We start from the raw sequence: 487,717 nt of genomic DNA, 5'->3' as shown, positions 1-487,717 counted from the left end.
GGCCACCCACCAGACGACGGGCTCTAGGGGTAGATCCTGGTGCCTCAGGTGATCCTGATGGGAGGAAATAAGGTTGATTTGACCCAATTTGCTCTTGGCAAATCCACACTGGCGGTTCGTTATTGCCCCACACCGCTCAGGTCCTTAACTCAGTGGAGTTTTGGAAAATAAAATTCAAGTGTCCCTGCTCCATGTCAAGCACTGGTCTGCGTGTGTCGGACGAGGGGCTCAGTTGCAGGCTGGCTGAGGGAGAAAGGACAGCCCCAGCAGCTGGGGGCCAGGCGAGAAGTGGGCAGCCAGGGGACAGAACGCTTGTTTCCCGGCTAGGGTAGGTTCAGGTTTGTCTGCCCCTGCACTCCCCAGCCAGAGTGAGGAATGCAGCACCTGTGCACTTTCCCCACTCCCTGATGAAGGGAGCAGCCAGCAATGTTCCTGTACAAATCGGGGGGAGGGAGCTTCAGCCCCCCCACTCCCTACAGGCCACCTAGCGGGTGGGAGGTGTTCCCCTGAAAGCCCCTTGCACCTGCCTGCTGATTCCGTCTGCTTCTCAAAAACCAATCCTATTCCAGGCACAGCCCGTTTTCCTGGCACAGCCAAACCCTTGCTTTTTAAATAAGAGGAAGCTGCATCCCAATGTGGTGGTCCTGGCTCTTAGCGCTCAGTTCTTGGACAGACCCCCTCAGACATACAGATTGTTCTCCAGGCGCTGTGTGAGCTCCTGGTGGAGACAGGAAGCAGCAGGAAAAGCGGAGGGCTGGAGAAAGAATCAGGGAAGGGAATTTCGGTCTCATTCTCTGGTAGGAAACTATTGACAAGTTACTTTGGGAAAACCACTCCCTGCAGCCAGAGCACCAGCCACTGCAGGCAGAAAAAGCCCCGTTAAGAGGAGGCCACAGGGACTCCCTCAAGCTACTTAGAAAGTGTCCCCAAAGCCCTCCTGACCAGAGCCCACCAGCCAATCACCCAGGCCTTCTCTGTGCACACAATGGGTGGCAGGGAGATCATCTGCTTGCACGGGAACTCCCTTATGAACCCGCGGGAGTGGCTGGGCACCTCCCTCTCCTCTCCGCTCCGCTCCCTGAAACAAGTCAGTACAGACAGAAGCTAAGAGAAGGTTCCGGACCCTGCCCCTATTGGACACTACCAGCTGCAAGTGGCCCCAAAGCAAAGTCATTCAGGATGCCAAGAGGCAAAACTCCAGCCACTAAGTCCTCTGTTAATGGTATTTCTTCGAACACTGGTGCAGCACATGGTCTCTCCATGGAGGGAGATGGCTCGGGGAGCTGGGCCATAAATCTCACCTAGACCAGGCTCTTAGAGACCCTGAAACCTGCAGAAGTGATGGAGGTTCTGGCCCAAACCCCACTGCTCAGCTACTACCACAGGGCCATGCTTCGTCTGTCACAGCACGTGAAATGTAGACAAGCCTGTAGCCACAGGCATCACTACAGTATAGGGGTGTAACTGTGGCCACTTCCCAGGCTGCTGTCTGCCTTGCAGGGAGCAATCTCCAGTACAGCACCCCATTCACCGAACGAGGTGCTAAGTCAGTTTCCTTTCATCCTCAGCAGCCCTTCCCCATTTGTGCAGAGGTAACCTGGCACTTTGCATGTTTGGAACATTCAGCGATTGCTCCCCACCCCAACAGGGCCTCTCCCACCTCTCCACTACCTGCAGTGGGAATGAATACACAGTGGGTGCACCTAGACTGGCAAGATTTTGCACAAAAGCATTTGCTTTTGCACAAAAACTTGCCAGCTGTCTACACTGGCCACTCGAATTTGTGCAAGAACACTGACTTTGTAATGTACAAAAATCAGTGCTACTTCCACAAATACTTACACGCTCCTGCTCGGGAAAAAGCTCTCTTGCGCAAGAATACTCACGCAAGAGGGCCAGTGTAGACAGGGAAGAACTGTTTTGCGCAAAAAAGCCCCGATGGCTAAAATGGCGATCGGGGCTTTCTTGCACAAAATCGCGTCTAGACTGGCCGCAGATGCTTTTGCACAAAAGCGAATCTTTTGCGCAAAGGCACTTGCCAATCTAGACACGCTTTTGCGGAAATACTTTTAACAGAAAAACTTTTCCGTTAAAAGTATTTCTGCAAAATCATGCCAGTCTAGACGCAGCCAGTGCTTTTTGGGTGAATGGATCACTCCAATATGGGAGGGGGCTGAGAAGTGCTTAAAGTGGAGGTCAGCAGGTCACAAGGGGTCTCACACCTGGCCCAAAAACCTTTAGTCAAGCCAGGATGCATTTTAAACACCACCTTAGCAGAGCTGCTGCTCCCACAGCACGACAGGCACCCCGCTTCCATCAGAACATGGTAAGCACTGGTGCCCCGGGCTGTGCGCTATACGCAAGAGGTACCAGAGCGCTCCCCGGGGAAAGGCTGAGTGTCTCATGCACAGACCTCGCTGCCAGCTCTCAGGAAGAGCGGGGATTGTTTGACGGGCCCCAGGAATACAGCTTTGCTGTCAGGGATGCAGACACCACCTCCTCATCGAGCTAGAGCCAGAGATACGTGGCTGGTTTATTTGAGCCCGGTCGGGCGGATTCTTCTACTTGCCAGTAAGAGCTCCTCCAGGTTCCAAACACGCTCAGCCCCACCCAGGTCCTTTGGAGCTGGCACCTGCTGCAAACCCACACAAGCCCCCATCCCTTGTCTAATCCCCTCCCCACACAACATGAAAGGGTCTCTCCTAACTGAGCTGCACAGGAGGCCTGGTCAGGGTCGTGGGCGGCGGCAGTGGCCCTAGAAAGCAGACTTGGAGAGTTTGGCAGCTGTCTTTGTAAGGCAACTGCTCACACTAGCCCTCGCGCCAACTCATCTCGCCTGACTGTGTGTGGGCTGCCACCTGGCCGCAATATCCAGAGTGTATGCATGGGGGCGGCGCCACCTGCTGGTTCCACACCAGAGCAGCAGCTTTGTAGAGGCGGAAGAGCGGCCTTTCCTCCAGCAGCAGCATCCGCATGCCCCAGACAGGGGCCCTCGCTGATGGCACCTCTCTCTGGCTCTGTGCCTTTCTATCCCCAGGCTACATGCACACAGGAACATGGAGCTGCTGGGCCCAGGCGGGGGGGCAGGATGGGCATTCGTAACTGTCCACAGCCGTTGTGCGTCCACACGCCGACCGGCAGGGCAGTGCTCTCAGGTGGCCCTGGCCTTCCCTGCCCCCTTTAAGTCTTGTGACGTTTTAAATGAGCTGAACTGCTCCAGAGGCCACCAGCGGGGCGATGGTTTTGTATCGGATCAGATGCTGCGAGCCCTCCTCCAGGTCGATCACATATTCCCTGAAGGGGGGGGGGGGGGAGAGAGAGAGAGAGAGAGAGACAGACAGGGTGAGGGGGAAGGGCAGCAGCAAGCCAAGCACAGCACTGAATGGAAACACACCAGGGAGGAGAGAGGTGGTGCAGTCTCCTGCAATGGCCACATGACTGGATCTGGCCAGTCGGAGGGGTGCTGCTCTCCCCACAGCTGACGACGCCCCTTCGCTCTTCCCAGCAGGAAGCTGCGCGGTGTACAGGGAGGGTGGCATTTCTAAGGCATGTGCATCTCAGGGCACAGCAAAGCAACAGGCCACCTACCTCTGCTCATCTGTCTCTGGCTCCACCAAGATGTTTTCTTGCCTCTCCTGCACCCTCAGGAATACGAAGGCATCCAGGTTGGGTTTGGGAACTGCAAGGAAAGTGACGCACTCAGAGCCCTGACAGCTGGAACAAAAGACTGAGCACCATGCACCACAAGCCACTCCTGTGAACAGTCTGCTCCTCTTCGAGCCCTTCATACTTGGGGACACAGAGCAATGTGGGTCAGCAGCACCAGCAGCGTGGACATCACAGGCAACCAGCTGACCCCCAACACACCAGCCAACACGCACTTGAGACGGAAGGAGAGCCAGAACACAGACCAGTGAGAGCAGCCTCGGGAGCCCCCTTGTCACCCATAGGGCATTCTAGGAAAGAACCATGCGAACATAAGCCCACCACCTTCTAAAGGACCAGCAGCATGGAGAGGGCTAAGCTCAGACACCAGCGTCTTTCAAGCACTCGCTGCAAGCTGTCGAGGACTTCAAGGCTCATGCAGGGTGAGCCCCCAGGGAGCTGGTGCTAGAATCCTCATGCCTGGTGCTGCAGCCAGGTTTCTCTTACCCAGTCTCAGGAGATCAACCTTCTGCAGGTTGGGAGGCATGTGTTTCAGGGCCATGTTTTTCAGGTAGGTTTCTGTGTTCGCCATGTACCTGAAACAGACCTTACTGTCAGTGAGATCTTGGCAAAACCTGCTGGGTCACAGCTGACTCCAGCTGCCGTCATAAGACCAAAAGGAAGTCTTTCTTCACATAATGCAGAGACAGCCTGTGGAACTCCTTGCCAGAGGATGCTGTCAAGACCAAGACTGTAACAGGGTTCAAAAAAGAATTAGATACAATCATGGAGGATAGGTCCATCAATGGCTATTAGCCAGGATGGGCAGAGATGGTGTCCCTGGCATGTTTGTCAGGGTTGGGAATGGGCGACAGGAGGGATCACTGAATGATTCCCTGCTTGGTTCACTCCCTCTGGGGCACCTGGCATTGGCCACTGGCAGAAGACAGGACACTTTGGTCTGACCCAGCAGTTCTTAGCCTGCTGCTCCAGGGCAAATCCTTCGGTGCCCCAGGGTACAGCCTATCTCCAGGTGAAGATGACAAAAGGCAGTGAGGTCTCTTCCAACCGGCAGGAGCTCAGGCAGCAGAGGGAGCTTTTCTAGCACAGCTTAGCAGGTGGCTGAAGCGAGACTGCCCGGGCCAATGGCTTGGCCACAAACTGCCAACAGAGGGTGGCCCGGAGCCAGGAGAGGAAGCTCTGCAGCAGGAAGTGGCTCCTTTCACCACTCTGCCTTGCACAGGGAAAGAGGCAGCTGGTTAGACACCAAGATTGATGGAGGCTGAGTGGGGCTCTTTTTTCAACTCCTTCCCAGGGTGTCAGGAACACTCAGGGCCAAACTGCCAGCTTCACTGCAGGCCCAACAGAGAACAAGGAAGGTGTTAGCTGGTCAGTAGAGGACAGGGAGGATCTACATGCAGCCTGTGCAGCAGAAAGGAAGATCCAGAATGTATACAATCCCAGGTCTCCAGGCCTAGCCTGCAAAGTAGACCAAGACTTTGCTCACCCCACTGTCCAGCCCTCCTTCCACATCCACTCACTCTTTAGCAAAGGCAAACTCCTCTGGAGAGAGAATGGAAGGCTCTCCTTCTGCTCGGGACTTCTCCTTCTCCAGGATATGGGGAAAAAACTTCTCGATCTGCCAGGAGAAGAAAATCCCCAAAGAAGCGTCAGCTGGGATTGAAACAGAGTCCTGTTATAGGCAGCTCCTGACCTGTACAGGGCTGTCTGTGCTGGAGAGGCAGGATAACTATGGCATTTCCAGGACCCTGTCCTGACCTTACCTAGGTCGAGGAACATGCTCACCGCATGTGCACTGTGACACTCCCCCCCCCCCCCCCCCCGTCTCTGAGATACCCTCTCCCCAGAACAAGGTGCTGTGCTTGGCACCAATGAGGAATGAATTCCTCAGGTGAACCTTATGGTCACTCTAGTCTAACCAAACATGTCAAGGGTCTGTGACTCAGAGTCCTGCGCCAAAGCAATCTGCTTTCAGAATACGATGCCTTCAGCCACTCCCGGGAGTCATGTCCCACACATAGCACAGCAAGGTGTTACCTTTGCAAGCCTGCAGCGCAAGTAACTGCTGAGGACATAGCGGATTCTCTCAATCTCCATGCGGTGGATGCTGACCTTCAGATCTCCGTGCTTGGCTCGTTTCAGATTTGACTCCTGCCAAAGGGGCACATTGGGGGAAGTCAGACTGTACACACGCTCAACAGTTAATGGCAGAGAGGCCAATGTCTGCAGAGCTGTGGGGGAAGAGCCAGATTGCAGCTGCCTCTTGCAGATAGAGCCCGGGCACCATGCACGCAGGTTACCATCTCTCTCTGCCACCTGGGGAAGGGAATCCAAAAACCTGACGCCAGATTTTGCAGCATATGTGGGTTTTGGAAAGTAATGGCCAATTTTGTCATCCAGGCACCTGCAAGTCTGTCTGAAGCAGGAGGTTTACGCCCCTCTGGAGCGCACAGTTGAACAAAGAGCCAGGAGATGGTAAGCGGTGCAGCCCCCGCTGGCTGGCATCATGCTACAGGGCTTACAGAATGGCAGATGAGCGGACAGCTACTAGCCTCTGTGACTGACAGCAAAGTGCCAGGAGCATGGGGAGCTCGCAACACATCCACGCCAAACCAACAGCACTTGGGCAGAGCGCAGGGATGCTCGCAACTACCCCCGTCGTGTGGGGGTACTGGGGAGAGGGATGGCTGGAGGAGCACGGGCGGGTGCTTCGGCACAGAGCCCCACATGCTGCCATGCCCGCAGTGGGGAGTTCGGTAAAGCCGGCCCGACTCCGCCCAGCCATTCCCAACCACGGCCCCCTCTGTGCCCCTGGACACGCACCATGTGGTCCAGCTGCTCCATGACACATTCCACGATTTCAGACTTGCTCTCCAGTAGCTCCGGGGCAAACTTCTCATTCAGCCAGGCCTGAGAGCACAGCAGGGCGGTGAGCCACAAGCCGACCTGACAGCCAGCCCCCTGCCCTGACCCACCACCCGCCTGCCCCCCCGTCACCCCCCAGCCGGGAGAGGACCCGGGAATCTGCCCCCCCCTCCCCCCAGCCGGGAGAGAACCCGGGAATCTGCCCCCCCTCCCCCCAGCCGGGGGAGGAGCCGGGAATCTGCCCCCCCCTCCCCCCAGCCGGGGGAGGAGCTGGGAATCTGCCCCCCCAGCTGGGAGAGGAGCCGGGAATCTGCCCCCCCTCCCCCCAGCCGGGAGAGAACCCGGGAATCTGCCCCCCCAGCTGGGAGAGGAGCTGGGAATCTGCCCCCCCAGCTGGGAGAGGAGCCGGGAATCTGCCCCCCCTCCCCCCAGCCGGGAGAGAACCCGGGAATCTGCCCCCCCAGCCGGGAGAGAACCCGGGAATCTGCCCCCCCAGCCGGGAGAGAACCCGGGAATCTGCCCCCCCAGCCGGGAGAGAACCCGGGAATCTGCCCCCCCAGCCGGGAGAGAACCCGGGAATCTGTCCCCCCAGCCGGGAGAGAACCCGGGAATCTGCCCCCCCAGCCGGGAGAGAACCCGGGAATCTGCCCCCCCAGCCGGGAGAGAACCCGGGAATCTGCCCCCCCAGCCGGGAGAGAACCCGGGAATCTGCCCCCCCAGCCGGGAGAGAACCCGGGAATCTGTCCCCCCAGCCGGGAGAGAACCCGGGAATCTGCCCCCCCAGCCGGGAGAGGAGCCGGGAATCTGCCCCCCCCTCCTCCCCCCAGCCGGGAGAGAACCCGGGAATCTGCCCCCCCAGCCGGGAGAAGAGCCGGGAATCTGCCCCCCCCCTCCCCCCAGCCGGGAGAGGACCCAGCCGGCTGGCCCCGCCCCCAGCCGGCTGGCCCCGCCCACCTGCTCGAGGCCGCCGAGGAGCTGCGCGGGGGTCAGCACCAGCTCCTCGCTGCTCCCGTCCGAGTCCAGCTCGCGCAGCGCCGGCCCCGCCGCCATCCCGCCCGCGCGCCGCTCCCGCCGAGGCGCTGACGTCAGCACGCTCCGCGTGGCGGCCGGGCGCCTCCTCATGCATATTCATGACCCCACCTCCTGCAGCGGCTCAAAGGGGTGGAGTCGCCCGGCCAGACTCCTCCCCTCCCCCGCCACGCCCCGCCCCCCCGCGGCCCCCGGGGACCCGCAAGGCCGGGCAAGAGCGCCCGGGGCCGGCCGGAGGGATGGAGGCGCGTGTGGACGGACAGACGGACACGGACAGACACGGGCGGGCGGGCGGGCGGGCGGACAGACGGACACAGGGGCGGGCGGACAGATGGATGGACGGGCGGACAGACGGACACAGACAGACACGTGCGGGCGGGCGGACAGGCGGACACAGGGGCGGGCGGACAGACGGACACAGGGGTGGGCGGACAGATGGATGGACGGGCGGACAGACGGACACAGACAGACACGTGCGGGCGGGCGGACAGACGGACACAGACAGACACGTGCGGGCGGGCGGACAGACGGACACAGACAGACACGTGCGGGCGGGCGGACAGGCGGACACAGACAGACACGTGCGGGCGGGCGGACAGACGGACACAGACAGACACGGGCGGGCGGGCGGACAGACGGACACAGACAGACACGGGCGGACAGGCGGACACAGACAGACACGGGCGGGCGGGCGGAGAGCCAGATCCCGGCACACACGGACAGCGCGGCACGGCAGGACAGAGGGGCGGGCGGCTGCAGGCTTGGGTGGACAGACACACGGCCAGCGGGGCCAAGGACAGACAGCGGCTCTAGCGATCACACGGGGTAAGTTTTCTGACTCCTCTGTACAGATGCCCCAACACTCCACTTTGATCCCGCCAGCTGCAGGTTTGTTGGCTACAAGCTCCGGGTTCTCCGCAGGGGCCCCAGGAGCAGCCCGAGGACACCCAAGTTGAACGCTCAGACATGCTGCATTCACGCTCAAGCCTCTCCAGGGTGGTTCTGGGCAGGCAGGTGCTCTCAGAGAATAAGAGGCCTGGGCCACTTTGAGTTTAGAGGCCCCAGCCCCTCCCCTGTGTCTAACCTCTCATTCACAGGGTCATCATAAAACCAAAAGAATGTATGAAAATAAACAACTGAAACGTTAATTTATTAACAATTCAATCCTTATACCAGTAGCATGTATATTAAAAATGGCGAGCAGTCCTGTGGCACCTTAGAGACTAACTGAAGTGTTGGAGCATAAGCATTCGTGAGCAAAGACCCACTTCGTCAGATGCATGTAGTGGAAATTTCCAGAGGCAGGTATAAATATGCAGGCCAGAATCAGGCTGGAGATGAGGAGGTGGATCCAATCAGGGAGGATGAGGCCCACTTCTAGCAGCTGATCTGAAGGTGTGAATTCCAAGAGAGGAGAAGCTGCTTTTGTAGTTAGCAAGCCATTAACAGTCTTTGTTTAATCCAGAGCTGATTGTGTCAAACTTGAAGATGAACTGTAGCTCAGCAGTTTCTCTTTGAAGTCTGGTCCTGAAGTTTTTTTGCTGCAGGATGGCTACCTTTAGATCTGCAATTGTGTGTCCAGGAAGATTGAAGTGATCCCCTACAGGTTTTTGTATGTTGCCATTCCTAATATCTGATTTGTGTCCATTGATTCTTTTACGTAGGGACTGTCCAGTCTGGCCGATGTATATAGCAGTGGGGCATTGTTGGCACATGATGGCATATATTACGTTGGTAGATGTGCAGGAGAACGTACCAGTGACAGTATGGCTGATCTGGTTAGGTCCTGTGATGGTGTTGCTGGTGTATATATGTGGGCAGAGTTCGCACCGAGGTTTGTTGCAAGGATTGGTTCCTGAGTTCGAGTTATTATGGTGCGGTGTGTAGTTGCTGGTGAGAATATGCTTCAGGTTGGCGGCTTGTCTGTGGGCAAGGACCGGCCTACCCCCCAAGGCCTGTGAAAGCGAGGGATCATTGTCCAGGATGGGTTGTAGATCACTAAGGATGCGTTGGAGAGGTTTTAGCTGGGGACTGTAGGTGATGGCCAGTGGTGTTCTGTTGGTTTCTTTCTTGGGCTTGTCCCGTAGCAGGAGGCTTCTGGGTACACTTCTGGCTCTGTCAATCTGTCTCCTCACTTCCTCGTGTGGGTATCGCAGTTTACAGAATGCTTGTTGAAGATCTTGTAGGTGTAGGTCACTGTCTGAGGGTTTGGAGCATATGCGGTTGTACCTCAGTGCTTGGCTGTAAACAATGGATCGTGTGGTGTGTCCAGGATGGAAGTTGGAGGCATGCAGGTAAGTGTAGCGGTCGGTAGGTTTTCGGTATAGGGTGGTATTGATGTGACCGTCACTTATTTGTACCGTGGTGTCCAGGAAATGGACCTCCCGTGTAGATTGATCCATGCTGAGATTGATGGTGGGGTGGAAGCTGTTGACATCATGGTGAAATTCTTCCAGAGTCTCCTTCCCCTGGGTCCAGATGATGAAGATGTCATCGATGTAGCATAGGTAGAGAAGGGGTGTAAGTGGACGGGAGCTGAGGAAGCGTTGTTCCAGGTCAGCCATAAAAATGTTGGCATATTGTGGGGCCATGCGGGTGCCCATAGCAGTGCCACTGGTCTGGAGGTATATGTTGTCACCAAATCTGAAATAGTTGTGTGTCAGGATAAATTCACAGAGTTCAGCCACCAGTTGTGCTGTGGCATCATCAGGGATACTGTTCCTGACAGCTTGTACTCCATCTGCATGTGGGATGTTTGTGTAGAGAGCCGCTACATCCATGGTGGCTAGGATGGTGTTTTCTGGAAGATCACCAATGCATTGTAGTTTCCTCAGGAAATCAGTAGTGTCACAGAGGTAACTGGGAGTGCTGGTGGCGTAGGGTCTGAGCAGAGAGTCCACATAGCCAGACAGTCCTTCAGTGACAGTGCCAATGCCCGAGATGATGGGGCGTCTGGGATTTCCAGGTTTGTGGATCTTGGGTAATAGATACAACAACCCTGGTTGGGGCTCTAAGGGTGTGTCGATTTGTTCCTGTGTTTGTGTAGGGAGGGTCCTGAGCAGATGGTGCAGTTTCTTAGTGTATTCCTTAGTGGGATCTGAGGAAAGAGGCCTGTAGAATTTGGTATTGGAGAGTTGTCTGACAGCCTCCTTTAGGTAGTCAGACCTGTTCATGATGACAACAGCACCTCCTTTGTCAGCCTCTTTGATTCTAATGTCAGAGTTGTTCCGGAGGCTGTGGATGGCATTGCGTTCTGCACGACTGAGGTTACCAGACAAGCGATGCTGTTTTTCCACAATTTCTGTCTGTGCACGTCGGTGGAAGCATTTTATGTAGAGGTCCAGACTGTCATTTCGGCCCTCAGGAGTCCATGTGGAGTTCTTCTTCTTGTGCTGTTGGTGGGAAGGTATCTGTGTGTCAGTGCACTGTTCAGTGTTGTGTTGGAAGTATTCCTTGAGACGGAGACGGTGAAAGTAGGCTTCCAGATCACCGCCTGGTATATTAAAAATGGCTACCCCTCTGGTATATTAAAAATGTAACTAATTGTGAGTTTCCACTGCAAACAAAACTCTTCATTTTAGGAATGTTTTTTTGGTTTTATTGTGAGCAAACTTGTTTATAATTGAAGAAAAATCTAATGTATGTGCAACATCACTATTAATGTTAAGCACTGCGAGCCCAATTCAAATGCTCATCTCATTGTAGAATGATGGTAGTTCTTTACTTGGTGTAACATGTTGAATGTGCATTCACCTGAAGCCACTGATGCAGGGAGACTGATAAAAATATGTAATGCAATTGTGATATTAGGCTGAGATTGAACATTTCTTGAAGCATCTATTTTGGCTTGCAGTTGGTGGAATGCATATGATTTAAAGTTAGTGGAATGTATGTTTCAGGAAGACTCTGTCATCACAGAGATCTCTTGAAATTCCATTGTTGTACCTTCGTTGAAACTGTTCAACTGCTGAATATAGATCTTCATCACTTCATTCTTGGAACTACCAAAGGAATCCCAAAAGGGTACAAATTTGTTGCAGTGACTCAAATCGACATGTAAGACCAGATTTGATGGGACTCAATAACAAAAAAAATTTGGCTTAATAGTGCCTTTCTGCATCAGACTGAGATGTTAGACTGCAATTCGTGGAAAACTCAGATGAAAAGTTAATAGCCTGTGCTACTGATTTGGACTCAGAAAGGATTGCATCACTTTGATCATGAATCTTTTGAGTATCTTTAAGAAATCATTCAGTGTTATCCCTCTCAACATCTAATGTAGCATTGTGTGCTTCAATTTCAAGATTAGTTTCATGGATCATTTTTAGCAGCTTCATCCACATGGACAACATTAAAATGCATTCAGATTTGGATGTATACTTCTGAATTGACTTACAGCACAGACTTGCCCTGAGTTTAAGAGATTCAAGCTCACTTAAAGCTTCTCAGAGTCCAAATGCTGTGCAACTGACTTAATGCCATCAATTCGTGTTAATCATCTCGTTGTCAAAATGACGTGAAGCAAAACAGGCAGATGCTGCTTCAGAATTTCCCACTTTCAAGGACTGCTACTAAAGAAGTTGTACAATTGCTGGATTGTTCCAAAATATGTGATTGCTTCCTTGCATGATTCAGTGCAATCAGTGCTGACAAGATTTAGGGTATGTCTTCCCCAAGATGCTGCTCTGTCCTGCTCTTTCTCTCTGGGCTTTGAGGCCAGGCTCTCCACACAGCCTGTGCCTGGTTCTTCAAAGTTTGGTAGCCATTTGTGGCTAGTCTTGTCTCTGGGCCTGAGCCAGGTTTAAAGTTCAGCTTGCACTTGGAGCTGTCCGAGGTGCTGTTGTCCTCCCAACCTAAGCCTGGCTAGGTCAAGCTCCAGTGAGGAACTGCCAGGCCCTGGCCCAGCAGCTTCTTTATATCAGCCTGCTGGGCCCTGATTGGCTGCAGCAGAAACAGCTAGTCTATCCTGCTTGGAGGACCTCTCTTATGCTCTTCTCCATGGGGCAAGGTGGGGCAAGGCCTCCAGCAGAGAGCATCAGGCCCAGTGCACCCCGTCACAAGTCCCTATAGCCTTATTTCAAAGTCTTGAAATTTTAACATGTTCCCACTATTAAATTCCTCTAATAACTGGTGCATTATGAATATGAACATGGGGCAATTGCCAGACTAAGTATAAAGTTTATTAAACAACTAGAATTAAAAGTTTATTATACCAAAAAAAGCCTTTAAAGATTAATCTAAAACTGGACAAAGAGGTAGCTTACAGCTGACCTGATGTGGTTATTGTATACAAAGACACACAAGAAAAAACAGGAATACAAAAAAAATCTCCTACAGAGATAAACATCTAATTTAAAGGTTAAACTCACTCTCAGACCAAGTAAAAATCACTTCATAGGAACAATTAATTACAACTTTCAAAACCTCTAAACTATGTAAAGCCTATTAACAGCATTTCATAATGTAGACCCACTAATCTCAGAGGCTACTCCCATCTCCAGTCATGCAGATGAAAACTCAGATGTGACTGAAAAATTGGTGAAGACCCAAGATCCCACAATGATTTAAATAATTTTTTGCAGTTTATTTTTATATATATAGCGCTTCTTTTGTTGTCTGTTATAACTTCAAGGTGTATAATAAATGGAAATAACTTGATAAAAAATGTCAACATTTCAGTTGTCTCCTGAGGCCCAGGCCAAATGGCTCTCTTGCCGCCACTCCCCCCCCCCCGCCCCCGCCCCCGCCCCATAGGGCCTGTGGGTAGGTCATCATAGCAAACATTCTGTTTTTTGACCTTACTGTCTTCCATACAGGGAGGGGCTTTGCTATCTTCTAGAAACCTTCACACAAAACCAAGAAATGGTCATGCAGCACCTGAGAGAGTAACAAAAATGTTGATGGTATCATGAGCTTTCATGGTCACACCCCACTTCTTCAGATTCAGACTTTTAAGTTACATACTAACATGGCTAAACGCTATTCAGAGAGAAACCTATTTATGATTTCTGGATTGTAAAATATCCAACCTATCATTTATTCAGACATACAGAACAATTTTTACATTTGCTGAACTCCCTTGCTGTTCCTACTTTTAGGGAACAAACGTCACAAACTCTTGGAACTGCATCCAAAATTTGTAAATATCATCCAGTTGTAAGCAGTCTTATATAAAATACATTGATGTGCCCAGCCTGAGCTACAGTCAGCTCAGACATAGAAACATGTTGATTGAAACCTACATGGGCTCAACATGAGGTCATAAGAATGGCCATACTGGGTCAGACCAAAGGGCCAACTAGCCCAGTGTCTGGTCTTCTGATAGTGGCCAATGCCAGTTGTCCCAGAGGCAATGAACAGAACAGGAAATTATCAAGTGATTCCTTCCTTGTTACCCATTCCCAGCTTCTAACAGTCTAAGGACACTCTCTCTGCATCCTGGCTAATAGCCATTAACGGACCTATCCTCCACAGCATTATCTAGTTTTTTTGAACCCCATTAAAGTCCTGATCTTCACAACATCCCCGGCAAGGAATTTCACAGGTTGACTCTGCATTTCATGAAGAAATACTTTGTTTTAAACCTGATACCTATGAATTTCATCTGATGACCCCTAGTTCTTATGGGAACAAGTAAATAACTTTTCCTTATTTACTCTCTCAACATCAGTCATGATTTTATAGACCTCTATCAACTCCCCCCAGTATCTTTTCTAAGCTGAAAAGTCCCAGGCTTTTTAATCTCCCCTCATGTGGCAGCTGTTTTAAACCCCTAATAGTATGTGCTGCCCTTTTCTGAACTTTTTCCAATGCCAAGATATCTTTGAGATGAGGCGACCACATCTGTAAAGGTCTGATCACTAGTATTGCTGATAACATTTTATTTGTACAGAAACAAAAATCTGATGCTTTAACAGAAAGTAGCAAGTCCACCCTCATAATGCATAACATTCATTAGATTAATAAGGTAGCTGTGTAAGGGTATGCATCTTTTAGAATCTTGATGAGCAGCCACCTGTTTTACTGAGGGAGTTATTACTTGATTCATGTCAGTACAACAAAGTACAACGCAGACACAGTTTATTTAAGAAAAATTTACTAATCCATTAATATTTCTTCAAAATTATTGCAACAGGTCTGAAAAAGCAAACACACTGTTACAGCTTAGAAAAACAAGTATTTGTACAGTTAAAATATTAAACAAGACTCCAGGAAAAATAATCAGTGTATGAGGAAATTAGATCTGGAAGCTTTGACCCAGTATTAGCACCTACAGTACCACTGAAAGCAGAATACTCTGTTCTGGACAGTTGTCTTGTTTTGTAAATCCCTTAATTCCTTCCACAGGAAAGGATGATAGCTCTTAAAACAGAAGGACTCTGCTAATTTATGGCAAGGCTAGATAGAGAGTTCCCTCTAATAAGGGAGAAGGAAACAACAGAAAATTACACCAACTTGATTTGTAGGAAGTTTTACTCAGAAGATGCCCAAGTTATTTTAGCAGATGTTGCCAAGGAATGTTAATGCACAGGAAATACGACATACTGCAAAGGTTTACTCTTCAGCAGTTTGCCAGTGACTATCTTATATACTGCCTAGTACTTTGTCAAATCAAGTGTTCCTATAAATTATTTTAATAAAACAAGAAAGTTTATTACACTTCACATATTAAACATTAAGGGATAGTCGGGATGGTTACACGTATTGGTTCAGCATTCATTTTATTGTGCTTACACAGCTTAATGAAACAAGCGATAGAGCATTTCCTCTTAGGAATTTAGGACAATGCAATAACAATAGATTCTCACAGCAGCAGCAAAGCACCCAGCACTAATGTTAGCTTAGGAATAACCAGAATATGAAAACAGAAAGCATTTGCATAATTCCCAGAGCATCACCTCTGAAAACTTAAAATGCGCTATGCCTCAAGTCACTTCCTGCCAGGCAGAGGCACTCTGTACAACGGACATATCTACCCGCTTCCCTCCCCAAAAGGCTTTATGTGGAGTGAAGAATTTGTTTTTGAAAATGCCTGTGCCCCTAAAGTCAGACTTGTTGCTTTCTAAAGTGTCTGATGTGCATGAAAGCCCAAGAGGCTGGGGAGGAACAGTACTGCTCTCACATTGCTGATTTGCCAGCTAATTTGAAGGGCACTGCCTTTTCCTTGGGAGTTAAGATAATCCCATCACCTGAAGCTTGCCATAAAGACACAAAATGGATGCTGACCGGCCAGAGGGTCACCCCATGTGGAGTAGAATTCTAGGAAATTAGTCCTTTGGTGGATGGCACCATGGATCTGGCAACAGAGAGGAATGATGCTCTAGACAGGAGGTAGGTGAACCTTCTGGTACAGCAAGTCCACCACTAAGCTGGGTGCTAGAAAACAAGACAGAACAAGTTAAACTTCTGCTATGGCATCTACAAGCAATCAGCCACCCAATGATGCAAGGCAGCCAGGAGAGTTTAATTTAAGGAACAAGATTAAAGAGATTTGGAACCATCACATGGTGAAACAGCTACCTCTGTGGTCACAAGATTTCCCTTCCATTATCACAGCATTCTTCAGCAGCCCTGCAAATTATCAGCTACACCCAATGAGGCTTTACCCATTGGTTCTGGGCTCCATTTAATGTCCAGATGTCCACACACTCTCAAAAAGGTAAACAAAGTTTCCAGGTAAGGCTTCCTTCTGCAGGTCACTGTTCCTTCCTTAAGCTTCCCTAGCCACGCACACTCAGAACCACTGGCTGGTTTTACTCACTCCCTTCCCAGGGCTGGCTGTTCCCAAGCCTCTGACCCTTAAAGGGCAGCCCCTATTACACCTCCCTATTTCCCTTGTAACTCTCTTGGAGCAGGGGACGTCTGTACTTTTTTGTATGGCACTTTGGCTCTACCACAAAACAAAATAATGTGTCCAGGTTTAAGGAATGGCTGTAAAGTGTTTTGGAAGCCAGTAAGGATTCCAATTATGTGTTTTTAAAATCAATGCAAATTAATCCAATTTTCATAATTGAACACTGACTATTTTCAGCAGCTTTGGGGAAAGACACCTGGATAGTTTGGGTATGCAGAGTGGGACGACACGACCACACTTTGCTGGGGAAGGTTACTGTGGCACAAAGAACAGATAGGCACTTAATTTCACTTCCCTTTTGTGCCTCCGAAAACGTGCCCAAGAGGCCTGCAAGAAGATTCAGAAGCACCAGTCAGGAATCTGTCAGATCATGGCCTCTCCAGTCAAAACAGTAATTAATGCTAATGTGTCTAGACAGTTGGAGTAGTCAGTGTGTACTGGTAAGAGTTACTGACAATTTGCATCTCTACTCCTAGCACTGGCATGTAACATGCAAGCTGCTGGGAGTTACTAGCTAGCAGGACTGCAATAAAGCAACTGATATTGATTGTGGAGTAAGTTCAGAGTTGGACTCCCTGCCCAATGAATTTCGATGGACCATGGAATCAGCATTCCAATAGCAGCAATACTTGTGAGTTATTCTGAATTTACAGCGTGTTGCTGAAATCACACTGACCTAAAGTGCATTCTGTTTTCAATCAGAGGCATATTCCCTGCTGTTCTAGATTCTTTTACTAAACTATGTAGCCCACATGCACTACTCAGACTGCTTAGGAGACTTTGCAGGCTACAGGTTGGGGGTGCTGTTGGTTTAAATTTGGGAAGACAGATAATTAATAAAGCCTTTGTTCTACATTGGGCATGCTCCTGATACATGGCTTCAAAAACAAAGTTATGCTGAACAAAAATATTTGCAATTCATGAAACTATCCAGAAGTTCCCACTGTAAATCTTTTCCCATTTTAGAAATTTCACAGTTGTTTTAACTTTGATAGAGTAGGCTCTTGTGTGTAATTGCTCAAACCCCATACCACCTAGGAAAAACATTCTGTTTAGCAATAATAGTTGTGAAATGAGTCATGACAAATGGATTGTGCCAAGTAGATGCAGCTGCAATTGATAAAACACCAACTTATTCCCAATGGCAGAAACAAAAACCACATAGTATATCAGGCCCCAGAGTGCTAATAACTAGAGCAATTGGTGTGGACATTCTAAATCGGAAGTCATCTCTAAGAAACACATTGTTACAGTGCTACTCCAGTATTCCACAGCTTATTCTTTTAGCTGCACAATATTCAGCCTCCTGCTCTAGGAAAGTTTCCTGTCACGGTGTGGTGAGCCTCTCAGGGCTTTGTCTACACATACAGCACTGCGGCAGCATAGATGCAGTTGTGTTGCTGTAGTCTTAGTGGAGATGCTACCTAAGCTGTGGCGTAGATATTCCACCTCCCTGAAAGGCAGTAGCTATGTCAACATTTGAAGCCCTCCCATCAATATAGCACTGTCTATATCAGGACTTCAGTCACTATAACAGTATTACTTGGGGTGTAGATTTTCTATACCCCTAGTGATGTAGTTATACTAACGTAAGCCTGTAGAGTAGATCGAGACCCAGGGTTTGTCTTTGTAGTGCTTAGTGCCCATTAGAGGGGTATGATTTGCAGAGAGCTCTAACATGCTGTAGATTCTGCTGCGGAAACTGAACGATATCCAGACTATGTTAATGCAAATGAGGTTACCTCATAGTTCATACTGGCAGAGTTTCCATGGGGCATGTTACTCACATGTGATGTGTAAAGCTCCAATATGCTTTATATACAGTGTTGACAAGCCTCAGTGGAGAAAGCCCTGTAGGCAGAGGTCATTCCCTAGAGGCTCCCAGCAAAGCAAAGGAGGGAAGAGCACTGGGGGAATTTCGCATCACATAGAATTTGGTTTCTGCTCAGGATAACATACTTTGCACTGAGACAGTGCCTCCCACCTAAGGATCTCAAAGTGCATTACAAAGCTGTGATGTGTCACAACTATGTGCGTGCATGCGTGACTTCAACCAGTCCTGAACACAGCCATGGTAGCAGTGGACAGGAACTGAATACCCCAGGCCAGTTGGAACTAAAGGGTGACACTAATGAAGGTGAGGTGTCACTGCTCCACTTGGAATCCAAGTCAGCATACTGGGCTCAATATCTTGACTCCTACGAAAAGTGCCAGAGGAAGCTTTAAGCAGAAGATGGCAGCTCCAGCCACAGTGTCCCTACTCTTACGCTATGGCTTTGGTTCCACACGGACTCAGGGTAGCAAGCAGCACCACAGCATTGACTAAACCCTCAATAGCACATCTTGCAGCACCTGGGTTTTTCTTAGTCATCTCCCACTCAAGTACTGATCTTGGCTGACACTGCAGTCACACGAAGCTAAGTCGTAGGGTGATTGGCATGTTAGACTGAATGGGAGTCCCACATCACCTTAGGCCATCCATAAGAGTCACTTTGAAATCCAGAATAGCCATTTAAACAGTGATTAATTCAACTGTTGCTTTTTAAACAGGATTGTTCAAGTTCTGCACTGTTCAGAAGAACTGTGATCTATCAAACCTGAAAGATAATGATTTTTGATGCATTATGGCATAAATTACATTTAAGTTTACGCAAGTAATTAAATCTGGATTTCATCAGGGTTAAATGTAGTGTCATCTGAAATACATTATCATTCAGGGCATACTGCCAAGTATTGATGTTTTTACAACTTCCACTGGGATTTAAAAATCTAACCCACGCATAAGATGTATTTAAAAAGCCTCATGATTACAGGCAGTGGTTGGATAAACATTCAGTCTCAGCAGGGGAAAAGACCTGCCTCTTCTGAATGTACAGAAGCAGGTCATGGACCTAACATCTATGCAAAGTTAACAGTTACCTTAGACGCCTTTGTTTTATCTTCCACTGTTCATACTTCTGTCTTCGTAAATGGTAATTTCAATCTGCACAGCATGGCTGTTAAGAAAACATGCTATAAAAAAATCATGGAGCTAAAATAGGCAAGTCAAACAAAGCAAGGCAGTGGAGCATTTGATCTTTCAGCCTAACATCTGCCATTAAGAAAGAGAATTTTGCTAAATTTCTGAACTACAGAAAGCAAAACAGTCTTTGTGGCTTTTGGCTCTGCATTCTGGCCTGTGTTATAACTTCCCTTTAGACAAAAACGCCTGTTTGGAGGCATACAGACTTTGTAATATTGCAGTGAAGTTGTTAACAGTCTTATGAACAAACAGCTTGGCCCATTACACACATTTTTGTTTTGCACTCTTCTACTGTTCAATCATTAATCCAATCTCCAAATTAAAATCACTATTTATATGCCTGTTTACCAAATACAAGTAATTTTTCTGTATTTACGGAAAATACAGCACATCAAGGGTAATGAAATTACACAACTGACAACTAAGTTATTTAGGCAACTATTCAGATAAGCCCAAGAGACTGCAGTTAGTTAGGACGACAACTCACCACACACTATGAGTCTATGCATTGCAAAGGGGCTTCAAGTTCAGAACTCTTGACAGATGAAATGCATTACTCATACTTCCCCTTTTATTGCTACAAGATGCCCTCTCAACCACCAAGAAAAATGGTAATTAGAATGCTAAGCCATTTGCACTGAGGTCCACAGCCCAGAAGAAAAGTTGTAGAGAGAACAGCTGTAGCCAAGAACAAACTCCAGTGTGACAGACCTCACTTCTCAGGCAGGTGGTGGTTGAAATTTTACCATAGGCACCAGGTGGGAGCAACAATGTATTGTTCCTAAGCCAAGATCAACATTTAAAATATTTCTACAGAGCATTTACGTTCCATGTTTTATTTCTGTTAGGAAGACCGTTAGCCTTTCTAAATGGCTAAGTTGCATCTTCCAGAGGTAGCAGAGTTTGAAGGAAGATAACAGCACCTTTCTAAGAAAGATTTTTAAATAAAATATGATGAATGTGATAAGAGACTTTCTAAACAGATAGTAATTTTATCCTAAAAGCCTGGGAGGAACGGCTGGGTACGTTACATACCAGATGTTATAACACCCAAGGAGTGTTCATTTTATAAAGTCACAGAATCAGAGTGCCTGCAGCGTGTCATGCAGCCTCTGAGGTAAGATGCACTATTACTGCTTTGAGGAGAGAATTCATAAGAGGATTAAGAATCCATAAAAAGATACAACTCTTAGTCCTCTCTCAATGGGATCCGTCAAGAGGAGGCCCTGGGGTGCGTAGATCTTCTCATTCTGTTCCTGAATGAATTTGGCAATTTTCTTAAGAACCTGGTGACAGAACACACAGACTTTACAGTTTCTGTTTGAGTTTCCACATCAACCTTCCTTTAAAAGCCCCCATCTATACTACAAACACAGCCAGGTCAGGCAAGACCTAACTACACAGCTCCACTAGAATGTAACTGGGATTACCGCCCCCTGCATAACCAGGCTATTATTTTTCATCCCCCCTCCCACGCCCTAGGAGTGGGAGGGAAGAATACATGGATGGTATTTGTCTATACCAGCACTGAAACTATATTGCAACTAGGTCATGAAACAGCTGTAATGTAACAAGACTCTCTGACGGTTCATTTGTATAAGAGTTGAATATAGGTTATAGCACTATGCAGGTCTCTTTTCCAGGCTATGAAAATATGCTGTTTAAATTACCGCACAAGCCATTTGCTTACTGTATGTCATGGTGTGACTCAGAGAGAAGAGGCCCCTTTCAATGTCTATTTCCATTAATAACAGACTGCAAATACAAAGTGCTGATCTTAACTACTCCAAAAATAAGCCCCCCCCCCCATGCTGCTTCTACAGTGTCAGAAAGTTCAAGGCCAGAGAGACAATTAAATCACGTAGGCAGACTTGTGTCTCACAGGACATTAAATTTCACCCAGTTACCCCTGTGTAGAGCTAACAACTTTGTATCTGGCTAAAGCATAACTTCCTGAAAGGCACCTAGATGTGAAGACTCCAGCATTTCACATGGTAGTTTGTTCCGGTGGTTAATCATCCTCACTGCTAAGCCTTATTTCTAAATTTAATTTGTCTGGTTTCAGCTTCCAGAAAGTGGTTCCTGTGATCTATTTCTTCACTATATTAAGGAACCCTTTAGCACATAGTATTTTCTCCCCAAGAATATACTTAACACACTAATCAAGTTCTCTCTCAATCTTCTTTTGTGACAAGGTAGTTTAAACTCTTATGTTTCTTACCATAAGGAATTTTTGCCAGTCCTCAAATCATTTTTGCTGATCTTTTCTGCATCTGCTCCAATTTTTCAACATGCCTTTAAAAGCTGACATTAGACCTGTACATAGCATTCTAGTATCAGACTTACCAGTGCCACATTCAGAGATAAAGAAATCACCTCTGTGCTCTTATTTACTACACCCCTCTTCATACATCCAAGGGACCACGTTAGCCCCCTTTGTCAGAGCACTGCACTGCAAGACTCATGTTCAGTTGCCTGTCCATTATGGAGTCATTTCCTTCCAGAATACAGCCCCTCCTGCATGCAGGGATGGCTTGCATTCCTTATTCCTAGATGCATTTAAACTATAATAAAAATTCAAAGTTATGTATTTTGTTTGAATGGGCCGAGGTTACTAAGTGATACAGATCATGCTGTGGGACTGCTCTGTACTCAATTTAATATGCCATCAATCTTTGTGTCATCCACACCTTGGATCAGTAGTGTTTGCGTTTTCTTCTAGATTACTAATGAAAATACTGTAAAGCATCAGTCCTTCGTTGAGCCATTTGTTCTACTCTGCCAGTCCAACAACAGTCTATTTACTGGCTAGTATTCGTCTCCCCCATCCTCAGCAATAGCATCTTTGAGCTTTTGTCTCCTAATCCAACAAGTACTGCTGCATTACACATGTGGGAAGACATTACACATGTATGAGGGAGGGCAGTTTTGAAGGGGTTGAATTCTGCTGGTTGCTGGGTGGGATGTCAAACTTCTATTTGAGTCTACATTTTGTTCTAACAAGTTAGGATACCTGTTGCCTTGGATGTCTGCTTTATTTCTGTAAAAGTCCAAACAAAACATGTCCTCTGATGAACAATGTAGCTATCACTTTTCCTTGGATGAATGTCACCTTTGTGATGTACCAGTTGTCACCTGTTTGAACAGCATGACTCCCAAGTCATTATTCCCTTTAAATGAATTCTGCACATTAGCACAGAGCTCTGCTCCAGTGAAATATTGTCTGGGGCAAGTGCCAACTTGAGTATCTGGCCTATGTGTAAGCAAGGCAAACAGACTGCATTAGCTTTATATAGCACAATTTCCAAATGCTTTGATCCAAATAGTTCATACATTGATTACTAAAGTCAAAACAGAACGAACACACACACACACACTTCTTGCTTTGTACATGCTCAGTCTACTTTGCTGCAAGATCGGACACTGAGAAGTTAGGGGACAGGCTCTCTGGCAGATAGTGATGCTTTCGTCACTCCCAAATTTATTTCTATAGTGAAAACTAACTTCATATACATAATCCACTGAAAGCTATTTGATTAAAAAAAAAAAAAAAAAAAAAAAAAAAAGATCAAAGCCAGCTTTTGCAGGTGACTAAGCTCCAACATTACTAGTCCTACCAGCTTTCTGGTATTTCCGCCACTGCTGAGTCATGCACCTATTTAAATACTTCAGAAACCTTAGGAAGAAAGGTGGGAAAATAAACTGAGGGAAGGGCTTGAACATAAAAATACCAGAGTGGAAATCCTCAGCCTGCATATATATATTGGGTCAAGAAAAGTTTAAATACTTTGAGATGTCAGATCTTATAGTCACCAGCAGGGATCATTAGATAATCTAGTTTGACTTCCTGTCTTACATAGGCCACAGAATTTCACCCAGTTACTTATGAATGGAGCCCTATAACTTGCGTTTGACTAAAAGCATAACTTCCAGAAAGACATCCAGATTAGGACCAAAGGAAGTAAATTCACCGAGGTCACATTAATATAAAGGTCTGCAAAATGCAGCTTACTTCTGGAAATTCAGATTATATGTTTGTATAAAGCAAGGAGTATCTTGTTTTAAGAGAACAGACTATGCACAGTAACAGCAGAAAGCCAATACAACCTCCAAAACAGTCTTAGTTGAGTGACTTTTATATTTTATTAGCAGTGTGAAGTTTCACTTTGGTCTCTCTTACACACTGCTCCTTCAGATTTATCGGAACCTCCCGACGTTTCAGTTCAGGAAGCTTTTACTAGTCAGAGTTTTGTTTCTTATCTCTGAATGGGTACCTGTCAGCCCTCTTCAAACAAATAATGGAAGCAAGTAAGCCATAAAGATATCCAGCTCAGATCTCTTCAACACTCCCATTTCCTACTCAGTCAAGCTGCAAGAAGTGGAAACTAGAGATGTCATATCCATCTCCACAATCCATTACTATTTGAGTTTGTCACAAAATGACTGCATGACTGATTTCAAATAAAGAATTCCTGAAATGCAGCCATCTATAAATCTACTAAAGGGTTACTACAAGAGACACACCAGTTCAGTTTAATCAAATTTAAGTTTTGATGGATGAGCTTTCTGGCGAGGTTTTAGCTGCAATATTATGTATTTAGAATGCTATTCTGATTAAAGAAAATGACAAGATGATTACATTATGGAAATCTACCTTATCTTGAGAGTGTCAAATTATTTATAAAAATAACTAGATATTCAAACAAGTTACAGAGTATAGTGCAATAAGTCACAAGTCAAGAAAGAGTGAGTCATAAGAATTAATCATCTCTTTGAACTGTTCTCATTAGCATGACCATAAATGCTGCATTTTCCAAGGAGATTTGAAGTTATCTGCCTTGCCATCCCTACTCTATCTAGTTCAGTTATAAAAAGACATTTCAGCTGGTGTCAGCCCAATCTTCAAAAAAAAAAAAAAAAGAAAAAAAAATCACTCTTCTTACATAAGGTGAGCCAAAGATATCTAGCTAAATAAAATACTGCAAACCAGCACTATTTATCACCCTGCTCAGAAGGGATGATAAAGGGTTCTGTTAATATATAATTACAGCAGTAATCTTGAGCAGAATTGTTTGAAACATGTTTTTATTTCAAGTCAGTAATATTAAATCAGACTTCTTTACACTCATTTAATCCAAAGGAATGATGAATGTATTCACATATTGACTTGGCTATCTACTCATTGGCTTTGTAAACACAAAGGCTGTGTCTAGACTGGCAAGTTTTTCTGCAAAATCATCTGCTTTTGTGGAAAAACTTGCCAGCTGTCTACACTGGCCGCTTGAATTTCCGGAAAAGCACTGACGATCTCATGTAAGATCGTCAGTGCTTTTCCGGAAATACTATGCTGCTCCCGTTCGGGCAAAAGTCTTTTTCCGAAAGACTTTTGCGCAAAAGGGCCAGTGTAGACAGTACAGTAGTTTTCTGCAAAAAAGCCCCGATCGCGAAAATGGCAATTGGGGCTTTTTTGCGGAAAACCGCGTCTAGATTGGCCACGGACGCTTTTCCGCAAAAAGTGCTTTTGCGGAAAAGCATCCTGCCAATCTAGATGTGCTTTTCCGAAAATGCTTTTAACGGAAAAGTTTTCCGTTAAAAGTGTTTTCGGAAAATCATGCCAGTGTAGACGTAGCCAAAGAGCACAAAATAAAGAAGAACTGACAGTATTAAATACAGACTACATATGTAAGTGTGTACACATGGAGGTGTGACAAGTATGTATGACTTCTAGCTCTTCAAGCTAGTATGTCATGGTGTTTAAAAATGAAGCTCTTCATTTTTAAAGAGAAACTATCAGAACAACATTTTTATAATTTTAGAATGATCTCGTGGTTCACCAAAAGACTGGAAATCAGCAGTTCTGCATGAGACAAACCTATACTTGATTTGACCTAAATAATGGGCATAATATTGATTTCACAAGAAGGGCAAATGGACTAATCTGATGCTCATGAAGAAACTGGGTTTTATTTGGAAATATTTGCATGGGTGTTAGATTGTTCCCTTAGTGAATGCTTACCTGGAGCTTGGAAAAGTCTCAAATAGAGGGTACTGTATAGATATGTGCGAGAGGTAGATTTGGAGTAGTTATAGCCCACCATTCTCTAGCTTAACATCTCACCTAAACCCAAACATAAAGAAGACAAGCAGTAAAATGGTAAGATGCAGCAGAAGATGCTGAAAGGTAGGGTAAGATGCAGCAGAAGATGCTGAAAGGTAGGCTAAGAGCAGCCTGAACTCCTGAGGATTTGTGGAAGCAAATGGAACACAGGGACTAGTATTTAGTAGGGAATCAGGAATCTTTCTTGAGCTACAGAGCTGTGAAGCAACTCTCTTGATTATTAATCTCTATGGGATTAAATTGCTGAAAATTTGGTGTAAAACTCGCCAGTTTAGTGATTGCCTAATGGATTTTAAAAATGAAACATAATTGGATTTAGAAACAGTCCTACCAACTTGACACTATATGACTGATTAGTCAAAGATATATTTTTCAACTAATTAATTCTTTGACTAAAACGGCACACTATTTTTCTATGGTTATGTATAGTTTACCCTAGCAGCAGGTGATCACTTCCCGCATCTGGAAAATGACATATTTCTTTGTTACTCTCCAACCAGTGACTGAAGCTGGCATTTATTTCAAATATATGCTTATAATTCTCAGGTAGCTGAGTCTGTGCTCTCACTGATATGTCCCAGTATTTTCAGGAAGCTAGGCTAGCAGGTGAAAGCTTATTCTGTATTTGTACTATAGTAATGAACGAGGCTGTCATAAGAGAAAACCTTAGAAATAAAGTTAGAAGCTAAAGCACCTCTGCTGATGTACATAAAAAGTTATGATCCAACATTGTGATTTTCATTTGCTTTAAGTTAATTGCATGAAAGGTAACAGGCTCACCTTTTCATAATGTGTCTCCATGCACAAAAAGATAGTGTAAGCAGTCAGACAGGCCAAACATCCTTCAAGATAAGATTGACCCCCAAGCTTCTCAGCTTCTGCATAAAGGTTATTTAGAGTTTGAACTGTCTCTTCAAACTGCTGCCTATCGATCTGCAAAAGATTGACAGTAAATTGCTTAGTCAGAACTCAATCCCTAAAGCAAAGATGTACCTTCTGTGTAGAACATTCTTAATCACCAGTGTATCACCTACATCCAATTAGCTTCAAGCACAACATGGAGAACCAAGGTTGTGTTCTGGTACAGAAGGACCTCTGTGTATCATAGCTGCTATTTAACCCAATGCTAAGTGATTTAAAGTTACTAGATCAAATGTGTATTCCCATATTACACATTTACAGCCCTTATTTAAGCTGTGTTGTGTGTACAGTATTAGATTCAAAGTACAACCTACTTGGAAACTGTTGACCTGGAGTAGGGATACAAAAGTGTAACCATTTAAATGATTAGCCTACAAACTTCATCTTATTGGTTTTGGTTAGAGTTACACACAGGCTTCTTGGGAGATTCTGCAATGCATGCCACTGGTGTAACCACTAGGATTTTTAGCTGTTACATGGTTATGTTTTTAAACGAGTTTTTACATTCCTAATCTGGAGGGTGAGGTCCTCTAGATTTCAAAAATAAATTATTCGCAGGGGACATGGGTTAAACTAAACCTCATATGCTCTGACTAAGGCCTTGACTATTTTGCATTATTATGACAGAGTTGATCACTAATAACATTAACAAGGAAAGCTAAGGTGATTAGTGTTCCATACAGGACAGGCAAGAAGCAAAAAGCCCCAGAAGTGACATTTACTAGCCATAGAAGACAAGCACAACTGGCAAGAAGCATTTTCTTTCTAGCTTAATAAAATATCACAATTGCCAGCAACACAATGAAAGGAAGCACTTGTAAAGCCATGTAAATGCAAGTTCAACAAAAGAGTCCTCTCACCATCAGACAGGACTGTGGTAGAGAATACATACTTTTTCACTGACATAAGAGATGTAATTGATGATACAGTTAAAAGGGACACCTTTCCTCAGGATTACAGAGAGCATAAAAAACAAATGACTTCTAAACATGGTCAATAACAAAAGAGAGGAGCAGATAAGTCAGAATTTATACAAATGAACCACATTTTCACTTCTTTATAAAAAATAAACATGCCTTTGATGTGCTTTAAAAAAAAAGTTATGTTCCTTTGCGTGCTAAAGACCACAAATCTCAGGTACACAGCAGGTAAGCTCTCAGGTCAGCCATGTGCAGCTAGCTCAGGACTTCAATCATTCCTAATTCAATCATTCATACAATCCCAGATAAATTAAAACAAAGCTTTTACCCTGTTTTCTAACTCTGGGGGAAACTTGGTCTGGAACTGGCACCTGGTGCCGCTACTGTAGTCTCTCTGGACAAACACTTTACCAGAAACAGGTGCCTGCTGCGGCCGCATCGCACAGGTAGAACTGGCTGTTCTAGGAGAAGAAACAGAGTCGAATGCATTACATGGTCACCAGAAGCACCCTACAGCTCAGAAATACACCAAACTGCCCCCACACCTGAAGCCCCTCCATAGCTTCAAGGCAGCTGTTAGACTGTCACAGCTTGGCCCTGGCCCAGGGCTCACTCTGGGGTCCCATCCCCACAGCCCGCCCGAGACACCAACTCCCCCCACCCCCAGAACTCCCCACGCCCACGGACCCACCCCATCCCAAACTCCCCCCCCCACATTTCACCCACACTCCCCCCCGTCCCAGCCTCCGCCCCACCGCCAGGATCCAGCCCACCCCGCCCCAACCCCCCGGGCCGGACATCCCCGCCCACGCACTCCCGCCCCCGGCTTCAACGCCCTTCCTGAGGCGCTTCCCGGCCCCCACCCTTACAGACAAAGCCAGGCCCCTGCTCCCTCCGCTTCAGCGGCCGTCGAGCTCCCTCCCTTACGACTGCCGTAAAAGCACCACCCCAGTTTCGCTGAAAGCCGTAAGTGAGCAGCGAAGCCACTTAGAGGAGTCATGCGCATGCGCTGCTGCCAGGTCGCGCGACAGGCGAGTACGTTGGCCTATTGTGCGCGTGCGTCAGTTTCTGCGCCGGGAAAAGATTCTGCACATGCGCTATTCTGCTCAGGGGCGGGGGGTCTTCGTGCTGACGAGGCCCGCAGGGCCCGTTTGGCGCCTCAGGGCTCACGCGGCAGCAGAGCTCCTTGTCATGGCACGGTCAGAGGTACGGCCCGGTCTGTGGTACTGCCGCCTCGTGGCAGAGCCCCCCCACGGCACGGTCTGTGGTGTGGTCTCCCTCCCTGTGCCACACCCCGGTCTGTGCTGTGCCCCCCCTTTTCTGTGCTACGGCCCCTCCTCCTGGTACAGCCCTTCCCCCCCCCGCGGCATGATCAATGGTACCATCTCTGTGGCATGGCCTCCCACAGCAAAGTTAGTGGTACAGTCCCCCTGTCCTGTGGCGTGGCCCCCCCCATTGCATGGTCAGTGGTTCAGCCCCCCCCCCCATGGCACAGTCTGTGGCATGGCCTTTCCCATCTGTGCACAGCCCAGTGGCACGGTCTCTGCTGGCTCGCTCTTCCCATGGCTCGTTCCGTGGCAGTGCCCCTTACCCAGACAAAAGGCAGGACCATGCAGCACTTTAAAGACTAACAAGATGGTTATTAGGTGAGGAGCTTTCGTGGGCCAGACCCACTTCCTCAGAGCCCACGAAAGCTCATCGCCTAATAACCGTCTTGTTAGTCGTTAAAGTGCTGCATGGTCCTGTCTTGGCTGCATCTCTAGCACTACCTTACCTGAGAGTCATTTGAAAGGTGAATGCAGACTGATATTGTGGTATTTAGCTGGATGTCTCCATTCCCTCCTCTGATTTTGATCAAATTCTATTTTTGCTCTGGCAAGAAATTTAGTAAGCATTCAGAAATTTAGTACTCTTTTTTTTCAAAGTGCAGTGGAAACAGAGGCCGCAGTTCACAACAGTGTGAAAGAATCATATTTGATCATAATATTTAATTTCTTACTGTTTTATTGTCATTGATTGTGACTGATTTTTAACAAAGGCTTTAGATGTGATACTGGCAATTACAGGCTGGTAAGCTTAAACCTCAGCTTGGAGAAAATTGGTTGAAACTATAGTGAAACAATAGTAAATATCATAATGACACTGCCTAATTCTGTGAGAACATGCCGGTCGCCCCATCTAATATATATATATATTAGAACTGGAAAAAGTGCGGAGAAGGATATCAAAAGTGATAAGGAGAATGATCCTACACGTAGATTAATACAATTTGTTGCGGAAGAGTCAACATGGCTTTTGTAAAGGGAAATCATGTCTCACCAATCGGTTAAAATTCTTTGAGGGATTAGCAGTCATGGACAAGTGAGAATCAGTGGATATAGTTTGTACTTGGATTTTCAGAGAACCATTGACGAGGTCTCTTGCCAAAGGCTCTTAAGCAAAGTAAGTAATCATTGGAAAAGAGGGAAGGTACTGTCATGGATTAGTTATTGGTTAAAATTGTATGAGAACATGCTTGCATTACTTGGGGGAGAGAGCTTTGTGCAATGGGGGTGAAAAGGGAGCAGATTGGAGGCAGGGCATTGGGGAAGGGGTGGAATGGGGCCTTTTTGAGTCTGTAGAGTCACATTTTTTCACTTTTCTCTGCAACCATAAGATCTGGATACTATTTTTTCAATGAAAGTGGAGGCTCTCCCATAATTATGTAACGCTAGGAGCTGGGAATTTAAATCATCAAATGTTGTGAGATTTGTAATAAACTTATGAGCATTTCAAACACTGTGTTTTTGATATGGACTAAAGGGACTAGGAGCCATATGTGCTCCAGGGCTGGAGCACCCATGAAGAAGCATTGGTGGGTGCTGACCACCTATTGACAGCCACCTATCAGCTCTCCCCATCCCCCAGCGTAGCCTGCCTGACAGTGGGAGGGGATCAGTGCTTCCCTCTCCCTCCCCACACCTCCCGCCTGCTGTGATCAGTTATTTGCAGCATTTGGAGGCTGGGTGAAGGGAACGAAGAAGCAGCGCGCTGGAGGAAAGGGACAGAACTGGGCAGGAAGAGTCAGGGTGGGGGTGGAGCAGGGGTGGGAAGAGGCAGGATGGGGTTGGAGCTTTGGTGGAAGGCATGGAGTTGGAGCAGGGTTGGGGCAGAACTAGGGGCTGTGCTGGAGAGGCCTCTGTCTGAGGGGAGTTTGGACCCCCCGTGGACAGGCGCTGCTGCTTCACAGGAGCCTCTGTCCGCCATGTGCCCAGGGTTGCTGTCTACAGAGGCTGCTCTGGGGGATGCTGGAGCAGCGCCTCTGTCTGCGGGGAGCTCAGGCCCCCCCATGGACGGGCTGGGCCACCTCATGCTGTTGCTTCTGTATCAGAGGCAGCAGCATGAGGTTGCAGGTGGGGGCTGGTCTGCGCGGGGAGCTGGTTTTTAAACTGGTTCCCTTTGCAGACCAACTCCTGCCTGCCATCCAGCACGGCTGCCTCTAATACAGTGCAGCCGGCCCCACCTCTGGGACTATCGAATAGTTGTGTAACCACTAAAATGTAATGCGGTTACACGACTATTCAGTTACACTATTTCTATCTTCCCTACTTTCAAGTCCATCATGCATGAGAACCCTATGCTTGTGTGGTTCTTTCATTTCCAGTTTGTAGCCACACACTGATCTGCACTGTAAATATCATCATAATCTCTACTGATTATATTCCTATCCCTTGCTCTAAATCAACCCTAGCTTCAGACACTCTTACTGCTTGAAGTACCCTCATGGCACTGAAAATACCATCTTTAGCATGCCTGATATTACAACATCTGTTCTCTGGCATTAAAATACTATGTTCAGAAAAAATACACATTTGCACTTCAGCAGAAAGATGGTTTAGCGGCTCGGGCAGAACAGAGCTTGACTCGTGTCCTATTTTTCTGATACTTAACTGCTTTCTTGTACCTTTTTAATTCTGAATTATGACCTTTTGGTCATGGCTAAGACAAATTGAACAACTGCAACAAAATCCTGTCCATGAAAAAAGTGCTCATGCACAGACATTTAACCAGAGCAGGGCTACTCAACTTTGGAAGCTCTGGGGGCTACAATGATACTCACAGCACATACCGAGGGCCGCAACGTAAGTGTGGTTGCATAGACATGCAAATAGATATAGCTTCTTTCACGCTGACAGCCATGAATATAAAGATTAAGGCAAGAATACACAACACGCAGGCCTCATTTAAATCAGTTCTGCTGATATTAATAAAATGCAATATTTACCCGATTTCCACCCATATGACAGCACTTCTAATGAGCAATGGCAGTCCAGGAATTAAACTACTAAAACACATAACAGAAGACCATTATATTGACTACTTTTTTGTTAGGCCACGTGTTGAGTCCAGTGTAAACCCAAATTGCACCGTGGGATGCAAACAAACGGGTGGCGGGCCACATACGGCCTATGGGCTGCGTGTTGAGTAGCCCTGAACTAGAAAGTTGCAAAGAATATTCCTTGTACTAAAAGTTATTAGAAATGCACCTAGAGACATGGCTATCCTACTCAACAGCTTCTACTCAACAGCTCCTACTAAAACACATTACTTGTTCAATGCACAATGTTGTGTGCCTAGATGCCATGTTGGTAAGTGTAATAAATAATAAATGTGCTGCCTTTGGGCTTTGGGCTGAAATGATTTCTGAGGATGAAAGGTGATATGAGAAATTCACATTCTTTAATAATAAGCAGAATGTGAAGAGTGCACATTTAGCTGCAGTAGTAGTGGAGAACAGGAGTGGATCATCTGGAAAAAAATTGACAATTTTAAGTTCCTAACTCTTTTAAAAAAACTATTCTGATTGGTCATAGGCCAAGAAACACTGTTATCCAACAGAAAATGCACATCTTGCATTCCCTTAAACCTTCTCATGTTGCTTCTAAAGTAAGAAGCAAACACAGGAAATCTTGATGTTTGAAATGTCAATGGAATTCAGATGAAAGTGAACCATAAATGCTCTATGTCTCAGAGTGGTAGCCATATTAATCTGTAACTTTAAAAAGAATGAGTAGTCCTGTGTCACTTTAGAGACTAACAAAATACATATAGTATCATGAGCTTTTGTGGGCAAAACCCATTTCTTCAGGAAGTGAGTTTTGCTCTTGAAAGCTCATAATACTATATATTTTTTTGTTAGTCTCTAAGGGTATGTCTACACTGTATTCCTCTTTCGAGAGAGAAATGCAAATGCAGGTGAATGAAATTGCAAATGAAACAGGGATTTTAATTTTCCATGCTTCATTTGCATAATCGCGTCCAGATGCTATTTCGAAATACCCTATTTTGAAAAAAGAAATGCAGTCTAGACATGGTTATTTCGAAAGAAAACCCTTCTTTCGAAATTACCCTTAAACCTCATTTTATAAGGAGTAAGCGTAATTTCGAAAGAAGGGTTTTCTTTTGAAATTACCACGTCTAGTCTGTGTTTCTTTTTTCAAAACAGGGTATTTCAAAATAGCGCCAGGACGCAATTATGCAAATGAAGCGATGGAAATTCAAATCTGCGCTTCATTTGCAAGTTCGCTCAGCTGCATTTGCATTCCTCTCTTGAAAGAGGAATGCAGTGTAGACATAACCTAAGATGCCACAGGACTACTCGTTCATAAATGCCCCGTGAAAGCTCTTTATATTTGATATATTGAACTCCATCCTGCTTTTTGTGGACACTTTGGCTAAGAAAGTTGATAGAGATTGGTCACAGTGTATATGGCCATGAAGTCCCATCTCCACATTGCTGTGCAATTTTTGCCCTGGCTGTCACCCTTTTACCCAGAGGTGGCTGTATTTCTGTGGTTATATAATACAGGTATGAATAGAAAGAGAATTTGGGAAGTGTTTGGGCTTGTTAATTGGCTAACCTTTTACATCCCTAGGTTCCACAAGCTCTAGTAGTCAGGAAGAAAACAATTGTGTTTTGCAGAAATAGTTCGTCCAACTTTAGCGAGTGAGTTCAAGAAACTTACCATATGACCCAAGAGCCTAGACCCGTCCTGGTGGTGAATAAAACCCATAAACAAATAGGCTATGTCTACACTTGCGGCTTCTTGCACGAGTAGTATGCAAATCAGGCTAAGCATGGAATATCGCCGAGCCTCATTTGCATACCTAGTGAGCCACCATTTTTTTCAGAAGAGGCCTCTTGCACAAGAAGGAGCGTCTACACTGCCCCTTCTTGCACAAGAAAAACCCTCTTGCGCAATGCCGTTCTTCCTGTCAAGTAATAGGGCAGTGTAGACGCTCCTTCTTGCGCAAGAGCCTCTTCTGAAAAAAATGGTGGCTCATTAAGTATGCAAATGAGGCTCGGCAATATTCCACGCTTAGCCTCATTTGCATATTACTCACGCAAGAAGCCGCGAGAGTAGACATAGCTATAGTGTCTCAACTATATATTTTGTTTTGCAAGACCTCCTGTGTCAGATGCCTTCTAATGCCACAGATCGTCTTCCTGGGCTCAGAGGAACTGCTGGAGAGTAAAGAGAGGCCAAGACAGCAAGCTTCAAACAGTGATTGGACATGTCTAAGAAGAATATGAATATCCAGAGATGTAATAGTTAAGGCTAAAAAAAAAATGAGTTGAAACCCCTCATGCTTCTAACTCTTAGGGTACGTCTAGACTACATGCCTCTGTCGCCAGAGGCATGTAGATTAGGCTACCAGACATAGTAAAATGAAGCAGCGATTTAAATAATCGCCGCTTCATTTAAATTTACATGGCTGCCGCGCTGAGCCGACAAACAGCTGATCATCAGTTTGTCGGCTCAGCGCGATAGTCTGGACACGCAGGTGTCGACATCAAAGGTATTTGTCGACCACCCAGGTATGCCTCCTGGGATGAGGTATACCTGGGTGGTCAACAAATACCTTTGATGTTGCCACCCGCGCGTCCAGACTATCGCGCTGAGCCGACAAATAGCTGATCAGCTGTTTGTCGGCTCAGCGTGGCAGCCATGTAAATTTAAATGAAGCGGTGATTATTTAAATCGCCGCTTCATTTTACTATGTCTGGTAGCCTAATCTACATGCCTCTGGCTACAGAGGCATGTAGTCTAGATGTACCCTTAGGCCTAAGGAGGAGATGTACCTGTCACTGTCGTAGATGTCTCTAAAAGCAACGAATAGCCCTGCGACACCTTAGAGACTAACAAATATATATAGTGTCATGAGCTTTTGTATTTAAAACCCACTTCATCATATAGGATGGAGTGGAAATAACTATTTTTTTCTTTTCCTCTTATAACAGAGGAAAAGAAAAAAAAGTACTATCAATTGTAGGACCAGTGCTAATGAGGCTAATTAAGAGGACTGGATTTTGATGTACAAATGCAGTTGTTAGAGGGAGGGGAGACTGGTTTTATAATGTGACATCCAATTAATGTCTTTGTTCAAGCTCAGGGAAACAGTGGCACATTTGGAGATGAATACCAGTTCCACACACACAGTCTCTCTCTCTCTCTCTCTCTCTCTAATTGTCTGGTGAAATTCCTTTGTAGAGAAACCGCTACTTCTTAATTCATGATTGAGTGAGCCTCATTAGCACTGGTCCTACAATTGACAGGTACTCCCCCCTCTCCGTTATAAATATCTTGGTTATGTTATTTCTACTCCAGCTCATCTGATGAAGTGGGGTTTTACCCACGAAAGCTCATGATACTTTTGTTATTCTCTCAGGTACCACAGGACTATTCGTTGTTTTTAAAGTTACAGACTGACACAGCTATCCCTCTGAGACTAGATGGCTCTGTTAGCTCTGATCCAGTCTGGCAATTCCTAGCTTCTGGGGTAAGGCGTTTTCCTCTTCCCCATCTCAAGAGCACTTTATCCAATTCACTCTTCCCACACACCTCCAAATAAAACGAGAGCTCACTTCCCCTTTTGTTGAGTTTTATTTTCTATCTAGGAAATGAATTGTTGATGTAATGCTGGGTTCTGAGCCTCCTCTTTAAAATTCCCAAAGTCCTTTTCAAGATAGATTTTTTTGCCTCCCCCAACCCAGCAATTCATCCTATTTAATTGGCTCTGTAGTTTGCAGATAGCTATAGGATTGGCCATATGGATTCAATAAGCATGTTTTCAGTATCTCCTATGTTGTCTCCTAGATCATATAAAAAGATGTGTCAAACACATTTAATTAGAAACAGATGAGTACTCTTGGAAATGAATCCTTATCAGTTAACTACCCAGAACTGTCTGGGCAACTTTTCATCATTTAGGTAATTATTAAAATCCCCAAGCTGCTTGGGCTCTTATTCAGACCCACATTAGTATCTTGATGTCCCAAAGATTTGCTGTCAGTGTGACACCAAGTGCTGCCTGCTTCCTGCTCCACTTTCAGAGTCTGATCTTTTGTCTTGATGTTAAAGGGAATGTTGCCATTAACTTCATGGGAGCAGGATTGGGACCGGGTTTCTTTCTCAGGACTGGAAAGCAGCAAATAAACAGCTCCCATTGTCTCCCTGTGCTGGTCAGAATGTCAGCAACTAACATGCAAATAGTCTACATGAAACTCCACCACAGAGCCTTATAGGGTTGTGAAAACATTCATTCACCAGGCTGTTACTGCCAGTGTTAATTTCATTGTGTTTTCTTAGGAAGCTGAGCTGGTGGGAACAGATTGGCATTTGCTCCAACATTATTCCAAGTTTATTTTGCTGATAAACATATGATAATTTCCAGGCCCATTAACCTTTGACCTTCAGACTTCTGCTTTTGCTAGATGCAAGCAGGGTCAAAGGTTATTTAGTTTAAGGAAACCTTGAAAACTAGTTATGAGAGTTGGGCAATCAGGAAGAAAAATTATTAACATCTCAGTGAGTTTTAGACTAACATTTTGCATGCACTATATTCATGCCTGGTTTTATTCACTATATTCGTTAGAAGTAAAGATTGTGCAAAATGCATTTCAGGCTAGTAGCTGAAATCACAAATTCATGGTGGAGCAAAATTTGTTTGGGGCAGAAATAATGTTTGAAAGTTAGATTATACGCTCATGAAACAGAAATAATGCCATGTGACTTAGCACCACACAACTCAGATATTTAACTCTTGGGGAACTACGTGCAATTACCAGTTCCCCAGCTGATGGTCTGGTGTTGCTTGCACCAGCAACTGATCATTGTAAATAGCAAGGAAATGTATAAAAGTTACAGTCTGCTCACAGACAAACATACATAAGAGAAGGGCCCAAAAGTCATAGAATTACTTGTTTGTAGTGCATTGTTTGGCGCCACATAAACCTGATTTCACCAAAACTGAGGTTTAACTTTTCCTCCTACCACTTCCGCTGGTTCAGCCACAGTAACCAAGTAAGTCTTATAATGTTGTGAAAATGTTTCTGTTCATTAAGGGCCTGATCCAAAAGCCCCTGAATGATTGCCATGGTCTTAATGACAGCTGGATCACAGCCTGACTGTTAGTATTTATTTCAAACTCTTGTCTTAACAATAACACAGGGTTCTCAAGAAGCTCTGTACATCTAGAGCCTGCAACAAGTTTTAAGCATTTTAGCTACTCTTAGTTGGTTTTTAGTTTGCTGGGATGTTGTACCATTTGCAGCACTTTTAAAAGGAATCATAAACAAAATGTTGTAAAAATGATAATGTGAAGCAGTTGGGAAAACTCAAGTTCTCATTAGGGGAAAACCACTGGTGCTGCATACTCTTCCCAGATAATTATTGAAAAAGTTTCCTTTGATATTCCACTTTCAGCCATGTGCCCATAGGACTGTCCACCACTGTTTGTACTCGTATGCTCATCTGGATGTACAGTAAATACATAAATAAATACTAATTCAATTTATGCAGTGCCACTGGCATGCATGGAGCATTACAAGTATTTAACAAACAACTTGTCCTTGCCCCAATGAGCCTATTGTCTACTTTAACCTAAACACAGTGACCAACGAGAGTAAACAAAAGGCAGAGCATAGAAAGATGAAGGATACAGTAGTGACTGACTCTGAGTTGTGTTTACTATTACATACAAATCTCATTAGTTTACCTTTTTAATGTATTAAAAATTAGGCTTCCTGGTATAGTCAGTAGGTGGCAGTCTTCCCCTCTGAGTGAGCAATGACCTGATGCCCCACATGGTGTTAGGGGGCACACTGCTGTTGGATGGGCAGTCTTTGAAAGGGGATACAAAACTGGACTGCTGACCCATGGGACTTCTACAAGAACAGGCATGTTAACCCCAGTGTCCAGTCCAAATTCCAGTTGGGATAATTACATCCTACTTTTGTAAATTCTCCTCGGAGTTTCATATGAAGTATTCTTCTTCACTCCCTCTTGGAATTGCTGTTGGAGGCAATTGCTGTTGAATACCTTAGCTGTTCTGCCCCAGAGGTAGCTGCATATTGCTGTTGAGAGTAGTGTTGGCGATCCCTGCATAGTGTACCTAAGGGTAAAACCTTTGGAACCCTTTGAGTTGCAAGGTATTATTAATTATCATTACTATACAGTGTGAGATATTGGCGGTTTTCTTCTGAGACATACAGTTACTTCAGATAAAATTAAATACTGGATTCTTTGACTAGGCTCGCTTTGTTTAGGAGACTGTAGAAGTGTCACTCAGAGGAGAATGAAGATGTTCCCCAGGCGTATGGAACTTCTGAGGATCTTACAGGGTATTTTCTCTTTGGGGCGCAGGTGTCACATTACCAAGCTGATTCAGAGCTGGAGAGACAAGGTTGAAAGAGCAGAGTACATTTTCCAGAACCACTGGGAGCCCAGCATGGATGTGTTTTGGGTAACAGGAAATTACATTTGCCCAGAGATAGTTTAGTTTGAAAGCTGTTTATATAGTGGGAAAATCCATATGCTATAGCTAAATGGGATCTGGATTTAATGACATTATTTAGAAACATTTTAACTAAACAAAAATGTAAGACAAGAGCGAGTGAGTCTTCCCGGGAGGTGGAATGCCTCTGTTTAGTATAACAAGTGTAAATGTGGCCTCCATAAAACCTCGGAGAGTGGGCAGTGCCCTCTCAGAAATCAAAAGACCAGGAAAACAGAATGAGGTAAAGAGTTGAACATTTCAGAGTTTTCTATGTTAAGTGGTGGATGAGGGGTTAAAATAAAGCAGCTTAGCAGAGTACTGCATGCCTGAAACCCTGCTCATCAACAGACAGTGTTTAAGTCACACAGAAGAGATAATAGTACTGAACACTTTTGCAAGATGTACTGGTCACTTACTTAATGCATGTTCACGTTAATTTTTTAAAAAAAAGTATTTACAAAGAACTCCTGTAGAACATTGTGCTAATAGAGATGCACAACATCGCATCACTGCCTCCCCCAGCTTCCCCAGTAGGGATGAGTTCTGTAATATGCCTGTCAAGAAAAATCAGCTAAAATATTTTCATTTCATTTACTTAATGCTTGAAGTATGAGGTGGTGATGTCTCCAGCTGCCCTTCAAATGTGGACTCAGAAATAGCTGTGATAGGACTTGACCTTTCTGGCTCACAGGCTGGTTCAGGGAGAGTGTCACAAATGGAATGCACTGTGCCCCAGAGGGAAAAGCTGACCACTCTGTCCACTAAGATTGGTTATTAGCCAGACAAAGGGCCAGAGGACTCACAGTGTTAATGAAGCCTGGCACCTGCTTTACTAATATGAGACAAGCTGATCGGATAGTGACAATTAGCGGAAATCTGGAAAGAAAAAAATAAGGGGAAATATATGGCAGGTGCCTATGGACCAAGTAATTTACGATGTTAATTATTCACTATTATTCCTAAACACTAATCCAAAGCTAATAGGGATTTTCACCCTGAAACTGTGGGTAATTTTGGTTCTTCTGGAAGTAAGATGCTGATTTCATAGATTGCACAAGTGTCTATAGAGATTTAACTACCATGCCCAGCCTTCCTGAGCTGTAATTGTCAGTTGTGGATGTTTGTGTGATGATATAGAAAGGAGCCTTTTGTGAATTAAGCAGAGGCTATTATGTTCATTTCACTGATGACCTAATGTGACCATGATCTTTCTGTTCAGGTGTCAGGCTAACTCAGTCTTCCCCCTAGACATCTATCTGCACTAATATTAGCCAGAAATCACTAGATCTGTTCTACTCATGCTCAAAACTGGTGATAGTTACAACTTTGTTCTAACACATAGCTTTATTGTAGCCATCTATAAAATCATCGTACTTGGTATCACTGACACAAGAGCTGAGCTGTCTTGTCCCTTTCTCATTGGAACTGGGTCTTTTTGCTCATCCAGCGTACTCCAACGAGAAGTCCTGTGGCACCTTATAGACTAACAGATTTGTTGGAGCATAAGCTTTCGTGGGCAAAGACCCAATTCTGCAGATGCATCTGACAAAGTGGGTCTTTGCCCACGAAAGCTTATGCTCCAATAAATCTGTTAGTCTGTAAGGTGCCACAGGACTTCTCATTGTTTATGCAGATTCAGATTAACACATCTACTCCTCTGATATAACTTACTCCATTATCACATAAGGAAAATTCAGATCTCCTAAAATATTTCCTCCTTTAAGAGGTCTTACCAAAGCATCATAGAAATTAGAGATGGCAAATAAAAAACTACTGGGAAACCGCAAGACTGGGTCACTAGAGGCCACCAGAAAATGTCCAGGCTCTTGGACTGACATCCTCTTCCTCTTGGAAGGAGGGGGAGGTCTAGCTTGAGCCACAATTGAGCATTTTTGGCTAGGCCCTGCCTATATAATCCGCTGTCTTAGTTCCATGGTTCATTAGTCAGACCCCAGATGGCCTTTTGTTTTTGCTTTTCCTGGGGTTCGTTTTCTCCCTTGGAAGTTGTGAAATCACAAAGCCTCTGAAGATATTATCGTTAAATTAGGAAATTAACTAATCTGTGAAATGCTAATTAAGAGAATTGAGTGGAAGCCATTATTTAGTGGTTATGTTTTATTGTTGTTTTTCTTCTCCCTCAGTGGCAATTACACCTCCTGCTTGTCATCCTTGCATAATTGCTGTAGTTTGTTTGTCCGGTTGCTGGGAAAGCACAAACCAAAATGGCTACTCAGTGGGATGTGTTGGTGGGCTGTTCAGACTTTCCCTAATGTGCAGGGTGGCCAATCACATTTTCCAGTGCTGCATCACGGGCAGAGAGCTCAAAGAGTGGCATTTCAGAAGCGTGTTAGGGAGTCTGTGTGCTGTAGTGGAGAGGCCAGAGCTGTAGGTTCCAGACCTGGCTAGAACAACGTTAACCAAATGTCAACACTCACCACAGAAGCTAAATCCCTGGTTTCTCTAACCCAGCCTCTGTGATCAAGTCCCACTAACTCAAGCTTACATATAATACAGCCATTCCTTTATAGGCTATCAGAGAGGCTGGCTAGACTCTTGAAAAGTTTGAAGTCCCTATACATGTCATATCTGTTGCCACTATATCTCTTTACTGTTATCCCTCCTCTCGCTGTCCTGTGTAGAAGATAGTATTGTTATTAAAATAATAGGACTAATGTTAGAGGAAGCAGAAAAGTACCTGGGAAATCATTGTACTTTTCTCTTTGCTTTAATAAATCCTGAGGCCCCCTTACTTCAGCTCTGGGACTTTAATAAAAGAGCAGTTTATTACAGCCCATTATAAACAGCAAGTCATGTTGGGACTTAGAGATGTTCCTTTCAGATTCAAGTTTCAGTGCCTTTGTCTGGAGTTGTTCTGAACAGTTGATAACTTAGAAGTCCCTACTTAATGACAGGTGTCCATTCCAGGACACACTGCCTCTTTACTTCTCAGCATCACGATATTCAGTGCAGAACCAGGTACTGTATCAATTACACGCTGTTTTCTTGTGAAGCTTTAGTATTAAATACATCTGAATGAAGAAAGCGAGCTGCCTGGCTGGCTACACAGCCAGTAGTAGGGCTAGTCTGGGATTACTCTGGACTTCTAGTCCAGTAGAAGCGAAACATTTGGGGCTGTTCAGTTATTTAACTCTGACAGGGTGCACAATGATATTCAAGACCTGAATTGAAGAGACCCCTTGAGCCAAAGAGCTTAACAATCTAAAAGATGATGCATAACAAACAGGTCACACTGGGTTGCCTGTTATTATTAAGTTAAACCTGGCACTGAAAGTAACTTAACATTTCTTACAGGTTCTGTCCTATTGCAACCTGGGTTCCTGCCAGCTCTTTAAAAAGCTCCCTGTTGGCTTTTGCCACAGCTTGGCTAGCTCTTGCTGGCGCTATGTTCCAGGGTGCACCTGCTTACTTTCAGTTCTGGTTAAACCCAATCTCCTCCATCGCTCAGGATCCTTGGATCCAATGTTTCGGTTCAGGTCCCATCTCCTGCTTATTACTATGAGCATTCCCTGGTGGGAGGAGAGCAGCATAATCCTTTATGCAGCTGTATGTATACCAAAGCCCATGGAATTGAACAGAACACCAGCCCAGCTTGGATGTCTATCTAAAAGATATGCTCTAGGTCCACCAGAAATCACACCGTAGTGCTTGATAGTGTTCATCTGTATGACAGCTAAGAATAACTCCCTGCTCTGCTGGAATCCCAGGAAAACATTTTATGGGCTGTGCTGTACAGGAGGTCGGACTAGACAATCTAATGATCCCTTAAGGTCTTAAAGTCTGTGAATCAATTAAGGTTGTGTGGAATAATCATTACTACGTCTGAAAGGAGATGCATTATAGCCTGTGCTATAAAGAACTTCACAACAGTCATGGTCCAGGAGGGTAGGATAGAGATGTGTGATATTGTTTAGATTACCATCAACAAATGACAGAAATGTGGGGCAGCTTTGCTTTAGGGATGTAATAGTGTAGCTGATTAACCAATAAGCAAAAGCTTATCAGTTAATGCAATAGACTACAGGCATTTCCCCTCCCCCTCGACTAGTACATTTTTTACCTGGAAGGCATGGGATACGTAGTCTTAGGGATGGGGTTTCCATGACCACCGCCCCCAAAAGAAGAAGATGGGTGGTGGTGGTCGGGGACTCCCTCCTAAGAGGAACTGAGTCATCCATCTGCTGTCCAGACATGCAATTTCGAGAAGTGTACTGCTTACCAGGAGCTCACATTCAGGATGTGAATGAGAGTCTTCCGAAAGTGATTAAACCTTCGGATCACTACCCCTTCCTGCTTCTCCATGTGGGAACTAACGATACAGCCAAGAATGACCTTCAGCGGGTCACAGCAGATTATGTAGCGCTGGGAAGAAGGATCAAGGAATTTGAAGCGCAACTGGTGTTCTCATCCATCCTTCCATTTGAAGGAAAGGTCTGGGTAAGGATCGTCGAATTAAGGAAATAAATGAGTGGTTGCGCAGGTGGTGTTGGAGAGAAGGCTTTAGTTTCTTCAACCATGGGACTCTGTTCTGGGCACAAGGATTGTTAGGAAGAGATGGGATTCACCTAACTAAGAGGGGAAAGAGCATCTTTGCGGGCAGGCTTGCAAACCTAGTGAGGAGGGCTTTAAACTAGATTCATTGGGGGATGGTGACCAAAGCCCTGAGGTAACTAAGGAAGTCGGATACCGGGAAGAAACACAAGGAGGAACAAGCAACAAAGGAGGACCCCTGATTTGAATGGAGAAGGTAGGGCGATCAACTGGTTATCTAAGGTGTTTGTACACAAATGAGAGAAGCATGGGAAACAAACAGGAAGAATTAGAAACCCTGGCCCAGTCGAAGAACTATGATTTGATTGGAATAATGGAGACTTGGTGGGATGACTCACATGACTGGAGCACTGTCATGGAAGGGTATAAACTGTTCAGGAAGAACAGGTGGGGGAGAAAAGGAGGAGGAGTTGCATTGTATGTAAGAGAGCAGTATGATTGCTCAGAGCTCCAGTATTTAGAGGGAGAAAAAACTGTTGAGAGTCTATGGGTTAAGATTAGAGGTGGAAGCAGGTTGGAGATCCTAATTTGAACTACCTACTCTGTGCCGCGTGGTTAGCTTCTATGATTAGGTAACTGGCTCTGTGGGTATGGAAAAGTCAGTGGATGTGATATACCTTGGCTTTAGCAAAGCCTTTGATATGGTCTCCTACAATATTCTTGCCTACAAGTTAAGGAAATATGAATTGGATAATGGACTGTAAGGTGGATAGAAAGCTGGCTAGACTATCAGGCCCAAGGGGTAGTGATCAATGGCTTGATGGCAGGTTGGAGATCCTAATTTGAACTACCTACTCTGTGCCGTGTGTAGCCGCGGGCACGGAGTTCGGACTAAGGGACATTTAAAAATGGCGGCGCCCGGGAAGATGCAAATGAAGCCCGGGATATTTAAATCCCGGGCTTCATTTGCAACTTCGAATGCCTACATTAGCCTCTCTAGTTCGAACTAGGGGGCTAGTGTAGACATACCCTATTATTCCTGTAGTGCCGTGGTACCAAACACGCTATCCACATGCAGCTATTTGGATGGTTGAATGTGGCAAGTTCGCTAGAGCAGTAGCCACTATAATCACTACCGCTTCTGGAATGGTTGTATACAACGGCTGTAGTGCCTAGTGGGGATGTAAAGTCCCAGTTAATCAGTTAATTGGTTAAATGTTAGGTTAACCTAGCATTTAACTGGTTAACCAGTTAAATGGGACCCAGGCATGAGATTGCTCCAGCCTAGCAGGAGCAGTCCCCAGCCCATGGGGCTTCCAGCCCCTGCTTGCCCAGGATGAGAGCAGCCTTTGTCTGCAGTGGGCTGAACTCCTCATGCATAGAGGCTGCTTTGCTGGAGCAGCCCCTGCCTACTGGGTGCCTAGGCTTTCTGCGGACAGAGGCTGCTCTGGACGCTGAGCAGTCCCTGCCTGTGGGGTACCCGGTGTGCCAAGGACTGGAGCTGCTCTTGACGAGAGTAGCCCCTGTCCATGGTGGCCGCCCTGTAGAGCTGGAGCAGCTCTCTGCCCAAGGCAGCCCTCACCAGTTACCGGTTAACCAGTTAACCTTTCACATCCCTAGTGCCTAGAGACCCCATCTGGGATTGGATCCCCGTTGTGCTGTGTGCTCAACATGATATGAATGACCCAGTTTCCAGAGATCTTAAAATCTGAATAGACAAGGTGGACAACACATGGGAGAAAGGAATTATTTTTTTAATAGTTAATACAATGTGAGCATTACCTTCAAAATTGTTACTGTCCAAATTAATTTGGAAGTGTTTGGCAAATCTCTGGTAACCATGGCAACAAAACTACAAATCTGAATTTATTAAAAATCACAACAGTAAATAAAATATAAAATTTCAGTAGTTGCATATCAATAATTTTGGATGTAGCTTTAAAAACAATGAGTAGTCACCTGTGGCACCTTAGAGACTAACAAAAATATATAATGTCGTGAGCTGCGGTGGGCAAACCCCACTTTATGAGATGATGAGCTGGAGAGTGTATGTGTGTGAGAGAGAGCAATATCCTTAGGCCACTCAGCCTGTGTAGCTCCCATATTTGATCAGGCCTAGATTATTGAAGTGTGAGGTACTTTCTGCTGTTCTGAGTGGATTTAAGATGAGATTTCTTTACAAATTTTTGCTGCACTTGTTTGGCACATCACAGATATAAATGATCAAACCTAAGTGCCATAAAATGCAAAAGTGACTCAGCCCATCTTCATTAAGGAAATTTCCCTTTTTTATTAGTTCTTGGCATCGTTTTGTTAAAATATGCTTATTTTCCCCCAACAAATCTTTTTCATTCTTGCAGAGAAAAGAATTATGAAATTTTAAAGTTAAGTAATAAACCATTATTATTTATTAAATAAGAAGGCTCTGTAAAAATAGAAGGAGAATTCAATCCAGATGCTTATCTATTTCGAGGGCATTTGAATTCCAGATGTTGGTAGTAAAGTGTGTGGTGTCTAATTTATATTGATGGATAGAAAATGCTCCTGGCTGGGTAACCTGGCTTTACTTATTGAGACTCTGTATTGTTTCCTGGGCCCGCCCACCTCCGGCATGTTAGAAAAAGAGACAGTATCTAAGTTTACGTCTAGACTACATCCCTCTGTCGGCAGAGGGATGTAAATAAAGCACTTTGAAAGTGCAAATGAAACTGGGACTTAAATATCCTGTGCTTCGTTTGCATAATCACGTAATGGTGCTCTTTCGAAAAAGCGCTATTTCGAAATTGAAACCGCAGTCTAGACGCGGTTAGGCTTTATTCCTCTGCTGAAGATACTCTTCTGCGTTTTATGGTTTAGAATGGGATTGTAAGCACATCCAGTCGGCTTAGTACTTGCTTTATGAAGGTAATAAACCAAGCCACAGACACGTTCGTACAAATGATCTGAGAGGGTCAGAGCCATGCTGGACACAGATAGTTATGCACAAATCACTAGCAAGTGTTAGGATAAAAAAGAAAAGATCAGAATGCGTTGCCGCGCATTTGCCTGCACTACTCGTTTTTTCCCTTTAGAGACTGTAAATGTGCTCTTTTCAGACCAAGGCAGTGGATTCTCTTTAAAATGTAATTGCTTACCTCTGTTCTAAAGGGATGCTGGGCTAGGGAGAGGTGCTGGATTGGTAGCCCTGGAAAGCTACCTGTAAGCTCTAAGCTAAGTACAACATCAGCTGTGGCACTGTGCCCCAGGTCTCCTCTCAATATGCAGCATCACTGCTGTGAAGGGACAGAAATGTGACCCACATGCTCCTTTAGTGTGTATACGCTGTCTGCTCGGAGAACGTCTATAAGGCACTATCCAGTCCGAATGCTTGTCTCTGGCTTCAGGAGGGATGCCATAACCACAGTCTGTTCTGTTACAGTTTCTGCCCAGCCTATTATGGAACTTGGGCCCCTGGGAAATACGTGGCCGTGCCTAGCCACCTTCTACTCCTGGCTGTGTGGCCCAAAGTCCTCTGCCTGCCTGGGCTCTGTCATGGGCTGAGCAGACAAAAAAGTGATTGTGGTGAGTAGCGAGGCCTAGCTTGGTGCTCTCACTGGTCACCTGTGACAGGAGGTGCATATTGGTTTCTCAGTAGAGAGTGTCTTGCTTCACTATGCTGTGGACAGAGAATATCGCAGAATGTGGAAGTGAGGAGGCTTTATTGTGTCTCTCCGAATGTCTCTGTGTAGGCTGTACCAAGGGGAAGCATGTAGGAAATGTCATACAGCATAATAGGTAAGCCTCTCAAACACACCATGTAATCTACTAAGGATGCTGAACACAGATAGTGCTGCATGGTTTGGATACAATGGGTAATGTAGGCAGCCATGCAGTGAGAACGGGTACTTAGTTATCACCATTGTGGGGGCATTAGAAATCCCCCCTGGATAGATATATCTAGTCATTTCATTAACAAGGGGAACTTGGAATTGGTTCCTGCAACTACTGTAAGAAGTCAAATGGCGAGTACAGTGGTTTGCTGAGGGAACTCTTTAAAGGCACACCAGTCCATAGAGATCTTGCTTCCATGAGGACGTTGCCAGAGGATAAGCTTTGGCTTGAACCCTCTGATCATTGAAGAGCAAACCCTGAATGTTGCAGGTAGAGAGTCACCAAGTAATCTAAAAATATAAAAAAAGTTCTATAAAATGTAGAAACTAGATCAAAGTACAAAGCATGAATATAAACAAATAACAAGTATGTAGAGGCAAAATTAGAAAGATGAAGGTACAAAACAAGCTCAGTCTAGCTAGAGATATAAAGGGAAACAAGAAAACACTACAGATATATTAGTAGCAAGAGGAATATAAAGGACAAGGTAGGTCTATTGCACAGTGAAGAGGGAAAAACAATAAGAGAAAATGTGAAAATGGCAGAGATGCTTACAACTTCTTTTTGTCAGTTTTCATCAAAAAATTTGGTGGCGATTGGCACCTAACATAGTAAAATGCCAGTGAAAATTGGGTAGGTTCAGAACTTAAAATACGAAAAGAACAACTTAAAAATTACTTAGAAAAGTTAGATGTCTTCAAGTCACAAGTGCCTGATGAAATGCATCATAGAATACTCAAGGAGCTGATTGAGAAGGTATCTGAGCCATTATTCATCATCAGGGCTTGACAAATCATTGAATCTACTCGCCCGTGGCAAGTAGATTTTAGCCAGTTGCCCCGTTCACCAGTGGCGTGCGCATGCGCAATGTTGGTCTTGTGCATGCGCAGTGCGGGGCTGGTGAGCAGATTTTGCCGCCATCATCTTTGGTCATCATCTTTGAAAAGTCATGGAAGACCAGAGAGGTTCCAGAAGACTGGAATATAAAAAGGGAAATAAGGACAACTCAGGAAACTACAGACCAGACAGCTTAATTTCTGTTCCAGAAAAGATAATGGAGCAAATAATTAAGTGATCCATCTCCAAACATCTGAAAGATAATAAAATGATAAGCAACAATCAGCAGGGATTTGTCAACAACAAATCATGTCAAACCAACCTGATCACTTTCTTGATAAGATTACAAGCCTTGTGGATAAGGGGAAATTGGTAGATGTGGTGTAGCTAGGGATGTTAAATATCGGTTAATTGAATAGTTGAGTAACCTCATGGATTCTTATCGGTTACTTGACTGTTCTGTAGTCCCCAGGGGTGGGGCTGGCAGCCAGTGTGCTCTGGCTCCGCTCCCAAGGAGCACCCTGCCACTCTGTGCTGCTGCCTCTGTATCAGAGGCAGCAGCACGGGGTTAGGGTTGTCAGATGGTTTCAAGAAAAATACCGGACACACTTGACATTACATCACAATCTACATTACATCTTATTTAGAAAATACTGGCCATTTATATTTTCTCAATTTGTTTCCCAAAAGGAAAGCTCAAATACTGGACTGTCCGGTTCAAAACCGGACACCTGGCAACCCTATGCGGGGTGCCAGGCGGAAGCTGGTCTGTGAGGGGAGCCAGTTTAAAAACCAGCTCCTCTTGAGGATTGGCTGCCTGTTGCCCCGCGCTGCTGCCTCTGATACCATTCTGGCATGAGCCAGAAGTGAGCCGAGCTGCCTGCCTGCCTGGCTCCTAATACACTTTAAATGCAGAGCCGCAGAGGGACTAGTTCCTGGACCCAGCATAATCCAGGACTGAGCTAAGCTGCTGGCTAGCTTGCCAAAAATTTACTGGCAAGGTGGGGAGGAATGCATGTAGTCTATAGCATTAACCTATAAGCGTTTGCTTATCAGTTAATTGACTACACTATTAAATGCCTAGGTGTACCTAGACTTTAGTAAAGCATTTGATACAGTCTCACATGACCTCCTTATCAATAAACTAGGGAAATACAATATAAATGGCACTACTAGAAGGTGGGTGTGTAACTGATTGGCTAACCATTCTAAGGGTACATCTACACTTGCATCCTAGTTCAAACTAGGGATGCAAATGTAGGCGACTGAAGTGGCTAATGAAGCAGGGATTTAAATATCCCGCGCTTCATTAGCATGATCTCGTCAGCGCGTTACTTCTCTGAACAGCTGTTTCAAAAGTGAAAGTGCGCGCTGGGATGCATTAGTTCGAACCAAACTCCTTGGTTCAAACTTGGTTCAAATGAGGAGTAACGCACCAGCAAGATCATGCTAATGAAGCGCGGGATATTTAAATCCCCGCTTCATTAGCAATTTTGGTTGCCTACATTTGCATCCCTAGTTCGAACTAGGGTGCAAATGTAGGCGTACCCTAAGAGAGTAGTTATCAATGGTTCACAATCACGCTGGAAGAATAACAGTTGGGATTCCACAGGAGTCAGTTTTGGGACCAGTTCTGTTCAAAATCTTCATCAACAATGTAGATAATGGCATAGAAAGCATGCTTTTAAAATTTGCGGATGATACCAAACTGGAAGGAGTTACAAGTGCATTGGAGGATAGAGTAATAATTCAAAATGATCTGGACACACTGGAGAAATGGTCTGAGGTAAATAGGATGAAGTTTAATAAGGACAAATGCAAAGTATTCCACTTAGGAGGGAACAACCAGTTTCACACAAAATGGAAAGTGACTGTCTAGGAAGCGGTACTACAGAAAATGATCTAAGGATCATAGTAGACCACAAGATAAATATAAGTCAGCAGTGTTACACTGGCAAAAAAGCAAATATTATTCTGGAATGTATTAGCCAGGAGTATTGTAAGCAAGACACGAGAAATAATTTGCCCTCTACTCTGCATTGATTAGGACTTAATTAGAGTATTGTTTCCAGTTCTAGGCACCAAGTTTCAGGAAAGATGTGTAGAAATTGGAGGTCCAGAGAAGAACAACAAAAATGATAAAAGGTCTAGAAAACATGACCTATGTGGAAAGGCTGAAATAACTGGATTTGTTTAGTTTGGAAAAGAGAAGATTGAGAGGGGACATGATAGCGGCTTTCAAGTACCTAAAAGGGTGTTATAAGGAGGAGGGAGAAAAATTATTCTCCTTAACCTCTGAGGACAGGACAAGAAGCAATGGGCTTAAATTGTAGCAAGAGAGGTTTAGGTTGGACATTAGGAAAAACTTCCTCACTGTCAGGGTAGTTAAGAACTAGAATAATTGCCTTGGGAGGTTGTGAAATCTCCATCATTGGAGATATTTAAGAGCAGTCTGGACAGATACCTATCAGGGATGATCTAGATGGTGCTTAGTCCTGCTCTGAGTGCAGGAGACTGGACTTGGTAACTTCTAAAACCCCTTCCAGTTCTAATAGTCTATGATTCTAAGTCTGTCCAGTTGATCAGTCACATTATGTTAGTGCCTCCTCCCCAGGATGCAGTATCCAACTGGACACTGATTTGCAAGCATCTGTCTCACCATTGAAAATGTTGGTGATACGGAAGGCCTGGAAACTCCACCGAAACCTTCATCTCCTTGGTTCCATTATATCTTCTAGCGATGCTTTTCCACTCTGGGAAAAGTCTATGAAGGCTCCATTGGTGACGATAGTAGGAAAATCCTTCCCCGCTGCTTTCTGCCTCTTGTGATGCTCCATTAAGAGGAAAAAGGAAGCAAAGAAACAGAGGCAGGGAAACAGCTGTTTATGCTTCTGAAGTGCCTGACTTGTAACAACTGCAACTAATGCATCTGCTCCTATTAACAAATGTTTTCCCAGGGACTGCAAAAGGATCAGCACTGGGCTGTCAAAGAGAAATCACACAACGACCACAAAACAAGTTTTATAAAAAGATAGAGGGTCTTACATTTGAGCAAGGTTTTTTGAGTGGATTTCCCTGAGAAGCAGAGCTTCCTTTTGTTGCTTTCATCTGTTCGTGGCCAAGGAACTATTTTAATAAGGATCAGCAAGGCTGTTGTTGTTTTTTTAATTGCAACTGTAAAGTAGGTAGATTGATAGCTGCACCCCCTCCATCAATTTCAGTGGCATTCTGTGCATCTCCACTAGCAGAGGGTTTGTTCCTATGTGTCTGAGAACTTACACTGTTAAAATGTGTTTTGTGAAAACTTTCCAATCCCCTTTAGCCTCTGCTGGCCTGTGTGTCTCAGTGACCCTGTTCTAATGTGTTGTCCACAGTCTGTCACATTTACAGTTTGGTGACGATACTGCTCTTTTGTGAGTAGTTTTCAGTCAGTTCATTCCAGCTGTGGGGTATTGCCAGTAAGGTGATGGAAAATTCTAGTAGGGTCACTGAACACTTTGGCTTTGGAGAACTTCTTTTTGATGATGGACTGAGCAGTAACACAAGAAGTGTGCTCAGGAGCTGGTAAACAAAATAAAATAAAAATCAGAGGTTTGGGCCAGAATATCAGGTGATCTTGACACCCACACGGTAGAATGTCAGTTGCTTTAGAGCTGCACCATTACATTAGGGCATGTCTATACAGCAGGGCTAAAGCTGAAATAAGCTATGCAATTTAAGCTACGTCAGCAGCGTAGCTTAAGTTGAAATAGCTTATTTTGACTTTTGGTGCTGTCTGTGCAGCAGGAAGTCTGAGGAAGAGCACTCTTCCTCGGACTTCCTTTACTCCTTGTAAAATGAAGGTCACAGGAGTTGGAGTAAGAAGTCCAAGACACATGGGGTATCACACAAAGGAGACAGTGGAAATGAAATTGTAGGGCAAAGTTCTAACTGCCACAGATCTTTCTGTATGGTAATTATAAAATGCTAATGCACAGTGACCAGCTCTCCAGGAAGCCCTTCTTCAAAGCCCTCATGTGACTGTGGCAAGGGACCGTTGGAGAAGTTACAGCTTCAGAGCAGAATCACCAGCCTAAAGATCACACACAGTGACTTTTAAGTGGAAATCACTGGGTTTTTTTCACAGTTAGATGGAGTGGGAATAATCAAGTGGGCCCCCCCCAAGCAGTCATTATTGTTACTCTAATTATCAGTCACAGTTTGGTATGACAGCTAGTTGTTGCATTGTTCCACTGGTTTTTCACCTCTTTTCTGTAAAGCTGTACACCACATCACTACAAAAAACAAAACAAACATTGTTTTATGAGAGCTCTGATACCACTCAAAAGTGAGCTAGATGTTTTGCAGACAAATAAATCACCTGAGTTTCTGATAATCTAGCCAAGCTGTCAGACAGAGCATGCCTGCATGTGTGCGTGCACATGAATTTGTGTTCATGCTTGGAAAAGAAGTAGAAGACAAATTTTAAAAGGTCTTTTTCTCTTCATGCTTAACCCTGGTTTATTAGTCTGTTGTGTTCTTGGAGTACTGCTCTTCTTTACAGGAAGGACTAGGTAACCCTGCAGTACAGTAATTCCTCATTTAACACTATAGATATGTTTCAGAAAATGATTGTGTTAAGTGAAAACATGTTATGCGGGGTCAATTTTCCCATTGAAAATAATGGAAAAGGCGGGGGTTGTATTTCAAGCGGTGTTGTCTGTTGGGACCGGGACATAAGGTTGGGGGAGAAAGGGGACTGCGTTACAGCAGGGAAGGAAAGTTTTTGGCTGTGGAGAAGGGAAAGGGAGGAGAGGGGAGGGGGACTGGGTTGGGAGTATGCCCCTGTGGCAGGTCTGCTGGGACCCACACTGCGTCCGGCAATGGGGCGTTGCCAGGGAATGGCGCGGCGAGCAGCGAACCCTCCACTGCTTTGCAGGGAGGCAGGGACGGTCGTGTAATTAAAAAGATGTTCCCTAAAAAAAAATCGTGCTATCGTGAAAACGTGTTAAGCAGGCACGTGTTAAATGAGGAATTACTGAGAGAAATGAAGTCACCTTCCCTTATTCCTATACTGAATGGAGCTTGAGTGGGATGGAGAACCAGCCTCTGGGTTCTCATGTCTTCCATAGGTCCTTGCAGTAGCAATATTTCTTGTGCACATTGCATATGCATTACCACTGGGTTGGCTATTCGTAGCAATCTGTCATGTGGCATGGTCTTATTTGATTCCCAGTCCCAAAGACAGCAAGCGTGGAGTGCTAAAAGTAGAGCATTAGGGTTCTGAGGTTTCAAAAGGTACACGATTCATTAAAACAAAACCACTCAGAAAGGAGAGTTCTTGCTTAAGAGAGATTATGTATTGTTGCAATACTTTCTCAGAGACCATTGCTGTGTGAGAGCAGGTGAAGACACAGCTGTACTGTAGGAGTAGCTGACAGGGATATATCGGTGGTATGTTAGCATTCCAGCCAAGGATTTCTAGCTGGGCTGTTATAGTTGCATCACATTGAAACTTGATGCAGAATTGTCCTTCTGCCACAAGAGGATCTTTTATGGCTGAGATGAATTTAGTGTTTGTGGAAAAAAATGAAGATCAGATTTTTTCAACCCAGACTGGTACAGCATGGGCTCCAGTGGGGGCAAGCTTCCCTTGGTCTTGCGCCACCAAAGTGACTCAATCCTGAGCCAGAGAGACCACTTTAAGGGCCCGGAGGGAAGTTCACTTTTCACAGCTCAGTTAGTCCTGAGCCACTCTGCTGCCCTTGGTAACAGGGAAAGTTCTTTGGGTCCTAAATAACCCCTCAGTGTCCATGCACAATGGAACCACCATTTGCCACATTGCTGCAGAACCCATAGCAGCAGCACAAGTCACTTAGCAAGCTCCATTCCCGGAGTGGCCCTGCCACTGCAGTCAGTGAGAATGCTGCTCAAATGTAGGAATAACAAAGGATTTGGGACCAAATCAGCCTGTTGGCTTCAACATTAGTGAAAGCAGTAGAACTGCAGGGCTCCCTGGGTAAACAGCATCAACTGGGCACTAGCAAGAAGTGGCTAAATGCCAATCTTTGTACAAGCAGCCGGAGAAGTCTTTATGGTGCTGCCTCTCTTGCCATGTCAGACTAGATCTGTCACTTCATGTTTTGTGTTTAGGAGGCTGAGAATAACCCTTCCAGAGGTTCTGCAGCACCCCAAGAATTGCCATTCCAGCGGACACCATGGCACGAGGGCTGCCAACCCTGGAGCCGCAAGGAATTAAAGATTGCCTTGTGTGATAAAACCTCTAGGAATACCTCCAACCAAAATTGCCTACTCTACGTAGCATCTTCAGCCCAGGCATCTGTCTCCAGCAGTGGCCAGCACCAGCTGGTTCAGAGCACCTGGAGGGAAACAATTATGGATTCCTGTCTCTTTAAGTGAGAGAGAAATACAGACACATTATCCTGGTAAATCAGTGTTGAGGTATTTTATTTCCTTTGACTACTGTCATAGGCTCATCTTTTAACGTTTAACTGGGGACCGGGAAAAGCTTATCTGCTTATAATACATGGCAAGGCAGCCTACAGGTATCAATATATTATTTATTGATTTTTCATTGATGAGGCCACAGAAGGCCCTTTCTCATGGTCTCTAAGTGTCTCTCAGGGAAAAAACAACGAGTCCTGTGACACCTTAAAGACTAAGATTTATTTGGGCATAAGCTTTTGTGGGTAAAAACAGCTTTGTCAGATATAACCAATGAAGTGGGTTTTACCCACGAAAGCTTATGCCCAAATAAATTTGTTAGTCTTTAACGTGCCACAGGACTCCTTGTTGTTTTTCAGATACAGTCTAACCTAGCTACCCTCTGAGATGTCTCTAAGAGGAGAAGATTCTTGATAACAGAGGCCTCTTTAATGTAGTAGAAAATAGCAGAATAAAATCCAGTGGCTGGAAGCTGAAGTTAGACAAATTCTGACTCAAAATAATTTGCAAATTTTGAACTGTGAGAGTTATTATTTATTTGTATTACTGTGGTGCTGAAGAGCTGTAGTGATGAATTAGCTCCAAAAGTGCTGGGTGCTGTACAGTTTGCATTACATAGCGCCTTTTTTTGAAAGAGCACTTTTGAAAAAAGGCATTCTTCCTCGTAAAACGAGGTTTTCCATGGTCAAAAAACCCGACGCGTTCTTTTGATTTACTTTTGAAAGAACGTGGCAGCTGTCTAGATGCAGGGGAAGTTTTTTCAAAAAGCCACTTTTTTCAAAAAAACCCTGTAGTCTAGACACACCCTTACACGCTAACATCCCTAGTTTATACACACCACCAATAGCAATATAATTGGAATTCATTGGTCTCCAGTCCTACGTAACCCCTCTTCCTCTGGCATCCTGCCTTCAGCCCTGTTTCCTTGTGATGAGCCATAGAGAGAAGATGGACCATGCAGCATGTCAGGAAGGCTGACAAAGTTGGTCTGTTGCAGATCTGGGGAGAGAGGGAGGCCATGATAGGAAAGCACCCTGGCAGCTGCCCCTCTCCCTTATATCCAAGGGGCTACAGCCCAGGGAGAGCCCCTTCTGCTTTCAGAGGCAGGTACCAGACTATTTAGGTCTTAGTAGGTCAAAACCAGCATCTGATTGCTGGCAAATATTCATTTCCCAAGGCATTCAGATGACCCCTGGTTGGCTGCCCTGTTTGTCAATATGTTCTGGTGTGAGGTGGGGGCACGTGGGAGAGCTGTTGGCATGTTTAGCCTTTCAGTGCACTAGCACTGTGGTGTGGAAGCTGTTTCCCATGCAGCCCTGTACAGAACCCGTGCACACCCTCTGGCCCCTGCTCCCTCATACCCTCTCTCTGTGCTAAGCAGTTGGCAAATGTGATAATGACAGTTCTAATTTGCTTAGCTAACAGATAAAACAAAAAAGCAGGCTAAGCAATGGGGTTGCCCTGGGAACCTGACTATCAGCTGCTCCTGCTATTGCTTCCTCCTCCAGCCCCCTGCAGGAACAGCCTGAACTAATTAGCCCTCTAGCACTCCATAATGAAGGCTAATAAACACCTAATGGGTTTGCTTGAACAAACAAGCCCCTTACAGACTATAGGAAACCTAGAGTCACATGGAGAGGCTCTGGGGGAAGACTGAAACGGAGGGCTTCAGAGTTACCATTGCCTCTTACTAGTTATTGCATATTGTGCTCCTGAGGCCAAAGGACCACCTTGCCCTGCTGTCCACAGTTAACTGTGAGGAACCTGCCCAGGCTGAAATATCAGAGAGAAAAGAGAAGAATTCTAGCCGTGCAGCTGACAAGCCTCAGTGGCTAGCAGGTCTGCAAAGCGCTCCTTTCATAATTGGCTTGTATTGCCAACCCATCGCTAGCCTATATTGTCAGCTCTGTGAGGCAAGGGCTGTTTGTTCCCCACTTGTGCAGAATGCCACTGAGTAGGGCTCTAAGCCTCAGCTGGGTCCCTAAGGCACTAGAGTAAAACAATAATAAATTCTAATTCTAATTGCTGTTAGTAATGAAATTAATGTCAGCCTGTGTTACCCAAGAGAGCCATCTTAGCCCGGCACATACATACCTGACTTTCCAGCTCCTGGAGGAAATGTGCTCAAAAAATAATCAGTTTAAAATACTGTACCAGATGGACTGCATTTTCCTAACATTTAACTGGTTCCAATGTGCAAACAGTTAAGACCATAATGTTAACATTTTCTCAGATGTTTTATGTGCATATAAAATATTCTCAAAGAATGTGCTTTTGAATGCAAAGTTTAATCCAATTACAATTTTACTAGAGTTTATAAAAACATAAAAAGTATGTTTTCAGGGTGTCTAAGATCCTGTTGGCCTTTGTAGTAAACTCCGAGTCTCTCAAAGTGGAATATAATTGCCACTATATAGGAGATGACTCTCTCCAGTTGTAATTATGTAAATATGCCAGCATTTCAGTCCAATATCCTGTCAGCTCTCAGGATGAATGAGATAATTAGCAGAATTAAAAACAAATATGTTCCTTCTTTTTACCAAACTGGAACATTTTCTTTTTATTTTGTTTTATTTTCTGTCAGGATCTAATGGCAAGACTTCTCTTGACTTCAATGAGTTTTGGATAAGGCAATAAAAGCACAAGTTGAAAAATAAAACATCATCCCTATCTTGACCAGTAGAAATTAATCATGTAGCCTCGTTTATCCTCAGGCAGGTCCAAGCCTAGATCACCAAGTCAGAGATGGAGACATACATTTTAAAATGTAGACCTCACAAAGATACTATGTTAGAATATGTTTTTCCATTGCTCAGTCCAAACCTTGAGTAAGTTAGAAAAAGAAGCAAGCGGTCCTTAGTAGATGTTCCTGTTGATGTGCTTGCTATTACATTGTTGGAATATAAAAGACAACAAACACATTAACTACTGAGAACCCTCCTCGTTTGCTGTGTTCTTTTACATGGAGGCTTGGTTTCACTGCGTGGAAAAGTAAACTCCCTAATAGGTCTCTTTCTGAAGACCTACTTATTGCATTATAGCATTTTATGATTCAGTGCATAAGTAGTTCATAATTTTAACAGGCTTATTCCTGTTCATAGATGGTGAATAGGAATAAGCCTGTTAAAATTATACAGCATATGTGCATGGAATTGTAAGAAGGGCAATAACTTACTCTGTTAAAGATACTGAACTACGATTCCATTCCATACATCAAGCCAACCAACATCCCTCTAGGATGCAGCCCACTGCTCAATAACAGACACGACCTCACAGGGGCCTGACAGTCCTGCCTGGCTGTTCAAAATTATGAGCAAAAACCACTGCATTTCTTTATGGTTGTAATTTTAAAAATGCAGAAGGAGAGCCAGAGAAAGCCAGTCCCTGTTACAGATCCCATGTGGATGCAGAAAGGAATGGGCATTCGCTTCTAGTGCAGGGTCAGTCACGTACAGCGGAGAGATTTTTTTAAACTGGTAAATATTTTGCTAAATTATACACTGTTGTATTGAGAGGAATAATTTACAACGAGACCCATTAGTTTGTTGTAATGACTCTTTTATGGCTGTTTATATACATCTAAGCAAATACGTGATGAAATAAAACAAACAATTGTTTCTATATTAGGAATGAATGAGGAGGGAATAGACTCTGCTTTTGTGTCTCATGCAAGTAGTGCTGGCTTGTTATACCAGCATGGCCAGGCATAGCAGTTTGCCATGTGTCAGGTACAACCCCACAAGGAAGGGCCCCGAAGCCAAAGGAAGAACCAGAATAATAAGTTGTTTTGAAGATTTTTGTGAAGCTGTTTGAGTGCCTGGTGGGGTTCCGAGTTTGACTGGGAAGGGCTAGCCCGCGTGTGGCCATTTAGTGGAACTGCTTTCCCTGAGAGCTACCAGAGACCTTCCCCTCTCTTGTGAGCTCTTCCACCCATCCTGCTTACTTGTAGTGAATTTTTACAGGCTTCTGTGGCAAGGGGAGTCTCTCCAGCCCTCTGTGACTGGTCCCTGGACCTGCACTGAGAAGGTAATTTGAACCTGTCTCAGTAGGTATCCAGCTCAGTGTTTACAGAGAAAAGACAAGCACAAGGAACAGGATTGTGTTTGTTATTTGTAAGTCAAACCAGCTGGGATCTAAAGGCTGCAGATCCTGCCTTTGAGAAATGCCAAATGTCTGCTGCTTGCAGCCACTTTTTTTTTCACAGAGGGTTGTTTTTTTCTTTGCTTTAACCCCCAGGTGTCAATTTGCTGGGCAAAGCCTAATCGGTTTCAGAGGATCCCCAAAGAGAGCATTGTCTGGGGAAACTCTAGCTGAGGCTTACCTGTCAGTGGAGAGACATTCATATCCTCACACGAAAGAGAGGCTTGGGGGGAGATGACAGACTTTCCAAAGATGGTTTGAAATCCCTCAGCGAAGCTTAAAACTGCCCCTAAAGCACCATGCTTGCGCTTCAGAGCTAGCTCAACTGCCTCCTTTGTTGAACCTGGCCCATAGGCAAAGATCCTTGGGCAGGGTATTGTTCAGCCAGTGGCATGAACCTGCTACTCCAAGAGCTGCCATGGCGAACGGTGGTGGGGGAGCATCACAGGGATTTGTGGGTTGTTTTAATCGACTTTGGTCCTTGCAGCCATTTGAGTTGCAGCCTTGGTTTGCTCATAACTGGGTCCCCGGTCATCTGAGCTGGGAAGGACTCTCATGGTTAATCAGTTTTGAATGTGTAACAAACTTGGCATCAGGGATGTTTCCCTGTGAATCTGGGTTGTGTTGTGAGCATTTCACATGAACAGGCAGGAGAGCAGGTGTTCACACTGCATGTGTTTCTCTTATCTCTTTCTCTTTGCAGAGTCTCCCTGGCTTTTTGAAGTGCCTTGGTGGTGTTTCAGTAAACTGGTCAGTTTCCCTCAGGCAAAGGTGTAACCCACTATTCAGTTGTGTGTCCCACATGATGTCCGAGCCATAGAGGATAAGGCTTCCCTGCTGTTGTTAACTGGGAGGCTTGCTCCGTTAGGTCAAGCTGCACAGCCTATGATCTTAGCTCTCAGGGTCTGGGGGTTCGGTCCTTGGTAATGATTGAGGTGGGTCATTTTTCTGTTTCACAGGAGCTGCTGATCTGTGCAGATTCAAGGTCCCTGGATGTGAGGAGCAGGTTGGGTCCAGCCAGCATTATATATTCCTTGCCTGTTTAGAAATACCTGAGTATTTCCAAATGTTCCTATGGTGTCTTACATCCTGGTTGCAATATACCCAAAGGCTGTTCCTTTATGTTGTTGAAGGGATGGCTTTGCAGGAAAGGACTTCCTCACATTTTGGCTTTGGGTCCTGTTGAGACTTGCAGTCACAAGCCAAAGTGTTGGAGCTCCACCAAGCTCTGTATATCAGCATAGCCAACAGTTTTCTAGTTCAACACAGCCCGTTGCAGATACTCTGGTCTGATGGAGGAACTTTAGAACAAAGACTCGTTCAAGTCACCTAATACAGCATAGATCCAAGAGGACAAATCAACTTTACAGGCATAGCTTAGATTGCAAGATATGCTGGCAAAGCCAATTTGTTTCATTTTATAAGCCATGAAAGAGTCAAGTCAGGGCTCCCTGTATGGTTTGAATTAGGATTGGATTGTGGTGCTCAGGAAAACTAGATATTGAGACATTGTCATTTAGTCAGTGTGTAACGTAGCAGGGGCCATCTAGGACTTCTGCAGTGGTTTAAAACCAAATAATCATTTTCTAGCCAAAAAAAAGTACTAGCGGTTTCTAAAGTTTTTTAAAAATGGTGACCTCCTGAAAATGGAGGTACCCCTCAGGCCTCAATTTTTCTGGCATCTGCTTTCCCAGAGACATCATCAGAGAAAGTAGGAATCTCCACTTGTTACTTTTTACTGAGAGGAAGCTCTACATAGCACCAAGAAAGGAATGTTTTTAAGTCTGTTTTACTCTGGTTTATTAATAACACTAGTACTTGTATTTTGTTAGTCCAATGGTGTGCGCAATGTCATCAGTATCACCATTTGCAAACATAAAAGAGCCAAACCTTCGTCAGGCAGCTTCTCAGCTGGTGTACATTTATCGATGTTACCAGCTGAGGATCTGTCCCCAAGTTACTGTGGAAAAAAAAAGTTACTTTATTAGCTTCCAAGGAACAATATTTTGACTTGATAGTCTTTGCCCACAAAAGCTTATGCTCCAACAGTTTGGTTAGTCTATAAGGTGCCACAGGACTCCTTGCTGCTTTTGCAGATTCAGACTAACACGGCTACCCCTCTGATACTTGACAATATTTTGACTGATTCTGTCTTTGCCAGGTACAGTTCTTCCTCTGAAAATGAGGCTTTTTATGCAGTCTCAGCTCCCCAAAATAGGAAGTGACAACACCACACACAACAAGCTTGACTCTTATATTCCTCTAGTATATATGGAAATTCCTCTTTACAGAATCCCATGCATTAATTCAGTAGCTGTTTATGGTTTTCATCTGCTGCTGCTAGTATGTAGCAGACACAGTTTCTCTTTAGACAGCTGCCATTTGTTTGCTTAAACTGTGTTTTGATCTTCGGAGAACATATTCCTTTTATTGCTGTAATATCTGCTACATTGGTCATGTCAGTCACATCTGTCTCCAGCAGAAACACTTCAGTCATGTGAGAGTCATACCACTCTGCACTTAAGAGGGGTTCCTATCGTTGGAGCTCTGCTCAGCCATCAGCTAACCCTCCTCATGCCCTTGGGAGGTAGGGTGAGAAGTGTAATTCACAGTTCACTCTGCAGCCTGATAGAAAGTTAAACAGCCTGCTCAAGAAGGACTCTCTTCTTGGAACCTGCAGCCTTGTCTGCCCTGGGAATCTGACCATCTTCTCTGACTATAGCTCACGCCTGGGAAGCTGCTTAGAGATGAAAGCTATGCAGATGCTCCGTGCTATTACTGATACCCTGTTAGCTTTTGGCTTGCCAACTGCTAACCATAGTGAACCTTTCTGCAGCCACCCTGGCATTACAGATCTGATCCAACACTCACTGCAATTAGTGGGAAAGTCAGTGATGTTCTGTGGGGTAGTGAGGCAGGTCTTCAGGAACTACCAGGACATGGAAATATCTGCATCCTCAGCCCTATCAGAGCAGAACTTATTATGAGCCTCAGGCTCATCTATAATTCTACAATGGCCTTTTCTTTTGGTACCGAGCAATTAGGGAGATACACTATGTACCAGCTAAATCAGTGACTCCTGTCTCTCACCCCGTCCGCCCAGGAGTGCACAAGCATGGTGGAGATTGGTCTGCCATTGCTCACTTGAAGCCAGCCATCAACTTCTACAGGTGTGGGAGCTTTCCTCCCCTTTGTTCTCTTGAATGGACCACCTTGCAGTGCTGGATCTCTGTCACCAGCCAGCCAGCTTCCCCCTTCCATCGTACTGTCTTGGTCAGTGGAGTGGTTGCATTGTGGGGTTCTGGTGCACTCGCTAGCTCCCAGCTGCACAGTTTTGTAGTGGTCATTGATGGTGAAGAGCGATGCACTGCCTTGAGTGAAGGTACAGGGCCGGAAGAGATGTTATAGAGCCAGATCCCAGCTATGCCCCGGGAAGCATTCCCTGCAGTAATTCTGCCACCTCCTGAGAATGTGGGGGGTCGGTAGGTCAAGCTGATTTCTGCTCTTGGAGCTGAAACAGAAGCTGGGTTTTATTTTCTTTGCCTGTTGATTCTCTCTGGAGGGGCTGTCAGGGCTTTGGTGGAGTGTTATTTTTCTAACCTCCTGTCCCCTGCAGAAGGATGAGTCTGAGGATTTGATGTCATGGTTTGAATCAAGCTGCCAGCTCCCCTCTTGTCAAGCTGTTTCCCTAAGCGCTGAGCTATGTGCATATACCAAAGCAGTGACATCTTCCGTAGGCTTCCTCGGGAGCATTGGCTGGCAACGCATCCTGGTCTGCGAGCTGGGGGTGTGGACTGCAGGAAGGGCCCGCAATTGCTTTGCCAGCCAGACACTCCAGGAACGCTTCAGGTGGAATTGCTGCTGCATCAGTAAACCAAGGTGTTATGGTAGCTAAGGGAGTGAGCTGGTTTGGGTCTTTGCAGCTGCATGTCTCACTCTTGTGTCTTCCAGATTGTCTCACTGAAACGAAGCAGCAGGAACAAGTTGAACTCCCAAAGGAATTTTTTCCACATCATATTTTAATTTCAGTGACCTCCCTGTTTGTTTGCAAACATGAACATGTGACCATTGTGCTAGCCCACGCTCTGCCCCTCCCATCCTGGGCCACACTGGCTATCTGTAGTTTGGTAGCCCAGAGAAGATGACCTGTGTTTGGAATCCCACTGTGCCTGCAGGGACTGAGCCATAGTCTCTCCCTCTTTGGTTTCTTGTTCCCTCTTTTGGTAGAAGGGAAGCTGGTCCTGGAGCAATTCACGCATAATGGCTGGTTGAGGCCCTCGAAGCCTCACTGCTTTCTGTGTCAGGAGTGGGTGGTGGTGAAGCCCCCAGTCCTGCTCCTTCTACCTGAGACCCCGCCCTGCCACCCATGGCCACCATGGGAGCCAAGCCCCCTCTCCTCCTGCTGTAAGGGCAGCCCTCCCTTTAGCACAAGCGACTCATGGCCTGCACCCCCCTCAGCACAAGTGTCCCATGGTCCAGCAAGAGGCAGTTCTGGGATCTGGCTTATGGCCTGGGGCTTTGGCTGTTTGCTGTGCTCGGCCTGACTGATTTTACACAGCAGTCTCTAATCTCTTCTCCACCAACTGTGAGGCCTTCTGGGCCTTAGGAAGCAACATGGATTTTGCCATCTCTCTTGGCCCATGCTAAAGGTAGCCTGATTTCAGTACTGCTGGCTCTCTCTGGGAAGTCTTAGTCCCTTGCCCATGTGATGGGTGGGTTGAATTAACAGGCACTTGCCTTAACAAGGAGATTGCCCCTTCATGTGGGTTTAGGGCCAGATCTTCAATTCCCAGCAACTCCCTGCATTCTCATTTGGAGAGAGGAAGGGCATGAGTGGGGTATTCTCCATGGCTGTGTCTAGACTGGCAAGTTTTCCGCAAAAGCAGCTCCTTTTGCGGAAAAACTTGCCAGCTATCTACACTGGCCGCTTGAATTTCCGCAAGAACACTGACTTCCTACTGTCTGAAATCAGTGCTTCTTGCGGAAATACTATGCTGCTCCCGTTCGGGCAAAAGTCCTTTTGCGCAAAGCTTTTGTGCAAAAAGGCCAGTGTAGACAGCTCCGATTTGTTTTGCGCAAAAAAGCCCCGATCACGAAAATGGCAATTGGAGCTTTTTTGCGCGAAAGTGCGTCTAGATTGGCATGGATGCTTTTCCGCAAAAAGTGCTTTTGCAGAAAAGCATCCGTGCCAATCTAGACGCTCTTTTCCGTAAATGCTTTTAACGGAAAACTTTTCCGTTAAAAGCATTTGCGGAAAATCATGCCAGTCTAGACGTAGCCCAGGCGTGGAGGGGAGAGGGGCTTCTCAAAAGGTACTGTTGGTTGGGTGTCGGGCACTTTTGAAACCTGGGTACAGATTCAGCAGTTGCTGGTGGCTGATCATACAGGGAGAGGTCATTCTGTGTTCTGTGATGTTACTGCAAACCCTTGCTCAGATTGCAGGCTCCAGCCCAGGGAAAGCATCAACGAAGGGTTTTGGAGCCATAGCTCCTCAGAGCAGAATCCAAACCAAATGCCGTTGGGGGTTTGTGGACTTCAGTCACATACCACAGAGCCAGAAACTCTGGAGCTTAGCAAAGGGGAACTCCACTGCTTCTCTCGGATTTTTCAGAGCGACTCAGAAGGCCCAGTTCTGCATCCTGTCAATAAAAGCAACAATGGATTGTGCATCTCAGACCCCCCACTGTGGGGAGTTATAGTATTGATGTGCCATGGCAGGTTCCCTTTTGGTGAACACATGTAAGGAGGGCATGAGGTGCAGTACATTGAGCAGTACATTTACCTCTTGTGGCCTGTTTGCTGATTCCTAGAGTTTAAAGCCAGAAGGAATGATGGTACTCAACTAGTCTGGCCTGCAGCAAGGTGCAGACCCCAGAATTTCAGCCCCTGGTGCCTGCGTCTAGCCCAGAGATCCTTTCTGAGCAAAAGCCTCCAGTCAGTCAAAAGGAAAAACTATGTAGCACTTTAAAGACTAACAAGATGGTTTATTAGGTGATGAGCTTTCGTGGGCCAGACCCCCTTCCTCAGATCGTATTCTGGAAGAGCATTGGCATGACCATATATACCAAAGGAATCCAATGAAAAAAGTGAGTGAGTCAGCGAGTCCCGAGTTAAAGACTTCAGGAAACAGAGATGTGGCACAACCCTAGGTGAACTGTCCAAGTGGTTAGTCACTCTCATTGTTAAAAATCTGCAGCTTAGTTCTACGGTGACTATGTCTGGCTTCTGCTTTCAGCCCCTGCATCTTGCTGTGCCTTTTTTCTGCTCGATGCAAAAGGCTCTGATATCAGAAAGCTTCTCTCCATGTGGATGCTGTAGAGTGAGAGCCAATCCCCCCATTCAGTTTGAATGAAACAGATCAAGTTCAGGCTCTTGTCTACAAGGCAGACTTCCAAGACTGTATCAGTCTTTTTGATCTTTTCTGAACCATTGCCAAATGATTCACATCCCTTTTGGACTGGGAGCTACAGACCTGGCCACCGTGCTATCGTAACACATTCACCAAAGCTGCATGCAGAAGTAATCCTGCCTCTACTTCAATACTCCCTTGCTTATAAATCCTAAAACCACACCAGCTTTCAGCCACTGCATTGCCCCGGGAGCTCATGTACCGCTGATTATCTGCCATGACCTCTCTGTCCCCAAGGAGTAACTTCTTTCCAGGGTGTAGCACCCCCAGCCTCTGTAAGTGTAGGGCCTGAAAGCTGCTTTCTATGCACATTCATACAAACTGGACCTGGCTTGTAGGGCTGCACAAAGGGCAGACAGTGTTTGATCCTTGTGCTATTCTGAAATTGCAGAAATACTGGCTACTTCCTCAGCTCTGCTTATGTGTATAATTCCCTTAGCTGAGCTTGCCAAAGGCTCACACAGTGTCTGTACTGTGTAGTTTAGATTGCAACGGGCTCTCTGAGACCTTGCCTTCCTGTATGTCTGTAAAGCACTATGTACACTCAGTGAGTAATGACGCTAAAGTAAAGTGGTGCATGGCCATATGGAAAATTCAGACGCCATCTCTTCCTAAGATGGCAAAGTTCAGGAGAGATTAAAAAGACTGGTACTGTTCATTTTAGAAAAGAGATGACCGAGAGGGAATATGATAGAGGGCTATACAATCATGACTGGTGTGGAGAAAGTGAATAAGGAAGTGTTATTCCTTCACACAGCACTAGAAACTGAGGTCACCCAATGCAATTAATAGGTGTAGCAGGTGTTAATACTAACATAAAGAAGTACTTCTTCAGACAATACATGATCAGCCAGAAGAACACATTGCCAGGGGATGTTGTGAAGGTGAAAAGCATAAGTAATCTAAAAAAAGAATTAGATCTGTTCCTGGAGGATAAGTCCATTGATGGCTATTGGTTGAGGACAGAACCCCATGCTTTGTGTGTTTCTAAACCTCGTACAGACATAAGCTGAGACTGGCTGTCAGGGGATGGATTATTCAATAACTGTCCTGGTCTCTTCAGTCCCTCTGGGTATGTCTACACTACAGTGTTATTTCGAAATATCTTATTTCGAAATAACATGTCTACACATAAAATGCATTTTGAAATAGCTTTTTGCTATTTTGAAATAGCGTGTCCACACTGAGCGGATGTTAAATCGCATTTAAGGCCAGCTGGAACCAGGTCCGGCAGAGCATCAGGTCAGGAGTTACTTTGTGTGGCTGCTGCCTGAGGCTATCTGAGGCCTGTGCTTAAAGGGACCTCCCTGGACAGCTGGTTCTCAGCTTTCCTTTCTTGCTTGTCTACCTCGATGAGGGACAGCAAAGCATTTTGTCTCTGCATGCTCTGGTTACCCTCACTCAGGACACCACAGCACTCTGCAGCATGGAGCCTGAGCTGCCCCTGGGCACTCTGGTGCTTCTTGTGGACGCGTTGCTACGAGGCTGGCTGCACTTTCTGCAGGCTGCCATCCAGGAGGTCAATCGGTGGGGCTGTCAGCATCCAGGAGGCCCTGCAGGAGAGCTTCCACCTTGAGGAGCACTAAGAGCCCCACTGGGGGCTTGTGCCTCATTCCTCCCTCATGTCCTTCCACTTACCCCTCCCTAACCCCCCTTCCTGATGTAAAATAAAATACATGTATTTTCATGAATACAAACTCTTTATTTAACAAAACTGGGGGTGGGGATGAAACTCTGGTGAGACTGGGGAAAGGAGGCGGGAGAGGAGAAGAGAGGGTGGGAGAGAGGAGGGGGAAACCTGGGAGGAATGAGCTGGAAGGGGAAGCAAGGGGAAGCAAGGGGAAGAAGGGGGAGGGGAAGCTCAGGGCTCAGGGTTGGGGGGTCTCACCGGACCAACTTGATTTTCATGCAAACCTGCTCCTGAGTTCGCATGTGACCTTTGGTGGCCAGGCTGGCAGCTATCCTGCCATAGACGGCCGCATTCCTCCATCTAGTGCACAGATCATGGATGTTGGGGCATCCCCCCCAAACCTGAATAAGGTCCATGATCTCCACCCTGGACCAGGAAGGCGCCTGCTTTCTCTGAGCCATTGCAGGCTCCTAGGAGCTGGCAGACTGCTCCTGGGGAGCGGTGGAGGGCTGGCTGCTAGTGCCTTGCTGGCTCATGTTTTGGAGCCACTGGGTCAGGGGCAGTGACTGCTGGCTCTGGGCTGGCAGGCTTGGAGCTGGCACAGGCACTGTGGCCAGAGTCAACCCCTTTAAGGGCTCCAGGGACAGGGGAGGGAGAGGAGTGTTCTTGGTTGAGGCTGGAGTGGCCACCAGGGCACCCTGGGAAGGCTGGAGGCCCCCTATTTCAAAATAAGTGTCTACACAGCACTTATTTCAAAATAGCTATTTCGAATTTGGTGTTATTCCTCGTGGAATGAGGTTTACCAAATTCAAAATAAGCGCTTCGCTATTTCAAATTCATTTTGAAATAGCAGTTTGGCTGTGTAGACGCTAGGAAAGTTATTTCGAAATAACTTTGCTGTGTAGACCCCCCCTCTGAGACCACTGGTCTGATCTAGTCTAGCCTGTTTCATTTTCTTAATGGTGTAATACAAGGTAGGGCCCCACTCCCATGTACCCTATGGCACCATTAATTGCAGTCCATGGACCTGGCTACATGAAGGATTTGCTATAACAGGGACATGATTTGGGTGTAGACAGGTAGACCTGAAATAGTGGGGAGCAGGTGAGACTCTGTGTTGTTTGACTATCTTGGAGTTGGATTAGGGAGCATCTTCCTTCCCTTTATCCTACTGCACCCAGAACGGGCCTACCCTGGCAAAGCCCTGAACCTACATCAGCTGTGACTGGCTTCCAAACTTCTTAGCTTTGTGACCCATTTTATAGCTAGGGGTGCACACACACCTTCTCTACCCCTCATGCTGCCAACCTAGAGGAGCAAAAAGAACATTTCACAAGAAGGGTAAAATCTTGGCCTCCCTTTGGCCTGCTCAGCTGCCAGGAAAGTTCCCCAGGAAGCAGCACAATCTTTGTTTAGCCATTAAAGCCGAAAAAGGGGGTGAGAATCTTAGGAAATGCTTGAAATGATTAGATGATCTTAACTCTAAGGAGCTAAATAAATGCAAAGCAATTCCCCCTCCCCCAGCCCCTCGTGCTGCTGTAGAATGTAATCTCATTTCTAAACACACAATTACAGAAAATAAAAAGAAAAGAAAAGAATAATTAATTTCTGCTTCCTCATGCAAATCCTTGGGCCAATCATTTAGGGATCAGGAGCAATTCAGCTTCTTGTGCAAATTCCAAACTGAAGGCCTGAAAAAGAAAGTGAATGGATTTACTTTTCTAAGAACCAGCATTAACAAAGGTTCCATTTTCCATGGTTATGTGTCTGGCTAGACAGCCCTTGCTGACAAGCTCTCAAAAAACATGTGTTGGCCTGTTGAAAAGGCCTCAGTGTTGACTGACAGACAATTGAAATGACAAATTGTTTCATTGTACTTGGCAGGGAGAGCGCTGTATTAGATAATTATGGTGAGGAGGGAAACGATAGGTCAGAGGTCAGAAGACATGTCTGACCCTATTTTCTGAACACTCTGAATGGAGCCCGGTCCCTGGGGACCAGAGTGTGACACTGTCTCATTTGTTTTAACTTTCCGTTCAAATGATTAAGAGCTAAAGAATATAGAGAAGGGAATGACTCTGCTTGCTCCTTGCTGTGTCCCAGGCCTTTTAGAAAGCAGCTGGTGGAGTTTAGCCATGACAGCAAGTTTGCAAACTCCCTCTCTGTTAGCTTCATGTTGTAACCTAAAGTGAGGGCAAAATCTCTGCCCAACACCTCTGTTGCATCACACAGAGACAGATGGCAGGGCAACAGGATGTTTCTGAAGTGATCCTGCCAGGAGTGTCCCTGAGAGAATGCTGGAAAAGCGCTTCTGGTAGATGTTTACTTGCATTCCTGGGAGCAGGCCTGGTGTGGATCTACGGGTGTTTGTTACACAGATATGACTAAAAAAAAATAAAAGCCAGATTGTGCCCACAGTGCAGGAAAAGGGGAATAGGACTGAGTCAACTTGGGCAAAGCCTAGACAGTAGCCTACCTGGACTCTTTATTTGGATCCTCTGCTCAAAGGATCAATGGCAGACCCTGTAGGACCATTAAACAGTGTCTGAGTAAAGGCCTGTCCATCAGTTCATAGGGTCTGGAGTCAGAACAGTCCATTGTGAGCATCTCGTCTAACCTCCTGCATAACATGGGCCAGAAAGTTGCCCCCAATAACTCCTAGAAGAGTCTGCAGCTGCCTCTTGGGCCCCAGTCTCCTCCTGCTGCTCTGTCCGTTTGTTAGTGAGAGCAGGAGACCATCAAAACAAGACCTCGTGTCTGCTGGCTGCTCTGCCTCTATGACAGTAGTGACAGTAGCAGTAGCACCGTTCAGTGCAGAGAGCAGCTGAGAGACAGAGCGCCTACTCTGCTGACGATCCAGAGCAGGGTGGAAATCCACACACAGGCTTCTGCTGGTGGCATGCAGGAGCTGGAGACTCATGACAGGGTCAGTCCCGAGTTGCTGTGAGCCATCACCATGTGGCAGGGGTGCTGCAGGTGTTGACAGTGCCTGAGTCTGATAGCAAAGGAGTGGTCCACAGGCCACTGGCAGGAAGCACCTGGCACCCTGGCATGGACAAAAAGCTCACCTGCCAGTCACAGTGGTCTAGGGAAATCAGTGCCAGAGCAGTCACTGCCGCCCAGGTTTCTACTCTTGCTTTGCCCTGCCTATGAGGCCGTTTTGCTTTAGCCAGGGCTGCTGCACACTCTGGGCCTAAACAGGCACCACCCCACATGGATCAAGCGTGTTTGCACAGAATGTGGTTCGAACCCTTTGACTTTGGCTCTCATCTTGGTCATTCTTTGCATCACCTCTCTGACCTTGCTCGCACAAGGCAGGTGGAATGGGACCACTAGCCCTGACACACCTTTGCAGCCTCTGCAGAAGCTCCTGGGATGTAACAAAAGTTCAGCCGCAGTTTGGAAATGCCTCTAACACCCTGTGCAAACTGGCTGAGTCCAGCTTGCCTCACCCTCTCACTTTAAAATACAGAGCATTCCAGGAAACCATCTCCCATGGCAAAGCCCTCCAGACTCTTGTAGTGTCTACAATCACCTGTGCTCACAGGAAATCCCTGGAGTGAATCTGGGCCTGCGGAAGGTCACAGTTGACGTGGTACGTTTTGGAGACTGACGAAGGAGAGGGAAATTAGGAAAACAAGGTAACAATGAAGTGCTTGTCCTTTAGCCCCCACCATGGGAAGCAAGTCAGGAGAGTAAAATACCCAGGAAGGGGGTGGAAATACAATCGAGTGTCAGTAGAAAAGGCGATGACCTGGGGGAGATATGAGAGAGACAGACAGACTGACTGACTATGGGCCATAGGGAAAACTGGGACAGCTGTTGATAATGGAGGCTGAGACATTGTGCAGCTGGAATTACACGCTTGTTCAATGAAGAGGCACCTCAGAGACAAACAGAGATTTTTGGGAGGGTGTTTGGGGGGAAATTTGGACATGAGGAGACCTGTGCAAGCTGCAGCGACTCTGGGCTAATACCTTTGCCCAATGTCAGCGCGATGCACTGATCCTGAAGGGATGCTATCCCACAAACATGCCTCAACCGCTGCATTGGCCCTAGGTGACTTACTGCATTGCAACGACAACGTTTTAAAACAGGTCGGAATATGAATGGGGGCCAGGTGGTGGGTGTGAAATGAAATGTTGCAGCACTTGGAAAGGGGGCGTGGTATTATTCTGTAATATTTAGATTCTGGTAGGGCTGAGAGGCCTCTTTATAGATCTGGCCCATTGTGCTTTGTGCTTTAGAACCACATAGTACTTCATAAGCAAAACCAGTGGTGGGCAAATTCTGGCCCGTGGGCTGGATTCGGTCTGCAGGGTAAGTCCCTGAGGGTATGTCTACGCTACAAAGTTAATTCCAAATAACAGCTGTTATTTCGAATTAACTTCAATAGTGTCTACACATACAAAGCCCTTATTTCGAATTTGGTAAACCACATTCTGCGAGGAATAACACCAAGTTCGAAATAGCTAATTCGAAATAAGTGCTGTGTAGACGGTTATTTCGAATTAGGGGGCCCCCAGCCCTTCCCAGTTTCCCCTGGTGGCCACTCTGGGCATGGAAAACTCCTCTCCTCTCCCCTAGCCCTGGGGCCCTTAAAGGGGTAGAGTCTGGCCACTGGGCACATGCTCTCCCTCCCACCTCTTCCTCCTCAACCTCCACACCCTCCTCCTCAATCTCCACACCCCCCACCTCAACCTCCGGACCCCCCTCCCCATAACCCCGGGGATGCTGAGGCCCCCTCCTCCGCCGTGCTGGGAGGCGGTTGGCCCGGCGAGACCCCCAGCCCTGAGCGCTAAGCTTTCCCTCCCCCTTCTTCCCCTTGCTTCCCCCTTCCAGCTCCCTCCTCCCAGTTTTCCCCCTCCCCTTTCCCACCCTCTCTCCTGCCCTCTCCCACCTCCTTTCTCCCGTCTCCCCAGAGGTTCATCCCCTGCCCCCCTCCAGTTGTGTTAAATAAAGACAGTTTCTATTTTTGAAGATTCGCGTGTTTTATTTGACAAAAGGAAGGGGGGGCTAGGGAAGGGTAAGTGGAAGGACGAGTGGGAGGAATGAGGCACAAGCCCCCAGTGGGGCAGACCGGGGAGACTGTTAGCACTCCTCAGGGTAGAAGCTGTTCCCCAGGGCCTCCTGGATCCTGACAGCCCCTCGATGGTCCTCCCGGATGGCAGCCTGCAGACAGTGCAGCCAGGCTGCTGGCAACGTGTCCACGAGATGCAGCAGAGTCCCCGGGGGCAGGTCTGGTTCCATGTTGCAGAGTGCCGTGGTGTCGCGAGTGAGGGCTAGCAGCGCACTCCGACACACAAATGCTTTGCTGTCCCTCAGCGAGGTAGACCAGCAAGCAGAGAAACTGTCTGTCCGGGGTGGGGGTCGGGTCCCTTTAAACACAGACCTCAGCTAGCCTGAGGCAGCAGCCCCACACATAAGTCCGACTCTGATGCCCTGCTGACACTGGTTCCAGCCAGCCTTACCTTCGATTCAGGGTCTACTCAATATGGACATGCTATTTCGAATTAGAATAACGTTATTTCGAATTAGTTTTTGTATCTAGATGCATTATTTCGAATTAGCTTATTTCAAATTAACTAATTTGAAATAAGTTAATTCGAAATAGCGCTGTAGTTTATACATACCCTGGCAGGCCTCCACCTCCATATTTACTTTCACCGCCACAGGTATCAGAGGGTGGCAGCTCTCATTGGCCGTGAATTGCCATTTGGGGCCAATGTGAGCAGCTGGAAGCAACATCCCGGTCCATGACGCATCCACTGCTCCCATTGGCTGTGAACAGTGATTCACAGCCAACCAGAGCTGTGATTCTCTGATACCTGCGGAGGTGCAGGTAAACACAGCAGCAGCTGCCCACCTGGGACTGACCCTGTAAGCTGCCATGTTTTTATTGCCCATCCCTAAAATAAACCCAAGGCGTAACAGTATGGATGAGATAAACAAGCTGGTTGGGGTAGCTGTAGTTAGAAGAACGATGGGATGTGAGCGTTTGGCAGAGAAGCACTGTGCTGTGTGGGCTGCAGATTCGTTGGGGCTGGGGCTGATCTGTTTAGCATGGTCAGTGTTCAGCAGTGAATACCAGGAGAGCTGCCCAAAAGCCAGACATTGCTGGAACTCCATCCCCTTCTCTCTGTCTAGCCAGGTTCCAGTGTAGTGCAGCCTCCTCACCAAAGTATCACAGTGGCTGTGGGATTACTCCAGGGCCAAATGCTGTTTGCTCCTTGGAGCCTGTCCTGACAGCTGTAACCATTTTGTTTTGAAGGTTCTCAGATGCCTCTCAGTGTGCTTTGTGTAGTCCCACTACTGTTTGGCCTTGGAAGCACGGATTGTTGCCTGTCTTTGTTGCAGAAGCCATTTGGCTTTGGGAGTGGGCCCTCGTGCACCAGAAAAAGGTAGGCATCTTAGGGTTCCTTTTGTGACACATCCCTAGTCCAGAATTCCTGGGATTCTGGACACTTGGTTAGCCAAGGCTGAATGGTGCCTTAGGTGCAGAGCTGTTTGCCCCCAGCGAACATGGGTGTGTGTGTACCCCTCGGTGCTGGGCAAAGAGAACTTGAGGAACTAGAGCCTCAGCAGCCTGGAGAGGATTTAGGAGTTCAGCACTCGTGTCTGGCCAGAAATGGAGGGGAGGAGTGGCCAGAGCTGACCTGTGTAACATGATTGGAAATAGAGATTAACCAGTGTCTTGGTTGGGGCAGCAAACTGTCTCTCTCCTGCTGAAGTCAGTGCGCCTGCTGAAGCCAGGCATGCTCCAAATCAGCACAAGCAATTGCTGAAGTAGCCCTGCCTTACAGAATCAGAACTTTCACCGGTCGTCCCATCTCCCAAGCTCAGAGCTGGGCCATAACTCGACACATGCCTGGAAAGTAGCCTCCTCTTTGCTCAAGATGGATGACTTCTGCCTGTGACTGCAAACAGAGCTGCACCCAGACTTACTGAGGCTGTTTTTTTTCACTGACTGCAACCGAGTACAAAATAATAATTATTGAAGCCACTCTCCCACCATAGAAATAAAATATGGCCGTGGAAACCCAGCACAGCGACTCCATTGAGAACTTAATACCAATAATTCAAACCAGATGAGCGGAGGGCTCAAATACTATAGACTTAGTATCCCAATCTGACCTGACCTTTGGAACTTGCTGAAAGTTACCTTGAAACTCACCAGAACTCTTTGTAATGTCTGTAAAGGGTTATTTATTGCAAAGTTATAAATATTTGTTATGGATTTTCTCCATCAATCTTGAAAATGAATGAGGTTAGAAAAAATGTATGCACTTGGATCTTGGGCATGCGTTTTGGGGGAAGGGGAGGGAAAGCAGAATCTCCACTTGTGCGCAGGAATGAGCTGCTGCAGAGCTGAAGGCTCTGCCAGCGACATTAACCAGTTACTTTCCTTCTGCAGGTGGTTTAAATGCACCATGCTGTTGGGGGGCAAAAAGGGAAGAGGAGGGGAACTTCCTAAAAACCCTCTGAAAATCTCTCTACAAAGCTGTCTGTGTAGAAAGACAGAGTTCCCTCCCCTACCCCTCATCCCACTCAAAAGCTCTGCTAGCCACTCGGGGCCCTTTGTGCCACAGGAAATCAGACTCAAGGCAGTATCTGCCAAGTCTCTCTCAAGCAGGCTTAGGCAGTGGCTGTGGGGAATGGGAAGCTATCTGCAGACTAACATGATTGCTTTACAGCCAGAGGGGCCAGGATCCCCAATCTACGCAGAGCGCTGCCCCTGGGCCACAGTGTGGCATGAAGCACATCCTCCCTGGATCACAGCCAGAAAAGCCTAACGCTTGTCCTGCAGTCAGCGCCCCAGTGAATTAATAGACCCTGATTCATGGAAGCATCATGTGAACATGTGCTTAGCACTAAGCACATTGAGCTCAGTGGGCTATAAGGCTACGTCTACATTGGCAAGATTTTGCGCAAATACTCTTTAATGCTCTCTTCATGTTAGTCTGCAGATAGCTTCCCGTTCCCCACAGCTACTGCCTGAGCCTGCTTGAGAGAGACTTGGCAGATGTTGCCTTGAGTCTGATTTCCTGTGGCACAAAGGGCCCCGAGTGGCTAAAAGAGTTTTTGCGTTAGAGTATTTGAGTAAGAGAGCATCTACACTGGCATGTGCCTTTGCGCAAAAGATGTGCTTTCGTGCAAGAGCATTCGTGCCAGTGTGGATGCTCTCTTGTGCAAGAAAGCTCCAATGGCCATTTTAAACATCGGGCTTTCTTGCGCAAGAAATTGATGTTGCCTGTCTACACTGGCCTCTTGTGCAAGAAGGCTTATCCCTGCGCGGGAGCGTCAGAGTATTTGTGCAAGAAGCACTGATTTTATACATTAGAACGTCAGTGTTCTTGCGCAAGTACTCGCGGACAGTGTAGACAGGTGGCAAGATTTTGCGCAAAATCATGCCAACGTAGACACAGCCTAAGTGTATGTTTTACATGAATAGGGCGGCTTTTCTGAATGGGGGCCATGTGATGGGATGTTCACCCCACACCTTTCCAGAAGGGATTGAGGTGGCTGGAGGGGGCAGTTAACCACATAGGCTGCATCTGGAGGGCAGCCAGGGCTGAATGTACAATTAAGGATGAAGGTCACTTGGGCAGGAACAGGCTTCTCTAGAGCTAGACAGCTGAGCCCAGAAGGGCACTGTCGGAGAGAGCAAAGCAGTCTGCCCTCACAGCCTTAGGGGAGGAGGTTTGGTAGAGATGACAGGGTCTGGCAAGAAGCCAAATGGGGATAGGACCCCTACCTGCATAGTGGAGGAAGCTCAGATGGGTGATAACCAGAGGATGGAAGGAGGACAGAGCCCCAGGAAGCAGCAAGCAGCTCAGGGAGTAAAGCAGACCCAAGCTGTGGAGTATGGGTTTCTGGGCTTGAGTCTGGAGCAGAGGGCAGGCCCGGGGGTTCCCTTCCAGCCACTGGGGAAGTGGCTCAGCTCTGGATACAGAGCAGAAGACATCTTAGAATGGCAGAGGGACAGCTTGTTCAGAGAGATTTGGCCAGACTCAGGAAGGGAAGGGATAGCGGGACTTGGAGGGCTGAGCCTTGGAGAAGACTCCCTGTAGGTTGAGCTTGAGATGATGGGCTGAGCAGCAGCAGGGAGGGGTGTCTGACCAGTGGTGGCGAATTAGTGCTTAGCTAAGCCTGAGAAGGCATGTCAGAGGTGAGCAGTGAACTCCTTACAGGCACCCTTTGCAAGCAATGAAAAGGTTCCCACTAGTTCTGCAGTGTCCTAGAACTGGGTTCCAGCCCAAGCTGGCATGGCTACGCTGCAGTTTTATAGCCCATGAGCCCAAGTCAGCTGACCTGGGCCAGCTGTGTTTTTTTATGGCAGTGCAGATGTAGCCTGAAAGCCTGATTTTTGTGTGTTAATGTGAAGTGAAATGAATTCTTCTCTTCGATACTAAGGGGCTGTGTATCTTTTCTGAATTAGTTTTATAGGCACCCCAGAAAATCCCACAAGACCCCACAGGATTCCACAAATCATACCAACACTCGCAAGCTGTTGGCAGTGTAGCTAATGAGATGCTATTTTAAGAGGTTATTGCCAACAATTAAATCTGGCAGCATTTTTTGGTTTTAGAATTGTTGTAGCAGTTGTGCTTACTCTGTGCATAATTTCAGCAAGTGCACTGGAGAATCGGTCACAGTTCAGACTGGTTGCCTGATAACTCTTCCTGGCCTTGCTTAACAGTGCAATTGCTGAACAAAAGTCAAAACAGAAAACAATAGTTTTTCGTAGCAGCAATAATCCTGGTATATGATAAAAGTTAGATACTAAGGAATGGCAGCTACAGGCATGAAGCCACATGCATATCTCTCTACAGTGGATCCTCAAGGAATCCATTCTGAAGCACTTGGAAGAGGGGAATGTGATCAGGAATAGTCAACATGGATTCACCAAGGGCGAGTCCTGCCTGACCAATCTGATTAGCTGCTATGATGAGGTAACTGGCTCTGTGAACATGGGGAAGTCACTGGATGTGATATACCTTGACTTTAGCAAAGCTTTTGATACGGTCTCCCACAATATTCTTGCCAGCAAGTTAAGAGAATATGAATTGGATAAATGGATGGTAAGATGGATAGAAAGCTGGCTAGACAGTCTGGCCCAAAGGGTAGTGATAACGGCTCCATGTCAGGTTGGCAGTTGGTTCCAAGTGCAGTGTCCCAGGGATCAGTTCTACGGTTTTATTCAGTATCTTCATTAATGTTCTGGCTGAGGGGATGGATTGCATCCTCAGCAAGGTTGTGGATGACACTAAGCTAGGGGGAGAGGTAGATACATTGAAGGGCAGGGATAGGGTTCAGAGGGACCGAGACAGATTAGAGGATTGGTCCAAAAGAAATCTGATGAGATTCAACAAGGAAAGGTGCAGAGTCCTGCACTTGGGATGGAAGAATCCTAAACATTGTTACAGGCTGGGGACCGACTGGCTAAGTAGCAGTTCAGCAGAAAAGGACCTGGGGATTAAAGTGGATGAGAAGCTGGATACGAGTCAACAGTGTGCCCTTGAAGCTAAGAAGACTAATGGCATATTAGGGTGCATTAGGCGGAGCATTGCCAGCAGATCTAGAGAAGTGATTATTCCCCTTTATTCGGCACTAGTGAGGCCACATCTGGAATATTGCATCCAATTTTGGGCCCTCCACTATAGAAAGAATGTGGACGCACTGGAGAGGGTCCAGTGGAGGTGAAGAACAATGATTAGGGGGCTGGAGCACTTGACCTACGAGGAAAGGTTGAGGGATTTGGGCTTATTTAGTCTGCAGAAGAGAAGAGTGAGGGGGGATTTGATAGCAGCCTTCAGCTTCCTGAAGGGAGATTCCAAAGAGGATGAAGAGAGGCTGTTCTCAGTAGTGACAGGTGGCAGAACAAGGAGCAATGGTCTCAACTTACAGTGGAGGAGGTCTAGGTTGGATATTAGGAAAATCTATTTCCGTAGGAGGGTGGTGAAGCACTGGGATGGGTTCCCTAGGGAGGTGGTGGAATCTCCATCACAGGAGGTTTTTAAGTCTTGGCTTGACAAAGCCCTGGCTGGTACGATTTAGTAGGGGTTGGACCTGCTTTGGGCAGGGGGCTGGACTTGATGACCTCCTGAGGTCTCTTCCAGCCCTAGGTTTCTATGATTCTAAGAGTTTAGAAAAGAGGAGACTGAGGGGGGATATGATAGAGGTATATAAAATCATGAGTGGTGTGGAGAGGGCGGATAAAGAAAAGTTATTTATTAGTTCCCATAATAGAAGAACTAGAGGACACCAAATGAAATTAATGGGGAGCAGGTTTAAAACTAATAAAAGAAAGTTCTTCTTCACACAGCGTGTTGTCAACCTGTGGAACTCCTTGCCAGAGGAGGCGGTGAAGGCTAGGACTATAATAGAGTTTAAAGAGAAGCTAGATAATTTCATGGAGGTTAGGTCCATAAAAGGCTATTAGCCAGGGGATAAAATGGTGTCCCTGGCCTCTGTTTGTCAAAGGCTGGAGAAGGCTGGCAGGAGACAAATCGCTTGATCATTGTCTTCGGTCCACCCTCTCTGGGGCACCTGGTGCTGGCCACTGTCGGCAGACAGGATACTGGGCTAGATGGACCTTTGGTCTGACCCAGTACGGCCGTGTGATGGCGCGTTGGGGGTTCCCCGTCTCCTGCACCCCGAAATGGCACAAACAGACTGCACCAGCCAGTGGAATTGAGGGTGGTTTATTGCTCCTCCAGCACAGCGCAGCACAGATGTAATCTGGTCACAGGAACTGGGCTAGGATGCCTCAGGCCCCCTTGAGATGGGGGAGACTGGGCCCCTAAACTCCAGCCCCTTCTCCTAGGCTCTCCTCCATGCCCTCCGACAGCCAGCAACCAACTCACTAACTTCCAGCCCTGCCCCCCAGCCAAGGCAGCATTCCACCTTCCTTTGTTCCTCTCCATGGGGGGTGTCTGGCCACTGGTTTGCATAGTGACTCATCCTGTTTTGCTGGGTCGTGGTACCCACGGCAGCCAGTGGGGGTTCCCCCAGAGCCAGCAGCATAGAAACCAGCCAGGTACCCCCACTACGTCACAGGCCGTTCTTATGTTCTTATGTTATGTTCTTATGAGTTTTTGACATGCCCAGTTTTTTCCTTTTGTGGAACACAATGGAAACGTGCCTTTTTATTCATGCTTTCCCTGAATAGAGAAGCTCATTGGCTTCTTTCTTTCTTCAGGAACTTTAAGGATGGAGCAGCGAATATGCTTCTTTTAACCAAGTCTGTGCTGAAACGTTTAAAATGCACGGGTTTTTAATTCATGGCTTGGTGCCATGCTTACTAGTGTGTTATAGCATAGATCTGTAGGTATCCAGAAACAACAAAGACCCCAGACCCACGTCATGTGGGAAGTCTCTGCAGGGCCAGGTGTTCAGATAGCTAGATGCAGTGTATTTCTGATGGATTTAGCCTTGCGTGGCTGGATGTTGCCAGGATTTAGGAGAGGGGAACCTTGTTTTTAAAAAATATGAACCGATTGTTACGGACTTCTCCTGTGACTGAACTGTAGCTCAAATGTATCTTCATAAATCCATGTGGAAATATGTTTCTGCTTGAGAATATGATAAGGAACATGGGCAGATGCTCTCTGTGCCTTGGTGCTCCTATAGATGCCTACCATGGTTGATATACCTAGGCTACGTCCAAAGCCCCCCTTGGGGAGCACAGCTCAGTGAGTCACTGCAGCACTGGCAGATGTTTTGGTTTAGTTTTCTCCAAGAGCAATAAGGCTCAGTAGTGAAAACCAGAAGCCAAATGCTGACATCACCAGGGCTTGAGCTGGATCCAAATGAACTGACTGTCACATTCAGGAGGAAATCAGCTCACAGAGGAAGGCCTAGGTTTCCAAGATGGAGCTGTTGTGCACAGGGTAGAATTAAACCTTTTCCCAGGGATGAGGGAGTGGACAAGCGGAAAGTGGAGTTCCCTATAGTGGGCTCCATTGAAATGCAGAGAGCTAGAAAAGTAGGGCTGTGTAGACGAGAAAGAAAGACCCTGTTTGTCAGAGACCTGAGGCTGGGAGATCAGAGGGTATCACTGGCTGACGGGTGCACAGACTTGGATGATGCAATTTGTGGCTGCTCTCTGCTATGACAGAGGCCCATGGCCCAAGGACAGTGGTGGTCTCAGCATTGTGGTCTGGCTTGACCCCAGAGCTAGCCTTCATTGCACTCTGTGTCCTTTAGTCTCTGTGGGCCGCATCTCCTGTGTCAGTCAGGGCAGCACTTGATGCTGCTGTTAGTGAAGCAGAGTTGGGGATGCACTTCACTTAGGGTCCAGGACACTAACCCCACTAGCTGCATGGAAAGGCAATGTCCCCTATAACAGCAAACACCTTGCCATAAGCCACGTGGCACAAATAGGAGAATGTGGCAAGGTGCTGAGTGTTTTCAGGTCCTCCTGGCTTTGCAGACTCAGGGATAGAGCTTTCTGCAGTGGCCAGTATCCCTTTTTCCCTTAATTGTGGAATGAAAATGACATGGGAGTGCTGAAGCCCACATGTCTTTCTCAGCTGCTACTAAGGAGCCTCAGGGTATGTCTGCGCTGGAATGAAAAACGTGTGGCTGGCTAGTGCCAGCTGATTCGGGGTCCCAGGGCTTGAGCAAGGGGGCTGTTTAACTGCAGTGTAGACGTTCCAACTCAGGCTGGGGTCCAGGTTCTAAGACCTTGTGCGGAAGGAGCTTGGGCTGCAAGCCTGAATGCCTGTGCCACAATTAAACAGCCCCTTAACCGGAGTCATTTGGCATGAACCAGTCGTAAGTGTCTAATTATGGTGCAGACATCCTCTCAAAGCCTTAATGAATACTGTAGCTCTGACAGCATCCAACTGTAAAGCAGTCTGGCAGTTTGTGAATTCCAGTCTCTCTGTGTGTATGTGAGTGCACACATTCACACACACATACTCACACACACACAAAACTAGTGGCTCCTGCTCTCCCATCTCTATCAGTCCAGCCATCCAAGAGCTGCTGAAAAGGTCTGGCATGAATGGGCTGATCTGGCTTACTTTTTGTTTCTGTGCCTTGCCCTTTCCCCTTTGGCCTTTGCCCCACCCCATGGGCAGCAGAGCTGGGGTTTGGCCACAGATCACTGAACAGCTGGGCAGATGCTGTCATGGGAGCACAATGAGCCTTAGCTGATCTGCTCACAGGGGTTCAGAGACCCTCTTGGTTCACTATTGTCCCAGTGTGGCTGTGGGGAGAAGTTTGGGGTGAGCCAACTTCAGAGACTTCATCTTATATGGGCACTTTATCTCTGTTAAATGACTGGGCCTCCCTATTTAGACAAATGGTCTAGTGCTACCCAACCTTAAACCCAGGCCCTCATTATCCAGTGCTCTTGTAGAAGGCCCTCATCCCCTGGGAGCCTCTGAGAACTGGATCTGATGGAGCAGCATTGTGACCTGGCATGCTGGGGCTGCAGAAGCATGGGGGAGTATGTGATGCCAGCGGTCACTGTGGGTCTAGGTTAATCACTGGTGGCTGGCACCCTCCCCCTTGTCGGTACAAGGGTGTCTCTGCAGTTTTGTCAGAATGGCCATACTTCGGGCAGAGTCTGTGTAACAAACCCCTCCATCATCCATTGTCCTTTTTTGATTCCAGGCAGAGTTCACTGCCTCTCCAGTGCAGTGCCTGGCCTTTTCACTCTGCTTATGAGCATAGCTTACCCAGATTTGGTAATGAGCTATGTATATTATTCTGTATATGACCCAATAACTACATTCTGTGCCATCCTAGGTAGGTGTGTGTGTGTGTGTGTGTGTGTGAGAGAGAGTGTGTGTGAGAGAGAGAGTGTGTGTGTGTGTGTGTGTGTGTGAGAGAGAGAGAGAGAGAGAGAGAGAGAGAGAGAGAGAGATTGACTCAGGAGCAATGAGATTCTTGGATGGATGTGTCCATGCTGGGTAACCTAGTAGTGGAAAAAGCTGACAGAAGGGGCATGACACCAGGAGCTATTTGTTCACCAATGATTTACCAGATGTGTACATTGCACTAAAGGCTTGTAAACATCCTTTAATGGCCTGCTGTAAATCCAGGCAGTAGCAATGCCATCTCCATCAGACACATTTTAGCAACAGCAGTGTGAAGACTTTGAATCCCTTTGCCGTAGGCTCTGTCAGTTTTGCAATTTTGAATGTAAATCAAAGAACAAATGTCCCTAGGTCAAAATTATTTGAATGCCAGGAAAGGTTTTAGGATCAACAGCTTCTCCTTCTCCGGATTCCCTGCAGTTTCTTGTCTTCCCCAAATGGCATCTCCAGAACATTGGGTTTCCATTTGAGTGCCCTGAAGTGAATGTCTGTGTTTTCACTGACTGTGTTGGAAGTCTCTTTTGTTACTCACTGAAGCAAAGCGTCATTAGTGAAAAGTGCAGAGTGTATACAAAGAGGAACTTGCCAAATTACTAATAAGCAGAAACTCCATCCATCTTAATGAGACAGGGTTAAGAAATAGCAACCTAGAATATGTACAGCGGAGCCTTGCCACGCTGTTTGTTTGTTCATTTTAGAAAGTAGTTGAGGACTCCATCTCTGTTGCTTCTTGGAGACAGAACTCCAAACCACAACTGTTTATACTTCTGAAAATCATTAAGTAAATAAAATAAATAGATGGATTGTTCAGAAAAGCGTCAGAGGAGACACAAATATCTGGCACCCAAACAAACAATCAGCCCTTCTCTCTATGCAGCTGAAAGATCTTCTGACTGGTGACTGGGTCAAGTTGGCATGAGGAAACTCATGGAAAAGAACATGCTGCTCATGTCATGACTAAGATCTTCATTCTTGGCAGTAGGGCCCATGTTGCCCTGTGCTGAGCATCCAGGGGCCTGGCCACAGGACAGTGGAGTCTCCACAGGGGCTTATAGCATGGCTGGCCTCCCATCTTCCGTTCTGGACAACTGTACCAAGTTACTCACCATAGATGGAGAGGGGGGGTATGGAAAGCTATGAGGAATCAAGTGAAGGGGAAGGCAGGAAACAAAATCAGACTCTTTTATATTTGGATATTTGGATTTTATTCTGGAGGGTCCAAAGAAGGAAGCTCACAAGGCCAGAAAACCACAGTGGGGAACCCAATATTTTTTCATGTGAGAGAAATTTGGCAAGCTCTGTGACGTCTCATGCTATTTCTGTGTTCACCTATTGCACAGTGCAGTTGTGTGGGAGAATCTGTGGCACCTTTGTTCAGTTCATCAAGTCCACGTGACCCAGGGAAGCAGCTATCACACCTGGGGTCTTTGCAAATTTCAAACACCAGCGAGCAGTATTCCCTGTAATCAGTGCATTGTGGTGCTCAGGAGAGATTCAGATGCTGCCCAGCTGATTAGCAGAGCTCCCAAAGCTAGGTTTTGTGTTTCTACTGGTGGTTCGTTCTCACATGCCTAGGTGCACATGAATGGAAAAGACTGGAGGGAAGAGTGTCAGTGAGAAATGCCTAGAGCGTTAAGTAAGATGCATCCTCACACAAACGGGCAGATCCAGCCATCCTGACTCGCGTTGGACGGTATTTGTGAGGCATGTGAGGTTCTGGGGAGCTTTATAGGCAGTGCACACAGGCCCAGGTTAAACAGTGTGTATTAGGCAGCTTGCACAGGGCCCCCTGACCACCAACCACCTCTGAAAACACCAGTACCTCTCCAAAAACTACAGCCCAGACAAGGGAAGGGGTGGGGTGGGGCATGACTGGTGGGGGGCATTGCCTGCACACTGAGGGGAGAGCTGATGGGCCGGAGTGAGAAGATAGGCCGGCCTCACAGGACAGGAGGTGCTCATGTTGGGACACCACCTCCTTTCAGGGTAGGGAACACGGGGACGGCGGTGTGTCCCAATAGCCATAGTGCTCCGGGCCCAAAAGTTCTTTAACCCAGCTCTAGTTGCAGCTGAGAAGCATGAGGAAGGGCCATTCCCCTCAGAAATGCAGAGCTCATGGCCCTTTCTAACATGATGGTGATGAAACAGTCCAGCCAGCCGCGTACCGTGCAGATTAAGTTATGGAGGTGACCGTTGCTGTTAAATGTTGTGAGTCATGTTGAGGCTCCTGTCCTGTTAGGCCTGGATTGTGATTTATGGCTCTGTAGTGGCTCACAACACTGCCCCTCGGTTACTGTGGCAACAGAGCAGGAGTTTGCCCCTCGCACCAAAGTCTCTGCACACCTGTGCTGTTCGGCCACATTTTTCTTTTGTTGGGTAAGAACTGACATGTGGCACATTTCCCACCAGCAGCTGAGCCGCTCGCTATTTTATTGAAACCAGTGCTTGCTGCTTGCTATTCAGGAGGGCTTTATATAGCCAGCAGTCCTGCTCAGCAGCCCCCATCTGGGCCCGGGTACAGTGCAGGCTCCTGGAGAAGACTGTGCGGTAATATGGAGAGCTGTAAATGTTCATAAACCCCCATAAAGATTTGCCATCAGTTCCCTTCTGAGATTAGGGGCAGATAGACTTTTCAGCAAGGTGCAGTCTGAGCTGCCTTTGCTCTTTGCACTCCATAACCACCGTGTCTGTGGAAGACAGCTCTATAACGTAATGCGGCTAGTTTCACACTCACAGGATTGGGTTCAGCTGCAGCTCATGGAATACCTCTGTGCCTTGATATCCTGCCTAGCTACGGTCCAGCCCCAGGTATCATTATCCTATCCTGTAGTAGGCACTGACTGTTTCTATGGCTGCAAAGACTCCTCCAGCGTTTCCAGGTAGTGCAGGCTCAGGGAACATTCCTGACAGTATCTGCCTGATTTAAACCTTTGAGCCATCTGCTGAGCAAAAGCAAACAAAGCAGAACTAACATCCTGCCCAGCAATCCAGCCCAGATACAGGGGCTATCAATGTGGGGATGGGTATCTAATCTAAAGCAAATAGTTCCTATGGATTTCACATGGCCTGGTCCAGTGCATGGCAGTGTTGAGGGAGTTGTGTGCCTTCATGAGGAGTGGCGTGGTGTAATTCCTATAATTCATGGGGGGAGGGTGGGCATTTGGAACTTGTCTACTCTAGAATTGTGCTTCAAACTGCTGGTGGGAAGCTGGGGAGAAACACCAGTGCAGGCAAAGCCAAGACACCTGTATGCCAACTAACTGAAAAGGAGTAATGGGCACTGGGTGATTTGGGGAAGCAATAGTGCTCATTAGATTGCTACAGCCGCAGTCCTGGATGAAGTCCATCTGGGGCTCCTCCACTCTGCTGCTCATGCACTAAAGCCAGTCACTTGGCAAAATGTAGCTCACTCAGTGGCTCTTTAAGAACCTGGGGCTGCTGGGTGTGGTGTCTACTCTGGCTTGTCTCACCACTCAAGCTGGGCTTCCCTTGGAAAATCTAGGGCAAGGTACATTCACAAACCAGCGCTCTCCTGGGCAGAAGGTCTCCTGCAAACCCATGACACCACTGCCTGCAGTGCATGAGGAAACTCAGCTAAGCAGTGATGGGAAGAAGGGGAAGAGCGAAGGCTCCAATCCAGAACCAGCATTCCCAGAATACAGGGTAGTCCCAGACTCTCAGAATGGAGATGGACATTGTGCTTGGGGACCTGTCAAGCTTCATGCCTGAGAAGTGGCACGTGGGCCCAAGGGTCCAGAGCTGCAAGGCTCACAGCTGAGGACAACTGGAGCCTGGGACCATGGAAGGGGACTTGTAACCGAGGAGCGTGGAAGAGAAACTGGCTGGGAGGTCCCATGCTATAGAAAATATCAATGGGAAGAGCTCAAGATCTCATGGGTGTTTCAGGGATCCCTTTTCTGCAGGCTCAAGTGCATTCTGGATTTGCCTTCTAAATTAACAGATTTCACAAATTCCAGCAGCCAATGCAGCAAATGCCCAGTTTCTTAGTGTGTGTCTTGGAAGTCAGTTGTGAGCGTTAGGCTTTCCCCTTCTGCTGGTCCTCAGGTCTTGTCAGGGGAAACAACATGGTCTGCAGTGCTGGAGAGAATTCTCATTGGGCTGGCACGTCACATGCTACCCACTCCTCAGAGCCTCAGTTGGCTCAGTTGACTGAGTTGCAAGTAATTCGCCCTGGCAGTAGGCTGGACACTGCAGTGGTAGGCATTTGATGTGGACATAGCTAGGCAGATACATACTGGGGATGGCATTTGCATGACTGATAAAGGTTTCTCCAAACCTGAAGTGAGGAAGCCAGCCTCCGATGGACGTTATTTACAGCACCTTCCACATCGTTTCCTGTTGTATGCTAGTTTTCAGACTGCGCTGCAGTGCGAATGGAGATGGGCCTCTGTTGACTCCTTTGGCTGGGCTGTTGTGCTGATTTAACTCTTCTCAGAGGCTAACCAGAGGGTTCAGCTATGCAAGGTAAACCATGATCCACAGACAAACAGAAATAAACGTGTTGAATTGGACAGAGCTTCGCAAGGAACTAACAAGCTGAGGACTGCAGCTCATTGGGACCCGTACTGTTCAATATCTTCATCAATGATGTAGATATTGGGATAGAGAGTATGCTTATTAAGTTTGCAGATGATACCAAACTGGGTGGGGTTGCAACTTCTTTGGAGGATAGGGACATAATTCAAAATGACCTTAGCAAGTTAGAGAAATGGTCAGAGGTAAACAGGATGAAGTTTAATAAAGAGAAATGCAAAGTGCTCCACTTAGGAAGGAACAATCAGTTCCATACATACAAGATGGGAAGCGACTGTCTAGGAAGGAGCATGGCGGAAAGGGATCTAGGGGTCATAGTGGACCACAAGTTGAATATGAGTCAACAGTGTGATGCTGTTGCAAAAAAAGCAAATATGATTCTAGGTTGTATCAACAGGTGTGTTATAAGCAAAACTCGTGAAGTCATTCTGCCGCTCTACTCTGCACTAGTTAGGCCTCAGCTGGAGTACTGTGTCCAGTTCTGGGCACCACATTTCAAGAAAGATGTGGAGAAATTGGAAAGGGTACAGAGAAGAGCGACAAGAATGATTAAAGGTGTAGAGAACATGACCTATGAAGGCAGGCTTCATGAACTGGGCTTGTTTAGTTTGGAAAAAAGAAGATTAAGGGGGGACATGATAGCGGTTTTCAAATATCTAAAAGGGTGTCACAAGGAGGAAGGCGAAAATTTGTTCCTCTTGGTTTCTGAGGACAGGACAAGGAGTAATGGGCTTAAAGTGCAGCAGGGGAGGTTTAGATTGGACATTAGGAAAAAATTCCTAACTGTCAGGGTGGTCAAATATTGGAATAAATTGCCAAGGGAGGTGGTGGAATCTCCCTCTCTGGAGATATTTAAGAACAGGTTAGATAGACATCTGTCAGGGATGGTGTAGACGGAGCTTGATCCTGCCTTGAGGGCGGGGGGCTGGACTCGATGACCTCTCGAGGTCCCTTCCAGTCCTATTATTCTATGATTCTATGATTCTATGATTGAAATTATGGATGCTGCAATGAAACGTTTCATTATGCGGTGAGGGTACATCACACTCCTGTCGGAAAGCCAGCAATAAATGGCAGTAAAACGAAGTTACGTGATGGTATTAGAGATGATGCAGTAATTTAAGAAACAGCTGGTTATAAATTTATGAACTACAATGACTGGGTATGCTTCATGCAGGAGAAGCTAATGCCTGACTTGGAAGGAGTTCCTAGGGAAAGCAGTTCTTGGGCAGAACTGATCATTACAGGACCTTGTACCATGTAGTGATCTAGTCCAGAGTTGGGAAAAAGAATGAAAACATAGTTTGATGGACATGCATGACATGTTTTGATTTCTGATTTACTGCAGGATTCTGAGGATGGGTATCACCTCTGTAAATGCAGGTATTCAACATGATAGAGTACAAAGACTATAAAGACTTTGCATTAGACCTCAAGGCAGAGAGAGCTATCTATGCTGCTGAGTACAGATCTATGTAATTTAAATAAAATCTGTCTATGAGCTAGTGACAGTTTCAGTCAGAAAGGCTATAGAAGTTGAGTTCTGGCAGGCAGCCCTGGGAAGGAATTGGGATTTGATTTTTGACATTATTGTTTCATTTGTTTTCATAATGTTGAAATATTAATCTATCAAAATGAAGCATTTAATTGTTTCTGGATTGAAATATGTCAAGATTTTGGCTTCTTGTCCGTATTTGGGATGAAAACAAACTTTTGCAATGTTGGGATTTCCTGCTGGACAGAAATTCAGTTTTACAAGGAGTGGCTCCACACAACATAGATCAGTGCTTCACTGCCATTTCCTGAGCCCAGAGCAGCAGGAAAGTTCTCACCCCATTCAACTGCTTGCTTTATGCCTCTTCCCTATAGTCAGGGGCACACTGTGGTAAGGAAGATTTCTCTTCTTTACTGCTGAATTCTTACTTCATTAGTGGTGCTAACTGGCTTCTCTCTTTTCTTAGGTCTCAGGTGAAAGTGGCTCTTTCACACTTCCAGGCTGCAGAGCTTCTTGCTTTTACTTCTCAATGAGGTGTAGTTCCTGTATTAAATGGCACAAGCTGTTTAAGCAAAAGGCAACTGCAATAACAGGAGCTTTGTATGACTGTAGAGGGAAGTCCTACAGAAACTCCTGTACAGATGTCTGGGTGCATGGGCAGTGCAAACCCAAGATGCCCAACATTACAAAATATCATGTTCTGGGGCAGCCGATCTGTGCTTCCTGGGCACTGGGATTTATGGACAGCACCCAGCTGGCTTTCATTGCAGCACCGAGCTCCCAGCCAGGCACACAGTGGAGTCTCACTGTTACCTGATTGAGCTCCTTTGAAAAATGAGGCTATGAATTTGAATGATTATTTCCAAAGTGCTTTGCCAACACTCAGAGACTAACAGATGTACACAGTGCAGAGGAGGAGGAGATTTGCTGTTTCTCTTCACAAGGAGTCATTCTCCTTAGACCCAGATATGAGCATAGCACAGCGATGGGCAACCTAGGCTAATGAGTGGGCGGCATGAGCGACCCCCTTCATCTCAGTGGGCCACAAGATTGTAGTTTTGCTAACTGCGCTTGTGTCCCTGGAATTGACGGGAGGTGCCTGTTGAACTGTAGCTGCGCTATGATTGGATGCAGTGGGAGCACATGGCTCTCACAGTCCATGTTGTGTGCAATCAGCATGCACCTCACTTCTCATGCCCTTGCTTTATGTGCGTGTCACTTTAGGTAATTCCAGTACGAAAAAAATGACATGCGGAAACCAGTGGACTCTGGCAACCCTGTGCATGGGCAATGGTAAACAGAATGTCTCATGGGCTACACCTAGAACCCCAGTGGACCGCAGGTTGTCCATCACTGGCATAGCAGCAAGTCCTAGACTCCCTACATGTAGTATTTACACAACGCAATGATTCATCTCTCTCTCTCCTGCCAACGGCTGCTGTTGCTCAGGTAGTGCAATAGAGGAGGCATGCCAAGAATAACCTACCCCTGGAAAGAGAAGGACCACTGAACCCTTACTGCGGGGCAAGCTGAGAAGGCTGAAGATGCTGCCCAGCACAAACTTACTGAGCTATCCCGGATGCAAAGGCAAATCTGCGCACATTCCATCCTCTGCCACAGTGGGCCTGAGTGATGAGTGACTAGTGGGGACTCCTGCAGCCTGAGAGAGACATGCCCGCAGTACTCGCGTGCCCCCGCAGGCTAGTACTCCAGCCCCTGCTCCATCTGCTGCTTTGAGCTCTCTCCTTGCAGACTCCAAAGGCTTATTTTTAAGAAGGACAAAAGACTGGCTGAAGGGAAGCAGAGGAACCCAGGTTATTCCATTCCAGGAGAAAGCCTGGTGTGCCTATTGAGGTGGTTGTGTCTGCAATTTTCTTGTCATATGTCATAGGAGGGATCATCCATTATGTGGATCAGTGTGTCCCTGATGCTGAATTACTTCCTCCATGTTATAATCGGGGTGTGGCTCATGGTCCCCCCTTTGTTGGAAGTGAAAGGACAAGGAAAGGGGCTTGCAGCTGCAGGTCTCCTCTCATGAGATCTACCATGGCTGTACGCTGGAAGCTCTAACCCTGCAGTGCTAAGGAGCATTGTTGCTACCTTGCACATGTGCACTGAGCCCCGTGGGGCCAGGGCACCTCTTCTGTTCTGTGTATGGGACAACTGCTCTCTCTCTTTCTATGGCAGGTGCATGGTCGCACTTGGTCTCCCATTGAGTGATGACTTGCCTTCCAGTGTGCTGCACTGCATGCCAGTCACATATCACTTGGTCACATATCACATATGCAAAGCCCCTTTGAAACAGGTCGTTACCCCACTGGCTTCACTGGGGCTCTGGCTGTAAACATAAAAATGACATGTAGTAAAGATAGTTAAATCCAGCAGCAGCGGGCGAGTGGGGCACAAAAGCAGGGCACTGGAGGTCAGAACATAAGAACCTAAGACCGGCCATACTGGGACAGACCAAAGGTCCATCCAGCCCAGTACCCTGTCTACCAGTAGTGGCCAATGCCAGATGCCCCAGAGGGAATGGACAGAACAGGGACTCATCAAGTGATTCCCTCCCCTGTGGCCCATTCCCAGCCTCTGACAAAGGTAGGGGTACAAGGGCTGAGGAAGGCAGGAGTAGCAGAGGTCATGGTGTTTGTTCAGAGCAGGGTTCCCCCTCGCTCCCAGGCTGCTCTGAAGTGTGGTGCCAACATTTGTCCCTGGCTTTGGTGCAGCCAGAATTCTGGACCCTGAACCCAAGAGAAGGGCAAGCTTAGGACTGAGCTTAGTTGTACAACCCATGCTCCTGACTCAGTCACTGGGTGCTTCTGCAGGCCCTTCAGGGCTGCTGAGCCTCCCATGCTGCAGTGAAGGGGGTTGGGATTGGGGAGTTGTAGCTGTGGATCCATGGGCCTTAGCCGAGCCTTGGGCAGGGAGTTCCATGCGGGCATGATAGCGGGGATGTACTGTGCTGGAGCACCTAGCATGAGTGGGCAGGATGTAGGCAGCAAATGCCTACCTAGAGGGCAGTCAGTATGGGCCCTCCTTCTAGAATTAGGCTGGAGGAGGGTGAAGACAGGATGGCTGGGCTGCCTGCACCCAGGATACACAGGCTTCCCCCTTTGTCCTCAAAATAATACAGCCACTATCTTAGTTCTAACAAGTATCACAAAACCAACAAGACCTTGGAAAACAAAAGGAGCAGTCAGCCCCACAGAATAGCCCAGGAAAATGTAATTCCCAGAGTCCTGAGACATAAGAACATAAGAACGGCCGTACTGGGTCAGACCAAAGGTCCATCTAGCCCAGTATCCTGTCTGCTGACAGTGGCCAGCACCAGGTGCCCCAGAGAGGGTGGACCGAAGACAATGATCAAGCGATTTGTCTCCTGCCAGCCCTCTCCAGCCTTTGACAAACAGAGGCCAGGGACACCAATTCTATCCCCTGGCTAATAGCCTTTTATGGACCTAACCTCCATGAAATTATCTAGCTTCTCTTTAAACTCTATTATAGTCCTAGCCTTCACCGCCTCCTCTGGCAAGGAGTTCCACAGGTTGACTACACGCTGTGTGAAGAAGAACTTTCTTTTATTAGTTTTAAACCTGCTCCCCATTAATTTCATTTGGTGTCCTCTAGTTCTTCTATTATGGGAACTAATAAATAACTTTTCTTTATCGGCCCTCTCCACACCACTCATGATTTTATAGACCTCTATCATATCCCCCCTCAGTCTCCTCTTTTCTAAACTGAAAAGTCCCAGTCGCTTTAACCTCTCCTCATATGGGACCCGTTCCAAACCCCTAATCATTTTAGTTACCCTTTTCTGAACCCTTTCCAAGGCCAAAGTATCTTTTTTGAGGTGAGGAGACCACAGCTGTACACAGTATTCAAGATGTGGGCGTACCATAGTTTTATACAGGGGCAGCAAGATATTCTGTGTCTTATTTTCTATCCCTTTCTTAATAATTCCTAGCATCCTATTTGCCTTTTTGACCGCCGCTGCACACTGTGTGGAAGTTTTCAGAGAACTATCCACGATAACTCCAAGATCTCTTTCCTGATTTGTCATAGCCAAATTAGCCCCCATCACACTGTACGAATAGTTGGGGTTATTTTTCCCAATGTGCATAACTTTACACTTATCCACATTAAATTTCATTTGCCATTTTGTTGCCCAATCACTCAGTTTGATGAGATCTTTTTGGAGTCCCTCACAGTCTGCTTCTGTCTTGACTATCCTAAACAGTTTTGTATCATCCGCAAACTTTACCACCTCACTGCTTACCCCTTTCTCCAGATCATATATGAATAATTTGAAAAGGATTGGTCCCAGGACTGACCCTTGGGGGACACCACTAGTTACCCCTCTCCATTCTGAAAATTTACAATGTATTCCTACCCTTTGTTTCCTGTTTTTTAACCAGTTCTCAATCCAAGAAAGGACCTTCCCTCTTATCAGATGGCCATGTAATTTACACAAGAGCCTTTGGTGAGGGACCTTGTCAAAGGCTTTCTGAAAAAATAATAACGTTTTTGACCCATTATTATTGGCTATCTGGGGATGGGCTCATACAGGAAAGATGATTCCTGGGGGCACAGGCCCATTCTTATATCCAGCTACAGTTACCAGGGGTTTCTCTTCATCCTCTCTTATCAATATTTGCAAATGTAAAACTGGACTCAAGGCCTGAAGGGAATTGTGTGTGTGAGATGTAAGATATTGAGTATGTAAAATGCTCCGGATCTGCCTTTCCTTCCCTCCCAGACTGTACTATGTGCACAGCCATTTCCTACTCCCTATGCTAAGCATCTCCCTCTCCCTCTCTCTTTCTCTCTCAGACCAGGGATCAACCCAGGCACTCAGCTCCCATCTTGATATCTTGTCCTTTGTTTGTACCACATTCATTTCATAGTCATGAACAGAGGCCTGCCCCAACGAGCCTTCATAAAGGGCTACAGCACTGTGCAAATAATCATTCGTTCCCCTCTCTCACCCTTTCCCTGCATTCCCTCCCCACTAGCTTCAAACAGGAGGTTCAAGGTCACCTTGATTCCTTGTGGCAGTGAGTTCCATAGGCATGGAGCAGCAGCTAGTCAAACCCTAAAGTGGGGTTCTGGGGGAGACAGAGACAGGTGATCTCTTGAAGAGGCCTTTAAAGATAAGGAGTGAAGCCTTGGGATTAGCATACCTAGGCTGCCCCATTCTGGGCTAACAGAAGCTGTCACTGTTTCTGTTGCTAGGTCATAGAAGTGTGTCTGATAAGTGGGAAAAGCTTTTAGGGATGGAGGATGCTGGTTGCAGCCACAGCTACATGGGTATCTGAGAAGGGTCCCATGAGCACAGATGCCTTGGATAAAGGGTTCTGGTGGGGTGGCAGCTAGTTCTTAAAACCTGGTTCTTCTCTCTCCTCCTCATCACCATGCTACCTTGGGTTAGCTCTAGAGTCAGAAGCTGCCTTTCCTGTGGATCTCCACGGTGGGGATAGGAATCCAGGCAGTGCAAGGGCTCTGCAAGGCTTTTCCATTTCACTTTGGGGTAACTCCACTCAGATATTTAAATAGCAGTGAGAGCCAGGTTTGGAGTGGAGGGTTGGGCCAATGCCAGAAGAAGAAACATTATGGGAGCAAACTGAGCTGCCTTTTCATGTAACCTCGGGCCACTGGACTGGTCCAATGCCCAGCACCAGGGATCTGTCCGACCAACTTCAGGAATGGCCAGTACTAGGTACTGTAAGGAAGGTGCATGAAACACTGAGGAGGACAGTTATTGGACATCCCTAAGAAGGAACAATCAGAAGAGCTGTTTACTGCCCCTGAGGCTGCTGGGATGGAACCACTCACAACAGCTGAAGAATTAAGCTGCTAGTTACTTTTACCCCTCAGCAGTGTTCACTCTAATTTTTTCCATCCAGGGATGGAATACATTTTGTTCTGTGCACCAATACATGTGTGGATGTGCACGACCATAGAAACACATGCTGCCAACTGTGGGTGCTCTGCTCATCAGATGGGCAGCACCTGATTCTCTCCTGGACAGCTGCCCAAGCCACTCAGCTTACAGGGAACAGTGCGCCATGGTGTCCCTTATTGTGAGGAAAGAGGAAAGAGCTGCTGAGGTTCAGCGAAGCCCTAACATCACTGCTGTCACACAGCCACCTCCGCCAAGCCTAGCTGAATTCTGTTGTGGGTACTACCCCTTTAAGAAACAACCTGGCTGCTTCTGCCAATGCTACAGTTTTCCTTGGACTCCATCCATGGGGAAGTAAGGTTTGCAGAGATCAGACCAGGATCCTAGAAACATTGTGCTGCTTTGGAAATGCTGTTTACAGAGACGCTGAGGGACCCTAGATCCCCTGATGGCAATAGGGCACATGGCCTGGACAGTCAGGCCATATTTTTAAAGGTATTTAGATGCCAAACAATGCAATTAAGTGCTTCATGTCATAGATGCCTGACTCCCACTGATTTAAAAACCCTGTTCCTCAGGCTGTCTCTACAGTAGACTACATCCCTCTGTCAGCAGAGGGATGTAAATGAGGCATTTCGAAAGTGCAAATGAAGCGGGGATTTAAATATCCCATGCTTCATTTGCATAATGGCGTCATGGCGCGCTTTCGAAAAAGGTGCCATTTTGAAAGTACAACTGTGGTCTAGATGCAGTTCTTTCGAAAACAGCAGGCTTTTTCGAAAGATCCTGTACTCAAAAAATTAGGTTTACAGGCTCTTTCGAAAAAGCCTGCCGTTTTCGAAAGAACCGTGTCTAATGAACACCACTGTTTTACTTTCGAAATGGCGCTTTTTCAAAAGTGTCATGACATGATTATGCAAATGAAGCGTGGGATATTTAAATCCCCGCTTCATTTGCCATTTCAACGTGTCTAATTTACATCCCTCTGTCGAAAGAGGGATGTAGTCTAGACACAGCCTCAGTGAATATAGTGCAGTTTGGCAGAGTTAAAATAAAGTCTCATACAAATTAATACCTCTGACTGGCCCTTCCGATTCTGACCCTGGCTTGCTCTGGAGCTGGCTGGCAAATATAAAACTAGTCCTGCACAGGAACCACAGCATGTGCAGCCATTTGCGGGCAGGGGGCAAAGGAAATTGCTGTGAAACAGATAATGGTTTGGAATTCTTTATTCCTCAAAGCCATGCCCAGGGCATGTGAACCCAGCTGGAATGTGCAGAGCTTCCCAAGAAGGCATTTCCCCTTTCCCATCCATGACTGCAGCCTTTTGAAACCCTCTGGCAATCCGCTTCCCCAAAACGATTTCTGTCCTGAGAGGGGAGTTTTCATCTACCAGCAACAGGGGAATAACGCTTCCCTGCACCACAGTGTGGGACAATTTACTGAGCCTGTCAAGGTGAACAGCCTCAGCTAGTTATTGAAGTGTGGGTACGCGTGTGTCCCAGAGGGATCATTTGGGGAAGCCAGCAAGGAGCTCAGTGCTAGTTTACACTGCAGGAGCAGGTGGGCTGTTCTCTGGGCTGCTGAACTCAGAAAGCTCTGCCTGCAGATCTCCTCCACTTGGCAGCAAAGACTCTATGAGAAGCAAAAAGTTGCTGGACTTGTGCTCTGCAGGTTTCCCAGCGTGCAGAACACCTAGCCCGGAGCTGCCAGGAAGTCAGCCTCGGTTGATTCGTGAGTCGGCGTGCGCGGCTGCGGAGGGAAAGCGAGAGCTCGCTCAGCAGCGGGCATCCGAGAGGTTTGCTCTTTGCGCAGGGAAGATGCGGCTCGTTCTGTGCAGTTTTAAGGGGAGTTGACCTGTATCCAGCTTCTAGCCACAGGAGCTCGAGCTAGGGACACGATTGGCTAACCGAGCCCGTGACTGACACTTGTAAATGAGTGCACTAGGGGCAGCGTGGCGCTGATTGGCTGGCGTGTGAGGCTCAGAAACTCGCTCGGAGAAGAGCTCTGGCCAGTCCCAGTCCTGCTGCCTGCGGAGTAAGTGCTCCAGGCGTAACCAGCGGGCTGCTGCCTTTGCTCAGGCACGCTCCCCGGCGAGCGACGGAGGGCAGACCTCTCGTGCACCGGGAAGATTGCCGTGCAGACCTCCAGGAGGGGAAGGGAAGCAGAAAGCTCAGCAACGTGATTGCATTCAGCTGAAAGGATGGGCAGAGTCCAGAGTTCAGGAGGCCCCAGCTGGAGGGGAGCCGGGGCCCTGCTGGTCTTGGCGGCCGGACTCCTTGCTTGCAGTAATGCCAATGAATACGACTATGTGAGTTTCCAGTCTGACATAGGCTCTTACCAGAGTGGCCGGTTTTACACCAAACCCCCGCAGTGCGTGGCCATCCCTGCGGACCTGCGCCTCTGCCACAGCGTGGGCTATGACAAAATGGTCCTGCCCAACCTGCTGGACCATGAGACCATGGCTGAGGTGAAACAGCAGGCCAGTAGCTGGGTGCCCTTGCTCAACAAGAACTGCCACATTGGCACCCAGGTCTTCCTCTGCTCCCTGTTTGCCCCGGTGTGCCTGGACCGGCCCATCTATCCCTGCCGCTGGCTCTGCGAGGCCGTGCGTGACTCCTGCGAGCCCGTCATGCAGTTCTTTGGCTTCTACTGGCCAGAAATGCTCAAGTGCGACCAGTTCCCCCAGGACGACGTCTGCATTGCGATGACCACTCCCAACGCCACGGAGGCTTCCAAACCCCAAGGTAGGTCTCCTCAGTGCTGGCCCTGTTCTTACTAACCCCTGGTCTTCCCCCATCCTAGCAGAGCAGAGGCTGGCCTGAAATCTCCAGTCCAAAGAAGAAATCCCTCCAGAGCTGATAGCAAGAGTAGCAAGAGTCACCTGAACTCTGCACCTCGGTAGCAGCCTCTCCTCCTGCCGCAGAGGGGTCTGTGAAGGGGCATCTCCCTTTAGAACTTTCCCCAGCTGCTACTTTGCTAGCCACTGCTCTCTGATTCCCCCCCTTTCTGGAGCAAGTGTTCTGTTGAAGGTCACAAGCTGAGACATTGGCAGCGTCTAAGCATGAACACGTTCTCCTCAGGGCTGGGCTCCCTGCCTGCTCTTCTGAGCCTGCTAGGCTGGAGCCCAGTTTTGATAAATGGGACCTGTCCACCACTATTGACAGTAACGCGAAAGGGACTGCTGCTGCCTCTGTCCTAACGGACCTTTCTTCCCATTCCTTCGTCTCAGAGGATCGTTTTATAGCAACAGCACCGGCCACACTTGTAGCCCTGTGCTAGCCCGGGGAAGTAGTGAACAGAAACCTCTCGGGAACACGTTGCTTTCCTAGCAGCGCTGAAGTTGGAGGCTGCAGGGCTTGTTCAGTCATTCCACAGAGCAGCCCGAGTGCAGCAGGTTACATGTATTTTAGTAAAACAAACCCTGTTCATTTCAGGTAAGGGCTATAAACCTGGACTGGGGGCTGGAGTTTTGTATGGGGAAACATTTTTATCAAGAATTTCATTGTAAGTAAACACTTCCAGGTTGTTTGTGCAAAGCAGATGCAAACTGCTTGTTGTTTATTGGATCTCAGATCTGTTCGTTATTTACATGGGCTTGCATGGTTTGCACTGCACTAAACTTTGGTTTGCTGCTTAAAACCTTTAAAACAAATACAGGACCTGTGTTTAGCTCTCCGATCCTGGTCCTAAAAGTATTTCAAAGGTTGGCCAGAAAGGAGGAAAAAAAAAAAAAGCGAAGAGAAAGTATTTAAAAGGAGGTTGCTGTTCTCTTCTTCTGGGGCCTCTGGCTTCACTTAGAAGGGACAGGCTCACTTAGTTTTCCTGAGTTTCGTTGGAGGGAGTTTTCTATAGCTAGGGGAATGATTCCAGTGATTTTATTTTATACCTCGTGTGTCTGGGATTCATCTGAAGATAAATTTGCTATTCGCTAATGCTGCGCAAGTGCGTTACCTTTGGCAAACAAAGCACTTTCGTATTCTGCTGTGTGCATAGAGTCCTTGCCCAACCGGCCTGGGTTTTGCCGCTCATCGCTAGTTATGTAATAGTATGCCACTTTTCTCACCAGAATCTGTATTGCTCAGAATCCCCAGTTATCATTGAATTTCCACTCTCTTGGGCAGGAAGTGAATGCAGTCTGCAGCAAGGAGTAACCTCCTCAGTTCTGTAACAGAGCACTTGGAGAGACAGAGAGGCATAGCTTGGTTAATTCTCAGTACTGAATAGAGTGTATGTGAGAGGGGTAGAAGGCGCTTTCTCCCTGTCTATTCACAGCCAAACATGAGGGCTGCTCAGCTTGAGAAAAGAGTAAAAATTCTGGTGCTTGCATTCAGCAGGGATGGGACTGATCCGTTTCTCCATCTGCATCCAAATGCTGGGGCTTCCTCAGTGTTTCCCATCTCCTGCACCTTCCTTGGCAGAAGGGAGGGAAACTCCTTGAGATCAGGGACCTGGCTAGCCCCTGCTGCAGTGAATTAAAGCATCTGAGCCCAGAGTAATGCTGTGTTTGGCTTGCAAACCTGACTGGGTGCCAATGTGTGACACGGAGCCTTGGGCAAGACCCCCATCTCTCAGGAGTCCCACGCTGCGGCTGGGCCGGCACAGCCTGGCCAGACAGCAGCAAGGGGGTGTGACATGCACTGCCAGGGCCAACCAGGCCAGAAAATGGTTTGGCAGGGTGGGAGAAGAGGAGCTTATTCTGCAATCACATCACATCACCATATGGAACCCACCAGTCTACCCACAGCTGAAGCAAACTGGCCAGCACAAGTGAGTTCCCAGGTGTGCCAAGAGTCCCACCTCAGGATTGAGTTTGAGGGGCAGGCGATGGGGAAACAGCAGGGATTTATGGATCACAGTCTCTGATTTTCTGGTTTTGTCCCAATTTTGTCACTTCAGAAAGTCCTTTATTTTGAAGGTAGGCTGTGAAATCACTGGCTACAGCAACTCAGCAAAGCTAAATTCTCATCTTCTGGAGACATAGGACGACTTGTTCTGTGCCTCTTGAAATTCTCAATGCAGTACTTTCCCCACGTAACCCCCATCAGTTCAGACACCCATCACTTTGGGTCAGTATGGCCTATGTACTTCTCAGCTTCTTTTGAAATCCGTGTTGTTAGCAAGGGCTAGGAAAGAAGCTTTTTTTGAACAAACAGACTCTACTCAGCTTTTCCATGTAGGTTAGGCTGTGACTACAGGGGAGACTGCCCAGCGTCTCGACTGTGCCACTGGAAGGTCTCCCATGTACCTGCTCTCCGCCGGTGGGAGAGAGCTCTCCGGTTGGCATCCCCACTGAGTGGTAGGAGAGTGTCTCCACACTGCTGCTTCTGTTGGTGTAATTGATGCCGGTCAGGGGAGTGATTATTTTTTCATTCCCATGACTGACAGATGCTTTTCCAACAAAAGTAGTAGTGAAGCCATAGCCTTGGAAACATCCAAATAGAGTTTCTGGTAAACTTTGAATTTAAAACTCCTCTGTGCAGCGTGAACCATTTCTGACCTGCTTGCTGATACAATATTTCGGCATCATAATACTATTTATGGTAATCATTAAAGTAATTTCATTCCAATAAATTATGCCAACTCTGATTTCAAGCATCTGTACATCTTTTATGTGGGCTGCAGAAAGGATATAGGCGTCATCTGCCTTAAAAGTTACATCAACCTAGCTACAGTGCTCGGGGCATGAAAAAAATTTACAGCCCTGAGTGCTGTGATTAGGTCACCATAGAAGAAGGTAGGTTGATGGAAGAATTCTCCAGTCAACCTAGCCACTGACTCTTTAAGAGGAGGATGACTTATTACGATGGAAAGAGTCCTTCCATCAGTGTAGGAAGCTGTAGTGCCCATAACGTAGACGTAGCCCTGTTCTGTCAGTACTTGAGAAATGTCCCACCACAAAAACTTCATGGTCCATTCACAGTTCACTTACAAGCACTCTGGTCATCTGAAGAAGTGGGTTGTACCCACGGATGCTCATGATACCATCTACATGTTTTGTTAGTCTTTAAAGTGTTACCAGACTATTTGTTGTTTTTTAAGTTTGTCCTGTTACAGACTTACTTGGCTACCCCTCTGAAGCACAAAATAGTAACTAGGATTGGGCAAGTTGTACAAAGAAAGTACTGAAGGCCTTAACTACACCATGCCTCTGTTAAATGGCATGCACGCTCTTGTTTGACATGAGTGGGTTGGTTGGTATGCAAGAACATTCCCAGAAAGCAAGAGTCTTTGAATGCTTGTGCAAAAGTGTGTTCACGTGAAGGCACATGCTGGGACAGTTCATGCAGCCATCTTGAAATCCCTTTCCTTTCCTGGCTGCTCCTGGTTAAGGTTTTGGTTGTTCATTTGGAGGAAAAGTTGTCATGTGCCATACCTGTCCATTCCCCCACCAGTGACTGTGGGGTGAGTATTCCTAGCAGCAGGCAAAGAGCGTCAAGTAGAGCACATTTCGCAACAGTCGGAGGGCCTGTTCCTTAGCGGGTCTCACTTGCTGCATCTGGACTGAAGTCAGCGGAGTGAGTCCCAGCAGCTGGGGCTGGCCCAGGGTTTCTTTGTGTCTAACTGACAAACAGAGAAGGCTCAGATACTGGTTCACCTCCTTTTGGAAACAAACAGCTAACAGTCAGAGTGAACTTGCAAGATAATCCCAATTACCTCCCTAATAGATGGCGACTCCAGCACCCAGCAATGCCTCCTACCCAGCCCCCTGGCAAAGAGTTGGACCTTGGACTGAAAATCAGTCAGTGCAGGGACCTGATACTGCAGGGTGCTGAGCTTGTGCACATTCCCAGCCTCTCACACTCCTGCAAATAACCACGGCAGAGTGAGTGGCCGAGCTGCCAGCCAGGGCTGATAATGGAGCTTGGTGGGGGGAGGCATTGGGGTAAATGAGTTACAGTGTAGCAGCTGGGCTTTCCTGCACTAAGTCCTCCTCTGCTCCTGGGAGTAGAGGATTTTTTGTTGGTTTTTTTTTGGTGTTGTTTTTTCAAATGAAAAGAAAAATCCAAATTAACTGGAGCCCCCTTAGATTTCAGGTGCTGGGGCTTGTTTCCTGTTGACTTAAATAAGGTCAGAGTCCAACACTGCTCCCTCCTCCCCCTCCCATATTAATAAAAGCCAACTCTTTTAGCATTTTCCCCCATTAACACCTTAGCACTGGAATTTGGTTCTGCCTCTCAAAGAGCTGACCTGCTGAATTCCTTTCTCCTTAAGTAGGAGGTGGTAAAGTCTGCAAGCCTACAGTATGCATCAGGGGAGTCACAGATTAATATAGCATTACACATTCCTCTTCCTGCCCTTGGAGTAAGGCTGCTTGAAAGCCGAGCGGTAGGAAATGGGCAGCAGGGGAAAACCAGGTTGGGAACAGACGGAGGTTTTGTTCAGAAACGCTGTCAAATGCAGGAACCAGCATGTCGGCCCAGGCACAACTCAGACGGGCTAGAAGATGCCCAAGTGAGTTTTTGTCCCAGCTTCCAGTGGTCTGAGCTCACTGTGTAGTCTGGGAAGCCATGCCAGCATCAATTTTCTTACAGCCTCAGACTGCTATTTTAGGCCAGGTCTGCACTACAGGGCTAGGTCAACGTAAGCTGCTGAGCTGTGAAAGTGTCTTTGCTTAAATTTGGCTCCAGCTGACACAAGTGCTTCTCTAGCTTATTTGATAACCCCACCTCCCCAAGCAACGGAGACTCAGGGTTGACACAGTTAAGTCAACACAGTACCGGAGTAGACGTGCATTGCTTATGATGACTGTTACTGGAGCCGTCCCACAGTGCCCCACGCTGTATGTGGGGAGGACTTGCATTGCCAACTCCAGGAGCCACGTGTGCGCACACAAGCGATGTCATTAGAGTGGGGGCCATATGCTGATGGAAGTTAGACCGACGTAACTTGAGAATGCAGAGAAGGCCTTGGTGCTGCTGGGTGTTGGCCCACATCAGAGCTGAGTGTTGTGTTGCTCCCCAGCCTGCTCTGCGTCCCCCTGGGCTGTTGGTTGCAGAGGAAAGCTCAGTCCTGTCACTAAATACATTCTGAGCAACCTGGGGGCTAGTGACTGTTCAAGTCAGACAGCTCTCACGAGTGCCCAGCGAGGACTCTGAGGGGTCCCCTTTGTCCTTGAAGGGCATGTCACGCCCCAGAGAGTAAAGAGACAGTGCCTGAGAATCCTGCTGGACCAGATAACAAGTCACTTGTTTCACCCAAGTCCTGCAGGCATTGTGGGAGTGCAGCAGGGAATCCACATGAGCCGTTCCTGGGAGCCCCACAAGTTCCAGCCTCTGAAGATGTATTGCTAATACAGAGCAATGAAAGAAGGGCTGGGGCTCAAGCAATTTTTTTATATTCATAACTGAAATGACAAGCCCAGAGGTGCCGGGGCCCAGAGATGCCAGGGCCCAGAAATGCTGGGGCTCTGTACTGCCGGGGCCCAGAGGTGCCGGGGCCCAGAAATGCCGGGGCTCTGTACTGCCAGGCCCAGAGGTGCCGGGGCTCAGCCCTGGCACCAGCTAATCACTACCAGTACAGTGATGTCCAGCTCCCCCCTCTTCTAGCTAGAGATCTCCAAGTGCTGTTCAAACACTTGCATGTAAATCCCTGCACAATCCCCGCAGGTAAACGTTACTAACCTGGGGTGAGCTGGTGACACAGGGTTGGTGACCTCTGCAGCCTCACACCTGGGGCTCAGGGGGACTAGGACCTCTGGTCCCAGCTCTGCTTTTATTTCTGTGATGAGGAGATGCATGCCACTCCCCACATGCTTTTCTCTGTGGGTTGCAATATCATTTGGTAACCATATAACAGCACACCCCGTGGCTCGACCTGCACTTCTTGGGCCCCTGTCTCTGCCTTCTCCCCAGGAGCCTGACGATATGCAGGCAGGGTGAACTCCCACAGGGTCGTTTTAGAGGAGAGGGGACAGCCTTCTCCCCTCAGTTGGGGCTGTATGTGCCCAGTCTGAGGAGACGTGGCCATTAAGTGTGGATTGGAGAGAAAAGAAAGCACAGCTCTCGTTAGGCCACACCACTAGGGCATGGGTTGTGATGCTGGTGGAGGTGGGGACTGCTGAGAAGCATTTGGCAGCCAAAGCCATGCAGAAAGAGCAGTATGTTTCATCTTGTTTGTTTCATGGTTTGTCTGCTCTCCTTAGAATCCTTCAGCTGGAAGAAACCGCAGGAGTCATCGAGTTCAGCCCCCTGCCCAAAGCAGGACCAACCCAACTAAACCATCCCAGCCAGGGCTTTGTCAAGCCGAGACTTAAAAGCCTCTAGGGATGGAGATTGCACCACCTCCCTAGGGAACCCATCCCAGCGCTTCACCACCCTCCTAGGGAAATAGTTTTTCCTAATCTCCAACCTAGACCTCCCACACTGTAACTTGAGCCCATTGCTCCTTGTTCTGCCACCTGTCACTACTGAGAACAGCCTCTCTTCATCCTGTTTGGAACCTCCCTTCAGGAAGTTGAAGGCTGCTATCAAATCCCCCCTCACTCTTCTCTTCTGCAGAATAGATAAGCCCAAATCCCTCAATCTCTACTCGTAGGTCAAGTGCTCCAGCCCCCTAATCATTTTTGTTGCCCTCCACTGGACTCTCTCCAATGCGTCCACATTCTTTCTATAGTGGATGGCCCAGAATTGCATGCAGTATTCTAGATGTGGCCTCACTCGTGCCAGATTAAGGAGAATAATCACTTCTCTAGATCTGCTGGCAGTGCTCCTCCCAATGCAACCTAATATTCCATAAGAACATAAGAACGGCCATACTGAGTCAGACCAAAGGTCCATCCAGCCCAATACCCTGTCTGCCCACAGTGGCCAATGCCAGGTGTCCCAGAGGGAGCAAATCGAACAGGTAATGATCAAGCGATTTGTCTCGTGCCGTCCATCTCCACCCTTTGACAAACAGAGGCTAGGGACACCATTCCTTACCCATCCTGGCTAACAGACGTTAATGGACTTAACCTCCATGAATTTATCTGCTTCTCTTTTAAACCCTGTTATAGTCCTAGCCTTCTCAGCCTCCTCAGGCAAGGAGTTCCACAGATTGACTATGCGCTGTGTGAAGAACTTCCTTTTATTTGTTTTAAACCTGCTGCCCATTAGTTTCATTTGGTGGCCCCTACTTCTTATACTATGGGAACAAGTAAATAACTTTTCCTTATTCACTTTCTCCACACCACTCATGATTTTATAGACCTCTATCATATCCCCCCTTAGTCTCCTCTTTTCCAAGATGAAAAGTCCCAGTCTCTTTAATCTCTCCTCTTATGGGACCTGTTCCAAACCCCTCAGCATTTTAGTTGCCCTTCTCTGAACCTTTTCTAATGCCAGTATATCTTTTTTGAGATGAGGAGACCACATCTGTACACAGTATTCAAGATGTGGGCGTACCATGGATTTATATAAGGGCAATAAGATATTCTCCGTCTTATTCTCTATCTCTTTTTTAATACAGGCAGTCCTCGGGTTACGTACAAGATAGGGACTGTAAGTTTGTTCTTAAGTTGAATTTGTATGTAAGTCGGAACTGGTACATATTTTAGGGGAAACTCTAGCCAAACATTTCTCCAGAGCTCAGTTTTATTCTCTCACACCTCACTTTCTACAGTCCTTTATTCTCAAGCTGAGGTGTCTGCTGAGAAAAGCTGCTCCACTTCTCCCTGGTTTGCTGGGGGGGGGGGGAGGGGCGCTAGCTTCGCGTCTCCCTGGTCTGCTGGGGGGAAGCAGCTAGTGCGGGGTTGCCTCACCCCGTTTGTAAGTAGGGATCCGATGTAAGTCGGATCCATGTAACCCGGGGACTGCCTGTAATTCCTAACATCCTGTTTGCTTTTTTGACTGCCACTGCACACTGCGTGGACGTCTTCAGAGAACTATCCACGATGACTCCCAAGATCTTTTTCCTGAGTAGTTGTAGCTAATTTAGCCCCCAATATATTGTATGTTTAGCTGGGGTTATTTTTTCCAATGTGCATTACTTTACATTTATCCACATTAAATTTAATTTGCCATTTTGTTGCCCAATCACTCAGTTTGGTGAGATCTTTTAAAAGTTTTTCACAGTCTGCTTTGGTCTTAACTACCTTGAGCAGTTTGAAGGCTTCAATATCTGAGATATAAGTGAGAGGATTATTCTAAGAGGGGTGGGTGAGATTCTGTGGCCTGCACTGTGCAGGGGGTCAGACTAGATGATCATAATGGTTCCTTCTGACCTTAAAGTCTATGAGTCTATGAGTATCATCTGCAAACTTTGCTACCTCCTGTTTACCCCTTTCTCCAGATCATTTATGAATAAGTTGAATAGGATTGGTCCAAGGACTGACCCTTGGGGAACAACACTAGTTACCCCTCTCCATTCTGACAATTTACCATTTATTCCTACCCTTTGTTTCCTGTCTTTTAACCAGTTTTCAGTCCATGAAAGGATCTTCCCTCTTATCCCATGACAGCTTAATTTACGTAAGAGTCTTTGGTGAGGAATCTTGTCAAAGGCTTTCTGGAAATGTAAGTATACTATATCTTCTGGATCCCCCTTGTCCATGTGTTTGTTGACCCCTTCAAAGAACCCTAATAGATTAGTAAGACATGATTTCCCTTTACAAAAACCATGTTGACTTGTGCCCAACAAATTATTTTCTTCTATGTGTCTGACAATTTTATTTTTTACTATTGTTTCAACTAATTTGCCCAGTACTGACGTTAGACTTACTGGTCTGTAATTGCCGAGATCGCCTCTAGAGCCCTTTTTAAATATTGGCATTACATTAGCTATCTTGCAGTCATTGGGTACAGAAGCTGATTTAAAGGATAGGTTACAAACCATAGATAATAGTTTCGCAGTTTCACATTTTAGTTCTTTCAGAACTCTTGGGTGAATGCCATCTGGTCCCGGTGATTTGTTACTGTTAAGTTTATCAATTAACTCGCCTTCTTGGCTACAAGAGTACCCTATTGACTCATCTCCAGCTTCTCATCCACTGTAATCCCCAGGTTCTTTTCTGCTTAACTGCTACTTAGCCAGTTGGTCCCCAGCCTGTAACAATGCTTGGGATTCTTCCGTCCCAAGTGCAGGACTCTACATTTGACCTTGTTGAACCTCATCAGATTTCTTTTGGCCCAATCCTCTCATCTGTCTAGGTTACTCTGGACCCTATCCCAGCACTCCAACGTATTTACCTCTCCCCCTAGCTTAGTGTTATCTGCAAACTTGCTGAGGGTACGGTCCATCCCCTCATCCAGGACATTAATGAAGATGTTGAATAAAACCGGCCCTAGAACCGATGCTTGGGGCACTGTGCTAGAAACCGACCGCCAACCTGACATCGAGCCGTTACTCGCTACCCATTGGGCTCGACAGTCTAGCCAGCTTTCTATCCATCTTCCAGTCCCTCATGCCTTCCAACTGGGGATCACACAGTCCCTGCTCTGCATCCGTCCATGCAGGGAGGCTTATGCAAAGCTGGTAATTGCGTCTTACGCAGGATGTTAAAAGGGATGGTTCAAAAGACTTTACTTCCACGTGGCACTGCTCTGCCTTTAGATGGCAGCCTTTTCCCAGGAAGAACTACAGGCTTTGTATGAAACTTTGTGACAACCCCCAGAGGCAGATATTATCAGCAATAGCTCGGAAATAGGCTGGGCAGAATTCAGCACTTTCTATGTAATATTGACAGATAACATCAATGGTTATTTTTAAGGGTTTGGAGTGTTTCAGTTTTTATCATTTAAATTTTCACAGTTTTAGGCTTTTTCTCTGATTTGTTTCTATTTACATTTTCACAGTTGTGAGAATGTTTTAGGTGGAGAGAGTCAGCCAATTAATGACAGTGGAGGTTGAGATTCATAAAGTAAAAGCTTTTGACAATTTGTGTGTTAAATGGTTCTAGGTCACTTGGAAAAATATACCAAGTACATAGTCTTCAATCAAACACTAACAAGTTCTCATGCAATGTTTTCCTAGCTGTGAAGTTCAGTTATTACTGATGGCGATGTTTGTGGTCTGTTTGTTTGCATATGGTGAAATCAATGTTTAGTGATATTACTGGTAAAAATCAAACCCTTCCAAACCTGATGGCTCCCCACTAAGGAGGTGAAAAATGTTAATAAATATTAACCATGTAACCGATGGAAATTCCATTGGTTACATGGTTAATCAGGCTCTGCGGGTTCCCTGCCGCTGTTGGCTGCTGGCCCTGCCAGCCACTGCCAGCCCCTCAAACTCTGGGCTTCTGGCCACTGCTGCCGGCCCTGTGGACTCCGGGCTGCCATCGCCACTGCTGGTTCTGTGGGATACGGGCTCCCCTCCCACCACCGCCACCAGCTCTGCAGGCTCCTGGCTGCCCACCCACACTCCCTAGCAGGTTTTAAAGGAAAGCAGGAACTGATGAGCATCAGCTTATCAGTTAACCGTTTAAACTCCATGAGGAATAACAGTAGTTCAAATTAGCCTAATTCGAACTACCTACTCCGTGCCGCGTGTAGCCGCGGGCACGGAATCCGAACTACCGGGGATTTAAAAATGGCGGCGCCTGGCAAGATGCAAATGAAGCACGGGATATTTAAATCCCGGGCTTCATTTGCAACTTCGATTGACTACATTAACCACCCTAGTTCGAACGAGGGTGGTAGTGTAGACATACCCCCACATCCTTCCTCCCCACAGCGCTGGCTGTTCAAGCCACAGAAAGCAACAGCTGCTTTCCCATGTCCAGTTTTGGCGTCATGGTCCTCGGCAGTTCTCCTGTCTCATGGGCATGCTGTGAAGTAACTTCTGGAGCCCCTGACCAACTGGAAGCACTCAGCATTCCCTGTCCAGCCAGCAGGAAACTTAGTAAAGGTACTACCCAGTGTTCCCCATAAGCTGGACATGTGTGCTGCTGCTCAGGACACATCCAGATGCTGCCCAATCAATTAGCAGAGTGTCCATAGCAGGTTTTTTTTTTTTCTGCTGGTGGTGCACAGGCACATGCCTCGGTGCACTTAAAAATGTTATTCTTCCCATGGGTGGAAAAGATGAGAGGGAACACTGCCAAGGATTCTTATTGCTACTGTTGTTTATGCCTTGCTCTTACCAGCAGCAGGCCTCAGCACACTTCACAAAGGAAGGCAGTCTGATTAACCCCATTTTACAGACTGGAAAACTAAGGTCACTGTCAGAGCTGGGAATAGAACCTAGGTTTCCTGAGACTGGGCTAGTGTTTGAGCCACTGCTGCTTTCTGTGGGTAAAGTCAGATTAAAACTGTTCTGCAGATGCTGGAAGTCAGAAGGGGCTTCTATGTTCCATCCCATGGATTGCACCTCCCACAAGTTATGGAGCAGAGTCTGCCCCCTACCCCCCAAACATCAGCCTGCATGCATGGCCCAGGGATCTGGGGACTGAGGGCAGTGTACGGCACAGGAGAGTAGAAGGTCACTGGCAGCTCCAGCGTGATGAAGCCTCTGCTCAGAGGTCAAGTATTCTGTGCAAACAGGGAAAGGCTCTATTGTCACGGCACTTGCCTGGCACCAGATTCCCCCTCAGTGAACAATTGGCTGGCTGCAGCGTCTGTCTCCCATGGTGGCTGGGACTTCCTGTGAAGCCAGGGAGATGTCTTCTTATCTGTCAAGCCCATTCTCCATTGAAATACATCATTATTGGCTTGATTTGCCCCTGCCCAACAACAGCTTTTGGCACTTTCTGCTTCCTGGTGGGCTCCTGCCAGGGAAGGCAGCTTTAAAATCAGTGAGCTGCCTTGGTGGAGAGTGCACAGAGGATGTGCTAAGTCGGGAGATTGGCTGAGGGGTTGGTTACTTTCAGGATTTTGCTGCTGGCTCTGGGCCCTTGGTGTGCTGGGCACCTTGTACCACTGCCATGCACTAGGCCTCTGGGGTAATTCCCTCCACCAGGCACTTCTGCTGCCATAAGCCTTGCAGTGAGGCTAGCCCTGACGCAAATGAACACCATGAAAAGTCACTGGGACTGTCTGAAATACAGACACTGAGCAGGGGGGCCGGGGAGTCCAGAGCACATGTTCAGGAACATGGATTCTGTTCCCATCTCTACCCTGTGATGCTGTGCGACTGTGGCTGAGTCACTTCTCTGCTCTCTCCCCACTCTTACCGTGGGTTGGTGCAGCACCCTGCACAGGGAGTCCCTGGGGCTCCTGCCCTCTCTAGGAAAATGTCGTGAACACCTTGCTCGGACACGTTGTGGTTTTCATAGAGGCTAACTGGCTTAACTCTTCAGCTGTCCCCAGCTAACGTGTGTTAATATGCGTCTCCTCAGTGCAGTGCATGCAAATAGGGATAATTCAGTTGTGTGACCTCCCAGCTGTCCTCAGGACACGCAGCTGCAGGACTTGGAAAAAGCACTGGTCAGGCCCTGTGTCTTCCTCTGTCATCTCATCCGGTTTATCAACCTTTGGGGGCTGGATGGAAATCTTCCTTGACTGCTCATTGAAAACCAATATCCTGGGGATTACTTGAGGCCCTGGCTAGCGCCCCAAGGATCATAGTCACTTGTAAATTAAAAGATAGAAGTGGTGATTGCATGTTAGTTTCACTGGGGGGTCTGTGCCATGCATCCCTGCCCATTGCTCCCCTGACCCATGGTGGAGAAGGAGAAACACCTGGCTCATCAGATGAGCTACATTGTAGGTGTTCCGAGAATGCTGTGGTTAATTCTTTGTTCCCCAATGGCGTACTGAGCGAATACCTAGACCACGTGGCCGTGTTTTTCCCTTCTCTGAGAATGTCTCTTTCCTGTAGTTTGCTGGAACAAGAACAGAAGCACTGTCCCCCTTTTCAGTAAATGTGTCCTTCAGTGGCTAAATCTGTGCTGCAGGGTGGTCTCAACCTGTCTGCTGAGAGCTGGGTTCAGGGGCCTGGAAAGAGAGTTGTAGTCAGGTGGGCCTGGTAGGGACTGCTCTGAAAATGGAAACAGTTTGGCACCAAATCTTTCCAATTTGTGTGTGCTCTGTACTGATCACATCTCTTCTCCTTGGCTAGGAACAGCTGTGTGTCCCCCCTGTGACAATGAGATGAAGTCAGATGCCATCATTGAACATCTGTGTGCCAGTGAATTTGGTAAGGAACCATTCCAGCTGCCTCTTCTCCCTTTCCAGAGTTTCTGATGTACACAGGAGGACGAGACACTTGATATCATGTGTGTTCTGTGTCCGGAGCCCCTCTCAGTTTCCTGGGTTGGCTAGGAAGTGCCATTGTAACTGCCACCAGGCAGAATAGAACCTGGGATCTCTGGAGCTAAGTGTAGGACCCTCTTCCCTTTGAGCTAAAAGCCAGCTGGCTCTCAGCTCACGGGACAGTGAACCACGCTAGGTGTGTGGGTTACACCACTATGCGAAACTGTGGGTAAATGAGGAGCAGCTCCCTCCTAGCCTGCTGAAAAGCCACCATGCTTTGCCTTTTCTTTCTGGTGCATGTTTCAGAAACAAATGGGGATCCACCCACTAAGCCGGAAGGAGCTGGGCTGGAAGTTCCCCTGGGGCGACCTGTGCTGTTCAGCTCAATCTGGTGTTCAGATGGAAAGTGCAGGCCCCCCAAGACTCCCTCAGTGCTGTACAGAAGAGAGCTACTCTGAGCCAGGAGCAGGGCCTGTGCCCCGCACCATCCTCTAACTAGGGCCAAGGGCTACTGCTCTGCAGCAGCCGAACAGCGTCCCCAGTTGGCAGTGGTGGGCATAGCCACTCAAGTATCAGGGCAGTGGGGGACTGGCCTCCCCATCAGGCACTGGCAGCCAGGGGTGGATGAGAGTTTTGTGGGGCTCAGGGCAGCACAGTATCGTGGGGCCATCCCTTTGGAGAAAAAACAGAAAAAAGGGGTGTCCCCCCGTGCCCACTCCTCCAGTAGCCCCACACTGATCATGTGAGCGACCCCCTCCTCTTCCCCTCTCCTAACACCTCCCTCTACACACCTGCCCTGCCTCTCTCCTCTGGTGCTGGTCCCTCCGCTGCAGGTGTCTGCCCTCCTGCTTCACCCCAGAATCCCCTGGCACCTGCACCTTCCCTTAGCCCTGCCCCCTCCTGGTGCCTCCCCCTTCCCTCACTGCCCCTGCGCCCTCTTTTTTCCCCTGATGCCCACCCCCTCACCACCCTCTTCCCCCTTTCCCCCCATGCCCCTGTGCCCTCACACATGCCTTGTTCCATCCCCGCCTTCCTCACGCCCACCCCTCCTTTCAAGCCTTCTCCCCCTTCCCCCCTTAGCCCCCAATGCCCTTACCCTCTCCTCTCCCAGCATCACCCTGTCCCCCCTCCTCCTAACACCTCCCCGCCTGCCCTTTTCCTCAGTCTCCACTTGGCTCCCTGGCATTTGTGTCTCTTCCTCTTTCTTCTCGTGACCTGCCCCCCTCCCCTCAGCACAAGCCCCTTCCTCTGCCATCCACCTTCTGCCTTCCAGTGTGCTGGGCGGCCGCGGCCCCAGCCCAGGCTCCAGGTCACGTGCCGAACCGTGCGGTGCAACGCTGTGCCGCGCGGTTTTAAAGTCCCGGGCTGTGGCATCATGCCACGCCACGCCACGCCATGCCACGCCACGCCACGCCCGGGCGTCTCCCCCCTCAGCTGTTGCGCAGCGTTTCAGCATGCCGCGCGTGCGCTCCCTCGGCCCCACGTGGCCCGTACTGGCTGGCGCCGGGGAATTTCAAAAGTGCGGGGCTGCGGCGCCCCGCCACAATCCCCCCCTTCCTCCTCCAGCAGCCGCCGGCCGGCCCTTTGGCGGATGGCCCACCGGGAAATTCCCAGTATCCTGCCAGGCCAGTCCGCCCCTGGCGCTGGCGCTAGCGTGGGGCCTGTTGAAGTGCAGGGCCTGGGGCGGCCGCCCCGCTCACCCTGCCCTATATCCGCTGCTGCTGGCAGCTGCAATGTCACCCCTGCCAGGGCTCGCAGAGGGACTTTGGTGGCAGGTTTGTTTCTAGTAAATGTATGTGCCCCTAGATGTCAGTGTTGTGTCATGGGACTGGCAGCACAGCACAGAGAACTCCAGAGGCTGACAGAGGGCTGGCAGCCAGGGATGAGACGCTCAGGTGCTTACAGCCAGGATGCAGCCAAGCCCTGGAGTCTCTGAGTGGCTCAGGCTTAGCCACACATGGAAGCTGGAGAGGTGGCCACAGTGGGAAGTGGAAGGGACGCATTCTTGTATTGTGGATCCCAGCACAGAGCCTGGCTTTGCTAAACTGGGCCCATGTGCAGCTGAGTTTGGGGGCTGGCATTGTGGGGAGACACCCTCCCCTCCTGTTCCGGTGGGGGGAGTTTGGTTTCTCCTGAGGTGCTTTGTCATTCTCCACGCTCCACAGAGGGCCCTGTGGTTCTTCATCCAAACCAATGGGGTTATTTCTTCACCCCATGCGTTACATGCAGTCTTAGCGTATGTCTAGACAGCAGGGCTAAAGCTGAATTCAGCTACACAACTTCAGCGACATCAGTTGCGTAGCTTAAGTTGAAAAAGCTTAATTTGGCTTTTGGATCTGTCTACGCAGCAAGAAATCGAAGGAGGAGCACACTTCTTTCGACTTCCCTTGTGCTGCGGGAAGTGCTGGTTACCGGGAGTCGGAGTAAGAAGTCCTCCAGCTCAACATTATTTTGAAATAAAGGCTTGTAGTGTAGACGCGCACTAGGTTATTTCGGAATAATGTCACTATGTTATTCTGAAATAACGCTGCTGTGTAGACGTATACATTGGGGCCTGCTCCCCTGGAGCAGAGGCTAGGACAGTGGGGGGTTAGGGGCTCTCTTGCCAGACTGCTGTGATTTCACAAGACTTGATAAGGTCTCTGACAGCCAGAAGCTATGTGCTGTTCCATGTCCCACCCTGCAAATCGCAGACCTCCACCTGCCTCACCAGCACAATTTCTCCCCTCCTCTCTCTGGAGCCAGACCTTGCAGCTCCGGAGTTACACCGCAGCAGGCTACCCACTGCCTGTGGCTGACGGCCCCTCTCTTTCTTGAGGGTTGCCCCCAAGAGGCTGCTCATCCCCTCTCGACCCTGCTTGGGGGCATTTGTGACCTTGTCTCCAGCACAGACAGGTCTCCTGTGCAGAAAGGGGGCAGCCCTCACCCCTTAACTCTAGTGTCAGCTGCAGGGGCCGTGGGATTTGGAGGTTGCTGTAAAGAGGACTCGGTGCTCCAGGGTTAATGTGGCTTCCCTGGTGCCTGGGTGCGTTTGTGTTTCAACAGTGTCTCTGGCTCGAAAGCCATCCGGGTAGGGCTTTGTGTCCGGCCAGCCAGCCTGTGGTCTGCAGTGGGAAGTGCTGCTGGTGCTCTGCCAGGAGCGTAAGTAAGATTAGGAACTGCGAGTGACATCCCAAGAGCCTTTCACCTGTGCCTGCGGCTGGAGGAGAACGGAAGAGCACGTCCCCCCCACTCCCAGCAGGGGCTGTGCTGCTCTGCATGGAAGGGGCCCAGCCGAGTGAACTCCTCGCAGGCCACGTCTGAGATGGGCGGTGTTTGCAGGAGTGGGGCCATGTTGCTGCTCGGTGGGACGTGCCCCTCGTATTTGGGCAGCAGAGAGCCATCCCCACTAAAGAGAGGGACAGAGCCAGGCTAGCAGCAAAATGGGGGTTCAGAGGTGTCTGTGCTGGGCTGTGCCCCTGTTGGACAGTCTAGACCTGGCGAATCCAGGGCCGCTTGAGGAGGATGCTCCGAGCTCCTTGGCTAATGGGGGACAGACTGGTGCCACTGCTGCAGCTCGTAGAACCCGCCAGTGCCCCCGGTTACTCCATTTGCATGTAAAATGCAGCGTTTTCCCTCCAGCCCTTCCTGGCTGCCATTGTCAGCCCCGCAGCCCCCTGGGGCAGCCTGTGCCTTTAGAAGAGCTGCTCTGCTGCTCACCCTGCCCTGACTGCTCCCAGCCGAGGTCAGGAATATTCAGCTAGGCTGATAGCTGATTGGCCGGCCATTTAGCAGTGCCAGGGAGCAGGGGCTGAGGTGGACAGTTCTGTTGGAGCCCGTTCAAAGCGGCCTTTCAAAGACTCCTCCCCCGCCACTGTCTGTGATCATTCCTCCTCATTCCGTGAAAGGAGGAAGCTGTCACTCAGCATTCCCTTGCCGGAGGGGGGAGCTCCCTGCAGATCCGCTCAGTGGGTCACACTGCCATTCTCTTCTCACCCCACAAGACACTCACTGCATCCCAGCTGCACCCCAGCGCCGGCTAACGCAGAATGCTGGGTATGTTAAGCCGCTGCTTTAAAGCATCTCCCACAGGTGTCCCACTGTGCACCAGGCGAGCTGAAGGTTTGGACTCAGATGTGGGTTTCTTGAGTGTGGCTGTAGATGCAGCCGGCTGAGCTGTGATGTTAGCAGCGTGGGAGTCTATGAATGTGACGCAAGAGGGCAGACTAGATGATTGTATTTGTCGCTTCTCACCTCAGTCTGTGAACCTTGCTAGCTGCTCCCAAGTGAGTGCAATGCAGGCAAGTGTGAGCAGGGCCTGGGGAGCCTTGTCCCATCTGCCTGCGGCTCTCATGGGGAGCAGGGCTGCAGGATGATCACGGGGCTTAGAACTTCAGAGTTATCCAGATGAGCACTCCAGAGTTTGGCTGTTTCCCTGAACTCCTTTGGCCTGACAGACTGCTCTGCAGGACTTGCAAGGAAAGCTTCCTGATGCTAGGCTATCCAAGTAGAGAAAAATAGCTGAGAGGCTGTGCTGCCCCTTTCAGAGCAAGAATGAGGGTTACTACACCAGATTTTCTAAGCTGCCTGAAGGCCTGCACTTAGGCTGGGGTTGCAGGGCAGAGTGGTAGATGAATAGGCCTGTCCTTAGTGGATGCTCTGGCTTGGTTGTGCAATGAATTCAGTTAAATCCATTATCTACTTCAAAGTGTCACGTTCCAGCTTCAATCTGTGCTTTGGTGGACAAGGCAGAAACTTGCAGCAGGGAGTGAGTGAAAATCCCTAAATGGGGCCTGTTCTGATGCCTTTCTTTTATCAGCCATGTGTTTGCATGCCAAACCTACGTGCAACTGTTGCAACTATTGAAAGCAAAAATAAGTCCTGGTGTTGCTAGTTTTAAGCAATAAGAAAAAGAATGCAGAGCTGTTGGAAGCTGCATCCTAAATCCATGATGGCTTAGTATGTGAGGCAGACAGTCACAGGTAAACAGAACTTAATGAAAAATATTATAAGAAAAATTATTGGGTTTTTTTTTCAGGTCAAACTAGCATTAACTGTTTTTGACATCATTGCTGGTAAGTGTAACTTTCCTGGAAGGTTCTTAAAGGCGTTTTGAACAAGGTGTGCATTCCGCACGGATTAACACGTGAATGTGCCTTGTGCCAAAGCGTGCTATGCAATCCCCTCTCAGTATGCAGGCCTCATTACCTTTCCTGCTGGTAATGAATGTTTGACTCGCCGGCTCCACAGACTTGGTTGGCCACATGTCCCAAGTTCAAGGCAGATTTTTTCCAACATGAAAAAACATAGACAGGAAAACCTGTGTAATTGCTTCCCGGGAATGCATGTGCATCAGACTGGGTCAAGTAACAGCTATGGAAGCCAGAATGGAGTTGGAATTCAATATGGCAGGCAAGTCTGCTGTCTTTAGATGGGAGAAAGCAGTCTAAGGGTATGTCTACACTATCACCCTAGTTCGAACTAGGGTGGTAATGTAGGCAACAGGAATTGCAAATGAAGCCCGGGATTTGAATTTCCCGGGCTTCATTTGCATCTTGCCGGGTGCCGCCATTTTTAAATGTCCGCTAGTGCGGACTCCGTGCCATGCGGCTACACGCGGCACGGACTAGGTAGCTCGGACTAGGCTTCCTAGTCCGAACTACCGTTACCCCTCGTGAAGAGAGAGGTGAATAAGGGTACAGGCATGCTTAAAGTATTCAGAATAAATAATGGGACAGAGATGGGATCGTCTCTCGTCCCTGTCCCAAAGCACCAGAACATGCGGAAAGGAGACTAATTCCAAACTGATCGGAGGAAATACTTTTTTCCACTTGGAGTTATCCCATGGAACTCATTTGCCACTAGATATTACCAAGGCTTCAAAAAGGAAAGTACATTCATGGAGGGGAAACAAATATCCAGAGCTGTTGTAATACACACTGAACAAAGTCTGGGAGGGGATACAAACTTTTCTGCTGTAGGGCATGCACCCTCCTTCAGCTCCTCAGAGTGGGAGGAAACTTACTGGAGGCAGGTTAGCCCATCACTCCACCACTGCAGGGTTCTTGCACTTACTCTGGAGTAGCTAGTACTAGCTACTGCCAGGGACAGGCTACCAGGCTAGATGGGGTCCAATCTGATCCGGTCTGGAGTTTTGTATCTTCCTAGAAATCAGGCCATATGATCATTAGCAGCCGAACACCAGCATCTTTAATTTTGTTTATTCTAATGGAAAATCTTTCCTGTTTTCCATAAGATCATGTCTCTGCACTGGACTGCTGGCTCCCTCTATCTTCTCCCACCATTTAGCAATTCTCTTTGGCTTCTCTGGCATTCCATGGGGCTAGAGCTCTCCTTGAGGTGTCTCCGATACAGGTTCTCCTCATTGCTGGGCCAGATCTCAGACAGCAGCACTTGCTGCCTGCTGTCCGCATTGCTCTGTCTCTAACTAGAACAGTGGTTCTCAAACTTTTTGACCCGTGGCCCATGCTGCTCAATGCAAAGCCTTTCTGCGGACCGTCAGCCAACCACTTATGATCACAACATGGGTGCAGGAGGGGGTGGGGTGCGAAGTTTGGGTGGGAGGGAGAGTGCAGGAGCGGGGGTCTGGGAGGGAGGATGGGTACAAGGCCTGAGTGGGAGGGCTGGGTGCAGGAGAGAGTTGGGGATGGGGAGTCTGGGCAGAAGGTTGGGTGCAGGAGCAGGCTGGGGGTGAGTGTCTGGGTGGGAGGGGGTGTGTGTGAAGGGGATGGGGGTAGGGGTCTGGGCATGAGCGGGATCGGGGGCACTTAACTGACTTCGTGCCCCTCACCGCTGCCAGTCACTACCCCCCTCTGGGATTCTAGCCAACGGGAGCAGCGGGGAAAGCCTCCTGGCGAGCCTCAGCAGTGCATGGGGCCGCATCCTGCTCCTGTGCCCACGAGGCTCCCTTGCCTCCCTTCCCCCCCTGTAGCTGGAAGCCGGTGTTGGAACTCCAACCGCACAGTGGGGTGAGGGGCTGGAGGGCCAGCGCGGACTCCCTGCTGCGATGGCAGGCCGAATCCTGAGCCCCCGGCCCACCTGCAAGAGCCACCTGTGGACAAAAGGGCCTCTTGTGGGCTGGATCCAGGCAACCAAGTGGGTGGATCCGGCCCACGGAGGCTCTGCTGCTCTCCTGCTCCCAGGCCAATTAGGGCCTGGGGGTGGGGAAGCTTCATAGCACCGTGTGCTCTTGGAAGGGTGGGGGCAGAGTGTAGAAGGCTTCGCGTGCTCTCTCGCCCCCAGGTCCTAATTGGCCTAGGGGCAGGGGAGCAAGGGCAGTCTCCTCCCACGCCAGAGGCCTCGGCACCTTGGGGAAACATGGGGTGGGGACAAAGGCACTCCCTCGCCCCAAGACCAATCATTATCTGGGGGTGGGGAACCTGGAAACACATTGGCCCCGCCCCTTCCACTCAATGCCCCATCTCTTCCTGTGCAGTCTGGGCCCACTTCAAAAATTTCCCAAGTGGCCCCCGGCAAAAAATTGTTGCCCATCTCTGTGCAAGAGGGTTGCGGACCACGCTATGTGAACCTCTGCACTAGAGGCTTTTCTTTACAAGTAGACACCTTTCTTATCTCCTAGCAATCGGGTTTCCTATTTGATCATGCCTGGTCTTTACACGGGGGCTCAGCTGAACATCTGCACTTTGCTACTCAGTTGAGTTGCCTGTAGCAAATGGAGCCAGCATTACATTGCACGTCCAGTCTGTGGCTGGAAAGGGAGAGACTTCCCCTGTGACCAAGCAAACGCTGTTTAACCCAGCCAGGACTTTTCCAGAAGAGTGGTGGTGTCCATGCCTGCTGAGCCCCATGTGGAGTGAGTCAGCAAAGAAACATCCAAGCAACTGTTAATAAACCCAAAAGGCCAACTTGGACTTTACGTTTGACTACAGGGAACAGCTACAAGCCTTGCCTCAAGGCACCGGAGATGTGCACTTAAAGGGAAAGTGTAATATCTAGAAACCCCTTTGCTCGGAGCAAAAATATATAGATCTGGGAGGAAGAGCTGTTTCCCTGAAGTCAGACTGGCAGACTCAAAGCAACTGTTTTTTGCTGTTTCTGGAAGTCCCTGCAATGCACATTACATCTACAGAGACTAGAATGCAAGGAATGAGCCATTATGGCATCTCCTTAGCAGGCAAACCCTGAGAAGAGGAATAAACATTTAACCACAGGCTTGTCATCAGTGTCTGAATATTCTTCCCACTCTTACACAACCCACCAGCATGGCCAAACCAGAAGTGGTCAGGTCCTTAGGAGAACAGCCCAGGGCATTCATTCCTAAGGCAGTTTGTTGTGACAGAGTTTCTCAGTAATCAGAGTTCAGGGGATGGAAATACTCCTTCAGAGACAATTCCACACTGCCATGTGGTCATGGGGCAAACTCCCCTTAGCGCTCTCAGTGTTTGTGGGGATACAGAGCAGTTGGGTTAAACTTAGAACAGGCTCTAAGACTCTGGGAGGTGGGAGAGTCCCAGAGTCCAGGCTGCAGCCCAAACCCAAATATCTACACTACTAATCCACAGCCTTTTAGTCGGAGCCCGTCGCCTAAGTCAGGTGGCACTGGCCAGCTGCAGAGGTCTAGTGGCAGTGTGGACAGACTCTTAGATGCTGTCAGAGGGCTTGTGCCCCTGCCAGCAGCTGTCAGAAATATTCCTAATGGCTTTACTCAGATATTTTTCTAGGGCACGGATATATAAATTGTTTGGGGGTGGAGCAGAGAATCCTCCTCAGTGTAGAGCTAGAAACTTGGGGTTAGTGGGATGTGCCAGCACTTCTAAAATCTACCTAGAGTCCTTTGCCCATTAGCAGTGCCTGCAGATGCACATCAATTGAAATGTGATTTTTAAAAATGCGTATGACCAGAACCAGAGTTACAGCATATTCAGATCACGGTAAGACCAGGACGTTTTACTGTGATGTGGCAAATCTTGAATTCCTGGTGTTCTCAGAGCCCCAGACCATTTGGAGGTTAACCGCCAGATCTGTAAACCCACCACAGCGTGTGTGGCTGGAGGGTAACAGAGACACTGGTACTCATTTTATTTGATCTGACTTTTCATAAACTGGACTGCTGTGGAAATACATGTGCCAAGTCTGGACAGTTTAAAAAAACTTTTCTGTTAATTTTTCAAGAAAAATGTAAAGCCAAACCAAATGCAATAAGCTAGATAGTGAAATGAATACAACAAACAGCATTACACCACCAGGCATACTGCTTTATACTTTTATTTTCCTTGTTAGTTCCAGGAAAGAGGCATTGGGTCAGCGTATACTGGTTGCAGGTGTAATCTGAAAGAAAGTTGTTTTAGCAATGACATCACACATGAGCTTTGTTGCATCATAATGGCAGGAATGCATCCATCTGGCAGCAGATAGGAGTATATTTCCCCATGTTGTCTTTGTTGCTTTTTTCTCTCCCAGACCTGGGTCAGACGGGTCTTTCAGTCTGTTACCAAAGTCTGGGGGAGAGATAGAGTTTTGCACCCTCCATCTGCAGTCAGATGGGATTCTCAGACATCAGGTTTATTAGTCAGCGGGGACACAGCGTAGAACAGTCTTGTCAGCATGGACACCAGAAGCGGCCATCACAATCTGTTGTTGGGAGAGGGCCCTAGAGCCGGGGCCTGGCTCTTGTCCTGTGCCCCAAGCCAGCCCAAATTGACCCACCCCCAGCCAGGCTCCTCTTCAGGCCTTTGTCCTGCTTCCTGGGAACATCTGCCATGACTTCTTGTTGTAGAGGGAGGATATGAACCTTTCATGTCTTGCTCCCACGTTCATGTGGCAGGGAGGTCTAGGCAGTGGAGCTCTGTCCCCACTCCGGCCACCCTTGCATGAAAGAAGGTCAGCAGCAAGTGATGCTAATCCCCTAGTTCTCTGTATCCACCCTGCCATTCATTTCCACTGTGTGTCCTCTTGTGACCAACAAATGTCTTTTTTCCACGTCATTTACCTGCAGTAACAATGGAACTTGCAGTTGTGGGTCTTGGCTAGTGGACCACCCAGCCAAACTTTGTGCATGGATCTGGGTTGCCACTTTATACTTTAGCAAAAGTCTTGTTGGTATCATTAAAGACTTGCCAGGCAAGTGAAGGTGACCAATGTTCCCTCTAATTTTTCCATTTGGGCGCAGAATAAATTTTGTTATATGCACCAAGGCATGTGCAAATGTGCACCACCAGTAGAAACACAAAGTGCTGACTGTGAATGCTGTGGATGCTCTGCTAGTCAGCTTGGCGGCATTTGAATCTCTCCTGGGTGGCTGCCCAAGTGCTCAGCTTACAAGGAACGCTGCAGAGACCGGATTCTGATTTGATTGAGCTTCCCACAGCACCAGAAGGCGCGTAGCAGCTCGTTGCTCTTGCTTTAGCTGCACAGTTTCAAACTGCACATGGGCCTGCCACCATTGTCCCTCCAGAGGATGATGGCTAGAGGGAAAGCTGGAAACATTCAGAAGTGCCTAGAGCTATGATAACACCGTCACATCTGTCTGCAATGTCTTTCTCCATCTACCCAGCCCTTTCTTTGTAGTCCGACTACCAGTTAAGCATCTGCTAAGCTGTTCAGAGACCTCTCTCCTGGTCACTTCTAAAAATGTCTGTTGGGCACGAGTCATTTGTTCAATGAATGGCTCTGATTTTTGTCATTCTCTGCCTCTCCATCGCTGGACTGTGTAAGTCCATTTCCTCTCTCCTAACAGATGTTCCTGGTATTTAGCTAACACCTTCAGTACTCTTGGCAAGCAGCACCATTTATAAACAGTAAATCTTACCTGTGGCTTTACCAGAGAGGAAAGTGGCGGGAGAAGTGTCAGCACATTTCAGATCCTGCCCTGGGTGTCTGCTCCAACCTGTTAAGAGCAACCAATTACGGATGCATTAGCTTTTGGAAAGTTCCTCAAAGGGCTCTGTATTGCGCTTGAGATCTTTGTTTAGTCTTTGAGGGACACTGTCACGTGGTAATTTATCAAGGAGAACTGTTTATCTGGCACTAAAATAAACTCCAAGCTGTTCAGACTGAGATTTCCCGTGAATTTCCACCAAGGTAAACACTGGTAACTGGCAGGTTACAGATTCTCTGTCAAATCCAGACACGTACAATAAATGTTTAAACTAAAGCTTACTATAAAGGGCAGCTGTCACTGGGTCCACCTCACCTCTCCACTCTGCAGCCTCTCCCCATTCGTTCTTGTAACCCTAGCTTACACTTCTAACGCTTTGCCTGCCTCCCAGCAACAATGTCAAGGCTCTAGTCTTAAGCATGGTCTCCCCACTGCTGACGTGCAGTCATGTCTGGGGTGGAAGGCAGCAGCTGTTACACAGCAACATTATGCGATTATTTGGGACATGGAGTGAAGGCAACTGTATCCATCTGAAAGCACAGGAGGAATGTTAGGGAGTCAGAACATTGGGGTCCACACACTGAGGCTGGGAAAAGTGTTTGGGGATCTTTCTTGAGCACAAGTGGTGAGGACCCTCCTGTTGCCTTCACGGGGAAGGTAGCACCTCCAGCAGCCCTGACTCACAGGGAAGCAGCACTTACCGGAGCATCCAAGGGTTCCTTGAATGCTGCTCCTCTGAGAACTGCCAGACCTTGCTCCACTTGTGATGTCTGATGGGGTCATGGCTGCCGGTGCTTCCTGGAGGATGCCCAGAGAGCTTTCTGTTGGCACTGTCCGGATCCCTGATAATGAACCCCAGGAACAGAATAGCTTCTCTTCACAATGCAATTTTCTCCTGGTTATGAATAGAAAGCATCTCCTGCTGTAACGAACTGGGTGATGTGAAACCAGTGCTGCTACATTTCCAGCTGTGTTGATAGATCAGTTCTCTCCTCCGCACCAGCTCTCGAGGGCCAAATAACCTGCAAAAGACTTTCCAGCTCCCTGACAAGGTGAATTGCCTCCATGGGGCAAGCCTGGAAGGAGAGAGCCCGGCATGCTTCATAGGAGGGAGAAGATAGAGGAGAACATTCGCCTAACAGCCCATCTAACACTGGCTGCAAAGCTCAGCCCTGCTGGGAATCCCAGAGTCAAGGGCAGGACCGTGCACAGCTAAGCTGAGGCCAGAGGAGCTGCTTTTCCTTAGGTCCTTTTGCATGGACCATCTCCCTTCATAACATCAAAGATGCTGGGAAGAGATGGAGCTTTGACTGGCTCTTCCAGCCCTCAAAATCCGTGAGACTCTTCTTTCCTTAAAACCTACAGTGAGAACTGCTGTTGTACGGTAACATTCAAAGACCCATATCCATTGTGACAGACTTGGTACAAGTGAGCGGTGCAATGCCCTGCTCTGCCGCGGCCACTCCTGAGTTCTCTGTGCAAGGATCCCGGGACTGCTGTACAGCTGTACCCAGCTTTCAAAACCAAGCTGATGGCTGAGATTGGTTTTAGTGGCCCCTGCCCTTCCTGCAGAGGAAACCTGTGGAGAGCTGCAATGTGCCCTTCCAGGGCTACCCTCCAGGGGTTTCAGAAGGACACAAGATAGGAAGCTTCTTCAGCCAGTTTTGGCAATTGAAGGGTCTCCCTTAATCTCTGTTCTCCCTCCCCTGCTGCAACTGTCACTTAGGCTCTGGTAGTTCTGGCTCTGCTTTCGTTAGGCTGTCTGCTCCCCCGGAGAGGGACTGTCTCTGTGCTTGCAGCGGGGGGCCATTCTTGGACAGGGTGGGTAGGCAGCAATGGGCTCTGGGGAGGGGGCGTTGTGCGGCATGCAGGATCCGAGAGCAGTCTGGGAACGGGGAGTCAGAAACAGAGCAGTGACTTGCACAGCACTGTGAGCAGACTGACTGACCCACGGACCACACAGGGTGCTCAAGGGCTTAAGGCACTAACCAAGCCCGTCTGTCCTTAGCCACTCCCTGGCGAGAAGCTGGGTACTCTTACTCCTGCACATCACCTAGCTGTCTCAGCTCTTCCTACCTCCTTAGAGCCACCAGTGGACGGGATGTCTCCCTGCAGAGGTGGCTGGGCCCAGTACTGCAGGCCGCTGTCCTGACGTGGAGAGGGAATCTAATAATGAAGTCAACTTCCCCTTCAGTGCTTCTCATCCCCAGTGGGCACAACACTGCGCTTTGGGTGCAGGTGTGTTAGCTTCTCTTCAGCTCCTCCCTTGCCAGCACCTACTGTGGGTATGAGAGAAGACTCTCGCTAACCTCGTGGGTCCTGCTAGCCTGCTGCCATGTCCCACCCCTGGCAGGGCTGCCTGTCAGTGGCAGGGCAAATGTCTGCTGTGGGTCTGGCCTGGTCAGCGCAGGGTTTCCACGCCTTTCATGTTTGTAAAGTGCTCGAGGATGCCGTGAGCTGGAAGGCAGCCTACTCGCACCAGATTATGTGTCTGACTGTGCTGTAGGCCAGCTCCTGGAATGGTCGTGTCAGAGGCTTCCGTGTGATGTGCTGCTTAGGTTTCATTGTGCCTGCACCATGCCAAGGGCATGGAATGCAGGGATGTCCTCCTGGGCCTCCTACCTCTCCTCCCGGGAATCTCCTCCCCTGCATGCGGTGGCCAGACTCCTCACTGGGGCCAGATCCATCTCAGAGCCTCCTGGGATCCATTCCTGGGGCTGTTTCTCTCTGTGCCTTTATTTGTTGTTCGTGTCCATTCTCTGGGTGGGAGGGGATCCTACTGAGCCGGTGTCTCTGACTGCTGTGGTGACTGGAATAAAACCAATACCCTCTGTTTATTCTTCCCCTTGACTGACAGCTCCTTGCTTGCAGCCTTCTTCTCTTACAGCCCTAATGTGTCTTCTGGCAGCTTTCCTTGCTTTGAGTGGTTTTTAAAGGAAGGAGCAGATAGGCCGAAGGAAAAGCTGAGTTTTTCCATTCTCTCTTTCTGCCAGCATGTGCCAGGGAGCTGCAGCCGATGGAGGAGGGTTTTCCCCACTGCCTGGCTCCACTTTCTGGATTGTGACAGGGGGACACAGCTGGGGAGAGGTAGATGCACCAAACGGAGGGATAGGGTCCAGAGTGATCTAGACTTTTTCTGCAGAGCTGCTGCTTAGCCAGTCCTCAGCCCATAGCAGTGCATGGGATTCTTTCACCTTAAGTGCGGCATTGGAGGGTTGAGCCAAAAGAAACAAGGACGGGTGCAGAGTCCTGCATTTAGAACGGAGGAATCCCAAGCACTGCTGCAGGCCAGGCACCGACTGGCTAAGTGGCAGTGCTGCAGAAAAGGACCTGGGTCTGACAGTGGATGGGAAGCTGGACATGAGTTGACAACGTGCCCTTGTAGACAAGAAGGCTACTGACATATTGGGGTGCACTAGGAGGAGCACTGCCAGCAGATCCAGGGAAGTGATTATTCCCCTTTATTCGGCTCTGGTGAAGTCACATCTGGAGCATTGCCTCCAGTTCTGGGTCCCCCTCTACTGAAGGGTTGTGGGCAAACTGGAGAGTCCACTCGAGAGAATTAAAACAATTAGGGGGCTGGGCCTCATGATTTAGAAGGAGAGGCTGAAGTAACTGGGCTTATTTAGTCTTCAGGAGAGAAATGTATGTATGGGGAAGGGGGGGCTGAAAGAACCCTTTAACTGCCTGAAGGGGGGTCCAAAGGGGATGGAGCCAGGGTGTTCTCAGTGGTGACGGATGGCAGAACGAGGCCCAATGGTCTCAAGTTACAGTGCAGATGGTCCAGGTTGGATATTAGGAAAAACTGCTTCACTAGGAGGGCGGTGAAGTACTCGAACGGGTTCCCTAGGAAGGTGGTAGAATCGCCATCCCTAGAGGTTTCAAAGCCCTGGCTGGGGTGATTGAGTTGGGGATGGTCCTGCTTTTAGCAGGGGTTGGACTTGATGAGCTCCTGAGGTCTCTTCCAACCCTAGGCTTCTATGATTTTGTGATTCTATGACTGCCGATGCATGTAATCCCACAGGGCTAATAATCTGGCTGTGGAGTCAGAGTAAGCCATGGTACACTTGGCTCATCTGTAAATTGGTGGCTTGTGGCTGGGAGCTGATGCTGTCTTTTGTGACAGAGCAGACTTGTCTTTAGCAGACCATACCTGTGGACAGCAAATCTCTCTTTTCACCCGGGCATGTGCAGTGTTGTCAGCATTAGCTCTAGAGCAGTTATCTGCCTTTCCCAGCTGCTAGTACCCAGGAGTACAGTTTGCTGTGCTAGCTCTGGTCAGACTAGTTGTGACGGACCGGGCCGTGTCTGGGCACAGCTGAGATCGTCCGCTCAGGGCGAATTGCTCAAATCCGGGGCTCCTTACAGCCCCCGGACTGGTGACCTTTCCAAACAGGCCACAAACCAGTCCCACAGAGCGCTTCAGCAGCCTGCCTGAAGCGTCATGAACAAAACCCCTCCGACACCCCAGCAATATCCGTGCCCCAGATGGCCCCGGGCCTATACACAGGTGGAGGGGTCCTAGCACCCAATCCCACCTACCCCGAACAAGTTCTGTCCGGTTCCAAGAAACCAGCCACAGATTCCTGGTCAATTTACCCTCTGGATCTTACCCACAAATCACGCTGGGCCAATCCTTTAGCATCTAACAACTAAAGGTTTATTATCACACGAAAGAAAAGCCTGAGAGTCAGGTTGTTAAAGAATAGTACGTTACATGCACCGAATCTCCCAGTCCTCGATGCAGGCTCTAGCAGAGATGTCACAGCTGCTGGTTTAAAAGTTCTTGTTGCACATCCTAGCATCAGGATGGATTCACAGGTCTTCCGGGCTCTTCAATCCCTGCAGTGCTGCCTCTGGGATGAAGTGCTGAGCTGAGAACAAAATGGCATCGACCACATGGCCTCTTTATACCTCCTTCCTGGCCTCTCCTTGTATGCAGCAAGTCACCTGACCCTCAGCCTCTCTCTGCTGGCAGCTCTTAGGTCTCCGCCCTCATGCTTTAGGTGTGTCCTTGGCCCATCGAGTGCCATTGTCCCACAGGGCCTCGCTAATCAGCCTGTCCATAGCAATGCTCAACCACATTCAGAGAAATATTCAGCTTCCACACAGATTACAGATTCCTACCTACACACACAGACATTATACACTCACATAAATAGCGTACAGAGGATCAGCAAACAATAAGCTCCCATTCAATAACCCACACGGCCCCCTTTTATACCAATTTCTGGGGCCAACACCCCCACCTAGGGGTGCAGCAGCGATCTGTCTGCTTCCCTCCAATTCGGTAATGTGACACTAGTGCAGTAACAACTGTAGCATTCTGGAGTCTCACGGGCCCACATGGGGCTGTCCTGAGTCCGCCAGCCCAAGCTGCTGTCTGGAGTTCTGCAGCCACACTGCTAGCGCAAGCACCTCTGTGTGAGCTGGGAGCCACCCCCAGCTGCTTCCCCTTTGATCCTGCCTATGGAGCCCAGTCGGCCTGGACCTTTCACTCCTGCTTCTTGCATGGAGATTCTTTGTCTGAGGCGCATCGCACTAGGACTCAGCACTATGTGTACGGGCGAGCACTACTGACCCCAGCAGACCAGCATCCGCTTCCTCTGCAGGCAGGGCAGGCAGCCAGGACAGCAGTTCAGTGTGAAGCCAGAGTGCGCTACAGCCTGCTTCTGGCATTGGAAAGGGGAGTGTCTCGCACCAGAGCAAGGCCGTGGTCTTGCACCAGACTGGTTCATTGCAGCTAATGCTAGGGAGGTGGTGGACTCTTGTAGCACCGCTGTCTCCTGTTGCCCATTCCATCAGTTCCCTCCACTTCGGTGAGTGTCCGATGGTGCCTGGTTTGTGGCCTTCCCTACCACACCCTTCCCTACAGCCGTTTTTGAGTGTGAAACATTTGCCATTTACTCTCCAGCCCACCCCCTGACTCCAGACAAGAGCGCCATGTAGCCTGTAATGTCGCTGTGGCAGTGGATTGGCTTAAGGAGATGCCGGGCCTGACATTTCAGTTTCCTCTCCCAGTGAAAGGAGCATAAGATTCATAGTGTCAGCGCGAGGGTGCAGCGAGGGTAGCCAGGTGGAGGAAGAGCTTTGAAAGGTCTCCCTTGGGGAGAAACAAGGCTGCCGGATCCTACCAAAGCCTGCTGGTGCTGCACAGAACTGCAAACAGGATGGGGATTAGCCCGACCAGTTCCTTTGGCAAGAGGGAAAGAACTGGAGCAAAGCAAAAGACAAATTGTTTATTTCTGAAGGTTGATAAAACTACTGAGGGGAGTTGTTCTTGATTTTATTTTAACAAACAGAGAAGAACTGGTTGAGAATTTGAAAGTGGAAGGCAGACTGGGTGAAAGTGATCATGAAATCATAGAGTTCATGATTCTAAGGAATGGTAGAAGGGAGAACAGCACAATAGAGACAATGGATTTCAGGAAAGCGGATTTTAGTAATCTCAGAGCTGGTAGGTAAGGTTTCATAGGAAGCAAGACTAAGAGGAAAAACAACTGAAGAGAGTTGGCAGTTTTTAAAAGGGACATTATTAAGGGTCCTAAAGCAAACTATTCCGCTGCATAGGAAAGATGAAAAGTGGCAGGAGACCACCTTGAATCAACTGGGAGATCTTATATGATCAAAAAATCAATTGGAGAAGGTCCAGAGAAGAGCAACAAAAATGATTAAAGGTCTAGAAAACATGACCTGTGAGGGAAGACTGAAAGAACTGGGCTTGCTTAGAAAGGAGACGACTGAGAGGGGACATGATAGCAGTTTTCAGGTATCTAAAAAGGTGTCACAAGGAGGAGGGAGACAAATTGTTCTCCTGGGCCTCTGATGACAGGACAAGAAGCAATGGGCTTAAACTGCAGCAAGGGAGGTTTAGGTTGGACATTAGGAAAAACTTCCTACCAGTCAGGGTGGTTAAAAACTGGAATAAATTGCCTCAGGAGGTTGTGGAATCTCCATCACTGGAGATATTTAAGAGCAGGTTAGACAGACATCCTGCGTAAGGACTGTGAGGAATTTATCATGAGACGAGCGTTAGAATGGTATCCAAAGGGAAAGAGGAAAAGGGGACGTCCCAAACAAACATGGGGACGAAGTTTCCTGGACGAAGTAAAAGCAGCTGGCTTACCATAGGATCAAATTAAGACTATTGCTAAGGATCGCAAGAGATGAAGAATGATTGTGGAGGCCCTATGCTCCATTAGGAGCCCAAAGGACAAATAGATAGAGACAGACATTTATCAGGGATGGTCTAGATCGTGCTTGGTCCTGCCGTGAGGGCAGGGGACTGGACTTGATGGCCTTTTGAGGTCCCTTCCGGTTCTATGATTCTGTGAAGTGTAGCAGGGGGAAGAGAGAAAGGATCCTTCAATTCTGCCTTCCCAGTCAACCTCACATCTTCTTTGCTGTCAGTGGAGTGGAGCAGCAGAACCTGGACCCTTTTGCTCACAAATCACAGGCCTCTCTGCCAAGGACTGGTCGCTCTTCAGAGCAGGAATAGTGCCTTGTATGCGTCCTGTGGCGCACTGACTGTACTTCCACGTGCTTTCAGACAAATAGCAAACTAGATCATCCTAGCTGAAGGAGGGTCTGGGTCCAGACCCGCGTACGGCACAGCCATCCCTGCATATGGGTGTGGTCATATGCTCCTATCTCATGGGATGGGGGGCACATAAGTACCATGACAGATAGGGGAGGGGTGTGCATGGGCCTGGGTTACTAGCCCACCCACCAACACATTCTGAATCTGATGCGAGCATACCAGACAGCCCACCTCATCCCACCCTCAGAGGGCTTCTGAGCACAGCCACGCTTCTTCCAACATGGTGTGTGAAAGCGCTGAAGAAGTCACTGCATCTCTCCTGAAAATTTCATGGGGAAGGGAACTTGGCAGGCCCTGGACTGTGGGAATGTGAGGCCAGGTTTATCTAAGCTCTCAGGAAGCTCTGTGGCAAAGCTGGAGAGGCTGAGTTTCCTCCTTCCACATTTGGGAGATGGGGTTTGACAGCCTGAGCCTTGAAGACTATTGATAAAGAATTGTAGGAGTGATGAAAAACGTCTTGCGCTCTCCCAGACTGGAGTCCAACCAACTTCTGGGGCCTTTGCTTTTTCTGGAGCGGTCACTGCCAAGACTAATTTCATTCAGAGTGAACAAACATTTTCATAGATCCTGTTTCATGTGAGCGGAAATCAGAAAGGACACTTTTATATCTTCAGTACTTACTACTCGCCCTGCATTAGCGATAGTGGAGCTCGGCTACAATCTGATACAGGCCCTTTGTAGTCAAGGCCAAATTCCTGGCTTCACTCTAGCAGGGCTGCCTGTTATCTTAGCAGAGGAGAACTTTGACCCAGTGCTCCTGGAAACATGGTGGTGTCAGGGCTGAGCAGCTCTAGCCATTGGCTTGTCTCTCAAGCATGCTCTTTGTGCTCCAGGGAGTGAGGCAAAAACAAAAGGACAAAGTGGAAAGCAGAGTGGATGTGGACAGGACCAGGGGCCCAGATGGGGATGCCAGGGGAAGATGTGGTGGGTGCTAGGATAGGGCTGAGGGATGCTGGGGAGGATGCAGGCCTGCTTGGCCTGGAAACATTGCCCAGTGCAAACCACTAATGTGAACATGCTGTGCTGGGAAGAGCAGGGCCGGCCTGGAGTCCGATCATGGTCCAGTGCAGGTATGAACATCCTAACCTCAGGCAGAAAATTGTACTGCACGTTGGTTTCACTCACCCTTAGGGAGTTGGGAGCTCCTGAGTCCCAGCTGCCCTCTGGAGCATGGGAACTAGAGCCATCTCAGACAGCGCTGTGCTCTTCTGCCCTGGTGCAGCGTCTGGAGGCAGGAATGCTGGGGAAGAATCAACTCCATGCACACACTCAGGCTGTGAACCTGCCCCACTCACTAGACTTCACATCCGGAGTTTCCCCCCCACAAGTTCTGGCTAGTGCTAGCATGAGTCCTGCTAGCCAGCGTCTGTCTGCTGGGGCAGCAGCTTGCTCCTTTCACTCCGAAATGCAGTATAGTGTGGGGCTGCCACCTCTGCTGCTACGCAGTTGTGGCCGTTTTAGCAGCTGCTGTCTAAACCCTTGTCTGGGGAGGGTAGATGAGCCTCTCAGCTGGTCAGGGTTGTGTCAAGGTGAGCCCAGCTGCAGCCGGCGCATCTCTTATGAAATGAAAGGAAACCCTAGGCCAAACAGGAACACAACCGCTCCTTGTCCCCAGCAGCCCACTTCAACTCAGGACGTAAACGTGTGACTGGGTGACAGGGGAAAGAGCACTTGGTGATTGTCTCGTTCATTCCCTCTGACACACCTGGCGTTGGCCACTGTGGGCAGGCAGGATGCTGGGCTAGAGAAATCGTTGGTCTGGCCATATCTGGCTGTTCTGATAGCCCCAGTTTTGCTGGGGGGGGGGAGGGGAGCTGTCAGTGACACTAACCAGATGCTCATAAGTTAGTCAAGTACATATGTACCTTGCTGTGTTGGGGCCAAAGCACTGAGTAGATTTTGTAGCTAGAGCGCCGTGTGAAAAGGGGGCTTGTAGGAGCTACCCAGCAGATTAGGGAGAATGACTGGTCTTTGGGTCTTTGGATTGGACCTCCAGTGACCTGGTGTCCGTGGGGTGTCTCAGTACCTCCGATCTTGGGAGAATGCTTAGTGCTGTGGTCTGGTTCACATAGTTTGTCATCACTTTGTGGCAGCGACTACGTCTCGCCTAGCACTGAGTGGTGCCAGCCTGGTCTGAGGGCTACTCTGATGTGAGCAATGAATAATAACTTCATCTAGCTGCAGCCCTGGTGATCAGGGCTTATCTTGCTATTCTAGGAACATGGTTGCAGCTCTGGCAGTCCAAGAGGACATGCTACAGAGGAGCCTCCATTCTGGGACCATGTCACATCAGCCCCATGTGCTTCTCCCTTGGGGAGTTGCCCAGTGGATTGAAAGTCCTCCTCTTTGTGCAGTCTGAGAGGCAGGCGCAAGCGAGGAGCCATGTGCTTTCTCATGCTAGTGCAGTGGGATGCATGATGTTGGCTGGCTGGTCATGGAGACGTACAACAGATCTGGTCTGTACTATCATGAGAAAGGGCCTTATGCTGGAGAAGACCGATCAGAGAAATGCCCCTTGCACCCTACTACAGAGGCAGCAAGAGTGTGTGTGTGCAGTTAGAATTAATTGATAAGCCCAGGCTTATCAGTTAATCGTTTAAATGACTATACGCTAACATCCTTAGTGTCTACAGCACTGTATACATCTCTATCTGTGTGTCTCATATGTCGGGAGGTAGGATACTGGTTGCTAGATGGACCATTGGCCTGGCCCAGTGTGGCTGATTTTAACATTCTTATATTGCTGCCCTTGGAACATTTCAGCAGCACTGTGATGTTGCATACTAGGGGTGTAAAAATGGCTAAAATATACTAGCTGTATAATTACAATTCCATCAGTTACATGGTGTGCCACAGGCCTCGCAGGCTACTGGGCACTGGCCCTGTGGGAGTTAACTGTTAACCAGTTAACTGCTTAAATTCATACATCCCTATTGCATACAAGGCCTGGCTTAGTGACCTCTGATGTTAAGTAGCCTTCACTGTCTTGTATGTAATCCTGAAAGTGGTTGGCTTCTATTGCTGCAGCAGCACAAGAACAGGTTCTCTCTGTAACCATCTCTCCTGGGATGTGGCAGAAGCTTTGCTGTGTTCTGGGCATTACACCTGATGAGTCCCTGTAGCTCTGAGTTTGTTACTAGGGATGGGGGCGGATGCAGTTTGCTCATGGTTCCATTTGGGCCACCAGTGGGGAGTGAATGGTAATTGCTCTATGTTCTGTCGCCACTGGAAGTTAACAGCTCCTCACTGAGTTCATATGTGGAGGGGATGCGAGTGCATGTGCGCGCGCTGCTTTATCTGGCTTAAAGACTAGTTTCATGCTCAGCTGAAAAGGAAATGAAACATTAAACCAGAATTCCATTTGCTAATGTCCTTTCCTCTTTCCTCTTTCCTCTTTCCTCTGTGAGAAGGGTTAACAACCAGCCTCGGAGGCTCATTCATACATGTCTAGATGCACTGAAGTGAATGCAGCTGGCTGTGTGTAGCAGAGCTTGGAAAAGGCTGCCCAGGATCTGCAGAAACATCCCTTAAGGTGGCACCCTTTATTCATTCCAACGACCCATGCCCCTGTTACCTTGCATCCACAATGACATTATGACTATCTAAGCCGCAGGAGACCTGCTCGGCTGCTCTCAAGTTGCTTTGGATAGGAGTTTGGTCAGCTCTGGGGGGTGTATGTGTGAGAGAGAGGGAGAGCACTTTGCTGTGTGTGTGCTCGCGCAGTCTCTGGTGTGTGTGAGAGTGTGTGTATGTGTTTGAGAGAGCGGGGACGGAGAGCGCACTCTGCTGTGTGTGTGTGCGTGCACACACAGTCTCTGGTATGTGTGAGAGAGTGTGTGTGTGTGTTTGAGAGAGAGAGAGTGTGCATTCTGGGGGGGTGTATGTGAGAGCAAGAGGGAGAGAGAACTATGTGGGGGGATGAGGGAGAGGGAGAGGTGTGTGTGTGTGTGTGTGTGTGTGTGTCCGTCCACCTCAGAGAGCCCCCATAAAGGAAGGGACTGCGAAATAAAATTCTCCAGTATCAGCACTGTAGAAATACCTTGAATAGTGGAGCTGGAAAACATACTTCAGACTGACCACCAGAGACAACAAGGTAGCAAAACCCTCTTCAGTCTGTGTGAGCAGCCGGAGGAGTTAAAATGGGATCAGCTGGAGGAGGGGTGCTTTGTGCACCTCTGGGAACCGGCCCTATGGGGACTGGCAAAGGGGGGGTTAATGGTTCAGCGCTGGCCAGATCACGATGGGGGTTCTGCTGCAGCAGCTGGGGGTGATGAGGTGCAGCTAGCCCTCAGGACCATCTTGCAAAGAGAGGCTTGTGCGCATTTCCATGTGAGGGCAAACAGCTCCAGCACCCGGCACTGCCTGTCCACTGGGGCTTGTTCCTGCACGAGAGCAGACCTCAGGCTCTCATGGAAGCAGGCCTGCAGTGGGACTCCCTCTCCTGAAGCAATACCGGGCAGGGCCTTTGTCTGGGAGAGAGCTGCCTTGCTGGCTTGCTGTGCTGTTGCAGGGAGATGGGAGCATTTCTCACCGGCTCCTGAGCCTTCTGTGCTCTGCTCTCGTGCTGCCAAGTGACTTGCCATGTGCTAGCCCAGTGTCACTGCTGTTTTCTGCCCCGCTGCACTACACAGGCGAGCAGCACTTTCTGGACCCTGGCGGTAGAACTCAAGTACTTGTACCGAGTCACTAGTTGGAGGGAGGGAAGCAGGCGCAGATCGTACTTGGTCAGTAGTGGGGGCAGTATTGCCAGTCCCAAGTCTTGAAAGATCATGAGTCGGGCTCACCCAAAATCATGAGCTTGTGTACAGATAACAGAGCTGGTGTTCTTTGTATTCACTCCTGGTTGTAGAGCCCTCAAGGTGCACTGGGATCCCATTCTACACAGCAATGAAGGCTAGAAACTTGCTTTTTTTTACGATTGAGGCTGAAACCATCACAGATCCACATGGCTCTGGGAGCTGGGGCTTTAAGGAAAACAATAATGAACCCAGGACTAATGCCAGAACCACGAGAGCTGGCAGCGCTGGTGGGTGTCTGCAAGCTAGTGCCGGTTGCCCAGATGCAGAGCTTGCACTGGCGCAGCCCCCTCCAGCCAGTCCCCGTCCATGCTGTCTTTGCAGGCGAGATGCGGGCAACCCAGCTCCTAGGCCGGGAAGGGCAATAAATAGCCCTTTGTACTGAGCTCTCTCGGGGGTCGGTACCTGCCTGCATGAGACGGCTGAAAACAGAGGCAGCATGAGCAAGAGCTTCCTGGGGAGTCAATTTCAGTTCCTCCAGCCTCAGTCTCCGTCTCCCATCTGGCATTAGGTTGTCAAGACCATCTCAAGCTGAATTTGGTTTAATGCTGGGGGAGCTGGAGGGCTGGGGCTCCAAGGGAAGGAAGCTGTTTGTGTTGGCAGCTCAGTTGGACTCTGGAGCCAAGATTCAATCAGTCCTGATGACTGACTTTATTTAAACCTGTCTCCTCCTCTCCTTGCCTGTTGCCGGGAGTGAAGGTGTTTATTGGGATGGGAGCAGCGTGTGCCAGGCCAGGGCTCCCTTATGACGATTTGCACATTGGTCTCCCCTGCCCCAACCATTATTTTTAATAAAGCCACAACACAAGGGGCCCTACCTTAAGTACCCAGTGTTAACCCTGCAGCATCAGGCAGCAGCTGCAGTTAGCTTGAGTTGGGATGAATCAAGCCACTAGCTAAAGATTCCTAATTGCCATCACTGCCCATGCAAAAAGCAGAGGAGTTGGCCAGGTCCTGCTGTGTGCAGGACATGTCCTTTGTGGCCAGGCGGCTGACAACCTGCATATTCATCAGACAGAGAATTGTGAGAATCCAGCTCACCAAGGGCGTGTCTACACAGCAGGGCTTCACTTGAAATAAGCTACGCAAATTGAGCTCTGTCAATTGCGTAGCTTATTTTGAAACAGCTTATTTTGAAATTGGGCATGTCTACACAGCACTGATTTCGAAATAGAGCACTTTTCCTCTGACTTCCCTTACTCCTGTACAAAGAGGGTTACAGGAGTCGGAGTAAGAAGTCCTCCAGTCATCTCTGGCCATCTGAAGATGTGGGCTGTGCCCACGATCCCATCCACATGTTTTGTTAGTCTATAAAGTGCTACCAGACCATTTGATGGGTTTTTTAGTATTTTGACACTATGTCGAAGTAACAGCTGGCTGTGTAGACGTGGACTATGCTATTTTGAAATAACGTTGCCATATAGATATAGCCCAACAGAGGGAAGAAAGGAAATATTGCTTTTATGCTATATTTTCACATATGTCCATTGAGTTTATAACCTATCTAGGAACATCTGATTTGTTGGAGTGGCCAGCACTGTAACACGACAGCACTACATGTTCTATGTGTTGCTATCACAATGAATGACCAAACAGACATCTTTGCTGTGAACAGCAGAGTGTGTTAAACTGAAATTCTCATCCCTGGTCAGCCCCTTTTTGTTCCTCTCATCTCCCTGTTTTCTGATCCCTGTTTCTGTACATTGGACACATTACTGTGCATGGGTGTGGGATGTGTCTTAGCCTAGTCCTGGATTTATGAGTTGTTTGAGTAGATTACATGTCACACCCCAGCATGGATCATTGACCCATACACATTGGTTACATTGAACAATGAAGAGGTCAGAGCTGTTGGGAACCGGATGCTTCCAAATACATTGGGGTTCTGTTAACCTGTTTTTTTTCTGTGTGCTGTGTTGCCTGGAGCAGAACAAACTCCTGCTAACTGTTCAGCAATAGCAAGAAGGGTATAAACTAGCAGTGATACAACTCAATCAATTTGTAAACAGGACATTTTCAGAGTCTCTGCATATTCATTATCTCTGGGATTACCGATGCCTCCTGGACCCTTCATCCAGCATAGACATCTGCAGTGCTTAGTATGGAGTTACAATTCGGAATCAGTAAAGAAACTGGGATTCATAATGAAGGAGATTGCAGCCCAATTTGTGTCTCAGAGCGTATAGTCGACTAAAAGCTGTTACTGTATTTTCCAGACCCATTGAAAATTGATCTGGGTCAATTTCTTTAGCTCCTTAAACATCCTGAATTCAGAAAATAAATGGAATGAAAATGTAGCTGAGGTTTCCAGCTCCATTACGCTCTTGTATGGTAATAGTATCGCACAGCAGGGCTCTTGGCAAGTGGGCTGGATTTGTCTGGCACACAAGCGCATAAATACCATAATTCCCGCTGCCAATGCAGTGGCTAGGAGCTTGGGGGTAATAGACAGATTCCGCTGCCTTTTCAGTATTGTCATCACCATCTCCTTCCTCCATTTGTGTCCGGACTAGCTGACAGAGCTGCTTTCCAGAACTCAGCATGAACCGCGCAGCAGAGCAGACTCCTCTATGGAGATGTCCGAGGGGCCTTCCTGTTAGAACCAAAGTCTGCCACCGTGTCTGCTTCTGCAGATACATTTCAGATGCAAAAAGAAAGGGGCACAAAACAATTAATCAGCTATCCGAGCCCTAATGTAAACCCCCAAACGATGGAAGGATGTTAGCAATTTTTGGCCATATGTGCTTTCCCCCCAAAACAGAAGAAGCAGAGCCAAATGGCACTAACGTGATTCTTTAATGTACAACACATTTTCATCATTTTCTTCATGTAAACTAAATTCCTCTGCATGGTCGTGGAGAGGGAACGTTACATTTTTATTCGGTCGCCATTAGCTCAGGAAAGCACGGAGCCCAGAGAGGGAAATCTTTTCCATTGAAGTCATATTGGATTCGCTCTCCTCTTACAGGAAGGTGCCTGCACCTTTGTTAGAGGAATGTGGGTTGCCCTTCTGCACGGCAGGTCCCCATTAGACATGCCTATTTCCAAGGAGGCTCAACTGCAAAAATTCACTATGTTTGGAAACTTGTTTCACAGACACCCCAGGGCCAGGAGCAACCAAAAAAAATGTATTTGAAAAGCTGAGTCGACCTTTTAATTGGCCCTTTCAGGAATCTCTCTTTGTGCTTGTAAAGTAAGGAAATAGCTTTGTTTATTCAACTAACGTTTTGCCAGCACATTGTACACAGTGCCAACTAAACACATCTCTCTTTCAAATAAAAAGCATGCAGCATGGCTTTAAGAAATAGCCTGCTTTGCTCTCTGTCTTGAAATAGGGACATACAAATCCCAACTCCTCACCCAGTCCTCCCTCTCTTGGTGGTCAGGGAGGATGCAAGAATAGCCATTGCAGCTGCTGGAAAAGTCATGGGGTCTAAAGGAACAGAATGGATATTTGCAGGGCTGATTCTTTTGGCTTCCTATGTCCTTAGATAGCTACAAACCCATCAGGGAGGTAACTGCTGCAGTGTCTCTTCCATGGACACAGGCTAAGCCAGGGACTAGTTGTTCTGTCATATTTGTGTGCATGGCACCTAGGAGCTGCGGTTATGGACCAGGACCTCTGTTCCTGTGCAGCAGAGCTTGCAGTCTAAGGAGAAAACAGGAGACAGTAGCTAGACACAGACACACAGTGTGTGGTCACTCTCTCCGTTCCCATGAGCTTTGCAGTCTCTGTTTCATTTTTGCAAACGGTGCTCAGGAGTTGTTTTCTCTCTCTTGTTTTCCAGCTTTCAAGATGAAAATAAAGGAAGTGAAAAAGGAGAATGGGGACAAAAAGATTGTTCCAAAGAAGAAGAAACCTCTGAAATTGGGAACAATCAAGAGAAAAGATCTCAAGAAGCTAGTACTTTATCTAAAGAATGGAGCAGACTGCCCTTGCCACCAGCTGGACAACCTTAGCAATCACTTCCTGATCATGGGGCGCAAAGTGAAGACCCAGTACCTTCTGATGGCAATTCACAAGTGGGATAAGAAAAACAAAGAATTCAAAAAGTTCATGAAGAAAATGAAAACTCTGGAGTGTCCAACGTTTCAGTCTCTTTTCAAATGATCCGGTGGCTAGAGGCTCTGCTGCTGGCCCAGAACTTGCACAGCCCTAGGACTCGGGGGTTCAAATGTTGCTTCTTCTGTAGTAGTGGATGTAGTACCTGAGTCAGTTTTGTTTCTTTGTATTTTTTTTGAGCTTCCTTTAAAGCTCCACCCCCAGTATCAGTATTTCCCTGTAAGTGAACGATTGAAAGCGCAATACATTCATACAGAACAGTCACTGTGGTCACTATTTACACCTGCAATGTCTGAGTAACCTGCTGCTGTAATGATATGCAAATCTATTTAAATAAGAAACTTAGATAACGAGAGTGAAAGGGGGGGGTGATACTAGATACTCTTATTGAATTTTTCTAAAGTGAAATAATTTTAGCTCAGGGCTGATTATTCCCTAAGTGGGATGTTTTCTGCAATTCTTACCGAAGGCCACTTCCATGAAGTACTATGTGTGGAGAAAGGCCTTTTAAAGCTCATAGGACATGAATGCTGCAGAAAATCCCACCCTGTCATCTGAGACCAGAATTTGCACGGTTGTCTTTGATGCAAAACTAATCATTCAAAACAATCATTAGTTGCTTTTTAAATTCTGTGGACTTGAATGCCATAGATTGGTGAAGATATAGGGGAAACAGGTGATGAATCTGGAGCTATTGGGAGGTGAAATCTTAAGGAAAACACAGGCTTAGTAGGTAATATAAGCCATGGAGCAGGAGATGAGGTTATTTTAAAACAACATATGCTTAAACTGTCTGTGGGACATGGAGGAAAGCCTGCCAAGTCCATACAAAGGTTTTTTCCATTGGCAGAGTAGCAGGCACCAAAAAGAGATTAGTTTTGCACCAGAGAAGGGGAGATGCTAAAGAGTTTTAACGATATGGGAATTTTCTTGCTGGCCTGTCTGGTTTTATTGCCTTCTCTCATCACTGCCTCCGCCATAGGAGAGTACCTTGTGCCTCTTGATGGCAGAAGCTGATAGTTTTAAACAAAGTTCAGCTATTTAAGCAGGCACCATCAGCTCAAATAGAAATTCAAGTCACATAGATTTAAATTCACCCTTGCCCCCCAGCACTTCTCGGAATTAGGCTGATTTCTACAAAGTGGATCTTGAGCCAAAAAGTCCAAGTTCAGAGATGGTTGGAGCCACAGAACTGAGCAATATGTTCTAGTATGTTGCACAATACAAAATATCCGATCCCTGAAAACTGTTAGCAGTGTCAGTTTCCCACACAAATCCTGTAGGGAAGCAAGTATGGAAGAATAATGTGCTTCTTGCATTTCTTTCTCCCTCCCTAACTATTCTGTACAGGATGTTAATTCCCTGGTAAAAGTCAGGTCAGTTACATAGTAAAGAACTGCTCTAGCAGACATTTGTGCCATTTTGCAGGACCAGATCCTAAAGAAGTATGTGATTTTAGAAGATATTTGCTTGGTTGGTACCAGGTAGGGGTTCTGCTATCAGACTGTGGGTCTAGTTACTGGGACAATATTGCTCTGCTTGGGACAGGCGCAGGGAGAAAAGCTATCAACTAGCAAAGTCACATTGTAGAAAAGCAATTTGTTACTGAAGTGACCTATTTAAAGCATAGCATAACTGTACGCTACTAGGTACTGTTTCAATCAGGTTACCAGCTCTCCCATCTTGTATTCTAGTCCTTTGAAAAGAGGAAAAATGCGATATTTTTATCAGATTTGTGTGTAATATTTCAGTCAAGGTTTTTTGGACATTTTTGTGTAGATAGATAATAATTTTATTTTCCCTTTTGCCATACTGCTTGGTGAACTGTCAGTGATTCTGAGACTATATGGATCTAGCTTTTAGATTTGATTGGTCATCAGTCAGACTTTTTAGTTCTGTTTTATGCATGTGCAGTTTTTGATAAAATTAAGAGCACTCAAGAAAATGAGACTGATGTAACATCCCATTCTTTGTGGGAAGTTAAAAGATCTTTACCTTTTGTCTTTAGAGAGTTAATTTAGGGAAGTGTGGCAGATTTGGGGGGGGGGGTTGTTTGTAAATAGAGATTTTGAAAGAGGAAGTGAAATATAAAAGGTTAGTAAGAATTGGAACTGAAAAGGGCTACCTTGTAAGGGCTGTGAAACTGAGTACAAGGCTTTTGTATTGTTTCTGAATGCAGCCTGATTCTCTACGTCTATGAATGTTATTACAGCTTTTAAAAAACAAAAAGGATATTGCAGCCACTAATATGAAGGCTAACACAGCCCCACATTCAGGAACAGAAATAGAGACCTGAAAGCACACCCTAAATGTTTCAGTATTGTTGGAACAATAACAGGCTTTTACCTAGTCCTGTCAAATGAAGCCACGGATGATGAGAGAGTTTTTATGTTACAGGAATTTAGCTGCCATAGTTGCTATAACGCCAGTTTGCTAGATAACGTTACGGTGTTTCCATGTAATCATAAAATAAATCTGCCAGGGAAAGCAAGGGTTCAGTGAGAGACATGATCTGAAAATATTAGAACTGGCACCAAAGGAAAACCCTCAGTGATGGATTGATGATTTCCTGAGAAAACAGTCTGGTTTTTGTAATGTACTTCATTGCATAGTTCTAATAGGCACTTCTTGAATTCCTTCTCAGAGGAGCAGATATATGGAATGGCCTCCATTTTAAATGATTCCTACACTGACGGGGCAGATGCATTTGAATTTTCAGATGACGATGTCTTCCTAGAAAAGTTCCAGTAAGTTTCCTACTCTTGAAGGTCAGAACCCAGTTCTTGTCTCTTGTTCAGGAATCAGCATCTAATAGCTGTTGATATATTTAGTTCCACAAACATTAACTGAATAGCTATTTTAATTATCTACATATTTTGTTAGTCTTTAAAGTGCTACCAGACTATTTGTTGTTCTTTAAGTTTTTCCTATTACAAACTAACTCAGCTACCCCTCTGAAACTTATATACATTCAGCAACTGATGTATCCTAATGGACTGGAAGTGCCTATCTTTCATGCAGTAAGGGTGAAACAGCCCAGTGCAGGGTTGTGCACAAGGTAATGTGCACCACTTAAACAGCTCGTTAGCCCGCATCACAGATGCTCCAGGCCTGACATTAAGTATCCCGGTGTCTCCTAAGTCACTGGGTTTTGTCTCAGGCCCTCTCTGAGAAGCTTGACTCTTCTCTAAAACTAGTATCTGCTTCTGCTTTCTCCTGAGATGTGTATAAAAGCTTAGGATACTGTGAACATGTTTGACATTCCTTTTTTATCAGCATTTTATTCATGTTGCATTATTTTACCTGCTGTTTTGATGTTATGACTTATGTTTGATAGTAAGTCCAATATCTGTTCATTATTCTTGCGTATGCTTTCCTTGTTTTCCCATCCATGTATCAATATTCATTTAACTAAAATTGCTGAATTAATCAATTACAATGTGATTTCCCCTCCTCCCCCTTTTTTATAAAGAGATGTTGTTTTCTAACCCTTGTTTAGTGCCTTTCAAATGGTCGTGGCAGTTGGATGGGTTAAATCTTGGCACTTGGGGATAATCTGCAGCAAAACCCAATATATATTTACACATTCTGCAAACTTCCAGAGAGAGAGTATTGGAGAGTTTTATATTGTTAGAACCTGATGCTGCATTACTCACGCTCCCAAAACATCTACTGAAAACTGGTATTTGGAAGTTGGGTGATACAAAAGTAATGTCAGATCAAGCGTAGAGGACGATCCTTGTTAATTCCTAGAATCATAGAATCCTAGAGCTGGAAGAGACCTCAGGAGGTCATTGAGTCCAAGCCCCTGCCCAAAGCAGAACCAACCCAACTAAACCATCCCAGCTAGGGCTTTGAAACCTCTAGGGATGGAGATTCCACCACCTCCCTAGGGAACCCATCCCAGTGCTTCCCCACCCTCCTAGGGAAATAGTTTTTCCTTAATATCCAAATTAGACCTCCCCCACTGTAACTTGAGACCATTGCTCCTCGTTCTGTCATCTGTCACCACTGAGAACAGTTTCTCTCCAGCCTCTTGAATGAATACTCCAGATGTGGCCTCACCAGAGCCGAATAAAGGGGAGTAATCACTTCTCTGGATCTGCTGGCAATGCTCCTTCTAATGCAGCATAATGTGTCATTAGTCTTCTTGGCTACAAGGGCACTGTGTTGACTCATATCCAGCGTCTCATCCACTGTAATCCCTGGGTCTTTTTCTGCCGAACTGCTGCCTAGGCAGTTGGTCCCCAGCCTGTAGCAGTGTTTGGGATTCTTCTGTCCCAAGTGCTGGACTCTGCATTTCTCCTTGTTGAAACTCATCAGATTTCTTTTGGCCCAATCCTCCATTTTGTCTAGGTCACTGGGGAGCCCATCTCTACCCCTCAACATATCTACCTATCCCCTTAGCTTAGTGCCATCTGCAAACTTGCTGACGGTACAATCCATCCAGATCATTAATAAAGATGTTGAACAAAACCAGCTCCAGAACTGACCCCTGGGGCACTGCTCTTGACATCGACTGCTAACCAGACATCGAGCCATTAATCACTGTCTGTTGAGCCCGACAATCTAGCCAGCTGTCTAGCCACCTTTCATTCCACCATTTATCCAACCCACACTTCCTTAACTTGCTGGCGAGAATATTGTGGGAGACCATATGCAAAGGCTTGCTAAAGTCATGAGATATCACATCCAGTGCCTTCCCCATAGTCACAGAACAGGTTACGTCGTCACAGAAGGCAATCAGGATGGTCAGGCACGACTTGCCCTTGGCGAATCCATGTTGACTATTCCTGACCACTATCCTCTCTTCCAAGCGCTTCAGAATGGATTCCTTGAGAATCCCCGCCATGGTTTTCCTGGGGACTGAGGTGAGGCTACGGGTTTGTAGTTCCTTATGATTCTCTGTTGTGTTCACTCCGTTTGGGGCACCTGGCATTGGCACTGTCGGAACAGAGCTCTGGGCTAGATGGACTGACCTCGTATGGCCATTCTTACGTTCTTAAAGGAACACTGCACACGGGCTTCCCCTGGATGAGCTTCTTCCACACACACTCCCCAGCTGGCTGGTGTCGGCTTCCCAGTGCTGCTCAGCCTCTGGCTCCTTTCACTTGTAAGGTGCATCTTCTCCCTGCAGCCTGTGTTGTTGAAACCGAGCCACTGTCACATGGTCAACTTTGCCCTAGCACCGTGCCCTGGCCACTCACTGCTGACAGAGGAGGGAACCAGAATCCCATGGGGACAAAGACACGGGCAAGGGGGAGGCTTGTCAAGGGAGTTCTGCCGGGTGACGGATTGCTTAGCAGGTGTATCCAGGACCAGCTGGCTAACAGGGTGACATCTGCGGGGCATTCCAGCTCACTGAATGGAATAGCTGAGGCTGGAGGTTCACATGGAAGGCACTTCAAGAAGTTCTGTCCTGAATGGAGCTGGCCACAGTGTTGTGGATGAAAAGAGCTTTCACTGAATGGAACAAGAGCCTTTCCTAAAGTGTTTCAGGGGGTAGCCGAGTTAGTGTGTTACAGAAAAAAACAGCAAGCAGATGGTCTGGTAGCACTTTATAGACTAACAAAACATGCAGATGGGCTCATGAGCTTTTGTGGGCACAACCCACTTCTTGGCTGTGCCCACGAAAGCTCAAGATCCCATCTACATATTTTGTTAGTCTATAAAGTGCTACCAGACCATTTGCTTGCTGTTTTTTTCCTAAAGTGTGTGTGACACACATAGGGTATGTCTACACTACCCCACTAGTTCGAACTAGGCATACCGCACTTGCAAATGAAGCCCGGGATTTGAATTTCCCGGGCTTCATTTGCATAAGCGGGGCGCCGCCATTTTTAGAACCCCGTGCAGTGCGGCTACACGGGGCACGAACTAGGTAGTTCGAACTAGGAGGGTAGTGTAGACATACCCATAGAGAGAAGTAATTGACATTGCCAACCTTTTTCTTTTTGTTGCCCCATATTTCATGCCTTTTTAATCCTCCCCTCCCAACTGTTAGCGAAAACAGTCTTACACTGCCTCCATTTACCAAGAACTATGGTTTGGGCAAAATCATTCAATCCATACAATTCTGGTTTTGAAAAAGAAAATGGAAAGAAACCTCCCAACAAACACAGCAACACTGAAAACTGGGTAGGGTGGAACCCTTCAGTTTGAAAACAGCTTTGCCATTTTTATTGCAAAGATGGGTTCCCTTTTTCCAACATCTCTCTAGTCCAAGCTGCCACCATCCCTTCTCTGAGCACCTGTGACTAGCACAATGGACTGGGATTCTGGAGACTGAGTCTCTGATTGGCCACTGGCCTGCAAGGTGACCCTGGGGATGACACATCCCTGCCTCAGTTTCCCATACGTGTCATGGGAATAATGATATTGCCTTCCTTTGGAAGCATTTTGAGAGCTGCTGGTGAAATCCACTCTGTAAGAGCTGAGTATTATTGCCATTCAAGCTGTGGTACATCCCATATTTCCACATCTGTATTAAAGTACAGAGCCCGGTTGTCCCGCTACATGGCGGGGGGTCCCAGAGGTGCCCTAGGAAAGCAGATGTTCAACATATGGCAGGAAGCAGATTTCCAGGCATGCACCCCAGCAAGCAGAAGTTCTTACCCCTGATGGAGCCAGGATCAGGGTCTCTTTTTCCTGGAACCCAGTCAGAGGGTGGCACCTACTGCACCACAACACTGGAGCTCTTCGTATGCTCTCTTGTCCTTTGCACCTGGCTGCTCTGGGTGGCTCAGGAGGATAAATCACAAGGGATTGTCCTTCTCAGGGAGCTGCTTGGACATCCTGCTTCTAGCTGTGCTGCAAGTTCGATGTGACTGTTTAGGAGGCCTGGAGGCCACTGGTCTGCAGGAGCAATATGCTCTGGCTCTCCCCTGCAGTGCAGGACGCAGGCTCACGCGAGTAGAGGGGAAGGAGCGCTGGAGGTTGCATCCCCCACTGCTGCACTGCTTGGCTTGCCGCCACCTTGGCCTGGCAGACTCTTTCCCCCGGCAGGCTCAGCACTGTCCTTGTACTCACTGCAGTGGGGCGCTCAGTGTGACGGAATCTACGCCTGCCAAGTCGTGGCCATTCCTGGTAGCCCCTCTCTCAGCATGGGGTCATCACAGAGTCTTGGAGCTCAAATCAGGGGTCCCACACTCATGGCACGGAGTCCACAGGGCCTATGGAAATGCCTTGTGCTCCCGCGGCTGGTCCTGCCCAAGCAGCTTAGTGAATCAAAGCCAAACAAGCAAACGCTGCAGCCCAGAGAGGGCTAGTGTCGGAGGTGACACGGTTTAAAACAAAACAGCAAAGCATCCCTGTGCTTGAATGTCACCTCTGCCTTCCAAGGAAGGAAGACCAAGGACAGGGTAGGCCCACTGCTTAGTGAGGAGGGAGAAGCAGTAACAGGAAACTTGGAAATGGCAGAGATGCTCAATGACTTCTTTGTTTCGGTCTTCACCGAGAAGTCTGGAGGTGTGCCTAACATAGTGAATACAAGCAGAGAGAGGGTAAGTTTAGAAGATAGGATACACAAAGAACAAGTTAAAAATCACTTAGGAAAGTTAGATGTCAGCAAGTCACCAGGTCCTGATGAAATGCATCCCAGGATACTCAAGGAGCTGATAGAGGAGGTATCTGAGCCTTTAGCTATGATCTTTGAAAAATCATGGCAGACAGGGGAGATTCCAGAAGACTGGAAAAGGGCAAATAGTGTGCCCATCTATAAAAAGGGGACTAAGAACAACCCAGGAAACTACAGACCAGTCAGTTTAACGTCTGTCCCGGGGAAGATAATGGAGCAGGTAATTAAGGAAATCATATGCAAACACTTGGAAGGTAATAAAGTGATAGGGAATAACCAGCATGGGTTTGTGAAGAACAAGTCATGCCAAACTAATCTGATAGCTTTCTTTGATAGGATAACGAGCCTTGTGGATAAGGGAGAAGCGGTGGATGTCATATACCTAGACTTCAGTAAGGCATTTGATACGGTCTTGCATGATATTCTTCTTGATAAACTAGGCAAATATAACTTAGATAGGGCCACGATAAGGTGGGTGCATAATTGGCTGGATAACCGTAGTCAGAGAGTTGTTGTTAACGGTGCTAAATCCTGCTGGAAAGGGATAACAAGTGGAGTTCCACAAGGGTCTGTTTTGGGACCCGTACTGTTCAATATCTTCATCAATGATGTAGATATTGGGATAGAGAGTACGCTTATTAAGTTTGCAGATGATACCAAACTGGGTGGGGTTGCAACTTCTTTTGAGGATAGGGACATAATTCAAAATGACCTTAGCAAGTTAGAGAAATGGTCAGAGGTAAACAGGATGAGGTTTAATAAAGAGAAATGCAAAGTGCTCCACTTAGGAAGGAACAATCAGTTCCATACATACAAGATGGGAAGCGACTGTCTAGGAAGGAGCATGGCGGAAAGGGATCTAGGGGTCATAGTGGACCACAAGTTGAATATGAGTCAACAGTGTGATGCTGTTGCAAAAAAAGCAAATATGATTCTAGGTTGTATCAACAGGTGTGTTGTAAGCAAAACTCGTGAAGTCATTCTGCCGCTCTACTCTGCACTAGTTAGGCCTCAGCTGGAGTACTGTGTCCAGTTCTGGGCGCCACATTTCAAGAAAGATGTGGAGAAATTGGAAAGGGTACAGAGAAGAGCGACAAGAATGATTAAAGGTTTAGAGAACATGACCTATGAAGCCAGGCTTCATGAACTGGGCTTGTTTAGTTTGGAAAAAAGAAGATTAAGGGGGGACATGATAACGGTTTTCAAATATCTAAAAGGGTGTCACAAGGAGGAAGGAGAAAATTTGTTCCTCTTGGTTTCTGAGGACAGGACAAGGAGTAATGGGCTTAAAGTGCAGCAGGGGAGTTTTAGATTGGACATTAGGAAAAAATTCCTAACTGTCAGGGTGGTCAAATATTGGTATAAATTGCCAAGGGAGGTGGTGGAATCTCCCTCTCTGGAGATATTTAAGAACAGGTTAGATAGACATCTGTCAGGGATGGTGTAGACGGAGCTTGGTCCTGCCTTGAGGGCGGGGGGCTGGACTCGATGACCTCTTGAGGTCCCTTCCAGTCCTATTATTCTATGATTCTATGATTCCACAGGCCGCAGACACCCATCTTTGTGCACACGGGACAATGACAGAGCCCTGGAGAGCCCTGCCCCCTCGCGCTCAGCTGTGCCACCTGGATCACAATGACTGAGCACAGGGAAGCTGGTGGAATTGGTGCCTGGGTGTTTGTAATGTACCCACAAGACTAGACTCATTAGAGGACAGGCCCCACATGTCCTGCTGCTGAGCCAGAACCTGTTATCCCTGAGCTCTGGTGGGTGGATAAAACAGGACCCCGCCACCTGGGAATCAAACTTCCCCAGGATTTGGGTTTGCAAAGCCCAGACATGTTGGCCTTGCTCCAGTTCTGCACTGCCTGTTCGTCGCACTGCCAGATGGTGGAGGGCAGCCGTCAATCCTTTCTAGAACGTTGTGGACCAACGGCACATTCTCAGGCACAGCTCTGCCAGAGGGAGGGCCTCGGAACAGGAGTCTCCTGGTTTTCCCTGTGAGGTCACCCTGGGAGCTGAGGGTCTTCAACTCCCTCCAGGTCCTCACTGCTTCAATGTGTGTGGTTGCAGTAATACTGCAGCCCCCTGGCCCAGTGGAGGGGGCCCTAGGCTGGAAGTCAGGAGATGTGCGTTCCCTTCCCTGCTCTGCTCTTAGCCTCTCTGTGCTGTCCGCACTGGCAGCCTATTCTGCCCCTAACCATCCCAGCCCAGCATTTTCTCCCTCCTGCTAGCCTCGGGACCTGCTTTCCACCAGTCGGAAAAGGGGCTGCTGCTAAGCAAGGTAGCCCGCCTGCGTTTGTATTTTGTGATTTGTTTCATGGCAGGAAACAGCACGCTGCAGAGTAACACACATAAAATCAGGATGGTTATCGGCCCCCAGGCTGAGCGAGATAAAGCCCAAACTGCATCAGCAGCCTGCACATTCTTTGCAAGAGGTAAAATGATCAGTGTCCTAATTAGCTGCAATTGTTTCATAGTCACTGATGTGTTCTTGTAATTATGACTCGCTTGTGGCACATTCGTCTTGGTGCAATTGCTTACAAAGTTATCAGTATCTCTTTTTGTGCTGGTTCTTGTACACACCTTTCTCTTCCGTGCAGATTGCTGTGTTTCCGTTAGGAGGTGTTACGAGACGATTCCCTTCAGTGATATTTATGTGGGCAGCCTTGGTTTTTCCATAGGAATTCAGCATCAAGTATAGGAACTTTTAGCTACTCATGTAAGTATTAGAGTATCAGAACCATCAGGTAGGCTTGGCCAACGGCCACTAGCTAAAGACGGCGGCATCACACAATTACAGACAAGGCTGGGCAGGGGTAGGAGGACGGAGCAGTGAAGTGACGGTGTTCAGCAGCCTGCAATACAGAACCTGTGCTTAATGCTTCGGGATATTTTGCACCCTCTCTCACTCTGGGGAGAAGTGCCCTTAAAATAGTCACTGTTTCTAGGGCGTGTTTAGAGCCTGGGAGGCGGACAGACCTCTCCCCACCAGCTACTAGGAGGGAGACTCCCGTAAGAAGAGACTGGCTTGCTGACCCCTCTGAACTTGGGCTGAAGGAGCAGTGAACTGAGGTCCTGCAGCTGTTCCATGGACGAGAGTTGGGTCACTCCTGTCTCCAAGAGACTGGCCGAACCCCAGCCCCAGGAGAAGTCCTGTGGAGTCCGGAAGGTCTGCGTGGGAAGCAGCCTAGTGACTGCAGGAGAGGCTGGCAGCAGCTTTTCAGAAATTCCCCCAAGCCAGCTGGGAAGAGGCTGCAATGAGCCAGATTCCATGGTGGGAATAGGGGCTTTCCCAGAGCAGGGAAGATTCTGACAACAAGGAAAGGGAGAAGCAGAACCACAGTGGAGAAAAACCTGACAATGCCACATGGAGCACCAGGGGTGCCCTGCCTGGTGAGTCACTTTGCCACAAATATGTTACATCTCATTTGTTTTGTGGCTGCCAGGGGATAAACACGCTGCAGAACGGGATACTTGGAGCTGTTAACATTAGCCACAAGATTCCTATACAAATTCCTTCCCTTTCTCTGCAGGAAGACCCCTCGGTGGTTTTATTTAGTGCACCACGAAATACATGCGCATTCCAACAATGGTCTCTCATGCCACCACATTCTTCCTCCTCTCACTGAGTTCTTTGGGTTTCCAAATATTCTCATGAGGACAGTGGAGGACAGAAAGCAACTAGCCCTTCTGGTAGTAAAGAGTATCACTTGGAAAATTCTATGCCAGTGAATTTCCTGGAGACAGTGGATGTCCTTGTTTTGTCTCAGTAATGAAAACAGGCATCTTTCCAATAAAAATGCTCCCGCATTCTCCACCCAATCAATCCAGACTTTGGCTCTTAGGCCATTTTGATTAAGCTGAATATTTCCCCATCATGAAGGAGAAATGGACAATTGCTCCGAAGGCATTGCAGATGGCAATGGTTCACAGGTGGTGCACATCAGATGTGCAACCCTCGTGTTATCCCTGAAGTCAGAGAAAGCTGCTTATAGAGCATTTCTGGCAAGAAAGCCTGGAACTGACACTATATCAAAATGATGGCAAGTTAAAGACAGGGTCTAGGATTCCTGGCCTACAGCTTTGAGAAGCTTTGAAGTTTTATCTTATCTCTGCTCATAGAACAATTAAGAGTTGGCATCTGGGATTGCTTAAATATGGGGATTTTAATAGTTTATCTCATGGTCTGCAACTAAGATTTTCAGCATTCCATCTTCTGAACCTGCCACTTAAAGTAGAAGTTACCAAATAAGGGCATGGCGTGTCAGTGAAATGAATGGGGAGCAGGTTTAAAACTAATAAGCAAAAGTTCTTCTTCATACAGTGCATAGTCAATCTGTGGAACTCCTTGCCAGAGGAGGCTGTGAAGGCTAGAACTATAACAGAGTTTAAAGAAAAGCTAGAAAAATTCATGGAGGTTAGGTCCATAAATGGCTATTAGGCAGGGGGTAGGAATGGTGTTCCTGGCCTCTGTTTGCAAGAGTCTGGAGATGGATGGCACGAGACAAATCGCTTGATCATTGTCTTCGGTCCACCCCCTCCGGGGCACCTGGTGCTGGCCACTGTCGGCAGACAGGTGACTGGGCTAGTTGGACCTTTGGTCTGTCCCAGTATGGCCATTCTTATGTTCTTATGTTCTTAGTGATCCTCAGGTAAGTTTGCAGAGCTGTCTGAGACAAGGGAATAGTGTGCCCCCTTTGTCCCTGACAGTTTTGAAACTCAGAATATGTTGACCAGCTTTCACCTGGTGGGATGTGGCAAGAGGTGTAGAGTCTTAAGTTAGTGTATGAGAGGTGTAGAGTCTTAAATCCACTAGGGGAGTGGATTAAAATAGCCAAACCGAGAGCCCATGCTGTGCCCTATTGGTAGAGACTGGGTGTAAGAAAAGTTATTGAAATGTGAAACCCGCAGTGAATGTAAATGAGGGGGAAATGCGCTGTGAGAAAAAGTGGCATGTTGGGAGTCAAACAAATAGATGCACTGACATTTGACAGCATGAGAAACTGTTAAATCAGAAAATCTGTTGGGCCCTGGGAAACTGGAACGGACTGAAGTACCAGATCATATGGAACTCTCTTGCGTATTTTTTCATTTGAATTGTAATCTCAGGTTTAAATCCTAATAGTTAAAATAAAATCCATTTAAAAGCTTGTGTCTGCACATATGCTTGGTTTGAAGTAAGACCTTGTGCTGGGAGAAAGCTTTCCTTTCCTTGTTGGCATGGAGTCATGTCAAGGACAAGAATATACTGTTTTCATGAGGTAGTCTCCTTGTTTTGCATCATTTACATACTCTCATGAGCCTGATGTGCAAACATCATGGACAGTTAAATCTCACCGTGCACATGTCAAGTGACCATGGGTGCAGTTTGCTTAGTCTGGACAGTCTCTGTCCATATCTGTGTTTCCAGGGAGCTTAGCAAAATGTCTCCCAAGGTTCTGGTTCTTTGCAAAGCATTTAAGCCCTAGCTTGAATCCCACTGAGATCAATGAGACTCTGATACATGCTTACTGTTAAGCATGAGCTTAAATTCTTTGCTGAATAGGAGTCTAAATTAGTCCCCTGCTTAGCTGGTTACACGCACAGCAGGAGCACAGAACAGTCAGAGTGCAAGGAAATTGTATTAACTGGAAGCGGATTGATCTTGCTGTGGGACTTTGTCCAGAACACATGAACGGTGTGAAGGCTGTAAACATGCCTGAAGTGGTGCATCGGCCTCTTGTGTCAGCTCCTGTGTGTTGGGATGGATTGTGTCCCATGTGCACGAACATATCGTGGTCAGGAGCTGCTTGATACACAGTCTGCAGGCGATTTGGATTGAAAACCAATTCTCTGGGCTGCCAATCCCACTGCACTGGTCTCGGGATCTCTGGATGCTGCTTCCTGACTGGCCATGGGGGGATGGCAGGATCTTCCAGAGGCAACGACTAGGACGCAGCCTAGCACAGAGTCGAGGGCTGGCTTCTGGAGCTCAGCTCACCTGGTGGGGGTGCTGGGAGAGGTATGGCTCCTTGGCGCAGCCTCACGGTGGATGCCTGGCCTGCTAGCTCGGACACACAGGGATGGAGACTGGCCATGTTGGAGAAAAGCCCCATTGAGTACTTCGTTTCTGTTGAGCAGAAGGCACTCGAGCGACTTGGTGGCGTGTAGCCAGGCAGGGAAGCCAGGAGCTGTAAGGCCTTCTGATGATGCAAGCTCAGCCATTGGGCAAGTCCCCGGGGGCACAGTGAAAGTGACTTTCTTTTGTCCTGCAGCCCGACAGAGAGTCCTGCAGAATGCTGTAAATGACACTGGAAGGGAGAAGGAGCAATCTTCAGCGCAGGCTGGAGTCTGGTCCCGTTTTAAAGGTCAGGGCTCCCACTATTTCAATGGGAAACTGAGCTTCAGGCTTTATAGGCTCCTCACATTCCTCAGCAGTGGCCTGGGGCTGGAGCAGAGACAGTTTGCACCATCCGGCCTGCAAAGCCAGGCATGGCTTAGATGAGGGTCACAGCGGCTGAATGATGGACAGCGCGACCTTTCAGGCTTGTGAGCTGCCTGCCATTTTGATCTTCTCGGCATGACTTATGGCACATAATAAAGTACATCACTTTGTGACTCAGTTGATCCTCCCCAATGCTGTTTAATTTTTTTGTTTCCTCCAGCATTCCTTCTGCTACATCTCATCTGCTAATTGAGTTTCTGGCCTTCAGTCTGCAGCGGACTTATAAACAAACAACATTTCCTTTCATGCTAGACAAAAGTCGTCTTCCAGCCCTCGCTTAATTTTCCACATCGCTGGCGATTTGCATTCTGCCTTGACCCCGTCTGGGAAATCTGGGGACTGGAAGGAGCAGGCGAATCAAGGGGAAAGTTTTTCTGCTGCGGCGTGGAGAACGCCAGCCCGCCAGCGACTGGGTCTTTTGGCACTGTCAGGACATACAGCTGCCGGGGAAGTCAGCAAATATTTTGCAGGACAAGGAGCAATAACAGAGCTGTCGTCCTTGACCCTGCTCCCCGGGGCCTGTAGTCAGTGGAACTCCTGGCACCGCCAAGAGGAGAAAGTCAGGAGTGCATTGGGCGTAGGGCATGGAGGAGTGCAAGAGGGACTGTGGTTTGCCTTGGGCGGCTTGGGAAGGGGGGATTCAGCACAGAGAGGGCAAGGCCCTGCCTCTTCCCTTTCTAGACATACCAGCCCCAAGATCTGCATTCTGGGAACATGCATATTTCCTCTGAAGCCTTGGCCCCAGCACCGCTGCTCCCTCTGAGCAATGTTATCGTGGGTCGGCTAACACAGCGTGGGGCTTGCCCTGGGCGTGACCGGGCTGGTTCTTTGCAGCAGTTCCGATGATTTCTCACTAGAACCATTCGCCAGTTTGCAGCAAACAGCACATCAGCTCCGATGCCTTTGTGCTGGCAGCCTGGTGCTGGGAAAGGCCCTGCCTGCAGTCGCTCTCCTGAGCCCCCAGAGTGTGCTTGGCTCGCCTCGTCCCCCCGGGTCACACAGGAGCATTCATGCTTCCACCTGGCCTCTGAGCTCTGCGTGCTGAGCGAACGGCTGAGCTGCACTTGGGTAGGGAAATGGCGTCTGCAGGAGAGTTCTCATCACTCATGGGTCTGCGTGGTCCCAGTGCTCCCCCGTCATGCTCATGAATCTTCCTGCGCTCTGGTGTGAACAGCAGGGGGACGGAGAGTCGGTGCTGGACTCGGACGTCCAGGGGCAGGGCAGAGAGTCTCAAACCCTGAGGCACGATCCCCGACGTTCTAGTTAGACGCTGCCCTTGCGGTCCTGCCGGGAAGGAAATAGGCGGCGGAGCCCGGTGATTGGGAATGGCACAAGCACATGCTGGGCTGGTGTCCCCGGCCTCTGAGCTGAGCCGCCATGGGGCAGCACCGCAACTTCCCCTGCGCCTGGCCTGGGGGCCTGCAGGGATTCACTCCACTGGTGGCTTCGTGACCGGCCTAGCGGTGGAGAAGAACATTCACGCTGTGCTTGGAGCTCTTGGCTGGTGCCCAGCCCTCCGGGGAGCAGCAGATCCGTCACCTCACCTGGCTGCCCCTTCGCATGGTGCTGTAGCCACGTGGTGCAGTAATGGTGGAGCGTGAAATCTCCCACGCTGTCCTGGGCAGCCAGTGATCAGTGGCTGCTTTCTCCCCAGGGGAGAGGGACGCACGCCCTGGGGGATGCATTGTGGGGGCAGCTGGGGAAGAAGCTGCCGGGATATTGCTGAGGACCTCTCCCCAAAGCAGGAGCATTGCTCTTCCCTGGAATCCCTTGTGAGTTCACACACTCGTCAGCTCTGCAGGCCTGTGCTGAGCACTTGGCCAGATGCTCCTCTTCCCTGTTCAGGGAGCTCCCCAAATGACCAAGGGGAAGGGACTGCAGCTCTGCGGCGTGGCAGAGAAACCCGTAGCCTCTTCATAAGCCTCCTTCACCAAAAGGTTCCCTGCGACCTCCCCAAAGGAGGAACCAGCCTCTGTGGGATTCGTGCCCCTCTGCGTAGCCGCTGCCTCGAGGAGGAAAAGGAACAAAGGCGCAGGAATAAGAGGTTTGTATTTGCCTAGCGTCCCTCTGGAGTTCTCTTCCCAATGGCGGGTGCTCTGAGCCCTGGACTGACCCTGATCCGCCCACGATCTCCTGGTGCTCACACTGGAACTGCAGGCAGCGGAGTTCAGGGACTACATGTGTAAATGCTGGTGCTTGCCACCTTTCGTCACATACGAATCGCCTATCGATGGGCTGGCCCTGCACCCCCCGAGGGATCGCCCTGGGTGCAGAGCCCCACAGATTGTGACACCACAAAGCTTCCTCGTGTTTTCACTGAGCTCCCCCTGAGAAAGCAAGAGCGCTGCTAGCCTTTCTTTCTCACGAACCCTGCATGTCCAGCACAGGCTGGAAAGTGCATCTTGAAAAGGGCAGGGCAAGTCAGCTGTCTCCGTGACAGGGTAACTGGGCTCCCACAAGTGCTACAAAGCAGATGCACATGTCGGTTTCAGAGAATCCACAGCAAAGGAATTCCAGAGGCAAAGCCACAGCCCAGAGATCTATGACCTGTGCCACGTAAATCAACCTGTCAGGGGAGCCTGCATCATGATGAGACCCACCCAACGCCTGGAAAATGGGAGCGTTGTTCCAAGAGCCTTCTCGGAGGAGAAGTGGAATCTCCCCTGGACGCGCTGAGTGCCACAAGAATGTTGCCTGGTTCGGAAAGCAGGGTCTGCGCCATCCCTGCCGTTTATGTGCGGGGTGAGCCAGAGCCCACGGGCCCCAGTGGGAGGGCTGGGCTGATCTAATCATGCATTCAGGGCAAGGGGTCTGGCTCCTCCAAAACGCGCTGGGGCCTCCATGCTTGGCTGCACTGAGGGGCCTGCCCAGAACTTGCATCCTGTTCGTGACGCCATGTCGCGAGAATCACAGGTCAAATAAAACTGTCCACCTGGTTCTGTCCTTCCCCCCTTGGCTATTTATCATCGGACCTGTGATTCTCGCGACACTTGGCTGCACTACGGGGCCTGCCCAGAACTTGCCATGGTCCGCCTGAGGCCACATGTGATCTGCAGGCAGCGGTGGGTCTCAGCCCAAGCGGCCCCTCGTGTCGGTCCTCGTCATGTCACGTCACTGCACAGGGCAGGGGAGGCCAGGGGACGGATGGGAGGCCCCTCAGGAGGAGCTGTTTAAGCTGTTAGGGTCACTGGAGCTGTGGGTCGCTCCTTCATAGTGGAGAGGCAGAAAGCTGCCGCACTGTAGACCTTTTAGGGCTGGAGTGGGCAAATAGCAGCCTGCAGGCCAGGTCTGGTCCACCAGGCTAGCCCCAGCAGGCCTCCACTGCTGCACTTACCTGCACCTGCGCAGGTCCGGGTGATTGCAGCTCCTGTTGGCTGCCGATTGCCGTTCCTGGCCAATGAGAGCTGCAGGAAGTGATGTCCTGGTATGCGCCGCTTCCCACGGCTCCCATTGGCTGGGAACGGTGGTACTCAGCCAATGGGAGCAGCGGTCACTGGTACCTGCGGCCATGCAGGTAACTATAGCAGTGCTGGGGCTAACCCTGGTCAACGGCCGCTGATTTACTGCCCACCCCTGCTTTGGACTCCTGCATGCTAGTCCGTCAAGCAGCCCAACCCTAAGAATCCCCGGGCGCCTCCCAGCGTGGAGTGGAAGTGTGGCTGGGGAGCAGGCTGGATTTGACCCCGCTGGCATGGGGATGGGTGTGAGGACAAACGGTACATGGACATGGCTTCTCCAGGTGTTGTGCTGCAACCCTTTCTGCTGAGGAAGAAGGTGGCAACTGGAACTGACATCTTGTGCCCCTACCCGCCTATCCCCAATACGGCCTGGAGAGATTCTCTCTGGCAACGTGAATGCAGGAAAGGCACTAGCTGTGGACATGCGCCGTCACATGCACATTTCCTAAGTGACAACCAGAAAGCTGAAAACGTGCAGGAAACGCCTCTCCAGGGACACAGGCCAACGTTAGGGTAGAGAATACTGCTGAATGCCAGAGAGGCAATAGCCCTACCTTAACCCATCCCTGCTCCATGCCAGATCCATGCCATGCTTTGCAGAGAGGATCTCCTGACTCCCAGCGCTGGGAGGCCTATCCAGACAAGTCTAGATTACTTGACTTGTAATGCCAGGGTGGGCAAGGAAGTCCAGAATTAAGATGATGAATTCTGGCCTCCTACCAACTGCATAGGTCAGTGAAATTCCAAACACAGGCCATAGATTGGAGACTGCAGCCGCGCCGTAAGCACCCTCCTTTGTGGAAGAGACTGGGTTCTTGGCTAAAGGAGCTATTGGGGGAAGTTCCTGGCCTGTTATAAAAGAAACCAGGCTAGATGGACACATTGGTGCCTTCTTGCCTTGGAATCTGGGCTCATCTCCTCACACTTCCGTGCCTACCGTTCCCTTTCCTGTTCCTACTTCCGCGTCGGGAATCTGGAGTTTAAACAAAACAAATTTATAGTTTCTGAGGTTAGAGCCTTTTCCTTTTCCATCTTCTTAGTTCAACTAGGGGGACATAATGTTGTGGGCAAGCCATTGCGATCACAGTTCATTATCTCAACCTGGCTCTCACTGAGCTCTTGGGTTATTAATGTGGCAGTGAGGTTAGCTAGGAGTTCCAGTGTAGTTTATAATTAAGCAATTGCCTCACAAGGATGATGGGGAATAAATAACTCCTCTGACTGCCACTTTGCTGATATTTAGGAAGTGATGACAACTCTAGAATCATAGAACCACAGAGCTGGAAGAGACCTCAGAAGGTCAAGTCCAGCCCCCTGCTCTAGGCAGGACCAATCCCAACCAATCCCAGCCAGGGCTTTGTCAAGCCGAGTCTTAAACACCTCTAGGGATGGAGATTCCACTACTTCCCTAGGTAACCCATTCCAGTGCTTCATCACTCTCCTAGTGAAATAGTTTTTCCTAATATCCAACCTGGACCTCTCCAACCAAAACTTGAGACCATTGCTCCTTGTTCTGCCATCTGTCACTACTGAGAACAGCCTCTCTCCATCCTCTTTGGAACCTCTCTTTAGGAAGTTGAAGGCTGCTATCAAATCCCCCCTCACTCTTCGCTTCTGCAGACTAAACAGACCCAAGTCCCTCAGCCTATCCTCATAAGTCATATGCTCCAGCTCCCTAATCATTTTGGTTGCCCTCCGCTGGACCCTCTCCAATGCGTCTACATCCTTTTTGTAGTGGGGGGCCCAGAACTGGACACAATACTCCAGATGTGGCCTCACAAGAGCCGAATAAAGGGGAATAATGACATCTCTGGATCTGCTGCCAATGCTCCTCTTAATGCAACCTAATATGCCATTAGCCTTCTTGGCTACAAGGGCATGCTGTTGACTCATATCCAGCTTCTCATCCACTGTAACCCCCAGGTCCTTTCCTGCAGAACTGCTACTTAACTGGTTGGTCCCCAGCTTGTAACTATGCTTGGGATTCTTCCGTCCCAAGGGCAGGACTCTGCACTTGTCCTTGTTGAACCTCATCAGATTTCTTGTGGCCCAATCCTTCAATTTGTCTAAGTCACTCTGGACCCTATCTCTGCCCTCAAGCGTATGTACTTCTCCCCCTAGCGTAGTATCATCTGCCAACTTGCTGAGGGTGCAATCCATCCCCTCATTCAAGTCATTAATAAAGATATTGAACAAAACCGGTCCTAGAACCGAACCTTGGGGCACATTCGCTAGAAACCGAATGCCATCGAGCCGTTGATCACTACCCGCTGGGCCCGGCCTTCTAGCCATCTTTCTATCCATCTTACCGTCCATTTATCCAATCCACATTCCCTTAACTTGCTGGCAAGAATATTGTGGGAGACCATATCAAAAGCCTTGCTAAAGTCAAGGTATATCACATCCACTGACTCCCACATCCACAGAGCCAGTTACCTCATCATAGAAGCTAATCAGATTGGTCAGGCACAACTTTCCCTTTGTGAATCCATGCTGACTATTCCTAATCACTTTCCTTCCAAGTGCCTCAAAATGGATTCCTTAAGGATCCCTTCCATGATTTTTCCAGGAACCGAGGTAAGACTGACTGGCCTATAGTTCCCTGGATCGTCCTTCTTCCCTTTTTTGAAGATGGCACTACATTTGCCTTTTTCCAATCATCCGGGATTTCTCCCGATCTCCACGACTTTTCAAAGATTATGGCCAAAGGCTCCTCAATGACTTTTGCCAACTCTTCAGTACCCTCGGATGCATTAAGTCCAGACCCATGGATTTGTGTACGTTTAGCTTTTCTAAATAGTTCCTAACCTGTTCTTTACCCACCAAGGGCTGTCCATCTTCATCCCATCTTGCATCACTTAGCGCATTAGTTCGGGGGCCCACCTTGTCCGTGAATACAGAGGCAAAGAAAGCATTGAATACTTCAGCTGTCCCCACATCATCTGTCAGTAGGTTACCTCCTTCATCCATTAGGGGCCGCACACCCTCTCTGATCACCTTCTTCTTGTTAACATGCCTGTAGAAACCTTTCTTGTTATCCTTCACATCCTTAGCCAGTTGCAATTCCACTTGCACTTTCGCCTTCCCGATAACCCCCCGGCATTCTCAAGCTAGACATTTAAACCCCTCCCTGGGCATTTGTCCAAGTTTCACTTTCTGTAAGCTTCCTTTTTGTGCTTAAGTTCACCAAGGATCTCCCCTGTAAGCCAGTCCGGTCTCCTACCATGTTTGCCTCTCTTGCTACGCGTCGGGATGGTTACTTTCTGTGCCTTCAATAAGGCTTCTTTAAAATACTGTCAGCTGTCCTGGACTCCTTTCCCCTTCATGTTAGCATCCCAGGGGATTCTGCCCATCAGGTCTCTGAGGGAGTCAAAATCTGCTTTTTTGAAGTCCAAGGTGTGTATTTTACTACTCTCTTTTCTTCCTTTGGTCAGGATCCTGAAATCTACCATCTCATGATCACTGCTTCCCAGGTTGTCACCCACCTCTACTTCCCCTATTAGTTCCTCCCTGTTTGTGAGCAGAAGGTCAAGCTGCGCACGGCCCCTGGTCGGATCCTTCAGCACTTGTGTCAAGAAGTTATCCCCAAAATTCTCCCAAAACTTCCTGGATTGCCTGTGTACTGCCGTATTGGTTTCCCAACAGATGTCAGGGTGATTAAAGTCACCCACGCGAACCAGGGCCTGCGATCTGGAAGCTTCGCTCAGTTGTCCGAAGAAAGCCTCATCTACCTCATTCATCTGATTCAGTGGCCTGTAGCAGACACCAATCACAACATCATTGCTGTTGTTTGTTCCTTTAAACTTAACCCATACACTCTCAACAGGTTTTTCTCCCTCTTTATACTGGAGTTCAGAGCAATCATGGTGCTGTCTTACATATAGTGCAACTCCTCCTCCTTTTCTCCCCTGCCTGTTTTTCCTGAACAGTCTATACTCTTTCATGACAGTGCTCCAGTCATGCGAGTCATCCCACCAAGTCTCTGTTATCCCAACTAAATCATATTTATTGGACTGGGCCAGGGCCTCCAGTTCTTCCTGTTTGTTGCCCAGGCTTCTCGCATTAGTGTACAAACACCTCAGGTAACCAGTTGATCGCTCTTTCTTCTCCATTTGAATCAGGGGTCCTCCTTTCTTGCTCATTCCTTTCTGTATTTCTTCCCGGTATCCGACTTTCCCACTCCCCTCAGGGTTTTGGTCACCATCCCTCGACGAACCTAGTTTAAAGCCCTCCTCACTAGGTTTGCAAGCCTGCCCGCGAAGATGCTCCTTCCTCTCTTCGTTAGGTGGATCCCATCTCTTCCTAGCAATCCTTGTGCTCGGAACAGAGTCCCGTGGTCAAAGAAACCAAAGCCCTCTCTGCGACACTATCTGCGCAACCACGCATTTATGTCTTCAATTCGACGATCCCTGCCCAGTCCTTTTCCTTCAACAGGGAGGATGGACGAGAACACCACTTGCGCTCCGAATTCTTGAATCCTTCTTCCCAGCGCTACATAATCCGCAGTAACCTGCTCAAGGTCATTCTTGGCTGTATCGTTAGTTCCCACGTGGAGAAGCAGGAAGGGGTAGCGGTCCAAAGGTTTGATCAGTTGTGTAAGCCTCTCAGTCACATCCTGAATGCGAGCTCCCGGTAAGCAGCACATCTCTCGAGATTCCAGGTCCGGATGGCAGAGGGATGGCTCAGTCCCTCTTAGGAGGGAGTCCCCGACCACCACCACCCGTCGTTTTCTTTTGGGGGTGGTGGCCATGGAACCTCCATCCGTAGGACTACGCATCCCATGCCTTCCAGTAGATGGTGTTCCCTTCCGGTTTCTTCCTTGTGAGGTCCCTTCCAAAGCATTCACCACTACAGAGCCTGTGGAGAGAGCCTGAAAGCGATTACTTACCTCTATAGCATCGGGGGATTCCCGTGCTGGCCTTTTTCCCCTTCTAGAAGTTACATGCTGCCAGTTCTCTTCCTGGTCACGTACTGCCCTCTCTGGCTCCTCTGCCTGCCGTGCTTGAAGGATTAAACGCTGCCTTCTATCGAGGAGTCTTCATCCTCTCTGATTGAGCGTAGGGTCGACACTTGGGCCTCCAGTCCTCTAATTTTTTCTTCCAAAATGGCGACCAGCTTGCACTTAGTGCAGGATGAAATCCGTTCTTTCTTCCGGGAGGAAGACAAACATGGCACACGCTGTGCAGGTAACAACAGCAGAACTATCACCATCCATCGCTGCTGTCCTGAAGAAGGGATTTAAAAAGAAAGGCAAGAGAACCTCATGCCCTTCAAACCCCCTCTCTAAACTCCCTGTTAGCACTCACCTGTTTGCAAGCTCCTTGGTCGCTTGCCCACTGCCTTATAAAGCCCAGGAGTGCCTGAAAGTCCCTCCCCCTACCAAGGCTCAGCCAATCAGCAGAGGCTTCTAGAATTCAAACTTTAATTAGAAGCCAACAGTTTCCACCTGCCAATCAGAGCACACACTCCGTGAGGGAAGAAGGAGGGCAAAGGGGAAGTGGGGGAAAAAAAAGCCTCACTCTCAAACATGGGAAAAAACAAACAAAAACAAAAAAAGAACAAACACCAACCCTCACTCACAAACACAAGCTCAGCACACAGCAAGAAAGCCCCAAACACAACACACACTTCACTCAAGAGTCCTGTATCTGCTTCTCCTCTACCTGGAGAACTCCCTCTCTAAACTCACCTGTGAATGCTCACAACTCTGATTCAACTCTGGGTGAATCTTTCTTCTAAAATCCGTTGGAAAACACTGACAGCATCTCGTGTCTGATCCTCATAATTACACTAAACCAAAACAAGTTCTGATCTCTAATGGATCTAACCAAACACACATGTGATGCCTTCACGCAGACGTCTTCAAGGGCTGGTAAACACACAAAGACCAAATGTTCTCTTTAGCCACTGTACAGCAAATATGAAAATAGCTTTGATTTGGAGAGTACTGAACCTTGGTTTTTGGAAGCTGCTAATTATTTCAACATGTAATGAAGTGTGGGTTTAAATAGGGGTTTAGCTGAGCCAGAAGAGATACTGGACGAAGCCTTTGTTCAGGGTAGAAGTCACTGAAACAGGGATGAATCTAGGGCCTTTTGTGGGGAACCTTGAGGGCTAATTAGAAACGATTCTCATTGGCTTAGACAGGATTGATGTGATACACACTGCCCCTGTAGGAACACGTTTACAAACTGGGGCCAGATTTGTTTTGTAAGTAATGAATTGGTACATGTTAGATTTCTGGGCAATAATTCTGCAGCAGAGGCAATTCAGGGCGAGCATGTGGGGTCAGTAATGGTTCTGAGTGATTCTGTGAGCTACTGAATTAAAGCTCTGGCATGAGAATGCTACACTCTCCAGGAGCAGCAGCAGAAGAATCTCAGGGCAAACCCAAAGCTGCTCCAGAACGGGGCAGTCCAAAGCTCCTCTGCCTGGTGACAGCAGGGTTGACAGTGGCTGGAACCTTTTCTCAGTCTGCCAGCAGTGGAGAAAAGATGCTCTAGGCAGGTGCTGATGAGGGGTTGAGCTGGGATGAGCTGGGAGCTTTCTGTGTGATGGAATCATAGAGGGTTAGGATTGGCAGAGACGTCAGGAAGTCATCTGCTCCAACCCCCTGCCCAAGGCAGGACCAACCCCAACTCAATCATCCCAGCCAGGGCTTTTCCAGCTGGAACTAAAAAACCTCTAGGGATGGAGATTCCACCCCCTCTCTAGGAAACCCGTCCCAGTGCTTCCCCACCCTCCTAGGGAAATAGCTTTTCCCAAACCTAAGTTTATCTCTCTCATCCAACCTAGGCCTCCCACACTGCAACTTGAGACCATTGCTTCTTGTTCTGCCATCTGCCACCCCTGGGAAGAGCCTGGCTCCATCCTCTTTGGACTCCCTCCCTTTTTTTTGGGAGGGGGGGGAAAGCAAATCTCATTCTGGGATGCATTAACAGGAGCGTTGTGAGCAAGACATGAGAAGTCATTCTTCCGCTCTGCTCTGCACTGATTAGGCCTCCGTTGGAGTATTGTGTCCAGTTCTGGGTATCACATTTCAGGAAAGCTGTGGACAAACTGGAAAATGTCTAGAGAAGGGCAACAACGATTTCTAGAAAACATGACCTATGATGGAAGATTGAAAGAATTGTTATTTTTTTAATCTGGAAAAGAGAAGACTGAGAGGAGACTTGATCACAGCTTTCGAGTATCTAAAAGGTTATCGAATCCTAGAACTGGAAGTAGCCTCGAGAGGTCATCAAGTCCAGTCTCCTGCACTCATGGCAGGACCAAGCACCATCCCTGACAAGGTGCTTGTCTACCCTGCTCTTTAATCACAATGACAGTTTGGAAGTTTTCCCCTAATGTCCTAATTTTTAGGTTTTCCTAATTTCCTGGGGTTGTTACCAGGAGGACGGAAAAAATTGATCTTTTCAAGTTCCCTCCAGTTCTGTGATTCTAAAAATCATGTGCCTCAGCCCTCTAATAATGTTCATTTTTTCCCCTTTCCCCCGGATTCTCTCCAATTAGTCCACATCCTTACTGTAACGGGGGGGAGGCCCAAAATTGGATGCAATACTCCAGATCAGAGCTAAATAGAGGGGAATAATCACTTCTCTAGATCATCTGGAAATGCTCCTACTAATGCACCCTAATATGCCATTAGCCTTCTTGGCTACAAGGGCGCCCTGTTGACTCGTATCCAGCTTCTCATCCACTGTAATCCCCAGGTCCTTTTCTGCAGAATTGCCACTTAGCCAGTCGGTCCCCAGCTTGGGATTCTTCCATTTGAAGTGCAGGACTCTGCACTTGTCCTTGTTGAACCTCGTCAGATTTCTTTTGGCCCAGTCTTCCAATTTTTTTTTTCTTGGGCTGTTGTTGACTGGTGAAAGGAAATACTAACCCTGGAGAGAAACCTCTAAGAAGAAGCCAACGATCTAATCCCCGGGCAGCGTTGTGTGACAGCCTGTCCTAATGGCAAGCCATCTCGGGGGCAGATTTTCCCTAGGTATGTTCGTTTTTTCTCGAGGACGGAGCATTCCATGTACACCCCAGGCCATGCTCCCTGAAGATCGCCCAGCCCCACGTTGCAATGGTGGCTACAGCAGCACTAGTACTTCCAGCACTGAATGAATCAGCCAGTGGATTCTGCCCTCCACTCCCAGTAGCTGCTGCAGATCATTCAGACCCCTCCCCAGCCAGCCGGAAAGCGTGGCCTTCCATCAGCTTCCCCAGCACTGGGCGGCTGCCATGCGCAGCCATCCTCATGGCGGGCGGACGCATTGGCCTCGCATGGTCTTTGAACAAACTGCTGCTGAGAGAATTCTGTGGGCCTGGTTCCTTCATTAAAAGACCGCGTGCTTCCTGGTGTGTCTGGAACCGGCTCCTCCCTGTCCCGGCCCTGCGGTGCTGCTAGCTGGAAAGTGACCCCTGCGTCTGGCCAGGGGTTGGAAATCCTGCATCCTCGGGCCCTCCTTGGAAGGTGCTGACTGTGGAGCGTGAGAGCCAAGTGCAGGTTTAACAGCCGCGTCCCCGCTGCAGAGACAGGCCTTGCTGAGGCCTCCCCTGAGTCATAGTTTCGAGAGCCAATGGGCCACCGTTCTGGCGAGGCTGGGCTGGCAGGTTAAAGTGTCTTGTTAAATGAACTTAATAAAATGTTAATATCAAGCTAAATGTTTATAGGAATCTTTCCCCATATTAGTGCTTGCCAGAGACTGGGATGCAATCGCCGATGACCCTTATTTAATTATTAAATGTCCTGCTGCCCCTTTGCATTAGTGCACCCCTAGCCACCCTGCCGGAGTGTTTACAGGTTCTTTGCTGTTTCATACCTTTTCCTCTCACTCACCCTCAGTGTTTATTTAATAATCCTGAAAGACCTTTCAAGCTTCCTAGGTTTAATGTTTGCTAAACACCCTGTCACTTCCACTTCTAGTGATCATCGCCGGGCTGCCACAGACTGGCCCAGGCTTCCTGCAAGCCCTTCAGAGGAGCTGGGAACGTCGCCGGCTGCAGAGAAGTTATCTCCATCCATGCAGGAGCCCCCAGGTCAGTCAGGAGGGACAGAACTAAGGGGGCAGCTTAAAGCTGCGACATCAGCCCTGGAGTAACAGCGCCGAGGCGCTGGCTGAAATGCCGCACGCCAGTGAGTGGCTGCTCCCATGGGCGGCGGGTGAACCCACTTTGGAGAGGCAAGCCCGCTGGCCCCGCCCCTCCACCCAGGGCCCCAAAGCCACCCCTCTGTGAAAGGGATCCCCCCACAGCCTGCCTGCCCAGCCACATCAGGCCATGCCACTGCCCCTGCCTCCCACGACCAGACCAAGCCGCTCCTTTGGCCCGCGAGGACCGGGCTGGCCCCAGTGCCACCAGTCAGGCCGGGCCATGCCGCCAGGCCCCTGCAGTGCCAGGCCCAGGCCCAGCCAGCAGCCTCCTCAAGGCCAGCTCCTGCCGGCCCCTCTGCCGGCTCTCACTCCCCGTCCCCAGCGCAGGGACCCGGCGAGCGGCGGGACCTTCCGGGCTGGAGGAAGAGCTCATGCCAGTCAGGACAGCTGAGGGGACATTTTGGGCCAGGCCTAACCGCCCAGCAGTGCTACAGCCTGGAGCCAGTATCGTGCTTAGCGTGAAATGCTAGAGCCAGTACCACGCTCCCGATCGACGGGGCCCCTGCCCCACCTGGAGCAGGGCTCCCGCGGGAGGGGCGGCCCAGCAGGCGTGGGATGCATTGACCACACTGTGTGGAGGACCCAGGACCAAAGCGCACACTGCCTGGCTCCAGCCAGCCCTCTCAGACCTGGCTGCTCCACACAGGGGAATTAAGGGCTCCCAAGAGGCTGCGTGCTTAATAATCCCTCCTGGCTGGATCTGGATGGTGTCTCAGGCTTGATTTGGGACTAGACCTTGCCAGGAAGGGAGGGAAGCTGCAAGGGGGAGCCAGGAGCAGGAGGAAGGGGGGGTCTTTGGGGAGGCACTTGGGAGCAGGCCGGAGGGATGGAATTAACCTCAGGGGTGAGCCCTGGGGAGGGGTGAGGTACAGAAAAACAGCCATGAGGGACTGACATTCAGTGCCGAAAGGAGGAGCCGAGAGGGCCCAGGGAGACACTGGGGCCTGGACTCAGAGGGAGGCTGTGTTAAGCACAGACGGCAGGGACACAGCACAGAGGCTTGAAGGTAGCCAGGCTGTAGCAGCATGTGCGAAGGAGCAAATCAGGCTGGTTAATATGGGGGCAGGAACCCAGGGAACAGTGCAGGCCTGGGCTCCCCAACAAACCCCGAGAAAGGTCTTGAGGCTTATTGGGGCTGAGAACAAGCGAAGGGCAACAGAAGAATCTTTTATGATGCCGGGCTCTGTTACCCTGGAAAGGCGCCTGGGACTAAACCAGGACCTAGCCTGAAGGCTGAGGCAGGCCCAAGGCAGAGGACACGAGCGAACTGCCGTGCCCACCCAGGTGGGGATGCTCCAGTGGTGAGTCATTCTCGGATATTGTCACAAACAACGAAGTACAATAAACGGGGGTGGGGGTGCAGTTACTTAGCTTGTACTGCCTTGAAAACTGAAGGAAAGTCCATGAGAACATAAGAACGGCCACCCATGGTCAGCCCAAAGGGCCATCTCGCCCAGTGCCCTGTCTGCTGGCAGTGGCCAACGCCAAGTGTCCCAAAGGGAGTGAGCAGAACAGGAAATCATCCAGTGATCCCTCCCCTGTCGCCCATTTCAGCTTGTGGCAGAGGTTTATGGACACCCACAGCATGGGGCTGCTTCCCTGAGCATCTTCGTCGCTGATGGACCTTTCTCCACAAACGTATCTGTTTCCTTTTTTGAACCTAGTTGTACTTGTACTAGCTGGCCTTCACAGCACTCGCTAGCTATGAGTTCCACAGCTTGACTCTGTTGTGTGAAGAAATACTGCCCTGCGTGTGTTTTAAACCTGCTGCGTGTCAATGTCATTGGGTGACCCCTGGTCCTTGTGTGATATGAAGGGGTAAATGACACTGTCTTCTTCACCTTCTCTACACCAGTCATGGTTTTATAGACCTTTGTCGTGTCTCACTTTAGTCATTTCTGTTCTAAGTTGTTAGTTCCAGTCATTTACATTTCTCCTCATATGGAAATTGTTCCACTTCAAGTCTGGAGGTGCGGCAGCCTAGTTCCAGCATCTGTGTTACATACCACACTCGATAGCTGCAATTTCATAAATAAGTTCCTTCAGAACTCTTGAGAGAAGGGCTATGTCTGGACTGCAGGCTTCTTTTGGAGGAAGCTTTTCCAGAAGAGATCTTCCAAAAAAATTCTTCTGAAAGAGAGCGCCCACACTGACTGGACGCTATCTCACATTTAAGCTGTGATTACTATGGACGGGGTGGCCACCAGGACACCTGTGCTTTTTCCTCTTTCCTCTTCTTCTGAAAGAACTCCTCCTTCTCCTCCGTCCACACATGCTTGTTTCCGAAAGGCTTCTTCCTCATAGAAAGAGGTTTACCAATGTCGGAAAAACCCCTCCGCTCTTTCGATTTTTTTTTTGAAAGAGTGTGATTGCAGTGTGGACATAAGCGAAGGTTTTTTTTGAAAAATGTCCGTTTTTCTCAAACTTCAGTCTAGACATACCCAAGGTGTCTGGCCCTCGTGACTTACTATAGGTCAAACCTCTTTGGTCCAGCACTCTCTGGGCTGGCAACATCCATGCTCCGGCATGATTTTAATTTTCAGATGTCCACTTGTCGTTAGCATGGCCTCAGTCCCATAAAGATTGTTTGCAGCCACCAGTCCCGGCTCTCAGTGCTCTGTGCTGTTATTTAGCTCTGATTTACTCCTAAATGTCTTCTAAGAGCCCAATAAGCAGAGAAGTGTCAGTGACGCTGCTAGACAATATTGGCCTCCCATGGTCCAGCAAATGCTCTGGTTTGGCACCGGTCAGGCCTCAAGGGTGCCAGATTAGCGAGGTTCAGCCTGTCCTGTTTAATTTATCAGTTGGCTCTAAACCCACCTCTACTAACACCTCAGTCTGGGACAGTTCCTCAGATTTGTTACCTAACAAGAAGGGCTCACGTTTGGGAATCTCCTCCACATGCTCTTCAGTGAAGACTGATGGAAAGAATTAATTTAGCTTCTGCACAACAGCTTCCCTGATTGTTGAGCAGGCTTCTTGCTTCCGAAGTGTTTTAAAAATTGCTGTTATTTGCTGTGTCTTTTGCTAGTGGCTCTTCTTGCACTTAGTGAAAGTGAAGGGTTTGGCTAGCAGCCAAGTAGGTGGCTATCCAACCTCAGGAGCATTTAGCGCTGACAGTCCGGTCAGGGGCTGTGCTGAGCCCCACAACCCAAAGGCCACACGGAGAAGTTTCCATCTCGGTCCAGGAAGTGCTTGTGGCTGGTTTAAAAGGAGACCGTCTCCGGTTAGCTCAGGGAGTGGTTTGAGGAGAACTGTCCTGTGGACTGTAATGGTCTGTTAAAAGAACATTGCTCCCCTCCCCTCACTTGCTGTTGGTTGTAGAACACCCCGGGGCAAGAGGACCCGAGGCTCCGATCTAGGTGGAACCCACACTGCCTGCGTGCCTGGCCGTGCACTAGTTGCTGGGGGAGACAGGCTTGCAGTCCAGGAGGGTCCGAAGTCTGACGCTAGTTTGAATGGCAGTGGACTTGGCTTAGCTGCCTGCCAAACGAGGTGCAGGAGAGGCCAGTAAATGCCTGAGGTGGGGGTAAATGCACTGGAGATTCTAGCCACAATACACTGCTAACAATGTCTAATCCCTGGGGAGCTGGGGGTGGGATAGGTTCTGCAGCTCATTTTTGCTGGGTGGCTGACTCTGAATGGCTTGGCTGCTCTGCATTTCCTGCTAGCTGGCAGGCTCTTTACCAGCCTTTGTTCCAGAGGGACCCAGGAGCTTTTGACAATTCCTCAGTTACGCAGGGTGAGAGGCCGCTGCTGGGCAGAGAGGGTTCCCCCGGGGCTAGGGGCTGATCCACCTCCTGCACAGCTCTTGTTCATGCACTGGGAGACTTGTCGTGCTTTTACACATGCTAATAGAGACATCTGAAAGCCAATAGCACTTACACAAAGTGTGTGTGTGTGGGGGGGGGGGGGGGGGGGAGACGAGACAGAGAGAGCTAATGCTAAAAAGATGTCAGCCAGATAACCTAACCTTCCCAGTACATTACCTCAGCTCCGAAGTTTTCCACAGGCCCTCGGCCGTATTAATTTTAGCAAATTAATTTTCCTTCGCAAAAGCTTTTGGTTAGTTTGGGATTAAGGCCTTTTTTAGAGTTCATTATTTTCCCAAGCTGCCTTGTTTTGCTGTAATGTTGAGATGCCTGGTTCTATAGGAATTTAATCTCCCTGTTCCCCCAGCCGTTCTGTTCTCTGCTTTAGTGCAAATTGATGATGGAAGATAGCAGTGGGCCTTCCTGCTTCTATTTAACATGTCAGCAGGAAAAACCATCTGCTTGCAATTACGGGTACGGCCGAGCTGAGGGATCAGCACGGCAGATTTTATAAAACGATAGGAAACCTTTATCAACTCATAACTCCCTGTGTCATGCGGAAGAATATATTTGATTTGGAATAATCCATGCCATGCATAGCCAGCAAGGCAGCCCGGTGCTCTAAGGCAGGGCGCAGGCTCCGTCACAGGCGTTGGAAGCGTTTTCTCCTAGTTTGGGGATTCTAGCACCTGCAGAGCCCCCGTCCCTGGCGGCGGGTCCATGCCCGACGCATTGGGAACCACAGGAGAGAAGCAGGGCTGGGAAGTGCCCATCTTCAAAAAAGGGAAGAAGGATGATCCAGGGAACTATAGGCCCGTCAGTCTTACCTCGATTCCTGGAAAAATCATGGAAGGGATCCTTAAGGAATCCATATTGAGGCACTTGAATGAGAGGAAAGTGATCAGGAATAGTCAGCATGGATTCACAAAGGGCAAGTCGTGCCTGACCAATCTGATTAGCTTCTATGATGAGGTAACTGGCTCTGTGGACATGGGGAAGTCAGTGGATGTTATATACCTTGACTTTAGCAAGGCTTTTGATACGGTCTCCCACAATATTCTTGCCAGCAAGTTAAGGGAATGTGGATTGGATAAATGGATGGTAAGATGGATAGAAAGATGGCTAGAAGGCCGGGCCCAGCGGGTAGTGATCAATGGCTCGATGTCAGGATGGCGGTCGGTGTCTAGCGGAGTGCCCCAAGGTTTGGTTCTAGGACCGGTTTTGTCAATATCTTTATTAATGATCTGGATGAGGGGATGGATTGCACCCTCAGCAAGTTTGCAGATGACACTAAGCTGGGGGGAGAGGTAGATACGCTTAAGGGCAGAGATAGGGTCCAGAGTGACTTAGACAAATTGGAGGATTGGGCCACAACAAATCTGATGAGGTTCAACAAGGACAAGTGTAGAGTCCTGCACTTGGGACAGAAGAATCCCAAGCACAGTTACAAGCTGGGGACCAACCGGTTAAGTAGTAGTTCTGCAGAAAAGGACCTTGGGGTTTACAGTGGATGAGAAGCTGGATATGAGTCAACAGTGTGTCCTTGTAGCCAAGAAGGCTAATGGCATATTAGGTTGCATTAAGAGGAGCATTGGCAGCAGATCCAGAGATGTCATCATTCCCCTTTATTCGGCCTTGGTGAGGCCGCATCTGGAGTATTGTGTCCAGTTCTGGGCCCCCCACTACAAAAAGGATGTGGACACATTGGAGAGGGTCCAGCGGAGGCAACCAAAATGATTAGGGGGCTGGAGCATATGACTTATGAGAAGAGGCTGAGGGAGTTGGGTCTGTTTAGTCTGCAGAAGCGAAGAGTGAGGGGGGATTTGATAGCAGCCTTCAACTTCCTGAAGGGAGGTTCCAAAGAGGATGGAGAGAGGCTGTTCTCAGTAGTGACAGATGGCAGAACAAGGAGCAATGGTCTCAAGTTGTGGTGGGAGAGGTCCAGGTTGGATATTAGGAAAAACTGTTTCACTAGGAGGGTGGTGAAGCACTGGAATGGGTTCCCTAGGGAAGTAGTGGAGTCTCCATCCCTAGAGGTGTTTAAGTCTCGGCTTGACAAAGCCCTGGCCAGGTTGATTTAGTTGGGATTGGTCCTGCATAGAGCAGGGGGCTGGACTTGACCTTCTGAGGTCTCTTCCAGCTCTGTGGTTCTATGATTCTATGTGCTGCAGCTTGCCCTGGTGCGCACAGGAGTGAACCAAAGGGCAGGACGGGCCAGTGGCCAGAACCCAGCTGGACTTCAGGAGACCAGGTCTGGGGTTTGGAGAGCCAGAGGTTTTATCTTGGATTTCCCTCCCCCAGTGATGAAACGTGTGGATGCCTGAGACCCCTCACATGGGGCCTGCGCCTTGGGAAGTGGGTCCTGGCCCAGGGCGTGCCATCCCTGCCAGGCTAGAGATTCGTCCTCTCTTTGGTGCTGTCTCTCATCTCTTCTACAAGTGGAACAGCTTGAGGGACCCCCGGGTTCGACAGCGGCCGGGGAGCGAGGGCTTTCGCTGGTGAGTGGGAGAGCTGGGTTCAGGCTCCTACGCCAGCCTGCCAATCAGAACAGGGCTCCCCCAACCCAGCTGAGCCCCCTAACCATGGGGCTCTGGGTGGAAAGGATCCCCACCTCCTCTTCCTCCTGCCCAGTTGCGTGAATCTCCACCTCCGGCTCCTAGCTTGGGGCTCTCGGAACATCCTGTTTTTCTGGCTGCCTCAGGGCACTGGCGTCCTGGTGCACTTTGGTTTTGGCTCACCTGAAGGGACGCGAGCCTCCAGCTCACTCAGAACTGGGTGATGTGTCCAGCTGGTTTCCAGCCCTGTTGACCGTGTCACCCCTGGGCCGAGGGGAGTCTGCTGGGGAGTCTCCTTTACCCCCTTTCGAGCAGGGGAGGCTGCTCTGGAGCCAGGCTGAGGAAGCGGCTGTGGACACTCTCTCCCCCGTCACCACCTCTCCTGCTCCATGCAGGCGGGTCCTGGCTGCTGCAGGCTGCCTTGCCCGCCTCTCGCAAGTCCAGCAGAGCTAAGAGAGATGAGGGGTCATGGGGGCCGAGGTGTGTGCAGCCAGCACTGCCTGTCTCATGCTGCGGCCCCTCCCCTGGGCACTTCTCTGCACTGCTGCTTCCTGTCACCGGCCAGGCCCTTACTGGGTGCTTCCTGAGGGCACCTTTGGAGCCTTCTTCTGTGAAATGGGTCCTTGGGCCAGTCCTCACATGCTCTGCCTGGTGCCCTGCGGGGGGTCTCTCGGAGCTGGCTGGAAGGGAATGGCAAGGGGTGTGCGTGTGCTTCCTCTGTTGTTGCTGAGTGACAGCGTCTCCTCGGGGAGCGGGTTCGGGTTGCCTGGAGCAATAGGGTGACAGGCTCCCCCGCCTGCACACGGAGGGAAAGGAGGGCAGCGCTCGGCAGTGACACACGAGGCTTCCGCTGTTTCCCGGCGCTGGGAGCTGGGCATGCTCAGGAAGCCACAGGACCCGCTCAGGTCGGATGCCTGGGCCCATGTGCATGGGCAGAGAGAATGGCGATATCACAGCTGTGCGGCACCCCACCCTGGCTTCGGACTGCTGTTAATTAGAAGCCCCCCCTCCTGGGCCTCTGGGCATGGGGTCGCTGTGAACGGTGAGTGCTGGAGCATGCAGAGATCACCAGTCCAGGATAATACAAAGTGCCTCTTAGCTAAAGCAGGGGCGTGAGATCATGGCTCCGCCAGGTCAGGCTTCTCCAGAGCTCAGACAAAGCTCCCCGAGGGAACGGCCGACGCAGGCCCTTCCTATGGGATTGGTTTTAAAACCTCTTCGCGTCCTGTGCCGCTACCTGCAGAGTTCACCTTCTTTTCAAAGCCCTGCTCTGCTGGGCTCTTTGTGGGCTGCCGTCGCCGCCTCCCTGGCAGCGGCTCATCTGTGCAGCTGGCTCTGCTCGGCTGTGCCTGCCTCTCAAAGGGCTGCTGGGATCTGCGCCCAGTCGGTCCCATGGGAAACCCTGCTTCTCAAAGAGAAGTGAGCTCACTGCAGCAGGGGCTGGGGTAGGGAGATGCTGCTCCCCATACCTGCTGGAAGAGCGGCAGGGCACCCGCAGAAGCCCCTCTGGGCTACAGGAGTTGCATGGCTGGAGGCAGTTTGGTCAGAAGAGAATGCCAGGCCGTGGGGGTCAGTGGGGAGATCTTTGCTCTGGGGGCCCGTCTCTGCTGGGAGAGGTGGGATTTTTAGGGTGCATCTGGCAGCATCTGGCGAGTGGAAATCATTGTTTTGCCAAAGTACCCAGGCCACTGTCCACGGTGAACAGCTGCTCTGCCCCACTTGTGCCAGCTGCTCTGGCCTCTCTAATGCCACCCCCACCACAAGCTCTGTAAGAAACTCCAGACAGTCACCTCCCACCCAGGAAAAGCCTCGCAGCCAGTCCCACTGGAGAGAGGGGCAAAGCACCAACCCCCTGCCGGGGGTTAAACGGTAACTGGTTAGCTGCTAAGCACTGCTTCACCCACAGGGCAGGGGGGCAGCTCCCCACCACTGCAGCCTGGCTGGCCAGACCCCCACGGGTTCAATGACTGCAGTTAACGTTTACATCCCTGTTCCCTGCTGTGCGAAGTGCTGCTGAGACACATTGCAAGGGAGCTGGACAGCAGAATTCCAGAGCCACGCAGAGTTCTGCCGACACAAGCACCCCCCGAGCAGCCAGTCCTCCGCCCCTTCTCCATCATGGAAAGTAGCCACTCACTGCCCCTGCAGCCTGGGGTCACAAAGAGTCTGGGCCAGTCCAGAAAGCCAATGCTCTGAAGGGCACCTGTCCCTGCCAGCGGTCCTCACAGAAAAGAGTAACCCCGTCTGTCTTCCTGGCGTTCGTCCTGCAAGATAACCCTGCCCCCACACTGTGGTCACTCCCCAAGCCCTAGTGGCGCACACAACCCTTGCATCGTCTGCTTCGGTACCAGCCACGAGCTCCAGAAACCTGCTCCTCTGCTAGGATGCACATGAATGTGCTAATGACCTTCCCAGCAAATGGTACATAATGAAGGTGTCGCAAACTGCATCGCCTAGCCCAGGTACCTGCATGCAGAGGCGTGTGTGGTCGGGGGAACTAAGCCCCGAATGGCGGACGGAGGAGGCTCGCTCCCAGCGTGGTTTTGGGGGTGAGAGGGAAAGTCAGTGGGAAGGAGGAGCAGGCCCAGGGAGCTGCGTGGTCTGTGACCAGATCTCCCCGTCACTGTTCTGTGCGATGGAGACAATGGCAGTTTCTGCTCTAGGGAGGATTTTCGTGCTGGGCAGTTCCCGTATGGTGTGTGGCGGGGACCGTGGCTCTCCCTGGCCCAGGTGACGTGCGACTTGCCCCAGCTGGAGAGCAGGTGGTCCACAGGCCTGTTGCTCTGTGGAGGAGAGTGCGTGGGATGGGACTGCTGGGCTTCCTATGCTGAAGCTGTTTGTCCCTCGAGGAGCAGGAATGTTTTGGCTCCATCTAAAGCGCCCCAGCTGCAGGTCATGTTAGAAACATTCATTTTTACCAAAGCAAATTCGAAACATAAAAGAATTTTTTAAAAAAGTCTCAGACTTGAATCCCTTGGAAACGTTCACATCCGCCGGTCTCCCCAGGCCAGGGCCACAAGGCCTGGACGCCGCCAGCGATTCACCTTGGGCAACGCTTGTCACTGGAGCCGCGGCCACCCTGGGTCATCTGGCAGCTCTGGGCTGCGTGTCGTGCTCCAGAGGGGCGGCGTTCTCCGTCCGGATAGATGCCAGCCTGGTGTAAAGGGGCGGTCACGCTGCCTCTCCCCCTCCCGCTCGGTAGCTTGTAAGCTCCTTGGGCACTGCAGCACCTAGTGCACAGGGCCCAGCTCCCGGGCAGGACCACTAGGGCCACTGCGATATGAAAGGGGAGAGGAAGATGTGGCCTCTGCCCCCAGCAGCGTAAAGCCTGACTAACCAGCCCAGGTGATTGACACACTTCGTGCATGTGGGGAACAGCAGCAGAGGCTCTGCCTGGCACCTGAGAGTGACTCCTGCATAGCAGGTTAGCCCTGGAGCCATGACTGAAAGGAGGATGGGTGGGAGGGGGGTAAGGGGGGAGGAACAAAGGGTGGGCAGTGGGTACAAAGGGAGCAGGCAGTTAGAGAAGCAGCAGGAGGCAATGGGAGCAGAGCTAGGGGCCGCATGTGTTTGTCACTGGTGACTCCAGTCTGAGGCCAGAATGTTTTTTCTGCAGCTCATCAGGTGAGAAGTGTGATTCCAGCACCTGGAGCCCTGCGGAATAGAGAACCAGACGCAGCAAGAGGGCAGGAAGCACTGAGCCAAGCCTAGGGCCTGGGACAGATGGGGGGTAAGAGCCACCGTGAAAGAATTTCATTCTCCAGAGCACAATCATAGACGCCTAGAACGGGAAGGGACCTTGAGAGGTCATCAGGTCCAGTCCCCTGCCCTCACGGCAGGACCCCGCACTGTCTAGACCATCCCTGAGAGATGTCCATCTAACCTGCTCTTAAATATCTCTTTAGGCAATTTATTCCAGTGTTCAACCACCCCGAGAGTTAGGAAGTTTTTCCTAATGTCCAACCTAACCCTCCCTTGCTGCAGTGTAAGCCCATTGCTGCTTGGCTTATAATCAGAGATTAAGGAGAATAATTTTCTCCCTCCTCCTTGTAACACCCTTTTAGGTACTTAAGAACACAGGAATGGCTGGACTGTGTCAGACCAAAGGTCCACCTAGCCCAGTGTCCTGTCTGCCCATGGTGGCCAATGCCAGGTGCCACAGAAGGAGGAAACACAACAGGGAATCACACCATCCCATTCCCATCCCCCATTCCCAGCCTCTGACAGAGGCTAAGGGCACCATTCCTACCCATCCTGGCTAATAGCCACTGATGAACCTAACCTCCATGAATCCATCTAGTTCTTGAACCTCGTTAAAGTCCTGGCCTTCACCACATCCTCTGGCAAGGAGTTCCACAGATGGACTGTGCACTGTGTGAAGAAAAACTTCCTTTGCTTGTTTTAAACTTGCTGCCTATGAATGTCATTTGGTGACCCCTAGCTCTTAGTTCTTACTTGAAATACTTGAAAGTTGCTGTCTCTCCCCTCTCAGTCTTCTCCTTTCCAAACTAAACAAGCCCAATTCTTTCAGTCTTCCCTTCTAGCTCATGTTTTCTAGACCTTTCATCATTTTTGTTGCTCTTGTCTGGACCCTCTCCAATTTCTTCACAGCCCAGGAGGCAATGGGTTTCTGAGGTTGGTGGTTACAGGAGAGACTTTGATAAGAAACCTATTTCCAGGGTGATTTGGAACCTTTGTTCCCGTTTATCTTTGGTCCTGGCAAAGAGATGAAGGCCACAAAGCTCTCCTGACTGGCTGGGATTAATGGGAACAGTCTTTCCTGGCTTTTCCGAGGCTTCCCAACAAGCAACTTCACCCGTTCAGCCAAACCCCACCTGGCCTGAGGCAGCGCTGTGGAGCGATGGGGAATACGGCTTGGAGACGAGAGCCAGGTTTCCTTTCAGGCTGCTCAGGGGCTCAGCCCGGGCAGGCTTTGCAAGGAAACTCAGACTGGTCTGTCTCTGTGCAGGGATGTGGCATTGTCAGGTAGCAGAGCTGGAGCCAGGAAATCCTGCTGGATGCCACCCGGAGAGATTCATGCAAACCCAGGCCAAAGCCCGTTCATTGGATTTCACACACATGAATGTGCTGATAAATTGCCAGCCCAGCTGTGTGGAGTCATGGAAATTCAATGTTGTTTTCATGGGCTTGTCTGCTGATTATTAATAAGCAATTAGCTTCCATAAGTACTTGACCGCAGCTTTCCTTTGCGGGTTCTAGCGTTTCATGGCTGTAGACTCTAGTGACCTCAGCAGGGGCCAGGCCCAGCCTGTGGCAGTCCCGGCCCTGGGGGCGCAGTCTGCACAGGGTTGCAGGAGTGCCGTCTGTGGGGGGTGGAGCTAGTTCCCGCATCAGATGCCAGTAGATGGGGCTCTGGAATGCGGGCCACAGTCCCTGGATGTTGCAGGATGGATAAAGCACTGGTGTGTGCACTGGTTCCCTACAGCCAGGGGGTGCACTGCGCTGCACCGCGACAGTCCCATGTTACTCCCACTTGGCACAGGTGTGAACGGTGAGACCAGGGGGCGTGAACCACGCTCTGTGAGCCCGACACTCACGAGCCTCCCCTGAGCTCTGCCCCTGACCCGCTGGGCAGCCTGGGGCCCTGGGGGAAGGGTGCTGGGTGAGTGAATTAACAGCTCTAGCCTGCGTCAGTTTCTGAAGGAAGAGGGAGAAAACGGAGCGCTGGGTAGGGTCATTCAGACAATGAACTGGGGCTTCAGCCTCGACTCAGTTCCTGTCTCAGCTGGGTCACTTTGGCTTTTCAGCGTTTGTCCCCCACCTTCGGTCTGTTTTGACTCGGAGACTCGGTGCATGGATGCCTCTTGCCTTGTGAGCGGGCAGTGCCCAGCGTATGGCTGCGAGCCCTCCAGGAAGGAAAGGCTACTCCTAAATTAAACATTGCGCCCAGGAACACATTCAGCCAAAGCTGCATCCCTTCACAGGCGGGAGTGCCGGCAGGGGCAGGCCTCTGAGCACTACCGGACCACGGTGAGGAGGAGGAAACGCAGCAGAGGCCACTGGCCTCCCTTTGGGGGTGATGGTTCCCATCAGATCGCTGCACCTGGGGCGGGGGCGGGGGGGCAGATCCTCCTCTGATGCTGACTTAGGCCAACTGTCTGTCTAAGTTACTTCTGCGGCCTCCGCTCCAGCAGCGCCCTCGAGCAAGAAATGGAATTCACCCCTTCTGAGCCCCAGCCCTGGCGGTCTGAGGCAGAGGAGAGCTGGCTCCCCGCGGGCTGCAGAGGCTGGAGGAGGGAGCCCATCACGGGAGTGAAAACCTTTGTGTGCTCAGAACCATTTGATAGCCGCTGGCGAAGGCTGCTGGGAGCCCCCTGCCGCGCCGGGGCAGCCCCTCCAGCTCGCACTGGGCGGGCAGAGAGCCAGGCTCACGGACACAACGGGGCTACTCTCCTGTGTCAGGACTGGGACGATTGCCCAGGTATCTGGCTGTGGCCATCCTAGAGCCAGGCTGTCCCACTTGATCCAGGCCTCCGTGGATACGGCCCGCCTCCCCCCGACCTCCAGGCACAGCCTTGCTCTGTGTGCAGTGGGGAGGGACCCTCCTGGCAACTGCGAGCCTTGAGGCCAGGGGGATTTCTCCTCTCCGCGACTCCCTGTGCCATTCACGGACCTCATCCCTCCCGCCCTGCTGGCCCATTTGTTCACTCGCTCTTATTTCCAGTCCCTGGCAGCGAGTGCCTCACGCCGGCAACAACTTTTATTTTGAACGTCTGAGTTCATGCTCGGTAATCACTTCCAAATGCCCGTGTCTACGGGCTATATTGTTTCAGCATTCAGCCACCAATTTCTGAAATCTCTGAAATAGGACTCTGTTTGCAAGCATGTGCCGGAGAGTTGTTCCTTTCCGCTATATTTGTAACATGTACATGTGGTTTAATTCAACAAGAGGACCAAAGGGGACATTTTTCCATCAGGTTGTGTCCCCCGCCCCCCTTTTCTTTAGTGTTGTCTCTGCCAAACCAGCTGGCTGGCTGCCACCCGCAGCTCCGCGGCTGGTACCAAATGTGACAGGGGTTGAGAATGTTTTCAGGCTAGTCCAGGATTGGTGCCTGGCAATAAACTGAGAGAAGCCCTGGCTGGCCCAGTCATGCTCACATGTTGGCTAAGGACAAATGTGGCTCCTGGATCCAGATATCGGAGAGAAACCAGCCACAATTTGAAATGGGGGGCAGGCGTCCCAGTAGATACGGTGCTCCTGGACGCCCCCCGATTGTCTGAACTATCAGGCTACTATCGAATTAGCTGCAACGGGCACCCTGACAAACCCCTCTGCAGCCAACCTTTGGGGCTGGGTTTCAGTGACTACTGAGCAACCTTCGTCAGGGACCTGCTACGAACAATGACAGCGAGTAGCAGTGGGCAGCTGCCCCTCCTACGAGGAGGCAGATCAGTTCTGATCCTCTTCATTTCCTGAGCACAGACTGGAAGCGTGTTTTAGCATGAAGTGCCTCCAACTTAAATGTCTGAGCCTTTTGCTTTCCTGTAAGTGACGTAGTGTGCAGGCGTTGGGGCTCTGGGGCTGGGAGGTTTTTGCAAGGTGGTGACCACGTCACCGCTTGACTTATTCAAGCCTCCAGAGACTCAGAGCTTCTTCTGTTGCTCCAGAGCCTGCTGAAGTCAATGGAACGGAGTGCATTGAATAGTGGCAGAGAATAATCTGACTAGAGATTGCTGCCTTTGCAATGGGCCCTCCAGACCCAAACCCGCAGAGAAAGAGCAGAGCCCTTCTATGGCAGCTCTGGCTTCAATGCAACAGGCAGGCCCTGGCCCTGAGAGCTCCTGGATGACAAGTCAGAAACATGTTAAAAACAACGAGCAGTCCTGTGGCACCTCAGAGACTAACAAAATACTTAGCTAGTATCACGAGCGTCGGGGGGCAAAACCCACCTCCTCAGATGAATTACAGCCCAGGGGTGTGCAGTAGAAAAGGGAACCTCAGAGGCCTTGCTTGGCTCTGGACTACACATTTCTCTGTGATTACGGGTCTTTTCATCTTGTTTAGCTTTGATAGAACTCTTGAAACTCCCAAATGCTCCTCACTGCCTCGCTGATGAAGTAATTAGTCCAGACTCAGGATTCCAGCCCACCAGACGGCTGTGCTCCAAACGGCCAGTTTCAATAATAAATAGACAAATAAAGCAGATCAGAGAAGAAGAAGCTGTCAGTGGCGCATTTGGTAGAAATAGACTTTGGGAGGTAGCTGTGCACAAATTCAACACTTGGCCAGCGGGAACAGCTGCACTTTTCTGACCAGACTTACAGGAAGATGGGGATAATTCTTCTCAGCATGGCAGCTGCCAGTGACTTCCGCCTAGCACGGGGCTCCGTGTGCGACGGGCGGCGCACACAGGCAGCAAGAGACTGTCCCTCGTCCGAACAGCTGACCCTCCAGCCGACCGGGCCAGCAAACGAGGGAAAAGGCTCAGGGACAGATGGGGACAGGGAAGTAGAAAGAGCCAGAGTAGCAGCAGAACTTGGCATGCTGAGCTGGCTGCCAGGAGCCCACAGGAAGCTTTTGGGAATGGAGCAGTCTGAAAAAATCGGGGCCAGTTGTGGGTGGGGCAGTGAATTCCATCGGGCTGTGTCCTTTCTAGTGGCCTGTCTATAGATCTCTGTAGAGCTCTTGGGTTCCTGCGCTCTCCGTAGTCTGTCCAGTGGAAGCTTTGGAGTTACCTGCTCCTGGAACTGCTCCCGTCTGTGGGCCCCATGTTCATGGGTGTTCACCATGCTGTGTGTCCCTGCGCTTCTCAACTTCTGAGCACTTATGGGACTCCCTGTCCCCCATGGCACTGCCTGTGGCTGACGGCTCCTCCGTCCCTCGAGCACACAGACTCGTTACGTCACCGCTATTGCACCCCGGGAAGGGCCTCGAGCGATCACGTAGTTCATCCCTAGTGCTCACAGCAGGGCCAGGCACCAGCTAGACCATCCCCAGCAAGTGTGTGTCCCACCTGCTCTTAAACATCTTCAGTGCTGGAGATTCCACTACCCCCCCAGGCCGTTTGTTCCAGTGTTTCACCCCCTGACAGGCAGGAAGTTTTTCCTAACGTCCAACCTAGGATTCTGCTTTCAGTGACATTTATTTCCTTGCTGCTGCCGTGGACTCCATGAACAATCCCTCCCATCACCACTCTGGCCGTGGGGCTTTCCTTGACTCTGCCGTGGGTATGTGCAGTGGGTTGGAGTGGCCACCCACTGACGCCGAAGGGGAGGTGCCCCTCCCAGAGCGACCACAGGGGCGGACTGGCTCGGCGGGATGCCGGGAATTACCTGGTGGGCCGTCGTGTCCGGGTGACACTGCCCCCACTCCGAGCGGCTCCGCGTCCGCACTGTATGCAGCATGCAGAGCCCGACCCGCCACCTGTGCCGCGTGCCGGACATGAAGCAGGGGCAGGGCTCAAGGGGCACGCAGGGGTGATGTCAGGGGCAGGGCCGTTCTCAGCCCATTTCCTGGGCCTATTTTGATTGCCAGTGCGCTCCTGGCTGACCAGCTTACAGCATGGAGCACTTGCCTGTGCAGTGCAGAGCACACTTAGGTGCAGAGCTTTTGTACAGCCCAGTCTGAAATCTGCCCAGTCCACAGAGGTAAAATCCACGGAGCACAGCCCCAGCCGGATTACACGCTGCAGTGACTCTGCCGTCCAGAGCGCGCTGTGGAGGATGCAGGCAGGAGCCATTAGCTGGCTCTGGAGGAAGGAATGCTGGTTCTGTGGGGAGATAATGACACGGGACACATGGAGCCAGGGCCCCTGGGGTGGCCGACTCTCTCCTCAGCTTTAACTGAGCCTGCCTTGCCTGGAGGAGAGGCGCTAAGTCCACAGGGTAAACCACTTTCTGCCCGACCTGTCTGGTGCAGGAACGGTCTCCACCAGTGCAGCCAGGACAGCGAAGCGAGGGCTCGGGGCGGTCTCAGCACCAGCCAGGAACGTAGCCATTGCACATGCCCTTGGTGTAGCGAGCTGTTTGTGGTAGCAGACAGGCCTGGGCGCAGCTGCCAGCCTCAGCACGGGCCACGTCAGCTCAGAGAAAAGTCACCTTGCTGTGTGGAGTTTCTGGGGAGCTGAGGATTCCACATTGTGTCCTGGCTCCTCGTGCACGGGAAGACCTGACCACTCAGCAGCTGAGGGGGCAGGAGAGCACTGTGAGGCCCGGTGTCCTAAGGGGCAGCTCTGCGAAGCCTCATCGTGCACATTACATCCTCCGGATGGCAGCACCGCCAGGCCGAAGAGAAGGCCACAAGCGGCTGCAGGCAGAAGTAGTGAGGGCAGGGATACGGCTTGGTGGCTGGGAATCTGACACAGGATCCAGTCTCTGAAGACCAAGTGATCGGGCCACAGGGAGCCCTGAAGTCCCTCAGCCAGGGAGATACAGAGGTGGAGTATTCAGTGAGGCAACGATGACCCTAAGGAGTCACACGCTCCCAGGCCCTGGGAAATCGTGCTCCCGTTGTTCTCCTGCCAAGTGTCCGTGTGTTAGGAATGGAGGAAGCCCCTGAGCCGTGGCATGTGCTGGCTCCTTTGTTGACTCCCCAAAGTCTCCTCTTTCCTGGCTGGTGCCAGGCTGAGGCCCAACAGGCGACGTCCATCCGTCCGTCCATCATCTTCTAAGTATTTGACCTCTGACAGGTTTGCTTCTCTGACCAAAGGCCAAGGCCAGGTCTGAACTTTTCCCAGCCGTTTGAAGATTTTACAAACCCGGCCCTGCTGCCTCCACCTGGGGTTTATTAGGCAGGAACATGAATAGAATCTGTCACTGAGAAGTGTTTACACTAAAGCACAGAGGAATCTCCTGGCAGGAAGCTGCTCTTGAAGCCAGACGTGCTGCCATGGCTGATATCGTCCCGTTGGCATGGAAATGGGAGCCGGACCCGGGTCTCTTGGTGAATGTTCAGTGCCACGTACCCTTGGAGGCTCCCAGGTTTCCCCAGGAATTGGCTGCCGAGCCTGCGAAAGAGCTGCTCTTGCAGCGCACTCCCGGGCACTCATGCGGCTGTACACGGGCTGGCTCGCCAGGGACCGGCGCCCATAGGGACCCTCTCAGTCTGGCAGGGAACTGGGGAATCGCCACCTCCCCTGAGCAGCAATGGGTCACAGCCTAAGCGGGGTGTGAGTAGGTCACACTTGTGTGCCAGACAGTGTGCACTAGAACGGGACAGAGGGCCAGGCGGAGCACAAGCGGAGAGCAGAGGGTGGGGTGTTCATTGCTGAGCTGTGGGATGAGGAGCAGGTCAGATGCTCCCGCACGGCCTGTCTACAGAGAGCAGGGGAGCATGAGGTAGCAAATGTGACAAGTCAAGGGCACTTCCTCCTCCGCCGAGCACCCCAAAGTATTACCCACAATGCCTCAGCAACGGTGAGCCCCTGTCAGACTCACTGACGGTGCAGGGTGACTCCTGCCACTCTCAGAGCTGCAGCCTTTCCCTGTCACTCAGCTCAGTCCCTGGGCCCAGGCTGCCGAGGGGCCCTTCGGGAGACGCAGCCCGAGTCCCCTGGCACGCCGAACGGCTCTGCTTGTGAGCATGGAGCTGGCCGTGCTTCCAGGTGCCCCGTTCGGTCTGGATCACACCAGGAACTGGGCAGAGGGGGCAGTGCCAGCGGCCTGGCTCCTCTCTCTGCCAGCTTTCTGGCTGCTGCTGAGCTTCCCCTCCTGGCTGAAGGCAGGAGTGACAGCAAGTTTGGGGTTTCCCAGCCTGTTGCTCGCTGGCCCCCCTGGGCTGGGGGCGTGGCTCCGGCATGCATTTGGGGGCGAAGTCCAGCACGGGAAGACCTGGAGGCTCCCTGGCTGGAGGTCCAGGCCTGGAAAAGCAGATGACGATTCAGGCGAGGGACAAGGGGGCCTGGCTGGGAGAGAGCTGCTCTGTTGTGGGAGAGATTTCCCCTGCTGGGGCCTGCCTGGTCCCGAAATCAGTCGGGTTTAATGGGGCTGTGAGCCCTGCGGATTGAGCCCATTCTGCTAATCCTGATGCCAGCGAGGTCACTAATAAAAACCTCCATCGACTTTAGTGGGAGCCGGGCCCATCGCTGAGCCTGGGGCCCAGGAGAGCACCTGCTGGCTGCATGCCTCGGACGCATGAGCAGGACTCGTGGCCAGCTGCACAAGCCATTCCCACACTCCCGTTATTGATCAAGTGAGAAAGGAAAACAAGAGGCGGAGGGAGGGGTTAGGCCCGGGACAGAGATTTACAGCCTGCACGTGGGGAAGTCTGCATCATGCCGAGGAAAGGAAAGTCCAGCGGCCCACAAGTGGCATTTATTTATTAAGACGAGGGCGGGTTTTGAGGGAGAGATTTATTGTGGAATCTGCCTGTAAAAGTGCTAGAAGTGAAACGTTGCTCAGAGCATGTGTGGTCTTCAGATCCTTTCCCCTCTCCGCTGAAACGAAGGCAGAGGCCATAAAACTGCCTTCCCGCCAGCTGGTCTTCATGAAGCCGCTGCTTGCGGCATTAACGTGCACGAGCGAGGCTGCTCCAGCCTAGAGCTGGTGACCCAGTCTGGCCATGCCTGGGACATGCTGTAGACAGGCACCATCCCCTCCCCCAGGGAAACGTGGCTCCTGGGGCGAAGCGAGAGCGTTCACACATTGCCTTTTCCCGAGGCGGGTGGGGGCTGGGATTCTCCCGCTCTGCTCTGGAGTTATTACGTCTCCACCCAGCCAGGAACAGGCCTCCAAGTGGCGGTGACTAGACCCGCTCGCTCCGCTCCAGCCTGCGAGCTGCGCAGGCAGTGTGGCTCCCGCAGCAGAGAGGCCCCTCAGGCTAGCCAGCTGTGAGTGCCCCGGCAAGTGGGCAGGAGGGGTGGCTAGCCCAGGCGACACCGCTGCTTCTCTTGCACTGGCTGGCATCTATCTTCCTGCTCCGGGAAGCAGCCTGTTGGTGGCTCTGTGGCCCTGTCACAGTGCCCACGGGGATTGCGTGGCGATGGCAGCTTGGCGCAGTCCCACAGCCGAGAAGTCAGGCTGACTCCATCAGTCCACGCTGTGACACGTCCCCTGTGCACTGCAGAAAATCTCCGGAGTCAAAGTACAAGAAAACTGATAAACGCTGGTCTCCATTGTGCTCCTTTCACCTTCTGAAATTGCAGTGGGTCATGCACAAGATGGGAATGAGCTCGTGGAGGTTCTTTCTCGCAGTAACCCTGACAACCTCCCTCATTACCGGCTCCCAAAGGAATATCTTTTTTGTGATGTAAAGGGAGTTAGAGCCATAAATCCTCATGGACCAAGATGACAGAATGAGCCCTTGGAATCCCTAATTCCTTGTATATAATATGTCTAGCGTCTACATAACATTGATTTGCGATTTGCTGGGCATAATTGCTTCTGTTCAACATCACTGAGTTGTCTTCAGTACACATTGTTCTGCCATTTTTTACAAGCAATACAGGGACAAGTCCCAGAGCCTGCATGAATCTCAGCCAATCAGGCAGCTTTCTGTAACGGAATTAAGTAGCAGAAAGTAGAAAAGCTAATTGGTTCATATTGATCTTTTTCTTTGGTAATTTCAGTGGGGACTTTGGTGGAATCGTTAGACCTTGACTCTGAGCCATGTGTGTTCTGTGTTTTCTTCTTCTGGGGCTTGATTTTCCTCTGCTGCTTTAGCGGCGAAAGGCCAAGGCCTTTGGAACAGGATTGGTATTTAACCTCAGCTCTGCAAGAATGGGCAGGAAGCAGCTTCTGGGACAAAGGGAGTTTACTGGTCAGGAGGCGAAAATACCAGACTGTCCGGGCCAATACCGGACACCTGGCAACCCTGGGCGTCTCTGACAGCCCCCTCCAGCTGCGCAGTGGGGCTGGGAGAAACGGGCTGTTTTGGGCACCAGAAAGGGGGTGCTCTTTCTCAGCAGCGCGCGCCAATCATGCCCTGTTCCCGTGAGCAGGGGGCACCTCAGCGGGGAAGCACAGCAGGCCGGCGTATTGTGAGCGCACCGCGGCAGGAAGCTCCCGCCTGGAGAGCTCTTACCATGGCCACGTGGCTTGTGCTAGCACAGCCGGTGTGTCCTTGTACACAGGAGCTCGGCAGCTCCCCGGCAGATGGTTCTGTTGCTGCCAGCTATGCTCCAAGCCCGTACCCTCCTCTCCCGCCACCCCGCTGCCAGGCTGGGGCTGTGCGCTAACCCCCGGGACCGTGAGCGTTTAGCAGGAGATGGGAAGGCGCAGCCAGGGGGTCCCGTGCATGCTTGGGAGCCTCTCCCCTCGACCCAGGCCCCAGCGTGAGGGGGAGACCAAAGAAATGGAGCCTGAAAGTGGTGGAGACGCACATCTGCGGATGTTGCCCTTGCTGTGTGTGGGGGAGTGTTAATTCCCCTGAACAGGATCCCAGGTGCCCGCTGGGGTGGTGGCAGCAGGGAGCCAAACTCCAGGCATTTCTGGAACAGCCTGGTCCCTGACGCACTCAGGTAAAGAGACGGCGCCTGCCATTTCAGACAGCACCTGCCACCCCTTACACATCCCCCTCAGCAGCAGTGGGCAGCTGGTGCCATCTCTTGGTGAAGGAAGGGAACGGGCTGGGGAGCAGGCACAGAGAGGAGACGGGAGTGGGGAACCTGGCTGGGGGAGCAGCTCTCCGTGAGCCGAAGCAGGGAGGAAGCCGGGGCAGCTGTGGCTGTGGTGTTTTATTGTGCCCCTCTCCTGCTGCCTCTCCACCAGAATCTTCCTCCGGTGGCAATCTCTCCAGGGCCTCTTGGTAAATACTTGCCAGTGGCTGACCCACTCCTCTTAAACACCCTTGGCCCTGTGGCCTCCAGCCCCCTCACAGCAAAGCGTCGAGCAGAGAGGGCAGCTTCTCCACATACCGAGCTGGTGCCGCTCTGTCCTGGCTAGCCTCATGGCTCTGAATTCAGCCTTCCTCTTTCTGCAGCCTCCAGGGGCACCACACAGCAGTCAGGAGAGATGGGACAAATTGGAGGAAGCCCAGAGAAGAGCAACAAAAAATAATTCGAGGTCTAGAAAACATGATCTGGGAGGGAAGATTGGAACAGCTGGGTGTTCAGTCTCCCTTTGGAGAAGGGAAGACCAAAGGGGGATGTGATACCAGTTTTCAAGTACAGAAAAGTTGGTTAGAAGGAGGAGGGAGGAAAATTGTTCTTAACCTCCGAGGACAGGAACGGAGCAAGGGGCTTAAATTGCAGCCATTTCAGTCTATTTGCAGCTCCTTCGTGGTCCTCCCTCTCTGGTCACTCAGCTCCAGTTACTGATTGTCCTTGGGCAGTTAGTGCTTCCTTCTTGGAGGAGATCTGTGTCTGTGCTGAGTCTGACAAACACGCTGGGTTTTGGGAACCAGTCGATGGCATCTGTGATCGTGTTCCCAGTGGGCTCCCCGGGCGCGTGAGCCTGCCTCGCTATGGCCACATCTCCACTTGCGGGAAGCTCCACGCTGCTAGGGATCTGTAGTTCGCATCAAGGGGAATGGGACTCTTGATTTACTGTAACTCTGAATGAAAATTGTGCCGCTTGTAATCAATCTTAGTCGGACCCTGCCCACTCGCACTGCACAGCCAGGCTTCCGAGTGCTGAGACACCGCACAGCAGAGCTGCGGCGTGGTGTTAGCTTCTTTTAGCATGTATGTTTATTCTAACATGCCAGCATGAAACACGGCCATCTGCAGGAGAGTAAACGGAGGAACCAGCTGACCACTTGGGTGAAGCTGTTTCCATTCCCTGAACATCCCTCAAACCAAGTGCACCCGTGCGCCGGGTGATTGAGTCCAGACCCTGTTTATTTGGGCTGGAGAAAACACACTGACAGGTTCAAACAAATATTACAAGAAGGGAACTGATGGCTCAGGTCGAGTGGGGCTTCTTTCTACGGCTCTGATGGGAGGCTGTTTCTTCCCCAGCCTCCCGCATTCGGGCCTGGAGCTGTTACACAGCGGTACCGCCGTCTTCGGGACAACTGTCCTTTGCAGCCAGATTCCATTGGCGGGCTTCCAATCTGCCGTCAGAGACGGGCACTGCCGGCAATTGCTGTGACCAGACTTGGGGTTAAGTGTGACAGGCCTTCTTCCTTCTAATTCTAAATCTGTTCAACTCGTTTTGTCTCTGCCTGCAGAGCGCTCACTGGGAAGATGGAGTACCAGGCCTGCGCAAGACTCACGCCACCCTCAAGAGGTTAGTTTGGGGCAAGTTTGGCCTCTGTTCAGTCAGGTGTGGTTAGAGGATGCCTGCAAGAGTGTGGGACGGCTTATGGCATGAACAAAAGGCCTATTCCAGGACTGAGCGTCGGTGGAGCCAGGACGCTGGCTGGGGAGCTCAGATTCTGACACAAGATGACCGGCCGTGTCTCTGGCTCTGTGCGCCGTGGCCCGTGAACTCCTGTGAGGGGGGGGGCTTCTGCTGTTCATCGTCTGATTGCTCCAGAGCATTTTGCAGGAATGGCTGACACATCCGAGCAGTACAGACCGGGGGGGGAGGGAGGTCTTGGCTGACACATCCGAGCAGTACAGACCGGGGGGGGGGGGGAGGTCTTGGCTGACACATCCGAGCAGTGCAGACCGGGGGGGGGGGAGGAGGTCTTGGCTGACACATCCGAGCAGTACAGACCGGGGGGGGGGGGGGAGGTCTTGGCTGACACATCCGAGCAGTACAGACCGGGGGGGGAGGGAGGTCTTGGTTGACACATCCGAGCAGTACAGACCGGGGGGGGGGGGAGGTCTTGGCTGACACATCCGAGCAGTACAGACCGGGGGGGGGGGGGAGGTCTTGGCTGACACATCCGAGCAGTACAGACCGGGGGGGGAGGGAGGTCTTGGTTGACACATCCGAGCAGTACAGACCGGGGGGGGAGGGAGGTCTTGGCTGACACATCCGAGCAGTGCAGACCGGGGGGGGGGAGGAGGTCTTGGCTGACACATCCGAGCAGTACAGACCGGGGGGGGGGGGGAGGTCTTGGCTGACACATCCGAGCAGTACAGACCGGGGGGGGAGGGAGGTCTTGGTTGACACATCCGAGCAGTACAGACCGGGGGGGGGGGGAGGTCTTGGCTGACACATCCGAGCAGTACAGACCGGGGGGGGGGGGAGGTCTTGGCTGACACATCCGAGCAGTACAGACCGGGGGGGGGGGGGAGGTCTTGGCTGACACATCCGAGCAGTACAGACCGGGGGGGGGGGGAGGTCTTGGCTGACACATCCGAGCAGTACAGACCGGGGGGGGGGGAGGTCTTGGTTGACACATCCGAGCAGTACAGACCGGGGGGGGGAGGTCTTGGCTGACACATCCGAGCAGTACAGACCGGGGGGGGGAGGTCTTGGCTGACACATCCGAGCAGTACAGACCGGGGGGGGGGGAGGTCTTGGCTGACACATCCGAGCAGTACAGACCGGGGGGGGGAGGGAGGTCTTGGCTGACACATCTGAGCAGTACAGACTGGGGGGAGGGGAGGTCTTGGCTGACACATCCGAGCAGTACAGACCGGGGGGGAGGGGAGGAGGTCTTGGCTGACACATCCGAGCAGTACAGACCGGGGGGGGGGGGAGGAGGTCTTGGCTGACACATCTGAGCAGTACAGACCGGGGGGGGGGGGGAGGAGGTCTTGGCTGACACATCCGAGCAGTACAGACCGGGGGGGGGGAGGAGGTCTTGGCTGACACATCCGAGCAGTACAGACCGGGGGGGGGGGGGAGGTCTTGGCTGACACATCCGAGCAGTACAGACCGGGGGGGGGGAAGAAGAGGTCTTGGCTGACACATCCGAGCAGTACAGACCGGGGGGGGGGGGGAGGAGGTCTTGGCTGACACATCCGAGCAGTACAGACCGGGGGGGGGGAGGAGGTCTTGGCTGACACATCCGAGCAGTACAGACCGGGGGGGGGGAGGAGGTCTTGGCTGACACATCCGAGCAGTACAGACCGGGGGGGGGGAGGAGGTCTTGGCTGACACATCCGAGCAGTACAGACCGGGGGGGGGGAGGAGGTCTTGGCTGACACATCCGAGCAGTACAGACCGGGGGGGGGGAGGAGGTCTTGGCTGACACATCCGAGCAGTACAGACCGGGGGGGGGGGGAGGTCTTGGCTGACACATCCGAGCAGTACAGACCGGGGGGGGGGGGGGAGGAGGTCTTGGCTGACACATCTGAGCAGTACAGACCGGGGGGGGGGGGGAGGAGGTCTTGGCTGACACATCCGAGCAGTACAGACCGGGGGGGGGGGGAGGTCTTGGCTGACACATCCGAGCAGTACAGACCGGGGGGGGGGAGGAGGTCTTGGCTGACACATCCGAGCAGTACAGACCGGGGGGGGGGAGGAGGTCTTGGCTGACACATCCGAGCAGTACAGACCGGGGGGGGGGGGGGAGGAGGTCTTGGCTGACACATCCGAGCAGTACAGACCGGGGGGGGGGGGGAGGAGGTCTTGGCTGACACATCCGAGCAGTACAGACCGGGGGGGGGGAGGAGGTCTTGGCTGACACATCCGAGCAGTACAGACCGGGGGTGTCCAGTAACACTTTATGGCCTGGGCTGTATTTCCAAGTCTCTCTAGTAGGCAAAGTGCGGCAGCCGCGCAAGGAAAGCGAAAGAGCTGCCTGCCCTGTTCGGGTCCCTCCTTCACTTTGCCACAGTGGGCTGGAAACGCCCAGGCCACTTCTCTGTTACCCAGAGTTGCTGGTTGCCACGGAAGGTGTCACGTCCTGCCCACGGACACAGAGCGGAACTGGAAAATGGACAAAAGACTTTGCTGGTTTCTCTCCCCCCCCCCCGAAGAGGTGCTGGCAAGGGAACTCCTCCGTCAGCTGAGCTTGCAGCTCACAGCACTAAGGGGAAGGGAACAAAAACCCCTAACAAGAGGGAACTAGACGCTGATGCTGCTTGGACTCTGGGGGGCACGAGTTAGGAGGCATAAGCAAAAGACTCCCCGTGGTTAGCCCTACAGGGCAGTATGGAAGATTGGGTTGCCTTTTGAATCTGTTGTGAACCCAGACCAGCTGCCGCCACACTCTAATGCAGGGCAGGTATGCAGGGCTCTGGATAAAGAAACTGGCCGAGACCTCTGCCATGTACTCAAGGCAGGCACACACCTGAGGCTAGTTACCAGCTTGCCTGAAGGAGCAGGCTAATCAGACACCTGTGGGCTGCTTTCAAAGGTTTCCCCAGGTGAGGGAGGGGGAAGGAAAAACGTGGAGGCCGGGGAGCTGGGTTGCTGGAGAACTGGGTGAGAGCTGAGAACTGACGTGCTCGGGTACCAGAGGAGAGGTCTGGGAGGGATCCTTTGGGGAAGTGGCCCAGGGAAGGAAGCTGCCAGATGGGGAGCAGAAGTCACCCTGTGTGTTGCTGCTATGATAGGGCCCCTGGTCTGGAGCCTGGAGTGGTGATGGGCCCAGGTTCCCCCAATCCCCCCCAATACAGAGCCTGCCCCTGAGAGGGGAAACCGGGCCCATGGGGTTCACCCCGTACTGTGGACTAGCCTGGGACCAGGGTGGCTCAGTAGGCCATGTGGAGGGCCGTGCTGGCTGCCACGGGGCGGGAGCTTGGCCATGCTGTTTCCCTGTGTGAACCTTGTAGTTACTGCTCCTTTCCCATTCGGTCTCTGTGGTTCGTTACAGGCCTGGCCGCGAGCGCTGAGGTGCAGCTGAGCGGGGGTAAGTGCCTGCCCTTTGGGCGCGGGAGGGAGTAGCGCTCCTGGGTCTGTGGGTGCCAGGGGCCATCTGTGTCCTGAGGTGGTGGGACAGATCGGCATCCCCCAGGGGACTGTCCGGGGCTCCCGGGGCCGGCGTCATGGCGCTGAGGCGTGTACCTGTGGTGACCGGTTGGTGAAATCAGCGTCTAGGGCTGACGGCCCTTGTGGGGCGTGGGCCATGGGTCTGACGCCGGCACTCGTCTGCTGAGCCACTGCAGGATGCTGACAGCCCGCGGCCAAGGCTCCCTGGTGCGTCTCTGCGGCAGGGCTCAGGCTGCCGTGAAGGCGCTCAGCCAGGAGAGGGGCCACGCAGAGTGACATGGCTGCTGAGCTCCACGTGGAGCCTGGCTGTCTTGGCTTCCCATGTGGCAGAGCAGTTAGTGCCCGGGGCTGCTCTGAGCCGGCCCCCGTCCCGCCGCAGCTCGGGAGGGAGGGACACGAAGGGCCGAGCCTCGGGGCGCGGAGCAAAGCGCACACTGGTGACTGCAGACTCCGCAGTGTGAGTGGGGTGTGAGCCGCAGCCACGTGGCTTGACTGACCCCGGACTTGGGGAGGGGTGACACCCTGCCTTCGCCAGCCCCTGGGTGCAGCGCTGCCCAAGGCCTCACTCATCTCCCTCCGTCCCCGGGGCCAGGGAACATCCTGGGAGTGCAGGGGGCCCCGTTACAGGGGGCATGCAGGGGTGCCCTTCCTATTCCTGGTGCCCTACACAGCCCGAGCTGTGGGCAGAGGGAGGGTCACCCGCTTCGTGGGGGGGTAAGCTGCTCTTCAGGGGGCTGCAGGGGCAGGAGCAAGGCAGGGAGGCTGACGGGGGTGGAGACAGGGTGGCCTATTGGCAACTGGTGCTGGAGGATGGAGCGGGACTCCCAGCTTTACAACTCAAAGTCTGGAGGGCCCGGGGAGGCATCCGAAGGGGCCCATGGCCAATGTCACACCTGCTGGCAGGGGAGCTGGTGGCAGCTGATGAAGAACATAAGAAATTAAGAATGGCCATATTAGGTCAGACCAAAGGTCCATCTAGCCCGGTATGCTGTCTGCGGACGGTGGCCAGCGCCAGGTGCCCCAGAGAGGGTGGACCGAAGACAATGATCAAGCGATTTGTCTCCTGCCATCCCTCTCCAGCCTCTGACAAACAGAGGCCAGGGACACCATTTTATCCCCTGGCTAGTAGCCTTTTATGGACCTAACCTCCATGAATTTATCCAGCTTTTCTTTAAACTCTATTATAGTCCTAGCCTTCACAGCCTCCTCTGGCAAGGAGTTCCACAGGTTGACAACACGCTGTGTGAAGAAGAACTTCCTTTTATTAGTTTTAAACCTGCTACCCATTAATTTCATTTGGTGACCTCTAGTTCTTATATTATGGGAACTAATAAATAACTTTTCTTTAAAATCATGAGTGGTGTGGAGAGGGTGAATATAGACCTCTATCATATCCCCCCTCGGTCTCCTCTAAACTGAAAAGTCCCAGTCGCTTTAACCTCTCCTCACATGGGACCCGTTCCAAACCCCTCATCATGTTAGTTGCCCTTTTCTGAACCTTTTCTATTGCCAAAATTTCTTTTTTGAGGTGAGGAGACCACATCTGTACGCAGTCTTCATGGTTTTATACAGGGGCAGTAAGATATTCCTTGACTTATTTTCTATCCCTTTTTTAATAATTCCTAACGTCTGGTTTGCTTTCTTGACCGCCGTTGCACACTGCGTGGATGTTTTCAAAGGACTCTCCACGATGTCGCCAAGCCCTCTCTCTTGGGTAGCTGTAGCTCGTCGTATGTCTAGCTGGGGGTATTTTTTCCAATGTGCATCACTTTAAACTTATCCACATTTAATTTCATTTGCCATTTTGTCACAGTAGCCGTCCCTCGGCACCTGGAACATGCAGGGCCTGCAGCCTGGTCGCCCTGGGGCTGGAGCGAGAATATTCTCTGCAGGCCTCAGGCAGGGGCAGCCGGACAAGGCTGCCTGAGGCAGGACTAGTGCCAGGGCTAAGCAGGCCCCAGGGTGGAGGAGTTGGGGGTCTCCCTCTCTGGGGTCCGAGGTGCACAAGTCTGTGGCCAGCCCAGGAACAGGCCCGGTGAGGCTGTTTCATGCTCTGCTCACGTCCCCCCGCCAGAAGTAGAGCTCTGGGAGCTGCTACCGGCGCTCTGGGGGGCTGGTATTTGAGCTGAAAGAAGAGCGGAGGAGGTGGCTGGTGGGCCCAGCTGGAGCTGCACCTGGCTCTAGAGGGCGAGCCGATAGGGTTGTGTGTTCCCCTCTCCTCTTTGCTTGTCTGGCCGGAGCTTGCTCCGTGCTAGAGCGGGGCGGCTTAGCCAGCGAACGGGAGGCTGACCCTTGGCCCATGCCCATCAGCAGAGTTTGTGATCCCTGCTCCCGCTGCTGCCGCAGGGTCCCCTGTGCAATCAGGCTGCAAGTGTTCATGGTTCCCTCTGTGCCCGGGTGTTTCTGGAGAGGGTCACCTTTCTTACGGGCTGCCTCCCCACAAGCTGCTTGTGGCAGAAAGCATGCGGGCTGGGTGCCGGAGGGACAGGGTAGCGGTGTCAGCACACCTGTCCTCTGCAGCTGTCGTGGGCGTTAAATGCCCTGTTTGTGTTAGGTACCAGGGCTCAGGGCATGGTAGCCCAAGCATCCCGCTGTCTGGAAAGGCACTGCTCCCCAAAAGGGGCAGACCCGTCTAACGACTGCGCCTGGCTGAGTAAAGGGCTCTGCCAGCTCGTTAACTGACTTCAGAAAGCCCAGGACTGGCAGAGCTCAGCGATCCCAGCAACAAGGCACCTTTGCGAATCTGCCTGCACAGGCCTGGCTGCCTGTGTAGGGCTGCACGTCCCCACTGGCACAGCTTGGTCGTCTGCACCCAGGCTTACACCTTAGCCGGGTTTCTGGCTCCTGGAGATCCAGATCTGTGATGGGGTTATTTTGAGAACAGCCAAACCCTGGTTATGGGACCTCCCTTGTGAGTCAGGTTCATCTGCGGCTCTTCTCCGGAGTCAGACAGCTGGCTGGCGGTGGGCTTCTGATGGCAGTCGAATGGCCCTCGCGGAGGAATATTTCTTCCAGCCACACCGTGGACTCTTCCTTCATGCACTTCCAGCTTGATACTGAGCCGCAATGTTCCCTTTAATTTTTTCCAGCTGTGTGTGGGATGAATTTTGTTCTGTGCACCAAAGCATGTGTGAATGTGCACCACCAATAGAAACATTGGCCCTATGCCAATCATCTGGGCGTCATTTGGATCTCTCCTGAGCAGTGTTCATGCTGGGGAGGCGTGGAGCTGGAAGGATCAAGTCAGAGTCTGCTTTACGTGATTCCTGTGGCTGGGTGCCACATAGCTGTAGCCGTGTCAGTCCCTAGAGGCTAGCGAGACAAGCGTGCGTGTGCGGTAACATCTGACTGGGCCAGCTCTCACCAGCACAAGTTCGTCCAACAGCCGGCAGTACTGCCTCTGCCCTGCCTCTCGGACGCGCTGCCCAGGGTCAGTCTGAGCTGTCAGAACCGGCCCTGGCGTCAGAGAAACCCGGCTGCCGGCTTCCTACGCCGGAGGGACTCCGCAGGGAGCTCTAGGCTGAGTGCTGGCCATGCTGCACTCGGCATTCTCACTGCTTTGTGTACTGCAGCGCAGCTGGCAGCCCCGTGCCACGGCCCGCTGGGCTGGGCGCTGCACAGAGCTGTCTGAGCACGGAGCCGCCATGCCCGGGGGCCCACGGGGCAGGAGTCCTGGTGAGTGGAACTCGCATCTGTGCAGAGGAGCTAGTGAGAGTGGAGGCGCGGTGCTCCCCAATTCCCACTGACGCCCGCAGGCCCGTCCCAGCAGCCTTGAGCTGGCCTGGCCCTGACGAATCTCGCCCGGTATAACAAGCCCCACTTCCAGTAATGAGCCACCGCTCTCCCCTTCGGCAGCGCTTCTTGTTCAGAAACCGGAACCGCGAAGGCAGCGTCTGTGCGGACTGAGGCTGTGGCAGTGATCCCGGCTCTGACCCTCTGCGATTTGCACATCCGTGCCCTCGCCTGGCAGGGCCGGTTGGAAAAGCCCCATTTGCACGGGAATGTCCGGCTGAGATGCGCTGGCGGTTGAAGTGTCCGTCCCCTAGAAGTGCGTGGGGGTGGGAGGCAGCAGAGGGGCGCTGTGCGTAACAAGGAATTGCCCGGGGCGGAGGGGCTGGGGTTGGCATGCTGGAGCTCTCCTGGAACGTGCAGACACGCCGCTCACGTGTAAGGCCAGTAATGCTGTTTGTCCCCCCGAGTGTCTAAGCCCGGCCTCAGAGCGGCTCAGGCACATCGAAGCTTTCTAACCCTTCTGCTCCGTGCGTCTTTGGGAAACATTTTCAGTTCCTCAGACAGGCAGAATGTTTATAAATTTTGGCCTCCTCAGTCACTACATCGGTCTTTATTCTCTGAGGCCACAGCCTGTACTTGCACTCAGTGCTGCCAGGATACACACAAGAGGCTTAAGAAAAGCTCTGACTTCTCCGGGTTCCATTCTTTTCGAGTGGCAGAGTAGAGTGGTCTGCCTCCCGCTCCTAGTCAGGCTGCCTGAACTACAGTACCCCACAGACTCTCCTGGGCCAGCCAGCGCCTTCCCAGCACATGGGTCAAAGCTAACAATTTAGAATGACAGGTGACGTTCAGCTTCCAAAGCTGTTTTCAGCCAGCGTCCTGCCACCATTTAGAGACAGGGACACTTTCCTGGATCCTCCTTATGGGCTGTTGCTGGAATAACTGAACGCCTGTGGTCCTTGGCCAATAAAAGCGCCCCAGGCTTACACTATAAATAGCAGTACTGTTGTAGTCTGTGACATCATTCTTTGCACTCCCTTAGCATCGCATAATGATGATGATCAGCTCCATTAGGGGGTCCAGGTAGAGGCCCACAAATATCTCAACTGTAATACATGCAAATCATGGAGGGGAGCTGAGTCAAACTGACGATCTCGCTGAAATCCCAGCTCTCCAAAGCCATCCATCATAAGCGATAAGAGTCCTGTTTGCATTAGACAGGACATTAGAAATTGGCTGATGCAGACTGTGCCCTTAGGAAAACAAAAATGACTTGGCTCGGAATGTCTTGGCTCCTAACGTCGGTTACAGATTCCCTGACTATAAGTCTTACTGGTTTTTTTGTAATTCCCTGTTTGCAAAACTGCTTCTTGCAGACTAGACAGACTCCTTCTCCCTCCCAGCTCCTGCAAGTTACAGCAGCCGGTTGAGCAAAGTCCTCTCTGGTATTGCAGAGACCCGTGGGGGGCCTGGGGAGATGGGGGTAAGTAACCCTAACCCACTGCTAGCAAGAGCTGAGGGGAAGGGATTCTCCCCAGTGGGGAAAACCAGGCCACGTCCACTCCTCTCAACGCAGCTGGTTTCTCAGGTGGCCTGAGCACGAGGAGCCCTTCCTGCAAGGAGCGCTCATGGTGGAAGTGTTGCCAGAGGTTTCCGAATCAGGGCCAGTCCTGCGCAGTGGCGTGCAGCACTCCAGAGGGCAGGCACAGGGCGCCGATGGATCCCTGCATGCTGGAATTCAGTGGGGCTTTGTGTAGGTGCAGGGGCCCATCCACACAGCTCTCTGTTGCACCGGGTGCTTAGCTGAGAATCAGCCTCCAATCCCAGGGAGAAGCGTGACAGAGGCAGCTCCAACAGGCCCTGGCAAAGAGGCAGAGGCAGCTTCTACCCTACCCTGGCAAAGAGAATGTAATAGACACGTTAACTCCCCGCCTGGCCCTCCGGTGCCTTTCCCGGGCTGTCTGCAGGGGGCGCGGGAGGAGACGACGCGTTGTTAGTGAGGGGCCGTGGGCTGGGAGCCTCATTGTGTGCGCCTGACCGCTGAGTGTTCAGAACCGGACCTGGCACACCTGGGAGACGAGCCCCTCGGAGCAGCCACCTCCCCCTGGGCCGACATCCACAGCGGCCTGCGGTGGGGCCGCCTTGCTGCCGGAGGAAGGAGCCGCTTGCGCTTTGTTTCCTGCCTGAAATCCAGTCTCTCCAGAAAGCCTGGAAATGTCTTTGCAGCTGGGCGCCGGCAATGCTTCCCTTGTGCTCCCGCTGCCAAGAACACGCTGGACTCAGCCCAAGGCCGCGTAGCCAGCCAAATCCCCCTGCTCTGTCCAGGGTGGACCCTCACTGTGACAGCAGGGCCTGCTGTTGGCTGGGGCTGGGGATCTAATCTGCCAACGGCTCCGCACTCGAGAGGAAGCGGCTCTCGCTGCTCGTGCCCGAGGGAGAAAAGCCTCGAGCGCTCAGGTTGTAGACGCCCGCCAACAGGCGCCGTTCCTGCCGGAGGCTCTGTGCAGAGGCTGTGGGGGGAAGGCTAACTCGCCTTTCCTGAAGGCCGAGCACCATTGCCTGAGGGAGGCAGGATGCAGCAAGGCCCTGGCCAGGGGCTCAGGCACTGGCAGTTAACTCCGGGCAGGGCCAGCTGTTGTGTGAGGCTGGGCCAGGCCTTTCCTAAGAAATCCGCCTTGGCGCTGAGCGCTCGTGAAACTCTGGCTCCTGCTGTTTCTCCTCCTCATTGCCGTTGCCCCGGCTGCAAACGTGTCACTTCACTCCCCTTCCTCTCGACCACCCCGTGTCCGGGTCGACTGAGCTCTCGGGGCAGGGGCTGTGCTGTGGCTGATAGTGCTTCATGTCACGCCGTGGCGAGCACAGAATCCTCTCCCGCAAACAGTCGCAGGCTGCACTGTCTCCGCAGGGGCCCTCCTCCCATTGAAACCGCCCGGGACCCTCCTTGGGCCAGTCCCCACTGAGGTGCAAGGAGGTGGGAAAGTGACGATGCAAATGCTCAACCATGGTGAGGGCTTGCCAGTGCGAGGGAAGGGGGCAATTGCCCAAGGGCCTTGAGCCCTTTAATCGCTGCTGGAACCCAGGACGGCACGCTGAAGGGCTGGCGGGGGAGGCCAGCCTTTCTGGGAGCATGGAGATGCCCCCCGCCCATTACCAGGATCATAACCAGGTTTATGTTTCCTGTGCTTCCCTGCTCTGTCTGCCTGGCCCCTCGCCTGGAAGAGCGTTGGGGCAGGGCTGCCCTGGTTCTGTGCTCACACGGGGCCTAGCACCGCGGGACCTCAGTCCCCACGCTGTGGCCTCGGGGTGCGACCTCTGATGGTCAGGAGAGCAGGCCTGCGGCTGGAATGCTTTTTCAACAGAGAGCTGCTTGTTCACCCAATCAAACGCTCTCAATGTGGCTGAGACTTTCCATTTTTCCCAGAGGAGAAAACTGAGCCAAAACATCTTTGGCACTCAGTTTCTATCCGCTCCCTCTTCCCCTTTCCCAGTCCCCAGGACGGGGCGGGAGGACCAAGCAGGATAGAGAAGGGCAAGAAGAAAACTGTCAACAAAGAGTTTATTTCTGTTCTTTGGGGGGGAAGATCAGCTTTTCAATGACATTGACTGGAGAATAAGCAGCATGACAAGGTTTCCCTGGCTTTGCTCAGGCCCTTAACTCAGGCCGGATTCGTTTTTCTTTATTTCAGTCATTGCTCTGGGGAGGGGGGTTCAGTCTGCAGGCTGCCCCGGGGAGAGAGGCCAGCCCCAGCCTCTCTCAGTGCAGCAGATTGGGCCAGGGAGAAGCGTCTCCCCATGGTCCCTGCAGCAGGCACAGCCAGGGGAGGGTGCATGGCCCCAGGACAGACAGACACACAAACTCTCTGAAATATATCGTAGATAGCTGTCCCTTTCTCCACCCCGGCCCCTGTTGGCCCAATGGGAGTGTCATGGGATAAGAGGGAAGATCCTTACATGGACTGAGAACTGGTTAAAATCCAGGAAACAAAGGGTAGGAATAAATGGTAAATTGTCAGAATGGAGAGGGGTAACTAGTGGTGTTCCCCAAGGGTCAGTCCTTGGGCCAATCCTATTCAACTTATTCATAAATGATCTGGAGAAAGGGGTAAGCAGGAGGTGGCAAAGTTTGCAGACGATACTAAACTGCTCAAGGTAGTTAAGACCAAAGCAGACTGCGAAGAACTTCAAAAAGATCTCACCAAACTGAGTGATTGGGCAACAAAATGGCAAATTAAATTTAATGTGGATAAATGTAAAGTAATGCACATCGGGAAAAATAACCCCAGCTAGACATACAATATGATGAGGGCCAAATTAGCTACAACTACTCAGGAAAAAGATCTTGGAGTCATCGTGGATAGTTCTCTGAAGATATCCACGCAGTGTGCAGGGGCAGTCAAAAAAGCAAACAGGATGTTAGGAATCATTAAAAAGAGATCGAGAACAAGATGGAGAATATCTTATTGTCCTTATACAAATTCATGGTACGCCCACATCTTGAATACTGTGTACAGATTCAAAAAAAGCTATACTGGTATTAGAAAAGGTTCAGACAAGGGCAACTAAAATGCTGAGGGGTTTGAAACGGGTCCCATATGAGGAGAGATTAAAGAGACTGGGACTTTTCATCTTGGAAAAGAGGAGACTAAGGGGGGATATGAGAGAGGTCTATAAAATCATGAGTGGTGTGGAGAAAATGAATAAGGGAAAGTTATTTACTTATTCCCATAATATAAGAAGTAGGGGCCACCAAATGAAATTAATGGGCAGCAGGTTTAAAACAAATAAAAGGAAGTTCTTCTTCACACAGAGCATAGTCAATCTGTGGAACTCCTTGCCTGAGGAGGCTGAGAAGGCTAGGACTATAACAGCGTTTAAAAGAGAAGCAGATAAATTCATGGAGGTTAAGTCCATTAATGTCTATTAGCCAGGCTGGGTAAGGAATGGTGTCCCTGGCCTCTGTGTGTCAGAGGGTGGAGATGGATGCAGGAGGGAGATCGCTTGCTCATTACCTGTTTGGTTCACTCCCTCTGGTACACCTGGAATTGGCCACTGTGGGCAGACAGGCCACTGGGCTGGATGGACCTTTGGTCTGACCCAGTCTGGCTGTTCTTGTGTTCTTAGCTGTCCCAGTCCCCATCTCTGGTCATTGCAGCCCTCCTGGGGTCATTCTGCTCTCTAACTCCCTCCTCCCAGACCCCACCCTTTCCATTCTGAGACACAATCACATTCACACCCCATTGTCTTGGCACAACCGAACCCTGACCTGGCTTTGAGTTACGAGAAGAGGAAGGTGCCTACTGAACGTGGTGGTCCTAGCTGGTACTGTTTAGGAGGAGTTATTGAACGGACGGGCAGACGCACGTTTCTGCAGTAAGAATTCTTAGCACTAAACACTCCTGTCGTTCAGAAGTGCCTGTATGTGAACTGCGCAAGGCAGCTTGGAGTGGATTTGTGCTCTGGGCATTTGCTGGTGCGAGGCAGTGGTGGCTGCTGGTGCGAGGCAGTGGTGGCTGCTGGTGCGAGGCAGTGGTGGCTGCTGGTGCGAGGCAGTGGTGGCTGCTGTTACTTGCCTGGGCCTTTGAGAGAAGCTTTCCCGGGACCCCGAGTGGCGGGGCCTGTCCCTTGCAGCCATGTGTCCGCGCTGCCCTCTCGGGTGTGTTGGTGCAGAATGTTGCTTTCCCAGGGGAGACGCTGGGCTCTTTGCAGTCATTGCGGTGGCTTGCGTGGGTCCGAGCCGGTGCACTGGAGACGGCATGGCAGAGCTGGCAGGACAGGGCGAGTCTGGCTGCAGACTCTGCCGTTGTAACTGAACCAATGACCTAGGTGTTTCCACCTGTGAAGGGTCCAGTCGCGAGCCCTGTGGCTGTATGTCTCCCCTGGGGCGGGCTCTGTCCTCGTCTGCGGCCCCCATTCCCAGCGTGTGCACGTGAGCAGCAGTGGAAGGGTTAAGAGGCAAAGCTGACATTTCCCTGCCTGACGGAACTCCACACAGCTCCCCTTGTTACGCTTGACAGATGTGCAACAATAGACAATGCGCCCAAGTTAGGAGCCAGAAAATAGCGAAGAAAAAATGTTGCTGAGCATTAGCTGGCGTGGCCAGGAGAGCGGAGCTCTCCCGTAACAGCGCATTGTTCTCCGGGACATAAATCCCCATTGATACCAACACCACGACACCGAACCCCTTTCTAGCGAGAATGCGCCTCATGAATAACCCCAGCCTCCTGCTTATCAGCTTCCCACTGAGGCACCAGGCTGAAATCCCATGCTCCCTGGCCGGGCTCCGTTACATGTGGGCCCTGCAATGCAGTCCCAGCAATGGAGAGTAGAGCCAGGAAAAGCAGCCGGTGCAGGCTGCTCCGCACAGAGCAGGCTGGCTTTCGGCAGCGTCAGTCAGCACGCAGGCCTGCTTGGCAGGAGACCTAGGCTGTGTCCTTAACTGCAGGATTCTGTATCGAGCTGTGACGCTCTCCTCGCTGGCGTGGGGCGTGGGCCTGAACTCCTGAGCTAAAATGGGCCTGCCGGGGTGCCAGGTGGGGGTGGAGGAGGAGCTGTCTTCCCCTTCTGCCAGCGATGGCCTGACCTGGGGCAAGTCACCTGAGATCTCAGGCCTGTCTCTAACTCAGAGCAGAGCCTTACCCCTTCCTTTCTCTGTCCCCTCTGCCTGGCCAGTCTGCTCGGACCAGCGATGGGCAGCCTAGGCTAGTGAGTGGCCCTCCTCCATCTCCGTGGACTGCAAGAGTGTTGTAACCGAGACAGTCCCTGGGGCAGGGCAGTTTGCTCACGGTGCTGGCATCCCTGGAATTCACGAGGGGTCCCGACTGAACCGTAGCAGCGCTGGGATTGGCTGCGGGGGGAGCGCACGGCTCTCACCATCCGTGTTGTGTGCAACCAGCATGCACCCCACGTCACGTGCTCGTCCTTTGTGTGTGTCGCTCTAGTAATACTGGGAGGCAGAAACCAGCAGAATCGGGCAACTCCAGGCATGGGCAAGAGTAAGCAAAATGGCTCGTGGGCTGCACCTAGAACCCCGATGAGCCCCAGGGGCCCACCACTGGCTTAGGCTGGGACGCCCTCCTGTCACAGCTTTGTTCTCTTGGTCAGGTGACACACAGGCCCCGTGGCTCAGTAAATGATTTACAGATACCCTCCAAGAAGCTTTCCTTCCCCCCTCTGGCTGGGGAAAGGAGCCCGTGTTGGAGCTGGTCCCGAGTTCCCTGCAGCGTACCCAGAGCCGAGTTAATCCCCACGAGAAAGGGAGTGAATTTCACCTCGTTTTGTTCCCGGCAGAGCGTGAACTTTCCAGACACGTCTGCTCTCCGAAACGAGTTGTGGATGTTTCCAGGGTCTGTCGATCATTTGCAGATGGGTCACTGTGAACAGTCCCAGCTGGGAACTGGGCTTCCGCACTCTGCGGGGGAGTTAGGTGCTTTTGTCCCTGTTCCTGAGCAGGTTGCTGACCCCACGCCCCAGCGCACCCGCTCGTGGATTTGCCTGGGGGGCGTTGGCTTGTAACAAGCTGTGTTCTCTGGCTGCAGACATTCCCGTGTTCGAGTGGGACTCAGCTTCCCGCTAACCAGACTCACGCGCGGGCCTGTTCGCTAGAGGCAGTGCGAGAGGGTCTCGCTACGGCTCTTTCATGGGAATACAAACCGTGTTTCCCAGCGCCCCGCAGCTCGGCTCTCAAGGTGACCTTGCACAGGCTGGCAAGGAATGCAAGCGTGGCTTCTAGACCCGTACAGCTGGCGTGATTTTCGCAAGCTCCGGCATCTGAGCCCTGCTTGGCTGCTTGAAAGCGCCTGGCTATTTCTGGAGCCTGCGCTCCTCTTTCAGAGGAGGCCGTAGTTGGGTTTTCTTTGTCTATAACCAGCCTCTCCTGCTTGGCGCTTCTCCCGGGCAACTTCCTAACGTCCACTGAGCTGCTGCTGTGCATGTCTCCTGGCCAGTGAGACACCTCGGATCGGTTCCGGGCAACTCCTGCTCGTAAAGCCTGCTCAAGAAACGACTGTCACCGGCTCCTTGGGATTTCTGCTTCTCCAGAGAAAACAGGTTCTCTGTGAACAGTTCATTTGGAAACCCGACGGCCCCTCTCGTTAACTGATTAGCATCTAATAATCCCTGCGCTGTTTTCTCAATGTAAGCCTGGCCTAATGGCAGGATACTTGTCACTTTTATGCAAGTATTAAATTGCAGCCCTGAAGCCAAATCCTGTGCTATTACAGAAGGGAATTAAGAGCAAGGCAGACAGTGGCAGGTAAATGATGAACAAGGGCCATTGTTTGCCTGCAGATATTAAAGTTTCCTCAGCTCAGGCCTCGCAAAGCACTGCTGTGCCTTTCAGAGTTGCATCAACATTTAATCTGCTCCCCGCTTTAGCTTTAGGATGGGACCCAAGACAAACTCCATGCAGATCATCTTACTTGGCTCACAAGCGGGAATTAATAGCTGCTCCAACAGTGCACCTCCCCCTGGAAAAAAGTATTGGGAGAAGCCAATGGAGCTACATAAAACCAGCCACAAGGCAGTTGCTGAGCTAGACTACTGGGCTTTTCCTCCTGGGTTACAAGATCTCTCTGCTCTCTCTCCTGGCGAGGGTCCCTCCCTTCTCAGTTCCCACTGTGCAGTATTGCCAGACACTCCGCGCCAGGGAAGAGCTGCCAGGCTGCTAGCCGGTGTTGATGGATGGCGCATCCTAGGGAGGGGCCTGTGCTCTTTGCCCTCCTGTCTTCTCGCTGTGAGTCCTGGGCCCGCGTGACGCTGCAGAAATACTCTTACCATGGCTGCAGAGAGGAGTGAGCATGCTGGGAGCCAGTGTGGGTCACAGATTCTCCCTCCCCCGCCCGAGATCCCCAGGGATTCCCTGGTTTTGAGGGCCGAGACCCCAGCCACATCCCAGGGAAGGCTGACCCATCCCAGAAACATGCTGAGTTTCGAATGCAAGTGCCAGTTTCCCACCAGGGAATATAATAGTCCACAACAAGCCAGACTTTTGGAGTAGGGGCCTTGTCTTCCTGCCTGTTTGCAAGTCCCCCACCCACCCGGGGAGCTGTGTGAATGGCAGCGAGCCGCTGAGGCTCTACGAGGCCAGAGTGTGATCCCTGGCGGCTCTGCCCAGCCACCCTCCCGGCAGAGCGGGGCAGGAGTCCGGGTGGAGCCGAGCTCCATGAGGTGCTGCTGGGACAGACGCGAGCGCGTCTCCAGGACCCAGACGCTGGGCAGTGCGGGGGGGAGGGGGGAGGAGAGTTCCCGGGAGCTGGTCCCCAGAGATGGCTTTAAACTTTCTTCTTCCTGTAACCTTCGTGTCCCCTGTGCTAACGGCTGGCGGGATCCTGCAGTGGGAGCAAAGCTTCTGTGCCATGCGAGCAGGTTTATGCGGCTTTCCCCCTCGGCTCTCCAGGGCCAGCGCTCCGGCCTGCAGAGATTTGTTTAACTTGACGGGCTTGAGCAGACAGCCTGGAAACCTTGTTTGTCATGGAATATTGGGGGGAACCGCAAGCAGCGTGGGGCTGGCAGAGGGCTGCGGGGGGCCCGGGGGGAGCCGCCTGTGGAGGGCTGCGGGAGGCCCGGGGGGAGCCGCCTGCGGGGGGCCCGGGGGGAGCCGCCTGTGGAGGGCTGCGGGGGGTCCGGGGGGAGCCGCCTGTGGAGGGCTGCGGGGGGTCCGGGGGGAGCCGCCTGTGGAGGGCTGCGGGAGGCCCGGGGGGAGCCGCCTGTGGAGGGCTGCGGGGGGTCCGGGGGGAGCCGCCTGTGGAGGGCTCCGGGAGGCCCGGGGGGAGCCGCCTGTGGAGGGCTGCGGGAGGCCCGGGGGGAGCCGCCTGTGGAGGGCTGCGGGAGGCCCGGGGGGAGCCGCCTGTGGAGGGCTGCGGGGGGTCCGGGGGGAGCCGCCTGTGGAGGGCTGCGGGAGGCCCGGGGGGAGCCGCCTGTGGAGGGCTGCGGGGGGCCCGGGGGGAGCCGCCTGCGGGGGGCCCGGAGGGAGCCGCCTGTGGAGGGCTGCGGGGGGTCCGGGGGGAGCCGCCTGTGGAGGGCTCCGGGAGGCCGGGGGGGAGCCGCCTGTGGAGGGCTGCGGGGGGCCCGGGGGGAGCCGCCTGTGGAGGGCTGCGGGGGGCCCGGGGGGAGCCGCCTGTGGAGGGCTCCGGGAGGCCCGGGGGGAGCCGCCTGTGGAGGGCTGCGGGAGGCCCGGGGGGAGCCGCCTGTGGAGGGCTGCGGGGGGCCCGGGGGGAGCCGCCTGTGGAGGGCTGCGGGGGGCCCGGGGGGAGCCGCCTGTGGAGGGCTGCGGGGGGCCCGGGGGGAGCCGCCTGTGGAGGGCTGCGGGGGGCCCGGGGGGAGCCGCCTGCGGAGGGCTGCGGGGGGCCCGGGGGGAGCCGCCTGCGGAGGGCTGCGGGGGGCCCGGGGGGAGCCGCCTGCGGAGGGCTGCGGGGGGCCCGGGGGGAGCCGCCTGCGGAGGGCTGCGAGGGGCCCGGGGGGAGCCGCCTGCGGAGGGCTGCGAGGGGCCCGGGGGGAGCCGCCTGCGGGGGGCCCGGGGGGAGCCGCCTGTGGAGGGCTGCGAGGGGCCCGGGGGGAGCCGCCTGTGGAGGGCTGCGGGGGGCCTGGGGGGAGCCGCCTGCGGGGGGCCCGGGGGGAGCCGCCTGTGGAGGGCTGCGGGGGGCCTGGGGGGAGCCGCCTGCGGAGGGCTGCCGGGGGGAGCCGCCTGTGGAGGGCTGCGGGGGGCCTGGGGGGAGCCGCCTGCGGAGGGCTGCCGGGGGGAGCCGCCTGTGGAGGGCTGCGGGGGGCCTGGGGGGAGCCGCCTGCGGAGGGCTGCCGGGGGGAGCCGCCTGCGGAGGGCTGCCGGGGGGAGCCGCCTGCGGAGGGCTGCGGGGGGCCCGGGGGGAGCCGCCTGCGGAGGGCTGCGGGGGGCCCGGGGGGAGCCGCCTGCGGAGGGCTGCGGAGGGCCCGGGGGGAGCCGCCTGCGGAGGGCTGCGGGGGGCCCGGGGGGAGCCGCCTGCAGAGGGCTGCGGGGGCCCGGGGGGAGCCGCCTGCGGAGCTGTCCTGAGGCTGCTGTGGGGCGTTGTGCAGACTGAAGGCCTGATTCCCCCGACGGGCTACGAACGCCCTTGGGAAGGGAAGCCGGGGCTCCTCATTGGTCACTTGCCGTCAGCGTTCAGCGCCTCCTGCTGGTGCAGCTGGGGCCTTGGTGACCATTGGGGATCTGGCTCCATCCCAGCTCTAGCAGCTCCCCAAGGGCGGTCCGGCTCCTATTGAACGGGCAGGAGGGGTGTTGGTCGAAGCCACCAGGGGTCCGTGTGACACTAATCAGGCCCTGCCCTGGGCACGAGGCGTTCTCTTTGTACCACCATCCGCAGCTGGACAGGCTCCCCCGGCTTGTTTCCTGCCCCAGGCCGGCTCGGAGGGGAGAGAAGCCCGAGGGGGCAGAGTGGCTGGGGTGGGAGAGGACGCACGGCAGCATGAGAGCAGCAGACGGTGGCGGGGGGACCCAGCGCTAGGGAATGAGGCGCTGGGGAGCAGTGTTTTAATCCCCCAAAGCCCAGTGTTGTCTGCCTCCCTCCCAGCACTTCCGCTGGGTCACACAGCGGCAGCTGAGCGGAGACGCGGCGGAGCCGTGCCATGCACGTGGGGCAGCCGGGGAGGGGAGAAGCAGCCTCCCCAGCCCGTTCTTTGCACGGCGAGCTAAGTCGCACTTGGCTCATAGGGACCTCGTGGGGCTTAATCTGCGACACTGCGAGGCGACGTGGCCCAGCCGTGGTGTCGCCCTGAGCCATTGGCCGAGCTGGGAGCAGAACGCTGCATCCTGGCGCCTTGTTCTAGCCTCCAGACCAGCGTCGCCGAACTCCATGTGAATGCCGATCCATTGCCCACTTGGCGCTGTGCCCTTTGGCCCCGGCCTGAGGCGCCCGCTGGCTGAGCCCCGAGGCGAGCCTGCTCCCTGCTCCCTGCTGGCGAGGGGCCGGAACGGGCGCTAGTGCCAAGTGGCTTTTCCTTTGGAAACGTTCCTGCATGGCCAGGGAACACCACTGGGGGGCACGTTCTGCACAGCAACAAGCTTTCCGGGAGGCCGGGTGCAGCGAGCCAGGAAACGGGTCTCCCGACCAATGTCGCCTGACAGATGCACCGTAATGTGTATTGATTGCTGTGTCCATGTTTCTGTACCAATGTGTGTGTTGCATCCTCTCCGGGGGGGTCTTTGTGCTTTTGATTTTCCGGACGTGATGAATATTGCAACCAGAGCCTTGATCAGGCTGGTCAGGCCAAACTCAGGGATTCCCAAGCTAAGCCAAGCCTGATTATTATGGGGCAGAATTTGGAGCAGGTACCTGCAGTCTTGACGCTTCTAAAATTGCTCTTTCCTCAACTCTGGGCCCCTCTTGCAACCACCTGTCTTGACTGACTTGGTACGATTGAGTTGCTTTACATATTGGATTGTTTGAAATCCATCAGACGGCTAGAAGCAGCTTCTGTGTTCCTGGCCGGTATGGGCTCTGCTAAGGCGAGATCGCGCCCCCTGATTCACTCCCATTTCCTATCGGGCAGTGGTAGGCCCAGCACTCACCAGCTTGTTTCAGTCCCGTTACTGGGGACTCTCTTCGTTGTGCAGCCAATCTGGAGCACACAAGCTGGTGCATTCGTTGTTTTGCTAATTGCTTGCTGCTTTTAGAGTTCTCCTTTTCAAGATGAAAAGGCAAGAGCTGGTCCCCAGAACATTCAGAAACTGACGCGTCTCTGAGCTGCGAGAGACAGAGATGAGATGCCTCTTTCTGAGTCATAATTTGCAGACTAATAAACTAATGAAGAAGGAACAAAAAAATCGAAGCTTTGCTTGTTTGTTTACCATCTTAACATCTAAGTTAGTTAATTTTTGCTTTGTGGCTGTGAATACTAATGGTGCTGTAAGCGGAGACCTCCCTGTCAGCCAGTCAGGGCCTGCGGTGATTGTAGCCAAGGGTTGGGTGCATGGAAAGTGGGTTCCTCGGGAGGCATGTGCAACTCGGAGACGCCTCTGAGGCATTCGGCAGAGAGGACAGGAAAAGGTGATTTCGGTTTTGTCGTCTGGCCTAGAAGTGTGATCGAGGTGACACGTCAAAGCAACAGCAGGATAGCCAAGGTCCAATCCCATCAATTTGCCTTGAGCAGTGTCGCTGTCGGGCTATAGAAATGATGCGTAGACGTAGTGCTGGGTCTGCCGGGAAAGGCAAGAGGCAGCCCCTGCGGCATCGGCCCATGATGGCAACAAGCCATTCAGTGACCACACATGGCCATTTGCAGGCCCCTGGAGGGCAGTCGAGCCTCAGGGCTGGCCCCACATCAGCTGGAGCCAGATTTTCCCGGACGTGTTCTAGGAAACTTGGGATTGTTGGGGGAAGGGGGGACCAGGGCAGAGCTGCCTGCCTGAGAAGGGTTGAGGTGCAGTCTGGGAGGTGATGTTCAGCAATTCATGGGAGACAGCCTGATGCTGTTCTCTTAGGGTACGTCTACACAACAGCGCTAATTCGAACTAACGCATCCAGACTAAAAAACTAGTTCGAATTAGCATTTTGCTAATTCGAACTAGCGCGTCCACATTGAGTGGACCCTGAAGCGGGGTTAAGGATGGCTGGAAGCAGTGCCGGCAGGGCATCAGAGGAGGACTTAGAGCGTGGAGCTGCTGTCTCAGGCTAGCCGAGGGCTGTGCTTAAAGGGACCCGACCCCCACCCCGGACAGACAGTTCTCAGGGGTTCCCCGCTTGCAAAGCAGTCCTGGCTTGGAGTGCCCGGAGTACCCACACTGGGCACATCACAGCACTTGGCCATCAGCCCGGCTGCACTTGCCGCAGGCTGCCATCTGGGGACGGGGCAATTGGGGGGCTGCAGGAGAGCTTCCACCCCCAGAAGCCCGCAGAGCCAGCCCAGTCCTCCCCATTGGGGGCTCGTACCACATTCCTCCCTCACTCCTTCCACTTACCCTTCCCTCGCCCCCCTTCCTGATGTACAAAATAAAGGACAATTGTGTTCAAAAATAGAATCTCTCTTTATTGAACAAAACTGGGGGAGACTGGGAAAAGGAGGTGGGAGAGGGGAAGAGAGAGGCTGGGAGAGGGGAGGGCAACTAAAATGATCAGGGGTTTGGAACAGGTCCCATATGAAGAGAGGCTAAAGAGACTGGGACTTTTCAGCTTAGAAAAGAGGAGATGGAGGGGGATATGATAGAGGTCTATAAAAGCATGAGTGGTGTGGAGAGGGTGCATCCAGAAAAGTTTTTCATTAGTTCCCATAATAGAAGGACTAGAGGACACCAAAGGAAAGGAATGGGTAGCAGGCTTCAAACTAATAACAGAAAGTTCTTCTTCACAAAGCAAATAGTCAACCTGTGGAACTCCTTGCTGCAGGAGGCTGTGAAGGCTAGAACTAGAACAGAGTTTAAAGAGAAGTGAGATAAAGTCATGGAGGTTGGGTCCATGGAGTGGTATTAGCCAGGGGGTAGGAGTGGTGTCCCTGCCCGAAGTTTGTGGAAGGCTGGAGATGGATGGCACGAGACAAATGGCTTGGTCACTGTCTTGGGTCCATCCCCTCCAGGGTCCCTAGTGTTGGCCGCTGTCGGCAGACAGGCTACTGGGCCAGATGGACCTTTGGTCTGACCCAGTACGGCCATTCTAAGCTCAGGGCTCAGTGGACCACCTTGATTTTCATGCCAACCTGCTCCTGGGTGGCCAGACTGGCAGCTCTCCTGCCCTAGACGGCCACTTTCCTGTGCCTAGTGTGTAGGTCGTGGACGAGGTCCACGATGTCTGCACTGGACCAGGCGGGTGCCCGCCTCTTGCGGTCCTGGGCAAGCTCCCGGGAGCCGCCAGCCTGGTCCCGGGAAGAGGGGGTGGGCTGGGGGACATCGGGTGGCTGGCTCGAGCCGTGTCAGGTGCGGGGTCTGCTGGCTGGGTGCTGGCAGGCTTGCACCTGGCATGGGCACCGAAGCCAGCCCGTGCCCCTTTAAGTGGTCCGGGGCCGGGAGGGGGGCATAGAGTTTCTCTGGTGTTGGCCAGAGCGGCCACCAGGGAAACCTGGGGAGGGCTAGCCTCCCACTAGTTCAAATTAAGGGGCTACACACCCCTTAATTCGAACTAGTAAGTACGAACTAGGCTTAGTCCTCGTGGAATGAGGTTTACCTAGTTCAAACTAAGCGCTCCGCTAGTTCGAATTAAGTTCGAACTAGCGGAGCGCTAGTGTAGCGCCTATCAAAGTTAATTCGAACTAACGTCCGTTCGTTTGAATTAACTTTGTAATGTAGACATACCCTTGGTACCTTGCCTGGACTACCACAGCCATTCAAGAAAGAATACCCTGATCGTTGGCTGCAAAGGAATTCCCAGGTAAGCGTTACCCTGGGAGACCGCACCTGTCTCCTTGCAAAGTGCCTTGAGCCACCTCCTTGTGTGTCTTAACTTGCAGCCGTGCCAATGCGAGGAGGTTTGAGTAATGATTTCCAAGTTCCCAAGGAGGCGTTTAAGGTAGCAAGTGAGAGCAATTGCAAGTATCCAGCAAACAACGTTCATTACATCAGAACCTAAGAACGGCCACACTGGGTCAGACCAAAGGTCCATCTAGTCCAGTGTCCTGTCTGCCCATAGTGCCAATGCCAGATGCCCCAGAGGGAATAAACAGAACAGGTAATCATCCACTGATCCCTCTCCTGTCACCCATTCCCTGCTTCTGACAGATACCAGGGACACCATTCCATCCTATGCTGGCTAATAGTTATTGGTGGACCTCTCCTCCATGAATTTATGTAGTTCTTTTTTGAACATTGTTATAGTCCTGATCTTCACAATATCCTCTGGCAAGGAGTTCCACAGGTTGGCTGGGCGTTGCATGAAGAAAAATTTCCTTTTGTTTGTTTTAAACCTTCTACCTATTAATTTTATTTGGTGACCCCTAGTTATATTATGTGAACTATGATGGGGCGGTTGCACCCTGCACTCTGGCCGGCACGGTGCCGGCACTGCGAGGGCAGCCGTGGCCGCAGGAGAAGTGGCGGAGGTGCGACGCCTGTTCGGCACCGGCGCGGGTAGATGACATCACCCGCCGGCCTGGCAGCAGCAGAACAGCGGATCCACCGGAATCCCACCACCTGGAAAAGCCGGACGGTGGGCAGTTTAAAAGGTGGAGGGCAGCAGAGTGGAAGGGAGAGGCGGAGCACGGTCCTGGGAGAGGAGTGCAGGTGTGGCAGAGCCAGAGTGGTCCGGAAACAAAGAGGATGAAGGTACGGAGACTGTACGAGGTGGGTAGGAAGTGGCCCAGGGCAGGATCATGGAGCCCGTGGGCTGGTGTGTTTAGGGGCGACTCTCCCGTCAGCCAGGTAGGGGAGATTTGATCCCCCACCTTAGGGCCCTGGGCCAGGACCCGGGAGTGAGGGTGGGCCCAGGTCCCCCTACCCCACCACCCTTGGCTAATCCTGCCCAGGTGGTGTTGAATTTAAACCAGAGCCGCTTCCCATACGATGCGGGCAGCTAACGGTACTCCTGTAACGTGGAGGAGCAAAAGGGACTAACGGCAGATCCGTTTGGTCTGGGCGGATGCCGGCTTATTCAGGTGGGGGGTGTATTGGGCTCACCAGAGGGGAGAAAGGCAATAAACCTGGCGAAACGCAAACCCTGCGAGTTCGTTGTGTAACATGAACAAGTGAATAACTTTTCCTTGTTCGCTTTCTCCACGCCAATCATAATTTTATAGATCATATCCCCTCCCTTAAGTCTCCTATTTTCGAAGCTGAAAAGTCCCAGTCTCATTAATCTCTTCGTATGGCAGCCATTCCAAACCCCTAATAATTTTTGTTGCCCTTACCTAAACTTTTTCCCATGCCAAGATATCTTTTTTGAGATGAGATGACCACTTCTGCATGCAGTATTCAAGATATGGGTGAATCATGGATTTATATAGTGGTAACAAGATAGTCTCTGTCTTATTCTATATCCTTTTTACAAAATAATTCCTAATAGTCTGTTGGCTCTTTTGACTGCTGCTGCACATGGAGCGGATGCTTTCAGAGAGCTATCCACAATGACTCCAAGATCTTTCTTCAGAGTTAACAGCTATTTTAGTCCCCATAATTGTATAACGGTAGTTGGGATTACGTTTTCCAATATGCGTTTCTTTTACATTCATCAACATTAACATTCATCTGCATTTTATTGCCCAGTCACCTCGATTTGTGAAATCCTTTTGAAGCTCTTCACCGTCTGCTTTGGACTTAACTATTTTGAGCAGTTTAGTATCATCTGCAGATTTGCCACCTCATTTTACCCCTTTCTCCAGATCATTTACCCCTAGGTTGAGTAGGATTGGCCCCAGTACGGACCCTTTGGGGTCACCAGTAGTTACCTCTCTCCATCCTATCCTTGTAACCAGTTATCAGTCCATGAGAGTGCCTTCCCTCTTATCTCATGGCAGGTTACTTTGGTTAAGAATCTTTGGTGAGGGACCTTGTCAAATGCTTTCTGGAAATCTACATGCACTTTTCAGTAGAATTGAAACTCTAAAGTATAAGAGACAACTGGTACCGTCTGTTTGAGTCCACAGCTCCGTCCGTACCAAAGTTACTGTGGCTTATCAGGTGCCAGCTTGTCACCCCGTGTCTCCATGGAGCAGTGACAAATCCATGGCTGGAATCAGTCTGGCTCACCTAGCTGTTCGCATTGTTAACGTAGGGATTAGAGTTACACGACTGTGTTTAGTGCTCATTGAATTCTTGTGAGTTGCTGCCGGCATTAATCTCGCTTCTAACATCTCTATTCCCTCCTTCCCCGCAGAGGAGAGGAACTCACTCGCACAGCTCATCAGCTGAGTTAGCAGCTCCGAGCACTAAGGGGGTAAGGGAATGAAAACCTTGAACAAGAAGGAGTAGGATCTTGATGCTGCTTAGACCCTGGGGAGCAGGGTTACTAGGCATAAGCCAAAGATTCCCAGTGGTTAGCCCAAAGGGATGGATAGTGCTGGGTCAGCATAGAAGCATCTGCTACTTTTTGAAACTTAAGGTTTGAACTCATTTGTGTGCGCAGGAGTGTCTATTGTTTGTATGTACAGTCGTGTCTGTGTGTTTACCTGCTTTAACTGTGTAACTAACTCTCTGGTTGTCTTTGGCATGAGCTCTAAGGGGGAAGTGACTGACCCTTTGGGACTGAGAGTAGCCTGAATATTGCTGGGATTCAGGGTGCCAGGGGCCATCTGTCACCAAGGCTGAGAGGACTCCCCCCGGGCTGTCTGACTCCTCGGCTGTGATGTGCCTGAGACGTCTGCATGTGATAACTGGTGGGGGAAATCGATGTGCAGAACCTCAGCCACTGTGGGGTTTGTGCCTGTGCTCCTCGCAGTCTGCCCTGAGGCTGCTCCTTGGGCCACTGCACAGCGGCTTAGCTATGACATCTCGTTTTGACAGGCGTTCTAGATTGGAATGGGGTTTTGCTGCCTAATGAGGCTCTGTCCTCAGGTATCCACAGTGGTTATTGCTGACTGTGCTGATCTGCAAGGGCCTCCCGGCAAGCATGCTGAGTATCTCCCTCGTCCGGAGAGCGACGGGCAGTATAGCTGGGCTGTGAGTCAGGCATGGGCTTCATTCGGATGGCAAGGCTCTGATCTGCCTGGCTAAAACTGGGTGAAAGCAGCAGCTGGAACTGAGGCTTGTCCCACTCTCTCCACCTGAGCTGCTGGCTGGTCTGTGCTGTTACAGAAATGCCAGGGGCAGGGCGTGAGGCAGGGAGCTGATCACGAAGGATTGCTAAGTCCCTGATGCCGACTGTGGTTCTTTCCTGGGCCCCTTGCGGTGCTAGCTCTGTGCTCTTGCAGCTGCACTCGCTGTCAGGCCTGGAAGGCGAACGTGTCCTTAATGCGTTTGTGCCCAAAGCTTTGTGTCTGACGACGGGGCTGGATCCCTGGGTGCACGACAGAGAACCGTGCAGATCCAGGGCCCTTTGTACCATAACTCAGAGCCAGTGTTCCCGAGGCTCTTAGCAGAGCAGCAGTGCCCTCCTCGGCCCAGAGGGCAGGCTGGGCAGGAGGTATCTGGAGAAAAAGCAACACTCTAATGAAACAGAGGAAGGACTCATTAAGAACCCATGAGGAAGGCTGGCTCCTGAGGTGGGCTGTGATCAGTTGGCTCCAGTGCACTGCCTCCATTTATCCTGTCTCTGATATCAATGAGGTCTTAACCTGCTTTCTACAAAAGAAGAAATGATCATACCCACCTTCATTAAGTATTGCTTAATGACCGTCTAAATTAGCCACCTGCTCCATGGCATCTGAATGCTGAAGTGGTGAATCTCATCCGAAAGGGAGTACGTTCCCTGGGACCCATCCTGGTTTTAGGTATTTTAATGGAGAAGCCTCGTTCCCAAAACACATCCTTTCAACGTTTCCTTCTCGTCGGGGTCATGGGGCTCTGCTTTGCAGGTGGCTCTGTACAGAACCTGCATGTCGTTTGACAAAGCTGCAGTGCCTTTGAAATACAACTTTGCATCTAATGTGGAGAGTAATGAGGGGACTTGAAAGGGCTGCTGCTGCCTCACGAGGAACAGAATAACTTTCTGTCCAGGAGGACTTCCGCCTGCCTGTCTTGGGTGCTCTTCCCTTTGCTCATGTTCCGTTGCAGAAGCACTGTAAATATATAGGTGAGAAACCTTGGAAACCAAACAGGAGTTGGCTTGTTTATCCCCCATGGATAAACTAGGGAAAGGGAAAGTTTGTCTGCTGGTTTCGTCCTTCCCTGGCGACTGTGGATTGCACGAGTACTTGAGCCGGTAGCTGCATGCTGCTGGGCAAAGCCACTGAAGGGGAATGAACCAGCCTTCACTTACTTTTCCTGCAGCCCCTGGTTAACTCTTAGAAACAGTTATGGCAGCTTGGGAGGCCTGGGAATAGTCCAGGTCAATGGAAACGTAAGCTACGCTTTACAAGGGGAAGGATCCGGAGGCTAGGATCTTCTCTGAGGGTCTTGTCTTACTGCTAAATACCTGTAAAGATGTGTCCCTTTCCTGCTCCAGCACTGTGGGACTTGATGTTATGGCCTTTACCAGCTCCGAATCTGGCATCTTAATTAATTTCACCATTCCTAAACAGAGCACCAGGATGTCACACATTCTGCAACTGCAAATTCACAAAAAGTTAACAAAGCTTGTTCTGCTATGGTCTTGTGCACCCCCCTTGTTGGGGTGATGATCATCTTGATTTTGAATGCCATGTCAATGTGGCTGGGACTTGATTTAAATGTACATGCATATAGATTATGGAAACCAAACTGAATATATTGGTATAAAAGACTGTAGCTATAATCTCTCTCTTAATATATCTCTGAATCTGGTATTGATGGGATGGTTGTTTGCTCACAGAAGTTTGGCATTTTAATTTGGGTTCTGACCACCTGGCCTGATAAACTCCATGGCATAACGGTGGCTGTTCTTGCTATCCAGAGAGAGGCCGATGGCAGCTTGCAGATCACCTCCTTGAAGGACACGGGAATAGAAAAGGGCAGGACCATAAGGTCTTGGCTAAAATAAGCCGACTCATTTGCCAGAAGCTGCTGTCTCCAAGCACATGAAGCAAAGAGTTCTCTTTTGTCCTGAAATGGCCGGAGGTCTTAGTCTTACATGTTTGCACACCATGTGCAGCTGGTGTTAGGATTTGTCACCCAATGCCGTATTTCTCATGGTATAAGTAAAACTGCTTTTAAAAAGCAAACATTTGAGAAGTGGGCTTGTGGGGATGAGGAGGACTTATTGAGGGAGGGAGGGACATGGAGCGATGGGATGAAAATAAGAAAGTGAACATTTCGGCAGACCACGAAGAAAACTCCAACCACTGGGATTTAGAAGAGACTTTCCACTGAGGCATGTCATTGGATAACCACCCATGATGAGGACTTCACACCTCTTTCTAGCCATGGCGGGAGACAAAATACTGAACTAGGTGGGCAGCTGCTTTGATCCTACTCCACAGCAGTTCCTGTGTCCCTGACACTAAGAGCTAAACTCTTGCTTAGCAATCGTCACCAGAAGTGGAGGAGTCTTTGTCACTTGAGAGGCTACAAGTAACCCAGAGAGCCCTAGCTGTGCTGTAGGGGGCAATCCTGTACTGTCCCCCTGGGGTGACAAAATGTGACCTGGAGAGAAAGCACCATCTCCCATTCTATTCTTGGTTCTCATTGCTTTTGCCATGAAACCAGAAAAAAGTCAAATTCTTGTGCAACTCCAGCAATGTCTAGTGGGTACTACTTCGAGCAGGGGTGAGCAGTAAGCAGCCTGGGGGCCGGACCTGGTTCATCAGGGTTAGCCCCTGGCGGGCTGCCAGATGCTTTATTTACCTGCACATCTGTAGGCACAGCCACGTGCAGCTCCCCTGTTGGCCACTTCCGGCAGCACCCATTGGCTGGGAACGGCAAACCACAGCCACTGGGAGCTACGAGCACCCATAAAGTGTCTGATGGCCCTCCAGAGGGTTGTCCTTGGTGAACCATGTCTGGCCTGTGGCTCGCATATTGCCCACCCGGGCTTAGGGCAACAGACAGAGAAGAGACTCAGCGTGCTGAGAAATGAATGGGAAGGCACCCAGGACAGTATAAGGAAGTCTGTCTCTGCAGAGTAGCTGGGTGAACTGCAGACTTGTTTGCAATCAAGTCAGTGACTGAACAAAAATGTTCCTTTGCCACTGTTTTCAGCTTTGCAGTAAGTTTCCCAGGCATACGACACAGCTGCCGTCTTCTCAGTGCAAAACATTTGCTACTATAGCCATAGGCCACTCATCAGATGGAAAATTATTTTGGCACCAAAATACTCTCCTTGACTTTCCTCTGAAACTGCATCGTATCTGTGTCATAAATAGCAAAAGTGACCATGCAAAAGGCAGTGGGGACTGGGCTCCAGCTGAGTATTGCCAGTATTACTGAAGTATTAGTCCCTGCTATAGACGTGCTTTGGTGCACTGTTAGCAAGGTGTCCAGAGAAGAAATGCAGGCGTTCGACAAAGAACAATTAAGCTTTCCAGCCCGTGTGTGTAAGAAGCTAGCAGAAGGTGGGTGGGTGAGTGAAGATGTGAGGCTAAATCTCATTACAGATCAATCAGAGCAAATATGTGAAAAACGTTTCCTCCCGTTACTCGGGCAAATTGAAACAAATGTCTTGTGGGTCAAAGCAAACACATATCTAGCAAACACGGCAAGCCAATTTCACAGGCAGGACTAAATGGGAGGCTGATCTGAAACTGGGCTTCCATGAGCTCAGGAGGATAAATCAATTGAGCCTGACTTAATGTAAATCACAGCTGGTATTTATGTGGAAGTGCTGTTCCAGCAGATGCCCCTGGGCTTGATAGGGCTCCTTTCTGGTGCTTGTGGAATAAATAGGAATTCCAGGATTGACTCATTTCATGGTAATAAGCAGTTTTTTTTTTTTTTTTACTGCATGTGCAGGCTTGAAGTTCCTTGAAATTGTAAAATGATGCACATTTAATATACTGCACATGGCAATTCTGCAGCATGCTAGATGAATGGGTTTAGATATAGCTGAACAATATCCAGTTCTCTTGGTAGCCAACTGATACTGATATAATTAGCAAAGCCATTCATCTTTGCTGAGCGTTACTATAAACTTCTTGTCATTTATAGCAAGGCAGACAAAGAGCATGTTGCATTCTGGGAGGCAGTTCGTATGGAAGATGCTAATTGCAACTATTTATGCCACTGATTTGTGCCCTATGGCCGCAGTACAGAACCGACGAAAAAGTCACTTCTTGCCTTGGGCAGAGAAACTAATTGCAGTTGTACCAGAAACACAGTGACTGCTCTAACTACTCATTCATGGGAAGGTCTTCATTGTCACCTTGTCTTGCCCCTCCCTATTTGTTTTTTGGTATGTCTGTTGAATCCTGTCTTAGTGGGACCGAGAGCTCTTCTGTGTAAAGTCTCTTGCTTTACTCTCCACTTACTGGAAGATCGACGCTCCGGTGATTGATTTTTTTCCAAGGTTTGATTTAGCTGGTCTAGTAAAGGCCTGCTAAATTGAATGATGAGGGCACCCCAGTGACTGCGGTTCTCCTTGCTATAGCAAAGATCAAGGAAAGTCGATGGGAGAGATTCTCCAATCAACCTCCCACTGTGGGGCTGCCCCAGAAAATCAATGGAAGGAACGTTGGCTCCAGCTACTCAATTCATGTAGCAGGAGTTGCACATCTTGCAACGATTTTCTCTGCCAGTGGAGATCTGGCCTTGGTTTGTGCAGCGCAAATTGGGCCCTAATCCAAGAAGGGAACTTTTAGGCACTCCTGTGACCTGAATAAATCTCAGCTACTGTGATTAATACGACAGTGCCGATAACTAGGGAGAGGCAAAGAACAGATTTTTCTGCTTCACTGTCAATTTGGAAAATTAAAACAAAAATCCACTTTGGGGCAAGCTGAAGACAAATGTTTAATTCACTTTTCATGAATTGAAAAGTTGGTTATTTTTGTACCTTTGTTTTGACCATTAAAATGCTCTTGATTTTGTTTAAGATGAAAGGAAATTGTTGAAACAGTTGCTTAGGGCAAACAACAACAACAAAAAGAAAGTCACGTTTTTTGTTCTTCCCAGAACTTTGGTTTTTCTCCAATCAAAAGAGTTTGGCAGAACAGACGCATCTGCACAATATTTAGGTGTTACTCCAAGCTGAGAGAAATTTCAGCCAGCGGAGCCAGTGACAGCCAGGAAAGCCGAACCCTTTACTCACAACCCTGGTGACTGGCACAGCGCCGTGTTGGGCCAGGTTTCTGTTGCATAGCAATAATAAAATGACCCAGCTTACACCCCTCCCTTTCTCTTGAGAAGGGGGGCCAGGCCACTCAGATGGGCCTCCTTGTAACAAGTCAGCCCTACTGCTGTTTGGATTCTGTGGCAAGGCAGGTGGGTGAGCTATTATGTTTGATTGGACCATCTTCTGCTGGGGAGAGAGACAAGCTTTCGAGCAACAAGAGCTCTTCTCCAGGCCTGGGAAGGGTGCTCAGAGTCACAGCTAAACGGGAAGATGACCATTTTGTGGGGCCCAGGGCAGCCCAATTTCGCGGGGCCCCCCTTTGCCACAGCGCATGCACGGGGCTTCTTGAAGCGTGGGGCTTGGGGCGGCCGCCTCGCTCACCCTGCCCTAAATCCGCCCCTGCAGCTAAATACAAGGTGGAGCACATTGTTTAACGTCAGTTGTTAGCGCACGTCTAGTGACCTTTCAAGATGAAGTGGCCCCCAGACCGCTCCAGTCATTGGCGGGGGAGGTGGGGTGGGAAGGATCTTAGAATCCTAGAACTGGAAGGGACCTCAAGAGGCCATCAAGTCCAGTCCCCTGCCCTCCCGGCAGGACCCAGCACCGTCCGATCATCCCTGACAGGTGTCTGTCCAACCTGCTCATAAATATCTCCAGTGATGGAGATTCCACAACACCCCAGGCAATTTATTCCAGTGTTTGACTACCCTGACCAGTAGGACATCTTCCCTAATGTCCAACCTAAATCTCCCTTGCTGCAGTTTAAGCCCCTTGCTTCTTGTTCTATCCTCAGAGGCCAAGGAGAACAAGTTTTCTCCCTCCTCCTCCTTGTGACACCCATTTAGAGACTTAAAAACTGCCGTCCGTTTCAATGATTGTTGATGTTGGTTGGTTGTTCACCATGGGGCTAGGAAGCCCTGATCCTCTGGCTTCAACTGTGAAAGAACCCTGCACCGTGTGCTGCAAGTTACAGACTGAAGACACTGAGGCAGGTTCTGGCGCCGCTGCATTAGAAGCTGCCCTGAGTCCGTGGTGCAACCGGCACTTGTGCTGAGCTCCCGGGTTCAAAGTGACAGACACCCAGAAAGTTCTCCATCGGGATGGTAGGAGTTACTATAGAGAACTTTCTGGGTGTCTGGCTGGTGAGTCTTGCCCACATGCTCAGGGTTTAGCTGATCGCCATATTTGGGGTCGGGAAGGAATTTTCCTCCAGGGTAGATTGGCAGAGGCCCTGGAGGTTTTTTGTTTTCCTCTGTAGCATGGGGTACAGATCACAGCTAGAGGATTCTCTGCATCTTGGGGTCTAAAAAGTATTTGAAGGCTTCAATATCTGAGCTATAGGTGAGAGGATTATTCTAGGAGGGGTGGGTGAGATTCTGTGGCCTGCACTGTGCAGGGGGTCAGACTGGATGATCATAGTGGTCCCTTCTGACCTTGAAGTCTATGAGTCTATGCTGCATTTCTCCTTCCCAGGCAGGGCTCCCGCAGCCCCCCTGCCACAAAGAGGGCTCGGAACAAGGGCCCTCGCCCTGCGAAGCGGCCTGCGGGTACTGGTCCCGTTGCAGTCCTTGGGGCTGGCTCCTTTAGCAGCACTGGTGCTTTCCTCACTAGCTCTATAGCCTGGCCGAGATTCCCCTTGAATAATTCCCACCTGAGCTTGGACCTGGCCCTCCCTCCTTTGTCTATTCAAACATTCAGGGCAGTCATCTGTCCCCCCCCCCCCGGAGAAATCCACAGAGCCTCTGCCTCCCCCCCTCCCCCCGGCTTATTCCTCACGTTTCATAGACTCATAAACTCATAGACTTTAAGGTCAGAAGGGACCATCATGATCATCTAGTCTGACCCCCTGCGCAGTGCAGGCCACAGAATCTCACCCACCCACTCCTCACCTATATCTCAGATATTGAAGTCCTCAAACAATGGTTTAAAGACCCCAAGATGCAGAGAATCCTCCCGCAAGTGACCCGTGCCTCATGCTACAGAGGAAGGCAAAAAACCTCCAGGGCTTCTGCCAATCTACCCTGGAGGAAAATTCCTTCCCGACCCCAAATATGGCGATCAGCTAAACCCTGAGCATGTGGGCAAGACTCACCAACCAGATACCCAGAAGAAAGTTCTCTATAGTAACTCCTATCATCCCACCATTGGCCTATTTACCACTGATAGTGAAAGGTCAATTAATTGCCAAGATCATGTTATCTCATCAAACCATCCCCTTCATAAACCCATCTAGTTAATCTTGAAGCCAGATAGATCTTTTTCCCCCACTACTCCCCTTGGAAGGCTGTCCAGAACTTCACTCCTCTCATGGTTAGAAGCCTTCGCCTAATTTTGAGTCTAAACTTCCTACTAGCCAGCTTATATCCATTTGTTCTTGTGTCCACATTGGTATTGAGCTTAAATAATTCCTCTTCCTCCCTGACATTTATCCCTCTAATATATTTAAAGAGAGCAATCATCTCTCCCCTCAGCCTTCTTTTGGTTAAGGTAAACAAGCCAAGCTCCTTGAGTCTCCTTTCATAAGACAGGTTTTCCATTCCTCGGATCATCCTAGTGGCCCTTCTTTGTACCTGTTCCAGTTTGAATTCATCCTTCTTAAACATGGGAGACCAGAACTGCACACAGTATTCCAAATGGGGTCTCACCAATGCCTTGTATAATGGCACTAACGCCTCCTTATGTCTACTGTAAATACCTCGCCTAATGCATCCCAAAACCGTATTAGCCTTTTTCACGGCCATGTCACAATGGCAGCTCATAGTCATCCCGTGATCAACCAGGACTCTGAGGTCCTTCTCCTCTTCCGTTACTTCCAACGGATGTGTCCCCAGCTTATAACTAAAATTCTTGTTATTAATCCCTAAATGCATAACCTTACACTTCTCACTATTAAATTTCATCCTATTACTATTACTCCAATTTACAAGATCATCCCGATCTTCCTGTATGATATCCTGATTCTTTTGTGAATTGGCAATACCTCCCAACTTCATGTCATCCGCAAACTTTATTAGCAAACTCCCACTTTTAGTGCCGAGGTCAGTAATAAAAAGATTAAATAACAATGGTCCCAGAACTGATCCCTGAGGAACTCCGCTAGTAACCTCTCTCCAGCCTGACATTTCACCTTTCAGTATGACTTGCTGTAGTCTTGCCTTTAACCGGTTCTTTATCCACCTCTCAATTTTCATATGAGTTTCGGTGATAGCAGCAGCGTTTCCCTGCGTGGTGAGCTCAGAGCAGGAGGGTGGCTGTAGGCTCAGCATCTCCGGGGCTATTCCAGCCCAGAGACCGGACCAGGCTGCCCCCACCTTCACAGGGAGCTAAAGGAGCCGTGTGTGGGGTGCCTGGCTGGGCCCAGCAGGCCCTGCTCAGGAGGAGAAAGCAAAGCTCTGGACTGAACAAGACTCCAGTGCCTGCAAGTAGCTGCTGAGCTGAACCAGCAGGGGCCCAGGCAGGGCAGAGCGCCCGCCTTCCCGTACCTGTGGCGTGACCTTTCCGGTGCATCACTAGCACATGGCTGCATCGTGCTGCCCAGCAGGGGCACCGGGTGCCCTTTCAGAAGCTGCGTCAGCCGGGCTGCACGGAAAGCCAAGCGCTCCTGCCTCCTGGCGCGCCGTTGCTTCTGCTGCTGCCGGAAGGTAGGCGCTGCCCCTTCGCACCCGGCTGGCTCCCATCGCTCGGGGACGAGACAACAGCCCAGCTGCAGGCTACTGCCGCCACTGCTCAGCTGCTCTCACGCAACAGGAAGCCGTGGGGCCGAAGGCAGAAGCTCCGTGGATTTCCCTCTCTTCCCTGCCACATCCTGCTCCAGCCAGTGCCTTGAGTCACTTGGCTGGCCCTGCAGCTGGGCCATCAGCCTCACTGGCCGCCTAGGTAGGGCGGGGGGAGGGGCAGGTCTGGGGGCAGCCAGCTCTCAGCACTGCCCGGATCCCAGTGCGCCCCCCACCTCGCCCAGCTCCAGCAGTGATTTACAGGGCCCAGGGCTCTGGCGGCCGTTAGTGGCAGCGACAGCTGGGAGCCCCTCGCACCCCGCCAGTGGGCTTGTGTGACTGTGAATCCCCGTGAGGACAGTCTCGTGGAATTGGAAGTGACTTCACTTTGGAGCCCCCTTGCACGCCCCAGGGCTGAGGTTCAGTGATGCTGATGGGTAGATTGGAACCGTTAACACGGGATACGGGCTTTCACGCCGCGATTCCTGCCTCGAGTCCGGCGACTCCTGGTTGCCCACGTGCGTCAGTGCACACAAGCCATGTGTACCTGGGACCCAGCTTGGGTGCGTTCCGGGGCGTCTCGTCCCTACAGCCCAAAGCCCACTGCCTACATCTTACAGACGGGGTGACGGGCACAGAATGACCTGGCCGCACCCAGCTAACAGTGACTAGCAATAGTCCCACACGACCCCTGGCACGGGGCACAGACGAATGCATCGCAGAGACTTAATTCTCTGCATCGGCGCCAGTTGCAGCCTGGCCGTGGACACCCAGCCAGCAGCGAGAGGGACTCTGTTCTATTTTACTGCCTGCACTGGATGCTTCCCAAAGGTGCCAACACGGTTCCTGCCCTCCAGAGCCCCTGCCTAAGGTCAGATGAGTGAAGGAGGAGAGAGTAGGCAGGAACAGCCACAGCTAGGCTGGGGAGCTGGTAGGATCTGGCAGGGCTGGCCTTACCATGAGGCGAACTGAGGCGGCTGCCTCAGGTGCCAGACTGGGGGGGGGGGGTGCCACGAGGACCCAGAGTGTAGAAAATTGTGTCTGCAGCTGGTGCAGACGTATTCTCTCTGCGTTCGATGCACAGAGATGGGGGAGTGCTGTGCTGGAGGAAGGAGGGCACAAGAGACATAACAGGCAGGCAGGGGAAAAGGGGACATGGGGGCACCATTTGAGCTCCCCGCCTCAGGTGCCAAAATGGGATCTGGTATCATGCAGTGGCAAGGAGCAAGCTTCTTGCAGGCCCAGCGTGAGGCAGGTGTTCAGGCAGGGGCAGGATGCGTTGCACGAATTGCTCCTTTCTCAGGTCTATTTAAAAGGCAGGGATTCCTGCTGCTTAAACTCTTGCCTTTTCTCCTTGCATCTCTCCTGCTTTCTAACATTGTGATTGTTTAGATTTGTACCTCTGTGAAATCTCTTCCCTCCTTATCACGTCGCCGGTGGACGAGGGGCTGTGTGCCCCGTGGATGTGAGGGTCCCCCGTGGATCTCAGGGCCGCTCTGCTCCATCGCTGAGCACATCCTGCTCTACCAGAATTGTCCCTGGGCGTAACTTTGGGTTCTTCCTGCTGCAGCCAGAGCGCCTGCGGCCCCGAGAGCGCTCTGCAAACAGCTCACCTCCCTCAGCTCCTCCCCAGACTGCAGAGAGCAGCAGGACTTTTGTCTAGGTTAATGGAACGAGCACGTTCTCGCCCAGCACGTCCCACACCTGGGTCAAGCAGAGGAGCGCCCATGTCCCAGGGACGTGATCCAGCGGGCTCTGTGCCCTTCCACACCTGCCGTCTCTCTTCAGTGTTTGGGTTTCCCCGGATGAGCCAGACTCAGGCTGGGCCTGGGCAGCTGCACAAGTAAGTGTGGGTGTTTCTCGGGGGCGAGGGGAGGATTTTGAAAAGCTGCCCAGTGGCAGGAGAGGAGCAATGGCCGGGGCGGATAACGGTGCAAGAGGAACGGGGAAGGAGAAAATGCCCAGCGAGGCGCAGGGTTGCAAAGAACGAGCAGCTGAGGCCAATTTCGGAAGAGAAGTTTTCTGGTGCTTGGTGGATGCTGCTCCCTGGGTGCTCTGGTGGTTCTGTGCACGGCTCTGAGGACCAATTGAGCTGGTGTTGCTTAACGAAACTGCTAATGTGATAGGATTCAGCCCTTCAGCAGATTCTTGCCTGGTGATGCGCGCGCTGTGAGTTTTTAGGCCACCAGCCAAGCTCCTTCTCAGGCCCCCAGGAAGCCCATTTCCTGGCTTCATTGCGATGGTTTCCTCAATGAAAATGTAGCATGTGGCTGTCCAGGAGATCAGCTGTCCCAGCGCCACATCCTGGGAACTGCACTGACTTCATCCCACTCCAAAGAGCCCTGCAGGCCAAGCGGGGTCCAGCGGAGCAGAGGGTGGACTCAACATCTGTGTACAAGCTCCAGGGGCCGTCGTGGCAGGGCACGGAGGCCACACCCCGAAGGCAGCGGACTTGCAGACATCGCGTCTCAGGAGCCTGGCAGCAGCTGAGCCCAGGAAGGGGTGAAATGAGGCCGGGCGGGGAAAGGCGTCTCTGAGGAAGGGGCTGCCCTGTTCTAGACGTGCAGGGCTCCTTGCACGTGGGGGCGTTGGACACTGCCATACTCGAGCACACCTGCCCTTGGGGTAATGCTGGACTTATCGCTGCCCCCGCGTCCCTGCGGGGGACTCGTTCTTCCCTCCATTGGTGCCTCCTTCGAGCAGGTGCTAGGCAGGCAGCAGCAGCCCCCTTGGCTCGCCGGGTGGACGGGATGGTTCAATGGCTCCTGCCTTTGAGATTTGGGGGCCAATCTACAAAGCTTTAATGGGGTCAGCTCAGAAACCTCCTGTTCTTTGGGGGCCCACCATGGCAGTGGTGATCAGCCAAGGCTAGATGCAAAGTCCTATCTGCTGGGCAGTTTGGCTGCGACCCGAGCAGGGGTTCGTTCGCAATGAATCTGGGGTGGGCGGTGACCCCGTTCTGGGGAGGGATCTTTGGGGCAGACCCCTTTGGGCCGTGCTGTCAGCACAGGTGTGTGGAATTTGCAAGCCGCGTGACTCAGTGGTGTGGCCGCGTGTGTTGGGGAACAGCCGCTTGTGGCTGGTGCTCTGCAGGGGCCAACTACATGGCTTGGGAAGTGCAAGCAAGACCCTGGAGGTGAACAAACCAGCCGGCACGTTGCTCCTTGTCTTGCTTTCCCTTCTCTGCTCGTGTGCCTGGGGCTTGGGAGAAGCTCTTACAGCTGTGAGGGGCATTTGATGAAACCCAGCCATTTCCTCCTCTTAACTGGCCCTCTTCCCCCACTTCCTGATGAACGAAATGGACGTTTCTCTGCTGCTCCCTTTCTGCTGGGAGTCCCACACATCAGCTCGTTAAAGGGGGTGGGGTGGGGACTGGGGGCTGCTCAGCCACCAGCCTCTTCCTCTCCAGTCTGGGTGGAGTAAAGGGCTCCGTTGTATGAGTGCTCTGGTCTGTCCCTGAGGGCTGTGAGCCCCACTCCTAGGCAAAGTTAATTGAAAAGGCCTTTCTGCTTCATTTGGTGTGGCAAGCGAAGGAAGGCAGGCGCCTGCCCATCGCCTCGTTGGGGGAAGCCCTGTGGGAGGACCAACTTGCACTCTCCAAATGTTACTAAATACCAAACGCCCGAGATCGTGTCAAGCGAACGACGCTGACATTTCCGGGGTGCCGGCGTGGCCTGGCTGCTGGCGTTCCCTCATCGCCATCCCACGGCTGCCTTGCGTGACCCACGTGCACTGCCTATTTAAATGCTAATTGACTAGGAGAACTTTATGAAAACTTCCCGGGAATTGGAGCTGGAGAATTAGCTGGGCTTCCCTGCCAGCTCTTCCAGCTGCCCGCCCCCCCCGGGACTTGTCCGTCTTCACCTGGGAACAGGGAGCTCTGTTTTGCTGAGCTGCTACTGGTGAATTAATGTTTAAGAGAAAGCCCCAGTGCACTATAACAGCCAATTATGGGGCAGGTAAATCATTTTAAAAGGAAAAATGTAAAGTCTTAAATGTAATAAGAAATCAGGATTAGCAATTCATCTAGGAGCTGCCATTTGAACAGCCTGGAGCTGGAGATGGGCTGGAACCAGACCCCCCAATCCACCATCAGGAACTTTGGGGAGACTTCACAGCTGGCCCCAGCTCTGCATCAGGATGAGCCAAACCCTGGATCAAAGCTCCCCCGTGGGTGGAGGGCACTTGAAATCTGGAACCGAGATGTCTTAGCTGGCCCCTCCTCTCTGCTGCTGCGGGGGCAGGTTGTGGCTGCCCGTACGCCCTGAGGTCAGAGTTCAAATGGCTGGCAGGTCAAGTTAAGTAAGCACCTATGGCAGTTAAACACCCAGGGGAATCCATCGCTCCATGAACAGACTAATGCTGTTCAATGAATCCCACTGAATTCTGCTGCTTTCACATGGACCCGACCTCTCTCCATCCCATGTCTGGGCAGCACAGCCAGGCCAGACTTGTGCACCAGGAACTCCACCAGCTCCCTCCCTCCCTGCTTCTGCTCTGTATTCAGAGTCTTTCTCCAGCTCCTTCCCTGCCCCGTCTGGGCTGTATCACCCAGGGGTGCAGCAGCTAAGCAGGTGCGGGGCAGCGCTTGCCTGCGAAAAGGAGATTTCCCAGAGGTAGAAATGCTTAGAGGTCAGACTGAACCCCAAGCCCAGTCACATATAGACGTGTCTTCCACGGGGTGGAAGGCTTTTGATACAGTCTCCCACTATATTCTTGCCAGCAAATTAAGGGAATGTGGATTGGATAAATGGACTGTAAGGTGGATAGAAAGCTGGCTAGAAGGTCAGGCCCAGCGGGCAGTGATCAACGGCTCGATGTCAGGATGGCGGTCGGTGTCTAGCGGAGTGCCCCAAGGTTCGGTTCTAGGACCGGTTTTGTTCAATACCTTTATTAATGACCTGGATGAGGGGATGGATTGCACCCTCAGCAAGTTTGCAGATGACTCTAAGCTAGGGGGAGAGGTAGATACACTCGAGGGCAGAGATAGGGTCCAGAGTGACTTAGAAAAATTGGAGGATTGGGCCACAAGAAATCTGATGAGGTTCAGCAAGGACAAGTGCAGAGTCCTGCCCTTGGGATGGAAGAATCCCAAGCATTGTTACAGGCTGGAGACCAACCAGCTAAGTAGTAGTTCTGCAGAAAAGGACCTGGGATGAGAAGCTGGATATGAGTCAACAGTGTGCCCTTGTAGCCAAGAAGGCTAATGGCATATTAGGGTGCATTAGGAGGAGCATTGCCAGCAGATCCAGAGATGTCATTATTCCTCTTTATTCGGCTCTGGTGAGGCCACATCTGCAGTATTATGTCCAGTTCTGGGCCCCCCCACTACAAAAAGGATGTGGATGCATTGGAGAGGGTCCAGCGGAGGGCAACCAAAATGATTAGGGGGCTGGAGCATATGATCTACGAGGAGAGGTTGAGGAACTTGGGTCTGTTTAGTCTGCAGAAGCGAAGACTGACGGGGGAATTTGATAGCAGCCTTCGACTTTTTGAAGGGAGGTTCCAAAGAGGCTGGAGAGAGGCTGTTCTCAGCAGTGACAGATGGCAGAACAAGGAGCAATGGGCTCAAGTTGCAGTGGGAGAGGTCCAGGTTGGATATTAGGAAAAACTATTTCACTAGGGCTGTGTCTAGACTGCCCAGTTTTTCTGGAAAATCAGCCGCTTTTCCAGAAAAACGTGCCAGCTGTCTACACTGGCCGCTTGAATTTCCGCAAGAACACTGACGATCTCATGTAAGATTGTCAGTGTTCTTACGGAAATACTATGCTGCTCCCGTTCGGGCAAAAGTCCTTTTGTGCAAAAGTGCCGGTGTAGACAGCTTGGATTTGTTTTCCGCAAAAAAGCCCCAATCGTGAAAATGGTGATTGGGGCTTTTTTGCGGAAAAGTGCGTCTAGATTGGCCACGGATGCTTTTCCGCAAAAAGTGCTTTTGCGGAAAAGCGTCCTGCCAATCTAGACGCTCTGTTCCGAAAATGCTTTTAACATAAAACTTTTCCATTAAAAGCATTTCCGGAAAATCATGCCAGTCTAGACGTAGCCTAGGAGGGTGGTGAAGCACTGGGATGGGTTCCCTAGGGAAGTAGTGGAGTCTCCATCCCTAGAGGTGTTTAAGTCTCGGCTTGACAAAGCCCTGGCCGGGTTGATTTAGTTGAGATTGGCCCTGCCTAGAGCAGGGGGCTGGACTCGATGACCTTCTGAGGTCTCTTCCAGCTCTGTGGTTCTATGATTAAGCCCTCGGCAGGAGCATTGTGCGCTGCTACCAAAGGACCATCCTCTCTCCATCTTCTGCCGGGGGCATTCATGAGCCTTGCTCCACATTCCCATGGCTGGCAGGGGAGCGGAGGGTCGTAAATATGTGCCTGAAGTGGCCCATGGAAAGTCTGGAAATGAAACCTGCCCTCCCATCCGTCACCTGGTTGGACTTTTGACTTGTAATGAAAATAACGCTCTGCTTGTGCCCTCATGTTAAGGGAGACGTAAATGACTCTTAGGAAAGAGCAAGTAAAAGGCTGAAAGAGGTTACAAGATTTATTAATTTGTAAGGTATTTGTAAAATGTCTTGAGTAGACCCTCCCATTGCTGGAGTACGTGTTGCGGTTCTGAGGCGTGTGTGTCCGTTCAGAGGCTCAGGTGTGCAGCATCATACTCTGAAATGCTCTTGTAACAGCCAAAGAGCCAAGTGGGATCATGAAGCCTCACAGCTCAAATTGTTTCTAAAACTGCTGCCAAGCAGCCTGCAACATTCTTCTCCCAGGGCTTGGGAAGAGGGTTGGGATTTCTGTGCCTCTTTCCCCTCTCCCCTGCCCCAGAAAGGTGTCTAAGGCTAGCAGGGTGGCAGGAGTTAACGTGCCTGTGCAGGGTACGTGAGCAGACAGCTGCTCCAGCTCTGGCCAAGGTCCTTGGAATGATCAGCCAGGCATAACTATCCCTGAAGGGTCTTGTTAGGAGCCCTGCGTGTTCCCATCTTATCCTGACCCCCCATCACTGCTCAGCTGGGGATTCTTGGGAAGCGTCAAACCCAGCCTGGCTGTTACTCACTGACTGACGTAACGTGTTGGCACGAGGCGAGCTTGCCTGCTAGTACCCGTGTATAGGCTGACCCATCAGCGCGGCAGGGTGAACCAGTCCCGGGCAATGAAGACCTGCCTTAAACTGTGGCCATGAATGCAGAATGACCCTGGAAGTGTGGACGGTCTGTACAGGCTCCATCGCCTGCTGCTGCTTTTCCATTTGTTAGCTCTCTGCCTGCCCTGGGTTTGCAGGCCGGAGGAAATGCCAAAGCCTCCCCTCACTGTAGGCTCTGACCAGAGCCTGCCAGCCTGGCAGAGCTAGGAAAGTCCGAGAGCAGAGACCCTGATTCCTGTTTCTAAACCGATTGGTCCAGCAAAGCATCACGTGAACACCTGCAGTCCAGGAGACCTGCCTGCTCGCTCCTCAGCATCTCCTGGGGATGAAGGATTCTCTCCCAGCTGGCGCAGGTGTGGGTGTGTGAGCTGGCGGAGGGGAGAGGCATGACCTTGGTTTCATCTGGCTCAATTGCCCTAGCAACGTGAGCCCGGTGGGCAGAGACATGACAAAGGGGAGTTCTCGTTCCTCGCTCTCTAGCTGGGCTGACAGCACCTGAGGCCGGGAATTGGCTTCCGAGCATGTGTGAAACCCCAGGAGCAACACGCTGCCCTCAATTCAGGACTGAACGGCAAAAATGTTTTTCCTTCAACAAATTGCTCTCCAGGGCTGAGATGTTTTCCTTTGGTTTAACATGTTCTGCCGCTTGCCCAGCGGTGCACACGTGTGCCATGCTGCACCGATACCCTCACCCGGAGCAAGTCCTGCAGAACTTGGCACCACCCGACTGCTCCATCCTCTGACAAGCGTCCAGCGTCCGCTGTCCTGCCCCTGCTCCCAGCCTCGTGCACCTGTTCAGTCGCCTCCTCTGCTTCCACAGGCCCCTGGCTTCCCAGCCGAGTCCCTGCAGCCCCAGACTGCCAGAGTGACCCACTTCTGCCGGACGGTGCCAGTATAAAATCCTGCTTCATTGGTCAACTGGTTTAACGTGATGTTTAACTGATTAAGGGCGGGGACTGCTCCAGCCCAGCTAGCCTGGAGTAGCCCCCTATCCTCCGCAGCCGGGTTGGTCCTGCCCTCCTGCCACAGGGAGGGGCTGCTCCAGTCTGGCCAGAGCAGCCCCTGCCTACGATGTACCCAGGCTCGCCACAAACGGGCTGCTTGGGGCAGTTGGAACAGCCCCTGTCTGTGGTGAGCTCCGCCGCACTGGAACAGCCCCCTACCCATGGCAAGCGGGCGGCTGCTCCATCCCCCACCAGTTACCCAGGACTGGTAACTGCACCCATTAACCTGTCACATCCCTAGTGCAGAATCACACTGTCTTGTATCAAATTGCCTCCTGCTGTCTCTGGCTCTGCCCTGGACTCGGGTGCTCCTGGTGCAGGGGCTGTGCGCTGAGAGTGTTCGGGCAGCGTGGGACGCAGGGGGTGCTGCCCCAGACCCCTCTCGTCACTAATAGCGTCCTTCAGATGTTGCAGTAGGCTAATCGGAGGCCCTCTATTGGTCAGTGTCCTGGTGTTCTTCTTTCTCCCTCTGTTTATATGGCCAGAACGTGATCTCTGCTCACAGCCTTCAGCAGCCTTCTACGTTGGCCATAAAGCCGCCACCCCATCTCCCATGCAGCCCTCAAACCTCACTGCAGCCGCCATGCACAAGGGCAGCAGCCAGCTGATGATGGCCGGGCACGTCATGAGCCGTGGTTGCTGCTCTCACCTGGGCAAAGGATGATGCCCGTCCCAGGACTTTTGTTGTTCTGTCTCCCAGCTGCCAGGCCAGCCAGTTGGGCTTTGTCTGTTAGCCTGAGGGCTTTTGGGGGTGGGGATTGTTACTTACTGTGTGTGTGTGGTGCCTCGCCCAATGCTCTCCTCCTCTCTAGCCTTTGATACCTCCCCTGCCTGTCAGGGTGGCTAAGCACTGGGGTAAATTGCCCGGGGAGGCTGTGGGATCGATATCACTGGAGAATTTTAGGAGCAGGTTAGACAGACGCCTGTCGGGGCTTAGAACGGCTCTGAGTGCAGGAGACTGGACTAGATGTTCTCCTCCGCCCTACGATTCTGTCATCTCCAGCCCAGCCTGTTCCCTTCCCATCAGGCCCCTAACTCCTTTTGCTAACGCTATAAGAAAAATAGCGACAAGGTGCTTTTGATTTGTCTCTGCTCTGTGGGAGTCAATCTGGCTTCTCTTGCTGACCTATCGTGCTCCCCAAGAACCCAGGCTTGTGCATGGGACAGGGAGTTTGGGGGTTTTGAGGCTCTGGATAATAGTAGATGCTAAACAGTGAGTGAGATTGACTGACTGAAACCAATGCAGACCTGCACAGGGCGAGAGGACCAATCAGAGCCGGTGGGGGCGGAGCCTGGTCTCTTGCAGATAATTACTAAGTGCATTTCCAGCACTGTGGGTCTGGGCTGCTGAAAGATCTGGTCGCAGAGCGGGGAAAGCTGTATTCATAACTCCGGAGAGCTCCTATCTCAGCAGCATCACTGGAACAGCTCTGTTCTCGGCTCGCGCCCGCCCAGCCAGCAACAGAAAGGTACTGCCCGCATCCCTCCTTGTTCTGTGTGTGGTTTGAATCTGTCTCGCTCGTGCTTAGAAAAGTTTATGGGGAAATCCGAGCTGTGTAATAGCAGGCCGCTTGTTTGTGTGCTGGGTGCTTTCATAAACTTCTCAGGCACAGGAGCCTGGTTTGGTTTGTTGCTGTGAAGTGTGTTATTGCAGGGCTCTCTCCGGTGCATGGAGAGATGCCAGGGGTACGTGTGCATAGATGGGGCCAGGATTCTTGCGCCACCAGGCACTGTTGTGCGGAGGGCTGTGTGCCAGGTGTGTAGGTAGTGCATACGCTGTCACACCTGTAGGAGGTGGGTGCCGGGGATTAGATGCATAATCCTATTAACCACACTGTTTATCCCAGTCTGTCTATAAAATACTGCCCTCAGCATTTTTATTAAGCATCACGGTCCATTGGTTCATCGCAGGCTCAAGGGTGCACAGGCTACAGACCGGCCTACCAGCTGCAGAGACGTGTACCAGATTGACGCCTCTCACTTGACCCAAATGCCACGGGGAAGTTATGTTCCAGGGACCGTGAATCTTGAGAGCCATTGCTGGTACCTGTCGGACAATAACGTGGTTCTCCCCTTTGCAGGCAAGTCTGGCAAACTTTCCAGCCTGGCACTGGTGAGATAAAGCCAAGGCACATTTCTAGAAATCCCGTCGGTCCTGTAAAGATTGGAGCCGCCTTCCATGAGGCGCCTCTGACCAGACTTGTAGCAGCAGCTTGGGCTGCAAAGACAAATGTTGTGAAAGCAGCTCCGGGCTTTTACAGGTTGTGCTAGTGGAAGGGAGTTGAATGCAACCCCGTTGGGGCTGACCGCACACCTTGCACAGTGTTCATCTGCATGCAAGAGCACGAAACAAAAGCCAAATCCTTGGGCATCGTGAGCTGGGTTACCAGTGGTCCAGGCTGAGGAAGTAACCGACTCTGATGAGACATCAGAATTGTTGGCGATCTGCCTGCACCTGAGTCCTGGCCAGTCATCCCCTATGAGTAAACGTGTTCTCAACCTTACCTACAGGCTGGGGCTACCCATCTCGGAGGCCAGAGTGACTAGTGCCCGGGGCCAGGTAGGAGTGAGTTTGGAAAGCCGAGCTGTGCTAGCTGAAAAGCTGCAGTTTGCCCTTTCTGTGTGTGACTGTGCAGCAGACTCCCGTGAACACGTGTTATCTGTCCGCAAAACAAAACCGCCAGCCCTGAAATACAATTCCAGACACCAACAGGGCTTCCCAACACAGCCCCTGCATCCCTACCTGATGGGCACTCAATGAGTTGCTAGACAAGGTCCAGTGGGGTAAGAGATTTGTGCCAGGCAGAGGGATTCCTGCGTTAAGGCTCTTTGTTTTTATGCAGCAGAGCGACAGCATCCTAAGGCTTCTGCTCCCAGGTCCCCAGGCTGGATTGTGGACTGGAAACGCTTGTGATTTGATACAGAATTTTAGAAAAGCTGTTTTGAAGACAACTCGCAGCCAGTGACTCACTATGGGAAGAGGCTGGGGGAGGGGGAAGAGAGGAGCTTCTGAAAGTGAAAAATGGTCTCTCCCTCGCCGTATGGGAAATAGTAAAAGCAATAAATCACCGTTAAAAATAGCACATGGCAATGCAGGGTTACAGGAAGCCGAGGTGGAAACCCAGCTCATCTCCCCCGCGGCAGTTTCTGCAGAGCATTTCCTAGCGCTTCCTCCGGGCCCGTGTCCAGTGTCCCAGGCAGCGGGACTTGCACCGCTTCCCCCGGGAGACGGCCTTGCAGCCGCTGCTCACTCACCAGGCGTGGAAATCAGACTTGTATTTCCCTCCTCTGAGTTTCATGTGATCCGTCCTCGTCGCCTTTCAAGCCCTCCCGCTCAGATTGGCTCCACATCTCTGCACACACCTTCCTCCAACGCAGTGGTCACTTTGTTCCTTCCTGAGTATTTCCTCCTCTCAAACCGTCCCATCCCCTGGTCACATCCGGCCTCTCTGCACTCTGGGCTAACAAAGGGCTGGGTGCAGGGACAGTCTCACGAGCAGAGGGCCCGCAGCGTGCTCTCCTCCTGCCCGAGGGGAGACGAGAACTAGTCCTGGTGACGTCTCCTGATCGTGCCAACGTGCACCTGATTGTGCTTTGCTGATTAGCCCACCTGAAAAGAGAGCTGGGCCATCTAGAAACAGGAGGGTGATAATACTTGTCGGGATCAGTTGTAATTTGCTGCTTCGGGCTAGAAATTGAATTGGCCCAGCCAGGTGCCATTTGCCGATTCACCATCCTACCCCTAGTGCTCAGGCAGGACGGTTTCACGGCACTGAGATCTGCTACATGCTGCCTGCTATGCCCAGAGAGTCACCTGGAGAGAATAACAGACCCTTGTTCCGGGGTGCCAGCTGCCAGTCTTGCCGCAGGAGTCTGTCACTCCTCCCTTCCCTTGGCTGATTTAAACTACATCCTGTCCCGCTCCACCAGTCCCCTCCCCACAAAAGTGCAGTGGTCAACTGTAGGGTTGCCAGATGGTTTCCCCCAAAATACCAAACACACGTATTTGTTGAGCAAAAAAACCCAAAAAACCTCTAAATACCGAACACGTGCTGAAATTTGTTGAAGAAAAACCCCCCACAACTATGCTTAACGGTAAATGGGAACTTTAGCATAAACGATCAACAGTCTACATCATACAGTTTGACTACATGAACCTCCCAGCCCCGATCGTGTCCCCGCCCCCAGCTGGCTTCTGTCTGGCGCCCAGCTGGAAAAGCAGAAAATACTGGACATTACCTATCTCCTAGAGCTGGAAGGGGCCTTGAGAGTCATTGAGTCCAGTCCCCTGGCCTCACAGCAGGACTAAGCACCATCCCTGACAGATTTGCCCCAGATCCCTAAAGGCCCCCTGAAGGATTGAGCTGACAACCCTGGGTTTAGCAGGCCACAGAGCTATCCCCCCCGTGTCTGGTATTTTCTGAATTTTTTTACCACACAGAGGGCACAAAAACCAGACTGTCCGGTTGAATACCAGACACCTGGCAACCCTCGTCAACCGAGGTTATGATCGAGATTTATTCTTGTGTAACAAGCAAACGGGGGCCTTTTCCTCTCCATTATTTCTGATCAGGTTTTGTTCTGTTATGAAATACTTGCAGGGTCAGGAGGACCAGGAGTTTAGAGGACAGTGTGTGTGGCCCAGTGATTAGGGCGTTGGGACTCCTGGGGGTCCCTTTCTGGCTGTGCAGCATGTCACTTAGGCACAGCCTGTCACCCTTGGCTGTCCAAAGTTAGGGACCAAAACTCGGATAGTTAAGCTCTGTGATGGGGTCTGCACCTCCCAGCAGCCCAGCCAGGATGAACAGGGTCCTGAGTGGTCACCCAGCCCCTCGAGGGGTGATTGAGGGAAGCCCCGCTGGGGAAGGGCTGGGCTGGCACTGGGAAGCCAGAGGAGAGATGATCACAGAGGGAGCAGACAGCAGGAGGGGGACCTGCTACTTCCACAAAGCTAGGAAGTGCCCTGGCAGTGAGAGGAAACCCTACTGCAGGCTCTAAATAAAACCGAGGCCTGGGATCCAGTGGTGTCATGAGTGCTCAGCACTGGGGATGCTAAATATCGGTGAATTGAATAGTCGATTAATCTCATGAATTCTGAATGGTTAGTCGACTATTCTATAGTCCCTGGGGCAGGGCCAGCAGCCAATGCGCTCCGGCCTCACTCCAAGGAACCCCCTGACACTCTGCGCTGCTGCCTCCATATCAGAGGCAGCAGTGCAAGGTGCCAGGCGGGAGCTGGTCAAAAACCAGCGCCCTTTGTGGACTGGCTGCCTGCCGCCCAGGGGATGGAAGCTTCACCATTGCAGAGTGCAAAGTCCCCCCTTGCTGACAGTGCTATGGCAGTACACATCGATAAACGGGCAAGCACATCGATAAATGGGCAGGGGGACTCTTGGAAGGAAGGGCTGCAGCCTGTCCCACACAAGGGTGACATTTTCTCGCCTGGGGCCGAAGATCTTTGCCTTCGCCCCAGCCATCTGTTTTATTCCTCTTTATCCTTTGTCACCGACCATGGGCAGTGTAAGAGGACCCGGCTTTGCGGATGCGCCTCAGGCCAGGCCTTCTGGGAGTGCGTGGGTGCAGCTCGGGAAATGCTTTGGCTCCTTCACTTCAAGATTCTCTAGGGCTTTTCAGGGCATCTCCCTGGGGCCCAGGCAGCTCCGTAGGATACAGACGGCTTCTGGGGGCTCTGAGCAGGACTGCACGCCGCTGTCCAGGAGGCAAGTGGCCAGTCTGTGGAGAGAGGGGACGTGAGGAGGCCTTGGGTCAGAATTTCCAGACATCACAGACACAGAATGCACAGGCCACGTGTCAGGAATGACCCTGGGATCTGGAGAGCACTCGGCATCTTCTCCCCCGGATGGCCCAGCATTGTCTGGCCTGCAGGCATTCTGTGTGGCCAGGGCAGCCGTGCCGTGCAGCGCTCCTGGGCGGTTCCTCAGGGGGTGAGCACACCTGAAAACACCCTGCGCCCGGCTACCTGGGGTCTCAAATGGGAACAAGCCCTTGTTCTCACAGGCCCCCGCACCTGCAATGGGCTTCTGCGCTATGGCCGCAGGGGAGGAGAGTGCTTGCGCAGGGGCTTTGTGCTCAGCGTATCAATGCAAATTGAAGCCAAGGGGAATTAAGCACGCGCTTAAGCGCTTTCCCGACTTGTGGCCTAACGCCAGGATAGTAAATAAGAGGGAAGTGAGGTTGGAACTCAGGATTGTGCACAGCCTTGAGCACTGCCTGCCTGTGGCAAGTGATGGCGATGGGACATCGTCTGAGCCTGCGACCGGGCACCATGCTAGTTCCTTTGTGAGCAGTAACTCGAGCTCAGACCGCATCTGCCTGGACGGGGTCTGGCTGCTCCTACTCTGTGCTGCTCGGTAGGGACAGGTTTGTTTCAGCCTCTTTAAGACGGGCGTAGAGCTGGTTTTCCAAGGGCAACGTGGTGCCCAGGAGTCTGGCAACAGAATCCACATGTCCCTTGCCCTCCGCCACTCAGGAGTGGAGGCCCAGCCCTCCAAAGGTGTCAGCACTGCCTCACGGCTTGTGTCAGAGGACATGATACTGCGAGGACCCTGAGGGGCGATGAGCAAGAACAGTGGCGTGCAGTGTGGTAGCCTGGCTCTGGATAGACGATAACGATAAATGGTCCTGGGGTCACTCCTCCAGCTCCATGGGGGTCCTCGCTGCGGGTGGCCCAGAGCTCCCTAACCGGGCCGAAGGCTCCGCCTTTTCTCAGGCCAGTCATGCCTCCATGAACGGAGGGAGTCCAGGCCCCTCTTCTGCCTGGCCAGCGCTTCCCTGGGTGGGCGGTTGAGCCCTGGCCGACGGGTTGAGCCCCAAATGGGCCTTGTTTAATTAACGTGGCCACTGAGGCTCCCTTCTCCTCGCTCGTGTGCAACTGCTGGTCAGGGAGCCCGTCGCATGCTCCAGGGAAAGCAGGTTAGAAAGAGCAGACGTTACACCCCGTCTGTCCGTGTAGGCCAACGAGCATCACCACAGTAATTCCTAGAGCCGAGCAGCCAGGAAAACAGCCAGTCTTGAGGTAAACGCTGCCCCAGCGCCTGGTAACTTGTTCCAATGGTTAATTACGCTCACCGTTAAAAATGTACGCCTCATGGCCAGTCGTAATTTGTCTGGCTTCAGCTTCCAGCCAGTGGATCGGGTTGCACCTTTCTCTGCTCGCTGGAAGAGCCCGGGGTGGGCTATTTGTTCCTCAGGTAGGTACTTAAGCTGCGGTCATATCACCCCGCCCGTCTCTTTGTTAGCCTCTTGCGTGTTAGCACAAGATGCCTTCTCTCTGTCACCTTGTCACAGACGCTCATGCAGCGCCTGCTGTTTTCGTAGCCTATGCGCTTGGTTCTGCTGACAGCTGGATTTCTCTCTGAGGTGAAGGTGGGCACACTTCTACCTGCCACTGGGCTCTGCCCTTCTGTGTTATTGAACAACGACAGACGCCTCTTGCTCAGAGAGAACTGGGGAAGCCATCTCCCTTCTAGGAACCATGCCGTTTCCTTAGCTATTTATTAATTAGTAGGAAATAAAGTTGCTGGGAACGATCAAATTTTGAGAAAGACCTTGGGCTCTGAAATGCTCCCAGAGGAGTGCTGCCTAATCTCTCCCTAATTGTATTGGTGTTTAATTTGTTGTTGTTTTTACTGTAATGTTCTCATTTTTCCAGATAGTTTGTTTTGTTTCATTAGCTGGAGATGAATATTCGTGGTATTAACTCTTGCCTGTTGTGTAATATTAACGTCTTGTGGAAGCGTAGCGTGCTGGCAGCAGAACCAGCTGGCTCAGCCGGGCTTGGCTGTCATGTTGTGCTTTCCATGCGGCGTGCAAGCGAATTCGGGTGTGTGGCCTGCATGCGAGCCAGTGCCTGCATTTCACTCCCATCCGTGCATGGCACGGGGGCTGCTCACCAGCACCCTGCAGGGTCAGTGCCCAGGAAGGTGGGTGTGCACAGTGGTGACAGAACTGACAGCTGGGGGCGGAGGGCGTGGCAGCCAGGAGTGTGCTGCTTGCTGCCATAGGGTCACTGCGTCGTGTGACTGGAGCCAGGAAACACGTCACGTGTCAAAGCCAGACCCTTTCCTGGTGTGAACTGGCCTGCGCCATTGAAAGGCAATCGGGTTCCTACCCATTCTGGATCTAGCCATCGACTCCAGGCGCGCTCTCCTGGGTACCAGACCCTAACTTGGGGCAAGGGGGTCAGAAGTACCCAGCCCTGAGACCTGGGTGCAGATCCCCCAGTTTGTCTTCCTGCCCGAGGGCTGGGTCCTAGTGGATGGCTGATCCCTGAGGCTGCCGCACAGTCAGACCTTGGGGAGCAGCGTCAAAAGCACAAAGTCATTTAGGAGCCAGGTGCTGTTGCAATGTTGCCCTTATTACAGCAGCCTCTAGCGGCCCCAGCCCCACTGGGCCAGGCAACATACAGACCCTCCCTGCACTCCAGGGAGCTCCCGAAACGCTGCACCTCCAGGCTCCAGTGAGCGGGCAGTGATGAGTGTGGGGCACCTGTCACTGTGCTTGGCCCTATTCGGTGTCATTGGTCCTACATTTCCATAGGTGACACCGCGTTTAGAAAGGAGACGACTGAGAGGGGACACACAAGCAGTTTTCAGGTATCTAAGAGGGTGTTACAAGGAGGAGGGAGACAAATTGTTCTCCTGGGCCTCTGAGGACAGGACAAGCAGCAAGGGGCTTAAATCACCGCACGGGAGGTTGAGGTTGGACATTAGGAAAAGCTTCCTGCCTGTCACGGGGGTAAAACTCTGGAATAAGTTGCCTGGGGAGGTTGTGGAATCTCTACCCCTGGAGATAGTTAAGAGCAGGTTGGACAGACACCAGTCAGGGATGATCTAGATGGTGCTTGGTGCTGCCCAAGGGCAGGGGACTGGACTTGATGCCTCTCGAGGTCCCTTCCAGTTCTACTATTCTGTGATTCTATGATCTTTTAACCAGTTCCTGATCCACGTAAGGTCCTCTGACCAGCTTCCTACCAGCTCTTATCCCAGGCCTGCTTACTGAAGAGCCTTTGGTGAGGGATCTTGTCAGAGGCTTCCCACAGTCAGTCCAGGACTGCTGTGCCCACTGGATCACCTTGTCCACATGCTTGTTTGCTCTCAAAGAGATTACAAGACACCGCTGGTGCCCCAAGTGGGCTGGGAAAATGAGGATGCTGCTAGACAGCACTGAGCTTTGCGGCATAAGCAAAGGCACATGATCAAACCCTAAAGCCCCAGTACACAGCTACCACTCATGCTGATTTTAAAGGGGCTGGCAAGCCGGACCTTTCTGCCAAAGTGATAAAATGGGGCAGGATCCGTATATAGGCTGTGTTGGCTGAAGGGCATGTATACATCTACAGGGTACGTGGAAGCCCTGAGGCAGCCCTCAGAGCAAAGAGATGTCATGTGGAAATTGAGAGAGGCCTGCATTTCAAACCCAGGGGATGTACTGTGTGATTCCAACTTTATTATGCCTTTAAGTCCGCAGGGAGAAGAATAGATGACAGGGAAATCAAGAGGGAAATGGCATTTATCCTCCTTCCAGTACTTGACAAAATGCAGAGCTGAGCCCGTCTCCAAGCAGTTCACAAACGCCGACACTTCAAAGGGCTTGTTTTAATCCATTTCATCACCTAATGGAAGGCGAGCGGGTCTGGAAATTCACACAAGAGGCTTTCAAAAGGATTTAAAAGAGCCTAATTTAAAAGTGCAGAGAGAGAAATATTAGGTTGTTTAAATGTTTTTTCCAAAGCAAACCTTAATTAGTCTGACATGTTAACGGGGAACTGGGGTCTTGCATGTACTTAAGCCAGCACCTGTTTTTTGCCAATAAGCACCTATTGGTGGAATGATCCCTGGATGGAGGGGAGCAAGAATGAACCATGTTCGTTTATATCAGCAGCTTGACTTGAAGCTGGAGAGGTGTCATCTCCTTTCCCTCCGGTGTTGCTTTAAAAGTACGCCTGTTATTGAAGGCAGCTATGTGTTCAGCACTGCAGATCCCTCTGGAGTCGGGAGCTCTGTTGGCCACAGCGGGTGGTAGAAGCTGCTGCTCCCAGAAAGCAGCAAGTTACTGCAAAAGTCCAACAAGCCCCCAACAAAACGGAAAATTTTGGAGCTGGTGGGAAAGGACAATGCAGGGATATTCAAAACCCTCCTGAAAAATGCACCAACACACTCAAGCCAGCAATTGTCCCCCTGCTCCCAGCACTGAAATATTCCAGTGAGAAAACGGAAAGGCTCTGACCAGTGTGTATTCGGAACCCAGAGCAGCTTGTCAGAACCCCCAGAAATGGAGTGGACACAAACACCCACAGCTTTTACGGCAGCAAATCAATCAACCAATTAAAATCCTGCTGTATCGGCGGCTGCAAAGCCTCCATCATTTCAAATATGTCAAGCACATGTGACCAGACTGCGCACTAGTAAACAAAATAAAAACTTGCGGGGGCTTTCGAAGGCGCTTGGAACGGTGAGCAGTATGTTCTGGGCTGGGGGGCTGGGACTGAGAAGGAGACGGTTGCAGGGGCCTAGCAGCACTGAGTTTAATGTTCCCTTGCAAACTTCTCTGAGGACTGGCTGCTTTAAGGGAGTCTGCATGGCTCTGTGCTGTGTGAAAACCAGAGGCTCACCTAAAATAGGAGAAACAGAAGGAGCCATGTATGTGTGTGCACACATACTTGTGAGTATTTTATGGTGGTGAGAGCCTGATTGTGCTATTGTGGAACAGGGAATTGCCATACAGGGTCAGAGCCCAAATCCAGTCATTTCAGCCTCCCCTCCCTGGCCAGCACTGGCTATAGGGGAGGAAGATGCAGGATACCTGCAGCTCACAGACGGGCATTCACCTGCTCAGCATCAAAGCTTAATCCCCAGTAGCTGGCCTGGATTGAGTGCTGAAACACCTGGTTTTCCCTCCTTTGGAGCTGTTTTGTAAGCACCAGCGATTCTAACTCTGCATGCTTGTGTTCCTCATATAAACGGCCAGTCCCTCTTCCAGTCTGGCTGGTTCTTGGCCCCTACAAACTGCATGTGGCAGCAGGTTCCAGTATTCAACTGCACGTTGGGTAAAACAGCATTTCCTTTTACAAGGGGGCACATTTGAAACTGCTTATTTCACTGAATTGCCCCCTCGTGCTCATGTTCTGAAACATGGAGAAGAGAAGTTCTCAATCTCCCTTCTGTAGCCCATTCATTCTTTTAACTGTCTTTATCACTCCATTCACTGCTGATTTCTTCTTTCTGAGGCAGACAATCCCAGTGTTTTCAAGCTCTCCATGCAAGCATTGTCCCAACCCCCAATCATAGAACCCTAGAACTGGAAGGGACCTTGAGAGGTCATCAAGTCCAGTCGCCTGCCCTCTTGGCAGGACCAAGCACTGTCGAAATCATCCCTGACAGGTGTCTGTCCAACCTGCTCCTAAATATCTCCAGTGATGGAGATTCCACAAGCTCCCCAGCCAATTTATTCCAGTGTTTAAACACCCTGACAGGCAGGAAGTGTTTCCTGGTGTCCAAGCTAAACCTCCCTTGCTGCAACGTAAGCCCCTTGCTGCTTGTTCTATTCTCAGAGGCCAAGGAGAAATTTTTTTCTCCCTTCTCCTTGTAACACCTTTTTAGATTCTCAAAACCCCTTTGTCTGTCTTTTCTAAACTAAACAAGCCCAGTTCTTTCTATCTTCCCTCATAGGTCATGTTCTCTAGACCTTTAATCATTTTTGTTGCTCTTCTCAGGACCTTCTCCAATTTCTCCACATCTTTCTTGAAATGTGGTGCCCAGAACTGGACACAACATTCCAACTGAGGCCTAATCAGCGCAGAGTAGAGCAGAAGAATGACTTAGACTCATAGAATACTAGGACTGGAAGGGACCTCGAGAGGTCATCGAGTCCAGTCCCCTGCCCTCATGGCAGGACCAAATACTGTCTAGACCATCCCTGATAGACATTTATCTAACCCACTCTTAAATATCTCCACAGATGGGGATTCCACAACCTCCCTGGGCAATTTATTCCAGCGTTTGACTACCCTGACAGTTAGGAACTTTTTCCTAATGTCCAAACTAAACCTCCCTTGCTGCAGTTTAAGCCCATTGCTTCTTGTTCTATCTCCAGAGGCCAAGATGAACAAGTTTTCTCCCTCCTCCTTATGACACCCTTTTAGATACCTGAAAACTGCTATCATGTCCTCTCTCAATCTTCTCTTTTCTAAACTAAACAAACCCAGTTTTTTCAGCCTTCCTTCATAGGTCATATTCTTTAGATCTTTAATTATTTTTGTTGCTCTTCTCTGGACCCTCTCCAATTTCTCCGTATCTTTCTTGAAATGCGGTGCCCAGAACTGGACACAGTACTCCAACTGAGGCCTAACTAGCGCAGAGTAGAGCGGAAGAATGACTTCTCGTGTCTTGCTCACAACACACCTGTTAATGCATCCCAGAATCATGTTTGCTTTCTTTGCAACAGCATCACACTGCTGACTCATATTCAGCTTGTGGTCCACTATAACCCCAAGATCTTTCTGCCGTACTCCTTTGTAGACAGTCGCTTTCCATTCTGTATGTGTGGAACTGATTGTTCCTTCCTCAGTGGAGCACTTTGCATCTGTCTTTATTAAACTTCATCCTGTTTACCTCAGATGAGGGGTTCCCAAATTTTTTGACACGGGGACCAGTAAATCCATTCATGAACTTTTGGAGAACCGGTAATGTTCATTTGCATATTTGCATATTCATTGATCAAATTATGAATATTCAAATAAGTGTCTTGCTCACCACACTCCTGTTAATGCAGCCCAGAATCATGTTTGCTTTTTTTGCAACAGCATCGCACTGTTCACTCATATTTAGATTGTGATCCATTATGACTCTTAGATCCCTTTCTGCTGTACTCCTTCCTAGACAATCGCTTCCCATTCTTTACGTGTGGAACGGATTGTTCCTTCCTAAGTGGAGCACTTTGCATTTGTCCTTATTAAATTTCATCCTGTTTACCTCAGACTATTTCTCCAGTTTGTCCAGATCGTTTTGAATTTTGACCCTATCCTCCAAAGCAGCTGCAACCTTCCACAGTTTGATATCATCTGCAGACTTAATAAGCGTCCTCTCTATGCCAATACCTAAATCGTTGTTGAAGATATTGAACAGAACGGGTCCCAAAACAGACCCCTATTTGTCTTTGTCACTCTGTTTTGGACGTGTTAATTGCATTAAAGATGCCTTTGTCCTGCAGATGTGATGGTGCTTGAGAAATTCCTTAGTTGGGTTTTGTTATAACATTGTGGGGTTGGCGGGAGATGCTAGATCTCAGGGCTTCTCAACCTTTTGTCTGACCACAGCATCATGGCCCTGCTCTCATCTGAGTGAGTACAGCCCTCTTCCCATGGATGAACGTGTTCCCTGTGAGTCATGCTTGTACACCTGTCCCATTCTTCTTATAACGCTTGGTGGGCCGTGCTAGTTCTGCTGCCATTGATGGGGATGGAGCTCAACCAAATCATGGAAGCTGCTGAGCTATCCTTCCATGTAGGAAATGACGAGCCGATTGGCCCGGTGGTGCTGGGGCCCTTAACTCAAACACGTTTTGTTTTTCTTCATTTCAGTCATTGCTCTGGGATGGGACTGGGGATGAGGGGTTCAGTAGGCAGGCTGCCCCGGGAGAGCATGAAGTGAAATAGATCACGGCAGAGGGGATAGAACAATGGAAATAACCCCAAACCGCAGAGAATGGAATTCTCTCAACTCTTCCCTTGAAGCTGGAAGAGGCGGAAATTAGACACAAGACCCCTCCTAGGTCAAAGCATCCTGGGCACAGGCTCTCTCCTCCTTGGGAGGCATCTCATGATGAGCAACTCTCCAGTTGAATTAGGGCCCCCTCACTGCAGCAGGCAATCAGTGTAAGGTACAGTGTGATCCGTCCGATGGCCGGGGACCCACAGACGATTTCTGAGTGTGTCGTGCACTTGTATGTGAGCCCTTGTCTCGCTGGCCTGCTGCCAGCAGGGGCCATGGAGAGCCCGTCGCGATCAATTGGAGCATCACTGAAATCAGCAGGGCCAGTCAGTCCCATGAGGGGCTGGCTGCTTTGAGCACTGTTCTGAGCTGGCTGTGGCTGGAGCCCGTCCGACGGCTCCTACTGTATTTGAGAAACTTGGCCAGTCTTGTGACTTGTCCCTTGGCTAGGGGTTTCTGGCTGGCACAATAAACCGGAACTAGGCAGGGATCATCTCTCTTTGGGACGTCTGCCAGAGGGACCGGGTTCTGCGGAGCTGTTCCCCAAAGGAAATGCTCCTGGGTTAGCCAGCTGTGCCCCCCGGGAGGCCTTTATCTAAGAGGCCAGTATTGAAATCGTCTCCCAGACCGTGATAGTCCCGTTCGTCCTCCAGAGGATGCTTCATCAACGCCCATGGCCACCTCGCACGGCTTTGCCTCTCGGGTTCTGCCCTGACGCTGATGGAGGGCGACAAGCTCTGATTAGGCAAAGGACCGGAGGCTGAGCTGGGTTAGTGGTAGGCCCAGAATTGCCATTTCGAACAGTATTCGGGATCCAGAGGAAAGAAGGTGGCCCAGAGTCTCCGGAAATTCACACTTGCTCAGCATTCACCGGCCTTTCCTGGTATGTTCTTTGCAGCAGGGAAAACCTGCCCCGTGGACCTTGCCTGGGCAGGGCGAATCTCCAGAGGCAGGGGTGAGGAGAGGGCCCGACAGCACGGAGACGAAGATGTTCAGGTTACTGCAGCCTGGCAGCAAGGGACTCCAATTCCAGGGAGGCTTTTACAAGACTATTTATGCCTCTCTTCATGAGAAACCACGGTTGCCATAGCAACTGACACATCACATGGTATAGTTTGGCTGTAGTAGAACTACAAAGCACCTTCGTGCTGCTCGAGTGCTTTCCCGCCGGAGGAGAGCTCGGGCTTGGCTCCCCGGAGAACCCTGTGGGAGCCGGAGCTTCACGCTGGCCTCCAGGCCAAGGTGGATGCTTGTGGCTGGGTTTGACGTCAGGCACGGCGCGTTGGTGCGTGGTGGGGGCTCGCAGCAGGGGGCGGCTGCCCATACTGAGCCAGGTGGCATGACAGAGGACGTGTAGTGGCCAAGCAGGGAAGAACAAATTGCTTACGACCAAGAGGAGGGCAGTTTTCGTTTTGCTCTGGGCTGAGACAGGCGGCGTGCTCTGGTTAGGGTGTGGCTCGGTGTAGTGAAGTTGGCAGAGGAAAGGAACACCGGCACATCGGTACCTGTAAAGTGCCGGGAGAGGAAGAACTGATTCGTACAAGGAACGGGCATTGCTGTTTGTGAATTCCAGCATGGCTCACAGCTCTGGCCCTGCAGTGATGGATTCCATGTGCACTGAAATCGGGCCATCTGCCCGCCCCGGGGGAAGACAAGCTGATCTGATATACCCTAGTAATGAAGCTGTGGTAGAAAGTCTCCCACTTCTCCCCTTCTCTCCGTCTCCCTTGGCATCTGTGGGGATTTCAGCCTGGCTGTGGAGTCTGCGAGTGTGTTTGTGCACTGACTTGTTTCTCCCTTTCCTGTGCTCCCACTGAGCTTGTAAATCTGTCAGTCCAGCCTAGGACGGCTTTATTGCTGTATCATCTCTGCTTAGCCACATGTGCAGGCTGGACTCTCTTAGCTAGGATAAACTTAAGCAACAACACATGATCTGGTAGCACTTTATAGACTAACAAAACATGCAGATGGGATCATGAGCTTTCGTGGGCACAGCCCACTTCTTCAAATGACTGGAGATTTGAGTTTAGGATGTCCAGACCCAAAATAAATAGGAGAGAAGGGAGAGGGGGGAAGGAAACAAGAAGCAGAAGGTATGTAAATATCAAAGGGAAAACCAAACAGGCAAAACTGGTAATCTATAAGCACCTAAAATTGGCTAGTTAAAAGAAGCAGATAAGGATCATAGGATAGGAATTAGAGAGGAAGAGTACTACCACAAGAATCTACACAGACAAAGAGCTGTTGGCACCTTCATTGTTTGTTTGTTTGATAATGTCCCCACCATCCATTATCTCAATTGAGGCCATAGGTGTGAAAATTAAATCTGTGGATGAATTGTAATTCCAACCCTTCTCTGCGTATTTGGCTTGTAATATTGGTCTTTAATAAGACAGCCACTTGGAGATCTTTTAAAGTGTGACCAGGTAGATTCAAGTGTTCCCCAACGGGTTTCTTATGTTCCCTTTACGGAGATCTGATTTGTGTCCATTGATTCTTTACCATAGGGACTGCCCAGTTTGTCCAATGTATATAGCAGTGGGGCATTGCTGGCATTTGATGGCACAGATCAAATTACTGGATGTGTAGTTAAATAAGCCTCTGATTTGGTAGCTTGTGTTGTTGTCTCCAGTAATGAATTCGCTTGTATAGATATGTGGGCAGAGTTGGCACCGCGACTGATTGCAGGGCCAGGTTCCTGGATGCTTATGATGTGGTTGTGTAGCATGGTTACCAGAAATAATTTGTTTCAGGTTGTGGGGATTCTATATCACACACCCGCCTCGGAGGACAATACACCCCAGTTAATGGGGGGAAGATCATCCATCCTTTTCCTGGAGATTTAACAGGGGTGGGCACAGAGTTTTACTTCACCTTTCTCATGAACCTGCTGGGAAAATCCTGTGCCGAGGGCCAGCATGAGGCTGAGCCATCGGCCCTAGTTTGAGGGCTCTAGTGGGACTTAGACAAGTTCTGAGCACTCCCTATCTCTCTACACAGAGATGCAATTCACCATCCCTCTTTTTCTATTGGTCTTAATCCACGGAGGGTTTCTTTGGGTGCGTGGAGTTGTTGGTTGTCTCCCAGTGTCTATAGTTGCTTGTGTTTATGACAAACCCAACAATATTAGCTCTGGCAGTGACCTGCGAAGTAAGATATGCGCCGCGGTGGCATGTTTTTGCCAGTGTTCCAATTGCATTCTTCTGCCGTTTGTGCCAGCGCCCAGCTGGCAGAGACTGCTCCAAGTGACTGACAAGAGAAGCATTCACAGTCCGGAAGAGGGGTTGGCAGCTGTAGAGGGGCACCACTGACCTACAGAACCCCAACGTCCAGCAAGAGAGAGGAGCTGCAAATGGGCAGTAGGCAGAAATGTCTGGGCAGGGATCAGTCTGGGGTGAGGTGTACCCCAGCGGGAGCAGCTGTGTGCTACTGGACATGCTGGTAGTGGCTGAGCGTGTTTGCTGACCCCCCCAGTGCTGCAATTGGGTTAGCTGCAGGGCTGGCATACTTCTCAGAGCACTGCGAATGTGGAGGGCGATAGAACCATGGGCGATATGCCACAGACAGCCGAATGCACGAGTGCAAATCCCGAGCAGTCGTGCGGAGAGGGAACGAACTGTGGTAATGTTCGGTTAACCTCTTGTCTGTGGAGCAACATTCTGCCATTACAATCAGCCATCTACACGTCTCCTTCACAGCTGGTGTCTTGCTTCTGGCTGTGGGTGATACTCACTGCTTGCAAGGAAGACAGAGTGGCCCCCTGGCCAGTTGCACAGTCCAGCTCTGGGGCTAGTGTGTGGGAACTCTTCCTGTTCCTTGCAGGGCCTGGGTTACCGTGTCCCGAGACATGAAACCTTGTTATCCTTCCTTCCAGAACATGCACTTCACTACAGTGGCCACACAATTCTCAGGCTGCTAGTCAACACATATTTTATTCAAGATGGCACAAATTTGCAATTGAGGTTTGACATTCACTAGATACACTGTTTAAACAGATCAGGGTACGTCTACATTGCACTGTATCCCCAAATAGCTACCCTGCGTCTACACAAGTAAATAAAGCAAAGTAAACCTTGTTGCATGAGGGATAAGGAATGGCTTGAAATAGCGCATTACTTTGAAATTTGGCGCTGTGTAGATGTGCCAAATTTCAAAATAAGCTATTTCAAAATACTTTCAAAATAAGATATGCAATTCACTTAGTGCAAATTGCGTATCTTATTTCAAGTTTAGGGTGCTGTGTAGATGCACCTTTATTGAGTTGGACACACTTTGGCACTATCTTGTGTGTACACACACACACACACTTTATTTATCCTAGGAGTGAGTTTGTGTCACTTTAGGAGGAACTGGATCCTCTGGAATGTTGTTAGTCACTGCTAATCGGCCTGGAGGCATAATCTACAGAGAGCGACTCCTGCTCCTCTTGGGCTCAGACACGGGACCTTTTATTTTGCATCCACGACTTGTTACTTCCTTGGTTCTCGCCCTTTATACAACTAGGTAAAAGACCGGAAGGGGCATGGTGGGATGCCGGCGGAAGCCAACTCTCGTTGACAGTAAAGGGAAGGGAAAAGACAAGCGTCTCTCGCACTGGTAGAAGCTTTGTCACCAAAACTGGGTTCTTCCTGATAAGGGCATTGCAGTGTAAATGCACTGACTACTTGACGCCAAAAGGCAAAACGTGCCGGTCTAGACAAGCCCCGATAGAGTTTGGTTTAATCCCAGAAGCTGGAGGCTTCGTATTCCGTGAAGAATGGTGGTGACGGGCGGTGCAGGTAGCTGTCCAGTCCCCGTCGGCATGGAGAGAGGCGCGTGTCGGTAGCTTTCCGCGAAGGAGCAGTTTGGCAGCCTGTGTCTAGCCAGTTTGTCCAGGGTTGGATGTTTCTGGGAGTTCCATACAAGCCCATTGTAAATATTGAAACTTCCTCCCCTCCCACTCTGCTGCTTTCATGCCTCAGGCTTTGAGATGTTTTGACACATGCAGCTCAGCTGTGTGGGAGACCCACGCAGAATCCTTCCTGCTCCCGGCTGGTGCCGCGCTCTGGCTCGGAGCGTTGAGAGCTGCAAACAGACGGGAAGCCAACTGACTCGAGGAGACTGGGCCGCCCAGGGAGAGGCACTGTGGGGAGAGGGGCTAGCCCCAGTCTGCAGGGCAGAGGGACCCAGGCAAGGAGGGCAGGCCGGCAGAGGAGACCAGCCCTGGAGGTGGGGTGGGGGGAGAGGAGTCTTCCCTGCAGCGTTTACTGGCTCCGAGAGCGAGTTTGAGGACGAGCTCCTGACTAGGAGGGGGCGTCTGCAATGCAGCACTTCTGGAACCAGCAGGAAGGCGTGGGATTACCAGAGTGAATCACGTCACGGGCCGTGGAGACCGCTGGGCAGGGTCCTGACTGCGGCTGCTGACTGGTGCTTCAGAGGAAATTCACTCAGGGGCTCCTGCCTGGCCGGAGCCTGGCTGCGCCTTTCCATGCCTGCAAAGGGAAGGCTTTTCAGGCATGCATTCCTCACCCAGCGTGCGGGCGCCTCCCCTCATTCACTCCCTTCCTCCAGGCCTGCTTCTCCTGGGGGGCCACCCCCTCCCCACAGCACGTCTGTTTGGGGAAGACTTTTGAAAACTTGGTTTACGTGCATTTATCAGAACGGACGCGAAGACTCCTTCAGCCCTGCAGTGCCCAGCTATTGTGACGATTTGGGGCTGCCCCCTCCCCTCGTCTCTCCGCACCCTTCTGCCCACCTGGTTTGTTTCAGCTTTGCTGTGCTGCGAGGCCCAAAGGCAGGGACTGTGCCGCCTTAGCTGCGCAGTTTGGGGTCTTGGCCATGCAATGAAGAACCATTTTTAAAAAGTGCTGTTGCTGCCGACCCAGCTCAGCAGTGGCACAGAGATGTGGTAGGGTGGCCAGCCGGCGTGGAGCAGTGTGTGGATCCATCAAAAGCAGGCAGCTCTCTGTGGGTGCAGCCGTGTCTGCCCAGCCACAGGGCTTCCCTGAGTTGCCCTGGCTGATGCCTTGATCCCGGGTGGGCTGCGGCTCATTTTGAAGCCTAAAGTATAAAATGCTGCAGTGAGGACTCTTGGCCGGGTTCCTTTGTGCGGGTTGCAGGCCTGTTCTGCATGCTGCCCTGCCAGTGTGCAGGGTGGTACTGCCGGGACAGGAACAGTCGGTTTCCAGAGCTGGCCTCAGGATGGTTTTACCACAGGCCTGACAGCGGCCAGCGAGCATGGGAAGCCGTGGCCGTCCAGACAAGCTCTGCAGTTCTGATCAGCTCAGAGACCCGGCCCCAGACTCCTGCTCTGAGGCTCTGGGGGACCATGTTGCAGGGCTAGTGGCTGGCAAATCAGTACCCTGGGATCAGGAGGGGGCGGTGATGGCAAAGCTCAGCAGGCTCTGAACCGCTGCCACCCAGTTCTGCAGAGACTGGGCTCCCGAGCAGCCCCCCACAAGGGTGGCCTGAGGCTGGACTCACACCAGCACTCTGAGCTCATGGCTCCAGCCGATGGCTGCAGCTTACAGGAGAGAGCCGAGAGTCCGAACTGGAGTGTGGCTCCCTGCGTCAGGAAAGAAGGGTGGGGCGTTTGAACAAGCACCCCTGAGCTCCTCTTGCCAGTAGGCGCCTACCTGTGCTTTCCTCATCTGAACGGTGGTTAGAGATTGGGATGTCTCAGCTTAGAAAAGAGGAGACTAAGGGGATACGACAGAGGTCTATAAAATCATGGCTGGTGTGGAGAAAGTGAATGAGGAAAAGTTGTTTACTTGTTTTCATAATACAAGAACTAGGGGTCACCGTATGAAATCAATAGGTAGCGGGTTTAAAACAAGCAAAAGGAAGTTTTTCTTCACACAGCGCACAGTCAACCTGTGGAACTCCTCGCCAGAGGATGTGGTGAAGACCAGGACTTTAACAGGGTTCAAAAAAGAGCTAGCTAGATTCATGGAGGCGAGGTCCATCAATGGCGATTAGCCAGGATGGGCAGAGATGGTGTCCCTGGCCTCGGTTTGTCAGAAGCTGGGGATGGGCGACAGAGGAGAGACCACTGGATGATTCCCTGCTCTGTTCACTCCCTCTAGGGCCCCTGGCATTGGCCCCTGTGGGCAGACAGGACACTGGGCTGGTGGGCTTTTGGTCTGACCCAGTCTGGCCGCTCTTACGTTCCTATGTTTTGTCGGGGGTGGGAATCCGCTGCCTGGGGCTCCCAGGGCCAGACCTCTCCTCTGCAGTGCGCTGCAGCCTGCTCACTCGACTAGTGATGCCCTACTGCCAGCTGCAGGAGCTTTCAATAGCAACGGGAGGTGGGGGCTGTCGCTGCTCTCCTGCTCCTTTGGGTCTTTCCCCTGGGTTATGCCAGCGACCTCTGCGCTCTGTGTGGCTGCCACATGCACCAACCCTGTCGTTCCCACTTCCCTGCCGAAGCCTCCCCTCCCCCTCTCCAAAAACCGTACAGCGGCCCGTGAGCTCCTGCAGGGGCCCCGCCATCCATCACGCTGGCGCCTGTGAAAGGAGGCTCTTCAAACGGCCATCGCTGGCCTTTCTGCCCAGGCCCCGTTAGCACCGCTGCAGAAGCAGGCAGCTGCCGGGAGCACATTCATTATTAATAAAGGGTTTTTTCATATGATTGCAAAATGAACCAAGCAACCCGAGAGAGCAGCAGCGTCCCACCAGCTCTCGAGTCACAGGAGAGCACAGGCAGTCCCCAGCACTGATCCGAGGCCTGGCCCTTCACACCGGCATCGCTGCTCCCATTTGGCTTCGTCCGATGCCCCCTTCCCACCTGTTGTCTGTCTTGAGCCTTTAATTCTGGGCCAGATGCTGGAACGGATTAAGGGACTGAGAAGGGAGCATCCCCTTCCCTGGAGCAAACCCAGGCAGGTGCAGCTTCTGCTTGATCTTGTCACTGCCGCTGGTCCCTGGTGCAGCAGTTCTAATTCCCCGGCCTGTGAGTGACTTTCAGGATGGGACCTGGAAACGTGCTAGCAGCACAAGGGCTTCTCAGTCCTTTCTAATGTGGCCATGGCCAGTGCCCCTTCAGTAATAATGAGCCGCAGGACATGTGCTGGTTTCCAGAAAAAGCTCGTGCTGAAGTGTGGGCCAGGTCCGAAGGGCTGCACTGGCATGATTGCTCAAGTGTGATTAGGAAAGCATTGCTCGCTCTGAGTGGCGAGAACAACGGTGTATCTCTGAGCTATTTGGCCTTCCTGAGCTGATGTCCGCAGGCGTGAGGGTGGGACCAGAGCAAGGCAATCGAATGGCTCCTATCCCACTGGCCTGATTTTTTTGTATCTATCTAGATGATGGAACAGTGTTGTGTGTACTGTGAGCTGGTCTGTGCTCACCCGGGGTATTGTCTCTTTAGATGCTTGTACCTGTGGAGCGTGTTCTGGGAGTGGGAGAACAGTTGCTAAGGGACTCAACATTGATCTCCACCATTTAGATCGTTCATTTCCAGTTTCCATCTAGTACTCTTCCCCTCCCCCTTTGGCATTGTTCTAAGTGGATTTGGATGTACCTTTGTGGGCATTCTCAACCAGCGTGTTGGAATGGCCTTCTGAAATAGCATGGCCACAAGCTGTGTCTAAAGCATGAGCTATGTGCTAACGTTTGGGTATTTTAACCCCCCCAGCACATATGTTAATTGTTGCCTGCTGATTGTTGCCTGCCAACATGTAGAAATAACAAATCATGAAACCCCATATGTGAAGTGTGAAATAAAAGAAGAATGTGTATGAAAACCGTTTCTGGAGGTGTATACTTGCTGAGGCTGGTGGGAAGAATGTTAGCCATATGGTGCAAGATCTTCTCTCATGACACAATTTACTATTGCTGAGGAAACTGAACTGACATGCAGAGAGGATACTGACCGGGAAGGGGAGGTTTAAAACTTAAAAAAGGAAATCTTCAATAAATAATAAACCTCTGTGAAGCAGCAGCAGACAAAATGTCCATTGTTTGCTGCGGAGCCTGGGAAAGAGAAGTAAGAGTTTGAAATATTTAGAACTTGCAGTACTGTCTAAGTGCTAGCGCTCGGCTGAATGGTTTGAGTCCCGCTGGCTGGGACAGTGGCTGTGCATTAATTCTTCGGCTTCTTGGAAGAAACCCTTTTAAGAAGGTGCAGGAATTGAATCTCTTTGTCTCAGCTTTTGCCTTTCTTACCTGTTGTTTTTTTATAACAGTATTACCTAGGAAGCTGGTGGAAGAAGAAATGTCCAGGTGACTTTTTGCATGCTTCTTAGCAGTCGGTTCTGAGATGCCTTCCTAACGCAATTCTACAGCCATGTGTCTTTTTAAAAATTCAGGTTAGTTACTGAAGATGAGCCGAGGACTAGCCAGTTGTGGGCTTAATAATCGCTAGGGTACGTCTACTCGGGGACAGCAGACCTGTGCATCAGGGCTAAAAATTGCTGTGTCGACATTTCGATGTGGACTTGAAACTCAAGTTCTAGGACCCTCCCCCCTCCTACGAGGGATGTAATAGTGGAGTTGTTTAACTGATTAATCAATACGCAAAAGCTAATAGGTTAATGTTGTAGACTACATGCATCCTCCCCTCTTGCCGCCCCTCCTTGCCAGTAAGATTTTTAGCAGGCAGCTCCAGCAGCCCAGCTGAGTCCTGGCTTGTGCCAGGTCCAGGACCTCCCCCCACTGGGGCTCCTAATACATTGCAATGTACGCCCAGGGTTAGTAGAATTTAAGTTAGCAGACCCTGGGTTTGTTAGGAGTATTAGGAGCCAGGCAGGCAGGTAGCCTGGCTCAGTTCCAGCTTGCACCGGGGTCTGGGAGCTCAGACTCCCCTGGACAGGGGCTGCTGCCTCTGTATCAGTAATAAAAGAAAGTTCTTCTTCACACAGCGTGTAGTCAACCTGTGGAACTCCTTGCTAGAGGAGGTGGTGAAGGCTAGGACTATAATAGAGTTTAAAGAGAAGCTGGATAAATTCATGGAGGTTAGGTCCATAAAAGGCTACTAGCCAGGGGATAAAATGGTGTCCTTAGCCTCTGTTTTTCAGAGGCTGGAGAGGGATGGCAGGAGACAAATCGCTTGATCATTGTCTTCGGTCCACCCTCTCTGGGGCAGCTGGTGTTGGCCACTGTCGGCAGACAGGACACTGGGCTAGATGGACCTTTGGTCTGACCCAGTACGGCCGTTCTTATGTTCTTATGTTCAGACCGGGGAAGGCGGGAACCTGCTTTTTCATGGGCAGAAGCAGAGTCTGGATTAGGGTTGAATAAAACCTTAGAGCTGGCAGGGACCTTGAGAAGTCGGCAAGTTCAGCCGCCTGTGCTGAGGCAGGACCAAGTAGACCTAGATCAATCCTGACAGGTGTTTGTCCAGCCTGTCCTTAGAAACCTCCAATGACGGGGGTTCCACAACCTCCAGGGAAGGTCATTCTACAGCACAACTACCCTGAGTGCTAGAAGGATTTTCCTAACATCTAACCTAAATAGGATCAAGCCCATTGCTTCCTGGCTTCCCTTCATGGACATGAACAACTGATCTGTGTCCTCTTTATAACAGCCCTTATTAGCTTAAGAGCCCCCCCCCCCCGACCTTTTCTCCAAACTAAGCAGGCCCAGATTCCTAAAACTTTCCTCGCAGGTCAGGTTTTCTAAACCTTTGATCACTTCTGTTGCTCTCCTCTAGGCTCTCTGCTGTGTCCACCTCTTCCCTAACGTTGGCCCCCAGAACCGGACCCAGCGCTGCAGCGGCAGCCTTAGCAGTGCAGAGCAGAGGGAGGCGATTTACTCCCGTTCTGATGTGACACCCCAGAATGACAGGAACCCTTTTTGCATCTGCAGCATGTCTCTGGCTTGGATTCAATTTGTGATTCGCTGTCCCCCCAGAGCCCGCGTGCAGTATGCCCACAGCTCAGTTCGTCTCCATGTTGTAGCTGTGCATTGGTGTTCCGCCTCCTAAGTGAAGTGGTTTGCACTTGTCTTTATAGAATTTCATCTTCTTGAATCCAGCCCAATTCTTCCATTTGTCAAGGTCGTTTTGAATTCAGCTCCTCTCCTTCAAAGTGCCTGCAGCCCTTCCCAGCTTTGAGTCATCTGCAAATTTCGTTTCCATTCCACTCCATTATACAAGTCATTGATGAAAATATTGAATCGTACCAGACCCAGGACTGGCCCCTGTGGGACCCCGTGAGATATATGCCCTCCTAGTTTGACAGCAAACTATTGATAGCTGTTCTTCGAGTACAGTCTTTTAACCAGCTGTGCACCCACCCTATAGGAATTTAATCTAGACCACATTCCCTTAGTTTGCTTACGAGACTATCTTATCACATCTATGGTTTCTCCCCTATCCACTAGGCCAATAACCCTGTCAAAGAAGGGACTGAGGTTAGTTTGACACGACTTGTTGACAAATCCATGCTGACTATTCCTTACAACTCTACTATCCCCAAGTGCTTACGAATTCATTGTTTAATAATTGGTTGGGCGGACTGGTCTGTAATTCCTCGTTCCTCTTTGTTTCCCTTCTACAGTCTTCTGGGACACCACCAGTCTTCCAGGAGTTCTCCAGGACACTTGTTAATGGTTCTGAGATTTCTTCATCTAGTTCCTTAAGCACTCTGGGACGAATTTCATCAAGTCCTGCTGACTGGAGTGTAGCTAAATATCCTTTACCTGTTCCTCCTCTAGTTTGTCTTGGAGTTGTCGACTGTCTGGTCATCTTCACCTTTTTAAAGTAGTGAAGTTGGGATGTGAATGTTTAACCAGTTAACCGGCTGGTGCTGGAGCAGCCCCCCACCCTGGGAGAAGGGAGGGACTCCAGCCTGGCCCCCCACTTGCTCCGCTTAATTGGGTAACCAGTTAAACATAATGTTTAATGGGTTAACTAATTAAATGGGGTTTTACATTCCTAGTCTGAAGCAGCGGAAGCAATGACTGTCTCACCTTTCTGATGGTGATAGAGAGGTAGCCGTGTTAGTCTCATCTTGCTGAAACAAAAAAAGGCCTGTGTAGCACTTTAAATACTAACAAGATGGTTTATTAGGTGATGAGCTTTCGTGGGCCAGACCCACTTCCTCAGATCGTATTCTGGAAGAGCATTGGCATTACCATATATACCAAAGGGATACAATGAAAAATTGTGTCCCTTTGGTATATATGGTTGTGCCAATTTTCTTCCACATATTGATCTGAGGAAGTGGGTCTGGCCCACGAAAGCTCATCACCTAATAAACCATCTTGTTAGTCTTTAAAGTGCTGCACAGTCCTGCCTTTTGTTTCACCTTTCTGATGTCATCAGTCATTAGCTCGCCTTCCCTTCTAAGAAGAGCCCCTCCAATGACCTTTGTTTTTCTCTAGCTCCTCATGCATTTAAAGTGTCTCTTCTTATTAAACAACCAAGTAACTTGCCCCTTTCTTGGGATTTGTACCTAGAAAATCCCTTGTAATTACCTACAGATGGGCTCCCTGGGGGCCTGTTTCCACAGGACTCCCTGCTCTCCTATCGGAGCTGAAAACACAGTAGCCTGGAATGAGCGGCTCAGCACTTGTTATCTCCAATTCTCATCACCAGGCTGGCTTCAGGTCTAATCTGACAGCCCAGCAATTATGATTTCCTGTCCTTGTGCAGAGAGCAAGGCCGGGAGAGGAGAACTTCAGCCTCGTTTTCCTTGGAGATCAAAGTTCTCTTTAGCAGCAGAGCTGTGTGCGGCTGGTTAGCTTTCACACCCAGACAAAGGGTTCAGAATGAGGCACCGTCATATCCAGGGGTGGCCCTCCACAGGGAACTCCCAGGGCTGGCTGGTGTCATGCTGTGACTTTCCTGATCGCCCTGTGAAATACTAAATCCTGATGAATGTGAGCTGAAATCAATGTCCCGAGTGTGATCGTGATCTCACACCTGTTTGCATCAGTCTGTTGACTTAAGAGACTGTTTGCTGTTGCTTTCCAGCTGGGGGCGGAGGGGGGTAAGAAAAGTGCATCATGACTCGCTCTCTGTTTGTTAGCCTCTAAGGTGCCCCAGGACTTAAGAGAAGTCACTTCTGGTGCACGCAGGTGTAAGCTGAAAGGAGAATCAGGCTGGTTGTGTAATTTAAGAGAGTGTGTGTGTGTGTGTGTGTGTGTGTGTGTGTGTGTGTGTGTGTGTGTGTGTAAAAGTCAGTCCAGCTTGCAGTGAGGCAGATCTTCCTGAGTTCTCATCCACCTGTCATCTACTCTGTGAGTTTTAGATGCGTGCCCTGCAAGCACCTGCCAATAGAACCATTCTGGACCCACGTCCAGTCCCGTACACTCCAAAGTGCAGCATGTGCTGGTTGCAGGACCTTGCCTGTCTCCTTGGGACCCCTCCGGTATGGGTTTGCAAAAGGAGATCTGCAGGACAGGTGGATGCCGGACGGGGCCACCGTCTTGCTTGGGGCTGGGTGGGAGGACTGGTGTGAGTGGAAATGGGAGCCGCCGTCACGCTAGTCTCTCAAGAGAAAGGTTTGTTACATCCTAAATAAAAATCAGTGTTTTGGCTCTCAGGCTGCGAAGCTGCCTCTTCCACCCTGGTGTCAGCCGGGAAGAGAAATACCTGAACTGCGCCGGGGGAGACAGCCAGGGAGGAGTTCTCAGCCCACGGCATGTAGTCCCATGACGGAGGGACAGCATTCACCCAGGCTTGCGGAAATACTTCCCGGTGTTGCAGGAACAATAGATTTAGTTCTCTTGTCAAGGAGAGTCACATGCTGGATAATCTGATTGTCTTGCTCACACCCTCCCTTCCCTGGTCCAAGGACATGCATTTCTAGTACTGTCTGCTTGGGTCTGTCACTGTTACACAACAGGTGAGTGGAGTCTTGTGTACTATACTCTGCCAAAGATGCGCAATTAGCACCAAGTGGAGTTTGCATTTATACATAGTCTGTTGCCGAGCAGAATACAGGGGAAATGAATGTTTACTTCTGCTGTCACTCAGCAGAGTACAACAGAAATAAAGTGATAGGCTGTCGGCAGCTGTTGCTCTCGGTGCCTTTTAGCGATTGACCATTTTTGGCAGGATTTATGTGGGATGGGTAAAGGCTCTGCTTTCTTCTTGTCACTGAATTTAAATCTGTCCTCAATCTGTCTGGCTTGCTAGTGCTTGTTTTGGGTGGATGATTTATATAAATGGGTGCAGGTAATGCAATGCTCATGTGGAAATCTTTCTTTAATGGAGGTTGCTAACACCCTCCTCTGCAAGACCCCTCTGCCGAGATGGCTCTTTAGGGTTTGTCAGACACGTCCTAATAAATTGCATGTGGAATGGTTACTGTTGCCAAACGCTTCCTAATAGTTTGAATTGCCCAGGCGTTCCGTGGCCTGAGTCTGTCTACTACAAAGCCTTCCCGAGGTGGCGTCAGGGACGCTCTGGTTCCATTGATTCTCCTCCGCCCTCTCATCTCTCTGCCCCCTCTTCTGCCTCGTCGTCTCACTATGAAAAGCAACGAAACCCTTGAAAGGCAAAGGCAGCAGGGAGCCTGGGACAGCGTTCTCCGCGTGACTAGGGCTGCGGGGTCATTGTGCGAACTCAGCCAGCAGCCGGGCGTAGCGAGGGACTCCCCTCCCGGCCGTGGACAGAGCGTTTGCAGGTACCTGCATCCACAGCCACCCACTTCCCAGTGTTCGAGAGAGTCGGCTGCATGCCCGGGGCTGAAGCAGGGGCACAGGCTGAGCACTGAACTGTGCTGGGGACAGAGGACTAGCCCCACACCTCTAACGGGGAGCCCACGGCGGGGCCTGACTGTGCTGTTGGAAGAGGCCAGAGCCCTTTGGGCTATATCTACAATCGCAGCTTCTTGCGTGAGAAATATGCAAATGAGGCAAAGTGTGGAATATCTCCAAGCCTCATTTGCATACCTAATGAGCTGCCATTTTTGCAGAAGAGGCTCTTGTGCCCGAAGGAGCTGTCTACGCTGCCCCTTCTAGCGCAAGAAAACCCCTCTTGCGCAAGGCCGCTACGCTGATTATTTTCAGGAATAACCGCATTGCGCAAGAGGGGTTTTTTGCACAAGAAGGGGCCGTGCAGACACCTCCTTCTGGCGCAAGAGCCTCTTCTGCAAAAATGGCGGCTCATTAGGTATGCAAATGAGGCTTGGAGATAGTCCACACTTAGCCTCATTTGCATATTTCTCGCACAAGAAGCCACGAGTGTAGACATAGCCCTGGTGTCTGTCCCGGTGTGCGACTGGGAGCTCCAGCGGGGAGGCTGGAACCATGCAGGCGTGGGCAGAGAGCACTGCGACTGCAGGAGGGGAAGCCAGGTCGGGATCGAAGGTCCCCCAGGCCCGTCCTGAAAGCAAACAGAGCAGAAAACGTACCGAATGCAGCTGTGCCTGCCAGGGCGGAGCAGAGGGGCTTGCAGTCCAGTGAGCAGGTGAGCGCATGCCCTGACTGTATAGACACAGCCCTGCTATTCGGGGCTTTCTCTGTTACGGGCAGCTCTCACCCCACCCCTCCTACTTTCCACTGGACGGGCCGTCCAGTCACCCGGCGCAAGAGGAGTGAGCCCAGCACACAGCGGCTGCTCAGGTTTTCATTCATGAATTGGGGCTACTGAGTGAGAGAGAGACTCAGCCCCTTGCCCCTTGCCGTAGATGGAATGTCTGCAGCCCTGGCTGGCAGGCGGCAGCTCTCACTGGCTGGGCTGAGTCAGGGTGTGGAGGGGAGCTCGCTAGGAAAATCCAGGGTCTTGCAGGTGTGCTGGGTGCTGCAGCGGGTGGCAGGCGTGTCCCGGGTCAGCGCCAGGCGCAGTGCTCAGGCCCTGGCGCTTGTGCCCCAAGGTCAGTAAGGGTCTCTGGCCCCCTGATGAGAGCAGAGGCATTAGGGAGGGAGGCAAACGCTCATGGCTTAAACTGGAGACGTGATCATTTCTCTGGGGCCGGGTTCCTTGGGGCATCACAGGGCCAGAGGCGCGGGAACAGCTTCACCCTCAGTTACCTCCGTCTGTGCCTGTCACCACCCCGTGGGGCTGGGGCTGGCGGGACCCTGCATACAGGGCTTTGTGGCGGAGCCAGCTGCTGAGTGGGACCCAGGGCTGGGACACTTGAAATACCTGCAGGAATCCTGGGAATTGTTTCCCGTGGCAGGTAGCAAGACGGAGTGACTGCGCCTTCACACCAGTCATTGGCTAGCAGCACAGCGCGTTCTGCACATGTGCTCTGTAGCCTTCTGTTTCCCACCACAATCAACGAACCCAGGTCAGTGCTAAGGAACCCAGTGTCATTTCCCACCTTTGGCTGCAGCGGGCTGCTTGTGACTGATGTACGAGTACACAGATCTTATACGCCGCCTCTTTTTGCTGCTCCGTTTCTTTTCTCCCAGCCTTGCTTTTGCTGACTTGCACCTTGGATAGCTAGTTATTTGCAGAATGAGGAAGGAGAGTACCATGAATTTAGAAATTCCTATTAACCAGGTCATTCACTAATCTATTTTTGTGACTAGGAAATAGCAGGAAACAAAAATATTTAAATAGCTGTCTAAGAATGGCTTGAGTCCCGCTTGCGCCCCAGACGAAAGGGGCTTTGGATTGCCAACTGAGTCGCCAGCCCAAAGCCGTGATCCATCGGCTGTGTCCATAGCGTTTCTCAGAATTGGTTTCACAGCAGCAAGCCGTGTCGTGGACGAGCACGTTGGGGGGCAGGGGTTTCTTTAGTCCTTAATTCCATGCCTGGCTTGTCATTGTGGAAATCTGGAACTAAAACTCACAATAATGAATTATGGTCGTTAAAAGTAAATGTTGTGAGGTCTGGAGTTTTGTTTACAGTCTGAAAGCATTTCAATTGCTTTCTGCTGCTTCCTTGGAGTCCTTCATGTTATGTATTAATTATATTGTATTGGAAACCAAGAGCCCCCATCCATATTGGGACCCTGTTGTATTACAGGCCATCCTGGTTCCTGTCCTAAAATTAATTGATAATCCAATTTAAGAAACATTTACTTTCTGAGTCTAACAGCCAGTAAGAAGGCAGAGCAGAGAGGGCAAGGATATCAGCAGTAAGAATGTGGATTTACACAGGCTAGTCGTGTGCTTCATTTGAGGGTAGAAATAAACAGAGTATCCGCCGTCCCCGTTCCGTGCAGCACGTCCATTTATCTGAGAATTGTGTACAAGGCATCACACTTGGGTTGCTGATTTTGTCCGTCCTTACACCTGCACCTACGGCATTTCCGATGTTACAGCTTTGTTTACCTGTACTGAAGTTTTGGCGCGCAGTCAGCTTCTTCGGAATGCTAGTTTGCTCCTCTCTTCGTGGGCCACAGTGGAATGTCACATGTGACTTGTCCGTGGTTGGTGTTACCCCGGAAAATAACGGTTCCCTCTGTTCTGTTTCTGTTTGTGTCCTTGCACGCAGATGAAGTCGTCTGACATCGACCAGGAATTATTCACAGAAAGCTATTGCAAAGTGTGCAGTGCTCAGCTCATCTCAGAATCTCAGCGGGTGGCACATTATGAGGTAAGATCTTTGTGACTCTGAGCCTAAAGTGGAGAGTGATGTTTTGCAGTGGCTGTGATAGATTGCTGGAAACAGCACAATTCTTCCCTGTTCCGTTGGAATCACGTTTTGGGCTCCTGCTGGAAGTTGACACAGAAATGTTTGAAATTTCACATTCCCAGGCTTAGAGAACCGTAAAACAAGAGCCTGAGCTACATCCAGGGTGGCTCACAGACTTGCTGGGCCCCTGGGCAAGGGGCTAGGCCAGCTCTGAGGGGCTTTGGAGGGAAGAGGTGGGGCCGGGGCCAGCCTCCCCAGCCAGCCCTTGAGTGTTGCTGGGAGCATGACGCCCAGAGCTCCGATGGAGATTTAAAGGGCTCGGGGTTCTGGTCAACACTGCTGTTGCAGTAGTGGTGGAGGCCTGGAGCCTGAGCCCTTTTGAATCTCTGGGCCCGGGGCAGAAGCCATCTTTACCCCCACCCTCCTTCTGTCGGCAGCCCAGCCATGTCCACTTAATATACAGACTGAAACTGATTTTCTAAGCTTTTCTTTGGCACTTGGGAATGTTTGGCGATGTCTGGGGTATTTGTTATTCTGCTCAGCCTCATTACATTAATACCTTGTGGATAAAACTTATCCTTGAAGATTATTGAACCAATCCATTATAGAAAGGAAGTGCATGCAAAAAAGAAACCTTTGTAACCGATCTCGTAACTAGCCAGGTGCTAGTTAAAATGGGACAGTGCAATCAAAATGTACATGCAGATCAATGCTGTTAAAATTAAGAATAATTTTATTGCAGGGTATATTGGTCTCTAAACGTGTGTCCAATGGTTAAATAATGCCACTGTTACTTGTCTGCCACATCTCTGCTTGCTGCTGTCTAAACTTGCAAAGCCAGTTCTGCCATTTGAAGACTCTATAGAAAAAGTCGCTTTCAAAAAGAATGTCATTAGGGCGATCAGTTAAGAGTTCAGCAATTTGAACTCAAGTTTTCATATTAAATGTGCTGAGAAGGAATTTCTAATTTTGCAGAGAATGGATTAGTTTTGTAATGTATTAAAGCACTTAAGAGGTAGGCAAGCTCTAAACAATTAGAAAGGATATATCATTAAAGACGTGTTGGAACAGCAATTAACAGCACCACACATCATCAAAACAAAATTAAATAAATTCCCATTAAACAAGGGAGGGAATTACAGAAGGATATCTCATTGTACAATGCTAATAAGAGGAAATAATGCAAATCATACCCTGCCTTGGCATCAGACACCAGAGTGAATGCTCTTTGAGCTATAGGGGGCACGCTGCATGGAGCTCTGGAGGCAAGGGGTCTAAATGATTGTAAATGTGAGGCTGGCTTAGTGTCAGTCAATGTATGGCAGCCAGACATGAAAACTGTACTCAGGTGGCTCCGGTGTGGGGCTGTCTGGGGATACATGGGAGATGAAGGCATGAGCACTACAGGCCAGGGTACTGGTTATTAATTGCAGGAGTAGCCATGTTAGTGTGTATCTGCGAAAACAATGAGGAGTCCTGTGGCATTTTAGGATGTGTCTAGATTACAGGTTTTTTTTTTTTTTTTTTTTTTAAAGTGGCCTTTTTTCGAAAAAACTTCCCCTGCATCTAGACTGCTGCCGCGTTCTTTCGAAAGTAAATCGACAGAATGTGGCAGTTTTTTTGACCGTGGAAAACCTCGTTTTACGAGGAAGAACGCCTTTTTTCGAAAGTGCTCTTATATAATGCAAACTGTGCTTTTTCGAAAGAGAGCATCCAGACTGTCTGGGTGCTCTCTTTTGAAAAAGCGGCTTGCTTTTTTGAAAGTACTGGTTGTAGTCTAGATGCTCTTTTTCAAAAGAGGCTTTTTCGAAAGTATTTTTCGAAAAAGCCTCTTTCAAAAGAGGCTTGCAGTCTAGACATAGCCTTAGAGACTCGCAGATTTATTAGGGCTTAAGGTTTCATGGGAAAACCCACTTCCTCAGATGAATCAGAGTGGAAGTTACAGAAGCAGGGGTTCACACTTTCTTGTGCTCTTAGTAATCAGTGGCAGGAATAAGGACTGAACTTGAATCTGTCTTTCCCATACTAGAGCACTGGAAAGCTTTAGGGGGAAGTGAAGTGACTTTTACGGGCAGCTTGAGAGCGGGGGCTCCTTTGTGCATGGGTTTTAATGATTTAGCGAACATGAAACTCGGCACAAAACTCAGCTAATACCTCCAAGGTTTGCATCATTTTCAACAAGATGACAATTCTGTCCTCAGGAACCATCAGAACAGATCAGTTTATCCAAACTTCAGTGTCGCTTTACATGGCTGTTTTGCCATGGGTGTAAATCTGAGAGAGAATTCGGCAGTGGAAATGGAGAAGATCGATGCACAGTAGATGAGGACACGTCATTAATAAATAAAGCCAATAATAACAGCACACATTTCTTTATAAGGACCTTGTCGAGTCAACCTTCCCCTGTGCATTTTGCCTTGGCTTCCTTAGAAATTGAAGCCAGCTCTAAAGCCAGGTCTACACTTGACCTAGTAGGTCAGCAGAAGGTACTCAACTCCAGGTAACTATAACATTACTGGAGTCAACGTATCTTAAGCTGAGCTTAGCGACATCTTCACAGTGGGAGGTCGATGGGAGCAAATGCGACTGTGAGGAGCACTGTCACTAACCGGAGCCACCCTGAGCATTCAGTTGAGCAGGACTTAACTAGACCCACTAAATCAAACACCAGAAGATTGATGTCCGACATGTAAGTATAGATGTGACCTAAAGCAGTAACCTTCCAACTCTGGAGAACACTGAAGAGGAAGCCACAGGAAACCGAGTCACTAGCACAGAAAACAGGACCTGCTACCTGTGAGCAATGGGCCGTGCTAACAGCCTCGTTTCGTCTGTGCGTGTGATGGCTGGCACAGGCTGAGTTGTTAATTCATAGCAGCTGTTTTGGAAATGGAGAAAACAACCTGGGTGTGCGTTGTGTATTTCTGGAGTGATGTGTCATGCTCATTTGTCATACCTGTGCAATCCCAGCAGACACTGCTGCCATTAGGTGCAGCTGCTGCATTCTGTAACCATACCTAGCAGGCTGGGCGACACAGTGAGTGCAGTGAGCTGGGAATCGGAAGGGACAAGCCAAACGTGCCCATCTGCCTCAAGAAAGTGGAGTGGCAAAGCCCCACCTGGAGCGAAGATGTTGAGTCACCTGTGAGCAGGTGCTGTGCTAAAGGCACCCAGAGCTAGGAGAGGTCTCCAGCATCCTTCCCCAGCAGTCTGAGCTGGCACATTCCCCTCCAGCCACCTAATGTTCCTCTTCCTCTTTGCGTGGTTCGGAGAGAGCAGAGAGGCTCTTCGTGCAGCTGCAGCAGCGTCTGTTCTCCTGGCTGGCCAGACCTCCTCTGTCTTTGTTTCTTTGTGCTCCAAAGTGGAATGCTACCTCCTCCCGCAACCCCCATGAGACGCACTGCCTCCCGGGTATTTGGGTGCTTTGGAATAAGGGAGAGACCATGACTGCTCTGCTCCCTGGGATCACCCACTGCTGAACACCCGGTGGGACATGAGCCCTGCAGTGTAGCTCTTGGTGGGAGTGCTAGTCTTCAGGCAGAGTATTTTAGAGCAGGAAATGCTGCTCCAGATGCTCTTCCAGAAATGTTGCTACAGGGAGCAGATGCAGCAGGTGGAAGAGGCACAGATGCGTGACTGATGCGTTGCATTTGATTTTTACCTTCTGTTTGTATCTTGCATTTGTCTTTTAATAAGAAAACCCCCACGTGAGTATCCAGTTCTTAGATTCTGAACACCAGGGCTACTCAACATGTGGCCCATGAGCCGCATGTGGCCCGTGGCCCACAGTACAGTTTGGGCTTACGTGGGGCTTAGCACGCCACCCACGGCTGGGAGCCAAAACAAAAAAGTCGTCAATAGAATGGTCTTCTGTCGAGATACGTTTTAGCAGTTAAATTCCTGGACTGCCATTGCTCGTTAGAAGGGCTGTCCTATGGGTGGAAAGCGGGTAACTATTGCATTTTATTAATATCAGCAGAACGGACTTAAATGGAGCCTGCGTGTTGTGTAGTCTTGCATTAATCTTTGTATTCATGCCCATCAATGTGAAAGAAGCTATTTGCATAAATATTTGCATGTCTATGCAACCACACTGAAGCTGCGGCCCTCAGCATGTGCTGTGACTATCATTGTGGCCCCCAGTACAGTAGCCCTGCTGTAGACTCAAGCGCCACACATGTATCCTGTGGTCATGTGGCACCTGCTAGGGTTTCCCCTGGCATTGCAGGAGATCGATTCCTTGATGCAGAATTTCAGGTGGTGTTTTCTGGGATAGCTTCAAATGATGCTTTTGTTTGGGATTTTTACGACACTGAAACAAAAGGATGTTTGGATAGAAAGTCTTCCTCGTCACAATGAGATGGAAATGATCATTTCATTTTGAGATGCCTATTTGAAACAAACGTTTGTTTTGAATTGGCCTGAAACTTCCTGCAGGAAAACTGAGATTTTTCAGCTGATTTAAATTTCTATGATTTCCTCCTCTCTAGCCCCTAAAAAACGTCTCCCAGGAAAAATGGTTTTTTTTCCTAACCAGTTCTAGTAATAACGTTGTTTACTAAAATGGTCAGAGAAAATAACCATGGGGGGTTCTTAGATTCTTAGAATCAATGGAGGTAGGGGATCAAATCTTCATTTTGCTCCTAGTAAGGTGGGGCCCTGATTCTGACTGATGTCTTTTGGACCCAAATGCAACTCAAATGAACAGAAAGGGCGGGGGTGTGAACAGAGCCACAGATCACCCTAATGGCTGCTGGAGCAAATATTCACAGTGCTTTCTGAGGCATGCACCAAACTCTGCTTTTCAATGGAAATTCCCAGAAAAGGCCTTAAATGGACACAACAGTGAATTTTCTGTTCCCAAACTACATTTTATTTGTCTCTGTGCTGGGGCTTATAAGAATGGGGTCTCTGCACAGCCAGCTGAAACGAGGCTGTTTATAAGCATGTCCATGTCTCTGCACGGGATAATAATGGCTAGGCAGGGATGCTAATGTGCAGAAAAGAGATTTGGGCCAAAGCTACATCTGGTTTCCTGGAGAGCTGTGCAGGCCTAGTGGCAGCCTGCCATCTCCTCTAGCTCTGTAACAGGGTTTGGACCATCCTGGTCGGTCTGTGTACTGGCACATGGAGTGGGTTTGTGCTGTTCTGTCCTTCATTTTGTTGAGACTCCCACTGTGTGGACCAGCTGCTGTTGCAATGCGGTGCGGGTGTGGCTACCCATCCAAAGGTGTGGAACAGGCTGGCTCCCACTGCTGATCTGCAAATAAAATTAATCCCATTGTTCATTTCACAAGCTGTCTGTGCCTGACCAAGAACAGCCGCACGCCCACCTCCTGGAAGCATGGCAGGCTGACAACACAGCTCCTGGTGTTTGAGGGCTTGGTCCTTCTCTACTTGAAATCAATGGGCTGACAGTCATTGCATTCAATAATGCAAGATCAGGGCCTGGCATGTAATTCTGCATATAGGAGACACCCAAGAGATATCCAAGAGGGCTTGGCTTATAGCCACCCATACATTACAATTTATTTTAGTAGCTTCTTCCATGCACAGCTACAGATTATATGTACAGACAGAGGAAAGAGACCTCAAATCTACCACATAATCTATCCATGAGCGCTGATGTTAGTGCAGTGGGAATAAAGTCTGTACCTCTAGGCCATGGAGTGGAACCTCAGCTCCGCTGTGCATATACAATTAGACATTTCTCTGTGTGAAAACGGGAGAAGGGGAAGGCACGTGAAATGAGGAGGTTTTAATCTTGCCAAAGAGGAATAGTCACTTTCACTCAGTCTCTCTTCTCCATCTCTGAGAGAGCAGCAAGAGTTCCTTTAGTTCTTGCTTTCTTTCACACTGCTTAGCCAGGGAATAAAAAAAACCCAACAATGTGGTGACAATTCTGTGGATACTAAGCAGCATTATTCCAAAGGGCAAGAGTAGCAGGAAAAATTACAAAAGCATCTGAATAGCTGCAGCTTATCTTCACTTCCAACTAGAATGCCACAAAAAGCTGCCCTCGTTTTGTCTTTCTCTTATAATCTCTCCCCTCCACTGCTCGGTGGCTCCCATGCAGCTATTGTACCCTCAGCTCTCATCTGCATTAAATACCACAAATACCTCCGATCCTGCTTTGAATCCAGAATGCAGCTCATGAGAGCACTGAGGTGTGTAGTGGGAGTCGCGGGTATTTGCTTACAGTGAAAACTGCATCTAGCCAAATGCAGAAACTCTGCTAGCAGGCTCCTTTCACACTGTGGCGTTGAACTATGCACACGGTGCTTCAGAGGTATCAGTTAGTTTACAAATGCAGATAAGTAGGCCATGAGCAATCTGAATTCCACTTCCCCAGACTGAGGAAGACCAAGCCTTTGAATGACAGCTAGAATCGGAATCACAAGAGGATAGTTTGGGGGACATCCTATGAACTCTGCATTGCAATAGATTATCAGGGAAATCTGTTCTCTTCTATTGTCTATTATTGTTACCTTCCGTGGCTCTGGAATGAAACACGCAAATCTGGATGCCCAATACATTCACTGATGGGTAACAACATGCTCTGATTTGACAAGCTTTTGGCACTGTGATCCGCTCGCCCATTTGTCTCCTTGGGGGGCAGAGCAGGAGGGAAGAATCCAGGGAGAGACAGAGTGATAGGATGGGTAGACCAAGCAACACTAAAAGGACGAAGTAGTACAGTGCAGGTCAGGCGTTCCCCGGGCACAGAATCAACTAGAAAGCAAAATTCCTCATTCCACGAGGAGTAACGGTAGTTCGAACTAGGAAGCCTAGTTCGAACTACCTAGTTCGTGCCCCGTGTAGCCGCGCTGCACGGGGTTCGAACGAGCGGGGTTTTAAAAATGGCGGCGCCCCGCTTATGCAAATGAAGCCCGGGAAATTCAAATCCCGGGCTTCATTTGCAAGTGCGGTATGCCTACATTACCCTCCTAGTGCGAACTGAGTGTAGTGCCCTTTGCAAGGTTTGGTTCAGCCCCCTGGAGAGCTCCGGGATTCAGACCAAAACTGTGCTACATGGTGTGAAGTTGTGTTCCCTAGGCCTTTGTCAACAAAGCTTCGCTATTAAAACATCTTTCACCCTTCTGTGGTGCGTGGCTTTTCCATCTCTGCAGGGCAGGGATGGTGAAACTCTGCCGGAAACGAAAGCCCTGGCAGCTACGGGATTGCTTGCTCTCTGGGGAATGCTCACGGAGGTTGCTGTGGTGCATCTGCTGAGGGGTGAATACAGGACACACACAGCCCCGGAAGGGAGGGTGAGGTAATGGGAGGTTGGGAGAGTGGGTTTGAACCCAGGCCTGGAGAATGATGCTAGAAGGAGGGATAGTGGTTGGGAAGGTGGGTTCTGTAGTGGGGGTCCCTGAACAAACATGGCCTGGGGGTCCAGGTGAATCCTCATGCAGAATAGCTGTGGGCCACCACGGAGACAGGGTCTGCCAGACACCGGGTGGCCAAGGCTGTGTGCAGATGTAGATTTATGCACCGTTCAGATGAACGTTGCTGCCAGGGAGCCAGAAGTGACTCACAACTGAGGCAAGGGTCAGAAAAGCTCCTGCGTTTTATTCTTTTTTTCCTGCAGCTCTGCGGCACTACCTGCATGACAGGCAGCAATCGGACAGCCTGTTTGTCCAGCACAGATCCCTGGCTTGTGGGCGCTCCAGCAAGTCAGAGTGACACTAGTCCTGGATGGAGTCTCCTTGTGCCGTGTGCACGAGGCAGAGCCAGTTCGAACCCAGCGGGACCGAACCCTGCAGAGAAATGCCGCGCGTGGTTTCCAGACCAAGGAGTTAGGGCTGAATGCAGAGGAGCACTGGTTTACCTGAGTGAATCTCCTGCAGCGTCATATTTAGAGCAGGCTTGCTCTGACTCACCTTCCCTCCTGAGTAAGGAGCCCCATTGGCTCTGCACTGCAGCTCTTCCTTCCAGCTGTCTCCACGCAGAGAGCCGCAGCAGTTCCTTGGGGGGATTTACACTGTAAATTAAATATCGGCTTTCTCAGGAAGTCCTGGTGAGTTCTCAGCACCATCCGGCAGCATTTGCAGCCATTAGAAAGATGTTTGCAAGTTTCTCCTTGAAAATCCTGCAGTAAAATGACAGAATATTCAATCGCTAGAGCTGCTCGCTCGTTCCCACGTTTGCTTTCGATGTGGCTATAACACTTCTCTTCGGGGTCAACTTCATGGCTTCAGGCGCATGAGCAATATTTCATTTTTTGATCTAAAATAAAGACTTGTGCTGGGTTTGTAAAAAAAAAAAAAAAAAAAAAAAGGAGCCCAGGAAGGTGCAGCTGCAACATGACATTACTGGCTCCCCTCATAAACAAGGCAACAGGGAACCAATGCTTGCGATGGAGACTGAAATGTGTGGGGAACAGCCGAGTCGAGTTGATTGGAATTCTGATGTTGAGTTAGCCAAGGGGAGAAAGGAAGCGCCGTGTCCTTTGGCACGGACCCAAGGTTTGCTCTTGGCAATCTCTTGCCTTGTCATAGACAAGTGATTCTGGTGTCCAGTATCGACAGCCTCATCAATATTCCTTTTGTGTGGCTAGTTTGACTGGTCCTGAGGTTAATCTGCTGCTGCTCAGGCTGTCCAGGGATAGGGTGTTTTGTGCCAAATGTCTCCTGCCTGGAGGAATAATAAGCATTGTTTACTCACAGTATGGTGGTGCCTTAGAGACCACAGCGTGCTAGCCCAGAAAAGCAATCCTGGTTCTGAAATATTAATGTGGAAGAAGAGCACAGATGCTATTCAACAAGCGCTATGCTGGGACCTAAGGTGCTAGGCTATTCGCTGAGCGTGTGAAGAGCACTCCTGTGTGTGCGGGATAGCTGCAAAATCATTTTTCTCCCTTCTTCTGCCTGTTCCGTGACTTCCAAACCATAGCAGGGGAGTCATCCATTAAATGCTCTGTGCTTCTGATGTGCTCTGTGGGCTACTTTGCCTTTGACGTGTCGCTGGGCATCTCTGTTCCCAAAGCAGTTTTTCACTGACGGATTAAGTGTTTGCTATGGTGGCTGCATTCAGCGTGCCTCTTGCTAGAGGCTCCGAGTGGGTCTTTAGCTCCCATCCTAAGGGGAGACAGTGTGGCAGCACAGCTGAGAGATTTGGAAAAATTATGGCAATAAAACAGTCATCGTGAAGCATTGTCCAACACGCGGGATAAAGCGCCGGAGCACAATGGGCCCAGTTGAGCAGGGAATATAGACTGCAGAGTAATCTGTAATGACTGTGTCGTACTGATCCCGACTGCGTGTGTTCACAAACCTCCCCGCTGTCTCAAGAGGCTGAAGGCCCCTGAGCAGTTGCACTCAACTAAGTACGAGTAATTGTCAGCGGCAGACCCATACCTGATGCATTCTCCTATTACCCTGTGTCCCAGTGGTACAGATCTCTGCAGCAAAGACTTGCGCGTAGGAGGGAAAATTCAAGATTCTGAGTATTTTGAACATTTTTTTTGTTAATGTCACAAGGAGCATTAAAGAGAAATAAACTGATGTGCATGCAAATGTACGTATGGGTAATGCTGACAAGTGGAATCAAACCCGGGACCTCTGGAGTTTAGTGCATGAGTCTCTTGTAAGACCAACTAAGCAGGTTCTTTACCAGGCTACTTGTTAGCACGTGGTTGTCAACAGTAATGGCCAGCATCATTTCGAATGCTCTCCCAGTGCCAAAATCTATTGTTGAGGAGCAGCAGCAAGAGGAGAGTAGACAGAGCCTGATCTAATTTGACCTCATTCCAGGGCACTCTCCAAACAATGTCACATTTCTGGATGAAAATAGTTTAAGCTTTAACGGCTTCTCTCAGAAAAGCGGAGAAATACACCGATGGTGAAGGCCTGAAGTTCATGTTCCATTGACATTAACAGTAATTGAAAGTCCGTAGGGACACTAGCTTGTTACCAACAATACATGTATATTGCTCTTGAAATAATAGGGAGCACAATTAAGATAATAAATCAGTCAGGATAGACCCAAGGAGGCAGAGGGACTTTCGTTACTTTCAAAGGCTTCATTGTTGCTTTTCACAAAGAGTTTTCGGTAAGCTTGCAACCTTCCCTTTGGATTTAGATTCAGGTATTTGTGAGATGAAAGTTTCGCTGTCTCCGTGCGTTGTGACAAAATCTACCCACACTTCAGCATGGGGGCCTTCCTGAGTTCACACTCACATACTTTTACAGCAGTTTGGTACAAATACAAGATACTAAAATAAACCCAGCAACCAGCAGCATCATTGCCAGTGTTTGGGTTTTTTTCAGAGTAAATATATGTACTAGATGCGGCACGTTCCAGGAAGTGGCATAGGGAATGTAGTGGGGTAGACTGACCCCGAGGGGGAGGAGCCCCTCTCTGGGCCCCACCGGGCCACAGGGAAGCTTGTGCAAAGTCGACCTGTTCCAAGGCTAAACAGAAGATGTCAGACTCCTAGATGGGGTTATCAATGTGACACCTGTCATGGTTCTCCCCCATGCATTATGAAATTGGCTTAGGAATATAAATATGCGTAACTGAAGAGGTGTTGGACAAAATATCTCACACAACCGATCAATTTTAATATTAGTATCTGCTGGGTCTCTATATCCTATTTTGGTGCATGTATCATTCTTGTACATAAAGTTAGAAATAGGAAGTATGAGGTTGTTTATTATCAGAGAGGTCACCGTATTAGTCTGGATCTGCAAAAGATACAAGGAGTCCTGTAGCACCTTATAGACTAACAGATGTACTGGAGCATAAGCTTTCGTGGGCAAAGACCCACTTCGTCAGATGCATGTAGTGGAAATTTCCAGAAGGCAAGTATAAAGGATTCTGGCCTGCATATTTATACCTGCCTCTGGAAATTTCCACTACATGCATCTGACGAAGTGGGTCTTTGCCCACGAAAGCTTATGCTCCAGTACATCTGTTAGTTTATAAGGTGCTACAGGACTCCTTGTCGAGGTGGTGTATGGTTTTAAATGTGCTAATAAGAGCCCTTACTGATGTCCCGGAAGCCTTAACGACTGGGTCATCAACTTAACAACTTGTAAGCAGCCTTGTTTGTCCTATAAGTCCAAAGGTGATTGAACTATTAAGATGTGACCACACCACCTGGTACTGGGATTCTATTTTGCCCAGGTAATTTCCCTGGAAGGGGACTGGAGAACCAAGGATTCCTGCCCTAGGGGAAAGACGATTTAAGCCTGGGGACGTTATTAGGATTTTGCTTTTGTTTTTTTGTATTCTAGTGTGCCAGGGAAGTGGTTCTGCATTGCTCTTCAGAGGGGTGGTTACCCCAGCTCTGCGCCCTGTCTGGGAGAGACCAGAGGATCTGGCCCAGTAGGACAGGGTGGGGAGGTGCCCCAGACAGCAAGAGGCCTGTGTAAGTGGCATGATCGGCCCTCCAGGGAACAATCCCGGGGGGTTCTGTGATTGCAGCCATCATGTAAGAGGGGGGAGATCAAAGGAGCAGAGTTGTTAAATGTGGTCACGTTGGCTTTTTAAGGGAAGAGATATTGAAAAGGGCAGGATATGCAGACTGTGACGTGCACGGAAACAGGGCAGGATTGCTCCTCTCTTGGGTGAGAACAGCAGCAGCAGCTGTGAGGCTAGAACTGAAGAGCAAACTCTCCGTTTTTAATATCAACCCATGTGCAAGATTTATCTGGAACAAGGGACCAAAGAAGGCCCAAATGGGCAAGAGATCTTTCTGCAGACTCTGTTTCATGGCCAAACACGCTCTGCTCTGCACCCAGCCATCAGTAAAATTAGCTGAGAAGGATCTGAACTAGCTATTTGCTCAGGTTTGTCTGGGAAAACTAGCATGAAGCACCAATTCCTGAGCTTAGTCTCTGCTACAGCTGTGTTGGAGCATGGTGGAGTTTGGAGAGTAAAATGTTCCCTTCCCTGCGGGATAGGTCCAGCTTGGGGTGTAAGATAGGAGAGACTCTGATGGCAGGTAACACTGAGGTTAAAGATTTTATCTTTGAGTTTGTGACACCCTAGTAGACAGGTCATAGCTTGGGGGTGCAGATGGGTGTTTTCTCATTGGCTTTACGGGGACCAGGATTTGGACCATCACATGGATATTCTAAATCTGGAGAAAGTCCTATAGCGAAGGAGGAGCAGCATGGATTCCTGAGAGCCTCATTACATTTACACACAGGGATGTGGAAGCAGAATTAGGCTCAGAATTTGCAACCTTTTAAGGAGGACTATCCCCAAAAAGGAGACAAGTCCCCTGGCTCCAGAAGCATTTAAAAATAAGCATCATGGTTGTACAGATGTCCCAGAGGTTATTGCCACATAGGCAAAGAGTGAAAACCCCTTTGTCAATACTCTAATTTTAAACTGTTTCTTACTTCGTCAGTTCCCAATTTCGACCTGTGTTTGTGGCTGAGAGCTCTCCGGTTTGCCCCGGGGGGTGACACGCACAGCCCGTCTTCTCCCTGCAGGCTTGACCATCACGAGAGGAGCCACCCTGTGGTTAGTTCACAGACCAGTTGCCAAGGCACCGTGCTTGAGAGTGCACGGCAGAGCTCTAGGCTCTGCGGAGCCAGCAAAGCTTGTGCCCTGCAAAGAGCCAATAGAGCTTGTGCCCTGCAAAGAGCTTCTGCAGAGCAGCTCTCCCTGTGAGTGCTTCACCCTCCCCACTGGGGCGTGTGCCACGTCCCTCATGGACGTGGGGAGCCGGGCACCTGCATGCAGGGGAGAATCGGCTCCCTGAAGTATCAGTTTCCCCACCATGGAGGAAGCACAATTCCCATGACTGATCGGCTCGCCTCAGCTCAGCTCTCAGGGTGATTCTTCATGAGCGTCTCTGGCTATCTGGAAGGTTCAGTTTTCCGGTGTGTGGCAGCAGGAGCCCCAGGGAGCAAAGTTCATATTCTTGCCAGCCAACGCAGTGTTGGCATCTGGGTGCGTGAAAGTCATTCCCCTGCTACAGGAATTCCTGGTGCCCAGAACTGGAGAGGTAGGTCCAGTGTGTTACATTTTGCTTTTGAAGGTCACTGGCAGAACAGCCGTGTTGTTTCTCATTAAAGCTGTCAGGCTTTGGCCGTCTTGGCCCCGGGGATTTCTGGGCCGAGAAGGAGACGTAGATGAAACAGCTCCTTTCATTACTCCCAATCCAGCAGCTCTGGGTGTAGCAGGTCATTGCTTGTTCATTTGTTTTACTTAGAAATGTTTCTCCAATTTACCTTTCTCCTTTTCTTTGTTAAATTGCAGTGTTCAGAAAAGAGGGAAAACTGCTAAGGTTTGCCAAACGGTCTCAGCTACAAGGAGATCCTGTCTTGCCTTAACTTGTGCATAACTCTTTTTAGCATGAGAAATTGTGTGTGCAGCAAGAGAGAAGTGTCTCTTCTTTCATATGCAGCTGCTGTGCAGGCACCTATCCAGGGCGAGGGATGTCGAAAGGGCAAAGTGGGGACTGACTACAATAATGCTGACACTAGAATTTATGTACTGTAGTCAAAGCACTATAAAGATCTCAATCCGTGAATCCTTGCACACCGGTACGATTTATTGTCCACCTCCTACAGATAGGGAAATTGAATCACAACGTGGTTAGGTGACTTGACTATGTTGACGCAGTTAGGAGCCGAACTCAATTATTCCTGGGTTGCACATGTTGTGCACCAGATTACATTTGTTAGCTGGAGTCACCCAATGAGTCTGTGTCAAACAGCCTTAGCATTTCTAAAATCTATAGACAATCATTTCCTAACTCCAAAAGCTTTTCGTCCACCACCGGGAAGTCTGTCTTGGACACTTTCTTAACACATTCAGAAGGCTTGGTCTTGGTGGGTTCTCCATCACTGATAAATCTTAAATTAAAATTAGGGTTTTTCTAAAAGAGACATGCCTAGGAATTATTTTGGGGAAGTTCTGTGTTCTGTGCTGTATAGACGAGAGGATCATAATGATCCTGTCTCATTTTGGAATCCACTAGGGTACGTCTAAACTACATGGCTCCATCGACGGAGCCATGTAGATTTGTTTATTTGGTAAAGGGAAATGAAGCCGCAATTTAAATAATCGCGGCTTCATTTAAATTTACATGGCTGCTGCGCTAAGCCAAGAAACAGCTGATCAGCTGTTTGTCGGCTCAGCGTGCTAGTCTGGACTCTCCCCTGTCGAAATGAAAGCCTTTTACCGACATCCCCCATAAACCTCATCCTACGAGGCATAAGTGGGATGTCGATAAAAGGCTTTCAGGTCGGCGCGGAGCGTCCAGACTAGCGCGCTGAGCTGACAAACAGCTGATCAGCTGTTTGTCGGCTCAGCGCGGCAGCCATGTAAATTTAAATGAAGCCGCGATTATTTAAATGTAAAAATGTAATAAGAAAAGCAAAAAAAGATTTTGAGGAACAGTTAGCCAAAAACTCAAAAAGAAATAACAAAATGTCTTTTAAGTACATTAGAAGCAGGAAGCCTGCTAAAAAACCTGTGGGTCCCCTAGACGATCGAGCTATAAAAGGAGCAATCAAGGACGATAAAGCCATTGCGGAGAAACTAAATGATTTCTTTGCTTCAGTCTTCACGGCTGAGGACGTTGGGGAGATTCCCGAATCTGCACCCTCCTTTGTGGGTGATGAATCTGAGGAACTGTCCCAGATTCAAGTATCATTAGAGGAGGTTTTGGAACAAATAGAAAAACTTAATGTTAACAAATCTCCGGGACTGGATGGCATTCATCCAAGGGTTCTAAAAGAACTCAAATGGGAAATTGCTGAGCTATTATCTGTGGTTTGTAACTATCCTTTAAATCGGCTTCCGTACCTAATGACTGGAAGGTAGCCAACGTGACACCAATATTTAAAAAGGGCTCTAGAGGCGATCCTGGCAATTACAGACCGATAAGTCTAACTTCAGTACCTGGCAAATTAGTCGAAACAATAGTAAAGAATAAAATTGTGAAGCATGTAGAAGAACATAATTTGTTGGACAAAAGTCAACATGGTTTCTGTAAAGGGAAATCCTGTCTTACTAATCTATTAGAGTTCTTTGAAGGGGTTAACAAGCATGCGGATAAGGGGGATCCAGTAGATATAGTATACTTGGATTTTCAGAAAGCCTTTGACAAGGTCCCTCACCAAAGGCTCTTGTGTAAATTACATGGCCATGGGATAAGAGGGAAGGTCCTTTCTTGGATTGCGAACTGGTTAAAAGACAGGAAACAAAGGGTAGGAATAAATGGTAAATTTTCAGATTGGAGAGGGGTAACTAGTGGTGTACCCCAAGGGTCAGTCCTGGGACCAGTCCTTTTCAACTTATTCATAAATGATCTGGAGAAAGGGGTAAGCAGTGAGGTAGTAAAGTTTTCGGATGATACCAAACTGTTTAGGATAGTCAAGACAGAAGCAGACTGTGAGGGACTCCAAGAAGATCTCACCAAACTCAGTGATTGGGCAGCAAAATGGCAAATGAAATTTAATGTGGATAAGTGTAAAGTAATGCACATTGGGAAAAATAACCCCAACTATATGTACAGTATGATGGGGGCTAATTTGTCTACGACAAATCAGGAAAGGGATCTTGGAGTTATCGTGGACAGTTCTCTGAAAACTTCCACGCAGTGTGCAGTGGTGGTCAAAAAGGCAAATAGGATGCTAGGTATTATTAGGAAAGGGATAGAAAATAAGACACAGAATATCTTACTGCCCCTGTATAAAACTATGGTACGCCCACATCTGGAATACTGTGTACAGCTGTGGTCTCCTCACCTCAAAAAAGATACTTTGGCCTTGGAAAGGGTTCAGAAAAGGGCAACTAAAATGATTAGGGGTTTGGAATGGGTCCCATATGAGGAGAGGTTAAAGCGACTGGGACTTTTCAGTTTAGCAAAGAGGAGACTGAGGGGGGATATGATAGAGGTCTATAAAATCATGAGTGGTGTGGAGAGGGCTGATAAAGAAAAGTTATTTATTAGTTCCCTAAATAGAAGGACTAGAGGTCACCAAATGAAATTAATGGGTAGCAGGTTTAAAACGAATAAAAGAAAGTTCTTCTTCACACAGCGTGTAGTCAACCTGTTGAACTCCTTGCCAGAGGAGGCGGTGAAGGCTAGGACTATAATAGAGGTTAAAGAGAAGCTAGATAATTTCAGGGAGGTTAGGTCCATAAAAGGCTATTAGCCAGGGGATAAAATGGTGTCCTTGGCCTCTGTTTTTCAGAGGCTGGAGAGAGATGGCAGGAGACAAATCGCTTGATCATTGTCTTCGGTCCATCCTCTCTGGGGCACCTGGTGCTGGCCACTGTCGGTAGACAGGATACTGGGCTAGAAGGACCTTTGGTCTGACCCAGTACACCCGTTCTTATGTTCTTATGTTCCTTTGCCTATCTGTCTAATCTACATGCCTCCATCGATGGAGGCATGTAGTCTAGACACACCCCTAATGTATAAATCTATTAACCCTTTAAGTGCATTAGGAACAAAAGGAAGCCTGATGGCACGACTCCGTTACGATGCGGCAATGTTAGAACTGTCAGTAATCATTCACAAGAGGCAGGCGTGCTCAGTAAATATTTCATTTGGCCTTTGGGAAGACTGTTGTGTGGGGATGATGATGGGCTGGAAAGTATTTCATCATCAAGAATAACGCCGTCTGAAGTTATACAGCCCCTCCGGTGCTACAGTGCTACTTGGTTTTTAAAGCATCTTTTCTAGTTAGACATTTTTAAATAGTCGGGTCTGGATAACTTGGGTGCCCTGTGGACTATTAATATTGATGTTCAATAAGCTTGAAACACTGGGGAAGTCCCGAAGAACTAACATTGTGCCAGGATTTAATAGGACTAAACTGGACAACCCAGGAGATGATTAGCATACCACAGGTAATGGAATGGCTGATATGGGACTCAAATTGAAGGAAGGTAATATCGTTTACGCCAGTCAATATAGGTATATGGCGGAGCTAGGGAACCTCCAGACCGTGGGCCACATCCAGCTGGCTGCTTCATTTCATCTGTCCTGCAGCAAATCTCCACATTGCGGACTGGAAACCCTCAGCAATAAAATGCAAAATAGCTCCCATCCCAGGTCCCTCCCAGTGTCCAAGACAAAAATATTTCCTGGCTGAACAAGCAGCAAAACTACGCGGCCTGAAACTAGCTTTGTCGTTAATTTCCTGGGGCCTGCTTGCTGCTCTGACTCCAACATAATCTCACCTGTGCTATTGCACGCTCTCAAAATACAAGCCTGTTGCTGAACTGTGATTTATAACGCCAGCCTCAGGAGGATGAATCTGATTTTACGCTGCAGTTTTGACTCCTGTTTGTCCTTTTTGTGCTATGTTAAATAATCATGTTAAAAATACATGAAATTATAATAATGCATTTAATAATCAGAAGTTTTGCTCCGGTATCACCTTTGCTGTATTAAAGACATTCAAAGAGGGTAGGTAGATAGATAATGATTACCTATCTATCTAGACAGGTATTTTATCTAATCTAATCTAATCTAATCTAATCTAATCTAATCCCTTCTATGTCCTTTATTGCCAAAGTACTTGAACTCTTACATAGCAGATCTCTGCAGTTGCAGAGTTTCTTAGCTCTTTTCATTGGAGCAAATTGTCTTCCAACAGCATTGCATTAAGTGGAGGTTTTTTCCCATTTGAAGAGAGTTCCTTTAGTACTGAGACTATTAATAAAAATGTCTAGTGCATAGCACTTGGTTGGATCACTAAAGAAGTACTCAGACACAGAGAGACAACTGACTTTGAGGACAACTTTTGGGGCTACAGCTGAAGAATCAGTAGATTTTTTTCTGGATGTGGACTCTTGTCCCAGAGCTGGTAGTCTAATACGTGTGCCTGGTTTTGCCTTTGAACTGTGACTCAGGGCTTTTTATTTTGCAGGAACTATTAAAGAGATGTGGAAAATCAGAGGTCCAGATTTAGTTCCCATTTTATTTAAACCTCCAGCTTCAGATAAATGGTTCTGGTTTCTGGTGGAGAGCCACAAGAATTTGGTTGCAAACTGTCAGGAGTCGCCAAGGAATACCCACCTACCATTGCTCTCCTTCAGTTTGGAGGAATCTCCCACTGCATCTTTGAGCACAGAACTGACTCATGCACGTCGTGAGGAAGAAAGGGGGCACTTCGGAGCATCGCCTGTACTCACTGCTGTCGTATCTGAATGTCTTCATGCCTGTTTACGTTCTGAAACTTGGTGGCGGGAGAAAAACTGTCCATCTGGGCCTCAAGTTTGATTCAAAACACTTCCTTCTCCTGAGGAAATTTGTTCTGCTCAGTGGCATTTTGAGTTCTTTGCAGAGCGCGGTGCAGCAGAGACGCTGTCAGCTAGTGTCATATCATCACCTTTCTTAACACGTACCCTTTCCAACACCTCCAACTTGCAGATTTCAAGTCTGCAGCGTGGCAGGGAAAGATAACTAGCAGGGCTATGTGCAAGCAGGATGGTGTGTCTAATCACTTTGCTCTTGGCAGGTTATTCCAGTGATCAATACACATGTTAATGCAGGAAGTAGCACAGATAAAGTGGGTTGCCACATCTTCCCCCCTACCCCATACAGTAAATGACAGGCTTACTAAATACCTGCACAGATTTGGGATCCGGCCTGAGCTCTGACAATCCGAGCTGGACCATCTGAGCTGCAGTTCATTTATGTGAGGGCTCGTTATTGATCTAGAATGGGAAGTTATGTCATAAAGGTGAGGGATGTTTTATACCAAGATGGAGCTTTGGTTGCCTTTTAATGGTGATGTGTTGAAGTCACGTGACACACAGCACTCTGTGTCCTCTGGAGAAGAACACTTGAAGTGATTTACTACATTTTGTCTTTTAATCTTTAGAACAATAGTCTATCTGTGCTGCATATAAACTTAGGCACCTGCAGAGGATAGTTACGTCCAGCTAGCCTGCATGAAGCATGCAACGAAACAGAGCAAACAAGAGAAGCTGTGTTGTTGTAATAATAATGCTTTGCACTCACAGCCCTTTCCATGGGACAGTGACTGAGTGTTCCAAATAACAAGTTTTATAATGGATAGAACAGTCTGTATTCGGGGTCAGGCTGAGACCTCCATGGGGGCAGACTCACCCATCTCGCTGACTGCTGGGTTGTTACTTTCTTCCTCTTAAGCCTCAGGTGCTAGGCGCTGTCAGAGACAGGCTGCTGGTTTTGGGTTTGATCCGGGCTGGCGGGGTGTGTGCTCCTAACGGGACCAAACCTCGCCACGCCCAGCTGAGGTTGGTAGGAACCAGTGTCCCCGTTTGGAGCTGAGGCACAGAGCCTTTGTGTTCCCCGGGCGCATGTGGTAGAGCTGGGGGATAGCGTAGAACTCCAAGTGGGCAGTCCCAGTCTTTGACCACACCAGCTGTCTGGCTGCATCACCTCTCTGCAGTGGGATGTGACGCTGGCCAAGCCCCTGAGGGTGTGTCTAGACTACAGAGTTTTTTCGAAAAAAACTTCCCCTGCGTCTAGACAGCTGCCGTGTTCTTTCGAAAGTAAATTGAAAGAACGAGGCAGTTTTTTAGACTGCAGAAAACCACGTTTTACGAGGAAGAACGCCTTTTTCGAAAAAAGGTGCTATGTAATGCAACCTGTGCTTTTTCGAAAGAGAGCGTCCAGACTGCCTGGGTGCTCTCTTTCGAAAAAGCAGTTTGTGGTTTTGAAAGTACTGGCTGTGATCTAGATGCTCTTTTTCGAAAGAGGCTTTTTCAAACATATCTTTCAAAAAAGCCTCTTTTGAAAGAGGCCTGCAGTTTAGACGTAGCCTCAGGGTTGGATCCCATGTGAAACAGAGTTTGGTGACTTCAGGCTTCACTGCATCCACCCGTAAGCCTCTCTGGCCTAGCTGTGAAATGGGAATATTTTCCTCCTGATCAGGGAGATGTGAGGGTCAAATAATTACTTAATACCAGAGCATCGTGACAATACAGGGCCTGATTCTCTTTGCTTTGTACCACTTTGCTGGTGCAAGGGGCCTGTCAAGGCAGTTCCCCGCTCTGGCACTTCGAGTGCTGAAGGTGGGGGGCTGCAAATACTCTGCCACTAAAGGCTTCTGCTTAAAAACTCCCTAAGTCACAGATTCCCACCCTCCACCACCCAAATGCAAAAACCCCTTTGAGAGCCCAGGAAGATGCACTTGGGAATTTCTTCCTGTGGGGTATCCCCAAGCTATTTAACCCTCCCTCGGGAAAGAGCTAGTAAAAAACAACCTGGACTTGCTTAATAGCCGACCTTTCAGTCTCAGGCTTGTGGACGCAGGAATCAGGACGTGATTTTAAAAAGGAGAATTTATTAACAAAACAAAGAGGACATACTTGGTACAGCATTACTTGGCTGCTAGATGTTCTAGAGGAACTGAAAAAAGGCTGATTAAAATCAGAGAATTGCTTCCCTGGAATTCAGTTTAAAAGTTACATTGGATGAGGGTGAACGGGGTGGGGAGAAATAGTTTCAGCACAAAAGAGTGCAGCAAACCCCGATATAAAGAAAATAACCAGATCACGTGGAACTAAACATTCCCAGTTCTACTTACATCTCTGTTGTTCCAAGGTTTAGGCCTTCCCTACGCATGGATATCGCTGCAAATTCCATGCCTTGTCCTGGCTTCACTCATCTTTTCCAGCTCTTCCTCTGATCACACAAAAGACGCAGCAGGAGAGTCCTGCTTCAATTAAAAAAACCTCACACTCTCTTTTCATTGGCTGTCTTGGCTCCCTGCCAATGCTTCCTGGAGACTCCCCAGGACCTACTGTCTCTGGGTTTAATCCTGACAGGCAATTTAATTAACTGGATGACAGGATGTCCAGAAAAGAGTGGTACCCCTCCCATTAATCGCAGGGTCTGATTATGGTTGTGCATTACACTGACACTCAGTGGCTGTCCCCTTTCATACTGCCAGTGCAGTACAAAGCACCCATTCCACACAGTGTAATTGAGATTAAGGCCCATTCAGTATGATGGACTGTGTCCAAATGCAAAGTCACTGTCAATGCTTCCTGCCCATTTCAGGCGTGATCCAAAGCCCATTGAAATCAGCGAGAGCCTTTGCATCTGGGGCCTTACTAGACGCAGGGTGAGGCCCCACATTTCCAATTGTGCAAATCTCTTCTGAGTGAAACACAAAGAAGAGTTCGTAGGCGATTCCTGCAAGTTTGAGGGAGAAACTTGGTGGGACCAGTGATATTTGGGACTGACTTACAGCTCAATCCTTTAAAATGTAAATGGATTTGCTCTGTCATTTTTAAATTACTTAATCACTTGTCTTGACTTTTAATCTTTGATAATACAGACATTTGGATTCTTCTCTCGCTCTAACCACACTGGTTTTAGACAAATTTGAGGCGTCAGGGAAAATCCATTTTCTCAAATCTTTATAAGGGGAAAATACGTGACACTATTTATCTTCACTGATTTGTTCCATCTTTTTATTTGTTTATTTTAATTTATTACATGAGCCTGCTTAAAATGCACAGTCACATTCACACACACAAATTTAGCTCCATATTCGCACCATGGAAAAACAGTTTCATCACACTTTAATGGTAATTTAATTTTTTTAAAATGGCAAATCTGTGATCTAAAATGATAGTATAGCAGTGTAGTTGTTCTGCAGGAGACTAAAAAATGGAGATGCAGAGCAAACTTGTTTGCATAATAATACCCACTGTGCATGTCTGGATTTTGTATGCATGTCTGTTAGCTGCAGATCAGTGGATCCCAAACTTTTCAGCTCATGCCCCTTTTTGATTTTTGAAAAACCCTCACGGCCCCCCGCAAAATAGCAGCAAAATTTGTTGAGCAAAAACAAACAAACAAAAAAAGGAACTGACCGAGGCAGCAAAATTTGAGGGGGGGAGAGGCTGGGTCGCTTCGCACGTCCTCTGGAATTTCTTCAACCCCCCCCAGGGGGCACAGCCCCTAGTTTGGGAACCCATGCCTTAGATCATCAGGAAGACAAGGACTCATATTCTGAGTAAGTGATGCTCTAAAATATCATCCGCAGCAACTTAGGGCTCTTGCTGTGGAAGTTTTTAATCCCTTTTTATATTTAAAATCATGGGATTTGCTGATATGAGAAGTACATTTCCTTTTCCTTTTCAGCTGTCTGGAGCATGGGGTGCAACTTTCATTTACCAGCTTTCTCCGATGAGCTGTTGAGCCCAGAAAAAGAATCATCCCATGTAGGCACTTCCAAGTGTTTTCTGTCCCTTCTGCACAAAAATCAAGCCCCGTGGAAACTCTCCTCCCGCGTGAACAATTTGGGAATGCTAGGTGCTTGTTCAGCAGAACCTGGGCCTATGTTCTTTGCGCTGGATTAACACATGCTTTCAAGGAGACGCATATTTGATGTGTGACTTTGCCAAAAGAAGTTGATAATGAAGGCGATTTAGTAAAGCGCTACACGAAGTGTGTTCTCTGGCAGACATGAGAGGCCACTTCCTTCTTCGGGGTTCTGCCAGCTATAAAAATCAATGTGGGAAGGAGTCTTGTCTTTAGCAGAACTGGGCGCTCCCAGAGGCAAACTGGGAGGGTGGTTGGTACTGGCCACACCTAGAAGCAGAAAACAAATATGGTTTGAATGGAAGTAATGTCTTTGATCAATGCAAGAATTAGCCTGAAACTGACCCTCGACGCAATTTAAAGTAATTGTTACATCCCGTTTTTTTTTTCTCTTTGTCTTAGTGGCCCTTTTCTTGTAATGGAAACTCTGAAATAACCAGGCCTGGAGTTGAACTGCTCTCAGCCTATTTCCCTGTGTTGTTTCTTTTGGCCATTAAAAACTGGAATATTTGTGCTGCTAAGTACTTGCCATCGGCAAGTGGAAAGTGGCAAGGTGATAGGGAACAGCCAGCATGGATTTGTAAAGAACAAATCATGTCAAACCAATCTGATAGCTTTCTTTAATAGGATAACGAGTCTTGTGGATAAGGGAGAAGCAGTGGATGTGGTATACTTAGACTTTAGTAAGGCATTTGATATGGTCTCGCATGATATTCTTATCAATAAACTAGGTAAATACAACTTAGATGGGGCTACTATAAGGTGGGTGCATAACTGGCTGGATAACCGTACTCAGAGAGTAGTTATAATGGTTCATAATCTTGCTGGAAAGGTATAACAAGTGGGGTTCCGCAGGGGTCTGTTTTGGGACCGGCTCTGTTCAATATCTTCATCAATGATTTAGATATTGGTATAGAAAGTACGCTTATTAAGTTTGCAGATGATACCAAGCTGGGAGGGGTTGTGACTAATCTAGAGGATAGGGTCATAATTCAAAATGACCTGGATAAATTGGAGAAATGGTCTGAGGTAAATAGGATGAAGTTTAATAAAGACAAATGCAAAGTGCTCCACTTAGGAAGGAACAATCAGTTTCATACATATGGAATGGGAAGGAGTATGGCAGAAAGGGATCTAGGGGTTATAGTGGACCACAAGTTGAATATGAGTCAGCAGTGTGATGCTGTTGCAAAAAAAGCAAACATGATTCTGGGATGCATTAACAGGTGTGTTGTGAGCAAGACACGAGAAGTCATTCTTCCGCTCTACTCTGCACTAGTTAGGCCTCAATTGGAGTATTGTGTTCAGTTCTGGGCACTGCATTTCAAGAAAGATGTGGAGAAATTGGAGAGGGTCCAGAGAAGAGCAACGAGAATGATTAAAGGTCTAGAGAACATGACCTATGAGGGAAGACTGAAGGAATTGGGTTTGTTTAGTTTAGAAAAGATAAGATTGAGGGGGGACATAGCAGTTTTCAGGTATCTAAAAGTGTGTCTTAAGGAGGAGGAAGAAAACTTGTTCATCTTGGCCTCTGGGGATAGAACAAGAAGCCATGGGCTTAAACTGCAGCAAGGGAGGTTTAGGTTGAACATTAGGAAAAAGTTCCTAAATGTCAGGGTAGTCAAACACTGAAATAAATTGCCCAGGGATGTTGTGGAATCTCCATCTGTGGAGAGATTTAAGAGTGGGTTAGATAAGTGTCTATCAGGGATGGTCTAGACCGTATTTGGTCCTGCCATGAGGGCAGGGGACTGGACTCGATTGACCCCTTGAGGTCCCTTCCAGTCCTAGTATTCTATGATTGATTTGGTACATATGACCGAATGTTGATGCTATGCTAAGCCCACACTGGCACTTTACTATGCTGCAACTTTCTGGCGCAGCGGTGTGAAAAGACATCCTCCTCCCTGAGCGCAGCAAGTTACAGCACTCTGAAGCTCTGGGAGACATGTTCCTAGCTCTCTGGGCTCCTCCCCTCGTGGAGGTGGTTAACCGTCTGACTTTCGGCATGTGCCCAACGTAGTACTGCCAGAAGATTTCCCGGGTGTTGCTTGGGTCCTGAACGAATTAAGTTTTGTCTTTCTTCTTTGAAATCATTGAAAGCTCTGGGGTGGGGCTGGGGAGGAGGGGTTCAGTGTGCAGGCTGCCCTGGGGAGAGTGGACTAGACCTGCTGAATTGAACGCCAGGAGATGGATCTTCTGCACATAAGTATAGACGTGGCCTGAGACTACCACAAAAAAAAAAAAAAAAAAAGAGTGAGAATCAGGGTTCTATGCTAGCCCAGACCAAGGTACATCCCGTCTCTGGCAGTGGCCAGTGCCAGGTACTTCAGAGGAAAACACAAAAGCTCCATAATTTACAATTACCTGATACTTTGCCTCAGAGGAAGCTTCCCCCTAGCCCTCTGCAGTTATCGGTTGACTTATTTCCTGAAGCATTCGTTAGGTTTTGTATCCCTTTCACGTTTGTATCCTATTTTAAACACAGCAACTGTGGCTGCTCCGGTTGTTCATACAAATGTCTAATCCTTTGTTATTAAATCTCTCCGGGGATGGACATCTTTCTTTGCCTCTAAGCATTTGCATTGCCATTCTCTTACCTTTCCCCACTTCTGTTCTTTCTTCATGGCACTGAGACAAGCAGGGCTGAATGCGTCCTTCGAGGTGAGGTTGTACCATTTCTTTCTTTCTCTGATGGCTTTACACAATTTCCAGGATTGAATTCTGTTTCTCAGCCACAGTGAAAGCCCTTGAAATGTTCTCTGAGTGTAGGAATTACTCACTAAGGGTACGTCTACACCTGCACCCTAGTTCCAACTAAGGATGCAAATGTAGGCGACCAAAATTGCTAATGAAGCAGAGATTTAAAAATCCCACGCTTCATTAGCATAATCTCGCCGGTGTGCTATTCCGATCGCCAGCTGATTCGAACCAGGAAGTGCGCTCCAGGCCGCATTAGTTCGAATCAAGCCCTTTGGTTCAAACTAACGTTACTCCTCATTCCTCAACTTACTCCAAAATGAAGAGTAACATTAGTTCAAACCAAGGGGTTTGATTCGAATTAACGCGGCCTGGAGCGCACTTCCTGGTTCAAATCAGCTGGCGATGGGAATAGTGTGCGGGTGAGATTATGCTAATGAAGCGCGGGATATTTAAATCCCCACTTCATTAGCAATTTCAGTCGCCTACATTTGCATCCCCAGTTTGAATTAGGGTGCAAGTGTAGATGTACCCTAAGGATTTCTCTCTCTTGTCCCATGATTGAGACGTACCAAGAGGACTCTAACCCTCATTCAAGCTCTGGTTCTCTGGTGTACAATAAGAATGTTTTGATTGTTGCCTCACCAGTTTTTGCTCTTTGTTCACAGAGTCGGAAACATGCAAGCAAAGTGCGACTTTACTACATGCTACACCCTATAGATGGAGGCTGCCCAGCCAAGAAGCTCCGATCAGAAAATGTGAGTGTTTGAGCCCTATTTGGCATGGCTTTGTGAATCTATGAACCTGTGCAAAGGTATTTTACTCCTTTCTCTGATAATCATATACCCAGAGGTAACAGCTCAGCTACCTCAAACGTTAAGTTACTGAAAACAAATTTCAGTAAATGATACAGAAAATATGACATGCATCAGCAACACTAATTGAATTTTGGTTTTTACTTGCCTCTTTTTTTGGAAAAGACAAAACCATCAGTATCCTCATGACACAAATCCAGTATTCATGCAGTCCATTCAGAGCCAGACCAAACGGTCTGAAATACCTTTTGTTTATTGACTGATGAACTGCAGTGGAAACGACTGAAAGGATAATCATGACTATGTGGTTGATTGCACTTTCAGTCTAGTATCCCTTGACTGTGGGGGTGGGGTGCTTTCATTGTGATGGTTAAAGTTCTGTAACTTCTATTGGACGTCTGCATTGAAGTCAGGCCAAGTTCCATATATTCAGATATTTGAACAAACTTTCTTACCCAAGGGGGTGGAGAGAAAGCATCACGGAGAGAATGAAAACGTTAGAGAGGCAGCCAGAGAGAGATTCCCGGGGAGAGTAACTGGTGAAAGGAAAATGGGGAAGAAAGAAAGAGACGACAGTGAGCAACTTCCATTCCAGTGTGTTTGTCCTGTAACCTTTATTCCACTCTCCCTTATGGCCTTTGCATGTGTCAGCTTCCTGGCAATTCTTTGCTTACTTGGCTGTGACAGCTGCTCTCTTTGCCCATCTCAAGATCCTTTCACTTACGTCCATTTTGTGTTGTCCTCACTGATCTCTCTCTTTCTAGTGTAGAGCACTTGGCACAACTAGTTCAGCCTGGGAGATTTACTATTCCTCGGAGTTAGCACTATGGACATCACACTGAGAGTCTTCCCTCCTGGGAAACAATCCCGTTCTGCAGAGCTCTTCTTTGTTCAAAGCTTAGCGCTGGCAACAAACTTTGCTGGTCCCTGACTCTGTGTGTGTGTGTGTGTGTGTGTGTGTGTGTGTGTGTGTGTGTGTGTGTGTGTGTGTGTGTGTGTGTGTGTGTGTGTGTGTGTGTGTGTGTGTGTGTGTGTGTGTGGCGGGAAGGGAAGGCAGGGGGCTTCAGCTCTGGGGCCCTGGAAGGGGCAGGGCTTTGGGGAGAAGGGGTGGGGCTAGGATCAGCCAGCCCACAGCACCCCGCAGACCTTGCTGCACAGCGCTCTAGCAGCAATTTAAAGGGGACAGGGCTCTGCCTACTGCTATGGTAGTGGCGGCAAGGGCCTGGAGCTCTGGGCCCTTTTAAATCGCCAGGACCTGGGGCAACTGCCCCTGTTGACAGCCTTGGCAAACCTCCTTCCTGGGGTCTCTCACTTCATCCATTGGTGGCTCCATCCTGCTCTCTAGTTCCAGCCGAACCCTTCCCAGAATGTTGACCCTATCACCAGTGATCCAGCATCCACACACTCGCCCGTTTCATTTTGGAGCCCATTTGACTTCCTGTTGCTCCTGCTCAGTGCAAACCTGCTTGAGTTTGCTTGGACAGCATGTGCCTGCCCTCGCGCTACCCGCCCATGAGTCTGTGCTGCTGCTATGGAATAAATCATCCCCCGCCCCCGCTGCTCACGAGGTGGTCTCCGTAGGAATTCTCTGGCTTGTCCAAGCTCAGTGTGTCCCAGCACCGCAGAACCGGTTTCAGTCTGTTATGGGTGTCTGCGCCCCGGCCTTCCAAGGTGGAAGAGACGTTACTTATCCCTGCTCAGATGTGACCCAGTCCCGGTGTTCATGCAGAGCCAGCAAAGTTGAGCTATTTAGACTGTCTCTTGAAGGCAGCATGATAAGCTCATTGCCACGTGCCGGTCACAGAGGTACCCCACTCATTCCAGCTTGACGGTACGGTTATTGGAGCTGCGGCCCAGCGACTTTAAGGAATATTCCGGGAGTATGGTGCTGCTGGAGCCCAGTTATGTTTCTCTGAAAAGACATGTCACCAAAAAGAGCACCGTGGTCTCCTGGCAGAGAAAACCGTGCGTATGTGACTCTAGAGCAGTGGGGGGCAACCTGTTGTTTGTGGGCCATGTGCAGCCCACCCGGGTTCTAGGTGTGGCCCGTGAGATGTTGTGTTACCGTTGCCCATTGCGGGGCTCATTCCTGCCAGCGCAGTTTGTTCCCCAACTGGTATTACTGAAGTGACGTGCACATAAAGCAAGGGCAGGTGAAACGAGGTGCGTGCTGATTGCTCCTGACTAGGAGATCTGTGTTCTCAGGCCTGACAACAAGGGGGTAGCGATTCTAAAGGTCATGGGGCTCTGGGCCCTTTAAATCGCCACTGGAATGCTGCACGGCGCACTCTGGGCCACTCTGAGAGCCGGGCGGGAGGGTGTTGTGCTTTGGCGGGGCAGAGGGCTGGTGTAGCATGCTCGCTGCTCTGGCCCCACCCCTCCTGCCTCAGCCCCTGCCTCTTCCAGGGGCAGAGAGCCACCTCCCCATCTTGCCCAGGGGTCTAGTGTGGCTGTGGGTTCCCCTGCGTGTGCTCCCCTGCAGCCAATCAAAGTGCGGCTACGGTTCAGTCGGCACCCCCTGCAAATCCTAGGTGAGCAAAACTACCCTGTCCTGGAAGACCCTCTTGGTTACGACACTCTTGCGGCCCTTGAGATACAAGAGGGCCTCTCGTGTGGGCTGCTCACTTGCCTAGGTTGCCCATCGCCACGTATCCTACCTCTTGAATATTTTTAACTCTAAAACTAAATGAAGGGTTGAAGGAAGCCAAGCCTGTTTCAGCTCCACATTTCGGATGATGCGTCTCTCCAGCTGTACATTATCAACATCATTTTCCAGCCGACCTTTAAATGACATGGAGGATCATATTTACCATTATCTGATGCTGATGAAAAAATGCTCCATTCTTTAAATAGCTATTAAGCCTCCATCTTACAAAGCACTGAATTTACCCAACCCGATTATTAGGCAGCCTTTTATTGTTTTAATACTTTTTTGTAAAACAAACCTGGTGTCTTTGGCATACTGAGCGGTTGTTGACCTTTTCTTTTAAATGTGCACTTAACATTTCAGCCAAAAGTAATTTGAGAAGGTCTCAGGTGGGACCAGGTCACAGTTTGAGAAGGTCATGGGCTCTGAAATGAGCACTCATGACTTCAGACCTTAGACTTGACAAAAGGAGGTTTCATCAGGATTTCTCCATCACCACTGAATAGAGAATGAACCCGGCTTAAGACTGACAGAGTTTGTGCCTTTTTTCTGTGCACTTTGGGGCAGAGGGGTTGGGACAGGGAGAAATCGAGTCGTAGTTTCTTCCTAGTCCCATTTGTATTCTTAGGTGCTATTACAACGCAGAGCAGCCCTAGTCAGCGACTGCACTTATTGAAGGGGAGGGGAGATGCGATGGAGCCATGGCTTGCCTGAGGGAACATAAGTAAAAGGATATCAAAACATATGCCTTGTGAGGAATGCTACAGACAGTTAAACAAAGGTGCCGATACCATTGCCTAAAGGGCGCAGACGTCTTTGTTTCAAAGCTCCTGTGCTGCATCACAGATCACTTATCCCTACAGATGTTGTAACGTTCCAGCAAAGCTTTAGCGCAGGCTTTCGTTTGCACGTGGGGCGTGATTACACCGACAGGAAAGGAAAATGCTCCGTTTTCACGCCTCCGTATGCCGCTGTCATTGGGAGGACTGGGCCTGGCTGGGTTGTAGCAGAGCTCAGGCTGAGGCACCTGGGGCCATGGAGAAGAACCAGCTTCCTTAAGATGAGCTGGGGGGCGGTTGCCGGGGCAGGGGCAGGGCTGACAGCCAGTGATGCGTGGGGGCACAGAACGCTGTGGGCAGCCCCTGGCAGCAGGCCTGAGTGCAGGGATGTGGGAACCAGACTCCACAGGGAAGGGGCAGGGCTTGGAGGCCGGTTCCCAGGGCAGGAGTAGGGCTCTCTGGTGAGGAGGCCTGTGGAGTGGGGCGGTGCAGAGCGGCCTCATTCAGGGACCTGCGGGGGCCGTGGGAGAAGAGGCGCTGTGGGAAAGACGTGAATCTGGGGACTCTCAGGCACATGGGTTTGAGAGCGAGGCCCAGAGCAGGGGCCAGGAGCGGCACCAGGCTGGAGACAGGCTGGAAACGAAGTCCCTGCAGAGGATGGGGAACCCTGCTGTACCGTAGGGCTCAGGGAAGACTGGCGTTATCACAAGGGCTCTGGGCACTTGACTCAGTCGTGTCCACGGGTGAGGTTTCAAGCGGACACAGACGATGTTCCTTGTTATGAGTGACCGGAGGGGAAACGGGGACAGACATACTGGTGGTGCCACGGCCTGCCCTGGGGTCCCTGCCACCGTTCCATTGCTGCAACTTCGCCAGCTAGATCTGGGGCTGCTCTCTTTTGGTAACTGGACCCACTTCAGAAGGGGCCTGTCCTTGCCGCTGGGCCTTCCCTTTCTCCACGAGGATCTGGTGGTTGGTCTGACCTGTGGCCTGGAAGTTGGACCTAGTGGTTCAGCCATAGCAAAGTCCTGGGTCCAAGACACTCTCTCACTCAGCTGTTCCAGGATCGGCACGCGCGTTCAGTCTCGCTGCATTGTGCGTGTTGGCCCTGCCAGCAGGTGGGGCGATGGGTGGGAGACAGTTCCCAGCTGTTTCAGTTGAGAGACTTATGATGGAGACTGGGGAGGTGACTGAAAGTGGGGAAACTGGCAGTCCAGGCTGAAGAGAGAGATGTGACCCAAACGCTGGGCACCGGATTGAAACGGGTGAGTTCCTGGTTCCACCTTTCCTGGCTAGAGATCCAGGAATAATCTGCACAAGCTCCATCTCTCTTCCCCTTTCAGAACCCTGGACAGTGACAACGCCCATTCCTTTCCGTGTGCTCTCCAGTGTCTGCCCAGGCCAGCTTGAAAGAGAGGCTTGGGACCCCAAGCCTGTCATGTCTGTGACTGGAGCAACAGCAGGGATCCAAGCTCTGAGTCTAGAGGCAAGCTCTTCTACTGTCGGAGCTGGGCAAGTCGGGTTATTTCACTTTGTGGCCTGTGGCCCTTAATTTAAGATTGTTTATTCAAAGGAATGTTCAGGATGTCAGAGATTCTGAGGCCCAGCAGATAGAAATCGCCCTAAGTCAGCTCTGGCGTTCTCCTTTCAAAGAGGATAAAAGCCTAGGCTGAAATGAAGCCCTGTCCAAACCTAACATGTACCATGATGGAAAATAGTTTTTTAACTGCAGCATTTTTTTGGCACCCAGAAATGAACTCCTGTTCAAGACACGTCTCATTGCTTTGGTGCTGTGTTTTGTATTGTTGTATTTCAGGGGCCGTATTATCTTTTATTCTTAGTAAAACCCAGAAATAGAGACAGGCGGTTCACAGTGATTGACAAAGGCTTTTTGCCTTTCTTTCACATTGCTGCAAGGGACAGCCAGCAAAGAACTGCAGCTGCATCGTCTCTTGGAAGGACTGTGCCATTTAGCAACTTGTTAACAGGCATCTGAATAACTAAAGTTCATTCTGTTGGATGTACAAGATTCATTTTGAAGTTTATAACGTTATTAAAAGAAGCCCTATGAATTAGCAGCATGGCTAGGCATGAATACCAAATCACAGGAAGATGAATGGCCTTGTCATTGGGGAAAGTGTAACAGAATGAAATCGCAAGTAATCTTCCAGGGGTTAGAAATAAAATACATTCTGCTCTCAATTTATGCAAGGGTGATAGGGCTCCTGCGTGGAGACAAAGCGCTTTGTGATGAGTTCTTTTCTGGCGGGATTATTTCATCTCTGGGCTGGCAAAACCAATTTGGATTTTGTGAACAGCAAAGCGCAGCCCCTCTGGAACGGGGGACGTCTTCAGGGTCAGGAGCTGAAGGTCACATGTTAAACTCTGCTCATCATGTCACAGTTTTGCAGGTGGACTCTTCCCCATCAGGGCTTGTGCGCAGTCACGCTTGGGCACACCCCGATTTTGATGTTTTTAAACCAAAGATTGGAAATATTCCTTTCCAGATGGCTCAGACATCCAGTGCTGCAATGGGTAGGTAACTATTCAGCTCCCAGTCCCCTTTGCTTTTTGCTTTGTGTTTTTACCTCCGTGGGGATCGTGGAGATGGCCCTGCGCACTGATGGTGCTTCACGCAGGGCCAGTGGCAATACAGACTCCACCCCCACTGGGCCCCACCCAGAGCTGCAAGCAGCCAGGGTTTTATCACCATACGTACAATATATAAGGTTTTTCTTGAAGCCCCAGCTCCTGGAAATGTAATTGTGTGTTTAATGGGGTGGGGTAGGTCCAAAGACCCTCTGCTGGAGGCCTCAGGGTTCTGCCACACTCGTCCCAGGTCAGAAGCAGTGGAGAGGTCCTCCGAGCAGGCTAGAGCCGCTGCAGGGGAAGCACTCAGTCAGGGCTCTGGGGGGCCATATAAAAGGGTCTGCAGAGCAAAGCAGCAGTTCGCACCTGTGTGGAGTTGGAGACGAAAGGACTGCATGTCTGGCTGAGGGGGCTGCGGCACAATGGACCGATAGTGGGGCAGGGGACAAGCGAAGTGCAAAGCTCCTGGCAGACTGCAGGAGCTGAGTAGAGCCTGAGCCTGGGGAAGGCTGCAGGAAGAGTGTCTCCAGGAATGTCCTGTGATGAGATGTACCAACCGTGCACTGGCCCTGCAAGGGTTAACCTTGATTAGCTGGCTGAGGGAGCCCCGCCCCCACAGCCCTGTTGGGCATGCTCCAGCTGGAGGCCAGCTATAAAGGCGGGTGGGGCAGCTCAGTGTGGGGTGATGGCTGACGAGGAAGGAGAAGCGCCAGTGCACCCCGACGCTGCCGCCAGTCAGCAGGGAACTGCAGTGGAAGCCCCCGGGCCGGGGGAAAGGGATGGAGAAGACTATGGAGGAAAGACTGGGTGTGGAGTTGCACCCTGGGAGCTCAGTGTGTTTCTGTGGGATTCCCTCCTGAGCTAGTGGTGGTCCACTCCACTGCTTACAGGGTCTTGGGCTGGGACGTGGTGGAGAGGGTGACCCCAGGTTCCCCTACCCCCCTCACCAACCTCACGAGGGGCTCTACCTGCCCCGATGCTATTGACTCTGGCTATTAGGCCATGCTGCCCTGCGGGAAGGGAACACTACTATCGACTTTGACCATTAGGCCTGATCACCCTGTGGAGAGGGTGTTAGTAGGTCGCTGGCTGTTAGGCCCGACTGCCTTGAGGAGCACGGGTGTTACTAGTGACGGTGGCTGTTAGGACATGTGTGGGGTTGAGTACAGAGAGAGGGGCCTCAGAAGCCTGATGCCCCCTTCCCAATGAGGGGAACAGGCAGGCTCACCTCACAACAGTTCCCAGAGCAGGGCTGGACAAGTTTAAGAAGCGCAGGCACCCAACAAGAGGGAGCACTTGTGCGAGGTGGGTACTGATCCCTTCGCAGTGAGATTCAGGTAAAGTAAGCTTCTAGTCTTCATGAGTGTGGAAAAAAGCTGGGATATGTGACCTGAGGGCACCCAAAGGGTTCAGAACTGAGAAGCCAAGAAACCCTCAAAGGTTGCTAAATCTTAGGATCTTTAAGCCAGTTTCATGATTTGGGGCTCCAACTACTGATTTTTGAACAGTGGGGGTTGGCCATAGTGCAACACTCCAAACTCTGCGTCTGCCAGAAAAGCTCCAATGACTGTGCCCTCACAGGAATCCATGTTTTAAAACCACTTCACAAAGAAGTATGGCTGCCTAGAAGGAAGACACTTCCTACTGTCCAGGCTGGCATGACAGAGCAAGGCCTTTCAGAACTGCTATTGGCTCTAAGCGGCCACCCATAATGGGAGATGTAGTTGACTTTGAGGAGAGAGATACGCAGAAAAAACTGAAGTAAAGAGCATGCTAATGTAGTGCTGAATCTGCCAGCCAGAGTCAAACAGTTGAAGCTATGGGCTCTCTAAAACCAGTGATGCGGAGAATGGTGAAATAAGGAACAAGGGGAGAATGAAACACAGGCTTGGAGAACTTGGAGGAAGCAGTAGTCTCTGTTAGCGCAGAGCGGTGTTAAGGAGACTTTCACCAGAGAGCAGCTGATGAAAGGGCAAACGGCAAGACCCAAAGAGGTCTTTCTCCTCTCTCATTCTGTAGCATGTGGAATTGATGTGGAATTAATTTTCAATTTACAATAAACAGCCACCTCCTCTTAGGAAAAGCTAGGGAGAAAACGCGTATCGGCTCCCAAGGCTGTGAAATCCATATATTTCAGGGTGCCAAAAAATGGGAGGAAGAAGCAAGGAAAAATTATACAAGGCCTATTTGCATGATTTTTGTACCTGTTAAATAAACTGATTTTAGTTAAGCTGGTTTTACTCCTTGTATGGACAGTTATTTAGGTTTAAGAGCAGTTTAGTTTAACTTTATTCTTGTGTAAAGCTAAACTGCCATAAACTGCACACACTAAAATCTGTGTCCACAAACAGGTTTGTCCCTGGTTAACAGAATTGGTTTTAAATTCACACCTCAGTTTAAAGCACTGCAACTTTCTGTGTAGACAAATGGGATTTAGACAGATGTTTCTGTACCGCTTCCCCAAACTGCAGTGCTGCTAGACGCTATGCCTTTGTTCTCAGAAAAAGACTATCTGCGAACAATGGCAGTACCATACTGGGATCAGGCCAGCAGGTGCATGTGTGCATGTGTGCATGGTGCATGTGTGCATGTGCGTGTTTTCAATCCTGCTGATGTGAGATCTACATCATGGAAGCTGCAGACTCCCTTTCCCTAAGCAGGATTTCATCTCAGCAGAGTATCTAGACTGCTCTGGCCTGTATTCCTTCCTAAACCCAGCCCCTGGCATGGTAGTCCCTGGGAATGTAGCCCAAGCCTCTGGCTGGCTTATTAATAGCATTTGTCCAGGTCATCTTGATATACATGGAATGTTGTCTTACCAGTTGGTTACACAATCCTGTCTTCATGTCACTCAAGCAATGACAAAAGGAACCTGGATCAGGTCCCTATAGCCCATCTGTTTACACACAGCCATCTCTCAACAAAGTGACAAGAGAAATAATTGCCCCTCTGGGTTAGAACAAGGCTCTGAGCATCTGGACACTGTTGTGCCCAGTATTTACCCAAATGGAGGAAACAAGAGAGGCAAACGCGACTGACAAAGTACTGCAGACTTGTATATTTAATTCATAAAGCTTTAGCCAAAATATTTCCCCTACTGCTGGTGCTTATTAGCATGAAAAACATAAGAAAAATGGGAAGAGGGAATTAACAGAGAAGGTGTGTTTGCATTATTTATGGATGTTGAGACTTTCAAAGCCAACTAGAGACTTAGCTCTGCAACACCCTATTTGAAATTAATGGAGCTGTGTGACTGAATTACCCAGTCGAGGTTGAAACTCTCACCCAGGAATTTAGTGGCCCATAAAAAAAAAAAAAAAAAAAAAGCAAAAGTTTCAATGATCTGAGAATGAGTGGAAGAGAAAGCGCTAAGATTGGGAATACAGTATAAGTAAGAGGCCCAAAATGTGAGGCACTTTTTTTTTTTTTTTTTTACTGTACACCATCCATGGAAGTCGGTTGAAATGAAACAATGTCATTGATGCAGAGGGGCGAGGTGGGTAAGGTACTATCTTTTATGGACACCCTATCACCGATGGGCAAACATTTTTCAAAAAGTATCTTAGCTCTGTCCTCATCCTGAAAGGAAACCTGCACGACGCCATGAGACAATGAGCCTGGAAACTAAAATTCATAACTTTGCTAGATACTAAAGCTCATGGTCTTCATGAAGGCACTGGGTTTAGGGCTTATCACAACCCACCAAGTCCCCCTTTTAGTCCTGTGGCTGCAGGGCTGTAAATGCACCATTTTACCTTCAGTGGTCCTGTCAAATGTGTTGTGCTAAACTCTCTTTTCCACCTCGTATTTAGCTGTGACCCTTCGAGTACCTTCTCCAGGCCTTATGTTCTGTGTGGCTCAAAAGCTTGTCCCTTTCCACCAGCCAAAGTTGGGCTGATAAAAGATATTGCCTCACATGCTTTTGTCTCTTTAACATCCTGGGATCAAGCACAGGACAAGCAGGCGTTCGCAGCGCTGATCCCTGGCGAAGCGGAGAGAAGCCCTTACTGGGGGTTGTTTAATTATGCTGGTGGGCGAGCTCTGGCCCTTCAGCATAGAGCGGCTACGCAGGAGCCGTTGCAGGGGTCCCGCGGTGCTGCAGTAAGGGCCAGAGTGTGGACATAGCCTAAGCTCTTTTCCAACGGCTCTTTGTGATGCAAAGGAACCTGAGCGATGGGCTAGGTGAGCGGAGCGCAAACACGTTGCTGCTTCCTGCAGCTCTCGTTACTCTTACCTAAGGCACAAAGGTTTGCACGGACGGAGAACATTGCTAGTGACAACTGACCTGCTTTTGCTGTTGGAGCTGGCTGTGACAGAGCTCGCTTGCTGCTGCCTTAGTGACTGGAGACGGAATCAGTCATTTACAACAGGCTTCCAACAGCCCAAGCATCCCTACAGCACAGACTCAAATAGTCTAAAAACAACCAGTCGTCCTCTGGCACCTCAGAGACTCACAAAAATATACATAGTATCATGAGCTTTTGTGGGCAAAGCCCAGTTCTTCAGATGAGATGAGCTTGAGTCATATATATGATGTTTTTAAAGTTACAGACTAACTGGGCTACTCCTCCAAGGCTTTCGAATAGTCTAGCATGGAGGAATTAATCATCTGCATTTAATCAGCACATAATGCTCAAAATAGGTTGGCTTAGAACAGAACTGCATGGCTCTTGAAAATGGCTGATTTATATTTTGGTAATGCTTTTCTTGACAAGAGGGGAGCTGGAAGCTAGTGCTATCAAGATGTGTTGCATGCAAGGGCATGTGGGTGGGATAGAAATGGAGAGCTCTCCTATTAACCCTTTTGAAAAGCACTCAGGTCTCTATTTAGGTTAATTAATAAGCCCAGCACGCTGTCAAGCCTTTAACAATACTATTAATGGGTCATTGTGGTGTATTGGCAGCAGTAAATATTTCTGCCAGGCAAGAGAACTACACCCAACGGTAACATCACAACGTAAAAATAACTCTTCAGGTTATTGAATCCTTCAGTCGAGCCCTTTCTGCATCTTGGAGCAGCTCTAGCTCATATAGCTTGGAGGAGGAAAAATCTTATTTGGCTGAAGTTGCTCTGCTGTCTCCTCCCGCAGAATTGTCCCCAATAGTATTAAATGTCAAAAACAATTGGACTTCGGCTACATTCTTTGAAGACTAATTTGTAGCCTCCATAGAAATATTACCAGAGATTCAGCCTCTTTCTTTTCCCTCATTCTCCCCCCCCCTTACAATTATTGAATGCAGTGGCTTGATGCAGTTAACAAGTGTGGGCTTTGTGCTCCTTGGACAGTGTCTAAGGAGGAGATTGTGACGTCACAAAGGGGAGTCAGGCATGCAGCTCCCACTGATTTTCAGCTGGTTTCTAACTGCCCCTTGTGACTTTGAAAAAACTCCCCCATGCTAAGAGCAATGTTCCCTCTAATCTTTTCCATGCATGTGCAAAATATTTTTTGTACACCAAAGCAGGTGCAAATGTGCACCACCAATAGAAACAAAAACCTGGCAGCCCGCATGCTCCCAGTCAGCTGGCTGGCATTGAAACCTCCCCTGAGCGGCTGCCGAAGCACACAGCTTGCAGGGGACAAGAGTAGCCAGCACCTGCAACCATAAATGGCCTTTTCTGAGTATCAGGGAGCCCTCTGGGGCAAATCAGCTCACGCAGATGAGCAGCATGAGGGTGAGATACACCAGTGAAATCTCATTGAGGCCAGGGAGCAAAGTGGAACTAGAATAGTGTGTGGGTCATGCTCTGGCCATCTGCACTGGTGTGAATTTCACACCACATGCTTAAAATTTGGGGATAATAATAATCACTTCCAGTTCTATCGTGATGACACTCCACAGTGTAAAGGAAGTTGTGGGGACTGGCTGCCCCTTGGTTTGGCGTACGAGACGAGCGGTGGTGCATCCAAATGAAACAGCATCCTTGGGCTTGTCTTTGGCTGTGTTGGAGTGAGTTTGAATGTAGGGTAGGTAGCGAGGCCTTGGCCACAACCTTGACTGCGCTGCTCCGTTGCAAGTTCTGGAATTGAAACCTTCCTCCTTTGTAGCAAACCTGAACACCACACTCTGCAGGACGGCGATTGCTAAACTCCAGGTAGTGTCACTGCCGCTCCGAAGTGGGACTCTCATCACTAGCGAGTGTGTCCCACTTGCTATAGGACCAGTAGGTTAAAAATGTGCACGATGCTGTCTCCAGATGGCTCCTTGCTGGAGAGATTTTTACAGTGGGCTGAGGGACCAGCTAGCAAACCTGACCAGCTAGCAGAGGGAGTGAGCCTGGGCAATTAACGTGCACACGATGTCCATCTGAGAAAACACGCACATTTGGAAAACAGCACCACAGTGAATGGGGCAAATAGGCCAAGTTACCTTCAGGAGCAGGTAAAGCTGCAAGACTCCTTCTAGCTCTAATCAGACAGTTTTGATTTTAAATAAATGAGAAGATGATGCCATTCTCAATGCAGATCAATCAGTCAAGGCTGCTTTCCTTCAGAACCCTAATAAGTGGTTTTGGTGTATTCTTCAGCCTTATTTTTCTGTCTCTCCCCCGCCCCATGTGCTTAAACTGTTCTCATCTTGGCTCCCAACATGCCAGTGATCTAGAGAACAGCCATTATCTTTTGTCAAAGTATCTGCTCATGTTCAGATTCTGTATAATCACAGGGAATGAAAATATCACTTAATGCATCAGGGCCCTGAGCCCATGAGTGTCTGGAGAGTTTGGCACACATCCCCTAACATATTACTGCATTTGCAGCATTGCCGAATGAGTCACAAGGTGAAAGAACACGTGTTTGCATAGGGTTTGATTCTGGGCATCCTGTTTTGTTGTGACTTCACTGTGATTAGCTGTGCATGCATGCTCGTAAGAACTCGGAGGAGCTGGAAGAAAGATGTGGCTCAAACAATGGCTTTCTACAGATTTCAGGTGGGCCAAACAAAAGTCAGAGGCTGGAAAGCTCTTGCTCCAAATAGGGCCAGATTTTTCAAACGTGCGCTGATCTCATTTCGGCACTTTGAGAAGCCACCAATCCAGCATGCTGAGCTCTTCTGAAAATCTGGCCAACCGTGTACAGCTTTAAATGCTCTGACTGCATGTCTCCTCACGATGCTGACTCATCTGTTCACTAAAGCTGGGACTCACTCAAGCTCAGTACTTTTGCCCTGTTTGTAAATTGTCCACAAAAGCCCAATGTCTATGAAAGTGTTTGGCGAATTGATTGTGTGAATAATGTCTAGGGTTGTTTGGGAACATTTTCTCCACCCATGGGCATTTCTTTGCTACCTTGAGCCCTGGTCCGTACTGTTAAACCCACTGTCTCATCTAAATACACAAAGAGAAATTGTGTGTGTGAAACATCAATTGAGAGACAGAAAAATAAGAGCCGATGAGTTCTGCACCTGAAAATCGATGTAGCAGTAATGCCCATCAGGACCCATTCTCCGTGGAGGGTTCAGGTGCGGCCTGCTAAACCACAGGGCAATTTTTAAAAAGGTTATTTAGAGATCCTGGGGAAGGTCAAATTAAAATATGCAACACCAGCTACGTGAATTCCATAGCTGGAGATGAGATGCCTTAGAATCATAGAATCATAGAACTGGAAGAGACCTCAGAAGGCCATCAAGTCCAGCCCCCTGCTCTAGGCAGGACCAATTCCAACTAAATCAACCCGGCCAGGGCTTTGTCAAGCCGAGATTTAAACACCTCTAGGGATGGAGACTCCACTAATACCCTAGGTAACCCATTCCAGTGCTTCACTACCCTCCTAGTGAAATAGTTTTTCCTAATATCCAACCTGGACCTCTCCCACCACAACTTGAGACCATTGCTCCTTGTTCTACCATTTGTCACTACTGAGAACAGCCTCTCTCCATCCTCTTTGGAATCTCCCTTCAGGAAGTTGAAGGCTGCTATCAAATCCCCCCTTCATTTGAGTTTCTATACCACCCCCACAGCAGGAGTGGCTTCCCTTCATCCTCACGAGGCGCAGGAGTACCAGCACCAACGGGAGCACCCTCTGAGTTCGATTTTAGCAGGTCCTGCTAAATCAAACTCTGGAAGATCAACTGCGGCAGTGTCGATCTTCTGCATAGTGAAGACAAGCCCTGAGAAATGAAATGGATAGAGATGGATGTTTGGGAACTGTTAGAAGGAAAGGAGTGGTAATTCTAATAGGTAGCACTGTACCTGGGAGGATCGAATAAGTGAAGCTTTCCAAACATGTAATGATAAAAGCACATCCAAAAGATCTCATTGAAGTGTGTTCTGCAAGAACGGCAGAGTCTGATCATGATGTCCAAAGATTCTGTGAAAACGTTGAAGAAGCAAGGGAAATGAGTGATGGGGGAGAGGATGGGGAAGGGAAGACAGAGTGGTAATTCTTATGGGAGACTGGAACACCAGTGGGAAGAGAGAGAATCTGTAACACTTGGCACATTTGGCCTTAGTGGAACAAATGACATGAGAAAGATTTATGGAATTTTGAGAGGCAGATGACCTCATTATCTGCAATATTTCATATTGACGAGAAAAACAACCATAGTTATAGAATTGGTGTTAGGAAGGTTATGGTTATGCAAAGTGCAAATTCTGGATCAGATTGTAGATTGGCATTGATGGGACTGAATATCAAACTGGAAAAAAAAAAGCTAGAAAGCCAAATACCATCTAGCTTGGAACCTTGAAGTCTGGGGAATCAGGAGATGCAAAGTCATTCCCAAGAAGAAATGTTGCATATCGTTCATCAAAACATCAATCAAGTGACTTGAGTATATTTGAAAGATGCTATTGGAGAAGCTGCAGATAAATGTGTGGGAAGAAGTTACTAGTTAAGAAAACCCCCGGCTGCCAAATGAAATTTTTGCTCTGATGGACAAAAGGTGGAAAGTAAAAAATCAAAGACTTAATAGAATGATAAAGAATAAATCCATATTAGCAAAGTATTCATGGTTGAATGAAAAATGTAAAGAAACTGACCAACTGGATAAAGAGAAGATACAGAATGAGGCATCGAAAGGTAAGAAACTTTAATTACAGAAAAAAGGGGATCAATAGAATGCTTAAGGACAAAAATGGGTAAAATCCTAAAAATATTGGTCTGAAAAAGGTTTGAAAAAATGTCAGTTTAGAGATCAGTCAAGTAAACCAACTAATAATGCATGAAGAAATCAAGGCATCAGTAAGACGTCTGAATGGAAAAGCACTAGATTGTGATTTAATATTGGCTGAACTGCTAAGCATAGAGGATGTAGGTTTAAAAGCCCTGTCAGAGGTAATGAAGAATATGTTTGAGGCGGGAGAATTGCCAGAAGATTTTACAACTCTCTGTAGCCAACCTCCCCCCCAGTCTCCCTCCACAACTGCAGTCTTTACAATCCATAATCGGCAAGGTAACACATGACTCTGCTATTTTTGCAAGTTGTTCAAAACTGAATACCCAGAAAGACTGATAGGGAAACAAGTGAAAAATAATATAGCTTCAAATGTGGACAGGGTATGAAAATAACATTATGAACTTGACATTCATATTAGAACTATCAATCAAAATGAGGACAACAGTGTATTTTGAGTTTTATTGACGTACAAACAACATTTGCTGGAATCCACAATTACAAATCACTTAATATATTAAGAATCTGTAGGGATGGATGGGTACAGACTCCAAGTAATAAAACAATTATTCTGGAATCACAAGGCGATTGTAATGGGAGATGAAAATCTAATAGAGATCAAGAGAGGAGTGAGATAAGGATGTATAATGTCACTTTATTCAACATTTATAGTGAGCATTTGATTAATCGAAGAAACAGACAACGGTATTAAGATGAATGGAACATAGGTGACTGCCATTTGCTCTGCAGAAGGCTTTGCTGTCGGGTGATTCAGAAGAAGGTCTGATGGAATTAGTGGAGATTATATATCATCTAGTGTTGAATAAGAACAAGACAGTTCTTACAGTGTGCAAGGATCTTGGGGAAACGTGTAAGATTCCAGTGAATAACAAAGCTGCCTAAGAAGCATTATTGCAGAAGATGGAAGATTGGGTGCAGGAGGAGGCTTAGCCCTTGCCTTGTCCTTTCTGCATGAGGCCTTGCCCCTTCAGGGGCCCAGAGCCCCCACCCACCTTGCCCAGGGCTTGGCAAATTCTGTCGGGCGCCCAGCCCTTCCCAGAGCTGGGCCCAAATTCAGCAGTCGCTCTCAGGCTGGAGCTGGCTCGAGTTCCGTCTCTGGCTCCGACTGCTCCACTCTTCCAGAGGGAACACGACACAAATCCTTCACTCTGCCCGGTTGGCCAGGCCAGGCCTCCAGCCCTCAAGGGGCAAGCTGTCCTGGTCCGCTGCTCCCACCAAAAAAAAAAAAAAGCTTTGCACACCCTGGGCATGTTCTAGCCCACGGAATTCTCTTTTTTCTCCCCCTCCCTGGGGCTGGCCATCTCTCCTGTGCCTGAGAAGGAGATGGAGCTACCCATGCTGTTCCTGTTTCCCCAGGACTCACCGTTTGGGGGCCAGCTCCCTGCAGGCCTCATCTAAGTTCCCACTTCATCCCTCTTAGAACCTTTATTCTCCCCTTGCCAGTCTCCTTTTCTGGCAGCCTCTTGGGCTCTCCTTTCCTCCGAGAAATGGGCCTCTCCTGAGCTGCCTTCCTCGGCCAGCCAGAACGGAAGCCTGACCCTTTCATCGCCCAGCCTCACTTGCCACTCCAAGCCCTGCTCACGCCTCTCTTGCCGGCCTTGCTGCCCTTTGGAGCAGCCCTTTGGCGCCTTTCCTCTGCCCTCAGCGCTGTGTTCGTTGACATGTCACCGGTGGGAGGTTCTGCCATAACGGCAGCATCCATCCCGCAAACCCTGCTGTTGCCTCATTTCCAGAGCTGGCTCTCTCCAGCGTAGTGTCCTTTTGGGACATCCCTATATCGGTCTGATCCCCAGCGCTAGGGGCAACGGCGACATCGCCAATGCATCTCGCTAATCTCTCAAATCTGCTTGATGTGGCCCACTAATTATTCATGAAATATAAATTAGGCCTTGTGGGTACATTTGTCCTCCAGAACTGTGCTGGCTCAGAGCAGCAGGGGCAGCATGTGCGCATGTCTCTGTAATATTGGGCATGGGGGTATTTATCCATTTGAAAGAGAACACCGGTGGGTGGGGGGGCGGTTGGTGATATCACAGCACTGGGAGAAATTATCTCTTGGGTTCCAGACCATGGCCAGAAGCACATTTTTAATTTAATGGACTCAATTCAGCAACAATTAAATTTGCGTGGCAGCTGGCCATGAAAACGGAGGCAGCGTGAGCTGAGTCAGAACTGATTATAAATTCATTAGCAGCAGCTCCTGGAGCATTCACCCTTGTGGAGCCGTATTGGTGCTCCTATAGTTTGTAGGTGAGCCCATTGGAGGGGCACAGGTATGCACACGTCTTCTGCGATGGCTTCTCGTCCCATAGGCAGCCTGGCTCCTGTGTGTGGTGTGACACTGGCCAGCCATGCCTGCATGGAGCATTACATCAGAGATCACCTCTACACCAGATAAGCAGCTGCCAGGATCCATGGCGCTTCCAACGTGTGCAGACCGTGGTCCTAAGGAGCTCTTAGTGCTTCTGGGTATGTAGCAGGACAACTCTCTATCCATTTGAAAATATCATCCAACATCAGGAGTCTCCTGCTTTTCTGGAGCATGCGTTTCTTTGGAACGTGATGGTCTCCCCCAGAATCTGTTTTTCCAAAGTTTTAGGGGGCACCCAATTTCATGCAAAATTTTGGTCATTTGTGAAAAGAGATTCCCAACTCTGGAAAGCATAACGGGGAGCTCTGCATGGGGGGGAGGGATAGCTCAGTGGTTTGAGCATTGGCTCACTAAACCCAGGGTTGTGAGTTCAATCCTGGGATGTGGGGCAAAAATTTGTCAGGGATGGTACTTGGTCCTGCTGTGAAGGCAGGGGACTGCACTCAATGACCTTTCAAGGTCCTTTCTAGGAGATAGGCAATCTCCATTAATTTAATGCACAGGGACTTCCCATAGAAATGCCCATGACTCTAATTCTGGGTGTCAGTACCACATGTGCAGTGCAACACTCACCCCTGCACAATATGCTTCCTTTTAGAGACAACCCCCTGCCCTCTGAAGCAGAGCAGCTGGCCACAGATAAGAACCCACTGGATAAGAAGTCTTTGGCAGCATTAGTTTCCTGGGCACGGTTTTCACTGCTACATGCAAAACGTCCACCTCTTTTCCATATCCAAATGGTCACCTGGCAGAGTTCAAAAGTTCATCTTCCACAAGGGAAGAAGCAGAAAGCAGATTTTTCCTGGCTAGTGGTACTGTCTGCTAAGCAAGTTTTCTGTAGCAAACAGTAATTCTTCTCTTAGTCGGTGCCATTGTGCTGCTCTTGCCTTTGGGTTTATCTCGTTAGCAGTAGTAAATAATTGCTGCAGGTCATGAATCTTGTTCTACAGTACGCGTCAGCAGATGAAATGCTGGGGATGGTCAGACATTCTGTGTCGGAATTCTCTCTGCAAATAGCGCCAGAATAGGAGCTCAGAATTCCCAGACACGATTAATATTGGGATATAAATGTTTCTTCCTTGTGTCATGTTGTTGTTTAATATTTTTCAGGCACACCCAAACGTGCTAGGCAACTCCCACCAGCCAGAAGAGCCACTACTCCTCTTAATACTTGACTTTGAGCTGTGAAATAGTTGTCAATATAAAGTATCATCCTTGAGCATGAGTTAGCCCCCAGTTAGGTGAACTGGGCAGTTTGTGACTCCGAGCTGTTGTTTAAGGATCTCTTCGATTAATAGGATTGCCCGGATTCTGTTCGGTTGAAAACTGGACACGTGTCGATGAGCAGGCGTCGCTCCATTGGTTGCACTCAGGTGACGTTATGGTGGGTTTCTTTGCAGCCAGGAGACTAGAGATTCTTTAGAAGAAGTGGAGATGCTGGAAGCCAAATGAGAGGCCTGTTTGTGAACCCGCCTAGACCCTGGCACTGGACTCGAAAGCATGCTGAATGGGAAGGCTGGGCTTGTTCCCCATTGCTCATGTACTAAGGCTTTGTCTGTGCTACACAGTATTTAGTGACACGGCCATGTTGGAAAGTCAGGCAGGGGAAACGTTCGATGGCACTTTTGCCAACAAAATCATTCCACCCCCTCTGAGCAGGGTTCACATTGGGCCAAGAGAGCACACCTGCCAACACGCCATTGACACTGCACAACGTTCACCAAAAGTGAAAACTGGCCAAACCGGTTTTTCTGCCTCCTATTGGCAATATTTCATGGCCATATTGCTAGCACCCTGTTGACAGGGCAAAGCATTGTGGGTAAGCATCCCACAGGGCCGTGTTGTGGGAAGGCAGAGCCGATCCCTGCACTTCTTGGGATGCCCTCATAGCTCTGTGAGCTCCTTGTGCAGAGGGATGTCCAAGCAGCACCGCCATCCCTCCAGTCCTCCCCCTGCAGCAGCAGCCTGTCTCTAGGTTCCTAGCAGGGCAGAACAGGAGCAGTCCAATGACTTGTTCTTTGTTATTTTGCCAAACGGAGCAGCTCACTCAATTGTCGGATACTTCCCGGGGGTCTGAAAAGGGGAGGGGCACAGGGCTGCAGAAATCACAAAACACTGAGCAGAGCCATCAGGGCAGGCATTGTGGGATACTGGTGGAAGCCAGTTCTCTTGAGAAAACAAACAGCAGAGTCCACACTGGCTCTCTGTTGACAATAAAGGGAGGGGAAAAGACAAAAGTCTCACAGGTCTGGAAGTTTTGTCAGGAAAAACACCCAGCTTTGGCAACAAAAAAGTGACATTGCAGTGTAAACGTTCTCACTGTTTGTCACCAAAAGGCAATTTTAGGTGATAAAATGTGCCAGTGTAGACAAGGCCTAAAAGTTTGCCTTTAGCGAACCTGGAAAGAGTAGAGAAGAAATTCATTGGGCTAGATCAGGAAACTGTCCTACCTCGGCCTGTCCAGTGGGAGCCCTATAGAAGGCTTCACCTTTAGTCAAGCATGAATGATCAATTTACTGATCTCTGATTAATAATTGAAGCCCTGTCTGATCACTGGTATGGTACAGACTGTAATGAGTGTTATCAGGTGTTGCTTTGAAATGCTCTGCCAGACCCACTGCCACAGACGTGGCCGGCCATCCATCCAATTGCTCAGTAGTCATTTTATTTTTAAAGCAGTCTTTTCCCCATCGTCTCTCTAGCCTGTGTCTGAAATGCCTGACACCCTGTGCAGCAGCGTTAACCCAGAGGAGATTTAAAATACAATGAACCTTCCAGTGATCTTCAAACAGACAATCCCGGGGGCCCTGTGCATTGCTGGGGAAGGTGGGCGGAAACCAAGCAAAGCCACTGGTAGGAGAGAGTCCTCATAAATACAGACCAAACAAGGGGCCATCGGCAAAATACAGATGATATCATATTCCCTCTTTATAAATCCATGGTAGGACTGCATCTTGAATACTGCATGCCAGTGTGTTCGCCTCATTTCAAAAAAGATATCTTGGCACTGGAAACATTTCAGAAATGGCAGCAAAAATGATTAGGGGTATGGAATGGCTTCCATTGAGGAGAGATTAATAAGACTGGGATTTTTCAGATTGGAAAAGAGATGACTAAAGGAGGGAGATGATCGAGATTTATAAAATCATGACTGGTGTGGAGACAGTGAATAAGGAAGTGTTGTTTCCTCCTTCCCATAACACAAAATCTAGGGGTCACCAAATGAAATGAATTGGTAGCAGGTTTAAAACAAACCAAAGGGAGTATTTGTTCATGCAATGCCCAGTTAACCTGTGGAACTTCTTGCCAGAGGATGTTGTGAAGACCAAGATTATAACAGGGTTAGAAAAAGAGCTAGATAAATTCATGGAGGTTAGGTCCGTCAATGCTTACTAGCCAGGATGGGTAGGAATGGTGTCTCTACCCTCTGTTTGTCAGAGGCTGGGAATGGATATTAGGAGAGGGGTCACGTGATGATCCCCTGTTCTGTTCAGTCTTTCTGGGGCACGTGGCATTGGCCACTGTGGGCAGACAGGACACTGGGCTGAATGGACCTTTGGGCTGACCCCGTCTGGCCGCTCTTATCTTCTTACGAGTCTGGGGAGATAGTGCTCAGCCTTCCTGCAGGCATTCTTCTCCTGTCTGCAGCAGCCTTCCACTTGGACACCCGTGTCAATTAAACTTACCCCTGTAGTGCCCCTGCAGCCAGGCACAGGCCCTGCCACACCGAAGACAGGGGTTCAGTTTGGACACCCAATAACTTAGACACTCTGGTTTTCGGAGGTGCCCAAATCCCATTGGAAAGTGGGTGCTTGGCCTGGGTGGATTTCTGGGATGGTTGTGGCCTTGCAGTGACATCCCGGGACGGCTGTCCGGTTTTACTTGACATATCTGCTTCTTTTGTCTCCATCCAGGGTAGCGATGCTGACTCAGTGGACAAGAACAAATGCTGCACGCTCTGTAACATGTCCTTCACCTCAGCAGTGGTGGCCGAATCGCATTACCAAGGCAAAATCCATGCCAAGCGGTTAAAACTGCTGCTAGGGGAACAGCCTGCAATCAAGGCCACAGGTAGGTCCAGAGACAATATGCATGAGGAGACACTAAAATGTAGAACCTTCTGTCCCTTTGGATTGGTGACGTCACTGCCCTGACGTCGGATTTCTGGACACTACAGCCCTCCTGGCTCTGTCAATGTAGAATGTACCAGGGTAGCTGATTAATAAAGATCAGCGGAAGCAGCTAATCATTTTTCTTGCCATCATAATAACCTTTAAAAAAACCTGCTGATGCTCATTATTGCCTGTGTGGTTCACACAGATTAGTGGCTTATCAGGCAGCATTGGGCCTTCCATTAGAATGTTATCTCTGCTTCCACATTTCTGAAAATCTCCTGCCCGCTGGAAGACAATGTGCATAACCAACATCAAGACTCACTTTCACGATCAGAAATTATTTGGCAACTCAGTGAATATGTTGACTAGCCCCTTACAGATTCTGTTCAGGGCAGAATATAATCTGTTGTTACTTAGAGGAAAATGATTAGGGGGCTGGAGCACATGACCTACGAGGAGAAAGGCGAATGGCATATTAGGTTGCATTAGGAGGATCATTGCCAGTGGACCTAGAGAAGTGATTATTCCCCTTTATTTGGCTCTTGTGAGGCCACATCTGGAGTATTGCCTCCAGTTCTGGGCCCCCACTACAGAAAGGATGTGGATGCATTGGAGAGGGTCCAGTGGAGGGCGACCAAAATGATTAGGGGCTGGAGTGCATGACCTACGAGGAGAGGCCAAGGGATTTGGCCTTATCTAGTCTGCAGAAGAGAAGAGTGAGGGGGGATTTGAGAGCAGCCTTCAGCTTCCTGAAGGAGGGTTCCCAAGAGGCTGGAGAGAGGCTGTTCTCAGTGGTGACAGATGCAGAACAAGGAGCAATGGTCTCAAGTTACAGTGAGGGAGGTCCAGGTTGGATATTAGGAAAAACTATTTCCCTAGGAGGGTGGGGAAGTACTGGGATGGGTTCCCTAGGGAGGGGGTGGAATCTTCATCCCTAGAGGTATTTAAGTCCCGGCTTGACAAAGCCCTGGCTGGGATGGTTTAGTTGGGATTGGTCCTGCTGTGGGCAGGGGGCTGGACTCGATGACTCCTGAGGTCTCTTCCAGCCCTGGGATTCTATGATTCTATGAAAATCTAGACTTTAAAATCTAGACTCTTGATTTTTGCAGACATGGCATTGGTGCCGTTCTCTGCAGTGATTCCAATTATGCAAGCCCATTAACTTGCTAACATTTGAAAAAAGACATGTTGGAATCGGATAATGTTGCTTATCCATAAAATCCTTTCGAGTGTCTAACCTTCTGTGAAGCTGTACTTCCACGCTAGCTCCACCTGGACAGAGGATACCGGGACAAAATATTTTTTTGGCAAAACAGGAATTAAAATTGGGCTGCAATGCTACGGACAGGTGAATTTCACTGTTCTCCTAGTGGCAGTTCCTTTTAGAAAGGAATTTCAATGTAGCTGTGCATTTTATATCCCTGTCTAATGAGTCATGTGTAAATCCTAGGTGTCATTAAATAAGGTTTCTCTTGCTTTACAGATGGTGAAGTATAAAATATGACTTATCTTTTATCCTCCTCTTTGTTGTGGTTAAGAATTGTTGCTCTGTTTACTTGGGGAAAAGGCAGGGAACCCCTTATTGTGGCTTACTCCTTGTTTTAACTAAAGAACACTTTCCGGAAAGGAATCACGACAGGTCACCCTCAATTCAATTACAGAAACGTAATAGGGACAGTGGGCACTTGGTGACCAATTAGTGCAGATTTTTGTCCAAGCAAACACACCAGAGCATTTTCAAAAGCACCTGAGTGACTCTAGAGACTAAAACAACAAATGGTCTGGTAGGACTTTATAGACTAATGAAACATGTAGATGATATCATGAGCTTTTCTGGGCACAGCCCACTGCTTCAGATGACTGGAGTTATGAGTTGGGGATATGAAAACTCGAAATAAATAGGAGAGGGGAAGGGGAGGGAGGAGAGAAAGAAAAAGAGAGGGGGTTGGAGACAGAGCATCATTAAGTATCTGGAGAATGGGTACACTGGCAAATTCATCACTGGAGCAAACAACATAAGCCACAAAATCAAAGGGTCATTTGACTGTACATCCAGTAATTTGATCTATGCCATCAAATGCCAGCTATGCCCCACTGCTATATATATATTGGACAAACTGGACGGTCTGTGCCGGAAAGAATCAATGGACACATATCAGATATATGTAAAGGGAATATACAGAAGCCTGTTGGTGAGCATTTCAACTTGCCTAACCACAGTCTGACACACCTGCAAGTAGCTGTATTGTCACAAACTAGCTCTGCAAGCCCAATGCACAGAGAAGCCCTGGAATCCCAGTTCTTCCACAAATTCAATTCGCATGCTAATGGACTCAATCGTGATGTGGGCTGGTGGGGACTCTACCTACTTAATAACCACTGAAGGTGCTAACAGCTCCCTGAGCGGTATCCTTCCTGTTTTAGGAATCTTTCTGTTGACTTTGATTTTTATCTGCTTAGGTTTAAGTACCCATTCTCCAGATACTTAATGATGCTCTGTGTCCACCCCCCTCCCTTTTTCTTTCTCTCCCCGCTCCCCTTTCCCTCTCCTATTTATTTCAAGTTTTCATATCCCCAACTCATAACTCTGGTCATCTGAAGAAGTGGGCTGTGCCTACAAAAGCTCATGATCCCATCTACATGTTTTGTTAGTCTATAAAGTGCTACCAGACCATTTGGTTTTTTCTGTAACAGACTAACTCAGCTACCCCCTGAAGCTCTAGAGACTAATTCCAATTCATTTTCCAAAGGACTTAGGCACCTAACTTACATGTGTTTGAACATTTTACCCTGAGTGGTTTGGGGCCAATATAGGGACCCAGACTGGACATGGGAGTTATTCACAACCTTGCTATGTTTCTGCCCATGGTTCAGATGCTACGGTGCCCACATCTTCTATTTGGCTGATTCCAAGAGAACCGATATGAGATGGCATAATGGCTTGATTTAAAGCTGCTTTCTGTTTGGAAGGCCTGTCTCAGCATCGCAGTTAGCCTTTCCCACCATCTGACTCCAAACAGGTCTCCAGTGGAAAGAGTACCTTGTGTACACACATATTTCAGACAGTGAGAATTTCTTTTTAAAGACTCAGCTCCTTTGCAAGGAAAACGTTGGAGTTTTCCAAACTTCCATGGGTTTGTTGTCCCGGGCGCCCTGCGCCAGGTCCCCTGGTGATCCCCCAGGGTGTGTAGCACAGGGGAGAGGGCTTTGGGGAAGGGGTGCAGTGGGAGGGGCTGGAGTCAGGTTGGGGCGGGGCTTGGGAAAAGGGATGGAGGGGGTGGGGCTGAGGTTAGAAGAGGCGGAGCAGGATTACCCGTCTAGGGATGGCTCTGATGAAGAGAATAAGGAAAGGACATGATAGCATTGGTCAGCATGATAGGCTAGTTAGGGCCCATTTTATTGTCTTCTCTGCATTTTAATTCAGTTGAGAGGGTGTGATGGGGTGGGCGATGCCCTCAGGCCAGAGAAGGGCCATAGAAAAGTCCTCCAGGCAGCTAGAGTGGCTAGGAAAAAACCAACCAATCAGGGACCAGGAGGGACTGTATAATAAGCTGCAGGGCTATAGACAGCTCAGTTGCAGCCTAGATGGAAGAGAGAAGGTCAGAGGTGGGGGGGTGGCTGGCTGGCTGGCAGGACCAAGGACATCTCAGAGTGGGGAGCTGTTTAGGACATTGCCTCCCAGAGGAGAAGCCCTGGAGGTAGCTCTCTTGTACTGAGTGGGAAAACAGACTGTGAGACCAGACTGGATTCAGAGAGACACTCTACAGAGGGCACTGGGATGGGCCCGTTACAGGTACACCCGGGAAAGGGAGTGGTTGCACAAGGAGTATGACTCTGCCGTGGGGTAGGGCTGAGTAGCCATAAGGCTTTTAAAACCGAGGCAGTGCAGGAACCTGCACTTGGCCAACCAGAGGGATTTAGTCCTTTTGCATGAATTTTCATGCTAGAGCCAGAATTGTTGTTTGAGCTAGTTGCTGAGTTAGTAAAGATCTTCTGGATCCATGTGAAGTTGCATAAATCCTACATTTTGACTAATGCATGTCCTAAAAATTTCAATCAGTGCAATACACTGACGTGTACAATACTCTCTGCCATAGCAAAGAAGGATTGTCCGCTACTCCTTTTCTTGGTAGCTTTCAATAACAGCTCATTACGTAGCAGTTTTCCTCTCTGGCCATGGGGATAATGCAGATACATTTCAGTGTATTCTGCATCTCTGCACCAACTCATATTGTAACTTGGGTTTGAAAGCTGACTGCTTCTTGATACTCTGGTTATCCTGTGTACTCAGGACCACAGAAAATTGGGTTGGTTTTCAATTTCTTCCAGAAATATTGTAGTTCTGTGTTTTATCGCCTCAACGTTAACAAAACGCTGATCTTTAATTTCATCGTTTTCCCCATTGGAGCCATGAGAAGATTGAGGAGTGATTTGACAACGAGCTTTTTCATTACTGGAAAAAGTGATGTCTCATCACTGTGGTGAAATATTTCGGATCCTTTCCCGTTCCTTCTGCTGTGTGATACTGGCATCCTGAGAGACTTCATGCCACCAGCATTACTGATGAATTTCTCTAGGCATTTCTAGCCTCCTCTGACAGCTTACGTTCAGCCATCTGTGCAAATCATAAATCAGAGAATTCTGGGTAAAATAATAGATGCTCCCCTCGTTTAGCCAAGTGCTTGGACGTGCCATTTCAGGGGGGTGGAAGACGATACACCCGCACCAGGGGAGAGAACACTGGATACGAATTGCCCATGGAGGAACTGCCACGTCTCCAGAACGGTGGTTCCACAGCTGCTAGTTAGCGTGCAGTATGGGACTCAGCAGTGCTGTGCTGGGTCAGAACGCAAGGGAACCCCTATTTTTTAGAGATGCAATAATCTGCACAGCTCTCCCACCAGGAACCACGTGGAACAGAAATTCCTCGGCATTTCACTCCATTGGGGCCTATTATGAGGTCTTCTGTCTCAGACCTGTAGAGAGAGATGGAATAAAATAACTCTATAAATCCAGTCTAGAATGAACCTACACGACAGACCTACAATGGTACAGGGGTGAAAAATTCACCCCTCTGAGCAATGTAGTTCACTCACCTAATCCACGGCTCCGACAGTGCTGTGTTGATTGGAGAGCATCTCCCTTTGACATAGCTGCTCAGTGTTTGATTTAGCAGGTCTTTACTAGACCCGCTAAATTGAACTCTGGAAGATCAATCACTGTAGCGTTGATCTTCCTGCAAGTGGAGACATTGCCTCAGGGAGGGGATTAACTACACTGACAGGAGAAGCTATTCTGGCTGCATACTAGCGTCTTCACTAGGGCCTTGTCTACACTTCTAAGATTAAAGCACTGCCGTAGCAGCATTTTAAAGTGAAAGTAGGGCCACGATAGGAGCCCTGGAACAGACCCCCCCCCCGCCCCGAGTTCAACAAGTTACAGCGCTGTAAAGCACCAGTGTAAACGGGCTCTTAGCACTGTTAGCTACTTCCCTCGTGGAGGTGGTTTACATAGAGGGCTGGGAGAGTTCTCATGCCATGGCCTCGACAGCACTTTAATTTTAGACAAAGCCTCAGTGTCAGCCTGCTCTGTGGAATTTTTTTCTTTCGTTCCCTTTTGTAATGGTGCAACTGAGTGGTTAATTTCTTCGTATTGTTATCCCAAGCGCCTCTTGGGTAAGGTGAGAAGTTCAGTGCCTTGTAAATGGTCCTATGAATAGAAAGCTTTGTACACAAGGAATAAGTAAAATGGTGGCCCCCTCACTAGTGTGCTGAAGTGTTAACTATAAATGATGCCTCATCCTGCTCTTATACCAAAAAAGAATGCGAGACAGAGTGTTAGGAAAGCTGCTTAGTATCTTATGCCAGTAGAACCAGAGTTAAAGGAAGGAAGAACAGGATTTTTTAAAAATCTGAAGTTTTGCAGGGGTTAATTATTTCATGTTGCTGCGGAGGGAATGGCATTTTGTCCTGTTTTTCGCTAGAAGGTACTGTCTGTCAAAAAGATAAATTCCCATGTGGAGTGAAGTCCACTTTCTTTTATTTTTGTTCAGGAGGATTGTGAATTCCAATAGATATGGGTTTGTTTTCATTAATTATCAATTAAATATGGCAAAAGTTCAGCTTAGCTGTAGATGTAAACAAGGTCCCAGGGATTCAACTACAGAAAAATGCATCACTAAGAGCAGGACTCATATTTCTCCACCGTGTAGCTGGTGAAGTCATGAACCCCTATGCAAAGTGAGCACAGACTAGTGTAAACTTGTGCGAAAGAGGAGTTCTGGTTTGATATGCTCCCTTCACACAGACTCAAAGCACTAGGAAAAGTGAAGCGCAGCAGGAAATGCCTTGGGCTTCACATCTTTTCCTTCTCCACCCAAGACAGCCAATGGCTCTTGAACCAGGAGGACATCCCATGGTGGAGTCTTACTAGCCTGACGAATGTGGCTTTGGCAGCACAGAATACCTGGTGGCTTGAGGAAACATGGTTTGTTGCCTTGTCTCTACAATCACTTACTGGAAAAGACAAAGACCTAAATTCAAGTCCCTTAATCTCTCTCCATTAATTATGCTGCGACTGGCACAAACGGTGAATCAGTGAAGGAAGAGTTGATGTGAGACAGGCTCTTATGTGCAATCTGGAGTTGGCTCTCCCCGTTAGCTAGTGCAGCAGCAAAGGGACTCGTATGCTCCAGTCATAATTCTTTAGCGTGCTGCAGATATAAATCCTGAGGACACCACCAGCTATGTGAACTGACGCCACCCCGGGCTCGCTCAAGGCAGCGACTAACATATAAACAAGGGCAAAGCTGACCAAAAGAGCCAATATATTTAACTTCATAGCTGGGGCGTAGGCAAGCAGCACGTACAATATACCACATATCTATAACTCCCCACTCTTGACATGTAATAACTATTTATTTATAAGGCACTAGGTGCCCAAACCCTTCTACAGTTATTGCAGATAATCCCTGCGCTCAAAAATAAAGATAGGAATAGAAAGATTTAGTCTTATAAGACTGTAGAGGGTAGTTCTTAAAGTTTCAACAAATGCAGGTTTTATTCTCTTTAAAAAAAGTAGTCTGGCACTAACAACTCTCACCCTACAGTGAGTGCATGGGAAGAGAGAGGAGACAGCATGGAACACATCTCCAAAATTTGGATTGGACTGATCGCTCAGACATGGCCATTTACAGCCATACAATGTTGGAATCTTTGACTCCATGCACCACCTACTACACTGGAGAGCAACGAATATCAAAATGGTGGAAAACTGAACGGGCCTCTGCTTCTGGGCTAGCCTTGAATATCATTTGATTGGGCGGTGATACGAATAACGTGTTTTAACAGAATGTATAGTGTGCGAATCCAATAAGCAGACAGAGCAATTTGTGCAGGGAGTGATTTTTTTTTTTACCTGAACTTTGCATGCTGTAAGGTGTTCCAGGCCTAGTCTACACTACGCCCCCCTCGATCTAAGATACTATGTTAATAGCATAGCTGAATTCAATGTACTTAGACCTACTTACCGTGGTGTCTTCCATGCAGTAAGGTCAGTGGCTGATGCTATCCTGTGAACTGTGCCTGCTCTTCTCATCCTGCTAGAGTACCACAGTACCAGAGTCAACAGGAGAGCACTCAGAGGTTGATTCATTGTGTCTAAGCAGGCAGGGACAGCATGTACTTAGCATTTACTTAAAACTATACATGTTCAAAGCATTGGACAATTGCTGACATCAATTATTAAGGGTCGGGGAGGAGTGGAATCTGGTAAATGATAATACACCAGGAAGTAACACTTTAATTCCCCGTAAAAATACCACTTTAAAAGAATCTTAAGCTTGCTAGATCACTTATTTCCTGATTTTTGATTGCTTTGCTCTGCAGCCTTAACTCTGCCCTCTTGTCTGTATGCATTAAAATGCACTCGTGAATTACATGCTAACCTGCTGTTTTCCTGCCATGTATTTGGATTGTGTGTCATGCCTATACGGATGTACTTGTCCGTTTGGAATGCAAAGCACTGAAGTGATAGCCAGATTGCTTTTCTTTGTTGAGAAACAAGTGCTTTTATGAGGAAAATGCCATCTGGCCTTTCCTGAGCAATGACTGTGCCATGTGAGTTCTCTTGGAGAAGTCTTTTTTGTCCTTTGCTTGCATAATAAAATCTTTGAGGCTCAAAAGAGAGAGCAGAGCTGGTTACTATGTTTCTGTGGGAGAAAGTGACAAAGTGTCTGGGCCTTGGAAACGTCTTCGCACTGTATGTACAGAGTTAGCAATGCACGGAATGATACGGCAAGGGTAGTATGGCATGCCTCCAGCACGGCACAGGGGAGCATACTGTGCCCAGTCTGTGCAGAGCAGATGAGGGTGGGTGGGTTGGGAAAGGCGCAAGGAAACTGTCACACCCACAACTAATTTAGGTGCAAATGAAGGAGGGATAAATGTTGGATATCAACGTCGAACTATGTGATTGTGTTGACAAAGGAGGGGGTTGTTAGCATTCGCATGGAGAATTCTGCACCCTCTCCGACTGGGAAACCAAGATGAGGCTTCTGGTAACGAGCGGAAAGCTCACCGTAGTTACAGGAGCCAGTGGCCCCGACCCCGGCCATGAGTGATCCATGGGGTGTGATCCATGGGGCAGACACTGGGAACTGGAGGCCAGTCCTGTGACAGCTTTCCTGTTCCTCGTGCCGTTATTAGCGATGCACATGGAAGAGCAGCAGGTGGCAGGCTGTGCTTGGAGACTGGCGCTTGGGGTGTCGTATTCAGAGGCTCTGCTCCCTGATGGACACAAAGCCATGTGTGCTCACCACGCCCTTGTTCTAACCCAGAGGTGGGCAAGTGTGGGCGTTGCATGGTTTCCCTGTGTGCTCGTAGCCCAGCCCCACCACTTGAAGCAGGGATACATGGATATTCTCTGCACAGTCCCATCCAAACCCCACACCGGGGAAGCACAGGAATGGTGAGGGGCGTGGCTGAGGCAGGAGCTGGCAGACTGACCCATCAGCTCCCTGTCTTGCTGCAGGTTGCAGGAAGTGAAGAAGGCTTGTGCAGAGGCCCCCCAGGAACCAGCGGGTCAGTGCCAGCTGGGTGGAAGAGGCAGGAGGCTCCCCGGAGCAGAGGTGGGTGGCAGGGGGCAGCGGAGGCGGGACTCATCGGTGGAGTGAATCGCTGGAAGGAGGCCTGACGAGGGGCTACCAGAGAACCCTTGTGGGAGAGAAGCGGCAGGGTGGGGCCCTGGAGCCAGCTCAGGAGGAACTGGAGAGGGTGGCTAATGGCTCTCAGGTGGGTGGGTGACCGGGGCATGGGACTGAGGGGCAGCTGTGTTGTAGCTTGGTTTGCTTTGGGGGAACAGCATTTTCTAGGGGGCATCTGCAGACAGCGGCACTTCCTGGCAATGAAAGGGTTTGCGTTGCCGCAGACAGACCATGGGGGAGGGAAAGGGGCCCAAGGCAGGGCCCTGCTGTGGCACAGTCTGTGCCAGGGTGCTGCTTGAGGAAGAGGCTGCCTCACCCCAGGATTTCTCCCCGGAGTGCACACAGCCCCCGCTGTGGGGATTGCACCTGGGGCTGGCGGAGAGGGGTGCTGCTTGCAGCTCCCCCCATGGAGGCTGCTCTGCACCGCAGGCTTTTTCCCAGCCCACACAGAGCAGGACCGGGTGGATTTACCAGCCAGTCCCAAGTCCCCCCTGCAGTGGATAAAACCAGACAAGGGCCTGGGGGATTCAAAGCTGAAAGCACAGACAGAACGAAGCAACAATGCCACACAGGGAGCTGAATTAGCTTGAGCGTAAGTGTAGCTAATGTCCGAGGGGTATCGTGTTAGCCTGAATCTGCATAAACAAGCGTAGCCAGTGTCGCTACTTACTGTGTGTACTACTGGAGACGCACCTACCGGCTGTAGGCAGGAGTAAGGCTCTGTCAAGCACATGGCCTCGGGTGCAAAGAGCTTGCCGTCTAAGGCAAGACATGGATGTGGGAAGGGGAGACAGTCTCATTAGCAGAACTGCTCTTTATTTTGCTTCAAGCTATGCCAGTGAAACAATAGCAGTACAGTGAACAGACAACACCATCACTTGGTGGAATGAAATAAATTCAACCAGAGCAAGTGGAAAATCCATCAGCCAATACAAAGAGGAGAATAAAAGTCTCAGTAGAAGAGTCAATTGTATAATAATGTTGTTAACTAATACCCAAAGGAGCTCATTTTGTTAATACTCTGTGGCGTATGGCTCTGACCAGCGCATATGAGGTATCAGCCTAGGAAATATTTCTCTTCCTAAGTAATTCCCCAGTCAGGGATTAGAAAGTAGAACTGTGTTTCAGAATCAACTATAGCTCAGGCAATGAAAATTCAATACCTTTGCCATTGTCATCAAAAACAATAGACTCTCATAAAACCCTGAAAATTGATAAGGTTGTAAGTAACATTAGAGGCAAGATACAGTTTCCTGAAGTAAAGTGAATAGAGATCCTTTCACATACCGGCCAGCTGAAGATTTGTAACTTGTATTAACACTTTTGAACCATGGGGGAGATCACAGAGGGGTCAGGTCATAATTGTGTGTCTAAATATATCATTATTTTTTCTCACTGAGGAAAGTCTCAGGATCAAATAATGAAGCCGTTTCATCACTTTGTCAGTCCCTACAGGTGCAATCTCATTAGAGCTGAGCTAGAATAGCAGTGAAACCTTCTGATCAAAAGAAGAGCTCTCAAACTGATGTTTAGAGTGCAAATTTCCCTTCTCTTCTCCCAGGAAGCATATTTCCTGAGAGCATAGTTTTAAATATTAATTTTATATTAGACATTTTATTTAAAATCTAAAAATGGAAATCCCCATTTAAAAGAATATTTGAGCTAGGTGTGCCAATTAAGTACTCATGAGTGTATTCTGATATTCTGAGAGAATCACCGTTTTTACCTTTCTTATTATTTTTGGTTTTATCAATTGTGTTACTCAGCAGAGAGACCATGGCACGTACATGTTACTCCTCTATTGCATTATGACTAATGATTATTCTTTTTTTTTCTTTTGAAGCCTTTTGTATCAGAATCACTTTTTCAAAAGTAGACTGCTAGAGCCTTCTGGTGACTCTGTAGAGAACTGAGAGGCTAAACAGAAGGTTTATATGTAGCTGGCACCTATTAATAGTATATTACGATGTTTAAGAGAGGAGATTGGCTACTGAGTGCTGGTTTTGTGGCATTTAAAAAATTTTCTGTTTTTTTTTCTATTCTTTGATAAGACTAAACAAACTGAAAACAAGAATGTTCAGATTATAAATCATTTTTCCTACCCTGAGAAATGTTTGGCTTTCACATGTCTGTTCATAGAGTTATGCTCTTTGATTACAGTTGTTGATTAAAGGTCTAGAAAACATGACCTATGAAGGAAGACTGAAAGAATTGGGTTTGTTTAGTTTGGAAAAGAGAAGACTGGGAGAGGGCATGATAAAAGCTTTCATGTACCTAAAAGGGTATTACAAGGAGAAGGGAGAAAACTTATTTTCCTTAACCTTCGGGGGGAGGAATAGCTTAGTGGTTTGAGCATAGGCCTGCTAAATCCAGGGTTATAAGCTCAGCCCTTAAGGGGGCAATTTAGGGGTCATGGGCAAATGTGACAGAGATGATACTTAGTCCTGCTGTGAAGGCAGGGGTCTGGACTTGATGACCTTGCAAGGTCCCTTCCAGTTCTAAGAGATAGGTATATCTCCATATATTAACTGCTGATAACAAGAAGCAATGGGCTTAAACTACAGCAAGGGAGGTTTAGGTTTTACATTAGGCAAAACTTCCTGATTGTCAGGGTGGTTAAACACTGGAATAAATTACCTAGGGAGGTTGTGGAATCTCTCGCATTGGAGATGTTTAAGAGCAGGTTAGACAAACATGTATCAGGGATGATCTGGATGGTGCTTGGTCCTGCCATGAGGGCAGAGGATTGGACTTGATGGTCTCTCGAGGTCCTTTCCAGTTCTCGTATTCTATGATTCACCACTAGGTTTTTATGTAACTAGCCATTTTAACATGAAACTTTACCAATTAAAATATTCTTAAGAAACCATGCAGCTAAAAGAACCTTTACTTCCTGAGTTGGTGTAATCCAAATAATTGAAAAAATAGTTTCATGCAACATAAGTGCACTAACACTTCCATCTTGTGGGAGATGGTGGATTTCCAAGCCACAGCATGCAAAATATATAGAGCAACAGTTTCTGCAATGGAAGATGCAAACCTCTGCTAATTCTTCTCTCTCTCAAATGTAGGGGCTGTCTCTTTAAGTTTCTGGTGATATGAACAATAGTGGTTGAGCTGGAAAAACTCAGTGTCTGATTGGTTTTTTTTTTTTTTTACAGAAACCACTCTGAGCTCATTAAAGCAGCCGCATGCAGATAGTTCTCCTGTGGTGTCATCACCTCACCAAAGGAGAGACTCTGATAGGTACTGCCAGCTCTGTGCAGCCTGGTTCAATAACCCCATGATGGCACAGCAACATTATGATGGCAAAAAGCACAAAAAGAACGCAGCCAGAGCTGACTTATTAGAACAACTAGGGAAGACGCTGGACCTCGGAGAGTTGAGAGGTAAGAGCCTTGAACAGCCTCTGTGTGTTGAAGGGGAAGATTCCTCTTCTGTGGGTTTTAATGGGTTTCCAGCGTAGTCTCTCCCTGTTCACCTTAAGCATTTCTCCTAGCAGTTAGCACATTGGTGGACAATCTGCGCAGGCCGACTGCAACCCACTGAGGTTCCACCTGAATGCCCCCCTCTCCCAAGTGCCCTGCACCTCCTCCCCCACCCCCAGCACTTTCGGAGCACCACAAATCCTCTGATTCGTGCTTCGTTCCTGCTCCTCCCCCTCCCTTCCTACCAGAGCTCAAACCCCGCGAGGCAACTGTCTCTCCTCAGCTGAAGGACTTTCCTTGACCCTTTGCCCCTGCTTCACTTGCTTAAACAGCACGCGCGCCGCCAGACCATGTCAGGGCGCCAAGCGGGACAAGTCACAACCTGTCTGCTTTATGTCTAGTGTTTGCTTAGTGAGCAAATGTTCCTCACTGCGCTGCTGAGTTCTCAGCACTCCGGCTCTTCCAGAAATACGCCTCTTCATGACTGGGGCTCTAAAGCCTCTGGGGTGTGAATATTTTATTTCAGATAACAGACAAAAGTGGTAACTGGATGTGACTTGCTCAGCCGCCCGCGTAAGGCTTTTAACTCTCCACATGGACCCCGAGTCTTGCCTTTGCTTCACTCGCAGGTGTGAGCCTCACCTGGAAATGCATCTTGGTGGCTACATGCTTCACAGCAATTGGCTAGGAAGGACAAGTGTCTGAGCCCCCTTTCGCTGTTCTGTGGCTGATAAATACTCTGCATCCATCCACACGAGAGTTTGGGTTCAGATCCTCCCTTGGTGTATATCAGTGGAGCTTCCTTTTTAACAGCTGTGCTAGCTCACCCCGGCGGGGGATTGGCCCAGTATCAAATGCTGAGGAGACTCTCTCATTAAAGAGTGAGAATTTCTAAAAGGGGGGAACGTTTAAGGCACAAGTTTCCATTGTAATGTGACACCGTTCATTATGTGCGTACCGGAATAATGAATTGAAGTAGACGAAGGGAGAGGTGCTCATTGAGATTTTCAAAACAGCGCAGGGTTTTGCTTTCCCAGCAGAACAGTCAATATGAGTTTTAGTTCCCTTTCTTTTGGCGGAAATGACTATCTCCCCTCAATAACGAAGGCCACGTTTCCACTTGTGGGAAGATCGACGCCGTGGCTTTTGATTTGACATAGTAAAGGCCTGCTGATCTGAACGCTGAGGGTGCTCCCGTCAATACCAGTATTCATCCTCCCGTGAGGAATTAGAGAAATCAACGGGGGCATTTCTCCCGCCAACGTCCCGCTGTGAGGATGGCGCCAAAGCTCGGTTTAAGATATGTCAACTCTAGCTACGTTTTTTACATGGCTGGAATTGTGTATTTTAAGCCGACCTTCCCCCATCGTGTGGACCTGGCCTAATAGACTCGCTGTCACTTATGTATGTCTGAGATTCAGATAAACCCTTCGGCACTTTCCCAGATTCTTTGTGTGCTCCCCAGAATGGCTCACAATGCATCAGTATGTCTCATAGGCTGACTCACTGCCCCCTGCTGAACACATGCAGTGCAGAATGAACTGGAAATGTTTGCTACCTTGAACTGTGCTTGGCTCTGGTGTGGTTGGGGAACACGAGTAGCAGTAAATGAATCGACTCTGAAATGTTTTAGCCCTTGTCTAGGTGTGTTAGGATGGAGGGGTTTAAGGTACCGACTGGTCGGTACTGGTTTTGAAAACGTGCAGCTGTTCTGAGTCCCATGGTATCGGTTGGATTTGCAGATAACGTAGCATCAGTGAACTGGGCAGTAATGGTCAGTGCAGTGTGCAGGGGAGAAGGAAACAGGAACGTGTGTACACACAGACAGCTGTGGCGGGGGGGCACCTTGCTGCGAGCGTTGGACGTTTTGGAGAGGGTACTTCCCCCATTTTCAGTGATGAAACTTCTCATTTTGGAGGAGAAAACACCTCATGTCTCCTGAACGGACAATTCACGGACCCAGTTCTGCAGCTTCAGTGGCCCCAGGAGGATTCCCCTGCAGAGAAGAAGGCTCCAGAAGTAAAGGGCTATTATAGCAGCTCCTCCAACAGCCCTTTGCTGGCTCCTGGTGCAGGGAGAAGGGGGATATCATCAGCCCAATCCACAGTCCAGCTGACTCCTCTCACCTCCAGCTGCTGTAAGTTAGAGCAGGCTAAAGGCTGCTCCACCTGGAGCTTGGGCTTAGCTGGCATCTGTTCTCTGAGAGTGGGGAGTAGTGCTTTGCTCATTCCTCTTGACTTGCTGGCTGGGAGAATCCGGTCCAATATTGACATAAACTTGATTATACCAGTAAAGTCTGGCAAACTTAAAAGCTCAACTCTGGTCATATTCTAGCAATCTACCAATCGCAATGTTGTCAGAGCTTTCACCTGCAAAATCCGTATGGAGTCGGGCCAAGCTGTTGAGTGCTTAGGCTTTGTTTATAGGATAAGAACCCATTCCAAGCCCCCTCCAGTAACATGAGCCTCTCCATTTAATTCCCTTATTTTTGTTGGGTTAAATTGCCCTGTTACTGCTATTAAACAGAGTTTTGGTTGCAATTATCTCTCTTGTGAAATTAATATTTCAAAATCTTCTGAACAAAAAAGAGATGGCATTTGTTTAACGTCAGTGGCTGCCTGAACACGAGGCACGTTATTCACTATTCATTATTCTCTCAGGCTTTCAGCAATCATATGTAATTTCAAGTGATTTCACATCATTTTCTACATGTCAGAGGCTTGACATAACCACTCGATAAGAAAGACATATGATCACAACACCCTAAGGGTCTTAACACAAACAGAAATTCTTTGTTTGCTAATCATAACTTGCAGTTCCTGTCTGTGATTTTTATTTGCAGACTCAATCCAGTGGGAACAGGCCTGTGTAGCTGGCATAATAATTGAACCTCACCTCACAATCTGAACCAAGTGGCTGATTCTTAGGCGTTATTGGAAAGGAATACAGGGCCTGGTTAATGCCAGTGTAACATAATTGGCTTCAGTAGAATTATTCCTGATTTAGGCTCATTGAGATAAATTAAGATTTGGGCCCATTCCAGTAAGTCTGTGTTCTATTTTCACTCCAACTCATCTGAGGAAGTGAGTTTTACCCACAAAAGCTCATGATTCTCTGTATATTTGTTAGTCTCTAAGGGAAAGTCTAGACTACAGGCTTTTGTCAACAGAAGTTTTGTCGACAGATACTGTCGACAAAGCTTCTGTCAACAGAGTGTCTAGACTACATCCAGTTCTGTTGACAAAGCAAGCCGCTTTGTTGACATGACAGTGTAGACGCAAAGGACACTGTAGATGCAATAACGCCTTCTGTCGATAGAACCCTGTCGACAAAAGGCGTTATTCCTCGTAGAATGAGGTTTACAGACGTCGACAAAACTGCTGAGTTCTGTTGACATTATGGCGACAGAACTCAGCAGCAGTGTGGACGCAGGTATAGTTTTGTCGACAAAAGTTCACTTTTGTCGACAAAACCCTGTAGTCTAGACACACCCTGAGGTACCACAGGACTGAAGCTATAGACTAACACGGCCACCCCTCTGAGACTACTTTCATTAGAGTTTCTCCTGAGTGGAAATCTCAGATCTCCTCATGCCTAAGCTTGGGGAAGTTTGGGTGTGAATCCCAACTTTGTATCATTCACAGTTAATGTTAGTGTCTGTGTAATGAACAAAATTAATATTAATACACTCAGCATTGCCACTGTTAATATAATGATTAATGTTTTCAAAATCACCCCAGTCTCGAATTTCAAAAGTGACTTAGAACCTTAGGAGCTCTGGGCCTAGTGTTCAGTGAATCTTAGGCCCAGTCTATCCCGGAGCAGAAAATTAATGTAAGATGCACAATTCCAACGACAACAATTGCATAGCTGGAGTCGTCGTACCTTACATCAATTTTTCTGGGGCAGCCCTGTCGCGGGGAGGTCGATGGGAGAAATGCTGTCATCAATTTCCCTTCTTCTTTGTGTCTGCGAGGAGCATCCCAGCCGACAGGGGCACCATCAACGTTTGATTGAGCGGGTCTTAACTGGATCCGCTAAATCGAATGCTGGAAGATCGACTGTCACAGCGTCACTGTCTACAGCAGTGAAGATAAGTCGTAAGGCTCTTAAATTACTAGGGGCTTTTCATTCTGTGTATTGACACCTGAGTTATTACATTTGTCTTCCCGCCTTTACTTACATCTTTACATATATCTTGGCTAGTTAGGTGGGTTGATGCTGTTAGTTTTGTGGTCACGTCTCACCTGCAGGAGGAAATAGTATCTGTAACAAATTAGAATTTGGCAATTGTTTTTGTGTTGTTAGATGGTTTGTCCCAGTGTCAGTCCTTGCCCAGAACAAGCACAGAGTTTCACTGCTGCCTAACTTGGAGGGTGGAGGTCAGCTAGAGCTCTCTGTTCTATTTATGCTTGCAGCTTCTTATGCTGCATTCAGTGAAGCAGAATAGCTGCAAAGAGCCTAAGGATTTCTCAGTCACTTCTTGGAAAAGGCCACAGCGCACGCATGAACGTGAAATAAAAAACGTTAGATTGAGTCAATCGAAACAGTAATTTCAAAATTCTGTTTTATATCTTGACATTTTAGTTTACTAGAAATTAAAATTAACCTATATTTTAAACAGTCATTTTCACATGAAAAATAGAATTTTTCCTTTTATTTCAACAGTTGCAAACATTTTATTTCAAAAAATGTTTGAAACCAGAAAGTGAATCAAAACCAACACTTGTGCAGCATTTCTGATGAAACATCATTTTGATAAAGCCCCCAATGCAGCTGTAATAGGTATTGCTGTAGTGAAACCAGCAGCAACCACTCTGGTCAACTAGGTTAATCCTTTGTTGCTGAAAATGTCAGAACCCGCTTATCGCATGTCTTCTCCATTAGTGTGGCATTAACAGAGTCGTCTTTCAAAAGAAGAGAATTGTCTACACTTATCCTTCTCAGCTCTGACTATCTAGAACAGGAAACAAAGTGCCGCATGCACACGTGTATATATGTGTGCATGCATAGAAGAAAGTCCCCTCTTGGTTATCACCCCACTTTTTCTGCAGACATCGGTGTAGAATCACATTTAGGACTTTCCATAATGGCTGAGATCACTAACCTACCATGTCTAGTTTTCTGCCTGTGGAAGTGACACTTCATGCTTCAGAGGAAGATGGAAATCTGTCACTCTGTGTCATTCGCTTGACCGTCCGAGTGTTGCCGTACGTGGGACAAAGGACTCCTTTCTGATCTGTGCACTCATCAGTTTATGCCCTGAAACAGGACGTTTCTACTGCTGTGATCCTACTAGACCTAACTAATGGCTGTTTTGCTACTGGACACAAACCCCGCAGCCGCTGTAGGAATGACACCGAATGAATACCAGCTCCATGAGGTCAAAGTGGCCCTGCGCTGTCGTTCCTACAAACAACATGTCAGAGCTGTGATAGACAGGAGAGGCAGCAAAACCCCCTTCTGGATAATGGCTCAGCAAACACTGCATTGTGCTGCAGTGTGTACTGCCTTCAGACTGCTGCCCATCACCTTGGCAAAAGGATGCTGGTGATGGCCCGAGGACTTTGGAGGCAAATCTCCCCTGCTCTTGCTAGTGAGGATTTCTTAGCTGCTGGCTGTCCGCACAGATGGAGGGCAGTCTCAGCAGTGTTGTCTACCGGGGCTCTAGCCTTTGTCCCAGGATAAAGTCCTTGTTTGAGAAGTTCAAAGAAACTTTGGGAGGCAGAAGGATAGCTCTGAATCTTAACCAACCCTCATTCTTCCGCCCCGCCTGTAGAAACGAGAGCCTCGTGGAGATACAGGCTTCCCTAGGCATGGAGAAGCAAAGCCAAGTGGTCTATTCGGTTTAGGTACCCTACTAGGCTGACAACCTCAAGTATCTGTCTAAAAGCCACGAGACAAATCCTCTGCAGACTCCAGCGGGCACCGATAAGGAAGAGCCCCCTTCTGCGCTTGTGTCTGTAATTCTGCATCTAATAAGGAAAAGCTGCGTCAGGTTAGGGTTATGCAGTTCTCAGTGTGCCTTGGTTGAAGTCTCCGTTTGTCCATGCTAAACTAAAGAGCTCACGTCCTACTTCCCGAAGGAAAGTGCAGAATCTTTCACTGGCCTTAGAGGTAGCTACATGGTTTGCTTCTGCTTTTAAATAGTTCTGTGTTTGTCCAGTGGGCCACGTTCCTTATACCAGGCTCCTTCTTCAATGATGCAAATGTGTTCATGCCCCACGCTGATGCAGATGAAAGGGCTTTAAGAACGTTTGTTCTGCAAGACATGCCCTAATGCTCAGAACAGGGTAGAAAGAAAACCGTCTTTTCCACACTTTTTATTAAAGACTGCCTGCCATCATATGGGAGACTAATGGTGTCTTCTGTTAGACAAGGAAAGAGAGGGAGGCAGACCTCTGTATTGCAACTTGCTGTACTCAGTGCACAGTTGCCCAGCTTTCTCTCCCCCATGCTTTTTTGTATTTGTCAATAAGCTCTGCAGACAGCACCTTCCCATGCTCTCTGTTCCCTAGGTTACATTTTCTCCATATTCCCTGCATGGCAAACTCATTTCCTTTTCAAGTCAGCCCAGGCGGCTCACCACAGCATGTTTTAAATATTAATTCTGTTTTGACTACACTGGGAACCTCATGTTTGATGCATTTTATAGCACGGAAGTGAGCAGGGTAGCTTGAAGTGTAGCAAACATTCCAGCAGTCTTGATTCTCTGATAATGGTTGTAATAAAATATGTATTGCTAAATAGGAATCAGTATTTGGGAAAATCAATGTGGAATGTATCTCTGGAAAAATGAGACTTCTAGACAGCTAAATCACCGACTTTTGGGGGGGGGGGCAAGGGTCATAAGTCATAAGACTTTGAAGTCTTATTTTCTTTTCCGAAGTTATAAATAAACCAATAAAAAGTCTCTCTAATGGCATCACTTCCCTGTTCTCGGTGCTCAGCTCTCAGCGGAGGTGTGTGTGATCCTGGCAGCATGGCCTTAGAAATCAGACGCTTTCCCTGAGCAGAGGAAGCTTTTCAAGGTATTCAGCAATGGCTGTTGGCATGTCTCAGATTAGAGTCCAGCCCAGTGTCTGCCTACAGAGTTCTGCACACACCTGCCAACTTGATTTTTTCCTCAGCTCCTGCTCTCATAGTCAGCAGGTCCAAGAAAGCTCATACTGTCACCTGACAGACTTTTCTACCTGGTGACAAGCTTCAGAGCTTCGTAATGGTCTTTCCATGAGGAATACAAGAACAGGAACTTGTGTTTTCCCCCTAATGACGTGGTGCATTTGGGTGCTGTTAGCAGCCCTGGTTATGTTTAGCCATATGTGAAATATCACACCAATTTCTCTGGGTCTGTGAGGCCCTTACCTGCCAAAGCAAGTTATCTTTCTGCAAATATGACAGAAGATTTCTGTCACTGTAATTACCTGTATGTTGCAGCAGGTACCTCCAGATCTTGGTGTGTGGTCTTAGCAGGTCTAAGATTCATCATTCTTCCACTTATGACATGGTATAATTAAGGAAAGAAAAGTGTGTGTGTGTGGGGAGAGGGAGGACAAGAGTGAGAAGGGTCCTGTCTCATGCAATGAACAAGGAAAAACACCACGGGAGAGAGAAATTAAAAACACTGTCCTCCCCCCAGGATGCTGACTGTCTTTTCACCCACAGTTGACACTTCTCCTCCTTTCACCGAGCTTTAAAAACCCAGCAGTGTTAGATGCCCAAGTCTTGGCTGGGAATCCAATTGGTTGCTTCAGGGGAGAAAGTGTGGCTGGCAGAGCTACCACCATGATAAGATTTGTGACAGGGGCAGGGCAGAGGGGTACAGGACAGTGGTCAAAGGGAAGTATTTTTGCCCTAGATTGAGTAAATCTCTGTTCCCAGGGTAAACTGACAAGGGCTAATCCAGAAGCAGCAGGAATTTGCCAGAACCAATCAAGGCACTTAGGGCATCTGGAGCCATTTAGGAGGTTCCCAGAATCCAGTGAGTTAGACTAATCAGAACATCTGAGGCTCGTTAACCAGTTGAGACTGGTTTTAAAAGGCTCCCCTTCTGTTTGCTTGGTATGTGAGGAAGGAGCTGAGGCGAGTGTGCTGGAGAGTCTGGGAGGAAAAAGTACAAGCCGGTACCAGGAGGAAGAACTTGTAGTAAGGAAGGTGCTGGGGAAGTGGCCCAAGGATTCATAGGTGTCATGCAGCTGTGACCAGAGACATTGTAGAAACCTGCTATTACAGGGTCCCTGGGCTGGAACCCAGACGAGAGGTTGGGCCTGGGGTCCCCCACACCCCAACTCCTCTTTTTGGGACTAGGAAGAGACTGGCTTTGGTACAAGGGTTTGTTCGACCTTGTAGCACTGGAAGGTGCCACAATGAGTGTGAAGTTTGGTTTTCTTTCTTTTACCCATGCTGGCCAATGATGAGAGCAGCTCAACAGCCAGCCAGCCAGGGTCTGAGCGGAGAGCTGCTGTGAGCCTCTGAGACAAGCAATCCCCCTGAATGCCCAGGACCCACCACGGGTCCGGAGGAGCTTTGCCACGGATTGTTTGGGACACTGATGAGATGCGACGTAGTCTGAAGTCCATTCCTGCAGCACAAGTAAAGTCTCAGTCCCTGCTTCCAGAGGCGGTGCTTCTGCCATATGACGTGCAGATGTGATTTGAGTCGGACCGTATTATCTGTGCAAGTGAAAAGTCATTAGTTAATGAGGTGTCTATCCGGCGCGTTGGCATCCTCCCAACTTGCTCGCCATTGATCTTCTGAGTCCTTGTGCCACAAACAAAAAGGTTTTCTGGATCTGAGTCAGTAAGTGATTTAAGTCTTCCTGTGGGGAAATGTCCTTGCAGTACAAATACCATGGAAACCCTGCGAGCCTTGTGTCGTGATGAATTTGAGATGGCTGGATGTGTGCCACTCTGGGAGCCATGGTTGTGATGCTGGTTTTACTGCGTCGTTAAGGAGCCGTGTGTCGATGGTAAGATGAGACTTGGCAAGTGATGAGTGGGATCTATTCTGTAGCTAGATGAGGGTGAGCAGTATCCTGTAGGGGAGGGGACACTGGCCCAGTGAAGAGGTGCATGGAGTTTTGTGTCTGCTGCCCAGCTAAGATTGGTGCTAGATCTTCACGTTATTGTAGATAACGGCAACCTTCTTGTAGTCTCTCTTGTTATGTGCTAAGGCACAGTCGATATAGTCAGATGGGCATGCAAATCTGATTGAATTGCAGTGGAGATAGAGGAACCACAACAGGACAAAACTTCACAGATATAACAGGAGTGTGAAGTTGGGAATCTTCCCGCCCAACATATGTGACTATTCAACAATAGTGAATAGAAGCTGCTGCATTAGCTACACTGAGCTCCAGTTTGGCGGCTTTAAACTTCCCCCAGAATGCACCAAGCATAAAGCAAATTGTGTTTTACACCATTCACCAGTTTTGCTTCTCATTTGGCATTTTTCCTCACTAATCTCTCTTGTTCCTTCTGTAATGTAGGTGGTAGCTGCATGGGCAAAAGCCATGCAGAGAGATTGGCACATTTTTGAAAGGGTTTTTATGGGGAATTTAGTTATGAGTTCTGCTTATTGCTAGCACTGCACTGAAAACTGTAAAGCAAAATCCTTTCACTTGGAAGCTGGTCCAGTCTTTGAAAGGTCTGTGTGTCACTGAGTGAGTTGTCTTTTCCTTTGCTATCGCCTATAGAAACCTTTTGACTGGATAAAGTGAGCTGAGAATTGAATGTAAAGACTTTACCTTGTCAGCATTTATAACCTTAACTTCTGTGTATTTCTGTACAATGACAAAACTAGCTGCCTATACATCTCACTTGGTAGGAGAGCAGGCTTAGATTCAGAAAAGAAAATGAGATTTCCATAAAGAATACAACCAGGCAGAAGGTCTCTCTAGCCCAGCGTTACTAATTCCGTATTTATTTCATCTTGGAGGGAATAGGCTGCATGGGGACAATAGTTTCCCAGTATGAATGCTTAGCACAGTTCTGGGAAATTATTCAGCCCTGCCCCTAAAGTCTGCAAGAAGAGCTTCAGCTGAGGTCTTGCAAAAGCTACACGAGTCCCGGACAGGGTAATGGGATATTGCATTTTAAAGGCAAATACAGCAGTGGTTCCCTAGGATAAAATGCAGTGATTTGTGTTGGTTGGTCTCTAGACTTTGGAGTAGAGAGGGCTATTCAGAGATGTCCTCGCTGGAAAACTTTCCTATATCTCCAGAGCATCATAAATCAATAGCGATGAGACACAGATAGATCTTGAAAAATTCTGGCAGAGTTGGATTTGTTGTATGTCCTCAGTCCATAATTTTGCTTTATGCAGTCTCAGTACTTTTGATTCCTGCTGTCACTTTTACTTAGAGTGTTCCTGTGGACTGTTTTAATGCACTTTATGCAGAACGACATTAATGACTTTATTTATTAATATTTAATCTGCAGGATTTAGGAGTGTATTCAATTTTACATGACTACATGTCAGGTTCCATGAAAGGGAACCCTGATGTGGGGGTGATAGTGCACAGGTAAACACAAGAGCAGACAGAGCGTTCATCGTGACATTCTTCCTAATTCTGACTCCTCACTCCTCACCTGTATTACCTATAGAAACCATTTTACCTCCCCCAAATCCCATCTGTTCCAACTGTCTTGGCCAGTCCTGTAAGGTTCCGTGCTGATGCGCCGACTGCTTGTGCTCTCTGCAGAGAATCAGGTCAGGAAAATTTTGAAAACTGGTTTGTGTCTTTGTCAATTTGCAATTTGTAGTGTGATGGGGTGCAGTCACAGAAAACCACCTTGGATTGTTCCCCGTAGTGCTGAGCATGCCACTGACACCTGCCTTCTTGCTCTCTGGGGTTCCCCACCATCCTTCCTTGCTGCCCCAGCCAAGGCACAGAGTTCGGATTATCACTCCCCAGAAGAGCAATGCAGACACTCAACCACTGCAGCACTGGGAGGAGGCAGTTCTAGGGAACAGCACCCAGGAAACCAACCCCCAAAAGGGATGAAAACCCCCGATAAATCCATCTTTCTCTGTGTAAAAGTTTTGCACAAAAAAGGCTCATGAGGATGTTCACCCTCTTTATCATTGAAAGAAAGATAGGGAATTCATCTACCGATTTGACGTTGTTACCATGGGCTTGAACAAAGACATTAACTGGTTGGCTCATTGCAAAGCCAATTTCTCCTCCCTTTCACATCTGCATTTCCACATCAAAAGCTCTGTACGGGACACACCCAGCCCACTTAATTAGTCCCATTAACACACGTCCTACAATTGACAGGTGGTACTTCTGCTGTTATATATCTCTTGGCTTCTGTTATTTCCACTCCAATTCATCTGATGAAGTGGGGTTTTACCCATGAAAGCTCATGATTTGATATATTTTGGTTAGTCTCTAAGGTGCCATAGGACTATTTGTATCATAAAGCATCGTCCTTTTGGCAGTGTTTGTAATCATGGGTCAGCCCTGAAGTTCCTACGTTAACCATTGTTCTTTACACTCTATTTAAAACTGATTCCATTTTATAGACCATCCAGAGCTAATTTTATCTTTGTTGTATTCCTGCAATTTCACACACTAATATTTTTAACATGAAAGTCAGTCTGGAAACACATTTCGGTTCAGAGATTTTGCAGCTTCTCTCTTGCTTGCAGGAATTGTATTGTTCTCGCTTAGCTTAATGGATGCTGTCACAAAAAAGGCCTCAGATGCTGAATCCCATGAGCAATGCATTTTGCACCGTATTGTCTTCTAGTCAAGCAAAGAAAGGGTTAATTATCTCAGAGTGTGTGTATACCACCAGACTTTGGTTCATTATGGAAATACAATCAAGAGACCAAATCATCAGTATAGGTCAGAGATATTGCTTTAACCCAATGAGAGTGTAGGACAGGAAATTGGTCTCTGGTAGAGTCATCTCACACAGAAGGGGTATTCCCACAGTTAGAAACCTAAAGCACCTGTTTACTGGTAAAATATACAGTGCATGTCAACCGATACTAGAGTTAACCAGTCTGCTTTCTGCTTTGTTTTGCTGATACCATGATGTATCCATTATCGCTTTATTCTGAATTCCTGCACTCCAGGTACCAGGTGTGCGAAGTAGGGATGTTAATGGTCAACCTAAACCAGTGAGGCTTACCAGTTATGGTTAACTGGTGGCAGCTGGAGCAGACCCTTGCCCATCATGGGCAGATGGCAGCTTCAGCCCCACAGGGCTTACTGTGGACAAGGATGCTCCATCCTGGCCGGAGCTACCCCCACCGGGGGGGACGGACCAATCCAGCCTGGCCACAGTGGGCGGGGCCTGAAGTGGCCCCCTCAGGCCCCCCACTTTTAATTGGTTAACTAGTTAAATGGGATTTTACATCCCTAGTGTTAAGGCACTTTTTGATCCTGTGCAATGGTAGAAAACTCATGTCTTGTCCTCTTCCTTAGGGACATTCCAGTACCGGCCTGTGAGAATAGCTCCCCACCTGTTGCTATGAGCGAACCTGACGACTTTCCTGTCTGCTTAAGCCAAAGTTCATTTCAGTTAATGCCAGGGGTCACAGGATACTCAGCGTAAGAGAACAGGGTTGTAGTAAAAGTACAGGCCAGCTTACGCCACATAATTGGTATAGGCTTTGTGCTTAATGCAGACTAATGCATTTAAGGTGCAGAGAATACATTTTATTGATATGCTATATAATGTATTAGCCAGCATGCATATTGGTCAAGAGGCTAAAATGGACTCCCTGTAAGTTGTTGGCTAGAGGTGCCTGGGGAACAGATAAAAGATGCAAAAGTGCTACTAATAAGCTAGCACTGGGCCAGATCCTCACCTGATGCAAAGTGTGGTAATTCCACTGATTTTGTCTGCACCCATGTCATTATTGGGACACTATTTAAATGGAGCTAATATATGCCATCTGGGGATTTGGCTCACTATGCATAGCTGATTGGGAGAAATGTGGTGTTTCTGAACTGGTTACATTGATATTTTTTATCCTTATTGCTTATGAGCCTTTCCCTTAACAATAGTTTAGCATTCTGTGGAAATCCAGCATGGTGCCTTATGTTGCTTTCAGAATGTGACTTCTGATTTTCATCTCCAATGCCAGCTAGCAAAGAACCTTTTATAGAGCACCCAGGTGCTGACCTAACTACACAGCTAGTGCATTTCGCTTGACTAAGAGGAGAATATGGCCTGGAAGCTCACTCAACATTGATGGGTCTGTTGTTAAATTCCTGTTTTGCTAACCAAAGGTTTCCTCATACAAATCTGGCTACAAGCTTTTTATGAGTGGCATGAAATTAAAATAGATGAAAATAAACAAAACCTGCAGCCTGTTTTAAAATCAGGTTCAAGTGTTCTGCTTTGGAGAGAGAAAAGCAGCAGTGTCTCCAAGTAACGCAAGACTTATGACTTTATCCACAGGGGCTTTGTCATTGCATTTCATTATCAGTGCAAATAACTGATATGAAACATGCTTTCAGTATTTGGGTCGGTGCGGTCTGTGTGAACAGTTTCTACTGGATTTTATATGCCATATTCTTGCAATATTATCATTAATGAAGATAATCTGAATAGCCTGAAGAGACTCGGGAATAGCCATGGTGAATCTGGGACAAGCTACGGATGTATAATTGAATTCACCAGGACATTAAGGCAACTTAAGTGGTGCATATGTTCTGGTCTGGCCCTTCGAGGGTGAATTTCACCCTTTTTTGTTCCACGTACTGGTTTAGAAAGTTTTACTATGAAGTGTCTTCCCTTTGACTTCACCCAAGAGCATCTGATTGGTAGTATGCTTGGCCCTCCTGAGCACTCTTTCACCTGCTGTGCAATGGAATCTGTTTTCCGTCACAATCAGTATGTTGATTGCAACCTTTCCCCTTCCTTCCAAAGAAATGTTTCTCCCTAGCTTTGCATAAACAGCACTCTCCTGGCATTATTGCCCTCTGATTTTGAAAGCAGCAGAAAACTCTTCAGGAGCACCTGAAAATCATAGGGAGTAGCTGGATTTATGTGCACAAACAGCTTGAACGTGGAATGCATCAGGCTCACAGGAAGTCTTACTCATTACTTCAAGAGCAGAGCAGTAATGTATTGCAGTCCAGGATGCCCTTCCAAAACACTTCCAAGTGTAGAACTTAGACTCAGCATGAGGGTTGGCAGGTGGAAGAACAAATTTGAAAGCGTGTGTGAGATTTGTCTTTATGGAACTAGACTGCAGAATAACTCAAACCGTATCCTTTCCAGCATGACGGCCTATATCACTGACAAGTACTTGGGAGGCTTCTACAGGAGGATGAATTATGTGATGACATGGCACAGAATTTTTATGTGTAAAAATGGTGGTTGCATTGCACAAAGGTAACTGCACCTCAAGACAGCCGTGCTGAATGACTGTCTTAAATTAAACAATTACATGCATGCAAGTGAACACACTAAATAACAAAGAGTAATGGAACTTGGAATCATTGCTACTGTGTACATCAAGCTCAATGCACATTGTGTGGCAAAAGTCTTGGTTGGATTCAGTTTGAAATTAAGGGTTTTTCAAAAACATTAGACTTGCTCTACAGTGAATATTTCTGCACAGTAAACTTCTCATTATGAGAGACATTGTCATTATGAAAACAGACTGAAAGATTAGACTAAATTGACATACTATGAGGAGCACCAGAATGGGCCCCTGGTAAAGTATATACCCTGAAAGGGGTTTGTGACTGCACACGAGGCTGTGTGACTTGGCCAGAGGGCTGAACAGCTAGCTGCATGGGTTTTTGAAAGACTGAGAGTGCAGGCACAAGCATGTGACCAGAGGAGAGCACTCGCGGGAGGTGAGTGCCTCACCATCACAAGGAGTTCCAGATATTTTTCCCAGGACACTATATCTACTAGCAATGGCTCTTACAGTCGCTGATGAAAATGCAAGTAGGCGGAGGCCTCTAAATGGTATTTAAGAAGGGAGAATCTTTACATCAGTCTCACTCTGTGGTAACCTTTGCCATTTCTAGTAAATACACTGGCTTGATTAAAAACAAATCCAGCATTTTGGAAAACAGACCTGTTCGCGAGCATACCAGTCATTATCTGGTCCGCCTGTTTGGCATGTTGCTGCTCCTGAGATGGAGAATTGCACTAAAAAGTTGAGCATTTAACACATCTGATTGTGTCTGGTAAGGTCTTAGCAGGATCCCTGTGAGGGTGCAAGCTGGCCCTACCTGTCCAGTGTCATTGTTTTCTTGACTTAAGTAACCATTTAGGCCAGTGATGGGCAAGTAACTCTCCACGTGAGTGGCCTCCTTCATCTCAGGGGGCCGCAAGATTGTCATCACAAAGATAGTCTCCTGGGATAGGACAGTTTTGCTCACGGCACTTGCGTACCTAGAATTTGTGGGGTGTTCTGATTGGACGCAGGGGGAGTGCACAGGTCTCACAGTCCATGTTGTGTGTAACCAGCACACATCTCACTGCATGTGCCCTTTGTGTGTGTGTCACTTTAGTAAAGCTGGTAAGAAAAAACCCACAGAACAGTGAGAGCCAGGACAGGGGGCTGTAAACAAACTTTATGAGACTGTGGGGAAATTTGGCCACCTCCATGATAAGTGGGCATCCAACTACTAAAATCATGCCGGGCCATGGATGGTGCCGGTCCAGAGAGTGCAGGACTAGGGATGTTCAATCTGTATAATTAAATTCCTACATGATTCTGATATTGCCTCATCCACAGTTGTAATTCATGTGCTAGAGAGGGTGTGATCTCTCTTGACTCCATATGATCAAAGATGCATTTAAAAAAGAATAAGCAGCAGGGTGTGTATTATCACACATGCCCCTTGAAGGACACAAATGCACATCAGACAAAAAAGGAGCTTGAACAGCATGCGAGGTAATGTACCGAGAGCAGACAACCCAGAAGCGTACCACACGCACTGCTGCCAGCTAAGCCATTCACTCTTCTCCAGTCCCTCAGGTGTATTTGAGAATATCTGTGAAAAATAAACAGTGTCACAGACTCATCGTGCTAATGTAGACTTCAAACGAGTAAAGTTACAAATAGTATTGCAAAATTAGGTGCCACAAGATGGCTGAAGACTCTAGTAAGAAGATAGGGGATATGATTGGTCCAAGTAAATAGTCAGCTAGAGCAGAAAACTCCAAAACCTGTAATTAATCCTGGGTGAGATATGGAGGAGGAGAGATTATTTACTAATTCAAATACCCTATTGAAGTAACCAGCATACGGGAGGACTTAAAGTTGCAAACATCAGAAGGTCCTTACTAACTTGTGTACAGTAGTCTTGTTAATTTTTAAGCTGGCTATTCACTCACAGGAGATGTCTACTCTTGTGTGTAATGCACATGTTTAAAAAAAACCAGGCCTAGCGTAATATAGGAGATGCTTTTCCTTCCACGCGGAAATGTTTTACAGTGACTAAGTTCTTGGTAAAGGCAGCTTCCAGGCAGACTTGAATAGGGGTAGCAGAAGCAGAGTCATTTTGGTGGCTCCTGAGGGATTGCTCGGGGTCTGAAGGTGCTGCTTAGCAATTGCCATATTGGACCATTCATCTAGTTCTCAGCTAGTCCCTGTAAACAGTCTACATGTGAGCAAGGGAGTGACTTGGGCTGTCCCATAAGCAGTGTCACGTTGCTTCTCTTGCTCACTTTCAGTCGAGGGCCTGTGCTACATTAGACATTTGCCACACAATGCCTACAGGCAATTACCCTCTGTTTCAGGATAGGAGTATTTCTCTTTTCTCACTTTTGCTTGGTTCACTTGTTGGATTTCTGAAAAGATTTGTGCAGAGAAATCTGATTAGACATCGATTGGATCTTGCCAGTTACTTTCAGAACTCCAGCTAGTCAGCCTCAAACGAGACAATCAGAAAATGAGGGACTGGAGAAGAGTGAATGGCTTAGCCGGCAGCAGTGCGTGTGTGGTACGCTTCTGGGTTGTCTGCTCTCAGCACATTACCTCGCATGCTGACTGAGCCAGTGCTCTTCACAGCGACTTTTACGAAGTGTTCTGACACTGCAGGAGTCACTAGAAAATAAATACGGACCTCTGGATACACGTATGCTCTTCAGACCTTGAAACTCGCTTTTTCTCCAGTGCTGAGGACATAGAGATTTACAATTGCTGAACATGCCCCAGATTAATGCTGTTATGTAGGCTGGAAAAGCTTGGATTTGTTAACACTGCAAAAGCCAGCAAGTTCCTTTTGCAATTTAAATGACCAGGGGGCTTGCAGTTCAGTGAGCAGTGTTCCTTTTCTGTGCCTTTCCATTTTTGAACCAGACTGCACTAGAAGGAACACTTGACTTTTCTATCCCTTAGCAGCCAAATATGATTTCCTGGATCCCGGTGCAGAAGAAGCAGTTTAAATAGTCGAATGGAATTCCTTATAATGTTAACTCCTTTAAATGTCCTAGCAGGGACTCACTGTCTTTGAGAGATTTCTTGCTTCAGTTGCCATTCTCTGTTTCACCAGTTTTCACACTTAGGATGCGTTTACACAGCAGCGTTATTTCAGAATAACAATGTGAGCGTCTACACAGCAATGCCCTTATTCCAAAATAAATTTGAAATAATTGATGTCTTGTTCCGATTTCTGTACACCTCATTCCACGAGGAATAACGCCTCTTCCAAAAAAGCTATTTCGGAATAGCGGTAGTGTGGACGTGCCTCTGCTGCTATTTCGAAATACTTTGAATGGCCCTCCGGAAGAGCTAATTACACCCTAGTGCCTCCTGGGGCTGTAAATCGAGGTAGCACCTCCATGTCAGGGAAGCCTGCCTTGGACTAATTTCGAGGCTTCCCTGTAGTGTAGACACGCTGTTTTGAAATAAGCTATTTTGGAGAATTCCAGAATAGCTCACTTTGAAATAAGTGTGCAGTGTAGAAGAAGAACCCTTAGATGGTTTGGGGTGATATTATCAAAAGGTGGCATGCTGGTTTTAGGGTTGTAGCAATAAGGAAAGAGGTGGCTTGAGTTATACTTGGTGAAAAACTGTATCATTGTCACGTTGACAACCAGTGCTAACCTCAGAACTTCGAAAGACTCCAGAGTGATCTTGTTCCCAGTGAAGACAACCATTTACTTCTGTGAAAGACAACAGCAGGGCGGTGGTGTGTATTGTGTACCCACGAGCTGTCGGGACTCTGATTCATGCTATGAGTGGGCTCTTTGTGAGTGATAGGGGATTCAAATTTGTAAACTGCAAAGGAAAGCTCTAAGGGTATGTCTACACTACAAAGTTAATTCAAACTAACGGACGTTAGTTCGAATTAACTTTGATAGGCGCTACACTAGCGCTCCGTTCGAACTTAATTGGAACTAGCGGAGCGCTTAGTTCGAACTAGGAAAACCTCATTTTACGAGGACTAACGCCTAGTTCGAATTATCTAGTTCGAATTAAGGGCTGTGTAGCCCCTTAATTTGAACTAGTGGGAGGCTAGCCTTCCCCAGCTTTCCCTGGTGGCCACTCTGGGCACCACCAGAGAAACTCGTCTGCCCCCCTCCCGGCCCCGGAGCCCTTAAAGGGGCATGGGCTGGCTACGGTGCCCGTGCCAGGTGCAAGCCTGCCAACACCCAGCCAGCAGACCCTGCACCTGGCACGGCTCGAGCCAGCCACCCGCTGCCCCCCAGCCCTCCCCCTCTTCCCGGGACCAGGCTGACGGCTCCCGGGAGCCTGCCCGGGTCCGCAAGAGGCGGGCGCCCACCTGGTCTAGTGCTGAGATCGTGGACCTCATCCACGACCTCCGCACTAGGCACAGGAAAGTGGCTGTCTAGGGCAGGAGAGCTGCCAGCCTGGCCACCCAGGAGCAGGTTGGCATGAAAATCAAGGTGGTCCACTGAGACCCCCGACCCTGAGCCCTGAGCTTACAATGGCCGTACTGGGTCAGACCAAAGGTCCATCTAGCCCAGTAGCCTGTCTGCCGACAGCAGCCAACCCTAGGGACCCTGGAGGGGATGGACCAAAACAATGACCAAGCCATTTGTCTTGTGCCATCCATCTCCAGCCTTCCACAAACAGAGGCCAGGGACACCACTCCTACCCCCTGGCTAATACCACTCCATGGACCCAACCTCCATGACTTGATCTCACTTCTCTTTAAACTCTGTTATAGTTGTAGCCTTCACAGCCTCCTGTAGCAAGGAGTTCTACAGGTTGACTATTTGCTTTGTGAAGAAGAACTTTCTGTTATTAGTTTGAACCCTGCTACCCATTCATTTCATCTGGTGTCCTCTAGTCCTTCTATTATGGGAACTAATGAAGAACTTTTCTTTATGCACCTTCTCCACACCACTCATGCTTTTATAGACCTCTATCATATCCCCCCTCAGTCTCCTCTTTTCTAAGCTGAAAAGTCCCAGTCTCTTTAGCCTCTCTTCATATGGGACCTGTTCCAAACCCCTGATCATTTTAGTTGTCCTCCCCTCTCCCACCCTCTCTGTTCCCCTCTCCCACCTCCTTTTCCCAGTCTCCCCGAGTCTTGTTCAATAAAGAGAGTTTCTATTTTTGAACACACGTGTCCTTTATTTTGTACATCAGGAAGGGGGGGCTAGGAAGGGGTAAGTGGAAGGAGGTGAGGGAGAAATGGGGTACGAGCCCCCGATGGGGAGGACTGGGGTGGCTCTGTGGGCTTTTCGGGGTGGAGGCTCTCCTGAAGCCCCTTGATTGACCCCCCCCCCTCTGGATGGCAGCCTGCGGCAAGTGCAGCCGGGCTGATGGCCGAGTGCTGTGATGTGCCGAGTGTGGGCACTCAGGGCAATCCAAGCCAGGACTGCTTTGCAAGCGGGGAACCCCTGAGAACTGTCTGTCCGGGGTGGGGGTCGGGTCCCTTTAAGCACAGCCCTCGGCTAGCCTGAGGCAGCAGCTCCATGCTCTAAGTCCTAATCTGATGCCCTGCCGGCACTGCTTCTGGCCATCCTTAACCTCGCTTCAGGGTCCACTCAGTGTGGACATGCTAGTTCGAATTAGCAAAACGCTAATTCGAACTAATTTTAAAGTCTAGATGCACTAGTTCAAATTAGCTTAGTTCAAATTAACTAATTCAAACTAAGTTAGTTCGAATTAGTGCTGTTGTGTAGACATACCCTTAGACTTACAACATGAAAAAAGAGCACACTTCTTAATTATGCAGTTTGCCACATGACGTTTTTAATGTCATTCTGAATGGCTTTCACATTGTGAATTGTTTGATTTTGTTTATACACTAAGATATGTGCACAAGTATACACCGCTGATAGGAATATGCACATCAATATTATCTTTCAACAATCGAATGCTCGAGCAGGAGGAAAATGTGACATCCCAGTTGCCAATCTCTACATCGGATGAAATGACACTCAGTAAATTCAGAATGCCTTAGGACTTTGGGAACTTCGGCATGCTAGCTTGCTGATGTGTAGGGCAGGATTCTGCTCTTAATCATGCTCTATAAGTTTGACACGGGAGTCTTCCTTCTGGGAGAAAAGCTTTTTGTGTCCCCAGTTAAGAGCTGTAATTGCTGGCCGTGCTTCTACCTACTCAAGTAATTACGATTCACTGTTACTGTATGCTGTTAAATTAGCAAGAGCCTTAAAACCTCATTAGCTTAAAACCTCAGCCTTAAAACCTCATTACCTTAATTTAAAGGGTTACCAACTTCCTATCACTGAAGTCCTAATCGCTGACTAAAAGTTTAAAGCCTTGGTTCATTGAAAGCGCAGTTTGCAAAAAAAGGTTTGGAGGAGCATTTGGTGTCAGTAGAGAAAATTCAGTCTTATTTTCCCCCATCACTGTGCTGGTCTCTGTGCCTCCATATGCAGTGATGTGGGGATATAGAAATTAATAACTCTGGATGGAGTGCTGAGCTATAGATGCAAAGATTGCTTGGTCTTTGCTGTTGAGCAGGAAGCAAATTCTGAGAAATAGGAGCATCCATCCATTCATAGGTTTGCAGTTTCTGTTCTGCTCCGGACAGCGTCACAATTCTTTTTGCATTGAAAAGAGTTGCTGAATCCTTTCTATGCTATATAGGTCATTTGGCAGTGCCAGTGTCATCTGAGTGTTTTTAAAAATGCCATTAACTTCAAATGAAATATCCTTCAAACATTTTGTAAAGAAGATCTTAACATGATACGTGATAATTTTATATAGACAGAAATAAGAAAAGCTACCCGAGAAAAATGGCAAAACATTAGGTATAAGAGATTACCCATAGCAGAAACTTTTAACTTTTGAAATTCAGGATAGAAAGTTGAATCAGTAAAATCCTCTCTTACCTTGATGTGTGATCCACTTGGGAGCAAACATTTCCTTATTTCTCAGAATTAATTAATAGAACCATAGAGCTGGAAGAGACCTCAGGAGGTCAAGTCCAGCCCACTGCCCCAGACAGGTCCAATCCCGGTAAACCTCATCCCACGAGGAATAACGGGGCTGCCGACAAAGGGCTTTGATGTCAGCAGGGGAGTGTCCAGACTAGCGCGCTGAGCGGACAAACAGTTGATCAGCTGTTTGTCGGCTCAGCGCGGCAGCCATGTAAATTTAAATGAAGCCGCGATCATTTAAATCGCGGCTTCATTTGACTTTGCCTATGTGTCTAATCTCCATGCCTCTGACGACAGAGGCATGTAGTCTAGACACAGCCTTATTGCTAACATGCCTGTAGAAACCTTTCTTGTTACCCTTCACATCCCTTGCTAGCTGCAATTCCAATTGCGCTTTTGCCTTCCTGATAACTCCCCTGCATTCTCGAGCAATATATTTATACTCCTCCCTAGTCATCAGTCCAAGTTTCCACTTTTTGTAAGCTTCCTTTTTGTATTTAAGTTCATCAAGGATGTCCCCAGTAAGCCAATCTGGTCGCCTCCCATATTTGCTTTTCTTGCTGTGCATCAGGATGCTTTCTTCCTATGCCTTTAATAAGGCTTCTTTAAAATACTGCCAGCTCTCCTGGACTCCTTTCCCCTTCATGTAAGCATCCCAGGGAATCCTGCCCATCAGTTCTCTGAGGGAGTCAAAGTCTGCTCTTCTGAAGTTCAGGGTCTATATTTTGCTACACTCCTTTCTTCCTTTGGTCAGGACCCTGAAATCTACCATCTCATGATCACCGCTTCCCAGGTTGTCACTCACCTCTACTTCCCCTACTAGTTCCTCCCTGTTTGTGAGCCACAGGTCAAGCTGCACATGGCCCCTGGTCGGTTCCTGCAGCACTTGTACCAAGAAGTTATCCCCAGCATTCTCCAAAAACTTCAGTCAGAATCAATCTGATTCTGTGGGGAACGTTTTATTCCCACTGTTTTTCCTATCCTTGAATAAAATCTAAAGCCAACCCTGCCAATTTCATACCTCACATGCCATGTCCAGTTTCATGCCAGGGTTGAAATTAGAGATCATTCAAGAATTTGACATTTGAATTTATATTTTAGTACAAATTCAAAAATGGGCCTGTTTTGCCAGATAATAGCCATGTTTTGTGACTATTTTTGCTCAAAAATCCACCCATTTCCAAGTGAAAACTGTCCCTTTTTGAGTGAAAAGCAAAATAAGAAATTATAAAAGAGTTTTATTTGAATGTGGTAACCATTTCACCAAATTTTCCAAAATTAAACTTAATGGGGCAAGAAGTTGGGCATGACCAAGTTTAGAAGCCCATAGGAAATAGTCATTTGTTCAGTAAATTTTGTTAAATTTTGGAATACTTCAGTTCTCGTTTATTGCTATTTCTTGGTTTCTAATCTGGAATAATACACTCAATTGCATATATGTATATGAGATGTCAGCATCATGCTTAGATACTGCAGTGATTAGAAGCCATTCACACAAAATTACAAATACTGGAGAAAATCTGAGCATTGTTATGAACATGAAATTGAGAAAAATGGTTTTTTAAATTACTACTGGTGTTTTTATAGGATTCACTGTAGACAGAGGAAAAAGCCATCCATAATTATATATTAACCATAAGTAGATCCAATTTAAGGATGCCATATATTACATATTCTGACTGAGGCTATGTCTAGATTGCAGGCTTCTTTTGGAAAAAGCTTTTCTGGAAGTGATCTTCTGGAAAAACTTTTTTTGAAAGAGAGCATCCACACAGCAAAAGCGCATCCAAAAAGCGATCTGCTTTTTTGAAAGATAGCGTCCACATTGATTGGACCCTATCTCACATTTAAGCTGTGATTATTATGGATAGAGTGGCCACCAGGGCACCTGTGCTTTTTTCTGGAGACCTCTTCTTTGGAAAAAAAAACAAACCCCTCTTCCCTGTCCACACATGCCTTTTTTTGAAAGAGCTCTTTCAGAAAAAGGCGTCTTCCTCGTAGAAAGAGGTTTACCACTGTCAAAAAAACCCCTGCGTTCTTTCGACTTTCTGTCAAAAGAATGCAATTGCAGTGTGGATGTAAGTGTAGTTTTTCTGGAAAAATGGCATTTTTTTCTGGAAAAACTCTGCAGTGTAGACATATGCTGAATTACTGCACTTTTTTTTTTTTTTTTTTTTTTTTTTTTTTACCTTTTAATAGTTTTAAATATTTGAAGAGCATACTTGTATACCTGTGTCTGTGGGGAAAATACTGTGGGAAGTCAAGTGAAACTATTATGTGGTACATTAAAACAGTGCTCACACAGTTCAGCATTCCATCCCTAAAATCCCACAACTATGGGATTTCTAAGCAGAGCTCTTCAACTAAACTTCAAATGTTCTATTTTCTTGTTCAAAGAACAGAAGTGAATTTCTGCAGTATTAGCAGTTTACTGGGACACTGGTAGGAAACAGCTGTAAACCTGACCAAAGCCAAATGAGCGGTACCGTGAAGTGACGAGCGCTTTCTTGCCAGCTCCTGTGTGAGAGATTTACAGACCGGCTTTGGCTCTGCTGACCCCTTTTGCATAGCAAGCTGCTGAGCGTGACCCTTCCTTGTACATGAAAAATGAAGGGAGGTAATTCCATTGAATGGGGGAGGGGGCCAGGACTGGCAGCCCTGCTGTGGAACCACCTTGCGACCCCTTGAGGAGCCCCCCCCCCCCCACTTGAGAGCACCTGCGTGGCCCCATGTCCTGCAGCTGCTTTGCTTGTAGGGTAGGAACAATGTTTTGGCTGATGGTGCACAAGTGGGAGCAGGATCCAGCCTAGTCTCTGAGCTAAGCAGCCTGCACACCTGCGTCAGACTGGGCTCTTTGCACAGGGAGCTGAGCTTTGCACAGGGCTTTGCACAGGGAGCTGAGCTGATACTCAATAACTATTCAGCGCAGCCCCAGGCTTTAAGGGAAAAGCACCTCAGCGCTTGAATCTCTGCGTCCCGGGCTCCTGTGCCCAGTCCCCCTCCTGGCTGCAAGGGTGGACAGTAGCCAGGTCCCAGAGAGAGTGAAGGAATCTGTCTGCTTCCCTGCCCCTTTAGAGTGGGGGAGCTCAGAGGAGGCCAGGTCAGGCCATAGCCAATTAGGCCAGTAAAAGGGCTGCCAGTCCCCACCTGAGCCTCTGGCTGGCTATCCTGAGCTGTGCTCACAGCCAGTGTTCCCTCTAATTTTTTCCATCCCTGTGCAGAATACATTTTGTTATGCACTCCAACGCATATGCAAATGTGCACCACCAGTAAAAACGAAACCTAGCTGTGGGCACTCTGCTGCTCAGCTGTGTGCCTGGGTGGCTGCCCTAGTGCTCAGTGTACCAGGAACGGTGCTCACAGTCCTACTCCGCCTTTCATGGGAACAGGGTCGAGCCTGGGTTTTGTAGCATTCTGTGGCGCTGCAGCAAGGTCCTGCTTCCTTCCCGCTCTCTTTTCTCTCGGCCTGGGACTGTGCCCTGTTCTGTTGCCAGCTCTGCCCAACGCTGTACCTAACCCTTCCGGCGGGACAGCTGAGAAACGCTGCACCATCACTGATCGGGCAGAGCAGCAGAGCTCTCAGCTTGTAGTCAAGCGTTTAAGGCTGGACCCAGGAGGATTTAATTATTGGCTGCCAACTTCAAACAGTTCCAAACTTCAGACATGTAAATATCTGTGTTCTGGATGGGTTCATTCGTTACTGTAGCAACGTGATAGTTCTCCCTTGTATCCTCAAAGGGCCTGTCCTCAGTGGCGGCATAGGCAGTAAGCCTTTAAACCAGGGCTACTCAACACGTGGCCCATGGATTGCGTGCGGCCCGTTGGTTTGCGGCCCGTAGTGTGGTTTGGGTTTACGCGGGGCTCACCACGCAGCCCACGGGTGGGCGCGAAAACAAAAAAAGTCATCAATAGAATGGTCTTCTGAGATGCATTTTAGTAGTGAAATTCCTGGCCTGTCAGTGCTCATTGAAAGGGCTTTCATTCGGGTAAATATTGCATTTTATTAATATCAGCAGGGCTGATTTAAATGGGGCCTGCGTGTTGTGTAGTCTTGCCTTAATTTTGTATTCATGCCCGTCAGCGTGAAATAAGCTATTTGTATAGACATTTGCATACATATGCAACCACACTGAAGTTGCAGCCCTTGGCATGTGCTGTGAGTATCATTGTGACCCCCGGGATGTCCAAAGCTGAGTAACCCTGCTCTGAACAAACCCTGGACTGTAATTTAGCCAACTCTTTTTGTCTGCAACCCACATCGACTCCAGTAGTTGCAACTGAATTGCCACCCTTGCAGGCTACTGCCCACTCACGTCCATTTGCACTTTCCAGGGATGCCATTCCTACCAGGAATATTCACAAAGAGGGACAACACAAGGCAGCCCAGTTTCATCCGTGGGGATGTGCCCCCAATGGTGAGAAGCTGCAGGAATGTTCTCATTGGGCTGAGAGATGTTGTTTAGGAATCAGAGCACGGCATGGACTCGGGTTCCGCCCTGGTTTTCTCCAGCCAGAGACATGTTCTGTGACAAGCCACACAACCCCTCTGCCTCTTAGGCCAGGTCCATACTAGACCTGGAAGGTTGATGTAAGGTCCACAGCAGGAGGTTGATGGGAGCAAATACTCCCGTTGGCTTTCCTTACTTCTCGCGAGGGGTAGGAGTACTGGTGCCAACCACGGGTGCCTCAGTGTTCGATTTAGTGGGTCCCTCTAAACCCACTAAATCGAACGCCGGAAAATCAGTCTCCAGCACAGCAAGTGGAGATGTGGCCTTAGCTTATCCAGGTGTAAAAGGGGTGTACCAAAGGGTGTTCCGAGGCCTGGGTCATGTTTGTTGAAGTCTTTGAAAGTTTCCGGTGCAAGATATTATAGAAGGGCCGAGCGCTGTTGTCGCTATGCTTATCCTGTAACAACCTTTTGATTTCTGCCATGAGAAAATCATGAGCCAAGTGAACCCCCCACTTCCTGACCCAGATCACTCAGTTATGAAAACCAAACAAGACCAAAAATTGAGATCTCCATTGTCAGTCACCTGCAGATCTGAGGAAACTTCTCCAACCATATTGCTTTATTCCATGGCTGGAGAAAATCATTAATGAATGTTTGGGATGAAAATCTGTCCTGCAAGATGAGATAAGAACATTAGTATGTAAATAACTACTTGATCAGTTGTGCACTGAGCAGCCTACTAGCTCCTCCGGAGAAGGGAGGAGCACTTCAAGACCCACACAGTCTGAATACATGCGGTTTGGAATACAATGCACAGTTTCTCCATACTGCTGCAAATAAAAAACTATGCAGGGCACTTTGGAAAGACAATAGGCAATATGTTATCCTAAGAAAGTAGAGTTTATCACCACCTCTCTGCTTACCAGTGCCGGCTGGCTTCAAAGGGCCTATTTTTCCAGGGCAAGGGCAGTGTTTATTTCTGTGTATTGCACAGCAGTGAGCACACTGTCAGCATTAAATAATAATTCTTGGCCACAGAGCTTTCTACCCGGCTAAATAAATAAATTCACTTTCAGTGCAGTTACTCTGTCGTCCTGCAATCCCAGAATGACTCTGGTTTTCAAGCTTTATTCCTACTCGTTATTTATTTTCCTTAATAGCTCTGAAAACTTACGTGGTCCTTATGAGGCTGTGAGCTCATTAATTGTGGAAGAGAACTTGAAACAATATTGACTGGGAAGGACAGTGTTGGAAGAGAGTCTGTAGCCCCGTCACTCACAATATCAAGATGCTATTACAGAATTCAGTGTCTGTGCCAGCCTTACAACTGTTGCAAGTTTTCACAATAAAGTAACCTTTTATGGGGCACTGTAACAGGCGTCATTCACTTCCTGCAAGCGCCCCCCTCTGGTTGAGTGAGTGTGCTTGCACTCCCTCAGTCCATCAGCTGAAAGTTTCTTTGGCAACTCAGCCGTCCGGCCGAGTCACACACCCTGTGTGTGAATTGCAAACCCCTTCAGGGTACACACCTAACGGGTCCATCTCGGTGCCCTCGATCAGTGTCCCTCTTAGCCTGTTCCCCACCTGGAGAGAGCGGTACCTCCAGGGATTCCCCTCCTAGAGACAGCTTCCTCCTCCTTACTGCCTTATCTCCGTCTCAACATAGTCCACAACAGCTCTTCATACGGAACTCTCCATGGTTCTGCCACTCTCTCAGCCAGCCAGCCACCTCTGGATTTTGTTCCTTCAGGGCTCCAGAAACACTGACTGCAGCTCTGGTTTGCAGCTCCTCTTATAGGTCTTACTGGCCCCTGATTGGCCACTTCCTCTGCATCCAGGCTAATCTCCTTGGAGGACTTCGCTATGGCTTTCTGGGACAGGGTGTGTCACTTTGGGGCCCACTGCACCCCATCATAGGTACATAGATCGGCCTCCCTGACCCTGCCTCTCTGTGTTTATATTTTACCTTGGTTGGCAGATTACTTACTGTCAGACATGTCTTCAGAAATACGTTGCAGTAAAATGTAACCGTTCAGCACGTCTCTTATCTCCTTTCTCCTCTTTGCAGTGCACTGTGCATCACAACGTTTATGAAATTGTGCAAACTCACAGCAGCGTGCACATGTACTCTTTGAATAAATACATTCATCTTGTCTATGCTGAGCATCTGAGACCTCACTCAGAGGAATTTTATGTGCCCAAATTGCAATTTAGCCCCATTTGAACAGCCAGGCCACATGTTGATTTCCTGGATTGTAGTTAGTTCTTTAGCTCAGACACTTGCACATGAAGATGCAGAGAAATTCTCTTTGCAATTTTGCTCATAAATCTTTGCATTGCCTATTTGTGTAAATGTGTATGCATCTGTTTAATAGCCTGTTCCCTGCCCTGCAGTCTACGCCTGGGGGTAGAAATGTGCATTAGGTAAACAGTGCAGTTTAAACTAAGCACTTGCCTTGTAGAGAAACAGCTTTGTTACAGGAGGAAATACAGACCATCCGGAGAGCATGTCTTTTAAATAGATGAGTGGTTAGTCCAGCATGTACAGCAAGGCACATTGACGTGCATGATCTCCTCTTGCCTTTACTGTTCATCTAACTGATCTAATGCACATGCAGAACGTCTCCTGTCGTTTACATCATGAAGAAATGCTAATGCTTGACTTAAGAAACCCCGTGTAAGTGTAGCAATTGAATCAACAATGCAATGGACAGCAAGAGGCATCAGTGAGGGTTATTTTTTTAAGTACACGCTACATGAAAACATTTACACTGGTTAGCCCATTGAGCAGTTATTTCTTGTTCGGTGGTATTTGGCCAGTAGCCAGAGTAACACCTGTATAAACAGCTCTTTGTCTATTGTTGTGTAACCCCCGTTTTCCTTCATGGGTTACTGGGGAGCAGGTCACACTCACATGTGTGCCTGGGCGCCTGATGTTTTTAACACAAAAGGAGATCCTGAGTACCCCAGCGGTGATGGTCTGTGGTTGGGGATTCCCTGTCCACCCCCTTGCTGCAGTCCCTTGCTCCCTAAGAATACACAGTGGCGGTGCCTCCACACAATGGTGTGCTTTGGGAGCCTCCAGGAATAAAATTATTCCAGCAGTAATCTGGATCTAACCCCAGGACAACACTTACAACTAATACATATCTAATTGATTACATAGAATGAACACACCTTTACTTAACAACTTAAAGAAACAGGGTTTAACAGGATAACAGTGAATAAAATCAATTGACAAAGTACACAGAAATAATCGGAACTTATCTCTCTGGCATTTGCACTGCCCCCATTTATCCCACCCCAGAGTGTGCACTCCTCTGGAGTAGGGTCCCAGACTTGCTTGCATGGACGTGCTTGGAGGTCTGCAGCTGGAGTGGAGACAGCACCGTGCAGGTCCTGTGTGTGTTAGTCCAAGCTGAGCATCCAGCTGCAAAATCCCTCTGCCCCTGGAGCCGGCTCCACCAAATGCCAGCAGCTCTGGTTCACTGGGCTGGTCGCTCTGCCTCCCTTTGGACCCGGAGTTAGTCTGGATCTCTGAGGTCTGTCCCAGGCAGCACTTTCCCAAAGAACCAAGTTACTTACAATTTCCTCCTGTGTGCAGGTATATGTAGCCCTTCTAAGCCACAGGCACAGTCAGAGTCTCTCCCCTCTAGGGACATCAACAGTCCCTGAAGTAGCCTGCTAGATCCAAGCCCTGCAGGCTCTCAAACCCAGGCTGTAGCTGCAACACAACAACTCCTGGATTGGACAAAGACTCCTCCACAGCAGCCTGGCTCCTCCGTCCCAAAATGGAGAGTCCCTCTCCCAACATACTCAGACAAGCCCCGCTTCCTCCTTTTACCTCAAGGGTTCATGGGAGTTGTAGTCTTTAGGGCTAGATTGCAGCATACAGGATCCTCCCAAAAAAATTCAGAGGCTCCTTTAGTAAGGAGACTACATTTGGAACAATGAAGAGGAAAGCAAAAGCGTGTGAGGAGTTGCTTTGTGAGCAAGAGTAGAACATCATCATCAAGAGCCCTAGACAGATATTGCAACCAACTACGAATGTGTCAGGCATCTTAGCGCATAGCTCTGGTTTTGATAGGCCACCCCCAATGTGGATCCACTAGTCAAGTGATCAGTGCAGCTCATTTGGGGTTGGTTTCCTACAGGCACCCCATGAATCTGGTCAGTTACATGACAGCTGGTCCCTTTGGAAAATCTGTCCCTGACTGTATGTATTGAGCTCTTCTGAGCATTTTGTCTATCACTCTAATTATGAGGAGTCACACAGAACTGTGCTAACTACCAAACAGAAGGAGCGAATGAGAGAGGGGCAGAATTGCTCATCACCACTGGTTCATGGGGCTAAATCATGGGAAGGAGCTGACCTGTCTACTAATAACAGTAATACAGACAGGAGACTCATATTTACTCAGATCACTCTGCCCCATGGGCTGCAGTGACGATTTCCCTTCTGGCTGAGACCCCACTGATGCTTCCATTGCTGGATGTTGGGTAAGAACCTGAGCTGGTGTGGAGGGAATTGTGGTGTTGGGGAGAAGTTGGACTTGGTTAGAGAGATGTAGGGCTGGAGTGTGTTCTAACGAATGAGAATTCTGTTGGATTGTTTAAAATCATCCTTCTTATTTTCAACCAGCTTCTCTTTAGGGTGATTTTCATCTTTGCTTGTATTATCCAGCTGCCATGTTGATTCAAACCAGGGTAGGGTAGGCCACAGAGCAAGCAGGATGATCTCAGAGGTCTAAAAGAAGATGGATTCTTGTCTCCCTCTATCCCGTGTTCTCTCTGGCTTCATCTGCATTAGGAAGCATTTAGCAATTCAAAGATCAGGCCAAATGGAGCCATTCACAGAAATGTGATGACAGAGCCATGTATAGAATGGGGATGGCAGGGCAATGGGCATGAGAACAGACAGGGAAAGGAGAATAGCAAATTGCAACCAGGCAACAGCCCCAGCCCTGGTCCTTCAAATCACCGCTGGAATTCCAGGCGCTGCCGAGGCAGCCTGAGGAAGCTAGCACCAGCTCCTCCCCTTCTGCCCGAGACCCCGCCCCATCTGGGGCACAGAGCCCCCTCTGCCTTGCCCCGTGGCCCAGCAAGCCTGTCGGCCCCACCGACTGCCACTGAAAAAACTCCTGAATAAACCCTTAGTTCAGTGTTTGCTGTAACTCCCACGTTAGGACCCGCAGATGCACAGCTGGTTCCTAATAAGGGTTGGTTTATGTGTTGGTAACATAGTGCAACTAACCATGCTGGGTTTTGTTCACAGGTCTGAAGCGGAGTTACACTTGTAACATCTGTAATGTCACCTTAAACTCAATAGAACAGTATCACGCTCATCTGAAGGGTTCCAAACATCAGACCAAGTGAGTACCCTTCCTGTTAGCGCTTGTCTGTCTATGGGTGATGAGAGATGTAGATACAAGAAAAACCTTAGGCACTCCCATAATGCCTTTCATCCCCATATCCCTAAGAGATTTACAAGCATAGACAAAGATATTGGTAGGTTCCTGTAGAGAGAGGCAGAGCTGAATATAGATCAGCCTGACTGTGTTCTTTGAACCTGACATGCAATGTTGGTTCTTTGTTTACCTGTCCCTCTAGAGCACGGTTTCCCAAAGTCTGCTTCATACAGCCCGGGGGCTCCATGTCATGGGTCCAGTGGCTCTGTGAGAAAATATTAATGGTAGTTGTACAACCCTGTTATTTTTTTACTAATTTTCTGATAGTTTTCTTGAGAAAAAATGTATAAGAAATATACAAGAAATAAAATACAAGAAACAAGAATATAAGAATAAGAAATAAGAATTCCAAAACGTTGTCTACTTATTTGCGTACCTATTGAATTGAAAAATCATGATATTTTAAAGGCTTCACCAAATTTTCAGGACCCCTAAGGGGCTCCACGGCTGAAAAAGATTGGGAAATACTGCTCTGGAGCTTGGTTGTGGCAAAGCATTCTGGGTATCACTCCCGGGCCTGGAAGTCTGATGAGAACAGGCTTTCTCACAAGTTTTGAACGTGTCCTGTGTCAGAAAGGCCACAAATACTTTAGGAAGAGATGGTATATTTGGCACTTATGCATCTCAGCTCAGCTAAAACCCGTGTGCAGAAATGTGAGAACATTAGACAAGGAATGAAATTAGCTGAAAATATGCACACACCAGCCAGTGAATCCCTACTTCACTACTACTGGGCTTTCTACTTCAATCTCTGCTTTCACTAAGATTTTATTAGTGGTGATGTCTTTGAGCTAGCTCACCAGATGCAGGGTAACCTGATGCATTCTCATGGTGGAACCCAGATACAAATCTGCTTTCAGCTCATCGTGGTTCTAGGAAACCGTCTATGATGCCGGACACTTGAACTGATTTTGTGCATTTCGGTTCTGATCAGAGGATTGTGATAATCCTGCCGGGTAAGCTGGGTGTGAGGAATTTGTGTAACGATGGTTGTTTGGAGGTTAGCAAACACCAACATTTAAAAGGAATGGAATACTCCCTTTGACTTCCTCTACTCAACAACTTCCAGCTCTTCCTGCAATGCCCATGTGAAGTCATACTTCTGTAGAAAATCCCTCTTTCCTTCATTTATGTCTGTCAGATGATCCACTGTTGGCCTATGACTTGCCTTATATATATTTATCTCATCTCGTTTAGACTGTAAGGGCGTGTCTGCACTAGGACGCTATTTTGAAATAACTAAAATCGATTTAATAACTCACAAAATAACAGAATTGAAATAGCATGTCCTCACTTTGGGGAAGCCTTGAAATCAGTCTGAGGCAGGCTCAGTTAATGTGGATGTGCTACCTCGACTTAGAGCCCCAGGAAGCACTGGGGGGAGTAATGAATTTGAATTACTCTGGGTAGTCGTTATTTCGAAATAGCAGCACCGGAGTGTCCACACGACTGCTATTTCCAAATTAGTGTTATTCCTCGAGAGAAGCAGGCATACAGATTTTGAAATAAGCGGCCCATTATTTCAAAATAATGAGCTTGGTAGTGTGGATGCTCCTCTTATTAATTCGACCGAAGAGGGGTTATTTTGAAATAAGGTCCTAGTGCAAACCAAGGCCACACTCCTTGGGAGGGAAAGTTTCTTCGTGTTAATTTCTGTTCTCTAAAGCGCTGTGTAAATTCACAGCACAGCTTGAGTGTATTATACTCCTAACTTTCACTTATAATTTACCTGGTCTGCATTTTGCCGTGCACAGCCTGTACTTTGATGTATAAAGAATATTAGACACAGACTAGACCAGCCTAAGTGTCCTTCTGAATGAATATGTGCTCTCTCCTTAACCAAGTAGCATCTGTGTCTTCAGAGTGACGGGGGGGAAAGGCCAACAAGAAAATGAATAAATAATGCAAAGGAAAGGTTCTAATGCCAGGCAGTTCTGTAATATTCAGAGGACACAGAGTTCAGATGCTATGCCCAGCGGATGCAGGACAGCAATATGGAACCAGACAAACCAAGGAACCTTGCTTTGCCAGAAAGCAAAAGCAGCTATCGAGTAGATTTGATGATTTTCTTCAGAAGAAAGGAAATACCCAGAGTGAGAACTGAGCCCTGGGTGGGCTCCGGGAGAGTTTTTCAAAACTAAAGCAAAAGCCATTGCATGAGATCAGGGCTGAGTGGGGACATGGTGAGTGAGGGGAAGGGTGTGTGTGTGACTCAGTCGGATAATGAGGCTGAAATATTCACTCTCCTTAAACACTGAAATATTCTGTATTTGAGACAAACCAGGGAACAGCATGAGCTGGCCTGTCCCAGTGCTCCTTCAGCCTGAAAGAGACACCCCTTTCCAAATGACATGAAAAGCAAATAGACAGCAGAGACCCACCTACCTGACGTGCCAACAACATCCAGGCCTGTACAGATGCCACAACTCATCAAGCTTGCAGGCATTGAGTTAGGAGCTTCTCTCATGCAGGACTAGGAAGGACATTGAGGCTGTAATGGGATTAGATGTTTCCACGTGCAAATGTTTATTCTGTGATGTAAAGTGATTAACTATTAGCCAACTTTCCAAGACTTGAAGGATCTGCTCTGCCAATTAGTACAAATTATTAAAATAAAATGATAAAGATGCATCGTACCAAAGAGTAGATTAATGAACTAATCTCTCTTAATACACTTTGAGCTTTGGGAACTGTTCCAGGTGCAAGTACTCAATATTACTCAGCCCTGAAGGCTATAAAAGGTATCTCTGATCGTATCGACCGCTCTCATGTCCCCCCTTAGTCATCACCTTTCCCAGCTGGAGTCCTGGTCTTTTTAATCTCACTTCGTGTACGTGCTGTTCCATACTCTTAAATCATTTTTGTTGTCCTTCTCTGTGCCTTTTTCATTTCTGAGATCTCTTTTTTGAAATGGGGTGACCAGAACTGCATACAGTATTCAAGGTGTTGGCATGCCAGGATTTATGTAGTGGCAATATGATATTTACTGTTTTATTAACAATCCCTTTCCTAGCATTTTCTTACATTCTGTTTGCTTTTTTGACTGCTGCTGTACACTGAGCAGCTGTTTTCAGAGAATTATCCCCAATGACTCCAAGATCTCTTTCTCGACAGGTGATAGCTAATTTAGACCCCATCATTTTGTATATATAATTGGGATTGTTTCGCAGTGTGCAGTGCTTTGCATTTATCAACATGGAATTTAATCTGTCATGTTGTCTAGTCACCCAATTTACTGCGATCTCTTTGTAACTCTTCCTATTCTGCTTTGGATTTAACTCTCTTAAATAGTTGTGTATCATCTGCAGACTTCATCACCTCACTGCTTATCCCTTTTCCAGATCCTTTATGAAATTTTCATAGAATCATAGAATACTAGGACTGGAAGGGACCTCAAGGGGTCATCGAGTCCAATCCCCTGCTCTCATAGCAGGACCAAATACTGTCTAGACCATCCCTGATAGACATTTATCTAACCTACTCTTAAATTTCTCCACAGATGGGGATTCCACAACATCCCTGGGCAATTTATTCCAGTGTTTGACCACCCTGACAGTTAGGAACTTTTTCCTAATGTCCAACCTAAACCTCCCTTGCTGCAGTTTAAGCCCATGGCTTCTTGTTCTATCCCCAGAGGCCAAGATGAACAAGTTTTCTCCCTCCTCCTTAAGACACCCTTTTAGAAACCTGAAAACTGCTATCATGTCCCCCCCTCAATCTTCCCTTTTCTAAACTAAACAAACCTAATTCCTTCAGCCTTCCCTCATAGGTCATGTTCTATAGACCTTTAATTATTCTCGTTGCTCTTCTCTGGACCCTCTCCAATTTCTTCACATCTTTCTTGAAATGGGGTGCCCCCAATTGGAGACCATACTCCAATTGAGGCCTAACCAGGGCCGAGTAGAGCGGAAGAATGACTTCTCGTGTCTTGCTCACAACACACCTGTTAATGCATCCCAGAATCATGTTTACTTTCTTTGCAACCGCATCACACTGCTGACTTATATTCAACCTGTGGTCCACTATAACCCTTAGATCCCTTTCTGCCTTACTCCTTCCCAGATAGTCACTTCCCATTCTGTATGTATGAAACTGACTGTCCCTTCCTCAGTGGAGCACTTTGCATTTGTCCTTATTAAACTTCATCCTGTTTACCTCAGACCATTTCTCCAATTTGTCCAGGTCATTTTGAATTATGACCCTATCCTCTAGATTAGTCACAACCCCTCCCAGCTTGGTATCATCTGCAAACTTAATAAGCGGACTTTCTATACCAATATCTAAATAGTCAATGAAGATATTGAACAGAGCCGGTCCCAAAACAGACCCCTGCGGAACCCCACTTGTTATGCCTTTCCAGCAGGATTGTGAACCATTAATAACTACTCTCTGAGTACGGTTATCCAGCCAGTTATGCACCCACCTTATAGTAGCCCCATCTAAGTTGTATTTACCTACAACTTTTGAACAGCTGTGTTCTCAGCCCTGCTCTGTACCCCTCCATTCTGAAAACTGAGCATTTGCTCCTACCCTTTGTTTCCTGTAGTGACCAGTGAAGCTCAGAAAAGGGGCAGGAGGAGGAGAGGTCACCGGAAGGCACTGGGTTGATTTAACACTTCCCCAGAGGAGCACCTAATAACTGAGCATGGTTAACCAAGGAGGTGACATGGTTAAAGTGACTGGGGTTCAGGAGATCTCCGTTCAGATCCAGGCTCTGCCACAGAGCCCTTGTGTAAAGGGAGAGTCACACACAGCCTGTGCCTCAGCCCTCCCTCTGGAGAGCTGCTGATTGTGCCCGTCCCACAGTGGCATTGTGAGGTTTGGGTTTGGGGTGGCCCTCAGCTCTCATGTGGACAGGAGCTGTGTAAGACCTAGGGAGGCAGAGCTTTACCAGCAGAAGCCCAGAAGAACAGTAGCTGTAGCCTTCTGCTGGATTAGCTCCCTGCTCTCTGATGCAGAGCTGTCTACCCTCCCCCTGCCAGCCTTCCTGCGTCATGGGCACAACTGAGAAGACATTTGCTGCCCTCCCACCCAGAGGCTCTCACCCAGCACTACTGCCAGAGCCAGGGTCGTTTTCAACGGACTTTCGCTATTGTTCAGACAGGAACGGCTCACACAAATCATTTGCAAACCAGAAGAGTCTCCTGGATGTCATTTGAAATAAAGGTCATGGCAAACCGAGATCTGCTGAGGAAGCCGTCACACGAGGCGGGCTGCCCACACGCAGTTATAGACGTAGGCTCCCTTTTTGATTTTGCATCCATTCTTCATACTTCATTTAGCTCATTACTCACCAACTGCATTTTTCAGTCATCCTCGGTTAACAAGGTGCCATGTTCAAATCCTTGAGGACTGGACCTTGTAGAAAGATGAGTCCGTCAGGCACCCAGTATTATCCTTCTTAATTCTTCCCCCAACCTGCTCTGAAAATTTGAGAGAGTGAGCAAATCTGTCCCCTGGCCTCTTGGACAGTACAGGTTGAATATCTAGTCCAGCTCTCTCTAGTTTGGCAACATCCGTGATCCAGCGTGATGTTAGCCAGTCAGATGTCCACTTATCGTGGGTGTGGCCAAGTTTCCTCTGGTCCCCTAAAGTTTGTTTACAGCCACTAGTCCTGGCTCTCAGGGGGTATGTCTACACTACAAAGTTAATTCGAACTAACGGACGTAAGGTGTGAGAGAAAGCATGGCAGCTACTTGCAATTCCCACCACTTTCCCCAGAGATATGGACCTATAAATCCTGCTGTTATGTTGGCTGAGGTAACTGTCGGAAGCAGATAACACTTAGTAGCTGGGTTCTAATGGTTCATTCCCATGTGTGGGCACAAGGGAGGCAAGAAGTATAATCCTCTTTTGGTGTCAAGACCCAGTGGAAATCTCAAGTACTCCCAAAGCATTCTCGGTCTGCGAGCAAGAAGCCCATTTCTCTTTCATATCAGCAAAAAGTGAAGATGCCTGCATGACGCTCAGAGTGTCATGCACGGCTCCACGGCTTGGACAGCTTTTCTTTCTCCAAAAAGGACCTTCTGCTGTTTCAGAAAATAATATTCATATTGCTTCTTCTAAATATAGTGTCTTCCCACTTACTCATAATGATTTAAATCTGGTAATGTTTCATGAGTTCTTCATGGGCATTTAATCAGAGAGGAAACCTACTATTAAATCCATAGGAAAGTATGTTGCAAATGTAATAATAGAATGCCAATTAGAGATGTTCATCTGACCAATTTCTATGGGAAATTGCTTTGATTATTCTATTTCTTCTATTCATTGTTCATGCTTATACCATTTTCTTTCAGGCTAAGTGACTCAGCAGATTAATATAGAATTCTTCATCTCCTTTAGTGAAGTGCAGATGTGTAAGACAGAATAGGGTTGGCAGTTTGGAATTACACAAAATAAAATCTTCATTTTTATAATTGGTCTGGAACAGATTTTACTTGCTCGTTTGAAGACATAGATGGGGCTGTGTCTGCCCTTAGATGGGGCTGATGGGGGATGATGTTTAAGAAGGGTCTGTGATAAGCTAAGCTATCCGGCCAGCACAGAACAGTTACTCTGATAAAGGGGGTTCTCAGCAATTATCTTTGCCCCCTAATTCCTCCAATTCAGCATTGAGCTCAACTGGACCAAACCTGTCCCTGGAATACATCTGGCACATTGCTTCACGTAGGAGTTCCTTCTATTTCTAGCAAGCCGGCAACCGAACCGAAGCAAGCATTTCTCCAGGGGCTGGATGAGTGTGCAGTATGGGCATCGTCGGAATAGAAATTTAGAAATTTCAAGCACTAGGCAGATCTGCCCTAATACAGATTATGTCCATGGCTAGGAGGGGAAAACCAAACCCTGTGGCATCTTGGAGACTAATACATTCTTTAGGGCATAAGCTTTTGTGAGTAAAAACCACTTTGTCAGATTTTTACCCACGAAAGCTGATGCCCAAATAAATCTGTTAGTATCTATGGTGCCACGGGACTCCTCGTTGTTTTTGCAGACAGGGTATGTCTACATTACCACCCTAGTTCGAACTAGGGTGGTAATGTAGGCAACCGGAGTTGCAAATGAAGCCCGGGATTTGAATTTCCCGGGCTTCATTTGCATAAAGCCGGGCGCCTCCATTTTTAAATGTCCGCTAGTGCGGACTCCGTGCCGCGCGGCTACACGCGGCACGGACTAGGTAGTTCGGACTAGTCTTCCTAGTCCGAACTACCGTTACTCCTTATTTCATGAGGAAGCCTAGTCCAAACTACCTAGTCCGTGCCGTGTGTAGCCGCGCGGCACGGAGTCCGCACTAGCGGACATTTAAAAATGGCGGTGCCCAGCTTTATGCAAATGAAGCCCGGGAAATTCAAATCCCGGGCTTCATTTGCAACTCCGGTTGCCTACATTACCACCCTAGTTCGAACTAGGGTGGTTGTGTAGACATACCCATAGAGACCAACACGGCGACCTGTCATGGCTATGAAGTCAATGCAGATGGAGATGTTTTACTTATGCGATTGTTGGCATAAGAGCATAGCACCAGTAAGCTTTGTTCGAAACCCTTTCCCAGCCAGCGAATGACAATGATTCAAGACTCATCCTTTCTTTCCGCAGTAGAGATGGTTGACTATTACAGCAGTCTGTCTTGGGATATTTTATAATGTAGGTTTGCCCCTGCTTAGCTGCATGTGCTAAGGCTTTGGGGGCCTTCCGCCCTGATTAGCTTAACTACGCTGTTGTCTTACAGGCCTTGAGTAGTGCAGATTCATTGCATTATTGCCTTAGCACATATTTATGCCTTATCTCGCCAGTCCGTGTGCTGGCGGGCTGTACTCCTTTCAGCATTCCCGTTGTCTTTGGTTAGTGATGATACTTTCTCTTTATCCTTTCAGCACAAAGGGTTGGCTAGTGAACTGCTGTTTCCAAGGCAACCAGAAACACTTTATGAACCTGGCATACTTTCAGAAATGGCTTATAAAGGAAAGCCTGGTCCTCTCTGGACAGATTGGGCATGGAAAAATGATCACACCCCAAAATTACCCAGCAGATTAGGCTTCAGGAAAGCAGGTGGGAGACAAGAACCATATACACCAAGAGCGAACCACACAATAAATGGATGCTAGCTCCTGAAAGTGCCCCAGAGCCAGTCCATTCCCAAATTATGCTTTACATAACTCACTGAAGAGCAGTCCCTGAGCTGCTGCTTGGCGGGCCATGTTGTTCTGACTTCCCTTCATTGCTCCTCCTCCAAGCCAATGATGCTGGGATTCAAAGTCCATCTAACCGGCTGTTCGCATTCCCTCCCTCCCCCATCTTTCTTTCCAGGAGTTTCAAAGTCAGATCTGAATTCTGGAGCCTGTCTGCTGAACTTGGTTGGCCAAGGCTGGGAGGAGGTGCCAGGGGAAGTGACATGACTGGTATTGCAGCACTGAATACAGAAATGTACAGGAAGTCCCCAGCGTATGAACGGGGTGTGTCCCAAAAGTGCGTTTGTATTTCGGTTATTTGGAACTCGGAACACATTTTCCCATGAAACAGTGTTATAAATGGTAGTTAATTTTCCAGGCTAGCCCACGAAACCCTGTATATTTGCAATGAAAACAATAGAAATCATTTTTTATTTAACCTTGAATGCTGGTGCTTGGGGAAAGGCAGGATTAGAGGAGGACGAGGAGGTAGGTGGAGATTCTTACGTGACTTCTGGGCATCCCCCAGCTACCACCACCCTGTGGGTTGCCAGCATCCTATGGTCACCCCACTCCCCTCCAAAGGCTGCACCCAGCCCCCACATCCCAGGAGGCAGCAACTCTGGAGGAGCAGGGGTGGCCACGCAGCTGGTGGCTGTAGAGAAGAGGCCGTTTCCCCTTCAAAGTGCCACTTCTCTCCAGCCTCTGGCTGCATGGCTGCCCCCTGCCCCTTCACAGTCCTCCAGCCAGCACTTTGGCCACTCGCCACCCCCGTGTCTCTTGCCTGCTGCCTGGAGGCTGCAGGGGAGCCTTTTTTGGAAGCGTGAATATTCATGAGTCGGATGTGTGTGGCACAGGGCATGCCTGTGTAGGGATGCAGCTGGCATTGTCAGCTCTGAATTCCCATTGGTCGGCCATATGCAATGCCAGTTTACATCCAAAAGCTTTTTTCAGAAACATAAATATTGTGAAATTTATGTTAAAAAAGATGAGAGAAATCTACCTGAGCCCCTGTAATGAACCTCAGGACTGAAGGGGATTAGAACCAGATACAGAAAAGCAGCAAAAATCTGTGATGCTGCAGATGCGTTCACCCCCGTGGTCGTGTGGTCCTCCCTGAGGGTTTGATGAGTTACAAAGGCATGTGCTGGACTGAGGAGCGAGAGCTACTTAAAAATGTGCTTTGTGAATGCACAGCATTAGAGGAGCAGTTCTTGTGCGCGTGCTTGCGCACAAACATTCTGAAATGGTGCTGGACTCTGGAACATCTGCAGCGAGGGAGGAGAACTAAACCTTTAATTAGGGACTTGTAAACAGCACCAAGGTGACTGAGTCATGGTCTGACTTGCTTTCCAAAGATAAATGTGCTTTTTACACCCCCACCCCTGCAAAATAAACAACAGGCAAACAGAATGGCTCATGCAGCATGAGGCCGGGTGCTGTGTGTGATTGTGAGTGTCCTCTTGCAACGGCAGCATAGTTCCCATGGGGACTGATGGCGAGTGAAAGGCAGGATTTGTCCAGAGTTGCAGTCACATTAGCTGGGAAACATCTGAAGACAGTCACCTGTTGGCCTCGCTCTTCATTGCTGATAACAGACAATACATAAGAAAACTCTTGGCCCTTTTCTGGTTCATTTCATATTGTCTGGAAATATCAAATAAAAATGTTTCTAAAACTCAGAGCCCCAATCCCCCAGTTAGGAGGAACAGTCAGTAATCACAGATTCTGGATGTGAAGAAATCTGAGTATTCCATATTGATTGGTGAAAAATATTCCTTATTTATTGGTATGCACAGAACCAGGCAAAAGAGATTGTGGTCATCACCATGTCCCACTGAAAATAGCTCTGCACAGACACATGAACTTATGGGTCTTGTTGTAGCTCCAGATCCATTCCAGGGGTTTTGCATATTGAAACATGGGAGTTCAAAAAGAGCAGAACTTTAAAGGTATTTAGATGCCTAAAGATGCAGGTAGGCTCCTGGTCTGAGTCTCAAGAACATGTAGGTGCCTAACTCCCATTGGTGAAGGGACCTGTGAGCACGTCCCATTGCCTTTCATGCTGAGAGGAAGGATTTTTTGGTTAAGGCATGTGCTGGGATTCAGGAGACTGGGGGTTGATTCCTGCTCTGTGACAGTGTCCCTGTGTGACCTGGGGTGAGTTACTTAAGCTGCTCCCTTTTGGCTTCACCGGAACGTGGGGGCAAAGCACTTCTGACAAGTCTGCCCTTTCATCTCCCTGTGCCCCATTCCTCCTCTCCCCCTGAGGATGCAGAGTGGACTGGGTGTCAGTGGCCTGGCTTCTGTGCCTGTCCTTCCGGGTGACGTTGGGCAAGCTACCACCCCTCTTTGTGCCTCTGTTTCCCCTCCACCCTTTGCGCTGTGTCAGGGTTGGGTGCAGCCTCACCACCAAATCCATGTCTGATGATCTCCCACTTCCATGCAGCCAGTGGCCCATGTGCCCCACTGCCAGGCTGTTTAGCTGCACTTACAGTTTGCAGAATTTTAAAATGTGCTCCGAGGTTTTAATTTGTGGGTGCAGAATTGCCCCAGCAGCCACTCGTCTAGCTTGCTAACAACAGCAGAGAGCAGGCCTGGGCGCAGGCTGGCGGCACAAGTGCGTCCATGCCCGGGGAGTCTGGGGGCTTGCTTCCAGGCCTCCTCGTTTCTGTGGTCAGCAAGCTTGAGTACAGCTGGTGCAGGTCGGCCTAGGGAGCTGCCATTCGCTCCCCTGGCTGCAGAGCAGACTCATCCCAAATCGGGGATTCAGAAGAGGCAATCGAGTGAGAGAATGGGACGACACAGCCTGGCTGGGATGGTTGAGTTGGGGTTGGGGTTGGGGTTGGGGTTGCTTTGGGCAGGGGGCTGGACTGGATGACTCCTGAGGTCTCTGCCTGCTCTGGGATTCTATGAGAAGATGGAAATCGAGTTCCCGCTGCGTCCGTGGGGGAGGGCTGTTGAAGGAGAGGTGCAGGATGGTGCCCAACTGAACAGCTGGAGATTGGCAATTACTTGTCATCCTGGGAAAGTGTCCTGAAGGTTCTGAACACGACTGATCGTTACCCAGGGCTGTTCACGTAATTGTTGTGTGTCGTCTTGGGAGAGCCCCAGGAGGGGAGCAAGTGACACAGCTGGTGGCGCTGGGTTTTCTTTAGACGTTGAATGCAGATGTCTAATTGGAGCTGGGTATTTATTAACAGAAGCTGTTTTGCCATTCAGAAACCAGAGCTAATCAAAATATTGTAAATGTCACGCCCGGAGACACGTCACTCCTCACCATGATTGCATTTCCATATTGTTTGCATCCCATCTGAGAGAGTGTAAACAGATCCTTACAGCCTGGTGGGGTGAAGCCTGTTCCTGATCGGGGGCTCTAACGCCTTCGGAGCTCGGACAGCCACGCAGAGTAGGAGTTCACCATTTCCTCTCTTCCTATGTTTGGGCTCGGTCGTTGGAGTTCCTGGGCACTAGCTACAGGCACAAAGGCGTGGGATGCCGTCTGTCCATTTCATCTGCCCTGTGCAGTTGCTGTCACGAGGGAGGTCATTGCTCAGTGATTCTTGTCATCTTTTGATTTCTTTGGAGCAGCCTCCTTGATTGGAGATGGACAATCTCAAATAATTGAATTCATCCCCTGCCTCTATCGATTGACTGTTAATCGCGATGGCTGCTTGCATGCTATTCATCATCTCAATGGTGTGTTTCTTTTTCAGCTCATTCAGGTATTGCCCATGTGCCTCGCTATGGGCATGTCTACACTCCGATGCTCCGGAGGCTGATCTTCTAGTGTTTGATTTAGCAGGTCTAGTATAGACCACAACATTGTACGGGGAAGGCAGTCCCCATCAGCATCCCGTGCTCCTACGAGGAGTAAGGGAAGCCAACAGGAGCATGTGCTCCCATCAGGCTCCAGCTGGGTGGATGCTTCCCGGCTCTGCTTCGGGGAAGCTGGAGTTGTACCTCAAGTGGACCTGCCTGGTCTATTATAGACCAGGACTGTGTTTTTAGAGGCTCCACGAGAGACTTTGCCGGGCCCTGGGCAGTGTGTGTGAGGGTCAGCTCTGGGCTGGAGGGGCGGGACTTAGGCGGAAGGGGTGGGGCTAAGGCAGGGGTGGGCAAGAAGCCTATCCAGTGTTAGCTTCACACATAAAATGAAAACTGCAGGTCCACTGCATGTGGACTTGTCCAGAATCAGCAAAGCAAGTGGCAGATCGACTTTAAATGGGCACTGCTGATTTTCCAAGTCTGTGAGCTCCTGGCACTAGCTTCATGTGAAGCCTACTCTTTGCACCATCCTTTTGGGATCCCTGCATTGCCTCTCAGCTTGCAGGCAGTAGTGTCTTTGCTTTGTTACAGGAGGAGCTCCATCCGCACCACTGCAACTTCTCCTATTATCCATCCTTTAACATGTTCAAAAAGCACCAGAAACCTTTCAGGTTCTTTCCCCCTCGAAATACATTTGTGCAAACAGCTGCTGAATTCAGCCCCTCATTTTGTTTTTATGTGGTTGCATTTTAGAGAAGTGATATTTTATTATGCTGTATTTGTTGTTATTCTGTTCTACAAGTGGCTTGCATCCTGAGAAGGATATCGAATAAATTAAATGTATCCTGCAGGAATGATCACTCCTCTCTAAGGCTAGATTTCAGTTACATTTCGGGATTTTTTAAATATGTGAGCTTATCATACATCTGTCTCAAATTAAAAATGTTTTTTATCTTGATGACTGTAACATTTATTAATAGCAATGCAATTTCCCATGTGCTTTTGGTATTGTGTAGGATGCTGACTAAAATACAAGGAAGCTTAGAACAATAACAACTATAGCAGATGAACAATTATGCAGGTAGATGGGATGCAAAGGCATTTTAATTTGTTATTAATTGGCTACTTCTAAAGAGAATCTGAAAAATTACACTGCCTATAAAAAGTGAGTGTAATATATTCCCTCAGTATTAGAATCTCTCCACTCCCTTTTAATATGAGCAAAAATAAAGATGTCTCTTACACCCTCTGTTGCTTTGATCATAATTAGAAAACTGCTAACTGGCTTTAAGTATCAGAGGGGTCGCTGTGTTAGTCTGAATCTGCAAAAGCGACGAGGAGTCCTGTGTGGCACCTTATAGGCAAACAGATTTATTGGAGCGTATCTTTCGTGGGCAAAGACCCACTTCGTTGGATGCATGAATGGCTTTGTGCATTTTACGGTTTTTGTTTGTTGTCTTGTTATGTAGGATACAGAGAAATTACTTCCGTTTTTAAATGTCTTTGCATTAGCCCATCTAACAATTCATAAATATTAGATCATATTATTTTACCACCTGAAAACTTTCCTAGTTTCTCAGTTTGCCTGGTGTGCAAAAACTTCAGATTTATACTGAGGACTTAAAGGAAGGTTACTGTGTCTAACCCCATGGTACAGTGAAATAAGTATCCAAAAGGAAGGGGGTGCTGCCATGAAGGCACTGGTTGGAGATGAAGTGGGTTCAACTCTAGACTCTGAAACACTTTCTGCATGACTATGAGCAAAGCTCCTAATTGCTCTTTGTCTCCAGCCCCGTGTTTGTAACGTGAGGATACCAGTATTTCTTTACTCCCTGGAAGTGTGTTGAGGATAAAATTGTTTGTGTGGTCTCCAGATGCTGCAGTGATGGTTTGATGGCTAGATTCAGAGATATTAAGGCCAAAAGAAGCCTCTGTGACCATCTGCTCTGACTTGCTGCATTGCACGGGTCCTAGGATTACTCTAAATTAATTTCTGCTACAAGTCAATAGCTGTGGGTGAGCCTAGAGTGTCTCTTAGAAAAACATCCAGTTTTGATGTAGAAGTCCAGTGACAGAGCATCCACCACAAACTTTTGGTAGGTTGTGCCAATGGTTAATCCCCTTGACTGTTAAAAATCTGCACCTTATTTCTAGTCCAAATGTATCCAACTTCCAGCCCTGGATTTGTTATACCTTTGTCTCCTAGGCACAATTACAAGATGATATATAATTGAATAAGCAGTCAGGTACATAGGACGGAAACAGGTGCACAGAGAGAATCTTATATAACAACAGAAAACAAGCAAAAATAAAAACTAGAAAAAGACAGGAATGCAACTTATCTCTGCTTCCTTTTTGTATTACAGCCTGAAGAATCAATAGTGATTCATCACTCAAAAGAAGGGGGAGAAAAATCAAGATTTTTTTCTGCAAAGAAGAGATTATTAACCAATAGAAAGGATGCTTTCTTGGACAATGAGCATTTTCTATGTGGATTCATTAATTACCATATAACTAAATCTTCACTTTGGACAAATACATGGATTTTTTTAATTTTGTGGTGAGTTACAATATTTGGATGGATTTTTTTTACCCTTTCAAGATAATATATTCAGCGCACAGTCAAGTGTGTGACAAATATCCTGTAAGAAACACCATCTAAACTGCACTCATCCTCAGAGACAGTGGAAATAAAATATTTTTTTTCATATTTATTCTTAGATTTCTTCTGAGAGTATAAAATTGCTCTATTAAATTATCCATGATTGTGATGTAATCAGTCTTCAACCAGAAATAAACATGATTTCTTCACCTTCTTCGGCATGATTTGTGTCAACCTATAAAGAAAAAAGAGAATCACAGGGTATGTATAATGGATGAAGCTTTTCCTTTCCTCTTTGTCTTCAGAAAAAAAATATGTATGGTTCACTGAAAAATGAACGCCAAAATTAAAGAATCAAATCCTTTTCCTGCCATTCAAGTTTGATTCTGAGAGGCTAGACCGAAGCTGTTCGCACTAGCCTATGAAAGGCCTGAGTCTAGCCACGTGATGAAGCAAATTGCCTGTTTGGGATGTTTCAAGACAGTGGAAGGAACAGCCCTGCCTATGCCCTGTTATGCTTCCCTCACGGCTACCTACTCCCAGCCACCGACGCACAAGAGATCTGTTAATATGGGGCATATACCGGGGAGTGGGTAGCAGGTGGGCAGAAAGGTGCAAATTAGGCCTAGTAAAACACCTTCCAGAGTCAGCTGTGCTGGATTTGCCCCCGGCGCCTGACTGGCCTTAGAGAAGATTGTGTATTCCTGCTTGGCACCGGACACAAGTCCCTGCCCCTCCTCCTTGCATGGAGAGGCCTAACAGGAACTGCAGCTCTTCCGGGGCCTGGCTGGGTGAGGGGAGCATGCTGCTCTGCAGGCCCCGATTCAGCCGCATCTGCTTGTACCCCATTGAGAGCACAAGCTCGCAGTTAAGCTCACGCTGGGAAACTTAAGCACCAACTTCAGTGCGTCGCTCAGCTGGGCTCTGGGGCACAATAGATTCTGTGGAAGGTCGCCACGGCTGCCTGTTGAGCTCAGGCTGGGAGTGCGTCTCTCCCCCTCTCACCATGAGTTTGCCCAGCACCCAACTCGGGTACCAGCCGCAGCTCTTCAGCAAAGTGTTTGGGTCTAGCAGTTATGCGGTATCCCGTAATCCACTGTGCACGGCAGTGATGCTTATGCCTTGAAAGCACATGAGCTCAACAGGACAGTATCTGTCCAGGAGCTCTGGAGAACGTCGTTTTAAACCCTTCTAGGGTGGGCTAAGGTGGAATCCCTTCCTAGTATGGCAATACACACTCACTAATTGCTGCTGCTGTCAGGAGTCCCATTGGCAGAGCACCAGGTCTGAACCAGCCTCACTGTTAGGGAGCAAACAACAGGTCGGGGGAGGGTCAGCTCCAGATGTCCCTTTGTAGACATTGGGGCTACGTCTAGACTGGCAGGATTTTCCGGAAATGCTTTTAACGGAAAAGTTTTCCGTTAAAAGCATTTTCGGAAAAGAGCATCTAGATTGGCACGGACGCTTTTCCGCAAAAGCACTTTTTGCGGAAAAGCGTCCATGGCTAATCTAGACGCGCTTTTGCACAAAAAGCCCCGATCGCCATTTTCGCAATCAGGGCGTTTTTGCGCAAAACAAATCGGAGCTGTCTACACTGGCCCTTTTGCGCAAAAGTTTTGCGCAAAAGGGACTTTTGCCCGAACAGGAGCAGCATAGTATTTCCGCAAGACGCACTGATTTCTTACAGTAGGAAGTCAGTGCTTTTGTGGAAATTCAAGCGGCCAGTGTAGACAGCTGGCAAGTTTTTCCAGAAAAGCGGCTGATTTTCCGGAAAAACTGGCCAGTCTAGACACAGCCTGGCTGTTTGTCCACAGGGAAAGTGTTTATTTCTTCCTGACTTGGTGGTGGAGTGCAGACCTGGCAGGCCATACCCTGCAGTAGTTCTAATTTTCCCATTGCAACGTTGTTCAACCAGCAGAGGAAACCCCAGTTCGTTACCTAATCCAGCTTTAGGAACTGAGCTAATGGTATCCAGTTCCAAGAGGGTGTTGGAGACTGGAACAAATGTGGATTGTATGAGCAGTGAAAAGCCTCTGCATGTGCAAAGCTCAGAGCTTTTGGACCCTATGAATTCCAGTGTAAATGGAACCCGTCTTTGGAGAGGAATAGCGGGATTCTCCTTGAGCTGCCGCCCTGTCCTTGCTTTCTGCTGCCTCCTGAAATAATCGGCTTTGACATTTTCTTTCTGTGCACACTCACTAGAGGCTGCTCTGCACTTTGGAAGTGAACAGTGATTCATGTGGATCCGTTAGTTCCTCACCAGGAGAAGTCACAGCAAGGTGCAAACGGACAGTGCAGCTCCTGGGACTCAGCCTGACTGAAGATCAGGGACACTTTAATGGAACCCACAGGCCACCATAATGCCCTACAGATTCATGTAGGACAGAGAAGCAAACAAGTCACGCCCCGGTCATTCATCTCCGTCCACCTGCCTGCAATAGAATAAAAGAAGCAATCAAGTGTTGCTCCTGGCACATAGGCAGCACTGTGCACTCTTCAAGCACTTCACGTATAAATTTGGGTAATTATCTGGGAAACTGCATTGCTGAGGCTCACGTAATTTAATTTTGTATTAGCAGCACATTTTATTTGTAATGTGGTAGTGAATTTATCAGTCCCCACCCCCACCCCCAGAAATGGCTGCATTTGATGCTGCTCACTGTCTTTAGTTTGTAGCTCTCTGGAAGGGAAGGTGTAGGACACGATAGTTTTTGCAGTGGCTGAGGCCTTAGTGGATAATGCATACATGAGAGTGAGTCAGTTTCATTGTAAAGCATGTGCTAAACTTTATTCTTGACAAATGTAAGACTCAGGCTCAACAATTTCTCATTATTAAATCATGAGGAGATACTAGGTAGGAAATGTACTAGAGGCTAGGATCCCACCACTAGCAACCCTCTTGCCAAATCTAGATCACCATATTCCCTGCTGGCCTTGGAATGTACTTACTCTACTGCTAACTCAGGCTTTTTTGTGACTAGAAAGATGGTTTAGCTTCTGCTTTCTCCTCGGAGTTGTGAATCTAACTACAGCCAAGCACAGGACATATAGGGGGCATATCTATACGTATGAGAAGAACGACACTCCGGAGGTTGATCTTCTAGAGTTTGATTTAGCGGGTCTAGTATAGACCCGTAAATCGAATGCTGAGGTGAGTCCCCGCCGATGTCCAGTACTCCTCCTACGAGGAGTAAGGGAAGCCGACAGAAGCATGTGCTCCTGTCCACCTCCCGCTGTATGGATGCTGCCACGGCTCTGCTTAAGGTAAGCGGACTCTAGCTGTGCATTTGCATAGCTGGAGTTGAGCACCTTAAACCAACCTGCCTGGGCTAGTGTAGACCAATGTGCTTGCTGTAGTGACGTCTGTTGCAGCTTTTCCTTCATGCCCTAAAGGAATTCTAGGGGGGAGGAGCGCTTGAGCTTTATCTCTTGCCAGTCATATTTTATCGGATCCCTGGTTTTTAGATTCCCTCACCCAGAATTGCAAACACCTACCATGCTGCCACCTGCTTTGCTCTTAAAATGAAAACAAGCACATTTGTGCCAGTGACCATCTTTTCTTGCAAAAGCCATTAAAAGTGGAAACTCACCAGTTTCATTTTTACGTGTGAATTTTTTTCGGTTCTGGAGGAGAGAAATGAAGTGATTATCTCCTAAATTAGGATTCAGATCAATAATAGATGCTGCTCAGCGGAATCCTGCAGAGTTTCTCCTGCCAGCAATGAAGCCTAAATAGACCCCTTCCAGGCTGCTCTCTGAATTATACAGTTCTCTGGCCTGACTCAAATGAAGTCTGGTGGCAAAATACTCTCTTTAATGGAAAAGCTCCAGTATTTGGGGGAGTAAGGATTTACCACTATTTTTACTTGGCATTTAAACAGATTTACTGAGGTTCCTTCAAGTGACAGTGGTAATAACTGGCTCCATAAATAGAAAAAAAAATCAGTATTGGCTACCTTTGTGTCTCAGTAAATAAAAATAGAAATCTAAAGGTCGGGGGACTGGTCCCTTCAAATCACAGACTTTTTAGTTGAGAAATTCAACATTAAGTAGGAGATGTGGACACAGTTTACTTTAATATTTAGCGAGTTCTGTCTCTCAATGCCTTTGCCCACTTTGAAAACCTCACCCTTTACATTTTGTCTGGATTTAGTTTTGTTAAAGGTCTTACTGAATCAGTGAAGGAGACTGAGGGAGATGCATGATCTTGTTTGTTTATAACAAGCACTAGGGCTTTTTAAAAAGTCCTCTCTGCTCTGGAGTTAAGGTGAGTAAAATAAAAAATCGAGAGAGCTTTGTAGTGTGCTCCAATGACTCTTGATTGCAGCTGGACACAAACATTTCCATCATCACACCTTACACACAGCTGTGGCTCCCTGTGCAGGCAGGGGGCTAGTCAGTTCTTAGCGAAATGCACGCACTGTACTGCAGATGCAGAATGCATTCTGCCTACAAAGTAGAGAGATGCAATAAGTTACAAGTACTTTAATTACACTCTTTCTGGAACTGATTTTTCTTTCATCACTTTGTTTACATCAGATGGGGAAATGTCTGATGGAGGGAAATATGATTTAACAGCAAGTAACCCTTAGACGAATCTCGCTCCTGAATACTGAGGTAGGAGTAAAATTGGGAACATCTCTATGTATTAACACAATGTGCTCCACCTTGTGTGAAAACCTCAGTATCTGAATCACCAGCTAGTCTCATGCCCCCATATTGTAGCCTCTTGCACAAAAATGGCTGCTCATTACTTATGCAAATAAAGTGCAGTGATATTCCACACCGTGCTTCATTTGCATATGCTTTTCCGCAAGAAGGCTACAATGTAGCCGTAGCTAGAGTGAAGTAACCGGAGCAGAACAGTCTTTGCCTTTCAGGGGGTATTGTCCTGGGACGTCTCTCAGGCTTTGGTCTCCAAATCCTTCTAATCTCTTGCATTTGCTGAGTTTATTAGGCCTTCAAAGAGAGGCCTAGAAAGACAAATCTCCAAGTGGGAACTGACCGATCCCTGCAGAGCTTCCTTCCTGGCGGTGCGTTTTCTCATGTGTTTGTGTTTTCAGAGTCACGTAGCTTGTTGCCCTACATTAGTCTTAAAACCAGTGTGCAGATACATTAGTGCCCTTGTTGAAATGGAATGCAATAAAAAAGTTGCATCCCCTAAGGTTACTTTAGACGTAAGGGTGAAAACATTTACATTTATTTGCTTCATTAAAAAAATATACTCTGCATTTTTCATGTGGAACATCCATAGATTATGTAAGTAAATAATCTCTTTTGAGGTCAAGCGTTTTTCCAGCTTAAAGTTCTATGTGACATACTGTAAAAATAATAGCTCTCAATAATTCAGTGTCATTGTGTTCATTTATATCTTGTCATGTAGGCAGTCCCTGCAGATCTAAATCTAAATTGAAACATTGTTGGCACCAGTAGCCGCCTAAAAGTATAATAATAAAAGATGAAACCTTAATCATTTAGAAAAGCTTTGTAAGGGTACGTCTACACTGCAGGCTAAAGTCGAGTTAAGATATGCAATTTCAGCTACGTTAATTGCGTAGCTGAAGTCGAAGTGCCTTAACTCGGCTTTGGTGCTGTCTATGCAGCAAGAAGTCAAAGGAAGAACCTTACTCCTTGTGAAATGAGGGTTACACAAGTCGGAGTAAGAAGCTCGTTATTAATAAAAATTATTTTGAACCAACGAGCTTGCTGTGTAGACTTGCACTCGGCTATTTCGAAATAAGCATGCAGTGTAGACATAGCCTGAGGGAACTTTGTGGTATGTACTAGCACAGCTGTTCACACACTGGCACAGTTACCATTGGAAAAACTCTAGCAGGGGAAACCGTTGCTGTTATTCTTGCAGTGTTTTACACTAAGTCTATGTCTAGACTGCAAGCCTCTTTCGAAAGAGGCTTTTTCGAAAAATACTTTTGAAAAAGCATCTTTTGAAAAAGATCATCTAGACTACAACCAGTACTTTGAAAAAAGCAAGCTGCTTTTTCAAAAGAGAGCACCCAGGCAGTCTGGACGCTCTCTTTCGAGAAAGCACAATTTGCATTGCATAGCGCCTTTTTTCGAAAGAGCACTTTCAAAAAATGCATTCTTCCTCGTAAAACGAGGTTTTCCACAGTAAAAAAACCTGCCGCGTTCTTTTGATTTACGCAGCAGCTGTCTAGACGCAGGGGAAGTTTTTTCGAAAAACCCCTGTAGTCTAGACACACCCTGAGGTATTACACAGCAGATGTAATGCATGTACCTATCAGCTGGCTCCACAGATAAAACTCTGAGGCTGGATGAAGCACATTTCCATCTACGTGTGTTGTGATGGTATTCGTTTCTCTTCCTTAACTTTCTCAAGCCCTGCTTTCTTTGTTATTTCCCCATTGCATCAACTTAATTAGCAACTCCTGACCTTTAAAGACCACAGTCTATAAACTCCAAATTATATATGCAAAAATCCATGTTTCCCCTCCCCCCGGCTATAAATAGCAGTTTCCTGCAGTTCTCTGGGGTTGTCCTGAATCCCCCGATGACAGCTCAGAAAACGAGACTGTATCTCTAAGTCTAGCTGAAAATCCTGCCCCCCATAACCGTTCCGTGGGAGATCCGTGTTCAGTTGTTGTAAGATAAAGACAAGATACCTGTTGGCTGGTTAATGTTCCTCTCTTGAGTGCAGTGGTCCCCTTACTCCATCTGTGACCCCCACTCTGAGCTGCAGTTGGGGCCTGGAGTGGGGCCGCAGCTGGGACTGGGGCCGCTGGGGCAAGGAGTGAAGCTGCGGTTGTAATCGTGGCTGGGGACAGGGCTGGGGCTGGGAGCCAAGACTGGGGATGGGGCTACAGCTGCTGTTGGGCTCCCATCCGGGAATGGAGCTGAGGCCAGGCTGGGCTCTGGGGGCAGGGCTAGAGCAGAACTCGGTGGCAGAGCAAAGCTGGGAGACACGCCGTGTCCCCTGCAATGTTCCTGCATACCCCACATACGGAGGCGCACCCCATAGACTCTGCTCTAGTGTCCCCCCATTGGCATTGCTCGCTGTCTGGGCTGCAGGGTAAATATTCCAGGTTCCTTCGGCACAGAGGTGAAGAAGATGGAGGCATTTATGCTGACAGAGCGAGGTTTCCCTTTACCTAGCGCGTGGGCCTGGCTTTAGAGAGCTAGCCCTCCCAGCCCTGCAGCACCGTCCAGGCCCGTTCTCATTCATTACGGTAGCATGGCCCACGAGGGCAGTTCCCAGCCCCCTGCGCTGTCATGCAAACCACCGCCCTGCCGGAGCTCCACAAAACCATCCCAGGTGCAGCTGCCCCCTGCAATTGGCCAGGATCCCACCGTCCATCACTTAGCTTGCTGAGAAACTTGCCAAGGGGTCACTCCATCTTTCCCCGGGGCTGCTGCCAAGGACACGGGGCAGGGGCTGTGGAGCAGGTAGCCCTGACAGGCAAGCTTGGCCAGGAGCAGTTGTGATGCTGTGCATGGGCCCTGTCCCAGCAGAGAAAGGGTTAACCAGAGCCTGTGAGCTCCATTAGCCCACTTGGTTGCACCTGGGCCCACAAGTAATCACCTGAGGCAGCTGCAGCCCAGAGCTGGAAGGAGAGAGCCAGCAGGGAGTGAGCTGGGGGAAAGAGGCTTTGGAACCCCTTTCTCTGGGACAAGGCTCCTGGGGGAGCTGTAGGGCTGATCCGGGGTGAGTGCCAGCGAGGCAGAGCTGAGGGCGGTGTTCTCACAGAGGAACAGGCAGCTGGAAGAGTTCAGTGGGGATGAAAGGCCGAGTCGGAAGGCAGGCAGGAGCAGCAGAAGTTGTTTGCTTTCATGGAGGGTGTGGAGGTGACTAGCCTGACAGGCAGCTCTCTGAAGGAAGAGGGGGACTGTTGTGACCAGGTCTGTGCCGGAGCAAGAGATCCCCGAAGGGGACTGGAGTGGAATGGACGAGGCCCCATTGCAAGCCAAGATGAGAGGAGGCAGAAGTGTCCCTGTGCTGCACCTTGCTGTCCTGCGTGCTCCAGGAAGGTGAGTCCATTGCAACAACCAGATGTGCTCCTGTGGCTTCTGCACAGCTGCTGCTATGGTCCTCCTGCCTCAGAGGCATTTCTTCTTCTGTGTGCTGAGGTGCGTGGCCTCTGGTTGCTGGCCTGTGGTGTGTGGTGCCTTATGCCTTGGCAAATGGGGACCGTGGTTACTAGAGCCAGCATCACAATCAAGTTTTCTATGTCCCTTGCTAAGGTTCCTCTGAAAGCTGGTCTGAAACAGAGCTACCTTCTCCTGGACCCGTGTCAGAATGGTTTTCACTGTCTTGTTTACATTTCCAAGCCCCACGGTTCCTGCAGCTCTCCTGGTGCAGGGGAGTGAGTGAGTGAGTGAGTGAGTGAGTGAGTGTGTGTGTGTGTGTGTGTGTGTGTGTGTGTGTGTGTGTGTGTGTGTGTGTGTGTGTGTGTGTGTGTGTGTGTGTGTGTGTGTGTGTGTGTGTGTGTGTGTGTGTGTGTGTGTGTGTGTGTGTGTGTGTTTAAAGCAGCAAGGAAGCAGAAAGCATTTCACTTGGACATATGCCCCTCCTGGCTTTGCTTTGTTCATTTAGTGTCTGGTAGCAGGAGCTCCTTCGGCTGAATACCAGAGATGGGCTTGTCATACCAATCAGCGCAGGTGCGTGAAGGGAGGCCGTTTAAACACCCTCTTTCTGCACAGTCCACTGCTCCCTAATCAGGCTTCTGAATAAGCTCATAGATCTTTGCCAATAGCCTTTGTCTAATATATTTGTAATCAACATGTGGGCCTCTAATCTGCATATTAATGGCCGAGAGAGACTGTCAGAGGCTGGAGGTGATGAGCTGGTTATCATGTATGTAGCTAGTTCAGGCAGCAACGGGAGAGACGTGTTGCCTAACAAGGGCCTAGCAGCAGCTGTGTTGCTTTTGCAAGACTTACTGGGGTCTAGCACCATCATTTGAGTCCCCTCTTGCTAGGTCATGGCATGAATAATGCAGCCTTAGAATCCAGCAACCAACCCCAACTAATCCCTTCAGGCTTTGGGTTTTGAGACAGGGACAACTTATGCCTGTTGGGACACGTCTGAGCAGCGATTGTTTGGGTTTCAGTGGGCATTTGTGGGTCATAAAATACCCACGCTCCAACCTGGCCACTCCGAAGTAGCCACTTTCTGTGCCTGACCCCACCAAAACAATCCAAAGTGCCAACAATAAATAGGCCGGGGGTGTTCTCGCCGGTGGCTGCTGGTGTTGTGAAGTTTCTCCTCCATGTAGGTGAGGCCTGATCCGCCTGACTGGAGTGATTTCTGAGAAGGGGGGATACTGGCCCGGCTTCTCCCAAGTTGTGTTTTATCAACACTGAACGGTGGCATCTCCTGGAGTGTGACTCACAAGCTGACACACTAGCAGGGTGCTCTGCAGGCTGCTGTTTCCCCCTCAGAGGGTGCATGGCCAGGAGTTTGGCAAGCGAGGGCCCAGGACAGGCCCTGCATAACAATAGTGAGCACTGACTGTGTCTCCCAAACGTGCACTGGCTCTCTTGTCCCTGCTTCTGTGATGCTGGGGAGGGGGAATGGAGGCAGAGGGTGAAACTTTAGTGAGACTTCAGCTTCTCCACAGTTAATACTGTACCCCAAGCTACAAAGGCAGTGAGAGCGAGGGGACGAGCTGTTTGGAGAATGGCCTTGGGGTTAAGGTACTGGGACCTGAGGCTCAGGAAAGCTGGGTTCAATTCTAATCTTTTCCATAGACTGTGCCTCGGTTTCCCTTCTGTGAAATGGGAATAATTGCACTTTCCTGCCTCGATGGGGAAGAGCTGGAAGGATAAAATCATTAATGCGAGTGAGCCACCAGTGAAGGAGGCTGGGTAAGCATTTACTTAGGCAGATGTCCTGTACACAGATCGAACTTTCCTCGGTGCAGGATATTGTATATGCCGGTGTATATCTGGGTGACCTGGTCTATTCTAATCTTCAGACTAGAGCCACGAGGTCTGAAATGCGGTTGGTGGTTTAAGAAAGTTGGTTTATTTTTTTCTTTTCCGTGGGAACTTTCTACCCTGCGAGATTTAGAGTTTGTGTGTATTGCCAGCCAAACTGCTTTGACACGGAGCTTTCCATACTGCACCAGGGCTGCTGTTTGTTACCGTGTCCTCGGGAGTGACACTGGAGAGTAGCCAAAGCTGCTTTCAGATTAGGGCTCTAGAACGTCTGGTCCCCTTGCCTGCAGTCGGGCCTGGAAGGTGAGCTGAGATGCCTGGCCTTCCCTCAGACTCCTACACTTCCCTTCTGCTTTTCTCAGCAGGGGGAAAAAACCCCACCAAGCTATAAGGAGCCAGAAGAAGAGGTGAGGGGTGCGGGCAAGCACCTTCGTGCCAGCACCACTGTGATTCTTCAGCGAGCTGCTGTTGTATCCCCCCGTTGGGAAAGGGGTGACTGGAAAAGCAGAGTCTGTGGGCTAGCAAGGGCTTGGAGAGGAGCAGATCAGCACTTCCCTTGGTACAGTCCTAGCGCTAACCCCGCTCCACTCTCCCTACACTAGTGCACATTTTAGACATGCTCTGCTGCCCGGGGGTCCCAGAACCTCGGTCATGACGTGTGGGACACAGGTGCTTCTGTTTGCCTAATGCCGTGCTGTGAACAAAAGCGGCAGCGCTGCTTCCCTTGGAGAGTAAGCAGCCCAGGGGAAAAGAGCTAGGAACAGACAAGCTTTCCACCCGGGTCCCAGAGCTGGCTGCCAGGGTAGGCATGGTTCACGTGTCTAATATTAAGTGACAAGACGTAAAAAAGAACTGCTCCCAGCTGCATGAGCAGTGAGACCCAGATCCATAAGAATAGACTCCCTGGGGCTGATCTTAAACCCAGTCTGAGGCTCCTAAAACAGCCTTCCGTGTATGGCACAGAGACGAGGAGACATACCGAAGCCCCAAACCAAACCCCCTGAGTATTCCCCGTTGAGAAAGCGGCTGGAGCGATAACCGAGCAAAGAGGCAGCCTGTGTGTTTGGCTCCGCCGGTAAATGCATGTATCTAATCCTAGAACATGTAAGTAACTCCGTGAGCTTCCACTGACTGTCTGGCAGCAGTGCGGGTGGGCGAGTACGCTCTGGAGTCTTGCAAACAGCCCTTGTCTCATCAGGAGAGGTTGGTGTTGCAAAGAACCCTCTGAGTCTCTTAGCTCCTCAGTTCTTCGCTGCTGGGGGTGATGGATACAGGCCTGAGGAGCTGAGCTCACACCCCCTGCGAGTTCACGGGGGAACGTGGGGGGCAAAGGGAGCAACTGCCCCAGGGCCTGGCAAGTCAAAAGAGCCCGCGGCTCCCACCTCCCACTGCTTTGACTGGAGCCTGGACCCTTTCAATCACCACTGACATGCCAAGCAGCACTGAGGGCTGGCTGTCCCCAGCCCCACCTCTTCCACCTGAAGTCCTGCCCCTTCCAGGAGTGTGGAGTCTCTCCACCCCGCACATCTGTCGGCCCCCTTGCAAGTTCGTTATAGGTGACGACTTGAGCCGATTTTCTACAAACCAAGAATTCTGGCAACCTGCCCATTGTCACACTGGCATATTCAGCACAATGTTGAGAAGACAATATTATGAAGCTGTGTTCCACCCCTTTGACACAAGACCACACACAGATGGCACACACACAAGATAACCTGCAATTATCCTGTCTGGAGTATAATGCCAAGCCCCAATGGGATCTGAGCCCAGTAGCTTAAACGGAGTCCTTCACTGCTTGTGCTAACAGCACCCATGAGCTGGTAGCAGTAGTAGGCTGTTATCCTGGAACAGGAGTGGTGTAGACCTTAAAATGGTCAGTGGTGCCCCAAATTTTTGTGTCCTATGCAGCTGCGTGTTCTGCATATGGGTAAGGACAGTCCTGTTTGCCATTAACACCAGCACAGCGCTTCCTTGGCATAGCAGAGCTAGGTATAGGATAGAGACCCTCATGTGGAGTCTGTAAAGGAGTATTGGGATAGACCGTAGCCACTCAGTGCTTCTGTAGAAAGTGCTGTTAGGAAGGTGGCTAAAAGTACAGCGGAGGGCTGCTCCTACAAGGATGCCTTCTATGTCTACACAGGCTAAAGGGGGCTTTTCCGCTGATGTGCCCGTTGGGCAGTGAAGCACAGGTGTTGAGCGGGACAGTATTAACCCCCAAAGTCTGTGAAATAGTCCATCACATGACCAAACCAAACTCTTAAATCACTGAAAGAGCGACGAGGAGTCCTGTGGCACCTTATAGACTAACTGAAGTGTAGGAGCATAAGCATTCGTGAGCAAAGACCCACTTCGTCAGATGCATGTCGACATGCATCTGACGAAGTGGGTCTTTGCCCACGAAAGCTTATGCTCCTACACTTCAGTTAGTCTATAAGGTGCCACAGGACTCCTCGTCGCTTTTGCAGATTCAGACTAACACGGCTACCCCTCTGATACTTAAATCACTGAGTCTCTCTCGGCAAATCGCCTAGAAATCACAGATCGGCTCGTCCTTAAAACCAGGCTCTTGCGGGTGTGCACTGCTGCCAGAGGGCGGCTCCTGGTGAGCACGTGCAAGCTCTGGAAACAGAAAAGCAGACAAAGTCGCAAAGACGTCGCTAATAAGGATGTGGTTTTATGTTTTAGCTCTTGCATAGGACTTAGCCACTAGACTTGTAACAGTGAGCGCAAGAGCTCCAAGGACCTGCCGGGCCGCCAGTGAGCATCCACGGAAGCCCGTTATCTGCAGAGAGGCTCACCCGTGATCACAGACAGGCTGACAGTCAGTTGATTGCTCAGCACAGTTGGAAGGAGGAAAAGCTGGAGCACTGACCCCGGGGCATGTTCCTAGACTCAGACAGCATCAGAATGGCATGGCATTTCTAGCATGGCAGAAAGGGATCTAGGGGTCATAGTGGACCACAAGTTGAATATGAGTCAACAGTGTGATGCTGTTGCAAAAAAAGCAAATATGATTCTAGGTTGTATCAACAGGTGTGTTGTAAGCAAAACTCGTGAAGTCATTCTGCCGCTCTACTCTGCACTAGTTAGGCCTCAGCTGGAGTACTGTGTCCAGTTCTGGGCGCCACATTTCAAGAAAGATGTGGAGAAATTGGAAAGGGTACAGAGAAGAGCAACAAGAATGATTAAAGGTTTAGAGAACATGACCTATGAAGCCAGGCTTCATGAACTGGGCTTGTTTAGTTTGGAAAAAAGAAGATTAAGGGGGGACATGAGAGCGGTTTTCAAATATCTAAAAGGGTGTCACAAGGAGGAAGGCGAAAATTTGTTCCTCTTGGTTTCTGAGGACAGGACAAGGAGTAATGGGCTTAAAGTGCAGCAGGGGAGGTTTAGATTGGACATTAGGAAAAAATTCCTAACTGTCAGGGTGGTCAAATATTGGAATAAATTGCCAAGGGAGGTGGTGGAATCTCCCTCTCTGGAGATATTTAAGAGCAGGTTAGATAGACATCTGTCAGGGATGGTGTAGACGGAGCTTGATCCTGCCTTGAGGGCGGGGGGCTGGACTCGATGACCTCTCGAGGTCCCTTCCAGTCCTATTATTCTATGATTCTATGATAAGGTTCATATCCCTCTCCCCTGCAAAGGTGAGCTACAAATCACAGCATTGTCTGTTACCAGCACAAACATCTCACGCTCAGCTCCCATGGGATCGCAGGGCAGGGATGGAAGGAACAGGACCTGATGGAATCCGTGCCAGTAATGTCTTGATGTTCTAACCTAGCATCAGAGTTGCAGGACACGAGTAACCTGCCCCCAGCCACCTTCCAGCTCCAGGAGAGTGTTCAGGCTCCATGTTCAACAAGCCACTCTGCGATGAATTCATTGTCCTTCATGAAAATCATTTGGTTGCTCAGGAGCTGGGGGAGACGCCATGTGCAGCTTTCCCTCCCGGGGGGCCAGCAGGACTCTGCGGTGTGTCCCTGCTCCTCTCAGTAATTCAAACCGAGCAGAGCAGGACAGTTACCTCCCACGTCTTACAAATGACGTTCCTGTTAACATGCTGCCTCTTAAGGATCTGCATCACATTGACTGCGCGCCAGTTTGTGATCCACCGTAAGCCCAAGATCTTTTCAGCAGCACTACCGCCCAGACGGTTTCTAGTTGTGCATGGATTTCCCTCTCCCTCCCGCCTTCCCAAACGTAGGACTTCACACTAGTCCTTACTGAATTTCACCTTGTTGATTTCCGACCAGTTACCTAATTTGTCAAGGTCACTTTGAACTCCACTCCTGTCCTCCAAAGCACTTGCAACCCCTCCCAGTGTGGCACAGCTGCAAATCTTATAAGCCTCCTCTCCAGTCTGTTATCAAGTCATTAATAAAAATACAGACTAGTACCATAGCCAGGACTGGCCCCTGCAGCACCCGCGCCCCCATACACCTGCCCACTCTGGCACACGATTTCCTTGTCTCTTTTCTTTAAGCTTCCTTAGCAGGGTCTCTGCACAAGTGCACTGGTTCCCTGGAATTGGTTCCATTGGAAGGTGACCGATGTGGATTTTGCACGACAGCAAAAAAGAAATGGATCCAGGTAACCTAGAAAGGCCCATAACTGCGGACTCCCCGAGCAGTGAAGAAATGAACTTCTATTTGACTTGTCTCTGTCAGGAACATGAATTCGGTGTCCCAGCTCCTATGTCACAGAGCCCCCTCCTATCCAAGGAGGCGCAGCTTGTCCAAAGAGGGCTTTTGCCTTCCGTTTGACGTGCCACCCGTATATCAGGTGCAGTGGTTCCTTCCAGCTCACTGGCACAGGCAGCGGCGCCCACACAATTCATGGGTAATTGTGTATTGCTGTAAGCAGAGTTTAGGCTCAATATCGCTCTGGCTCAGTCACAGTACCCCAGGGCAGATTTCAATCAAATGCAGGCGAGTAATTGCTTCCCTCTTGTTCCCTTCGGTGGGTTTGCTGTGTAATTCTGCTGGGTTGGCGTGCGCGCATGCGCTTTCTGTTGCACAACCCAAAGTTCAGCACGGGGTGCTAGTAAATTAGAAGCAGAGAGAGCAAGCCTGCAGCCCATTCCACGAAGTGTAGATTGTGTGAGGAGACATCTGTGTTGTGGTTATGGACGTTGTGACTCAGTTTACCTGCCCACGCATTGCCACCTAAAAATGCAGGGTAGCGCTGGTGATGTGTGGTGACAATTCCAGCCTGGCAATCTCGGTAAATGAGACCCACTGTCACTTCTGAGGTGTATCTCAAAGCAGCCTGAGCCAGCCTGTGCGACTGCCGCCTGGTCGCTCAGCGAGGAGAGCGCTGCCTTGCTCGAGCCGCATAAAGCAATGGGTGACTCAGATGTCGCTGACCATCCCACTGAATCAGTGGACACGTCTCGCCAAGCCAGATGGGAGGAGACAGCCAAGAGGATGCGCTTCACCCGCTCCAGCTGCAAGTGCTGGGGTCTGCTCTGACCCTTTGTGACACCCAGCCAGGAAGCCGGCTGCCTCCTGACCGTGGTCCGAGCGCCGTTGGTGAGACAGGTGCGAACAGCGTCTGTTCAAACGTGTTCAGCGGATACATTCGCTAGAATGGACGCTGGGTAGCATCAAGCGTGCAACAGCTGCAGGCTGTGACAAGGTATCTCCAGCGTCCCTGAGAAACCTTGTCCCCCTCTTCTCCCCCCCCATGCTCAGCTTTGCATTCTCTTTTTTCTCTCTCCCAGTTACAGCCACTCCTGAGAACAAGGGCTTCTTCCCTACACGAACATACAGGGGTTTTTTTTTTTGCTTTCTTTGTAAAGTTTCTGTCCAAACAATGGAGGCTAATACAGAGGGAAGCGAACTACGTTCACTGGCTCTTTGCCAACAGCCACCACTGTCGACCACCCATTAATAATGGAAAACCCCAGCGCACAGACTCCAGAACAACCTGTTCTTGGCAACAGCGTTTCCATTTGGACCTTTTTACCTTGCTGAGGATTTCATATATTCTGGCTTTGTACCTGCATCTCCCTTGCCATATTAATGAACTTGGTAGGGGGTAGGAGATGCAGCTTATTTGCCTCCTGTTCTTTCCTGGTTCAAGTTCACGTCCCTCTCCTGCTTTCAGTGCACGAGACAGCCACAGTGGCTGTGGTGCTAGTAGGGTGACAAAAGCTGTGCACAGGTTTATCTTTGCAACCTCAGCATGAAATCCAACCAGGGCACAGGAAGGACACGCTGTCCCCAAAATCTGTCATTTCCCAGGGTTTATAATGCCCAAAGAGAAATAAGAATCAAGGTTGCTACTCCACTTCTATTACAGCTCTCTGTTTTCACTCGCTTGTAACTCTGTCGCTTTCTCAAAACATTCCCTTTTGGACTAAAATTTTGCTTGGTCCCAGGAGAAGGGTAACTTATTTTTGGACTGTATGGGCATGTCTACACTGGGGAGAAAGTTTGAAATAATCCCCCTTATTTCAAAATAACAAGGCTAGGCTAGTGTCCACAATACCAAGCCTGTTAATTTGAAATAATAACCCCTGCTTGTGAAGAGGTATAGTTCATTTTGAAATAACTCCCCAGTGGGGAAACAGCCTTGGAGAATACTGTACTCAGATGCTTTGAGTTAGAAGAAAAAAGTATCTTAATCTTTTTAAAGTGTCTAAGAACATAGTTCAAATAAGGCTGCACTTTGAAGATTCAGAAGAGATTTTTAAATGCAGGTTAGACACTAGTAAATCTGGGAATAACATTATAAGCAGTTCATAAATTGCTTTGACAAAGACATGCATAGCATACAAATTCTATGAAACTTTTAGGGTTGTTTATTAACACAACTGCTTAGCGGCACAGATAGGGGATTAAACATGCACACAGGTAAACCTGTATTCTCCCCCACTCGTGACAGACTGTCACATAACCCAGTACATTGTTGCCATGCAGCTTTTACAGGCAACATTCAACCTAAGAGGTAGCAGGTGCAGCTTGCATTATGCTTCCACCAGGTTATGAGGGAAGTTTTCAGTTCAGTGAACCTGAAGATGCATCGCTATTTAATTTCAGATTGGACATGTACAAGCTGTAATCCTCAATGAGACAGAACTGTATGTAATCATGGATAAAAACAGTTGCTTTGCTACTAGGCACCGTCAAGGGGTTTCTTTGCAGAAGCTGTGCAAAAAATTGGGGGAATGTCATCTAGTTAAAACTAAAGTTACTTGTTTTGTGAACAAAAAACCCCAGGTGTAGAAAACTGAATTTTGAGGTTCTGTCTCTTTGGAAAACACCAACATTTCTGGGAAAAGAAGCAAAGTGTTTGCAAGCTTAATCTAAAAGGCCATCTTCCATCAAAAATCATTGTAATGGAACGTTTTTTACCTGCTCTAGTTAGAGCCCCGTTCGGGTGTGAGGCCTTGGGTTTTATTCCCAATTCTGCCTGTAACTAGATGAATCTGGACGAACACACAACTTCGGTCATAAGAACGGCCACACGGGATCAGACCAAAGGTCCATCTAGCCCAGTGGCCAGTACCAGGTGCCCCAGACAGAATGAACAGAATGGGTAATCATCAAGTGATCCCTCTCCTGTCGCCCATTTCTAGCTTCTGGCAAACATAGGCTGGGGACATCCTGGCTAATAGCCATTAATGAACTGATTTGCCTATATAGTTGGGGATTTTTTTTAACCCTGTTACAGTCTTGACTGTCACAACATCCTTTGGCAGGGAGTTCCACAGGTGTGCAGTCCATTTTCCTGTCTGTAAAATGGGGATGAAAATCCTCTGCCAAAACTCTCAGGAGGAGGGCTATGAGATGTTTATCATGCCAAAGAACCCCAGTTGGGGGCGGGGTGCCATTTTCCTGGGCACAGTTCAGAGATGCAATAAAGCAGACAGCCCAAGCACCCGGAGGGCTCCGTCTGGGAATACTGGTTTGTGAAGCTCTCTGAGAGTTTCAGATGAAAAGTACCAGGGAAGTGGAAGAGAAAAAGGAGCGAGGGTAATAAGTGGCCTTCAGACAGCAATCTGTCACCCTTCCAGGGTGGATGGGTCTTAGGCCTGGGACAGTGACATGATAATTCCAGCCTGTCTGCCTCCCCTTCATTTTTAACGAGTGGCTTCCGTACATTCTCAGTGGAAAATGAAGCCTGGCTCTTTGTAAACATAAAGCATGCGAGGAGGAGGGAGGAGCCCAGCTTTCTAGTTTGCCTTTGCATCTCAGCATTGGTTCAGCTGCCTCGGGCGGTTCATTGGAAAGGCCTCAGAACTCCAGAGTCTGCTGTGGCAAGGAAGCCCTAGAGCTCTCGGGGACGTCTACACGGCACCATTATTTCGAAATAACTTAGTCCGTGTCTACACAGCCGGCAGTTATTTTGAAATAATGTTGGAATACTGCCACGCTGGAGGACTTCTTACTCGACTCCTGTGACCCTCATGGTACGAGGAGGAAGGATGCTCCATTTCAGAGTACCGTGTTTTAGCGCCTAGAACCCGCGGGTTATACACAGTTTTACAAACCCCGAAACCCCCCCGCGGGGTATGCATGTCCGCAGGGTAAACAAGTTTATTTTTACTTGCCTGCGCTGCTGTGACAGACCAGGCCGTGTCTGGGCACAGCTGAGGGCATCCGCTCAGGGCGAATTGCTCAAATCCGGGGCTCCTTACAGTCCCTCTGACTGGCGACCTCTCCAAACAGGCCACAAACCAGTCTCACAGAGCGCTTCAGCAGCCTGCCTGAAGCCTCTCGAGCAAAACCCCTCCGACACCCCAGCAATATCCGTGCCCCAGAAGGCCCCGGGCCTATACACAGGTGGGGGGTCCTAGCACCCAATCCCACCCACCCCGAACAAGTCCTGTCCGGTTCCAAGAAACCAGCCACAGATCCCTGGTCAATTTACCCTCTGGATCTTACCCACAAATCACGCTGGGCCAATCCTTTAGAATCTAACAACTAAAGGTTTATTATCACAAGAAAGAAAAGCCTGAGAGTAAGGTTATTAAAGTACAGTACGTTACATGCACCGAATCTCCCAGTCCTCGATACAGGCTCTAGCAGAGATGTTACAGCTGCTGGTTAAAAGTCCTTATTGCACATCCTACGATCAGGATGGGTTCACAGGTCTTCCGGGCTCTTCGATCCCTGCACTGCTGCCTCTGGGATGAAGTGCTGAGCTGAGAACAAAATGGCATCGACCACATGGCCTCTTTATACTCCTTCCTGGCCTCTTCTTGTATGCAGCAAGTCACCTGGTCAGAGGCCAATCTCTGTGTTCCCTGCTGGCTGCCCTCAGGTGACAGCCCCCATTCTTTGGGTGTGTCCATAGCCCATTGAGAGTCATTGTTCCACAGGGCTTTGCTACTCAGCCTGTCCATAGCCATGCTTAACCACATTCACAGAAATATTCAGCTTCCACACAGATTACAGATTCCTACCTACACACACAGACATTATACACTCACATAAATAGCGTACAGAGGATCAGCAAACAATAAGCTCCCATTCAATACCCCACATGGCTCCCTTTTATACCAATTTCTGGGGCCAACACCCCCACCTAGGGGTGCAGCAGCGATCTGGCTGCTTCCCTCCAATTCAGCAACGTGACAGCTGCGCTCTCCATCCCCGCCCCCCACCCCCCCGGAGGTGCGCGGAGCTGCGCGGAGCCTGAGCGCGAGTGCGGCTCCCCTCCTGCAGGCCCACCAGCTCGCTTGCGCTGTGCTCTCCGTTCCCCCCTCCCGGAGCGGGCTGAGGCTGGTATGCGCAATTACCAGGTACCTTAAAGTAGCATATGTAACCCGAAGGTTATCTAAGACTTTTTTTACACATTCAGGAAAAACCGTGGGTTATGCACGGGTGCAGGTTATATATGCTAATTTATGGTAAGTGCTGTGTAGACACTCCACATTTTGAAATAAGATGTTTCGAAATAAGCTACTCAAATTGAGCTAAGCCTGGCTGTGTAGACGCACCCTTCCGTAGCTGGTAGACCTTGATCTGTTTTTAATAATCAGTTGATGTGTTTTTAATACAAAGAACAAATATCCTAGTTAGTAGGATGTGGTGATGAGAAATATTTTCAGTGCGTAGAGTGATAGTGGCTTTCCTCTTCCCAAGTGGAAACCCGGGGTATGGTTCTTCCATGCGTGCTAAGTAATAGTCAGGGACCTCGACGCAAAATCTCTTGTATAAACTTTCATACAGAGAATGTGTTAAAAGATGCTCTCTGTAGCAGACTCTTCATGCTAATCAAATATGCCAAACCGTTCGGCTGTGCTCACCTTTTGTACCAGCTGCCGGGTACCACTTCGGACTAAATCCAGACTTGCCTTTCCACTGGTGGCTTCCAGGGCTAGTTGCACGGTGGCACTGTTCCTGCTTGGATAGTAGCAGGTGTTCCTTATGCTTCCTGTGCAGCCATGAGACACGGGGGTTCCTTATTCACGTGACCCAAATGCTAGGGTGATGTCTTGTTTTCCAGCTCCCCCATTGGAGCAGGCCTGGGGTGAGAGCTCTTGGATACACAGAACCTGCCTTTGCTCTTTGCCCTTGTATGGTACTTGACTTGAGGGAAAATACACGAATGTATCATTGCTACAGTAACTAACTCTTTATAACCCAATCAATATCCCTCTTCCCATTATTATCGATGTGAATATTAATGATCTGCAATCAAAAACGAAGTCAAGGGCACTTCGGCAGGAGGCCTCCAGGATCTCCATTTGCTGAGACTGTTAATGGCTTTTTCTTGGTTCCCGCATGTCTGACCTGGGGTTGCATGTGTGAGGACTGGTGAAGGCAGAGGAGAGTTGGATTCCACTGGCGCACACCCAGGGAGGGGGTTTAAACACGGGCAGTCGGAATGGGGCTGGAGTGACGGTCCTCTGCAGAGTGACGGGTTGTGCTCATGCCTGTTTGCTCTCCCATGGACAACAGGTGCAGAAAGTCCCCATTGCGATGAGAGCTGGTGGTGGTGGAGGGTGGAGGGAAGGGACCAGCACGTCGTGGTGCCACGTTCAGGAAAAGGGCAAATGGAGCATGTGGGGCAGGTAAGCTCCTGTCCCTCCCCTCCCTTCCCCTGTTGCCCTGGAGTAGGCCTGGGGAGCCTGCGTCTTGTAATGAGCTCCCAGCGGCCCCTTAGAAGCAGCTGGGCCGGCAGGACATTTGACAACTTGTATTCAAAAAACCTTGCGTGGCCGGGCGGTGTCAGCACGGAGCCGGTTCCTCCGGCTGTGGTGGAGACCGTGCCCGCAGGCTTCTCGTGGAAACGCAGAGCGGCCCTTGAATCAGTGTGTGCAGAAATGGCCCATCTGCTGTGGACCCCTGGCATTTGCTGGCGTGACGAAGCTCTGGGCTTTGTGTTGGCTGGGTACCTTGGCTTCCCCTGCGAGGCCATGTCCGGACGTCGTAACTAGTTAAGTGGTCCCAGCTCACATGACGGCGTCCCCAAGCTCCCCTGATTGGCAGTGGTTTACACTTGCCTGTTCACGCCGTAGGACCAAGGTCTCTGGGCCGCTCACTGTCAGGGCCACACCGGGTTAGCAAGGATGAGGATTGTACCACAGGGACGAGGAACAGACTCCAGTCCATCTGTGTTCCCAGAGGGAGCGAGCTCCTGGGTCCCAGGCCAGGCAGGTGCTACAGCTCCTTAGCTACAGAGAGTCCCATTCTGCTGCTGGCCTGTGCACACACCTGCTTCTCCATCCCCTCCTGGCTGGAGAGGTGCCAGTAAGCCCGGCTTGGTTCTGCCATTTGCACAGTAGAAGGAGCTGAGCCCACACACTGTCCCTACCGCCTTCCTGCAGGGAGACCCTGTGGCCGAGTCCAGGTGACAGGCCTGCTAGGAACGCTGCCGACTCCTGGGTTCTTCCACCCCTTGGAGCCAGGGGAAACGTGTTTCCACTGTGCGCTGTGGGGCGCTTCTTACAGCCAGTGTCCTTCTGCTCTGCCGCTAGCACGAGCTGCCATCCCTCGCTCACGAGCCATCCGCAGGCTGGCGCGTGCGTTCAGTGGCTGGGAATGCTCGTCGGATAACCGCAAAGCCAGGGAGGGAGGCTGCTCCAGGAAGAGAACCCAGGCAAGAGAGCTATTTTCACTTCATTTAAACATCAGGGATTGCCAGGTGCAGTGTCCCCCAGAGGACGGGGACCACTGTTCATTAGCAGTGTCCCTCTGCTTCCACGCAGGGGGCTCCTCTGCTCACGCCGCTCCCTGCACTGCTGGATTCAGCGTTCGCTGATCTCCCAGACATTGCAGACTCCTGCCTCTCATTAATAAGCAAAAGCACGAGAGCTCCCCGAGAGCGCCGGCCCCATCCAGTTCCCGGGCAGCATCAAACCTCGCCAGTGTCAACCTCGCCAATAGAATCGCTCCTCAAAATGACTTAGCTGGGGAGACGGAGCAGTTGGTGAAATCGCTGGGCTGTGTGGCTGCGAATGGGAAAGGAGCTGCAGGAATGCAGCACTGTGGAACCCCGGTGATGAAATAATACTAGGTGCTGCCGCTTTTGGACATGTGGGTCTGGGATGCATTCATTCCTAGTGACCTCTCAGCTTTGAGTCTGCACCGCGCCTTGGTCGGGGCGTCTTTCACCTGCTTCTTGCTTTTCTAACTCACTTCATTGTTGCCAATGTAAATCCCCGGAGTGGAAACCCCCAAATCATTTGCCTTCCAGAGATTTGGAAGATAAGGTTTGTTTAGCTCACGGGTGTCATACAAGGCCTGTGGGTGGAAATTTCAAAAGCTCTCAGACACCTTCCAGCCCGACATGCTGTGAGACTCCTGGCCAAGTTATAACCCAGATAACTTCCCTTGTAGTTTCAATTAGAAACCAGGCGACTCTTTATTTCCTTCTCTTTCTTGTGGGTTGCCCGCTGCGCCAGACGTGGCTGCGTTTCAGTAGTGGGTGAAAGGCAGGAAAACCTTATGGTTCTGAGCTCCTCAGGAATGGACTGTATGGCTCTTTCAAAAGTTTGTAGCTGCACATTGACTTACAGCTTTGAAACTTCACTATGAGGAAGAATCATAGAATCATAGGACTGGAAGGGACCTCGAGAGGTCGAGTCCAGCCCCCTGCCCTCAAGGCAGGACCAAGCTCCGTCTACACCATCCCTGACATGTCTATCCAACCCGTTCTTAAATAATAAGAAAAATGCAGCTTTAAACTATCTCCCTTTAACGAGACATGCCCAGAAACAGTTTCCTTATCCTGTCAAATCTTTAGCTTTATTTTTTCATAGCGTCCATTTACATTGTGCTGTGTTTGGGGGTTCTGTCTCTGCTGATGCCTGCTGGCTTACTACCAGTCCCAAATGAGGCGTGTGGTTGACGGGTCAGTTTAAGTCTGAGGCTCCACTGTTGCTGGTAGATACCCTTGTGTGCAGGTCAGGGGTGTATTCATGCCTCTAGCAGCCTTTGCAGCAAAAGCCGGTGCAGAAATTCAAGGTATTGTTCTCCCCTTTGCATTCAAAACAGAGGCCTCCAAGGGAGCTTGAACGTGGTGGAGCATGGCATACGGAGACTTTTTAAAGCTCGCAATTGGCAAAAACATGCAAGAAAATATTCTTTCCCTAAGTGCCATTGCAGTGTCTGACGCAGCTTTAAGTGAAGGCTCCGGGTGTCCCAGCCTGCAGCAGCGGTTTGGTGCCACGCATGGGCGCTCGGCTCCCAATGCTGGGCTCTCACCCGTGCGCTAAACAACGCCTTTCTAGGTGAGCATGACTGTCCGCGGTCCCTGCCGAAGCCTGACCTTACCTGAGACCTTCAGGCTTTCTGCCTGGGTCGTGCCAATGAGTGTAAAATGTGGGGCTTGGGGGTCCCATGACTCTGCTAAGGCCTCTCTCCGATATGATTCGCCTGCTTTCCGATTAGAGGCACTTGTGTAACTTTCACCTGGAGCTCCGCTGAGCCCAGCGGTTCTCGGCCCGAGCCCAATCAGCGCGAACCGCCGCAGCCCGTGTGACATGCATAGTGGGTCTGCTGTGAGCGTGTTCTGGAGGACACCCCTCCCCCCAGCGCGTGGTCACCGGAGCCCCGGTAACGATTGCTCATCCGAAGGGGAGGGATGAATTCCCCCAACCCAAGGCCTCTGCTGGCAGCAGGCGACTGATGAATGAGCCGCGAGTGTGGTCAGTGAGCGACTCCTGGGGAGACCCGCAGTCATTCTGCGCATGATGCGGTGCGTTGTGCTGCAAACCGACTCCCAGGCTCCGGTAACGCAGCCCTGGGCAGCGCAGCCTTGGTGCTTTTCAGGCTGGCAGCAAGGAGTGACCTTGACCCAAACGGCACAGGGGTTCGGCACATGCTGGCAGGGCTGGGGACGGCTTCTCTGCCCCCGGGGACACGAAGAGGGAGCCAGAAGCACCCTGGGGAGTGGAGGCATGAGGGGATGCGGGTGGGGAACAAATGCTCCCGGGGCATGCGGCTTCCTCTGGGAATGCGCCGTGGGGCACAGCCCCAGAGCAAGCTGCTCCAGCCTTGGGGGAGCTGGTGGTGACTTGTGGATGGATGAGATGCCTGGAGTGGAGCGGATGCTGCATAGCAGGTAGCTAGGAATTGCCCCACTTCCTGTCCGGAATGTCTCTGTGCAGCCCTTGTTGATTATTCTGAGTTTCTCAGCACCCTTGTTCTTCTTTGCACACTCAATTTATCCTGTGACTGGCTGCACAACTCAAAACCTGAAACCCAGGCTGCAGTGCATCGCGGCGAGTCGCTTGTTTTTGTGTCCTTACGATATGTTCATGAGGCTGCTTTGTGGAAAACCCACATTAAACGTTCCCTGCCCGTGCAAACGGGCACACACGATGTGAAACATCCCTTAGTGTTCACACTTCAAACACTGTTTTCTTTAAGACATTTTTCAATGCAAATGGACAACTACACTGGCAAAAAGGGATTTGGTTTTTCCCATTCTCCTTTGCAGAAAGAATACATTTCACTAGGCATCTCTTTCTCTGTTGGCAGATATTATTTGTGCCTACAGAGATGTTTCTGAGCAGGACGTAAAGCGCTCTATTGCAGCAAATAGAAAAACAGCTGACAGCCTGAATCGGATGTTCTGGGAGGGAGGGGGCTCAAAAGTTCAGAGCAAGTTGCTACTGTCATGCAGTATTTGCACAAGGTGATGGAAAGGCTACGGAGCAAGCGGTCTCCCTTGTTCTGCGATGAAGGTGCAGTGCAAGGAAGCCAGAGGAAATCAAACGGGATGAATAAGCAGGAAACCAACCCCGGATGGGTGAAAACAGAAGGAAGCAGCTTGTCTGGGGCTGTGGCATATACACTGGCACCTCTCACCAGACGTGTTGGCAGGGGAACAGGGCAGGCTGAACGAACCCTGCGATGCAAAGGGGTTGGCTCTGAGAGGAGCACAGCTATTTCTTCAGTCATTCTATAGCGCTGTCACGTCACAGCCTGCTCATGCCGAACTCGCGGGTGAGCTCAGCAGTGAACAATGACAGGCCGGGAGGACTTCCGTGGAGTTTAACGATCTTCAAAGCCAGTGGTGCAGGGTTTTACATTTACTCTTTCAGGCTTCTTTAAACCAGCCGGACACATGAAAGCACAGATCTCCGAAAGGGCTTGCACTATGAGTACGTACCTGGGGTTGTAGGATGGCTTGCCCTGTCTGCGCTGCACCTCCTCCCGGCTGGTCCTAGCCATGCTGACTCCATTAACGCTAGCGCACGTGTGCCGATGTGAGCGGTGACCACCCGCGGATGGCAGCGTGCACCAAGAGACTGGGGGTCTGGGTTCCTATCTGCGAAATGGGCGTAATAGCACTTCCCTGGCCCATCAGGGTACTGTGAGGACAAACTCCCGTAATGACTGAGGGGCTCAGACGCCGCAGCAGCAGGGGCCACATAATTATTATTTTGTATCATGTCAGCCCCTAGGAACCTTGGGTCCAGGCCGGGTCCTTCAGGGCTAGGCCCTAGTGCAAAGAGGGAGCAGAAAGACAATCCCTGCCCCAAGGCAACCACAAGTACCTGGAAAGAAAGGCAGCACTCCCTCCTTTGCACAGCTGTTCCTGCACCGTCACTCGCCACTTCCCCCTAAACGTTCCTAGCCCAGGGTAGCTTGTGGGACTCGGGCTCTGCAGGGCATAAGACAGTGAGGAAAATCCTTTCCACTCTTCTAGAGACGTGTAGGTTGTAATGCAGTAGAGCGTACCCATCGCTCCAGTCCCTTCTTCCTAGGTCCCTAGGTCAGAGCTTCTCAACACACGGCCCACAGGCTGCATATGGCCCACGGCCCGTTTGCTTGCAGCCCGCGGGGCGGTTTGTGTTTACAAGGGGCTTGACACGTGGCCCGCGGGTGGGATCCTTTGAACGTGGCCTCCACTGGGAATGCGCTCCACAGGGCGAGGCGTCTCCCAGGCGGGGTGAGCAGTGAAAGACGCCAGCGGACGGGCTGGCTGGACCAGATGGCTAGAGCCAGAGAGGTGCTGACTGGCTCACACTGGCCACGTTTGGGTCTGGCGCCGGGGTTGGGCAGCCCTGCCTCTCTCGCACGGAACCACACGCTCCTAAGTGGGAACGTCAGCCCTGCTGGGAATCCAGGACGGGGCTCTCGGGCACCTGTCCTTTTTGCCTCGGAATACGTGGCAAGGAATGAGCCGTGCACCAGCCAAACACACATGTTCCAAAGTGCAGCCCAGCTCCCAGCCTTTGTCTTATAACGCCACAAACGATTTCCACTGCTCAGTGTTGCGCTAACCGCCACAACAACGTCTGCAGTCCCGGTCAGCCGGCTTCGCGGCGAGAGACGCCGCAAGGGGCGGCATTAAGAACAGAAAATGACCTTTTAGTGCAGGGCGGGGGACGGATGGGGGGAGGAGCACAAGGCTGGTCAGGGATTCCTACGTCCGCTCTGCAAAGCGAAACGTTCACTAACGTGCTCATCGTGGGCTTCCCCCTTTCCTGCTCCGTCGGCCGATCCCTCCAGTTGTGCGAACCAGACCCACGTCCCCTACATCCCACCCCTGGGGCTCAGCCCCTCTGGCGGGCAGGACAGAGTGGGGGGGGGGGGTGGGTTTCTGGATATGGCCACTTCCAAAAGGAGGCCCATCATGAGTGGCAGGTATAAGAGTTTAGAGAACAAACTGGCCCCACTCTGATTCAACACGGCTCCCTCAGTGTCCTGGCTGCCGAGGCTCGGGCCAGTGAAGGGCAGTGGGGGAAGAGCTGGGCTGCGGGTCGCAAGTGCTTCGGGTGGGTTGGGCCGCAGGCTGCCCCTGCTTGGGGGGTGCTTGGCTCCCGTAGGGCCAAGGAGGGCAGGGGTGAGGCCATGGGGCTTGTCTCCCCTGTCCCTCGTTCACCCCCCACCCAGGAGGCCCACAACAGGATTTTGCGGTGCACGAGGGCAGGGGTCAGTTTCATGGCACTGGGGTTCACTCAAACATTCTTGGGGGGAGGAATCCAGCTAGTTCTTCCATTGAAATACGAGTTTTGCAGCGCACTGAGCTATGGGGCTTGAGCTGTTTTCATGGGTGCGCTAAATAACGCGTGGGTTTAATGCACAAACTCGGTTTAAGGCCTAGTTACGAGTGGGAGCCCAGCCTCGCAGTTCAGAGACCTGGATTAGGATTCGGACTAGCTGGGCTCTATTTCTAGCTCTGTCACAGGCCTGCTGGGTGACTTCTACCCAATCACAGCTCCTTTGTGCCTCAGTTTCCCCTGCCCATTGGGGGTGATGCTGATTGCTTTGCAAAGTGCTATGAGAAATGATATTAAAATGACTCTTACAGTCGATTTTTCATTGCTGCTTGCCAGGAAGTACCTGAGTGCCTTTCTCATGGCTGTACTTGGATAAAGGCTCCTGAAAAGCAAACACCTGATCTGAGCCGCTTTAGGCCTTGAGACTCTCCCTCCCCCAACTGCGTTACAGGAGAAGACTTGTTTTAAATAGAAAATCTGCACGTGGTTTAAAATCTCTAATTTGTAGCAAGCTCCTCCGTGTCTGTTTCTCCTTCTGGCCTTTCATTTGCAATTAGAAGCGCTTTGTTGCAATCTCTTTAATGTTTGCTAAATTATCTCATTTGTTTTCCTTTTGAAATGGATCTAGTTTGCTAACACTTACTACACTGTTCTGCAGTATCATGGGCTTTTGCTTCAGGCAGGCTTTTTTTAGCATGTGGGGGGAGGTTTTAAAGCACAAGTGGATTTCTAGCCATATTTCTTACATTTAAACAATGCCTCCAATGCTATATGAAACTAGACTATATATGTTTGATGCATGACGTGAACATTATTGGTTGTATTTAAATGGAACTAGGAGCTTCAGGACAGCACATTACTGCTTATTGGTTATTAAGCATCAAATGTTGAAAACCGTCTGACTAAAATCTTGTCCTCACAGCAAAATTAAGTTTGGGTTATGTCCCATTAAAACGAATGCTTCCCATCTCCTATTTATACTGCGCAGAAAGCTGCAGCCTTTTCTGGTTCTCTTATCGGGGCTGGTGCATTCTTTATAGATAAGTGGTCTGAAACTGACACCATATGGCTGCTAACACTACAGCTGCCCCCATTGATGGGAAGTCAGGGTACAGGAAATGTGTTCGACAAATGTTCCATGTCACAACCAGAAACTGAATGAGTTTGTCTTAAGACGCTCCCTGTGGCTTAAGCACTTTAATGGAGGGACCCCCTCTGCCCCCAAAGCCTGAAATCCGACGAGTTACTGGAGCGCAAATCTCAAAGACAAAATTCTTAGGATAATCACCAGTTACGGTATCCCTTGCAAACCAGCATTCTCTCGGGACAAAAGGTACGTGTTTCCATTCTATGAAGTGTCTAATGCTGACTGAGTCAGCAATCTAATCGCAAAGTTTAGCTTTAACTCTGACAAAGCCTTTCGTATTTGGGCTACAGAGATATCCTGCATTCTTTTAAACCAGGGCGGAAATTAGCCGTTTGATTTCAGTTGAGGTAAAGAGACATGGTGTCTATTTTTGGCTGAAAATGCACAATTGGCAATTGTGCAGTGTTGGGGAGCCATGTTGGTCCTAGGATCCTAGTTATCTAGACTCCTTGGAGTGGTTACAAGAGCTGTGAAGCAAATCAATGAATATGCTGTAAGGGAAGTCTGGGGCCTTCGCCAAAGAACACTCCACCGGAGCAATAGATCAGACCATGGGCTACGCCGAGAGAGCCTGCTTCAATAGGGAGCTCTCTGATGCGCAGGGCTAGTTGTCATCTGCCATCCCACAGTGAAACTGCTTGATGGTCTCATTAAATAATTACAATCCATGGTCAACGGGGACCACATCCTGGGGAAACAGTCCCAACTCACCTCTGAGGCTGGGCAGGCTAACTTCCCAAAGAGCAGGACCCACCGAGCAGAACTTGCCAGAACAACAGATGCAAAAGCAGCAGGCACCTCTCCACAGCTGCAGGGGTCAATAACACAGCACGCCTTACGGGGTTCATGGGGCTGACACAAGCCTGTCACACGGAGGCAGACGCTTTTCCCGAACTGACTTCTCCGTCCTTGCCTTTAAAGGACAGTCGCACAACTTCCAAAGAGGAGCGTGAATCCATAACTCTGCAGGCACTCCAGATCAGTTTAATCAAGTAACTGCCTCTAAGCTGAACCACCGCGGCAGATTTCCACCTTGCACCAAACTTCCCGAGTCCCTCTGTGTGGCAAGGTTTGCTGGCTCCCACGCTTTGTCCTAAGAGAGAGAAAGCGTCCAGGTCCCTGAGCCCCATGCTCCTGTGACCCAGAGCTTTCATTAGTCTCTCCCTGGGGCCTTCAGGGTGGGAAGAGAATGTAGCAGTAACAGGAGAATCGTATTTTCATCTCAGGTTCTTGCAAACATTTAATGCAGCCTCTCGTGTCAATGAACCAGACTTGGCTAGACAGCAGCTTCTCAAGTCATCTGAACGCTGTCTGGTCTCTCACCTCTGCTCTGGGACCTTTCAGCACAATTATCTCACCTCTTAGAATAGAGCACTAGAGCTGGAAGGGACCTCGAAAATCATCGAGTCCAGTACCCTGCCCTTATGGCAGGACCCAGCACCGTCTAGACCATCCCTGAGAGATGTCCATCTAACCTGCTCTTAAACATCTCCAATGATGGACATTCCACAACCTCCCCAGGCAACCTATTCCAATGTTTTCTTGCTTCATTCAAGCCATTTTCTACCACTGGACCACGAGCAGACAGACTGCAGCAGAGGGAGAGGAAAATGCCAGGGCAGGCAGGCCAAACCATTTCTTTTCCCTCATGGCAAAAGCTCATCTCACTATTCCCAGGCCATCTCTTTTTTTCTTTCTTTCTTTAATTCCCTCCCCCCTCTTGCTATAAATCCACCCTGGTTGCTAGGCCCTTTCATCTGTGCAATCCAGAAAAAATACCTGCTCTCAAGATTATTACTGGAACATTCGAGGCAAATAACAGGAACATAGTGCTCCATGAAGAAATTCAAACGCTGCCCCGCTGATTAGCCGATCATCCACTGCTAAGCTTTGTGTTTCTGTTGGTGGTGCACTTTGGCACATGCCTCAGTGTGCATAAAAATTATTCTGCACATGGATGGAAAAGATTAGAGAGAACATTGGCAGTGAAGCTAATTAATGTGGAAGTGGGTTTTTGCCCATGAAAGCTCATGGTTCCATGTATTTTGGTTAGTCTGTAAAGGTATGTCTATATTGCATTCCTCTTCTGAGAGTGGAATGCAAATGCAGCCAAGCGAAATTGCAAATGAAGTGTGGATTTGAATTTCCTGTGCTTCATTTGCATAATCACGTCCCGCCACGATTTCTAAATACCCTATTTTGAGATTCAAAATAACCGTGTCTACACCGCGTTTTTTTTAAAGAAACCCCTTCTTTCGAAATAACTCTTACTCCTTAAAAAATGAGGTTTATTTCAAAAGAGGGTTTCTTTCAAAATAACCTCATTTACATGGCATTTTTTTCTCGAAATAGGTATTTCGAAATAGTGGCCGGACACCATTATGCAAATGAAGCAAGGGAAATTCAAATCCGTGCATCACTTGTAATTTTGCTCATCTGCATTTGCATTCCTCTCTCGAAAGAGGAATGCAGCGTAGACATATCCTAAGGTGCCACAGGACTACTTGTTTTTAAAGTTACAGACTAATACGATTACCCCGCTTAGATTTTTTTTTAACAATTATTTCCCATCTCTCTTCAAAGTGAAAGGGGAACATGTCCTACCAGACGGCTTTAAGAAATAGCTAGAAAATCTGCAACTAATGATCGAATTGGCTGGGTTAGGGGACAAGAAGGCTCCTTTTTAAAGCAGACAGAGTGAAAAACAAACAACAAATATCCAGTATGGTATTGAGGGGTAGAAAGCACAAATTGAAACCTGAGTAGGTCCCTTAAGGCTGAGACACATCTAGAATAATGTCAGACTGAGGGCCACGTCAGTAAACTACTGAGAGGATCTGAACAGCGATTGCGTGGGAGTCTGAAAACTCTTTGGGGTCAAATCAAGGACAATGAAAAGAAGAGCTTGGTGAAAGAGACGGACTTTCTGCCTCTGAAAGGCTGCTACTGACTGTGCCCATTGTACTTTCTGTGAGGGAGCCTCCTTCTAAGGAATACCCCCTCACCAGGGTAAGGAGGGCAAGGGTGTGTGTTTTTTTTTTTTTTTTTTTTTTTTTTTTTTTTGCGGGGAGGAAGGAGAAATGATATTTTGTGCTCCACAGAGCTCCTCTTCAGGTCTAGGAAAGCTGATAGTGTCACGGCTGCGTGCCAGGGGGCACGGATTGTTAAATGTACAGAGCCCTGCATGGACACACAGTTTGTTTCTGCATCCAATCTGCAAACTTGTTCCATAGCTATCAAGCGGGTATCTGCACACATGCAGGGCTCAGAGCATAAGGATTTGACACACTGCAGCAAGAAACCCTTCACAATGAAGCGAGCAATTAACACCCCTGCAGTCACAGGGCAAAGGAGAATTAGTGGGTTACAGACTGTAGTAGTGAGACCTAAGACCAGTGACTCCGAGTGCTTGATATTTGGTGTCTAGCAAAGCTCTGAATCCTAGTTCACTGGTTCTGCGTTTGAAGGGGTTGTGCAGGTTTAACTTTGACAACTGAGAGGGTCAGCTATGGCGGGATTGATTTGTGACAAGCGTTCACCTGCAGGGACGGGGGTTTTGCCTTACTGTTTTTCTGTGTGCGCTCATTCAGGGGCATAGCAGTGATACAACATACACAATCTTAAATTGTTCAGGCCTGTATGCGTATAGGAAAACCACGGACATGAAGAATCCTGTGGATTATATTTTTATCCATGCAAATGGTGTGGAGTTGGTGCTCTGTGACTTCATTTTCTCTTCAGGATCTTAGCTTGGAGGATTCATATGGGCTAGAACAGGGATTCTGTTCCTCAGGTTTTCTTATGGAAATACCTTCTATTCATAGTCCTTATGGAAAGTGTCTTTTAGACACATTATACAGCAATCAGAATTTGTAAAATATTCCTGAAGGCTGAGATGGGGAGTCTGACTTGTGCTTAACATTCAGGTCCATGGGATTCACAGATCTAAGGTGCTTCATCATTTATGTATGAGGCAAGGAATGTTGCTGTAAGCTACGAGGGTGTGAGCACATTCCCTCGCATGTGGAAATCACACCTGTTGTTTGAATGAGCGTGTATATATATATATATATATAGAAGGTGAAAGGGTTTGCATGTGCTTTCATTTCTGGCTCTGATCGTGCTGGACCACTTCTGCTTGAAGGTTGCTGTTTGTAAGAATTTCTGATTAGCAAATTTGTCAGGGACAGCAGTAGAGTGGAAGAGGCTTTGATATCCTGCTGGGTTTTTTCCCCCTTCAAATGTTTGAGCCGAAGGCAACGGAAACAAAACCAGGGCAGCTCTTTCTATCTTTGGTTATATGTTGTGGTGAGTGTGCAGTAGTTGTTCCACCCGAGTGATGCCACTCGGTGCTGTGCAGTAATATTCTCCAAGGGCCCTACATTAACAGAAGGAGAAGAGTCGGGCAGTAATTTATTCATCACTGCAGAGCCCCTGCTCAGAGGCAGCCAGTGCTGAGGAGAATATCTGTATCCATGGGATGAGGGAGAAAAGGAGACTGGCAAGATTATGGAATGAAAACTGGCATTTCATCTAGGATGGGGGAGGACAACTGTGGCTCACAGGCCCCCTGTGGCCCGTGGGACATTTTGTTTACTGTTGCCCATGTGCAGGGTTGCCTGATTCTGCTTATTTCTGTTCACATTTTTTTCCTACTGGTATTAGTAAAGTGACATGCACATCAAGCAACAGCATGTGAAGTGAAGTGCATGCTGATTGCACACAACACTGACCCTGAGAGCCGTGCGCTCCCTCTGCGTCCAATCAAAGTGCTGCTACAGTTCAGTCAGCACCCCCTGCAAATTCGAGGTATGTAAGTCGAAGTAGCAAAAGTACCATATCCCATGAGGCCATCTTGATTACAACAATCTTTCAGCCCTGTGATGGATGGGAGGGGCACATCCCAGCCAGTCAATTAAGTAAATTGCCCGTAAGGATTAACCCCAGAGACAGTGGGTCCTAGACAGTCTCCAGGAAGTGTTTGGCAGGGAGCCAGGAAAGCTAATGAAAAGCAGTAGTGGTGGTGTTGTGTTTAATTGAAAAGCAGGACCTCCCCGCTGCAGTCCGTGAGATCAGAGGAGAGCTGTATTGAGCCAGGAAAAGGGTATGGAATGTCCAGCGATATCCATGCCTAGGGAAGGACTAAACCTTGGAACAACAGAGATGCAAGTAAAACAGGGAATGTTTGGTCAGACGCAGTCAGGGTTTTTCTCTTTATTTGGGGGTTTGTTGAACTCCTCTGTGCTGAACCCATTTACCTCTTCTCTCCCCCCCCCCCCCCATAGACTGAAACTTTTTAGCTGAATCCCAAGGAGCAATTCTCAGTTTTAATTTTGCCTTTTTCAGTTGCTCTATAACACCTAGCAACCAAGTCATGTTTTACCAAGTATGCCCTCTTTGTTTTGTTAATAAAATCACCTTTTTAAGACAATGATCTGATTCCTGTGTCCTGGAAGGCAGGAAGCTCTGTGTGCACATGTCTAAAGCTTCCAGGTCTGCTATTAGGAATTAGTTTGTTTTCAAGCTCTCTCTGAGGGAGGGTTAAAGAGCTTGAGGGTACTCGACAGGAAGAAATTCCCAAGCCTTCCTTCCTGGGTTCTCAAAGGGTTTTTTGCATTTGGGTGGTGGCAATGTAACACGCACGGTCAGGGAATCTGTGACCTTGGAGTTTAAGCAAAAACCTTTAGTGGTAGGAGATTTTTTTTTAAGTGTCTTGCAAGCCACCACCTTCTGCATTTGAAGTGCCAAAGTGGGGAACAGCCTTGACAGGCCCGCTGAGATGAAGGAGGGCTGATAGGTGGGCCATCGCTGATCTAGGAGGAGCATGCATTGACTGTGTCTGTTGGCTGTGGTGTTTGCAAACTATGGGTGTGTCTAGACTACAGAGTTTTGTCGACAAAAGTGGACTTTTGTTGACAAAACTATACCTGTGTCTACACTGCTGCTGAGTTCTGTTGCCATAACGTCGACAGAACTCAGCAGTTTTGTTGACGGCTGTAAACCTCATTCTACAAGGAATAACGCCTTTTCTTGACAGAGTTCTGTCGACAGAAGGCGTTATTGCATCTACACTGTCCTTTACATCCACACTGTCATGTCGACAAAGCGGCTTGCTTTGTCTACAGAACTGGATGTAGTCTAGACGCTCTTTGTCGACAGAAGCTTTGTCGACAGTATCTGTCGACAAAACTTCTGTCGACAAAAGCCTGTAGTCTAGACATACCCTATGGGAAAATGAGGACATGTCCAGGGAAAACTGGACTTATGGTAACCCTAATAAGAGCAGCATTTCTATCATTGTAATGTTTGTGAACAAAGCTTTTTATAATCACGATCCACTCCCGCACTAAGACATGCAATGGAAAGTGACTTAGGCACAAGAAAGTGTTTGGAACTTGACACTTTATCTGATGGTTTATTTTTTTGATGTAGAAACTCAAGGCCAGGAATTTATAAAACTCTTACTGCAGGTCCCATGGGAAATAAGTGTCTCACATCATACACCAGACTAGACATTGATATTCATTACCTTCCTGCTGCTGAGCGGCTCACTTCTGTAGCTTGAAAACAATTGGGCCTTTCTCCAGTCCACTAATGAATACCCCTGGCTCCATAGACAGGAACATGGTGTGCTATTGTCTGTCTGCTGAGATCGCCAATAACAAAGAGGATTCAGCCTTGCTACATCTGCTCTGTGACTGACATGGTCTGAGTCCTGCTTACCTGTGGTTCTGCACCCAGCAGCGGTGGCCAGAAATGTGCTTTCCTGTATTCGCTTAGCAAGCAGGCTGCACTCCATGTGTCTCTGCTGTGGTCCTGCGATCTCCTTTGCCTAAGGCCAACAGTGTCATTTGGTCCAACATGCCGTGGCTGATCATAGAACACTAGAACTGGAAGGGACCTTGAGAGGCCATTGAGTCCAGTCCCTTGCCCTTGTGGCAGCACCAAGCACCATCTAGATCATCCCTGGCAGGTGTCTGTCCAATCTGCTCTTAAATATCCCCAGGGATGGAGATTCTACCCCCCCCCCCCCCACCAGGCAATTTATTCCAGTGTTTAACCACCCTGACAGTCAGGAAGCTTTTCCTAATGTCCAACCTAAACCTCCCTGGCTGCAGTTTAAGCCCATTGCTGCTTGTCCTAGCATCAGAGGCCCAGGAGAACAATTTTTATCCCTCCTCCTTGTAAAACCCTTTTAGAGACTTTGATCTGCCTGGGGCAGAGGAATGAATGCTTAGAATGCAAGTGCTCTGCATTCTAGATGAGTTCTTCTCTTCCATTCTGGATGCATTTACAAGAGCTGGGTCCTTAGAACCCTTTTCACCCTACAAATGCTATGGGCCTACAGAGACATTGCAGTACCGTGGTGCAGGGTGCAATTCTTTGGAGAGAGGGACAGAGAATGTGCAGTGAAGGGCCCTTATCTGGTTGTGCTCCCTACTGCTGCAGCATGGAATGCGCTTTTATACCATGATGTTAAACACGCTACTTTCTAGGGGCTTCACCCAATCAAGGAGCTGGCAAGGCGGTCCCTTGCCCCTAGATATCTTCCTCTGTAATGAGCTTAGGAATAAAAGGAGGAGCAGAGGGAAATACTCCTGTAATTGTTCTATTTTGGCATCTAGAGATGACGGTGCCCGAGCTGGGAATGCAGACAGCCAGGTAAATAGACAGGTGGACATAAATATGGAGAAGTAGGTGGGCAAGATAGACTCAAGTGGATATACTAGGTAGATAATATAGATACAGACAAGAAGGTAATTCTATTGATCTGTCTCAGGGTGGCTTGTTTTGCTGAGTATTCCCTTTGAATATTACCAGGTGTTGGTCTGGGCTTTATTCACCCCTTTTCCTTTCTGTATTCTGTAGTAAAGAGTCAATAAGGAAGAGCTGAAAGGATCCGCACTGGCATGCTCTGTCTGTCCATGATGTTTAAGTTCGTTTTGATGACCACTCTTCAGTGGCCGCACATTGAGATCTACATTGAAAAGTACAGAGAATGTGAAGGCATTTTACCTGTAGCAGATGGATCGAGATCCCTCCGAATGTTCCTTTTGTTTAATAGTAGAACGAGAGTCCAGCAAAATGCCCCCAAATGGTGCAACTTTTGAAAAATATTCCTGCTGGCTAAATAGATCCGATTGTTCTGTTCCGAGTCACAGATAACACACTGCTAGTCACCCAACTCTCTGCAACTGTTTACAGGCATATTTTACGTCCCATGGATATGAGCTGTCCTGACTTTGCAAGGTTCAAAGGACTCATTTTCTGCCCCTGAATACAGCATTGAACAATGCTCTTCCCTCCTCGTTATAGCTTTGGCAATAATTAATCTCGCTCTCCAAATATACTATTTATTCTTTTCTGTGAATTTGCTCTCTCATTTCCATCCTGAAAGTGCCGCTTTCTGCATTATTTTTAATTGGAAGGCTGGAGGGAAAATGCAATTAAATTGTGGTGCACAAACTGTAACTTGTAATATAAAAAATATTTCACCTCACCGTTCACAAATTGCCTCTTTTCTAATCTGGGGTCCATTATAATTCCAACTTTCTGTTTTCATGCTCTGAACAAATGAAAAGAGCAAATCATGAAGGGTTGAGAGGAGAAAAAACCGAATGAGCATAATAAACGTTTCTTATCTAAGAGCGACAATGCTCTTATGCAGAGATGTGTTGGCGATCTGTACCAAGGTGTATGTAATATAGCGCACTCGGGTTTGCCTTGTGTATTGGCAGTGTTGTGCACATGCGGTAGGTGAGATCTTGGCCCTGTTGAAGTAAGTGTAAAAACCCAATCCCTTTGACAGTAGTGGAGCCAGGACTTCATCTTGTGAGGGAAGTAGATGGGGTTTTCTTGGGCAGGTCTACACACACCCTGCGTGCTCACAGCCCCTGGCCATGTGACTGAACTCAATGTGAGCACCATGCCTACATGGCTTATAGTAATAGAGATGTAGCCGTGTTAGTCTAGTCTAGCTGAAACAAAAAACAGGACTATGTAGCACTTTAAGACTAACAAGATGGTTTATTAGGTGATGAGCTTTCGTGGGCCAGACCCACTTCCTCAGATCAAGTTGTGGAAGAAAATAGGCATGACCATATATACCAAAGGGATACAATCAAATTTCAGAACAGAGGAGGAATGGGGGGCGGAAGGTAAGTGTCAGTAAGCTAATGATATTAGAGGTGATAATTGGGGAAGCTATCTTTGTAATGGGTAAGATAATTAGTGTCTTTGTTAAGACCCAGGTGTAAAGTGTCAAATTTAAGCATGAATGACAGTTCAGAGGTTTCTCTTTCAAGTCTGGTGTTAAAATGTCTTTGAAGCAGGATGCAGGTAATCAAGTCGTTGAGACAATGTCCTTTCTGGTTGAAATGGCAAGAAACTGTTTTTTCTTTGTGATACTGTCTGAGATCCGTTTTGTGCGCATTGATCCGTTTTGTGCGCATCAAATATCTAAAAGGGTGTCACAAGGAGGAAGGAGAAAATTTGTTCCTCTTGGTTTCTGAGGACAGGACAAGGAGTAATGGGCTTAAAGTGCAGCAGGGGAGGTTTAGATTGGACATTAGGAAAAAATTCCTGTCAGGGTGGTCAAATATTGGAATAAATTGCCAAGGGAGGTGGTGGAATCTCCCTCTCTGGAGATATTTAAGAACAGGTTAGATAGACATCTGTCAGGGATGGTGTAGATGGAGCTTGATCCTGCCTTGAGGGCGGGGGGCTGGACTCGATGACCTCTCGAGGTCCCTTCCAGTCCTATTATTCTATGATTCTATGATTCTTTGGCGAAGTGTCTGAGACGTTTGTCCAGTGTACATAGCAGACGGACACTGTCGGCACATGATGATATAAATTATATTTCTGGATGAGCAGGAATATGTGTTCTTGAACTTATAACTGAATTGGTTAGGTCCAATAATGGTGTCAGCAGAGTAAATATGTGGACAAAGCTGGCAACGGGGTTTGTTGCAAGGAAAAGTTCCAGGGTTGGTATTAGTGTGGTATGTCCTGTGGTGGTTGTTAAGAATCATCCTGAGGTTAGGTGATTGTCTGTAGGAGACTATGGGTCTGTCTCCCAGAGCCTCTCGGAGTGTAGTATCCTGTTCTAGTATAGGTTGTAGTTTATTGATAATGTGTTGGACGGGTTTAAGTTGAGGGCTATAGGTGATGACAAGTGATGTTCTATTGTTTGGTTTTCTTGGGTCTGTCTTGAAGTAGATGGTTTCTGATAGTGGAAAGCAGCCTCCACTTTCCACAAGAGCTACAGCTCAGAAATGCTTCCTCGCCGTTTAGAGGAGCAAGTGAAAGGGGCTATCAGAGTGGTACCACGTGGCAATGTGCGTGCCAGGTTCTCCTTCATGGAAGAGCTGGAAGAACCACTCTGGAGCAAGGCATCGGCTTTACAGCACCTCCAGCCACACAGCAGTGCTGGGGCACAGGCTGCGTGAAACCTCGGAGGGAAGAGTATGCTGAAAGGTGTGATCTCTGCACTAACGCAATACAAGCCAGTTTGTCCATGGGAGTAGCTTTCTCTGTGGACAGACACAACTGATCTGTATTTGAGTGAAGGAGGGGGGCCTGCTGGCTGCTATTCTACTTGTCATATTCGTACATTCTGTCAATATCTGAAATCTCTTAAATGCGGGATCTTCAACCTGGCAGGTTTTGTCGCTTTTTTTTCTTCCCAATAAACATTTCCTTTCTTCCCCTTGCCTCCTCCAGTACAGTCGGCCGGCCGGCTGCATCCACAGTCTCTCACCTTTCGAAAACAGTTTCTCATTTCATTTCCCAGGGAGCACAAATCAATTAATAAAAGCTTTTAGCGGGATTAGTCTGCTCTGTTTGCATACTAATGGGTTCTGAGAACAATAGGGCCTAGACGTTCTAGAGCATGGGATTGCTCTCTCGTATCTAGCACTGAGGGTTATAACGATAAATGCATTACGGCCACTTACGCTGAGGGCTCCGTAGCGTGCCAGCGGTATTGGAAAAGAAGTGGCTTTTAGGAGCAATCCTTTAAACAGGCTGACACGTTGTTTTCAAAATAACATAAAGAATTTCAATTAGAGCTGTGAGACCTTGGAAATCAGCTTCCCTAGAGCCATCTCTTGGGCTCGCTCATATTAATTGTAGATTTATTGTAATTATACCGTAGGAAGCACTTGTGGACGAGGCTGCTCGATATTGCTGGTAGTGTCCCATTCCAAGACCATTGGGTTCCCTCCACCAGTAACCGTCTGTGTGTGTGGGCGTGAGTCGGCCCTGGGAGGGAGAGCGTGTCTGGGTGTGTGTGTGTGAAGAATGAACTAGGCCGGGCCTGTGGTGGGGGTAGTGACGTGGGGGGAATGATTCAGTTTGTGCCACAGCTGATGGCTCGGTCCCTGCTGTCCAGAGAGGGGTTATTACCCATAATAGGAACGGCCCCCTGGCCTACTGATCGGCTGTCTGCAATCAACGCCATTTCTGGGAGAAGAGACGCGTTAGTGGTTCCATTACAGCCTGTCCTTAGACTCGCTGTGGTTTTGTTTCATTGTGATGAGTTCCACAGAGACAGGCTGGTTTCTCCCCCACCCCCAATCCTCTCTCAAGGCTGGAATGGCAGCTACAGGTATTAAGGGTGTTTGGATCAAATCATTGCCAGACCGAGGCAGCTGGCATACTCGGCCTTTCCCTTGGACTGAACTCGGGCTCGTCACTGGAAAGGCATCGCCTCTTCCCTGCCATTCACAAGCAGGAACACTCAGGATGCTGTCTGGATTGACCCACCCCAGTTCCCTCCTATATCTCCTTTCCTTTCTGTGGGGCATGACAAGTCTCTGTGCCTGTGCCGTGAAGCGCGTGTCCTGTGCTGCTCTCTGAGGAACTGGCCACTTCTTCCCTTAGCCTGGCAGAAAATTATCTGCCAAAGTTTCAGAAATGCTCAGCACCCAACATGCATCCAATGTGCCGAACTACTTGGAAAACTCAACGCTAGGTGGGGACATTGCTGGAACAATATCTACAGCACTTTCTTTTTTACCAAGCAGTGCTACTTAAATATCCCACCCATAGGTTCTGTACTGAGGACAAATCAAATTTCAGAACAGAAGAGGGATGGGGGGGAGGTAAATGTCTGTGAGCTAATGAAATTAGAGGTGATAATTGGGGAAGCTATCTTTGGAATGGGTAAGGTAATTAGTGTCTTTAAGACCTAGGTGTAAAGTGTCAAATTTAAGCATGAATGACAGTTCAGAGGATTCTCTTTCAAGTCTGGTGTTAAAATGTCTTTGAAGCAGGATGCAGGTAATCAAGTTGTTAAGACAATGCCTTTTCTGCTTGAAATGGCAAGAAACTGCTTTTTCTTTGTGGTCCTGTCTAATATCTGTTTTGGGGGCATTGATCCTTTGGCAAAGTGTCTGAGACGTTTGTCCAATGTACATAGCAGACAGACACTTTCGGCACATGACTGCATAAATTATTTTTCTGGATGAGCAGGAATATGTGTTCTTGATCTTATAACTCAATTGGTTAGGTCCAATAATGATATCAGCAGAGTAAATATGTGGACAAAGCCTTCTCTCATAGATGTTCTATAGCATGACTAGAACTTCATAAAAGTTGGACATCTCACCTTGATAGGCGTTACATACAGCTTTTAGTCAAGAATGTGTTGTGTTTTGTTTTTCATTCACTCTGGTTGGTGCTCCGAAAAGGTGACCGTGCCTAGAAAAGGATTCTTGACCTCTTGCTTTTTGGTGTATAAATTCATACGGTATAACTTGCCAAACAGTATCTGATAAATGGCTGTTTCAGTGTTTGGCCCAAGCCAGGTAACCAAGTGTGTCCTCCTGCCAGGAAAGATCAAGTGATTAATCATAACATATGCTAAGCTAGGAGAGCTCCGCGTTCCTGCTAAATGAAGTGCATGAAAATTGCTCGTAATTTGGCTGGATAATTACAGGAAGCTTCAGCGCTTACTTTTATTAGTGACATTTTTTTTCCTCTGCTTTAATTGATATTCAGACATGATTTTCATAGGAAAATGTTCCTCCTTTTCCGCCTCCTCACTTTCCTTCGTTCTTATGCCTGTTGCAAAGGAGTTCAGCACAGAAGAGATGTCACAGAACAGAGGACATGGCACAGGTAGAATGCTATTTGAATAGGACTAGATTCAGCACAGGGGTGATGGGTAGAGACTTCCCATTGTCCCAGATTATTCTTTCTGATCAGAACATGCATTTCTAGTGATGTCCGGTATTCAATGTGTAGAGGGATTGTACTCGAGAAGGAGCTGTAGTTGCAACATTGACTGCTGAAATTGTAATATAACACAGAGGGGTAGCTATATTAGTCTGTAGTATTAAAACAATGAGTAGTCCTGTGGCACCTTAGAGACTAATATATATATATCATAGGACTGGAAGGGACCTCGAGAGGTCATCGAGTCCACACCCCCCCCCCCCACCCTCAAGGCAGGACCAAGCTCCGTCTACACCATCCCTGACAGATGTCTATCTAACCTGTTCTTAAATATCTCCAGAGAGGGAGATTCCACCACCTCCCTTGGCAATTTATTCCAATATTTGACCACCCTGACAGTTAGGAATTTTTTCCTAATGTCCAATCTAAACCTCCCCTGTTGCACTTTAAGCCCATTACTCCTTGTCCTGTCCTCAGAAACCAAGAGGAACAAATTTTCTCCTTCCTCCTTGTGACACCCTTTTAGATATTTGAAAACCGCTATCATGTCCCCCCTTAATCTTCTTTTTTCCAAACTAAACAAGCCCAGTTCATGAAGCCTGGCTTCATAGGTCATGTTCTCTAGACCTTTAATCATTCTTGTCGCTCTTCTCTGTACCCTTTCCAATTTCTCCACATCTTTCTTTTGAAATGTGGCGCCCAGAACTGGACACAGTACTCCAGCTGAGGCCTAACTAGTGCAGAGTAGAGCGGCAGAATGACTTCACGAGTTTTGCTTACAACACACCTGTTGATACAACCTAGAATCATATTTGATTTTTTTGCAGCAGCATCACACTGTTGACTCATATTCAACAGTGGTCCACTATGACCCCTAGATCCCTTTCCACCATGCTCCTTCCTAGACAGTCGCTTCCCATCTTGTATGTATGGAACTGATTGTTCCTTCCTAAGTGGAGCACTTTGCATTTCTCTTTATTAAACTTCATCCTGTTTACCTCTGACCATTTCTCTAACTTGCTAAGGTCATTTTGAATTATGTCCCTATCCTCCAAAGAAGTTGCAACCCCACCCAGTTTGGTATCATCTGCAAACTTAATAAGCGTACTCTCTATCCCAATATCTACATCATTGATGAAGATATTGAACAGTACGGGTCCCAAAACAGACCCTTGAGGAACTCCACTTGTTATCCCTTTCCAGCAAGATTTAGCACCGTTAACAACAACTCTCTGACTACGGTTATCCAGCCAATTATGCACCCACCTTATCATGGCCCTATCTAAGTTATATTTGCCTAGTTTATCAATAAGAATATCATGTGAGACCGTATCAAATGCCTTACTGAAGTCTAGGTATATGACATCCACCGCTTCTCCCTTATCCACAAGGCTCGTTATCCTATCAAAGAAAGCTATCAGATTAGTTTGGCATGACTTGTTCTTCACAAACCAATGCTGGCTATTCCCTATCACTTTATTACCTTCCAAGTGTTTGCATATAATTTCTTTAATTACCTGCTCCATTATCTTCCCCGGGACAGACGTTAAACTGACTGGTCTGTAGTTTCCTGGGTTGTTCTTATTCCCCTTTTTATAGATGGGCACAATATTTGCCCTTTTCCAGTCTTCTGGAATCTCCCCTGTCTTCCATGATTTTTCAAAGATCATAGCTAAAGGCTCAGATACCTCCTCTATCAGCTCCTTGAGTATCCTGGGATGCATTTCATCAGGACCTGGTGACTTGCTGACATCTAACTTTCCTAAGTGATTTTTTAACTTGTTCTTTGTGTATCCTATCTTCTAAACTTACCCTCTCTCTGCTTGTATTCACTACGTTAGGCACATCTCCAGACTTCTCGGTGAAGACCGAAACAAAGAAGTCATTGAGCATCTCCGCCATTTCCAAGTTCCCTGTTACTGCTTCTCCCTCCTCACTAAGCAGTGGGCCTACCCTGTCCTTGGTCTTCCTCTTGCTTATAATGTATTTATAAAAGGTCTTCTTGTTTCCCTTTATGCCTGTAGCTAGTTTGATCTCATTTTGTGCCTTTGCCTTTCTAATCTTGCCCCTGCATTCCCGTGTTTCTTGCCTATATTCATCCTTTGTTATTTGTCCTAGTTTCCATTTTTTATAGGACTCCTTTTTTTATTCTGAGATCATGCAAGATCTCCTTGTTAAGCCAAGCTGGTCTTTTGCCGTATTTTCTATCTTTCCTACACAGCGGAATTGTTTGCTTTTGGGCCCTTAACAACGTCCCTTTGAAATACTTCCAACTCTCCTCAGTTGTTTTTCCCTTCAGTCTTGCTTCCCATGGGACCTTACCTACAAGTTCTCTGAGCTTATCAAAATCTGCCTTCCTGAAATCCATTACCTCAATTGTGCTGGTCTCCCTTCTACCTTTCCTTAAGATCATGAACTCTATTATTTCGTGATCACTGTCCCCCATACTGTCTTCCACTTTCAAGTTCTCAACTAGTTCCTCCCTATTTGTTAAAATCAAATCCAGAACAGCTTCTCCTCTAGTAGCTTTTTCAACCTTCTGAAACAGAAAGTTGTCTCCAATGCAGTCCAGAAACTTATTGGATAGCCTGTGCCCCGCTGTGTTAGTTTCCCAACATATGTCTGGATAGTTGAAGTCCCCCATCACCACCAAATCTTGGGCTTTGGATAATATTGTTAATTGTTTAAAAAAGGCCTCATCCACCTCTTCCACCTGGCTAGGTGGCCTGTAGTAGACTCCTAGCATGACATCACCCTCATTTTTACCCCTTTTAGCTTAACCCAGAGCCTCTCTACACAGCTATCTCCTACGTTCATCTCCACTTCAGTCCAAGTGTGTACATTTTTAATATACAAGGCAACCCCTCCTCCCTTTTTTCCCTGTCTGTCCTTCCTGAGCATCTAATATATATATATTAGATAGAGAGATATAATCATGAATGTTCATGGGAAAAACCCACTTCTTCAGAGGAGCTGGAGTGGGAATTCTGGGTTCTTCTTAGTTCCACTCCAGCTCATCTGGAGAAGTAGGGTTTGCCCACAAAAGCTCATGATGATCACTCTCTCTCTCACTCACACACAGACACAGACACACACACACACACACACACACACACACACTCACACGGCTTGACAAGCAGCCGCACGGTTTGGCATGCTGCGCATACGCAAACCGTGCTGCGCATGCGCTGATTGCGCTGCGGCACTGTGCCAGGCTAAAATCTACTCACCACGGGCGAGTAGATTGCCCTAATTGTCGAGCCGTGTGTGTGTGTGTGTGTGTGTGTGTCATATATATATATATATATATATATATATATATATATATATATATATATATATATATATATATATATATATATATAAAAAATAAATTTGTAACACCACCTCAGCTAGCACGGAGAGGAATATATCAAGTTTCCTTTTTTTTTTAATTAAATGTTGTTTTCCCTCTATTGTCCAGAACTAATCACCAAAGTTGGTGAATTGGGAGCACAGTTTCAGTTGATTGCAAATGGCATTTTTCAGCGCACAAACTGTCCACCGTAAACTTTTTTTTATCTGAAGAAGTGGGTGGTGCCCATGAAAGCTCATGATACTATTTACACTTTTTGCTGTTTTCCAAGGTGCTGCAGGACCATTCATTGTTTTTTAAGTTTGTCCACCAAAAACCGCTCTTATTACAGCAGGACTAGGAAGGGGGAAACTGCACTGACAGGGTAAACAAAATACAGAACTATGTAGCACTTTAAAGACTAACAAGATGGTTTATTAGTTGATGAGCTTTCGTGGGCCAGACCCACTTCCTCAGATCAAATAGTAGAAGAAAATAGTCACAACCATATATACCAAAGGATACAATTAAAAAAATGAACACACATGAAAAAGACAAATCACATTGCAGAACAGAGGGCGGATGCGGGGGGGGGGGGGGGGGGAAGGAAGGTAAATGCCTATGAGTTAATGATATTAGAGGTGGGGAAGGGGAGATGTCTGTGAGCTAATGGTATTAGAGGTGATAATTGGGGAAGCTATCTTTGTAATGGGTAAGGTAGTTGGAGTCTTTGTTCAGCCCCCTGTGGAGAGTGTCGAATTTTAGCATGAATGCCAGTTCAGAGGATTCCCTTTGAAGTGCAGATTTGAATGTCTTCTGAAGTAGGATGCATGTGATTAGGTCATTGAGACAGTGTCCTTTCTGGTTGAAATGGCAAGAAACTTTTTTTTTCTTTGTGATCCTGTCTAATGTCTGTTTTGGGGGCATTGATTTTTTGGCGAAGTGTCTGAGACGTTTGTCCAATGTACATAGCAGACGGACACTTTTGGCACATGATAGCATAGATTATACTTCTGGATGTGCAGGAATATGTGTTCTTGATCTTATCACTCACTTGGTTATGCCCAATAATGGTGTCAGCAGAGTGAATATGTGGACAAAGCTGGCAAAGTATTGACAGGGTAAATACATTCTCTGATCTGTATGTGCAAGCTACAGGCGCGAGCCTGGATGGCCATCTTCCTGTGGCATGATAGAGGCAGGTAGAGCTGGTCCCCCCTCCCCCTCCCATGACTCTGGCTACAGAATTCTGTCTAGACTGCAGAATTTTATTGGAAAAAGATATGCAAATTGCAAACCACAATTTGCGTATCTGTTTCTGCTTTTTGGGGGGGGGAGGGGGGAGAGGCTTTTCCAAAATTCGGTCCTTCTACACAGGGCCAAATTTTGGGAAAAACCTCCTCTTTTGGAACATCCCTTCTTCCTCTCACGGAGCGGAATACAGGGATGCCGAAAGAACACATCCGGTTTTTCGGAAACTGTCTGGGAAGAACTCTGCTGTCTAGACATAGCCTCTGAAATGTTGTTCTTTAAATAGCATTAGTGAAGTCAATTCAGTGCAAAGTCCCCTTTTTGCTTGAAGCTAAAGGCCAGTCCCTTTCATGAGCCCAACCTCTTTTTCATAACTCCATGGAAGGAGAGGGTTTAATAAGTGCAAGGACTTTTACAGCCATAACATGCGCCCTCACCTTTTGCCTGAGGCTAGTGATTCAAGAGGTACTCTCGTGGGAATGCTGACTTAATGCAACATGCCGGAAGGTGCTGCGGATGAAAGATGAACTTACACAGAGCTAATAAAGTTTCCTTTTTTAAATGAATTTATTAAAGATACCTACAAGCCATGATTTGGCAACTCAACTACCAGAAAAGAACCAGGCAAACCCAACTTGAAACAACTGCCACCCTACTAAATTATTACAATATTAAAGCGCTGTGTCCAAGGCATAATTTTTATCTTCCCAGAACTCACTATTTTCTTTTATTACTACAACAGTTATCTTTTAACAAGGCCATAGTATTTAAACTGTGTACAGTTTAAAATCATAGCCAAGCTATTTCTGTACTGAAGTGCCACTTCCCTCCGAGTTATGAAAAGCACTTAAAGGTTAATAGGAAACTTTACTTGCCCCTCTAACTGATGTCAGAATCATGTTCCCATCATTAACATTGCAGGAATCTCATCATTTTTAAAATGTTTGATTTTTAAATTCAAATATTGTATTGCCATACATTGCCACTGCCACCTTTAGTAGCCAATGTGTACTCTTTCAAGAGCCAAATTCAGAAATCAGCTTGGAGCAACACTACTCAGAGTATGAAGAAAAATACAATAGTAACTATGCAAAGAAAATAGCCTGCATTTTTAAAAGGGAAAATTAATTTAATATTTTTCTAGAACATTTAACATTTTTAATGCATTAGCTAATGATTAGCTGAACAGAAAAGCTCATCTCAAACAAGCAAAAAACTGAATAATTTTTTTGCTGCAACTATCCTTTTCCTTCTCCTCAAGGATCCAGGAGAGAGACACAAAAGCTCATAGAGTGACCCAGAACTCATTCAGTGAAATGGAAAAGGGACATATTCATCCATCATCTTGCGTAGTTCCCCTTGTCACTCCCCATATTGTGGACTAATTCTTACTGTGGACTCCTGGCCTTTTTTATACTCCTGTTCAGAAAAATGTGTATAGCCCTAGCCTCTCATTGTAGTTCCTTCTTCTAAACAGAAAAAAAAGAGTGGTTAAAGACAAGCGATTCCGGCATTATTGGCCTCTACAGCATCATTCTGTTCCCTACAGAAGTATGACACGTCACCACCGGGGCTTTTATTGGGATTTTAATTAGGAAAGAATCTCGAAAAAACTTTAGTGCCAGTCTGGAATAAAAAAAAAATCTGTTCAGTGTTCTCCTGTAATGTCTGCTTGAAGACAGACAAAATTTCGTAGCTAAAGGGAATAAAATGGTCCATTGTAACTGGTATTTGCTCTGGAGTGAGTTTCCCAGTTCCTGTGTGACAGCAAAAGAGGAAAGTGAGCGGCTACCAGGAAGTAGTAGGTCATGTTTTCTAACATAAAAGAGACCAGGGGGATGAATGCCCAGCATTGCAATTAGCCGCTGGTGTTCCAAACATCGTGGGCTGATACCGCAGAAATGAACATATGGTATTACTATCTCTTGTGTGTATTGGGCTAGTGGTTCGGAATTCCAGCAAGAATCAGGGCATGATTGTCCTAGGCACTTTTCAAGAGCAACTCAAATGCCAGATCTTTAGTACTGCTCCATAGAGATACAGTTACACCGATAATGTTAAATACAGGAAGTCCCCAGCATGCAAACAGGTTATGTTCCAAGAGTGCATCTGGAACTTGGAACGCATTTTCCCATAGAAACGATGTTCTCAATGCTCTCCTTCATCAGCTTCCGCGTAAATGCGTGCTCTCTGTAGGCCCCCTTAGGTTCAGGGTCTGGGCTTGGTGCTTGGACCTCTTGCTAACCCACCACCCAGGTGAACTTGACTCTAAAATGAGCAACGAGGAGTCCTGTGGCACCTTAAAGACCAATCGAGTGTTTGGGGCAAAAGCTTTTGTGCATTGTCTCCATTCATCTGACAAAGTGGCTTTTACCCACAAAGGCTGATGCTCAAATAAGCCTGTTAGTCTTTAAGGTGCCACAGGACTCCTCGTTCTTTTTGCAGATACAGGTCAAACCTCTCTAGTCCGGCACTCTTGGGACCTGACCGGTGCCAAACCAGAGACTTTGCCAAACCACAGGAGGTCGATATTGTCTAGCAGCATCACTGTCACTGCTTGCTGCCTAATTCGGGAGCCAGCTCCATCCTGGGGCAGCCTGTGTTGGCTGTCCAGCTGCTCCCAGGGTCTGCTCCGACCGCTCTTAGAAGACGTTTAGGGGTAAATTAGAGCTAAATAACAGCACAGAGCACTGAGAGCCAGGCCTGGAGGTTGTGAACAAACTTCACGGGGAAACTTGGCCACACCCACGAAAAGTGGAGACCCGGCTCGCTGACATCCCGACGGCCCACGGATGTTGCTGGACTAGAGAGGTACAACCGGTACAGGCTAATGTGGCTGCCCCTCTGAGACCCGAAAACAAATGTCCCGTTGCTCAGGATGTGGCAGGGCAGGAACCTGGGCCTCATGATGTTTAGTGGCGAATCTGCATCCTCGCTGTGCCCAGATGTACGTGAACGGAATGTTTTTAAGGCGCCCGTATTGCATGGAAAGCAGCATGCCTCTGCTATGTGTGCTCTCACCTGTGTTAAATTCCTGGATGGCACCTATTTCATCAAGTTTATACTCCATAAATGCCCTAAGCACTTGTGAGGGGAGAGGAGTATTAATAACAAGCTCTGTGTTTTGTTCTTGCACAAATGAGTTGCGTGAAAGCTTATTATTAAGAAACAAGAGGAGGGCCTGGTACTTTTGTTAGCCACCCTGAAACAGATTATACAGCGGAGACACAGTCACACACATTCATTAAACGTTCCGGGATTAGTGTTGCTGTACTTGACCAGAATCTAAATCGATAAATGAGCCATTGCTGTAAATTAATTCTTACGCTGTAGAACACAGCGGACCTTCCTCATTTTTCAACATGCTTGTTCTGGTTTGGGCTTGAGTGTTCTCCTTTTGCAATGGAGAGAGTGCAAGATACTGCCCATGCCATGGCCAGATAATTACTCCGCTTCGGCTCTCCCGCATGTACAAGTTGGCTGAATTATTCATCACATAAAAGTCCAAATAAATATCCGTCCATTGACCAAAGAGGCTGAGAACCATCCAGGCTACTTGCACTGCTCTGAACACCCTCCCGACCCCCGTCCTTTGGGTATGGCCCTTTTCATAGCGTGGTAGCACCTGGGAATGTCGGTCGGGATCAGATCCCACTGGGTGACATGGTGAATTGACACATAACCAGGCCCTGCCCCCGTGAGTCCCAAGCGAGGTGTCAGGCTGGGTGTGCCAGGGTGCGGGAATGTGATGGGGGGTAGGTTGTGGGGATGAGGTCACCGTAAAACGCACCGAGTCTAGCGGAATAGCAGAGACATCGCAGTTTCTTTACTTAGCCAGGAGTAATTGTCCCTGTAACTGCAGGCAGCTGCCTCTGTGTGCTCTGGGGCTGGAGCACCCATGGAATAAAATGCACTCACATGCAGGCCTCTGCCTCCCCCCCCCCCCCCCCCCAGTGCTTCCTGTCAGCAGTGCCCCCCACATCCTCTCAGCCCTGTCCTCCCTCCACCCCCAGCACACCACCAAACAGTGACAGAGTGGGCGGGGGTGGGGAGTGGAAGGGGTGGGACCAGCCCTTCCGGTTACAGAGACTCAGTCCTGTGCAGCAGCTGCCTGAGAGCCTGGCTGGCAGGTGACTCTCACTCCCTGCTCGGACTCAGGCGCCAGGGTCCCTAGCAGCCCAGCCTGGGCAGGGAGCGGATGCCGCCTCTTCCCAAGCCAGGCAAAGCAGTGACTGGGAGCAGCTGGTCCTGCCCATTGGGAGAGCAGCAGAATGTGTGTGTGGGGGGGGGGGATCATGGCAGACAGACAACCCCCCCCCACATAGCGCGGGAAGAGCGTGGTGGCCCCTTGCGGGGAGGGGGAGCAGGATATGGGGAGGCACCAGTTGAATAGGGGGCACCCCCAGGGGAGGGGGCGGAGCAGAGGCAGGAAGAAGTGGGGTGGGGCACTGTGGAATAGGGTGGTGTGGGGGCGGGGCCTCGGCCCGAGCAAGGTTCAAGTGCCGCCCTGGGAAATCTGGAAGTTGGCGCCTAAGCTTGTAAACCTCCCCTCCCCCCACCTTTGGGCTGCTACCCCCACGAGGCGCAAACACGCCCAGGAACAGCAGCTGTAGGGACTTCGAAGGATGGTGGCTGGAGGAGGGTGGGAGAAGGCTGTTTGGGGGAGGCCCCCCGTCACGGAGGAGGAGCGCTGCACAAGGGCCTTTCCATCCGTGAGGTAGCAAGGTGCCTGTGAAGAGCTGCACGTATGTAAATAAGACGCCATTCAGCATGTTAATTGGGACCTTTCACCCTCCCCTAAGCAGGATCCAAGGAAAGAGCGGCTAGCAGACCGGCTGATGAGCCCCCGGGGGTAATTCGTGAGGGGCAGCGGGGTGGGAGGCCAGCGGCACTTTGCCATTCTGCTTTGTGGAGTTCAGGGCTGGCGCTTTCTCTGTGCACATCCCCTCCTCGCCGCTGGAAGCAGCGTTGGGCGCTCCGGGCCCAAGTAGCCCACATAGCTTAGCCCAGAGATTCCACCCACGTCTTTTCTCCCTCTAGGGTGGCCTTCTCTCAGGCCTCCAGAGGTCTTGAAGCTCAAAGTTTTCCATTTGTGTGAGCCACTTTCCGCAGAGTGCAGGCTGCCTGGCCCACAGGTCCACAGAGAATTTACATCTGGCCAGCAACTGCTTGACTTGCTTTTATTATCTAGCAGCTTCAGGGGACAGCTGAGTTTGTCTGTACAAACTAAGTGCCATCGAGAGAACGTCTGTCAGCATTGCCTTTGTATTTCTATCCCAGAGTTTTCCACCTTTGCTCTGTGGCTCCCACTATGGCTCCAGTTTCCAGAGGGATCCGTAGTTCCATTTGCAACTTCTCGGTATCTGCAAATGAGCAAAGGTTGAAAACCACGGCCTTGTGGACTCCTGCTGCATGTAATGTCCACGGTCTCAGATGCCCTGAACACAAATAAAGGCGTGACAAGAAGAAAGTGCTTCTGAGATGGTTGGATGTGTCTACTACACACTTATTTCCCTGGGCCAGTGAGAGGGAAGGATTGTTTTACACGCTCACGTGTGAGTAGTTGTGTGCCCTTACCGCACAGCCATCCTTGTGGCGGCCTAGACCTGGGATGTTTAAAGACAATATCCCTGGCTCCTGAGGAGATGCTCAAATGTGCCACTTGGTAATTGTGAATATTCACTGGCACCTTTTAACAGAGACGTCCTCTCGGCATGATTCCTGTTCCTATAATAGAAAATCAAGTTCCTCAGATGTTGCAAGACAATTTATTGGTCCAAGAGCTGCACAGAGCTGCTTCCCGAGAGAGTTGTTATAATAAATTCAGTTTTATATCCTCTTCCGATTGAAGCAAATAATTATCCTTATCAGGCTACAGATTTTGCTTATGACTTTCCATTGCAGTTGTCTTTCGGCTGCACTAATCTCTTGTACTGGGCCAGAACCCTGCGTGTATGATTTATCTCAGCTCAGGCCAATACTGAGGGATTTACATGAGAGATATTGGCCTTAAAGAGCTTAACAATTACTGCCAAAAGTGACAAATGTTGATTATCATGGCTACCAAAGTTTTAAATACATAAACAATAGAGCAGGGTTAGCCCACAAACACCCTCTCTTAGAAATAGGTGATTTAAAATAAAAGTAAAGAATGTAGCTGGATTAAGCCAAACTTTGGTGCCGTTCACACAGTGGGAGGTAGACAGGAGAAATGCTCCCATCAACTTCCCTTACTCCTTGCGACAGCGAGGGGTACTATGATGGATGAGAGTGCCCTCAGCATTAGATTTAGCAGGTCTTTACTAGACCCGCTAAATCAAATGCTAGCAGATCGATCTCCTGCAAGTATAGACGTGGCCTTTTTCTCATTCACACACATTGCATATACATGCAGAGTCTTGCTCTCTGCATGGTATGTGTCTCTTTCACCCACCCCCACATGGAAGGAAAACCCTGTTTGCAGCCTGTCTTGCACAGTATAGGGAACAGATAGAACAAAACATCCCTCTGTTGTTGAACAAGACCAAATTAATTCCTTGCCTCTGGGACAGGTCATTAATCTCTTCCTCGTCTGGATCTGAAGCCGCTGGTGGGTGTACACTTCACACTGGTCAGAGCACTGTGCGTTTTACCTTTGCAATCCAGCCCTGGTATAGGACTAAGGTTCCTGGCTATTAGGAATTTCAGAGGGCTGGCCACAGGCAGAGTGGGTTGACACCTTTCAGACGTGGTCCGTTTGAATTCCTTTGTGTCAGGCTCTCCCCATCAGGCAGCCTGGAGGACCAGATGAGTTTGGAATTTGAAAGCACTTATCTCGGCCACTTCAGCCTCCTTTCCTTGCTGACAAGTGAACTCAGCACCACAGTGTCTGGGTGGAGGAGTTCCTGGCTGCAGAACCAGCTACCTCCTGTCCGGAGGCAGCTGTGCGGCAAATGGATTTTTTGAGAGGAGAAGGTGCTGAGCTCTCCAGGGGCTCAGAGCCTTTTTCTGCTGTGTCCGTCTCTCTCTGGCAAGAACCGCTCATCATCCACCTGTTGGCAGGCATTAGAACCTGGTACGAACAGCTGGCTCCCTCGGGCAGGGGCAGCTTCTGACTCCCAGAGCTACATGAGACGCGGGTGCAGGAAAGCGTAGGAGCAGCCAGACTTGGGGACGAAGGTCAGGCCGTGGTTTTTGTTGACATCTGTGTGACTGGAGTGGCAGAGGATGAGCTGCGCAGACACATGGGGGCAGTCTCTCCTGGCCCCAGATTGCTTGCACACTCAATAGATGGACATTTGTCAGGAGCTGTGCCTAGAATCCAAGTTGCAGCCCAGTTTCCTGTCCATGGGATCTTATTGCCTCTGGGCCTGAGGGGCTCTGATGTTACTGCTCGCAGAGTTACACTAATGAGGAATGCAGCCTCTTGACCGTATCCAGCGTCTCTGGAGCTACATCTAGACTATAAGCCTCTTTCGAAAGAGAGCATCTAGACTACAAGCAGACTTTTTGAAAAAGTCAGCCACTTTTTTGAAAGAGAATCTAAACGCTCTCTTTTGAAAATGCACAGTTCGCATTACATGGTGCCTTTTTTCAAAAGAGCACTTTCGAAGAAAGGCGTTACTCCACGTAAAATGAGGTTTATCGCGATCGAAAAAACTGCCGCGTTATTTTGATTTACTTTCAAAAGAACATGGCTGCAGTCTAGTTTGAAGTCTAGTTCACTGCAGGTGAAGTTTTTTTTTTTTTTTTTTTGAAAAAAAGGCCACTTTTTTTTAAAAACCCCTGTAGTCTAGACACACCCTGGGGGGATTTGGGAATGCCCCATTGCACTGGCATTTCAAAGCAACGCATGAATTGTAACTAACTTCCGGCAGAGTTAAGAACAGTCAAGCTGCAGGGAAAGTGTCAGAAGGAGGTCAGCCGCAGCCAGGTAACACTATGCCTGGAAAGCTGACTCCCCTCTCTGGCATGTGGCGAGGACGTACAGGCAAATGGGCTTGCCCAGAGCACGTGGCCTCTCAGCTGCCTCAGGGAGAGAACACGGGCCATGAATCCCACTTTTCATTTTCAAACGTTGACGCTGGTCGGCCCCTCTCCTGGCATCCTCTTTGGTAATTGTTTGTTGATCACCATGGCAAGGAGGCACCGCGACGTGGGTTGTCCCACTCCAGTTTCTGACTGAAGACTGATGAAAAGGGATTGCAGCCTTTTAATCTACCGTTGGTCGGCAGGGTTTTGTGCCCAGCGATTGCACAGAGTTTTCTGCTCAGGGAAGTAAATCAGCTGACTGGCAAACACTATCAAATGCCAACCCAAAGAAAGAACAACCGGCTGATTGAAAGGCCTGGCCCTCGCCCTGCGCCTGGGAAAGCAAGACGGGTTTGTGACGGGGGGTTTGATCACAATCTAGGTGAGAGATGGGCCAAAAGCAAGAGAGTGAAATGGGCAGAGTTGCAAAACCAAGGTGAGGACCCGGGAGAAGCAGTGCACAGATGGGTTCCTCTGGGCCGAGCCTCCAGAAACACACAGCGAGAGAGTGCCACGTTCCCAGGACCAACCCATGTGGCCAGGCTTCCAAAGGAGCTCAGCTCCCGCTCAGGCAGGATGGCCAGGATTTCGGAAGAGCTGACTATGCTCCAGGCTGAGGGCTTTTGAAAAGGTGCCCACTTTCCTCCAGAGAGCCGTGCTCGATTGTGCAGGTGTGATCTGCATCCTGTGTGCAGAGTCTTGTTTCCTTGTGGGCTGCTTAGCGTCCATCCTTTCCCCGTGTTCGTTGGAATGTGCATCAAATATTTATCCCCTTCCTGCTGGACTCGTCTGGCCACTTTTGCATCATATGGCTCGTTCTTGGAGCTCTTCTCTGAACTCTCTCCAGTTTTTTGACATAGCGCGTGTTCTCTGTTCTTCCTCTCCTTCCCATCACTGTGAAACCCTCTTACCGAGGCATGTGCTTGCCATGGCATATACACTATCAGCACTAGCAGGTCCTCTGTTGCCATCTCTCCATTCTTCTCAACTGCACACACAGCTTTGCAGGGCTTGCTTTGTATTGGGAGAACCAAGAACAGTTTGAGGAGGCAAAGGCCAACCAGGCGGAGCAGCAGCCGGAAGACCCCAGGAAGGGTGGGTCGAAGGATGGAGGATCTGTAGGAATGAAACTCAGTGAAGCATGGTCACATTTAGCGTCAAACTGAATAAAGCTGATGAGGCTTTAAAAGATGGTGGCTGCGTGAATGCACCCAGTCAAGTGTAATTCTGTTTGGAGGGACGACAGACAACTCCCTGGAAAAGCTTTATAAGAGCTTGATGCTTTCCCAGGAGGCAGAAAAGTTAAAAATGTCCAGCTAAGCCACCCTCCCTCTGTGATCGCCTGACCTGCCCTGACTTTGGCTTTGTTCCAATGACGCCGCAGGCCTCACTTAGATCTCGAAATCTTCTAATGGAGGGAGAGAATCCCTGCATAGTCTTATAACCGGTTGGGGGCAAATAGTTAAAATTGTTCCCAGAAAGAAATTGTATGGTCTGGTCAGCGACTTGTTGCCACAGGCTCCCCCACCAGCTCCTGGGAATTGCCAGTGACTTTAGCTGTGTCCACTAGGCAACCCTTTCAGCCTTGACGGGTCACTTTGTGGGACCGTTAGCCGTTCTCTGGGTGTCTCTCCAGGCCTCTCTTCCGTTAGTGTCTCCCTCGGAGCCCCAGGGCTGGACTGAGGCTGTACAGAAAGGAGTGAGCACCCCTTCCCAACACACGTCCCAGGCCCGTCCCAGGCTTTTTAGATGAGCAAAGGAGCAGCTGCCTCTGGGTGCCCGGCTTGCCACCTGGAAGCCGCCCTGCAGCTGGCAAAACGGGCTGTTTGCTTTCATACCTGGTTGCTGGCCAGCAGTCTCCTCCTCCGGTTGGTGAAGGGCATCTTGCATGTAAGTTCTGTGGCCGTCAGCATCATAGAATCATAGAACCATAGAGCTGGAAGAGACCTCAAGTCCAGCCCCCTGCTCTAGGCAGGACCAATCCCAACTCGATCAACCCGGCCAGGGCTTTGTCAAGCCGAGACTTAAACACCTCTAGGAATGGAGACTCCACTACTTCCCTAGGGAACCCATTCCAGTGCTTCACCACCCTCCTAGTGAAATAGTTTTTCCTAATATCCAACCTAATATCCATCTCTTATAAGAAATCCCATGTCGGGAGCCGCCTCCTTCTTCCCACTCGAGTGTCGCGGGTGTCTCACAGCAGTCAGGATAGAGGATTAATTATGAGCCTGTGCTAATGGGTGGGAGACAGAGTTTAAATCCCAGTGCGTGTGCAATCAGTGTGGTGGAGCCTAGCGCTCCTGAATCACAAGTAGGATGTAGAATTGCTGGGCTGTAGTAGGACCCTGACCACAACCCTTGACCGACAGCCCTGGGAGTAGGAATGTGGAACAGATGAGAGAGTCAAAACGTTGCAGGTGCACCAGTCAGAGTCTGATACTTTCACAGGAAGGCCCATATTGATAACATCCCTTGAAAAATTCCTTCCGCTCTCAGCAATTTCATGCCGTTAAACTCCTCACCTTGAACCTTTCATGCCTGTGCACTCTGGGGCTCTGAAATTGAAAAATGCCAGCTACAGCGGATAGACTAGTTATTCCATCAGGATTAAAGGAGATTATAAGGACTCTGCGTAATAGCTGGCTGAGATGAGGCTGAACCGCGAAGAGCTAATAAAATGGGAATACTTTATTTCCAGATCACAAGCCACGTTCAAGTGGAGAATCATTTCCCAGTTTGGCAAAAGTGTGTTTCCAAATGAGCTGAACTAACTCTTGTTTTCTTGTTTCTAATTTTCCGTTTTACACACATTAGTGGAATGCCACATGGCAGGGCAGTGAAAGGTAGCATTTGTGATAATCGAGTGTCCTGAGATTTAAATGCCAGCCAGTGGCAGATGCTGCTGCCTGGCATTTAGCTCTACCCACTTAGTTTTTTCCCAGGAATTTTTGTTGTGCTTTAGAAGTGGCTAGGAGTAATGGGCCAAAGCCGTAATCTGCACTACCTCAAGCAGCCACATTTCCTTCCTCCTGAAACTGCAGATAGTGTCTGAATAACCAAACCTACCTGGAGCCCCAAAAATGTTGGGATACCATTAGTTACTGTACAATGCATTGCAGTTAGTGCAGGAATTAAAAACATACTAACTAGAGCTGGTCACAAATTTTTCCCGTGCCATTTTTCTATTCTAAAATATACCTTTGTCAAATTATTTTTTTATCTTTAACTTTTTTTCTCCTAACTTTTCCCAAAATGGTAAAAAAAACCCAAAAACCTGTTTCCGGGGGAGGGGGAGGGAGGGAGTTTTTTGATTTGTTGAACACTTCAGATGGAGCATGTTACTTTTAAATGTGAATAGTGATTCTTTTCCCCATTCTTTCATACTGTTTTGTGGAAAATGTTGGGAATCAGAAAGCAAGCTTGGGAAATAAATTTTCTCCAACATATTTTAAGTTTCCTACAGGAAAATCAGAATTTCCAGATCAAAACATTTCTAAAGGGATTTCCCCCACCCCCCAGGTTTTTTTTTATGAGAAACCTAGTGTTAGCCAGCCAACTCTAATGCCAGCCCCTGGAAAGTCTGTTGGGAGGCATGGGCAGAGCTATACAAATGGCAGATGTTGGTTCTCTTTCTGGGGCTGCCATTGTGTCACTGTCTTGAGTAGGTCACATCCTGGCTCTGTGCCTCGGTTTCCCTGTTAGTAAAGTGAGGATGGTATTGGTGTGCATGTATGTTGAGATCTGCGACTGAGAGGTACTAACCAGGGCTCTGCCAGTCTTTAGGGAATGCCATAAACCTTGCTTTTCCTTGGCTGCATTGAGGGCTAAGCTGTGTACATGTGAGCTGGCAACGGCTCCTTTTTCTCCTTCCTCTGACTTGGGGAAGCTGCTCTTCTTATTTCTGTGATCTAAGGTGGCTTGTGTTTTTAATCCATGCCAGGACTGCCCACAGCTTTAGAGCTTTAGCGGGAGCTTTTTAGGTTCCGTAGAAATCCATATGGTTAATTCTTATCTACAGACTCCTGCCACAGTCAGTGCGGCATGTAGAAACCAAGGAGCAGACTGGATCCTCCTCCTTCCCCCGTTTCATTCCCCAGCTTTGGCATTTCCCTCCCCCCGAAAGCCTTCCTAGGATGTTGTAGCTGCTTAGAAAAACTCGCTGAAAATCTCCAGGCTGCAGGCATCCCCTTGGGAGGACGGAGAAGATTTGTCTTCACGCCCTTCCAGCAGCACAGTTCTCTGTCCCCTGGCGCCGGAGCAGCGGGTCAGTGCTGAGGGAGAGGGAAACGTGCCACCCCCAAACTGCTGTCTTGGCTCCTTCCTGCACCCCCACTGGCCACACAGCAGTTCCTGGTCTAACTCTGAAGGATGCTGGCATAAGGACTCTTGCGTACTGCTTTCCCCTGCCGCCTGTCAGACCATCCCAGGTGCGAGTGGCACCTAGTTTTAATTCTCAGCGTACGTTTCTTTGTTCTCCATTTCTGCATTTAAAGGGCAGGATTTAAAAACAAAAGAAGTAAAAACTATTGGGACTCCATCTACCTGGTGAGAACATCTGCTTGTGCAGGAGGGGAGGCTACCTGTGCGTCCATCGTGTGCTGCTCCCCAGGGCAATTGTGCATCTGTTGCACAGTTTTGATCATGGTGGTTTTGGTTTGTAACCTGTGCGGAAGGTTCAGAGGTGAACTTCTGCCCCTCTATGTTCCCCGCTACCCGACCCGTTTGCGTCCTCACCTGGCCTTTGCCAGGTTTTCATTGCCTATCAAAACAGGGGCGGCCTCATTGCAAGGAGCTGTCTGCCAGGTTTTAATCTTGAGAAAACAAAAGCCAAGGGGAAACCAACTCAAAGGCAGTCGAGCTATGAGATGTGACATCCATTCCCATGAAAACAAGCACCTTGTCAAATAAAATAACCTGCATGGATGAGCAGAAAAATCAACAGCAGATGAACCAATCTCATGGCCCTTTCACCATCTTGGAGACTGGACTTAAATTTTAAAGAAACAATTCAAATCAAATGCAGTATAATCCCTTTGAGGCAGCCTTGATTTTTTTGTTAATTGAATTTGGGGAGGCTCTTATCCTCTGTGAGAGAGACAGATTGCTCGCTCCTGCACTTGCTTTGGACAGGCGTGCTTCCTGGATGCCAGTGGCTGTCTGCACTTGAGGATGAGCTATGTGTAAGCATGAAAGCTTGTCTCCTTCACCAACAGCAACTGCTCCAATAATAGGTATTGCCTCGCCCACCTTGTGTTCTAACAACACTGAGTCCCCCTGGCATTCTGCTCCCTTCTCCTGGATTCCATGATCTGGTTCAGCAAATAATTTTTGCATGAGGCAGACTCGGAGCATGTGCACAGGTCCCACTGGATTGAAGCACGTACTCGTAATGGTTGCCTTGATGAATTGAGGCCCATTTCAGAGTTTCTTTATGAGGATGGAAAGACTGATTCCAGCCTAGAATTAAGCAAACAGTAAAATAACTGTAATAAATAATACACTGCATTTGCATATGCCACCTCTCTCCTGTTGCAGATTCTGAATGTACAGTAAATGAGACAAGGGAAGATTCTTAACTCCTCACGCGATGAACTGGTCTCTCATTTAAAAGAAAACTGAGATAGTACAGTAAAAAGGAGATCTGAAATCTAGGAGGCTTGGGAGTGGAAAGGAACCTAAAATTCGAAATGTGAATGTGTTTGGTTGTTTTATTGTATTATAATACTGCAAATCAGCGCTGTACAGCACAAGCTACATTGCGTGCCATCTTGTTTGTGTTTTTGCTCTCTCACTCTGTGGTTTTAAAGCAGATGCTTTGAGGCTGTGGGAAAACAAATGCCGGGGCTCGGAGGAGAACTGCTCCAAGGATTCGTCTCACGGTCCCAGCCCCAGACAGGGAAGAGGCAGGTTTTTTTAAACAACTCTGCCTGTGGCTTCCAGTAGAACTATATATTGAACCATGTTGATATATGCTACAAGTCATTTTTTCCCATTTGCAGTCTTCCCTACCCCTTTTCTAGCTTCCTAGAATTGGAATCCTGCTTGCGACACTTGTGGAATGTCATTGTAAATGTAATAGACTCTGCTGTGAAGTTAAATAAATAGGGCTGAAAGCAAATGAGGTGCTGTACTCAATGTACAGCCAATGGCATGGCCTCCAAGTGAGTAGGGTCGAGCAATAGCTGCAATCACATTTACAGGGAGGTTGTACTGTGCTGGGCAGCTGGCGAAGATTCAATGAACTAAAAATGTCACCTCCCCTTTGTGTTGATTTAAAGCCATTTGGTTGGCACTGGCAGCCACGCTTAGCCAGTAGCAACTGAGGTTCACTAACACATTAAAGCAGTATCCCATATTGTCAGTGTCCCATGTGGCGCCTAACCTTGGAATTACCTGTCCTCAGGCGAAGAGAAATTTGTTGTCCTGCTCTTCAGCACTAGCCTTTCACTCTTGACCTCGGTGACTGCACAGCCCTGCAAGAACAGAGCAAGCAAGAAATTCTTCCACCCATCTATTGTCTTGTCACGTTGCTGAATTGGAGGGAAGCAGCCAGATCGCTGCTGCACCCCTAGGTGGGGGTGTTGGCCCCAGAAATTGGTGTGGGGGGAGCCATGTGGGGTATTGAATGGGAGATTATTGTTTGTTGATCTTATGTACGCTATTTATGTGAGTGTATAATGTCTGTGTGTGTAGGTAGGAATCTGTAATCTGTGCGGAAGCTGAATATTTCTGTGAATGTGGTTAAGCATGGCTATGGACGGGCTGAGTAGCAAAGCCCTGTGGAACAATGACTCTCAATTGGGTGTGTCCATAGCCTAAGAATGGGATTTGTCACCTGAGGGCAGCCAGCAGGAAACATAGAGATTGGCCTCTGACCAGGTGACTTGCTGCATACAAGAAGAGGCCAGGAAGGAGTATAAAGAGGCCATGTGGTCGATGCCATTTTGGTTCTCAGCTCAGCACTTCATCCCAGAGGCAGCACTGCAGGGATTGAAGAGCCCGGAAGACCTGTGAACCCATCCTGATCGTAGGATGTGCAATAAGAACTTTTAAACCAGCAGCTGCAACACCTCTGCTAGAGCCTGCATCGAGAACTGGGAGATTCGGTGCATGTAACGTACTGTACTTTAATAACCTTACTCTCATGCTTTTCTTTCCTGTAATAATAAACCTTTAGATATAGATTCTAAAGGATTGGCCCAGCGTGATTTGTGGGTAAGGTCCAGAGGGTAAATTGACCAGGGATCTGTGGCTGGTTTCTTGGAACCGGACAGAACTTGTTCGGGGTAGGTGGGATTGGGTGCTAGGACCCCCCACCTGTGTATAGGCCCGGGGCCATCTGGGGCACGGATATTGCTGGGGTGTCGGAGGGGTTTTGCTCGGGAGGCTTCAGGCAGGCAGCTGAAGCGCTCTGTGAGACTGGTTTGTGGCCTGTTTGGAGAGGTCGCCAGTCAGGGGGACTGTAAAGAGCCCCGGATTTGAGCAATTCGCCCTGAGCGGACGCCCTAAGCTGTGCCCAGACACGGCCCGGTCCACCACATGTCTGCTACGCTGTCAACCCTTTGGCTGCCCCAACAATGGACTGATGCGTAACATCTCAGTAGAGGGCTCCTAAGATGATCCTTCAGTAGAGATGCGTGACTCTGAAGCATGTTATGGTGTGGCCAAAGCAAACTGCCTGTGTACATGGTTTCACTTTGGTTATCAGATGTTTGGGAAATAGCCAATGAGATCATATTATGGTAACATTGCAGACAGATATGTTATACACACACACACACACACACACACACTGATTTTGCAGACCTCTATCATATCCCCCGTTAGTCTCTTCTTTTCTAAGCTGAAAAGTCCCAGTCTTTTTAATCTCTCTTCATATGGCACCTGTTCCAAACCCCTAACCATTTCTGTTGCCCTTTTCTGAACCTTTTCCAATGCCAAGATAATTTTATTGAGACGAGGCAACCACATCTGTACCCAGTATTCAAACTGTGGGCGTACCATGGTTTTAGACAGAGGCAATAAGATGTTCTCCGTCTCTATCCCCTTTTAAATGATTCCTAACGTTCTGTTTGCTTTTTTGGCTGCTGCTGCTGCACTTTGAATCAAAGCTGGGAAGCACACGGCCGCTTTAAAGGTCCCTGTAGGAGAAAGAAGTCCAGGAGGAAGAGAAAATTTCTGAAACATTTCGTGGAATCCTGGGTTGGAAAAGAGCTCAGGAGTCATTGAGTCCAACCCCCTGCTAAAAGCAGGACCAATCCCAACTCAGTCATCCCTGCCGGGGCTTTGTCAGGCCAGGACTTAGACACTTCTAGGAATGGAGATTCCACCCTCTCCCTAGGGAACCCATCCCAGAGCTTCACCATCCTCCTAGAGAAACAGTTTTTCCTAATATCCAACTTAGATCTCCCCCATTGCAACTTGAGACCGTTGTTCCTTGTTCTGCTATCCGTCACCACTGAGAACGGCCTCTCTCCAGCCTTTTTGGAATCCAATCCGGATGTCATCTCTGGACCCACTGGAGGCTCAAGGGTTGATTAAAACTGAAAAGGTTTCTTGGCCATAATACCAACCAACAGGGCTGTAACTACTAAGTCCAGAGTCCTGTTTACTTGGTGCACCACGGTGGATGATATTAGAAAGTCATTAACAATATCTCTCTTCTAACACGTTCCCAAAAAGAAAGCCAAATGCTTGGTTCTTTCCACAGCAGCTGTCAGCACTCACTGCTCTAGGCCAGATCTTTGTGATGAGCGAGTGAAGCACCCTTCAGTGTGCTCACTCCTTGGGCCTTAGACCCTTTGGAGGGAGTGTGATGGTGAAGCTGGGCTGAACGTTGATACCCAGAAGCGAATGGATGTTTCCTGCTTGTAAAACTTCAGCTCGGTTGTGCTGTTCTTTTTCTCTTGAGATGCTTGCTGTGCCTTCTTCAGCCTGCTGTCCACTGTTCCTCTAATTTTTTCCATTCATGGGTAGAATAAATTTTGTGTGTGCCAAGGCATGTGTGGATGTGCACCACCAGTAGAAACATGCTGCTGGCGGTGAGTGCTCTGCTAATCAGCTGGGTGGCATTTGAATCTCTTCTGGGTGGCCACCCAAGCACTCGGCTTACAGGGAACTCTGTGTCCACGTTCTGCCAGTCACAAGCCAGTTTGCTCTTCATAACAAATCTGGCATAGAAATGGCAAATGCCACATTGCATGAGCAAAGGGCATGGAGCTCTCACTTGCAGACAGAAAACAAGCAGTGTCCATTAAAGCCTCGGCAAGAGGACACCAGGAATTCTGGGAGCCTGGCGGGGGGTGTGCTCTGTGAATGCAAGAGGTTAGTCCAGGCCTGCGCCCTTTGGCTGTGCTGTCCATGCTGTACAAAATTAAAAGGCTGAATTATTTCAATAGGGATTATTTGTGTTCATCACTACAGCAGATTTCCAGTTCATGCCATGCTTTCTACGTGCTTTAATCCATTATCCCATATGAAACTTAGCAAATCCCTAAATCGAGCAGCTCGTTTAGATCGCACATGCCCCTCTTGTCACTAGCTCCCCTCCCTTTCTTTCTTTGTTTGGTTTCCCAGAAGATGTGTAATTGATCATGACAAAGCAGTTTGATTAGGGCAGTTGGAGCACAGCTGAACAGGGCTGGCTGAGGAGTGGCTGAGAGAGTTTTATGCTCTGTGTTGAAAGGCCAATCAGAATATTGTCAAGTCCAGCTTCCTGGCAAGCTCCCTAGATGGGCAGCTGTCATCCCCAGGGCTCTGTGTGTTGGATTCTCCTTCTATTGCTCTTGCTACGGTTGAGGAGAACAGCCCAGTGCGCTACTAACTCCGGGTGACACCTCATTCCAGGAGGAGTAACAGTTAATTCGAACTAAGGACTTAGTTTGAATCACCGTTTCACTGTCGCGTGTAGCTGTGGGCAGTTACTTCGGACTAGTGGAATTTCAGAATGGCGACTGGACGGGAACATGCAAATAAAGCCCGGGGTATTTAAATTTCGGGCTTCATTTGCAATTTCGAATGCCTACATTAGCCTCCCTAGTTCGAACTGGGGGCTAGTGTAGACATACTCTCCTATAGTCGTTACATACTCTTGGACCGCTGTACACAATTTCTCTTCTTTCTTACTGCTTCATTGCTTCAAATTCTGTGTTTGGCAAGACCGTTGTCATTTCTGAAGCTTAGCAGTCAGCTAGCCAGGCTGTGCATGTGTATTTTTCAGAGACTACGTGTCTTCTTTGAGTTGCTTCATGAATTTACATACAAACACTTCATCATGTGTTAAAATGGCCGATGCATGTTTGAGGCAATGGTTCTTAAGGAACAGTTGCTCACAGGTTAACGTATTTCTCTAATAGTAATAAATGGGAGCTCAACGACCTCTGGGTGTAGCTGAATTGGTTTTCTTGTAGTTTCTGCACTCAGCAGAGAGAGAAGCTCAACAGCAGATGGGTTATTACAGAAGAATCCATTAAAAGAAATATAAGCTAACAGACAAAAACACACTGGAAAATGAGCACAACTCAGCCAACCTTTCACATTCATTCACATCCTTCTTCAAATCTTCTCCCTTTGGTACGGGAAATGCCGTGGTGCTGGGAGGAAGAAAAGAAATGGGCACTGGGCAGGTATTGTCCTAAACTTAAGTGGGTATCACAGGTTCTTCCTAAGTCTGTGCAAGTTCCAAAGGCTGCAACACTGAATTCCCAGCTCCCAGAACATGCATCTCAGAAGAACAACGTCCCCTGTAAATCATATTAGGGGGCATTTTCTATCCATTATTAAACATCGCTGGTAACACTGTATTAAATCTCAACACATCCTCATTTATTATCACCACCTTCCAGCCTTTAGCATTGCTCTAATGGATTTCCCTGTCTCTGGAGTTGTCAGCATGGCAGATCGTGTGCCTAATTATGCAAACAAATCTCTCTTGTCCCAAGGAATAAGGAGACTATATTTGCCCCTATCATTGCGGCACCAGAAGTCATTTAATCTGAGGATTTCTATCTGTGGCCAGAGGAGACACTCATCTTAGAGCATTTGCACCCAGGAATGGGGCCACCTGCAGGGTTCACGAGACACTAATTTTTCTAAGCTGAAAGCTTCATGTGCTTTAACTTGAAGGTCTCCTCTTTTCCCAGGGTTTCAATAGTTATTTGCTAGGCTAAAACCATTAGTTAAATGATTTGTGAACTCCCAAGTCAAATAGAAGGCAACCACCCAAAGGTAATAGTTTTGGGGATGCAAATCTCCATGCAGTTTTCATTTAGCGTAATGATATTTCCTCAAGGGTGTGGCTGCCAAGTGCAGTAATGGATGGACACTGGTCTCAGTTATTATTCTGATCATTAGGATTTTGCTGCTGTTAACCTACATCAGACAAATGGTTGACTTGTAAAAGGGATATTTCAGCGTTAGCTGTCAGCTGGCTTTGCTTTGAGTAGGGATGTGACAGTTCTTGCAGTCTGAGCAGTTGTTTTGCAGATGTGAACATTCCAGGTCACATTCTGCTCTGTTACACGGGCGTAAACCCAGTGAAATCAGTGGAGTGATCCCACGTTTGTATCAGTAACAGTGCGCAGGTTTTGTTCCTAGACTTTAAAAAGGTTGGCCAAGGCCCCTTGGCTGGGAAACAGGTTGTGGTGTTGATGGGTTAGGAAGTCTGGTTGGCTCAGACTTTCTACAGCTGCAGTGTGCGCTGGAGGGAGAGGCTCGATTTGCCTTATCGGGTGCTGTCCATGCAGTGATTAATTTCACTGCATCCTACTTTGATCCCAAACAGGCAGCTGCAAGGCAAAGCCTGTTCTGTACTGAAATGGCTTTAGCTCCTTATCCAGAAAGGCCTCCGCCTCGCACACTGCCCATGCCTCACGATCATGTATTCTGGCATTGCTAGCCTGGACCTAGTTCTCTGCCTGCTGACTTCAGAGGCCTGTGGATGGGGCCTGTTATTCCGGGCCATGTCCTGAGAGCAGCCTTCCCTTCCTCCCACCCTTCATTGCATCGAGCCCTTTGCCGATGGCCAAACTTTGGTAGAGGCTGCTTGTGTTTTCCCCCCTTTACCTGCTTCCTCCATAGTCGTTGGTATTTTTCACACCCCATGGGTGTGTCACAAACCTCATCCTCTGTGGAGGGCCCTGAAGGAGCATATGAAACCCTTTGGCTCCAGAGAATGATACACACACATGCAATATTCTGTAACTAGCCAATCAGCCCGTCATTTTCAGGTCTCTCCTCCATGTCGGTCTTCTCTCCTGAGCCTCTGGTCTCTTGCTCAGTCTCTCTCTCTCCTCCCCCTCCTGCCTCTCACTCGGGGGAACCACGGAGCCCAAATAGCACTTTATATATGATACAACTCTATTAATTGAAAGGCTCCACCAATAAATCTAATAGCGCATGTTCCCCACTGAATGCCAGTTAGCAGGGAATGGCATTATGAACATTTAGCAGGAGCTCAGGTCACCTTCATATAATAGAGCCAATATGCATTCGAATGGCTATTTAATTAGATTTACCATAGGGAAGGTGCCATGTAAGCAAGCTGCATTCCTAATTTCGGCGCTCCCGATGACAGGAAGAAATGATAATGCAACACAAATAAAATATTGCGGGTAACGAATGGCTGAAAGCTAACTCACTGTGCATGCTCAACCCCATTTTTCATTGCACTTTAAATGAATGACTCTGTTGTCATTCCTTTGCAACTCTGTAACTGCTCTTAATAAGGGAAGTAGAGGGAGGGAATAAGATGAATTTCAGCCCTTTGCCACTCATACAAGGCTTAATGCTAAGGGTTTCAGCATAGGGAGCACTTTCGCCATGAATATCATTTTAGAAGTGGATCACGTGTCCTGTCAGACTTTCAGAGAGGTCAGAGTTGGGACAGTTCTCATCCTCTAGGCCCATGTTTCTGAGCTGATGGGTCATGACCTCCAAGAGGGTTACAAAAGGCAACTGGGGACTTGTGAAGTGCTGTAAAGTCTAAGCAAAGAAAATCTTGCTCCCTCTGCCACATGTCCGGACTCTTCCGCTCAGGGATTCTCTGTTAACCTCTTGAAACACACATGGACATAAATTATACAGCGCTGGCCCTGTTACCAATATACGCTTAGTCTTACTTTTATAATAACAGTACAGGGCAGGGCCACAAACATCGCAAATGATGGGTCATGAACCCTAAAAGGTTGACAAACACGGAGCTAGTCTCAAGCGCACAATGCGGGCCACAGAATTTCAGTGACTCCAGTATCAAGCCCAAAAATGTGTGGGCTCAACATGGTAGGTATTTTTGAAATCATTGTGAAATGCACAGGCCAGTCAAAAACCCAAACAAACCCAAACAAACCCTTACACTTTGAAAGAAATAAAAGAAGTAACCACAGCAACAACAACGACATACGTGTGTGGTGGGGCGGGATGTGAGTGTGACAGTGTGTGTGTGTGTGTGTGTGTGTGTGTGTGTGTGTGTGTGTGTGTGTGACAGACATACACACAGTGCGTGAGTGTGACAGAGATGTGTGTTGCCCCTTTAGGTAGGCTCAGCATGGTCAGCTGCCAACCAGCTCCCGAGCTCAGTCAGGTCCCCCCCTCTGTGGAGCTGGGGTACCGGGGTGGAAGAAGGGGACACCCTGACATCAGCGCCCCCCTCTCTTACCTCCCTCACCCTGTACAGCAAGCAGGAGGCTCCTGGGGCAGCACCAAGGCAGAGGGCAGGAGCAGTAGGGCAGAGTGGGGAGATGCAGCTGAAGGGCTGGCACTTGATAGGCCCTGCCCCCAGCCAAACCAGTCAGGATCCCCGTCTCAGGCTCCAAGCTCTACCAGTAGATCCCAACTGACTGGTTGGTGGCCACCGAAGTAGGGGTGGTTCTTGTCCTCCGTGGGCTTTTATGAGGATTGAGGGTCCCTTAGAAGAGCAGTTGTGCGTGGGAAGGAATCATCTGGACCCTCTCCAAAAAGAGAAAAACTGCAGCAAGAGTTAAGTGCTGAGGAATTGGCTGGGTTGCCTAAACGTGTGTCTCATCTCCCTACGGCGGAGCTCTTGCTCCATCACTCCTGGCAAGGCTAGTCCCTAAACTCGTAAATCAGATTGAAACAGGGTGAAAGGAATAGGTCTGATTTTCAGTAGCAAGTCCCTCCTGTTGTGGGCAAAGTGGTCCCGCTAGTAGAGATCAAATAGCTTATGTCCGTCTTCCGTCACTTCTGAATTCTCCAGGAATCTATGGCCGACTCCGAGCAGGGCTGGGGGTCACTGCCGCTTGCTTCTTCGTAGAAAATAAAGCATCCGAACATATTGCGGTAAAAGATATGATGCCTCACGCAATGGGTTGTATTAAACAGATGCCTAAAGAGTTATACAAAGCTCATGAAGTCAGCAGTTCCAGCCGTATAATTGATATCCATTATTTTCTATTGACTGCTGAGCAGAACTTCATTTTCTGTAGCATCGACAGAATTCCTGTTTGCTTTGGTAAGAAACGGGGGTTTCAGCTGAAAATAAAGTTGATTGAAAGAGCAGGAGCTTCTGATTGCATTTCCCCTTCCTATAAACACACACCCTCCTCTAATCTCTTCTACTTCTCAAATTACTGGATCTGCCTACACTGATTTTACTTGCCCTGGCTAAAACCGGAGACCAGAGACAGACTGCATGTCCATCAGCTTTCACAGGGACATGCAATTTCTCTTCTCCTTCTATTTCATCTAGTGACAGTTTTTTATGTCACCTATAGGAATATATTGTTCCTGGTGGACAACAGACAGAGAGGCTGGTGGACAGAGAGTCTGTGACCATTGGACCAGGAATAACATTTTGGCTAATGTGAGTCAATTCAGCAGTGTGTACCGGTACTCAGCAGGATGCTAGAACTGCAGGGCCCGTTCCAGTACGGAGGGAAGGGTGAGTTTAGTTTTACACACTAACATTTGATTCAGTTTCCAAGCACACTCAGTGCCTGTGAGGACCATCGTGTGGCTCCCTTGAGAAGCAAAATGCCAAGTGTTTGTCATTTAGCAAGACACCTCTGTATTTCCCTTGGGTTTGTGCAAGACAAGTACTCCCAGGTTTTCCCTCTCTTTGACCATTGAAAAGGGTCTTGGCTTGCACCATTAAACCACAGCCTCCCAAACTGATACCAACATTTGCCACACTGGGGCCTTTCCTCCAAGGGAGTCAATGTGGCAGCATCACACACAGGCAGTTAGCCAGGAAGCACCGTTTTATGTACAACTGTTTTCCGGACATTTCCAGCAACCATCCCTGCATTTACAAATACTCTGAAGCAGAAGTTGGAGGCATTTTCCTCAGTGTCCCATATACAAAGGTGCACTGCCTTCCCCCCCCAAGTCCTGCTCCTACCAAGGGTTGGTGCAGGTGAGGCGGGGGTTATTCATCCAAGGAAGGAGAGTGATATAAGGAAACAGTGTTAAAGCAACTAGAGCAACATGGCCTGTCTGATCTGGAGTCACTCAGAAAGGGAGAGACTAGTGAACTGTTTTCAGTGCACGGTGTAGTTGGAAAAATCAAGTTTGCTAGGGGATTGGATCTCGAGTAGGGATACGGGAGCGTTCCAAAGGTTCTATTTGCAGGGCTGAATGGCCCCACCTGAGACAAGTAAATAAGTGGAAACTCTTTCAAGGTTTTTTTTTGTTTGTCGCCCAAGTAACGACTCTTGCTTCACTGGTAGCAGTGGTGGTAAAATGCAAATTCAACTGCCATAGTTGATGCAGTGTTTACAGTCCTTTTCAATGACCGTGCCTGCTGAGCTCAGGTTTCGAGCGTATTTTTTAAAGAGGCAATTAGTGGAATGTAACAGAACTGCAGAAGCTTTAGGGGTTATGGTAGGGCCTATGATCCATGCCCCTGCATCCCGGCAGAGTTATGCCTTCTGTAGCCCAATCGTTTACAGCCAGTACTGGCAAAGGCGCACTCCAGGCAGTGAGGAATCAGGCCCATTTGTCTCTTTCTAGTGAGAAAACACTGCACAGTTCCTGGGGATTAGGGAGATGACCGGCAATCCCTCCAGAAGGGCTTCAGCTCTACTCGAAATGGCTGTGTCGGGAAGGTGGTTCTTCCTTGGGCTCTGGCAGCCTCCCCAGGGGTAGGGATAATGTTCCGGGGGAATGTTGGCAGCAGATGAATTAGCCTGCCCCACAGAAAGGCGGCACCTCCTGATGTGTGTGGTTCGCCCCATGTATTGGCAGTACCTGCTGTGGCATTCAGCATTTTTGACACTGATGTTCCTCTGCGGGGTTAGCAGCAACTCTCTCCTGCTCTCACAATGACACAAGGGGCGGGGGATGGCGTATTTAGCACATTAGCCAGCTGGCAGTCTCCAATATAATTGTCATAACATGCAATGCCCAAGTTCAACTGCATCCTGTCGGCCGGGGGGACCCCGCTGTTATCAGACGCTCTCATCCACCGCTCACTTCCCACCGTCTGCAACCATTCGGGTTTCCACGTTTCAGCATGAACCAGTCGCATTGTACTTCATGTTTTGCTCCTCATGCTTCTATGAGCCTCATCCTGAGTGATGTGGGATTACCCCATTCCCATCGCCTGGCAAATGAGTCCCCGCGATAGATTTGCACTTGGGAAAAGGGTAGATCTTCCGCTCAGCACTGGTTCCTAACAGTCATTTGCAGGTAATTGTTCAGTCCCATGGCACGCTGCTTGTTTCAGATAATGACACACAGTGCTTTCCTTAGCTAGCCTTTTGAGAGTGGGCCTATTTAGGAGAAGTTTTATGGGAATGGCCTTGCAAAGAACCAGGACACCCATTACAGTTATGTTTTTATTTCAAGGTGGGGCACAGGTGAATTTCCTTACATCTATTAAATATTCACTGCTTCTCCCAAACCAATCTCCACTCCAGACCAGGAGCAGAACAGGCGGAAGAGTGGTACATCCTCATATCGGCCTGATTCTTCCACTGGCTGAGTTCTTCATGTTGCTCACGTCCAGGGCCACGCTTTGGCCCTTGTCGTTGGCTGTGTGTGTTAATTTTTAGGGCAGGGATGAGTGGTGGCAGTTCACCAGGGTTAACCCTTAGCAGGCTGCCACTATATTCACCTGCATCTCCACAGGTACCAGCGAACACAGCTCCCTTCAGCTGCAGGTAGTTGTTCCTGGCCAATGGGAGCAGTGGGAAGCGATGCAGACCGGGACACCGCTTCCTGCAGCTCCCATTGGCTGTGAATGGCGATCGGCAGCCAATGGAAGCTGCGATCACTGGTACCTGCAGAAGCGCAGGCACATATAGTGGTGGGGGCCCACCAGGAGCTAACTCTGGCGAACCAGATCTGACCTGTGGGTGAATATTTGCCCACCTCCTGCTTTAGGGTGGTCCTCTCAGCTTCTGGAGAGAGAGCCTAATCCAGGACAATGATCCATCACTCATTCTCATAGGGAATCTGGTGTACTCACAGCAAAGCTTCTTCTTGTTTAAGTACATGCTTAAGTCCAATGGACTTGACTCCAGTTAAAGCACACCCTTCAAGTTCAGCTCCTGCGGGAGGGGTTTTCTGAATGGAGGCGACAGACCTTAGTGGAGACTGGTCCATTCTGATGAATGCTGCACAGACAGTCGCTGGTCCAATCAGAATTCCCCAGGGCGGGATGAACACAGATGTGTTTTCCTCGGGGTAACTCCCTCTGCCAAACGCACAGAAGAGCCACTACAATTTCTAATCCTACCCCCAATTCCCTTAAACCCATAAAAATCAGCGACAGTCTATCGATGCTGCTTTTGTTTATTGCTTCTTTACGGCAGCCCCCATCGGGTGCTTAACACTTCCCAAGCCACGCCGGCTCACGGCGCTCCGATCCTAGGCAGCCAGGCAGCCAGAAGAGAGGCAATAATGGTCATTGATTTACAAATCAAGGTGATTTATGGTGAGCCGGGTGGCAGAAGGGAGCTTTCCAGCGGGATTTAAACACAGGGAAGCAGGCCGGGGCATGGAGCTCACCATGTAAGAAGCAGGCAGACGACTGTGCAAGGCTGGGTATGTTGGGAGAGCCAAGGGGATCGGCATCAGCTGCTGCTAACTGCGTGGCGAGCAATGTGGTCGGTGCTCTGGAGGCCATCTGCCCAGGAGGGATGTAAAAGGTAGTCTGCCCCTAAATGGGAAATGCTCCCCCGGGCCTGTCTGAGCAGCTCTTGGCCATGTCGGGCCTGGAGGCTCCCCCCCGCCGCAGGTCACGTGTTGTCAGCTCAGGAGCAGCTGCAGAGCCTGCAGCGAAACCTCCTCCTTGGGATAGGAGCCGTTACCCCAGAGAAAGCTTCTCCCCAGGAACGGGGCTGCCGGTCCTGTTCCCCAGGAGGCTTCGCTGCAGGCTCTGCCGTATAAGTGGGCTTTACACGGCAGAGCCCGCAGTGCATGTGACCATGTGGCTGCAGTGCTACGGCCTTGCTCTCCACCACTGCTAGGACGCTTCACAGCCCGTTTGCAAACCCTTTTCTCAGCCAGCCCTTGGTGGAGTGGGGGTATCCGACACCAGCTCAGGGCAAGATGTGGCGGCCAGAATTCGAGGGGCCTTGCAAGATGTGGCGGCCAAAATTCGAGGGGCCTTGCCAGAAAGGATCCTCTGTTCTCAGGAGCTTTTCCATCTGCCGGGCTGCGTAGGGTTCACCCGCGTGGTATGATAAGCAATGGAATTGGGCCACGCGGAGGGATGGGCTTTCTGAACAGCCAGATTTTGGCTGTGTCGCAGTCTGATTTAAAGCTTCTCACGTTGGTGTGATTAGAAACATGTTAACGGAGGGAGAGAGAGGTTGGAAAATCCCAGGGGCCTGTCACTTACAGCTGGGGAGATGCAGTTATTTTGAACACTAGGCAAAAGCCGTCGTTGGGTCTGTAACGCACTTATTTTAATACCGTGCCAGCCAGCCATTAGATGTCGGGTCAATGTGACCTTTCATACCGAAACATTTGTGTCTTCAGCACACAAACAGGGCTGCTTCACATTTAGCAAATGTCTTATTCATAGATGGGTAGAACTCCGGAGCAATGAGTAACACACACTTCTCACTAGAGCAGTGAATCCCCAATTTGCACTGGATTATTATAAGAAGCATTTTTTATTTAGTACCTCTAGGTGCCTCTGGTGGAGTATTTTCAGTTCTGTCTTCCTGAGTGCAGTACGATCCAACACCGAGGTTATCCTGCGACAGGCCTCCTCTCTCTCAGCTTACTGCAGTGGAGCCAGAGTACTTACCCAGAATGCCACGTGGTTCCCTGCTAAATTACTCTCCTCTCAGAAAACCAGCTTGTTTACTAATGGACTATGCAAACATTTACTGCTCCCTAATTCCGGTGAAAACCAGCCAGTAACTCCTCCCTGGGAATGTTAATACAACTGGATCAAAGCTTCTCTCCAATAGCCAGGAATGACTGACCGTGGAAATGACAGTATCTCCTTTCTTAACCCTCTGGGTGTGTTCCGGAAAAATGCTCCTTTAAGCAAAACGATGTTAAGTGAGTCCAGATTCCCCATGAGAATTAAATGGAAACGAGGAGGGGGGTGGGTGGGTTGATTAGGTTCCAGGGAATTTTTTTTTCACCAGACAAGACGTTATGCACATGGGCAGTTCAATTTGTGTTGGTAAGCGAGACAAGCTTCCCAGCCACACGAACCCTCCGATTGTCGCTCGCTCCAGCAGCAGCTGTCCCAATAAATATGTATCCTCTCACCCACCTTCTCTGTGGGAAATGAAATTAGGCTGAGAACTACTCCGCTGGTCCCATTCATTCCAGAACAAGCAGTTCTTTGGCCCACATTCTACCCTCAAAGCCAGCAGCTTCCGCATCTGCTGAGACAAGGGGAGGACGCTTAACAGAAAGGTCATAACAAATACAAGGTCTCCATGTGCTCTGTATTTGGATGCATGATCCAGGACTATGTATTTATGTCGTGCTTGCACCATCTATGCTGCTGCTGCTGCTAACCTTGCAAGGAGCAAGGAACCTTCACGCATCCTTTCAGCATCCAGGTGGTTGTAAATATTTTATGAGAGATCCTTAATTATGTATGATGAACGACGGATCAGTTATACAGTTTATCTCTTGGGTGAAGTACAATAATGTAATACTAGATGCTTTGAGCATGATAGTTTCTTTTCGCACTGTAAGTCTTTTACAGCAGCGCATCCAGTGTTACAGCCTTTGAACTTATGTGTGGAAGGTGGATTGGGTGGTGTAGTTTACCCTGGATAAATATCTGCGGTTTACTAGAGATTACAGAAGTAGCTGCCGTCAGATAGTTTCCAAAGTCCATATAGAAACACCTGAACAAGTAACCTGATTTTCAGAAATGCTGAGCACTTGGCATCCCCCTTTGACTTCATTCAGAATCTGATAGAAATGGGCAATTAGCATGTTTTGAACATCAGGCCTCAAAGGACCCGTTCATTCTAGGAAAAAGGTTTGTTCTTACACTGGGCAAGCTCACACGTTGTATGGCCCTAGTGTGCAAAGATGCAAAGAATTCATGTAGCATCTCTGCAGTGGCCTTGTCTTCTGTGAGTTTTCTTTCAGCACCTCTATGGTCCAGTAGCCCCACTGATTGTTTGGCTGGCATCCTATGTCTGATGCATGTAAAAATATTGCTGTAGGTTTGGGGTCTTTTGCTAGCTCTGTGTGACCTTGACCACGTCACTTCTTTTGCCCTGATGTTCTTTGTTTTGATTGGAAACGTTTCAGGGCAGGGACTATGTCCAGATGCACAGTAGGCTCCAGAAAAGGGCCTGGGTGTAACCGTGAAGGAGATAAGGAACCCCACACCCAAAATGCCAAGTGATGCCTCACCCCACAGCGAAGCCCCCAAATCTCAGCAGAGAGAACTGCCAGGAAGGTTGTGAATAATGTCTCCACGTTCTCTGTGCACCCTTGTCTTTCAGTCCTGCTTCCCCGCCAGCGAGTACACACAGGGCCACGGAAGGAAACCAAACTCAGCAGACTACTTTGAATCCCTGTGAATCGCTTTTTATGATACTCCAGAGCCTCCTTAGAGGAAGCAAATTAAAACTCTGCAGCCCAGACAAAGGCAGCTACCAGCAGAGGGCCATGTGAGTTCCAAAGAGCCCTACATATGATCAATTAAATCATAATTGATTTTATATGGGGTCTTGGGGGATTCCACAGATAATCTGCCCAGCAAAGATGGGCAAATTCTTCCCCTTGTTTCAAACATCCGTAGTGATTATAACAGGAATGGCCAGCAGGCAGCTTCCCCTGCATTCAGCTCAGCACAGGTTGAAGGAGCACCTTTCAGATTTTCCTTCCCAGTCTGTCACGGTTAATCTGAATCCTGGCTGCTCTCCCACGGCCTGGTTCCCTTCACTGTGTTGCAGCTGCGATGTCTGGCGTCCTGCTTTCTCTCCATCCTTTGATTTTAGATGAGTTGGCTTCATGAGTCATTAATCTGGTGGAACTGCAGCATATGTCCATTGGAATGGTGTTTGTATGTCCTCGTGGACACATGCGGTGTCACTTGACAAATTCCATTTGCAGAACTCAGTCTTGCCTTCATGGGCAGTTTTCCCTCAGCTGCCCGGAAAGATGTGCTGCTCCATTCCATCACAGACCTTTGGGATCTGTCGTGCTCTCACCCAAGAGGATGGGGTTTTGCTGGATAATGAGTCTAGCCAACATGTTTCATGCTGCAGTATATGAGCCGGTGAGGCTGATACATCCATGCAGAAAAATGCTGTTTCTCTCACCTCCCTTTTAGCCTGAAAAGTGGTTAATCTTCCAGCTCCAAGCGAGAAGCCCCTTTAAACAAGAGAAAACCCCTGGCAAACGCCACAAGACATTTGTAGGAGAAGCAGAGAAGAGTCCACTAGGTGACAGCATCAGTCCACTCACACACAGCTAAAGGACAATTCCTCTGCCATCGAATAAACTCCCCTGAGAAGGTGCGCAGGGCAGAGGGGGATGGGACTTTGAACTTGCTTTTAGCATATTTTTCACTGTACAAGAAACTCAAAAGTTGCCAGGAAACACTGGATATCACAAGGCCTGGCCCTGCCGCCATTTGCAGCCCAATGGATATTTGATTAGGTCCTTCGAAATACTGTAACCTGGCAAGAGAAAATAAACATCCAAGCCGTAAACGCCACCTTGTGGTGAGAAGGAAAGCTCCTCGGAATGGACCAGTGCTTTAATATTTCTCTCGTCCCGTCCCTCTCAGTGACGGGATCGTTTTGTCGATGTGAGGGGGGCTACAGCCACACGGTATAACTGTTACCTAACAACGCTCGTGAAGGAGGGAGCGGCCCGGTAATTAAACTAGGGATGTTGAAATGGTAACCGTGTACCCGCTGAATGTCTCAGCCGTTGCACAGCGACACGAGCTGCAGGCTTTGCTGCATGAGGCTTAAATAAACGTTCTACTGCCAAGCCCGCAGCAGGGCCACCAGCTTCTGGGGAAGCAGCTTTGCTGCTGCGGCGGAGCCACCTCCTCGGCAGCGGGGAAGGGTTATCGGTTAGCTGGTTAATCGGTTAAGCTCTAACATGCCTAACTAGAACGTCCAGCAGGATGGAGTCAAAATTCCACCCTGCTGGCTGCCCATATCCAAGCTCCAGGATGGCAGGGTGAGGCAGCCACTTGCTGGCTCAGAGGCGGATCTGGAGGAATGTGAGCTACAGGCTGGTACATGCAAGAACAGGGAGGGCCTCCCAGAGAGCCCTGAGCCTCATAACCCTCTGCTCTGTGGCAGGCGCATTTGGGGTTCAGACCCTGGGTTTTGGCTTGGGACTAAAGGGATCAGGTACCTTTGGTTTCCTCTCCTCTAATCCTGCCTTTTGTAAAGACCCTAGCTTGGCAGGTCTAATTGTCAGAGCTGAGCACCTTCCCTCTGAAATGAGACACCTCGTGGGGAGCATCCAATGCCCAAGGCAGTCGAAATCACCAGTCACTTTTGAAAACACAGGCCATGGTGTATAAACAAATTGCATCTTCCCAGTGCTCGGGCATCACTCAGGCGTGTGCTTTTGTTTATCTCCTTATCTCTCAGCTCTCTAGCCAGCTCAGAGCAGGAGCGGATATATATTCCGGACTGGGAGCACAATCCTCGCTCTTCATAGAGGTGCTATCTCCAGCTGCAGCGATGCTAGGTGCAAAGTTCTTCTTCTACCTTGTTTTCTTGCCTTCCATCTTTTTTCTGTGAGACTTGTGCACTGTGAGAATTCTGCCAGTGCAGCCGCTGTTGCAGGGTGTGAAATGCCAGTGCGGATTAAACCAGGAGATCTGGCAGGTAGCATGAAACAGCCCAGTGCTGAGCAATCACGCCAGCAGCCCACAGAGAAGGGCTGATAAATTCTGCAGGCCGTTGAACCCTCTGCTGATTTGCACTGTAACTTGTCAAAATCTCATTTAGTGTCGTTGCTTCTGTAATTGTGACATCCTGGGAAATAGCCAATGTTTCATGGCCCTTCAACTTCTAAAGTTTGGGACTTAGATGTTCAAGTCAATCAGAGAACTCCCAACTAACGCTCTTCAGCAAACGCAGTGTTTTCTGCACAGAATGCAGGCTGAAGGACAGATGCTTCCATTTCATAATTATGAAGGTAGATGATGGGAGGTCAAACAAGCAGCTGTCTAAGACATCAGTTGTTGTGCTAACTGGAGTGATGCATGGCCATGAATGCCTCCCTTGGGGCAGACTGTCAAAAGCGGGGCTGACACCCCAAATGGGTGCTATGGTCTATAATGATATTTCACCAACCCAGTGTCAAATGTGAACTCCCAAAGTCCGGCAATAGTCCTCGAATGCAGCCACCAATGGCCCCCTTAGACTCCCCAGTCTATCTTGCCACTCGGGCAAGCTGACCTGTGTGAGAGATGGTCACTCACAGCAAATGTTGCACCCAAGTCTGGTTCTGAACAGCCCCTCCCCAGGGTCACTTTGCGTGCTAGCTCTCACTCCAAAGCAGCGCTAGTATACTCCCGGAAGGGGCGAGGTGGGGCAACCAGCCCTCAGCACCATCCGGAGTGTGCCACGCCACGCCACGCCACGCCACGCCACGCCACGCCACGCCACGCCACGCCACGCCACCCCCCCCCCCAGCCCTTAGCACTGCCAGGGGAACACCCCACGGCATTCCGGTGGCCCTTTAGAATCACGGGGCCCCTGGGCAGTTTCCCCTTTTGCTCTCCCCTCTCCCCCCCCCCGGCAGGCCTGAAGTTCTAGCAGTGTTGGGACTGTTCAGTTCTGAGCCCTGCTGGCCATAGCACCTACCTGCTATTCTCTGTCCTCACCCTTCTCTCCACCCACGGATGCCCCCAGCTGGGAGCTGGCAGGAGGGAGGCCTGGAAACCAGCAAATCTGACCCAGAATCATTGTAGCTTCCCTGGATGCTTGGAGTCTCCACTCAGCCACGATTCTGCAATCAGCCCCAGGCAGACTGAGTCCTGAACGGTGCCCCGTGGGTACAGGCGCCCACCCACATGGATCCCGTTCATAAAATCATGGAATCTAGGGCGGGCAGAGACCTTGGGAGTCATCGAGTCCAGCCCTCTGCCCAATGCAGGACCAACCCAACTCAACCATGAATGTCAAACTCCACCTACTGCTGTGCAAATAAGATTGACATGCCAGGGAGGCTCCATCACACAGTCCTCCTTGCCTGAGCTACAGGTCCCCAGTTACACACCGCGTCCTGCTGATGGCTTCTGAATGGATAACTGTCGAGGAAAATGGTACAATTAAAAGAAATCACCACGGAATACAGTTCAAAGCAGCATCTCTGTGAGCAGGAATTGCTTTGCCATGAATCAAACCCATCCAAGCAGAGCCATGGTTGAATGGACATATTCCATTCAGAAGTGGATTAGCTCATCCGCAGAGAGTACAGAATCTGATTTAAATTGAGAGACTATAAAATTATATTTCTCTGCTGATTTTCCAGGTGGCAGGATTAGCTGTGGAGTTTTTAGTTTCCCATGACTTCCTTCTAACTTCATTTGACAGAAATGGCTTTGAGTCCAAGATAATGTTCGATGGGTCCTGTGTCGGGGAGGATGAAATTGCCAGGCAAACGGCAAAGTGTAATTGGGGCAACTTGTTTTCTTCCACCGGGGAATGCGCCAGGTTTGACAAGATCGTTTTTGCTGTAAGGACATATACTGGGGTAAGTCTCAGAGCTCCCCATAAAGGTGACCCTAAAGAAAGCAGGTCCGTCTTTCTAAACTGACGTTTTTAACAGGTTTGGGGGAGGAAAACTCACTTCAGCATTACTGCCTTTACTATTATTTATTGCGTTTATTATGGTCATGCCCAGGGCCAGCTGAAAAGAGGGCTCCATTATTCTAGGCACTGTAGCAACATAGGCTGTTCCCAGTCCCTACCACAAAGAGCTTGTCTTGTCTATTTAGACAAGGAGAAGAGACGGGGCAGAGTGATGTCAGCAAATGTCATGCTAGTCCAATAATTCTGTTATTCCACTTCTGCTTTGCCCGGCACTGTTTGGGGCCCGCGTGTGGTATCGCCGGCCATGCCAATGGGGCGGAGATCCGCCGGAACCGTACCATGGAGCTGGGAGAGCAGCTCCTAAGATACTCCCTGTGGGAGCTGGGTAAAGCTGCTGCTTGCGGAAGCATGTTCCCCAGCCTTTGGCCCCACCTACACTCCACTCTTGCTCCTCTCAGGTCTCACCCCCACTTTATCCAGGCCCTGCTCCCTCCGCACTTTCCTCCTCCTCTCTGCTCACCCTTTCCAGCCAAATCCTTGAACCGAAATGTAGCCACGACATTTGAAAAACCCCACTCTTCTAAAATGTCTTTCTAAAGAAAATGGAGCCTGGTTTCCATTGTCTGCCGGTTTGTGAAGACTGGACATGCAGAAGGTACCTAATTAAAGGCACTCAATTTGGGAATTAACAAAATATCAGTCATGGGTGTTTTGATATACCCTGAATTTGATCAAAGATTTATTTGCAAAAATTTCGTAGTAAGGGCAAGTCAGCCATCCCACTGAATATAACATTAAATATTATGGAATACACGATGTAACCCTTCTATGTTTTACATTTTCTTAATCAGTATTCCTAAAATGATGCTATATTTTAAATGTACTCTTAAGCCTTCACAAAGTAATCATTCAGATTGCCACACATTTATCACACTGAAACAAAGACATTATTTTAAATTAATTAGAGTGCTTTAATGTGTTCATAACAATGCTTTTAGAAAATGGGAGCACTAATTTATTTTGTGTGATTTCCTTAATGACAGACATATTTATGAAATTTCACCATATGTTTATGTTTATGTTTCCAAAGATTTTAGGCATAACAAAGGATTTTATATGTTACTAAGATACTGATTTTGGTGGAGCATTCTTTTAAAACTAGTTCACCATAGAGCCAGAAGTAAAGAAAGGGGAACTCATTTGTCCAGCTGTCTGGAAGAAAAGGAATGGTGTCCCATTCCACAGTGGGGTGAAAGGAGAGTAGGGACGGACAGAAAGGACCGGGAGACTTTAGAAGCTAGGTTTTGTAGGTAAAATTAAAATGTGTGTTTTAGACAAGAGTGGTCTTTTGTATCCGAGCATCCAAGCATGTGAGGCTAAAGCTGAATGCTCAGATTGTGCGTCTGAAAATCTAGGCAAGGATTTGTAGGGGTGTGATTTTATAATCTTCAGCAACAAAGCAATGAAATATTTAAAGCAAATTTTAAACTTAAGTCCTGTAGACGTATTACAGGGTTGCACAACTGTGTCAGCAAATTCAGAAACTGACACCCGGTTGGCACAGGCCTGTTAAATGGCTCCATTACCACTTAATGGCTCTTTCACAGGTTCAGTGTAATTCTAATAGGTCTGGCAGGCGGGAAGGCTTTTCACTTTTCAGTTACTAGATCCGCTCCAGAGGAAGACTCACCAGGCTGTGGCAGCCTGCAGTAACCCTCAGACTAGGGATAGGAAGAGGGGAGAGGTTGAGCGTTAGGACCCAGGGACGGCATTGCCTCTCATACCTGTCACCCACCCTACCCTCCTCTCTTGCTGCCCAGCGTGGGAGGCCTGGTTATGGCTTCCCTGTGCCAAGCTGATTCCTGGCTTCTTTATCAGCCAGGTGAGCATGTTTGCAGGCTGTGGCAATGGCCGTAGCTTTCAGGTGGCTGTGCATCATCCCAGGCTACAGGCACAGCAGCCAGCTTGTAGTGTGCATTTGCACCGCCCCCGGCGCCAGCTGTGAGAACACAGGCCAGAGCTGCTCCGGTGACCTCGTCTGGGTATTAATGAAAGGGGCCTGGAGTCCTGCTGCTGTAGAGCTTGCAGAATAACCAGGGATCCCATCAGCCCGAGTGCAACCAGGCAGTGCCCGGCTGAAACCCTGGGAATTGTGCACGAATATGCCAGAGTCATGTGGGGCTTTTCACTCGTCCTCCTTTTCCGGAGTCTGGGTTCGAAATGTGCTCATGCTCAGTAAAGTCAGTGCTTTCAAAGCATTGCCCCTGGGACGCCCCAGCTGGGGGAAAGGGGGAGTCCCTTGCATACGTGAGAAGAATCAGAGGCGTAGCCGTGTTAGCCTGAATCTGCGGAAGCAACACGAAGTCCCGTGGCACCCTATAGATTTATTGGAGCGTGAGCGTTCGTGGGCAGAGACCCACTTTGTCAGATGCATACATGTCTCAATGGAGAAAGTGGCAGTTTGACACCCCCCCCCCCCCCCCCCCGCGAAACGCATTCCCACCCTTTGCTGGGAGGTGCAGCAGACAGGAAGGAAGGGTGGGAGGACATTTGTAAATTGACTTCAGGAGCAAGGACACTCCACTTTAATCTCCATGGCAGGAGTTGTCCTTCCTCTCAAACTCTGCTATTTAAGCAGCTCCTTGCGGTTTTAACTGGACTCACAATATTTCTGGGAGGAAACCTGAGAGGAGGAGAATGTCTTGTCCCAAGCTGGCTCCACACTTTCCTGTTTATGATCCCAGCAGGGACGTGTGGAAATCCCATATGGCAGGAAGCTGCAAAGCAAGCTCAGAAAAAGTTCCCCAGAACTTCCCCAGAACCAACATCCTGCAATCCTCCCTCCCTCCAGCCGGGGCCAGCCCTTCCTAAAGGAAAGCAGCTTGAGCAGCATCAGCCAGACCAGTCTGGGCTGGGGAGGGTCATGGCACGGTGGGTTCCTCTATCTAGCTCCAGCGTGAATTGGAGCCTCTGGTAGATTCTGGTTCCTCTCTGGAGGAGGTCGAGTCACACCCAGAACTGGGAGTCTATTGCCCAGGAGAAAAACTGTCATCAGGTTTGTTTGAATCTTCAGGCGAATTCCCTTTGGCTGTGAATTGTTGGGCTTGCTTCTGAGATTTCAGCAACACCTTTCCTGGGAGGAGCAGTCAATGAACTTACATGTTCTGTATGACCGTTGGCACTGAAAAGGCTGATGGCACGCGCTGACTTCCTAGACCACTTTCTCCGTGATTTTTTCCCAGGCGTTATTGATGATGTGTGGCGAGGTGGGAGGGGAATGTGTTGCCAGCCAGATTCTGGGAAAGGTTCAGACTTCAAAACTCAGAGGCAGTAACGGTGGGCAAGGAGCCCCCTGAGTTTCTAGCGCCCACCCTGGACACTCAGCGCCAGAGCTTTCTCCAATGGCTCCCCTCTTAGGGTCTGGTCTGATGTCTATTGGAATCCGTGGGAGTCTTTTCGTGGCCTTTGCTGACCTTTGCAACAGGAGTTTGCTCTCTAGCTGACATCTGAAGCTGAATCTATTTGCAGGCCCCTGCTTCGTGTCCTGCAGCGACTCCTTGAAACACTTTATTAAAGACTTTGTACAAGGAATGGGGCTAGATTAGTTCCTGATCACATCTCTGCACCTTTCTGGCCCATGTTCCCAGCCTCAGGGCTCCTGCTGTGACCTTGCTGGATGGGCTTGTGAGGTGGGGCTCACGGTTCGCTAAGAACCCAGCAAAATCCAGGTGCTAATCTAGTCAAGAGCCCAAACCAAATCTTGCAGAAGACTCTCCGTTCAGTTTCTGAGCTATCTTGTTTATACTTGGAGGAGGCACCAGGAACTTTCTGTTTCTTTACAAACAACGAGCAGTCCAGAGGCACCTGAGACACTAACAAATATAGTGTCATGAGCCCGTGTGCAAAACCCACTTCTTCAGGTGAGCTGGAGTGGAAGTAACAGGAACCCAGAATTTATAACAGAAAGAGAAGGGAAGGGGGGGAAAAGTACCTGTCAATTGTAGTACCAGAGCCTCATAATTAGCTTCAGTAGCACCAGTACTACAATTGAGAGGTGCCTTCCCCCCCCCTTCCCTTCTCTTTCTGTTATAAATTCTGGGTTCCTGTTACTTCCACTCCAGCTCACCTGAAGAAGTGGGTTTTGCCACGAGAGCTCATGACACTATGTAGATTTCTGTTAGTGTCCGAGGTGCCACTGAACTGCTTGTTGTTTTTACAGTTATGGACTAACATGGCCACCCCTCGGAGACCGTTTCTTTACAACATCCAGTGCACAAGAGGCAGGAAAGCAGCCATATAAAGGTACAATGGTGGGGGTAATCTGAGACATACTGGACTGCCCCTTCCCACGCCCTTCCACCCTTTTACAGAGAGAAGACCTGTGTGAGGGTCCTTGGATTTATGAGATGGGGAGCCCAGCTCCCACGTGGATAGAAAGGGCTGAGCGCTAATGAGGCAGAGTTAATGGCTGCCTCTGAGATGCTAAGCCAAAGGGGGAGAACTGAGATTAGCAGCAGCAGGTTGGCCCTTGAGTCCGTGAGTGGCGGCAGGACTAGGGGCTGGGCTTTGCTAGAAACATCTGTTGTTTGCCTTCTTTTTGTCTAATTAAAGCCTGTTTAATGTGAATTCCTGCCTAGACACCTGGAGGCAGGGGAGGGGCTCAGAAACACTTTTCCAGCTGCAGCAGTTCAGCCAATTCGACTGCTTTACATGGAATCCCTGAAGGTGATGTGGGGCTAGTCAATTTCCTCTTCTTTTGTTTCTTTCTTTTGTGGGGGGGAAGTTGGGGCAAAATTATCCCATCCAACCCCAAACAGCTTGTTTGAAGAGGACGTGCCGGCTTCGCAGCATTCAGATGGAGCACATGTCAATAAAGACATTCTTGGTCCAATCGTTCCTGCTGCATTTTGAAGCCCTGGGCTGCCAGGAAGGCAAAACTGCCTTGACTTCAATGGCACGAGGAACAGACCTGAAGAAAGCCACACCCAGACGCACACAGGAGTCCTACGATCATCTCATTCTATTGGCTTTAGCAAATTGGTTATATGGGGAATGGTCTTTAAAGCATGGAGCCATATGTTCATGAGAAACTGGTTCTCAATTAGCCTCAGATGTTTTCCTTGTGACATTCAATCACATCTCAGGAACTCTGCTTAGCTTCTTGCACTGAATTCCACCAGCCTGATTTGGATTAACAAAGCCCAGTAAACGGTGCACCAGACACGCCGCCTACCACTTTCATGCTGTGTTTTGTTTATTACAGGAAACCACTTACTCAACTGGATGGTCTTCCTTGTTCCAGTTGATTTCTTGGGCTTATTTGCCATGAAATGTCACCTTCTCGGATGAGGGAGCAGGATTTATCACAATTAAGGGACACTTTGACACACTGTGCTTTTAACTCGGGATCTGTGCAGGGTTTTGTTGATGCAATGCAATTCACATGCAATATATTATGCTCATAAAAGATGCATGTTCTTGAACAGTGGTTGCATAATTTTTATTGCTTCTAGTAGCGCTCACTGCAGAGGGAACTTGCTAATCTTTGGTCTTTGGGAAACTAATGACGCATGTTTTTGATTAATAAATGTATGCACAACCAGAGAACAATCAGGGGTCGGATACCCACGTTGTTATTGCCTAGAATGCAAAACAGCCAACAAGGGCCATTTCTTAATAATCAGAACTGCATGACATATTTTAAAGTACTGTTATTGGCCAGGGACAGAATAGGCATTAATCTAGGCTATAGAGATTAAAGATGGGCTGTAGAGTTGATAGCAGCCCCCGGCCTGCTCTGGCATCCAAGTCTTTCCCCTCCCCGTTATTCTGTGCCTTGGAAGTAACTTAGCAATAGGAATTCTTATTCTCACAGTCACTGGCAGTAGGTTAGTCTGCTGCTTTCTGCTCTCACACTCCAGTCACCTCTCGAAAGAGTCTTGTCGAATGGGAAGCTTTGAAAGCAGAATCAGAAAAATATTTGTAGTGAGATTTGAGATATTGAAAAGGTGACTAGGCTGAGCATTAGAGTCTGTCCCATAGGGACCAATCTTTTACTGACAGGGGATGGTCAAGATGGCACAAGGGTCTTTACCATCTCTGCTTTTTATTTCTGGGGGTATCTTTGGCTCACTGTCATGAGAACATTGGCGTGTTGCGGTAAGACATTGACAGGCAGGCTAAAGTGAGAGCCTAAAAAAACAGAGAAGGCACTTTTTTTTTTTTTGCAAGAACAGTCAGGCAAACTAAGACCCGCCCCAGAAATGGGATACAGAGTATTAGAGACCCAGTGTCCAAATCAGCAGGCGAGCAGCAGGCAGACTTTTCATGCCAAAATTGGATGGCAGCCTTTTAGATTTAAATATTCTTAGCAATGTCATTTACTAAATTCTTTGTTCCACATTTATTGTAGGACATGCTCATCATTTAGATCAGAGTTTTTTTAAACTGTGTTCCATGCTACACCAGTGTGCCGCAAGGCAGTCAGAGGTGTGCTGCGGAGAACAACAGAGTTCAAAATGGCTTCCCTTAAAGGGGCAGGTGACTTTTTTTTTTTTTTTTGCTCCCACTAACCCTTTTTTTTCCCCCCTCAATAACTTTTTCCTGGCTCCTTTTTTTTGTTGTTTTTTGTTGAACAAAAAATCTTTGGTGTTCCTCATTTAAAAAAATATTGTTTGGTGTTCCTTGGTTTTAAAAAGATTAAGAAACACTGATTTAGATACTTACTTTAGGCTTAGCAGTCTTTATAATTGATTACATTTGTAGATATTCTTTTTCCCAGAGCAAAACAAAGCCAGAACAGTTTTCTTTTAAATGCAGTGTTGAGTGTTCTCTGCTGCAGACTGTGAGCTCCCCAAAAACTGAATCATAGAACACTCCTTGCTAAAATGCCCATGGAGTGCCAAAAAAGACCCCACACTGACCTTGTCCCCAACTGCCCAAAACCCCATTCTCAAGGACAGTTCATATTATGTTCACAACCAAGATACGGGGCTTGCTTGGTTCCTCTCCCACTGCCGCTGGTATAAGTAACTCCACTTAAAATAATGAAATTACACCTCTCTATAACTGAAGTGAGAGAGACAGGCGGCCACAGAGAATTTCTGGAGGATTTTGTTCCTTATTAAACAAAAGAATCCATTTGCTTAAACTTTCCCCAGCCCAAAAGGTGCATTTTGAGGGCTTTGTGGCTTTTTTCTTTTGTTGAATAGCATTCTTTTCCTGAAAACAAATCCACTGGCAGCATTAACTCTCCCCTTCCAGTTTGACAGTAGGTGCATCAGCTACCAAAACAACAGCAAAATTCTGTTACCCAGGCAATTATAACTCCCCCGCTTCTAGTTACCTTACAAGTGAAAAGGTTCATTCAGGTATCCCCAAAGCTGTATAGAAGATGCATATTCATCCAGTAGGCAGGAAACGAGAGCTAGCTGAAAATTTTGTCAAAACGTTTTTAACACAAAATTTTCATGAAGAGTTTCCATTTTGCTTGAAATGTGTTGGTTTTGAGGAAGAATTTCACAATGAAAATGTTCTGTGGAAAAACAAAAGAACTGATATAACTTTTTGATCCAAACACTAAATTTTCTTTTGTTGTGGAGATTTTTAGGAAATACAGTTGTGGGGATTTTGTCTGTTTTTGTTTTTTAAATCTCTTACTGGAAACAAATTGGACCGCAGGCTACAACACCGTATCCTTTTCCCTGAGGATACCTATTCTTGATTGCTGCCACTTTCTATTCCCTACTTTGGTAAAGTAAATCCAGAGATGGGGACGTTTCTGCACCATGCTGATCATCTCTGTAGGCCAACAGAGCTTCCTGCCCATGTCTAGCCTCCATTTGTTTTTAAGTTCTCCCAGATTCATCCCAAACAAGCTGGAACACACACATCCCATGAGACCAGAGAGAGTGGCTAGTCTAGGTCCATGACCAGGGAGTGTAGGCAACAGGAATGCTACAGTTTATTGGTGGGGCAGTGAACTCTCTGTGAACTGTGAGTCTCTGGAAGTCTATCAGGGTATGTCTACACTACCACCTTAGTTCGAACTAGGGTGGTTAATGTAGGCAACCGGAGTTGCAAATGAAGCCCGGGATTTGAATTTCCCGGGCTTCATTTGCATATTGATGGGCGCCGCCATTTTTAAATGTCCGCTAGTGCGGACTCCGTGCCCGCGGCTACACGCAGCATGAACTAAGTAGTTCAGATTAGGCTTCCTATTCCAAACTACCGTCATTCCTCATGGAACGAGGTGTACCGGTAGTTCGGAATAGGAAGCCTAATCTGAACTACCTAGTTCGTGCCGCGTGTAGCCACGGGCACGGAGTCTGAACTAGCGGACATTTTAAAATTGCGGCGCCCGGCAATATGCAAATGAAGCCCGGGAAATTCAAATCCCGGGCTTCATTTGCAACTCTGGTTGCCTACATTAACCACTCTAGTTCGAACTAGGGTGGTAGTGTAGACACACCCTCAGAGAAGGGCAATTAAAGAGGTTCCTGATGTCCTGGTCATGATTAGTGCATTTGCCAGTCCAAATCCTGCCCTGGCTCACAACACAATTTTTCTTTTACAATCAAGATCCAATTGCTTTATCAATGGCCAGGGCCTCATATCAACACACACTGCACGGGGGAGGTGCCTGCACCCAAAATCTCAGCAGTGCTGCCAATTGCTTTACAAAACAGAGTTGATTTTAAAGCGTGTGATTCCACCACAGGTGTGAGCCTGCGGAGAGCAGCTGTGCAGGTGTTAGCAGCCAGGCACAGTTCCCAGTTGCGCAACCCATAAAACTCTCCTGTTTTAGGCAACTTGTATTTACAGTTTCCTCCTCAAATTACAGCACAGGCCATTGTGCGACACCTTCCCAAAATGGCTTTGGTTCCTTTCTGTTGCCATAGCACCACTTTGGAAACAAGGAACGTGTTGGGCAGGCCACTGAGACAAAGCAACCATCACTGTAATGAAGATACTTGCTCTGTCTCTGCAGCACGTACGCCCGTGCACACACGCAGTCTCTCTGGCACATGGAGAGAACCAGGCAGAGGGCAACAGCATGGCGTGTGGGAATACAGCTGTGCACAGGCTTTTGCATCTGCAGGATTGGGGTAAAAGTCCATGGGAAGCCAGCAGTACGTCTGGGTTAATTTATTTTCATGGTCCAACGTGGTGCTGTCGGGACAGTAGGCGCAGCGGGTACTCCCACCCGCATTGCTCAGCAAGGGTGGTGTAAATAGCTGCGCTTGTGGTTGGTAATGTCGCAGGCCTTACATGGTGCTTGTTTGCGGTGTTTCCAGCCGAGTGTTTCCTCACAATACAGGGGAATAGGGGTCTTTCTGTGTCTGTGCGTCTTGCATTCTTCCAGCCCTTCTTCCCGGTTCTGCCTACTGCTCCGCCACTAGTAATACAGGTATCTAAGCGACAGCAGGGTGACTTGGGTCTTGGGGGCTAGTGGGAACGGTGTCTCAGCCTGGGTGGAGCCCAGCAGGGCCTGCCTCTGCCACAGCAGTGTAGACCTCCCCCAGGGCTTGACCAGGTGGGTTTGAGTGGCCGATCACAAAGCCAGGTGGGAGGACTGTCAGCCGACGGTCAGGGCAGTAAGTCCCTTATGACCGGCTGAAGTTCTTTTAAATTGTGCTTGGTTCTGTTACAGCAACTGAAGGAGTCAGGTTAAAGCTTAAACAGTTACTATTTTATTGTTACAGGGTAAACTTAGTTGTTAAATGCTACTACTGTGCTACAGATAACACAGACACTACAAAGGACAGGACAGGTACCATGAAACCTTTTTGGTTCTCTGAGCTCTTATTAAATGCATGCAAAATAGACACATAGCAGGTATATATTCTCACCCCTGCGTTCCAGACTTGGCGTGGCCAGCGTCTTTCTCTCAATCCCTCGGGAAGAAGTAGGGCGAGGTTGGGCGTCCCACAGACCTCGGGAGACAATCAATACCTGCCAGCAGGTATAGATGATTGGAGCTCAAATGGGGTGGGCTGCTGAACCTCTTTTATACCCCTTGGGTCATGAAGGCTTCTTCCTGGTCTTAAGTGGCCAATTAGGAAAAATGGATTTGAATGCCAAGTTTCCCACGAAGGGTGCAAAGCATAATTTGCACCTGGGAAAATGCAGACAATGGGCACCTCTGGTATGTGATGGGCGAAGATTCCTCTCCTGGGACAGTGCAGGCGTGTCAATTACTGGTACTAGCCATCAGGGCGACGGGAGACCCCGGGTCATCAGCTAGCCCATTTACTGTCTGGTTTCTGTTTATGGTAGAGTCAGGGACAGGCAGCACACCTGTGTTCCCAGGGCATCAAAGGCTGACTGCCTTTCTCTTGCTCTCTGAGGGGAGGGGGGGACAAGATGGGGTTCGTGGAAAAACAAGATGGGGTGTGTGTCTGGCTACAAGGACCCGCTTCCGGCTCCACGGTGCAAGGGAGACAGGAGCTGGCCGACTGGCCCTCGAGCACCGGGTGCAGGTAGGGTGAGGGACTCTCCACCCCCCCACCACAATTTACCTCAGGATTTCTCCCCGCAGTGCTCAGCGCTCTTCCCAGCGACTGGGGCGGCTGTCCCACCCAGGACGGGGGATTGCACCAGGGGTTGGGGGGGAGGGGTGCTGCTTGCAGCTCCCCCCTGCTGCATGCTGCTCTGCACAGAGGGCTCTGTCACAGCCCACACGGAGCAGGGCCGGGGGATTTCCACAGCCCGTCCCAAGCCCCCCACAGTGACACTGCAAGTGGATAAAACGGGTTAGTTAGGAGAGTCCTAGTCGAAAAGGGGGTCACGCCCCAGTGCCTCCCCGGCCCAACAGGAAACCGGGCACCCAGTGCACTGACTGCCTCGCGCCTTGCTCCCTGCACAGCCCCCTCCCCCCCAGCTTCCCCTCCAGCCCCACTCGCCTTGACTTGCAGCTGGTGCCCCAGCCACCCTAGGCTCCCGCTCGGAGTGACTGTGCAGCAGCCTCCAGGCCGTAAGCGGCTGTGGCCTTTGGTAGCAAGAAGGGTGCAAGGATGAAGTGTTCACAGCACTGGGCACTCACCACACAGGGTCATTGCTCTAAGGTCTCCTACCCCCCGGCACTTCCACCTCCCGGGGCTTGCTTCAGCAGACTTGGCGATGACATGGCCGCTCAGCGTCTGCACTGAGTCTCCCAGAGGCTTGGAGTGAAGCAAGCGGGAGACGCGCGTGTAAATGGGCTAGAAATAACCAGGGTTATTGATCCCTCGGAACAGCTAATACGGCTGGGCTGGCCCGTGAGTAGCACAGGGCCTCTCATTCGCCTGCTTCTGAGTCTGGCCGGCTTCAGGAGGCCAAAGGACTCCACTTTTAACGAACTAGGGTGGGTCCCAACTTCAGGTGTGAGGCAATGATGGGAGGGGGCTAAGCTTTAGTGCCCCCAACCCACTCCCCAACTGCAGCACCTGTGGAGTGAAGTGAGCTATTGGGGGGGTGGGCGGACCCGGATGCAGAGTAGGCCACTCAGGACCACCTGTGGCTATGGCCCTGCTCTCAAGGCAAAGGAGTAATGATATTTAGCACCTTATTCCTGTAAATCTGACCGTGCCTTTCCATCCTTCACCACAGCAAATCCAAGCAGTGCCCCTTGTACCGGCTGGCCAAGTGGGATCCAGCCTCCTTCCCTGACTTCCAGTCCCCTCCTCTAACCATGCTCCTCGTTCCCTCCCGCTTCCTCAGAAAGGAGGCTAAGGCCAGGACAGCCATGCCCGCACAGCATGGCGGGGGAAGCATGTGAGAATGTGTAAGTTATAACCAGGTCCTCCTCGGCTGTAACTTACAGCTGCTTCCATCCACTGTCTCGGTGTGTCAATCACACGTGTAACTTAGAATTACTGGCACTCACTGAGGCTCTTTGGACCTCCCTTGCTGATGCATAAGTAACGCTGCTTGGTACAGCATTGCTGGATGTAGCCTTAGGTCTGATTTTGTCACTTGTAAGCCTGTCTGCCAGTCTGGGAATCAGACTGGCCTGTCTCGGTCACTAAGCTATGTTGATGAATGTCACATCATCGGTGTGGCATCTTAAGCAGGGCATTATATTAAAAACATATTAGCCCGGGGATAGAGGTGGTGTCCCTGGCCTCTGTTTGTCAGAGGCTGGAGAGGGATGGCAGGAGATAAATCATTTGATCATTGTCTTTGGCCCACCCCCTCTGGGGCACCTGGTGCTGGCCACTGTCGGCAGACAGGATACTGGGCTAGATGGACCTTTGGTCTGACCCAGTACGGCCGTTCTTATGTTCTTATTTTAAATTAAGGACGTAGAGGGATTTTTTTTTTGTTATGCAGAATTTTAAATTTCAGTATGGCAACATAAAACCACAATAATAGACAATAATTAAAAGTCCATAATAAACCCACTCCTAAGAGTAACAAAACTGTTGTTGAGAGCTCTTTCTTCTGCATATCTGTCCTCTAAAGGCTAACTCCCTCTTCAACAGAACTTAAAAAAACAAGGGTCCCGTAGCACCTGAGAGACTAACAAAAATATATAAACAGCATCATGAGCTTTTGTGAGCACAACCCACTTCTTCAAATGTCAAATCACAGAATATTATGTTGTTTATCTGAAGACTGCATTAATTGTGGATGAACCCTCAATTAGCTTTTATGTTGTTTCCTACAGGGATAATTTGCACTTGTCTTAGCTCAGATGCCAAATTAAAGTATTTACAGCTATGACTTTAGTCTGGAGATATTAGTTCATGGGATATGTTATATCAGTTCTTTATAGATATAATGTTGATTACTGTGACTTTATTAATGTCAGCGGGGGGAGCGTATTAGTCTGTATCTGCAAAAACAAAGAGGAGTTCTGCAGCACTAATGGATTTATTAGGGTATAAGCTTCATGGGTAAAAACCACTTCATCAGATGAATTGGAGTGGAGTTTATAGAGGCCTGAGTATATCTAAGGACAACAAAAGAAAGAGGGTACTTGTGTCAATGTGACATTATTGTTATTTCAACCACCAGAGGGGGGTGGTACTGCAGATTCTGCAACTGTTCTTGGTTTCCTCAAATTTCTGTTTTTTAGAAAACAAAATTGTTTCAAGGAAACATCTTTTAATTAAGTGAAATCTGCCTGGCCACACTCTTCCATAGACGTGCATTATAGACGCTTATACAGTGGGCATTATATAGGTCTAAATTATTTAAAAATATTGAAAAGGTCGGTGTTGATATTAATTAATTTTACCTAAGCCCATTCTCCATCGCATGCTGCCAGACCTAGATTCTGATGGAAATTTCACAACATTGGCATAAGGTGCTGCAGCCAGTAGTGTTGCCAGTCAGAAGAAGAGGAGTGATAAGAAAATGAATCGCCGAGAATGTGTGCGGCCTTTGTTATTGAACAAAGCCCCGGAATATAGCCCTGTAGCTCAGACAAACAAGCAATGAATACATGAGGTCAAAGTGGTCTGGAAGACCCACTACTAAGGAGAAGCAGCATACAATGCACAGGAGTACGATTCACTTTTGAGAGAAGGTTTTATGCATGGGAAACAATTACATAGTGACTCACCGCTGGTGCCAGATGGCGCGAAGTGCAGTTCTCCTTGCTGCAGACTGACTCACCTCTGCAGAGCTGCACAAGATGTGTCTTTATTACCTATGTGCGTTGCCAGAGCCGAGCACTCAGAAACCCCAGTCAAGGTGAGCAGCCTGGGGGAACGAGATGCTGCATAAACCTGTATGAAATGGCATTTTCTGCTTTTCCAGGGCCGAGCTCATCCCTTCGAGGTTTCTGCGTATATGCCAACGGTCTCCCCATGGAGCCCCAGCTTCTCTCTGTGGGGAGAGAATAATACAGCCTAAGGCCAGGGGTGGGGGAGGAAGGTGAGGGTGACTCCTCTGGAAATGGCCAGGGCAGCTCTGGCCAGGGGAATTCACTGCTGGAATGGATCCAGTGGAGCAGGAGATGGCCTGGGCCCCAGAGAGGTGGTGGAGGAAGATTAACACAAGGGAGAGCTAAACGCAACGTAATAAAACCTGCTTGTGTGCTCCGGTTCCAGGGGCGTCTCAGGAACGTGTTCTCGCATTTCTAGGGAGACATTGGAGTTTAGCTGCTCTGATGCTCCCAGATCGAAAGCTGCTCAGCCACGGTACCTATGATTGAAGTGAATTGGCCCGAGCTGTCAGTGCCAGGCATCCCAGTAAGCTGGGCGCTGGTGACACTCGAGAGGTTCACACGCTGCCCAGCTGATCACAGAGCACCCCCAGCTCGAGTTTTTTTGTTTGTTCGCTTGTTTCGCCTCTTTTCACATGCCCCAGTTGCACATACAAAATTCATTCCTCACATGCAGGGAAACGTAGAGGGAACATTGGTCAGCGCCTCGCTCATTTATTATTGGGAATTAAGGGTCAGGTGAGGGCTACGTCCGAGAGAGAAGATCCAGGTGCAGGTTTCAAACCCCTCTGATCATAAATGTGGGTTGTTCTGATCCCTCGTTTAGGCTGAGCCCTTTATAGAAACGAAGATATGGCTTTGGGGTCAGTTTTCGGTGGACAAGCCATTCAGATCCAGAGCTCTAAATGAGGCACATTCTGGGCTTTAAATATGTCTGCAGTTCGGAGGGGCCCCTCAGTGGTTCACTGTTACTTAACTATGGACATTCAGATAATTATTTCTGAAGTAGCAATGCTGAAAGCCCCGCTCAGACAGCGGCACCTCGTGCAAGTCACCACAGGCACACGCACACACGTACCAAGTATTTAATCGCTATTTCTGGCCCCCCCCCCCCCCCCAACCAGACCTGAGCAGCAGTTTGCCAGCAGCGATGCTGAGCGGTGGTCAGGACTGTACGAACCAGGCAGGAACAACAGATGGCTCATCTTGGCGCCATCGCTTATAAACAGCAGCCGTCCCGCAGCTCAGCACGTTGAGCTTTCACTGAACTAGTATTTGTGAGCCTGCCTTGCAATCATTCCTGGAGCCCTTGCACAGAGCCCAACGCAAGGCTTGTGGAAAGTGATTCTAATATGGCTCCCCTTGACAGCAAAATTGTCCCTAAAGGTAAATTGTAGGGGACTATTTCAGCATCGTCTGGAGTGGGTTGGCTGGGCTGGGAATGTGTTTTCTATGGAAGGGCGGGGTAGCTGGTTTTATTTTATTTTATTTTATTTTATTTTATTTTATTTTATTTTAATCCAGTGCATAAATAAAGTTTTACTGGGAATCAAGGAAGGTTGGAAGCAATCGGTAATGATTGCCCTAGAGTTGTGGTGTCCAACCGGTTCTGAAGCAGTAGCCACTATTGGGGCTGCTGCGATAGCGAACTAGCCACACTCAATCAGCCAGATAGCCACATGTGGCTAGTGCATGTTGGACACCCCAGCCCTAGAGCAAAGGCAATCAATAAGGGTGTGTCTACACAGCAGGGCGTCACTCAAAATAAGCTATGCAAATTGAGCTATGTCCATTGAGTATCTTATTTTGAAATTGGGAGCGTCTGCACAGCTTTTATTTTTAAATAGAGAACTCTTCCTCCGACTTGCCTTACTCCTTACTGGTTGGACACCGCGGCTCTAGGGCAATCCTTACCGATTGCTTCCAACCTTCCTTGATTCCCAGTAAAACTTTATTTATTCACTGTATTAAAATAAAATAAATAAAACCAACTAACCCCGTCCTTCCATAGAAGACACATTCCCAGCACAGCCCAAACCCACTCACTCCAATGAGGGTTACAGGAGTTGGAATAAGAAGTCCTCCAGCTGCCTGCTATGTAGATGCAGACTAAGTTATTTTGAAATAATGTTGCTGTGTAGACGTCCCCCAAGTGAGGTCAATTGTAGGAATTACAAAATCAGGCACATTTTAGGCTTAGTCATTCAGGAGTCCTGTTAAGCTCAGTGTTTGACAGGGGATCTCTGGACTCCCTCAAATTACACTGTCTGCATATATCTAGCACATTTGGTGCAAAAAACATGCCTTGGAGCTGTGGTTCTCCCCGTGGGGTTTATAACATGGGTCTCCTTGTGTGACACACAATTTATCACCATATGTCAGATGGTGACATGTTAGGAATGTTTTTTATTGAGAGTAAGGTTGCATCATGCAATGAAAATTACTCAACGCCTGCTTTTTAAAATGGCCAAAGTTGAACACTTGAACTTCTTTTTGGCATCCCTGTTTTAAATGTCAGCTGGGAGGGGGAGGGGGGGCTGTGACGTGTTTCTGTGCCCATACCTAGTTTGAGAGTTTTAAGCCACCCTAGGGGCATTAGGTGATCTCCTATCGAAATTAGTGGAAGCTAGGTCTCTAAATCCCCTGGATGGCTTTGAAATCCTGGGTTTGATCTTCAGGGTAGTGAATTGTGCTGTGGTGCTTCCATAGGCCACTTCTCTGTTGGGGTGGGGGGTGTGAAGAGACAGTGATAGGAGAAGAAACAGCCTCCATAATGTGTACTTAAAAACATGAGGTGGTTGCAAGAAGTGTTTCTGAATGAATATTCAAATAAATGCTGTACGTTCTGTAAACGTGTAATCCCCGGCCAGCGTGTTATTCAGCATTCTTCTCCTGCCATTCAGCAAAACTCCCATTCGCGTCAGTATCGTGAGCTTTCGTGGGCACAACACACTTTGTCAGAGGAGTGAGCTCCATTCATCTGAAGAAGCGGGTTGCGCCCACGAACGCTCATGATCCCATCGCCGTGTTTTGTTAGTCTCTAAGGTGACACAGGACTATTTTGTTATTTTTTAAGTTTTTTCAATTACAGACTAGTCTAGCATGGCTCCCCTCTGAAGCTCAAATCAGTGGGATTTGGCCTGAGGAAGAGGGGAGTAAGAACAGGAGCATGTTAAGACCAACTTGGTAACGAGGCATGTTCTCCACTGCTACAGATAACACTAATCTGCTTAGTCAGTCCTCTGTTGGCAAACGGCAGGGACATTATCTTCAAAGAAAGCTTGTCCAGGGAGTTGAAATCTGGCTTTTCTGATAATGTCCCCATAGCTTCTGGTTAGTCAGGAAGGCTCTGGGATTGTGTGAGGAAAAAGCTCGTCCATGTTTGTCAAAGACCAGCAACTCCACAAGAAAACAAAGCAGTGCCTTGGCGTTTCCATGTATTCCTTAACAGCCTGGGTGGGTCCAACTAGTTGAAACTGCCCTCTCCTGTGTAGGGACTTTGCTATTGTACACTCATGTTATCAGAGTGACTCTGCCATAGGTGTGGGGGTGCCGGGGAATGTGCTAAAGGCACAAGGCCCAAATCTGATGCCTTTGCCACCTCCTTCAAGGTAACTTGTCTAGGTGTACCCTTCCATTCCTTCAAGAACCAGTGGTATCTGAATGAGCAACAAGATCAGATGGCATCCAAGATGAGGTGGATAAATACCATAAAACACATGAGCAAACAAGCGAAAATCTGGCATTCACTTCGCTATTATTTGCGAATTGCTGTATTCGCTTTCCATGGCTATTGGTGTGAGCAAATACTTATTTCCAGCAGTGTTCCCAGGAAGAAAGAGAGTCACATGTTACTGTTCAAAATATGAACTGATGCAAGAATTCCCAGTGAGCTTTGGGGACCATTTTGATAGGTTTAAGTTTCATCTCATCAAGGAGAAGAAAATAATAGCACCTGACTTAGATAATGAATAGCACTGCACAAATAGGGAAGTAGGAGCAGAACATACCGTACTTTAAACAATAGTTATATGATGAATAGTTTGAGAGTAGCCCTTGATCTGTAATGTGTGCACACAAAACTATTCATCAATTCATTTTGTATAACAATCAAATTAAAAGAAATCAAGGTCTCTTGTGGATAATATGCAAACAGAAAGAGTAAGGAGTAAAATGTTCTCTGTGCATGTTTCACACAGTTTTATAATGGAGGAACATTACAGCACATGAAAGAATTTACTGATTTTGAATCTTTGTTTGAACATAGGCTCTTTGGAGGTAAAGGTTGTGATGTATGACAGTGGAAACAAATTTCCCCAGGATATCTAACTAAGTCTCAGACTTTATCTGTGAGTTTTATAACACCATACTTTGTGCTTTCTTAATATGCTCAGTCTTTGGACTGCCATGTATGTGTGTATATATAATGAGCAAAGATTAGTTATTGATATGTGTACTCCCTTTAAAAGAGGAAGAGGTGTTTTCCCACCTCCTTTGCTATCCTGCGTAAAGAGAAAAGGATCAGAGGTAAGAGGAGAGAGAGCACTTTAAAGAAGCGGCAAGGAGTCCTGTGGCACCTTAGGGTATGTCTACACTACCCTGCTAGTTCGAACTAGCGGGGTAATGTAGGCATACCGCACTTGCAAAGGAAGCCCGGGATTTGAATTTCCCGGGCTTCATTTGCATAAACTGGGCGCCGCCATTTTTAAATCCCTGCTCGTTCGAACGCGTGTAGCCGCGCGGCACGAACTAGGTAGTTCGGACTAGGCTTCCTAGTCTGAACTACCGTTACTCCTCATTCCACGAGGAGTAACGGTAGTTCGGACTAGGAAGCCTAGTCCGAACTACCTAGTTCGTGCCGCACGGCTACACGCGTTCGAACGAGCAGGGATTTAAAAATGGCGGCACCCAGTTTATGCAAATGAAGCCCGGGAAATTCAAATCCCGGGCTTCCTTTGCATGTGCGGTATGCCTACATTACCCTCCTAGTTCGAACTAGCGGGATAGTGTAGACATACCCTTATAGACTAACTGAAGTGTTGGAGCATAAGCTTTCGTGGGCAAAGACCCACTTCGTCAGATGCATGTAGTGGAAATTTCCAGAGGCAGGTATAAATATGCAGGCCAGAATCAGGCTGGAGATGACGAGGTGGATCCAATCAGGGAGGATGAGGCCCACTTCTAGCAGCTGATCTGGAGGTGTGAATTCCAAGAGAGGAGAAGCTGCTTTTGTAGTTAGGGAGCCATTCACTGATTAAACAAAGACTGTGAATGGGTTGCTAACTACAAAAGCAGCTTCTCCTCTCTTGGAATTCACACCTCCAGATCAGCTGCTAGAAGTGGGCCTCATCCTCCCTGATTGGATCCACCTCATCATCTCCAGCCTGATCCTGGCCTGCATATTTTATACCTGCCTCTGGAAATTTCCACTACATGCATCTGACGAAGTGGGTCTTTGCCCACGAAAGCTTATGCTCCAACACTTCAGTTAGTCTATAAGGTGCCACAGGACTCCTCGCTGCTTTTGCAGATTGAGACTAACACGGCTCCCCCTCTGATACTTGACACTTTAAAGAACTCTCTTATTCTGCACCTGACTTAGCGTTCCCTTCTTATGCTTAGCCTATCCAAGCATTTCATACCAGGGAAAGAATTAACGGGGCTGTTTGCTTAGCTCAGTGAGAGAGCATTCACCTGAGAAGTTACAAAGAGCAGAATTATAAATCTCATAATCCATTATTAAATCACACCTAATGTATTGACCCATGGCAGAAAGAACAATATGCCCTGCCATCAAGTGGGTAAAGATTTCTATCAAAAGTGTATTGTAAAAACAGTAGGAACAAACCTTGATGTCCCCTGCCTAGAGGCTTCCACGAAGGCAGAGCTGTTACTGCTCAAGCCACATTGACCTCCAGTGGCATCCCCTCCCCCGTGGCAGTGCTAGGCCATTTGTTGGGATGCTGCCCATGCCGGACAACGCAGCAGTAATTCTGACTGGGAACTAATGTGAAGTGCTTGTGATCTCGGTCAGCACATGCTCCTGTGCTGGAGAATCTGTCCTGTGACGAGCTGATGCATCCCTGCTCTAAGGAGGATTCAGTGCAGTTTGAACCTCTCTAGTCCGGCACCCCTGGGACCAGACCGGTGCCAAACCAGAGAATTTGCCAGACCATGGGAGCTCGATATTGTCTAGCAGCATCACCGACACTGCCGCTGCTTGCTGGGCTCTTAGAAGACATTGAGGGGTAAATTCGAGCTAAATAACAGCACAGAGCACTGAGAGCCAGGCCTGGTGACTGTACACAAACTTTGTGGGACCACGGGAAGCTTGGCCACACCCATGATAAGTGGACATGCGGGTAACTCAAATCATGCCGGACTATGGATGTTGCCGGATCAGAGAGTGCTGGACTAGAGAGTTTCACAGGCTCCGTACAATGCCTCTGAAACCCTTCCAAGTCCCACGGGATGCCCCGTGTTCCAAGAAGCCACGTGGCACTGTGTACATTTCATCCTATGCTTTATCCTATGCCATCTCTGTTGTGTTTCTGTGTCACAGGTTTGGTTTTTGCAAGGATTGTGATTTCAGTGCCCAGTGTGCTGGAACACGCAATCCAACATGACTTATTCTCCTAGAAGAAGGATCTTGTAAATAGAAAATGACTATAAATTCTGTTGAAACTTTTCTGAGCTGGAAAGAAATGCCGATCAGAGTGTCTGCAGGCAGCTGGGAGTGATGCAATTATTAAAATGCCACATCACTAGCTCGCAGTAATTGCTTTGATAGCTATGCCCTCCTACTTACTAGATGTCCTATCTTGTGGAAAATACAGTAGTAAGTCACATTTGTCTTTCTTCTACAAGTGTGTGGCCAGTAATCCTGGCACATGGTGGCTAACCTATGGGGAAAGGCTTTGAAACAAGAAAGGAAACCCCTCTTTGGACTTATCTTCAAGTCAGTGTGTTTCCCCTTCTCCCCATCACTCATTAAACACATTTCCATGGAGATTGTGCCCTAATGGAAACACCCAATGTATAGAAAAGCATGTGCAAGATTTAGAGAATCTAAAAATAAAAACAGTGTGTGTTTGGCAGCAGTTATATGTACAAGGTTAAAAGACAGGAAACAAAGGGTAGGAATAAATGGTCAGTTTTCACAAGGGAGAGAGAGATGAAAAGTGAGGTCTTCCAAAGATCAGTGCTGGAACCAGTGCAGTTCAATGTATTCATAAGTGATCTGGGAAAAGGGCTAAAGAGTGAGGTGGCAAAGTTTGCAGACAATACAAAATTACTCGAGTAATATCTCTTTTGAGATGGGGTGACCAAAACTTCAGGCAGTATTTAAAGTGTTGGTGTACCATATATATTGGCATTATGAATTTTATCATACGATATATATATATATTTATTTCAGAGGACATTCCACAAAGACTCCACAATCACTTTCTTGAATGATAACAGCCAATTTAGACCCGCTCATTTGTATGTACAGTTGGCATTATATTTGCCACTGTGCATTGCTTTGCATTTATCAAAATTTAATTTGATTTGTCATTTTGTTGCCACTCACCAAGTTTTGTCAGATGCCTTTGTAACTCTTTACAGTCAACAGAGCTAGATAGACTATTCGTCTGACTCGGTAGGGCTGTTCTTAATAGGAATTTTGCCATTGACTTCAATAAAGCCAGGATTTCACTTCACTTTCTAGACTTGTCCAACGAGGACTTTTGGAGTTGAAGGCCTACGTTGCCTCAACGTGAATAACTTACTTTAAGTTGACTTTGCTGGTCATTGATTTCAGTGAATACTAGAGCTCTTTGAATGAGCATTTATATTCTGGACATGGGGATTGTAGGTGTATCCCTGAGGATTGCCACAGAATGATACCAACTCATTGGCAAGTTCTATATCATAACTCTAGAGATGGGCTTAAACCAGCAAGTTCACATCAGGATTTCAATATCACTCTGAGTTTCTTCAAAGCTGGGAGGACATGGTGGGTTCTGGTTCACAACTGGGCCCACTGAAATTTTGCGCCTCCTTCTGCAAAATGCAGTCAGGGTATGTCTACACTACAAAGTTAATTCGAACTAACAGACGTTAGTTCAAATTAACTTTGATAGGCACTACACATACAAACCGCTAGTTCGAACTTAATTCGAACTAGCGGTGCGCTTAACTCGAACTAGGTAAACCTCATTCTACGAGGACTAACACCTAGTTCGAATTAACAAGTTCGAATTCAGGGCTGTGTAGCCACTTAATTCGAACTAGTGGGAAGCTAGCCCTCCCCAGCTTTCCCTGGTGGCCACTCTGGGCACCACCAGGGAAACTCTTCTGCCCCCTCCCGGCCCCGGAGCCCTTAAAGGGGCACGGGCTGGCTACGGTGCCCGTGCCAGGTACAAGCCTGCCAGCACCCAGCCAGCAGACCCTGCACCTGGCACGGCTCGAGCCGGCCACCTGCTGCCACCCAGTCCTCCGCCTCTTCCCGGGACTAGGCTGGCGGCTCCCGGGAGCCTGCCTAGGTCTGCAAGAGGCGGGCGCCCGCCTGGTCTGGTGCCCGCCTGGTCTGGTGCAGACATCGTGGACCTCATCCACGACCTCTGCACTAGGCACAGGAAAGTGGCCGTCTAGGGCAGGATAGCTGCCAGCCTGGCCACCCAGGAGCAGGTTGGCATGAAAATCAAGGTGGTCCACTGAGACCCCCGACCCTGAGCCCTGAGCTTAGAATGGCCATACTGGGTCAGACCAAATGTCCATCTAGCCCAGTAGCCTGTCTGCTGACAGCGGCCAAAACTAGGTACCCTGGAGGGGATGGACCGAAGACAATGACCAAGCCATTTGTCTCGTGCCATCCATCTCCAGCCTTCCACAAACAGAGGCCAGGGACACCATTTCTACCCCCTGGCTAATAGCACTCCATGGACCCAACCTCCATGACTTTATCTCACTTCTCTTTAAACTCTGTTCTAGTTCTAGCCTTCACAGACTCCTGCAGCAAGGAGTTCCACAGGTTGACTATTTGCTTTGTGAAGAAGAACTTTCTGTTATTAGTTTGAAGCCTGCTACCCATTCATTTCATTTGGTGTCCTTTAGTCCTTCTATTATGGGAACTAATGAAGAACTTTTCTTTATGCACCCTCTCCACACCACTCATGCTTTTATAGACGTCTATCATATCCCCCCTCAGTCTCCTCTTTTCTAAGCTGAGAAGTCCCAGTTTCTTTAGCCTCTCTTCATATGGGACCTGTTCCCAACCCCTGATCATTTTAGTTGCCCTCCCCTCTCCCAGCCTCTCTCTTCCCCTCTCCCACCTTCTTTTCCCAGTCTCCCCGAGTTTTGTTCAATAAAGAGAGTTTCTATTTTTGAACACACGTGTCCTTTATTTTGTACATCAGGAAGGGGGGCTAGGGAGGGGTAAGTGGAAGGAGGTGAGGATGGAATGGGGTACGAGCCCCCAATGGGGAGGACTGGGGTGGCTCTGCGGGCTCCTTGGGGTGGAAACTCTCCTGAAGCCCCTTGATTGAACCCCCCCCTCCGGATGGCAGCCTGCGGCAAGTGCAGCTGGGCTGATGGCCGAGTGCTGTGATGTGCCGAGTGTGGGCACTCAGGGCACTCTAAGCCAGGACTGCTTTGCAAGCGGGGAACCCCTGAGAACTGTCTGTCCGGGGTGAGGGTCGGGTCCCTCTAAGCACAGCCCTCGGCTAGCCTGAGGCAGCAGCTCCACGCTCTAAGTCCTAATCTGATGCCCTGCCGGCACAGCTTCTGGCCATGCTTAACCTCGGTTCAGGGTCCACTCAATGTGGACGTGCTAGTTCGAATTAGCAAAATGCTAATTCAAACTAGTTTTTAAGTTTAGATGCTCTAATTCGAATTAGCTTAGTTCGAATTAGTGCTGTAGTGTAGACATACCCTCCGAGATTTAAATCTGGCTTCAAAAATCCAAGCGAGAGGCAAGTGTTCTGTCTGGTGTCCCAGGTCAGGCATTTCACTAATCTGCACAGATCTGTGACCCAACAAGCACATTCTCAGAAATGCTGCTTTTAATTACATGACATAGGACATAAAACCCCAGCATTTATTAATTAGTTGCAGATGACTCCTGCTTCCTTAACTCCACAGTCTATGCAGCCCGAGAACATCAGAATTCCCTGAGCCTGGCAGGATTTTGTGTGTGTGTGTGTGTTTGTTTTTTGGTAGCACAGTAAGAATTTTTCATGGATTCTTGACTCTTTCCTGGTGCTTAAAATCTGTAGCTCTGTTTTCCAAATTTTGGTGGGAAAAGCAATGAAAATCAATTTATCCTCATCATCACCAGCCTTCTTCCCTGCAGAAGTAAGATGATCCCCGTAAGCAGAAAGTATACACCATCCTGCAGTATCTGAGAGCAACAATAGGACTAGAACAGCAATGAACCAGGGAAACTAGAAAAACAACATAACCCTGGCACTTAGCTGTCTAGAGAGAACTTTCTGGGTGTCTGGCTGGTGAGTCTTGCCCACATGCTCAGGTTTAGCTGATCGCCATATTTGGGGTCGGGAAGGAATTTTCCTCCAGGGTAGATTGGCAGAGGCGCTGGAGGCTTTTCGCCTTCCTCTGTAGCATGGGACGCAGATCACAGCTAGAGGATTCTCTGCATCTTGGGGTCTTCAAAGTATTTGAGGGCTTCAATATCTGAGATCTAGGTGAGAGGATTATTCTAAGAGGGGTGGGTGAGATTTTGTGGCCTGCACTGTGCAGGGGGTCAGACTAGATGATCATAATGGTCCCTTCTGACCTTAAAGTCTATGAGTCTATGAGTCTCAGTGACTGGTTCCTTAACATGACATAGATTAGGTGGCGGGATAGAAATAGAGCAAGATATGGCCCACCAACCCACTGGATCTGGCCCATGAAGCCACTGGATCCACGAGCCACCCCACTGTGACCCTCAGGCAGCCACAGAGCGGCCAGATGCTTTAGATCAGCCCCATCCTCTGTAAGCAGCTGGCGGTTCCCTGTGGCACTCTGCTCTGGACACTGGGAGCAGGGGGCGGCGTTGCAGAAAATAACCAATGAGAGCTGAGAGATTTTGCTGGGAGTGGGGGCAGCACGTGAAGCCTCCCCTGCCCCCCGGCATCCGGAGCAGAGAGCCACAGGGAGCAGCCAGCCATTGTGAGCATTTTGGGGCTGTGGTAGGCAGGGAGCCTGCCTGAGGGTCCTGCAGGGCTGCTGGCTGGGAGCCGCCTATGTAGGAGCCTCCCAGCCAGAGCCTTTCTCTGGCACACCAGTTCCTCCCTGCCCCAGGTCATCACTCTCTTCTGGCCAGGTCACAGTCCAAACCCTCTGCACTCTCCCTCCTGCCTCCCCCAGGTCACAACTCCCTCCCAGACCCTGCACTCCTCCCACAGGCCAGAGTCCTCTCCTGCGCCCACCCCCTTCCTAGACCCTGCACCCTAATTCCCTGCCCCAGGTCACAACCCCCTCTTTGACCCAAACTCCCTCTCACATTCCACACCTTCTCCTGCACCCCAGTCTCCTACCTTGAATTCCCTTCTGCACCCAGTGTCCATCCCAGACCCTGCGCCCCCTGCATAGAAAAGTGCAGCCCTTGATCGCTTACCAAAATCTTGGGGTGCTCCCCCCCATCAAAAGTTCCCCACCCCTGGTATAGAAGGTAGCTGCTCACTCCCCAACATGCAGAAAGTGGTGTCACCTTTGAGCTAGTTCTGAACACAGGTGACCAGATACGTTTGGCATAGATTAATTCCTGCATACGGTCCCACAAGAGATGCTGCCCAGCTGGAATTCTGCTGGAGAGAGATTGCAACGAAAGGAAAACCTTGATTTTTTTTTCCTTATTTGATCCAGATTGGGTGGGATGCTGCAGATTCTGAAAGAAAGATTATTCGTGGCTGAGACTTAGACAGACTGACCTTTCAGCTGCACAAACCATCACCTCATATTCTCCCCAGGACTGAAGGGGAGCAGTTCAAGAGGTTGAACTCCTTTCCATTTGCATACACTTTTTTACTACCATACGGGAGTGTACTCTCTCTGGAAAGGGGGAGCTGATGAAGGCCCTTGAGAGCCGGAGAAGGACTTTGAGACAGCAATAGAACAGAGTCCTGCCTCTTTCAGGACACAAGCCTGAGATGGACTAGAACGTGTTCTGCTTGCAGTGGGCGGAGGGCAGGAAATAAGCAGATCTTAGCAATGTAAGCACAGTTGTTTGTCGTGTAAACAGCACTAAGGAAGAGATCGGCATCGAGAAGCATGACCCCTGAGGCTGTGTTACATTGTTTCCATGATGATTAGAGATAGACGAGCTGGTCAGACTTATGACTCACTTGAACTGCGCCCACTCAGGGTTCCAGATCCATATTTGGACATTCGGAGTCCTTTCCGTTTGTTCTAAAGAGTAAGCAGGGCTTTGTGTTTCTGAATTACGTGGCTGGGAGCTTCAGAGTCCACATCATTGCTTGCTTACTTGAGTCTTGACTTACCATTGGTGTAAGCGACAAATGTGTGACAGCGTATACTGGGTACCTTGCTCCTGATGAAACCCAAAGCACTCTTCTTCCTGTGCACTGAATGGGAAGGAGTCCGGTGGGAAAATGGACATACGATCATATAAGTAAAGCCAACATCATTCATAATGCACATGCGCAGTGGGGTCGATTAGGGTTTCTCGGACCCCCTTAATTCTGGCATATCCTAAATTTGAATGTTTCACTTTACAGCCTTACTATTTTGAACATAGTTTTTTGTGTGTAGGAGCCTCTAAATTCTGTAGATGGTGGCATTAGTAATTTTGAACTTTTCTTGTCGTATTTGCTAAATACTCCATTATATGTAAGTGCATTGTTCACTGGGATGCTTTGAAAATATCCCATGGCCCCAAAGTTTGTTGTATGAATGGAAATTTTAAGCTGCTTTGTGTTAGACAGAGGGACTTCATGTTGGTCACTAAAGCAAAGGCAGAAAGTGAGTTAGCACAGATATCCCCAACAGTGCTTCCCCACAAGATATAGTGACATACACACGTGTACTGAACACCAACATTGTGCAGGAACACCCAGGGGATGCAGGGGCCGGGAGGGAGGGAGGTTGCAGGAATGCGCTCAAGGTGGGGATGTCTGGGAGGGCCACGCGGGGGTCCGAACATGGGTGTTCCGGGTAGTCTGGATTACAGACACCCAGATTTAAGGAGGCTCAAGTGTACCTACATTTTTCACTTTGCTTCTGTGAGCCTCCAAACCCTCTCTCCTGGCTGTGGTAATATTACTTGTTGAGACAGATAGAATATATGGTCAAAGTCATTTGGTGATCGTCTTTACCCCGTCACTTGTGGACCAGTTTAAAATTAGCTGGTGAGACGCCTGTTCCTGAGGACCCTAGGACACGGAGCTACCTAGTGTAGCCAGCTTGACTCAACAAAAAGAATTAATGGAAATACAGGGCTCCTGGAGGCAGGAAATACCTTGAACAGGCCTTTTCCTCTTTTTGTTGCAAGGGGAACCCTGACAATAGAGTCTGTATCTTGCAGCTGCGTTTCTGCGCTGTCTGATGGCTGCAGTATGCCGACTCCGACAGACACAGCGTCTGCACCAAAAAGTGCTCAGGAAGGGCCCGGCACAATGCGGATGACCTGCCCTGACACACCTCTTCTGTGCGAATTGTGTCAGTAGCGTAGTGCAGACGTCAGCAAGGGCATCAGCTCCCGCCAGCAGAGCCTGTCTATGGAGATGGGCCATCAGGGATTCTGAATTTCATAGGTTTGGGTTAGCGGGTCCTGGGTGGTGTTTCCAACAGCATCAAGGAAAGCAAGCGAGATCCTCAACCGGACACCGAGAGACCATCATCGGGAGCATGATGAAACTTGTGTTGCCAGTGGTGCGACTTGTAGACACTTTCCCTGCAATTCTATCCTGAGCACTAGCCTAACATGCCGGAGGGAAGAGTAGCCAGGGCAGGAACACGAGCTGCTTCGCCAGGCATCCAATAGCCGGAGGAGAGGAGGGTCAAGGCGGCAGGCAAAGCGATGCAGAAAGGCCGACGATGGGCATGGAAAATGAATAAGCAAGTGACTTTTTTTTGAAGACAGGCCAATGATTTCAAGGGAATTCGGTGAGGACGATTATACATGGCTAGAGCCCAAGATGCTATCAGGCGTGCTGTGCAAATCGCCCTGGCCATCTTAGCTGGGCTAGGAAGCAGCAGCAGTAAATGCTGGAAAGGTCGCTGCTGCCAGTCTGCCACTGATATGGCTTCCTAGAAGGGAAGGAATTGGCAGCCACCCCCTCTAGCGTCTCCTGCGTGCTGGTTTGCGTTGGGTGGGGAAAGGTTACGGGTTGAGTTGCTACCTCCTGGTGCCCGTTGCCACGGCCATTACTCTGCACAGGGGATGGTAAATACTGTCCCCAAGAGTTCCCAGCAGGCACTGAGCCAGTGGGGGCTCTGCGACAGGCTGTGGATTATTGTTACAGATGCAATGGAGGTGCCTTAGCCGCGGGTCACAATCCTGTTTCTAAAGTCTGGCATGTTCTGTTAAAGGGCTATAAACCATGTTTCTGCCCCCGATGGCTCACACTCGCCGGGGCAGTACCGCCGCTGGCTCTGCTTCCAAAGCACAAGCCGTGCCCTTCATCGCTGACCCTGCACTAGACCCACGCACAGAGCTCATGGGTCTAGTGCCCTCACCTGGGACTTGCCCTGCAGCCTCCGCTGCTCAGTCAGAATAACAAGTTTGCTCTGCAGCCTTAGCCGAGAGCAAGCTGGCGTTTAGCATGAGCTGTAGCAGCTCAAGCACTAAGGTTCAGAGGCTCCAGGCTGGGTTCCACCTGTTGTCGTTACAGAAACTTCTGACTGAGGCGAGGGACAGCATCTCTGCCCATCCTGGCTAATCGCCTTTGAGGGACCGAACCTCCATGAATCATCTAGAACTTTTTTTGAACCCTGTTAAAGTCCTTGTCTTCACATCATCCTCTGGCGAGGAGTTCCACAGGTTGGCTGTGCGCTGTGTGAAGAAAAACTTCCTTTTGTTTGTTTAAATCTGCTCCCTATTAATGTCACTTGGTGCCACCTAGTTCTTGTATTATGGGAATAAGTAAATAAATTCCTCATTCACTTTCTCCACGCTGGTCAGATTGCTAGCTGTGCAGAGCTGTCTGATGGTTTGGGGACATGGGAATGAGTGATGGGATTGACAACAACCCGTTTATTTCACATGAAACTGTGTGTAAAGCCTGATCACCAACCACCCGGGGAAGGGGTGTGGACTGCGAGAGGCTTAGGGGAAGTGACAGTCGTCGATTTCAGATGTGGAAAAAGCAAGAGCACGTAGCTTAGTGTCAGCCGACGGTCAGGGCAGTGTGTGTGTGTGTTTCCGAGAAAAGGTTTAACGTCCGTGTCTTTACTGCTAGGACCGGGGTCCCATCGCAGAGTGTGGCCAGCAGGCCAACAGACGCCCCGTTATATAGGAAGAGCTTATTACACCTTAGATTTTAGCTGCTAGAACACAGGGGTTCCTTCGCAGCGGGCAGCCTAGGAAAGGCTGAAAAGGTGCCCCAACGGATCTTGTCACCTGGGAGTGACACAGATCCAAACGCCCAAGCTCTCCCTATGTCTGTCCTTTTATGACTGACTGAAGTTCTTTTAAATTGTGCTTGGTTCTATTACAGCAACTGAAGGAGTCAGGTTAAGCTTAAACAGTTACAGGTTTATTAAAGACGTATAAACGCATATGGTTACAATGGCTATTGCTCTATTTCTTAAATGCTAGCAAATATATATATATAGGTCTTAACAATGATTACAGGAAAAAGGTAAAGATAGAAAATAAAAATAATGGTACCAAGTGACAGCTTAATCTTTAAAGAGCTCTGACACTATGTATATATATACTTAAACAAAGGACCACATCCAGGTACAATTTTTACCCCTTTCTGTGCCTCTCGACTCCAGCGTGTCAGGCCAGGGCCGGTCTCTCAATTCCTAGGAAAGACGAATACGAGGTGGGCGTCCCCTCTGGAACCTTGGTAGATCAAACACCAAACCCGACCAGCAGATAGATGGTAGATTGACACTCAGAGAAAATGCGCTGCTGGACCCATCTTTATACCCCTGGGGGCCCGTATCTTCTTTCTTATCTAAGAGGCCAAATTGTACTGGTCCGTTTTGTGGCGCCAGTTCTTACAAGCAAGTTTCAAGTTAATTTACACTTGCAAGAGAGATAACTAAATTGTAAGTACTAGACATTTTTTTTACTGGGCGAGAGAATCCTCCCCCCGCGGACGGCTGTGTGTTCGTATCAATATGGGTTAAGTCAAGGACACTCCTTGGCAGCCTCTTGGTCAGCAATTGGCATGTCTCTGTTTACAGCCATTCATGGTCACAGCAGCCTGGGCCTTCTGCTCTGTGTGCCCTGTATGCTCCAGGCAAGCAAAAATGGATGTTACAAGGGGGGTTCCTGTCTAGCTACACTTAGTTGGTGCCGGCGGTTTTTGTATTTCAAAGTATCTTCCTGCCATATGATTTCCGAGCAAGGCTCTCTGTTCCCAATATACGATACTGGCCAAAGGACCTTCCAAGCGAATATCTCCCTTTGGGATTCTATTCTTGGAGCTCTTCTGTCTCCCACGCAAGTCCAGTTCTGGTGTAAACCGCATGGAAAACACATCCATCTGCAGCACAGATCCCCTGTGTGACTTGCCTGAAGTTAACCCCAGGGATCTGCACACACAGTGTGTGTTCACACCATGGATGGCTGTGCACGTTCACATGCGGGATTAAAAGGGACTGTAGAGACTGATATGAGGCCTTGCCCAAAGCCCACCAAAGCCAGCACAAACCTTTCCATTTCCATGTCAGTGGGCTTTGGATCTGGCCCGGCGTTCGGAAAGTTCTTGGAGCTGACTTGGACATGGGCATCACAGGAGCTATTTATCATGGCCCCAATTGCGCTAAATGCCTGTGACGGTGCCGAGCCCCTTCAACGAGCTCTGGACAGGCACAAGGGTCTGCCTGCATGGATCTGAATGCGGGATCAGGGTCTATATTGATACCTTATATTGTTGTCTCGTTTTAGCTGGGAGCTATTGCATGGCCTCATGCCACAGGTGTTTCCTCCATCCACATATCCTGGCATTTCCAGTTTAAAAGTGAGTTCAGATCGGTCGGGGGCAGTGTTCCCTGTAAGCGGAGCACTTGTGTGCCCCTACCCCAGAGAGATTCAGACACAACCCAGCTGATTAGCAGAGCGCCCACAGCTGGTAGCATGTGTTTCTATTGCGGGTTCACATCCACACCTGCCTCAGTGCACAGAACAAAATGTATTCCACACATGGATGGGAAAAATTAGAAGGAACATTTGGTCAGGGGAGCCATTACCAGTTTTTGCAGGTCTGCTCTTAGCAGTTTATAGGAGGGGCAGGCACCTACATCAGAGCCAAAGGGCTATGGCCCTGAGCGCTGCAGCTAATTTGCACAAAACAGCAGATTGCAAAGCTGTCTCTTGAGTGCAGAGGGGTAGCCAGTCCTTGGTGTCTCAGTAGAGGGCAAACAATGGCATTTCCCTCCTGTAGGGAACTCAGATATTTCCACATTTGTCTTTGTCCTGAATTTGGACAAAGTGTCAAAATCTTGAAATATTTCATGAGATTGAAATGCTGAAACGTTTTGATTCAGAAACATCACAATGACCTTTTCAAACGTAGATTATGTTCAAACAGTAAAATATTATCAATGTTATAAAACTAGCAGATTTACCTAAAGCTCAGGTCAGCACTGTCCCCATATGAACTGGGGGGGGGGAGGTCAGCCCCCCCACCCTCTCTAAAGGGCACTTTGGGGGTTGAAAGCTCAGGTGGGGCTGAGAAGGAGGGGTCAGGATGCAGGCTGTGTGGGGGGAGAGAACTACCCCAGCTCTCTCTCATTGCAGCACCTCTCCATGGCAGCTGCAGCTCCTTATAGATTCCTGGAGGTTAGGTCCATCTGTGGCTATTAGCCAGGCTGGGTAGGAATGGGGTCCCCAGCCTCTGTTTGTCTGGAAATGGGTAACAGGGGAGGGATCACGTGAGGATTCTGTTCCCTCTCTCTGGGGCACCTGGCTTTGGCCACTGTCAGCAGACAGGACACTGGGCTAGTCTGACCCAGTCTGGCCATTCTTATGTCAACACCCCTACAACATTCCCATATGAATTGGGGAGGGCTTCAGCCCCCCCTTCTCTAAAAGGCACCTGGGGGCTGGGAGGCTTGGGCGTTCCCAGATGGAGGGCGGGCCCCAAGCCAGCCTATTTCACCTACCTGGTGATTCTGTCTGGTTTTATCAGAAGCAATCCCCTTCTGGGCACATCCTGTTTTCCTGGCGCAACCAAACCCTGACACAAATCCAAGTCTTTTGATCGTCAAGTGATGGTCTATGTCTCAGACTAACTTCACAGGTATTGGCCTGTGGGATTTTGGGACTGGGCCTGCCTTATCCTAGAGGGAATTCACTTAGAACTGTTATTGATCAGTGTGCTTTGGCATATTGTTTTTAAACTTCTTGCTGCTCCTGGAGAAGTCTGGTGTGCAGGTACAATTACCTGCTCTGTTAAGTAATTTCAAGGATGTATTTCTAATCTATCTGATTAATAGCCATTTTGTATTTTACACTGTGAGAAAGCAAGCAGCTGGCCTATTACTCCTTTGAATCATTTAACTTTCTGTGGAATAGGCAGGGTCATGGGAACTTTTTTTTTTCATCTGGCATGTTATTAGAGGACATCTTTATAAATAGCTACTCTCTAGCTGTGCTTAATGACTTTGTGCATAAGTGCCATGGTGCAATATAAACAGCTAGAGAGATTGTAAGTGTCTGATTCTGCTCCAGCTGAAGTCTGTTATCAAAGTTCCATTGATTTCAGTGGCTTATCCCTAAATCGCCTCTTGTTTGCTGGAGAGACAGGAGCCTAGAGGAACCAAATTGTTTATTTTTGTTTACAACTTTTTTTTTTCTAAATCACGTATATTGGAGGCTTAAGGGAGAAAATGCACAATATACCCACTGATTTAATATCAACCATTAGCAGTTCAGCCTAAGAGAATCAGCAGTTAAGGGTCTGATAATTTCCATTTAAGCTCTATCAGAGCACTTCCTGGATGCACCAAAATCATCTTAGTAACAAGGAGTGAAATCCCATCCCCTGTTAACTCAATAGCAAAACTCTCATTGAATTCAGTGGGGTCAAGATTTTACCCCAAGTAGTTTAAGAATATGCTTCCAAATGGATTTACTGGCAGTTAAGGAAAGAGATCTCATATTCTCCCCTCCCTCAGGATACAATAAAAAGGTAAAAAGCCAAGAATATAGAAACCCACCCCTTTTTAAAATCAAACATTGCAGTCAAAAAAGGTTATAGTATCATTATAATTTATTAGGTTTGTAGCTCACCATATGGAATAAATTATAGTCAATATAACTATGGTATTGTCATAAAATACTACCATGGAATATTTCTAACTTGAATATCTACAAGTAAGATCCTTAATTATTACATATTAGTATCAATGAGAAGTGAACAAAATATTTTAAAAGAGACTTTCACAGTAAATTCAGTTCAGGAAAGGAACTTCATTATTTTTGCTTGTGTGCAAATAATTTATGATATGAGCATACCAGATAACAAAGAGAAAAGAGATACAAATGCATAGTGTTTCTAAAGAAAACGCACTCCCTGAATGAAGGTTGAACTTGTTACACCCACATGGTGCATTTGTGGTGCATTTTAACAAATGCAAAATAAATGATCAATAGCTGATCAATCATTACAACCCTCCATCCCAGTAGACAACAGTGAGGCTTAGAAATCTTTTAAACAGTCAGTAAAAACGAGTTTAAAAGGCTGAAATCAGTAAAGAAGTAGAAGAAAAAGTTCTGTTCTGCCTTCGCCTCAGGTTTACTGAGAAAATTAAGTCTGATTGTGTTCTTGTGTCATTATCCCCTAGTTCTGTGTCTGGGGCATGCTGGGTTTGTTTCTTGCCAAACACGCTGGCTTCTTTCACTCACACATTGGCTTTTCTCATTCCCTTGTTGCTGAAATGAGTTCTTTTGCATCCGGAGAGTTTTCGATCACTCCTGGAAGCTTTTAGCTGTGAGTAAAATTGTATTGAATGCTTATGACCAGTTTTTCAGGTTCACTTGTCCTGCTAGAAGCTTGTCTGGTTGTGGAGAACATCACATTTGTTAAGATTTCATAAGCTCAGTCTTGTTCTTTAAACATAGCTTTTCTTCCACCTGCTTTTCCTCAGGTAGTTCAAAGAACTTTAATGGAATATTTACGAAGTTTCAGAAACTGGAAGAGTTTGTCTTTTGTTCTCTGCTTTAGTGCCATTAACGCTCTCGTTCGCTCCTCCAAATCCTGATCAGTGTCAAGGATGATCCTGGCTCTTTCCTCTGCTTTCTTGTCTCCAGAGTTTTTGAAGAGCTTTTGAAGAGATTCTTGATTTGTGCTTTCAAAGATATTGGCTACGGCTTTCTTTCGCAGGGCTGTGTCAAACCGATAGCCGTGGATGGATGGGCTCACTCTTAAGGATGTAGACATGGCTGGAATTTGATTGCTTCTCTTTGCTTTCATCTATATCAGATGCTCTGGTATTTGCCTTCTAAAACTCATCAAAGAGATCAGTGCAAAACATATTCTCAGTACTGCTATTTAAAGGCATCCAGAGCAAAAAGCTGGAAGGATCAAGTTACAGAAATTACATCAGCAGGAAGTCAACTCAGAATTATGATTTAACAGTTAAGCTGCCAAATTTCCTTGTTCATAAAAATGAGAGCAAAAGTTTCCCTTTACTCGTGTGAGGGGCAGACTTGGTATGTACAGCCTCAGGCCAGTATGCTTAGAGAAGGAGAACACATTCGCAAGTTATTGCCAAGCAAAACAGACTCATGTGCAGGAGAAGGGTGGTTAATCCATTTGAGGAATAAATCTGTCTTAGCTTATTACTGCACTACTAAGGAGTGTTGCTCACAGCAGGTTTCAGCAGTTCTGCCTTTTGGATAGTTCTCCATCCATGCATCAATTCTAGCTCAGCCAAAGGCAAGTGTCCAAAAGCAGCAATACCCACTCAGGTCTGGTTACGGAACACTTAGGGCTCTTTACTCTGTGATGAGACTTACTTTGCATTTTCTAGGTGATTGGCAAATGTTACATACTCCTCTCGACACCTCTCCCAGGGAAGTAGCACCTCAGATTTCATTACATGCTACGTTGATATCCCTCACCAAAGTCAGACATCTCACACCTGCCAGTAAATCCAGCCATCGGCGCACGTAGAGGCATGTGAAATCACCCCTTCTCTGGGTGAGCCGGAACAAAGGCGGCCCAGGGCACAGCTGGATCATCCTGCTTGGGTGGCCTTAATATGGGCTCATTGTGTTACTTCCTGCACTTTGAGAGAGCCCCAATTCCCCCTCCCCCCCCCCCACACACACACTCCCTGCCACAAAGACCCCACACTCCAAGAACTGTCGCTCCAGGAGGTGAGGGCTAGAGATAGCTACTTACAGAAGGCCGGTATTTGTTGTGTGGGCTTATAGGGGCCACTTCCCTTGCCCCCCACTCCCTCCAGGACAGAGCAGAGCCTGAGGACACTGCCATTATAAAGATCCCACCATTTGTGGCCTTATTCCTGTGACATTTCAGCCAGCACTCACGAGAGGTCAGCATGTTGCTCAATGTTATTCCCTCTCACCCATGGGCACAGCCTCCAATTAATTATGGCAGCTCGGGCTAATTAAAGATGCTTAGCTACTGCAGCGGTGGGGTGCTTCGTGAGTCGATAGGGAGGCCGAGAATGCCGGCTGACTGAGAGAGAAAACTCACTGCAGCTTCCTGCTTTTCGCACTGTGAGCGCAGAGAGAGCTGTGACGGGGTGGCTAGAACACTGGCCTAGACACGTGGTCAGACCAGAATGCTGTTGCAGCTCACTCCCCTTCTCATTTCCAGCTGTCGTAGAAAAGGGACAAAAGAAAGAAGTGGCTTTCGCGGCATGTTGAAAAGCTGCCGGGAACGACAGCACGTGCCTGGTACAGCCAAAGCCACATCAAATCTATAAACATTTACTTGACTCCAATAATGTTTTAATTAATTTCAGAAATCCAGAGATGTTACAGCCGGGAGGGGCCCTTGGCTCATTCTAGGGTGACCTGTCTGACACGGAGCACAGAACTTCACCCAGCTTCCCCGGATGGAGCCGTGGCTCAGTGTTCTATGGCCTTCGCATCTTGGCTGTTAATGCTTTAGAAAAGGTCCTTCTCCCGCACCCTTTTGTTTTGCTTGATGGTCTGATCTAGAACTCGTCCAGCTCTGCAGAGACTCTGTTCAGTGTTCGTGAACATTAGTTCGAACCTCCCACGTTGGTTTGTTTGGGATGTGCTCACACCTCTGGTTATTCAGGCTTTCTGACCCCTCACACAAATGCAGTTTGGTTCGCTCAGGTGTTTGGGGAATGGCTCCTCTGTGGGAACGCCCTGAGCCACCGGCAAACAAGGCTGCTTGGGTGTGAGAGTCAGAGAATCAGAGAGCACTAGAACTGGAAGGGACCTTGAGAGGTCATCGAGTCCAGTCCCCTGCCCTCATGGCAGGACCAAGCATCATCTGTCATCCCTGATAGATGACTGTCTAACCTGCTCTTAAATATCTCCAGAGATGGAGATTCCACAACCTCCTCAGGCAATTTATTCCAGTGTTTCACCACCCTGACAGGCAGGAATTTTTCATAATGTCCAACCTAAACCTCCCTTGCTGCAGTTTAAGCCCATTGCTTCTTGTCCTATCATAAGAGGTTGAGGAGAAAAATTTTTCTCCCTCTTCCTTATAACACCCTTTTAGATACTTGAAAACCACTATCATGTCCCCTCTCAGTCTTCTCCTTTTCAAACTAAACAAACTCAGTTCTTTCAGTCTTCCCTCCTAGCTCATGTTTTCTAGGTCTTTAATCATTTTTGTTGCTCTTCTCTGGACCTTCTCCAATTTCTCCACATCTTTCTTGAAATGCAGTGCCCAGAACTGAACACAATACTCCTATTGGCGCCTTATCAGCGCAGAGCAGAGTGGAAGAATGACTCCTCGTGTTTTGCTCATAACACTCCTGTTAATGCCTCCCAGAATCATGTTTGCTTTCTTTGCAACAGCATCACACTGCTGACTCCTATTTAGCTTGTGGTCCACTATGACCCCTAAATCCCTTTCAGCCGTGCTCCTTCCCTGACAGTCACTTCCCATTCTGTACATGTGAAACAGGTTGTTCCTTCCTACGTGGAGCACTTTGCATCAGTCCTTATTAAACTTCATCCTGCATGATATTTATATATTATTTCTTTAGCGCCCCTGGCTAATTGTCAATCCATACGCTTTGTCCTCTTTTTAAAATGTTTTGATCTGTCCAGTAAGAGAGCACAAACCCCACCAGTAATGGACAGAGACTGTCTGAAGTGAAAGGTTTGTGACTAACAAATAATCTTCATTTATTCCAACATTTTATTGTTATTTGTATTGTGACAGCTCCTAGGCCCCCCCCCCTTCCCCAGCATGGGTAGTGGGTGAAGGCTCAGCTGGGGAAGGCAGGCCCTAGCCCGACCCCTTCTACCTGAGGCTCCGCCCCTTCTGCAACCCCTACCCATGGGGAAAAGCCCAGCCCCCACCCCAGGTTACTGCCCTCAGATCCTGAACATCCCCAAGCTCCTTAGTCCCCCCTGTTCCAGGGGGTGCATCAGCCCCACCCTTCCTGGCAGCCAGAGAGCCAGGCAGCTGCACCACAGGCCCTGCCAGCCTCGCCTGCTGCAGAGCTGGGCAGAGTAAAGGCTGTTTGGGAGAGGCAATGCCTTCCTTTGCCCATGTTACCTGCCGCCCATGTCCCCGGGGGGGAGAGGGGGGAACCAGGACTCCTTTGTACTAGCACAAAAAGATGGTCCCTGCCCCAAATAAGCTTCCCTATAAATAATGTATCTTGGTATTAAATTGCTTGTAAAAATGCAGTGCGGAGCAAGTGAGAATGTTTGGTGAATGATTCATGAGTGGAACAGAGACAGGTGGGCACCAGGTATTTGGATAGCACTCCTGCCTGTGCACTTTGTGCTGCTTCTCACTTGCCAAGGCTCCTATCTCGGGAGGAGGGAGGGATGCCATTTAGCCATATGAACGCTTCCCTCCCTGTCTATGATTAACAGGTTCTAATAAACGTGTGGGCAGGCCCTGGTCCAGTGCCCCAGCTCTGACTCAGCCAACATGCTGCTGAATCAGATGCATTTCTGCCTGCCTAGGTATAGCAGCGTATCATCCTGCAGCAGTGTCCTGCCAGGGTCTAAGGGGAACCCCTTGCTGCGGAATGGGTCCATGAGCGAGTTTCCATTCGTTGCACACCCCTTTCATTGCGGATATTAATGTTGCTGTTCTTGGCTTTGTTTTGGGTTTTGTTTTGGAGACTGGCGGGAGCGGGGGGAAGATCCTGGGAAGGGGATTAATTGGGAATCCTGGGAAAGGGAAGATCCTGGGAAAGGGAAGATCCTGGTGATTAATTGCCGATTGCTGTTTACCAAGTGGAGACTCAGTGTAGGAGAGGTAATCTCCTTTACTGCCCTCCAAGCTACACAGAGGTAGCTCTTCCTCAGGCCTGAAGAACCCCTGAAATGTCAGTGCTATTTCTCTGTGCATATTTCATGTGTGCAATACTTCCTTCCTCGTGAGTTACTCATTCTTTTCTAGTGGATTTGGGGAGTTCTTTGGAAAAGATGCGATTTCTACCAAGCCGCTGGAGTTCATGCTATATTTAAGTCTTGAGTTATTAGACATCCAGCTGGAGTGCTGGGTCCAATTCTGGGCACTACACTTGAGGAAAGTTGTGGCGCTCTGACTCTCAGGGGAGTTAATCTTTGGAACAGGCTGCAAGGGAGGTTGTGGAGTCCCCGTCACTGGGGGCGTGGTTCAGAACTTATTGAACAAACTCCTGTCGGGGTGGGCTGGATTGACTTGGTCCTGCAATATGCAGGGGCAGCTGGACTTGATAGCTTCTCCAGGTCCATTCCAGGCCTACATGTCTATGTTTCTTTGGCTATTACAGTAAGATATCTCAGCCCTAGCAGAGAGCTGGCACTGCCAACCCCAAATGTTGCAAAAATTTTGAGGCAGGACCCCAGAAATCAGGATATTTACAAGTAGTATTTTTAGGTTCCTTTTATCTTGTTTCTGAGCCTGTAGGATGCTTGGTTAAATTTTCAAGTCACCAGGGGGGATAGAAACTGGGTTTTTTTTTAATGAAAGCCAAGATTCTCGCAGAATCTCGCTTATCCCAGGAGCTGGAGCATTCAGTGAAACAACACACACTGCCAGGCTCATGATAAAATCATGAGAGTTGGCAACACTGGGCTGTCTTTTGGCATGAGGCATATGAATATTCCCATTAATTCCTAGCCAATAAAAATCCAAAATGAGAAATCAAATCAGGGCATTTTCGGTGCTTCAGAACTCAAATACAGAGGTAGAGTGAATTGTAATCACAGATTTCTTAAAAATATAAATTTAATTTGTATCAGTTTCTTCTACCACAGAAACATCCTGCTATGATCAATTTTTCAAACAGTTTCTTTGAAAATGAAGTTTTAATACTTGACACCAGCTGCTTTTGTTGAACAATCTCTCTGTCTTTAAACTATTACCTAAGAAAGACCCAAAGATCAATTGTTCTCTTTTTAATTTTTAATTGGTGAGTCATATCTTAAACATTCGGAAACTGAGCCTCGGGCATTTAGAGTTTCTTTTAAAAAAAGAAAAGAAAAGAAAACAACTGTGATCATAAAACAAACATGTTTATGGCCAGGAAGTGAAGGTGAGGAATTTATCTGTATTTACAGTACAGTGAATCATATTTTTATTTTCTCATCAAATATTGTGATTTAGTCAGAACGATTCCCCTCTCCATTTTCCAAAATATGCTGGATAATAACAGGTTTCTCTGTGCTGGGAGTTGGGTACCCAGAGAAATGTGTAACCACCACCGGGCAGATTCAAACCTGGAGGCTTTGGAGCTTATTATAGGAGCCATTAGAGCTTGCGCTATAAAGCCAGCTGCTGCTGAGCCTGGGATGTAGAGGTCTCTTGTTCTTATCTGTTGCTGTAAGTGGTCTAAGTGAACCACACTAGGGCTACATCTACACAGCTTCACTTTTCCACAAAAGCCTATGCAAATGAAGCACAGATTAGCATATTGTCTTGCTTCATTTGCATAATTAATTTGGAGCCGGTTTGGTGCAAGAGGTGTGTACGCAAAAAGGCACCATCTACACAGTGTCTTTTTGCACAAAAACCCCCTCTTGCGCAAGAGCTGTTCGTCCTCATTTTTTCAGGAAGAATGGCTCTTGTGCAAGAGGGGGTTTTGCAGAAAAAGGCACCGTCTACACAGCGCTTTTTTGCACAAAAACCTCTTGCGCAAAAGGGAAAGGAAGAGGAAATGCAAACAAGAGCGCGACATATGCCAATGAGTGCTCCATTTGCATTTGCTCTTCCGCAAGAGGATGGTAATTTAGACGTAGCCTGAGACGCGGCTGTCGGTGTGTGCGCACATGAATGGTACAGGGTTACAATGCAATGAACGGTCCTGGATCAGCAGCTTGCAGAAAATGAACTTCCTTATTGATCCTCAGAACAGGTGCAGCAGGCCACATTCTCCTGGCATAAGTTCTGATGCAGCAAAGTACGTAAGCAAGGGCTTCCTGAATAGGGATGAAACTTAACCACACACTTGAAAGTGCTCATCTACTTTCTGTGTGGACTGCCAAGCAGAGTACCAGGTAGGTAGGGTTCACTGCAATTGCTCTTTTGGGTGTTCTAAAAACAGAGACCCTCACATTTCCCAGGGTCGTCATCTCATTATTTTGGTCGCTATGAACGTATGGCAATGAAAGGCCCCGTGTCCCAGTCCCGCTGCCCTGAACCCCCTGCCTGCCACGTGGCTTACACCGCCGTTCAATGTACTTATGTCCCATGCTGCCAGATGAAGAAGAGTTTGTGCAGTTTGAAAAGGGCATTTTAACTACGTTCAGTTTCTCATGAAAAACACACGAAGGATCTTCATTCCATACCTTTTGTGAACAGAAGGCATTACGAATTTTTGAAAAATGGCTGGTGCTTTAGGACTTTGAGCTATTTCTTGCTTTTTCCCACTGTAAGTTTATTTCCACCCCGATATTTGTCTAACCTCAGAGTCACATGCAGATTTTTTCCACTTCTTTCTGCTTTCTTTGGGCTTGGAGGATCTTTGTGCTGGTCAGGGGGTTTGTTTGCGCTCAGCCCGGGGATGCTTCCGGCACAGAAACAGCTGTGAGAGTCCCGTAAGGTTGAAGCATTAATAATCTTAATCCCTGAGAATTAGTGAAAAGTCCAGCTCATTCGATTGGCTGCACCTCTCCCGCCCTTCCACCTCATGCTTTTGACGTCTGGCGCAAGGCTAGTGCCGTGTTTGCTAAACTGATTGAGTTGGGATTGGTCCTGCTTTGGGCAGGGGGCTGGACTTTTTGCCTCCTGGGGTCTCTTTCACCCCCTGGATTCTCTGACCTCATTTTGTACAGTACAGGCCTTCTCTGTAACAGAGCTGCGGAGAGGTTTTGCCTGTAGACACAGCCGCTGTATTCCCTGCTTGGTGCTCTAAAAACTGGTGAGTCAGGGTACATCTACACTAGCCCCCTAGTTCAAACTAGGGAGGCTAATGAGGGCGACCAAAATTGCAAATGAAGCGCAGGATTTAAATATCTCGAGCTTCATTAGCATGTTCCCGGGTGGTTGCCATTTTGGAAACTCGAATTAGCTGTTAAACCAAATTCCACGAGGAGTCACAGCTAATTCGAGTTAGAGGTTTACTTCGAACTCCGTTTCACTGCCATGTGTAGATGCGGGCAGTTATTCTGGGCTAGTCAGTTTCCAAAAACGGCAACCGCCCGGAAACATGCTAATGAAGCGCAGGATATTAAATCCCGCACTTCATTTGCAATTTCGGTCACCCTCATTAGCCTCCCTAGTTTGAACTAGGGGGCTAGTGTAGACGTCCCCTCAGAGAATTAAGGAAAAGCAGCAAGACACCTGAATATTTCCAGCAGCTGTGTGGCGGGCCTGGCTAGGAACCCTGCGTACAGCCAGCCAGCTCCACAAGGGGGACTCTGAGAACGAGGGGTCAGATTAATAAGAAACACGAAGGGCAGGTGCCGAGGAGTGTTCTTGACCAAGCAGCACAGCTGACAGTATGGAAGCCTCCATGCAGTTCGGCTTGTACTGCATTGCTGATGGGACCCCTCCCTTCTCTGCAGAGCTGCAGCTAAACCTTTGGTCTCTGAGCATGGACGAGGAAACTGCTCCTCCCAAAGCCAACGTGACTCTAAGGCCATGATCCTGCAGACACTATGGCCTGTGGGGCAAATCCTCAAATGGACGGAGGCCCAAACTCACACTGACTTCATGCCCTTGGAGAGCTGGGCCATGAGTGGATCTGAGGTTCCTGAAAACATTTGCAAATTGGGGCCAGGCCCTTTGACCTGCACAATTAGCCGCACTGAGATTGGCGCTCCGTAAATCAGCAGAACTACTGGCCAAAATAGAGTTACCCATGTGGTGTCCGTAGCTCATGGCCAGTGAATGATTGTGTCTCCTAGAGAAGGCAGGAAATTAAGTTTTCTAAGGCCAGGTTTACACTGATGGAAAAAAATCGATGTAAGATCCACAATTCCGGCTTCGACAGTTGTGTAGCTGGAGTTGATATACCTTACACTGATTTTCTGGGGTGGCCCTATGGTGGGAGGGTGATGGGAGAAATGCTCCCATCATCTTCCCTTATCCGTCGCAACTGCAAGGATTATTGTGATCCATGAGGGCGCCTGCAGCATTTGATTTAGCTTTACTAGACCCGCTAAATCGAACCCCAGAAGATTGATCACCGGAGTGTCGGTCCTCTGGTAGGCGAAGACATGGCCTGAAGGAGGAGACTTTTCAGATGTTCTCGGAGTCTGACATCTTAGCAATTTGCAGAAGAACTTGACAGTCCAAGGCACGTTAACGTGCATTCTGCGCTTTGTGTCGAGAGGACAGGGACTAATGAAACCAAAGGATGGACAGGAAACCTATCAAAGTGCCCAGGTTCCTGTAATTGCAGCTGCCAGAATTCTGATGTGAGATGCTGCCGAGCCCTGAAGTGATTCTGGATTTTGGCTTCTGGTGGCGTTGCATGCAAGTCAGGAATGGGTGTGTGATATGACTGGGGTGCACCAGAGACACCTCCGTCAATGAGAAGCCTGTTCGCATGGATGAAGAGAGGGAAGCTTTGCAGTGTGCCAGGGCTGGTGACAGATTTCTCCAGGCCCTGGGCAATGGGGGACTTGGC

General features: G+C 48.8%; 4 protein-coding genes and 2 long non-coding RNA genes across 13 annotated transcripts in view; 2 read left to right on the top strand and 4 right to left on the bottom strand.

The window, feature by feature from the left end:
- Positions 1 to 2,503: 2,503 nt before the first annotated feature.
- On the bottom strand, positions 2,504 to 7,618 carry GINS4 (GINS complex subunit 4). Of its 2 annotated transcripts, XM_075910932.1 has the most exons (7): positions 7,486 to 7,618; positions 6,490 to 6,576; positions 5,704 to 5,817; positions 5,187 to 5,284; positions 4,153 to 4,241; positions 3,589 to 3,679; positions 2,504 to 3,294 (listed from the first exon to the last, which is right to left on the bottom strand). In XM_075910932.1, the coding sequence occupies exons 1-7, from the start codon at positions 7,579 to 7,581 to the stop codon at positions 3,198 to 3,200; spliced, it is 672 nt and encodes a 223-aa protein (XP_075767047.1). In that variant the 5' UTR covers positions 7,582 to 7,618; the 3' UTR covers positions 2,504 to 3,197. The 2 variants fall into 2 exon arrangements, with proteins under 2 accessions (XP_075767047.1, XP_075767048.1); XM_075910933.1 differs by lacking the exon at positions 6,490 to 6,576 and having other exon boundaries at positions 7,486 to 7,610.
- A 7,021-nt stretch (positions 7,619 to 14,639) lies between these two features.
- Positions 14,640 to 28,454, bottom strand: GOLGA7 (golgin A7). Of its 3 annotated transcripts, none has more exons than XM_006113246.4 (6): positions 28,323 to 28,454; positions 27,724 to 27,856; positions 26,335 to 26,487; positions 20,621 to 20,722; positions 19,334 to 19,397; positions 14,640 to 15,936 (listed from the first exon to the last, which is right to left on the bottom strand). In XM_006113246.4, exons 2-5 carry the CDS (start codon positions 27,832 to 27,834, stop codon positions 19,350 to 19,352), a joined length of 414 nt encoding a protein of 137 aa, XP_006113308.1. In that variant the 5' UTR covers positions 27,835 to 27,856; positions 28,323 to 28,454; the 3' UTR covers positions 14,640 to 15,936; positions 19,334 to 19,349. The 3 variants fall into 3 exon arrangements, with proteins under 3 accessions (XP_006113308.1, XP_075767051.1, XP_075767052.1); XM_075910936.1 differs by having other exon boundaries at positions 28,265 to 28,417; XM_075910937.1 differs by having other exon boundaries at positions 27,724 to 27,851; positions 28,265 to 28,394.
- Positions 28,455 to 94,581: 66,127 nt separating this feature from the next.
- LOC102452957 (secreted frizzled-related protein 1) lies at positions 94,582 to 365,444 on the top strand. 4 transcript variants are annotated; one of them, XM_075910928.1, is made up of 11 exons: positions 94,582 to 95,575; positions 108,807 to 108,884; positions 185,337 to 185,395; positions 259,290 to 259,391; positions 285,051 to 285,140; positions 291,027 to 291,158; positions 306,630 to 306,786; positions 319,194 to 319,421; positions 350,500 to 350,596; positions 359,000 to 359,158; positions 364,995 to 365,444. In XM_075910928.1, the coding sequence occupies exons 1-11, from the start codon at positions 95,032 to 95,034 to the stop codon at positions 365,008 to 365,010; spliced, it is 1,662 nt and encodes a 553-aa protein (XP_075767043.1). In that variant the 5' UTR covers positions 94,582 to 95,031; the 3' UTR covers positions 365,011 to 365,444. The 4 variants fall into 4 exon arrangements, with proteins under 4 accessions (XP_075767043.1, XP_006113310.2, XP_006113309.2 ...); XM_075910929.1 differs by lacking the exons at positions 94,582 to 95,575; positions 108,807 to 108,884; positions 185,337 to 185,395 and adding exons at positions 188,178 to 188,434; positions 188,826 to 188,861; XM_006113247.4 differs by lacking the exons at positions 185,337 to 185,395; positions 259,290 to 259,391; positions 285,051 to 285,140; ... (4 more) ...; positions 359,000 to 359,158; positions 364,995 to 365,444 and adding an exon at positions 135,962 to 139,724 and having other exon boundaries at positions 94,800 to 95,575.
- On the bottom strand, positions 118,143 to 120,599 carry LOC112544159 (uncharacterized). Its single transcript, XR_003087467.2, has 3 exons — positions 120,479 to 120,599; positions 119,709 to 119,786; positions 118,143 to 118,228 (listed from the first exon to the last, which is right to left on the bottom strand). It is a non-coding gene; the product is annotated as an uncharacterized LOC112544159 (long non-coding RNA).
- A 30,917-nt stretch (positions 365,445 to 396,361) lies between the features above and the next one.
- LOC142820946 (uncharacterized) overlaps positions 396,362 to 487,717 on the top strand; it is a 165,872-nt gene continuing 74,516 nt past the window's right edge. For both annotated transcript variants that reach the window (XR_012897974.1, XR_012897975.1), the window contains exon 1: positions 396,362 to 396,714. This is a non-coding gene — a long non-coding RNA (uncharacterized LOC142820946). The remainder of the gene's footprint in view (positions 396,715 to 487,717) is intronic.
- TCIM (transcriptional and immune response regulator) lies at positions 477,708 to 479,000 on the bottom strand. Its single transcript, XM_006113250.4, has one exon. The coding sequence runs from the start codon at positions 478,927 to 478,929 to the stop codon at positions 478,609 to 478,611; it is 321 nt and encodes a 106-aa protein (XP_006113312.1). The 5' UTR covers positions 478,930 to 479,000; the 3' UTR covers positions 477,708 to 478,608.

This window comes from Pelodiscus sinensis, chromosome 28 (assembly GCF_049634645.1).
Source record: "Pelodiscus sinensis isolate JC-2024 chromosome 28, ASM4963464v1, whole genome shotgun sequence".
NCBI classification, from domain to species: domain Eukaryota; kingdom Metazoa; phylum Chordata; order Testudines; family Trionychidae; genus Pelodiscus; species Pelodiscus sinensis.
The sequence above is the reverse complement of the archived record's forward strand: the minus strand, read 5'-3'. Positions and strand labels throughout refer to the sequence as shown.

Excerpts from the sequence above, each read along its gene's own strand:
- TCIM (XM_006113250.4), bottom strand. The coding sequence starts at position 478,929 with ATGAAAGCAAAGAGAAGCAATCAAATTCCAGCCATGTCTACATCCTTA.
- GOLGA7 (XM_075910936.1), bottom strand. The coding sequence starts at position 28,401 with ATGCGCATGACTCCTCTAAGTGGCTTCGCTGCTCACTTACGGCTTTCA. Across the intron at positions 27,857-28,264 it reads GCAGGGGCCTGGCTTTGTCT|AACAGCCAGTTCTACCTGTG; the intron begins GTAAGGGTGGGG and ends TTCTTCTCCTAG. Across the intron at positions 19,398-20,620 it reads TTGAGAGAGGACTAAGAGTT|ATTGAAATTACCATTTACGA; the intron begins GTATCTTTTTAT and ends CATGCTGTGCAG.
- LOC102452957 (XM_075910928.1), top strand. The coding sequence starts at position 95,032 with ATGGGCAGAGTCCAGAGTTCAGGAGGCCCCAGCTGGAGGGGAGCCGGG. Across the intron at positions 95,576-108,806 it reads GGAGGCTTCCAAACCCCAAG|GAACAGCTGTGTGTCCCCCC; the intron begins GTAGGTCTCCTC and ends CTCCTTGGCTAG. Across the intron at positions 350,597-358,999 it reads GGTTCCAAACATCAGACCAA|GAGTTTCAAAGTCAGATCTG; the intron begins GTGAGTACCCTT and ends CTTTCTTTCCAG.
- GINS4 (XM_075910932.1), bottom strand. The coding sequence starts at position 7,581 with ATGGCGGCGGGGCCGGCGCTGCGCGAGCTGGACTCGGACGGGAGCAGC. Across the intron at positions 6,577-7,485 it reads TCCTCGGCGGCCTCGAGCAG|GCCTGGCTGAATGAGAAGTT; the intron begins GTGGGCGGGGCC and ends CTGTGCTCTCAG. Across the intron at positions 5,285-5,703 it reads TGCGCTGCAGGCTTGCAAAG|ATCGAGAAGTTTTTTCCCCA; the intron begins GTAACACCTTGC and ends TTCTCCTGGCAG.